General features: G+C 37.1%; 4 protein-coding genes across 9 annotated transcripts; 2 read left to right on the top strand and 2 right to left on the bottom strand.

Annotated features, from left to right (window-relative positions):
* Positions 1–35,318: 35,318 nt before the first annotated feature.
* FRK (fyn related Src family tyrosine kinase) lies at positions 35,319–175,375 on the bottom strand. Of its 2 annotated transcripts, XM_020971650.2 has the most exons (9): positions 175,185–175,375; positions 148,694–149,448; positions 82,905–83,026; positions 57,005–57,168; positions 54,368–54,536; positions 47,417–47,575; positions 40,202–40,383; positions 36,582–36,747; positions 35,319–36,102 (listed from the first exon to the last, which is right to left on the bottom strand). In XM_020971650.2, exons 2-9 carry the CDS (start codon positions 149,065–149,067, stop codon positions 35,885–35,887), a joined length of 1,554 nt encoding a protein of 517 aa, XP_020827309.1. In that variant the 5' UTR covers positions 149,068–149,448; positions 175,185–175,375; the 3' UTR covers positions 35,319–35,884. The 2 variants fall into 2 exon arrangements, with proteins under 2 accessions (XP_020827309.1, XP_078011311.1); XM_078155185.1 differs by lacking the exon at positions 175,185–175,375 and having other exon boundaries at positions 148,694–149,802.
* A 48,788-nt stretch (positions 175,376–224,163) lies between these two features.
* On the top strand, positions 224,164–469,833 carry NT5DC1 (5'-nucleotidase domain containing 1). Its single transcript, XM_020971642.1, has 12 exons — positions 224,164–224,377; positions 229,914–230,005; positions 231,622–231,693; positions 242,635–242,738; positions 250,878–250,957; positions 259,598–259,679; positions 368,445–368,619; positions 372,887–372,984; positions 421,014–421,132; positions 424,357–424,515; positions 433,311–433,473; positions 468,756–469,833. The coding sequence occupies exons 1-12, from the start codon at positions 224,285–224,287 to the stop codon at positions 468,869–468,871; spliced, it is 1,353 nt and encodes a 450-aa protein (XP_020827301.1). The 5' UTR covers positions 224,164–224,284; the 3' UTR covers positions 468,872–469,833.
* Positions 260,642–273,185, bottom strand: COL10A1 (collagen type X alpha 1 chain). Its single transcript, XM_020971640.2, is given in 4 exon segments — positions 260,642–263,595; positions 263,597–264,211; positions 264,213–264,265; positions 273,026–273,185. Coding segments are annotated over 4 exon segments (2,040 nt in total). The 5' UTR covers positions 273,177–273,185; the 3' UTR covers positions 260,642–262,374.
* An 11,807-nt stretch (positions 469,834–481,640) lies between the features above and the next one.
* On the top strand, positions 481,641–576,352 carry DSE (dermatan sulfate epimerase). 5 transcript variants are annotated; one of them, XM_078155182.1, is made up of 7 exons: positions 481,641–482,051; positions 501,144–501,243; positions 521,713–522,181; positions 562,654–562,907; positions 568,645–568,884; positions 570,232–570,439; positions 573,073–576,352. In XM_078155182.1, exons 3-7 carry the CDS (start codon positions 521,766–521,768, stop codon positions 574,844–574,846), a joined length of 2,892 nt encoding a protein of 963 aa, XP_078011308.1. In that variant the 5' UTR covers positions 481,641–482,051; positions 501,144–501,243; positions 521,713–521,765; the 3' UTR covers positions 574,847–576,352. The 5 variants fall into 5 exon arrangements, with proteins under 5 accessions (XP_078011308.1, XP_020827265.1, XP_020827267.1 ...); XM_020971606.2 differs by lacking the exon at positions 501,144–501,243 and having other exon boundaries at positions 481,643–482,051; XM_020971608.2 differs by lacking the exons at positions 481,641–482,051; positions 501,144–501,243 and having other exon boundaries at positions 522,088–522,177.
* The last annotated feature ends 364 nt before the right edge of the window (positions 576,353–576,716 follow it).

The following is a 576,716-nucleotide window of genomic DNA, read 5'->3' as shown; positions in this document are numbered from 1 at the left end:
ACTCCAGGATCAAACACAAAATCATCTGTTTGGCCCTTTGAGGCCCTTTTTCAACTATCTACCTTCCCAGTCTTCTTACATCTTAGTAAGCACCTCCTGTACTCTTCAATCCAGTGACATAGGCCTCCTTGCTGTTCCATGAATAAGACATTCCATCTCTCAGCTATGAGCATTTTCTCTGGCCATCCCTCGTGCCTGGAATTCTTTCCCTCTTCTGACTACTAACCAACTAAAATTCTATCTTTCACTGGAAGTCTCTCCCAGTCCCCTTAATTCTAGTACCTCCCCTCTCTTAATTATTTCCTATTTATCCTGTATATAACTTGTTTGCACATATTTGTTTCCTTGTTGTCTCCTCTATTAGACTGTGAGCTCCTTGAGGGTAGGGACTGTCTTTTGCCTCTTTTTGTATCCCCAATTCTTAGCATAGTGCATGGCACATTATAAATATTTATTATGAATAAATGTTTACTGACTGACAAAAGCTGAGAAATGGAAACTAGGTAGATGTCAATCATTTGAGCAATAGCTAAACCAGGGGTGGGGAACCTACAGCATCAAGGCTATGTGTGGCCCTCTAGGTCCTCAGGTGTTTCCCTTTGACTGAGCCCAAACTTCACAATTCTGGCTACTGGCCAATTTCTTTATAAAAATTTTATACGTGCACATACAAAATCAATATTGCCAACTACTTCACAGTTCTGTGAAGTTTGGATTCGATCAAAGAGCCACACTTGAGGATCTAGAGGGCCACATGTGTTCTTAAAGCCACAGATTCCCTACCCCTTGAAACAAATGATGGTATATAAATATAATGGAATATTAGTATAACATGAGACACAAAAATTCAGAGAAACATGGGAAATAAACAAGGAAATACTATATGTAATGGCTACAATAATGTTAATGATGAGAACAATGAAACAAAACTGATGCCTATGTAATTATAATGACAAAGCTTTGCTCCCAGAAAAGAGATAAAGAAATGCAAACAATTTCTTTACTTTGAGAGGTGAGGACTATGAGTATAGAATGTTCTATACAGTATGAAATGTGGCCTATGTTTCAGAAATTTTGATTAGCTTTTTTTTTTCCTCTGTTACAAAGGAAGACTTGCTGGTGAGGAAATTTGAAAAGGGAAGTGTTATCTTTGAAAACTCTGTAATGTAGAAACAAAAGGCATCAATAAACCTTTTTAAAATAATACTGTAAAGCAATTTGACTCAGTAGTCCAAAATGCAGCTTTGAAGGCTTTTCTCAAACAAAGTCTTTCCCACGCATCTGTTAAAATTATACAATATTCTGTGGCAGATGTAATTATGGAGATAGCTTTGTTCACTCATGCGCTTAGCATTGACATCCAGCATGGCATGAAACAGGGAGACATATGCTCATCTAAGGTATATGCCACTGTCAGAGAGGAGGCTCAGCAAAGAGCCAAAACAAAAGGAAACCTAACCCTATTGATGATGCATTTCATACTTGCAGGTAACATTGTACTTATTGCTTCTATTCCCATAGTAATGCAAAATAGATAGGTCTAACAATTCACACTGGAAAAAAAATAAAGTAGCTGAAAATCACGTAATAGCAAACTATGACATTCAGCTGGATGGAAATCCCAATGAGATATTTCATCAAATGTGGAAAGGTGGTACAGATGGATGGTGCCCTGGCCCAAAAATGAGTAAGAGGGAGATCTAATTTTGAGAATTACCCAGAGGAACAATACCATAAAAGCCCCCTTCTTTTATAGCAATATTTTCCCAGCCTTTTTGGCCACACAAAAAATTGATTCTCAGAAGAAGATTGCAAATAACCCAAAAGTCATGTTAAAATAGGTTGTAATGTCACCAATTTTGTTTTTACTTCGAGAAATAGTAGATGAAACATCAATAAGGATATGTGTGACCAGAAAAATCTGTGCTAGATGTAGAGTGGCAACAGCTCAATAACTTGAGTGATAGATTGGTATTCAGGAGATATGAGAAAAACTAGAAGATTGGATCTAGGACATCAAGAAGGTAATTTATGTAGGATTGATGAAAAATTTGTGAATAATATAAGGCAGAGTAGTATAGTGAGAAAAGAGTCAGACTTATAAGGGAAAACATATTCAAATTCTTCTCTACCACATACCAGTAATGTGATTGGGAGCAAATCATCTAATCTCCCTTGGCCTCAGTTTCTTCAACTATAAAATAAGGATAATCATTCATGGGATGCCTAACCTCCTGGGGTTGGTGGGAGGTTCAAATGAGTAAATGGATGTATATAGTATTTTGTAAACCTTAAAGTATTACATAAATGCCCACGATTATTATTAAGAAGAATCTGTCAGAATGAGATATATAGAGGAGTTTCTTGCAATCTGCATCAGGGAAGTGAGTTCCAATAAAGAAAAGGTCACAGATGCATCACAGTATCAGGGTATTGTTTTAGCTGTCTTCTACAAATGTGACAAGCTTATTATAATAATGTATAAAGAAAATAACTAGACTAATTTAAGTAGGATCTTTCTTTGTTGGAGTTATCAGTGGAAATACGCCTTCATTCTGTTACTAGACTAATCTCAAAATGATTAGCATCAGGTGACTCAACCAGACAAGGATCTCCACTGAGCTTAGAAACAAGAGCATTACACCAAAGAAATATAGAAAGCCAAAAGACTTTCCTAAGACATTCAAAAAAAAGAGATCTGAAAATAAAAATATAACATAGCTCACCCTACCACCCCCAAACAAAAAAACACCCAAAAAGAAGGCCATGTGAACTTCAAAAAAGGTAAAGGGTACAGCAAGGTAGGTGGTGATTGCTTAGGCACCACTCCTCACAGCTTTTATATAAAGGAATCCAGTAAACAAGAAAAAAAAAAGAAAAGAGGATTCCATCAGTACATACTCCAGAAGCAACTGAGTCATCATCATATTCTTTACCTCCCCATAGTAGCATGATTCTAATCTTTGCTATCATGTGGATGATAAATACAGACTGTGCCTATATGCATTATAAATATATGAATGAGCATCTGAGTATCAATGAGTTTCATGTGTGTACTTGCCTGTTGATACTAAATCAATTAAAATTCATGATGAACTAATAAATTTTTACAAATTGTAATTCTATGGCCAGTTGTTTTTCCTAATTTGGTCTTTCTTCTGAGTTCATATATTGATTTACATTGCTAAAACTTGGGTACTGTGGATTTCAAATCAATAAATACATAAAGAAAGGGATGCACTCCCTCCACCCTACCTATAGCAACCAACACTGAAACATCCCTTTTCTCTAACAACTATGTATTTCCAATGTATGAATTTATCTGAACTTTTCTTGATGTTCCAAGTATTTTGATCTTCATCATTTCTTAGGGTTATAAATGCCAGAACAAGAATAATTCCCTCTTCTCTGGAATTTTTAAGGTTTATAAAACACTTTCCTAACAATAACCAAGTGAGACAGTTACCACAAAGATTCTAATCCACATTTTGAAAATGAAGAATCACTAGTGTTAGATACAGAAAAAAAAAAACAGGTCTTCTTACCTTCTCCACCCTCACTCCTCTGCCATTCCCTCTTCCCAAGGCATAACCAATTGTCTCTCCAATAAAACATTCTCTAAGTTTAGTAGCTGCTGTACAAAGTTGGATTACCATGAATTTGCACTAAATTTTAATACTTTAAAACTTCAAAGAGTTTTTCCTGATTCTGACATTCCAAAATTTAACAAATAATGTTTCTTGACCTTCACAGTTTTCTAGACTTCAACCATGTCCCATTCTACTCTTCAACTTTCCATACTGCAGTTTACTAGTATTTTTTCTGTCTTTTTTCTGAATGGTCTGCCAACCCCTAGTTCACTGTAGTTGCCCTCCTCTGTACCACCTTAGCTCCATACTATCTAAATAGGAAGAAACATCAGGACTCATCTAGTCTAACCTATACTTAATAAAGAAAAGATTTTATAATGGCAGAAGAAAAGTTAGTTACTTTAGACTTCAGGTAATTATTGAATAGGAATCAAAAGAGTTTCACATAAATCTCAACTGTACATGAGATTTTTTATTAAAAAACGATCATAACTTAGCACATTAAAAACCTCAAACAAAGGTAGAAAAGCAAAAATATTATATACATCCTTTACTGACCACAATGCAACAAAATTATATTTTAAAAGGCCACTGAAATCAATGGGAGATTAAATAACTTAATCTTAAAGAATAGGTGGGCCAAAGGAAAAAATCATAGAAACAAAAGATAATTTCATTAGAAATAATGACAACAATGAGACAAAACACCAAAACAATTCTAAGGGGAAAATTTATGTTTCTATAGATATTGCCATTGATTAAAAAGAGAGAAAAGAGATCAATGAATTGGGAATTCAACAACAACCAAAAAAAAAACAGAAAACCAATAAGTTTTTAAACCCAATTAAATGCCAAATTAGAAAGCTTGAAAATCAAGTAAGAGATTAACAAAACAGAAAAATAAAAACAAAGAAAACTAGATGTTTTTCAAACTAATAAAATAGATAAATCATTCATTTAATTTTAAAAAGAAAGAAAATACCAAATTACTAGTATCAAAAATAAAAGAATTCACTATAAATGAAGAAGAAATAAAGGATATTACTAGAAACTATTTTGACCAACTACACGCCTATAAAGCCAACAAATTAAATTCAAAAATGACTACTTACAAAATATCTAAGTTAACAGAACAAAAAACAATAGATCATTTAAATAATCCATGCTGATGGGAATAAATTGAACAAATCATAATTGAATTCCCAAAGGGGGAAAAAAACTAGGAACAGATGGATTCACAAGTGGTGAAAAGGGATGGGTGGATACAGAGGCAGAAGGCATGGGGAGTGATGGGGTGGTGGAAGAAGGAAGGCAGAAGTGGAGAAGAGAATGGGGAAAGGGAAAGGCACAGAGAATCATTCAATTAATTATGGATCGGAGTTGGCAGTATTCAGTATTCTGCCTGGACCCAATGGAGATGGAAGAGCGCTCTGGGGTCAGGAGTTTGAGGTTTCATTTTCATATGGCTTTGGTGGGAGACAGACTAACTCTTATTTGTCTTGGGGTTGGTTCACTAACATATCAAAATCATCTCAAGGTTGTCAGGAAAACTTTAAAGTTAGCATATCCACCTCATTTCGAAGTTATCAATAACATTTAGTGTTCTGCTGATCTTACTGAGGATGCCTGGAGCTTATCTAAAATTTACGTATCATAAGACCAAAAGTTCCTGACAGTAATGCCTAAAGGGATTCCCCTGATTCAGCACATATTACCGGAGAGCGATTTTTGGTTGATATATGATACAGTTTGCAAATTACTCTCCTTTGATCATTGAGATGGTCTGTATATGACACCTTGGCAGTCTTGTTCAGTTACTCAGTCATGTCCAGCTCTTCATAACCCCATGCGGCTTTCTTGGCAAAGATACTAAAGTGTTTGCTATTTCCTTCTCCAGCTCATTTTACAGGTAAGGAAACTGAGGCAAAAGGGTTAAATGACTTGTCCAGGGTCATACATTTACTAAGTATCTGAGCATGGATTTGAACTCAAGTGTTCCTGACTCTGGGTCCAGCACTCTATCCACTGAGCCACCAGCTACCTTTGCAATCTCACTTCCTGCTAATGTTACTTTATATTGGCTACTTACAAACTTACTATACTGACTAGAAGAATAGGTGATCAAGAGGACTAGAACTATATACAATTTTAACACAAAAAAAACAAAAAAAATTATATAATTATATTAATAAGGACAGAGAAAAGCTTTTGACAACATACAACACCCATTTCTGTTAAAAACAGAAAATATAACAATAGTGGATACATAGATATCTATAGAGAAAAGTATTCATATATGTGTATATATATTCAGATATATTCACATACATACATACATATATAATGAGCATTTATATCCTCACTACATATAATGTTAGCTCTTGGCTAGATAGAAATAGAGATATCTAACATAGATAGATAAACAGATAGATAGATAGATAGATAGATAGATAGATAGATAGATAGATAGATAGATAGATAGATAGATATCCAAGTACTAACATTATATATAATGAGGATAAACTAGAATCCTTTCCAATAAAATCAGGGACATCCATTTCTATCTGATATAGTAGCAGACATGCTGACTATAAAAATAAAACAAGAAAAAGATCTTGAGGAAATAATAATTAATAAACAAGAAACAAAATCTTCACTAATGGATGTGATAGTGTATATGAAGAACCATAGAGAATCAAATAAAAATATTAATCAAAACAATCTATAGAATTAGCAAACTTGCAAGATATAAATACACCTACACAGATCACAACTCTGTGAAGGAAGAGCTATTATTTTCACCACCATTTGTAGATGAGGAAACAAGCTGAGAGAGATCAAATGACTTGCCTAGGGTCACAGATGGAAAGGCCCTGTGGTCCTTAGAGTACAGCAGTGAAGCAAATTATAATTCACATTCTTTGATAGTATTTCCTTAATAAGATCAGATTCATTTCTGATTTCGAACCATTTGACAGTGTTGATATCCTTCATGGTGAGAACTATATTTTCTGGGTCTTCAATAGCTATGATGCTACAAATACATATAGAATTAGTTGTCAGGCTGGATTTCCATAAGTGTTATTCCTCTGGAAGATGGATGTGGGGTCTAGACTTGACAAAATGAATGGTTTTCGAGGGGTATTGATTTCATTTCTACAGCTCTTGGGCTTATCATCTGTTGGTGGCAGGATGGTGGGTGCTTTCCCAAGAGTTGCTTTCTTTCATAATGGCTCAAGAGACCAGGCTAAAATGAGGGCTGGTGATCTGAGCATTGCTATTTCAAAGGCACTTAAGTTTACCTATCCATTGGTTCCAAAAGGTTGGCAATTGATTTTGGGGATTCTGGGCCCCTCATCCACAAGGGGATTATGGTTTCTGAGATCAGGATGGAAGCAGGAAAGTTGGTTTGGAGGGCATTGACATTTCTAGGATTATTGAGCTCAGAATCTTGGATTGTCTCTGCTAGAGGTGAAGGTGGGGTTGTGCTGGAGAAGGAGGCAGTAGTTGGGCCTATCAGGAACATTCTACCTCCTGTATCTTCCTCAGGGCACCTGGAAGTTTCAGTTCAATTAAATCAGCACAGTTCCATTTATAAACAGGAGTATCAATATAGAATCCTTCTCCCATCTGGACTTTGTAAAAGATATTTTCCATCATACCATAAACATCTTTGGCAGGTATATGTCTCCTTGTTTTATGCCTTCACTGAAAAACAGAAGTGTTGACAAAATTATCTCTGTGATTACAACTACAAAGGAATGTTGTATGAGCATAACAGATGAATTGGAGACATCTTGCTTGAGGTGAACCACTAGGCTTCATTTTGCTTTACCAAGCCTGACACTTTTTTGTCACGGTCAGGGAGAGGATAATGGGGTTTGAGGAAAGGGAATTAGTATCTACAATTCATTGAATATAGATGACACATCCCACTGGTGTAGATCAGAAACTGTGCTGAAAGTTTCAGTTTTAAAGAACTTGTGTTACTAATAAACAATGAAGTTGGTTTCTTTTTAAATCTCTATAGAACTGTTATGTGACAGTGAAAATGTGCTATGCTATAAAAATTCATTAGAAAAAATTGGTTGCATTAATACACTAATAATGGAGTTGTGAATTGCTACAGCCATTCTGAAAAGCAATTTAGAATTATGCCCCCAAAAGTCATTAAACCATGTATAGCCCTTGCCCTAGCAATGCTGCTACTAGGCCTATTCTCCAATGGACTCAAAGAAAGAGAAAAAGTACCCTCATGTACACAAATATTTGTAGCATCTCTTTTTGTAGTGACAAAGAACTAGAAAGTAAGAAGGTGTCCATCAATTGGGGAATGGCTAAACAAATTATAATGTAATAAAATACTATTTTGCTATAAGAAATGATGAAAGGGTTGTTTTCAGAGGAACCTGCATAAACTGATTTAGAGTGAAGTGTGGAGAAGTTGGAAAACAATTTGTATGATATACACATATGTATAAAATCTATATTTATATTATACATAATATATTTATATTATACATAATACATTAATATATAAGATAACAACATTGCAAAAATAAATTATTTTGACGGATTTAAGAATTGTGATCAACACAATGACCAAAAATTATTCCAAATGAAATCGAAATAGCTAGGTGGCACAGTGGCTAGAGTACTAAGCCTGAAATCAGGAAGACTTTTTCTGGAGTTCAAATCTGGCTTCAGACGCTTACTAGTTATATGACCCTGGGCAAGTCACTTAACCCTGTTTGCCCCAATTTCCTTATCTGTAGGAGAAGGGAATGGCAAACCATTCCAGTATCTTTGCCAAGAAAGCCCCAAAGAGGCTCATGAAGAGTCAGACACAAATGAACCAACTGAACAGCATCATGAAGTATGTTGCCCATCTCCTGCCCAAAAGGTAGGCGATGGATACAAGATGAAAAATGATGCACACATTTTTAGATATGGCTAATACAGGAATTTATTTAGCCTGACTATTCGTATTTGTTATGAAGAATTTGCTTTTCTCTTTTTTTTTCTTTCCAAATTTATGAGGGGGAGGTAGTTGGAGAGAGACAAAACAAATGCTTGTTAAATGGAAGGTTGGGTCATCTGTGCTCTTTTCATGTTTTCACTAAGGACACCTTCAATAACATCACTCTCATACAAATCTTAAAGAGATGAGAAAGCAGGCATATTTGTTAATAGACTATTCTAGATTATTCCATTCTTTTGCAATCTCTCTGCAATATCTTGAAAGTATAAAACTGAATGTCTTTTAAATCATATTTTCTCCAGCATAGATTTCCTCAGTATATTTGGTTAGATCCAACTACTTGTCCTCATTTCCTCTTCTCAAGTGTCATTTCCACATCCTCTTATGGCAAAACAGTTAGCTTCCAAATAATGTGGTTCCATTGTTATCAAAGATCAGGACAGTTCATTATAGAAACCCTATGTCTGTCCTATTTTACTCATATTTGTGGTCCTTTCAGTTCCATCTATCAATGCTGACAGGATGATCTGGTTTAACTGGTTTTCATGCCAAAATGTCTACAGGCATACAGATCTCTCCTTTAGTGCTTTCAGTGCTTTGTGCAGCAACTCCACTCAAAACCATCCATTATCCTGTTCCATTATGTATTGCAAAGGAACTGATATTCTAAATTGAATATATAGTCCCAGAAATCTGATGGCATGTGTGGCTATTTTTTTTACACATCACTTCTGCCTTACATAAGAACTCAGTTAAGAAGAGTAGCAAGTAATATATGAGAGAAGAAAACAAATGAAATTTTTATTGGGAGAAATTATATAGTGTATCCCAAAAATCTTAGTGCGTTAAACTTTAAATAGCTATTAAAGTTTAAAACTACATTAAAACTTTTGAGATACCTTGCTTTTCCACAAAGTAGTTACAGGCACAATACTAGATTGTTCAAGTCCCCAAGAAAAATAAATGATCATACATGTGGAATGTATGAATCATTGCCCTCCTGAGTTCCTAATAATAACAACCCAGGTATAGTGATTCCATTCCTAAATATTAATACTCAGGCAAGTTACAAGAGGTATAAACAATCACTACACTATGACATTTCCCACAGGCCACCTCCATGTAATAAATAACATTTTAGTTTTCTATGTCATGAATAAAAATTAATTGATTAATTGAAAGCATTCATTAAGTCAAGTCAATAAGCATTTATAAGACACTGTGCTAAGCATACAAAGAAAGGCAAAAATTTAAAAAAACAGTGCTTGCCTTGAATGGAGTTATAGTCTAACAGGGAGACAAAGTGCATATAACTACATGCCAAGAGGATATACAGGACAATTGGAGATAATCACAGAGATAAGGCAATAGCATTTGAGAGGCTCAGGAAAGATTTCTTACAGAAGATGGAATTTCAGCTGACACTTGACAAAAATCAGAGAAAATAGGAGGCAGAGATGAGGAGGAAGAGTACTGTAGGCCTGAGAGACAACCATTGAAAATTCATAGAATTGGGGGATTCAGTATCTTATACACAAGGAATAGCAAGGAGGCCTGTATCACAGCATCATAGAGTATATGGAAGGGAGTAAGATCTTCTCCAAGGAATAGCAATTAATAGTTCATGAATATGATGGAAATTATAGTGCTCTAAGTAATGATGAATACGGAAGAAGGATGGGAAAATTTCTGTAAAACGATGTATTCTGAAACAAAATAAAACAATATAGACAATAACTGTGACAATGCTAATGAAAAGAACAAAAGACAATCAAAATTGAAGATTGCAAAATTACAAGGTTTGGGCCTCCCCCCAAAAAAAATGTGAAAAGGAACCTTTCCCCTGTTTCTTTTGCAGGAATAAAAGACTATGGATGTGGAACACTGCATGTATCATCAGGTTTTTTTCAATATTGGTTAATTTTGCTGAGCTGGTTTTCCCTTGCTTTTGAGTTTTTTGTTATGAGTTTTCTCTCTGTGAGGGCAGAAGGCAGAATGATATATTGGGAAATATAGGTGACTTAAGAACAAAAAATCAATTGAATTGTGGCATTTTTTAAAAAAGAAATCATTGGTAACTTTGGAAAAAAGTCTTTTCTACTGACTGATGAAGTCAGAAGCTAGATTAGATCACAAAGTGTTGAGAAACAGATGGGAATAGGTAGACAAAGTGCAACCAGGACAGAAAGCTTTTTCTAGGAGTTTGATTGTAAGAGGGAGAGTGGGACATCAACAGACCAAGGAGAAAAGATCAAGTGATGTTATCTCAAGGATGGGGCAAAATTCATTCTTGATTAATGAAAAAGTACTTACTATGTGCCAGGCACTATACTAGGGACACAATTTTTAAAAAGGCAATCTCAGCCTTCAAACAGCTTACATCCTAACATGGGGAAGAGGAGCCAAAATATTTAGGGGAATGATGGTAAGGAAAGATTACAGTCACAGGATTGTGAGTAGATTCATAGGTCAAGAGAAGGATGTGCCATTTGCAGAAATGATAGTAGTAATAATTTGATGTTCTCAATGGGAGTGAGGAAAAGATGCTCGGGAGACAAGACAGGATGGTAGCATGGTTGTGTAACTGGGGCCAGCCAAATATGAAGACTACTCACTAATCCACAAAGCCCACAGGCCAGAGCTGGAGCTTTACATGGCAGGAAGATGGCTTGATGAGGTGACTGGAGTCTGATATATGTTTTCCACAGGGTGGGACAGTAGGGGATAAGGGAAAGGGAATAAGCATTCATATAGCACCTACTATGTGTCGGGCGCTGTGCTAAACTCTGGGGATACAAATATGAATGAGAAAGAGAGAGAGAGAGAGAGAGAGAGAGACAGAGAGAGAGAGAGAGAGAGAGAGAGAGAGAGAGAGAGAGAGAGAGAGAGAGTCCCTGCCTCTAAGAAGCTCATAATCTAATGTAGAAGGACAACACTGAAAAGGAAGCTGAAGGGGGTGGTGGGAAAGGAAGATGATGAAGTCCAAAGGAGAGTAGCCAGGTGAGAAATGAAGATATAGTTGACCTGGTGCCCTACTTAAATAGAAGTTTTAAAAAGAGCTTTCCTCTCAGGCCTCCCATCAAAAGGGCCTCAGAATCAGAGAGTACCAATGAGGTATGCATACCAAGACTGATTTCATCTTGCAGGATGATGATGTTACAGGGGCCACGATGGAGAAGGCCAAAGGAGTGATGTTACATGGAAAGTGCATTTACTTGGTCATTTTTGTTTTGAAAATAATGCTGTTTGTAGCATGTTATCCCAAAGAATAGTGGGAAAGGAGAAGAGAAGGAACCAGCTCTGTAGACTTTACTAGACAAAAACAGCAGAACCAACGGAAAGCGTTGGAATACTAAACCATAAAGACCTGATCTAGATAACTAACAAAAGAATGGATCAGACCACTAATAATCAAACCTAATAGAACTGTTAGCTAGTTAATGAAGAACTTCCTCCCTTCTCTTCAAGTGGGATTGAGCATATTAAGGGCTATGCTAATGCATTCCCGTGATATAACAAGATAAACAACAACAGATGATGGACGTGTAGGACTCATGCTTGAGTGACATTTGGTGGAGGGAGGAGTGCTAGGAACATTATATAGAGAGAAAAGTGGGGTATAGTTAACTGAATAAGAAGTCCTAGTTTTGAAAGGAAAGTTAGACCTGGACCATGTCTGTGCAGCAAGGGCATTCTCTGTTGCCCTTGCTCAGAGCTATGAAGGATCAAAAATTCAGTCTCCTGGTATCCACAAAAAAAGGCAAGGAAATAACATATACATTTTGATCCCTTCTATATCCCTGAAAAGGCAGTGGACAGAGGGCTGGGCCTGGAGTGAGGAAGATTCATCTTCTTGAGTTCAAATCTGGCCTCAGGCACTTCATAGATATGTGACCCTGGGCAAGTCACTTAACTCTGTCTGCCTCAATTTCCTCATCCATAAAATGAGCCAAAGAAGGAAATGGCAGACCAGTCCAGTATCTTTGCCAAAAAAACTCCAAAATGGAGTCATGAAGAGTCAGAAACAACTGAAAACTACTAATAACAACATATCCCTAAACACCAGGAAACTCTTTCACTAAAAGGTCATATTTTTGAGAGATTCAGACAGAGACAGACAGAGAAGTTTATTATGAAGAAAATGGAAAGAAAGATGGAGAAATTCAATTGGTTTTAAAGTTAGGTGAACTCTAGTTACTACTCACTTTTTGGGATAGTACAGTATAAATTATTCTTTGGGTTGCCTCTGAAGACCAAGGCTCTATTTTAAATGGCTAATCTAATTTTTATTTCATCTAATAGTCTAGTCTTAAACAAAAGGATAGGGATCTCAGTGACTTTAGGCTATATTTTGCATCAGGAAATGACTAAAATTAAGTTTCAAATTATTTAGTCTCATTATTTAACTTCAACTACTAAATAATGAGTGAAAAAATCATGTCCAGTAGAAAAAGAATCTGATAGCGTTTAATCCATTAATAATTATAAAGGACTTCAAGGGCACTAATAAAAGATGTTGTTCAAGGACATGGGATTATTCACTAGAACTCTTACCAAAGATATAGAAATAGAAAAATTTTGAAAAGTAAGTTGTAGTCCTAGATGCTGCTTTTGAAAGCAAGGGAAGATAGGCAATTATAGTTATTCAATATCAGACACATTTTGTAGTTGAGGGTTTTTTTAATTAATTACCTCTTCTCCTGTGCAAAATAATAGATTTGTTGAACTGAAGGTTCATACAGCTATGTTGTGTAATGATTTTTTTTTAACCTTCTCTGTTGCAAGACCTCAGGATATAGAGAAGTAGGTAATATCATGTGGGAAGGAGAAACAAACAAAACTGATTAGGAGATATTCTTGGTAACTCATTAATATAGTGCCATATGCAAGGCCCTATTGCTTATTTTATGATGCAAATAAGCATTTCATCTCTAAGTGCTTTACTATAATGACACACCCCAAAATGCTAGTAATTAGGATAATTACTTTTGCCAAAGAACTGAACATATGCAAGATTGTGACGGAGTGTGTTTATAATTATTCACATCAAGGGAAAGTCAGTGTTTGAGTTCAGTTGAGCATTGTGAGAGACAGCACCCTGGTGGGATTAGACATCAGTTTGGATCCTTCTTTTTAAGGTCTTCTGTGCCCCAGTTGGTATCGGAAGGATCCCCCATTGTTGTTGTTTCTTCTTGCCTTGAGGAAAGCTGCCCACCCCACACCCCCATGAACACCCCCTGTGAGTCCTTCCATCACTGCAGTGAACCATCTGGACAAAGAAGGCAGGATGAAATTCCCTTTGGAAGTTGTTAGTGCTGTCCCACAGTTGGCTCCCAAGATCTCTAGAGATTCAGCCTCTTCACTCACTTTCTCCCCAACAGGAAGCTGATTGCATCACCTCCACAGTGCTGTCACTTTCTGCCACTTAAATGAATCTCAGGGAAACAAAAAATCTGCAAAAGGCACTCAGAGGTGTCACTGAGACAGTATGAGCTTCTGTCCTCAGACTCCTTCCTAGGTGAGCCTGGTATTGGCTATATATACATTAAAGCAGTATTTTAAAAAGTCTTTGCCATTCTCTGGAAAAGAAGAAAGTTAGAGCTCATTAGTATCCCACGAAATATATTAGTAGTGGGTTCCACCAAAGCATTCAGATAAAAGGTCTATAACATTATGGTATGTATGTGTGTGTGTATCTCCAAAGAATCAAAGTTGAGAGATCATTTAGTCTAGCCAATTTGCGAACAGAAAAAACGTTTACAATATCTCCAAGAGGTCATACTGCCTAATACAGAAACTCATTACCTTCTGAACTCATTACCATTCCCCTTTTGGAAAGCTCTAATTATTAGGAAGCATTCGTTATAGAGATAAAATATGGTCCTTTGCAATTTTCATTAATTGCATCTAATTCTTCATTCAGGGGCCAATGAAAGGGGATGATCCCCCCAGAAATCATGAGTAGTTTGAAGGGCCAGCTTTCTGTTAAGAAGATACCCTTGATTGAAAATTTAATTGTCCTTTTAAAGGGAAGACATTTTCACTGATCTTAAATCTGATAGAGATTAGGATGCAAGATTTTCAAATCAGAAGAAACCTCAGTGACCATCTGTCCAATCCATCACCCAAAGGAATGCCCACTAAAACATCCCTAAGTGATCACCTAGTGTCTCCTTGAAGACTGGAAAGGCTACTTTCTAAGCAGCCTGTTCTACTCTTCAGTAGTTCTAATAGTTATATCAAGCCTAAATTTACCTCTTTGAAACTACCCTTCCTCCCACCCATTGCTCCTAGGTTGTTTGTTTCATTTTGTTTTGTTTTCCATTCTGGAGACCAATAAACTAAGTCTAATCACTCTGCTATATGACAGTCCCTTAGTTACTAGAAGACAGCTAACATGTGCCCCCTCAGTCTTCGCTTCACCTGGCTAAAAATGACCGGTTCTGTCAACTATTCTTCATATGGCATGGACTCAAGACCCTTCATCATCCTAGTTACCTCCCATCTTGTCATCAATGTCCCACCTAAAATACGGTTCCTAGAATTGAACATGATACTTCAGTTATGGTCTGACCAGGGCAGAATATAGAAAGTATAGGACCATAAGATCATCTATTTAGAGTCAGAAGGGACCTTAGTGGTTATTGATTCCAAACCTTTCATTGTTTTAGATGAAAAAACAGGCTCATAGAGGCAAAGTAAGTTGTTTGGGGTCACACAGCTAGCAAAAGACTGAGGCAGAATTCAAACCAAGATCTTCCATGCCTTTTTACTGACCATCTCACATTAATGGAATGTACTCACTCTTCACCTCTACTTCATGGAATCCTTTTCCTCTCAAGACCCAGTTCAATTATGACCTTCTACATGAAAACTTCCCCCATGCCCCCAACCACTAGTGTTCTATCTCCCCAACTCTCCCTAACTCTCTCCATAACTTGAATTTGATTACTTAATATTTCTGTGTACTTATTCTCTTTACATTTATTATGTGTATACTTATACATGTACTTATATCTCCCCCATTATAATGCAAGTTCCTTGTAGAGTGGAGATTATTTCATTCTTTGTATTGATCCCTATCTAGGTCTAGCATAATGCGTTGTACACAGCACGTGCTTAATAAATGCTTGATTGATTGAGTGAGTCTTGCCTCTAAGTTCTGCACTCTCTCTATCACAGATTTTTCATGAGGTAACCTTGGGAAGTGGGAGCAGCAAACACAGAGACTTTAGCGTGTAGTGTAACTAGCCTAGAAGTAATGGGCAGGACTGAAAGACACAAGTCTGTTTTCTGGGCTCATCCCTTCTTTCCTGAAGGCCAGGGAAGCAAGGGAGCAGCATTGCTCCTCAGTTCCTTTGTCAGGAGGTTGCTCCTAGGAGCCCAAAGGTAGAGAGAGCTCTTCTTCACTTTCCCTTTGTGCTCAATCAGGAAGACAGTAGAGAAGTATCTCTCTCTCTCTCTCTCTCTCTCTCTCTCTCTCTCTCTCTCTCTCTCTCTCTCTCTCTCTCTCTCTCTCTCTGTCTCTCTCTGTCTCTCTCTCTCTCTCTCTTCCTCCTTATTTGTATCTCCATGCTAGAATCAAGTTCCATCCTATTCAAAGGAATACTTGTGTTTATATTCAAATTTGCTATTAAGAAATGTATTTTCAGCTTACAGAAGTTATTTTTATGGATTTGTAAATTTATAATGAGCTAGAAATTTCCCCAAATCCACATGCTTGCTAGTTCTTTTTTGTATGATTTTCATTTTATTTTATTTAGCAAGGATTTCTTTTCTTTCACTTTCGCCCCCTCAACTTGAAAGGAAAAAAACTTACAACAATTAAATATAGTTAAGAAATAAGGGAAATAAGCACTGATTGAGCATTTACCACGTGCCAGACACTGTGCTGAGTGCATTACAAACATTATCTCATTTGATCCCCACAACTTATCATCACCATTTTATAGTTGAGGAAAGTGAGCCAGAGGCTAAGTGACTTGCTCAGCGTTATGTGGCTAGTAAATGTCTGAGGCCAGATTAAAATTCAGGTTTTCCCACCTGTAGGTCCCATTCACACACTATCCACTGCACCACCAAAAAATGTGTCTCATTCAACAACCTAAATCTATCACTCTATCTCTCCCTTTAGCAAAATTAGATACTTATTCAAATTAACTTATTCATCAACCATCCTGTGTTCTATTTCATACACATATATGTATGTATATATACCTAAATATGTGTGTATGTATATGTATATATACATGTGTGTATACACACACACACACACAGAGTACATTGGTGTTTAATAGAATTTGTAGGCCTTACGCACTTATCTATTTATAACAGCATTGGTAGAGAAATCTGGGTGGTGATTAAAACATTCCTGTTGGGAAAACACAGGTAGCATTCCTCACAAAGTCCAGTAATCTAATGCTTATAACATTACCAGTGAAGCATTATAGTATACTATGGTACCTTGGACATGGTGGGCACTTACTATGTTTATCAAATTGAATTGTATCAAATGTGGTCTCAGGTTTTTATAAGGAGAATGCTTTTTAGCAGTTTTCAAACAAAGAACACATCTAACTACAAAATAACTTAGGCACACAATTTCCTTTAGGGTAATAATAACAGTAATAACATTTGCTTCTCGAGGTTTGCAAAGCATTTTACATATGTTACTGCATTCGATTCTCACAACATTCTGAGGTAAGGGCTATTATTATCCCGATTTTACAGATGAGGAAACTGAGGTTGAGTGAAGATAAATGACTTAACCTGGGCTCAAACAGCTGGTAAGTACCTGACACAGAATTTGAATTTGGGTCTTCTTAACTTCAGGTCCAGCCCTCTATCCACTACACCACTGAAGTGTCTCTGGAAAGAGATAGGCAGCTCCATCTCCAACTTGACAGGTTCACCCTATCATACACAATTTTTATTAAGGCATACGAGATAAGGAGGTATGAGAGTTGAAGAGAAAATTGAATGGTATAAATCTTAGAAAGAATTTCATAGCCACTCAGAAATAAATTGAAAAAAGTCACTCATAATAAGTGGTCACCACCTCCAAATTCCCTGGGAATATTCCATTCAAATGGCCAGAGAGAACACTGCAATGGAAAGAGGGTTTGTAGTAGAATGAACCCAAGTTTACATTGATTTAAATAGGAGTGAAGTCTGAAAGTGAGCAAATATCTTAGGAGATTAGTTAGTGCACACTTTTAAAAACATTGATTTCACCATTCTTAATTTTAGACAAATATTGACTGCTTTTTAATGCTTCAAGGCCCAAGTGAAGATAAAGTACTAAGTGGAAATAGCTTTAGGGAAGAAGGAATGCTTTGTCCATTAGGAGGCTGGTGTGATCTAAATGCAAGAAGTACAAAGAATGGCACATATGTATATGTGCATATATTATATATGTATGTATTCTTAATATTTCTTGAACTTTAAAAGCATTATAAAACGTCCCTAAATTATAAGCTGCCAAGTAGCAGGGGGTATATGTTCTGTTTTCCTCCATAGTGCCTTGAGCATTCTAGGCATCTAAAAATTATTTGTTGAATGCATGAAAATGCCTCCAATGTTTTTCTTGTGGGTCTTTTAGAAAAGATTCAGGCTAGCTGAAATGCTACTAAATAAAGGGAGTGAAATTGTGATTTATGATAGCAGTAAAGTATCCTTTTAAAAGACTACATCTGGTTATTATTTAATTAGCATCATGACAGGGATTTTTTTGTTTGTATGTTTCTCGTGCTTACAAAATAAAGTTATTTTCTGTCTTGAAAGCACACCTGAGTAGCATGCACTGAGTATATTGGTCAAAACCAAAATACATATGATTGCCCCTGTTTATCACCCCTAACATCTTCAAATAAGCATCAGAGAGATGTTATAATTACAAATGATATGTCCCCGAGTCAGAACTTCAGAAAATATCCTTTTGCTTTTCATGCACTGAAAAATGAAAAGATTTCATTGTGCACTTATCCCAACCCCCACACACAATGAAGGCAAGGGTATATGGGGATTGTTTTTACCCGTAAAGAGCAAGCACAATTTAAGGGGAAAGGTCTAGACAGAAAGTGGAAGCTATTCTTCTAATCTCCCTACAGGGATTATTCAAAGCAAGGAGTGTGGTTAGGTCATCCCCTCCCCACCAACTAATAAGGAGGTCCAGGGAACCCAACAGCCCAGATTCAGGGATTCTTACAGCACTAGAAAGGAGAAGGTCCACAGATTGAGGAAGAAAACCAGAGGCAAATAGTAAAGAATATCAGAGTCTGAAAGACCAAAAGTTAAAGAGAGAAATACTAAACAAAACCTACCTCACAAGAAGACAAACCAACAGAGAGGATGACAGAAATAAAAAGAAGAATGAGTAAACAAGGAAGAGTCCAAAACACCATGAACAAGTAGTGCAGTATGAAAGAAAATGAAACAAAAGTACCCAGCCAATCCTCAACTTTCACAGGCCAGGGAGTGGGGGATGGGGAACATTCCCAGAGGACAGCTAGGTAGCTCAATGGATAGAGTGCAGGGCCTGGAGTCAGGAAGACTCATCTTCTTGAGTTCAAATCTGGCCCAAGACACTTCCTAGTTGTGTGACCCTGGGCAAGTCACTTCACCCAGTTTGCCTCAGTTTCTTCATCTATCAAATGAGCTGGAGAAGTAAATAGCAATCCATTCCAGTACCTTTATCAAAAAAAATAGGGTCATGACTGAACAAAAACATTCGTAGAAAATGGGGGGAAGTCAAAGAACACGTGTTAATATATTGAACCTATAAGAAACAGAGATTCCCACAACCACCAAAAAACTATAGTCTTTCTCTAGAGACTGCTGAAATCACACTTTTTTACATATAATTCTTTACAACAAAACATTAATTCTGATAATGACTTTCCAACAGTAACCATGAAATAGTCCACAAAATGAAGGGGAGAGAAGAGTCAGTGGCATCAGTGTCAGAAGAACTATCCTTAAGTAGAAAAGCAAAAAGGGTAACCTGCCATCTATCCCTTTCCACTCCGTAGTTGAACAGTTTGCCAAAGAAAAGCACATAATTCAGGGTGAGTCCCAGGCTTTGATCTTAGCTCAGAACCCCCACCTAGCATGTCTTGGCCGACCTAATGCTGGCTAAATGCTCAAGAGTCCACCAGCTATGGTAGCATGGGAGGTTGAACACTTGCTTGGCCAAGGGAGTGCTGGTGAGAGGAAAGGTGACTTAGCCACTTTCCATTTTTTAATTCCCTCAGGGTGGATGACAACTACTTTTCAACTCCCTCATCACACACTTGAGAGGATATTTTAACACTTTCTGGAGTGGATTTATGAATACTTTCCTTCTTTTTGTGGATATAAACTTGCCACATGGCACCTCTCACTTTTTTTATCTGTGCTGCTCATAGCCACCAATGTGCAAGTTTTCATAAAAGTGAAAATGAGGTTACTCATAAAATCACACAAATTCTTAGTCACAAAAGTTAAATATGCAAGTGTTGGGGAGTGACTGTACTTATTTAAAAAGAGAAACAGATGCACTCCCCAAAGACCATGAAACAACAAGAATAAGGCTATTGCTATGGTCCAAATGGATGGTAATAAAGGCTTATACAGGGGTGGTGGGATTGGAATTGAGAAGAGGTCACAGATGTAAGATCAATATTGCAGGGTTGAGGACAACAGGTCTGGACTGGATAGGAAATGTGGGGGGAAAAGAGAATTCAAGATAACCCCATAGTTTTAAATGTGGGAGGTCAGGTGATTAATGACATTCATCAGAAGGAGGAGTCACTTTGGAGGAAAGAAAATAAGTTGGTTTTGGACATGTGGAGCTTGAGCTTCCAAATGTATATACAGGTAGAGATCAGAAAATTACGGAATCTTGGGTCCTCAGAGACCATCAAGTCCAGGGGTTCTTACCCCTTTTTGTGAAATGTACCCTTTTGGCAGTCTGGTGAAACCTAAGGACCCCTTTTCAGAATAATATTTTAAATGCATAAAATAAAACCACAGGATTACAAAGGAAACCAAATGTTAAGTGAAAATAGAGATGTCATTTTTTTTCCCATGCAAAGTCATACACCATCTGAAATCTATTCAAGACTCCATGATTTAGTCCAACTATTTTGTAGGCAGGTGAAAATGAAACTTCTTGAGCTCAGGACCTATGTCAGAATTGTGCTGTAAACAAAAGAGAGGTGTTAGTTGAATCTGTGTGATTGAATTTGATTGGCAAAGGAAAACACTGAGAGGGAAATGGATTGAAGATGACCCTTGAGGAATATCCATATGAAGGAATTGGGAAGAGAACCAAGAATCATCAGAAGATTCAGAAGAATGGAAAAATGTCCAGAGGTGAGCAACCAGGATGGTGAAGGGACTTGAGTCTATTTGATATAAGATTTAATTTGATATAAGATTTAAGGAAATAGGTGTGTTTAGCATGGATAAGATAAAACTCAGTGGGGACATGATAGCTGCCTTCAAGCATTTGAAGAATTGTCAAATAGAGAAGGGACTAATTTGTTTTGCAGAACTGGGAACACTGGATGGAAGTTTCTAAGAGACAAATTTAGACCTTATGTCACAACAAAACTTTCTAACATTTAGAGCTGTCCTAAAGTGGAATGGGAGTGGTTGACAGGTGGTTGGTTTCCCCTCTTTGGAGGTCTTCATAGAGGCTAGAGTCACAGGGGAGGAGAACATGTGGCCTTCTAGGTCCTTGAGTGTGGTCTTTTGACCACACTTTATTAAGGAGATTCAGAAGACCACATGTGACCTTGAGGCTGCAGGTTCCCCACCCCTGGGCTAGACAGTGACTTATAGTTTATGTTATAGTAGTGCTTCCTTTCATACAAAGTTGTACTACGTGGACACTGAGGTCCTTTGCAACAATTTGGCCTCTTCAGGTCTGACAAAATAATAACTATGGGACATACAAAAAAAAAAAGACCAACATAGGTCACTCAGTGTCTGGGGATTCTCATTCGGAGCAACTGGCCTATCTTAGAGCAAGTGAGAATAATAGCTAGCATCTGTGTAGTGCTTCAGGGTTTACAAAGCATTCATATATGTTAATTCATTTGACCCTCACAACAACCCTGTGAGGTAGGTGCTATTATTATACCCATTTTACAGATGAGAAAACTGACGTATAGAGACGTTGAGTGACTTCCCCAAAGTGATATAGGTAAAGCATCTTTGAGGCAGCATTTGAACTCAGGTATTCCTGACTCCATACTACATACTCTAGCAACTGTACCACCTATCTTCCTCTAAAGCAAAGAACTATGAAGAGAAGCATGACATGCTTCTGACTTATGGAAGGAGCCAAGCAAATGCATTAATTTTTTTTAAAAAATTCTTTTTCTCTTCAAAAAGCAGCTTAATAGAATTAAAACAACACTAGACTTCATTAACAGATACTAGAAGGAATGTCATTTTGGATTTAGAGAAGGCAGTGCAGGTTAAAAAGAGCTTAAATTTGCATTAAAGTATACTTCCTTTCTGTTAAAAATTAATAAACTATAAAAGTGGAAAGTGATGTGTGAAATCAGTCCAAATGACGCTATTATATGGTTTGGCTTAACTGTTTACAGACATTGTATATTGTTGGAGAGGGTGGATATTATTAATGTTTGTGGGGAAGTGTCTTTGTGTCAAAACAAAATGGTGCAATGAAATAATGAATTCATTAAACAAAGTTTAAAAGAGAAGTTAAAAAGCAGAGTTTCAAATTTCATGACAAGAATGGAAAACTTCCTATCATGGGAACAAACTTTCCTTCCCCCTCATCAATGCAGCAAACAGCAGTTGTGAATCTTTAATATTGTTCTCTTGGTAGAAGTCTAAAATCACAGAATCACAGTATATCAGATTTGGAAGGGGAACTCAGTGATCATTCAGTCCAAACCTATGCTACACTCCCAATTGCAACATACCTAATATTCTGAGGTGATTTTGCTGATGTCTAAATATTCAAACTCTCAAAGGAAATTGTAGTATATACAGGATAGTAAAATAATAATACAAAATTACATAAAAGAAATCAAATGTATAAAATAAGATTAAATGGGTACTGAAATCTATATGTCCAAACTAATTTTGCAAATGACTAGAAAAAGTAATATGGGAAAAGTACTCTGGATTGTAAGAAATGAACCCCTGTAGCCTTTGGAAGGGGAGGAGAGAAAATAATAATAATAATAATAATAATAATAGTAAATCATAGTTTAAAAAACTAAAAAAAGTGTTTACTTACAACAGCTCTGTGATATAGATTAAAACTTTTACAGATGTGGAAACTGAGGTTCAGAGAAATTAACTGACTTGTGAACAAGGAGATAGATGTCTGACCAAGACTAGAACCCAGATCTCTCTGGATTCCAGGTCCAATGCTTTTCTCATTGTATCACACTGACTCTATATATGCTATAGACACTGAAGTTCTAACTTTTGTCAGCAGAGAAAATAACTAAATTTGGTGAAATCAAGTTGGAAATAGCTTCTATATCTTGGATTTGCCAGGCAAATCAAAACCTCTGGGATGGAGGAGTCATTCATTAAAATGAACAGTGTTATATTTTAATGGAAAGAAATAGAAGAAGGCACCAAAGGATCTGTGAGCTCAAAAGCGCTCCAATAATGCAGCTTGCAATCCATCTCTACCTAGCCACATGTATGACTCTTCTCCATAAATCCATTGTGAGGAGCAATAGATCCCTCTAGTTCTCCAGACATCTCCTGACATTGCATGAACATCAAAGGAGGATAGGTGCTGGCTACCAGTTATCACTAGGTTTGCTACATAATCAATCCATTTTTTTTCCTTATAAATTTCTTTACACTGCTTCTGTTATTCTCTTTGTAGAGTGTGGCCCACTGCTGACACCCATGATGCACCTTCCATTAGTATTTGGGTGATTCGCAACTTCAGTTCTTTGGAGGTCATAATATTCTATGACTGGCAGGAGTCATATAACATAACTTAAGGAAAATCACTCTGGTATCAAGAGGATGTAATGAAGTGAAGAGACACTTGAGATAGATCAATTAGGAGGTTGGTGCAAGAGTCCAGTCAAGGAGTAATGAGGAAATGAGTCAGTGCAGTGGAGAAAGAGCTGGACTTGGGAGTCAAGAAGATCAGTGGTCAAATCTGGCTTCAGACACTTTCTTGCTTTGTGACCTTGAGCAAGTCCCCGAAACTGTCTCAGTTTTCTCATCTGTAAAATGGGTATAACAATAGCACCTACCTCCCAGGATTGTTGTTGGGATCAAATGAGATATTTGTAAAACACTTCGTAAATCTTAAAGTGCCATATAAATGCTAGTTATTATTATTAATTAGCTGGTGATTGTGTGAGCAATGAGAGACAGCTACAAAGTATATGGAGTTAGAAACAACAGAATCTGGCAAATGATTGCATATGTAGGGTGAGGAAAACTGAGGAACTGAGGATAGTACTGAGGTTCCAGAAACCTTGTTCTATAGGCAACCAAGTCAAGTCATGCTAATTATCTCATTCTAATGGAAGACACCATGATATAATATACATTAAAGTGGACTTGAATTATCTCATAGGATTATCAGTGATAACCTCCCACTACTAGGAGACAGTGACCAAACTATGAGTCAAGGGGTAGTATTTGAAGTTTGAGCTCTGCGATTTACTTATTGAGTGACCTTGAGCAAGTCATACCTCCTAGCTGGACTTCAATTTATTCATCAGTTTAAAAAAGGGGAGCTGAAAGTATATTAAATTATTCCCAAGGTCCCTTCTAGCTCTAAAAGTTTATAATTAGAGATGGATGTCTTTCTCCTGAAGGCTTAATTTTCCTGTAGACAAATGATCTATCAGAATCATATCAGTGCTCTACTACCTCCTACTTCCTCATTCATCTTAGCCTCAAAACAAAATAATTTAGACTGACTAAGAACATCATGGCCACTGGCATTTTCCCACTTCCCAGTAATGTGCTTTCTATTCTTAAAGCTCCTTCGGTTCCAAGGTATTAAGTATATGCAGATAGAGGTGGCTGCCATGATTTAACCAAACCATGTTAAAATGAAAAGAAAGGAAAAATTTACCTGAATCATTTAAGATGTGTGTCTTTTTATCCTTAGGTCTCTTCACATCATTAGAAATCTATTTATACTGACAGTCTGAACCTTTACGGTATAATTCTTCTAGGACAGCAAATTAATTTATACCCATAAAATCAAGCAGATAATAAAGTACAGATCAACCATGTCTAGGCTTCAACAGAAAGTATCCATGTAATTTAGATATCATTTAGAAGTTAACACAAAATCGATATTTGACACTTTTAATATATTTAAATTATGTGGTTGTAAAATGCATTAAGGATATAATGGAAGAAAATAAAATTATTCTAAGCCTCCAAATTAAGTATAGTCAGCACCACAGACAACATATCATTTTCATCCTATTTCCTGTACTAAAGTTTTGAAACTCAGTGTGAATAGATTTTGTGTAATTTTTCTATGAGGCTTATAATTTAATTCTACTATGATCGAAGAACAGAATTATGATTAGTTTTCACCTTTGAGAGTTGAAATTGGCTATGGTTTGGCCTGCATTACTAATTCCTCGGCAGGACCTCTTTAATTTTTTTAAATTAATTTACAGAAGGCTATTCATTCTTCTTTGGGAAAAAGAGCACACGAACAAAGGAGAATGAGTACAGTTATAGAAAAAATATTTTAGTGTTTCATGAAATATTATTGAACATGTGGGAAGATATTTAGTATGCATCTAATAAGTAAAATATAAGTCTGTTATGAGAGCTCTACATTTGGACAAACTCCTCATTTAAAAAAAAAATTGTATGTATTTATAAAGATGGTCCTCCAAAATCACAGAACCATGGAATTCTATACTTGGAAATAGCCTCAGGAGCCACTTAATTCAATCCATATTCTAAAAAAGAATCTTCCCTATGAAATACCCAATAGAAGTTCATCCACCCTCTCTGCTTGATGACTTCCAGTGAGGGAATGGGCTGTATTCACTAAAGCCCCAAGTCCATATTTCATCATGGTGTGGATGTCACCATTCATTCTCAAAAACTATGATAATGAACTATCATAAAGCTAGAAAGACTTTCAATACAGGCTTCCTGGTAGTGTTTACTCCAAAGACCAGTTTAGGTAAGTTAAGAGAGACATAGGAACGGAGGCTTGGTCCCAAACTAATACACTGCTGTGGACTCTCCTGAGGCAGGGAGACATTATCATTTGTGGAGGGGGTGAGAGCACCCATACTGATGAATTTGAGGATACTTAAAATTTTGAAGTATGCAAGGTGATGATTAGTAAATAACCCTTCAATCATCAAAAATTAGAATTTGATAAGAAGGTAGCTTTTCTACACATTACTGGGTATCAGTTGTGTGTCATTGTCTGTTCTATTGGTTATTTCCAATTTATCTTGTATATAGCTTATTTATACATAATTATTTACATGCTGTCTTCCCCATTAGTCTGTGACTTCTTTTAGTACAATGATTATTACTTACTGCTAATTGTGAGGAAGCACTTTGCTACTCATTGCATATACGAAGACAAAAATGAAATCGCTCCTGCTTTCAAGTAACTTATTTTTGGGGCTGTCTAATCTAAGTCTCTTATTTTGCAAAAGAGTAAACTAAGGGCTAGAAAGGGGAAATAGCTTGTCCATAGCCCAAAGGTAGTAGCGGTAGCAGAGAAATGATTTGGACTCATGTCCTCTGGGTCCAAATGTGAAAAGTGCTCTTTCCACTAAACTACATTCTAATCAGTAGATCTTTGGCAGCAATCTGCTGAAAGCCTTGAAAAATGATCAAATAAAACACAGTTCTGAAATACTATGGATTGCTTTGCCATGCCTTGACTATTTAATAGATGTACCCATTACCATGCATATAACCTTATGAATAATCTAGACTCTGGTAGTATTTCTAAATATGCAGACTATAAAGTATAACTTTAATATTGCCTTCCTTGGCCTCTAAATGAATGGCCAGCCCTTCCTCCAAAATTAGAAGAAGTTCATCGACAATTTAATTAAAGACATTCTTATTTATATTTCATCATTTCTTTAAGATTAGCAGGAACTCTAAAGGGATTTGGCGACAGCCAAGGAAGCATGTTCAGGTGGATAAAAAATGACTTTTGAATTGACTCAACCTCCATTTTTTTTTATTCTTTGCTTCCAATTTTGCATTACAAAAGGAGGGGGAGAAAATGGCTTGTTGAAGATCGAGTGCACATGCTAGATTTTATTGAAAAATCTCTTCTGTCTGACTCAAGTCCTAAAACTAAAGATTTGAATTTAGAATATTTTAAAGCCAAATGAGAAACTTTCTGCATTATTCATAAATGGAATAACCAGATAATCGAAGAACCATTTCTCCTAATGTTTTCATGTTATTTTCTTAATATAGCCCTGCTTTTCTTTGTCTGCATTATTCCCCTTACTTTCTTTTCTTTGTTAAAATTAGAATACTGTGGATGTGTCAAATACCTTGTGCCTGAGAAATTAAAACTCAAGACTTCCTATTCCTTCCTGACATCATTTTTAAAATATACCTAAGTAGGTTTTATAACTCATTTGCAATTAGTACTATTATTTCATTGTGAGCACTAATATTTGACATCTGCGTTCCTGCAGAAAGAAAAAGAAATTCTCAAATCATTTGCAATACTGTTTTCTACCCTAATGCAGGGTTTCTATGAGCTTGTTCTTTAAGTATATTCTATAAATTCACAGAAAAATAGTTACCTAAATAAATCTGAAGGAGGCAGTTAAGAAAACTCCCTTTAAGTGAATTAATATTTTTAGGAAAGAATCAAGATCCCAAATGACCTCAATTACTTTAGAATTCCGGACTGAAGTTAAGAAGAAAGTAAATGGGGCTAAATGTAAAGGCCTGTATTTGTGCCCAAAATATCTGCTCTCTAATTATAGCATGAAGAAACCAGGCTAGGAAGCAGTCAATGCGGAAAAAGGCCCATGGGTTTTATTGGGCTATATTCTTAATATGAAACAGCAGTAAGATGTGGCAGCTTAAAAGTCTAACGGGGCCTTTGCCGCTATTAATGGATGTTCAAAGGGAGGGAAGTGATAAATCCTAGTGTACTCTCATGCTCAGACCACATATGATCCAGAGTATTGTGTCTAGTTCTGGGTACCATATTTTAGGAGAAATATGGATGTTGAGTCATTTCAATCATGTCTTACTCATTTGGGCTTTTCTTCACAAAGATACTGGAGTGGTTTGCCATTTTCCTCTCCAGCTCATTTTACAGATGAGGAAACTGAGGCAAAAAGGGTTAAGTGTCTTTCCCAGGGTCACACACCTAGTAAATGTCTGAGGGCAGATTTCAACTCGGTCTTCCTGACCCCGGGCCTGGCACTCTACCCATTATTCATTGCCAGGGCAGCAAAAGAGAACAACTATGACACTAAGGAGATTAGATCGGTTAAATAAACTGGAGATGTTTTTCTGGAGACAGTAAGACTTTGGGGTGACATAATAGCTATCTTCAAATATTTAAAGGCCAAGGGCTGGTATATAGAAGGAGTTTTACTTGTTCTGCCTGACTCCAGAGGGCAGAGCAATGAGCATGGGTAGAAGCTTAAAAGATGCACATTTCAATCAATCTGGGGGAAACTTCCTAACAAATCTCTCCAAAAATAGAACTAGTTGTCTTAGAAGTGATGAGTTCTCTGTCACTGAAGTTGTTCTGGCAGAGGTTACTTAAGTGCAGATCACTTTTTAAGTGATCTATTTAATTAATAAATACATGGAATTTATACCTTTGACCTAAAAGACCCTTCCAACTCTGTAATTCTATGATTCTGTGAATTGAAATCAAGTTCAGTGGAGTCAAGCTCAAATGGAAATGGATCTCTATTAACATTATCTATGTTGTACTGTATTTTATTTATTTTGTTAATCATTATCCAATTGTATTTTAATCTGGTTCAGGCTTCACTCTGGAGTTTTGCAGGTGCTTGCACCTGTGGCCTTCAGTTTGACATCTATAAAGTAAACAATTATAAAAAAATTCTATCCAGCCATACTACGTTATTCCAGACCATATTGTTTATCTCAAGAAGAGGTTATAAGTGTTTTTGTTTTTTTAAGAAGTGCATAGGCTATAAACATTCAAGGATCAGAACTAATAAGTTAAAAAAAAAAAGCAAGAAAGCAAGCAAGAAACAAGAAAGGAAGGAAGGAACAACAACTTTTTGTAGGGAAAGTAAATATTTGGAGGAAACCCAAACTTGTGATTTAATTGGTGATTGGAACTCCCAGTATTGAAACTTCCTCCACCAATGCATATCAATGACTCTTTTTAACTTTCAGAATCACTGCTTGAACCCAAGTCTTCTTGACTCTACATTTGGCCCTCCATCTACTGTAACAAAATGCTTCTCATATGGGTTAAATGTATATGGGCTAAAAGTTGTCAAAAAGTTCTCCTTTATTCTGTATCCCGTTCTTACCAAACCTATGTGCTATCAAAATAGCTAACAGGGGTTTGCAACAACCAACATCACCATAAGATTAATGGCATAATTTAATATAGACTCACAATCTTCATTCTTCCTGGTTTCATAAACTTAATTCTATCATCATCAAAAAACAGTTTGTTTTATCTTAACTGACTGATGGAACATTTTATCTATTATAAATTACTTCATATCAAAGATTTAGGTCCTTACTTCAATCAGATCAGCTTGGCCATTAAGGTAGCCAAGAAAGACAAAAAAATTTCAAGTTAAAAAAGATGGTCATACTAGGTATACATGTAGATAGAGAAATGGTAGCATACAGTGCAAATTCAATACCATGGTATGTTGTTTTAAGGCATGATTGATTAAGATATGGGAACAAAAAAGAAAAAGAAAAATTCGTGTTTGAAAATGACAAATTACAATTCTATTATTAAGTATTCTAATTAGTACAATCAAAATTGTTATGCAAATTCTTACACTGCTGAATTTGTTACTTAAATTTATACAAATGCATTTTCAAGTGGATGTGTGCAATAGCTGACTATATCATTGAAGCTGAGACATGGAATAAGATGTGTATTAGACAAGGTTTAAAAATAACATCCCATATGTGGTTCTCTCCATTGGAGGTTTCCTATATGTCATAACGAGGTAAATTTTCTGGCTTTTATATAAAAAACAATATTTCAAAAAGTCTCACACTGTATGCCCCTGGGTGTTGTACCCTAGTTAGCTGCCTACCTTGTCCTGTTAATTGAAGCAATGACATATGTAGCTATATGACACTGTGCTTTCCATAATAATTTTTGTCACTTTATAATATCACAGTCCCTTTCTGGCAAAGCATTTTTATTTTTCACTTTATTGTAATTCATTAAACTAAAGGTTGCAATATGTTTTTACTTCCTCTCCTATCATCGGATAAGAGGAATAAAAATTAGGTAAAAGTTGAGCAGAGTGGCTAATATATGGCAATTTTATTTTTCTCCACCACTAGGTCAATCTTCTTTGACTTTAAGAAATGAATGAAAAAAAAATAATAGTTACACATAGCAGAATAGAAACTGCATGCTATGGTAGAAAGAACCCTAGATTTTTCATATGGAAGACCTTGGTTCAAGCACTGATTGAGCAAGTCAGTATTCTTATTTGTAAGACAGAGGTAACAATACTTGCACTAGTATCCCAAAGGATCATTGGAAGGAACCATTATATAAGTCTGAGCAAATATTATTTTCCCTTGACAAATGATGTGGTATTTACTAGGGATTAGAGGGTGGGAAATAGGTTTGATTCCTATTTTATAAGAACTGAAAAAAATATATCATTATGGCAAATCAATGCACATATATGCAGTCAGTGATGGTAAGGTATTTATTATGTTAAGTGCCTTGAATTCACTGCATTTAAGAGGACAGTTCCTAGCACTCTGCTTTACACACAGCTGGAGCTCAGTCAATATTGACTTGACTGCCTCTACTGCCCTCCTCTGTTTAGAAAGTGATTTTCTTTATTGAAGGAGAGAAATGTGTTTCAGTGAAGCTTTTTGTTCAAAGACTAAAAGGGTAGCAAACTAACTGAGGAAAGAAGATGAAACTCCAAGATGCCATGCCACTCTCCTCTTGACCTAACTCTATAACCTACATGTAAGGAGTGCCATCTATATTCAGACTGAAGCTAACTTCATGCAGGACTCTCAGCTTGGTACACAAGTGACTTTCAGTCCCCAGTTTGCTTGTTAATATGAGCTAAATGTGTAAGTTGAAAAATCAGTGGCTGCCTCTCTTTCTTTGCCTAGAACAAAACGGTCAGGAAGAATTAAAGATGAAAAAGATCATGAAGCTGTGACAGTATAATGTGAAACTATCTGCAATACTGCATTTAAAAATATACTTATCAAGCAACTATCTTCCCTGTTCTTAATTAATGGAATAAATGAAACACTAATAATCCATACTTTGTTTGAAAAGTGATACAAGTAAAATGTTGCATTGGTGACGTAGGAGAATAGACATCAAACACTTCAAGTTTGTCCTAATGATGCTTTGATCTCCGGGCATAGCAATAGTTATTTTCTTTCTTGATGAGTAACCTTTCAGTAGGGAAGTACACAATCACACAATTTGAATATGTATGTATATGTATATGTATATGTATATGTATATGTATATGTATATGTATATGTATATGTATATGTATATGTATATGTATATGTATATGTATATGTATATGTATATGTATATGTATATGTATATGTATATGTATATGTATATGTATACTATATATATACATATATATATACACACACACATACACATATATATTACATATATACCATATATATGAAATAATCTAATGTGAAGCCATTCTATTTTCTCAGTTTTACTTTTTGTTTTGCCTGAACAGCAATAAGTAGTCACACACACTCAGACAACAAGGCTGCTTTTCTAGAAACCATATGCTAAACTATGGAAAACATTATCATGGTATAGCATATGCTCTGCAAGCCCTAGGACACAGATGGGTCTTGTTTCCTCTAGACAGCTGCAGCTGGGAAACAGCATTGCATCCTCCCATAGCTCCCTTTGGGTCATCATGAAATCTAAAGAGTTTGGGTCTTGTTATGCATTTCCTGAGCCATGATGTTATTGGGCAGACATTCTTTTATCACTGGAAATTGCGAATGGGCACAGCATGGTATTTCCACTAGCCTTATGGTACACGTGTCTTCCCTGCTCTTTGGTGCCCTTTAAAGCTGGCCGTATCCATAGCCAAGTATACAGCTCATTAGTCACTTTGACTTTTGATTTGGATTTCAAGATACTAAGCATCTACAACTTTTAGAAACTGATTCAATACCCCTTCAGATACCATATAATGTCAGCACTGTTTTCTCTTCTTAAAGGAGAACTTAGTGGAACTCCTAATGTTTCTTGTCTTACTAAAAATTCTTAGGTTTGTGTCCAAAGGGCTTTAGAAGAACCATACAAAATGATTTATTCCTCCACTCCATCCTCCCCAACCCTCAAATAACCAAATTACATAAATAAAACATTGTATAAAAAGTGCTTTCGTACAATTTATGAGGAGTGAATTTCACAAGAGCTGGCTCATTGTAAAAAAATTCAACTTATCTTTTCCTGATCCTTTTATTCCATAGAAAAAGAGAAATTTATGTCAGTTTGAAAAAAAAATCTATTACTGTTTCTCATAACTGAATCCATTATTTTTTCTCCATGATCCATCAGGTAAAAACAAGAATAATAGATTGCTTTGGCAGAGCCTTGAACATAAAAATCCCCAAGAATCAGATGCAATAAGTTAAACGCATTTTAGTGTGTACTGTAATTGAAAATGATAACCTTGCTTTTCCATTTTGAAATCAGGTTTTAGAGAAAAGTTCATAATTGTTACCTGTTACTAAAGGACAACTTATATAGTAGTTGAATTTGAACATATGGATTATTTCAGTTCATGCCTTATAGAAAATCAAATAGGTTTGTACTCTTAAAGTCTGCCTGAAATGTAGGTCATTTTGTTTCCCTTGGTCACCATAATAAGATTTTAACCTTTTTTCTGCCAGAGAGTTATTTAGTAGGTCCCTCAAATGTGATAGAGCAGAAGGTTGTTGATGAAGTACTAAAGCTGGTCCTGTGTATCTATCTATCATCCCACCTCACTCTCCCATCTGTATACTCTATGATTCAGTGAAACTGACTTTCTTACTGTTTCTTACACAAATATTCCATTTCCCCATTCTAAGAATTTTCACCAGCTCTACCTCACACCTGGAATGACACGCCTTCCTCTTCTCTGCCTCCTGACTTCTGGGGCTCCCTCCATATTCCAGTTAAAACTTCACCTTCTACAATCAGCCTCCCCCAGTCTCCCTTAACCAGTGCCTTCCTTCTGTTAATTGCAGAGCCTTCTGAGCTCTCATTAGACTGATCAGCCACAGTCAGATACTCTGTACCTTGACCTTAACACTATAATGTCATTGGTCTTCTTCAAGTACAAAGGATGAACAACAATCTCCACTTATCCTGTACATTTCTTGTTTGTATATAGTTGTTTGCATGTTATCTCCCTCATTAGATTGCAAGCTCCTTGAAGGCAGGGACTGTCTTTTGCCTTTCTTTTCATCCTTGGCATTTAGCATAATAGAAGCATCTAGTAGGTACTTCGTAAGTGTTTATTGGCTGATTTACTGCCCTTATCTTACATACGATCCTTCCTCATGGTGATGAGAAACCACAGCATGATCCAGTGAAAAAACTGCTAGATTTCAAGCCAGAGTACCTGAGTGAAAATCCTGATTCTTCTATTTCTTCATATGTACAATGACGTAGTTCCATCACATGACATATAAGGTCTTCCAGATCTCTATGATCTTGGCCTCTTATCGTTGACCACCTTGGATGGTCAGCCCTCATTTCCTCCTAGAGAGGCAACAAAGATCATGCTAACAATTTCTTTTCCATTAACTTAGTGTACCTTTCATGACATCCTGCACTCACAGAGTTCTCAGTTAGAGTGTGAATAAGTGCTGCTAATTGAAAGAGAAAGAATAGATTTTAATAAAGAATTTGAATATTGAAGATCACACTATAAATGCAAATAGGAACCAAATCAGGTAACTTTCACAGCTATGGCTAAGGGGGAAATTCTTAACCAAACCAAACCAAAGAAAGGATAGAGAGATTACAAAAGAGAAAATATATAATTCTGATGTAAAAGATTAAAAGTTTCTGGGCAAACAAGAATGAGAAGTAGTCAACTACGAAAAAAAATCTTTTCATCATATATCTCTGACAAATGTTTGATTTTTAAGATTTAGGTGCTTAATCAGTATTTGTTAATTATGTAATTAAATTTACACAAATTTAAAAGACCAAGTCAACACGCATTTATTAAGCACCTTCTAAGTGTCAGGCACTGTGCTAAGTCCTGGAGATAAAAAGAAAGGCAAAAAGTCCCTGCTCTCAAGGAGTTCGCAGTCTAATGAGGCAGGAAACATGCAAACAGCTATGTACCAATAAGATATATACAAGATAAATTAGAAATAAACAATAGAAGGAAGGCACTTAAATTAGAAGGGCTAGCAAAGTCTTCCTGTAGAAAAGTTGAAACTTGAAGAATGCCAGAGAATCCAGGAGGTAGAGACGAGAAAGGAGAGGAGAGGAGAGAATTCCAGACATAGGGGATATGCCACTGAAAATACCTAAAGTAAGGAGATGTTAATCTTGTGTAAGGAACAGTAAGGGGTTCAGTGTACTGAATTGTAGAGTAACTGGTGGGAATAAGGTATAAATAAAATAAATAAATAAGGTATAAATAAAAGGTAGGAAAGGGCCAGGTTGAAGGGCTTTATAAGCCAAAAAGAGGATTTTATATTTGATCCAGGAAGTAATAGGGAAACCTGATTTGTTACTCAATGGATGAGGGGTTGAAGGATATAAACAAACAGTTCTCAAAAGAATTGCAAATTATTAAAAAACCATAGGAAAGATTGCTCTAAATCACTAATAAACATAAATGAAAGTAACCCTGTGGTCTCATTTCACAGCTAGTACATTGGCAAAGATGACTAAAAATAAGAAAGTCAATGTGGGATGGGTAGTAGATTGTATACGAAATATTCTGTGAATTGATCTGTGAACCACTCCAACTAACCTACAAAACAATTTGTAATTGTGCCCTTTTTAAAAGAAATTATTCAATGACTGAAAAGACCCACTTTTTCTTACCAGAAAAGGATGGCCAAAGCTACAGCACAATTTAGGGCCAAAAGGTTAAAAGGAGAGAACTAGAGACAAACAGCACCCTCATTGCCAGCTAGCGGTAACTTCATTTTTTTTCTTCAAATATAAAAAAGTATACTTTTCATGAAAACATAGAACTCCCCAGGAATTCTGGGACATATGAATTCTTTGCCTTGCTCAGATGATGTCTTTTTTCCTAAACTAGTTGAATACCTATTTCCCAAACCTCCTGAGTAATATAGTTGTTTCTTATATATACATCAGGGTAGAATAACTCATCAACTTTGCAGTATGATTTTGTACATTAAGAAATTTAAAGTAATGTTGCTTATTCTCATATGACATATACTGTAGGTATATAGAAATCTCCCCATTTCCTTTTACAAAATGAGAGAGATTTAAATTCTTTTGCTTAACAGCTGCTTCATTTTTCTACATAGCACAAAAAAAGTGCAATTACTCCCAGTACAATCAAGACATTTAATATGGCTTTACCATCATTGTAGTTACAGAATATTTTAAAAGAGAAGAGGGGGGAAATCTCAAAGCACAGGTCCTGCTGCGCAAAGCAATCATATTCCTTCATAATAACAGCCGGATGAGATTCAGCAATCTGAGGAATAATGAATAAGCACACTAATCAGCAAACAGGAAAATGCTGCCACAGTTAAGAGACTAAAAATCGACCATCATCTGTTAATTCTTATGATCAGTATTTCAACTAATAAATAGAAATATCTTCAAAATGAGAAGGGGGAAAAGAACTTGTTTCCATTTATTTAATATTTCCAGGCAGGTAGCTGATGGGAGTATTATTTTTGCACTGTCCTGCAGTGTTGTCCAGGCAGAGAAATGCAGATATAACAATTTCTATAGCACATGGTCAAACTACCACAAAATGGAACCTCTTTGCTCACAGATTTCAAAAACCAAGTTGATTTTGCAGTGGGTGGTTAAGTTGTGTTTCTGGAGCAATCATTTGATTTGTTTATTCTTTGATGAATGTCCATTGTCCCATCTCCAGGTTCATTTAACAAAATTATTTGTATCCGAGTAAGAGGAAGAATCTAATTCATAATAATAGTCCTCAAGACTCCAGTGCAGTGATTCAAATGTTGGCCTATCTTTGGGTTCTACATTCCAGCATTGCAACATGATGTTGTAGAGTTCTGATGGACAGTTATCTGGTTGAGGAAGTCTATAGTTTTGATCCAGTTTCTGGATTACCTGCATACCTGTCCAGCCTGAAAAGAAGAGAGAGACAGAGAGACAGAGAGAAAGAGAGACAGAGAGAGAGAAACATGAACCCAATAGCTGAAAACATTTTTGAAATTATTTTTAGACACTTTTATTCCATAGTGTAATGAATAGAGAACTGGACAAATCAATGCCAGTGAACATGTGTATCACATGATCTTCCTCCCAGACCATAGGGATTAAACCAAACCCTGCCCTTGGTAGTGGCTGTTTAAATTTATTTTGTGAGCAAAGGTAGAGGCTGTAAACCAGCTCATTCATTCAAGTTATCAACATCCCATGCAAATCTATTAAGCTTCTATATGCATATTATGTGTATATATGTACATATATTACATATATATATATATGTATATATATGTAGGCAATTCCATACTTCCCCCTTCTAAGGCTTTACAAAGCATCCCATTAATATATAAACAGGTGATCTGCGGCAGAAGGGCAAGCTTTTGAATAAATTACTCACCTGGATAAGGCATCTTGCCATAAGTAATGATTTCATAAAGAAGTATTCCAAATGACCACACATCAGACTTAATGCTGAATTTATGGGATCGGATGGCTTCAGGTGCTGTCCATTTCACTGGAAGCTTTATTTCTTGTTTAGATTCATAGATATCTTCATTTTCTACCTGTTAAAACATTGATAGAGCCAACCCAAACTGAAACATTCCTCTTTTTTTTTCCCCTTATCATCTTTGTTCCTCTATAAACTGTCTCATTCCAAAACTAAATGGGAATGTAGTCTGCATGCCTTTTGCCTGGTTGACAGTCATGGTGGCAAACATAAAATCTGGCATACATTTTTACAAAATTTCATCAGGAGTCGCCATCCATGCATTCAGCCAGTGCCAAGTGAGTGCCTACTAAGTGCAAGTCAACATGCAAGGCACTGATAAAAGGATCCTGCTGGTACAGGGGGCCACATGGCAAAGCTGACTTCACATCTGGTCTTCAATAAATAGAACAAATGACAGCCAGAATTGCATGCTGTTTTCTGATTTACTGATGGTATTGAAGGGCCATTGACTTTGATAATTATCACTTAACCACTTTCTAGGACTAGAAAACAGACTCCAAATGATTTAAATGCCTATGTCCTCTCATTGTGGTTCTAATTAATTTACGTAAAGAGAGCATGATAGATTCATGAGAATTAAAGTGATTATTTACTTGTAGCTGAGCTACTCATACCACAAGCCTATTGACTAGGGAAACATGTTGAAAGTCACAAAATTACACTTGGAGGAAAAATAGAATTATCTGATATGATATTATCTCATTTCTTATTTTAGCCTTGCTGAGATATAGCATCAAGTAATATAACAAAGCTGGAGAACCAGAGAAGACTGACCAAAATGGCATAAAAGTAATCAAAGATGGGGTCACTTACTTCAGAGAGAAAAGGAAGAGGGGCAGTGTTGAACATAGTAATTGACCCTACAATTTTCAACCAAAGATTCAATGTCATATGTATCTCCTCCTTGTATGTCCAAGTAAATATGACCATTTTTGTGTTTATGTATGTATATGCATATATGTAAAATGGGGGAAGGAGGAAGGAAAGTTTAGGTAAGAGTATCTAAAAATACTAAAATAACTGAACGAAAAATTAAAAACTTTAGTCCAATATCCAATTAGTTTTAAATGTAGGTGTTTGGCATAATTCAATAGCCTAACTATGTACATGTGTATGTGATGAGGTCAAGGGAAGGGGAATGCCTATCTGCATAATCAAGACTTAGAGAGAGATTGTATGTGTGAAATGGTAGACATAATATAGAATCATGTCATAGATACTCATGATGACCTCAGATCTAGAGATATATGAAGACCAGGTAATCCAAGACAATCATTTTAAAAATCAGGAAACTGATGCCAGAGGAAGTTAAATGACTTAGTTACTCACTTAATAGTAATAAGCATCAGAGGCAGGATTTAAACCCAAGTCTTCTGACTAAAGAACCAATACTTTTTCTACAACCATTAGATTGTGAGCTCCTTGACAGCAGGGAAAAATTTGCCTTTCTTTGTATGTCCAATGCTTGGAGAGATACCAGGAATATAGTAGATGCTTAATAAATGCTTGCTATGTTAACTTGACCATATATGAATGTAATGGAATACTATTGTGCTATAAGAAATGATGAACAGGCTGACTTCAGAAAAACCTGGAAAGCTTGTATGGTCTGATGCTGAGTGAAATGAGCAGAACCAAGAGAATGCTGTACACAATGACAGCCACATGGTGCAATGACTAATACTGATAATCTTAACCCTTCCCAGCAATACAAGGATCTAAGACATCTCCAGAGGCCTTGTGATGAAAAATGCTATCCACATCCAAAGAAAGAAGTTGAATTGCTATTTTTTTCTCTTCTGTTAAGTTTTGCTTCCTCTTTCTGATGGTTCCTCCTATTGGTTTTAATTTTTATTTACAATACCACTAATGTGAAAATATGTTTAATAGGAATGTAATGTATATCAGATTGTGTGCTGTCTTGGGTAGGGTGGTGGGGAGGAAGGGGGAGAAAACTTTTAATCTCAAAAGCATATGGAAGTGATTATTGATAAATCAAAATAAATTAATAAATTTTTTTAAAAAGAGAAAAAATAAATAAATATGTTAACTTGACCATGCTGACTCCCTATGAGAGATGAGGTAGGAATGTATGATGTGGGAATATATGTGACTATGTGACAGATTTATTTATCTGGAAAAAAAAGAAAAAAGAAAAGGTCAAAGGAGAAAATAGGAAGAAATTTTGTAGGGAAAAATATCCAACTTAAAAGTGGGTGAAAACTGAGAGAACAGAAAAGTGGCCTACTTTAGTAGCTAGCCCAGTTAGGCCCCAGTATATTTTCACATAAATTGACATATATGTTGCTTTACAACCTGTGGTGTATCAGGTCATGCTTCCATACTATCTAAAGTCTATTAAGGTCACGCATAAGAACATCCAAGAAAAGTCATCTTTCCCTCTAAAGAGTCCCTCTAGGCTGTTCCTTCAAATCTGAGCTCAAGTTGGAAGGCAAATAACACCTTCTGCCTCTCAAGTTACCCTTGATCTCACTGTTCCCAGTTTAATTTGGGGGACACATTCATAAAAGCTAGGGGAAAATCAGAAAAAAAATCACCCCTTTCTTTGACTAGATAGCCATCTTCCCAATCTAATTGCCTTACCTCTAAAGTACCCCTTTCCTCATTGTCCCCTTTCTTCAGATCTATTGTTCTGACAGAAGCTGCCCCTCAGGCCAGGTACCTCCCTAATAAGCAAGACCATAGGAGGCATAGTATATTATCATATTATTACATAGTTATGTGGCTACACAGGCTTCTAGCAATGTTGACTGATTAATTTAGTATAACAATGTTATAAACAAAAATAACAGTTACCTTTCACATAGCTCTTTAGGATTTGCAAAGCATTTTCCAAATATTGCCTCTCTTGATTTTCACAACAACCCTATGAGGTAGATGCCACTATTATCCCTATTTTGCAGATGGGGCAACTTTGACAAAGAAAGTTAAGTGATTTGCCAAAGGTCAAATAGCTAAATACCTGAGACAGGATTTGAAGGCAGGTCTTCCTGACCCTAAGTCAAGTACTTTATCTACCACTTAGATGTCTTTAAAACTTTATTCTCTAAACAAGACCTGGTTCTCAAAATTACCAACTTTTTTTGGATGACTCCATAAAGCTGTCATTCTCAAACTGTGGTCTGAGTCTGACTGATGGCATGTGAGATCTCTTTATGTGGTCCACAAGCTATTCTCTTACGGAATTAAGGTTTATAAAAAAAAGGATACATACACTTTCATGCTCAGCATAAATTAACTCACTCAAGAATCTAACATTGAACTGTCAACAAAAGCAGTACCATTTTTCAAAAAATTAATTTTGATGAACTCATTTTTTCTTGGACACAATAGTCTGGTACAGTTGCTCTGTAGGGTCATTTGTACCTAATGAAATGGTGCATGGACCAAGAGTTTGAGAAATATTGTTTTAAATATTGATAGTGAGTCTTTGAATTCCAATGCAAAAAAGATTACCAGTGTAAAGACCCACCACCCAATTTTACCTTAAAAACTCTTGCAAGTCCAAAGTCTGCCACTTTGTAAACATTGTGTTCACCAACAAGGACATTTCTGGCAGCCAGATCTCTGTGAATGTAGTTCTGGGATTCAAGGTAAGCCATTCCTGAGGCAACTTGGGCTGCCATATCCAGCTGTTGAGGCAGATGGATTTTGGACCCAGCATCATCTAAACAAGAGAGAAGAGGGAAAAGGTTGTAACAGTATGTCAAGTAATTACACTGTTCCAATGACTTCTGTTCATCTGAACGTTTACGGTGTCATTAACAGGGATTAATGCTTATAGGATTAATTCATGAATTAGTAAATACAACCCAGTTCAACAACTGAAATATCAAGAAATAAGAGGAAAAATACCTTAACAAGTTCAAGCATACATTTACTGCCAACTAGTAATTGTCTTCTCTTCCTTATGCCTTGTCATCCACTGTTCTTAAGAATGTATTCCCACCGTTCTTAATGCCTTCCAACCCTGGCTCACACACTTCCTCTTTCCCTTCACTGCCATAGACTTTGATATTTAAATCAATTATCATTCTAACTCAACTCAAACCAGAGACCATGTACTAGAGGAACTTTGGGTCTGAGACCTCACTGTACTACCTTTTCTGAAGCACTTTTTCAGGACCTAGATAAGCTTTATTTCACCTCTTCACCAACTGACTCATGCATACTCTTCTCCTTCCTTTCCACTCCCCCTGCCCAATCATCTTCCAATCTCCACTTCTGGAAACTATAAACTAAGATCAAATAAATGCTGCCATTTTTCTCAAATGAGTAGAGTCAATCTACTCTCCTACAGCCCCACACATGTATACTTCATGAAGAACAGACTCACATCCCTACCTATTAATATTCTTTTCATTCTTTAAGGGTTAATCTAGGTCCCACCTTGTCTCTAGTCTTCTTAATCAATCAATAAACATGTATTACATGGCTTCTGTGTGTCAGGAATTGTGGTAGGTGCTAGGGAATACAAAGACAAAAAAAAATCCTTGCTCTCAGGAAATTTATATTTTCTTAGGGGAAACAACATACATATACAAGCCGATGTAGAATAAATAAAAAGTGTTTATATACAAAATAGTATTAGAGGAAAAGTGCTAGTAGTTGGAGGGAGATCAGAAAAGGCTTTATGTAGGTGATGCTTGAGCTTGGTCTGAAAGGAGGTGAGAGATTTATGAGGCAGACTGAAGAAGGAATACATGCCAGGTATCAGAGATGGCCAGTGCAAAGACATAGGAGGAGGTGATAAAGTATCATGTGTAAGGAAAACAGAGAAGACCAGTTTGACTTACTATAGAGAATGGGAAGGGGAGTAGTATATAATAAGTTTGAATGATATGTTAGGGCCAAGTTGTAAAGACCTATAAAATCCAAACAAAAAGGGTTTATATTTTATCCCAGAGGCAATAGGGAGCCACCGGAGTTTGTCAAGTAGGAAATTAACACGGTTAGATCTGCACTTAAGGAACATTGCTTAACTTAATGGATTGGAGTAGACAGAGACAAGGCAAGGAAATCAATTAGAAGGTGATTGCAATAATCCAGGCAAGAAAAATAAGAGTGCCTGTGTAAATAGAGAGAAGGGAAGAAAGGCAGGAAAAAATGTTGTAGAGGTAGAAATGACAAGATTTGGCAAATAATTGCATATATGAAGTAAGAGAAAATCAGGATAAGATTATAGAGGTCACAAACCTGAGAGACTGGAAGAATATTGATGCCGTTGACAGAAAGAGGGAAGTTCAGTAAAGGGAAGGGTTTAAGAGGAAAGATCATAAGCTCTGTTTTAAAAATGGTGAGTTCACTAGGGTATGTTGAGATTACTAAAAATGATCTCTCCCTCAAATCTCTCATGCCTCTGTATTTGACTCTTACGCACATAGAATATTCCAACTTTATCATAGTGATTTGTGTACTGTTCTTATCCTTCCTACCAGATTGCTCTTGTATGAAGAGGATGAAGAATGTGTCTCATATCTTCTTTTCTTCTTTGTATCCCTAGTGCCTAGCACTGTGTCTCTTAGGTATCAGGTGCTAAATAAATGTTTGTTGAATGAAATGAGAGTAAATTTAATCTCTTCCCTGCTAGAGGTCAAAGCTTTTAGTTGTACACATGGGGGATAGAATCTAAGGCATCATCTGATTTAAGCTTATCTGTAGTTGCCTGTAGTTGTTCAGATATTGACCTTCCCACCATTCTGAGCTACAGAGAAGGCCCTTATTCCTTCCTTAGAAATTAACTATGAAAAGCAACAGAGCTGTCTGAGCTGTTGCATGGGAACCCTGAGGTCTCAAGGACATGTTCATTCTGTTTGTAGCCCAGAGTGTCTAATGGGTATATAGATGTTCTTTTTTTCAAGCCTGATATGTTTTCAGTAGGCTGTGTACCCCCTTGAGGCCCTGAGATGCCTTCAGCATGTGTCATCTCTAATAATAAACACAGCTTCTCCAGCTACCAATTAGTAGGGCCTAAGGACAGAACATAAGTTTTCTTACCACGGACAGGTTAGCCCAAAGCCATAAGGTATAGTGTGTGACTTTCTGTGACTTTGTTAAATGAAGTTGTTTATCCCCTGAGATGTATTTTAGTTACCAAAAGGTTATTAGATGGGAACATTAGGCTCACAAATAGTTAGAAGGTATTCCTCTGCGCCACTTCTTTTATAAGATTTAAAAGAAAAATCCCTATGAACCCTTGGGACATAAACAAACAAAATCTAACATGTGCTCATTCATTAGCATGAGTTTTGCTTTGATAAAAAGATCCTGTGACTGGCCAAACTATTTCACTGAATGAGTAGTATTGCAATATAGTGAGAAGAACACTGGACTACAAGTCAGAAGAGCTAGATTTTAGACACAGCTCTGACACTGAGGAGCCATGTGAAGCATGAAGCCTTTCCTCTTGATCCTTCTAACTGCTAGTGCCCTCCCTCATTAAACTACCCACTATTAATTTTGCCTTCATCCTACACACACATATATGTATGCATATAGATATATATACATATATACCCCCCAATGCTGATAATAATTACATTATGATAAATAACTTATTATTATTATTTAAATTAATTAATATTATTATAATTATATTATGAGAAGTAACTTATAAGTATATTATGATAAGTAAACTGAGACAAAGAATGGTTAAGAGACTAAACCAAGGTCTCAAAGCTAGTCATTCAGTGACAGATTCTAAACTAGAATCAAAGAATCATCACCTGGTGGCCATACTTCTGGGGATGAGTCTATCTGTTTTGAGCTAGGCTGGTCCTCTTCCAACAGGCATAGAATCTGTCACTAGGTCTGTACTTAAAATGTTGCTAGCTTAATAGAACCTTCCAGAACTTTCATTCCACCAACATGGCCTTGAACATGGTCAGTTCATCACTAGGTAGATGATTAGAACTGCATTGGAAATACAGCACCCATTACTAAAATTACTTCCATTACAATCCTCCTCCAAGCACATCACTGTGATAAGGTTGAAAGAGGCCTAGAATTTGACTCAGAAGAGCTGGCTCTGACATTTATCAACTGTGTAACCACGGGAAAATCAATTAATTTCTCTGAGCCTCAGTTCTCTTCCCTCATGCAATGAGGATAAAGATATCTGAATCAGAGTTACTGTGAAGAATTCCTTTCTAAACTGAAAAGTGCTATGTTGTTAACTATTATTGTTACTACTTCACTTATTAATGAGAGCTAGACCATTTCAAGAGGGATTACAAAGCTTAGTAGTGTCAAACTCAAATAGAAATGACGACCACTAAACCATGTATAAGGATCCCTGTGGGTGGCACGTTGACTTAGAAAACCACATATCAACATTATCTGTGCTCTATTGTATTTTTATTTATTTCGTTAAATATTTTCCAATTACATTTTAATCTAGGTCAGGCTGTGTATTTGACACCTCTGATACAGGTGGTAAAAATAAACTAATAATGCTATGGTGCCTGTCCATCATCACCAAGGCAGAACGGTGCTGTTCTGACTGACAATCATTTGTACTTTGTGATATCCGATCCACTCAACAATGAAATGAAGGCAAAATTCTAACTAGTCATGAATCAGTGTTAGAAAAATGATATTTATATTAATTCAGATGGAAGTAACCTAATTCCTTTCTCCAATGGTAGCTCAGACTGGAGAGACCACCAATGAAGGAGTAATGGATGTTTTAGACTTCCAGAAGAAAATACTTTGGCTGCTTCAAAAGAATGCCATAACAAGTGACTTTTGAGACCCAGAAATTCATGGGCCAATGGAATCATGGGATTACAGATTTTGAGCTAGAAGATATCTCAAAAACCATCTAGTTTAACCCCCTTGTTTTATAGCTGAGAAAAAAATGAGGCCAAGAGAAGTCTAGTGATTTGCCTAAGGTCACCAAAGTACCAACTGGGATTTGAAGCTGGGTCTTTTGACACCTAATCCAGCATGCCTTATACTGCACCATGCTGCTCTCAGTGTTTAGAACTTCTCAGATTTTCAAACAGCAAAAAAAGTATGGAATCTTCTAAAAGAAAAAAAAACTTATCTGCCCTCTGTTCTGAGATTTCTCCTTGAAAATATCTCTAGGTTTACTTGAGTATCTGCCTATGAATTTCAGAAGAGAATGGGCTTGGTGGGGAACATGGGCTAGGATTGATTTTATAGAAAAGGAAATATCTGCTATTCTTTAAAGAATAGTTTTACTAAAGTAACTAACAAGAAAAAAAAATAAAACCAAGCTTCTTTGTATTTATCCTCTATGTTTAGAAATACAATAAATTGGACATTTGCTACAGATATTGCTTGGGAAGAGATGGGGTTGGACTTGTAATGTCATGAGAGTAGCAAAAATCCCTCCACCAATGTAGCAATTTATCTTTACATTATGGAATGTTACCTGAGGCATCAAAGGTTAAGTGCTTTGCCCGGCATCATGAAGCCAGCCATGTGTCAGAAACAGACCTTGAACCCAAATCTTCCTGCTTTTATCTGCTGTCACACTCCCTCTTATCTGCTACTGGCGTTGCTAAAGTTTTTGAATGAAATTTCTCCTATTGTGGAAGAATTTACCCCAAGAAATATTAAGGAAAGCTCAAGGACTTTACAAAGATGTTTTGATTTTTTTAAAAGCATATGAATGTTCTCTTACCTACCAGATACAAAAGCTAATTCAAGGAATGGTGGATATGAAAAGATTTTCATTGACAGCTATAATACCTGCAGGAAAATCAGTAATAAACATTTTCCTTTCTAGAGACTACCACAGCCCAGGAATTACCTAAGTAAACCTCAGCACAAGCTCACATTAAAAGAGCCACATATAAAACTGATATAAATGTCCATAAATTGGTGACAATTTACATCTGCAGCAGGAAAATATTTTCAATTATACTCCATTACTCAAGAATGTGTCAGTTTAATAATATTTCGCCTCATGGGCAACCCAATCAAGTGGCAGATTCATTTTAAGCTAGTTTTGTTGAAATAGAAATTCCTTGATATAGAAGGGATTGTTTGTGTTCAGAATCTCTTTAAGACTTATCCTGACAGGAGAATTCCAGATCAGGCTCTGCGCTTGAACAACTAAGCCTTAATTATCCAACAGGGAATGCTAATTGTCCAATAGTCTCTACCAAAGTCAGTACAAGTTGTCATCAGTTTAGAGCCTTCCTCCAAGGAACTACCTAAAACAAGTGATTTTTAAGTCCAAAGGTGCTGCTCTGGGGTCTCTATTGTGTTGAGTCTACTTTACACCCCAGAATCCATTCCATTTTTGAGAGGACAAGTCAGACTACAAGATGACCACTGAGATTCTTTCTTGATCTGAGATTTGGTAAGGACTACGTTTGGCCTTTCTTTGTATTCCTGGTACTTAGCACAATGCCTAGCACATAGTAGGTACCTAATAAATACTTGACAACTGTCCAAGAATGACTCAAATTTCTCATCAGTATTCCAGAAGGGAATGTCCTCCTATTCACTCTGGGTTATCTTTCTGGTCTATGCCCTAGATCCTCCACTAACCTCTGAGAGTAGAGATTCTATCATTTGCTAGGGGCAGTGTTTCCATGGCATTCTTCACTTGGCAGGTAACTGGGTTCTGATTCTGTTCCATGCAGGGTGACCAGATGGGGTTTTTTTTGTCTTTGTAGTCATTAAGTCAACAACATTTGTTGAGACATATATTACTCTCTAGTGAGCTAACCTCATCACAACCTATGTTCTCCTCCTTTGGTTTTGTAAGCTTAATCATAGTGCTTCCCCAGATCATGATAATGTCAGAGGAAGGTCCTTTCTCCTTGAAGATCTTGGCTCTGAAGCTTGATATATGGTCTTTCTTCCTTCCTGCATTCTTTATTATCCCATGCTGGATTTTTAAAAATGATCAAAAAACTATCTTCTCCAGACATACGGTGATACTATCAAGTCTTTGGCTATTCCTGTTTTCATGTACTTTATATAGCTAAGTTTGTGACATCATTTGTTTGTAATATGCACCAAAGTTGAGAAGTGCCTTTAACCCTTTTTAGTATAAAACTACAGAGAATAGATGCTAGGAATCAGGATCACAATATCTTCTTTTTTGTTCTGAACTTTAACACATTTTCTGACAATAGCTGAAGTTGAAAAATCAACAAGCATGCAATATAGTAAATTGTAGCCCCCCTCAAAAAAAAACACCACAAATTATACATTTCACTATCACCCAATATTTAATATCCCTTAGTTCCTTTATCTAGTAAGAATCAGTTTATGAATTTCAATACTTAGCATGAGCATGAAGTATATAATGGCACTGGGCTCCTATTCACTCATGACCCAATTCTTCAATGCCCCCCAGTTCCCATTAGTAGTAAATATCAGTTTATAGATTCTAATATTTAGCAATAGTGTTAAGTATTTCATGGCTCTGAGCTCCTGTTCTTCAATTTCCCATTACTTTTAAGTACTCTGATGTGTCTATTGTGAACTATTTGGTTTTTTTTAACAGTATAAATATTTTTTCTCCCCGCTCCGAGCACAAAGCACCCATCATCTCGCAGCGTAATTGAGCCACTCAGTGTTAAGACATCCATTGTCACATATGTGCAGATAGTAAATATCCTTTGGGTTTTAAAAGACCTGCTAAATTGGCATTTATGGCACTACCTAAAACAAGTTCCTTTTTTCTTCCTGTTTTTATAAAGTCTTTAGCTTACTTTGGAGATAGACTTGCAGACTTCCATGTCTCATCAGTTCTGTAATAATATAAATTGGATCCTCTAAAGTGCAAACAGCATAAAGCTGGATAAGCTTGGGATGTCTCAGGTTCTTCATTATCTGTGCCTCCCTCAGGAAGTCCTTTGGATCCATTGAACCTGAAATAAAAAGAAAAGGGAAAAAATCACTTGACGTTATTAAGGGCATTCCTATCTGCACAGCAACCTTGTGGGAATCACCAAGATTACTTTCTGCCTCTTTGTAAAGTAAGAACAGCAGAGCCACAAATCTTTAGAGTTATCAAAGGAGAGAATCAGTTCAGATGAGGAAACCTAATAACAGGAACGTGTCAGTGCATCACGGCTATGGTGTTTATGGGTTATGACCCATAAGGGAACAAAGGTTGATTTGGGTCCATAAGAAAAAGAAAAGAGGAAAAGAAGACATTTTCTGACAATAGCTGGCTAATTGATAAAATGTGGCACAGGCACACATAAGCACTGTTAATGTGCAGAAGGCGAAAACACTGAATATTTAATTACTGCAGCAAAAGCTTTTATGTCCAAAGGCAGAGAAAGACTGACGACTGCATCAGAGCCATAGATACAGTCACTATTCTTTGCACCCACCCTGTGGGAACAGCTGGCTAACAATCCTAAGCAGGGTCACTTTTGCTATATTTATTTTCTCAATTTGAAGGAGGCATTGTACGCAGATCAGGTAGAAGGGATTTTCAAGTCCACCCCCAAAACATAATTTTGGTATGCAAGCAACCACAGCAATTTTATACAATGTAGAAGAAACTGACTCAGAATGCTTTCTCCTGAGATACTGATCTTATCGTCTTGTTAAAGTTGTCAGAGTGCTAATAACTTGACCAAGTGATAATGGAGACATACCTAGGTTATTTTAAAGCCTAGCCTACAATTAAATTGTGCTTAGATGCCCCCCATTGCAACTCTCCATGGAAGATGGCATATAGTTAAAGTCAAATGAAATCAAGAATGGGAAAGAATTCTAACATGAATTTCTTAAATCAAGCAAAACCCTTTTCCTTCTCTCAATAAAGTAAATACTATTACTCACTTCCTGATAAAGAGGTAAATGGACTCAGAGGGCAGTTTGGGACATTTTTTGAGGACATGGCCAATGAGGGAATTTGTTTTGCCCGATTCTAAAAACTTCTAATAGTAGTTGTATGTTTCTTACTTTCTCAGGATAGGGTGTGGGGGAAGAAAACAGGTGTTCCTGAAAATAAAATTTATTTTAACTTTTTAAAACTAAAAAGCAAACATATTGTTATGCAATTTGCATTTTCTTTTTCAAATCGCATTTAAAATCACGGTCAATATTTTAATGTTTGAACTGATTTTGGGGGGGCAAGGCATTGGGGTTAAGTGACTTGCTCAGAGTCACACAGCTAGTGAGTGTTATGTGTCTGAGGCCAGATTTGAACTCAGGTCCTCCTGACTCCAGGGCTGGTATTCTATCCATTGTGCCAACTAGTTGCCCTGTGTTTGTACTGATTTGACCAACAAGATATGACTGAATAACTTGTGAAACTGGTCCTCACTATGATCATTGGGATCTGGAAGAATCGATATGGAGAGGGATGATGTTATTTGAATGAGGTGGTTGATATTTCCATAATATTTTTTACCAGATGGGTGATTGCTCTCTTTTGAGTCATAATAGCTCAAAAGAAAGCTTTTGGGAGGGCATAGTGGTTGTGTTGGAAGATTTAAAGAGTCATCATGTGGGGCATAAGTTAGGCATGTTATTTGTGGCTCCAGGGGGCAAAATCTAAGCCAATGGGAGAAAAAAAACTTCCTAATAAATTATTATTACATGTTTAAGGTATTTTTTGACAAAGATAGGAACACTAAAATTCAATGAGGAAAGAATGCTAGAATCCTAGAATTGGATGGAACCTCTGAGGTTATGTAATGAATTCCATATTGGAAATGTGAATCTCTTCCTAGAAGTGACCTCCTAGAAATGGTCACCCAGCCTGGGTTTGGAGACCCAGAGTGGTGAGGAATTCACTAGATCATGAGGCAACCTATTCCTTAGGAAGTTACTGCAGAGAGAAAACTTTTTTAATCTATATTTAGGATGCTTACGTAGGATCTCTTGGAATTCTACCCCCAAGGTATCTGGGATTCATTTCTCCACATGTCTCTTTGTGTGTTTTCTCCGGTTTCAGAGCCTTAGATAACCGGCACAATAGAGGCATTTTTTTTGTCCTTCCATTCCTGAGAGCATAGAGGTCCCTGAACAGGGGATAACTCTATACTTATCAATCTACAGTTGAAAGGAATTGAGAGACTAGACTGAGTTCATCAGGTTAGGAAAGATAGTTGCTGATGAGATTTGATTCCAGATCATTCTAATGAAAATCTCGTCAGAGAATACAGTTCTGATGATCTCTTGAACCCCCAATTTCTACTGCTCAGGTCCCTATTTTCTCAAGTATAATAAACCCAATCTGCTGAGACAATGGCTCTGTACCCATTATCCACCCATTTCTCCATAGTCCTTTCTTTTTTTTTTATTCTAGTTCCACCATTGTTATATCACGTGAAGGTCTAATTTAGGAGCATAGTTTGCACCTAGAATTTCAAAGTGGCCTACAAATCACAGTTAAGGGTTCTCCTTATTTGACAGCCACATTCAGATTTGTTAATTGCCAATTAAAAAGCTAGGAGGGATTGCTAATGTGTTGGAAGAAAGAGTTGCCATCCACAGAAATCTTTCATACTAGAAAGTTTCATGGAATATATGAAAATGAAAGTGAATAAAATAAATGTCAAATATTACATCTTTGTTCAAAAAATCCACATCAGAAATAGGAGAAAGAGAAGTGTGTTTACATAGCTGTTTCTCTGAGGAAATAAACTGGAAATTTTAAAGAATTGTAAGCATATGTATCAACAATGGCATTGTTGATAACAAAATTAATGCAGTTGTGGGTATCATTAAAAGAGATGTGGCATTCAACACAAGGGAGGTGAAGGCACTTCTATACTGTGCCCTGATTAGATCACTTCTGAGATATCATGTTCAATTCTCTGGACATTTTTCAGAAAGAATATTCATAACACACTCTGGTTCAGCTGTGTGGGTGATCCACATTGTCTCTAATTGTAGAGTTTCTTACAACAAGGAGGAATCCTGCTGGGAAGTCCATCATGATGTCTATATTCAGGAAACCTTTAAAAGTAATTGGAGAAGTTCTCAGGACAGGGGGTAGAATCACAGGGTTTGGACACCAGTGTGCTAATAATTAGGCAGCCATAGTTAGCTGATGCAAGCTGTTAGTTTGTGATTCCACACCTTGGCAGAAAGCAGCATTTGCTCTTTGAGAGTTAATGAGTCAGTATTAGTGAGACCAATGGGGCCCTAATCCATGGAGACATTGATCCACAGAGCTTCCGGTGGTAATAGCATTATTACTTCTATTTAAACAAAAGCAAATGTAAACAACATCCTACTACAGCACCTGAGCTTAGAATCAAGGCCATGGAATCCTAGAAAATTATGATTCCTGCAATCAAAATGCTCTAGTAAGTGGTAATCAAGATGAGTTAATGACATGGAGAGGCTGATTGCTTTTTCCTTCTTCCAACTTGTGGTTCAATTTGGCAGAGGCTAACTAGTAACAGAGCTAAAGAGACTTAATATCAACTCATCTAATAGCGTGGCATTAAATTTTCATTTTTGCCCATCAGAGCTACTGCAAGGGTTTATTCCAAGGGTTATCTTTATTGCTTGGTTGTCTGCTAAGCAATAAATAGTTACTGAGATTGCTTAATGGTCCAAAGGAAGTGAAAGCATTTAACCAATCACCAAAGCTATTTATTGCTATTACACCATAAATCAATAACTATGATTCCTATTGGAGAGAAAACTGTTGTATTTTGTTTATTTATGTGCTGAATTATAAGAAATATTCTTCTTGGTGTTTTCTAAAACCCCAGAGGGTCCTTTCTTTGGGATTATTTATATAATGATGAGAGAGACAGAGACAGAAAGAGAGAGACAGAAGAGAGAGAGAGAGAGAGAGAGAGAGAGAGAGAGAGAGAGAGAGAGAGAGAGAGAGAGAGAGAGAGAGAGAGGTCTAGTGAAAAGAGCACTGGATTCAAAGTAAGCAGTTCTAGGTTTAAATCTTTATGCTGATACTGACTATGTGACCTTGGATAAGTCACTTCATTTCTCTGAGCTCCAGTTTCCAAACCTATAAAATGGTGTTTAATAACAATTGTACTACCTACTTCACAGGATTTGGGGAGAAAGATGCTTTCGAGAGTTAAATAAATGTTAAGCTATTAGTATAGATAATTACTGCTCATCCTTCCTTCTGAAGAAGACTGCTGACATAATGGGACATAGCTGACAAGTGAATTGGATTTAAGTGAGGCAGAGTTGCACAAAGACATCAGCCTCTCTCTCCCAGAGTCATCTAAGTCCAGTGGTAGGACAAAAGTCAGGATGACTGGCAATGGCCCAGGTTGCAGTGGATGACCTTGGCATCTTCAGTGTCTGACCAAGCTCTAAGCTCTCCACAGTGCCAGATTCAGCCATCTTCATGGCTATTGGAACAAATTGTTCTCATCCACCAGTTCCACTAGGGGAAGTCTTCACATGGTTGGGGTAGCCACCCTCCCTACTCATCAGTGGTTCTGAGGCCTGTTGATCACCCTCAGCTTGGTTTAGCCCATCTGCCAAGACATTTTGCTGGGGTGAGGTACAGCCACTAGGTTATGGATAACTGGAAGGGAATTTAGAAGTCATGTAGTTCAACCCCTTCATTTTACTCAAATAAACTGAGGCCCATTGAGGTTAAGTGTCTTGCCAAAGGTGGTAAGTCAGATCCTCGGACTTTCTTATTCAATACAAAAATACAAAGATCTGAAATGTTAGCTGGTTTGGGAGTGATTAATGAAAGTGATTATAATATTTTGTTTCGATAGCCCTACAGGGACTGAGAGGGGAAGAAAATGAGTAAATCACCAACAACAGCTCAGGTAAAGTATGTCTTCACAGCCCAGCCACATTTTTTAAAAACCTGTGACTTTTAATTACACAATATTCTACTGACTTCACCAAATTAGCTAGACCTGCTTTGAGTAAATTCTTTTGTTTAGACAACCGGTAATTCTGAGATGTGGCAGTTCTTATCAACCCCCATAACAGAGGAGTATAGTATCTTCGGCTTTGTCAGAATGAGCATTCTATCCTCCAAAACATACCACCACCCTAATATAAATTATATTATCTTCAAGAATTGCTCTGACTCAAACACATCCTCCTGAAGCCAATCAGGTAAGGAGCCTCTCCACATCTTGCTAGGCTGGTCCACAGACAACAGACTTGGATTCCATCACCAGGCCCAAAGTCAAAGGCTTTCCAGCTTTGGCAGAATCTGCCACAATTTGTGCTTTGCTACCATAACTTTTAAGAACCCAAGATTACCATCAAGCTTTGATGGGACATAATAGAAGGACCGTAGTGGAAGATGTGACAGTTGTCTGTGTACATACAACAGAACTAGTAAGGATGGAATGTTCTAGTTCTAACATTCTGAAGTCTTCTTTATACTGAGTATTTATGGCCTGTATGAATAACTGAGGCCCAAGAAGATCTACTCTTGACTATATTTTTTTATCACACTAACAAATACCAGGGTGTCCCCTGTCTTAGTGCCACTTTAAGCTATTGTAGCTTAATTTTTAAAATGTTATATGTGTAATAGGAATGTATATGTGTAGCCTATATCAGATTATGTGCCGTCTTGGGGAGGAGGTAGTGAGGGAGGGGGAGAAAAATCTAAAATTCAAAAGCTTATGGAAGTGATTAAAATAAATTAATATAAAATTAAAATAAATTAATAAAAAATTTTAAAGGCATTTAAGTTTCAATAGTTTAAAGCTACATTACGATTTTCGTGATACTCTGTATTTAAAAGATGACTAATGTTCTATTGTTACTATTCTGTGGAATTTGATCTTACTTGGTACATCATTTGTGAAAACCAACACCTCCTAGAAGTGCCAGAGAACTCTTTGTACTATCTATCACACAGGGACATTGCAAGAAGAGCTTAAAGCACTATGTACCCGTTAGCTATTGGCAGAGGTAGAGTTACTATTAGTATAGTAACACTCTGCCTGGTCTCCTGTACCAGTCTCATCAAAAGAATTTGCCCCCCATCCTGATTTCTGACCACTTGCATTTTTCTGTAAATAGGAAAAGCAAGATGGGAAAAAGAAAGGAATTTCTGATATTTTCAAATAAGAAAATTACAGAAAAGCCCAATGTAGTCTCCTGGCGCCTTCTCTCTACCACTGCAAGCACATAAATTTGGTTAAAGGGTCATTCTTTATGTATTTTAAAGGTTCTACTTTCTCAAAAATCAATCATTTTTCCTTTTTTTTTTTAGAACCTGGAAAAAAGAGCCATCAAGAAGCTGAGTCTTAGGGGGCAGGTAAGTGGCGCAGTGGATAGGGCTCCAGCCTTGGAGTCAGGAGGACCGAGTTCAAATATGGCCTCAGACTCATGACACTTACTAGCTCTGTGACCCTAAGTAAGGGTCACACTTAACCCCAGTTGCCTCACCAAAAATCAAAAAAAAAAAAAAGACAAAGAAGCTGAGTCTTAGTATCACAAAAAAGATGGGTATTTTATTTTTAAAATCTTAAATCCTTATATATTCTTCTAACTGCAAGGGAATACCCTTATTTTTGTGCTCTTAATCTTTTGAAATCAAGATAGTACTATATGATCTATATGTTTTCAGTGTTTGATTCTCCCCTATTGGAAGGCAGGAAGTATGGCTTTGTAGTATGTTTAGAACTATGTACATATAGTACTGATATACTTTGCAAGGCCCTCAAAAAGTAATGATGGCAATCAACAAGTCTGTCATTTAAATTGTGATGGTATCATACCTGGTTTTAATGTTTTGACTGCTACTGGAGTAGTATTATTCCATAAGCCTTCCCACACCTCACCAAACTGGCCAGATCCTAATATTTTCAGAAGTTGCAGAGAGTTTCGATCAATTTCCCACTGGTCCACAGTCTTATATGACAAATCAAAAGTAGTTGGGACTTCTTTCTATTATGAAGAATATATGAAAGAAAAAAAATCACATTTTTTCCACTGATTAACACATACTGTTAAAGAAATGAAGAGACTTCAATGAGGTAGAATTAAAGAGAGTTCATTTCAAGATGATGGATGGTGTGAACAAAGGTAGAAAGGAGAGGACAAGATAAGAGCAGGTGATAGAGTTCAGGATAGTTGTTTGGGATATAGATTATATGAACAGTAGTAGTGAGAAAACATTGAGGTCATTTAGGCTGAAGCTAGAGTATAGAGGGCTTTGCATGCTAGCCTAGGAGTTTATACGTTATGTAGGAGGTAATGAGAAAAGACAAAGTTTTTAAGTAAAGGAAGTCATATGAATAGAACGTTACTTCAGAAAAATGATTCTGGCAGTGATGTGGACATTTCTGGAGAGGGGATGGCTTGGAGGCAGGAAGAAGTCTATTAATACAGTCTAGGTAATATGAACTGGGGTGGTTACAGTGTGAATAGAAAGGAGAGAATGAATGTGAGAAATATTAAGGGGACATAATCACAAGATTTAATAACTGACTAAATGTGAAAGATGAGAAAAAAGGACGAATGCAATGTTACAATCTTAAGTCACAGGTGGGATAGTAGTCTCATAGAAGGAAGTTAGAGAAGGGAAGATTTGGGGGGACACAATGAATTCAATTTGAGACATATTGAGTTTGTGATGCTGTTTGGACATCCAGGTTGAGCTAGCCAAAAGGCAACCAGAAAATTGGGATTAAAGTTCTAAGCGAAATATTAGGACTGGAGATAAAGATTTTGGAGTTATCAGCAGAGAGGTGGTAGTGAAAGCCATAGAAGTAGATGAGATCATCAAGAGAAGTAGCAGAGAGAGAAAAGAGAAAAGATCCAAGGCTAAACCTTGGGGTCAATACACTTAAAGTGCAAGAGGAACAGGAGGAGCTAGCAAAAGAGACAATAAAAGAGCAGAGAAGACTAGAGAAAAACCAAGTGTGCTGTATCACAGAAAGCCAGGGAAAAGAGAGAAGAGACAGAAGGAAAAGGGTAGAAACAGATAAATACCACATATAGGTTGAGAAAGAAGTTGTTGCATTTTTTTGATGAAGATGTATTAAATAACTTTAAAAGTAGCTATGTCAAGCAAAACGTCAAATGGGTGGTAAGAAAATAGAAGCAATAAGAGCATACTACTCTTTCTAGAATTTTGGCAATTAAGGGGAGAAGTAAGTATAAAAGCTTGAGGGGGTATCATATCCTAATCAAGGTAAGATTTTTTAAAGATAAGGCAGATCTCTGGAGATAGATAGACAGATAGATAGGTAGATAGATAGATAGATAGATGATAGATAGATAGATAGATAGATAGATAGATAGATAGATAGATACACACACACACATACACACACATACATACATACTAAGTAAAAGAAACTAAAAGAGGAGAAGAAGTTGAAAGTGCTTAAAATAAGGAAAGGATTCACAAAGTTCACATGGAAGATAAAAGGAAATCGGGCAAGAACACAACCCCTGCCCTCACAAAGTTCACATTCTAATGATAGAGAAAACATGCAAATAACCATGTAATATAAGATATATGAAATACATACAGAATAAAGGTATTCATAAAGGGAAGTGACTTAGGTGGGCAGGGCCAAACTGAACCTGCAGAAGATGGATTTGAGCTGAATCTTAAAGGTAGACAGGGCAGTTAGATATCTAAGTTAAGGAAGGAGAGTGAAGAAAATAACTTGTAATCTGAAAGGATAAATGAAGAAACTTGAAGTTCAATTCAATTCAACAATTATTCATTAAGTGTCTGCAACTTACACTGTTTAGAATGTTGGTGCAGCAGTGTTTCCAAAGTCTTTTCTAGATCTCAAGTTGATCAATTTCCCACCCCCATAAGTGCCCACAGTTGGAGAAGAAGAGCTACCTATGATGCTACTTCATTTTCCAAACTTCATAAACTTGAGGGCTTATTTTACTCATCAGAAATATAGTGAACTACCTTATATATCTAACCTCATATAGAAAAATCCTCCATAATTTCAAATATTTTATAAAGGAAACAATATGAACAACAGAATAATAGCAGAGCTATTCAGATACTTCTAAACATCACTCCCCTCTCCAATCAAATGAAAAAAAGAGAATTTCAAACACTTTCAAACAAAAACAGTAAAATGGTGCCTTGTAAAAATTCAAGAAAACTTATAAAATGTCTAATCGTTTAATATTCTGGTATACAGACTCATGGTAAACTGCAATCTGAAACTCTGGTCTCCTTCAGACCCTTCATGGACGGCACTTTATCATTGCCTTAGTTCAAAGAAAGACAGTGTTACCTTTGATATCTGCCATAAATTGTCAGATAACACTTCTTTCGATTTAACCTATCTTACAACAAACTGTGACATCTGAGGCAGGGGGGAGTTGCAAAAACAGTAACTGAACACTATTAAATACTGATTCATTGACTATACCTTTAGACATGGTTTTCCAAGTTTGACACAGAGCCCATCACTCGTCTTGGTGTAGTAGTCCACAAAAGCATTCAAGGTATCAAAAGTTCTTCTGCGGGTAAGGAAGAAGCCTCCTTCATCAAGTCTTCTCACCCGATAGTGCTTCACAATTTTGTCATCTAAAACTGTAACACCCCCCACCCCAAGAAGTGTCATTAATAAACAGAACAACAGATGTAGAAAGAAGTTTAGAGAAGTGAGTTCATTAAAAAGATGGGTGATTTCCTTAGCTCTAAGAACTCCTTTCATGAGCAAGATGTGGAAGCATTTTTCCATGACCTAGTAGATAAAGCCTAGAGAGTTGCTGCAGCATCAAGAGGGTAAGTAAATTGTCCAGGATCACAGAGATAGTAAGTTTCAGAAGCAGCACTTGAGCCCAGCATTTTCTGACTTCAGACCTAATACTCCATTGAAAGCTATACATGAAGCTGTTCTGCTTCTGACCCAAAATTACACCTATATGAGGTACCAGACCTAAGGTGATTTGAACCTAAGACCACTTGATTAAGAGAGTAGGAAAAGCCTGATGTCTATAAATCATTGACTATTAAGATATATATATGGGACAGTGGATAGAGCACCAGGCCTGGAATTTAGGAAGATCTGAGTTTAAATGTTGCCTCAGACACTTATTAGCTATGTGACCCTGGACAAGTCACTTAACCCTGTTTACCTTGGTTTCCTCATTTGGAAAATGAGCTGGAGAAGGAAATAGCAAACTCTTCCAGTACCCTTGCCAAGAAAATCCCAAATAGTGTAGAGTCTGGATACAACTGAAAAAAAATGACTGAACAATAATCAAGACATACATTTAAAGTGAAGAGTTCACATAAAGGTCCTACCCTAATCTAGACTTCCTAATGAGAAATGTAGCTCGCTATGATTGATTTGGTTATAGCAAATCAATGTTGTACTCTATACCTGCTTATTTATCTAGTATAGGGACAAGTATAAAAGCACAGGTCTAAAACCCAGGATTTGAAGGCACATCTGTACTTTCTAAATAGGATGCAATTCCTGTAGCAGAGAAGAAAGAACCCTGGACGGAAAATAAGGAATTTTGATTCTAGTATTGACTCTTCCATTTAACTAGCCATATGCTTTTGGGGAGTCACTTATCTTTTTCAGCCTAGGTTTCCTTTTCTGTAAAATGGGAAATATAACACCTATAGTAACTATATCCATTATCTTTATCTCTCTACATATATATCCCCAAAAAATGGGCTGTTGTAAGAATCAAATATGAGAATGAATGTAAAGCACTTTGAAAACCTTAAAGTATGTAAATTTTAGCCATCATTATCATCCTTATCTATAAACTGAAAAGTTTAGATTAAGGAATTCTGAAATCCCTTCCAGCTCTAAAATTTTGTGATTAAATGTGTTCTGAACCTCTCAGTTTGCAATATATTTCACTTGCTTCAAGGACCTGCAATTTCATACAATTTCAGAATTTGAAATGACCTCAGAGGTCATTTAGTCCAATTGGAATTATATCCCCCAAAAGGGTCATTCAAACTCCACTTGAAAACCCCCAGGGAAGGAGAACTACTTCCTCTCTGAGATAGACAATTCTACTTTTGGATAGCTCTGGACATCAGGAAGTTTCTCTTTAATTTACACCAAAAATTTTTCTCTCTGAATCTCTATCTTTTGGTATCAAGGGCCAAAAGCAAATATAATGGTCTTTCTTCATGATAACTAGTCAAATATTTATAGATTCTTCAAGCAATGTCCCCATTAAATCTTCTCTACTTCCATCAGATTTTCAGACCACTCACCATCCTGGTCACATTCCTTCGCATATATCCCCTTTATATCAACGTCTTTCCTAAGATGTGGAATCCAGAAATAAACCCCATGTTCCAGATGATATCTTACCAGCTCGTATTATATCAAGACTATCAGTCACCATGTTCTGGAGACTGTAATTCTATTAAAACCGTCAAGATCAGCAGTCAATCAACAGCAATTTATTAAATGCCTCCTACATGCCAGGCTTTGTGCTAGATCCTAGGGGTACAAAGACAAAAGTGAAATAGTCCTTGCCTTCAAGGAGCTTACATTCCATATTATATTAGCTTTGCAGAGAAGGCTTAATAGCACATTTTGGATTCAGATTGGCATTGCAGCCCACTAAGATCCTTAGGTCTTTTTCACATGAACCTCTCCCATCCTATATTTATGAAGACAATTTTTCAGATACAAGTGGGTGTAGGACCTCACACTTTTTTTTGTTGAATTTCACTTGATTAAATTCATTGTTGTGAATATTTCCTCTACCAATCCAGATCAGACCCCCTGCATTTCTTAGAATATAATCTTTGTTAGGTGCTATGGTCACCCTCTTCCCGCCCCCCAAAAAAAGACTCTCATCACCCAAATAATGACCACATCACTCTGATAAATGCTGCTTATTTTTTCTTCCATCACTTCAATTCTGACTTGATTTTAAATTCCATATCTCAGAAACTTTCCATGAGCCTGTCTACAAAGGGCAGAAACCATTCCCCAACAACAGGAGTTTGAGATGAAATATCAGCTTCTAAAATCATTGCTCCAAAGGCAAATAATTGGTAGTTCATTATAATACTTTCAGGACTAACAGGCTTCTCTTGGAACTGCCCTTAGCGTATGTGAAAGGGGAAAAATTAGTCCCAAGATACAAATACTGTTATAGGATGGTCTCTCATAAAGGACCATTTCTTATTTCTTGATTTATTAGACTAGTACAGCATTGACTATTTCATTTGTAACTGGCATCATGGGCATTTATATATGTATCATTAAAACAGTCAATCCAAATAAGACCAAGCTTTGACTATAATAAAAAAGAGAGACTGAGAGAGTGAAAAAAGAGACAGAGAGAATTTAGCAGAAACTATGGGAAAATGCAATAGCCTTATGCACATGATGAAGGCATTTTTAATATCTATCAAATGCCTCAGTAATAATACCTGTAGCACACATGATGCTTTGTATTCTGAAATTTTTATTGGTGAATGCACACTGCATCCAGCAAGGAGGTACTCATTAAGAGTGAACTCAGGAGTGTAAAGCAGGTGCCAGAGGAAAAGAAACCCTCTCTTCTTTATTCTGCTTTACTCGGATCTTTATTACAACAGCAAGCCTATCCATTCTTTTCCAATTGTCAAAGGATAATAATGTTTGCTCCATTCTTTTCAGGTTGCTAGGGACTGCTGTGAATTCATATTGGTTAAGTACTTTGAGATAATCAGATTTTTTAAAATGCTAACTCTAAAGAATAATTGAACAAGCTATCCATCAATTCAAGGCAGCAACATAGCTGAATGGATTGAACTCCTAGGCCATGAATTCTGAGCTTTGATCCAGACTTCTCATTTATGCTTCTTGACCAAAGGAAATATATTTCCCCTTCTCAAGTGATGAATCTACCAAAACAATGGTTGGAAAATCAGGACATACCACATACAAAAGGTGTGAGGGAAGCCAGGCCTACATAAAACCATTATACTAGACAAAAGCCTAAGAAAAGTGTTGTGTTTTTTCCACAAGCTGAATAATTGACATTGCTAATACAGAGTTGTATTTATATAGTTCTGATGTATTGTTATTTCATTCATACTAGATAGACCTAAATTCATTTCTATTAAGTTGGTGGCATATTCAGGAGAACAGATCTCTCCTGGCACATGCCAAACTTGTCAAGGACAAAGATAATTCAACAAAACATATACTCTGATAGGTATACATGTATGGAAACATGTACACATCATTAAAACAAATTATTGGGCTTCACTGTCCCAGAAACCTCTTCATCCTGGAAGATCACTTCAATCTTAGAATCCACATCTCTGAAGTACCTTATGTGTCTAGAGCCTCCCCCTCTGTTTGGATGGCTTTTCATAGAACCACTTTTTGAGGAAGGGAACCAGACCAGCCATCTTTTCATTTCCCACCAAGCTACACTTCTTAAGACTTCTCCATTGTGCTCCCATGCTGAGTACCTTCTTTCCCTCTCCTTTTCAACATCTTTATATATTGTTTTCTCTCATTAGGCTGTAGGGAAGCTAGGTGGAAGGCCTGGAATCAAGAAGACTTCTCTTCCTGAGTTCAAATCTGGCCTCAGACACTTACTAGCTATGTGATCCTGGGCAAGTCACTTAACCCTATTTGCCTCAGTTTCCTCATCTGTGAAATGAGCTGGAGAAGGAAATAGCAAACTACTCTAGGATCTTAGCTAAGAGAATTCCAAATGGGGTCACAACAAGACAGACATGACTAAAAAATGAATGAACAACAACAACATTAGAATGTAAGCTTTTTAAAGATAGGGGCTGTCTTTCTTTTTATTTATATTTATATTTCCAGTGTTTAGCATAGTGCCTTGCACATAATAAACACTCAGTAAATGCTTATTGTTATATAAGCATATTTAAAAGCAAAAAATCAGTTCAGTAAATTATGGTACAAGTGATTAACAAAATTACTCTATGCTGAAATCTATGATACTAGACCCTTTTTTGATCTTAAGTTTCCTCATATGGAAAATTAATATATTAATATTTGGATCACCCTCCTTATAAATTTGTTGTAAGGAAAGCACCATATGAAGGACTGCTGTTGCTATTCAACTCAATGTTGTAGCATCATGTAGACATAACATCAGATGGTGTTTCTGTGATAAACTGTGTTTACCGCAATATTGACACTTGGTTGAAAAAACAGAGTGCTAGTGTGCTAGGAAGCCATATGGCTCAAGGACAAAGATGCAAAAAATTGATATACATGGTAAAAACAAACTATTGGGTTATGTCTGCATGATACCAAAACAATAGGTCAATTTAGTGAAAAATATCAGCTCAACTGGTTGACATGATTAATATAAAACACATGACTGATGAAAACACTGTATTGATTGGTTCATTTGGCAAACTCTCATTAACTCTCTTTTATGTGGAAAAAATTGTGTGAAATACTGGGGGAGAGTCTAAGGTAAAAAAAAAATTACATAATCCAAGGCCTCAAAGAACTTGGATTCCACTAGGGATGAGTGAAAGTTAGAATATACAGACAAAAACAGATAAGTATAACACAAGGTGGAATATATTGGAGCCAAAGGAGAAATCTGGGCAAAATGTTTAGAAAATTTTGAAGGGAAAGAACATTCAGCTAGAGGGAATGTAGAAAACTTAATGGAAGAGGAGAAAGAGAAAGAAAGAGAGAGAGAGAGAGAGAGAGAGAGAGAGAGAGAGAGAGAGAGAGAGAAGAGAGAGAAAATAGATTCTAGAAGGCAGAGGTGAAAATTGAGGGCATTACTGATATGAAGGGAGCTTGTTCAAATGAACAGAGAAAAGAAACACCAGATTAAGTTTGGAGAACAGTTAGCAGTCTGGGTTGGCTAGAACATAGAGTATATGAAAGAGAATAACATGAAATGAGGATGAAAAATAAAAGCAATTGCTCGGAGCTACTGAAGAGTTTTGAATAGAGAAGTTATAAGGTCAGATCTATGCCTTGTGAAGATGACTTTGGTAACCATAAAAAGGATGGTTGTTGAGGGGAGACATTAGAAGCAAGAGGATGAGTAAGGAGGCCATGACAATAACCCAGACAACAGGTGATGAGAAGTTGAACTGGGGTGACAGCAGTGTGAGTGAAATGACAGGAATGGATACAAGAGATACTGCAAAGGCAAAATGAACATGTCAGCAAATAATTGGATACAGGGGGTAGAGTTGGGGAAAGAGGAAAGAAGGGGGAGCAAAGAGTCAAAGAGGGTTCCAAAATTTCTGACCCATGTACCCGTGGGAATGTTGGTGCCATCAGTAAAAATCAGATAACTGGGAAGATGGGTAAAGAAGCCTAATCTAAGAAATGGAAAACCTAGGTTTGAAATGTAGACTTCTGCAACTTACTAGTTTGTAGTTGTTTGTCTGCAAATAACTTGCAGTGGGGTACAATGGTAAGAATACTGGACTTGGAGTCAGAGCTCTTGATTTCCAATCCCAGCCCTGACAATCACTATATAACTTTGGGCAAATTACAAACCCTCTGGACATCAGCTTCCTCATCTGTAAAATGAGAAAGTTGAACTAAATGACCTGTTACAATGAGAAATCTATGATCCTATGAACATCTCTGAGTCTCAGTTTCCTTATATGTAAAATGAGTATGATATTACTTGCATTACCTACCTTAAAAGTTTATTATGAGGAAAGCTCTAGATGAAGGACTACTGTTATAACTTACCAAATTTTCATTTTTCAATTGATTGCTGTAACGCCATTGTTAGTGCCTGAGAATAATCTATTTTCACACCGTATAAAACAGTGACTTAGTTGACTGAGCACAGGAATGAAAATCAAGAATTCATGTCTTAATCTTATTCTGCCAGTGATTTGTTCTTTGACCCTAGGCAGGGAATTTCATCTCAGTTTCCTTATCTGGAAAATGAGAATAATGAATATCAGCCTACTCTCACAAGGATATTTTGAGTGTTATCATTCACAAGTGTTGTAGATTTCCCACTGAAACTGTATGGTACAGGGTTTGCCAAATCAGCCTCATCAACAGCTGCATTGATAATGGGGGAGCCTTTACATAGCAGCATTCTCAGTGATTTGCACAATAACAATACCGTGACTTGATCACTATCACAAATCTGAAGCCAAGAAGTGATTCATGTTTCTCTGTGACAGGCCTCCCTCCTGCAATTGGCAAACTCACTTATCTATCTGATTATTAACTCTCCATAAAGCTCCTGTCCCACCTAAATTATCAGACTATTATAGGGAGGACACTGGAGCTTCAGTACCATGAAATCCATGGATGGCTACACTAATAGACTTTCACAGATTCCATGCCATCTCACCTTACATGTAACTCTTCATTAAAGGTGAGTTTTATTGGTGCTACAGCACAAAAACCCTCTGGGATCAAATCCAAAACATAGTCATATCATATTGAATTTTGCTTGATAGCAAATAATGAATGGTGCAGTAACAGCAAGGTTTGAAGGTAATTCGCTTATTAGGGGAAACATGACAGCTGCCTTTAAATATCTAACAGGCTGACACGGAAGAAAGGGAAAAAACTATATTGCTCTAGGCCAACATTTTACAAAGTGTTCTATAAGGACCTCTGTGAGTCCCCAAAACCTTTTCAGGGTGTCCACAAGGTCAAAACTATTTTCATAACAATATAAGATAATTCAACTTCCTATGTGCTAAATATAGCTATAACCCACATAAACAAAAATTCTTTAAGGAAGTCCTCAATAATTTTTAAGATTACAAAAATGTCTTGAGAACAAAATGTTTGAGAACTACTGCTCTAGACATTAGAATCTATGACACATGGATGAAAATTACAAAAAAAAAAAACCCTACAGATTTGAGGTCTCCCTTCATCTCTGCCTCATGGCTTTCCTGGCTTCTTTCAAATCTCAGCTAAAGTTCCACCTTCTACAAGAAGCCTTTTGCAGTCCTCCTTAATTTTATTATCCTCTCTCTGAGATTATCTCCAATTTATGTTGTATGTATCTTGTTTGTACCTAGTTGCTTACATATTGCCTTCCCCATTAGACTGTGAGTTCCTTAAAGGCAGAGACTGTTTTTTGCCTTTCTCTATATCCCCAGGCTTAGCACAATACATTGCTGTTAGTCATTGTTCAGTTGTTTTTCAGTCGTATCTGACTCTTCATGATCCCTTTGGGGGTTTTCTTGGCAAAGATACTCCAGTTCATTTTCCAGATGAGGAAACTGAGGCCAACAGGGTTAAGTGACTTGTCCAGGGTCACACAGCTAGTAAGCATCTGAGGCTAGACTTGAACTCAGGAAGAGGGGATGCCCTGACTCTAGGCCCAACATTACGCCTACTGTGCCACTTAGCTGCCCCTAGCACAATATATAGTAGATGCTTAATAAATGCTTCTTGACTCGTTGACTTAAAAAAAAAGTTTGAAAAGGTAGAATAGAATTTCCCTAGGACTTAGTGAATTCCCCTGTCCATCAGAGCATTTAACCAAAGACTGGGTAGTTAGTCATCTGTCTGAGAGTCTGTATAGAAAGGTTTCCTCCTTGAGCAAGTGATTGGCCTAAATGATCTTTAAGGTCCCTTCAAACTGTATTTCTTTCAGATGGTCTTACATTGTATAGATGTAGACACACCTAAATGCATAGTAGGTGAAAGGTATTACTGGGAAATGAGTAAAGTCATCTGATAGCCTTTTGATGATTTTGTTAGGTATTCTTTATAATTGGTTCCACTAAACTAACCTACTCTCCCCTTTCCATTCTTCCCCTTTCTACTTAACAAATAAACAAAACTAATGCTATCTCATAAAGTACAGTGTGGAGAAAGGAACAAAACGAAGATCTTCTGGCTCCCATTTAATACTCTATTTAACTGGCACCTGGGCATGAATCATGTCTGATGCTATTTTTTATATCCTCACATCAACTAACAATGTTGCTAACCTCAGGTACTTACTTAGATGTCCTTTGAGTAAATTTTCAAGTCTGATGAGAAGATCTAATTCAGGCATTGTACCCTCATAAAACAACATCTGGGACATTATTCAGTTCTGGACATTTCATTTTAGGAGACACATTGATTAACTAGTATCCATAAGGGAAAAAATAGACGAGGATAGAACAGATGAACATGCTGCCATAAGAGGATATGGAATAGGGGCCAGATCTGTAATTTCACTGCTGTAAGGAATTCCTAGGGGAGAACTAGGAATAAAAGTTGAAGAAAAATAGTCACAAGTGTGTGGTAAAGACAAAATTCCCAACAAAAGGGAAAGGGGCTACCTGAAAAACCAGTAGTTTCCCCCTCACTAGAGCTCTTCATTCAGAAGCCACTTATGGATGTTCTAGAGAAGATTCCTATTCAAGTATGGTCTGTGTGTTCCCTTCCAAATCCAGGACTACATGAAAAAAATTGAGTATCCCTTATCCTGACCTCTTCAATTAAGGCTTTTTTAGTATAAAATATTTGCTTCAAGATTTCTTTAAATTTCCAGTTTCTAACCCATTCAAATCTAATCCAGATAATGAAGAATTATCTTTTTAAATATTTTCTACTCACATAATTACTCTCTTCCAAATAGTAAAATGACTCTCAAATCTAAATATCTATACTTGTTTTATATTTTCTCATATATATGCTTACATCTTTCTCATAATGTTTGTATCTGTTCTCTGGGAATGACTCGTATCTTTCATTTCTAGTGCATATCCCCATAGAGTTTTGTGTGGTGCTACACAAACCACACAAATGATCAGTAAATGTCACTTGCTACTTATCTAATTCAGAAAAACAAGGCCACAATTCTTCTTTCCCTCTTTTTCTGTCTTCTTTTTCTTCTATTCTTCTTCCTCTTCCATATCTTCTTTCCCCAAAGCACTTTTAAAACATTTATTTGCATGCTGTACAGTTCTAGCTACTGAATGGAGAGATTTAGAAAGCGTTCCTGCCCTACTGAAACAAAGAAAAAATAAATCCAGTACCTGTCATGTGTAAGCTTTTAAGACAACAGAAGTATTTCTCAGATCCTGCTGTCTATGACAAAATTTCTAATAACATAATACAAAGTACATTTTTTTCAAATGCATTAGGAACAAATGTTTGATGGAAGGAATGTTGTCAGAGTTACATAGTAACTAATGGGATACACGCATTATTTTAATACCTTTATAAAATTATCATTAATAATTTATCAAATTGGAATTTACTTAATTCATTATGTATATCATAAATATACATTATTTGTAGCATGATAGTGATTACAAAGGAAATTATCTTATTGAAAGACAATTTCTTGAAGCTGGGAAAATCTGGGTTCTAATTCTGCCTCTGATACCTACTAGCTATATAATTATGTGAAAGTCGTTTAACTTCTCTGAACTTCAATTTCCTCATACGTAAAATGGGAATTATCATATCTATCTCACAGGTTATTATGAAGAACAAATGAGATAATGTATGCAAAGTACTATGTAAATATATGTCAGAGATTATTCATTTTTCTGGTTTCTTAAAGTATCAGGAAAACTGAACCTTTTAGGAAGTCTTGATATTAATTTTTGTAAACAAGTTGCCCATTTACAGGAACTTTGTAGACACATCCTGAGTGTGTCCTGGTTTAGAGCTTTAAGTAACTTTTGCCTAGTCATTAGAGATCCTATTTTTTTTCCTTCACTCAATTCTCAGTCTAATCAGCATGATCACTCCCTCCAAAGGTACAGATAAAACCATTCTTATATATTCATTCTGTATGATTCTTGCGTATATATTTCTGTATAGCCTCAGCACAGGGCCCACCATTTTTTTTACATAAAATCTTAAATTTAGCTTGAATTGGATAGCTTCTTCCCAACATGCAAACCATTGGGTCATAATTTCTATGGGAAAGTGATTCACAAAGTGTGGTCCCAGGACCCCTGGGGATCCCCAAGACCTACCCACGGGATGCAAAAGTTCAAAACTTTTCATGATAATATTAAGATGTTATTTGCCTCTTAAAATAGTCCTTCTTTTTCCAACTACATATCTGTGTGAGGTCAGATTTTCTCCATTTGTTTCAATTAAAACAACAGATTGCAACAGATTTAATGCAGAAGCAGATGTGAGAATCTAGCTGTCTTCCTATTAGCCAGATACTAAAAAGATTAGCAAAAAATACATAAAATGCCATTCTTTTCCCTCTTTTTTATTTTGTGAGATGTAGTTATTTTAATAAAATGTGCTATTTCTTTTAACATTATTTAGGTAACTCGCTGTTTTAAATTAATAAATAAACATTTTTATACCAAAAATCAATAGATGTAACCAGGGCTGTGCTAGAGCCATCTTGACCTGGCTCAGGTCAAGAGAACCCCCAAGAGCCTATTATTAAATCTTCAGTAGGAGCATTTATAGTTCAGAAATCAGCAAAGCTACAAACCAGAGCTTAATTTCTCATTTTGTTTACTGCCTAGACTTAAGAAAACTATGGAGAAAATGTTAATAACACAAATTAAATTTAAAAGTGTGGCAAGCATACATTTTTCTTTTCAGAAAGCTTGTTGTTAAATATTTATCAGCACATAACTCACATAAACAAAGCTCTTAGGGGTTCTCAATAATTTTTAAGAATGTAAAGAGTCCCTGAGACCAAAAAGTAAAACTTTCTCACTTGGAGGAATGGCATACAATTTCCCACAAAAACCACAAGAGGGAGCCTTGGTATGATTGAAATGGATCTAAACTTTTAAAAGATCAAAGTTTTCTGTTGATTTATGAAAAAAACAGAAGTAACAAGAAGAGAAGTGACTCATGTTTTCAACCCCCACATTGAAGGGTCATAGTTTTACATTCACCATTTTGAGGGAAACTCTAAATCTGTTTCCAGTATCAAAAGTGAATCAGTCAATTGAATGGTTCAGCATCTCTTCCAATACTTTGTTATTCTCATTAACAGTAGTCTAACAATTGTTTAAGCAATTTATTTTTAGGTACAAGATGCCTGAGATACAAATGTTCTGTTATTTGTTATTCTAGCCCAATTGGAAACCAAGAGACAAACCATGGGAAGCCTCAGGAAAATCACTTTTTTTCCCCTAATTTGGAAGCTGTTCAACTTTACATATCCCATCTCATCCTACCCTGCCTCAGTCTCACCCCTTTTACTTTTATATACTGCTCTAATCTCTGACCTTCCCTTCCCCTCGCTTTCTCTTCTTTTTGCTCTTCTCTTTATTCCTGCGTTTCCCTCCCAGTTTACTAGAATCAGATTTTATTTTGTATAGAACCTTGTCTTTTCTTACCCTACATTACATAGTTTCAAAGACAGTTACTGTTTCAAGGACAGAAACCCTAAGATAGAGACATCTTATCGGACTTAAAGAAGATTGCATAGAAAGTCAATGACAGGTGAGTCACTAAAAGTAGAATGCTTATCTCCTGCTTCCATTCAGGGATATTAACTAGTGCACTGTATGTAAATAAATGATGGCAAAACTAGGGTGATTGCTTAACTTCACTCAGTCCCTAGCAAATGTTCCTAAAAATAGAACCATGACAGCAAAACTTTTTTTAAAGTGTTTTTATAGCAATCTAGCATATTGCATTTACTTTAATGATTGGTCTATTATCATTGTTTTTTATTCAAATGTGGAGGTGGTAGAGTAAGTGAACAGAATGATTTTTATTTCTCTCTTGAAAAAAAAAACTGAAATAGCTCTGTGACTCATGCCTTATCCCTACTACAAAAATTAACAACTTCTTTACCAAATAGAAAAGAAAATTTCACAGGATGTAAACTAGAAAAAATAATAATCCTATAATTTACTATTTACCAACTGAAATATAAAAGATCAGTCAATCAAACATTTATTAAGTGGCTACTTTGTGCCAGGTACTGTGCTGAGCACTGGGGATACAAAAGGAAGCAAAAGACAGCCCCTGCCCTCAAGGAGCTCATAGTCTAATGGGGGAGAAAATAAGTAAATATGTACAAACTAGAATAAATGGGAAATATTTAAGAGAAGGAAGGCATTAGAATTAAGAGAAGTATAATGGAAGAAAAAAGGACAGGATTTTGAGCTAAAGGATCTGAGTTCAAATCCTAGCTCTGCCACTTAATTACTGTCTTTGCCTGACATAGGGCAAATTATTTATCTTTGATGGACCTCATTTTCCTCACCTGTAAAAAAAATAAGGGGGTGAGCTAAATGGTGTCTGAAATCCCTTCCAGTTCTAAATCTATGATCATATGATATTCTACTTGTTTTGATGTGGCATGGTATGGTGGTTAGAAACCTTGGAAGATGGATTCAAATCATATACTTGCTAGGTGTACAACCATGAGAAAATCATTTAACTTTTTTGGGTTTCAGTTTCCCCATTTGTAAAATGAAAGGAGCAGAATAGATAGACCCTGACATCTCAACATCTCATCTAGCTCTAGATGTATGATTTCTTTTTTTGGTGAGGCAATTGGAGTTAAGTGACTTGCCCAGAGTCACACAGCTAGTAAGTGTTATGTGTCTAAGGCCAGATTCGAACTCAGGTCTTCCTGACTCCAGGGCTGGTGCTCTATCCACTGCACCACCTAGCTTACCCTTAGATGTATGATCTCTATGATCCATGAACCCATGATCTCATTACTGTGGGCACTTCCTCCAACAGTGAAGATTACAACTTCTCCATTCCTTTTTAAATGCTATTTTTTTGTCTGAATTTGTGATTTCTTTTACCAACACATGTCATCTGTAATAATGCAATCTTAGAGAGTGGCCGAGGGCACCAAAAGCATAAAGGTCTTGTCCATGGACACACAATTAGTATATGCGGCAGGACTGAAAATCAGTTCTTTACTCCATAGTCAGCCCTCCATCTGTATGGACTGTTGCCTTTCAAACACTCCATATTCCTCTATTAGCTTTCCATAGACAATCTACCCAATGCACTGAAGCTCTAATACTGATTTTTTAATGTTTTGTTCACACAATCATAAAACTTGAAGCTATCCATATATAATCTCTTATTATTATACAATTGTCCCACTTCCTTTTTTGTCACACATGTGCCCAACGGCATCTTTTATATTGCTTCTAGTGCACATGACATCATTGGTACCATACCACAGCACATATACATATTTGCCATATATCTTTCTACTGCCCTTTGGGCCAGGTGCAATGTTTTGTTTTGTTTTGTTTTTTGAAATTGTAAAGATTCATGACCTATAGCTACATGACATCACTGAAGAATACGAAAAATGTTTAAAAGGATGAATTTTGGTGACAAGGAAGAGGTGGAGTTATTGAAAGTGCTGAAGAAGTTCCAAAGTATAATCCAGCATTTTTGTTGTTCACTCTTTTCAGTTGTGCCTGACTCTTTGTGACCCCATTTGGGGTTTTCTTGACAAAAACACTGGAGTGATTTGCCATTTCGTTCTCCAGCTCATTTTACAGATGAGGAAACTGAGGCAAACAGGGTTAAGTGATTTGCCCAGGGTCACACAGCAAGTAAATGTCTGAGGCCGGATTTGAACTTAGGTCTTCCTGACTATAGGCCTAGTGCTCTATCCACTGCACCACTTAGTTGCTCTTCAGTGTAGCATATTTCCCTCCTATACCATTCTGAGCCAAGATCATTGTCCATCTTCAGTTCCTGTCCAAGAGCTACTGATTGAAAGATTAATCCAATATGGCATCCAACTGTATGTTATAATCTGGGCAATGTTCATTCTGCATCTACTTGGTTTTTGACCATGGAGATTGCTAGATCACTTTCTTTTAGGAACACTGAGGTCATCTTATAGAATTCTAAAATTTATAGAATAACATTTCCATGAATAGAAGCTTTTGAGTACCCAGTCCAATTGTGTTTGCTATTTGATGATTGGGAAATTTATTTTTTTAATTTGTAAAGGAAATAAAGCCTTATGATTCTTTTCCAACAAGACTCCTCTCTAAGTGAAGACCATACACTACTCCCTGATAAGGGTGAGCACAGACATAATTTTGCTCAGTTATCCTCTATCAATTCCAAGCAAGGGATAAAACAGGGAGATGTGCTCCCCACAGGTGTTCACTACTGTGGTGATGTTCTGCACAAAGTTGCAATGATAGAGGGATCTCCTAGAGACAGTGAAGTTCTTTGATTTGCAGGTCACTGGACAAAGGTAGCTCACATCTAATATAACAATTGAATTCATGTTTATAGATGGCCCAGTAGCCTCCGTTCTCTTTGGCAATTCACTGCCATTACTTAAGAAACAAAAGGGGATCACACAGAATATGGAATCATTTTGTATTTTTAGCTGTTTTAATTAATCACCTACTGATCTGACTGCTGCTAATGAGACTTTCCATAACAAAAATCAAACTTCCTTCAAAAAATGCCTCAACCTTCTGAGTTTTTTGGTCAGTTTCCATAACTCTGTGGGATAGAGATAGAGCTCTCTCTTATGATGCAACTATTATCCCAATTCTACGAATGAAGTTAAGTGACTTGTCCATAGTCACACAACTACTAAATGCCATTATGAGATTCAAACTCAGTTCTTCCTGATTTCAAGTCTAGCGTTCTATCCTGTATGCAGGCCCTAAGCCCCGCTATCTTTCCCTTTGTGCATTTGCACATTCATATTCATGTACTTACACATATAGATGTAAATACATATACATCTATATGTGTTATAAAATAAAATGGTAGCCTAATGTTATGGAGTACTTACTTTAAAAACTTGAAATATAATGCATCCTTATCAGCTTTGTTATGAAAAATTGGGCCCACTACATTATTCACAATAAAAAAGTCCCTTGTTATTATAAGCAATGACATTCTCAATTAAGCTGAACACAACTAAATTATGGCTTTAATTAAAAGGCATTTTCTGAGATGGCACCAACATGTTTAAAATTTAATATATTTTATACTAGATGCTGGGATCGTTAACATGAAAATCTCTTTCTGCCGCTTGTGCACTTTTTGAAAATAACAGAACATCTTTAACCCATCTCAAGGAGTGTTCCAGACTCCACAAGTTCTCACTGTAGCAATAATTCAAATAGTAATTTTCCCCCCAATCAGACATTAACTTGCACCTATTGGTGGATAAAGAATTTTGCTTCCATTCCTGGGTAATAGGAATAGACTCTTCGAACCACAGTATTAGATCACTTACATAAAGCCTTTTGTTACCATGCACAGATTCCCAAATAGGTCAAGTCAGCATTTCTTGAAGGGTTGCTAAAGAAAGGTAGAAGCTTGGTGACCTCTGGGAAATGACTTGTTGGTCCTAGTCCAGTCCCTGGTGAAGGGATGGAATACACCACTACACTTGATAACGTTTTTCCAGTTGTCTTTTGAACAAAAAACAGATTACCTAGAAAGAACTACACTTCAGGCAGAAAGATGGTGTCTCTAAAATCAGCCTGAATCTGAGCAGAGAGAAGAATTATTTGTGGTCACTTAAGAGGTTTGAAAAAGTCATGAGGCCAGTGGATTGAGCACCGGTCCTGGATTCAGGAGGACCTGAGTTCAAATCCGGCCTCAGACACTTAACACTTTCTAGCTGTGTGACCCTGGGCAAGTCACCCATTGCCTAGCCAAAAAAAAAAAAGTCACAGGGCCCTGCTCCTTTCACTTCTTAATGGTTGAGTCCTAGTAGAACAGCAGTGCCAATTCCGCCAGCATATGGTTATTTGCTACCAGCAGAGAACTGTTTACAGAAAATAACAAAGTATTTAGAGGGCCACCTGCTCTTTCTGGAACTGGAGGAAGGAGTCTCTCCTCTCTTGTATAAAGGTTTTTTAAAAAAATGACAAGGTCTTCTAGGATACATTCTCTACAGGAGTACAACTACACAGAGCTAGTTTTGTACCTACCTTACGCACATTCCATATCCACCCTAAAAGAATAAATTCTTTGTGGGCAGTGATTATAATTTTTTTCATCTTTGTAACCCCAGAACCTAGCATAGAACATTTTGTGGTAGCTGAATTTGGCACAATGGATTTTTACCATTGTTTAAAAGCAGAAAGCATCATGTACTAGACTAAATATCTAAGTACTTAGGGAGATGCAGAATGTTACCACGCTGGATGTCTTCTCCTCCCCCACACACTCCATCAAGGCAATTAAAAAATATATTTATCTTATGTAGTGTTCTATGCTAAGCACTGAAGGAGATATGATTAAATAAGACAGTCTCTGTCCTCATGAAGCTTACAATTTATTAGGGCATATAAAATGTATAAAATAATTATTATACTAACTAGAGCATGATTGAAGTGGCTAAGGTGGTGCAGTGGATAGAGAGCCAGGCCTAGAGTCAGAAAGACCTGCATGCAAATACAGCTTCAGACACTTACTAGCTGTGTGACCCTGGGCAAGTCACTTAACTCTGTTTGCCTCAATTTCCTCATCTGTAAAATGAGCTGGAGAAGAAAATGGCAAATCATTTCAGTGTCTTTGCCAAGAAAACCTCAAACAGGGTCATGAAGAATCAATATGACTGAAAACAACTGAACAGCAAGAGCATGATAAGTACATGAGAGAGGAACGAAGTTATATGTCCTATATTTAAAAAAACTATTAATAGGACAGTTGTGTAAAAGGATGAGTGGGCTCTGAGATGTGTCCTCTTCTAGAAGTCAACCACTGATGAGAAACACATCTCCCCTGATCGGTCATCAAGGCAACTATCAAGCATCTGCCACCATGACAAGTACCAGGATGATACAAAAGGAGTATGGGTATGAGGTAGAATCTCACAGTTAGTTGAATTTGCATTTCTCTTATTATAAGTGATCAGAGCATTTTGGTTACAAAGAAAGGCTAGTTGGGGAGAAGAGGTTAATGAGTGGTGATAGATATACAAAAAAAGAACATTAATAAAATATTTTAAAATGCACAGAAGAAAACAAAAGTGCAAGTGATAGTGATTTTGTCATTGTTTTCTTAAATGAAATTTAATATATCTATGTAAATACATCAAATTAAATATTTATATAAATTAATAAATTTAAGTAAAAAATTAAATTATATATATACTCCTTTTGAAAAAAGTAATGAAGTTCAGTTTCTTAGGGAACTCTTTTTATTTGTTGATAATTGCTAGGTGCATAATAAGTAAAATTTGAAAATCAAAATATAAAGCATAGTTACAACTCTCAAGGAGTTTATAATCTAGTATAGGGAAAGACATACATAATGAGACAGTAAACAGAACAGTATAAAATAAGGTGCTATATTGTGGGGATAGAAAATTACTATTCATAATAGCACATATTTATGTAGTGTTTTAAGGTTTACAAAATGCCTTACATAGAGTATCTCATTTTATTAGAGAATAAAAGTATCTAGGGTAAAATACCAAATTATAAAAATTTTCTCACTGTTATTTTTAGTCTTGTCATTTCTTTACCAATTGACCATTTTTTAAAAAAATTTCCCCTAATAACTAGGTACATCTAGTAAAAAGAATGGTACTTTGTTTCAAGAGTTATCAAAATCAAAACATTAGGGGCAGCTAGGTGGCACAGTGGATAGAGCACCAGCCCTGAAGTCAGGAGTACCTGAATTCAAATCCGGCCTCAGACCAAACACTTGACACCTACTAGCTGTGTGACCCCGGGCAAGTCACTTACCCCCAATTGCCTAAAAAAAAAAAATCAAAATATTATATGGCCACAATATGACAGAAAGGCAATGTGGCATGATGGATACAGGGCTAGGTCTGGAGTCAGAAAGACCTGGGTTCAAGTCCTGCCTATGATACATACTAGCTGTATGACCATGGGTAAGTAACTTAAACTTTCAGAGCCCCCAGGCAACTCTCTAAATCTATAAGTTAAATGTAAGTCGCAGAGCTGCAGCAGTGGCAGGAATTTTCATACCAGGAATTCCCCACATAGGTCCAGAATCATCGGTCCAGACAACAAAATATGGCGTATTAAGAAGAGCATGCACAGTTTCTCCAATAAGATTCTAGTCATTTGGCAACTATACTTGAATTCTAATGCTAACTCTGTTAGGTTCCCAAGTATTTTGTAGTTTATTATGTTTTTACTTAAAGAACTATTACACTGTCAGAAGAGATATAATTTGGGGTTTGGTATCTTTTCAGGAAAGCTCACATAGGGATAAATTCTAGCCTTCAGTGCTTATCTTAGGTCACATTTCACACAATAATAAATATCCACTGAAGGCCAAGCACCAAATTGTTATTAGCTATAATGATAACAATTTTCTTTTAATACTGTGATCGAGACAATTCTATATCCCTACTAACTGACACACGGTAAGAATTTTATGCTTTACTTCAGAAAAACAATTTACTGCTAGTGACAAATAACAGTAGGAATACTAGCACTACCTGTCACACTCCTAATGAAGATCGATTCTCTGGCTATCGTAAGTAATATGTAATATCCAAAAAGATCCGCGGTAATTTACAGCTAATTAGCGTCTTACAGTTATGTAAACTGTCACCATTCAATCTCCCTTGGTGGATCTACTCAAAAATGCACAATTGTCAACAGCCATGCAAAATCACAATCATCCAATTAGCACTGACCCCAACCTCAGACTCCCACCTGTCAATGCCAAATCAGTCATCAATAAATCATGCTCCCTCATAAAGCTTTTCCATGACAGCTAACCTACCATAGAGCTCCAAAGAATGAAGACAAAGCTTCTAAGGAAAAGTAATGGGGAAGAGTCAGAGAGATAGAGAAAGAATGAAGTTAGGTTCTTTTATCAACACAGCAGTCAGCAAAATTGAAAATCATGGATTCTGGATGAATAAGGGGATATCCATAACATCACAGAATGAATCCATGAGAGGTACATCTGAAGAGCATTAGTGGTAATCAGCAGTCATGATAAACTCATATGTACATACATACATACACACATACATACATGCAAACAAAATATATATGCATAATAGGAAAATTTTTATACAAAGTCTCTTTTGCTCTCTCTTTGGAGCATCTCTATATCCAATAAGGAAATATGTCATTCCAGAGTCCTGAATGATATATACTCTGGCTTCTGGTGAACACAAAGCAGTCAGATCACTTGTTTAAAAGACTATAAATGATCTGCATTCATTGAAAAGGCTCTCAAAATGATATTCAGGTTCCTAAGCAAGGTCTGTATAAGCTCTCTATATCCATAATTATACTCTACAGTATTATCACAGACTAATAGCACTCCACTGCCAATATTCTAATAATTGAGTCCTTTGTCCTAAGTCCTTTCATGCTGTTGGTTTTCATTTTGTCTTGTTTTTTTATTCCACAATATCTTCTTAGAAGATATTTAAACTACTCACTGAAGCCCAGGTACAGATCACAGGAATTATTTCATGACTGCTACTTTCATTTGGCATCTATCCAGGAAATATTAGTCTATCCTTTTTTTCAAACTAACTCAAACTTTTAACCTGGCTTTTGGCTATGATTTGATCTGTGGGTGTTGGCACAAGACAGAAAAACAAACATAGCTGCATTTAAATAAGCAGTTCTGTGTGAGTAATGTGTCGGTATGATTTAGGCATAAAGATTGGCCAGTCGTTTTTTATGCTCTAAACAGAGCATCTGCCACATATTAATGCAAGTGTAATCAAAATGAGAAGAGTGAATACTATCACATAAATCAGTATATTTCATATACATACTGTGGAACTGTCTTTCATGAATTAGTATGTGATTTAGTGGAAAGAGCATGGACTAACAATCTAGAAACTTTCATTCTAGACCTGACTTTGCCATAAATTAGTTCTATTCCAATGGAGTAACTCACTATACTTTGGGGGTATATGAATTTCCACATCTGCAAAATAAGAGGGATGAACTTAGATAGTATCATAGTTCCCTTCAATCTTTAATATTCTTTTACTGTGAAGTTGAGATGGAAGTGAGTCACAGAACCCCATAACTCTTGTTCATTCACAGAGAAAGAATTGGTAGAGTCAACGCTTGAGCTCCTCTGAAAGAGCCATTATACTAACGATACCCTATTTCAGGAGTTTTTTGAATTAAAAAATTTTAATCAACAAAAATCTGCCTTATCTCCATCTGCTTCCCTTCCCTCCAATTAAGAAAGAATAAAAAACAAAACCCTATTATAAACACATATAGTCAAACAAAACAAATCCCCTCATTGGCTGTGACCCCTTCCCCCCAAAAAATAATGTCTCAATCTGCATTATGAATTCATCACCTTTCTGTCAGGAAGTGGATAGCATGATTCATCATGTGAGTCCTCTGGAATCCACAATGGTTATTCCTTTGATCAGAGTTCCTAAGTCTTTCAAAGTTGTTTGTCTTTATAATACTGTCACTATATGAATCATTCTCTTTATTTTGCTCACCTGATTCTTCATCAGTTCATACAAGCCTTCCCAGGTTTCTCTGAAACCACTCCTTTTATCATTTCTTACAGCACAAGAGTATTCCATCACAATCATATATCATGATTTATTCAATCCTTATAGGTGGGCACCCCCTCAGTTTCCATTTCTTTGACCTTCAAAAAATGCTATAAATATACATAATATAAATGTACATCCTTAAAGTTTGTTTTGCTTAGGATTAATCCCTCCCTTAATGTGCCTTCCCTCTCACTCATCAATGCCCCCTCTCCCTTCTCTCCAATTTCTCTATTAAGGGATAAGTATGCTTATATATTCTCCTCCTGGATCACTGCCTTGTCATAGTGGAGGGATTATGTAACTTAATGAAACTATAAGCTATGCCCTGCAGGTTTACCAAGAGACATAGGTCATAGCAGAGAGTTCTGACAAAAAGTGATTCACTGGAGAAGGAAATGGCAAACCACTCGAGGATATTTGACAAGAAAACCATAAACAGTATGGAGAACAAAAGAGCCCAGTATGCTATGGTTGAGGGGTCACAAAGAGTTGGACACAACTGAACGACTGAACAACAACGTTTATGTACCTAGCAATGTGTATGTATGACAGGGAGAAGGGGTGTGGGTGTGGATGGATAGGTGGGTGTAAGTGTAAATTTTTCCCTCTTTTGACCAGTTCACATGAGGGTAAAGTTCAAGTATCAACTGTGCCCTTCTCCTTTCTTCTTATTTGTATAGACTTCTCCTTATGTAACCTGATTATGTGACATCATTTTCTCCCTCCTTCACTCTTCTCATTCCACTATGTTATTTCTCCTCTCCTCACTTTCCTTTCTTCTTTTAAGATCATGAAAAATAACACAACCACTCCCAGGTCCTCAGTCTAACTAGACTTCCTCTATGACCCTGAAGATGATAGAGTTTGTCTTCCCATATTAGTACATAAGCAATTAATCTACATTTAGTTCCTTATGATGGCTCACTCTTGACTCCTGTATTTGAACTTCAAAGTTTCCACACAGCTATGGTCTTTTCATCAGAAATGCTTGCAAGTCCTCTATTTCATTGCAGATCCATTTCCTACTCCCAATAGGATTATACTCAGTTTTTCTGGGTAAAATATTCTTTGTTATAAGCTTATATTCTTTCCCTATATCTTATTCTAATTTCTTCATTATTTTACAGTGGAAGCTATTAAATCATATGATTCTGACTGAGACTCCTCTGTACTTGAATGCTTTCTTTCTGGCTACTCATAGTATTTATATTGTATCTGGAAGCTCTGAATTTTGGCTAAAATGCCCCTGGGAATTTTCATTTTGGGGTTTCTTTCAAGAGGTGAGCAAGAAAGATAGGAAGAGAAAGAATTATCTTTCCACTTTGTACCCTTGTTCTAAGAGTTCTAGATAATTTTCTTTAATAATTTCTTGATATCTAAGCTTTTTTTTAGTCATAATTCTCAGGCAGTCCAATGATTCTTAACTTTTTTTTTCTCTGCAATTTATTTTCAAGGTCAGTTGAATATGAGATACCTTCCATGAGATACCTTCCATTTTTTTCTAATTTTTTTCAGTCTTTTGACTTTGTTTTCAATATTTCTGGTTTTCTCCTGGAGTCATTAGCTTTGATTTAACTCATTCTAATTTTCAGGGAGTTTATTGCTAGGTCAAGATTTGTACCTCTTGTAGCAAGTTGTTAATTGTCTTTACGTAGTTTTCTTCTATATCTCTCATTTCTTTTCCTTTTCTTCCTCTTGTGCTCTCATTTGGTTTTGGAAATTTTTTTTATCTTTTTTTTTTTATTCTCGCTTCATTTCTTTCAGAATTCTAGTTGAGTTTGTGCCCTAGCCATGTTTTGTGTTGGAGCTTTGCTTGTAGATGTTTGGGGATCATTCTTTTCTTCTGTGTGTCTTAAACATCCTTGTCAACATCATAGCTTTTTAATTAGTGGGATGCTGTTTTATATTTGCTCATTTTTCCAGGCTGCTTCCTGATTTCAGACATCATATCCCATGGCAAAATAGCTCTAAACAACAATGGAAAGTACATGACTGAATATAACCACTCCTCCTGAAACAGCACCCCTAGGAACAGTTCCTTCCTCAATCAGCCTTGGATCTGTGACCCAGAACTGGGCAGCAAGAAACAAAGTGGCCAGGTGATACTTGTTCTTGTATTCTGCACAAAGTTCAGTCCCTCTTTGCTGGATTCAGAATCTCTTGTTCTGCTTCACAACTTCTCCCTATACTAGAATGTTCCACATGACTATTCCTGGCTAGACCAGTATTCCCAGTGTACAAAGTCTTCTCCATCTCCTTGAGCCTCCTTGGGATAGCAAAATGACTCACTATGATTTTTTTTCATAGATTATCTCTGGAAAGTTCCCTTTTTATTCTCAAATTCTATGAATATGTGAACTTCAAATAGTTATTAGAGCAGAGCCTAGGGTAGAGTAACATGAAGTACAGCCAAGCTTCACACACACACACACACACACACACACACACACACCCACCCCTCAACAATTCTGATCAGATCTCCAAAAACGCGTCACACTGAGTCCTTATCAGAAAATCCAAGGAAAAAAACAACATAGTAAGTCATTTTTTCTATCCCAGGAAGGCACAAGCAGACAGACCGAGAAATCTGTGAACACTGGAAATGGTAGTTAAAGCCAGGAACATGGAGCATTCAGTGTGAGGAGAAGTTGTGCACCAGGACACAGCTGGAGACAGCTGGGTCTAGATAACAAATAGATATGATTTTAAAATATCTAACTCATGGATCAAAGCAGAAGTGATTTCCTAAAACTTAGGGGAATGTTTGTGTTGATACTGAGCAATCATATGGGCCATAACTTCGTGTTCTCTTCCCCTTTTGCTACTGTCCCACCTAGGAGAAATTAGACACGTAGATAGGGAACTAGCAGTGCTTAACAGGCAACTTTATTTGTATCAACCAATATTCATTGAATACTTGCTGTGTGCAGCCCAATACACTAAGTTTTGAGGTTATCAAACTGTATTTTGCAGGATTTCTGCCTCCTTGGGGTTTATACCTAGTTTGGGAATAAAAATATGGATAATGCAAGTATACATGTGCTATCTAGAATTTAAGCAGCCCAATATAAGGTCAGCTCTTTGAATGCAAGGATAATTTTTTTGTCCCCAAAGCATAATATCTTCAGAGAGTAGGTGCTTAATGGATTCCTTGTTAAATTAGATTAGGATAGACCAACCTCTGTCCATCTGTGTCCTGTAATAATGTGAACAGAGATTCCATTGAAAAATTTAAATGCCAGCAAGTTTCCCTCTAAAAGACTAAACATGGAATAATTATATATTAAGCATAATTATTATGTACAATAATTTATCCATTTGAAAATAACTTTAATTTTCTCCATTCTCTTTGAAAATTTACCAACCTTTATCTATCCCAGGACCATTCCATAACTCCAAATTTACCTCAAGACTGAAGCAGCATTTATGAGCCCTGCCAAGATATTTCAAGCACAAAAGTATTCCATATCCAAATTAGTTTAGAAAAAACTGGTGGCTAGAGTAATTTCTCTGAAATTTCAAAGGAAGAAATGATCCCAGAGGGCAGGGAAGGTCTTGTAGAAGAGATGAATGATATTTGACCTCAAGCTGAGAATCATAAAATCATAGATTTGAGGCTAGAATTGACCTTAGAGGTCCTCTGATTTAACCTCTTCATTTTAATTTTTCTTCATGTCTCATGGAGTCATTTGAACTATTCTAACTTTCAGGGAATATATAACAGGGAGATTATCTTTTGGAAATAGGAAAACTGAGATCTACAAAGGGTATGTAATTTTGCCCAGAGTCACACAAGAAATAAATGGCATAGGTAGTATTCAAACACAAACCCCCTGGCTCCAAATCCAGTACTTTTTTCATCATGTCAGAGTGTTTATTTCAAGAAAGGATATTCCACACTGATGCAAAACACTTCTGAAAGGTACGGAATTTTGAAAACAAAAATCACATAAACACAACAAAAGAAGAATGGGGCAGGGGGAGTCCCTTCTATTTTTTTTTAAGCAGTGTAGCTGCATACATAACTAAGTTAACAAAAATTTGTGAGTAAAAGAAGCTATGGAATAGTTAATCTCCCATAAGTAATGGGATTACTTAAAAACATTTAAATACAGTATTCAAATTCATATTTTATTTATTGTTCAACAGTAAATAAGCACAAAAAGTTAATCTAAATTGTGGCCATACCAATTTGATAATTGTGCAGTGTCTGACTCCTACATATTCTCTTCCTAAAAGGTACCTATACAGTAGAAATAGGTAGATGCAGCCTGAACACATATTTTTTCCATTTTTGTATCTTGACTGCATAGGGTTAATGTATAGAAGTTATGTTTTGAAATTACTGGTTCTTAGCCATAGATTGAAATCCTTCACTAATTATTCCATCACCCCTAAGAATTATTATAATATACTTAACTTCATTGCTTTTACATGGGTAACAAAAAGAACAGAGTTTAAATGAATACTCCCATGATCCCATAGTAGATGCACAGTAAACAAGGCCCCCAAGCTTATACAAGGTATCTAAAAGTCTTCGTGTGTTTCTAAGCTTTAATAACTTAAGACTTCTGGAATGCTGTTCAGTCTTTGTTCAGTTGTATCTGACTCTTCATGACTCCATTTGAGGTTTTCTTAGCAAAGATACTGGAGTGGTTTGCCATTTCCTTCTCCAGTTCATTTTACAGATGAGGAAATTGAGGCAAACAGGGTTAAGTGACTTGTCCAGTATCACACAACTAGTAAGTGTCTGAGGCCAGATTTGAACACAGGAAGATGAGTTTCTCTGACCCAGGCCTAGCTCTCTATCCCCTATACCCCCTACCTGACCTGAAGACTTTTGGAATACCCTGTAGTTAATGAGTAACCTCCCCTCACCCTTGATTCCCCACAAAAACAAAAACAAAAACAACAACAAAAAAAAAACCTCCATACCTGAAAGGGAGAAGTCTCCTTTCTGAGTTTCACTTTCTCTAATTAGGAAGGCACCATTCTGGTTTCCTGGGTATAGCAGTTGTTTTTCTGCATCTACTCTCTTGATTGAACCAAAGAACCACCTATAACAAAAGATATGCACATTTTAATTATCCAGCAATATTCTGCCTTTCAAGGAAGAACAAGATACCCAGTAAGAATGAGTCTTGAAGCTTCAACTGTGTTTTATGGTTTTTGTGATCTTTATGAAATAGTCCTAGAATGAATATTGGCAACTTAACACATAGATGCCAAAGGTAGTAAATCTGGGAGACTGAAAACAAGAGGTGCGGCTGCTATTAGGATCCTGGGTAAAATTGAAAAGTAGGTGAAGTTTTCCTTCAGTGTTCCCGCTCCTCCCTTTCTGGATCCTCCCCATGAAGCGCTGCCTCTCTCCTTTCTCTCCCCTATGCCCTAATGTGGATCTTTCACTTCCTAAAGATAGCCCCACATCAAAGTGCTCCAAAATTCACAGGATATTGGAACTAGAGTTGGAAGAGATCTTAGAGACCATCTATTCTGAACCTCTTATTTTAAAGGTGAGGGAACTGGGACTCAGTGCCTGAGGATACTGAGATAGTAAGTATCAGAGATAGAATTTGAACCCAGGTACTGTGATTCCTGAGCCAAAGATCTTTCCACTTAATCATGCTATTTCCCCAATTGTTCCTTAATCCCATGAATTTCCTACAATTAAAGTTCCCATTCCAGTAGTACTAATCTCTTAGGAAAACAAGACAAAATCATTTATAGTAAAATGTGAATGGAAAATCCAGGTGAGTTTTATTTTTAAAGTTTTATTTTACCATTTTTAAAAGCTTCCAACTCCAAGGAATATCTAACTGACAGACACAGCAGAGAAAATATTTGTGACCCTTTCTTGTCCCATCTGTATACTCTAAGTCAATGGTGTAAAACTCAAATTAAAATGGAGGTCACTAAACATAAGGATTCTTAAGGGCACAAGTTGACTTAGAAAGCCACATATTGATTTTAACTATGTTTTATTGTATGTTTGCACTTATTTTGTTAAATATTTCCAAATTACATTTTAATCTAGTTGAGGGCATAGTCAGAGCTCTTGTGGGCCACATGTTTGATACCTGTGCTCTAATCTACTACTGTAAGCACAATGTTCTGCAATATTAGAACTGACTTTAAAGAGGGGAAAGACCTTGTGTGCCATAATTTGAGGAGTGCAGGGGAAGTCCAGTCATCCAAAAAAAAAAATCTCTTCCACCAAAATAATATGATGCCTGAAATCCAACTACTAGAGATTTACTCCTTATCTCCTTTCAATTTTCATATCACTTTGTTTGTAGCTCTTTTAATGCATTTTCATGCTCTAGGTTTTAATATGTTGTCTTTTTTTTTCTAGTTGGCGCATACCAAAGAAACATGGCAAGCTTGTTAAAAGTTGCATACCTATCACTGCATCATATTTTTTTTTTATGTAAAGGCTGAAAGTGATTGTGAAGAAAGGAAGGATACATATCAATGAGTTCAGACTTGGATTTTCCTGACCTGAATCTTGTTACAAAATGTCTCTTGTGTATGTTTTCATCACTAATTCCTTTTATATTGACGCAGTAATAAAATAGACTCCCCAAGTTCAATATTCTATTGATATATTTTGTATGATAGATTAACAGTTTAACTAGATGTTGTGTTTTACCTGGTATTGAATAGTAAACATCATGTGTTGCATGATATCATATTTTTCTTGGCTTTCTCAGCTTCTAGTATAATTTCAAATAAATTATGTCAAAATTTTCAAAAAAAACCCTTTGGTTTCACAAAATTGTCTAGCCATATTAAATTTGGAAGAGACCTTAGGAATCAAATCCATTTTCTAAATGAGAAAAACTGAGGTCTAGAGCTTACTATGAATGAATCCATCTCTGCCTCCTACCCTACACTGCAGTGGCTATAATACTGGACCTGTAGTCAGGAAGATGAGTTCAAATCCAGCCTCATACACTTATTGTGTGACCCGTGAGCTATGTAATCCTGGAAAAATCACTTAGTCTCTGTCTACCTCAGTTTCCTCATCTGTAAAATGGGGATAATGATAGCACCTATCTCCCACGATTATGTGGATAAAATTGAATTATACTTGTAAGCACTTTGCAAATCCTAAAGCACTATGTAAATGCTAGTTGTTTTTGTTACTGTTAAGTACAGGAAGCAGGATTTTTACACAGGTTTCCTTGACTCTCAGTCCAGCACTCTAGTCACTATACCATTAAGCCTAATTTCAGTATGTCAAGAAGCATCTAGAGTTGACCACATATTGGTGTTGGTTGGTTAGTCGTAGTCCATTGTTCTCAAAGAGGACCAAAATGACATTCCTATGTTGGGGTCAAGGTACAGCATCCAACTGTGACTGAACAGACCAATACAAGCTCACAAGGCTCTACCGAGGGTCAGGCACAAATAGACCATACTAGCATTTGGAATGGATTTATCTCTAAATTTGTGCATCCCATATTTCTTTTGAGCTACTACAATTCTGCTTTGCTCGTAGAGCATAGCACCTTCCTTGATGCAGTCATGCCTTGGGAAAAACCATGTGTAACCTCCAAGCCATAGGACACCAAAGACCACTGTGAGGAACACCAGGGGTATTGTAACAGACCTCCAGCTTTAGGACCCTGGACTACTGACTGCTGCACTAGCCATAGCACTTTGAATGAGCAAAGAAGGGGAGCAGAGCTGGAGAAGCATGGGACTCCCACTAAAATAATTTATATGGTGCTGTAGAAGAGGGAAGAGCAGAGACTCATTAGGTGTTTGTAACTGAACATCTCCACTTTTCCCCTTCTCTTGCTCAGTTCAATCCTTCAGGAAAATGCTGGCCCGATGACTTCAATTCAGCAAGTCTTTATTTTAGACTGCTACTTTGGGTCTCTAACCTATTCTAGACACTGAGATGAATACTTCTTAACAGTGCTTCCTAACAGTGGATTACTATGGAGGCAGTGAGTTCTCTGTCACTGGAGGTTTTCAAAAAGACTTTATGGCTGCATGTGTGGATGTTATAAAAAGGAGACTTGCTCAGGTACAAGTTGTACTAAATGTTTCCAACTCTGAGATTCAATAATTTTACAGTCATTTTCTATTGCATATCTAACACTGTCCCACCCCACTAAAAGATAATTAGATAAATTTTTATATTATCTATCCCTCAAGGCACACAAAAATAAATATCCATTCATTGAAAGTTGTAATTTTATTTATAAAAACTGCATGTTTCTATTTTTAATATTATCAAGAGGGTTGCCCCACAAGTGTGTGTCAAAGTATACCCCACTTTACCCAATGTAGACCACCACAATGTTTGTATAAGTTGAATCTTCATAATTCAAGTAAAATACTGGTCTAAAGGCAGGCTGCATTTTTTTTCTCCAAGTGTAGCTCCTATGAAATCTAAGTAGACTATAATTGCTCTTTTAGTCTGAGAATGGCAGTGAAAAATGATGGTGATAGCAACAGGGACACTAAAAAAGTAATAACAATCTTTATTTTAATTTAAGGATATGTAACAAATACAAGATAATAATCAGTGTACAGCTACTATTTAAAGACCTCTCATTTTAGGGGTAGCAGATATTTGGAACAATTCCGTCAGAACCAATGTATTGGCGCTAGGAAATAGGGCAATTTAAAGGGATAAGAAATCCCATTACAGGACAAAGACTTCTTCTCTAATGTAAATGATCTCTTCTATCACTAACCTTCATCCCGACATAGAATTGCTCTGTTTTTTAACTTCAGATTTTTGTACATAATGACTTTTCTTAAACAAAGGCTCACCTGTTTTAAATCTATAATATTAATGAAAAGGTCATAGCTGTTGGACAGTATCACAAGTTCACTTGTCATCTGAAATTCCCTTGGCTAAGTTTCCAACAGGAAGAAACAAAATAAGGAGAAAAAAAGTCCCAAATATTTTTATGAGTAATTTAGCATTATATCTTTGTCCTTCACTTTCACAGATGATGCAACTGTGGCTAATTAGTACTTTTATGGGTGTGTGTGATTGAAAAGACTAGTAGGAGAACAATATTCCACACTATAAACGTGAAAACATCATTTTTACATGGAACTTCAGCTATTTGCAAAGCTGCGACTATTTTCAGTTCAACCTCCTTGATTCACAGGTGGCCCAACCTTTTTTTTTTTCAGGAGCTACCCTAGTTTTGATTGGCAAACACTAGGCTAGTCTCTCTGCTGCCTTAGTTTCTCTCTACCTTCAATCTCATATTGTTTATGTGCAGTAGGCAAGTTAGAATGTCTATAATGCAAAATATATGAACCATATTATACTTAGAAGCAAGGGCGTGCCGGTGATAGGGACTAATTAGTGTACAGCCTTAAAACACATGAGAAGAAATTTAGATTTGACAAGAGACCACTGAGAGCAGCTGGGATTTGTCACCTAAATGTCAATCAGTTATCCAGCTTCATGACATGGCGACCCTCATACACACTGGAGATGTGACCCTATTTATACTTAACAAAAATAATTCTCACAGTTATTTGAGAAAAGCGCGGAGTAAATTGGAGACTGATATCATAGAAAACAAAGAAAGGTTTCAAAAATGTTGAGAGTGACAGAGTTGCTAGAAATCTATGAGGACAAGACAAAAATAATTAGAATTTGAATCTATAAAAGCAAGGTGAAAAGGAGAAATGATTGAAGTCTATAAAATCAAGAAGGGCATGGAATGGGTGATAAATTTTCCCCTCACTATTGCAAGCATTAGGAGCACTCCATGAAGTCGCATTCATTTAAAAATTTTATGTATTGAGCTACTCTAATGTGCACAGCAACATTCATGACATGGGAAGCAAAACATCAATGATGTGGTTACTTTTATCCAAAAGTATAGTAGGAATCATAAGAAATGTACAAATGTGACTAGTCACAGGGCCTGGCACACTGTAAGTGCTTAATAAACTTTTTTTTTCATTTATGTACTCATTCACATGAAAAGTTAATTAACAATACAAGACAGGTTGCATATTTTTGCCCCCAGTCCTACACCTGAATAGGTCTATGGTTTGAACTTATCAGGCTATAGCTGATTGGTGCTGTCCCACTTGGACAATGAGGATTATGTAGGCTGGAGTTGGGAAGAAAGATCTGTAGGACCAAAGGCAGTTAAGTGACATCTGAAGCAGAAAGAAACTAGGGCAAAAACAAGGATCATGAGGAAGCCTAAAGGGGATACCAAGATAAGGCCTGGGGTCAGTTGCTCACTAGATAAGCAACGAGGTACCAAGTTTGACAAAAAATTCTCTGAATTCTGCTTTACTCAGTTGTTCTAAAAGACTTATGAGTGGTTTGATGCTGAATTGTATGAAACCAGTACTATCCTCCAGTTCTTTCAGTTGGAAAGCTCACACCACTATCACCTTCATTATATCCCATGGCAAAGCAGCTCTAAACAACAACAGAAAGTACGTGATGGAATATAAAATAGGTGGTATGGACCCTAAGCAAACCCTGTTTGCCTCAGTTTCTTTATCTATAAAATAAGCTAGGGAAGGAAATGGCAAACCACTCCAGTATTTATGCCAAGAAAATTCCAAATAGGGTCACAAAGAATCAGACACAATGTGAAACAACTGAATAACAAAAAAAAATAATAAAGAAGGGAGAGAACTCTCTGCGTAGCCACAAACAAAGTAGGATCCATAGAAGACATAAATATTTAAATATCTGGGATTTGGACAGATGGAGAGCAGAACAGAGGACATTCCAGGTGTGAGAAAAAGTGTAAGCAAAAGCAAATGGGCAAGACCTATTTGGTAAACAGTTTGTGCTGAATAAGAGTGAGAGGTGAAGTTGGAAAGATAGACTTTGGATTTCAGGAAACAAAGAACTGAACTTTCCTCTCTAAGTCATGGGGACCAAGTCAAAGTATCTGAAGAAGGGAGAGGCGGATCCAAGCCTCCAAGATTGACCTGGAAACGGTAGACTGAAGTTAGACTGAAAAAGAAAGAGGCTAGAGATAGGAAGATCAGTTCGTAAGCTAATGCAGTGAACTGAGCATAAGGTAATAAGCATCTGACCTAAAGTTGTAGCTGTGGGAATTGAAAGGAAGGCATACTTTAAGGTAAATTGCAAAGAAATAATTAGCAGAACTTGGTGATTGATTAGATGTTGGTAGTGAGAGGGAGAAAAGCATGAAAGATGATTTCAAGAATAATAGCACCATTGTCAAAAATAGAGACATCAGGAGGGGTAGCTGGTTTGAGGGGAAGATGATAAGCCTGGTTTGATTTGCAGATATCCAGGTAGAAATGTGCACATGACCTTACACATTTTCAATTTCTTTTTGAATGTCCATCACTCAAAAGAGCATTTTCTCACCTTAGAAACTTCTTTACATTTCCAATTAGGGTATGCTTCCCCAAGTGGCAATGGGTACTTTGATCTTGGTTATATAATTAAAATTATAAGACTTATGCCATAGGCATGATTAACTGAGATAGAGACTTAGGATTAGTATTTTTTCATTTAAAAAACTGTCTTTATTAAAACATTAATATAAATATAAAATTATAAACAATTATAAACTCAAATTATCAAAGGTAAGGATCAAATGAGATAACACATATGATGTGCTTTTAAAGCCTGCATAAATGCCGGCTATTAATGACCAAACAGTAAGTTTTAATAGTAAATATATGAAGTAAGCTTTTAGAGTAATAAATAACAAGGTACAACCATTTAATACCTTTCTCACTAATCCTTTACTAATAAAAATGCTTCATCTAGAATGGATCATATTCTCCAGACCTGATTAGAATATTTCTCTCTAACTTACCTTGAATTCTAGTCTTCTATTCAATGCTTTCTAAAATGCACAGCCATAGGACCAGTTTAGCATCAAAAAATCTTTTGATTATTTTTCTTTAAGTGACAGTAGCTTCCCTCCAACACCTGCATAAGCAATCTCTCCACACTGATTATGTCAGAATTTATTTAAAAACCTTAGTTTCCTCACATGATCAACTCAAAAGTCCATCATTCCCTTTAATTTCCTTGTACCTCCTCATACAGCCAGAGCAGAAAGTCATTACAGACATGCAGTAATACAATACACTCAAGCAACATAGCCCAAACTTTTTGGTCTTAGGACCTCTTTACACACTTAAAAATTATTAAGGACCCCATTGTTTATGTGGGTTATATTAATTAATATTTACCATTTTGGAAGTTGAAACTGAAAAGGTTTTAAAATATATACTAATTCATTTTAAAAGTAATAACAAACCAATTAAATGTTAACATAACATATTTATTAAAAATAACTATATTTTCAAAAACAAATTGTGAGAAGTATGGCATTGCTATACATATTTTTGCAAATCTTTTAATGTCTGACTTAATAGAAGACAACTGGATTTTCATATCTACTTCTGCATTCAATTTGTTGGGATATGTTGTTTTGGTTGGAGCATATAAAGAAAATCCAGGCTCACACAGATATGTAGTTGGAAAAAAGAGAAACACTTTAATAGGCAAACATCTTAGTATTATTATGAAAATATTTTTGACCTCACAGATCCCCTGAATGGGGGTCAGTGATGCCCAAGGGTCCCTGGGTCATACTTTGAGAACTGCTGCTTTACAAAATATAAAAGCTGCACTGATTCATATTGTTCAGCTGAAAGTAACTTTCCACTCCACTTTAAAAAAAAACGATTCCTTTTCCAACAGGTATATTCTTGCCATATTTAATGGCTAGGTGTTGCTATAAGTTTATATATAATTTTCCTCTTAGTGTCTCCCTAGTAACTCCTTTAGAATCCAACTCACCAGTCAGTTTCTCCTGATTAGTTAGAATCAAATTCAGAATAGCATTCCCCTTCATGACCATGATCTTTTATCTCTATTAGAACTCTACACACACACACACACACACACACACACACACACACACACACACACACACACACACACTGGCTTCATGGCATTCTGGTAGGCAGTTGAATACAAAGCTAGAGATAAAGATTTGGACTTCATCTACCTAAAGGTAATAGTATAGGTCAAGAAAGTGGATGATTTCATCAATGAGTGATAACACATCGAGAAAAAAAGAACATACGGTCAGAGTTTGAGCCTTAGGGAATATCCACAGATAAGGTAAAAGAGGAGGAAGAAAAGTCAGTCAATACAGTTTCAACGAAATATCTTCAGGTCAAGCAAAAGGAAATACTTTACACAATAAGAAATGTGAGAAAATGTAGGTGATAATACTGGCATTTGTCTTATTCTTTTGTCTAGCTTGGATATAATTGCAGGAGACATAAAACAATGGACTTAAACTTGGAAGATGTCTAATAGAAAAATGTCTGTTTGTTATAAAAGAGATAAGCTTACTGTGAGGAAGGAGAAATGCTATTATGGACTTGACTAACAACAAGGAAGAACTGATTGGAAATAAGGAATACAGACCTCTCTTGCCAACGCAGGCTGTTCTATAATGCCTTAATGTAGTATAGTACTCGATAGAGTGTAGAACTCAAAAAATAACTCAGGCCTACTGCACTATGTTTAGTGCACTAGAGCCTTGAGCCTTTCATCTCCTGCTCAGTGCAACATGTTTCCTAAGGAAAGAGGATCTTTCCTTAGGAAATCTTCCTTGAACCCCCATTGCCATTTCCAGGTTCTTCCCCTTCCTCCTTCACTCATGCTATTCATATCTACCACCTAATCAAAATCAATTTTTTCTCTGGATACAGATAGATTGATCAATTTTCAACCTAGACCAACAAACTCCAATTTGATTGCTTTCCATATCTAATGTGACTATTAGCCATATGAACAGGGAGGGGGAAAATCTAATTTGTTTTTCCTTACTTCAAAGTAAAAATTTAGCATTCCTGGGAACCTATTGATGGTTTTTGATAATGTGACATTATTAAGTGATCACCTCAAGTGTCGGAAGCATAACAGCTAGTAATGCCATACTTAAGCCAGGGGGAGACATGATTTGGTCATTTCATAAAGTTTCCTTTTCATCATTTATAGTTAGCTTAGAAGGAAAATATCTAAGTAAAAGTGGTAAACTTTGTAGCTGTGCTTTATTAGATACAAGGTAAAGAAATGCATGTTATCTGTCTTTCAATCATAGGATTAGTGAGGGTTGGGATTTTACCTGAATCCACTTCCTTGTGAATGCAATTGCCCTCAAAAATGTAACTAAGAATTTATCCTGTTATAGATATCAGTTCCAAGTTGACTAATGAATCATTCTTTCTTTTATGGCCCACTATCCATTAACTTATAAAGCTATTGAGGTAGAAGTTAATATTAACCTGCCTAGATAATGAAAATATAATTAATAGGTTTGATCATGTCACTCTTCTGTTCAAAACTCTTCACTGGCTCCCTCCTATCAAATAAAAGTAAAAGTTCTTAACCTCTCTGGGGCTCCCTTTTCTCATATGTAAAATGGAAATAATAATTCCTATAAGCTTTATCTCACTGGGTTAGTGGGGGGGAAGAAGAGAAGAGAGGAGAAAGAGGAGACTAAAACAATGACAGGTCCAAGGAGATGGCATGGGAACAGTTGCATTATTTGTATTCCTAGAGGTGGTAGAAGGCTTTCACCAGCTCAGCCCCACCAAGCCATGGACTCAAGATCTACTGCAACAGAAGATATCCAATTCCATACCAGTGGTGACATAGTGAAATGAAGAACCATCATTACGAGCATGACCAAACATAATCACAGTAATACAGTAAAGATAAGTGCCTATTTAGTGAGCATGCTACTACCACAAAGGAATGTTATGTTGGGGCAAGGAAGTGTGTCAGAGAAACCACCATTACACCAAAACATACTATTTCCATTTGTAGTTTTTTCTCCCACTCACAAATACAATTTCAAATTCTCATTTACATCTATTTTTGTCTTGAATAAAAAGTATCTCATAGTGGCTGTGTGTCTATAGTCACTCAAAAGAAACAAGCATAATGATCTATACTGCAAAAACAGAGTAGATGAAAAAGAGAGACAATGGGAAGACATTGTACTTAACATTAAGAAAGGTTTTAATCTTACCTCTAACCCTTACAATCTATATGTCCATGGTTAAGTCAGTTAATTTCACTGAGCCTCAAGTATTCTCCTACGAGAATAATTTACCTGTACAAGCCGTCTCACATGGTTATAGTGAGGAACAAGCGTAGAGTTCTCTGCAAAAATTAAAAACACTATTTAGATTCAGCTACTATTATTGTAAATATATATACAGTCAAGATTACAGCATTAACTGTGATGGGCAGGCCCATTGAAAGAACATATACAACAGAAAAGAAAGAAAAACAAAACTAGAACTGTACTGCCTTATGGTACTTACACAGCATTTTAAGGTTTGCAAAGCATTTCAAAAGCATTATCTCATTTATTCTTCACAACAGCCCTCTGACCTCAGACACTAGTTATGTGACCCTGGGCAAATCCCTTAACCCTATTTGCCTCAGTTTCCTCATCTATAGAAAGAGCTGGAGAAGGAAATGGCAAACCACTCCAGTATCTTTGCCAAGAAAACCCCAAATGGTGTCACAAAGAGTCAGACTCAACTGAAAAACAACACACCAGTATGTATATCTTGGAAAACACTGCAATGGGCAGATGGTCAACAAGCTGTGCTAAGAACTGTACAAGAGGAGATCCAGTTGAGATTACATTTAGTAAAGTGAACAGCATTTTCAATGATGTCATGCTGCCAGCTCCCACAAAAGCCCATTAAAGCACACACGCGCGCACACACACACACACACACACACTACATATACTCCTGATGATATTATGTGGGTATTTGGTATCATGACATGCCATAATCTCAGAAGAATAAAAATAGGAGGTCATCCAAAGAGCAATGGAAGGACATTGAATGGTGAGTGCAAATAGGCTGTTACCAATGATAATCTTCCAAAAAATAGCATGTAAAAAGAAAATAACAATAACAATATAGATTTGATAGTTCCCCAATTGAAAAGTGCTCAAATGATACAAAAAAATTTTCTGAAACCACAAATGCAAATGATCAATAGCCACGTGATGTTCCAACCATTAAAGTAAAAATCAAAACAACTATGAGGTTTGTTCTCATAATCAGCAAATTAATAGATCTACATAAAGAACATATATGCCAGAAAAGGAAATATATAGGTGATATAGTATGAGAGGTTAAAAATGGACAACCTAAGGAACCATGGAATATTAAAATTCCACTCAATCCCACAAATATTTATTAAATTCCTTCCATATTGCCATGTGTAATGTATAGCACAAGAAACTTGGGACACAAAGGCAGAATGGAATAGTTCCTGCCATTATGGGCTTACATTCTGCTGTTAAAAAAAAAACACAGAGGAAGAGTCTTGAAGAACATTGGGTCAATCTTCCATGACAGTTATGAACAAGAATAATGCTAGATAATCAATCAATCACCATTCTCCACATTCACATAGCAATCTAAGGTTTGCAAAATACTGTGTATGCTTTACCTAAATTACATAAAAATATATGAATGGTAGAGGGAGTTAGTAAAATGAGACTGATTCAGTATCAAATGCATATCCCAAAAGCTAAAGGAAAATACATTCATTTCTGCCATTGGTACATTCAAAGAGATAAAATGCAATTACTCCTATACTGCCTGTACAAATGAATTAGATTACAATGTATTCTAAAATGTGCCTTTCAGTCTCTTTTGTGATTAAACTTTAGGAGCTTAATAGTTTTTTCCTCACCATTTATCACGTTATCATTGCAACAGCAATTTCAGAATTTAAGATATACAACCAAAGTTTCCTATATAAAGGGAAATGTTGTTATCTCCTCTGTCACATATAACTTTAATTCTGATCATACAACTAATGAATTTTAGCAATTCAATTAATTTTATAATGTTAATTTCCAATATTTCTGGTGAATGAAATTGTTCCATGCATTTTTATTTAAGCCACTGAACCATCTTAAAAATATGAAGAATAATGTCTGTTCTTTAATTTTAAGAAATAATGGCAAAATTCCGGCAAGATGATAAAATGAGAAATTGCTTCTCAGCCTAATTTTCACCCTCAACACTTCAAAAGAACAAGAAATGGGATAACAAATAGTGAGGCTAAAATTATTTTATAACAAGAAAAATAAAAAGAAACTTTCATCTAAAAAGTAAAGTTTTCTGGAAAAATAATAGATAAGTTGCTGATCTGCATTAGTGGAAGAAGTTTTCATAGTGAATTCCCTATAGTCTTGAAATCACAGATATAGATCACATACCATCTAACCCTCCTAAAAACAATCATCAAAATTATTTGGCACTGGCTAAAAAATAGAAAGGAAGGTGAGTGAAACAGACTATATAAGTAAGACCCAGAAGCAAACTAACGCATTCAACAAACTGTCACTACTGGTGAAGGGAGAGATAATACCTTATTTAATACATTCAACAAGAACTACTAGGAAAACTGGAAAGCAATTTGGTAGAAAATAGGTTTAGACAAACATTTACAACATATGATATAATAAGCTCTGAAGTCATGTGACAAACATAAAAAGTTACATCACTTTTTAAAGTAGAAAACAGAAGATACCTTTAAGAACTATAGGTACAATGAGAATTTATAGCTAAGAAAGAAGTAGAGAAATTCACAAAAGACAGAGCAGACAATTTGAATATCAAAAATGTAAAAGCTTTTCACTTTAAAAAAAATCAGTGCAACTCTAATAAGAAAAAGTGTCACATGGGGGGAAAATCTTTGCAAAAATGTCCTGGACAAAATCGTAATTTCTCAGATGTACTAAATCATTCCTCAATTGGTCAAAGAATATGAAAAGTTTGCCAAAATAAAGAAAGAACTGTAGACTGCCAATAACCACATGGAAAATGCTTCAAATCATTACAATAAGAAAAATGTAAGTCAAAAACAATCTTGAAGTTTCTTCTCATACCCTGCAAATTGGCAGAGATAAGACACGGAAAATAATCAATGTCGGAGAAAGCAGAAATGCTAATAGTCTCTTGGTAAAGTTATTAATAAAGGCAGCCTTTCTGGGAACCAATTTCTAATTATGTGAGGAAAGTTACTAAACTGTTCCTACCTTATAACCCATCAACTATACTCCTGAGTATCTAGCCAGAAGATCAAAGACAGAAAGAAATGCCTCATATGTGTAAAAATAACATTCCTTTTCAGGTAACAAACGATATGGAAAAACAACTATGAATGCGATCAAATATTATTGCATCATAAATAAGAATGAATAGGAATAATTCAGAAAAACAGAGGAAAACCTGTATGAACTGATGTAGAGGAAAGAAAGCAGAACCTGGAGAATAATACAAGGTGTTCCAAAAGTCAGTGAAGTTTTAAGCAAGTGAAGCCAAATAGTGGAGCTACTAGAGCTTAAAACTCCATTGACTTAAGCTACTAAAGCTTAAAACTGGACTAAGAATGTTGGAGTACCCTGTCCATAATGACTTCCAGTCAGTCAGCCGACACATTTATTTAGTGCCTGCTGTGTTAGGTGTTGTGCTAAGTAATGGGGATACAAAAAAAAAGACAAAAGGCAATCCTTGCTCTCAAGGAACTCACAGTCTAACAGGGAAGACAACAGGCAAAGAACTCTGTACAGTAAAGATACATACAAGATAAATTGGAAATAATCAATAAAGAGGAGGTGCCAGAATTTAGGGGAAATGAGGAAAGCTTCTTGTAGAAAGTGAGATTTTAGCTGGGATGGGAAGGAAGCCAGAGAAACTAGGAGACAGTGATGGGGGAGAGAGAGTATTCTAGGCATGGGGGACAGCCAGTGAAAATGCCTAGAGTTGAAAGACAGTTTCTTCTTCAAGGAACAGCTAAAGAACAGTGTCACTAGATCACAAAGTAGTGGGCTGTAAGATATAAGAAGACTAGAAGTGGGGTGAGTGTGGGAGAAGTTATTTAAAAAAAACTTTGAGAATTTTGTATTTCTCCCTGGGGGGTAATAAAGAATTACTTAAGTCTAATGAGTATAGAGTTGAACTTGAACTTTAGAAAAATCATTTTAATAGTTGTATGGAGGCTAGATTACAGTAGGGAGAGACTTGTGACAGGGAGACTGACCACAGGAATGTAGTCAGACATGGTTGCTGTCCATTGGGTTTTGCTGAGTTGCTTTTCTTTATTACAAAGGAGAATTTTGTAGGGGAGGTTATGTTGGGAAATTGGTCTTGTTAAAAAAAGAAAAAGAAAATGTGTCAATACCTAAATGCACATGTGATCTCATCCATCTGAACATTACCAGTGAGATAGGTCACAAACCATCCATACCTTCCCAGCCTGTGGGATTCTTAGCCATATTTTCTTATAAGTTTGTCACAAGGAGGTACACGCAAGGTACTACAAAGCCTTACTTACTCTATCTGATTTTTATAAAGATATCAGTGGAGCACTTGAATTGTCCACATAACATCCCTCTCCTTTACCACAAGACTCACCTATTTTCTCTTTCTGTCAGACTTCCTTGATGACATTTTTGCATTTCTGGTAATATACTGGTATTAAAAGCTGTGACTCTGGTTCCAGGAAATCATAGAGATCATTAAAGGGGTTCTGCAATTTCCTGAAGGCATTAACAAATATTTTTAAAAGAAAAAAAATGGCACCAAGGCTTCAATTCTATCACAAACCACATTAGTTTTGCGACGCTATTAGCCTAAGCCTGTGTTCTAAGAGTGAGTCAATAGTATTACGCCTATACTTATATAGCTATCTGAGATTTTTTTTCTATCTTCTACCTTCTACCTTCCAGAAGAAGGAAGATTTTTTTAATCATTTTTTTTGCTTGTGCCATTCATGTCATTGCTTAATAAGATGCCGTCTTGTACCATCACCTCACTGTTCACCTATCTTTTCTATTCAGTGAGACTTCAAATGCCTTAGAAACAAAGGATCATGCCTCACACTTTTTGGAATTGTCCTTAGAATTTAACACTGTACTGAGCACATTGTGAAATGCTCACTAAATCTTTCTGACACTATAGCTCTCGTGTAATATATTTTTGGAAATCATCACTCATCAGTATTCCCTGAGCACTAACTGTGAACAGCAAACACCACAAAAGGAGAAATAAATAGGTCATGGAGCTGAGAGTATCATAGGGGAAAATACATTCACCAAGGAAGCACCAGAAGTCTATGCTCCTTTTTTATCCCCAACATTCTGGTGAGGTAGGAGGAACAAGTACTATTATTCCCATGATCCAGAGGAGAAAATCAAGGCTCTTTCTCACCTATCATGTCTAATTAGTTATCCAATGTTGTTGATGAAATCTAAGGATGGCACGTCCGCCCCTTCTTCTTTTCCTCATTGTATTGGCTGTCATGACCACCTTATTGCAAACTATCATACTATCTCATGATAGGTCTGCCTCCCTTCATTTTCTCCCCTCTAAGGCACCCTTCATACCAAGATAAGGTAAATCTTCCTTATACATTGATATGGTCCTGTCATTCCTCTAATCAAAATTTTCAGTGTTAACCTATTGCTAACCACATGAATGAATGAGTGGATGGATAGATGATAAGATATATAGATATATAGATGAATGAATGGATAAAGAATTTATTAAATGCTTATTATATGCAAAATATTATACTAAGCACTACAGATGCAAACACAAAAGTAAAACAGTCCCTGCTCTTGAGGAACTTCTTTCTAATAGGGGAAAAACAAATGACAATGTCTTTTCTTTAATGTCATTTGCACTGATAAAATCATATCAATTTCTGATGTTGAACCATTTGAAAGTGCCAAGGACCTTGGTGACAATAACTTTTCTTTTCGGAGATCTTCAAAAGATTAAGCTATAACATGTGTAGGAATAATTGCCAAGTTGAATCTTCATATGGATGCCTCCCAGGATAACAGCTATGGACACTGACCTGGAAGCATTGCTATTCCAAAGGCTCTTGGGTTTGGGCTCCTGAGCTGTCTCCGTTAAGGTCTGAGAGGAAATGTGGAGCAAGGTGGTAATGTTGATTTGGCTAGGTTGCCAACATGTACATGGTAGTTGGTTGGCCCCTCTTCCAAAAGAATCACCTCCCCAGATGATGACTGTAAAGACTGGACTAGAAGCAGGACCAGTAGTTATGGGAGGTGCTGACACTCTCAGAACTCCTGTGTCTATATGCCTGTTGATGGCAGTTAGTCAGAGGTTATTGTTGGTTGTTAACAAGGCAAGTGGGCCCCTTTTCCACAATGAAAAAGGAGAAAAAATAAGAGCAATCCAAGAAAATTATGAAAGGAAAGTTAACCAATTGGAAAAAGAGGTCCAAAATCTTAAGGAAGAAAATAACTCCTTGAAAAATAGAATTGGGCAAGAGGAATTGAGTGACATTATAAGACACCAAGAAATAATAAAAATAGAAAAAAAATAGAAAAGAATCTGAAACATCTCCAAAGAACAGATTAAGGAGGGACAATATAAGAAATTGGACTACCTGAAAGTTATAATCAAAAAAAGAATCTGAATACAATATTACATGAAATTGTTAAGGAAAATTCCCCTGAAGTTCTAGAACATAGGTTCCTAAAGTGGATGTTACTGTCCCCTGCTCCCCCCCCATGCTGTAACAATTGGGGGGTGGTAGTAGTAGACTCAGGTGCAACCGGGGGCCTTTAATAAAAACAAGGGGGAATGGAAGCATGAGGAAAGAAGAGAAAAGAAGAAAACTTTGAAAAACTGTTCATATATGCTTCACCTGTTGTGTAACAGAATTGAAGTAGTAGTGATTACATTATTTTCTAAATAAACACACAAAATGCAAGTTATAACCTATCAGTGGTCAAGTTCACCTACAGGTCTTAACAAGTAAGTATTGACAGGCAAGTGTGTCACATATTGTCAGGAAGTCCAGCATGCGTTGGCCAGAATATGTGCATGTAATGACTTGTTTACAATATAATACTATATGGTTATGTGAAGCAATATTGCATCATCAAAATTTCAATGCAGGTAAAAACCATAAATGCATAATAAATTATTAAATTTAATGTGTGTTATTTTTAAAATTTATATATTTTTTAAATAACGCAAATTTCAAAAAAAAGTTAAAGTAGATTTCAGGGTAGAGGAAGGAGGCAATGCTGAGTAATTTTTTTTTTTAGGTAATTGGGGTTAAGTGACTTGCCCAGAGTCACACAACTAGTAAGTGTCAAGTGTTTGGTCCGAGGCTGGATTTGAACTCAGGTCCTCCTGACTTCAGGGCGGTGCTCTACCCATTATACCACCTAGCTCCCCCTGAGCAATTTTTTAAAAAGGGGACAGTAGGCCAAATAAGTTTGGGAATCTCTGTTCTAGAACAAGAAGGTAAAGTAGAAATAGAAAAAAAATAATCTGCCATTCACCACCTGAAAGACATCCCAGAAGGAAAACTTATAGGAATGTCATAACCTAGTTTAAAAATGCCCAGGTTAAAAACAAAATATTGCAAGCAACAAGAGAAAAAAAAAACAATTTAAATACTGTGGAAATACAGTCAGAATTTTACAAGACCTAGCAGCTTCTACTCTAAAAGAGTAGGTCTTGGAACATTATATTTTGAAGAGCAAAAGATATGGGGTTGCTTCTAAGAATAAGTTACCCAGCCAAGCTGAGTATAATCCTGAATGAAAAAAAATGGATATTTGATGAGCTGAAAGATATTCAGGTGTTTGTAACAAAAAGACCAGAACTCAATGGAAAATTTGGTAAAGATGCAGAAGAAATATAAAGAAAACATTAAAGGCTAATTATAAGGCACTCATTAAGGTCAAACTGTTTACTTATTATAAATGTGAAAATGTTATCAGCATTCTTAAAACTATCATCATCACTAAGGCAGTTTGAAAGAAAGGTTAGGGCTGAATTGTGTATGATGGGGTGATTCTAAAAAACAAAATTGGATAGGAAAAGGTAAAAGGGAATAATTGTATTATAAAAATGGGGCATAAAAGGAAGAAACAAATACAAAGGAAGCAGGTAGGGGTGAAAGGTTGGAAATGTTGGAACCTTACTCTCATCTATGTACATATGGAAGGGTGTAGAAGTCTTCTGAATATGTAGAGAGGTGAGAAAACTGGGAGATGAGGGGGAAGGAACTTTTAAGGGGTGTGTGTGTTGGGGTTTGGGAGGCTGGGGGAGAAGATAGGGAGGACTTTTGGAAAGATGTGTGGATTGAGATCGGGGGTAGGGGAGAGGATGGGGGTACTCTGGGAGGAATGATCAAAGTTGGGGCTGGGAGGGTAGGGAAAAAGGTAAGGTAACAGGGATAGGGTAAAAAGAGAGACTGAAAAAGAAAATAGTGAGTAAAAATAAAATGAAGGGAAATTCACAAATAGTAATTATAACTGAATGTGAATGGGATGTCTATAGTGGCTCTCTTTGTGGTGGCAAAAAATTGGAAATTGCAGGGATAAGCATCAATTGGCGAACATCTGAACAAGTTGTGGTGTATGGTTGTGATGCAATACTACTGTGCTATATGAAATGATGAGCTCGATGATCTTAGAAAGGCATGGAAAGACTTGTATGAAATGATGAAGAATGAAGGGAGCAGAAGTAAGAAAACATTGTATACAGTAACAGCAATACTGTTTTAAAAACAACTGAGTGACTAAGTCATTTTGACTATTATAAATACACAAATTCAAAATAAAGGACATATGAAGAAAGACACTATCTGCATTCAGAGAAAGAACCGATAAATAGCAGTATTGCATAGAATAATTTTACATATATGTATGCACATATACATATATGCCAATTTATGTCCACTGGTAGCATTCTCTAGGGTAGGGAGGAGGGAAAAAAAAGAAATTTACGTGATAATTTTGTTGCATATTTGGAGGGAATAGCAAGTTACACAGGGTAGATTTGCAGTTTCATGTGCAATCATCTTTTTTTTTATTGTACTATGTTTTAGACATGCTTGTTTTGTGCCATGAATTGAAAATAATTTTTTTAAAAAAAGAAAAGAAAGGGGGAGAAGAGTTATAACTGTACATAAGAGTGAAAATGAAGTCTTTGTGTGTTTAAAAGTATAATGAAGGTAGCAGCTTTTTTCATACATATTTTAAATCTTTATGTGTTAGAGGGCTTAAACCTTATTGTCTTCAACTTCAGACAATGTGCTCTATCTGAATTTTCTGTTATTAATTGACTAGTCTTGTCTGTATAGCAATAGCAAAATAAATGAAAACCATTAAATATGCTTAGTCTTATTTAGTGCTCTCCTGCAAAATTTGCCTAGCTTGAGTGACTCAAGCTGATTGGATTTCATAGTCTCAGAGACAATTTGCGGTGGTTAGATAAACAAAGACAGAGACTGCATGGTCCATAAATGAAAAGGATAAGGTCTTTCCCCCTGTACTATGCTTCCTATAGTATTGTGTACACCAGGACAATTAATATAATTATTTTTTATCAAGATTAATTAATTAAATAATCTTGCTTATAATAACCGAATTTTGCTTAGAAGCACCCAAACCTGAATTCCAAGATGGAAGGATGGATGTCCTTTGACCACATGCTCAGTAACTGACAATATGCATAGAGAATGATTCCACTGCAATTATTTAGCCCTATCATAGGGATCAAAGGCATTAATCTACAGCCAGCATTCTGCATGCAAGTAGTGACAGAAAGCACACCTTTTGTTTTCAGTGACAACATGCTATTTGTCAGAAAACAAGTAGAAAGCTCCACCCCAGAACTCTACTAGGGCTTTTTTTTTAAGCCCTACAAATTTGTTTTTTGCTTATCATTTTTGCTTAGATGAACAATGAGAAAAGTATACGGCAAACACAACCAAATTTCACCTATTCCTGCTAATTAGGGAATGGTCCAGTCAGGATAAAGAGAGGGAAAAAAAACAACTTTTAATCTGAGAGAAAGAAAAGTGTAACTAACAGAGAATCAACCTATAACCCAGGAAGTCCTGGCTCACATTCTACTCTGGCACAAACCAGTTGTGTGACCCTGGCCAAGTCACAGCTTCTCAACGTCCTGGGCCAGTGGTATCAAACTCAAATATAAACAGGGCTACTAAGCCATGTGTACAGATCCCTGTGGGCTGCATATTGACTTAGAAAACCACATATTAATATTATTTTATCTCATTCTGATTTTACTCATTTTGTAAATATTTCCCAATTACATTTTAATCTGGTGCAAGTCACACTTGGGAATGTTGTAGGCTTCGTGTTTGACACCTCTGAGATCTAAGACATCCTCTAAGACTCTAAGTTACAAAGAATGTACCCACCTGCATTGATAGAGGGTATTTCTCTACCCGGGAGTTCTCCTTTACTAATGAAATCACATGTCTGGTCCCTATCTCTAATTTTAGAATTTTTTTAAAAAATGCTATTCCATAACTTTCAAGTAATGGTTTGTTCAGACTCTTTCAATAAGATGTTTTCATGATTATGTCAGAACTTCAAAAGATCTCTAATTCCAATAGTCCCTCCATTAATGCAGATTATAATAACTCCTCTCTGACTTAATAAACTGTTTTCATGAGTTGTTGCAGTAAAAAAAAGAAATAGCCTCTTAGGGGCCAACCTTCTACTGATAAGCTCCTCTGAACTTATTCAGGCTGATCCTTAGATGACACACATATCACTTGTTCTTGAGTCTTCACCCAATGCCTTTCTAATTTTATAGGACACCATCAACATAGGCTCATAGGATCAGAGATTTAGAGGCAAAAGGAACCTTACAAGTCCTCTAGTTTATAGATGAAAAAATTGTGGCATGGAAAAGTTTAAGTGATTTGACCAAAGTCACAAAGCTAATCAGGTACTAAGCCAGAATGTGAACCCAGGTCCTTAGACTCAGAATCCATTATTTTTCCTACTATATTACATTGCTTGACCCTATCAGAGTCCATGCTCTTTAACTCTAGTCTTTAAGAATATCAGATTCTTACAGGGGATGTGATTATATATAAGTCAGAATAACAGTTACGGGGGGAAGCTGAGGCTAATGGATCATTTCAGCTCAGGAATTCTGAGCTGATTTAGGACTAAAGCTGATTGGTGTACACAAATTATAGCATTAATATGATGAAGGGGAAAGCAGGAGGAAGCACTAGGCTGTTTAATGAGGGGCAAACCAGCCCAGTCTGAATCCTGCTGTCAGGAAGGGTATCAGCCCTGTGAGCAGTCAACCTTATTACACTTCCAACATGGGATAGAGATTGAGAGGGTGGGAGAGACTGGGGGGGGCACCAAGGCCAGATCTAATAAATTATTTATCATTAACATGTCACTTACATGTAAAGTGATCATTTACAAAACTTTAGGATGCCTAAAAAGTTTATCTGAGTTATAGAATGTTAAATCTAGAAGAGATCTTCTAATCAGCAGTTTTGAAATACTCTTAACAATTATTGTTAACTCCCAAAAGAGCTTTTGTTTATGTGGGTTACATCTATTGATAGTCTATTGGAAATTTAAAACCTTATTATTATTATGAAAATAGTTTTAAGCTCATGGAACCCTTAAAAGAACCGGCTGAGAACTGCTCTTCTAGTTTATCAATCAATAAGCATTTATCCAATATTTACTAGGTGCCAGGCATTGTGCTTCTGGTCTTGTGGGAGGGGTGTCCGGGTTCCATGGAACGTGAAAAAAAAATAAACTTTTTTTTTCCATGGAATGCTAGAGCCCACCAAGATAGTCCAGAGGGCTCCACAAAGAAATACAATTGTAAGAAAAGAGATGCATACAACAAACCCTTCCAAATTATCACCCATCAGTCACATACAATGCTTACACTAAGCCAATGCAGAAAATACCCAAAGATTGACATAACAGGTCGTATCATCGAAAACTGGTTTCCAGCTGACTGACAATAAGTCACTGAGTTTGTTCAGTAAGTAGAGTAAACAGTGAATCAAGTATTATCTAATCATATGGAAGAGTATGTGTAAAATAATTGTCCATTTATAGTTTTAGTTGTTTTGACTATGAATGCTTTCACAATGTTCATTACAGATAAATGGGTAAAATCAGGAAATTCAAAGAAAAGAAACCAAAAAAAATTAATAGCTTAAACTCTAACAATGAAATAAATATCCAGGTAGTTCATGTTACCAAATATGAAATAAATACTATGGTTTGACTTCGATTGATTCTAAAACACTGTGTTATGTCATCAAATTTTTTTTAAAGATAAGTGCATGGTTTATATAAAATTTAAAAGAAGTTTATACTCCCCCCCAAAAAGCAAATTTTAACACTTTAGTTTTTAAGCAAAAATATTCTAATATGAAGTAATTACCCAAAATACTTTCCTCCCTCATGATGCAAAACCACTTCATCTTTCCACTTTAAGAAAGAGTTGGTTCTCCTTGTTAAAACTAACCTAACCCTTCTACTTGTATCCTTGATCTTATCCTGTCATGAACTCTTAAGGAACTTTTTCTGATCGTTGCTTCTACTGCGCTTTCTCACTATCTACTGGGTCCTTCTACTTTGCCTAAAACATATCCAGGTTTCCTTGTCCAAGAAGAAAACCCAGACTCTTCTCTTGACCCTGTCATTTCCTCAAGCTATTATTAGTTCAATTCAATTCAATAAATACCTGCTAAATACTCACTGGGTACCAGGCAGTGTGCTAGGAGCTAGAGCTACAGAGATAAAAAGGAAGTAATCCACTTCACCTCGGGAAGGTTACCATTCCACTGTCATCCTATATCCTATATTATTTTTTCCTTTCATTGCAAAATGAATAGAAAGCAGTCTACATTCAACTGCTTCCACATCCTCACTACCCACTCACTCCATTAGCCCTTGTAAGTGGACTTCTGCCCCTATTCCTCCACTACAACAAATCCCCCTAACGTCAGTAGTGACTTATTAATTGTCAGTCCTGACTTCTCATAGTCCTCATCCTCCTTGGCCTTTAAGAAGCAACTGACACTATTGGCCTCTCCCTCTTCCTGGATAATTTCTCCTCCTTTTGCTTCCAACTCTGTTTTCTTCCATCAGGTTTCTCCACTTGCTTTCCTACTTTTCCTCCATGCTCTTTGCTTGTTCACCATTCTCCTCAAAACCCCTCAACATAAGTGTTCCTCAAAGTTTTCTCTTCAGCATTTTCCCCTTCTCCTCTATATTCTGCCCCCAAGGCAATCTCTTCTACCTCTGTCTTTTCAGTGACCATCTTTATGCATATGACTCCCCAGTCTATACAACATTCCCAATCTCTCTCTTGAGCGCCATTCTCACATTTCCAGCTGTCTGCTGGACATCTCCAGGTGGATATCCTGCCACCACCTTTAACTCCAAATGCCCAAAACTGAAATAAACTCACTCACCAAAACCTGCCCTTCCTCCTAGTTTCTGGATTTCTATTGAAAGTATTAACATCATCCTAGTAAGCAAAGCTTGAAATATTGGGAACATCTCTAACTTCCTTCTCCCTCACTCACTACATCCAACCTATTGTTCAGTCCTGCTGATGCTACTTCCACAATCTTTTTCACATTCTCTTCTTAACTCAAAATAAAACCACTCCCATTCAGGTTATTCAGACCTCCAGCTTCCTACCTGATGCCCATATTTTCAGTCTCCCTCTCCAATCCATCCTTCACAAAATTACCAAAATAGGTTTCTTGATGCATTGCTTTTAGCATGTGATTCATTTTCTGGTTTAAGAATATTTAAGACTCCAGTTGCCTGTAATATAAAACAAAGTTCTCAGCCTGAATTTAAGGCCTTCCATGTTCTGACTGTGATCCACTCTTTCAGTCTTAGTTCATATTCACAATGCTATATTTCAACTACCTGCTACTCTCCCATCTCCTCCTACATTCTCTTCCCTCAGGGAAGGCTCACAGGCTATTCCCCAAATCTGAAATATCTCTTTACCTCCACCTGTTGAAATTTTTCTTTCTCACCAAGACCTAGCACAGATGCTACCTCCTCTATAAAGCCTTTACCACTGCCCCCAGAAGACAGTGATCTTTTTTCCTTAATTTGTATTAGAATGCTTTTTTTTTCAGATTCCCTCTTTTACCTATGTTTTATTCATATCTGTATCATAATTATTTTTTCATTCTTCTTTGGCTACCTGTCATATCACTCCTACTGGATTATAAGCTTCTTAGGACGAAGAACTTTATTCTTTTCCTCTTTATATCTCTGCTACCAATCATTGTGTCTTGTTCGTAGAAGACACTTATTAAACGTTTGTTGAAATGAAGTTTATAAATAAAGAGGTACCTCTCAGAGCTACAGAAAAGGAAAGAATTTATAGAATCACAGGAGGTAAAATGGATAATTTTGATTACATTAAATCAAACAAAACCAATGCAGCCAAAATTAGAAGCAAAGCAGGAAACTGGGGGAAGGAGAATTTTTACAGCAAATGTCTCTGATAAAGGCCTCATTTCTCAAATATATAGAGAATTGAGTCAAATTTATAAGAATATGAGTCATTCTTCAATTGATAAATGATCAAAGGATATGAACAGGTAGTTTTCAGAAGAAGAAATCAAAGCTATCTATAGTTATATGAAAAAATGCTCTAAATTACTATTAATTAGAGAAATGCAGATTAAAACAACTCTTAGGCAACATCCCACACCTATCAAATTGACTAATATGACAGAAAAGGAAAATGACAAATGCTGAAAGGGATGTGGAAAAATTGGGACAATAATTCACTGTTGGTGGAATTATGAACCTAATCCAAACTTTCTGGAGAACAGTTTGGAATTATGTCCAAAGAGCTATAAAACTATCTATACCCTTTGACTCAGAAATACCACTACTACATCTATATCCCAAAGAGTTCAAAGGAAAAGGAAAAGGACTTATGCTTACAAAAATATTTATAGCAGCTCTTTTTGTAGTGACAAAGAATTGGAAATTGAGTGGATGCCCATCAACTGGGGAATGGCTGAACAAGTGGCAGTATATGATTATTATGGAATGCTATTGTGCTATAAGAAATAATGAGCAAAATGGCTTCAGAAAAAAGCGAGAAGACATATGTGAACTGATACAAGTGAAATGAGCAGAATTAAGAGAACACCGTACACAGAAACAGTAATGTTGTATGATGATCAACTGTGAATGACTTAGCTATTCTGATCATTACAATGGTCTAAGGCATTTCCAAAGGACTTATGATGAGAAATGCTATCCATCTCCAGAGAAAGAATTTACAGGGTCTGAATGCAGATTGAAGCATCATTTTTTAAATTCGTTTTGCTTGCTTCTTTAGTTATATAGATGATATGGAAATATGTTTTACATGATTTCATATGTATAATTTATATCAAACTTCTTGCCTTTACAATGGGTGGGGAAGGGTGAGAAGGGAGAGAATTTGGAACTCAGAAAGTTTTTAAATGAACGTTAAAAATAAATAAATCATTTTTTAAAAAAGAGCTAAAGATTCTCCCCTTAAAAAAAATTAACAAACAAATAAATAGGGGAGTGAAAATTGTTGTGAAGCATCTCTACAGAATCCCAGAACATGAAAGTTAGAAGGAATCTCAGCACAAGCCATCTCATCCAAGCTACACCTGAGCATGACAGCAAGGTGGTGCAGTGGATAGAGTGCCAAGCCTGGAGTCAGGAAGACTCATCTTCGTGAGATCAAATCTGGTCTCAGACACTTACTAGCTATGTGACCCTGGGCAAGTCACTTAATCCTGTTTGCCTCAGTTCCTCATCTATAAAATGACCTGGAGAAGGAAATGCCAAACCACTGCAGTATCTCTGCCAAGAAAACCCCAAATGGGGCCATGAAGAGTCAGAAATGACTAAATAACAGTACCAAGACTTGAGCAAGCATCCTCTCTATAACACATTGGACAAGTTGCCATCTAGTCTTTGTTGGCATTCCTCTACCTAGCGATAGTGAACCCAGGCAGTCCATTCCACCTTTGGATAAATTTAAGGAAATTTTAAAAATTCTGCTTCAACCTTAAATCTGTTACTTTGGTACTTTAAACCTAATACTCTTAGTTCTTCCTTGTTAAGCCCCACTGAGTCTAACCCCTCTTCTACATGACAGCCTTTAAAATGCTTGAAAATAGTTATCATGGTTCCCGAGACTTCCCTTCTCCAGGTCAGACATCACTAGTTCCCTCCACCAATTCTCATATGACATGTTCTCATGGTCACTCACTATCCTAGTTGCTCCCCTTCAGCCATTCTCTAAAGTATCAATGTCCTTTCTTAAACGTGATGCCTAGAAACGAACACATTATTTTAGATGTGCTCAGAAATATGTCTTCCTTCACTCCTCTCCTGACTCTGCTCCTGACTCCTTAGACTTCATTGTCATTTAATGAAGCAACATAGTGGTTAAGATGTGGGTACCTTCTTTTCCCCATCATCTCCTATCTTTCCAATTCTATTTTATACAATGCTTCCTCAGTTGGCCTGTAAACTCATTGAGAACAGGAACCAGATTTATTTGGCTTGTACTTGTATTCCCAATACTTTTCATGGTACCTGACACACAGTGAGCACTTCAACTTTTTGACTTGACCAAGGCAGAGTTCAGTGGGACTATTAAGTCCCTCTTTGGGGATACTACCTGTCTTTTAACATTCCAACATTCCAATTAGCCTTTTATAATTAGCCTAATATTCCAATTAGCCTTTTTATCTCCCACATCCCAGTGCTGAAAAATATTAAGTTTACAATTCACTTATAAGCTACAGCAGCAAAGATTGCTCCAAATTAAGTTACTGATAGCAAATAATCACATCCTTCTGACTAAGAAATCTGTTTGTAATGTTAGGTATACATTAACATTGATATGATAATATAAGATTTTCAAAAATAAGCCCTGGGCTCTTTGGTACCATTAACTAAAGATATTAAAAATAATTTTCAATATTTTACTACAAGGGTTCCACCAGACTTCTAAGAAACGTGAATGCGTCCGCCAGGGCAAACCATTTAGAAACCAAGGTCATAGTCCCTCTCTCATCTTCCTTTGGCAGATGAAGAAACTAGCTGCAGAGAAAAGTGATTGATCAAAGCCACAACAGTAAGTTGGTGACAGTCAGGGTTAAAATCTAGATTTCCTAATTCCTAGCCTAGTGAGGTTTTCCCTTCTACTTCACCCTACTTTTTAAAGTAATTTAAGAATACTCCACCTGAAACTCAGATGAGATTTGTATTTATAAATCTGCAATATTGAGAGGAAAAAGAGTTTACTGTTGTCTAAATAATTCCAAATTCTTAATTATTGTTATTCAGTCATTTCATTTGTATGTGACTCTTTGTGACCCTAGTTGGAGTTTTCTTGGATAAGATACTGAGTGGTTTGCCATTTCCTCCTCCAGCTCATTTTACAGATGAAGAAACTGAGGCAAACAGGATGAAGCGACTTGCCCAACATCACACAGCTAGTAAATATCTGAGGTCAAATTCGAATTCAGGTCTTCCTGATTCCAGAAGCAGTGTTCTATCCACTGCTCCACCTAGAGAGTATAATTTATGAGGTTTTGCTCCAAATTTGTATCTGACACTAAGGCTCTTCGATATACTAGAATATTAAGCTGAGAAAGAGCTGCAAGATATATTAACCTCACTATTAAAGGTTTTGCCTCCAAATAGCCTACTTTATTTATCATGGACCTTTCTTACAGACTGAGGAAAGAGCTTTTAATGTTGTTTGGGCAACATTAAGGAAGAAATAAACTAAGCTATACTTGTAAAATCAACGCATTGAGACTTTGGAATTAGGATGGGGTGAGACATACAGCAAGAGGTTTAGCAAGCAACTGCTAAAATATTCAAGGGCAAGAGAGACTTGTCATCTAAGAACCATAAGGTCACAGATCTAGAACTGGAAGGAACCTCAGAGATCATTGAGTCCAACTCCATACATTTTACAAAAAAAGAAACTGATACAAGGTGAAATGACGTCCTTATCTTTATACAGGCTGGAAACACACACACATACCCATTAAGACCCCTCGGTTCAAACTGGAATATATGATTAAAGTCTTGAAATCAATTAAGGGAAAGGGTGAACATGGACTTTTGTTCCCTAAATTCAGATATATTAGAAGTAGGCAACATTCCCTTGAACTTGAAAGAGGTAAATTTGGTATAAATAAAAAAGGAAGCTCTAATTTATAGAACAGGGAGAAAATTTGGAGAGTATTGAAATGTAATATAAACTAAAAACAGAAATAGGTTCAGAAAATATTTAGATAAACTCATGGAAGAAAGGTCCATGATAAATAAAGAAGTAAGCAATTTGGAGGCAAAACCCTTAATAGTGAGGTTACTATCTCTGAGGATATCCAGGCTGTCTGTCTCTGCAACAGATATTCCTGAATTCTATATCTAGAGTTAGTATACAACTCAGATTTTGGCCTTAAGAAAGTTAGTCACTTCCACACCACGATATAATAAGACCAGTGAAAATTGGGCACAAAATGGGCACTTAATAGACATACCTGTTAATTAATTGTTAATTAGATTAAATTAACTTGGGGTGTTGTTTCTCTCCCTTTTCAATTTATTTAATAGAAAAGGAGAATATATATTATTCAATTCAATTCAACAAGTACTAGAGGCCAGACACTGAGGAAACAAAGAAAAAGATGAAAACAACCTCTTCCTCTTGCCCTAATATTCTACAGGGGAAAACACCACAGAGAGAAGTAAATGCAAAATACATACCAAGTACATGCAAATTGGGCAACTAAGTTACAGTGGATAGAACAATGGACTTCAAATCAAGAAGACTCATTTTCCCAAGTTCAAATCTAACCTCAGACACTTACTAGCTGTAGGCAAGTCACTTAATCCTGTGTGCCTCAGTTTCCTCAGCTGTAAAATGAGCTGGAGAAGGAAATGACAAACCATTCCAGTATCTTTGCCAAAAAAAAAAATCCAAATTGGGTCACAAACAGGCAGGCTCAACTGAAACCACTGAACAAAAAATGCAAAGTAACTGAGGGATGAAGTGTTAACTACTGGAGGATCGGGGTATCAGGAAAAGTCTTGCAGGGAGTGGCACTTAACCTTGAATGTAATTGAGGATTCCCCAAGATAGATTTCCCATCACTTTGGGCTTCCAACCATGAGGATATGATAGGATAACTTTCAATATTCAGATTACAGAATTGGACTAAATAAAAATATTAATACTACTTCAGTGGTTTCATGCAAGCATTTTTACTTTTGAATGAGATTCTTAAGAAGAATGCCTACTTAGAAATGGATTCTTTCTAAGAATTAGAACTAGTAAAAAACATTGACAAGAGAAAGGTCATTTTCAAGAAAATATGCTGCAAGTTATTGATTTTTTGTGAACCAGATATCTAATCACCCAAACGTTCATTTCTGGGTCAAGTGGAGAACTATATTTTAAAAGAAATGGATCATCAGAAAATATTTCATAATCTATCTATATGGCTTATGTTGTATTTATGTATAACTTCTGAGCCTAAAGCAAAATTTGGCATTCATGGTACAATGTATGGCAGAGAGTCTAGAAAGAAAGGTCTTCACTGGTTGTAATTTTCTGAAATTTGCTACTATTATTTCTGTCTCTTTAAAAAGTAGCTAAAAGTATTATTTATAGAAGGTTGGTCTGACAGATGGGGAGATTTTTCTTCTTCATAATTTCTATATGCATTTTATAATCTTCATACCCAGCATATGCAATTAACTGAAATTGAATCTTCAACACTGTGTACATGTCACTTTGCAAATCCCTTGGTGATAAAGAATAAGTGGGTTGTCAGAATATGTTCAATGTTAATTTATTAAGCAGTGGCCTAATTTAAAGTGTCTAATTTTTTTTCAACTACATAATGCCAGTCAGTGTGATCACTCACATTTCCTTTTCAAAATTCAGCAATCCTAATCAGGATTGACCATCAGAATAGCTGTGAAGGAAAAAAAAAAAGTTTGCCTTAGCCTGTCCCTCCCTGCCTCTTTTTTCTAGACTCTCCAAGCTCCGATTGTCTTATGCTCAAAACTTTTTCTTCATCTTAACCTCATAAAAATAAAACTGTCTCATTTTCCATCCCATTGGGAACTTACTCTTTGTTAAAAAACTGATGAATTAATCTGCACTGATTTACGACTCCCTCTTCATGCTCTTTCTGAAGAGATTTATGTGTTAAAGTAATCTTCCAGAGATAATACATTAACCACCTCCCTCCCAAACCCTCCAACTCCAACCAAAAAAAATCCACTTAGTTGTAATTTCAAAAGGATCACAAATTTAGAGCTGAAAGGGACCCAGAAGAGTTTGTTGCCTACATTCATAATTAAAGAAAATTACAAATTTCAGTTGGAATTAAGTAAAAATAAAGACAAAATTTTTTCCCATCCAGAATCACAGATTACCTTGAAGTCTATCCCTAGTTAAGATATGCCTAATCCCCTCATTTCACAGAAGATAAAACTGAGCCCCAGAGAAGTTGTGACTTACTCAAGGTCACACAGCTAGTAAATAGCAGAACAGGGAATCAAATTCAGGTTTTCTGATTCCAAATCCACAAATGGATCCTTTTTAGACCCTAGGGTAGCCCATTGGGTGGCAAATTTTGAGACAGGTAGATAGATTTGGAACCCTATGAATTGCAACATGTAGGCCACTACCAACTTTGTCTATGTGCATAGCAATCCCTGTTCAAAATTCACAGACGACGACAACAACAACAACAAAAAAAGTACAGCCACAGTGGAGAAGAAATGAAATGCCAGATCCAAGTTGTCTGTCTGCAAACATGGTTCTACTTTAATCTGAGACCATTAACTTCAGGAAATATTCCATATGAAGCATTTACTTACTTGCAAGAAGAGTTATGTTAAGTCACTAGCATTTCACCTCTTGACCTTGCCAAAAGCATACCTAACTTAGAATTTCACAATGCAATTATTTTTAAAGAGCTATTATTCATAAAGGAAGCATTAAGATTTAGGAATTGGGGCAGCTAGGTGGTGCAGTGTATAGAGCATTGGCCCTGAAGTAAAGAGGACCTGAGTTCAAATTCGGCCTCAGACCAAACACTTGACACTAGCTGTGTGACCATGGGCAAGTCACTTAACCCCAATTGCCTAAAAAGAAAAAAAACAGACTTGGGAATTATTCAAAATATACTGGCTTGCTTTCCCTTATCAATCATGGGCATGTGAGTGCATTTGTGTAAGTAACACAGCTGGGTGGTACAGTAGAGTATTTTTGTTTGGTCATGTGTCTCTCTTCACGACCCTATTTGGGGTTTTCTTGGCAAAGATACTGGAGTGATTTGCCATTTTCTTCTCCAGCTCATTTTACAGATGAGGAAACTGAGGTAAACAGAGTTGTGACTTGCCCAGGGTCACACACCTAGTAAATACCTGAGGCCAGATTTGAACTCAGGAAGAGTTTTCCTGATTCCAGGTCCAGCACTCCATACACTGCACCACCTTGCTCCCTCTGGAACTGGAATTCTGATGTTCAAATCCTGCCACAGACAATTACTAGTTGTATAACTCTGGACAAGTCACTTAAACTATGTTAGCCTCAGTTTCTTCATATGTAAAATGGGGATAATAGTAGCACTTAACATTCAGGGATTATTGAGAGCATAAAATGAGATATTATTTGTAAAGTATCCCCCCCAAAGCTCAAAGTGTTACATCATGCTAATCATTATTATTATGTACATTTTATATCACTTTTAATCCCTAGAATGCCCCTCCCTTATCTTCAACTTCTAAAGTGTTAATCATCCTCAAAAGACCCAGCACAAATGTCAGATCATCCTGGAAGCCTTCACTAATTAGTTGTAGTTGAAAAGTATCTCTCCATTAATGCACAGATCATTGTATACCTCTCTTATGTATTTATTATATTTTGTTCTACACTATGCTTATTGCATGCTGCTGAGAGGAGTACCAGGAACAAGCATTCATTAAGTGCCCACCATGTGCCAGGAATTGCAAAGAGAAGAATGAATCAGTTCTAAGAACACAGTATAGTATTTTACATCCAGTAGGTGCTCAATAAATGTTTGTTTTGAAGAGAGATACTGGAAGGATTTTACATGGAGAGGGAGAAAGGGAAACTGTTAAAGACAGAGGCAGCATGGCATAATGAAAAGAGCATGGAACTGGGAGTCAGAGGACCTGGGTTTGAATCTCCACCCTGCCACTCAGTTTGTGCGACCCAGAGCAGGAAATATAACTTATCAGTGTCTTCATCTATAAAATATTGGGTGTTGGACTGGATGACCCCAGAGGTCTCTTCTAGCTCCAGAGCAAGGACCTCAGGTTATATGACCTTTACTCTATGAACCTAGATTTCTTTATCTGTTAAAGTAAAGGAGTTAGGCAAGATCAGCAGTTCTCAAAGTGTGGTTCAGTGCATCCAAGAAGTCAAAACACTTTTACTAATAATATTAAGGCATTATAATTTTCAATATATTAAATGTCAATAAATTCACATAAATAAAAGCTCTTCGGGGAGGCTTCTCAATAATTTTTAAGAGTGTAAAGGGGTCCCAAGGTCAAAAAACTTTGAGAACCATGAGACTAAACGATTTTTGAAAGGCACCTTTGTATAGCCTTTAATCTCTGATCCTTTTAATGAATGAATGTACTTGCCATACTATGACCAGCTCTGATGCAACTTTTTTCCTTCTGCCCACAAAATAGAGTAGCTTTACCTTTAAAATATCAAAGCTATCTCCCCCCTCACATTGGCCTCAGCTTTCTTGACACAGTTTCTACCTCCCACACCCATGCGCACACACACACACACACACACACACACACACACACACAACCACATGGGGTAGACTCAGAGCAAAGCTACCCCTGAGACCTAATTCGCTCCAGCTTCCTTGACAAAGTTTCCTGGTCACCCAGGGGCATAAAAAGCCCCAGCCACATAGAATCTGTGCCTCTCAAACTTGGTGAATGCCTAAGACCATTACAGTCACCACACCCCAATGACCTATTGACCAAATGGGTTTCTAGATGGAGACCAGTGGAGCTATATCCAGAGAAGCTAATTGCCACTATATCCTTGTGGCTTACCCTTGTTATGTTAGAGTAAAGTAAAGCCCCTTTGTTAAATGTTCAATAACTTGAGGCTCATTTCACCCCAAAGTCAAGCCTGAACTTTGAGGATGCTAGCATTAGAGTTGAGTCTCCAACACATGCTTATTCTTTCTCTCACTCTCCTCCTCTCTCTCCCCTCTTCCCCCTCTCTTTCTAAAGGCACACACACACATATACATATACATGTATGTATTTATGTGTTATATTTATATTATATACATATTATATAATATATATTATACATAAAAGCAAGCAGGTCTTTAAGATTCTACTTTCACAATATCCCTTATACCTACCCCATAGATCAGGCCATCATTGCTTTTCACTTAGACCATATTGTTTATGTCATTGTATCTCCAGTGCTTTGCACATAGCTGGCAATGTTTTATGAATTTTGGTTGAAATAAACTGAACCATTTAGTGACCTCCTTAACTTGCTTCCCAGTCTATGTGTGAGTGAGCATCATAAGCTTGAGCACAGAATGTAAACTCTTTTTTTTTTTTAAATAAGAAAACCCTCTTTACAAACAAGGTTTTGAGGCTATGGACATGAGGTTTAAAACATTTAAAAGTTCAGAATGATGAAAGATCAATGTGCACCTATGACCCAAGGTAACACGATTAGATCTTGACAATACAAACCTTGTGGTGTCATTGCCCAGCAAAGTATTTTCCCCTAATCTTTTGTCATCTTTTTCCATAAGTAATCTGGTCCATAAATAATAACCCTTTCTCCAAATTCTCTCAACATTTTAAACTGCAAGTGAACCATGTCAGTCCCAATATTTACCATCAAAGAGGTTTGTTTAGTGGGACATGGTATATCCTTCTAGCTTAACTCCTACAGCACCTTTAGTTAATACCACATCACATAGCATTCGCTTACAAAATTATCTCAAATTGTTTTCTCATTGTTCTTGGGATCATAGGATCCAGAGCTAGAAGGAATATCAGAAGCCATGTATTTTAGCCCCCTCATTTTACAGATGAGGAAACAAAAACCCAAGAAGTTAAAGGATTTGGCCAAGGTTACACAGTTAATCATCAGAGGTAAGATTTTAATCCAAGTCCTCTGTTCTGGAAGAGAAGGGAAAGGAATAAGCATGTCTGTAGCACTTATTATATTCCAGGCATTGTGCTAAACAGTTTTACAAATATTATCTCATTTTATCCTTACAACAACTCTGTGAGGAGGTTGATATTATTATCTCCTTTTTATATCTGAAGAAACTGAGGCAATCAGAGGTTAAATGATTTGTCCAGGGGCATATATAGTAAGTGACTGAGGCTGGATTTGAAATCAGGTCTTCCTCATTCCAGGTCCAACATTCTAACCACTGTACCCACCAGCTGCCTCTAGCCACCCTCTACCTCCTATTCTTAGTCATAGTTTCTGCATGTCTGTACTCTTAAAACTCATGAGAGAGATGCCCAATTAAATTCAATAAGCATTAATTAAGTTCTTTCTGTGTATAGAATACTTTTGTAGGTGCTGGGGCAGGGAGCAGGGGAGGGAAGAACAAAAAGTTTGTATAAAACAAGACATCTACCTTCACAGAGCTCAAAATCTAATAAAAGATAACTGTATCCTAAAGATTATGTGTCATAAGGGAATATAGAACCAGAAAGGCTCTGTGAGATACAAGAAGGAAGAAAGGCAATTCCTGACTAGGTATATGAGGGAATGTTTCATAGAAGAAGGAGCATGTGACTAAGGCATTAAAAGGTGGTTAGGAAGTGGGGAGGAAGGAACAAGCATTTATTAAGGGCCTATTATATACCAGGCATGATGCTAAGTACTTGACAAATGTAAACTCATTTGATAGAATGAGAATGCACCAGGGGGAAGTAATAGCAGAAAAGAACAGAAGTAGAGAAGGACCAAGTATATGACAGTAAGTACTATAATCCAGTTTGGCTGAAGCAAATACACATGGAGGAAAGTAGGATATGAAAAGTCTAAAAAGGTAGTTTAGAAACACATCATGTAGACTAGCCTTGAAAACCAGTCAAAAAATTTGAACTTTACTCATTAAGCAACAGTTACTGAAGGCTTTTCAAAAGAGAAGTGACTTGAAAGGAGAATAAGAAAAGAACCAGAGAGGTGGGAGTAGAAGCAAAAGGTCCTGTTAACAATTTATGATCGTAGTCTAGGTGGGTGGTAATGTACTTTTAGATTTTAAGATTATAAATTTTAAAGCTGGAAAGGATTTTGGGGATCACATGTTCCAATGTGCTCATTGTCAAAATGAGGATTCCACTACCACATAAGAGGGAAAATGACTTGAGGAATTAAGTGACTTGCCTTGGTGTCAAGATAGAATACAAACAAGTCTATACCATACCACTGTACAAAGAAATAGAAGGATTACTCATGTATGGTTATATTCTGCAGATTTCTCTTTTGGGGATAAATACATCAAGGCCTAGAATACTACAGCCATAACTATAGCTGTGAAAAAGATATTAACTTACCAAATTACACAGGAAAAAAATATGTGGAGGAAAAATGATGATTGCCCAGATTAGCTGGATGAGAAACCTTTTGAGTCAATCCATCAATCAACAGATGAAAGAGAAAGGCAGAGACAGACAGAAAAAGAGAAAGAGAGAAAAGGGGTGGGGGGGGGCAGAATTCATACCAGTTCAGTAGTATTTATAGATAATGAGTTACACCCAGAAGTGAGCAGAAGAGGCCATAATAGATTGTATTTAGTAAAATACATGGTGCTTTTGATGATCCCAAGCTGCTCCTTGTTGCAAAAGGTCATCTTTTCAATACCAATGTAATTCTTCTTGTGATCCTAGAGAAAAAACTAGGTGGTACAGTTGAGGGGGCTGAGCCAAGAGCCAGGAAGACCTGAATTCAAATCCTTAATGACCCTTAAACTTAAACTATGTTTGCTTCCATTTTCTCATCTCTAAAATAGAGATAATAATAGTATCTCACTCCTAGGTTTGTTTTAAGGATTAAATGAGATGACATTTATGATGTATTTTGCAAACTTTAAAATGCTATATAAATGCTAGCTATCATATTATTATTGTTGAGGAGGCTGTCATTCATGGAACATTATTCTATTCAATGAATTACAACTAAATGTAACTCAAAAGACAATGGAAAAATAAATGGTAGACTTAAGGAAGTCTACCAGCATATTCTTAATGATGATTCACTTTTTATATCTCTGCATACATTATTCAGGACATGGATGACTATAAAAGGAGAGCATCCTGTCTTGCAGCAAGAGAGTGGATAACAGAGAGCCCAGGAGCATACTGGTATATGAGAATATTAAAAAGAACTAGAGTAATATTTCCAGCACACTGGGTAGAACCTTCAGTAAATTCATATGTAGGGAGGGGAGGAATTGAGGGAGGGGAAGAAGGAAGGAAAAAAAGGATAGATGGAAGGAAGGAAGGAAGGAAAGGAAGGAAGGAAGGAAGGAAGGAAGGAAGGAGAGGAGAGGAAAATGAAACAAAACAAAAAACTGGACTACATGAAAGATGTATCAGAGAGAGATTAGACACGATATTCCAAGAAATCATGAAAGATAACTGCTCAGATTTATTAGAACCAGAGAACAAAGTAAAAATAGAAAAAAAAAATCCACCATCATCTCTAGAAAGAAGCACCAAAATGAAAACTACCTGGAATGTCAGTGCTGAAATCCTGAGCTTCCAGGTCAAAGAAAAAAAAACTGCAAGCAGCTAAAAAGGGGATTCAGCACGTCTAGGGTAGTGATGGCCAGGTGAGGATGTTTGGTTTAGTGAGTCACAGGGATGGTGAATGGAGCCATAGGAAAATTGACCAACTGATAGCATCCAGAAAAATGGCAGTATTTACTGAGTCTGAATATATATGTGCCTCAGAATGTGCCTGTGTTCTACGATAAGAGGTATGTGTGTAGGAAGGAAGGGCTTTACAGGACAGATATGACAAAGATAGTTAGATGGGATGCACAACACGGTCTAGAGCAGGGATGGTGAACCTGCAGCCTCAAGGCCGCATGTGGCTTTCTGGGTCCTTGGATGAGGCCTTTTGACTGAATCCAAGTTTTACTGAACAAACCTTTTTATTAAGGGGATTTGTTCTGTGAAGTTTGAATTCAATCAAAGGGCTGCACTTGAGGACCTGAAGGGCTACATGGGGCCTCAAAGTTGCAAGTTCTGCACCCCTCGTCTACAGGGTATAGTCTAGGCCTGGCTAGCTATAGTAAACTATGCAAATTTATACTCACTAATCAGGATAGAGCCCCTAGTGAAGAAGCTCCTAAACTAAGTGGATTAAATGTCCCAGGGCATGATCTCCAGAAGTTTCCTAGTCTGGTGGAAAAAGTGGTAGGACAGATGGCAAGAGGATGACCAGGATGACTGGCTGGCTGGAAGTGAGGCATGATCTGGGGGTTCCGATCTAGAGCCAGCTAGACAGCTTATAGGCTATGTGAGTTTGCATCTACTTACCAATCAGGACAGCTCTTACTGAGAGTGGAAGCAATGGATAGAAGTTGCAATGAGACAAATTCAAGCATGATATAAGGAAAAACTTCCTAACAGGGACATCCAAAAGTAAAATAGGCCACCTAGGAAAACCTCAGAAGGTTCCCCTCACTGGAGGTGTTCAGAGGAAGGCTGGATGACCAGTTATTGAATATGTGGTGGAAAAAATCCTTAGTCATGAATCGAACTAAATAGCCCCTCTTGCAATTCTGAAATTCAATTCTATGACTGTCCAAATCACTTGGGTAATAAGAAATAGAGACAGCATTCACATCTAGGTCCTCTGATCCAGGTCATTCCTCTATTATGCAGTAATAAATAAAAAAAGACAGCTTGTGCTATTTGCCACCTGTGTGGCCTTGGACAAGTCACTTTCTTTTTTTGTTTGTTTGGCTAGGCAATGGGGTTAAGTGACTTGCCCAGGGTCACACAGCTAGTAAGTGTTATGTGTGTGAGGTCAGATTTGAACTCAGGTCCTCCTGACTTCAGGACCGGTGCTCTATCCACTGCGCCACCTAGCTGCCCAACAAGTCACTTCTCCTCTTTGGTCCTCAATCCATCCAACATAAAACTGAGCTAGGCTGGATGATCTTAGCTCTAAATTCCATGGCACGCTGTAGTTCATCTGGAAAACATACAAGAGAGAATGTATCTATGAATCCTAAAGGGCTTGCCAAGCAATTGGACATGATGAGTGAAAGAAACAATTTAGTCCCTTCCAAACCTTCAGCTAAAAAGTAAACTCTTTTAGGGTACAAAAATGACTTATGGTTTCGTTTTGTTTTATTTCAATTTTATTATTACTGTAATGCCTATCCATGCACAGTGCTGAGCACAGAAGAGGTACTCAACAAATGGTTGAAGAACCAAGAATTACTCCCAAAAAGCCATATAGCCATCAATAAAACTGTACCTTCAATCAAATTCAATCCATATTTCAATAAGAAACATTTAAATAACATGTACTCTGACTTACTAAATTACCTAGTGGCTATTTCAGAAATGGAACCATACCCCAGTAAAGGATAACTCTAAAGAATGACTAAAAGCTATAAATTGGCATAATGGATAATTTGAATTTGAGCTCAAAGCACATCTGTTTAATAATGTATTTTACTGCACAAACAAAACCAATGCAAACAGACCTAAAAGTAAAGCAGGAAACTAGAAAAAATTATTACAGCAAGTTTCTCTGATAAGGTTCTCATTTCTCAAATATATAAAGAAAATTGAATCAAATTTCTGGGAAAAAAATAAGAGCCATTCCCCAATTGATAAATGGTCAAAGGATATGAATAAGCAGTTTTCAGCAGAAAAAAAATCAAAGCTATCAATATGAAAAAAGTGTTCAAAATCATTATTGATTAGAGAAATGTGAATTAAAACAACTCTGAGGTACTACCTCATGTTTATCAGATTGGCTAATATGACAGAAAAGGAAAATGATGAATATTGAAGGGGAGGAGGGAACAATAGGTACAACAATTTAGAACTTTGCATATTCCTTGACCAAGAAATACCACTGTATCCCAAAAAAGCCAAAGAAAAAGGACAAGGACCCATATGTACAAAAATATTTACAGTATCTCTTTTTGTGGTGGCAAAGAATTGGAAACTGAAGAGATATCCATCAATTGAGGAATGGCTGAACAAGTTGTGGTACATGAATGTGATGGACACTATTGTGTTATAAGAAATGACAAAGGGGATGGTTTCAGAAAAACTTGAGAAGACATATGAACTGATGCAAAGTGAACAGAACCAAAGAACATTATACACAGTGTGAGCAATACTGTAATAATAATCAACTATGCAACTTAGCTATTCTGATCAATACAGTGATCTAGAACAATACCAAAACACTCATGATAAAAAAAAAATGTTATCCATTTCCAGAGAGAGAACTGATGATTTCTGAAGGCAGATTAAGGCATATTTTTTTTACTTTATTTTTCTTGCCTTTTTTTGCAACATGGTTATTACAGAAATGCTTTGCATATTTTTGCTGGTAAAATGGGTTTCATATTGCTTGCCTTCTCAGTAATAAAAGAGAGGCTAGAGAGGGAAAAAATTTAAATCTCAAATTTTCAAAAATGAATGTTAAATTTTTTAAATCAAATAAAATAGGAACCTAAAAAATGTATTGCAACATTTGGGGGGTAAAAAAAAACAATAAGCATGAGCTGCTTTGATAGAGATATAGATATAATAACATTTAGCATCTGTATTGCAATGCATGTTCAAAGCACTTTAGAAGCATTAATTAGTGTTGTGTCTTCTAAAGAGTCTTATTAATTACATCAAAAAGTCAGACCAAATAGATCAACTACACAATCATTTGTTGTTAAGGTAACATTTGATTTCTTTTGGGGATAGAAAGAAAACTACTACGACAGAAGCAATTTTGTGTGGAGAAGCTGAGCTAGAGATGTATGAAGAATTGGTGTTACACATTTTTAGGTTATTTTTTCATAGTTATTCTTTTTCCATGTTATTTTTAGGTATTTAGCTATTCTTTTTACATGTTAAATTACATTATATGACATTAGCTTCTTAACTAAATGTACAAGAGAAGGAAAGAAGAATCTTCCAGGTAAAAATGCAAAATGACCTTTTAGATCATCATTCCCTATGATATGTGTAGGATCACGAGAAAATATACTAGGAAGCTGGTGACTTAATATCTCTTTTTTTTGTGGAAAGTGCCAAAAAATATCATATTGAACTCACACAGCCTTCCCAACTTGAACCCTACTAAAATTGATTATCTGAAATAAAACGGAAACTGAGGACAAAGTTACCAAGCCATCTATGATTTAATTTGAAAAGCTAGCATTTGCATACCAAATCAGGTCACCTGTTTCCTCAGAGGTCAGAGACCAGGAGTGATTTACAAAGATGATTTCTATAACCAAAAAAAAAAAAAAGAGGGATTGGAAAAATGATAGAAACTTGTTTTGAAAGTAATTCAATTGGACAAGGCAGGTCATCTGACTAGTTACCTTCTCCCAGACTTTCATCATTCTATGTCAGACATCCTTTCCTCCAAGTGGTACGTTTTTTAACCAGAAAGTGTACGGGGAAAGAGGAACTTGTGGGCAGTGGTTAGCAGTTACCCCCCATCTTCCTTAGTAGAGTCCACTGCTCAACTTAGACTCTAGCTAAAGAAAAAGAAAAGGGGGCTTAATTTAACTGCTGGCTAACCTTTCTCCAGCTGCCAGAAAGGGGAACTTAGCTTCTGGTCAATCCCGCTCTCTGTTTAGCCTTTGGTAAACCCCCCTTTTCTAAGAAAGGGGGACTTAGCCTTTTGAAAAGCCTTATAATCTTGTCATTACTTTTATTCTTCTAAATTATCTGCTACTAAATGATAAAGTCTTTTCAATCTATCTATTCACTAAATCTATAGGTAATCTAGATTTAAGAGATTATTTAGTCTGGCTTAGTTTAGGGCTAGCTCCCTCTAAAGAAGGAAGCCTAATCCTATAATCAAACTAAAAATAAAGCAAAGTAATCAAAAAGAGCTGATTTCTTTTCCAACCTTCCATATTCCTGTAGAAGACCTTGCCAGTCCTCAAAACTTAAAACATGAATAAGTGAGGAATCTCATTAATGAGTCAGCCCATGATTCTGAACCCAACAAAAGAATCAGCAGAAGCTAATTAAAAAGTCACTTTCCCATCTAAATACCCAAATGGCAATAATAATTCTTCCCAAAAAATTGATATTGTAAAATTTGCTATTTTCAATAACCACTCTTATAAGATATATTTATAGATGCATAACATGCATGGTAATCCAAAAGACTTAGTACACCTTTAAGCTATTAATGCTTACTAGAAATCCTCAGTTAAAGAGATAAGAAGAAGCCACTAATCAAAACTAGCCTTTCCTAGTCGAGCACCATGATTCAAGCATCACTTTGATACTTTAAAACTTTGAAGCTATTTAAGCTTCAAGCTATTTGTAGTTTTAAGCTATTAAAGCATAAAACTACTAAGACTTTTGGGACGTCCTGAATGGATAAATGGATAGACGGATATAATACGCATATTGCGCACACACACACACTTATGTGCACATGTATGTGCATATATCACTACATAGAATACCTTTCTGTGTCATATGTACATGCATGATGATAGTAATGATGATATCTTACATATGTTTATATGTATGTATATGTGGGTACATATAATATATACATATATTATTTGTATATATGTGTGTATACACACACACACACACACACACACAAATACATACCTATCTACATACATATTCTTTCTGCCACTAAAAGAAATTAAATATATTGGCCTGGATCAATGACTTCCCTAAAGCACTGAAAGTTTAAGTGACTTGCCCAAGGTCACAACAGCCAGTATGTGTCAGAAATGGGAAGTGAACTTGGTCTTCCTAGCTGCAAGCTTTAACTACTGCAATTTCTCATGTGGACAGTTTTCAGAGAAATTTAACCTAACCAATTAGGAATGTTTTTAATATAAACCTTGGGAGATAAGAACCCTCTTTCATTGGACACTTACATGCTGGAACTACTAGAACAATAATATATAGGGGTTTGCAGTTAAGATTTTTTTTTGTTTTGTTATTTGCTATGTAATCTGGCTGCTGATCATCAAGTGAGCTTGCTCTATTTACTTTTGATGCTGTGTTTTGAAATTATTTGTTTCTTACCAGCCAGTATTTAAAATGTTGCTGATACATATGAAAGGGAAAGAGATACATTCATTCTCTTTCATCCAGAATGCAATTCTAACAGATTCAAGTTCAGTTCAATCCACAGCAGATAATAAACTTTAAGAATACCCCAGATTTGTTTTTTTTTTTTTCTAATAATAATAACTGTAACTGTTCTCTACTGCTACCTACCAAAAGATATAAATTATCCAGTGTGGTGTTAGAAACAATCTACCTAATAATATTAATTACAAATTTTCTTTAGATACTGAAATTTGTTATCTACCCTAAAGATTCCTTTGGGGCAACTAGGTGGTACAGTTGATAGAGTGCCAAGCCTAAAGTCAGGAAGACTCATCTTCCTGAGTTCAAATCTGGCCTCAGACACTGACTATCGAGATGAACCCTGGGCAAGTCATTTAACCCTGTTTGCTTCAGTTTCTCATCTGTAAAATGAGCTGGAGTAGGAAATGGCCAACCAATCCAGTGTTTTGGCAAGAAAACCCAAAATGGGGTCACAAAGAGTCAGACACTACTGAATAACAACAAAAAAGAACTATTTACTCCCTCTATTATACCATACTTAAATTGCTATCAAATTCTGGACAAAATACAATAAGATCCCAAATCCAAAAAGGCAAGGGCAGAAAAGGACATCATGTAGTTCATAAATGAATGTTCTTTAAGTGGCAACTTTCCAACTCAGCCTCTTTAACAAGTGTGTTATCAAGCCACTTTCTTTGGCCCTGGCTTACTGGCTTTCAGTTTGTGTAACTAAGCTAACCAGTCCTGAATTTTTATGTTCTAACACCTGGTGAAAAATAAATATAAAGCAGGGGAATTTGTTTTTCAATGGTTTATGGCTGAAGTATAGAATAGTAATCAACAAGGATTCTTAAAAATAAATTTTCCTAGAAATGTACACCTTTCTATAAGGTACAAATTTACTACAGTAACCTTTACTCCTGCTTGCTCCTGGTCTTTATCCCAGCACCTCATCATCCTCTCTATGCCTTTCCTTTAAGCTCGACACTTTTTACTAAATTCTGTTTCAGTTTACCTTTCTAGAAGAAGGGTGTTAGGGCAAAGAAGCAGAAAAATTTGGTTGATATTGTTTAATATGGATTATATGTTTAAATGTTATTGCAGGTTTTTTTAATAGATTAGCAACCCAATAAGGATTTTGCTTACACAAAGGTCTTTTCCAATTTAGTCTCTGTTTGTCTGTCTGTCTGTTTCTCTCCTTTCCTCTCTATTTCTTTCTGTCTCTGTCTCTGTCTCTGTCCCTCTCTCCCTCCCCATCTCTGTATCTGCCTGTCTGTCTCTCTTTCTTTCTCTTCCTCCCTCCCTTCCTCCCTGTCTCTCCCTCCCTCTTTCTCTATCTCTCCCACCCTCCCAATCTCTCCCTCTCTCCCTCCCTCCCCTCTCTATTGCTTTCTGTCTCTGTCCCTCTCTCCCTCCCCATCTCTGTGTCTTCCTGTCTGTCTCTCTCCCTTCTTCCCTCCCTTCCCCCACCCCATGCTTTAGGAAATAAGCAAAAGGGATCTAGTTAGTCAGTACACATTCTTACCTTCCTTCTGCATTAATTAGAGCATTTACTGTTCCTTGAAATATTGTTGTTAAAACCGGTTTATGTTTATAAATGGCACTCCTAGTTTCCAAGCCAAAAGCATTAATTCCTATAGTTATAGAAATTAACAAGAGTCTGTTAACTAAAGGCAAGGGAAGGGTGGGGGAAATCAACCTGTGATTTCATTTGTATGAAGAATTCTGAATGAGAAACTTACCTTCACAAGAAAGATAAAGATAGAGGGGAGGAAACAAGCATTTATGAAGTGCCTGCTGTGTTTCAGGCACTATGCTAAGTTGTTTATAAATATCTCATTTGATGCTCACAACAACCCTAGGTAGGCACTATCATTATTCTCATTTTACAGTTGAGGAAAAAGAAACAGATAGAAGTTAAGTGACTTGCCCATACAACAAAGATCAGAGGCTGAACTTGAACTCAGGCACCTGCTCTACAATTTATAAATCTTGGAAATTTACCAGGGACACTAAGAGGTTAAGTAACTTCCCTAGGATCATATGGCCAGAATGTTTCAGGGATGTATTTAAACCTAGGTTTATCCTGGCTACTAGGAGGGTTTTTTATTCAATATGCCACAATGCCTCTCCTTTCAGATAAATTGGTATAATTATATCCTTAATCCTGAGGTCACCAAACCCTTGTATGTGTAATAGAAGTACTACCTGTGAACATAGTCTTTGCAATGCACTTTAGTATATTGCTAGATTGTTTTGACCGAAAGGACAGGACTTTTAAATGGGTGCCCCCTTTTACACACACAGACACACACAGACACACACACACACATACACACACACACACACACACACACACACACACACACACACCAGCTACCTCTCTTTATGGGTTGGAGATTGGATGTTTCCCCACCCCCAAACCCCACCCCACCCCCACACACATACTCCTTACCTTCTACACTACAATCTGATTACTGCTTGTCTTTTTTATCAACATTTGATTGAATTAGAAACCTGCTGGGAGGTAAATTTGTGACCAAAGTGGGGGAAAATGTTTTCTTTACATTAATGCATTAACTTCTGTCAAATAACTTTACTTGCTAATAAAATAATAAGCTTATAAATAAGCTAATAAGCAGATAACATTCTTAGGGGAGAGCAAGACAGTCTCTTTTTTTTCATCAGGTAAGTAAGAGATGGCTTTGTGAGATAAATATCAAATCGCCTAACTAGAAATTAAGATTCACAGATAAGTTGTTCATATTAGTACGCCTTGTCCTTTCAAAGAAAATTAAGCATTTGAAGTATGCAGAAGCTTATTTCTCTGTTTTCTCTCTTTGCATCTACATCTTTTATTTATATTTTTAACTCCTTGTGAGGGCTATTATGGGTATAGGTATATACTTACGATGAAAACCATATTTCTTTAATCAATGAATCAACTAATATCTGATCATTTCCAGTTTATTCTCACAGAATGAGTTGGGTGTACCCAAAAGTGTTACTGATTTATCTGAAATCTTAAAACAAATAGAATCTTTTTGAATTATGGTACCAGAGGTCTTGTCCAAATCCCGATTCTTCTATGCACTACCTATATGTCCTTGGGCTAGTCACTTAACTCTGAGTCTTCCACTTCCTCATCTATAACACGAGGAGGGGAGTTGGACTGGATTATCTCTAAGACCCTCCTTCGAGCTCTAAATCTAAGAATTTATGGGAAATCAGCATCGTACGGTTGGTGGTTGTTGTCCTTTGTGCTCAAAGAACAAAATGGTATCACTATGTGGGGATCAAGGTACAGTGTGTCTGACCGTGGGTGATCAGACCAATACAAGCTAGAAAGCCTCCACTGCAGGTCAGGCACAAATAGTCCATGTATATTTGGAGTGGAAATGTCTCTAAATTTCCACATCTCATTTCTTTTGAGCCACCGCAATTCTGAATCAGGGTGGTATAGTGAAGAGGTAGACATGGGTCAAAGGAAACCTAAATTCCAAATCAAGCCCCTGAAATTCTGAAACTTACTACTTGGCTGACCATGAGAAATTCACCTAAACCCCTTAAGCCTCAAGTTCCTAATCTGTAAAATGACAAAAATGCATGTAGCATTTATCTCATAGGGTTGTGGTGAGTATAAAGTATGCAAACCATTTTACAAATCTTAAAGCACTAAATAAAATTTGGCAGAAGTTACTATGACTAAGTCAGGATGAACTGAATCTACGAAATCACTTCCTGATCCTTGAGGCCTCTTGTTTGACCTTATTGTTTATATCATTAATAAGTCTTGAAAACATCTAAATCACACCTATAAATTGTGTTCAGCCAGTTTGGGTCAAATTTATTCTAGATGAATCATTCATTTCTGCATTCCTAACATCAGTGATTCAATTCAACACAATAAAGTCAGTTTTTATTATAAATTATTATAAATATTATAAGTATAATATATAAATTATAAATATAAATATACAAATATATGTATATTGCATTATATACTTATATGTTATAAATATAGATATTATTATAAATGTAATATATTTGTTATAAATTTTATTTTTACCTTTCAGTTATGAAAAAATACTCAAATTTTGCCACTAAGCTGACTATGGAGAAACTAATTGGTCCAGATCAGAAATGGAGTAGGTCAAAGTTCCCATGGGATCAGTGGAAGAGTTGGGCCCAAGAATGGATGGTTTGTGTAAGAAGGGAGATAGCAAGATATTAATGCTGATAACTCAATAGAGACTTAACAGAACAAAATGAGTCTTTAAAGTCATATATAGGGGGAGCTAGGTGGCGCAGTGGATAGAGCACCAGCCCTGGATTCAGAGTTCAAATCTGGCCTCAGACACATAATACTTACTAGCTGTGTGACCCTGGGCAAGTGACTTAACCCCATTGCCTAGCCAAAAAATAAAGTCACATATAATATCAAGCACAAAAGTTAATAATATAAATAAAAACAGAATAACAAAAGCATTTCTCATTCCAGAATCCATCTTTTCCAATCTCTCATGTTCTCTTATTTTCCACTCACCACCTTATCACCATGTCCTTTCACCTATGACTTCATTCCTTTGTCCAACAAACATTAATTAGGAACACATTGTGTCCAAAGCACTTTACTATAGCTAGGGGGTGGTACAAAGTTGAGATAAGGCTTGGGTCCCAGCCCTTCTGGAGAGGTGATAACCTAATATAACAGAGACGTAGATAGCTGCATAGATAGTGCCTTAGAGAGGATGGTGGTCTCAAGGAAGTCCTCATAGTGGAAGTGGATTTTTAAACGAACTTTAAATCATACATAGGCAAAAGGGGGAAGGGAGAACTTTTCCAATTAGAAGAATCAATCTAAGGAAAGGAAGTACAGATGATAGAACCTATGGCATGCTTAAGTGACAGAGAGTAGCACAATTTAACTAGAGTGTAGAGTGTGTGTAGGGGCATAAGCTGAAATATAGTTGGAAAGATAAGGTACCAGAATAAGGATGGCCTTGAAGGCGAGGGAAAGGAAACTGAACTTTGCTCAAGTGGCAAGAGTGAATCACTGAAGAAGGCAACAGGCAATCAACTGATCTCTTCTAACTACAAACTTACATATATTCTTCATATTATCTTCAGCTCATTCCCTTACAACTCGTGATCTCTCCTCTACATTCACTTTTGTTTTACTCACTATATCTAATTTTCCATTATTTTTTTCTTGGATATTATTCTTCCTTTTTCTCATAAAACTTTCCCTTTCTATGAAGCTAATCCTAACCCATTTCTTTCTCTAATTTCTCCTCATTGTTCATACTTAAGCTTTTTCTTTTGGATTCTTCTCTTTTCCAATTCCCATTGAAGTGTGGGTACATTTCATGTCATGTCTACCCATCTGTATCTTTAGGGAGATAACATAGCGAAATGGAAGTCGTATTTGGAATCTGAAAGCCTGAGTTCAAATCTTGGTCCAATTATTTGCTATCATTTGTGAACTCAAACTCTCTAGGCCTCAGTGTCCTGATTTATAAGATGAGGAGTTTGGATTAGATGACTATAAATTCTCTTCCAACTGTAAATCTAGGATTATTTGATCCTTTATTTTTTGCCGTCTAGATGTCAGGTTGGGGTCTATGAGTCACTGTGATAGTGAACTCTCTCATAGAATCTAGAAATGACTAAAGAAATAAATGATTACCAGCCATAGAGACACATCCCTAAAATCCTTAGTGGTGAGGCTGGTGGAACATTTGAGCTGCTATGGGCTAATATAACTGAGAATCCCCACTAAGTCTAACAGCAATATATTCAGGGGTAGGGGGAGGAAGGAGTAAAGGGTACCAGCTTGCTTAGTGAGAGGTGAAGAGGCTCAGGTCAGAAATGGAGCAGGTCAAAACTATTGCCATAGGATCAGTGGTAGGAACAGGCTTGTGAGTGGTCACGGCACTTACCACCTAGACAAGCTAAGAAGACCCAATCTCAAAAGAAGAAGTAAATGGGTAATGAGCACTTCTTATATGAAAATGAAAGAAGGACAAAGTCAAGAGAACACCTTGTGTGCCCTAAGCAGGATTTGAAAAGTGTACCCCTGTGAGTTTACTTTTCACTGGAGGCCTCATGTTATCTCTATTCACTGAAAACTAACACAATATGAATATACTATGGAGAGAGGAATTTTCTAGAATTTAAAATATGCAAATATACAAAAAAACGATTTTTAAAAAGTATATTTTGTTGCATTTCATTGCGTGTTATACTCCAGGTGACTAGTTACCTCATCTAGCCCTAGAACTAATACTTAAATTAACTTGTGTGTATTCTCTGAAATCTCCAGAAAGCCTAAAGGTTCCCAAGGAAGCAGTAAAGTCGATGAGTTGGAGGAAATGGGTAGTAATTACAAAATATTTAAGGGGGAGAAGTTTAAATCAAGGGAATGTTAACAGAGAGCTCAGGAAAGGCAGGTCATAGAATCGGAACAGTGATTTTGAGTTAGAAAGGGCCTGAGATGTTATCTAGTCCAACTCCTACTTTTTACAGATGAGGAAACTGAGGCCTGAAGAAATCAAGTGACTGCCGCAAGCTCACTTTGAAAGTGGAAGAAATGGGATTCTAATTCATATGCCATGATTTCAAATTCATTCCTCTTTCCAATATACCACCCTTGTAGAGAGGGGGCACAATGGTGATAAGGTACAGAGAATGGTGAGAAACCCTTGGGTAAACCCAAGGGCTAAAGGTGTAAGATTCAGCAAGCTGTCCCCAGAGATGAATGAAATAAGAGGAAGGTCTCTATTAATCTACATAACTGCTCTCCACAGGAAAACTGACCTGAGTGATTCTAGTTCAGGAGTGAGGAACCTGCAGCCTCGGACCTTCTGGGTCCTTGGATGTGACCTTTTGACTGAGTCCAAGTTCTACAGAGCAAATCCTTTTATTTAGGAGATTTTTTCTGTGAAGTTTGAATTCAGTCAAAGGGCTGCACTTGAGGACTTAGAAAGCCAATATGGCCTCGAGGCGGCAGGTTCCCCATCCCTGTTCTAGTTGGACAGAAGAAAACTATCAACAAATGGGAATCAGAGTATTCTTCAGAGATAATTAGTAACAGTCCTAATCAAATAAACAATTATTTGCTTGTTAATTTTCCTAGATCTCAACATAGAAAAATAATTCGCATTCTGTAAAGAGCCCAACTTTCAGAGTGAGTAAGTTGGAAAATATTTACTGTCAGAAGAAGTTGAAATGGTCTATGGTGAGTCCCAATTCATATGCAAGTCAATATATCACTCTGTGATGTCATTGGTCCTCTTCAAAAATGAAGGACAAAGGGCAGCTAGGTGAAGCAGTGGATAGAGCACCAGACCTAAAGTCAGGAGGACCTGAGCTCAAATCCAACCTTAGACCAAACACTTGACACTTACTAACTGTGTGACCCTGGGCAAATCACTTAACCCCAATTGCCAAAAAAAAAAAAAAGGACAAACAACAATCTTATTTCTACGTAGTTGTTTGCTTGTTATTGCCCCCATTAGAATGAACTCCTTGAGGACAGGGACCATGTTTTTTCCTTTCTTAGTATCCACAGGGCTTAGCGAAGTTATCTGGCAGTAAGCACTTAATAATTCTTTTTGATTGACTGTGATCTTTGAGTAAAGAAGAATATATTCATTTTCAATGTAAACTCTAAAGCACCTCAAAATACATCTCTACTACAACATTAAAAAATTATTGTGGTGATAGCATGGATAATGAATACCATGTTGTCTGTGGTGTTAAAAAAAATGTAAGAATTTTCAATCCCCTCTCAAAAAAATCTGCATTAGAAATAGAGGATGACAAAGTACATACAAAAATAAAACCAAACCCCTCTCAAACAATTTCCACCTAAATCAAACGAGAAATAACTGCATGAGACAGTGGAAATATCAATGCCTTTGGAATAATAAATATGACCCAGGTTCAAATCTTGTCTGTCACTATCTGAGTGACATCAGGTAAGTGTCTTTACAATCAGGGGTTGAACTAGATGGCATCTGAGGTCCTTTCTAACTCCAAATCTATCATTTCTGACACATGGAGAAGGAACAGCGACAGAAGCAGGTTTAAGAAAATTTGGTATTAACACTAGTCCTGATAGTATTACAATTTCCCTCTTTTGTACTCCAGAAACAACTAATTTCAGACAAGTAGTGACAGGTGATTAGGTGATAAAAGAGATGGCACACAGGGGTAAGACAGTGCCTCAATCTTTAATTTTAGTCAAATAAATAATGTACAAGTTAAGGAAGATTACACGCTTAGTAAATTAATTAATGTATCCTAGCAAAATCTCAGTCCTATTAATCTCTAAAAAAAAAAATGTAAACCAAGGGCTAAGGGTATAGGATTCAGCAAGCTGTCCCCAGAGAGGACAGAAATAAGAAGAAGGTCTCTATTAATCTACATAACTACTCTCCACAGGGAAATTGACCTGAGTGATTCTAGTTGGATAGCAGAGAACTATTAACAAATGGGAAATAGGATAAACCTCAGAGACATTAGCACATAATTAGTAACAGTCCTAATCAAGTAAACAATTATTTGCTTGGCAATTTTTCTAGATCTCAACATAGAAAAAATTATTTGCATTCAATAAAGATCCCAGCTTTCAGAATGAGTAAGTTGAAAAATATTTACTGTCAGAAGTTGAAGTGGTCTACGGTGAGCCCTAAGATTTAAATTAAGGTATACTAAAAAAAAAATACCAGTTGGGACCTGATTCAATGAAATGAACTTTATAGATTGCACTTTGTTTTGCTGTCACTTTAAAAGCTCAGAATGATAATTCTTTTACTTCAGACTAGTAATTACCATGCTTTGGGAAGCTTCCATATGATTTTTAAAACTGACATACATAAAGCATTTAAATGCATTTTAGATTTGTACCTGGATATAAGTTTCCAGTCCCATTTTGCTTTACAAGGGAAATGCTGGGATTACTCTGTGCTTTAGCTTTCAACAAATTCAACAAATATTTATTAAAGACCTGCTAGGTTCAGAGCTCTAGATGAGGTACTGAGAAAGACACTACCTTTGGTTAAAAGTCTTTACATCTCCCCTTACTCCTTTATCAAGGTGGGAGTCCACAGGTGTAGAATATTGCACGTATTATAAGATTGTTTTAATCAGGTTTGTTTATAGTTTCTGCCTATTTTTCTTTCTTTAAAAAAAATCGGCATTATAGAGAACAATAATCTGGGATGGGAGAGAGGGAGGGATACTGGGGAAAACTGAGGCAATGTAAAAACAAAAGACATCAATGATTATGGTTTTTTTTTTCAAGAGAAAGTTTTCCAACCCAGCCATTCAGTGTTCTCTGTCTAGATGTGGGAGGTAGCTCAGGACAGTTTTCTGGGTGCCTGCTAACTGGTCTGTAATGTTTATTTGTCTAACCAAACATTAAGATGTAAAGAATCCTTGGTCCTGAAGGTGTAAATGCACTCAGTGGCTGCAATTAGGGCCACCCACCTATCTATCTAGCCCCACACATCAGGCCACAGGGGAAAGGCTCAACAGGTAGAAGAAGGTGGCTAGCTCACTGCTACTTTAAAAACTAAACTAAAACTAAAGTTTATTGGCACACAATCAACCACAAATCTCCCAACCAACCCACTAGCAAAATGGGTGAGGCAGGCCTTCTGACTTAACAAGCATAATAATGCTCAGACTTGATTGATTTTTTTGTGGTTTCTCTTCCTCATTTATAGCAGTTTGTGATACCCCTTTTAACCAGATATGTAAGCATATTTAGTGGTGTACTGCCCTGACACTGTTATCTCAGTATACAAATAATCAGTGACATGGGGAATGAACCCATAAAATCATAACATTCATACTTCACAATTTGTCACCAAACTACCTTTCTCCAGCCTTATTATACAGTATTCCTTTTCACATACTTTTTTAATCCAGTCAAACCAGTCTTCTTGTTTTTCCTTAGGATCAGTACTCCATCACACATCCTTATCTCTCAGTTGGGGTTGTTCTCCATACCTAGAACACACTCTTCACTACCTTGGCCTCTTAGAATCTCAAGTTTCCTTCAACCCTTCTTCAAGCCTGTCCAAATACCCCTCAGATGCTTCTTTCCCCCATTACCTTATATTCATTTCTGTATATTTTGTATGTATTTATGTATATATATACACATAGATACATGTATTTGCACATATATGGATACATATATAGACAGATGATAGATCGGTCCACTGAGACAGATAGATAGATAGATAGATGTCAGATAGATGGATAGACAGATAGATAGATAGACAGACAGACAGACAGAAAGCATGTCTACCTTGAATGCAGGGATTATTTTATTTTTGTCTTCAGAAGCCCAGAACCTAGGACATTAAGTGGCACATAGTGGGTGCTTAATGTTTGTTGATTACCTTATCAATTGATGATCATGAAATAGCACTTTTAAAAAAAAAGTTGTCATCCTTTCCAGTTATAGTTTTTTTAAGGCAATCAGGGTTAAGTGACTTGCCCAAGGTCACATAGATAGTAAGTGCCTGAATCTGGATTTGAACTCGGGTCCTCCTGATTCCAGGGCCTGAGCTCTATCCACTATGTCACCTAGCTACCCCTTCAGTTATATCTTAACTAATACTAAAAACTCACATTTTTGTAACACTTACTTTATAGTTACAAAGGGATTTCAAATTCATTAATTCATTTGATCCTCATAACAACAGTATTAAGTATAATTTTTTCTCATTTTGTAGGACATATCTACCGAGGCATAGGCATGACTGGGAACTAGATCATGTGACTCCCAGTCCATAATAAATGTTACCTTCTTGAAATGATATGCACAACTTAGTATGTGTGACTTTAAGGGAAAAAAAGGCTTCAAAACTGAAAATGGAAAAGGGAAAAAACTCTCCTCATCTAAGCCACCTCAGAAAGGTGTGAGTACATCCTAGGAAGAGAAGCAAAGAAAAGACCAGTAATTCATAGGAGATAATAACTCACAAAGCAAGCAAACAATGAACCTCATGGCCTCAGACATTTGTACAAAAATGCAAAAAGGAAGAATAATGGCAGGGATGAGTCAGGAGTGTTACATAGCAGCCGAAACAAAAGCAAATATAATCTTGTTCTGTGTTGAGGAGCTTAAGCTTCCAAGAATACGGAAGTGATAGTTTCTCTATACTCTAAAGCAAATCTGGAGCACTGTTTTCAATTCTGGCCATTACAGTATTTAGAAAGAGCATTGATAAGCTGGATTGTTCAGAGCAAGGGAAACTTTTATCCTTGGAGAAGGCTCTATGGTACAGTGGATGGGACACTGTACTTGGAGTCAAAAAGCCTAGATTTAAATCCTAAATCAGACATGCACTAGTTTTGTGACTCTGGACGAATGCTTAACCTCTCTGTCACTTAGTTTTCTTAGCTACAAAGTGAGGAAGTCAGACTTGATGACCCTTACGGTCCCTTCTGGATCTAAATCTATGATTGTATGAGTCCATATTATATGAGGAGCAAGTGAAAAATGAGGATGTTTACCACGGAGAAGAGAAGTCTCAGGTAAGATACGACAGCTGTCTTCAGGTTTTCTGAAGGGCTATCATAAGAAAAGGGGCTCTGTGTGACACCAAAAGGAAAAACCCAGAACAGGAATGATGGATTGAAGTGGCAAAGAGAAAAATTTAGGTTGCTTTCTGGAATGCTAATAATGATTTCTATCTATCTGTAAGTGAAATGGGCCTTCCACAGGGCCTAATAGGCCCCCTCACTGGAGGTCTCAGAGCAAAAGCTATGGAGTCACTTGTTGATATGTTGCAAAATGTAATTTCCCGATAAAATGTAAATTCTGTCTTGCTTTTGCCCTTAAATCCCTAGCACCTAGCACAGTGCATGGTACATGAAAGATGCTTAATATTTGCTTATTGGTGGAATGATTGATAGTGAAGACTCATTTTTGGATATTAAATCTTTTGAAGTTTGATTCCAGCTCCAAAATTATGTGACTTTTTTGTGCATGAGAGAGGAAAATTTGACCTCAAAGAAAGTAATGAAACTTGATGGGGTGGGAATCATAACTGGAAAAAAAAATCATTTTAATGGACTAAAAACTCAATATGAGTCAACAGTGTTGCTTGGCAGCTAAAAACAATAACACAATCCTAGGACACATTAAAAAATTGCATTGTGTCCAGAGCGAGGGAGGAGATAATCCTGCCCTGGCCAGATCACATTGGTATTATGAGTGTTCTGTTCAGTGTACCTCATTCTAGAAAAAAATATTGGAAAGCTTTATTGTTGTTCAATCATTTTTCATTCATGTCCAACTTTCTGTGACCCCATTTGCGTTTTTTTTTTGGCAAAGATACTGGACTGTTTTGCCACTTCCTTCTCCAGCTCATCTCACAGATGAGGAAACTGAGGCCAATAGGGTTAAGTGATTTGTCCAGGATCACATAGAAAGTATCTGGGGCCAGATTTGAACTCAAGAAGAGGAGTCTTCCTGAATCCCAGCCGAGTGCTCTATCCACTGTACCATCTAGCTGTCCCCAAACATATATTACACTGATAAGTACAATGATGCACCACAGCTCCAAAGAACTTATGGCATAAAATGTGTTATTCACCTTCCGGTAGAGAACTGATGGACTCAGTACAGATTGAGACACCATTTTTTCTTTCTTCATTTTTCTTGCTTTTTTAAAAATATGTCTTACCTTCTGAATAGGTGAGAGAAAGAATTTGAAACTGAAAATTAAAAGTAAAATTTATTGAAAAAGCATTCCCATTCAAGGAAAAGTTTGAATAGATCAGTGGTTCTCAAAAAGTACCCAAGGACCCCAGGACTGCCCAATGCCCTTTTAGGAGGTCCACAAGGTCAAAACTATTTTCATAATAATACTAAGACACTCTTTGTTTACTAAAATGTTCCAGCTACATAACTATGTGAGGCCAGGTGTTTTTTTTTTCAACCAAAACACTATATTGCAACAGATTGAATGCAGAAGTGGTATTAGAATCCAGCTGTCTTATATTAAGCAAGTCATTAAAAAGATTTGCAAAAATGTGAAAAAATAATGCCACTCTTTTCACTAATTTTTTTGTTTTGGAAAATATAGTTATTTTTCATCAAAATATATTATTTATGCCAAGGGTGATGGGTTTATTATTATCTTAATGAATTAATAAATATTTTCAAAATTTATCCACTTTAATTTCTAATATAGCTAAATATTAATAGGTTAAAAACCCACATAAAAGCACCTTGGGGTTCTCAATAAGTTTTAACAATGTAAAAGAGTTCTGAGAACAAATATGTAACATATATGTATGTATTGATGAAAATATACATGTGTATGTATACACATATACATGTGTGTGTGTATGTATTGAAGGAATGACATATGTATGTGTGTATGTATTGAAGGAATGACAAAAATTAGAATTTTGTATCAAGACCTCCATTTTCTTTCAGTCTTCATGTGGTGGATTGCTTCTTCTGGGTGATTTTTTTAATCACCTTTAGTCAAAATAATACTCATGTGGTCTCAGTGAATACAAAACCAATTAATTTGGTCAGTTCAGTTGAAGCAAACCAACCTGAATTCAGTAAAATTAAGGGAGGAAAGGATGAATTTATTCATGTTGAGCCTCTTTGGGTTACCTAACACCAAATAATTTGTTTGACTGGAGTCTTCACTTTTCAATTGTTTTGACATTTCTAAAAACAGAACCTTCATGTGGGAAGAAAAATAAAACCAAGACCAAATATTTGACTGAATTGGGAGGCTGATTTGCTGAGTTAACTAGTTTGACAAAGTATATAAACTTCCTTTAGGGTAATCTGAAGCTCTTATGCTCTATTTTGGTTCCTTTTGAGAGGCAGTGATTTCCCCTTCATTGTCCATCTTCTGATGATCACTTAACAGAAAGAGATTGATCAACACTGTAGCCTTTGCTGGAGAGAAGATGGCACACTGCAATTCAACCATTATCAGTAATATCTGTTGTATTACATACTCATTCCTGGAAGGGGTTAAAAATGACCATTTGTAACTACCACGTACTAACTACATGGTTTCATTTCAGGTCATGTGTTGAGATAGCTCACAATTTGAGATACAGACAATCAAATTTTAAACAATTATTAATCTACCTTTAATTAAACTCTGAACTTTTGTACCTGTATCATTTAAATAAGTTTCAAATGGTCCCTCCACTCATCATTTTTATAACTTGTCATTATTTTAATAAAACTCAATTTCAGTGTTCCTATCCGTTAGGCAGTTAATTATAATTATTGCTAATAAATGATGACAACAAGTCTTAGCCATAATTTCACTTTACTAAATTTAATGTCAAAAACTGAGAGATACAGGGTACAAAAACTATGGTTCTATCACAATGGCATAATTCACTGTGGGTATGGGCTTTTTTGATAAAAATAATTCTTTCAGAATCACCTCAGGCATTTGTGACAATTGTCATTTCCATTTCAGGCTAAATAACACATAGTGATAATAAGCAGTATATGTATATAGTAATGTTTCATAGCTCTTTAAGTAATGCCTTATTTTAATAATAAATGTTAGTAATTAATCTCCTGGAATCTAAACCTGTTTTCAACTGATTTAAATTGTTCTTTTGGCCTACAAATTCAAATTCATGGATTTGGTCCAAAAGAGTTTAAATTATATTCAGGAAAAAAAAGTGTTAAAGAAAATATTTTCCTTTATCATCTAGCTACTTATGAATGTGATCCTCCCATATTTTAAAGGTGTATTTGGTCTCTGGTTTTGCTTTAAATTTATCTTCACTTAGTATTCCTTGAAAACTAGTACAAAGGTCAGGTCTAAAAAGATCTGAATCCATAACAAATGTGTCAGTGACTGCCACAGGTTATTTCTTAGTGATCCCAAGTTGTTTACAAGGTGATAAAAATCTGTCAGCTTAGGCCTAGGTTTGAAATAACTTGCCTTATTTACCCCCAATATCCTGACTCCTGTTTTTACAATGCCATTCTTTTAGTGAGAGTTACTCCAAGTCCAAAAGTTCTTTGGGGAAGTTGAATATATTGAGAAAGAAATGTACTGATAGCATCACTGAAAAAAGCTAGACACATTGGACATGGCCACTTCTTGATGAATACTAAATCCACAAATGGAGGGAGGAATCACCAACTAGTGAAACTTGAACTCTCTTCTTTATTTTGTTCACTTTCTAAACCTGCTTATAACATTGGTTTTAAAATGAACTTCCCTCGGGATCAGTGAGTTCCCTTTTCTCAGGACTTGTTAGATGAACTCCTAGATCCTATTTTTCGTGTTTTGTTTTTTAGTTGGAATGGAAAATGCATACTGGAATTTCTCCGGCTATCATAAGCATGGGTGAAAAAAAATGTGTCCTTCACTGATGAAAAAATTAGTTTCTAAGATGTTTAATCACAAAATCCAGAATGGTTAGAAAGGGTAAATGGGCTATAGTTTAGAAACTGTACAGATAAATCATTGTAAGGGTCTGAACCATAAGCATTGGCTGTAATAAACTGTGCAGGTGACAAATCTTCTTTATTCTTAACTCTGATTTAGGATTTATTAGTGCTCTAGTCCAAAACATGACTAGAACAGAAGGAAAGGAAAAATAAAAATAGCTAAGGACAGAAAAAAACCTGCTGAAAACAGAAAAACCTTCCCATGAACTATTTGGCTTCTCCCCCTACATTCCCAACAAAAGACACAAAGAAGTCTTGGTTCCTAAGTAAAAGTAGCTTATCTTTTCTTTCTCTTTAGATACAGAAGTAAATGAACTCTGAGGTTTAAACAATGAACCTTAATCAGACTTCTTTACTTCTGAAAATGAATTCTGTGTTTCAAGTATAGAATAGATAAGCATCAGGTAAATGGGGAAATCAGTGACTTCTTCATGTATATACACCAAACTAACCCCCATTTCCTTGCTTTGATGTCTGGGAGCCATCCATTATGCAGCCTCCCGAACACAGAGTGGGCACTTAATATGTTCTTGTTTACTGATTTAAGAGTAAGAACATATGCAAATCAAATGTTCTTCATGACTCAGAGGAGTTACAAGAGCTCATAAAAATAATCAAATACAAATACTACTGTAGAATAATTTTTGACACTGGAATTTTTATGGCATCTAAATATATGCCTTAGAATAAACAGGAGGAACCTGAAAATAAGCAGGTGTGTTTCAAGAACATCACTGAAATTCCACAGAAAGTGAACAGATAAGATAGGTGGACCAGATTATGGGGCCAATAAATTAACATACACGTAGTGAGCTCCTCAGGCACTAAAGTAGGCCCTAAGGATACAAAGACCAAAAAGAAAAAAAATTTCTTTCCCTGGAGGAGTTTATATTCTGTTTGGGTCAAGCCATAAGGTAAGTGGTCAACTTCAAGTACTGCTCTCCAGGTCTCCATGGCTTCTGCAATGAATCGTTTAGACAAACACTGATACCATGTCAGCCATACTGCACCCAAAACCTGGGCACTAGACTCAACCAACTTTTTATCCTGCTGTGGTTCAGATGTGTCATATAGACACATATGGATACAAACTTACTAACAGTAAGAAAAGGGATATGGCTTGACAGCAAAGTATTTGATTTTTTCTAACTTCTCAGCTAAGCAGTGCTCTGTTTATATGACACTGTTAATGTTCATACTGATTTATGACAGGCAGACTGTTACTTGAATATTCTTTTAATAAAAGCAGAGGACTAAGGATCATTATTCTTGGTTCTTGATTTGTAATTACTGGGTCCTATTACCAGATTTGTAACCTTTGACTACATCCTCAACAATTTTGAGAATGAAACTGTGATGTATATCACCTAGCCAGATCTTAGCAGTGAACCTTTCAGATTTGATGTGGTCAGAGGATAGGGTGGGGGTAGTCAGGATGTGCTGAGGGGGTTGGGGATAGGGAAAAAAGGGAGATTATTTTATAAAGTTAAAAGACCAAGCAATAAACCTAAATTTAAAACCACAAACAATATTATACTTCAGAGAGGTGGAGTAATAATAAAAATATTCCACACATTTATTTTCTTGAAGCATGGAGTAGTAGATAGATGACTGCTTCTGATGTACACTAAAATAAATTTTCCATCATCATCATTATTTGCAATACTAGTATGTAGTGCTTTACAATTTACAGAGTGCTTTCCTCACAAAACCCTATGAGGTGGAGAGTACAAATGTTATTATACTGTTATATAGGTGAGGAACCAAGGTTACACAGCCAATAACCTATACAACCGACCAGCAAACCCAAGTCTGCTGACTTCAAATCTATTTTGTTTGATTGTTTGATAACAGTCGATCAGGAAAGGACAAGTAATTTAAAAGCAAAGGAATGGTCCATTAAATTGGTATAGGTCAAAATTTATATTCATGACTCTTCTATTGTAACCCTGGGCCCAATGTCATTTGCATAATTCTCCTCTCATTGGTGGTAAATTGGGAGAGGATAGATATTTGGCCTTCTGGTTTCCAGCTTTAAGAGTAGATATCTGAAGTTCTAGTCTCTTTTCAGGAAAGATCTCTGGAAGGAGGAAATAAATTTGGAGAGAAGCCAACTTATCTAAAAAAGGCTTCTTCCCAAAGTCTTTCTCTCCCTGCAATGACCACTCCCTGAAGAGGGCCTGGAATCTTGAGTCATCTCTCCAATTTGAAAGCAAAAAGATAAAAATCTCTACTCTTTCAGTTCTCAACAACTCATTCCTGCTCATTCAGGTAGAAAACATAATCATTCTCCATCACTGAGGAGAGTTGTATGCAAATGAGCTTGAGTCCAGGTTACACCATTAATTTAAAAGAAACTAAAACCCTGAACAGATTAACGTAATATATCTGCTGGGAACTAATAAGTATTGTATTACATCATTTGCTCAAAAATAGATAGGCCAGTGTAAAGACTCATATGAACTGATACAAAGTGAAATGAGATGAACCAAGAGAACATTGTACACAGGAAAAAGAAAATAATAAATCATTTTCAATGCAAGGTGAATAGAACTGGGAGTAAGTCACATCTAAGACAAACTCTCCATCTTTACAGTCACCCAGATCTGAAACTTCACAGTCATTCTTCACTCTTCACTCTCTCTCACTCCATATAACTAGTCATTGTCAGGCCTTGTCCATAAATCTCCTCTCCACTCACACAGTCAGCACTCCAAGTTCAGGCCCTCACCACCTCTTGCCTACACTTTTTTTTATTGTTGAATCTTTTTTTAAATAATATTTTATTTTCCCCCAATTACATGCAAAAACAGTTTTCAACATTTGGGGCTTTTTTAAAATTTTGAGTTCCAAATTCTATCGCTCCTTCTTCCCTTCCCCCCCTCCCCGAGAGGGTAGGCAATGTGATATAGATTATACATGTACAATCAAGTAAAACATTTTCACATTAGTCATTTTGTACAAGAAAACCTAAACAAAAATAAAAACAAAAGAAAGTGAAAAATAACATACTTCAGTCTATATTAAGATGACATCGGTTCTTTCTCTCTAGGCTGATAGATCATTGTTTGGCTAAGAATAGCTAAGTCCTTCACAGTCGTTTATCATACAATATTACTGTCACTGTGTACACTGTTCTCCTGGTTCTTCTCACTTAACCTTGTATTAGTTCATGTAAGTCTTTCCACCTACCTACACTTTCGCAGTAGCTTCCTAACTGGTTTCCCTATATCCAATTTCTCCATAATATTGCAAAGTGATATTTCCATAGCAGAGTTGTGAGCATATTACTTAATAAGCTTCAGTGGCTTCCTAATGCCTCTAGGATCAAATACAAACTGTTCTGTTCAGCATTTACAACTTTTCATAATCTGTCTTCAAGCTACCTTTCCATCTTTATTGCACATTACTCTATTTCATTCACTCTTCAGTTCAACCAAATTGTCCTTGCTATTCCTCACGTAGGACCTTTCATCTTCATCCCTTTGTACAGGCTACCTCATGCCTTGAATTTACTCCCTCCCCACCTTTCCCTCTGAGATTCCCTTGCTCCATTCAAAGCTCAGCTCAAAGTTTCTAGTGTCTTATCTCCAAAATTAGCTCATAGTTGCTTTTACAAATTTTATTTGTAAAAATAAATATTCTTCTGTTTATGCAGGTTGTTTCCACCATTAGAACATAAACTCCTTCAGGACAAGAACTGTTTAATATTTTATTTTTGTGTGTCCTCAGACCCTAGCACAATGACCAACTAATTTAACATATGGTTATTGGTTGACTAATAAAACAGGAACTATCCTTTGGTCAAATTTGATGAGTATATAGCCCAATAGCAACATAGAAAGAAATTATAGTAAATGTACATAAAAGTACTATACAAAATTAGAGTAAGGTGAAATCTATGAACATAAAAGATATGCTCGTTAGCTTATCAAAAGTGTTGCCTTATTAGAACTTAATGATTCTTAGTTTTCATAAAATATTCATTCATTTAAGCATCAAAAGTTATTTTGGTTTTCATCTCAGGTAAGTCGATTTTAGCAATATTCTGAATTTACTCTTTTATGAGTATTCAACTTTCCCAAAATCCCTATGAGACAGCTCCAGTTTAAGTCTTATGAACATAAATGGGTACTTGATTATTTTCTTCATCAGGCGTGAAAGCAGTATATGGACTTTTGGGAAAGGTAAAGGTTGACAAAAATGTCAGATCAAAACCAAAAGGATTTCTATGATCTGAAGCCTTCTATGGAAAATAAAATGTTCTTAATTTAGTGCTTATGAGGAAAGTAGCCTGGGTTCATGTTCAAAGATGAAGATAGTGACAGATCGTTACAAGAAAGTAAGTACCTTACGTAAAACAAAAACAATAACAAAAAAAACCCTCTATATTTTTAAGCTGTGAGTTACCCAATAGATTTTCAGGAAGAATCCTAAAAGGAACATACTGTAACAATCCAGACAAGTGATCAAAAAGCATGGGAATTCTATCAAGAACTAGTTCAGAGAGGAAAGGTCAGGAGCTTTGGACAGATGGAAAATAAGCTTTCTGGACTACAGAGGCCTCCTGAGAATCAAAAAATAACCACAGATGTATTAGTATCCTCATCTTATTTTTTTTTTGGTAGCAAATAGAGTCTGAATTACCAGGCTGAATGCCATTACTATCGGATATTTTACCTTACACATCATCACTGTTTCTGGATTGACTCATTTCCATCTACTTCATTCCATCAACATTTGTCTTGGAGTTAAGACCCTACACTGGATTTTTTAAAAAGGAGGGGGAGGTGTGTGGGGTGTTCAGGGAGGACTTTTCAGAGCTGCTCATCCACCTTTGTTGTCCACCTTTCACCTAACTTTCACCTGTGGCTCCAAGAAGCTATAGCATGTGTAGCAGCTACACTCTGGTAAAAACCATCTCAGCAGATAAGCTAAACCAGATTACAGGTAACCAACAGGCCTCAAATCCACCAGTGAGTTAGAGAGATGTCTACCCCTGAGCATGTGAAGACTTCCAATGGGAGAACTATTTGCTCCAATGGCCATGAAGGCAGCTGAAGCAGGTGCTATGGAGAGCTTAGAGATTGGTCAGACATCAACAACACCAAGGTCATCTACTATATCTCGGGCCTTCCTGTCAGTCCTCCTGATTTTCGTCTTGCCAGTAGACTTTGATGACTCAGAAAGAGAAAGTGAGGCTGAAGACTTTGTGCAACTCAACCTTACTGAAATCCAGTTCAAGTGCAAGTCAAGCTATCACCCCATGACATCATTGGTCCTCTTCAAAAACAAAGGACAAACAACAACACTGGATAAATGTGTATATACCCACCCCAATTCTCCTGAGTTCTAGTACCATATTACCAATACTTATTGGACATTTCAAACTGGATGTCTCAAAAGCATTTCAAACTCACCATGTCTAAACAGAACTCATTATCTCACTCCAGAAACCTCTTTCCAAACTTTTCTAATTCAGTCAAGAGCACTACCAATCTTCATCAGGGAGGTTCACAGACTCAAAGTCATCTTTGACTTCTTGCTGTTCCTCACTCAACATATCCAATCATTTGCCAAGACTGGTTAATTCTACCTCCACTTCTCTCATTAATTCATTCTTTTCCCTGTTCACACAGACACCTCCATGGTTCCGGCCCTCATCACTGCTCACCTAGAATATTGTAATTGCTTCCTTATTGCTCTCTTTGCCTTGTCTCTCTTCTCTCCAGTCTGTCTTCCACATAGCTGCCAGAGAACACATCACACTCCGCTCATCAAACTCCAGCGACCCCATATTAACTCTTGGATCAAATACTATCTCCTCTGTTTGACATTTAAAGCCCTTTATAACCTGGATCCAAACTACTTTTTCAGCCTAATTATACCCTCTCCCCTTTTATTCACTCTTTGGTCCAGCCTAACTGGCCTTCTTGTTCCACATGTCATTCCATCTCCCATCTCTGTTTCTCTGTACCAACTGGTCTCTGTGCCTAGGATGTACTCTTTTCTCAATTCCATCTCTCAGAAACCCTAGCTTCCTTCAAGCCTCAGTTAGAATTAGGCCTTTCCTGACCCCTTGCCAGCTCCCCCACCTATTACCTTGTATTTATTGTGTATATCTTTTGTAAAAACTTATATGTGTACCTGCCTTCCCTGATAGAACATAAGTTCCTTGAAGGCAGGGATCTAATCATTTTTGCCTTTATATCTCCAAAACTTAGGGTGGTGGTACCTGGCAAATAGTAGGTACTCACTAACTTGCTGATTAACTTCAATTCTCTCCTGCTGATAACTGCAGTTTCTTCCATCCTTTGTCCTAAAATCCAACAGCTGAATTTCTACTTTGAAAAAATAACTAATTACATTCATTCATTTAATTTCATTTAAGGTACAGGAGTAAAGCTAACTAAAATTACATATTCTTAAAGATGGAAAGGACTTTAAAGATCATGTGAATCAATTCCAAATTTAACCAGTCAGGAAAGTGCAAGCCTTACCCTTTTGCTCTTCTTTATTTTATTCCAATTTCCCATTAGAGAGACAATGTTGCATTCTTACTACAGCTGCACAATTTTCATCATAACATAAATGGATCCCCGGTGGCCTCTACTAAATGGACATTCTGTATGACTCTATGCGGTTAGTGGGCCCTAAGCCACAAGTTTCGACTCCTAAGCTACTGTGACTAGGGAGCAGCAATGCTGGGGAGAACAGTGCATTGCCCTCCTTATATTCCATTTCCCTCCCAGTGCCATGTCTGTTTCTCTTCTGAATGCAGCTCAGTGGTTTCATGGGGAGTCCCATCCTGGAGGCTATTTCTTTCTTCCCTTAAGGAAGTGGTGAATCTGTTTGTTGGAAATCCATAATTGTGCCTAAATGGCTGGTTTCCAAGGAGCACCATAAAAGTACAAAAATTATAATACTAAGTAATTAAGTCCTTGAAATGTTTTTGTCTGAATCTAGTAATTCCCCTGAAAAAATATGAACCAAACACACCTCCCCCAAATGTCACTTGCTACACTAGTCTTGCCTGACACTGTAGAAAATGATGGTCAGATTTGGGGTTTATGTATTTACCCAAAAATGCTGTGAGATCTATTAAAATTACTGAAATTGAGGCTTGATTTATGGTTCTAGTAAGTTCTATAACCAGAATCCTGTAAGATAACATGCAAAGGTCAATCCTACCAAGTACTGAATCCTGCTTCTAATATTTAATAGCTGTGTGACCACGAACAAGTCACTTGACCTCACTGAATCTCAGTTTCTTCACTTGTAAAATGGGGATCATAATACTGTAATATCTACCTCACAGCATTGTTGTAAGGATCAAATGAGATAATGTATTAAAAGTTGTTTTGTAAATCCTATGTCATCATGTAAGCTATTATTATTCCATCCAAATGTTAGTCTCTTGTTAAGATTAGGCTCATAGACTCAAAGATTTAAAATTGTAATGGACCTGGAGGTCATCATCCAATGCCTTCATTTTGAGAAGAGAAGACAGAGGCCCAGAAAAGTTAAGTGACTTGCCCAAAGTCATGCAGGTAGTAAGCACCAATATTTGAACTCAGGTCCTCTGACTCCAGATCTAGCTCTCTTTCCCCTGCACCACACTAGCGCTCATGTAGACTAAATGAAAGTTATTTCACAACTGAAAGAAACTTGTAAAGGGCCATTCCTTTATGTTGATAAAAATGCACCCAGAGATTATACACATTTCAAAATAAATAACCTACCAATTTCACTCTTATGATGGGATAAGGAGGATTGTGGCTTTCACTTATTTCTGTCCTGCCTGTACTTCCTCATACTTTCTAGGCAGGTGATTAGAAAAACAGGGGCGGGGGAAGAGGAAAGAAGGTAGAGGAATAGCCTGGAGAAACAAGATGAAGGTTTATGCTACTTACGGCTCAGCCTGGATGCTCTGATCTTCAGCCACATAGTTTGAAGGAATATAACCCTGGAGTTGCTGCCCAGGGCCATCTCCCCTTTTCTCCAAATGCCTGGCAAACCACCAGCCTTCATGAGAAGAATCCAGGATCTGGAGCTTGTCTCCAGCTTGGAAGCTTAGATCTTCTGCAGTCCGGGCCTGATAATCATACAGGGCCACGAAATAGCGGCTATGGCCCCTTTCTGGCTCAGGGGTCTGTCGCTGGCATGGAGGAGTGGGTGGGGAGTGGGCATGTGGGTTCTCAATCACAACAGGTTTATCCACTTCCTGGAATAAACAGGGAAGGCAGGGCTCCAAATAAGTACAGTATTTCAGACATAAGTTTCCCATGATTTGGGACCTGTTGGCTTGCCTTCTTTTTCTCCCCACTGGGGGTAAAGGACAGGAGGGAGAGATTTTCCTCCCCCTCTCAAATCTCTTTGATCCACTTTCCCTGCCTGCTCCAGGCACTGTGAAAATCAACACCAGCTTCCCATGCTTGGTTAGGTTTGCCAAACAACTTCTGGCTGGCTGGGAGAAACTTTCCCCAGAGAAACTTTGCCTTTCCAAAAGAGCAGCTGCTGGCTACCCCAGTGTAGGACGCCGAGAGACAGGCGAGCTCTTTCCTCCCTGAGGGGATGGCTTTTTTTTTTCTTCTGGGTCCAGGAATGCAATAAGAAGATCTTAGTTACGCAAATGTCAGCTTCTGAGGAGAGTCATCTTGCTTTCATCCTAAAGAAAAGTTAAGCAGAGGGAAAGGGTAACTTCAGGTAAATCTTCCTCCTCCTTGGGGCCCTGGTGTTGCCAGAATCTCCTTCCCAGTTTCAGGTTGGCTCCTGTAGTTTGACCAGCCCTGACCCCTGCAGCTCCTTCCTCCTTACTAATGAATAACCAACCCTCTGAGCCTGTTGCCTTTAACATCCTGAGCTATGTGCAGACTGAAATAATTTCCCCTTACTTCCTGGTTGGCTTTTGTCTCCCTTCTGAATGGGATTCCCACTCTCCTCAGCCCTCCCTTCTCCCAGTCCTGAGTTGGAGGTAGGCGCCCTCACCAGGGAGCTGACCTGCTCTCTAGCTGCTATTGCCAAAGAGTAACCTTGCTTCACTCCCAGCCAACACCATGCATGATTTCTACCTCACTGCATTGGGCACCAATATGAAAACTCCACTAAGTGTCTTGTTATTCCCTCCCCCTCTCCCCAAAAAAGACAGAGACAATGGTATCTGTCACAAACAGGGGGAAACCTACAGATTTAAAGCAGATTTGGCATTTGTTCTTGAAGAAAAAGGCAAAGTGGGAAGGAAGTACTTTGTTCCCTTATTTTTAATGTCCTGCTGGTGTTTTAATAGCCTCAAAATAAAAAATCACCACCTGGGACAGCACGGTACCATCTCGAAACTGAAAAGCAGCTACCTCCTTTCAATGAATCATAGAATCATAAAATCATCTAGTTCAAATCAACTTCCCCATTTTACAGATGTTGAAACAGAGATATAACCATCCAGTGGCATTTTATTTCCTACCTCAAACTGCCATTTCTGCAGCTCACAAAAGAGCATTTCTGCAGGTCTGACCATCTCATACACACACACACACACACACACACACACATACACACACACACAACTCTTCAATAAACTCCAGGAGTTCCCTATAACATCCAAGAGTAAATATGAAATTCTGTACTTGGCATTTAAAGCTCTTTGTAACCTGGCTCCTTCTTAGCTTTTGAGTTTCATTTTACAACTCTTGACATCGTTTACAATCCAGCTCCACTGGCCTATTCTTCACATTCCATTTCCCAACTCAGCACATTCTCACTATCTGCACCCCATGCCTAGAATCTCTTCCCTCCTCTCTTTATGTCCACCTCCTGGCTTCCCTTGCCTCAGCTTAAAAAGCACCTTTTGCAAGAGGCCTTTCCTAACCTCTCCCTCTCCCCAGCCCACAATCCCTCTGAAAATACTTTCTTTTTTCTTTCTTTCTTTCTTCCTCTCTCTTTCCCTATATATATATATGTATAGATATAGATATAGATGTAATATATATACATATTTTTGCATATTGTTTCCCCCATCTGGATGTGAGCTCTTGAAGAGCCAGAACTGTTTTTGCACAATACCACACAAATAGAAAGCATTTAGTGTTTGTTAATTGATAAAAATAAAGAATAGGATATAATAAAGTTATTGCATAGCTTCATATAGAAGGCCTTCCTGTTAAACTTTAATCTTAGGACTTGTCCATAATTCTTTCAGCTTAATTTATACTTTAGATCACAGACTTAGAGTCAGAAGAAAACTTAGAGGTCATCTAGTTCCCAACTCCTTTATTTTACAAATGAGGAAACTGAGGTGTAGAGTAACACTAATTTAAATAAGTTCAAGGCTCTGAATTCAGTTAACTTTCCTTTATAGCTACCTCCAGCTCAGCTATGTCATAATTATCATAAGCAGAATGGGGCAGGACAGTAAAATTGGATCAGAACAGATCTTTCTCCAATACTAGCAAAACAACTCAAAGCCCAAGCCCTACTACTGGTTGACCAGTCTTTTTATATAAAAAGATAATCAACCAATAGGCATTTTTTTTTTTGGTGAGGCAATTAGGGCTAAGTGACTTGCCCAGGGTCAAACAGCTAGTAAGTGTCAAGTGTCTGGTCTAAGGCTGGATTTAAACTCAGGTCCTCCTGACTCCAGGCCTGATACTCTATTCATCGTGCCACCTAGCCGCCCCTTAGGCATTTATTAAGTTCTGCTATGTGGAACGTGGGGATACAAAGTTGAAAATGAAATAGTCCCTGTCATCAAGGAACCTATATTACAAGGGAAAAGAATCATGCACAAGTATAAATATGTTCAAAATAGTTTTACACAAAATATATACATAATAAATACAAGGTAATTTGAGGAGGAGGAATTAATAGCTAATAATCAGGAAAAACTTCCTATAAGAGATAAAGCCTAAATTGAGTGATAAAAGAAACCACAAAATCCTAAGTGGTAGAATGAGAAGGGAGTGCAATCCAGGCATGGGGGATGACCTAAGCAAAGTCATCCCATCCAAACACGAGAAATGGAATGTCAAGTGTGTGGAACCACAAAAGTCCAGTTTAGCTAGACTGAGTTGTGTGAAGGGAAATCATTTATAATAAGACTGGAAAGATAAATTGAGGCTAGTTTCTGAGATATGTGACAACATCTATACATAGTCTATGTAAAATAATGCCTCACTTTAAATTATTAGATCTTCTGAATTTCTCCAATTCATCCTCATAGTTAAAGTGTAAGTAACACATTAGCTGGTATAAAATAGCTTTAAAGCTACATAAAGAACTAGAGCTGAATATATACAAAACAAGTATATTCATAACAGCAATTTCTATGTCTATTGGAAATGAACGTTCTGTGTATGTTAAGAATGTCAGCACTCTTCAGAGTTCCCAGGTCAAGGAGAAAATATTGCAAGCAGCCAGAAAGAAACAATTTAAGTATTCTGGAAACACAATTAGGATAATACAAGATTTAGCAGCTTCTACATTAAGGGATCAGAGGGCTTGGAATATGATATTCCAGAGGTCAAAGGAACTAGGATTAAAACCAAGAATCACTTACCCAGCAAAACTGAGTGTAATCAATGAGGGGGGGAAATTGACATTCAATGACATAGAGGAATTTAATGCATTCTTGAGAAGCCAAAGCTAAATAGAAAAATTGACTTTCAAACACAAGACTCAAGAGAAGCATGAAAAGGTAAATAGGAAAGAGAAACCATAAGAGACCTATTAAAGTTGAACTGTTTACATTCCTACATGGAAAGGTTATATTTGTAACTCATGAGACCATTCTCATTATTAGGTTAGTAGGAGGTATAGATATAGATATAGATATAGATATAGATATAGATATAGATATAGATATAGATATAGATATAGATATAGATATAGATATAGATATAGATATAGATATAGATATAGATATAGATATAGATATAGATATAGATATAGATAGCTATAGACAGAGGGTAAAGGGTGAGTTGAATATGAAGGAATGATACCTAAAAAAGAAAATTAAGGGATGAGAAAAGAGTGTAATGGTAGAAGGAGAAAGGGAGAGATAGAATGGGGTAAATTATCTCACAAAAAAAACAGACAAGAAAAAGCTTTTACGGTGGAGGTAAGTGGGGGGAGGTGAGAAGGAATGAATGAATCTTACTCTCATCGGATTTGGCTTAAGGAAAGAAAAACATACACACTTAATTGGGTATGGAAATCTATCTTACCCTACAGGAAAATAGGGGAGGGGGCGATGATAGAAGGCAGGACAGATTGGGGGAGGGTGTAATCAGAAGCAAACACTTTTGAGGAGGGACAAGGTCAAAGAAGAGAACAGAATAAATGGGGGGTGGGATAGGATGAAAGGAAATATAGTTAGGTTTTTATAACATGACTAATATGGAAGTGTTTTGCATGACTACATATGTATAACCTATATCAAATTGCTTGCCTTCTCAATAGGGTGAGTGGTGAGGGAGGACGGAGAGAATTTGGAACCCAAAGTTTTAAAAACAAATGTTAAAAATTGTTTTTACATGCAACTGGGAAATAAGATACAGGCAATGGGGTATAGAAATCTATCCTGCCCTACAGGAAAATAGAAGGGGAAGGGGATAAGAAAAAGAGGGGTGGTGATAGAAGGGAGGGCAGATTAGGGGAAGGGGTATTCAGAATGCATGCCATCTTGTGGTGGGGGGAGGGGAAATATGGGGAGAAAATTTGGAACTCAAAATCTTGTGGAAGTGAATGTTGAAAACTAAAAATTTATTAATTAAACCATTAAAAAATGTCAGCACTCCATTAATTTGGTTCAATTCTAGAACTGAATGAGGCACTCATCAGGCATCGAACAGTTAACAAAAGAGTTTTACTTAGTTCTAACATAGAATGGTTATACAGTAGCACTTAGTTCGGGTAGACACAGCCCCACTCATCTCTATATGAAACCAAGTCTTGTCAGCAAGGTATGGGTGATTCAAGTGGTACTTCAAACATCCACTAAGTCAGAAGGGCACTAACCCCCATTGGGTCTGACCATTTTTGTCTTCTGGTGATCAGAAAGCCAGGAAGTTCATCAAAGGAAGCACAGCTTGAGGCATGCCCTATCCCTGAGCTAATAATTCATTACTGTCACCTTTTGGGGAAAATCAAGCCTAACCTATGGGTGATGGGAAACCTTGCTGGATACTGGCTGAATTTCCCTAGGTAGTTTTACTAGCACAACCATAAGGCTGGCCTCCTGTCAGCCTCATCATTCAAGAGCCACACGCAAAGCTCCTTCCAGAAGAGGATGTTTTTACCCACTGCCTGACTAGCAGGGTATCAGCTCTGTGACTCCTTCCTCCATTCCCAAAGCATTTATTCATGCTGACAGCAGTATTTGCCCAAGCTGCAAGCTGTCTCAAACTTCTGCTCAAATTTCACCAGGTGATCAGCATTCACACACCTTGCAGGAAAGATTCATAGTCAAAGTGTGAAGCCATTCTGTGAAGGTGGAATCTAATTGCCCCTGAGGGAGGCTGGGAGAGGGGGGAGAAGGAACATACAGGAGGATGCTGGTAAATGTTTAACAATCCCACCAAAATGCATGCAGGCTGCACATTTAAGTTTAATCTTTATCATTATTATTTTCTCCATCACTTTCTTAAGTCTAGACAATTAAGAAAATAATGAATCCAATCCCGATTTGTAGCATTTACAGATTTCTGAGGTTTAAATGTTCACACTGAAAATTTTTTAATTGGCTCTCTTAAGCCAGTATGAGCTGGTTCCAGAACATCTCTGCATACACAGATCCAGTCTATCAAATCCATTGCCTTTAGGAACTTCCCCCTCTTGCCTTGCATATCCCCATCAAAGAGCAGGCTACAACAAAAATTCTTCTTTATGGGGCCAGATGAGAATAACTCTTCCCTACCCCATCTTAGCCACCTAAAAACTGGAAAAAAAGTTGGGCCTTTTGCTGAGATTTTCATTCTCATTTAAGTTATTCTATAACACTTAGTCCTCAGGAAGGTCTTCAAGCCTTTGGAATTCTGCTGCAATGTCTCTACATTGGCTCTATTGGACCAAAGTAAGCCCAAGAGAGTTAGTGACTCAACAGGTTTCAGTTAGAAATCTTTCTGTTTGAAGTTCAAACTTCTATTTGGACTCCTCAGTTTCTTGGTGGTGAAAGTCTAACCATCTCCTGCTCCTTCAGTTTAGGAAATTCACCTTCCTCCCAGAAGCAGTAATAAGATGTCAGGGTCTTTTTTTTAAAACCAACTTTCTTCTTCATTTCCACTATCATTCTCCTACCTCATGGATCCAATCTTAGTCGGTCAAAGAAAAATCTTTGAGTCAGGGTTACAAAATCACCAGATCCATTTTTTTGCTCCTCAGCCTTCATTGCACAGCTCTTAAAAGCTGAGAGCTCTCTCTCATTGGTGAATGTCCTGGGTCAGTTTACTTTCAGTCTTATTTTTCTAGCAGTACAGCTTCTGCAGGACAGTCATTAACAACCAGGGAATGCTGGTCCTAGCTCTTTCTTTACCCTTCTTGACATCTTCCTTCAACATTTGCCTAGCTAATTGATCTCCATGAGCAGGTGCTTGCTCCTCATGTCATTGAGAGTATTTTCATATTCCACTAGAAGATGTTGACCACAGGGTGCCATGGTCCCATATCTGGAAATCTGATCACCCTACCTTCCATATTTGCAGTTGCCTTCTCCCAACTTAGCCATGATGTAAACCACAAAGGCATTTCATCTCAATTACCAACAAAGCTAATGCCAGCATCCTGTTTTGATATTGGGACAAAATGTGGCACTCTTAGTTCATTGAACATTGAACAAAAGGAGGTTTACTTAGTCCTAACAGAGAAAGACCATAAAGTAACAATTAGCTCAGGTAAATACTCCCCTTTTCCCACTTATCTTTATATAGAAATGTGTCTGGTAAGGAGGTCATGGTGATTTGTGGGGTACCATACATTCCTCAACTCTGAAGAGCACTGACCACAAGTGAATGAGAGCTTTTATGACCCTTAGGTAACTACGAAGTTATATCAACACTACCAGAGGCCATCAAGAAGCTATATCAAGGAAAGCATGGCTTAAGCCTTGGCCCACTACTGGGCCAATCAAATCTTGGCTTTGTTACCTTTTAGGGAAAATCTTAGCCTGACCAATGAGCTGAGGGGGGAGTTCTCAGAGATATTGGTCCTATCACAGTATATAACAAAAAAAAAAAAAACTTGACCATAAAGAGCTTCTAAGGTGGCAGGAAAGACCAAAACATAAACTCAGAAGAAGACAATAATGTAAAAATAGCTATAAGCAAAACCTCAAAGAAAAGATGCTAATTGGACCCAGCCCAACAAGAATTCCAAGAAAAGTTAAAGAAAGAGATAAGAGTAGTCAAGGAAAAATTAGGGAAAGAAAAGAGAATGATTCAAGAAAATTATGAAAAGAGAACTAACAGCTTGATAAAACAGACACAAAAAAATACTGAAGAAAATAATACCTTTAAAAAACAGAATTGACCTAATAGTAAAAGAGGCACAAAAATTCACTGAAGAAAAACACTCCCTAAAAAGCAGAAATGACCAAAGAAGAGGTACAAAAGCTCACTGAAGAAAATAACCCCTTTAAAAATATAATTAAGCTAATGGAAGCTAAGGATTCTATGAGACATCAATAAAAAAATAAAGCAAAGTCAAAATAACAAAAAAGTAGAAAAAATGTTAAATATCTCATTGGAAAAATAACTGACCTGGAAAATGGATCAAAGAGAGATAATTTAAGAATTATTGGCCTACCTGAAAGCCATGATCAGAAGAAGAGCCTAGACATCATATTTAAAGAAATTATAAAGGGAAACTACTCTGACATCCTAGAACCAGAAAGTAAACTAGAGATTGAAAGAATACACCAATCATCTCCTAAAAGAGATCCAAAAATGAAAACTCCCAGGAATATTACAGCCAAATTCCAGAGCTCCCAGGTCAAGGAGAAAATACTCAAGCATCCAGAAAGAAACAACTCACATAGCATGAAGCCACAGTCAGGATCGCACAAGATTTAGCAGCTCACAAATTAAAGGGGCAGAGGGCTTGGAATAGAAAGCAAACATGGGAGACATGGAAAAACCAAATGGATTGTCATGTTGAGTCAATTCAACAAATTTAACAAATACTTATGAAACATAGGCCTGGACTTGGTGCTTGGGCATACAAAGATAAATCAGACTTGATCCTTGACCTCATAGCTGATAAAACAGATCCACAGATAAATTTAATAGAAATTCAAGAGGTATAAACAATGTAAGTCAAGAGGAAAGTGAGAGTGTGGTAAAAACCTAAAGTTTCATGAAGGAAGCAGTGACCTTAAAGGATGAATATAATTTCAGCTGTCATAGAAGAGCCCTAGAAGATAACATGAGCAAAGGAAGTAGAGGTAGAAAAGTATGAGTCTTGCCCTGGAAACAGTGAATGGCCTAGTTTGGCAGAAGCTTAGTATAGGTTAAAAATATCCTCTAGGGAACCTTGATCACTAGGGTAGAAACTTGGACTTCAGTAGGCAATTAGGAGTCATTGAAGAATTTTAATCAAGAGAATAGTATAATGAAAGATGTGCATTACACATAAGATTCAGGCAGCATTTTATAGAATAGAATGGATGGCATTTTGTAGAATAGAATGGATGGCAAGAAACTGTAAGCCTAAAAAGGAGTTATAAGGTTACCTCCATCCAGGAAAGTATTAGATTATGGGCTCCTTGAGGGCAGGGACTATATCCCTAGCACTTAGCACAGTGCCTGGCACATAGTAGGCACTTTAAAAATGTTTATTGATTGATCAACATATAGTAACTGCTTAATAAACACTTAGTGACTGAATGAAAGTGTTACTGATGGCTAAAATAAGGTGGCTAACATGAGAAAGAAATGAGGAGGGAAATGTGAAAGATGTTCCAAAAGTCAAACAACAGGACTTGACAATTCATTGGACATAGATAATATGTGTCAATGAGAGGATTCCAAAGCTAGCATTCCGTAGATCTCCTTTAACTTAATTCAACAAATACGTAGCTGCCTACTGTGTTCAAGAAATTAGTATAATAGGAGTTTGATGTATACCTAAGTCAGTATGGGATACAGAAGAATTAACATGTCCAGATATTCTATATTGGTCTGCCATTTGGTTAGGAATAGCCTTTTCCCATTGGCTGTGTAGCCTTAACTGTCTACTTTTAAAACTGACTGACTGAATACAGTTAGAACTTTTACTTTATTTGAATCTGAGGGTGAAGGAATCCTTCACTCACAGCCACTAAGACCATGTGGTAAAGTGCTGGGCTCTAGGTTCTTCCCTTCCCCTATTTTAGAGCATGTGATCCTAAGATATAGAGGTCTTTGGATTTTTTCCATCTTTCATTCATTTCAGTTCTAGATGCAGGTAATAGAGTCTCCAAACCATGAGTTCAAACCATGGAGATCTGGGAGCCTACACAGGCACCAGTCCTTCTGTCTCCCTGACAGGTCCCCAACATCTCCCATGTCTGTAATACCATTTTATAGGTGGTCTAGTCATGCCAGTCCAAACCCCCAATTACTCTATGATTACAATGTAGGGAAAATAGCAACACGAATAACCACTGCTTGAAATTCTTGCCCTGTCCCTCTCCACTAAAGGGCCCCTTCTCAGCTCTGGACACACATACACACACACACACACACACACACACACACACCACACACATGCACGCACGCACACGATACTGGGAACTTGCCCACCCAAAAAAAAAAAACAGCATCAGGATTTTTTTTTTGTCCTTTGGTACTTTACATCCGCACTTCAGAACCACAGGAGAAATTATTTAAAGCACCCTTAGGTTTTGGTTCATGCTTAGGACCTCCTCAAAATAGAGAAGTAGAAAGGTACATGGTTTACAGATCAAATATGGGACCGCTATTTACTTCTTCTATACCACAGAAATGCTAAAAACACCTAAGATTTATAAGCACTCAATTACAGAAACACTTTAATAAGCAGCAACAGAAACACAGCTCTTTTTATACTTATTGGGTGGCTAAAAATTAAATTTCAACACATGAAGCAGTTTATGGGACTGAATTTCTAAGGAATTCCCCCTAAGTCCATGTCTTGTCAAGCCAGGCAAGGGCTCCTGCTGGCAGTCAACCTCTCTAACACATAAATTCTCCTGCTTCTAGCCAACTCAAGCTGAGGAACCCAGGAACTCTGACCTCTCAAACTAATGAGGCTGGTGCTAATCTGGAACTGTCCACCTCAATATCACCTTTTGGTCACTGATGCTCAGAAAAGAAACACAAAGCAGAAATGGCAGCCAGAAGCTGAAGAGCCATACTCAATTTACCAAGCCTGGTCCCTGCTTTAGCTTCCATATGCTTGACATGCTTTCAGAATTAGGGGAAAACATTGGCTCTCCCTGACCCCTTCTGGGAAGTCTAAGGAGGGAGAGCTACTTGGCACACATTCCAGAAATGAGAAAGAAAACGAGACCTAACTGGTCTCTCCTTTTTAACTACTGAGGCACTTGTCACAGGGTTGAGTGGGACCAAGGCCCCATGAAAAGTTTACTGAATAATTCCAAAATGCCAAATACTTTCAGCATTTAGACACATTTCACCAGAAGTTGCCAGATGCATTAGGTGATCTCTGCTGCACAAAATAAAAGCGAAATTGTCTCTGCCTTCAAGTCGTTTATATTATGGTGGGGAAATGGCATATGTACATGATAAGTAAACATAAGGCAATTTGAGGAACAAGACATAATTAATAACTGATGAATTAGGGAAGGCTTAATGTAAGAAGTTATCTATCAGCAAATCTTGAAGGAAGATCAAGATTCTACAAGGCAAGGGCAGAAAAGGTGTACATTATGTGCATAACAGATGGTTTGTACAAGTGTATGAAGGTAGGAAATGGAATATCAAGTTTCAGGAAAGAGAAAGTAGGATGGTCTTGCTGGAACATTTGGTTTGTGGTATATTGAGTGTAAGGACTTGGTGGGAATCTCCAGACAACAGCCAGAGCTGCAAGTATGATGCTCAGAAGAAAGATGTATTTTCAAAAAGTCACATCAGTAAAGTTGATAGTTGAAGCTGCGGAAGTAGATGAGTTTACCAAGTAAGAAAATGTAGAGAGAAAAGAGGAGACTGAGGGCAGAGCCTAGCCTCATATATAGAGAGTGGGAAGACAAAGAAAGACTAATGAAGGGGACAGAAGTGGTCAGTGTAATAAAAAGAGAAATGAGAGAGTTTAGTGTTGCAGAAGTTGCCTCAGAAAAATCCTATTGTTATCTCATAATTAAATTATTTTTAAATCCTATAACAAATTAGAATATTGTAAGTTTTTTTAAAGGATTATCCCCCACATCATAAAATTTCACTTCTTGCATTTCTATTATCGCACAGATACTTGATTTTATGTAGAAACAAAGAAAACTCATTTACTAAATTCTCAGATCTAGAGTTTCCAATGGCTTTGCCAAACCAATGGGCAATGCTTCGAGAATTTCCTGTCCAGCAGGACTTTTTCTCCCTTGATACATAAGTAGTACATTTGCCATGTTTTGTTGTGATACTAGCTTGTCTCAAGGTCTGAAAGTATATTCAGGTTTGTGCAGTTCACATTAAAGACTATTGTCTTGCTGTCTTGTTTCAATTTGTGCTTCTAGAGTTAAAAAGAAAATAGATCAAAGTATCCTCATAAATAATGACTAACAGTAAAATTAAAAGAAATGTTTTGGTAACTAGAAATAAAACCTACAACAAGCACCATATATAATAGAATGGATGTTACAATTAGAAAATAAAAGACCTGGATTTTTAATAAGTACCTTAAAATGAATTTTCATTAATATGCATCCTACAAAGAGAGAATGCATGGCATAGTAGTAAGAAGGTTGGCTGCAATCACGAAGATGTGGGATTAAAGTTCTACCACATTCTAGACATGACTCTGGACAAGTCCCTTAACTTATGAGCACCCCTCAAGCAAACCATAAGTTAAAGATGAACTGCCAATAATAATGAGAGGAGGGAGTTTCCACATTGGAAATGCTCTAAACAGATGAAATTACAGATCTGTAACTTCCAAAAACTGTCCCACAAAATGGTACAAGAATCAAAAATAATCATAGTAAAATGATATTTTCCTTACCTATAATCAACATCTTTGAAAGGCAGCATGATGTAGAGGATAGAGAGTCAGCCTTTGATCCAGAAAGTCCCAGGATCAAATGCAGTCTCTGACAAATATGGATATGTGACTGGGCAAATTTACTTACCCTCTCAGAACCCCCAGGCAACTATCTAAGACTCTTGGTTCTGCTCACTTCACTCAGCATTAGTTCATGTAAGTCTTCCCAGGTTTTTCTGAAATCTGCCTGCTCATCATTTCTTATAGCACAATAGTATTCCATTACATTCATATACCACAACATATTCAGCCATTCCCCAATTGATGCGCATCCTCTCAATTTCCAATTCTTTGCCACTACAAAAAGAGCTGCTGTGTATATTTTTGTACATGTGGGTCGTTTTTCATTTTTTATGAACTCTTTGGGATACAGACTTAGTAGTGTTATTGCTGGGTCAAAGAGCAGACACAGTTGTATAGCCCTTTGGGCGTAGCTCCAATTTGCTCTCCAGAATGGTTGTATCATTCACAACTCCACTAACAACTTGGTGCACATTCTGGCTGAATATTGTTTCTTCTGCTACCGTTATGTAAATGTCCTTCTATTAACAACTGAAAGACCTAGCAGTGCCTCGTTTCATTCCAATATTGAACCTAAACTACCCAGGGATTGGCTTGAGTCAGGTGAAACCCCAAATAACACACAAGTATGAGTTTGATCCCCAAAGAAAGTATGTTTACTTGGATATTGTCCAGGAAAATCATCAAAACAAATTTACACAGCAATACAGCAAAACACAATCAATCAACAAGCATTTATTAAGTACCTATTACATGGCAGTCACTGTACTAAGTACTGATGATATAAAGACAAGAGTGAAATAGCCCCTGCCTGTACATACAACAACAATAACAACAAATGCAACAACAACAAGAAAATAGCTATCAGTTATACAGCACTTCAAGTTTACAAAGCATTTTACGTGCATTATTTCATTTGATCCTCACAACAACTTTGTGAGGTAGATACTATTATTATCACCATTTATAGATGAGGAAACTGAGGCAATGAAAAAGTTTGTCAGGGACTCTGTCCAGACAAAAACCTGAAGAATGAATTTTGATACTATCCCACAAAATCCAGGAATCATTTCAGGTTCCTCTCCTACCATGCAGCAAACAACCTTTGAGACTCTATGACTCTCTGCCAGCCCATGAAGGGTTCCAAGAATTCCATCTCCAAATTGATATTTTTCCAGTTTGGCAAAAAGTTGGTGTTGGAGCAGACTCTGAGTATGATCTTCCTCCCAACCCCAATATGACCATCTCTGCTCACCATTTTATCTAACTCTGTGGTTTATCGATACTAATCAAATGAATTTAATCATTGGTGTAGAATATGAGAGGATTTCAGCACATATGCTTTATTGCTACCCCTTGAGTCCCTATCTTTGACCTAGGAAAATGCAACTGGCTCTACCCTGACAATAAATAGTTCAACCATGAGCCGATCTGCAAATATTAGGGACTATAATGAGATCAACAAAGGGAGTTGGATATTCCTTAGTCATATTTTAACACACCAACTATGTGTAAGTCACTTTCCTACTATCTCTACACCAAAAGAAAGTAGGACTCTCCTCCTGTCTCCCTCACTCTCACCCTGGCAAGTGAACCTTTTACCTTCTCTGGCCATATCATTGTCACTCTGTACATGATCCAACACAGGTACCCATTCCTTCTCTCTCTTTCCAGCACCCTTTAAAATGTGGTTTTCTCCCCACCAGAATGTAAACTCCTTGAAGGCAAGGGCAATCTTGTTTGCTTTTATAAGATTTCTATTACTTAGCACAGTGACTGGCACTTAGTAAGTAACTAATAAATACTCTATCATCTATCTACTATAATCCACCAACAGGCATTGGTAGAATTATTTTGAAGGCAAGGGCTGAGCTCCTAGATGTTCCATAGTCATTCTAGCTGTATCTATCTGCAGGTGCTCTCCCCCTTTCCCCCATTTCTCTAACTAAAGTGACTTACAAAACTGACCTATATCCTAGGATTAGTTCAAAATGTTATTTAGGGAAGTCACAGTCCAGCAAGTGCTGGAAGATGTAATTTTTGAACTTCTGAAAAGACTGCAGGTAAACTGCAAAATCTGAGTGTCCTATTCCAGTACTTAGGTTTTCTAGATCTAGAAGACCATTTTGTATTCATCATTCTATCTAATTAGATTGTGTACCTCCCTTAAGTCTAATTTGGTGAATATATATCTGTGTCAATAGCCACGGGGCAGAGGCAATACTTATACTGTGGTGACTCAATAGTCATGGCAAGAAGGGCAGTATCTAAGTCTAAGATCTGCTCTTCATCATATACGCACCCTGTGAAAAGAACAACGAACCTTTCCATCAACCAGTCCTGAAACCTAGGTGTAATCTTCAACTTTGCATTCTTTTACCCCCTATATCTAACCAATTGCCAAGTTCTGTAATTATTCTGTACTTGTAACATCTCTCATATGTCCTTGCTCTCCTCTGACACAACCACCACACTGATACAGACCTTGATCACCTTACTCTTAGACTTTTGCAATAATCTTCTGGTTGATCACCCTGCCTCAAGCCTTTTCCCACTCCAGTCCACCCTCCAAACAGCTGTCAAATTGATCTACCTAAAGCATGGGCATGACTATATCCTCACTGCCCCATCATCATTATTAAGAACAATTTTAGTGCTATTGTTGTTTTTATCAGACTTTCCCCTGGAGTAGGGTTGTGAGCCTCCCAGAGAAAAGCCCAAGGATTGATGTCAAGCCCTTCCAATGGGAGGCAACCAGAAACTGGGAATCCTAGGGCCCAAAGCCACCTTATAACTGATGTTACTTTGTCCTGATCTGGATGTTTTTGCAATAAACTTTGCCTAAAACTACAACTGTGAGTGTTTCATTTGGTCACCTCCTATATTTCTAGACTAGCTACAGAACTGTAAATAACTTGCCCAATGTGGCTAAGAATACCTGCACCATCTACCAAACACGGGGGTATCCCCCAACACTTATGTAGGTACACCCAAATAAGCTATCCCATGTTCAAGGTATTACACGTATCCCCACATGTACTTAAAATTATAGTTCACAACTGTTTACATTACTAGTCAGCCGGAGACCATAACTAATTGAAAGCAAAGGCAATTAATGAAATGGCACAGTAAGGAAAATAGCAATAAAACAATTCTCCTTCCCATAAAATTGGAGACCACTCTTCCATAAATAGAGACATTATTAAAGGAAAGAAAGGATATCTATAAACTACTCAAGAAGAGACATACAATGGACACCTACAAATTACTTGGGGAGAGACACACAGATAACATAAAGCAAGGGCACATTTATGGCCAAGACACATAAATTGAGGGGCATATCATACTTTTGACATGACAAGACCACTGACATCTTCTGGTAGTGATATCATACTGCTCACGAATAGTCTAGCCCAGCACAATGTCTCTGCTAGGCATATAATTCTGTTGAGTTTGTAGGAATGGTATTTAATCTGTGCCAGGAGTAGTTTTCTGATTCTGTTTCCTGGCCACTGTTTTACTGTGCTTCAGTGAGTCATTGGCCACTGCTGATCACTAACAGATATGGTTCTACTGGTCACAAGGTTATGGGACTTTTCTCTGCTTCCAGTTTCTGCTTTTACTGAGTCCTCAGTTGAGGTGCTATCCATTTCCTACAAGAGAAAGAGTGGATTCTGACATCTTTACCTTTCAGTTCAAAATCCAGAGCATTAAGCTAAAATTCTTGTCAGGCCCTCAGACACTCAGTCATTGGATTAGGGAAAAATATTTTTCCAATTAGAAGAGTCTGTCATGTCTCAGATCTGTAGCTGTAGTAGGTATTTCTTCTCTGAAAGAAGGTAGCTTGTACCAGGAATTAAGTTTTTTGGAACACAGAATAGCCAGTCAGCTAAGAATATCTTCGAGCACTAAGCCTATTTTTAACCTCAACTTCCTACTTACCAAGGGCTGTATGTCTTTCTCAAACCTCTGACTTAAAATTAGAAAGTCCTTATAACCCCTTTCCTAATATTTGATAGCTAAACTGTACCTACTTAGCATCATTTTTAGTCTACTCTTGTAACAAACCACAAAAAAACTATCTGAGGCCCCCCAGTTCTCCCAGTCCTAGGATTATTTCCAATCTTCCATGTAAATGAATGGGAAGGGGAAAAACAGAGAGACAAAACCCTTTTTAGATTTTGAACCACCCCCTTTATATATTTATCTCCCAGAAGGTTATCATGAAGAAAGTACTCTGCAAACCTTTAAGTACTATATAAATATGAGTTATTGTTTTTAATGCAATTCATATAATATTAATTTTTCCTTAGATCCAAATTGACAAGGTTTGCTGCATTTGAAGTATGATTTTATTATAATGTATCAGTGCGCCCAATCAATATTCTTCAGATGACAGGGTTGAGCCTGGGAAAATACTGTGCTCATTACAGCACAGTATTTTTTAGGTGAAGGATATAAGACAGGAAAATGTGTATGATCAGCCATGCAGTCCCTCTCAAGGTCCCAAGATTTCTGATATATTCAACACAGAGCATTTGCCAACCTTGAGATGTCAGAAATAGTTAAGTGCTTACTGTCCTGAGTGAAGTGACCTAAAGAGTGGCTGTGGGTGTGGGCTTTTTATACCATTTTATATAATTTCAAGTAGTATGAGTCATAGTCATAAAGAAACTTTAAAGACCATCTTTTTACGGATGAGGAACTGAGGCCCAGAGAGTTCAAGTGATTTGCTAAAATCACACAGGCAGTAAGAAGCAGAGCTAAGATTCAAACCAAGGTCTTTTGACTCCCATCTAGCATGTAATCTACTCTTCCATGCTGCCTTTATGCAAAGCCTCACAAATCCTACATCCATCAGCTCACAGGACTAAGGAGTTGCCCAATACGGATTTGGTACTGCATCAATAAATTGGGGATAAATACTATGGATGAGCCAGTCACTGAGAATTATAATTATATTGATAGAAGCAATTTCTGGAATAAAAAGTGGGTCAGGTACAATAAGACAAGAACGCTTTTGAAGACAAGTCCCATAGAGCTGCAACCCAGTATTAGCTAAGTCCTCTGAACTGCCCACATACATGAAAAAGCTAATATTTTTAAAATCCCAACATATCTCTGATTTTTATCTTCTGCCAAATGGACAGTAGGAGCCACCTATCAAATTTGTTTTACAGAAAACTTTGCTAAAATGCATCTATTCAATTATGAAAGGGATAGAAGAAATAGTCAGTTATAGACGATGAAGGATTTTCACTACATATGACCCATGTTTTAATAGAGGAAGATCATAATGAGTGATTTACACATTCTTTTGAGTAGGAAATTTAAGATGTAATGAGCATACACAATGGAAAGAAGCTACAAAATGACTGGAAAAAAGCTAGTAGTGAACAGTGAGTTAAATAGAAATCATTGTAGATAACACTATGTAACCATAGCACTAAACTCTTTAATGGAGAAAGGGGAAGATCGAGTATAACTGATTGCCATTTTAAAGAGTATTGTAAGATAGACACCACAATACATGGCTTATTTTCCTTTGTGTATAATGTTTCATAGGAAACAATTTTTAAATTCATGTGACAATATTTATACTGCACTTTTCAACTTAAATGTGTTCATAAATATTAATCGGTTCCCACAACAGCACTGCTAGGTAGCTGAGAATTACCCATAGTTGACAGACTGAAAGCTTGAAATGATACTTGGCTAAGATGCCAAAAGCTGCAGAGGGAATTAACATGAGAACAAATATAAGAGCCAAAAAATCCCCAGTTTCCAGTTTACTGTTCAGACTGACGAGTCTTCACAGAAGTTTTTGTTTCCCCTTACACTTAAGAGTGCTTAATTAGCCTGTGCTCTGGTTTCTGTCATTCCTGCTGACAACAGAAACACCAGAACCATAGCCTTGAAGCCAGTTCTATCCTGAAGATGCATGGGCAGAGATCACATGATCATGAATATAGAAATGGAAGGAATCTCAGACATTATCTAAGCTATGCCCCTTCCCCATCTTATAGATCATGACACTGAGGCCTAAGGAGGCACTCAATGTTTCACATATGAAGTCAGAGAATAGGCTTGAACCCACTTCCTCTGATTCAAGAAGTGATACTCTCTTCTCTCTACCAAAAAGGTTAATAACAGGGCTGATAGATGCCTTCTCCACCTGAGTTATCATTATACTTCCAGTGTGTAAAATTCATTTCTCCTTAAAAGAGTATTGGTTGAGTCTTTCATCCACTGTTGAGAGGTCTACATGACAAAGACATGCTTCATAAACCCTTTATATCAGGGCAAGAAAATCCTACTTTTCAGGAATGGTAAATGGAGCTATTAGTGCTTCAGGGAGGTACATTGTTCCATCTTGCAAAACCGATGCTAATAATTCTTAATCCTCAATTGGTAAATGCTCTTTTCGTGTACTTTTATAGTGATGGAGAATTATTTATTGTAGTTTGCATATGACATGCAGCTTCTCTTCAATTATTCACTTATATTTCTTTGCTTAGTTGTTTACAGCCTATGATAGGAATTGAATGTCTTCTTATTTCTACAGTTCCTCAATTTAATCTATAAAATATTATCATCATCATCTGAAATATGGGTATATTTGAGATTTTTTTCACAAACTGTATGGAAGGCATCAATATGGATTCTGTCAATTCAAAGACAGAAAACAATAGTACTTCCCCTCGAGGGGCTGACTTCCTAATGTAATATATAATATAGGACGGACTATTTTTGGAGAAAAAAAATCTTCTGAAAAGTCCAGCTGAAAATCGCCATCTGTTGTAAGGGTACTATTACAGAGCACTGCAAATTCAGGTGTAAATACAAGGTGTTTCCATAGGAACTCGTGTCCTCTGAAACACAGTGAATGATTGGGAATGGAAAGGAGAAATGCCAGAGTGTCTTTGCAATAAATTTGTCACTGCATTGGTAGAGCTATTACAAAGAGGTTTAAGGTAACAGGATCCTAGACCAGTGGTGTTGGACTCAAACAGAAACAGGAGGCCACTAAGATTTGTGCAGGCCACATATTGACTTAATTTTAAAGTGTGATGTTATCTATCTCTTTCAGTATTTTATTAATTTTGTTAAATATTCCCAATTACATTTTAATTTGGCCCAGCAGCACTTGGGACACCTCTGTGCTAGACTTATCAAATACCAAGGCAATGTCTTTGCTTCCCCATCTGAGGGGCATTTCCAGCTCCAAAGATCACTGCCTTTATCCACCAGAAAGTGACTGGTAGCAGAGATTAGAGAAGCATACAGTGTTAGACTTCAGCTACACATGAGGAAGCAAAGAGATTAAGTAATCAACTAGAGAAATGAAATAACTTGTACAAGTTCAAACATCCCATTAATGACAGAATCTGGACTAGAGCTCTGGTTCCCTGACTGCCAATTGGATACTCTTTCCAATTCAGCAAGCTGAGGTGAGGCTGGCTTCTTGATTTCTAGGTATAAGTAAAGGTCCTAAAGGCAGTAAAGGTCTGTGGAAAGACTACTGGCTCTATAGTCAAAAGATATGGACTCAAATCATGTTATCATTGTTCCTTATCAGTTGTGAAACTTTGACAGGTCCCCAGGTTTCTTTCCTCTATAAAAAGAGAGGATTGGAGTAATAGCTTCTGAAGACCTTTCCAAGCTATAAATCTATGATTCCCCTAACCATTAAACCAAGTACATTTAGTTCACTGGGGTTCTGCAGCTACAATCTTTTTTTTAGGTTCCTGAGGGAAAATAATAATAAACAATTTATGTTTATATAGTGATTTACAGTTTTTTTCACTAAAGTCCTTTACTATGCAAAATTCAACCTAAGTTCAGAAAAGCTCATCACCAGAAAGGAGGCCACAAAATGAAGACTACCTACTAAGGCATGGAAAAAATTTACAACATAATGGCTGGTGTTCCCACAGTCATGTCACAGATTCTTGTAGTATTGAAGAAAATGTATAATTTACAAAGCACTTGCAATATATTATTTCATTTTAGCCTCACAACAGCCCTTCAAGGAAGGTAGCATAAGTATTATTATTTCTAATTTATAGCCGAGGAAACTAAGGCTCTAAGAGGTTAAGGCTAACAAGAATTGACCAAATCTTATTAGATGAAATTTAATAGGGATAAAATGCAAAATCCTAAGCATGGGTTCAGAAAATCAACTATATCATATATTCATGCAGCAGAATTACTTTGGAGCAAAAGTTTATGTTTTTCCATACTTAAAAAAGAATCTACTGATATAACATGGACAAATTCTTACTGTACAGAATAAAAAGTCCAGTCCTTGGAACTCCAGTACAGAAGAGAGGATGGAGAGACACATATAGTGGGGAAAGTAGTGGAACGTCTCCAGTTTGCAACCAAATTGAAAGCTTTCTACTCTGATGAAGCGTTGGAGAGTTTCCTTTTTTAAAACTATGCAAAAGATGAAGCAAAGTAGTTCAGGTAATTCCAGCAGAAATTTAGATTGCAGTGTGTTTGATCGTATATTAGGAAGCCCCACATTCACCTGCATGTTGGAGGGGGACTATCATTTACTGGATGTATTAGGTTGCCCAATTTCCTCTCCACCTCACCCTAGCACTCCCTTTTGAAAAAAAAAATCTCAAATATACCCATGTTTCAGATGATGATGACGATGATGATAGCTAACATTCATATAGTACCTACTGTGTGCCAGGAGTACTGTGCTAAGTGGTTTCTAAATATTATCCCATTTAATCCTCACAAAATCCTGCAAGGTAGGTGCTATTATTTATCCTCATTTTATAGATAAGGAAACTGAGGCAAATAGGTTAATTGATTTGCCCAGGGTCACATAGCTAGTAAGTGTCTGAGGCTGATTTTGAACTCAGGTCTTCTTGAATTCAGTCCTGGAGCTCCATCTACTGTGCCACCTAGCTGCCCCAATAACATAGCTTAAAGATAAGCTATATAGACAGAATTTAATTGCATATCTTTAATTGCATAGTGCTTTGGGGCTTGCCAAGAGTTTTCCATACATTTGCTCATTTGAAAATTTGCCCTACACAGGGTAGGAGGGAAAGAAGAGGTTAAGAACAAAGGCACAATCCTGAACTAGGCAAGTACCCATAAATATATTTATATAACTTTGTTCCAAGGTATGCACAATTTCCATCTCAACTCTCACTCTTTACTCAATCCCTGCCATTATACTGAAATGTACCACACATCACAACCAACTCTCCTATCATACTCTAGCCCTTAGCCAACATGACCAGCTTTACCTTTATGGCTTCTTGCAGCATTAAAAAAAAAAATCAGAAAATGAGAAACTCTCTTTTTGTTTTTAAATTTATTTTTATTCTGAATTTAAACATCAAAAAGACACTTCTAAACACAAAGAACAAAGAATATCTATATGAAACTATGAATCTCCATGTCATACTACATAAGTGTATAATACAGTGTTTACTTTCAAATTATGAAATAGATTCCAAGTATATAATAAATTCTACATGTTACTTTCAAAGCTGTCCTGAGTTTCTGTGCTTCCATCCAAACTTTCTGTTCTCTTCTATGCATTTTTTAAAAAATATATAACAATTGCCCCCTTTTTCTTTGGCATCATTATTAATAACTTCCTTTCTCTTTACTTTCCTCCTCCCCTCCCTGTGAACCGATCCCTGCTCCATTAACTACAACAATGAGGAGAAAAGTCAACCAAAACATAAGAATAGTCAAGCAAAAGAATCCACATAGTAGCCATGTCCAATAATTTCTCTGTTCTTTGTGTCCTCATTAGCATTTATCACAGTGCCTGGTACATAGTAGATACTAAATAAATGTTGATTGATTGATTAATTGATTGATCACTTCTTTTGCAGGAGATATGTAATATGCTTCATCATAAGTTCTCTGGAAACATGGTTTAGATCAACTTTGCCTTTCAAAATTGTTATTTTTTTCTTTACAATAAATTGTGATCCTAATTATGCTCATTTCATTCTATGTCAGTTTATACTACCCAGAATTCTATGAAATAATTTCTTTTAGCATAATAATATTCAAATATATTTATATATCACAATTTGTTCAGCCATTCCATAATGTATATATTTCATATTGTAAGGCACCCCTTAGATTTTAGTTCTTTTCTTTTTCTGCTCTTTAAATCTCCCTTTCAGAGTCAAAAAGTCTGTTTTGCATGTTCTCCCCTTAACCTGATCTGACATCATCCCCTTGATTCCACATTGAGTTTATTATATTTCTATACCAACTTGTTTATGCATATTGTGTGAATGTGTGTAACTCTCCTTTGTCTGTTTCAGATAAGAGTGAAGTTCACTTCCCCACCTCTTCCTCCATATCTATATATTCTCATGTACACCAATGATCAGAAATAATAAGTAATAATGATAATGATTTATATAGCACTATGTGTCAGGCACTGTGCTAAGCACTTTACAATTATCTTATTTGATCCTCACAACAACCCTGGGAAGTCAGGTGCTATTATTATCCTCATTTTTCAGATGGGAAAACTGAGGCCAACAGAGTTTAAATGACTTACCCAGGGTCACACATCTAGTAAGTGTCTGAGGTAGAATCTGAACTCAGGTCTTCATGATTCCAGGCCTGATGCTCTATCTACTGGACAACCTAGCTGCCAAACAGCAAGTTCCCCCTATTTCCTCTTTTTTTATACATTTTTATACTTTTTTTAGTCTTCAAATCTTTAGAACAGAACCAAACTGATCCCCTTCCCCCAGGACCTCTGTTTTTCTCATTTAATGCCCACATGACCCATTGAAGACAATTATGTTCCAAAGGGGATATTTGTTTCTCCTAACCCTTTTAGAATGCTAGCACTTCTTCACCCTACAGCTCTTCTAATTGCTCAAATAAATTTACATTTCTGGATTTCTCTTGACTCTTAAGTATGTGTTTCAAATGTATTTCAGCTCTGGTTTCTTTATCAAAATGCTTGAAATTACATTATATTATATAATGCTTGAAATGCTTATATATATTATTATATGATGCTTGAAATATATTCCATTAAAGATCCTTTTTTCTGGTAAGATTATAATCAGCTTTGCAAGGTAAGTTATTCTTAGGTTGTAATTCTATCTCTTTTGCCTTTTGGAATATTATAAACAACTTCAGAAAAAAAAGTCCAAGCACCCTCTGGAAAACTGGACTTTTTAAAGGTGAGTCTAAAAGTTTGAGTGTTAAACATAAGAAATCAATTAAAAATCAATTCTAAATGGCTTGACTGTTTTCACTCTCCCCCTGTCCTCTGCTTCTGCATCTTTGTTCACATGGTTCCTCATGTCTGGAAAACATTCCTACCTTACTCTCAAAATCTGCTTTTTTTTCCAAGGTCTAGTTCAGATTCCATCATTTCTCTGAGCCTTGCCAGGCTAAAGTGATCTCTTCTTTTTCAAACTTAGTATAACAATTTGTTAAGACCTCCCCACTGTAACTATCACATCTAGCTTGTATCAAATTTACTTGTGTTAGTGTTATTTCCTCCTTATTAGATTCAAGATTATATGAGGAATAGAATTTGTTTAATTTTATCTTCTTATTCCCCCAGCACTAAGCTAAAGGTCTAAAGATTATTGAATTTGTTGCATTTTCAATGATTACAATATCTTGAATCTTGTCATAGGATTTGAATCTGAGAGGGCTCTTAGAATACAATATAGAATACCAGAATTGAAACTGTCTTGAGAATTTAGAACCAAGAGTTCCAGAGCTGAGGGAGGAAAGACCCCTGAATATAGAACCCCAAGTATCTACTACTTCTGATGCTTCTAAATAAACTCTGAAAAGTTGCAATCATTCTCCTACCAAACTGCACCCAGAAAACTGGGAAGGGAATTTCTTCATGAAAACCACAGCACATATCCCCAATACTTCAGCTTTCTCATTGCCTCGTAAATACATGTGCAGTCCTAAAGACTCCGCTGATACTGACTGCATTTCCTGGGAATTTGGCAACCTCAACAACAAACATTTTGGGAAACAACACGTACTAAGAAAAGCACAGTGGACTTCATTTGCTATGATCTATGCTGTGGCTGTCTACAAAAGCCAACTGAAGAGGAAATTGTTGAGTATGTTATTAATTTAATCAATGAAAGAATCAGGTTGGATAGTTCATGCCTCAAGGTTTATGGAGGAGTGTGTGTGACTCCAATAGCCCAGTTTACTTCTATTTCTTTTTCTTTAACATTTAAAAATATTTAATTATTTCTCTAAAACATCTATATTTCCAAATTATTCTGTCCTATATGTTTCTCTACTTTTACCTATGTCCATTGTTAATCTTTTCATTAAATATGTATGTTAATTTCCAATAAATTGAAATGAGGTTGATCTGAGGCTTTTGTAAGGATAGGGTTTCTTTCCCCTTTTAATATGTGTCCATTTGAATTAGTATGGATTTATAATCATGTTCCCTATTGTTTTGTGATTTTGCAAAAAGGTAAAAGATTCCTAAATGCTTTGCCTTAAATTATCATAGGATATTTGGTGCTACAATTTATCCTTCTTTCTGTTCTTCATTTAGTTTTTTGTCTAAAATTAAGCCCCCTTTTCTTGATTGTTTTGATTTCCATTGATGTGTTTACTGTCATCTGTTGTATTTTTAAAACACTAGAATGGAAACTGTTTGTGTTTTATTCAGCTTTTTGTCTTCACAGAAATCTTCATCAATCAATAAGAATTTGGTAAAAAGGGATGGAATAGTCCATGAAAATGATTATTAATTCTTCTTGGCTGATGGCCTGATATATCATTAGCAGTATATTTTAGAAGAAAATATTTTTTTAATCTAGCTGTCCTTGAAGAGTCATACTCATTTTGTTACCAACCATATACTCTTGCTTACTATTAATCTGGTGAAATCATCTGGCCTTGGTTATATTTTACACATACTCAAGCATGTATATTACAGTCATCATGCAAAAGTTCGGTGCATTTATATTACTAAATAATAATAGCCTTCCTGTGAATCTCTGAGCATGGAACTATCGAGAAAAACTGTTGGTTGGAAAGAAGGCAAAAAGGTTAAGAGATTATTAAGGTGGTCACAGGCTATTTTCCTTTTATAATATTAGTACCTTCTAACTAAAAAGGAAAAAAAGCTGTTCAACTGGCAGTTACATCTGCCTAGGTTATTTATATTTTGGACTGCTCACAAGATGAATTTATCTAAAAACTGGTCGAGGGCCATTTCTCAGCAAGGTTAATGTGGGAAACAGCACTGGGATTTTAGTCCTTACATCTTTTGGAATGACTTGAGCCACTCTTCCATCACTGGTAAGGAATGTTTGCTATTCTGCTTTATCTGTCACAAACCTCAATGGAAGAAAGAATAGAAATGATTCCTAAGGTCTCAGGAAACAGGGAACATCTTTTAAGATGTGACATTATAACATCAATCCCTTATACTAGAACTCTTTGCAATTTACCAACACAGAACAGATTGTACTTGCAGGGCATGTCCCTTTGGGTTTAATTGGTTCCCAATTCCCACCATCCCCCATGCCACCCCTTCCCCATCGTAGGCTCTATCCTGCAATTCTGGTAGCTGTCACCAGGTGGATAGTGAGGCCAAGTTGCATCATAATGATTCAGGAAGAAACTTCTGGGGATTACAGCCCTCAAATCTACCTGTTACTCTCAGACAAATGAAACAACATTAAATAAGACAAGTGATTTATTAACTCAATTGATATTTTACTACCATTGAAAGTAAATGTTATTGGAAGTGGTGTTAAATCACATCTATAAATTTCATGGAACCCTTAATATTTTTTAAAGTTCCTATGACTACCCACATAAATCCAGCTTTGAAGAAATGAGATTTACCACTTGGTCAGTTAAAGACTGACCTAGGCCATTAGACATCTCTTTGAGTTCTTGGCTTGGTTTTGTTAGGGAAAAAAATAGGGTAAATAAGTTTAAGTTGCTTGATTCTAATTAAAGTAAGAGGTTCTTGGCTGAAGATAAATATTCACTAAAGTAATTCATCTATTGCTGAAAAAGTCATTTGGGAGTTTTTGCCTTAAACATCTAAATTATTAATACAGACAGCACCCAACTTATAAAGCCCTCCCTCACAAATGTCCCTAACAACCATCACAGTCCTACAAGGCAGGAACTCACCTTCCCATCATTGTGACTGGAATTCCTCTTTTCTCCCTACTGATGCTTGAGATGCAAAGGATCATGTCCCCTCCCTACCGCCAGTGAGGGAGAACATGCGCCTTTTTATGATGCCTAGGACCTTCCTCTTCGCATTCTTCTTCCTGCTGAAATTAGAATTACTACTCCTACCGTGACCCAATGCAGGAAAAGGTTTCTACTCTCATGGGTAGGGCTGCACTGGGGAAAGATATACATGTTTTTGCTCACAGGAGCCGACACAGAGAAACAATGTTATAAAAGATGGTTACTTAGATTCCACGGTATGGGGGAATGTCAAGGCCCTGGAAGTTCAAGGAAAACTGCAAATAAATCCATAAAGCAGTCATGTATCATTCCTGGGGAGATTCTAAGATACAAAGTAGAAATCAAAGTCAGGACTATCTGGATTGTCAGAATGAAGATAATAAGGGAGAGCAGCATCAAAAAGGCATCCTTGGTCACCACAGATAACAGAGATGGGTTTAATATGGGCAGCTAGGTGGCACAGAACACAGGACTTGGAGTCAGAAAGACCTGAGTTTGGATCCTGAGAGTTATGAACTGTATAATCCTGGACAAGTCACTCTCTCAGCCTCAGTTTCCTCATCTGTAAAAAAAGAATAATAATAGCACTTGCCTTACAAACTTGTTGCAAGGACTAAATGAGTTAACATATGTTAAGTGCTTGGCAAAACTTAAAGCCCAAAATAAATGCTAGCTATTATTATTAACAGAAATCACAAATTGGGGAATGGCTGAACAAGTTGTGGTATATGATTGAGATGGAATACTACTGTGTTATAATGATGAGCTCAATGATCTTAGAAAAACAAAGGACATATGAAAAAAGATGCTATCTGCATGCAGAGAAAGAGCTGATAAATAGAAGTTTGTATAGAATAATTTTACGTACATATACCTATTTGTGTCCTTTGTAGTTAATTTGGATATTTGTAATAGTCAAAATGACTTATTCACTCAGTGTTGTTCTTGAAACAGTATTGCTGTTATGTATGCGATGTTTTCTTGATTCTGCTAATTGCTCTTCATTATCCTGTGCAAATCTTCTATGTTTTTATCAGAGCAAATTAAGCTCAGAAACATAATTGTAACTAGTTTTAAACCCAAAGCTAGGAAGATGCTTAGGTAGCAGCTTAGGACACTTTTTTTGTTGTTGTTTAGTCACTTTTCAGTCATGTCTGACTTTTTGTGATTCCTTTTGGGGTTATCTTGGCAAAGATACTGGAAAGGTTGGTCATTTCCTTCTCCAGTTCATTTTATAGATGAGGAAACTAAGGCAAATAGGGTTAAGTGACTTACCCAAGATCACACAGCTAGTAAGTGTCAGAGGCCAGATTTAAACTCAGGAAGATGAGTCTTTGTGACTTCAGGCCTGGCACTCGATCCCCTGAGCCACCTAGCTGCCCTTTTGGATACTTACATATTACTAAAGAGATAACTAATGAACATCTAGAAGGGGGAAAAACAATAACAAAGAGCTGAATTTTTGTTTCTGCTTTTAACAAGGTCACTAGCCTAGTAAATCAGGAGAATTTCATGGGATCATTTATCTGGATTTTAGACAGACTGACAGTCTATCAGGCTATTGTTGTGGGGAAATGGAGAGAATATAGTTATGTGAATTTGAAACTTGTTAATGGGCTATCCCAAAGAGTAGCAAATTATGTTTCGATGACAGACATCTTTAATCCTCCAGAGATCTGTGGTTGGCCCTGTGCTAATTAATATTTTTAGCAATGACTTGGATATAGATGGAATGCTTATCATATATGCAGATGACACAGAGTGGGAAGAGATAACAAAGATATTGGATGACACAGTTAGATCTTGAGGGATGGAAATAGAAGCTGGGCTAGTGGTTACCAGAAAATGATAAGAAGCCCAGAAAGCTGCTGAAAAAATGGCTTGGAGTGAATGGAACCAACATTTTTAGATGAGTTGAATCAGAAGATGAGAAAAGCTGAAACTGAATCTCATGAAAAAAAGAGGAAAGTTGAATCCCTCTGGCCAATTTACAAAATTCATTGCCAGAAAACAAGATACATACTTGATTTCTTTTTTTAAAGCCATTTTTTTAAGTAAAGCATTTTAAAGTAAACCCATTAAAGAAGGTATATATCTATATCTGTATATATCTGTATATATACATATATATGTGTGTATATATATACATATATATGTGTGTGTGTATATATATACATATATATATATGAACTTGATTCCCAAGTGGCATGTTATGAGAACTTGTGCTGCCCCCATTGCATCTAAACTCAAGATATGAATTTTGAAACCAACTATCTGTCTAAGGTTCCAAAAAACAAGTTAACAGTGGAGCAGATCAATGAATGCACACACTACCCCTGCTAAGGTGGCTCTCATTGATGGTTCTCTAAACACTGAGCCCACAGATCCCACTCCTGGCTTATCTTTATTAACTTCCATGTGTAGTCCTTACAGTCATGATGATTATGAGTATTTTTAAAAATTTTTTAAATCTTTATTTAAAATTTTCAGTTCCAAATTCTGTCCCCCCCCCATTCTCCCCTATCTGAGATAGTGAAGAGATATAGGTTATATATGAAATTATATAAAACATTTCCATATTAGTCATTTTGTACAAGAAGATGAATAAAAAAAAGAAAGAAAGTGAAAAGTAGCATGCTTCAGTCTGTATTCAATCAATATCAGGTTTTTTTTTTCCTCTGGAGGTAGATAGTATGCTTCATCATAAGTGCTTTTCAGAATAGCTAGGTCAATCACAATTCTTCCTCAAACAATATTGTTGTTACTGTGTACAACATTCTCCTGGTTCTGTTCACTTCATTATGCACCAGTTTGTGTAAGTCTTTCCAAGTTTTTCTGAAATCATCCTGCTTGTCATTTCTTATGGCACTATGTTCCATTACAATCATACTCCACAGCTTGTTTAGTCATTCCCCAACTGACAGCTATCCCTTTGATTCCCAATTCTTAGCTACCACAGAAAGATCTGTATAAGTATTTTTGTACAAATAGGTCCTTTTATCTTTCTTTGGGGATGTCTTTGGGATATAGACCTAGCAGTGGCATTGCTGGATCGGAGAGCATGAGCAGTATTATAGCCCTTTGGTTGGATCAGTTCACAGCTCCACCAACAGTGCATTAGTGTCCCAGTTTTCCCACATCTCCTCCAACATCCAACATTTTCCTTTTTTGTCACAGTGGCCACTCAGATAGCTGTGAGATGGCACTTCAGAGCTGTTTTAATTTGCATTTCTCTAATCAATAGTGATTTAGAGTATTTTTTCATATGACTATAGACAGCTTTGATTTCTTCATCTGAAAACTGCCTGTTCATGCCCTTTAAGCATTTATCATTTGGAGAATTACTTGTATTTTTACAAATTTGACTCAGTTGTCTATATATGTAGCAAGGAGGCCTTTATCAGAGATATTTTGGTTGCATTGGTTTTGTTTGTGCAAAACCTTTTTTAATTTTATATAATCAAAATTATCTCTTTTATATTTTGTAATGTTCACTATATCTTCTTTGGTCCTAAATTCTTCCTTTATCCATAAATCTGAGAGATAAACTATTATATGATCTCTTAATTTCCTTATGGTATCACTTTTTAGGTATAAATCATGTAACCTTTTTAACCTTATCTTGATATATGGTGTGAAATGTTGGTCTATGCCTAGTTTCTGCCACACTGTTTTCCAGTTTTCCTAGTAGTTTTTGTCAAATAATGAGTTTTTGTTCTAAAAGCTCGGATCTTTGGCTTTATCATTATACTGGATTACTATGGTCATTTGCTATAATGTAATTTGTAATTAATCTATTCCACTGATCTACCATTTGATTTCTCAGCCAGTAAAGATTGTTTTGATAATTACCATTTTATAATACAGTTTAAGATCTGATATGGCTAGACCACCTTCTTTTGCATTTTTTTCATTGATTCCCTTGATATCCTTGAGGTTTTGTTATTCCAGATGAATCTTGTTATTATTATTTCTAGTTCTATAAAATAACTTTTGATAGTTTGATTGATATGCACTGAATAAATAAATCAATTTAGGTAGAATTGTCATTTTTATTATATTGGCTCAGCCTACCCACGAGCAACTAATATTTTTCCAATTATTTAGATCTGACCTTATTTGTGTAAAAAGTATTTTATAGTTGTTTTCAGATAGTTCCTGAGTTTGTCTTGGCAGGTAGACTCTCAAATATTTTAAATTGTCTACAGTTATTTTAAATGGAGTCTCTCTTCCTATCTCTTACTACTAGGCTTTGTTGGTAATATATAGAAACGCTAATGATTCATGTGGGTTTATTTTGTATCCTGCAACTTTGCTAAAATTGTTAACAATTTCAAGGAGTTTTTTAGCTGATTTTCTAGGATTTTCTAAGTATAACATCATGTCAGCTGCAAAAAGTGATAGCTTTGTTTCCTCATTGAACATTTCTAGCACAATATTGAATAACAGGTGATAATGGGCATTCTTGCTTCACCCAATTGTATTAGGAAGGCTTTTATCTTGTCCCCATTACAGATAATGCTTGCTAATGGTTTTAGATAAATATTGCTTACCATTTTAAGGTAAGCTCCATTTATTCCTATGTTCTTTAGTGTCTTTAATAGGAATGGGTGCTGTATTTTGTCAAAGACTTTTTCTGCATCTACTTAGATAATTGTATGATTTCTGTTGGTTTTGCTATTGGTATGGTCAATTATGCTAACAGTTTTCCCAATATTGAATCAGCCTTGCATTCCTGGTATAAATCCCACCTGGTCATGGTGTATGATCCTTGTGATATATTGCTATAATCTATTTGCTAATATTTTATTTAAAACTTTGCATCAATATTCATTAGGGAAATTGGTCTATAATTCTCTTTCTCTGTTTTGGCTCTCCCTGGCTTGGGTATCAGCACCATATTAGTGTCATAAAAGGAATTTTGCAGGATTCCCTCTTTGCCTATTTTTCAAATAGTTTATATAGTATTGGGATTAATTGTTCTTTAAATGTTTGGCAGAATTCCCTTGTGAATCCATCTGGTCTGGGGATTTTCTCTTAGGGAGTTAATTGATGGTTTGTTCAATTTCTTTCTCTAAGTTTGGGTTATTTAAGTATTTTATTTCTTCTTCTGTTAATTTGGGTAATTTATATTTTTGTAGATATCCATTTCACTTAGATTGTTAAATCTATTGGCATATAATTGGGCAAAATAGTTCCTAACAATTGTCTTAATTTCCTCTTCATTGGTAGTGAGTTCACCCCTTTCATTTTTGATACTAGTAATTTGGTTTTCTTCTTTCCTTTTTTTTTAAACAAAATCAACCAATGGTTTATTTTTTTTTCATAAAATCAGTTTCTATTTTATTTATTAGTTCAACAGTTTTCTTATTTTCAACCTTATTAATCTCTCCTTTGATTTTTGGGATTTCCAATTTGGTGTTTAATTGGTGATTTTAGAGAGGAGAAAATTGAGATCAAGAGAAATTAAGTGACTTGCCCAGGGTCACACAACTAAGGAAATATCTGGGGTAGGATTTGAACTCAGGTTTTCTTGACACCAAATCTAACACTCTATTTACTATGACACCTAGCATCTTTCTTATGATAACTTACTCTCCACAGATTTTGCTGTTGTTCAGTTGTTCAGTCGTGTCTGATTCTTCATGACCCCAGGAACCATAGCCCTTCTATTCTCCACTATCTCTCAAAGTCATCTAAGTTCATGTTTGTTGTTTCCATGACATTATCCATCTCATCTTCTGCCACCTCCTTCTTTTGCCTCCAATCTAAAACCTGCTAAATATTGGAATATGACTGTAAATGATAGACTGTGTGTCAATTAGCTATAAGTACTTGTAACGTTAACCAATGTAAAAGTCAAAATTGTAAAGATCTGACAACCTAGAATGTTGGTCCAAAACTAGTAGGATATAATATAATAGAGTTCTTCATTTAGATTCAAAAAATATTTTAAAGTAATAAGGAGTGAGAGGTCTGACTAGAAAGCAGTTTGTCTGAAAGAAAAAAAGAAAGGAAAGAAGAAGGAAGGAAGGAAGGGGAAGGAAGGAAGGAAGGAAGGAAGGAAGGAAGGAAGGAAGGAAGGAAGGAAGGAAGGAAGGGAAAAGACCTGAGGATTTAGGGGACTGAAAGTTCAATATGCATTAACAGTGTGATTTGGGAAACAAAAGAAGCTAAAGCAACCTTATTAAGGGAGGAATCATGTCTAGGAGAAGAAAGGTACTCTGCCCTGGTCAGAGTTTAAGTAGGAAACTAAACCAAAGCTGAAAATAGGTAAATCAGCTATATGAGCCTATGATATATCTTCCTTATGTTCACTTTTAAGAACTACCCCTATGCAAAGCCAAATTCTCCATATGTTTAGAGAATTGTATTCACTGAATTTAAAAATAAGAAGAGATCTCAGCAGCCAGCTAATCATACTAGTTTTGACCATATGATCACATTTGATCTTCACAATAACCCTCTGAGAAAGATGCTATTATCATTCTATCATGCCTACTCCCCAACAAGGAAACTGAGGCCTAGAAAAGTTAAGCGACTTGTCTAGTCACACAACTCTGAGGCAAAATTTAAACCCAGATCATCCTGACAACATGTCTGAGGCTCTATCTGCTATGACATACTGCCTCTAAAAGAGGTTCAATAAAGTTATAAATTCATAGATATTGATCAAAGCAGCATAGATTTGGAGTTAGAAGGCACATTGGAGTCCACTGAGTCCATTTCTCTCATTTTATACAAGAGGAATTTGAGGTCCTGCCTGAGAGGTTAAGTTACTTAAGTGGGGTCACACAACTAGTACATATGTGAGATGGAGTTACACTCAGGTCTTCCTGACTCTCAAATTTAGTAGCCTCTTTCCTACAACATAGGAGAGGTGTCAGACAGGTCTCAGCAGCAAGGGTCCCACAGTACTCCAGAGTGCCCCCAGAAATCAGATTAAAATATAATTGGGAAATCTTTAACAAAGTAAATGAAAATACATTGGATATAGGTAGTATGAAGTTTTCTAAGTCAATATGTTGCTCACAGAGAGCTTTAGGTTTAGTGACTCCAGTACTATTTGAATTTGATGATAATTCTAAGTCCCACAACTTAAGCAGAACATTTCCTTTTTTTCTTTCTTTCTTTCTTTTTTAAAGACAGCTTCTGATTTCATTACTGTAGTGAGTTCATGTTGCAACTTACATTCTTATAGATTTGCCTAGGAGAGTGAAAGCGTTAGTGACTTGTCCAGCATTACCCAGCCAGAAAGTGTTAAGAGTAAGGAATTGAACCCAGGTCTTGACTTGGAGGCTAGCTCCTTTTCCTCTACACCATGCTGTTTTTCTGTTATATGAAGAATATTGATAAGTTGAAGAGCTGTCGGATGAGGGCAAGGAAGATGAGAAAAGGCTTCAAAAACATACCAAATGAGGATTAGTTAAAGAAAATGGGGGATATTTCACCCAGGAAAAAAGAATGGATGATGAGGGGGTAAGGGATACATAATATCTCATAATGGTTGTCATAAAGTATTTAAAGGGTTGTTAAATACTTGATCCCAGAGGGCAGAACCAGGAGAAATGGGTAGGAGCTTCAGTGCTTCCTATTAATTAGAACTGCCCAAAAGTAGAATGCTCTACCTTGCTCTTCCTGCATGTAAGGAAAATTTTCCCTGCTAAGGAAAATCTGAAAGAAAATTTCAGGACCATATTATTTATTTGTACTTCCAGTGTACTTTCTGAGAAAAATAAGAAAGGTGTCTATTATTTAAGGTTGTATAAAACAGAATGTAACCAGAGCTCTCTGAGATTGAAAAGGCCAAAGAAATTGAAGAGAGTAAAGGGAATCAATTTCTCTTCTTTCTTGCTCCACCAATGCTGCCCCTGCCCCTCAAGCAGGACAGAGAATTGATCTCCACCAAAGATTCCCACACCAACAGGCCTTGGAGCTCCAGTTACAAGTATAATTATAATATGAAAATATAACATTAAAATAAAAATTATAGTTTAGCTCAGAGGAACAAACTCTAAAACTAATGATGAAAATAATGGGAATTTAAACCTTTCTGTGTTAAGAATAAATTGCTTTCAGGAAAATAAACAGCAAAACAATGTAAATGAAACAAACTAACTCCTTCTTTCTACAAACTTCTAACATTTGCCAAAAGGGGAAAAAGGTTAATTTTTAAAACTCTCTTTTGACTGAGAAAAATAAAGATTTTAAAAAGAAACTTTTACAGAAAATATTTACCTCAATTTGTTTTTCAAATTCATTTTTAAGTTTTACCTAAAATTGCTAAGGTTAGAATAAATTCATTGCAATGTAGATATCTTGAATGGAAAAGCAGGGATTGAGGTAGGATAGGATACTGAATCCATTTAAGAAAATTAAGGTTTCAGATAAGCAGGGTGGTTTTTAATTAGTTAATTAATTAAAAAATACACCAGGCAGCATGTTATTTTGGGAATAACGAAGGTTTAACTGAAATGATCCTTTTCTTCCAGAAACTGCATCCAAATTTCTAGATCAATGCAAACTCTGAATGAAATGTTTTGTTTGGTACTTATTACATTTTCTAATTATAGTCAGTTATAAACAGATTTTGGCAGAACCAATTATATCAGGTAGCTAAGATCAATTATTACCTCTTTGTTTTAAGGATTAAGTCCTACAATGTAGTATTGTGGTTTGAAGGTGACCCTGGTTTCTCAAAGTCCATGCCTGGGAATGTGCAAGTCAAGTATGACACATCTGGGAAGAATTCAACTAATAATATTTTACATTTATATGAAGTTTTAACTTACATAAAGTGCTTTCCTTACAACAACATTGTGAAGAAAGGTGTATAAGGGTGGGAAGTCAATGGACTCAGTCAATGAATCATCCTCATTCTACTTAAAGGTTCTCCCTGATACTTTTGTCAGGTGAGAACACCTCCCCCTCCATGAGTCAATTAATCAAAGTTATAAACAAAGCCTAGATTGCTCTATTTAATCAATCAAAAGTTTTAGACTAGGTGCCAAAGTCCTTGATCAATTTCAAAGTCCTTGAAAGTCATTGGATAAAATGGAGTGGTTTTGCATAGGAAGAAGCAAATCCAACTTAATTAAGAAGAGTTGATCATGTGAGTCTTACATAAGATAACAAGCTAACTGGAACTCAGACATTTGAGCATCTGGAAGTTTAGTGGTGGAAATTCAAGCCCTTGAGAAGAAATTGTTTGAGGGGAGAGGAGGGAGGAGAAGAGTGCCTCCCATACCCCTTGACTGAAGTAAAATATTTTGAATTTCAGAGAGTCAAAGAATTTTGAACTTCTTTGTTGGCATCCCAGCAGCATCCAAAGAACAGTACAGCAGTGACTGGTGGAAATTTCATGAATATTCCATGAGGGGAGAAAAGGACTTTCATCAACCTGAAGCTGTGAGCTATCCTTTTACCTCATGTGCTCTCTAAGATTGAGCTCATTTTCCCCTGGATGTAGTGGTGGAAAAGTGTATTTCAAATTACTGGGGGAATGGTAGGAAGAAATGTTTTATACCAATTATTCTTATTATACTACCTTATTAAATTCCCCTTTCTAAAAGCAAATAAAATCTGGCTGACCGATACTAATGGATAACCACTGCAGGTGGGGCTGGGGTGGGGAGGGCAGTTGGAGGAAGCATTTGGCTAGGGACTTGTGAATATTTGAAAGATAACACTCCCGCCCTGACTCCAGCCTCTCAGGATCCTCCAGACTCTAAGAAGATAAGTAACTAGCCTTGCTCTGGAGAACCATCTTGACAATTCAGATGGGAGCTGAAAGAATGAACCCAGAGCATGTGCTACTCTAGTATTGATTTCATTCAAGAAACTGAGGCTCAAAAAGGATAAGTGTAGCTAGGCAACAATAACAGTCAGATCCAGTATTTGTCAGATCTTCTGATTCCAAGCCCAATATTCTTTTCCATTATACCAAAATTCAATGAATTGACTGTTTGCTACTTGAAGACTGCCTAGCTAAGTAAGTAATTACCAGAAATTTGGTTACCAAGTGATAAAATATTAGACCATTCGTGAAAATCATCTACTAAGGCACTGAGGGATTACAATCTGGGTTGCCAAAATGGCAAAAAACCATAGGCCCTTTTTTTGCATCAGAGTAAGAAGTGTAAAGCACTTTTGAACATTTCTAATAGAAAACTTACTTGGATACTTAAATGGATCTTTCCACTATATGTCTGGCCTGTCTCCTTTTCTGCTCATAGATCTCCCTGATGACATACTTCATACCTCTTCTACTGAGCAATAACTTGTTGGTCATTGTAGGTCAATAACCTACTCCCACCTACCACGTGATTCTACATTGCCTCCTGGGTAACAAAGCAACTCTAATTCTTCAGAGACCATGGTATGTCATCCCTTGCAATCATACCACATAACCTGAAGAATATTGGTGTTACAAGGATGGTTCTTTGTCACAAGGAGAAACTCGGTTATCATTAAAATCACTGCACAGCTTCCAAAAGACAATTTGCCTTCAGTTTCTGTTCCAGTATATGTACTCCATTACTTGTCAGTCCAACTGTACATCATATACCCTGGACAAGAAGTATTTTTATCCACCTGGCTTTCCCCAATGTGGATAGTTAAACCAAACTCTTGACTGATGACATCTCATTTAGCAAGCTCTGAAATGTTGGGAAGAGTAGGGAAGGTGGGGCTTGACACAACTTGACATAACATCATCCACAGAGAGGATCATCCAGAGAACCCTATCCCTCTTTGACTTGAATTCTACATTTGATACCCTCCATGACAGTGGCAAACACCCTGTGCATGCATAGAGTCCACTATACTTTTATAAGATAATAGATGACGTACAAATGGGAAAAGGACCCACATGTACAAAAATATTCATAGCAGCTCTTTTTGTGGTGGCAAAGACTTGGAAATTGAGAGGATGCCCATCAATTGGGGAATAGCTGAGCAAGTTGTGGTATATGAATGTAATGGAATACTATTGTGCTATAAGAAATGATGAACAGGCTGACTTCAGAAAAAACCTGGTCTGATGCTGAGTGAAGTGAGCAGAACCAAGAGGACTTTGTACACAATAACAGCCACATTATGTGATGACTAATATTGTTAAGCTGAACCCTTCTCAACATTACAAGGATCTAAGACATCTCCAGAGGCCTTGTGATGGAAAATGCTGTCCCACATCCAAAGAAAGAACTATGGAAGTTGAATCGCTATCACTTATTTTTACCTTCTATTGAGTTTTGTTTCATCTTTCTGATGGTTCCTCCTATTGGTTTTAATTTTTACTTACAACTTCACTAATGTGAAAATGTTTAATAGGAATGTAAACGTAAGCCTATATCAGATTGTGCGCCATATTGGGGAAGAGGGGGAGAATGAAGGGGGAGAAATATTTTCAACTCAAAAGAATATGGAAGTGATTGTTGATAAATCAAAATAAATTAATAAAATTTTTTAAGAAAGATAATAGCTGACAGTTGGCCATTAAGTGGCAGGTGTTGTTGTTGTTGTTGTTATTATTATTATGTTAACTTGAGAGAAATAGATCATAACATCTCCTGGCTGAAAGGAGACTCCAGAGGTCAGCTGATCCACCTAACTTGAATTTTGGTTTCACTCACATCTAAAGCACCAGAGATTTCAAACAAACAAAATCTGCCTAGAAATAAATGAGAAAAAAAAAGATGCCAATAGAGTCTGCTAAATTTCCAAAATTGTGCTAATATGTAAAGAAGCATTATAGTACAACCCCAGGAAAAGCAGGGTAGATTTAATGTAATTCTCTAGTTTTCTCATCAAACATTATAAAATATGGACATTAAAACTGAATATTATGATCAGAGTCTCTGCAGCACAAGCTATTTCTCTGACCTTGATAGATGACCTTAGTGTTAAGAAGGGAGTATGGGGGGGGGGGGTGGAATGCCCAAATCCCAGGAGTTTTAAAAATTCCCTTGTGGGATCACTATCAAAAGATCTCACAAGTGTCTCTACATCTGCCAAGATGAGGTATCCCTGTCAGAGGAAGGAGCCTAGGAGTTCGGAAACTATTAAGGACCATTTAAATCTGGGTAGGCTGGTCAAATTGGATGGGAAAGAGTAGACAGATATGAGCTGTCCAACCTTAAAAGAAACAAGAAGCTCCCAAATTTCTTCTTAGATAATAACAGCTATCAACTTTGGCTGCCTGACTACAGGGAGATAGGGTGGAGTTAAAATTTGGGTCCCAGCCCTGGTAGCTAACTGCCTTATAGAGAGGTCTTCAACTCTAACCCTAGCTTTCAAACCCATATTCTTGCTCTTATTTCTCTGATCTGTTCCCCAGTTCTCTGGTGATTGATACTGACCAAGCCTCATACCTTTGTATTTATCTCCCCTGCAATCAAAAAAGTAAACCAGAACCATACAGACCCCAACTGGCATAGTAGGTCTGCTAGTCCTTATACTTGAACAAGGGCTGCCTCATATTTTAACCATTATTGGTATTCATGGTAAAAAGAATAATCAAGTATTGCTTACATACTCAGGTCTCTTTTTTTCTGTCTTACTAGTACCAAACCAGTCATTTATACAGAAACTGGACAGCCTTTTTATGATCCCTGAATGTACGTCATTAACTGCTTTTGTCCCACTGCTTGAGGTAGAAGAAAAGGGATCAATGGTCAGGGTTGGTCAAGGTCAATACAAGTTACATAGGGATGGGAAAAGAGAAGAGAATACAATGACAGAGGAGCAAATCAGTAGCCCAAGCAAAGGGAGCAAACAAAACCTGCTTACATACAAAGACACACGATCAATCTAAAAAACAATAGCTTGGTGGCTAAGAAAAACCACAGAAGGACCAAGTAGAAACCAGAAGTCAGGAAAACTAGACAATTAGGAGCGCAGAAAGTTCAGGTAATGACAATGGATTATTGCATAAAATAGCAAGGGCCTCCTCCTGATCTCTCCTTGCCTTGTTATGAAAGGGTTGGGGTATGCTAGTACTATGTCCCTTTTGTATTTCAAAGAGAACAGTCCTTTAGAATCCAGGGACCTCACATATTCTGCCTTCTTTAGGTCCATTCTGTTTTTGATGGACCATTATACTAATTTTTCAAGGACACTTTAATTCTCTGTCTTCCAAAAGGAAGATTAATAAACTAATTAAATTAAATATCATTATAGAATATAAATATACCTTTGTTTATTAACTTTAAATGACCGAAAGACCAATAATCTCCATAAGAATCCATTCTACGTGCTGTCTTTTAACCAAACTGAAGTTGATACACTAATAACTAACTACTCTTTCTTTGGGATGATCCCCTGGTCAATTACACATTCGTGTAAATCATTTAATAGTGATATAGTCTATACCAGTTCCTATGGCAAACTTCTTTAGTCCAAGAAATCTTTTGCTGTCATAAGTCTTTACTTCTTAATATCTGTACATTTTAAAAACTGGCTCTTGACAAAAAAGGTGAATCACAGTCTTAACTACTATAGACATGATCAATATGCACAGGCCCACTCAATTAACTTCTTGGGTAAAAGGTCAATGAGCATGCATCTGGGTAGACAAGGTCACTTGTGTCGGCATATACAGCATGGCCCACTTGTCTCTTTATGATTAGTTACCAACTGGCAGGGGTGGGGAAATGTTCATTTTAATAGCATCGTGCAATTATTTCAATTATTGAAGTCTTAGCTGTAAAGATTTGTTCCATTGGGAAAAGCATGGTATGATGGATACGAGGTCAGAATCAGGAAGACCTGAGTTCAAGGTCTGTCTCTGATGTATACTGGCTGTGTGACCACAGGCAAATAACTTAACCTTTCAGTGCCCCAAGATTCTAAGTTACAGATGACCTGCCACTCTGTATTGGTATCAGGAGTTTCAAATTTAGTTAAATTATAGGTCCCCAAATATCTTAATCATACAAAAATTTAAAAAATATGAAGTTAATTTGTCGTGTTGTCAAATACACCCAATATACATTACTTAGTTTTGCTCTCTAAAAAGACAATAAATCAAACATCATATTTTCCTACAACTTAAAATCAAAATGAACAAGTTGTCTACTCTAAGGGGAAGAAATGTTAGGCTTTGCAGCCACTCCATTGGTGAGACCTGGGATGACAGAATTTGGATACTGATCCTCAAGATTTAAAAAGATCACAGAATTTGGAGGATTTCAATAGAGAAGAGAACAAAATTCTTTGTTAGGATAGTTAACTGTCTATCTGAGCAATTTTTGAAATTTTATTAACTTCTGATAATAGTCCAGAACTTACCTACTAGACTGATTTTAATTTTGGAGAATTAATCAGGTGATAAAACTAATAGTATTAAATGGGGCAGTGTTTGCTTTAATCATTCATAAACGCACCTGAGACAATCTCCATGACACACCCACATCTCACACAGCATATATACATATATATGTTTATATATAGAAACACATGTACATATATGTGTGTGTTTATGTGTGTGCACATGTATATACATATATATTTCATTATATTAAAGTTATTTGTTTTCCCTGACTTAGAGAAGAGAAAACAAAAACTCATCTTTACATATTTTTAAAAATAAGAACATGAAACCAGATTTCAATCAAAATTTGAAGGAAAGAACAATTAGATTCAGAAAATAAACTACTGAATTTTGTCTTGTCTGATCACAGGTTCACCAATGACTATCTGTTTGAGCCTTGGAGAGCCTGTGACTGAAAAGCTCAGTCTCCTTTCTCCCTAAGAGAAAAGGGTAGAGCCAGGTATATCTCCCTGGAAGCACTGAGGAAACTCACTAAAGGGTTGTCAGAGGCTCTGGAGAGAATGTTATGGTAGACTGGGCTTTTCTCTTTTACCTTAGGGAGATGAAGGAGTGAATTTTCAGTCACAGCTACTCTAAGACAGGCACTGATGAACACATGCATGAAAATCTCCTTTTAAAAAATGGCATAAGAGTTTTTAAGGATTTTTTTCCTAGTTGAAAATTACTTGCAAGGGCTTTATATTTATTTGTTTTGAAATTACAGTCATCAGGAAACATTTTGATAATAATAAAATCAAAGGCAAGAAATCACTTGGCATCTAACTTTATTCCATCTTGCTATTTTGCAATCTTTCAGTCACATCTTTAATTCAGGGTCAGAAAAGTGCTAAGAAGGAATAACATTCAAAAGGATTGTCTTAAATTTCTAATTTATTATCATTAATAGTAACTAATTTTATATAGCACTTTAACATTTGCAAAATACCACAACAATATTATCTCGCTTGATCATGCTTCTCAAGATATGTATGTTGATAAATAAAAGATCTAAGGGGGTTTTGTCGGTGTGAGCCCAATTACATTAGAATATAAATTTTTGAAAGTAGTCTGAAGGTGAAATGAATTGCTCATCACACAACTACTTTCAGAGGCAGAATTTGAACCTAGGTTTTCCTGACTCCAATTCTTGAATATACTATATACTCAACATGTATGTATCTATATTTAAATATCACTTATTTAGGTAGCTCTATATTTTATTTTAGAGATCATATAAATTAATTTTAAAAGATTTAACTAATGTTTACCACAGCTAGGTATTACAATGGATAGAACACTGTGCCTGGAGTCAGGAAGACATGAGTTCAAATCTAGCCCCCAAATACTCTGTGACCTTGGGCAAGTCACTTCATTTCTATTTGCCTCAGTTTCCTCATCTACAAAATGGGGATAATAATGCAACTATCTCCTATGGTTTTTGTGGTGATCAAATGAGATAATATTTGTAAAGCATTTAGTATAATGACTAGCACATAATAGACTCTCTCTGTATTCCAGCTATTATTTTTATTAATAAACAATTTAACAATATAAGTACCTATATATTTACCAGTCGAAGTTGACAAATTTTCATATTTTACCAGTCTTCAGCATAGTTTTGAGTTAAGAAACACTGGTCTATACTATAATTTGCTAGCTTATTGATAAGACTATCATGCAAGATGAAATCAAAGGCTTATTAAAGTCTAGCTAGATTATATCAATTAATTCCTCTCTGTCTTTATGGCCTTTTCCTATTAGAAAAGTTAATTAAATCAGACAGGAACAATTTGCTCAACATAAAATGCATGTTCCTAGTAACTTGGGGTTTTCTAGCTGATTATAAATTGATCTCTATCTTCCTAGCGATCAAAATTAAATTGAGCGATCCATAAATATAAAAATTTCTTTATTCTCTTCTTTTAAAAGATAGACCATACATTTATGATTTTCCAACATTTTCTCCTCCATAGGTTTTCAATATATGGTGATGGTTAGAGGAGACAACCAGATAACCTAAGATAGTAAAACACAAGCCATGTCTACAAGACGAAAGCACGTTTGTATTCAACATGTTGCTTGCCAGGTTAGCTTTTCAAGGACAGCAGCATGAATTGTTTAAATAGTACTAAGAAAATGAGGAGGATAAAAGGAGCAAAGGAAGAAAAAAATCTACTCGTGTTAGAGTGGTTGTCATTAAGATGAAACCAATTCAAACTGGCTCCATTATTAGCAAGAAAATTTAGCTTTAGTCAGGTCAGAAAACTACAAAATTATTATTAATTAATTTATTATTTATATTAATAAGAAGAACAAAAGCCACCTTTAGGGAGGACAAGAAAGTCAGATAGGTCCAATATATAAAAATCCAAATCTACAAAACGTATTAAGAAGTGATCATTTGCATTGCAAAAGAAGGAGATCAAATGGTATAGCGAAAAGGGATACTGATCTATGAATTAGAAAACCTTGTTTCCTTCTTGCTGAGGAGGATGGAAGCAATAGTAGGAAGACCTAACATGGCTCCTTCGGAGATCATCTGTAATGTCAAAAAGAGCTGGCCAACATTTATCCAAATCATCAAAGGTAATCCCTTTACCTGATTAATGCAGGAACAAATGATAAAGCCATGAACTTGATTCAGTAGTTCATAAAGATTTAAAGCAAGAAAGGCCCTTAGAGGCTCTCTAATCTACCCCACCCCCCATTTTAAAGGAGAAGAAAGGAATTGAGGTCTAGAAATATTAAGTTACTTACCCAAGGTCACACAAGTAGAATACGACACAGCCAAGATTCAATCTCTGCTCCTCTTGTTCCAAAACCAACCCTCTTTCAGGGTTCCCAGAATGATTTTGAAATCACAAGTAGGAAACTTGTTGACTTGGGATGACAGTTGGTATTTTAATTTCTTCTTCTAGTCATGTTGCTCAGTCATTTTTCAGTTGTGTCTGACACTTCATGACCCCATTTGAGGTTTTCTTGGCAGAGATAGTAGAGTGGTTTGCTATTTCCTTCTCCAGCTTATTTTACAGATAAGGAAACTGAGGCAAACAGTGTTAAATGACTTGCCCAGAGTCATACAGCTAGTAAGTAAGTATCTGAGGTTGGATTTGAACTGAAGTCTTCCTGACTCCAGGTGTGGTGTTCTATCCACTGCACTACCTAGCTATCCCATCACATAATTTTCGTTTAGGTTTAATGAACTGGAAAGTATGGAACCAATAGGGAGAAGTGGCAGAAAGGCAGATCTTAGTTCAACAGACTAAAGAACTTTCTAGACAACTTTCTAGGAACTTTCAGGTAGCTGGGCATTGCCATGTATACAGCACTGTGCCTAGAGTGAAGAAAACCTAAGTTCAAATCCAGCCTCAGACATTTACTAGCTACGTGACCCTGGGCAAGTCACTTAATTGTTTGCCACAGTTTCCTCAACTATAAAATAAAGATAATGATAGCACTTACTTTACAAGGTTGTTATGAGGATCATATTAGATAACATTTGTAAAGTACTTAACACAGTGTCTTGGGCATATAGTAGGTACTATATATATGATTATTCCCTTCCTTTCCCCTTCTCCTTTCTAACAACTGTCCAGCGATGGAATGAGCTGGCTTGTTAGGGAGTGAGCTCTCCACCAAGAGAAATATTAATAGAGGATCTGATAACCTATCAGGAATACAGAAGAGATTCACATGGTTCTTGGGAGACTGGATTAAATGGTTTCGATAACCCTTCCGATGCTAAGAGTCTCTGTACTCAGTGTAGCTATGAAATTAGAACAAAGGAAAGAGTTTGGGGCTAAAGATGTCAATTTTAGACTCATCCACTTAGAAGGGATATATGAAGCTGTGATGATAAATGTACTTTCTTTTTTCTTTGAGGCTGAATCTCTCCATCTTGTACAGGCTGGAGGAACAAGGGTTTCTGGTGGCCTGATTTGCTACTGGTCCACATATGACCTCTGACTTACTCCATTTCTAGCCTATTCATTCCTTCTAAGGCAACCTAGTTTACACACACACACACACACCCACACACACACACCACACACACTCATTGCCTGGGGCCCAGAGCTCAGCCTACTGATTCAAAACTTAGTGCAGCACCCAACCAACTTAGCCCATTAACAATTCAAAATTCCTGAGATCAAGAGATCCACCAGGCTTAGCCTTCTGGTAGCAAGAATAACAAGTGTGTACCACCACATCTAGGTGTATATATTCTTCTGGGTAGAAAGTATAGAGAGACACAAACAGAAAGCCAAGGACTGAGCCTCAGGCTCTCTGATATTTAGAGTTTGTGAGAAGTAGAGATAATAGAGGAGACCATAAAAGGCACAATCAATGAAGTAGGAAGAGAACCAGGAGATACCATTGCTTATATGCCTCAACTGGTTAATGCCCTAAAGTGTTTATCAAAATAATAAGTCATATATGTGTTGTCACTTCTATCCTTGGTCTTAAAGTATTCCTTTTTTTAATTTCACTGTCTACATTAGGATATCCTTGCCTATCTAAATGAATTTTTAAAAATATTTTTATAGAGCAAATTTTTACAGAATTTATCACTTTGCAAAGCTCAGCAAATGCCATCTAATATGCTAAGAATCCCAAACGAAGAGAGGAACAATCAGTCAAGTAAATAACCTTTAAATTGAGAAGAGATGTACACATTCCATCAATACACTGACTTTACAAGGGTACAAGGCTAACACATGAACTCAGATTTTTAAAAGAAAGGATATATACATACTTTCCCTGATGTACTACAGTTAGGGGTATTTCTGAATGAGTTCATTTGGACAGAATCAATATTTATGTGAGGCCATCTTTATCCAGTAATTATTTATATAGCCAGCCAATAGGATTTCAATTTTTGGATACAGGCGTAGACATTTGGTCAAGATACAGATTATTTTCTAATGTACAGATACCAGGACTTTGACAGAACTAAAAATTAATGGTTGTCAGAACAGTTGCCAGAAATTATGGCTTCATGTCCATGTCATAAATCTGCAAGATATGAAATCTAATTTATTAATAACTAAAAACAGAAGAATCAGAGTTTTGGAGAAAATTAATATAAGGAGAAAGTGCTATTACCTCCTGCCTTGGGATAAAAGCTCACTTGAAGCCATTCAGTAACTCACAGGAGGAATAATATTTGTAGCTCATATTCTTGCTGTGCTTTCCTGTTCACATAGCACTTTCCATACATTTTCTCATTTGAGCCTCAGATTGGGGGAGGGGAAGAACTATTATCATGAATTTTGTAGATAATGAAACACATGCGTAACAAGATGAAATAACCTGTTCGAGGTCACACAGGTAGTTAGTGGCAGAGTGGAAACTTGAACCTTTGACTTCTAAGTCAAAGTCCATTGTTCTTTCCATGATACAGTGCCATCTCAGAACAAACACTGTGGATCACAGGATCAGAGTTTGAGGATTAGATAATACTTCAAAGGTCATTTATCTATATCTGTCAATTTAAAGATAAGGCCCAGAGAGGTTAAGGGAATTAATACATGGCACAGCCAGGATTTGAACACAGGTCCTCTGACTCCAAAACCATCACTCCTTCCATATCAATATCCTCTCTTCAGGTTAGATAGATGTTAGAAATGGAAATAGAGACAGCACTAGAGTTAGGGTCAAAAGAGTTGAGTTAGCCGCATAAATCTTTTAAAACTCTTAACCTCAATTTGATTATTGTAAAATATAAATTGTAGAGTTAAAAGAAACTTCAGAAGCTAAGTTGTCCAACCCTTACTTGAACAGTAATCCCTGCTACATATCCAACAAATGGTCCTCAACTGTCACTTCAATACCTGCAGTGACAGGGAATCCATTATCTCCTGAGGAAATCCATCCCATTTTCAGATAGCTCTAATTATTATGAATTTTTTCCCTTACTTAGAACCTAAACCTGCCTCTCTGCAACTATTCCTAGCCAACCAGAACAAATCGCATTCTTCTTCCATATGACAAGCCTTCAAATACGTGGAGAGCTATCCCATTCCCTCCCCACACACTCACCCACTTCCCTTACATAGTCACCTCTTCCTCAGGCTACAAATCCCCACTTGCTTCAACCAAGCTTCATTTGGCATAGACTTAAGGCCTCCCATATATACATATACTCATACTGATAGCGTGAATTACCTTTCATTTAAACCGCATTCATCATGTAGCCACATAATTATTGCATGTTGTTTCTCCCATTAGAACATGAACTTCTGGGGCAGGTAGGTGGTGCAGGGATAGAGCACTGGCCTTGTAGTCAGGAGGATCTGAGTTCAAATCCTGCCTCAGACACACAACACTCACTACCTGTGTGACTCTGGGCAAGTCACTTAATCCCAATTGCCTCACCAAAGGAAAAAAAAAGGAGAAGAAGAAAAGAATGTGAGCTTCTTTAGTGCAGGATTTTTTTTTAACCTTCTTTGTATCCCTAGGGCTTAGCACAGTGCCTGGGACATAGTAAGTATCATGACTGCCTGTTAAGCATCATAGAAATGGAAGTTATTTGTATTAGACATACCAAGAGAAAAACTGGCTACTTAATATCTTCTGAGCAAGTTTTAGGAAGAAACAGTCATTTATTAATAACAACCTGGATTTACAGAATATTTTTCTTACAGTCTTAGGGACTGTTGAACTGAAGAAGTGTCCTTATCAGTGTGTACTTAGTTGGCATTCATGCCAAGGTCATCTGATCTCCACTGTTCTACTGTTTCCTTGGTTCTTACGGGACTGTCCTATTGCTTTCTGGGGATGAATGTGAGTGAGAATGAACTGATGGGAAGTGGAGACAATGCCAAAATGCAATTCCATCTCCCTGGGAAACAGGTAGCTGCATATTTTTTTTTTTTTTTAGTTTTAAAGCTAACAAAATGAAGGCACAAAGGCTTTCAGTGACTTACTTATTGTCATATAGTAGTGACTAAAATTCAGATCACCTGAATCCAATAGAAAAAGAACTGGCATTCTGTGGCATTTCTCTAATTAGGGATAAATTTAAGTGATGCCTATAGGCTCTTAGTAAAAAAAAAATATATATATATATATATATATATATGTATATATATATATGTATATATATATGTATATATATATATATATGTATATATATATATATATATATATATATACACACACACACACACACAAATGCATATATAGGTATTTATAGCAAATTAGGTGGTTCTTTTTGTACCTTCTCACCTCCTTTTCTGTGCTCCCCTTCCACTTTTGTTAAGTCTTCTTTCCCCTATGCACAGAAAACTTATACGTCTCTCAGTATCCTTTGGCTGTTGATCCCTGGTTATTTCATTGTCCTGATGTCCTAGACATATCTTTCCAAAAGTCCCCATGTTCCAAAATTATCAGCAAGCCTCAATATTGCATTTCCTTGGTATTGCTGATTTTAGCTAGGTATTGGGGAATTTTTTTTAAAAATTTAATTATTCGATTGAATAATAACTGAAATGTATATTTTGTGTTAAGGATTACAAAGTGCTTTGGATACATTATCACCTATAAGTTTCACAACAGATCGGTGAAGGAGACAGATATTATTTACATTTTACAGATTAGGCTTAAGTGGCTTGTCCATAGTCAGGTAAGTGTGGACTACAAGATCTGAACCCAAGATTCTCCTAACTCCAAATCCAGCACTCTTTCTGCTACATGAAGTGATAAGTAGTAACTTGTGCATAACAGATAAAGCTTACTTTTCCAGGAGGCATTTGAGTTTAAAGTTAAAACAAGTACAGCCTTAACTGGCAAAACATGTAGGGAAAGATTTTTTTTTTTTGCAAAAGGTGTCTCATGGTGCCCTATATCTAGTGCCGGCCATCCCCAATTTCAATTACAAAGAAAGGAAGCATAGCAAAATAGGTGGAGTAGTGATCTTAGAGTCAAAAACACATAGGCTCAAATGCCACCTTAAACATTTACTTACTGTGTAACCCTGGCCAAGTCTTGAACCTCACTTTCCTCATCTGTAAAATGGGAATAATATTCTCTGATCTTCATAAGTAAAGGGAGTTGCCTCAATACAGGTTGCCTCATTGGTATTTTCCTGTATCAGTAAAATCACAGTTCCATTAAAAAAAATACCCATAGCACTTACCTCAAGCCTAGTTATGAAGATCAAGTGAGATAATGTATGTGCTTTGCAAATATTAAAGTATTCTATAAGTGTCATCTATTACTGTTAGACTGCCATTCATTTATTTATTCAAAATGAACATTTATTAAGTATTTACTGTATGTAATGCATCATGTTAGGCAATTAAGAGTCATACAAAAATAAATAACATCCTTGCCCTCAAAAAGCTTACCATCTAGTTAGGGTCAGCAACTTGGCATCCCAACTTCCAAAAGTTTTATGACCTTTGCTATAGTTTATTACTTGACTCCCCCCAAAAAGGTCAGACAGACATATCTTATTAATATGGCAATCAATAATGTAGCAAGTCTTGAAGTTTTATATAGAAAGTGAAGGTTTTTTAGAAAAGAATTACAGATGGGGACCTAAGTTTTAAAAGAAAAGTTTGAAGTATACCTTTTTAAGAAACTAAAATGGAGTTGAGGGATTAAATCATAAGGTTCCTTTATCAAATCAACAAATGATACTAAATTATTTAACAGACAGTATATTAAGCCCCAAGGAAACAAAATATTTTTTCTCAACCACAAAAGACTTAAAGCTTAGTATTCTAAGCTCAGTAGAGTCTTATTTAACAGGTACAGGATACTAAAAGCAACCAATGGTCCTAAATGACTGAAGACATCTGAATATTAACTTATAACTAATGAACTTCAGGTCTAAAAAGTGATTCAGTAAAAAGAACTCTAACAAAAAAGTCTTACATCACAATTTGAAAGAAGGTGAGTATTGATTTTTCTGACCTAAACACACAAATATTCCAGATAAAATTGTAGCACACTACTACTAGCAAAGATACCATAAATTGCCTGCTTGACAAACGTAATTTGAAAGCTAAAATGTTGTGAACACAAACATTGAAATGGCTATTCTTAGTTTCTTTTTATGATTTCCTCCTTTCTATGCTTTTTCTTCAGTTAGTTTTTGGGGGTTTTTTTGGTTTGTTTTCGGAGTCTTGGGGGGTGGGGTTTAGGCAGCTAGGTGGTGTATGGAGTCAGGAAGAACTGAGTTTGAATGTGACCTCAGATATATTAGTTTTGTGACCCTGGTGAGGTAATGTAACCACTATCTGCCTCAGTTTCCTCAGTTGTAAAATTAGGATAATTATAGCAACTACCTTCCATGGTTCTTATGAGAATCAAATGAGATAATTTCTGTAAGGTTCTTATGCGCCTAACACATAGTAGATGCTTAATAAATGCTTGTTTCTTTCCTTGTTTCTCAAAGGTCAGGGAAACATTAAAGAGGAAAAAAAAAAACAACAGGACAATTACTTTGCTACATTATTTGGTAAAACAGTAACTTTAGTCTTTGGGATCCATCTGCCCAAGCTAAATGCTGTTTGGGCAGATAAGAACAACATTTCTCTCAGAGAAAAACCAGTCCCTAGTTCAAACAATTCCAATGGGTACAGATAAAAATGCCAAAGAGAAACACAGATAAAATTCTGTTTCAATGGATAATCTTGTAAGGTCTGGTTCTATATAATGAGACTATTTACCATGTTCTATATGAATAATGCTTTGTTGAGCTAGTTTTGTTAGAGTATAAAAGTTATATAATAATGCCTTTACCAATCTCTGTTCCTTTAAGGGTCAAGCTTCCTCATGAAATCATGATTTTTCAAAATCAGTTGTGGTACAACTATATTTCAAAGCAATGCAAGGTATTACTTATTTAAGTAGACTGACACTCATTTAGCTTAGAGGCTCATTTGCAAAGTACTGCTAAAGTAGATGAAGGAAGGTTATGACCTACACCAGTGCTCACAAAAAAAGAGTAAAGTCATTGAAGAGAAAATGAGCCTACATGTAATTTGGTGTGAGAACCAACTGAACTAGACTAGCCTAAAAGTATTTATAGATAAAACTGAAAGGGGGCAAGGGCAGAATAAAAATGTAAAATAGAATGGATCTGCTAGCATATTTCAACTTTTAGCACTATGGTATATGTCAGTCAGTCAACAAACATTTATTAAGCATTTACTATATTCTGGGCACTGTATAGACAATATTCTATGTGTTATATGATAAAATAGTTGGCACACAACAAGCATTTAACAAATACTTTTTCATATATTTTAATGCATTCTTATTCAAAAAGTGGAAATGACTCTCAAAACGATGAAGTTAGAAAAAACAGTGATAGCTAATGAAGTGTTTATTTCAAAAATACGCTTGCGAGAATGAATATAATTTTTAAAGCATTTGGGAATTAAGTTTTTTTAAATCTCAAAGAAGGAAAGTTTCCAAAAGAATGGAAAAGATCATATTGGGTGTTTTTAAAAACATCATTAGAAAAATTATTATATGTAATTATTGTGATATTATTACCGTGAGTCATTCATATGTGTCACAACCTTCCTATACCTTCCTTAATAATCTTTTGTAAGTAAACTTCCACTCTAAACTGGTATTGCCAGTCACTCTACATATTTCTTTGCTTAAGCAAATAGCAGTTTTCTTTGCAATCAAATATATTTATATCAAAAATGATAAAAAAAAATTATTATCGAGATTAAGATTGATGAAGGCATCATTGAATAATTTTATACTCTATTAAATCTGGATCAGCAAACCATTATTCATATAGGAAATATTTCTGATTGCTCATCTCTGTAAAATATTTATGAGAATGGTCTATTTATACCATAAAGATAACATTGTTGTAAACATGAGAATCTTATCAAACAATTTTCTATCCCCGACCAGAATTTTACATGCACTGACAGAGAGGTAGAGAAAATTGAAAACTGAACTGTGTTTATTGTCTATTGATTTCAGGAAAGAAAAATGAAGGTTTGAAGGCTTTTCTCAGAAAAAAAAAATGTTTCATACATACATCAGAATCATACAAAACCACATTACAAACATAACTACAGAGGTAAGTGCGTTCAATAACCCTTTGAATGTTGACATAATGTGAAGTGTTCACTAAGGTGTTCATTTCTGTTTATAGATTTTGTTATACTAATTGCATCAAGTCCCAGAGCAGTACAGAACTTCCTCAGTGAAATGCATAGTGATTTGAAAGAAATTGGTTAAACTAGCCATCCTTAAAAAGTAAAGTAGATGAAGAATTCCATTTGCCTAGGTTATTACATGCAACTGAACATGCAACTTATCAGATCAGTCAATTTGTATGTGTGTGTGTGTTGGGGAATGGCTAAAGATGGACAATGAATAAGATCTAGAATTGTGTAGTGGGATTGAACTGGATTGTATTGGAAAACCACAGTGGTTTCTTTGTTATGAATAATAATATGGTTTCTTTATTCAGAGGTTGTTCATCTTTCATTTTTGTTTTCTTTTCTTTTTGGTGAGGCAGCTGGGGTTAAGTGACCTGCTCAGGGTCACACAGCTAGTAAGTGTCAAGTGTCTGAGGCCAGATTTGAACTCAAATTCATGCTTCATTTTTGAAGAGGACCAATGACATCACAGGGTGATGTCTTCACTTGCAGGTGAATTGGATTTAAGTGAGGCAGAGTTGCACAAAGAGGTAGGACTTAAGTACAGGGACTTCCTGGCTCCAAGACTGTTTTCCTTTAACATGAACACTCCCAAAATAATTCCATAGTATCCATATGGATACTAAGTTCTTAAAAGAATAAAAATGACAAAAAAAGAAGACAAAAAGCAATATAAAATGCACAGTGGATATAATATAACTGATGATTTGTGTCCCAGAAGTGGCATAAAAGACATTATCAAGGATGTATGACTTGGAAAGGAGGTGAGCCAGTCTTGGTGTGAAAATAAGACATAGCAGATGAACACTTCAAGGGTTCCTTGAAGTAGCCAACACATAAAAAGAACAAAAAATCTAGCATATTGAGACTTTCCTCTATGGAGAATTTATGTGAAAACATGGAAAAGATTCACATAATATGAGAAGGCAGTAAGGGTTTGTAATTTGTATCAGTGAAGAGCATCAGTATGAGTACCCATACCAACAACATGAAGGACTTATCAAAACATCAGAGCAAAGCAAGGAATTCTTAAAATTTGATAGGCTTTGAAAACATTTACATTGATATTTTCAGAGCTGTGGTTTTGTTGATGAGGTTGGTAAAGAATACTTTTCTATAGCATTAGAGTCTAACATTTGTGAGTGGCTCATAGCTAGTGCATATCAAGCGTTTTGGGTAGAAAGAGGGAAAAGGAGGCAAAAATGGAATAGGTACTTGCTTCATTTGGTATCTACTCTTAAGAACAAACAAATATCCAAATTCTTACATTTATAAATAAATATCCACTTACAGGAGATTATAAAAATAGTCTTTTTTTAATTAAATTTGAATACAATGAGTCATAGGATCATAGATAAAGCCCTAAGGTCATACCAACCAACTCTATCATTTTATAGGTAAGAAAACTGAGAGCCAAGACATTTATATGATTTGCCCCAAGTCACATACGTAAAATCAAAGGCAGGAATTGAACCCAGTTTTAGTGCTCTTTATATTGTACCATATTACCTAAGGAAAATTCATAGACAACTCATCGGTATAGATACAGGACAGTCACTCTAGATAGACAATTGTCAAAGTTCAGAATTGAAGAGGAGGAGGAGTGCAGGCTAGATCTCCTTTGGAAAGTCGCACAGGGCTTTTAATGACTCCAAGTGTCTCCTAGAGACAAAGGTCTATCTTAACATTAATATTTGTTTGAGTTGCTATTGATGCTGTGTGACTGCAAATCATGGTCTCAGCAGAAAGAAAGTTAGACATCATCACCCAGATGGAAAGGCAAAGATGCATTGTGGGTGTGATTATGTTACAACCTATTACCAAAATGAAAATTCATGTAGGAGAAGCTGCATAAAGATTATTATTAGAGAGCTGAATGTCCAGAAAAGAATAGTGAGAACAAGAGAAAACAAATGGTGCTCCTTTGGTAGTCACACACAAAGCCAAGAGTTCTAGAGGAAGAACCCCAGCATCTTTGGTTGGCTGACTAAAGGACATTTATGAGAGGAACAGTCATGTTGAGCCTTCTCATAAGCTCCTAATAGAACTAAAGGAGAGCTAAGTGGTCTTTTTTGCCTTTGACTGTCCTTTGGCCAAATGATAGAAGCAACTGAGCTTGGTAGAAGCAACTGAATATTAATTTCTGAAAGTATTTTAAATCATATCACATGCTGTAAAGGTCTTTGGTATAGTTGATAGGTCTTAGAACTAGAAACTTCATTCAACTCCTACCTCTGAAACCTATTGGTATATGATCCTGTGCAAGTCACTTAATGTCTTACTGCTCAAGGTAGCTTTCTTGGACTATAAGATACAGAGAATGTGACAACTTGCATAGATAGAATATCCTCATCGAAGTGCTCCCTATACCAATAAAATCCTAGGTCCAGTTCCTGCTCAAGACTCTAGCAATGTTCCAGGAGTATAAGTCAGAGTAGAGTAGCGGCTTATGGGTCATGACCTGACCTACCAAGTCAATATCTCCTCTCTCCATTGATTAATCCCAAATATAGATCCAAAATATGTCCAAGACAATTTCAAAATTCCAAGGGATGGTCTTGCTATATTCCTAAGATGTGTAGCTCAATGATGACATCAGAGATCTTGTATGAAGCATGGCATCATGTTAGTTAAAGAGGGAGCAGCAGATTGAGGAAACAGATATGATGGAACACAACTCAAAAGTGCTTTCTAACAGCTTAGCTATTGACTCAATGTTTTATTTTTAGTTTATTGCTATTCATGTTTAAGTAATAAGGAAATGCTGACTTCAAATGGCCAATTTAGTCATATAATGGAACACATGTCAATATGCAATTAACCAAATGTTATAATGGATACTGGAATGTTCAAGACACAAAAGCAGAGGCTGGTATTAGGTGCAGTAATGCCTTCCAACCTCAAGGGGGAACTCTTTACAACAGGAATTGAATAAGGCAGTAATCTGAGAGTAAGCAAGATCCCCAGCCAGGAAATGAAGTCAGGATGGGCAGATTCCCCTCAAATGCCAGTCCTTTCAAAGCATGGAAAAGTAGAAGAAATTAAGGCAACTCCAGGGGTCACTATACAAATGACAGTTATCTTTTGGTGTGCTATGATGCTGAGAGACAGATGCAAGGGATGGCATAGCAGTTTGGACCAATACTTTAAATTTTCATATTTTCTTAATTTATCTCTCTGTTCACAAGGCTAGAGCACTGATGAGCATATATTTCATCTGTAATATATAATGGTCAGTCAGAGTCTATCTATACACAGGTGAGATCAGTTTTATCTTTATATCAGTGTTACTATTTTTATTTTCCATTTGTCCTCCAGAACCTTTAAGAACTACTTGAATTCCATCTTCTCTGTGTAGCCTTTTCTGAACAACTGTGCCAGCCAAGACTGATCTCTCCTTCCTCTGGACTCCTGTTGAACTTATCTTCTGTATCACTCATTTTGCATTTATCAGACATTGTCTCACATTGTAGTCATTTTTCTCGTATGTGTATCTTAATTTCCAGCCAAATTATGATGCCTGGAAATCAGGGATTATATCTTATATTTGGTACATCCCTCATAGCAAAAAACACTGTGCTTTGTATATAGGAGAGAACATTTTGCTGTTGATTGTCAAAATTCTACTGGTGATATGTCACAAATAAGGAATCTTGAGATTCACTCTTGACTCTGCTTTTACTCCCCATATACACTTTGTAATCTTTCTCTTCTGTAGACCTTATAGCTATCATTCCTCTTTATCTTATCAGCCATATCTCAATTTGGCCCTCACCACTGGAGGGTAGTATTTCTACTCCTTCCTGATTGATATCTTGCCATATTCTTCACAGCATCTGTTTCAAACCTCTTCTTTCCTCAAGTCACTTATATTACCATTTTCCCTTTCTTAACAAAGGGTTTCATTTCATAGTGTACCAAGAAATTCAGGTCATCCATTGTGAGCTTCCTCTTCTCAATTCTGTACAAGAAAACCCCCATAATAGCATCCATTTGTTTCTCCTTTGTTCCAGTCTCTTTGGAAAAGGCGGCCCTTCTCCTTGACAAGGCCTACTCCTCTACTTTCGCCCTCAATCATATCATCTCCTGTCATTCCCATTCCTCACAATTTTCCTTTCTTTTTAAATCCATAGGTTCCTTCCCTACAGCCTACAAACATACTCTTAAGTCCATCATTCTTAAAAAAAAAAAAACTTAACTTGATCCAAAGATCCCCTCAAGCTATTGCCCAATAACTTTCCTCCCTTTTATAGCCAAACTGCTACAAAATGCCAACTTGTACTCATTTCCTTTCCTTTCTTACCTCCTACTTCTCAAATAATTGGTATCTAACTGCTAACTCTACCACTCAACTAAAACTATTCTCTCCAAGGTTTCTAATGATCTCTTAATTGCTTAATCCAATAGCCTTCCCTTTCTTGAGCCCAGTGCTGAATTTGACACTATTAAGCACCCTCTCTTAGATGTTCTCCATTCTATGGGTTTACATTACAGATAACTTTCCTGGTTCTCCTCCTGTCCATTTGGCTACTCCTTATCTCTTTTGCAGGGTCATCATCCATGACTGCCCCCCCCCATATGTCACGTGTCTCTGTGAAGTGCAAGAACCCTGCTGTTCTTGGTCAGGAACCTGAGTTACATGGTCAAATAATAAGTCTGATTGGTAGTCTGATGGAACAGACTGAATGGCCCATTTTTGTGGGCTTAGGAGTAGATAAGAAAGAGAAAAAGACAGAGAGACAGAGAGACTCTATAATAAACAGCTATGAGCTAGCGCTTGGGATCCCAGATCTATTCTAGGTAAGTTCACTATCTCCTACGTTTATGCTATTTATTATATGGGATGGCTTTCTAGGAGGAGGAGTGGAAGGGATACTGAGAGAAATTATGGTGATGTAAAACTAAAAAGACATCACTAAAAACTAATCTTTTAAAAAAATGTTCTTATCACCGGAAACAAAGGAAAGAAAAGAGAAACAAAGCTATCTCATGTTTTTCTGTCATCTTTCTTATCTACTGCTTGAAATTTCCTGTTTTAAATAATCCACTGCTATCTGCATTAATATTAAATCCCTTATTTCCACTTTCATCATCCTCCACTGGTTTGTTCCAGGCTACCTAACATCTCTAACATTCCCTTAATCCATATACTTTATACCAGAGAATATATTTGCTACCTGCTTCTTTCAGTATATCCCACTTCCGATTTTGAAATCTGCAATGCTCTTGTCTACAATTCTACTTCACTACCTTCAAAGAACTCCTGACATCCCACCATGAAAGTCCCACCCCAGAATAGAAGCAGGTAACCTTACTATTTCTTAACCTCATTGTAGTGATGAATATGCTGGCTGTTTGTATCACTCTAAGGAAAACTTGAACATTTAATGGGTCATATTCCATCCCTAACCCCACCCCTGGCCTCTGCTTGAGAACATTAGGTGCTTAGAAAAGCTGATTAGTTCTTTTCACAGTCACTAGGGAGATCTAAAAATGAAAGGTGATAGACCAGGAGGAGAGTTGAGAGCTGGGAAGTTTCTGGATTATTAAGAAAGGATATGTGTGTGAAATGAAATGGTAGGTCATGTTTATTGGTGGAAGTGAATTTTCAGAGATGTGCTGGAGCCAGCTCAAGTTCACAAGAACCAATTATCAAATTTTCAGTGTGAACATTAATTATTAATAATAATCAAATGCTACAAACTAGGGGTTTGATTTATTGCTTTGTTGACTGTCTCTAGACTTAAAGTAATGGAGAAATTTTTATGGAGATTATAACTTAAAAGTATGTCCAGCCATTTTTTTTCAGAGAGCAAGCTTTTAAACATTTATTGTCCAATTGATTATCCAATTGAAAAGCATTAAATTTTAGAACTAGTCTACTTTCCTGATAAGTAAACCCCAGCCAAACCAGAAGATGTTCTATGGATTATAACAAACATATGACTAGAGTGAAATGACAGAGCTGCCCTGTGTGCTCCAGGCTCTGACTCAGCCCTGAGGGACTTGGGTGTTTTGGAACTACGAAGCAGCAAGCCCTTATCAGCCACTCAAAGAGCTACTGCCTCAGTGGATCCTTAAAAGGCAGCCATCTTCCTCAGTTACTCTTTTTTTCTTGACTGCAAATTGTGTCAAAACTATCCAAGTCTATCCCTGGGGATGTGCTACTGTCTTATCCCATCCCCACCCCACCCCAGCAACACAGCATTTGCTTCTATGTGTCACTAGAGCAAGGGATTTCAACTAGGAAAGCTTGATCCTAAGCCTCTGGCTAGGTCTTCTGCATTTTTCATTTTGCCTCAGCATAGAAAACCAAACAGCAATGGATATAAAATGGATGTATCCAGTCTTGTAGGATTGGATTTGAACTTATTAGTTCAAGAGGTTGGAGATTTTCGCTCCATCAATCATAGCCATATCATAGTTGGTTATCAATCCTAGTTGGCAAGGGGAAATTTTTGAAAACAATATTCAATATCTAGGATGTAAGCTAAGTACTGTGCCTGGCACTTAGCAGGTAAATAATAAATGTTTATTGACTGGCTGATTATTGCAGTTAGAAATAGTTTTCTTCTTTGTACTTGTATCCTTACTGCCTACCACAGTACCTGGTACATACTAGTACTTGAGAAATATTGATTGATTGATTGCATTAAAGAATAGAGGCAATTAGGTGGGGCAGTGGAGTCCAGGAAGACCTGTGTTAAAATCCAGTCACTTACTAAATCACTTCCTAGCTGTATAATCCTGGGCAAGTCACTTAACCCATTTGCCTCAGTTTCCTCAACTGTAAATGAGAATAATAACATACCTACCTCATAGAGTTATTGTTAGGATCAAATAAATTAATATTTGTAAAGTTCATAGAACAGTGCCTGGCATGAAGTTGGTACTATACAAACACTTGTCCCCTTCTCCTTTCCCCTTCCCAAGAAGATAACCCCCAACAAGAGGATAATCCCTATCCTTGCTTGCCAGAAGACATAGACCAGGAAGGAGTTGTTTGAACACTGCAGAGCTAAGTTGAAATTTGGCAGTCCTGTCAAATGCTTTAGATTTGATAGCTGTAAGTCTCAACCTTCTGGGAGAGTAGAACAGTAGCTTAAGTCTTGTTAAGAGTGCTTGTGAGAGCCTTTTGTGTTAAGTGTTTCTCTCCTACGAAGAAAATAAATACCTGTCCCCAGCCAAACCTAAGCTTTAAGTAATTTTTCTCCTAAGCATGTGTGTGGGATTGTAACAAGCCAGAGTGTTTGAAAAGAAAAGGAGTCTTTGTCTAAGTGATCAACCCCTTCTCCCTCCAACATCCCCCAACAACCACCAGAACTAAACCAGGTCAACAAATGCATGATCCAAAGCTAATATGGGGTCCTTAGAGGACAGGGAGAGGATGAGACAACATGGCCCCATGGATACAACAATGGCTGTTAATTGTTAGACTTATAAATCCAAATGATTGTTATCCTTCAGAACTGCTGTGCTTGGGAAATTATGTATTTATTCCAATGATACTGTAATTGTTGAAAAAAATTGATGTGATTAAGCTTAGCCCTGGGAAAGAGATGAGATGATGTACCCCCCCTCCTTTTATTGGAGTTAAGGACTATGGATGTATAATGTTGCATTTGCTGTCAGATTTTTAATCTTTGCTGTAAGAGAAGGCTAACAGGGTAAGAGAATGAAAAAGGTATATCCTGAAATGAATGTGATATAAAAACAAAAGGTAACAATAAAACTTTTTTTAAAAGCTTGAGAGGGGAAAAATGCATGTTTAAAACTTCTGAAATTGCCTTTAGCAATCCCTTAATGACTCCCGGTTGCCTAACAAATAAAGATCAAACTCTCTAAGCTGGCATTCAAATGACAGTCTGGCAACTCCATCATTGGACACTATGCTTCCAATTTTATCTCATAATGCTCTACTTCACAGGTGTCAATTCTCTAAATTACCTGGACTGCCTGCTACGTAACATTCATGCTCTGTGACATCTGACTTGTCCATGTCACAAAGACTCAGGCTGTGTCATGGGCAAAACAACAAAGAACAACAACAACCCCCCAAAAAAATAAAGAAGGCACCAACAGACAATTGATCCCAACCTAAAAGGATCTCAGAAAAAAATCGGAGGGTGGAGCATGTGACCAGATATAAAAGTAAATATAAAAATAAATATAAAAACACAGATTAAATTAAGATCACTTTTCCTAGTTCAACACTCTATTATCACACCATATGCCAAATTATCCAAGCCTGACTCATGCCCAATACTAGGCCCCTCTTGGATTTTGTAGTGATTTCCAGTTTTGATCTGGCTTCCACTTCAGATACTACCTCTCATCTCCCTTCTATTGCCAGGATTCATTGATTTGGTTAATAGGGATTAGGAAGACTCTGAAGAGACCTGTGGTCTAATCCCAAACCAGCCATTCTTGGTACTAGTTTGTTTCTACATTGATTCTTACCTTCTAGTAATATGGCTTCCACTTAGTTGTATTTTTTTTTTAACCTTTCCCCACCAAGGGGTAGAAGGAATAGCACATTGCCTATAGGCTTTTGCTTATTATTTCTCTACATCTGGAATGCCCAGCTTCCCAAGTGCCAGTCCTCTCTTACTTTGGCCTACTTACACCCTATTTGTCTTTTAGCTTAAACTCCATCTCCTCTATGAAGCCATTCCTGATTCTCCCATGTGGACTACTCCTCACCCTACCAGTTCTCACACTGACTTTATGTGTACCTCTTATGTATTTATCATGTACCATTTTGTGTTATAGCTATTTCTCTAAGTATCATACCCCATTACCAGATTGTAAGCTCTGTGAGAGCAGGGATTGTGTCTTAATTAACCTTTGTATCTTTCCCAGTTCCTAACAGAGAGCTCTACATAGTGTAAATTCTTAATAACTACCTGCTCCAGTCCACTTATGAGTCGGGCATAACTGCCTGTCTCATTAATTTAAAGCATACCTCACTTGGGATCCCCCAAAATACAATTATGCACCTTATTCAGTAGACTTGGCTCTTAACAACTTTAGGTTATTTTCAAAAGTGAGCTTTAAATTTAGATTATTTCCAAATCTACCCTCAGAGAATGGGATTCACTAACACTGAAGATATTTGTAAGAATTGCTATTAGCTCTGAAAGCATTTCAAAAGAACTCTAAAAATGTCATGTGTGATAGCAGTGTCATTGGAGTAAGTGTATAACTTCTCAAAGTGACTACTTTGAAATGGGCAACCATCAAGTTCTGTCTACTTTTATAATTTCAGTTCATAAAAAAAATCTAGAGGGTGGGTTGTATGTCATTCTTTATGTAGATACAACAGCAGTTCAGTGGCCTCCAAAATCTTTTGACCACGTACCCTTTCAGTAACTTTCTGATTATGTGCCTCCATTATGTTTACATTTACTTATTTAGAAATTATATACTTGTAGTACTATGCCGATAGTTATGTACATCACAAAAACAGAAAAACAAATAAAAAAGATGAGATGAAGCGGAAATAAAATGTTTAAATAACTTATTTGCTAAAATTATACCTTTTTGTTTTCACTATAATTATTATACTGATATGTTAATGAAAGCAATTTTATTGAATATACTTACTCATTTTTCATAATTTTTCATTTAACACGTCAGGACACATCAATTTATGAGTCTCGTTCTAAATTCAGTCTATTTCAATATTTGGTTTCAGTGGCTTGCATAGCTGAAAACCCTGGGCAAATCATTTAACTTTGTTTGTCTCAGTTTCCTCATCTGCAAAATGAGCTGGAGAAAGAAATGGCAAACCACTCCAGTATCTTTGCTAAGGAAACCCCAAATGGGATTACAGAGAGTCAGACACAACTGAAAAATGACTGAAACAACATAGCTGAAAAACATATCTCACAAAGCTACTTAGAACCAAATGGAAGAAGTACATCATTGGCAACCAGTAGTTTCCTTTTGCCTCTAAAATAAAATGTAAACTCTCTTTAGCTTTTAAAGTCCCTCATAACCTGTCCCTGACCTATCTTTCCAACCTCTTTGTACAGAACTCCCTGTCACACACTCTAAGATTGAGCCAAACTGGCCTTTTCTCTGTTCCTCACATATCACACTCCATTTCCTGCCTCTGCTGACCTGCTCTTAAGGCTTGGAATTCTCTCCTTCTTTACCTCTTGCTCACAGTGTCCTTCTCCCTTTAAGATGCAAATCAGACATTATCTCCCCCTCTCTACCCAACCCTGATTCCCTCCCAAAATGCATTGTATTTAACTACTTTGCTTACATCTGTAATTACTGACTGTATATTTATGTTGTGTATATTCTATATTCACTTCTCTCCCCTTCACTCTCAGAGAATGTAACCTCATTACAAGTAAGGATTGTTTCATTCTTTGTAATGTGCACACACAGTAGGCATTTAATAGGTACTTTTTTATTGCTTGGTTACATTTAATAAATCATGATATTCATTTTTTCAATCTCACCTACCAACTACACAAAGGTTTTTGCTGAATTTCAACTAGCAAATTTTTATTTTCTCTGACAATCAATTGTTCTCGCAAACTAATCAAGTGTTACTTTTTACATTTTTAATAAATAGATTCAAAACCCCACTGTAACTCTAGAGTTTTACCTTTTGGGGAGTATACCCAAACATTTACAACTTAAAGTCATGCATAAGTTCTTCTTTAAATTATTTTTTCAATTAACAACCATTTTTCCTCTCTCCCTCTTCCTCCCTCTGTCCCTGCTGACAAACCGAACAAACTGAAACCAAATCCGTGTTAACAATATGCGTAGTCAAAACAAATTCCTGCATTGGCCATATCCAAAAATATATATCTCTTTTTGCAGATTTAGTATATTACCACACACCCATTGCAGCTAAGATTGGAAGGAAAACAGTTTAATACATTCCTTATCCATACCCTTTACCTATCTTACCCCATACAGCACTATATAGAATTGCCCCTCTCTCACTGCCTGTCAAAAATATATACATATGTAAGATATATAATATTTAAATTATATACATAATTTTTAAAAAAATCTTTAAATTAAAAGTAGCATTTGTATGTATGTATGTATTGTGTAGGGATATGAGAATTGGAGATAGGGGGTAAAATACTAATCCTATCTTTTTGTATAAAGGACTTGAACTTGTTCAAGAAATGAAATAACTTCATGCTCAAATACTGCCACCTTAAGGACAAAATAAGCCATTCCATCTGAGACTTTTCCCACAGCTACCTACACATAAGCCTAATTTTTAAGTGTCAGAAAGATTAATTTTTAGACATTTGGCTACTTTCCCATTTTTTCAAATTACTGGCTAGACATTAACAGTTCTCCATTAAATGCCTTTTATAGGCTAGAAGAGACATCTGTAGATCTGTGATTGTGAAGCATAAAAGCTAATGTGCAGATAGTTAACTTGTAGCATAAAATCTGGTTTACTGGGAGGTAATATGGCACTCATGGCTATCTGGTATGGAGCCACCATATTTCATTTGAGAAGAATTTAGGAAAGCACATGCTAACAAAAAGTGAAAATATGCATATAGTATTTTCTATATTTATATCTATATCCATAGATATAGATATAAATATAGATATAGCTTTTCTCCAAGAGAATAATTGACAAGGATCACAACATTCAAATTACAGAACATTTGTCATTGGTAATATTATCTGTGCTAGTGCCTAAAAATGAATATTAAATAACGAGAACTTACATTAGTGCAATACTTCAAGGTTTATAAAACAGTTTCCTCCCAATAGCCTTGTGAGGTAGATAATATAGCTTGGATGAGGAAGCTTAAAGAGAGGTGAAGGATTTGCCCATGGTCACTTCAGAAGTGTTAAAGACAGGATCTGAACGCACATTTCCTGACTCCAAAACAACATTCCTTCCACATTACTGCATGGCCAAATATTGCCATAGGATTTCAGCTATTGGAATCATCAGGGTTTTGATTAGAAGCAGTAACAATATAGTCATCTTTTTCCTGTGATTTCATCAGTCTAGAGAGGAGAAGTAGTATGGCATATTGGATCAGTAGGTCAGCCTTGTAATCAAGAAGTTTGGGTTCAAGTCCCACCTCATTTTTGAGTCATGTCCAACTCTTCGTGACCATTTTTGGGGTTTTCTTGGCTGAGTTATGGGATTTGCTGTTTCCTTCTCCAGCTCATTTTACAGGTGAGGAAACTGAAGTAAACAGGGTCAAGTGACTTGCCTAGGGTCTCACAGGTGATAAGTGTCTGAGGTCAAATTTGAACTCAGGAAGAGTCTTCCTTACTCCAAGCCTGGCGCTCTGTGCACTATAGCGCCACCTAGCAGCCCCACAAGGTATGTGACTATGGGTAAATCATTTAACCTCTCGGTGCTAGAGGCAACTCTAAGTTGCATGTGAGGTGTTTATCTTCTTTGGGGGAAAAAGTTGCCATACTGGGAGCTCCTTATACTGATGAAATCACAAGTCATGACTCCAATGTATAGATATATCTATACATAGTTAAGTTTGTTAAATTCCAGTAGTGCGGTCATCAGTTACAAACCGGTCGTAAAATTGCAATTAATTAGAAGTTAAAGGTCTTGTGGCTATGAAGTACAGCCTTATACTAAATGGAAAATCAGTAAATACCAAATGTGATGACTTAAAATTTCTAATCAGAGAAAGAAGCATCTTGGTTCACTGAGCTGCTAAAACAAAATTGCAACCTGAGGCTCATGTTAGATAGGGTTTTTTCAAATGTATGTTACTGCTGCAAGGAAAAAAAACTGTCTAATCTCTGACACAACAAATCCTATCAGAATCAAATCACACTGACATAGTTAACACCTCACCTCAGAACCTGAAAATAATTGGTATCCATAGAAAATTGAACTGTTGGTTGTCAGTTGTAAGAAGAGTGAAATTTCATCAGCCAGTGTGGTCCAGGCTTATGTGAGGAGAAAATAAAATTTCTTTATTTGAAAATAAGCATTATAAAGCAAGCAAAGTGAAAGTTCCCATTCAGGCCCAGTGTATTAGTGAATTTCTTTCTCTCTAGGATATATTGCAATTACTTGCTTTCTGCCATCCCACTGCCAGCAGTAACCATCATAACTTTTGTATCTGAGAATCACAGGAATTTAGGATTATATGAAAAAATGCTCTAAATCATTATTGGAGAAATACAAATTAAAACAACTTTGAGATACCATCTCACAGCTATAAGATAGACTAAAATGATAGAAGGGGGAAATGACAAATGTTGGCAGGGACCTGGAAAAATTGGGACACTAATATATTATTGGTGGAACTGTGAACCGATCCAACCATTTTGGAGAGCAATCTGGAATTATGTCCAAAGAGTTGAAAAACAAAATAAAACCAAAATTGTGTATACCCTCTGATTCAACAATACCACTATTAGGTCAGTTTCCCAAGGTGATAAGGGAAAAAGGGAAGAACCTACATGTTCTAAAATATTTATGGCAGCTCTCTTTGTGGTGGCAAAGAACTGGGAATTGAGGGGATGTCCATTAATTGGAGAATGGCTGAATAAGTGTGGTATATTTTGTGATGGAATACTGCTGTGCTATAACAAATGATGAGCAGATTAATTTTAGGAAAACATGGGAAGACTTGCATGAAATAATGCAAAGTGAAACAAGCAGAAGCAAAAGAATGTATACAATAACAGCAATATTGTTTGAAGAGTAACTGTGAATGACTAAGTTATTCTGAGCAAGTTGAATATTCAAATGAACTACAATGGACCTATGAAGGAAGATGCTATTCACCTCCAGAGAAAGAACTGATAAATGGAAGTCTGTTATTGTATGGTTTCATATATATATATATATATATATATATATATGTATACACACACACACACACACACATATCTGTGTCAAATGTTGGTCTTCTCTAGTGTGGGGTTGAGTGAGAGGGAGACAGCTCAGAATGTAACAAATGAATAAACAAAAAGGAAAAGAATAAAACTATTCATTTTATTTAACCATTTATTAATTGGGAACAGCTCTTATTCTTTGAAATTTGAAACAGTCCCTTAGATATCTCGGGAAAATTTGCTGCAAAGCTTTTTACCTAGTCAACTGACTCCCTTCTATTCTAAGCTGCATTTGCTTTGTTTATATAAAAACTAACTTTTTGTGTAATCAAAATTATTCATTTTATCTTCTGTCATTCTATCTTTTCCTTGTTTGTTCATGAATTCTACTCATATCCACAGATCTGAAAGGTTATTTCTTCTTTCCTCTTCTTATTTGTTTATGATGTGATTTCTTATATCTAAATCATATAGCCATTTGCAGTTTATTTGGGTATATGGTGTGAGGTCTTGCTCTAAACCTAATTTCAGCCAGACTTGTTTTCAGTTTTCTCAGCAGCTTTTGTTGAAATAGTGAGTCCTCACTCCAGTAGATGAGATTTCTGAGGTTAATCAAACACTAGACAATTAGGTTCATTGGCTTCTGTGTATTTAGTATCTAATCTATCCCACTGATTGCTCTATTTTTAAGACCGTGCTAAGTTGGTTTGATGATTATTGCTTCGTAGTATATTGATTTGATTTGTCTAGCCCTCCCTTCTCACTTTTAAAAATTATTTCTTTTAAAATCCTTGACCTTTTGTTCCTCCAAACGAATTTTATTATTTTTTCTAGCTCTATAAAATACTTTGGAAGCTTGATTCGGTATAGCACAGAACAAATAAGTAAATGTAAATTGTATTGTCTTTTTTTAAACCAAATCTCATTTGGATAAAATGAGATCATATCGATGGACATATATGTATATACACACACACATATAACATATAGATTCATAAACCTTAAAGCATTATAAAAATGCTGGCTATTTTTATTATCTTTAATATATTGTCTTGACCTTTTGTTGTTGTTGTTGTTCAGTTATTTCAGTCATGTCCAACTCTTTGTGACCCCATTTAGTATTTTCTTGGCAAAGATACTGGAGTTGTTTACCATTTTCCTTCTCCAGCTCAATGTATAGATGAGGAAACTGAGGCATACAGAGTTAAGTGATTTGCCCAGGGTCACACAGTAAGTGTCTGCATCAGATTTGGAACTATGAAAAATGAGTCTTCCTGGTACTCTATCTACTGTGCCCCCTCCCCTAGCCAGGAGTGACTAATATTTTCCCAATTATTAAAGTCTGTCTTTATTTCATTAAAGAGAATTTTGTAGTGGCATTCATATGGTTCCTGTGGGTGTCTTGATGGGTATACATCATATACTTGTTTTAACTGAGGTTTCTCTTTCTAGCTCTTTTTGTTGGGTTTTAACTGGTAAATATTTAGATGTTATGCCATTCAATGTATATATGTTAAGTATTACTATTAATGCATTGTTCATGTTACTTTTCAGCATAATGTGGTTTCCTTGTTAGTTTCTTTTAATCAGGTCTATTTTGCTGTTGCTTTGTCACAATTGCTATTCCTACTTTTCTTTAGTCCAGTTTATGAGTAATGGATTTTGCTTTAGCTGCTTGTGCTGTGCACAACTTTGTTTTATGTATGTTTCTTGTAAATGGTGGTGGAATCAGCTCTCTAATACATTCTGATATCTTCTGTTTCATAGGTGAGTTCATCGAATTCACATTTATAGTTATGATTATTAATTGTTTATTTCCCTCTCTCCTATTTTCTTATGCTTTTTCATCTCTACTCTCTATAAAGAAAACATGAATGGTGAGAGAAGTGTACCCAGCACTAGTGCTTTATGATTGATACAATCAGTTCCACTCCCCTAACCTTCCCTCTAGCTGCTTGGAATGGCAAATATTTGTTCCAAAGATTTTCTGTTCTTCAAATTCTTTTCTAACTTCTGACTGAATTAGTATTTTAATGACACCTTATTCTACCAAAGGTTCTTAACCTGGGGTATTTTAACTTATTTTTTGAATCTTTAATACCTGTACAATCACTTCTATTATCAGGTAGAATACACCTTCCAAAAAGCATTGTACTGTGTGCTATGCAAAATCCCATAACAAAAACCAGAGTTTATGGGGGAAAAGGGGTTAGGAACCAGCATTCAAAAACTTTGTCAGTGATGGGGCAGCTAGGTGGTGCAGTGGATAGGGCACTGGCCCTGAAGTCAGGAAAACCTGACACTTGACACTTACTAGCTGTGTGACCCGGGGCAACTCACTTAACCCCAACTGCCTAAAAATTAAAAAAAAAACAACTTTGTCGGTGATACATTAAAAAAAAGACAGGAATCAAATAAAAACAACAACACAGTTTTATACATGTTAAATGGTTAAGAAATACACAAATACTACAATAAATAGTGGCAGCATCCTCAACCATGGCTTGTTGTTGGCCCAGGGCTGCTGCTCTGCATGTATTTCTAATTCCCAGGTTCTGAGGGCAGGCTGGCAAAGTCTCCTGCAAGTTGGTGGGTGGAGGTAGTTGGAGGGGGAGAGGGACAGAGAAGGGCCCCCAGCCTCCTCCACACAAAGCTCCTACTTTGGCAGAAAATATACAATATGACACTTTCCCTCAACAAAGTCCTGAAGTTTGCTTATGGAAGTGGGGATTACGAGGGAGGTAGTTTGTGAGTTATTCTGACACGGTGCAGTTTTTTCTATTCATGATGGTTCTTACAGAAGAAATTGCGCAGAAACAACCTCAAAATTCTTTTTTTTAAATATAAATTTATTTATTTTTAGTTTTCAACATTCACTTCCACAAGTTTTTGAGTTCCAAATTTTCACCCCATCTCACCCCTCCCCCTACCCTAAGATGGCATGCATTCTGAATATCCCTTCCCCTAGTCTGTCCTCTCTTCTATCTCTCCCTTCTCTTGTCCCCTTCCCTTACTATTTTCCTGAAGGGCAGGATAGACTTCCGTACCCCATTTCCTGTATTTCTTATTTCCCAGGAGCATGTGAAAACATTTTTTTAAACATATGTTTTTAAAACTTTAGATTTCAAATTTTCTCTCTTCCTCCCTCCCCAGCCCCCCTGATTGAAAAGGCAAGCAACTCAATATAGGTTATACATGTGCAGTTATGCAAAACACTTCCATAGTAGACATGTTGTGAAAAACTAACTCTATTTCCCTTAATCCTATCCTGCCCTCCCATTTATTCTATTCTTTCTTTTGACCCTGTCCCTCCTCAGAAGTATTTACTTCTGATTACCCCCTTTCCCAATTTGCTCTCTCTCTATCATCCCTGCTCTCTTGTCCCCTTCCCCCTATTTTCCTGTAGGGTAAGACAGATTTCCATACCCAATTGAATGTGTATGTTATTCCCTCCTTAAGCCAAATCCTATGAGAATAAGATTCCCTCATTCCCTCTCACCTTCCCCATTTCCCCTCCACTGTAAGAGACTTTTCTTTTCTGTTTTTTTTTGTGAGATAATTTACCCCATTCTACCTCTCCCTTTCTTCTTCTCCGAGTATCATCCTCTCTCATCCCTTAATTTTATTCTCCAGATATGACCCCTTAATCTTCAACTCACCCTGTGCCCTCTATCTATCTATCTATCTATCTATCTATCTATCTATCTATCTATCTACATACATATAATTTTTTTCCTCCAACTACCCTAATACTGACAAAGGTCTCATGAGTTACAAATATCATCTTTCCATGCAGGAATGTAAACAGTTCAATCTTAATAAGTCTCTTATGATTTCTCTTTCCTGTTTACCTCTTCATGTTCCACTTGAGTCCTGTATTTGAAAGTCAAATTTTCTATTCAGCTCTGGTCTTTTCATCAAGAATGCTTGAAAGTCCTCTATTTCACTGAATGACCATTTTTTCCCCTGAAGGATTATACTCAGTTTTGCTGGGTAGGTGATTCTTGGTTGTAATCCTATCTCCTTTGCCCTCCGGAATATTATATTCCATGCCCTGCAGTCCTTTAATGTAGAAGCTGCTAAATCTTGTGTTATCCTGATTGTGTTTCCACAGTACTTGAATTGTTTCCTTCTGGCAGCTTGTAATATTTTCTCCTTGACCTGGGAACTCTGGAATTTGGCTACAATATTCCTAGGAGTTTTCCTTTGGGGATCTCTTTCAGGAGGAGATCTGTGGATTCTTTCAATTTCTATTTTGCCCTCTGGTTCTAATATATCAGGGCAGTTTTCCTTGATAATTTCTTGAAAGATGATGTCTAGGCTCTTTTTTGATCATGGCTTTCAGATAGTCCAATAATTTTTAAATTCTCTCTCCTGGATCTTTTTCCAATGAGATATTTCACATTGTTTTCTAATTTTTCTTTCTTTTGGATTTGTTTTACAGTGTCTTGATTTCTCATAAAGTCACTAGCTTCCAATTGCTCTATTCTAATTTTTAAGGAAGTATTTTCTTCAGTAATCTTTTGGACTTCCTTTTCCATTTGGCCAATTTTTCTTTTTAGGGCATTTTCTCCTCATCAGCTTTTTGGACCTCTTGCCATTTGGGTTAGGCTATTTTTTAAGGTGTTATTTTCTTCAGTATTTTTTGGGTCTCCTTTAGCAAGCTGTTGACTTTTTTTCATGATTTTCTTGCATCACTCTCATTTCTCTTCCCAGTTTTTCCTCTACTTCCTTACTTGCTTCTAAAATCCCTTTTGAGCTCTTCCAAGGCCTGGGACTGATTCATATTTTTCTTGGAGGCTTTGGATATAGGAGCTTTGACTTTGTTGTCTTCTTCTGGTTGTATATTTTGATCTTCTTTGTCACCAAAGTAAGATAATATAGTCTGACTCTTTTTGCGCTGCTTGCTCATGATCCCAGCCAATTACTTGAGTTTTAAACTCTTTGTTAAGGTATGAATCTGCTTCCAATATGGAGAATTTCTGTCCCAAGCTTCGGGGGTTTGTACAGCTGTTTTCAGAGATACTTGTAAGGACTTGTAAATATTCAGTTCTTCCAAGGTGGTATGATAAGGGGCGAGGTGTTTACTCCTTTCCTGCCCTGTGACCACGAGTACTCCTTTCTGTCCTGTAACTGTGAGGAGGGGTTCCTCTTCACAACCACTACAAGCTCCGCCACTCCAGTGCTCCTCCTCACCCCAGCACTGCCACCCATAACTGTGACCCACATCCAAACATGGGCAAAGCAAGAGATTCCTGCCTCAATACTGGCAAAGAGATCCCTGCAATTCCTCTCTGATCAGCCACTGGATTCCTCCTCAGTCTGTGGGCCAGAAGCTCAGGAAGCAGCTGCCCCCCCCCCCCAGGGCCATGCTCTTGGGGAATGGAGCTGAGACCCCACCTTCCTCTCTCAGCATGGACAGAAACAGACTTTTCCCACTGACCTTCTAAGTTGTCTTTGGCATTCATGGATTGAGGAGTCTGGAAACCTCCACAGCTGCCCAAGATTCAGTCCTCTGAGGCCTGCTCCAGGTTAGCTGTGGCCTGCAGCCCACACCTTGCTGTGCTGTGCTCCCAGCCTGGCGAGATATACCTTTCTGATCAACAATCCAGGTTGTTGTGCTCTAGGAATTTGTTTCACTCTGTCTTTTTGTGTGTTCTGCTGCTTCAGAATTAGTTTAGAGCCATTTTTTGTGAGTATTTGGAGGGGTTTGGGGGGAGAGCTCAAGCAAGTCACTGCTTTCACTCCGCCATCTTGGCTCCATTCCAACAACCTCAAAATTCAAGTGATGCTCAAAATGTTCCGTAATATATCAGTCTTGAAGAAACAAATTCACATTTCCAAGATGCATTATAACAAAACTGACTTATTTCCATATAACTGGTTTCTTTATGCATTTAGAAACACTATTCTGAGAAGAGGTCAATAGACTTCAGCACATTAAGTCTAAGATATAAAAAAAAGTTTAAGAACTCTTGCTATAGCTAAAAATATAATAGTTCATAACTTCTTTTTATTTCTGTAAATAAATTATTATTCATTTATTAATCATAAGTAGTGGGTTGCAAAAGAAGGGAACTCTTAAGTGATCCTAGGATATAAGCTTAAGTGAATTGCTAGTAAATTGGCCCAGGGGGAGCTTGGGAGTGTAAATGAGAAAGATCCAGATTTATTAATTACAATAAACATTCCAAAGAAAATAAAGTTAGGGTCTGAATCTTTTGTTGTTGGCAAAATGAGTTAATTGATATGGTTGTCTAGTTGGAGAGTATTTGGGTCTAGCTCCCTTCTCTATCGTATTCCCCCTTCCCCCAGGAACATGAAGAGAAATCTCTCTTTTGGGGTAAAATCTCAAGTAGTGTCTAGAAAGTAAGTCATGCCTGGTAAGAAGAAAGGAACTCTGCTGGAAATACTCAAATTCCAAGGGTAGGGACAAGAAGGAGTGAGTATGTCTCCCTATTGTTTTCACTTTCAACCTTAAAACCTCAACCTTTAGTACAAAAGTTACACTATAAACTATACACACAAATTATTCTAGCCCTACTTTTAGAAAAACTCAAAACACTAATAATACGGTCATTAAGCAACATCAAGTAGTCCTTATTATAGTGTCTACTACTTCACCAATGTAAGTTTCCTAACCCAATGTCATAAAGAAAAGGTTGTTGAATTACGTTATTATGCTACAAATTGGTCATGCATAGAAGTTTTGAACATCTATTTTTAAAGCTATTCCAGGATTTATTTGTGAGTTCAAAGAGATATCATTTCTATTTTATTCATTTAAAAAATACAATTATGAAAAGAACTCAGAGATTTCAGGGTGGCCAAGGACTGCAGAGTTTAATACAATTTTTATTTTACATATAAGAAAATTCAGGCCTAGCAAGATTAAACAACTTGCCCAAGGTCCCAGAGCTGGTTAGTTAGGATTATAATTCAGGTCTCCTGACTCCTGTTGGATTAATTAATTGATCAATTAACAAGCATTTGTGTGCCAGGTACTGTGTTAAATCCTGGGGAAGCAAACACAAAAATGAAACAATCCCTGCTCTCAGGGAGTTTATATTCCATCATTGTATATCACTGTCTCATTCTAAGACACACAGGTAAACTGGAGAAAGTTTCTCCGCATCTCCATTTAAATAGGCACCAATACATTTCAGTACATGTCCTCACTCTCTCAAATCCCATAATGAATCTGTGGCCAAGTCTTGTCCATTCTAACTTTGCAACATCTGTCTTACGTGCTCTCTCCTCTCCTCCGACACTGCCATTCCTGCAGGCTTTCATCCCCAAATGGCTAGACTATAGTAATTTCCTGCTTTTTGGTCATTGTCTCAAATTTCACTGCTTTCCAATTTCTCCTCCATGCAGCTACCAAACTGACCTTCCCAAAGGTCATCTCCCCAGCCCCTAATTAAATAAGTTCCAGTGGCTCCCTATTCCAGTCTCCAATAGCAAATCCTTTGATTTTAAAGTCTTTCACAGCCTGCCTCACCCCTGCCTTTTTTTTTTAACTTTTCTGATTTTACTCATTATTCCCCTTCAGGTATTTTTTGATCTGGTGGAATTATCCTCCTTGTTTTTCCTTACACATGACTCTATCTCCCAACTCCATGCATTTTCAGGGGCTATCTCCATGATTAGCATTTTCTTTCTTTCTCTGACTCCCTAGCCTCCCCAACTTCCTTCAAACTCAGCTAAAACCCTACCTTCTGAAGGAAGCCTTTTCCCATTCCCTTTAATTCTAGTGCCTTCCCTCTTCCCAATCAATCCTGTCTATATCTTATTTGCACACAGCTGTTCAGAGTGTAGGGTGTGTTCAGGGAAAACTAGGATGAGGGCTGCTGAGCTGTTTCCTCTCCCATTAAACTGTGTTCTCTTTTAGGGTAAGTCTTTATATTCCTTGGGTTTAGCACAGTGCCTGGTGCATGGCTGGCACTTAATAAGTGTATCCTGAACGTTATTCCTTACCAAAGATTACTTTTTGAGGGCCTTCCTGTTTCTCTCAAGATTAATTGAAGTTGCAGGATAAAAGTGTGAGCGAAGTGGTTTACGTAGATATTTTGTGAAGAAATCAGATCCTAAGAATGGGTGGCAATTTCTGATGTAATACGAAGCCAGATTTTCATATAATATTGTCCTCTTGGTTTTTCTCTCCCCCCTCCCCTTCTCTCCTCTCTCTTATCTTTCTGTCTACCTCTTTCTCTGTCTTTCTGTCCTGTTTCTGTGTCTCTGTTTTCTCAAAGCTTTTTGATTTATCGTCTTACTGTGGAAACAGTTCTGGATTTGATAGAGAACATGGATTCATAGCTCTGACACTTATTACCTTTGTTAACTTCTATGTCATTTCACCTCTCTTCAGGCCTCAGTTTCCTGGACTATAAGATGAAAGAGTAATACTAGATGACTGCTAAGGTCCCTGCTGCCTGTAAATTGAGAATCCTATGTGATGGCAGCTCAGTGTCAAATAGCTAACTGCTGGATTCTGTTCTCATTCTGTTCATGTGTGATAGGATCCTTTTTTTTTTTCCTATGTGCTCTTCTTTACATAGGGCAATCCATATCCCTGACTCCATGAATTTTCACTGGCTGTCCTCCCTGCTAAGAATTCTTTCCCCTGTCACATGAACCTCCTAGGAATCTCTGGTTTCTTACAAAACTCAACTTAAATCCCACCTTTTGCAGGAGGCCTTTCCTGGTCCTCTCAATCCTAATGCCTTTCCTATAAGATTATTTCCACTTACACTATATGTCTTGTATATACTTATATACATACGTGTGTGTGTGTGTGTGTGTGTGTGTGTGTGTGTGTGGTGCCTTCTGCATTAGAATGTGATCTCCTCATGCCCAGAGATCTTTTTTTTTTTGGTCTTTCTTTGTATCTTTGTTGCTTATTAGCACAATACTGTAAGACTTTAAGCTTCTTGAAGGCAGGAATTTTCTCGTCTGATTTTTTTTTATACTCTCCTCCAGAGCCTATTTTGGGGCACAGAATTCAAATTCTGTTTCAGTTTCCTCAACTGTAAAATGTGGGATAATGGCATCTACCTGACAGGATTGTGAGGATCAAATGAGCCAATATTTATGAAGTACTTAGCACAGTCCCTGTTGTTCACTCCTGGCCCACTCTTGGTAACCTAGTGGATCACAGCACGTCAATACTGTCCATGGGGTTTTCTTGGCAAAAATACTTGAGTTGTTTGCTATTTCCTTCTCCAGCTGATTTAGCTGATGAGGAAAGTGGGGCAAACAGGGTTAAGCGCCTAGCCCAGGGTCACACAGCCAGTAAAGAGTCTGAGCCCGCATTTAAACTCAGGTCTTCCTGACGTCAGGCATGGCACTCCGCCACCTAGCTGCCCTGCTCCTTCTCTAGCCTAGTGTAATGGAAGGAGGAATGGAGGAATGGGTATAGCACAGGGCAGGGTTCAGGAATCCACAGGGAGCCCAAGTCTCCCTGCCCTCCCCGCTAAGCAGAGCGTGTGACTCAGCTTGTACTTAGCGGGAGCGCCGGACTGGACCGCTCCCCGAAGGGGGCGGGACGTGATTCCTCGGGGACCAATAGCGGAGCTCGCCGGGGCCGCGAGAAGCCAGAAGGCGGGGCCATGGCCGCAGCCCCGCCCCCTCGAGCCCCCGCAGCCAGATACGCTGCAGAAGCAGCCGCTGTAGACGCTTTCTCCGGGTCTTGGGACTGGCTCAGTTTCTCCTGGTTCTCGCTGCCGTCCTCCCCAGTCCATACCCCGGCCATGACCCAGCACTTCTCCCTGGCTGACTGCGACGTGGTCGGCTTTGACCTCGACCACACTCTGTGTCGCTACAACCTGCAGGAGAGCGCCTCGGTGAGTGGCGTGCGCCGGCCCCCCCGCCGGGGTCGCGGGAGGCCACTGAGATCCAAGCCGTGCTGCGTGTGCCCGGAGAGCCCCGGGAAGCGTGGAGAGGATGGGCCGGGTCAGATGGCGGGGGCGGTGGGAGATGGCGGAGCCGGGACTGCGCCAGCCCCGCCTCCTTGCCTTGAACTTGGGTCTTCTCAGCGGGCAGTTCGCTTTTGCTTTGTTTGGTGCGAGCTTGATTTTCCAAAATCACAGTCACAAAGTAGAGAGACCCTAACTTCATGGCACTTTTGGCCTAAGGAGTTAACCTTCACTCCTGTTTGTAGCCTAAGTGGCTACTTCCTGGTCCCTGTGACCCTGGGCAAGTCATTTCCCCTTTCCGAATCTTAATTCCTTCCCTCTGTGATTACCCCAGTTTATATTTTGTTTATACATAGTCATTTGAAGTTCGGGCAGTCGGGCGGTGCAGTGGGTAGAGCACCGTATTTGGATCATCGGAGTTCAAATTCAGCTTCAGACACTGCCTGACTCTGTGAACCTGGGCAATGCCTCATTTGCCTCAGTTTTCTCACCAGAAAATGGGGATCTTAATAGTACCTTCTTCCCAGGGTTGTTCTGAGGATCAGATGAGATAATTGTAATACACTTAGCTCAAATCCTGGCATATACTAAGTGCTTTATAAATATTATTAATTTCATCTCCTGCATTAGACTGTGAGCTCCTTGAGAGCTGAAACTGGATGAAGTTTTTGTTTGTTTTTTTTTGCACACCTTTATAATCCCCAGCACAATGTCCGACACATAGTAGGTCCTTAACAAATACTAATTGGCTGACTGAACCTCACTTTTCTTCTCTATAAATGGGGGGGGGGCGAGTTAGCCCTATCGTGCCCAGTTCACCTGGCTGAGTTGTAATAAATCCTCATGTGTTGTACAGTTGTAAGACATGATCTTTAAACAGTATCTTCCTTGAATACCTGGTTGAATAATCTCCTGAAAGTGAATTCATTTGTGTTCTCATGGAAGCTATGTTACTTAAGTACACCAGGGAGAGGAGACAAGTTTTGACTAAAGAGGACAACTTCCCCCCCCCCCAAGAAGAATGCTTGTTGTTGAAATTCTTTTCTAGCTAAACTACTTGGTTGTACTGTTGAATTTGTGATTTTCCATATGTAGGAAACCTCCCACTGTAGAAGCTTTCTCCATCCCTACTCAGCCTGATTACAAGACCAGTCCTCTAAAACAGCTACTTAATCACCTCCTCTGTGGAATAGAAGGAAAAAGCTGATGATCCAATGCTAAGGGGATCACGTTGAGGGTCACAAAGGAAAAAAATGAGTCAGTCCCTGCTGGCCAGTGTAGCTCTTTTGTGCCTTGCTAAAGATAGATCTGATTAGCACTGGCCTGTCCTTAGCCAGGTAAGGTGTGTAGAATTTAGGTCCTTCAAACTGCTTTGCTTCCTTCCCTCTTATAAGTGCACTTACCTGAATTGATTTGCAAGAGGAAAACTAAGGACCAAAGATTAAGCAATTTTTTCACCGCATCTTTTTTTTTTACATGGATGAGTTGAATTGGAAGGGGGAAGGAATCACATCTTGTGGCTGGTGAGCTATAGTTTTATTTTCCTTTCCTTTTAAGTTCTTGCAATTATTTTTTTCTGTCTAATCCATTTTACTACATCCCATTTTCTACTGTCAACTTCCATCCTACAAATAATTGGCTGTTGGCTATTTCCATTTGGATGCCCCTGTAGGTCTTTACGATTGCCACGTCACCCCACCTACCTGGAATGCCTTGCTTTCTTATGTCCACTTCTTGGAATCCCTTGTTTTCTTCAAGCTCAAGCACTAATGTCTTTTTAGTGAAAGTGTCTTTCCTGACCCTATCCTCCAATCCTCATTCCCCTCCCCCAGCTCCTATCGTTTCTCCCAGAGTTGTGTAATGATTTAAAGGTTCAAGAGACATCGTTTTATTAATAAGGCCAGCAGATTATTAATAAAAGTATGATCATTTGGCTGTCTCTTAGACCAAAGAATCCTAATGGCAGTGGGGTCACCTTCATAGAGTAGGAGTTCCTGAGGGATGGAAATCAACTGGGATTGTTTAACACAGTGGGTGGTGTGGGCTATAATAAAATGAAAATCTTGGGGCACTCAAATCTTGGTCTAAGGGGCAGCGATTTCCATATCACCTATCTTGATTAAAGGGAGAATCTACCTTTCCCCACTCCTGTCTGAGCAGACACAAAGATTTGGCTAACAGATATGTTAGCCAATTTCTTTTACTATCTGATTAGATCTTGGCCTGGGTAAATCTTTAAGAGAGATTTCCCGAACTGGTTTTCTGGATAAGGAAGTGGAAAAGGGGAAAAACCTTGGTCCTAAAATAATAATTGGGTATTAAATATAAGCAAGAAATATTCATTTCTCACAGTTGCTTTGTTTATTTTGTAAATATTCCTCATATGCTTATTTACATATAAGTATGTTCTCTTTCCCCCATTAAAATGTGAACTCCTCGAGGGCAGGAATTGTTTTTTGGTTTGATCTGGTCTTTGTATCTCATCTGCCTAGTTTAGTGCCTAACTGGTACTTAATAAATATTTATTGATTGAAATCTAGGCTGCAAATTAGGCTTATGACTGGGAGGAGATCCAGGATAGTGACTGGAGTCTTTTGAATTAAAATCTGGCCTCAGGCACTTATTAGCTGAGTGACCCTAGGCAAGTCACTTAACCCTGATTGACTCAGTTTCCTCATAGGAAAAGTGAGCTGAAGAAGGAAATGGCACACCACTCTACTATCTTTGCCAAGAAAACCCCGAATGGGGTCACAAAGAGTTGGATATGACTGAAAGGACTGAACAAGAACAACAAAGATCTAGAAGAAGAAAACAACAAAGAGCCTTCTGGTTTATTGCAAATGGGGATCTAGAATCCCATAACTACCACTATTAATCACTTGTTAACTACTTGAAGAGCAAGACCATGCATTTCTTATACTTATGTATCTCCTTTGAACGTCATAGATACTCATATGCATTTGATTCATTGTAGTAACCCATTTCATTTCTGTTCGTGTTTACTTAATACGTAGCATAGAGATGTTTAATAAAATCCCATTTATTGATTGGAAAGAGCATCGGGCCTCAAGTCAGAAGGGCCGAGTTCAGATCTCACTTCTGACCCTTACTTCCTCTCTAACTTTGAACAAATTATTCAAACTCACTGAGTCTTTCTTCATTTATAGAATGGGGTATTTGGAGTAGATAGCCTTTGAGATCCCTCTAGTTCTTGATATGTGATGTTAATGATGAAGAAGAACCTAAAAAACATAATTAGGATCATTTGAATGAATTGCTAGAGATGGTTCAATTGTAGTAGAGAAGACTTTGCAGACACATAATAGGAAATATTTGCAGGTTGTTTTGTTTTGTTTTTTTTAACCTAGAAGAGTGATTATACTTATTTTGGTGTAGCTTCAGGGGTGGAGCTAGGTCCAGTGGATGGAGGAGGTTTGAGGGAAGCCAAGTGTGGCTTAATATAGTCAGGCAATGAGCAATTATTAAGTGCTTACTGTGTGCCAGGAAAAATGCTAATTGCTGAGGATATAAAGAAAGACAAAAACAGACCTTCACCTTCAAGAGCTATCATTCTAGCAGGGGAGAAAACATGTAAATAACTATGAACATTTTATACATATATATACACATATATATGTAGAGAGAGAGAATATGAAATATAAAGATGTGTATGTTTTTAAAAAAAATTGTATAAAATGGAATGCACTATGTAGAGTTCCATATGATTGAAAGTATTTAGGTAGCATCTAATTTCTAATGTTCCTTGCAACTCTAGGATTCCACAGTAAGTAATAATAGCTTATGTTTATATAGTAACTAACCCACAAGGTAGGCAATGCTAGTGATAGTATCCCTCTGCCAGATAAAGAAATAGGCTCAGAAGTTGTGACTTGCCCATGGTCACACAGATAAGCAAATGTTAGGACTGGGATTCAAATTCAGTCTCGCTCTCATTTTCAATTTTTATTTTTTTATTCTGATATGAGAGTAATGAATGTGAGAGACAGTATGGCATCTGGATAGAGAAGGCTAGCCCTGAAGCTAGGAAGACCTAGATTCAAGTCCTGTATTTGATATATACTGACTCTCAAACCCTGGACAAGTTGGTCAGCTCTCTGGGCATCTCTCTACAACTGTAATTTGCAGAGAAGTTGCGGGCTTCCTTTGTTAGAAAAAGTTCCCCATACCAATAAAATCATGGGCCCAGTCCCTATGCATATTATTCTAAACTATAGAAGAAAAGCAGATCATATACCTTTTACAGATATGGGTAGATGATATGTTTTTAACCAAGCAAAGGATAGAAGCAATTACAGACAATAAAATGAACGATGTGGATTATATAAAACTCAAATGCTTTTGTATAATTAATGCACTCAGGAGAAAGGAAGTGATTGAATGGGAAAAAAATTTGTATTAAATTTCTCTGATAAGTAAGAGTTTTTGGGTTCTAAGCTGTATAAACAAATAATATATGTAAATATGTAATATATCCATCTATATCTCATATATAAATATGAATATGTAAAAAGCCACTCACCAATAGATAAATGGTCAAAGGATAGGAATAGACTATTCACAAAAGAACTGCAAATTATTAACAACCATATGAAAGTATGTTTCATATAGCTAGTAATAAGAGAAATTAATATCAAAACAACTCTGAGATTTCACCTCACACCCTCTAGTTTGCAAAGATGACTAAAAAAATAGGAATAGTCAGTGTTGGAGGAGTTGTGGGAAAATTGACAAAATGGTACATTGTTGGTAGAGCTGTGAATCAGCACAACCATTCTGGAAAGATGAACATTTCCTTATACAAAGCAGAACAGAAAAAAAAAAAAGATTACACCCCCAGGTAAGAATCTACGATATCTGTAGCTTTCTTCTTCCAGGTATACAAGGAATTCAGCATTTCTTTTTCAAAGACACTTGTGGCTCTCTAAAATATGAGGCACCAACACATAGATCTTCAGGCACAACATAATAAAAATGGTTTAGTTTAATCTGAGACCTGTAAGCATTTTAGTTATCAGGGTTTAGTATGATGTGGTATATGACTTATAACGGGGTGGCTGGCGTAATGGATAGAGGGGCTGCCCATTGGGTTAGAAGATGTGGGCTCAAGTCCTGTGATACTACTAGCTGTATGATCATTTAATCTCAGTGCTGTTGCTTATCAGCATCAATGTTGAGAATTTTCATATCAAAAGTTCCTTACAGTGATGAAATTACAAGTCTAGATTTAAATAAAACAAAAAATATTTAAATTCTTCTTTACCATAGCTTTTAATATAAGATGTTCTTAAATTTATTCTCCTCACAGGAGAATTAAACTTCAGACTTTCAAATCAAAAATTAAATTTTATTTTCAGTAGATAATTCTATGCATCAATTCAGACTTCAACATTTAAAGATGAACAATTTTGCATTTATTATGCTGTATTTTTCTCCCTAATTTTAGCTTATCTATAATAGCTTTGCTCAGTACTTGGTAACAGAGAAAGGATACCATAAAGAATTGCTAACTGTACCTCCAGAGAGCTGGGATTTTTGGTGAGTTGTTTTTTTTTTTTAATACTCTTATTAACCCTTTGTATTCTATTTGGGCATTGCTCTTCTTTGCTTGTGTAATTTTATACAAAGGCAGAAAATGTGACTAAAGTTTTTCCAACTGATTTTTAAACCAGTCTGTAATTTCATCTGTAGAAATTTCTCAGTTACATGTCCAGTAGAAATTTTTGTTGTTATAGTTGTGCTTGTGTGTTATGCTTGGAATACTTGTGTAATTAGCTTTCTGTTTAATTTGAGGTATTTACATTTAGTTGACCTCAATTAAGAGGTTGTAAAGAACTATTTTTTTAATTAAATTTTTATTTTCAGTTGCAAATTCTTTCTCTGCCTTCACTCCCTCCCCACACTCTTTGAGAAAGGAAGAAATATCATACCCATTATACATGTGTATTCATGCAAAACATTTCTAAATAAAGAACTATTTGACATTTAAATGTTTAGAAATAGGAGTTTCTAAGTTACCCTCACAGTAAGAATCAAGAGGGAAGGAGAGATCACATGATTTCATTCAAGTACCTCAACAATTAGCACATTCAATCCATACATACTTTATGATGAACATGCATTTCTTTAAACTTTAAGCTCTCCTTGATAGTCTGCTTTGAAATTAACATGTGTTTGGGTTGTTTTTTAAAAAACATTAAAAACTTATGCTGCTTTAAATTGTTCAGCTTAATATTAATGGCAACCCTCTTCCCCCCCACCCCAAAAAAAAGAATACACTCAGTTGTGATTCTGGAATTGTGTTTTTCATTTATATTAAATTCAGCAAATATTTGGTGAGTCTAATCTCACTTATAAATGAAAGACATTTTACTGTATGAAATTACTGATTAAGTTCTGAACCAAAATAAATAACGTGCTTCCAAAGCACTGTCATTTTACTAAAATCTCATGACAATTTGTGGCTATTATTCCTACCTTCCTTTTATGCTAGAGAATAGTAAAACTTCCCTCTCCATTCCCCTGTGTCCCATAGCTCTTCTAAAATGTCAAATAAACATCCTGTTTGGCCTATTCTTAATAGGTAGTAATAATGAATCTGGCTCAGAGGTAGAGGTTTAATAGCCTGACCTAAAATAAAACTAAACAAATTTCAAACAGCATAGAAAGGAGCTTAACAATTGGAAAATAATTTAAGTTCAAAGGATAATTTTAAATTCAAGTAAGTAATAACATCATTTTCCTTTAAGTCTCAGGTTTTTAAGTAAAACATTTTAAAAATTTAATAACTAGGTTATGGTGGCATTGGTCCATCCACATAACATGGGACAAGTCATATCCTCTCTGGACCACAGGTCTGTCTTCTACAAAATGATGGATTTGTACTCGATGCCTTTGGAATAAAGGCCTAATTCATATGTTTAGTGGTTCTACCTTTTAGCAACTTAGTTGATCTTCTGTGGCTTGTCACTTGAGGTGCTAGGATTGTTTGTTGTCACTTTTTTCTATGTTGTAGTTATAGTTAAACATTCTTTTTATGAAAATGCCTTCCTCTAAAGTTCTAACTTTTTAATGGCTCATTATTTTATTTACCCTTCAGATAGATAAGCAAAGTAAAATAACCTATTTTGGTAACCATTGTTTCTGTATTTTAGTTGCAGGGGCTTGGCTTTGGATCTGGAAGAAGGAAACTTTATTAAACTTGCAGTTGATGGAACTGTTTTGAGGTAAGTTTTTAAAAAATCAGCTCTTTGGTCAAAATAACTGAGTCTCTCAATTACCTTGACTTTAACAAAACTTGTTAAATGTGATAGTGTTTCAGCCACTTCACCTTTAAGCCTTTATTGAATACTTACAATGTATCTATTGAGGTCTAGAGGTTTAGGGGTGCTGGGACCCCAAAATCACAACATACGGTCCTACCTGAATGAATTTGACTCAAGCGTTCTTTCAGCCAAAGACCAGGTTTATTAAAGATCAGCCATATTGGCCAGACTCTTAAGGAATCTGAATATTTGTGAGCAATTGGCTAGATTATAAAAATCTGGGCCCCCTTAGCTAGGTTCTTAAGGAATCTGAACATTTTAATGGAGACAAGATGGACCTTATATAGAGAAAGACTGTGGGAGGGATCTAGGAGTGGTCAAGTAATTTGGGGTGACTGGAGGAGGGGTCTGGGAGAAGGGGTATCCTTGATGGGAGTGGCTAGTAAGCTGGTGTAACTGAAGGAGGAAGTCCAGGGAGGTTCTTGATGGGAGTGACTGGGAGACTGAATGGGGTTTAGATAGGATCTAGGGTGGGAAATAGCTGGAGGTAACCAACCATAGGGAGATGGGCTAAATTAAGGTTAACAAAGAATTGGAGATTGGGCATATTTGATAAGGATTATAGCTTCTGGAAACCTCTAGAGACTTTCTTGACCAAGTAAGAGAGTTCCAGGAAAGTTCAAGGAAAGGGGTTTCTTAGGGCCATTCTTGGGCCCATACCCCATCATATCCACCTATTTGATTTAGTCATAACCATTTAAAAATTTTATCTAAAAATTTGTATTTGACAAAATTCTGAGCACCAATAAACACAAACATTTCTATGTAGAAAGAAAAACAAGTAAAATGCAACACAGGCAAAATGAGGCACATTTTCTCCATGGCAAGATAACCATTTATTAACAAGGTCATGTATAGCTGTTAATAAAGGAAGGCTGACTGGCTCAGGTAAGCAGCTTATTTAGCTGGGGCGGGAGGTAGGGATAGTTCGAACTTTACAATTATCTGTAGCTGGGGAAAGTGGGTTAGCCTTCAGGTGTGACTGTTCAAGTGTCTCTCTGATAACTGAGGAATGTTCTTTGTATTATGGGCCTCAACTGCTTCCAGTGATCTTGGTTAGAAAAGCAGAACCATCCCATTCAGGATTACCTGAGTTAGCCATCCTCTTGGGGAGACCAAACCATTCCTATTTTTGTCATGGAAAGAGTAGGGCTGGTGGGCTGTCCCTTGGAGAAATTGGGGGGAGGGGAGGTTCAACTTGAACTGGTTTCTGTTTACTAGTTAATAAAACTGGGGTCCCAGGTTAAACTGGTTTGCAAGTAAATGCCCTTGGGTTTAGGAGTGATCATATTACTCAACCAGGCTTTTAGTTTTTGACCTCTACTGAGAAATGGGGTTCTACAAAGTGGGGAATAGGATCAATTGTATAGTAAAATTATTAAATTATACAGCGTACTTTTAATTTTCCTAATCCGCAGTTGGTAGGTGCCCCTTAGTTTCCAGTCCTTTGCTACAACAAAAAAATGGTACTCTGAATATTTTTTTATAAGGGTTTTTCCTTCCTTTAATTTTTTTTTTGGACATCGTTTGAGTTTTACTTAAGACTGATCTTTCCCTTAAGTTATGCTCCCAGTAATTCCTCTTTCTCTCTTCTCCCAGTTTCCTCTTGAGTGAGTTAGAGAGAGAGAGAGAAAGAGAAAGAGAGAGAGAGAGAGAGAGAAAGAGAATTCCTTTTGTGATCACTTCAGATGAGAGAAGAGGTTCAGGTGTCAGCAGCAAACTCTACCACTCAGTACTCCTCCTTATATTCTCCTTGAGCCACCCCGATTACCTGCAATAATTTTCCCTAACCTTCTTTTCCCTCCCTTATTGCCTCCCGGTTTTTCCCTCTTCCTTTCTCTTTCCATTCTAATCTTAATATCCTCAAGACTTAACAAAACCACTTCCAGGCTGTTTAACTAGATTCCCTTTATGATCTCTGATGATGATTGGGTTCAGTGAGGACACATCTCTTCATACTATAATGTAAGCAGTTTATCTTTTGTAGATTTTATCATTGTTGGTTTTTATTTATTAAGGTTCTTCATCCTGTGTTTGACCTTGTTCAATTTCTCTTTATGAGACTGGGGTATTAAATTCTGTTTCTTGTTCTGCTGATCTAAGCATCTTATATATTTGTAAATATTTATTCATTTAAATTATCAATTGGCATATCATTTGGCCAAATAGTTTCTAATCATTTTCTTTATTTTATTCCTCATTTGTTGTAAAGTCTTTTCATTTCCATGGCTAGTAATTTGATTTTCCTCTCTTTTAATCAGTTTAGCTAGTGGTTTAATCTCTTTTATTAGTTTTTTTTCTAAAACACCAGTTCCTACTTTTATCAGTTTTAATTTTTTTTTGCTTCCAATTTTGTTAGTTTTCTTTGATTTTCAATATTTATATTTTTATGTTTAGTTGGGCTTATTTGATTTGTTGCTTTTCCTCTCATCTTTTGTTTCCTGTTTATTTTTTGTTGCATGATCAAATCATTGTACTGTTCTTTTAGAGATATACATATTCCCTTAAAAAGTACTTTGGCCATATCCTAAAAGTTTTGGTATGTTATTTCATTGTTGTCATTTTCTTTGATAAAACTATCTGTTTTTGTGATTTTTCTCTCATCAATTCCTTAGAATTAAGTTATTTTTTAAAAATTTAACTTTGAATTCTTCTATTTAAAAGAACTTTTGTCAGTTATAATTTTGTTGTGTCGTGGTCAGTAAAGAATGTTCTGTGTTTCTACTTTTCTTCACAAGGTATTTACCAAAATTGACCATGTATGCTACCAAGAAATGTCTGTTTCATTCTTTTCTTATTTAGTAATTGCCAAACAGTTCTCACATCTAACTCATGATATACTTAGTTTCACAGGATGAGTATTCTTGATTGTAAGCCATTGTCTTTTTGCCTTATAGAATTGTGTATTCTAAAATTTTGGTAATGGTTTTCAAGGCATCTAGTGATTCTTAAATTATCTCTTTCATTTGTTTTCCAGGTAAGTTGTTTTTTGATAGTAAATACCTTACATTTTGTTCATCATTTGATTTTGTAATAATATTTCTCTACTCAAGGAGCCATTGAGTTCTGTTTAGTCTATTCTAATTTTCAGGGTATTTCCTAATTGGATAAAGCTTTCCTATCTTCTTTTTGTTTTTTTTGTTCTTGTTTTTTACTACCTTCTTTTTAAAGCCACTTATTTTCCTTCTAATTTTTACCGCTCGAGATCTTATTTTATTTTTTATCTCTTCATTTTTTTTTAAGATATTCTTGAAGTTCTTATGGTCAAGCCATCCCCCCCCCCACCCCAGTCTGCTTGTATTTTTGTTGTCTTCTTCTGGGGTTTCCTTTTGGGTGTTTCTGTATTTCTTATGTATTTGATTTATTTTTCTATTTCCTTATGTTTCTTGCCTTAATTTTTTGTTAAGGATTTTGTGCAGGATCATTCTCTACCCTTTCTTGTCCTCTTAGATGGAGTCTTTAAACCTGTTTGTTTCTAACCTAGACTTCTTGGATTCCTGTCATTGGTGTTGCCTTCCCTGGAGTATCTGCTCTCAAAGCAATGACAAGATTCAGTCAATATCTCTAGGTAGAATTTTGTGATTGGCTGTCCCATCAGTGCACTGCCATCTTTCTGTTCCCCTTAAGGTTTCTAAGGTCAGGGCATGTGGTCTTGTAGCATGTCCAACTGAGCTTGCTTTGCAGATTGAACCTCTTTCCCAGTGCTAAGGTTTTTAGCTTTCTTTTTGGATAATTGTGGTCTAACTCTTTAATGTTTCTCTTTGGATTTCTTGTTCATTTTTTTAACCCAATATCCTTTTTTAGTTTGTTGTTGGGATATGTATGGTTGAGCTACAGCTCCTCAATACCATCTTAACGAGAGTCCCCTATAACCATAATTTTTTGATCCCCCCTCTCCAGACTGTCTTTCATCTCACCCAGGCCAGTAGTACAGAGAGCACTCATGGGCTCAATCCTATTGCTAACCTGCATAGGAGCTTTGACCTGCTCTATTTCTACCTTGGGCTGGTTCGTACCTCTTTAGGCAATGTGGTGGCCCCCTACTCTTGGGCCTTACCATATTGGTGCCAAGCTTAGCACAATGCCGCTCAGAACTACCAGCCTCAAGTGATGAATCACTCTTCAACCTCCCCAGGCAGAGTGAGTGAAACTCACAAAATTCGGTGCCTTCAGGCATGAGTGTTTAGCTCTAACATGGTTATGGAACAAGAGGCCCTTTCTGGGATTCCCACACTAACCTGGAAATTGAATAGATGCCTTTATATTTGCCTTTGTTGTGAACCAAGGTCAGAGGTCTGATGCCTGATTTGGTAGGGCAGGACTTCACACACTACTTGCTACAGGGGGCTTCTTCGGTGCTATGAGATGCCCCAGTCCCATTTGGGGAAATCTGTGGCCACAACATCTGGCCAGAGGAATCAAGTGAGGCTTTTAGGAAAGCAGCCCATGTGGAGTTCAGAATAAAGGTGAGATTACATTGCATGGCATTTAATGATCTAAGATGAGGGCCTATGTTGTTGCTCATGCCCTGGAATCTGTGTTTCTAGAGAGACGCCTGAATGTAATGGAGCCTGTAGGTAAGGGTCTGATATGCTAAGGACCCTACAATATGCTGGTAAGTCCACTAATTATTAAGTTAATATGCTCCTTTTCCTTATGGGCAGGTGTTTTAGTGCTTGTGACTGGTAGTGTCTTGAGAATGGGGATAGAAGTAATGGTAGGGGAGACTAGCTGCTTCCTTCACATAAGCTGCCACTGTATGAAGCAGACTGTGACTGGGTAGATTCTCAGTCTGGGAGGAACAGAGGTTTTTGGAGCGCGGCCCAGAGGGCCAGTGGGTCATGACCTGGGCTTCTAATGGGCCATTAGGGCTGAAGTTACTTCCAGAGGTTGGGACTTTGAATAACATGCCCAACAGTCAGATAAATTGAGTGTTTTAGGGAAGCTTTGTACTGGGCTCCTGAGTGGGTGGTGAGGCATATAAGCCAATAGGCTCACCCTCACAAGGGTGAGCAGATTAGGAATAGGACAAACAATTTGGAAAATGAGAGGCCAGAAAAGGAAGAAAAGGCTTAGTTCATAGGGAGGGGTAACTGCAAACCTCATCCCAGTTTCTTGGGGGGAGTAGTCTTTATCTGCTGTTGTCTTCTCTTCCTGAGGTCTTGGAAACAGCTGTCTACCTGCTTCTGACTCCACTTAGTTCTTAGATCAGGTCATCAGTAGTTTCCACAATCCAAGGGGATAGTATTGCCCTTTTGAGATGCTACAGGTAGATCTAGGACTCCACTCCTTGGAGTTTGGCTGCAGTGGGGGTGGTGAATAGGACTTCGAAGGGACCTTTCCTTGGTTCCAAGGAGATGACATTTCCAGTGGACCCAGTCACCAGATTGGATCAGGGGCAGAGTCTTAGTTGGAATTTCTAAAGAATGGGACTGTGAGACCAGTTGTAAAGTCTCTGATATCTTCTGAGCCAACCCAATACAGTATTGTAAGAGGGAGCCTTTGCTGCTGTTCTTCCCACCCACGAGCATAGTGGCATTGGGCATCCTGTTACTTTCTCGTAACGACTGAGCTTATGGGAACAAATGGTCTAGACCTAAGAGCTAGCAGGGCTAATGGATGGGCTTTGGGCCAGTGATACCTAGCTCCTCAGAGAATTTAGCAAGGGAAGTTTTAAGTATCCCATTAACTCTTTCAACTATTCCTGATGACTGGGGTTGATTGGCACAATGGAGGTGCCGAGTAATTGGACAGGATGAAAGTAGCTTAGCTAATGAAACTTCTGTGAAATGGGTATCTCTATTACTATGTATCTCTTTAGGGATCTCCCCCCTCCATAATGGAATGATTTTTTTTCTAAGAGAATTTTTACTACCACGGAGGCAGTGGCAGTCTGACAGGGAAACACTTCCACCCATTGGGACAACATGCAGACCATAACCAAGGGCAGGTGGCTATTGAATAAAATTGATCTGCCAAATTTCAGAGGGTGCCTCTGGGAGAGGAAACTGCCCTTGGGCCGACTTCAGAGGCTTGGATGCATATGTGCTTGGGACAGGTGGGATTCATCTCATAGGCAGTGACAGCGGCCCTGTGAAAACTCTCCACCAATATTTTCAAGCTAGCTCCACTAGCTTGTTGAGTCCCCAATGGCTGAATGAATGAAGGTGTTCCATCCTAGGGAGGGATAAGTACTTAGGGAATACTGTAAGTCCATTTGGGCAATCCCATAGTCTTAATCAAATTTATGTCCATCCTTTTGAAGCTTTTCCTGCTTTTTGATAAGCATTCTTTTCTGGGCAGTGGCTATTTCTTTTTTTGTTGACCTAAGAGTCTTAGGCAGGCCTTCAGTTAAAGCCAAGGTTTTCACTGCTTGGTCAACCAAGTCATTTCCATGGCCACGAATTCTGTTCTTTCAGCTGTGCCCTGGAATTTTAATTACTGCTATAGCTTGGGGAAGTAGTAAACAATCTAATAGACGGGAAGCCCGTTTCTGATTTTTAGTGGGTTGTCCTTAAGAGGTGAGGAAGTACTGATGTTTCCATGGCATCCCAAAGTCATATTCTAAAGTCTTATCCTCACTTTCCATCTCAGATGGATAGGTGGCAGGATTGAATGTGCTTACCCCAACTACATTCCCTCCTTTCTTAGAGGTGAATAAATCAAATGGAAGAACTAACTGCACAACAGTGGTTGGGGCACTGATAACTGACGCAGTATCAGTAATATCTGAAGTCCACAAGCTAGGGGGAACTTGATTGAGAGATGAATGGTTGGAGGGGGTTAAGGAAGGTAACAAAGGATAAAGGACAAAAGGAAGTGGGCCCTCCTGGGTCAAATGAAATAGTGGTCTGTCTAGTGGCCTCAGGGACCAGGACAAAAGGATGAAAAGCTCTGATCTACCCAATAAAAAAGGAGAGTGGTTCTGAGATATGAGCTACAGTGGTCTTATTAGCAATCCCCACAGCCGAGATATACTCTTGACTCCTGAGGGGGAAAGTGGGGAAGGCAGAGGGGTTTAAAACCAAGAGTGTGGCACCAGTGTCAAGGAGAGTAGACCTCTTGCCCCTGTCTAAGCAAGGAAACATCTCCAAAAGGAGTGAAGGGGATAATGGGCATTGCCTCTACCAGCCCTCCCCGGAGTCTAGTCATGCTGAGTGATTGGTATTTCAGGGCAGTGCTTTCTGGCACCAACTCCTAGTCTCCACTTTCCGGACTGAGACAACCATGGGTTAATACAGATCCAGATATCCGGGTCTGTATGAACACAGGGTGAGGTGGAACTTCTCAGCAAAGCCTATGAGATCCTCCCTGGGGTGGGCACTCCTTGGCAATAGCCTGGAGTTCTCTGAGCTGCCAGGACTTGAAACTACAGATCCTAAGCAAGCCATTCTCCTAGGGTTTTTTTTTCCCCACGACAATTTTGGCTTGCACTTTGAAAGGGAACATTTGGTAAAGGTGGGCATAGTTTAGGTAGCTGAGTAATTTGGGGGTTGTTAAGTAGAAGGTTTTCAAATGATTTAATCCTTCCTTTCACTGATTGTGATTCAGACCTATGCCCTCTTTTCCTTACCTCTGAGTACCATTTATTATAGCTGTCCCACTTAAGAAGCTGAGTTTTCTTATTCATTAGTTTCTGCCTTAAATACTCTAATATGCGAAGTTTAGGGTCATCGCTAGTCAAATCAACCCAGTCCTGGCAAGATGAAGGACAGTCAAGGCCGAATTTCTTATACATTTGAAAGGCACGTGTTTGTTCTGGGGGGTTGCTAATAAGAACTGCTGTATCTTCCCCCTTGCCTTTAGAACACATCTGTCCCATTTTAAAGAAGAGCACTAAAAGATAATAACACCACTTAACTAACAAGTATACACAATACACAAATACTATATAAGGGGATATAACAATACAAGTACACAGATGCAAGCATTCCACATCGTGCTAGCAATTCACTTCAGTTACAGAAGTAAACATTCCACAACTCTAAGCATGCAATTAAGATGTTAACTTCAACCTGTTGAAGGGCATGCAAAACCAACCACAAAAGCATTTCTTAGGCAAAAAAAAAAGTTTACTGCTGGCAGAAATAAAACTTCAGTCCATAGCTCAGACATGCATTTATTAAAGAGAGAAGAGAAAAACCGCAGGCCATAGCTGACTCTGCATTTTGTAAGAGAAAAGATACACACCAAAGCCAAATCCATGTGCTAACAGGCCTTACCAGCATAATCCGAGCCAAGAAAAGGCTCCAGGAACATTTTTCACAATGAAAAGTGGGCTTGATCAAAGGGTGGCCCTTAATGGAAAGAGAGTAAGCATTGAACCTGCCAGACCAGATGAGTTGGAACTCTGGGAAAAAATCCTGTCCCTTCTCCCCCCAGTAATAGAGAGCTCAAGGCTTTTCCCTAAGTCCACCCCTTAAAAACTTCTGACATCAATTAATGTTAACAGGATTTTACTGATAGGCACTAAGTCTTCAGAGATGGTATCTGTCCTTAATGAAGCTGTTGTCTAATAGAAAGAGAGAGATAAGACACATCTATAAATGTGGGGTCTGAAATTTTCCAATTTGTAAGAAAAACCTAGGCAGTTCCAAGTGAAATTAAAGGGTCCATGACCCCCTTTAATGAAGTGGACCTCAGATCTTCCTCACAATCTAAGATGCCTCTGGTCCCCCTTGTTTTTATAGGGTTTTATACCTAAATATGCAAAAGAGCCATGGTAAAATACAGAATTTCATTGATTGATAGACCTTGCTCAGAGGGCAAAAAATGACGTGCTAGGTGGCACAGAGGATGGAACACTGGCTCTGGACTCAGGAGGACCTGAGTTCAAATGCAGCCTCAGACACTTGATACTAGCTAGCTGTGTAACCTTGGGAAAGTCACTTAACCTTTACTACCTCCCCAAAAATAACCCAAAAATGATATTAGCTAAAAATTGTAGATTAGCAGGTGGGTCATGGTTTGGGCAAGCATGGAACATCTCTGATGACTAAGTAGTCATAAGATGATCCCCTCCTTATGTTGGGGAAGAGAGGGTGGTCCAGAGGTACAAAAATAAGTTAGGGGGCTTTCCAAAGAATCAAGGCATCCCACTTACTAGGCTTGGATGTGTAATTTGAGCAAAACAGGATGCAGATATCTTTGTCAGCATTCTTTGTGGTTGCACAAATGAGCTTCATAACTGGTAAACAAGTAGTGAATGTTACATTAAAATTTGAGGCCTACTATCAAAACCTGTCTTACCTAATTATCTCTACATGATTTATGTAAAATATCAAACTGAGTAATACTGATTGAAATAGAGTAGGGGGTCTAAATGAGTCATTCCTCACATAAATAACTATTGATTAGAGGCAGAATGTAGTAAATCCAAAGGAAAGGTGCATGTAAAATAATGAGAAATATAAGGAGAGAAAAATTATCTATTTGGAAGGATCCATGGAGGCATAATGGAACAGTTGGTACCTAAGTTGGGCTTTGATGGAAAGGAATATTTTAACAGGCAGTGATGGAAACAGCCCGTTTGGGGGTTGTGGTACAGACTTTGCAAAGGAATTCTAAAGCAATGAATACTCTCATACAGAGTAACAGATTCAGAACTCAAGGAATTCGGAAAAGAATAAAAGAATGTAACACTCAAGACAATAAAGCTGAAAGAACATTTGAGATCTCTGGGCAACTCACTTCACCCCATTGCCTCACAGGGAAAAAAAAGGAAAAAATGTACAATATAGTAGTAAGACAGGAAAAAAAATTAATGAAATAAACATTTGTAAGGATGAGACAAAATTATCCCTATTTGTACAATTCCTAGCACATAGTAGGTGCTTAATAAATGATTGTTCATTTGACTTTGCACATGTTATGTGATAGTTTATTTAGAAGATAGCTAATAGATTCAGTAAAGTGACAGCGTGTAAAATATGCCACAAAATCACTAGCACTTCTGCATATTAATTATTATCAAAAGCCAGAAATAAGAGTTAAGAAATTATACTTAAAATAATTCAAGATGCATATAATATCAAGGAATTAACTGTCAATAGGGTAAAAATTCATGATAATTTTGATTTCATTTAGTGAAAAATCCATTGCAAAAACAAAATCAGTGCAGTTAGGATAATAAGGAAAGATGTGGAGTGGGAAAAAGCTATTTGTAGAGCCACCTAAATAAAAAGACTGACATCCCAAATCTATAAGTAATGGATAGAAATTTATGTGATTAGGAGCTATAAATGGATGGTTAAAAAATATGAACAGTTTTCAAAAGAAATAAACACATACCAACAACCATATAAAAATGGTTCTAAATTACTAATATGAAAATCAAAACAATTCTGATGTATTACCTTGAGTTTATTAGATTGACAGAAAAAAATGGAAAGGTTAAGAAAAATCAGTGATGCTGGGGCTGAGAAGAGACGGATACACTAATTCACTCCTGCTAGAACTTCAAATTAGTCTCCCCATTCTGGGAAATGATTGGGAATTTTGCAACAAAGATTGCTAGGTTGTTTATATTCCTCATCTGTGCTTTTTATTCACTTACCACAGTGTGATTTGTGTTATATTTATTCATGTTTGTGTCTTATCATTCCTCACAAATTGCATATTCTTAAGGGAAAGAACCACATCTTATTTGTTTTTGCATCATTCTTAGTGCCAGTCATAGTGTTTTGCATATAGTAGATGCTCAATAAATGTCCGTTGAACAACTGAACTACACGCAGGGGATGCTTTTGGTGCCAGCAGCAAGGAATAACTAGAGGGCCAAAGTGCTAGGGAGGAAGTCCTTTTGAGCTGCTACTGAAATTTGCTTATCAATTCCAAAATTAGGGCAAGCCATGGCACCAAGATGATGACTTCTGAAGAGCTGATGGGAATATTTGGAAAGAAGAAATGGAAACACTTTACTGACTCTTTAATGGCTTCTCGTGCAGGTATAACACGTATGGCCCAGTGACCCAATGGTATAGGGGAGGCTAACTTTATTTTGGCTTTGGTTCCCATGCAAAACAATTATATGCCCTAGGTAACATAGAAGGCAAGCATTAATTGCTTTCTCAATTAATGAAATGGTAGCAGCTACTGTGGTATAGTGTCAAGAACATGTGGCATGGTCTCAGAGGACCTGGATTAGAATCCTGTGTCTGCTGTGTACTAATTGTATCATCTAATGCAACTCATTTAATGTCTGTGGGATTCAGTTTCCTCTATAAAATGAGGGAGGTGGTCTCTGAGGTCTTTTCTAAAGAATGATCTGTGCAGTGGCAGTGTATATAGTGTTCTAGGCAGTTAGAGGAACTTGGTGCTGCTGTTCTTCCTTCTTTTAATTTTAAAGTTAATTTTTAAGGCTTTCCTGACTTTGCCTTTTGTCCTGGGAAAAGAAGGACTAATAACATAATAGTATTAGGAACTATGCCTAATTACCTCATGAGCAGTGTTGTAGAGTGGAGGGAGTGTTAGACTCGGAGTCAGAAAGACTCCCTTAGACACTTACCTAGCTGTGTAATCTGGACAAGTTCTTTAACTTCTCTGGCCTCAGTGTCCTCATCTGTAACATGAGAGAGCTGGACTCAGTGGTCCCTAGAGTCCCTTCCAGCTCCAAATCTGTGGTCCTGTGTAATATTTTGTCTTTGTTACCAGCTCTTTGATAAAGCTAGGTGGCACCACTGGATAGAGAGCTGGGCCTAGAGTCAGGAGGACAGAGTACGAATGTGACCTTAGACACTGACTAGCTGTGTGACTCCTGGCAAGTTACTTAACCGTGTTTCCCACATCTGTAAAATGACCTTGAAAAGGACATGGCAAACTGCTCCATTATCTTTGCCAAGAAAACCCCAAGTGGGGTCATGAAGAGTCAGGCACAACTGAACAACGCCACCACCACTCACTACCTGGCTCCTTTAACTTCTTTCTACCCCTTCATTGATGTACTTTACTCTCCTTTTCTATTCTGAAGCATCTTAGGATGATAGTTTCAGAGCTAGAAGCTAACTTCAGGATCACCTTTTTGTCAATAAGCACTTATTAAGTACACATATTAATATGTGCCAGGGCACAAGGTAGTTTTTCCCACTGTAGTCATCAAAGTATAGTGGGAAGAAGTCCAGAGACTTGAGCTCTAGTTTTGGCTAGAATGAGCTGTGTAAAATTGGCAGGTCACCAAATCTGAGCCATATTTTCTTTATCTGTAAAATAATAAGGTTCAATAAAAAAGTAAGAATTATTTTAGTTGCTATCATAAACATTGACTATTTTATTTTTACTTTAATATACATGCCATATTTGCCAGTGTTTATAAATTCGAGAGCATAATATGCCTACTCTTCCAATTTTATTTTGTAATTTGTGTTTAAATAGCTATTCAAGGAATTGGCTTTCTTTCGGTAAGTTAAAATGGCACTGAATTGTTGCCTAATGTATCATTTGAACATTCTTTTTGAATGGCTAGTATGAAGATTTTAATAGCTGAAGTTGACAGTTTTATCCCCTCCCATAAGAAAACTGGGCAATCCAACATTTTCATTTGTTTCTTACTAATATATGTTTATCACCTTTTGGAAGCATGTTTATGTTTTGAGTTAGGATAAAAATGTCAGGAAGAGTGTTCTAGCCATAATAATAACAATAACAATAAATAATTATATATTACATTAGTAATATGATATATAATAATATGATATATAATTATATAACAATAATGCTGTTTCTAAACCAATAATTTCTAAATTGATGATAAAAAGTTACCATTATTATTATTAGAAAATCTTTAAATAAATTAGTAGAATAATAGATTTCTTTTTTTAAAAAATTAATTTATTTTGATTTATCAACAACCACTTCCATATGCTTTTGAGTTTAAAATTTTTCTCCCCCACCCTCCTCACCACAGGGCGCACAATCTGATATAGGCTGTACATATAAATAGAATAATAGATTTCACATGGTGGTTTGATATATAGAGTTTTCACAAATCCAAATTCAAGATTGTGGGAACTAAGTTTGTTGGATGAGAGGTTTCTAGCCACTCTGCTTATAACAGGAAACGTCAATGACCCTAGAAGGGCTATTTCCTTAAATTAAAATTTTACTTTCTCTTAGAAGAGTTCACTTCAGGCTTCTTTTAAATGTACTTCAGATTAATCCATTAACTGGAGTGTGTTGTCTACAGAAATAGTATCTTAAAAATTTAGCCCCTTCTGAACTTTTCTTTTGTAGATTTAAGTGTTGCTATTGCATGATTCCCACAAGGTGTCACTCTTTCCTCATATTAACTTAGTTCTTGCTTAAACATCGTACCAGTTATCACCTGGTAAAGAGTCTGCTTCTCTCTGGTGAATGAATTCAGGATTATACAGACTTTGAGCTAAAAGGGACCTATGAGGAGACTATCAGTTTAACCCCTTTATATTACAGATGAGGAAACTAAAACCCTGGGCGGTTTTGACTTGTCTGAGATTATATGGCTAATGATTATCAGAGGTGGGATTTAAAGCCAGAGCCTCAGCATCAGTGCCCTTTCTGCTGAATCACTTTCAGGACTGTGCTGGGATTAGTCAGAGGATTTGCCTTGTTGGGGGTGAGGTAAGGATTTGTTTGGATAATATAGTAGTTAGATATATTATAGTCAGGTTTTGAGAGGTGGGTGGTGTCCACTACTTTAGAACTACAGAATATTAAGGAAGCTAGAGTGCTCCTGTTCTGAGGAATTCCATAATTCTCTACCTACATAAAGCTTATGTCATTGATAAAGAGATTGAATCTCAAAATTCCTCAAGAAGTCCATGTATATAGTAGCAGCTAATAGTCATATAATGCTTTAAGGTTTGTAAAGCTCTTTACATATATCTTATTTGATCCACATAATAACCCAGTAAGGTAGGTGCTGTTATTGTCCCCATTTTATTCACGAGACAGTTGAGGCTGACACAGGTTAAGTGACTTTTCAGTATCCTTTGTTGGCTCCTCATCCATATCATGGCCCATAATTGTTGGTGTCCCGTGGGGCTCTTTCTCTGGGCCCTTTTCTCTAAGATCTCTTTATAACTTCAGCAGCAGTCATGAGTTGGACTCTTATCCCTATGCAGATGAATCCCAGATCTGCATCCTCAAAGTTCCCCGAACTTCAGTGCAGTACAACCAATTGTGTATTGGATATTTTATTTCAAACTAAATGTTTCAGAGATGTCTTGAATTCAGCATGCCGAAAACTGAACTCAACAATCATTCCCCCTAAACTGTCTCCCCAACTTCCCTTTTTCTGTTGAAGACGACACCATGCTTCCTGTGACTTCAGATTTGTAATCCAGACACATTCCTAGATTCCTCACTCCACATAACCGGTCGTTTGCTAAATCTTGCCGTTTGTCTCTCACATCAAATTGCTGTCCACTCATGTGCCTACCACCTTGCTTTCAGTGCTTATCACCTCTTGCCTAGCTTATTGCAGTATGCTTCTGATTGGTCTCTCTGCCTCAAAGCTCTTTACACCCTGGAACCAAAATAAATTTTTTTAGGTGAAGATCTGATCATGTGATTCCCCTACTCAGCCAACCCAGTGGCTTTCTATTGCCTCTAGAATAAAATATAAACTCCTCTGTTTAACTTTTAAGGATCACTTCAGCCTACTGCCAACCTGTCTCTTCGGTCTCCTTGGCTGTGACTCCCCTGCTATACTCTGAAATCCAGCCAGACTGGCCTTTTCTGTGTTCTTCATTCACACCAGTCCATGCTATACCCGTGTCTTTCCGCTGGCTACCTTACATACTTAGAATGCACTTTTTCTTTACCTCTGTCTTATAAAATGTGACTCAAATGCCATGTTTGGCATGAAGCCTTTCTTGATCTTTCCAGCTGCTAGGTCCCTCCTATAGGATCTTATATTTAACTACTTTGTGTGTGCTCATGTGTGTGTATATACACAGACATATTATGAACACATTAGACACACATTGCATGTATACATGCGTGTAATACATTTATTAGTCTTATGTAAGAAATAAAAGCCTTTCTTTCACCTGCTAGGTCTCTCCTATAGGACCTTATATTTAACTACTCTCTATGTGCATATGTATACACAAATATTATAAACATATATATTGCATGTATACATACATGTGATACACTTATTAATTTATTAACATATACTTTTATACATACTTGTCTCCTCTGTTGCAATGCAAACTCAATGTGGGTAGGGCTCATTTCGTTCTATGTACTTATCCATCCCCAGCACCTAGCGAGGTGCCTAGCTCATAGTAGGTATTTAATACTTGTTGGTTGACTTACTTAGGGTCACATCTATTAGACAGAATTGGAAATCAGTCCATTATGATTCTAAATACCATACTTTTATCCACAATGACACTTATTTTCCACTTATACTAATTACATGTTATTGTTAAAGAGACTGTTAGTATAGCTGAATCACCTAACTAAAATTAAAACCTATATTGGCAGACAATATAAACTCAGCCCCTCATAATCCCTTTTAAAACCATAACCCTGATATTCTAAAAGTAAATGTGTTGTGCTTTGTGTTTAAAGACGTTGCCTCTTAATTGACACTATCATTAGAGGACAAGGACAGCACTTTGGGGTTTTTTGTTTGTTTTTCTAGCAGTGGCAGTGGTTTATGTTCCTTGTGGTTCCTTGTTTCTGTCCCTGTCATCAATAAAACAAATTTGGAAGATGAAGGGGGAGAGGAATAGGAGTGCAGCTCATTCCTAGGGAACAGAATTTTCTTAGTGCAAGAAATGCCCTTATTGAGATGTTTAAACCTGACCTTGATCTTATCTGTACAGTGTTCTAAGTCATGAAACTAAAAGTTCTCAGAGAACTAAAAGAGAGGGTAAAGTATAGGTATAAGGTTGTAGCTTTCATAAAGAAATATAGTGGACTCCCAGATTAGCCCATCCAGTAGAGCAGGCAGCATATTGGAAAGCAAACCCTGGTGGATGCTATGGAAAGAATGCTTGTTTCAAATCCCAGCTTTATCACTTGCTTTCTCTAACAAGTCATTTATCCTTTGGGCCTCAGTTTCCTTATCTGAGGGGATTAAATTAAGAGAACCTCTAAGGGCCTTTCTAGTTCTAAATATTTTATCCTAAAGTCCTCTTCGTCTTAGCTTGAAAAGCACAGACATCCTAACCTTTAGAGTTCTTTCTCCCTCAGTGCTGCCCTTCTTTGCAATGTCATTGAAAAGAGGAGTGAGATAACATGACTATGGTAGAAATATGTTTTACATGATTGCACATATGTAATCTATATCTTAGGGAAGGGGGAGGGGTAGGAGGTAAGGAGAAAAAAATTGGAACCCAAAATCTTATAAAAAATGAATGTCAAAAATTGTCTTTACATGTAATCAGACAAAATGAAATACTATTTTTTTTTAAAGGAGTGAAATTGTTCAGTTCAGCCTGCAATTTGCTAAACATTGTGCTAGGTAGTGGAGGAGGTCCCTGCCATCATGGCATTTACTGTCTAGAAGGGGGATATGCACATACAGAAATGACTAGTGTAGTATGAAACATAAGTGCCAAGGAAAGGTGTAATCAGAGTACTATGTAAGGTTTGAAGAGGGAAGATCATCACTAGTCGGTGGATCATGGGGTTTAATTTTAATGTATGAGGTAACATGTAAGTTCTTTTTTGAGGATGGTTAGGATTTCAGCAAGCATTCTAGACACAGGGAGCAGTATAAGCAAAAATCTGGTAATGGGAAACTACTTTTTGAAGGTAAGAGGAAGAATCATTTGGCTGGAGTGTGGCATATGAGGTATCATATAAGTTAAAGCTGGAAAGTCAGGGTGACACTAGATTTTCAGAGAGCCTTGAATGCCAGGATATGTGGTAGAACATTCTATCTTCAGCCAGTAGGAGCTCAGTGAAATATTTTCAGCAGGGAAATGACATGTCCTTTTATTGTTTGTCTTTCTTTGTATTCCCAGTGCTTAGCACAGTGCCTAGCATATATCAGGCACTTAATAACTGCTTGTTGGTTTGATCAAATCGATAAAAATAATTAATGTTCAAGCAGTGTGAAGGATGGTTTGGGTGGGGGGGAGAGAGTGGAAATGGGAAGACTTGTTAGGGAAGATATTATAATAAGACAGAGAAGGGGAAGAGAACGAGCATTTATTAAGCACTTCTTGTGTACTAAGCACTTTACAGATTTTTATCTTCTTTAATCCTCATAACTACCCTGGAATATAGATGCTATTACTATCCCCATTTTACAGTTGGAGAAGCTAAGGCAAACAGAGGCTAAGTGACTGGCTTAGAGTCACACAGCTAATCAATGTCTGGCTGAATTTGAACTCAGGCTTTCCTGACTCCAAGCCCAGCCCTCTATCCACCATGCCATCTAGCTGCCTTCTAATCCAGGTGAATGGCAGTGACATCCTGTTTGGTGAGAGTACCTTAGATCTGGCCTGACCCCGATCCATCATGCAGCTTTCCATCCATCTTCTTGTCATGGTGACCCCATGTACGTTTCCTACTACCCTATCCTACAGTTTCTCAGACCAAACACTCCTCCCTGGCCCTCACCCTCCCATATGTGTAGTCTTTCTCTATTAGACTGTAGGCTCCCCAAGGCCAGAGACCATCTTGCTTTTTGTATAACCAGGGCTTAAAATATTTTTTCATTTATCCATGCATTCATTCATTTGTTCTTTTACTAGAATAGTGGCAGGAATTAAGGGGGAAAGATGTAATTAAAAGGCTTTGTAGAGGTAGAATTAGTGATGCTTGGCAGCTTATCACATCTGAAAGGTGAGAGATGTGGATATGGAGCTCAGGAGAGAGGTCAGGGCTAGACAGAGATTTGGGAATCATCTCCATAATTGTAGTAGTGGAGGCCCTGGAGTGAATGAGGCAGCTATGTGTATAAGAGGGTAAAAAGAAGCCCAAGGAAAGAATTTTGGAGAACAACCCTCCCTGGAGGGTTAGGAAAAGGGAGAGGAGCCCTCTCAAAAGAGACAGAAAAAATGAACTTACAAACCTAAAGTAATATGATCTTTTGGAGGTCATGGAAGAATAGATTGCCTAGAAGGAGGAAGAAGTAAACAGTGTCAAAGGAGATATGGGAGAATCATGAATGACAAAAGGCTACTGAGGTGGGTATGGGGGAAGTCTAAACTTCCCCAACTGTATAGACTTCCCCAACTGTAAAATGGGAATAAGTATTCTCTATTACGTTTGAGAGCAATTTGTGTAGATGGGGAAAGTCTGGGACACCGAAGAGATTATCTGGCAATTTCACTTGGCTGCCTCAGTGTTTCATTTATGTGGACAACTAACAGGCACGTTTCATTAGATGTAAGTGCTCTGAGGGCAGGAACTGTTTCATTTTTTTCTTTGTATCACAAGTAATTAGCACAGTGTCTAACAGATTTAATAAATGGTTTTTGATTAATTGAAGGTGAAATAAATTGAGGATAGGTCCTTGTAGCAGTTTGTTGCCTACCATTTCTTGCAGGTATGTGTGTGTGTGTGTGTTTTAAAAAATTGACATTGCTTACAGGAATCTTTGGCTATTATAGGTTGGTTTGTACCTTTTTTTTTTTTAGGATTTTAGGTTTGTGAGTAGGCTGGTTGCAGTTTTAGAAAAATAATATTGTGCTTCTCTTTACATAAAGTGCTTTTGTTTTAGCCAATCAGTCAGTATTTATTAAGCACCTTCTATGTGCGAGGTACTATATTAAGTGCTGGGGATGCAAATAATCGAAAGAATAACATTCTGTGCCCCTTCAGAAGCTTATAATCTAATGGGATAAGACAGCACACAAAAGGAAACTGAAAAATGAAGAGGAGGTTCCCAGCTCTTGGGCATGATGGAAAACTCCAAGGAGGTTTAGATGTCAAATGCCTGGCTTGTTCATTGAGCCTTCAGAGCTAGACATTTCATTAGAAGAAATAAAGCCTTCAGTGGAATTTCAACATGGAAAAGGAGTATGTAGTCCTTCTAGAACCTAATGTCACCGAGCCACATTTTCTTGTATTTGGTACAAGTTAAACATTCATGTTGATCCCTAATTAACAAATAACTCATTTTCATTTTACTGTTTTACCAGCAAAATATTATTTCTTTGACAACTTCTTTGACCTTCCTGGAGCCCTTCTTTGCGCCAGGATCGTGGATTACTTAACCAGGGTAAGTGCTGAGTCAGAGCCTGCTTCTTTATATGCAATCCTTGACTATAACTTTATAGGGATATTGATACCTTTTGAAGTGAGGTTTTACCATTCTATTTATTAGTAGCATTTTTCTCTTTTGTAATTTCAGTGGTGATTGAAAAAGACAAATGTCAAATATTTTCTCAATATTTTGGGAGAGATTAAATAGTTATTTCCCTTTTTTTTTTTTTAAACCATAATGGAGTTAATCTCCAGCAGAGGGTGCAGATGTTTAGAACAAGAAAATATAAAGCAAGGTAGTCTGACTTGGTATTTTTTCATAATTTCCTAACTAGAATGAAATACGTAAAGGTAACTTAAAAAATATCATATATTCATATAATTTTTAAATGAGAAAATAAAAAAAGGATCATAGGATCACAGAATTAGAGCTGGAAAGGTCCTCAGCACCCCCTCCTTTTACAGATGAAGAAACTAAGGCTGAATAAAGGTTTTTTAAAAAATGTATTTATTTTTAGTTTTCAACATTCACTTCCATAATCTTTTGATTATGTTAATATAGAGCTGTTAACCCTATGCAAATTTTCTCCCCTTCCTTTCTCCCCCTCCCCAAGATGGCATGTAATCTGATGTGGGCTCTACATATACATTCATATTAAACATATTTTCACATTAGTCGTGTTGTAAAGAAGAATTAGAACCAATGGGAGGAACCACGAGAAAGAAGAAACAAAACAACAACAACAACAATAAAACGAGAGCAAATAGCATGCTTCGATCTGCATTCAGACTCCAGTTCTTTCTCTGGATATGGACAGCATTTTCCATCTTAAGTCTTTTGGAGTTGTCTTCCATCCTTGCATTGCTGACAAGAGCCAAGTCTATGAAAGTTAGTCATCGCAGTGTAGCTGTGTACAATGTTCTTTTGGTTCTACTTGCGTCACTCAGGCTGAGTAAAATTAAATGACTTCTATGTTCACATAGCCAGTAAGTATCTGAGGCAGGGTTAAAACTAAGATTGTTCTGACTCCAAGCCCAGTCCTCTATTCACTTGCACTACTTCTAAAAATTTATTCTTTGTAGTATTATGGAATATAAAATATTTTTCTATACCCAAATCTGTGTGTTTCTGTGTATTCTTCCCTCCTTTCATCAGTTCTGATGAGTGATATTCAAATGTGAACCATTCTCTTCACCTCCTTCTTGTTTGTGGAGATGTCTGCTTTTCAGTCTGATTATGTGAGATAATTTTTCCTAGCCTTCCCCTTCCCCTCCTCAGTGTATCCCTCTTCCCTAATCTTTTCATTCTTCCTAAGATCATTACCACTCCCACTTGTCTAATTAGGCTCCCATTACCACCCCAATAATGATAGGGTTCATATGGAACACATGTATCATCTCTTCATATTAGAATGTAAGCCATTTTTCCTTGTTCAGTCATTTCATGTTTACTTTTTTGTTCTTCTCTTAACTCTTATTATTGAACTTTAAAATTTCTACACAGCTCTTACCTTTATCATTGAATCTTTGCCCAAGCTGTGTTTTTCTTTGAGACTTTGTTAGATGTTTTAGGATCATTCTCTACTTCTGGGTTTGCGTCTTTAGTGTCCTCCATAATGTGAAATTCTTTTTTTCTTTGCTCACTCTTCCGGCCTGCTTCCTAACTTAGGACATGGTGTTAGGGCTGAGTTCTGTGCGCTTCTGGAGGAAAGGTCTGTGCTGGTCCTTTTGCTACTTTCTTGAGGTATTGAGTGTTGTGTTCTTCCAGGATTTCAGGGACATCTCATATTGGGCGCCTGTAAACTTTTGATGCCTGCAAAGTGGTTTGACACACCATTGTAGATCTACTTTTGAGTTAATATTGAACTCTTAATGACTATGCTTTGAGTTTCATCTTTCAATGAATTCTGAATATGTGTTATTACCATATATTTTCAGTATCTTGTCTGTAGGAATTCAGATTTTGTCAAGTGCTTTGCTGAAGTCTATGTAAGCTGTTTCTAAAGTATTCCAATGATCTACCCATCTAGTAACCTTGTTTAAGCAGGAAATAAGGCCAGTTTGGCATGACTTGTTCTTCAAAAAAACCTGATGCATTTTGTCTTAATGTAACTGATATTTCTCCAAAGAAAATCCCCTTTCTCTTCCCTCCCTCCTTCAAATTGAAACCTTACTTAGGAGGGCAGTGACTCAGTGTCAGGAGCACTAGGCTATCAGTCAGGAAGGCCTGACTGAGTTCAAATCTGGCCTCAGGCTCCTACTATCTGTTAACCTTATGCAAGTCATTTAACCTTTATTTGTCTCAGTTTACACAACTGTAAAATGGGGATAATAACCTACCTCCCAGGTTAAGCACCTACCTCCCAGGGTTATTGTGAGAATTAAAGAGATAATATTTATAAAGCACTTAACATGGTACCTGGCACATAGTAGGCACTATATAAATTATGACTTCTTTCCCTTTCCCTCCCCTATTTAAGCAAAAACATTTGACATAGTGACCACATCTCACAATATATACAAAATTTTGCTCTGGTGGTCATCTGTCTTTCTGAGGAGGGAGGTATGCTTCATATCTCTTCCCAAGGCCAATTGTTGTTTTCCAATTACTCCAAAATAAAGAGTATACTTATTACTCTTTTGGTTCTACTTACTTCATTCTTTATCAGTTAATATGCATCTCGTTTCTCAGAATTCCTCATATAATTTCTTACCACACAGTAATGTTTCATTACTTCCAAATATTATGATTTAGTCACACATACATATACATTTATGCCACACATATGTGTATGTGTATATTCACATTTATAGATGCGTATATTTTGGGGGACTTCAAGACAAAATAATAGGTTTGGAACAGCAGCTGTCAAAAGTGGAAAATGGAATCAATTAAAGAAAAGCAAAATGATGTCTTGCTACAGTCAGGGCTCATTTGAGATTAGATAACATAAATTTGTAGTGGTTGCAGTTAGGAAAGTTGTTGGACTTGCTTTAGCTCTGTTCAGCAATATGTGAGTAGGAATGGAAGAGGGAAATGGTGGAAATAATCCAGGGTTGGTGTTTGGAAAGTTACTGTCCTATGAGAAGCAACAAATATAAACAAGAAACAAATAAAAGAATATAGAGAAGTTTGGGAAGCTATATATGAACTGATGCAAAGTTATCTCACTACAGCCAGAGAAACCATATAGACATTGGCTACAATAACTTAAATGTGAAGAAAAACAGCAACAAAACAAGCAAAACTGTGTGCAGTGAAATTATAATCAAGTTTGGCCTCTTTGCAGAATTGGACATCATGATTATAGGACACTGCATATAATGGTAGATGGTTGATATGTTGGCTAATTCTGCTTTTTTTTTTCTTTCTTTTTAAAAGTAATTTGTTATGAGAGAAAACCCTCCGGGTTATCTCACATTTCTCTCCGAGCCTTGTGAGAGGAGGAAAGGGAAAGGATGTATTAGGAAGCATGCATAATGTAAAAACAAAAGATCAATAAAAATTTTAAGAAGAAAAAGTCAGAGCTAGGAAATGAATAAATGATTAAAAATATGGTATCTGAGAATATAATTTAAAATCATACACTGTGGGCTAAAATTATGATGGGCTCTTGGCTAGGGATGGAACACACTCAGTAAAGAGCTGGCAAAAATGCATTTATCTATACAGTCTTGCCTCTGTAATCAAAAAAGATTTAAAATGAAAAGAGAAGCATGCCTGTGATTACCTACACTGAGCTAGATCCCATGGATAGTAGCTATAATACGAGGAGAAGAATAGTAGTTAAGTCACCCAACAGTTTACAAAATACAAAATCCAGGAAATAAAATGCATGACTTTAGGTACCCATTATATACATGCAGAAAGTACAGGCAATAAGCAAAGGGAACTAGAGACAGAAATGCAAACCCCAAAGGTCAAATTTCACATTGTAAGTATTACTGAGACCTGATGTGGAATATAGTTCTGGAAAGGTATGGGTCATCAAAAGAAGCAATAAATAAAGGTATGTAGGGTAAGCACTGTGTGTATGTATAAAGGTGAACTGTATAAAATCGATCGACTGTATAAAAAGATCAACTGACCTAAGGGTATCTGGTAATGTAAGGGGAGAGCATTTGCATAAGTATCAAGAGAAAAGGAGAGAAGCAATATTGTTTTCGTAGTGTACTCTAGTCGACCAAGACAGAGAAGCTGAAGAGTTCAGGAAACAGCTTACTGGTACAGAGGTATGATATGGTGATGATGCCAAAACTTTATCCAGACATCTGCTGGAGTTCTTTCTTTGCCAGAATAGGAGCAGCTAATAACTTCTTGGCTTACCTTAATGATTAATTTCATTCTTAAAAAAAAATGAAGTGGATGAGGTGAATTGCTTTTGAAAGCCTGATTCTGACCAACAAAAATGAAATGGCAAGTGAATTAGAAACAAAAGGAATATTGATGGTAGGAGATCACTCCATATTGTAATTCATGATAGAGAAGAAAAGGAAAGCCAGGCATATGTGACACAAATCCTGAAAACGGGGAGAGAAGATTTCAAATGGTTCAGAGAAAGGGTGAGTAGGATTCCACAAACTAAAATTCTACGGAGGAAGTCAACCTAGAAAGAATTTCAAAGCTCTAAAGAATGAAATTCTGAAGATAAAAAAGTTCTGATAAGGAAGAAAAAAGGAAGCTTTTAAAGAGAGTAGTATGAATGCAAAAGGAAATCATTGTCTATTTTTTTTTTACCATGATAACATTTTTTAAAAAAATTAGAAGATAGAAGTAAGACTGCTTAATAGGAGATGAATACATGGGTGTGACAACACATCTAAGAATAAAGTCAGGAGCACTGAATCTTAAGCCAGAAGGAAAGCTAAATATAAGCCAAAGTGCTTAAAAAAATTATTCTGTAGAAAAATGTTGATCAAAGAAGGGATAAGGCCATTACCTTAGGGCAGATATGAGATAACAGCAAGGAAGGAAATAGTGAGTGGGAGAAAGGGAGGAAGGAAGGAAGGAGAGAACAACAGGGAGAAAGGGAGGAAGAAGGAAGGAGGAGAAAGGGAGGGAAAGAAGGAAAGAAAGAAAGAAGGAAAAAAAGAAAACAGCATTTGAGTATTTACCATGTGCCAAGAACTCTGCTTAGCCCTGGGAATGTCCAGACAAGCATAAAGATAATCCCTGCCCTCTAGGAGTTTCTGTTCTTTTTTTTATTTTTAAAAAAATTTTAGACTTAAATACTAAAACTTAAATACACAATAGAAAAAAAGAAAAAGAAGCATATAAACTTAAATACAAAATAAGAAAAGAAAAAAAAGCATGTCCTATGCACAGTGGAACATAATAAAGGATTCAAAATATATAGCAATAAATTTCCATTTCAAGAAAGCCTATATAATAAATGCTGCTTCTTGTGTTGAAAACTGTCCATCTTTGCTTCCTTGTAAGTTTTCTTTTACTTCCTGCTGCAAACTTTTTACTTCTCCCCTTCCTCTCCAACTTCTGCGGCAAGAGGCACACACATACATAGACATATACTTTCCCTAACAAATTCTAGTCCTGATCTTTGTTTTTATGTTTGTGTGTAAGGAGTTTACATTCTTTTGGGGGAAGATTAACACACAAATGGGAGCTGAAGAGCAAATGAAGATATTTGAAATCAATTTTGTTTTGAAATTTTTATAGCAGCACTTTGAAATCAAATCTTGTTTCACTTCTGCTTTTTCTTCTGTGGAAAATCATCTTTGAATTGGAAAGAAAAGTAAAGGAAAAAAAATTGGTGTAAGGGACCTGAAATTCAAGATAAAGAGATTAAAAAAATAAAACCCTTACCTGTCCTTGAAGAGTTAATGTTACCAACCCTGGATGAATTACATGTCAGGGGACTGAAAGAAATGGCTGGTGTGATTGTTGAACCACTGTAAATAATCTTTAAAAGGTTACAGAGAGCCCATTAGCCTCCTTGCCTAGTGTTCTCTAAACCCTAGGACACTAGCTACTAGAGTATTCAACAAAACCTGCTGGGAAAATTGGAAGGCAATCTGGAACAAATTAGGCCTAGGCTAACCTCTAATACTGTCTACTATAATAAGTTCCAAATGGATACCTGACCTAGGTAGAAACAAATTAGAGAAGGCAAGGATATACTTTTCATAAATGTGGATAATGAGAAGAGTTTGTGATCTGTCCAATTCTGTAACTGTCTGTTAAGGTGAAAAGCATGCTTCGTCAAACCTCTGGATTTTCTTAAAAATTGTTTTCCTTACAATATTGTAGTCATTTTATAAATTGTTCTTGTGTTCACTCCTCTCTGCATCAATTTATACAAGCCTTCACAGGTTTCTCTGAATCGCAGCCATTCTTTATTTCTTATGAAGCAACAATATTTTATTACATTCAAATACCATAATTTATTCAACCATCTCATTTCACAACCTCCTGACATCATCCCCCATTATTTCTTCTTTTATTCCACTTTGATGGAAAGAGTTGACCTTTCTCCTCGCCAAGACCAAACCCTCTCTATGCACCCTTGATCCCATTACCTACCATATTCTGTAGCAGATTGCCTCTTCTATCCTCCCCACCCTCATACCTTTAATCTCTCCTTATACAGATTTTCTTCCTTGCTATCTACAGACATGCCCAAGTTCTCCCTCATTATAAAAGAAAAAAAAACCCCATCACTAAATCCTTATATCTTTCCTCTCTTTCTCAGCCAGAGTCCTTGAAAAATATGTCTTTTTGGTGCCTCAGTTTCCTCTTCTCTTTGTTCTTTACCCCCTGCAATCTGGCTTTCCGCCTTATCACTCTGAAATTTCTCTCTCCAAAGTTACTTATGATCTCTGATTGCCAATTCAAATGGCCTTTTTTTGTGTCCTTATCCTTTTTGAACTCTGCAGGATTTGATGCTGTTAATCGCTTTCTCTTTCTTTGTACCATATTTTCTCTGGGTTTTCATGGTGTTACTTTCTCAGGTTCTTTTCCAGCCCATGCTTCTTCTCAGTCTCTTTTCCTTGATCACCACCCATTATTATTCCCACTAACTGAATATAGCCCAAAGCCTTTTTCATGGGTCTTCTTTTTTTTTCTTCTACATTCTATCACATGATGTACTCATGTGCTCCCATGGGTTTTTAGATGACCATTCTTGGTTTCTCTCCTGGGCTCACATCGCACTTCACAAACTTCCTTTTGCACTTCTTCAAAGTGAATGTCACATAGCCACCCATCTCAACCATGGCATATCCAAATCTACTTTCATTGTCTTCTTACCAGTCTTGACCCTCTTCTGAATTCCCTAATAGTGTTGAGTGTACCACCATTCTTCTGGTCACTTGGTTTTGTAATTTTGGTGTCATCCTTGACTCTTCACTTTCACTCGTTCTATATATCCATTTAGTTGCAAAATAATCTTGTTTTTGTCTCCATAACTTCTCTCCTATGTATATGCCCTCTGTACACATAGCTAGCACTCTTGGATTTAGACCGTCGTCGCCTCTCGCTTGGACTGTTAGAGTAGCCTTTTTGTTCTGCCCACCTCAAGCTTCTCCCTGCTCCCTTTTCTTCTCCACTTACCTGTCAAAATGATTTTCTCAAAACACAGTTCTGATCATGTCTCCTCTTACTCAAGAAAGTCAAATGACTCAATTGCCTCAAGTATCAAATATGAACTCATATATCTGGTATTTAAAACTCCTCACAGCCTGACCCTTTCTTACTTTTCCAATGGTGTTACAAATTACTTTTCCTGACACGTTATGGGTTCCAGCCATTGTGGCCTAATTGCTTTCCCTCACACGTGATGTTCTATCAGTGTCCTTCATGCCCATTTTCCTGGTCGATCACCATTCCTGGAAAATTCTGCCTCCTCACTTCTGCCTCCTGGAATGCATCAAGGCGCATCTCAAATTCCACCTTCTTTATAAAGCCTTTCCTAGTCCCACCAGCTATATAAGGAGCCAAACTACTTTGTGTTCATTTTATTTAACTTATGTGTGCATGTATGTATATATCCACACAAACACATATACACATACATTCTGTTTCCCCAGTTAGAATGTAAGGTCATTCTTTTTTTTTTTTTTAGGTCATTATTTCATTTTTTTCCTTTTATCTCTGGCACTTAGCACAGTTCCTTTCACATATTAAGCACTTCATAAATGCTTATTGATGGATTGATTTCTGTCACATTAACATGCCTTAAATTATTTGCCCATTACCCAATCTGCGGGCATCTACTTTGTCTCCAGCTCTTTGCTACTATACAAAGTGCTGCTATCAACATTTTCTGATGTTTCTTTTTATCATTGACCTACTTGGGATGTACTTGTTCCTGATTCACAATGCAACCTGAGGGTGAAAGAGTCACTTAGTCATTTTCCTCCCATTGTTCCAAATTGCTTTCTAGAATATTTAGGCCAATTAACAGCTCAACCAGTGAAATACAAAGGTGTCTGTTTTTTACCATCTGCTTTTGATTGGTAATTGGCAACTTTCTGCTAATGGCCCAATTGATGGGAAAGATTATTGTTTTAAAATATCCATGTCTCTGTTGCAGGACAGAGAATTACAGTTATTTGCATAAGCACTTTTTTTTTCTGTATACACAAATTAGGATACCAATTTGTTTTTGATTTTGTTCTTCTTTTCGGTCCCCTACAGGAAGGTAACCAGTCAACATTTGATTTTTGGAAGGATGTTCTTGCTAGTATACACTATAATTATAAAATAACAGCTTTTAAAGGTGAGTTTCTTGGAATGTTATCCAAAGTTTTGGTGAATTAGTTAGAAGTTACTTTTTCAATTTTTTCTCTTAATTAGATTGTCGTTATTTAAATATTATATTTTGTATTACAGTTCTTGGTTAATCTTTTTGTGAACTGAAGTATGTGTTATCATAATAATTGCTATTTTCTCAGTCCTCCTAGCGTATTTTGAGTAACTTATGTTGCCTGGGCGCTCCCTAGGGTGAGGGCCTTGATTCTGATATTCCCTGGCCAGAGCATCAGATTGAGGATTGTTGTGCCTGTTGGCATGGGCATATACATCTAGTTCAGTACCAGGGCAGGCTCTGGGAAGGTGCCTGCTTATGAGAAATCAACCACTCTTGTTTGAGAAACAAGGTTGGCTGACCCACGACAAGGGCAGTAATACCTGAAGGTAATGAATTGAATGTTAACCCAGGTGTTTTGAACTGTCCAGGTCAAGGGTCTGCCAGCCTTTACCTATACCCACAGAATGACAGTTATCTACTTTTAAAAAATTATTGTTTTTCCTAATTTTGTGATAGGCTATCAGGAATGAAAATGATATAAGCTGGGAGCTATACTTTTGCCACTTTTCTGAGTTTGAGTGTTTTTCTACTTTTAGTGACTCTGTCATGTATTACTTTTGAATTTGCTAGGCTACTACTCTTGGTAACTTGAGCTGATAGAAGTTTTTTGGGAGGTGGGGTGGGAAGGCTGACTTCTTTGCACCTACTTGTGGGCATTTGAGTGTTAATTTCTCAGCAACAGTGTGGCTCAGGACTTCATCTTTTATTATAGTTGATGACACTTTTTAATTGGCTAATTGCTTTTATTTGTTACTTGTTTAATTGACTAATTGTTTTGTTTGTTATCATTCTGTGATAACAGCCTTGTGATAACAGATGAGTATCAATAAAGAAGCAAGTCCCACGTCAGCTTTTAAAGATATCCACCAGTTTATTGGTTTACATTCTTTTAACTTTGAAAAACAAAAAGCATCAAAAGAACACTTTAGAATAGCAAATATGCTGGTTTCAGATGAATTTGACCTAAAAATCCATTTCCTTGGTTTTGTTGTAATATAATTAAAGAGTAGGTGAAAACATTTGTGCTTTCAAAAGATTCAGACTTGTCATGGGATTTTTGAAACAGCAATATACAAATGTAACACAGAATATAAATAATCTCTATTTAGACTGTTGAAGCCTTTGATGCTAGTTGTAATTCCACTGAAATTGATGGAAATGGAAGACATGCAATAGACTAATGTACTGTAAATACTTAAGAAATTTCATTTGTAAAAAAGTATCCAATGAACAAAACATTTCACATAATAAAGCCAGTAATGAAAGGTACTTTCCAATGACGGAAACAGTAATCATCATGTGAACCAACTGATTGCACACAGCTTTCATCTGCACCAAATGCCTTAAGTAAATGAATTGAAAGGAAATGCCACCATTTCACATTCTAACTTGAGAGGGTCATCTTGTCACAGGACATCTTTCCATACTTTGAAGGTAGCAACTAAGAAGACTTTTCAGTTAGCAAATGAATTTTTGAGGTGGTTGAAGAATAAGCACCTTGTATAGCAGATATGGTTTAACGTAATAGGGTGTTTTGTTTTTTGTTTTTTAATCTGGCTAGAATACTTTTACTTTGTTATTTATAAAAGCACCATTGTAGGGAAACATATTTGAACACATCCTTCTCAGAATGCAGCATCAGAAAGTGCTGTAGGGTACAGCACCTTTCAAATGTGTGTGTTCAAGTTTACTAGCGATACAGTACCTTTTTCTAAATGTCTCCAAAATGTGCTAATGTTAGTGGTTAGATTTTGGCATGTTTTGAAAGATATTGTCAATTTTATGAAATCAAATCTTAGACTAAAAATCTTTTTTCTTTTAAGACTCTTGTCCTTGTGTTTGGGTTAGGTTTTTTTGGCATTAATTTTTTTTTTTGTAAAGCCGCCAATCAAAGAGCCAGCTCTTCTTTTTTCAAATATGATTTGGATGTTGGCATATATTTCACTTTTAAGATAAATTGTATAGATTGTTTTATATATTTAAGATCAAAACAGTTTCAGTGTGGGCTTTAAAAGTGTTCTTTAAAATTTGAAGTTTTTGTTTAATTTACTTTTAAACAGGTAAGAAATATCCACATTGTGTAAAAAAAAAGTGCACTTAAATTAGCTATATTTCTAGCTTGAAAATTCTAAAATTACATTTCTGTATGCTGTTAAGAATTTTATGTAAAAGATTCGGGTAAATTCAGCAGTTTCTGATGGTTAAAATAATCTCCTGGAGGCTATTATGTAAATTCATCTACTTTCATTCTAGAAACTTCTTATCTCTAAAAGATGATTCTGTGGTGAAGCTGTGTTTCTTCCTTTTAGTGAATTACAGTACAGGCAGAGTGAAATTTCACAATATCGCGTGATTTCACAGAAAACATTAGGGTATCTTAGACATAATTACTAGAAGTCCTTAAAATGAGAGCGCTCTTCATATGCAATTTACTGTATTATTTTTTAGCTTGTGTTTCTCATGGTAAATTTCCATTTCCCAGACATTTGAAAAGTAGTCAATTTTTCCGATGTTTCAGCTGTTGGAAGGGAGTGATTTCTAGGTAAACATCTCATTACAGACCATTTTTCAAGCAGACAGTGTAGACTAGCTATGCAGGCTGTCTTTATGGTAAGGCAAATAAAAATCCTGAGAAAGATGAATGAACGTACTCAGAAGAATACAAACCATTGGATTCTGCGTTTGGTAGCTGCAGCCACACTTGATCGTTTTCTGTGAGATCTATGACAGTGCTCCCTGAAGCCTGATCTAAGTACCCTTTTGTGTACTCATCATAGGTGTACATCACGGGGGCGCCATTCTTATACAAGCCTACCCACACGTGATTCCCTTTCACGTGTACGTGGTAGGAGAAATAGTACAGACCTGGTATCCTACAGGTGAAAATCCCAGTTCTTGGATCATAGTGCTGTTGCCTGTTATAGACGATTTTGTCAAATGGAATTGGAGTGCCTATTGCTGGGTAGGCTTTGGAGAGAATAACTGTGAAAGCCGACACAGGCATTCCTGTTACACCCTGATTTGCACTTACTAGAGGTGTCCCTGATAAGCTTGGCCTTTGTCCAGCTTTTATAAAGCCCTCTGGCATGACTGCTTGACCTGGTGGGCCTGGAGGTCCTGGGGGCCCTGGGCGTCCAGGCTCTCCGTCATGGCCTCTTGGACCTGGTAGCCCTGGTGGCCCCATTGGTCCATTGAGTCCTTTAGTTGCAATACCAGCCGGGCCAGGCAGGCCTGGACTTCCTGGGTCTCCTTTAGTCCCAGGGAATCCTGGAATTCCTGGTGGCCCAACTGGGCCTCTTGTTCCTGGTATTCCAGGGGCGCCCCTAGGACCTGGCTCACCATTGTGTCCTGGTATGCCCTTAGCACCAGCTGCTCCTGCAGGGCCTGGTAAACCAGGAGGACCCCCCAATCCGGTGTCCCCTTTTGGGCCTGGCAAACCTGCGTTGCCCTTGGGACCATTGAGACCTGGTTCTCCTGGGTAGCCTGGTTTTCCTTCTAACCCTGGTAGGCCTCTATCTCCCTTGGCCCCTGGGAACCCTGTAGGGCCTGTTGGTCCTGCCTCCCCTTTAGAACCAGGAATGCCATTGTTACCTGGTATTCCTTTTGGTCCTTGTGGTCCCATGCGTCCTGGGGGCCCATCCAAACCTGGTTCCCCTGGGTGACCTGCTGGGCCTTGTTCCCCTTTGACTCCTGGAGCCCCTGGAAGGCCTTCAGGTCCCCTCTGCCCTTTCATCCCTGGTAAACCTGGTTTACCAAATCCAGGTGCACCTGGCATCCCTGCTATTCCTGGAGCTCCTGGAAGACCTTTGGTTCCAGGTGTCCCCGGGCAATCCTGGTGCCCCATTGACTCCCGGCTTTCCTATTCCTGCTGCTCCAGGTTCTCCACGAGGACCTTGGGGACCTGGTAGGCCAGGTGGGCCTGTTTCCCCTGGGAAACCTCTATCTCCTTTAGCACCAGGCTGTCCTGGAAATCCATTTTCTCCTCTTTTCCCTACTCCAGCAAGCCCTGGAGGTCCCATGGGACCCTGTGGACCTGGATGACCTCTCTCACCTGGTCTTCCAGGAATTCCATATCCATTTTCCCCCTTTTGTCCATTCATACCAGGGATGCCTGGTACACCTTTTTCTCCAGGAAGACCCCTTGGTCCTGGGGCCCCTGTTGGCCCCTGTGGTCCTGGTTTGCCTGGAACAGATAGGCCAGCGGGGCCAGGAATTCCAGGAGGTCCTGGCGGGCCTCTTGGCCCTGGTAAACCAGCAGGTCCAACGTCTCCTTTCTCTCCATATGGTCCTCTGTCACCTGGCTTTCCTGGGAGACCTGGCAAGCCTGGTTTCCCAACTGCAGACAGTCCTGGTGGTCCTGGCATACCTGGCTGTCCTTGAGGCCCTGGGCTTCCATAGCCTGGCTTTCCTGGAGGTCCAGAAGGTCCGGGCTGTCCACGGGGGGCCTGTGGGGCCTGGTGGTCCAGGAAGACCTTGTTCTCCTCTAATTGGTATGCCTAAAAGACATTAAACCCACACATACACAAAATGGAAAAATTAAGATTTTTCGTGGAAAATAATCACTGTTCCCAAATTATAAATCATGAGGCTGAAAAAAGGTTTTGGTGCCATCTAATTCATTTCCCTGTGTTTAGGAACAATCCAAACCAAACCCTCGACAAAATAAAAATTCATTTTAAAAGTCATATAGAGAAGGTGAATTTGCATCTCTCTGGTAACCTATTACAGTATCTTAATAACACAGTACTGTAGATACTTTCGTTCATTACAACTTCTAATGGGCTGTAATGGAATTGTGAAACCCATTGACTTTAACAATTCAATAAGCATTCATTAAGTGTTGATTTTATGAAAATCCTTGTGCAATGCACTGAAAGTACAAAAATGGAAGAAAAAAAAAGATAGTTCCTGGCCTCATAGTCTACCAGAAACTGAGAGTTCAGTGGAAATTGTTCCAATTATGTGTTCTTGCATTTTCTTTGGAGTATATGTATACATATACCTATATACAGGGATATATGTGTATATATGTTTGTATATACACATGTATATGCATGCATGTACACATATGTATGCACATATATACATGCATGAAGATATATCTGCATGTGTGTATATGATACATAGGAATATAGCTACATTTATACATGTATAGATGTACTAGAAAAACCAAACATACAGACTGCAAAGGCAGAATAAATTTGAAAAAGTTTGAATATAGTGGGTTTTTTTTCTTTCATAAAAGCTAATAGAGTTTTAATGAAAAATGCATTTGTTACAATGTGGAGATGCTTTTGAAAGCAGGAACTATCTTTTACCTTTTTTGTATCCCTCACATTTAACTGGGACATAGTAGGTGTTTAATAAATGCTTGTTGACTAACTGGCAAGCTGAATAAGGTTCAAGTTTAGGTCGGACATTAACCTAAATCTTCTTTCATTCTCAAAGCTAATAGTGAACCTTGTCCTTTCTTTTCTGAGGCAGAGTCAAATGAAAGTATCTTTAGGGAGCTAGAAATGAAAGGATAATTTTAATACCCTGTTTAGGACATAAAGAAGCTCTGCAATTTACTACCTCTGAGACCTTGAACAAGTCCCTTAATGTCGCAAAGCCTCAGTTTCCTCATCTGTAAAATGAGGCTTTCTAAAGTTTCTTTCATCTTTAAAGCTATGACTGTTCATAAGTGAACAAATGTGCTTAAATTAGGCTTATTTGGAGCTTTTACTTAAGGCAGATAAATATTCATAAACTTAATGTTTTATAAAAAGCCTCACTATCATCAGCTCTATAAATGTGAAACTTTGTTATCTACCCTTAGTGCCTAGCATAGTATCTTGTGTGTAGTACTTGTATACAAAAAGTATAAACAAATGACTCAAGGAGCTTTAATTGCAACCTGGGGTGGAGATTTTTCTCAGCAATTGATGTTTTCCAGCTTCAAGCCTATATATATATATATATATATTATGTATATATGTATATAGCATATTTAGAAATGCAGAACAGAATCCATTCAATTCAACCAGTTCTGGCCCTGTTATTTGCTAGACCCTGTGATAGGCTCTCAGATAGATATACTCCTCTGGTTCTGGATCAAGAGAATCTTATTTACTAATGAAAGGACAAATCTGCACATAATTGTGATGTATTTGAGAGTGAGAAGAGTAAAGGAGGGATCTGAGTGGAGTTCTATGAGAAATTTGAGCGAGAGAATACTTTTCAATGGTGGGGTGCATTGAAGAGGTAGCATCTCAAGTTGGGCTTTGAATGGAAGGCACCAACTGATGGAGCTGGAGAAGAAAGGGAGAAAAGTACATTCTAGGCTGACCTAAGCAAAGGCATAGATGTGGGAAATGGCATTATGAGAATGGGAAATGAAAGGTCTTATTATTTGGCTTGAGTATTGAGTATACATAACTAGGAAAAGTATGACATAAAGCTAGAAAATATAATCTGGAACTCTTACAGATTGAAAAGGTATATAATCTGTGATGACAGTAATGAAAGGGGAGAGTCATCCACTCAAAGGCATAACTCTCTTGGAAAATTGGTGTCCATTGTGCTGAGTACAGGCCTTAATGTGAATCAGACTTCTTCTCTTCCAAAATGCACAGATGCATGCTTGTGTACTGCTTACATAGTTATAAGATGGCTTCTTCCACTGTAAAATTAGTAGGCTGCCATCCAACAATTTGATTAAATCAAGATGAAGGTAATGCCATCCTTGGCAGCTAGATGGCTCAGTAGATAAGAGTGTTGCTGCTAGTATCAAGAAGAACTGGGTTCAGAAATGGCCTCAATCACTTAGTGGTTATGTGACCCTGGGCAAGGCACTTAACCTCTGTCATATTGTACTGGAGAAGGAAATGGCAAACCACTCCAGTATCTTTGCTGAGAAAACCCCATGGATAGTATGGTACACAGGGTCATGAAGAGTCAGATGTGACTGAAAAACTAAACAGCGATACCATCCTTAAGAAAAATCTAGTAGAGAAGTTTAAGAAGCATTAGCATATTGAAATGTTGGGATGCTTCCACAAAGATGGAATCATAGTCTACCAATCAGGTTATGAAACCTGTGGTGATGCAATTTAGTGTGAAACATGGTTTAACTTTTTTGGCTCTACTTAATTATAGACCATAATGTTCAGTTTGGGAAAGTCTGCATTTCTCTACATATATTTATTTCTTAAATACAAATATATCCTTGATTTGTGTATTTGATCTAGGATTTTCTGTCAATCCTGTCATAAGTATCGTTAATAATACCTTTAAATGAATGATAATGTGTTTTAATTTTTTTTTATTTTGTAGTAAACACTAATGCTGTTGATATTTTGACTTACTGCTACCTATAATTTGTTGTTGCTGAGTTGTATTTTTCATGACCCCATTTGAGGTTTTCTTGGCAAAACTGGAGTGGTTTGTCATTTCCTTCTCCAGTTCATTTGACAGATGAGGAACTGAGTCAAACAGGGCTAAGTGACTTGCTCAGGGTCACATAGCTAGTAAGTGTCTAAAGGCTAGATTTAAACTCATGATAATGAGTCTTCCTGGTTCCAAGTCCAGTGCCCTATCTACTGTGACACCTAGCTGCCCTTCTACCTCTAATTAATAGATAGGATTTTATTTAAGCGTACTAATTGTAATCCTTTATAATAGAAGTATGAGCTAAATATTAATTCCTGGATTTGTTAACAGTCCTTCAGTACTGTACATTTAGTTTCTATTTGGTGGTTTACAGTTATATTTATGCATGTATGATAACATTTTAAATTAGAAATGAAAATAATATATTAAGAAAATCTCTCAAAAAAAGAGAATTTTTTATCCCTAAAAATAGCAATATCTTTAGAAGGTATGTCCTTTATAAAAAATTTTAATACAAGTCATAAGCTTTCTAAATGAGAAAACACTTTACCCACCAAATAAAATCAATTTATTCAGTCTCACATGCCATGAAATAGATATTGATGATATATTCATGATATCCCTTTATATCAATTAAGAATAGAAAAGCACATTAAGATACTTGTATTAAGATAAAAGAAAAAGGGTGGGCGACAGCTAAGTAGCACAGTGGATAGAAAAAGGGTGGGAGACAGCTAAGTAGCACAGTGGATAGAGCACTGGCCCTATAGTTAGGAGGACGTGAGTTTAAATCTGGCCTCAGACACTTGACACTTACTATTTGTATGACCCTGGGCAAGTCACTTACCCCTCATTGCCCTGCCCTCACCCCCCCCCCAAGAAGCAATAGTAGGTGCTCAGCAGACATTTAAAATTGAATTACATTCAAATCCTATCAAAGAAGACATCTTAATTGTGATATTATTTTAGGAAGCCTAGCTGACTGAACAAAAGTTTCAGAAATAGGTGTTCACATTTGTCTAGTTTGTGGTAGCATTTGTAAGAAAATGAATTTGTATCACAGATACCTAATCATGTGCTATTTGTATAATCTACAGAAGATCTTATCCATATTAACTTTCCTTAACTTGCAGGAGTCTGAGCAACTTTCAAATAGTTTATTACTTTGAGTATAAAGTCATTAACACTGTATATGAGGCCTGGATGAAACAGGTTGGTGGTGCATAACCCTTGCTCACTATTACCTTGCTTTCACATATCTGAAAGCAAAGCAGTCTTTGCCACAGAAATGGAGTTTGCTAGATTTTGTTGAACAGTGCAAGAGGCTCTAGCTCACTGGCCTCCCATTTTTCATGGCAGTGATTTTTGTTGAATTAAACAGATAACATGGCTTCACTACATCAGCCTTAGAGTCAGGAAGACCTGGGTTCAAGTCCTGCCTCTGCCAAATAATAGATGTGTAACCATAGACAAGTAATGGTAGCCTTATGGTGTCCTCTAAGAAGGTAAGTGCTATGGAAATATTACTTATTTGCATGGGTTGAAATAGCTTCTGTATCATATGGTCTCTTACATTGATGAAATCACAAGTCCAGCACTTCTCCACTCCAACTTCCTTCCCTCTCCCCAACCTCAAAGAGAATGAAGTAGCTTATTTTTGTTTAATGGAGTAAGTTGTTAATGGAACTTTAAAGCTGGGGTTCTTAACCTGGGGTCTAGGAATCCCTTGAGAGTAGATTTCAGGAAATTAAGGAACTTGAATGGGGAAAAAAAGATATCTTTATTCCAATATAATTTGTTTTCCTTTGTAATCCTATGTATTTTATTTCATACATTTAAACACCTTATTCTCAGAAGGGGTCCATAAGCTTCACCAGGCTGATAAAGGGTCCATCAGACACATAAAAAGCTTAAAAACCACGCTAGCTTCTGTGATGAAAATGAAATATTGAATTGTGACTTAATGATCTGACAGTGTGAATATGGCACAAAGTGCCCCAATTACTTAGTATTTATTTTATTTAAATTGTTACCTTTTTATTGACTGTTAGGGCAGTAGAATAAAGAAAAATCCAATTGGTAAATTGGAAAAAATCATTTACATCATGAAAAGTGTAGTCTAATAAAACAAGTATTAATTTGAGGTTCAAAAAACCCCTGTTAAAGTCCTGCCTTTGACACTAGCTATGTCACCATGGGCATGTGGCTGTTTACCTCATTTTTATCATCTGTCAAGTGGGAAGAGTAATTCTTTAATTCCATACCTCACAGTAATGTTGTGAAAAATGTATTTTGGTAAACCTTAAAGCTCTTCATAAATATAAGAGCTGTTATTATGAAAAGAGTTTAAGAGAGAAAAATCAATAACTATCTAAATCAATGAAAAGGCACTGTCTTTAGGTAGTAAATTTTTTATTTTAAAAAATTTAATTAATTTCTCTCCCTTAAAAGTGGAATCAATGTAGAATAGCGGTTTCAGGGAAGAAGAGAAAGTAACATTTATTTCTCTGGAATGCACTATCAGTGGTGAAATGCCTGGGAGAGTATGTTTTATCATGGATTGGTAGAATGGAATCACTAACTTTTAACACATGCAGGACATGTAGCAAAGCAGAATGTCAAGTTTGTGGCAACTAGATGGCATATGATGAGAATTACACATTCCTATTTCTCCTCCACCCAGGCCCATTTTCTATGATGGCATCTCACCAGCTTTCCCTATTGTTATTTTTTCCATCTGGAATCATTGTAAAGCACATCACTTTTGACCTAGATGAGAGCTGGTTTAACTTCACTTTTATCTGCTGCCACACCTGACAGAAAAACAGTCCCTAATTCTAGCCATTCTTTTTCCAAACCAAACCTTCTCTATTACTCTGTTTTTTGTTTGTTTTTTAATTCTGGACATTATCAAATAGACCTTTTTTTTAAAAATGAGGAAAATCTTTACATGTAATAAGAAAAAATAAAATTCTATTTACAAAAAAAGAAAAATGAAAATGAAGCTTAAAATCAACTGTCTTACTTCTCCATACCATGAAACAAGACCCTTGAAAAGATTCCCTACTTCCATCCCTCCAAGACTTAACCCACCAAATGTAACCTTTTGTTGATTTCTTTTTTTCAGTAGGAAGATTTTTGTCTACATAAAAAAAAGAATTGAGCCTTTTATGTCTTCTGAAGCAAGGCAGGGCTCAAACTGAGCACGTGTTGCCATGGATGGAATGTTAATGCAGTAGTGCCCTGGCAGTGAAGTTCACAAAACAATGCAGGTCAAGCATTATATTTCCCTTAGGCGTGATGTTTTAAATAAGGGAAGAATTAAAAAAAAAAAAAGTAAAAGGAACAAAAGAAACCCCCGCAGAGACTTTATTTACCTAAAATATCCCAGTACAGTGATGTGGCATGGTACCTAGTCTTAGAGTTGACTAGAGCACAGAAAGACTAAAAGAGCTGCAGAGGATCACACAGCATGTCTATGTAAGAGGCAAGACTTAAACTGAGGCCTTCTAGGCTTTGAAGTCAGCTTTCTGTCCACTGAGCCACACTGCCTTCTTGCTTCTGTAGCTGTTCAATATTAATATTTTAAAAAGTGATAGAGAGCTAGATGACTTTCCAATTTTTAAAAGTAAGCTGACAATATTTTATACTGGCATGACTATCTTTAATGGCCTTAAGTATGTTACAGTGTTCTTTAATTTTCACTTTGAGTTTTGGGTAATAGTCAAACTCATAAGCTTTGTTCGAATCTAAGTCAACTTCATAATAAAACAAGGTCGGGTGTTTATTTCAAAGTTAACAAAATTTTGAAACTAACTCAAATTCTGTTACCTCAAATTACAAAAGTAAAAATGGCTTTTTTTTTTCTCTCTCTCTCTTTCTCTCTTCCCTTTCCTCTTTGGTCCCTCCCCGCTCCCTCCCTCCCTCCCTCCTTCCTTCCTTCCTTCCTTCCTTCCTTCCTTCCTTCCTTCCTTCCTTCCTTCCTTCCTTCCTTCCTTTTTCCATTATAACTCTACCCTTCTAAGAGGCATTTTGCTGTAGTGGATAAAGATCTGTTCTTAAAGTCAAGAAAGAAGACCTCAGTTCAGGTCCCTCCTTTGATATGGACTGTGTGACCCTAAGCAAGTTACTTGATCTCTCTGGTGCTGTAGGTGACTCTTTTAGACTAGATCAAATGCTGAGTCGCATTGGGTAGAGAGAGTTTTCTTAGCTAGGATTTTCTTCTCTCAGTGGTATAATTAATCCTGTTCATCTCCTTATCCTATAACATCACCCCCATGAGGGACACATGTTATAAATATTTATTATTTTTAAAAGAAAATGCTGTTTTTAAGTAGAGTTTTCCTTTTTCCCCAAAACATGCAGGAAATGTCAATATGGAAAAAAAAAACCGTTACCTCTAATTGAACATAGAGTGTGTATTTATTAGAGAGAGTGACAAATACTTTTCATTGAGTAAAGCCCCTAAAATCTTGCAGTATGTTATTCTGGAGTCACAGAGGGGCTTATTAAGCAAATGGATTTGTTTTATAAAGATGTAAGCTTCCATTACTGGAAGAGAAAGAAACACCAACTTCATAGTTGGGCTTCTTGAGAACAAAATCCCTTTACATTGTTTGTAATGTGTTCGAAAAGATTGCTTCCAATTGAATGAGAGGCAGCATCATGAAGTAGGGAGAACTAGCTTTCAAACAGGAAGAACAGGATTTGATTGTCATAACAAATAGCCAAAACTTGGGTTATACCAAAAAGTGTTATTAAATAAGGAAAAAATGAGTTAATTCTATTTTTGGGGGGAGGGGAAGGGTCTGTCTTACCCTATAGTAAGTATTTTGGACATTTTCTAATAGGTTTTTTTAATGGCATTGAATGAATAAGTACATATTATTGAACCAAAATGATTTTAGACAATTTTATCTTCCATATTAAACATTTTAATATATCATTTTATACTTTCATATTAAATGTTTCAATATATTTTGTTATTTGTGATGGTATTGATTGACATTTTACTTGAGGTAACCTTCTTATAGGATGTGTGACAAAACGAAATATTAAACTTGTCAATATTCAGGTGAAAGGACATAGGGCACCTGAAATTTGTGTTAGAAGCTTAGTGGATGTTAATTATAGCATGTATTAGTTATCAGAATTATGTAAAGATTATGACATTTGTAAAGAATGTCAATCTTTTTGAATGAATAACCAATGTTTAATGTTGCTAACTAGTTTGCATATTAAATCCCTTTCCTTAGGTTAGTTAAAACAGTTTCTAATAGTTTTTCTTATGAAAATTCAGTTATATGTTCAGGTGTTAGCTGATTTTTAGCAAATTTAGGAATTATATTTGCCTTTGTTTTTATCTTAATATCCTGGCTTCTAGTACAATGGCTGGTATATAAGAAGGGTTTAATAAATGTTTGTTGAATGAATAAGTGAATTAGTGAAAAAATTGTTTAGGCATCTAAAACCTTCAGCTTAACCATTCTCTCATTTGTAAGTTGAGTGATTCATTTTGGTTAAAAATATTTTGGTTGAATCTTTTTGGATAATTAATTAATTTTTTTAAACAGCTATGCTTATTTTTGCCACAGCGTCATTTGGGAAAGTAAATCCAAACAGGAGAATTCAGAAATATTAAGTGTTTTATAACATTCCTGTGCCATTTCCACTGTGTATGTGAGGGTTGTTAATGCTATTCTGTAAACTTTCTTCTCTCAGAAATCACTAACAATCTGAGTTCATTTAGGAAATTGAAAACAATTGATACCAATCATAGGGTTAATAGTTCTTAGGTAGAAATAACAAGAAAGGAAGAAAATCATCATAATTACCTAAAGATAGTAACAACTACTTAGTAAAACCAGAGAGGTATTTTGGCTTACCTTTACTCTTTATGGTGTAAGGAATGAAAAACTGTGTCTTTGGATTGGGTGGTGGCCCCTTTATTCCCGTAGGGGATTGGAATCGTTCAGCGTAAAACCCAGCATGAGCAAAGTGAGAGATTAGCAGCAAAAAGGCTATTTGTAACAGCATATTCCCAGACTAATTCTGCAAAAAGAAAAGAATTATTTTATATACACACATATGTAAAATACATACATGCACACACATATGTACACATTTTCATGTTTTGTTGTCTTGACCATGTTACCGTTTTTTGGCATTTCACAGATTAATTTTTAGTACATTCAGGTTTACTCTGCTTCTTTCTTAGCATCCTATTGAATGTACTTCTCAAGTTAATGGCAGTTTATGTTTCTTTGTTTTCTAAGCATATTTCTTAGTTGTATTTTGAAACAGTCTCTCAGTGCTGTAAGCAGCTCACTAAAATTATATATCTGTATATAAGGGGCCCACACCATACATAGGTATGCTTGTATACCAATAGGATCACAGGGCCAGTTTCTATCTTATTTTGAAATTATTTTCAAGGTGAATAATTGTTGAAAATTGGGAGACTTTCTGTGTCTCATTTGACACTTTCATTGAATACAGAACTTTCAAATGACAAACTCATGACATTTTAAACATTTCTTGATCTTTGAAATAGAGTTGAGCAGAAGCTTCAAAATAACACTAAATCAGCAGTAGAACCAGTTAGCTCTAACAATCATGTCAACCTCATTTCAATTTAGACAGACTAGTAGAACCTTTCAAAATAATTTTTAGAGGCAGGACAATTTGGTGTTTATCTGTATAGAATAAATATCAATTCCTAAAAGTTTATGCTTTGCAAGTTAAAATGGATGCAGGATGAATTTGAGTCAAATTAGAGACCTACCAGAATGCCAGGATTCTTAGCAGATTGTTTTTCAGTCTTCCTCAGTGTGTACCTCCACTCCAGTGAGAAGTGCAGAAGTTGTCCTTTCGACAATCACCCTGGTGTATTTATACTGTTTGTTCACTTGTTACATGAAGTGACACATGGGGTTAGCTCCTCCCAAAGAGGTAGTAAGCACTAATTATGGTGGAAAGTTATATTTGGGCAGACACACCAAATGATGTGAATGTCCCTTTTCCTTATGTTTCTTTATTGGAAAAAGGGACTCTTTGACTTATGTAGTCTTAGTTTAAATTGCATGACATTTTTGTCATTTTTCTCTTAAGTTATTGTTCAGATATTTAGGGCTGTAAGCTAAGAAAATAATGGCACCTTTCATATTTGATGGATTATTGTTCTATTCAGGTGATCACTTATTGGCGTTGACCAGATATAGAGGAAGATGTTGTAACCCATATAGTTCTGTTCATTTTCTGTATAGCCCATGAAAGTTTCAAAGATTTTTTTTAATGATACTATATAGTATAAGCAGTTGTCACTTATTAATTTGATTCAAGAAAAGGATGTGACAAACTTATAGGTTTCTTATCGATTTTAAGGATTTTTGGTATGTTTGATAGAGAATTTAGTATTTGGTAAAAATGTATAAAAAAGGAAATTCAAAATTGATAGTATTTTACTTTAATTATTTTAAACTCTACTGTGGCTAAATTATATTCATCAGAAACAGGAGCATGCTTTTAACATAGCACAAATTTTTGTGTATATACATATTTGTATATAGCTACATACATACCACCCTACATTTTTAGATTTTCCCTTTGCCTTGATACATTGTATTCATCAGTTGACTTTACATTTTACAGTTAAACATTGGTATTGATTAATATATTACTGCAATGTAGATATCTGTAGAAAAGCCTTAAGGGTATATTAGATTAGATTTGAAATCTGTTTGCTTTCTACTTTTTTTTAATTCATTGAAATACTTTTACAGGTCTTGAAAAGCACAGCAAGAAACATTCTACATTGATGAAAATAAAACACAAATACAGATTACAATAATGGATGCTCAGTATAATCTGAACCAATACTATAATAGTTTCAGTATCAGTCAGTCAACAAGCATTTATTATATGCTTACTATGTGCCAGGCATTGTGCTAAGTACTGAGATCATGAGTAAATGAATAAGGACATTAGGCTTACAGTTTGAAACTTAGATAATATTTTATTTCATGATTTTAGATCAAAAAACACTTTGAAAATAAAACACATAAAATGTTCTTTATGGACGGATTGTGCCAAAAAGGATAGGATTCCACAGAGAGGCACAGGTATATTATTTCTATTTTTCTGCATAGTGAAATAAAGTCTCAATCCAAGACTGACCAGTAATTGGAATGAACATTTTTAGCACCTGTGTTTAAAAGTCTGGCCACCTATATTAAAAGTTTGACCACATCTACAGGTGTGCAGTTTTTTTAAAGGAAAACACAGGTATTAAATTTAAAAAAACATGCTATTTCTGTGTGTATGTGTGTTATTTCATGAAAACTTAGTCTAAGGAATTCTTATTGCCTCAGTAGAAATAATGACCTTCGCTATTTTGCTGAGCTCCAGCTTTCATTCTTTTTACAGTTCCAGTGGGAAGACATTTATAAATATTTACATGTTTATGTATACCTAGGCTCAGTTCAGGCTAATTGGAGCAATTATCAAGATTTCAGTTCATTTATTCACCAAATTTTTATTAAGTACATCCTACTCTGCTTAGATCTTCAGAAGGTGACACAAAAATATAATCTGTGGCTCTTGCTCCCCAAATCCAATAGACAATCCAATGAAACAATAAACTAATTATATGATGAAATATTAGAATTAGTGCTATAAAAGCTTAGATAATGATGAGGTGAAAGTGGCCCTGGGTAAGATGGGATTTTACCAATACATTAAAGACTAGTTAAGATTTATATAGGTAGAGAGGAAGATTTGTGTGTTGAAGTTGCAAAAAAGGAGAGAGAAAGCAAAAGGAAAATCTTATGTCTGGAAATGAGAGTGGTAATGATCAAGGAACAGTGATGATACAAGTCTAGCCCTGGGGAATGCTTCGTGTTGGGGTATAGTAGGAGATGAGATTGGGTGAGTAGAGTGGGGTCAGATCAGGGGAAACCATAGATAGCAGCCTAAGGAATTTGGACTTAACCTGTAGTCATGAGAAACCAATGGTTGTGTGTGTGTGCATATACATCCACATACTGCTAATCTTTATGTTGAGAAATGGTACAATAGACAGTGGCTTTTACCATGAGCTTAAAAGGATGTTTGAATGAATACTTAGGAATTTGCCAAGCTGATCCCTGCTTGTGATGCTGACGCTCAGACTTGTGGCTGTCCTTTATTTAGAATTTCAGCTCTAGGCTGTTTTGTCTGCTTCTTCTATTTCCCAACAGCCCACAACTATGGCACACTGTTTGAACCTCTTTCAGGATGTCATTACAGCAGTTCTTCTCCCCTCTGTACTCTGGTTGCCACACTTCAGTTCACCACACAACAGATGTTTCGGTATCCAGTTGTCATTTTTGGTCTCTGTGTGTCCAGCCCAGGGGAGCTGTATTTTCCATGGTCACTGTTGCAATGCTTGTTGACTGACTACATTGTTGAACCTCATAAATAATGAGTCTTAGTCTTGTATTCCTATCCTGTGTCCCATTCAATTTAAATCAACCCGTGTTCATTAAATACCTACTATGTGCAATTTACTATGTTAGCAGCAGGGGATAAAAAGACACAAAGGAAACTTGCCTTAACTTTAAACATTTTCCATTTTGAGGAGTACAGAGAGGATGGCATGTACAGATAGAGAAAGGGACTGAGCCTACTCTCTGATCTTCCTGAGTTTGAGGCCATTTTTCTCTCCACAAATAAAAATGTCAGAGTAGAGACTGATTGAGTCAATCTGTGAAATCACTTTACCCCACTCAAAATAAATGACAGCCCTTGTCAGATGAGAACGCATCTCAGTGGAAATCAACCAAACAGAGGTATGTTGTCAGGTGAGAACACATCTCAATGGAAATCAACCAAACAGAGATGTGAACTGGACCTCTCAGTTGACTCAAGTCCTTTCAACTTGGTGATATAGAAGTCTGGGTTGGTTGTGGAACTTGTACAAAAGCAGGAAACTAATTTGGAATCAGGACTTTGAGCATCCACAGCTTAGTGGTAGAATTGTCAAGTCAGCAGTCATTTATTGAGTGCTTACTGTGTACTAGCTACCATACAAAGCCAGAGAATGAATTGTTCAGCTTTGCTCTCCTTTTCCTAAACTGTCCTTGGGACATCGGTGCCTGGCATTAGTATCTGCACAGGGAGTTGAGGATAGCCTGGGGGAGATGAGGAAAGGCAGATTCAGGGCTCTAAAAGGAGCCCAGCAGAAATCATAGCTAAGAGGAATTTCTTGAGTAGCCCATGAAGGGGAGAAAAGGACTTCCAGAATCTCTTTGTGACATTTCCCTAGCATTTAGCACAGTAACCTGGAGTCTCTCCAGTTGTCCTGATATGTATCTTGCCACTGTACCCAGATGGCTCCCCAGGAGAAAGTGAGGCTGGTGACTTTGCACAGCACCCAACCCCCCAATCCAATTCACTTGCAAGTCATGTCATCACCTTCCTCATGTCATGGTCCTCCTTGAGAACAAAGGACAAACAACCTGCACATAGAGGTGCTTAATAAAGGCTTGTTGATTGATTAATGTGCTCCAAACTTGAGGCAACTTTTCCCTGGATTCTGTATGTACTTGTGGGAGGGTGCATTACAAACTTTTTTTGGGGGGGGGAGCGGGTAGGGAGAGGAATTGTTTTGTATCAGCTATGTCATCATAGTAAATACTTGTTCCTAAAAGCTAGTTAAATCTGGCTGATTAATTGATAACAACTGATAATTATGGTGGGAAATATTCTGGTGGAGAGTTCCGAAGCTGTGGTATTAGAAAGATATCCTTCTTCCCTATCCCTACCGCAGCCTCTCAGAGCTACCACTGAACCCTGAGGGAATGTTAATAGTCAAATTCTGGGGACCTGACCTACCAGTATGAGTTGGGGTTGGGAGAGTAAGTCCAGAGCATGTGGTCCAGTATAGCACAAGGAAGACTGAGGATGGAGGGACCCTTCACTGGGGAGATTAGGATAGCCTCGTGAAAGTAGCACCTTACCCAAACTTGGAAATAAGATCCTTCAAAGATGAAGAGGCAGTGCATTCCTGTTGTGAGGGGATAGTTTGTTCACACAAAGCCTCTCCCTCTATCCCCTACTGCCCACATTGTGCTGTGGTTGAGATGGAGTTTCTTGGATCAGTTAGAAATTTAAAAAAAACCAAACAAACCCTCAGAGCTTTGTATGGCTAGGGTTATCAATATATGGAACCAGGAGCTGGGGTGCCAACTTTGGGGAACAATTTGGCAGGAACGTAGACTTCATAAAGGAGAATAGTGTGCTGGAAGGGTAGGTAGAAGCCACGTTGTTAAGGGCCTCAAATGCCAGGCTAAGGGAATCATTTAAGGTATTTAAGCAAGCTAATAACTTACTCAGATTTGTACCTTAAGGAAATGGTTTTGGCAGCTGAGTGGAGGTTTAATTGGATAGCAGAGAGACTAGAATCCGAGATGCCTAATAGGAGGCCATTTCACTAGTCCAAGTGAGATGTATGAGGGCCTGAGGCCCTGTGGTGTAATGGAAAGAGTGCTGGACTGAAATTTAAGAGCCTGGGTCCTAGTCCAGTGTGGCATTATAGGACCTAGGTCCAAATCCCAGTTTTGATATTTCCTGGGACCTTGGAGAAGTCATTAACTTCCCTGTGGCTCACTTCCCTCCACTGTAAAATCAGGAACTTGGACTAGGTCATTTCCATGTTTCCAGAGGATTTAGTACATAAATATAGAATATACAAATGTGGTTAAGTATGTGGGTATTTGCAAGTACATGACTCCTTTTAGTTTTTTCAAAAACTTGTAAACATTGGTGGGTATTTGTCATTCTTTAAATTCCAGTGTCTAGGCCCTTTAACACTTGAACTTGTGGTGCCTTTTTTTGGTTAAATCCTGGGTATTCAACCAAATAGTGTATTTATTTCAGCATAAGGATCTGGCAACTCTTTGCTTTGTTAGTCACTTAAGAGGTCCTGTCTTGACCAAAATATATTGTAGCATCAGAATTTGTTAACCGTGCCTCACCCAATTGTAGGTTTAAAACTATTTTTATTCGAGATTTTTTTTGTAGTTGTTTGAAGTGACTAGCCTGTGGCTTTAGCATGAAACTCCACTTGACTTAAAACAGAGTGCTCTAAACTCTGTAACCTGAGTGTTTTTCATTTCTTTGAATATGAATAGTGTTTTCACAAATCTAGAAACCAGCTAATATTACTTCTGCTTTTGAAATTTTTGCCTCACGTGTTCCTTCCCACCTTAAGTAGCATTATATTACCACCTAAAAATTCCTGATAGAGAATAATCATATAGTTATAGTATTTCATAGACTCATGAGAGCTGAAAGGAACCTTGGGGATCACTTGGTTTTATGCCTTGAATTGTAGATGGCCAAACTGTGGCTCCTATGATTGCTCTCTTCCAGTGTTCAAGTTAGTTACTTTTCTGAACTCTAAAGGGATGCGTGAAACTGAACAACAAAAACTGAAATGACCCGTGGAATTTTATTTGTGTATTTCTTATGCACTTATGCTCACTATTGTAACAATAGCCAGAACCATAGTTAACATTTATATAGCACTTTAAGGTTTGCAAAATGCTTTAGTACATTTTCTTATTTAATCTTTACAAAAATGCTCTCAAGTACTGTAGGTCTGTTTAGCCACATTTTATAAATGAGTAAATTGAGACAGAAAAGTTAGGACTCCTTTTCAGATGCTTGTCCTGATTCTTGGTCATTAGTGCTATGCTCCTTAGTTACTTTTGTTTATTTTGTATATATATATATATACATCCTGAATTTACTTATCCGTGACCGGTTGGTATCCCCACCACTCTCACCCCCAGTAGAAGGAAAGGTCTTTGAAGGCTGTGTCTCTAGCCCCTAGCTTGGTGTCTCACACATAGTAGGCACTTAATAAATGCTTATTGGTTGATTGAATAAATGTTTTGGCCACGATAAGAGGATTGAAGGTAGGATTTGAATACAGGTCCAACCCCCATTTAACCATACCTAGTGAATGGGATGTCCCAGTGAAGACTTCTCAGTGTAATTAAGGTAATAAGTTCAGAAGGTAGTGTGAGAAAGGAACTCTCAGAAGTGAAGGCTGCTCAAAGGGTCCAATAATTCTTGATTATTACTTTCAAAATCCTCCCCCACTCAGACGCTGTTTTTAAGCACTTAACAGAAAGAATAAGCCCCACCTCCCGGTTAAGAGGATAGGAAGAAACTTTCAAGCTTAGAATGTAAGCCCCACCTCCCAGTTAGAATGTAAGCCCACCCCCAGTTAAGGGGTAAGGGATAGTGGTGGGTGAAGACTTGTTTGCGATGAGCAGAGAATTGCTTTTATAAGGCGGCCCCTGTTACACGTCTCTCTCTCTCTCTCTCTCCACGTGTATCGAAGGAGCAGACAGCCATCTCGTGAGATTGTAATAAAAGTAACCTTTGCTTTCCACCTTGAGAAGTCTCTGAGTTTAATTTGGGTTGGGGTCACTGTCCCACACACTAGCATAACTCTTTGCGGGAAAAGGTTGGAAAGGTGCCCTATATCTTTGGATTTTTCTTTGTATTTCACTGGAGGCTTAGCATACTGCTCTGCAAATAATAAGCACTTAATAAGTGTTTGTTGAATGGAATTGACTCAACTCTTCCTGTTTTTAAAATGGGATTAATTCATTAAATACCTTACTATTTCCCTAACCTTTTATCCCATTAATAGTTGAAATGGGAAGATTACCCAGAAACTTAGTAAGGATACTTAGATGCTCACAACTTTCACCACTGCCTAGCCCAAGCACACTCCTCCTTATCCCACAGCCTTAAAAAAAATGTAAAAGAACATTCATATGTGTTATTGTAGACAACGGAGTCTAAAAATGAGCTATTTCGATGAATAGTTTAATTTGGCTAGTGGTTAACTACCTGCTGTGAGTCAGAAAGAAGAAATTTATGTGTAAAAACAGGTGTTTATAAAAACACCTGAAACTTAGGGCTTTTTTCAAGACTGGGCCAAAGAAAAAAAGGACCAATTTTTCAAAAGGTCAAATGAGGACTTTTCATTCTAGTTTATATGCCATTTACTTAGAGAGAAGTATTTAAAGAGTTTTTCATTTCACGAGCCTTTCCCACCTCACCCCACCCCTCAGTTGTATTAACATTAGGTGCCTACCATGGTTGCGATGGAATTTCTTGGATGAGTTAGAAATAAAAAAGCTTCAGTTGTGTATGGCTAAGGATATGGCCAAAGAACTTGACCACCCAAGCTTCTTTCAGTGACATACATCTGTTTCCATCCTGACTGAATGCCAAGTGCCAACTCCTACCTGTATTTTAGATTTTGTCAAGGGACTGAGAGTGTGAGTGAGTAGGCCAAGGCAGCACAGTAAGGTAGAAAGAAGTAATGGTTCTGAGTCAGAGGACCTGAGTTCAAATCCCACTTATGATGCTTACTAACTGTGAGACTTTGGGCAAGTCACCTAACCTCCTTGGCCTTAGTTTCCTCATCTGTAAAATAATAATTAGACAAGTTGGCCTCTAGGAAATGTATAGCATACCACTGAGACAGATAAAGGGGGCAGTAGCACCTTGAATCTTTGTTCAGTCGGTAAATTAGGCATTGACAATGAAATGAGGCCAAGTTACCAGTTTTGTCTGGGATGCTTTGTTAGGGCTGAGGCTGGATGATCCTGTAGGAATTTTGTTAGAGTTATCAGAAAACAGTTTCAGAGTTGGGTAGCACAGATTCTCAACTTCCTTTTTTAATAACCTAGTCCCTTAGCGTTTTCTTCTTTAGTAACATTTAAGTTGCCGGATTATGGTTGAACTATTTACAAATGGGGCTGTCATTACTGCAGCTTGAGGTCAAGAGAGAATTTCAGTATTGAGAGTTAACAGTTCATTATTTCTAAATGTAGATTCTGTCACTCTCCAAAAAAATGGGCTTATTTGAGAGAAGTTCAGAATGTAGTTTGATATACTTATCCTTATCTAGAAGTATTATAATATGGAATATACTTCCTTTCAATAAATTGTAGTTTATTATACATGTATTATTTTTTAGAACATATAGATATCTTGACTTGTAAAGAATATCATGTGTTGAAGGGAGCATGCCTTTAGGCAAAATTGTATAAGTTTGACATTAGACTTTATTAAAAAAGAATTCTTTTTCTCAGTTCTTTAGAATTTAATGGTACAAAAGGAATTTCTATTAATTTATTAGGTGATTTCTATTACTACTATACTATTTTAGCCTAATTCAATTAAAAGCATTTATTAAGCACTTATTATATGTAAAGGCACTGTACTGGGTGCTGGGAATGCACTCACTTCTAGACTTAATCGCCAGACTTCTCTTCACCTTCTGTGCTGCCACTGTGGAATATCCCAATTTTCCTGACTGGGGATTCATTTCCCTCGGACCACCATTTTAAGAAGGTCTGCAGCCATACTTCATTTGATTCATACCAGGACTCACTCTCTAGATTTCTCATCGTTCTTCTCTTCTGTTGCTTTGCCCTCTACCCCCTCCTCATCCTTCTTCCCCTCTACCCCTTCTCCCCCCCATATTCACACACTTTCAAGCTCACCTATAAATGTTACCTTCTTTCATTAGAAAAAAGCCTCCTACAGAAGAAGGTTACATTTGAATTGAAATTTAGAGTAAACCAGGGTCTCTAAGAGATGACGGTGAGGAGGAAGAGCATTCCAGGAATGGGGTTTAACTAGTGCAAAGTCACCAAAATGGGAAAATGGAGTATTGTGTATACAGAATGGCAAGTAGACCAGTATGGCTAAATGTTAGAGTGCTTTAAAGAAGCCTGGAAAGGAGGAGGAAGCCCAGTTGTGAAGAGTTTTACATGGTAAACAAAAGTGGTGGTGATGTTTTTGCTTGTTTTGTTTTCCTACTTAATTCTTGGGTTAATAGGGAGCTACTAGGGTTTATAGAATGAGGGTAATAGTCATACCCATGCTTTAGGAAAATTACTTTGGCAACTGCATAGAAGATGTATTAGAATGGGGAGAGACTAGGGTCAGGGAAAGTAATTAGAAGGCTATTGCAGTTGTCCAGACAAGAGGTGTTTTGGGCTTGAACTGGGGTAGTGATGGTGTCAGCAGAGAGAAGGGGATGAATAGAAGAGATATTGTAAAGGCAAAAATGACAAAATTTGGCAACTGATTGGATGTATGGGGTGAGGGAGAGTGAGGGTTTGTGGATGTATTGAGTGAGGGGTCAGGAATGACCCCAGTACCATGAATCTGTGTGACTAGAAGGATGGTAGTACCCTTGATAGTAAGAGGGAAGTTTAGAAGAGGAGGAGGATAATTTGGAGGGAAAGATAATGAATTCTGATTTGTACATGTACACAGATGAGTAAATATAAGGTAGTGTGAAGAGAGGGGGAGAGAGAGAGAGAGTGCACTAATAAGAAGAATAGAGTAGCCTAGAGAGTACAAGTCATTTTTCCTTTTGAAGACAGAAGTGCACAAAAGACAGGCATTAATCATCAGCTCAGAGTTGAATCGAACACGTTAAAAGTATGGCAAAATATCATTCAAGCCAAACAGCCCAACTAGCTGTTCCTTAAATTCAGCATTCCATCATCCTGCTTTCATGCTTTTGGTAGTCCCCTGGAATGCACTCCCTTCTCATTTCTACCTCTTAGAATTCTTAGATTTCCTTCAGATCTCTAGGGTTGTGAATGGTATTAAATAACCCCATGATTGTATTGGCATCAGAATTTTTACATTTTTTGGGGGAAAATTGTAATGCTTTAAATTTAGCATTATAAACTATTTTGAAATGTTTTTGCTGGGATACTATCCTTTTCAAAGAACATTTGGGGTCAGTCAGTCAATAAACATTGATTAAACACCTACTGTTTTCCAGGCTCCGTGCTAAGTGTATAACTTCAGATGTTCTCTGTCTCCCACAAAAACTCAAACCAAAATAAATTAGTCCCAAATGCCCCCCAAGCAAAAAACCTATAGGTAGAAAGATGTTTCTTAGTTTTAATGCTATGTTAGCTTACCAGTGTCTTTGCTTAGTTAATGATTTGTAGTAGGTGACTTAAATATATTTGATTATTATAGAATATTCAATTAACATATCATAGCAATAGGATCTAACTTTTAAAAAATAACTCAATTTACATGTGTGATGAAAAGCTCTTTAGAGGTTTGCTTTTTAAACTTCTGCATAGTTGTATGGATAATATGTTTTACTACAAAGAGTAGCAGGTAGGCTTTGATTAAAATAGAATGATAAAAGTACAGTGTCCTCCTGTCTATAGTATTGCTACTCTTTGATGTGACTTTTCCTGTGAACCTTAATTTCCTCTCATTGGTAAATAGAGTTTATATATTTTTTTATATTAGCCAAAAGAAGAAACATAAGAACAAAGATAAAAATGCTAGAAAAATGTATTTGTAGTGTTTTGTCTTCATAGATTAAAAGCCAATTCAATCAATTGGTAACTGTATTAAAGTATACATATTTTAAAAATATTAGAATGTGAAAGAAAATATTTGACAAAAAAAATTGCCTAATAACAGAGTTTAGGGGGAAAAAGCTTGGAGAATTCTAGAGTTTTGTGGGAAATATATGACCTTGTCAGTTTCTTGTGGGAAAATTTTCCAGCATGTTGGCCATAATTTCTAGGTAGTAAAATTTAGGAAACAGAAGTATGTTATTTTGTATGGATACTTTATTTAAAGTTATGTAGGTGAAGTGCCTTAACCAAGACATTTAGAAGAAACTTGAATTGTATGGTTTCGTCTTCAGCATTTAGCTAGTAGCTTCTTTAAGAAAGTACTTTAGGAAACACTTTTAATGATGAAGTGTTACTTTCTGGAATCTTGTAAAAAGTTTGGAAACTGTACTATAATTTTTACTGTCTTTTTCCTGTTTAACAAAATTCCTTGTAGTGGAGCCCCTTTTTTTAAAAAATTTGCCTTGACTCACACTAATAAAGCTTACCATTCTCTGCTCCTTTTCTCCCTTACCTCTTCTATCCACCCCCTCCCCCAAATCTTCTACTAGGATATGAGCAGAGGGAACTAATACTGTAAAATTTTTTAGGCAGCTAAGTCAACAGTGGATAGAATGATAAATTTGGAGTAAGGAAGACTAGAATTCAAGTCCTACGTAGGACACTACTTGTTTGTGCCTGGGCAAGTTGTTCAATCTCTGTCTTCCTCAGTTTCCTGATCTGTAAAATGGGGATAATAATAGCATCTTCATCCCTGGGTTATTGTGAGGATAAAATGAGATAAATTTGTAAAGGGCCCTGCAAACTTTAAGATACTGTGTGTAAGTACAAGCTATTTCATTATTAGGCTTTTGATTCTAATTCTCGAATATTGATGTGAAATGTAACTGAGGCTTAACTGGATTTTTTTTTTTTTTGGCTTTTTTGGTGAGGCAGTCGGGGTTAAGCGACTTACCCAAGGTCACACAGCTAGTACGTGTCATGTGTCTGAGGTCAGATTTGAATTCAGGTCCTCTTCACTCCAGGGCCAGTGCTCTATCCACTGCACCACCTAGCTGCCCCTGGATTTATCAAAAATGGGAGAGACAGAGTATGAAGGTATTTTGCCACTACAGGAGTGGCAATTGCTGCGCTAATGTCCATTAATTAGAATTGTCATATCCATTCAGCAAATATTGAATCATCTTTGTGGGAATTGAAAAGATGGATATATGACACATTCCTCATATACAGTGGAGTTTGCAGCCTAGTAGAAAAGATGAGATATTTGTGCTGATGACTAATATAAGGCATACTATGAAACTGAAGTAAGAGAGTTGCAAAGAGTTTTTCTGAACTTGTCGAGTGTAATTCTGACCAACCGACTCATCCATTCACTGTAATTCTATCTAAAGTGTTGACTTCCCTGACTATTACATATGTTTCATTATATATGTAATGAGACTTCTCTCTCCATCCACGTCCGGACTTCTCAGTCTCTCTTCAGTCAGTCAACGAGCATTTATTAAGTGCCTACTATGTGCCACATACCATGCTAAACCCTGAGGATACAAAGAAAGGCACAACCCGTGGTCTCAAGATACTCCCAGTCTAATGAGAAAGACAGCGTGCAAACAATCATGTATGAACAAGATGTATACAGTATGTCTTTGGCGTAGTCTCAGAGGAAAGGCACTAAGCTTAGGAAGACTGGGAAAGGCCCTTGCAGAAGATGGGACTTTGACTGGGACTTGACAGAAGTCAGGGAAGCCAGGAGGTGCAGATGAGGAGGGAGAGAGTTCCGGGTATAGGAGACAACCAGTGAAAATGCCTAGAGTTGGGAGATGGAATATCTTGTATGAAGAACAACAGGGTGGTCAGTGTTACTGGATCTCAGAGTGTGTGGAGGGGGGAGTTAAGGTTTAAGGAGAAGGGTAAAGGGACCAGGTTGTGAAGGACTTTAAAAGCTAAACAGGGGATTTTATATTTAATCCTAGAGATAATATGGAGCCACTAAAGTTTATCGAGTAGTATAATCTTCTATAACTCTTAGTTCGTGTTCACTAGACGACTAGGCCACAAGGCCTAGGTCTGTTCCTGGTATATTCTTCTGTCCTCTAGGGAATAGTTCCCTAAGCAGCTATCACCAGGTCACACCACTTTTGGGGTTATCACTCCTCATGGCCCTGATATCCTTTGTTAGTTCAACTGACTACCCTGGCTCATTTACAAATGACCACAGCACTTAGCCCCTTGAAGCCAGTGACAACTTTACTCAGGCACAAAGATGTTAGTACAGAAAATTAATAAAATTGAGAGATGATGGTGATGATGATGATCTAGTTGCCAGTTAGTTTATGGAATTATGAAGTGTATGGGTATGTATACCCAAGTCTTTGGATACTTACTGGGAAAGGCCACAATGCCAGCAGAAAGTGAGCCCATGATCACACTTTCATAAGGCACAAGGGGTGCAGGGGCAATCAGGCACAGAAGTTACACAGACAAGTGGCTAAATGGGCACAGAGTCAGATGGCATGGTACCAGGGATAAAATGACAAAGGAAGGCAGTATGGGGATAGGGATGGGGGTTGGGGGAGAAGCACAAAGAGTCACTTCCATTACCACAGATTTAGTTGGGGCACTCAGCAGCATGGACCCAGATGGTGAGATGGAAACATGATCAGGGGTCAGGAGTTTGGGGTCTCATTTTTATATGGGTTTTGTGGGGAACAAACTAACTTTTAATCCATGTCATCTTGGGGTTAATTATTAACATACCCAAATACATCTCAAAGTTGTCAGGAAAACTTTAAAGTTAACTGGTCTACATTATCTCAACATTACCAACACCATTTGCTTTTCTGCTTGCCTTACTGTGGATGTCTGGACATTATCTGAGATTTACATATCATAGGACCAAAAGGCCCTGACAGCAAAGCCTAGATAGTGTTTTATGATTTAGCATGTATTACTAGGATATGATTTTTGGTTAACATATAATAATAATACATATTATATATAATTGGGTTAATGTATAATACAGTTTACAGATTATGTTCCGTTGATCTGTACATGATTTCTGCGACCCCCTTTGCAATCTTACTTCCTTTATTCTGGCTACTTATAAACTTACTCTTCTCAATAGAAGGGGGAGGGTATGATCAGGGGACCAGAATAAGATACAATTTCAACATGATGATAATAGATAACATAGAGTTCTTTAAGTTTTGCAAAAACACTTTACGTTCACTCTTATTTGAAGTGATGTGACAAGAGAGAAAAGAGTTGGCAAGGGAAAGAAACAACCAGACCAAAGACAAGAGAACTGTGATAGAGTGTGATACACAAATACACACACACACACACACACACACACACACATCACCATCACCACCAAGTCCAACATTCTATCCACTGTGCCACTAGCTGTATGCAACATTTAAATGCACCACTTTATACGTAGCCCATAACTTCCCTAGTTTTGCAGAGTGTCAGGTACACAAGTGCTTAATAAATGCTTTATTTAACCTTTATCTAATATAATTATTATCCCCTCATTTATGCATTTCTCCTATGTTGGCGACATTTTAGCTCCTTTTCTTCCTTCCACCCCATCCAGTCAATCTTATCATTTTGTTTTATTAGTATGTGTCATACCTATCCTTTTTGTCTCATTCCCACTCTTGATGAGAACATCATTACTTCTTACCCAGACTGCTGAATAACCATCTAACTGATCCCCTTGCTTTCAAGTTCTACATTCTCCAAACCAACCTACGTGTTACTTCACATTAATTTTCCTGTAGGACAGGCCTGATAATATGTTATTTTCTCCTTTTCTCTCCCTCTCAGCCAAGAAACAAAACAAAAAACAAACCTTCAGTAATTGCCTATTACCTACTGAATAAAAGCTTAAGTATCTCAGCTTATAAGTGAGGACCTTCCATGATCTGGCCCAGGGGTGGAGAACATTCGGCCTTGAGGCCACATATGGCCTTCTAGGTCCTCAAGTGTGGGCAGCGCTTTGACTGAGTCCAAGTTTTACAGAACAAATCCTTTTATTAAGGGGATTTGTTCTGTGGAGTTTGGATTCAGTCAAAAGGCTGCCCACACTTGAGGACCTAGAGGGCCACATGCGACCTTGAGGCCGCAGGTTCCCTACCCTGATCTGGCTCTTTACACTCCTAGTCATTTATCTCTCTTCACACACCGTGGGCTTCAGTCAAAGTAGACTACTTTCTCTTGCCTTAACAGGTGTTTTCACATGCACTCTTCTTTATTCCTCTTATACAGGTATACCTTAGAAATAATCTGAGTTCAGTTCCAGATAATTGAAATAAAGCAAATATCACAATAAAGCAAGTCACATGAATTTTTTATTTCCCAGTGCATATAGAAGTTATGTTTATACTATATTGTAGTCTATTAAGTGTGCAATAGTATTAAAAAAACAATGTATATATTTAAATTTAAAAATGCTTTATTGCTAAAAAAAAATGCTAACAATAATCTGAGCCTTCAGTGACTCATGATCTTTTTGCTGGTGGAGGCATTAATGTTGATGGCTGCTGACTGATCATGGTGGTGGTTGCTAAAGATTGGGGTGGCTGTGACAATGATGAAGTTTGCTGCATCAATTGACTCTTCTGTTCAATTAAACACTTAGAAGCCACTGTAGGGTTATTAATTGGCCTGGTTGCAATATTGTTGTGCCTTAGGGAATAGCGAGACCCAAGGAGAAAGAGAGAAAAGGGGAATACACACAACATTTATTAATTAAGTTTCTCTCTTATATGGGTGTGGTCTGTGGTGCCCCAAAATAATTACAATAGTAACATCAAAGATCACTGATTCACAGATCACCATAACAGATTTAATAATAATAAAAAAGTTTGAAATATTGCAAGAATTACCAAAATGTGACACAGAGACATGATGTGAGCACATACTGTTAGAAGAATGACATTGATAGACTTGCTCAACAGAGTTGCCACAAACCTTCAATTTATAAAAAACACAACATCTGCAAAATGCAGTAAAACAAAGTGCAGTTAAATGAGGTATGCCTGTAGTAAGACATGCTCAGCAAGTGTATGTTCAACTGAATTGAATGAGAGTTTGGTGCTGAAATTCTCTTCAGACCACTGAGAACCCTACTAGATTGTTTCATAAGATGCCTGACTAGTTGGGAGCAAGAAGAAGGAGAAAAAAACAAGTGCCTTCAAATTTGAATATATGTTAATTGGGCATTTTGTTCTTCCTTTTTCTTTCTCTATCCTGGAATTGGTTTAATGACATCTAAGATTCATTCCAGCTCCAAATATAAGATCATATATTATAAAATTATATAAAAATATTATTTTAATCATTCATTATATTTCTATATTTGTTTATTTTTATATAAATATACAAATATATAAATAGAAATTATTTGTATACAAATACACATAGTACATAACACATATAAAAATATAATGATGTATATAAATCCAAGTGCTGCTTACTTGAACTTGTCTCTTTGTTCATTGACCTTAATATCTTTAGGGGGGAAAGGATTTCCTTATCGACTGTGGCAGGTATTTTTAAACACCCTTCCTGTCCCCAATCTACAAGAGCAAATCTGAGATCATGACAAATGGAATTAATATTATGAACTAGCAAGATCAGACTTTATTTAGGGGTGTTTTATAGAAATTGAGTAAAAACCACCGTTAGGCAAATAATTTTTATATGTGTCAACAAAATTTTATATATATATATATATATATATATATATATATATATATATATATATATATATATATATATGTATATATCTTACCAGAAAAAAGGGTTCAGTCAAAGATAAATCTTGTGTATGAAAGTACAGCAATGAACAGATTACTTTCTCATACTGGGATTTTGTTATAATGAGTTGCTCTAAATATATTTGCGTTTCCTCAAATGAACCAACAGTTAATCATTCTGAAGCACAGAAACACAGAATTAAAAGTTGGGAGACCATTTAGTATAAATTCACTCATTTTACAGATGAGGAAGATCAGGTTCAGAGATGTTAATTTGTCCAAAATTGCACAGATAACAAATAAGAAAGATGGGATTTCACCCATTATTAACATATCATATTTACTCCAGTGTATTGATAATAGGTCAGATGCTTTTTCAACAACATGGATAACTTAAAGGAAAAGCTTTCAGATATATTTTCCTGTTAGAATTCACTACAGATTCTTTTTGTCCAATCAAAATTGCTTATAGTTCATTATTGACGATAGGTTCCATTAAAACTCTGCTTAAGCATTGCCTTTTATATAAGCCATTTTTCATTCCACCATCTATGGGTACCTTCCCTGCCAAAGTCACCTTAACTCTATGTGTAGGGCAGCTAGTAGCATGCCAACCCTGTAGTCAGGAGAACCTGAGTCCAGCCTCAAACACTAGCTATATGACCTTGGGCAAGTCATTTAACCCTTGTTTGCCTCAGTTCTTCATCTGTAAAATAAGCTGAAGAACAAAATGGTAAACCATTCCAGTATCTATGCCAAGAAAACCCAAAACGAGCTTACAAAGAGTTGGATATGACTAAATCAACATCACTTTTGTCTCTATATCCAACATAGCACATAATAGACACTTAAGTGGTTGTTGATTGACCTTGTGAGCCATGGAATGAGTTTTTCCCCATTCCTTAGTATTATCATTATATCTCTCCTTCCTTTATTGTATCATATCATGTGATCAAGTGGTTAATATTTTTCTTTAAAAAGTGATGGATCAGCTGTCATCCTAGGCAAGGACAATTAAAAAAATCCACTGTACTAAATTGTACATACTAGAGGATTTTGTTGTCCTAGGAGCAACAAAGCATAGTTGTTAATCTGTTACCCTGTTACCTGTTAATCTGTACCTTGGGGATTTACTAAATGATTTTGGAGACATTCTGTGACCCAAGAATGAAGAATGCAGATGTGAATAAAAGTGCACACACCCCAAGGAAGTGGAAGTCCCTGCCTTTTCTCCCAATATATTTTACTACATCCAATGCCAAATACATAATGAGGAGCTCTAGTGTATAAGTGGTATAGGGTAGGCTTCTTTTGGATATTTGACTTTCCTGAGGTATTATGTAATTTAGATCCATTTTAGAACAGTAAACATGAAACAAAGACAGCAATAGTATCTCTGCCCTCTGTCCGTCAAAACATAACATTGAAGAACACCAAGCTTCATTCACTAAAGCACATGCACATATTTGGATAGTAAAAACTTTTGTGGTTCTCGTTTTCTCTGGTTTGCTATATTAATCTAAAAATAGAACCCCAAATTTAGACCCCAAATATTTGTGTCTATTTAAAGCATTCCATATTTTCTTTATGATGAGGAATTGAAATATTGCATATTCCAGTATGGTAGTAAATGACCTCTGGCAGTTTACTTAAGAAATGCAATAAAACCTACATTGAATGAGTCTCAGCTTTCCAAAGAAGTCTAATCCTTAAGGTCATAAGGTAATTTCAGAAGTAAATCAAGTTCACTCAACTGTTGGAATTTTTCTCAGACTGCTTTAAGTTGACTGTTCTGCTCTTTCCATCCACAAATGTGCCTGTTGGCAGAGCAAATATTTCCCACAACTTATAATCCTTATTGAAACAACCTGTTTTAACACAAGGATCTTAAATTGACTTGTATAGCATGGCATAACATACTAAAAATATATATATATATCAGAACTAGACAGTCTATAATGGTCTTGCTGCCAATAACATCAACATTTTGAGGTGGTAGAAAGGTGCAACTTTTAGAATTGGATGTTGTCATGGTAAAAGGACCACAGTTCATAGATTTTGGATACAAATTAGGTAGAGAAACTTTACTGTTAATACAAACCATGGAAGGGAGAGTTCAGTTGATTTACAGCATTCTTCTGTCAGCAAAATAGGCTCTGAACATAAATAATTTCATATCCATCCATATACAGGTATGTATATGTCTACGTATGTATGTAACTGTATGTATATCTATGTATGCATACACACACATTCATACAGATGCACACTAGGATCGGTGGGAAGGACTTTCAGAAAAAATAGATTTAGACCAACATCTTAAATCTTATACCACAATAAGTTCCAAATGGACTCTTGACTTAGACATAAGCCTTTTAATGGGGAGAGTGGGGATAGAAGGTGAAGGGGGAAATAAATAGAGACATCACAGATATAGGTAGCAGGATCCCTGACTAGCAAGGGATGAAGGATATAACAAAAAAAGAATTAGATAACTTTGCATGGAATTGGAAAGCTTTCACACAAAGTCAATGCAGTTAGCATAAGTAGGCTGACCGAACTTAGAGGAAAAATCCTTGCCCAAAATGTCAAAGATAAGGATCTGATATCCAAGATATAGAAAAAAATTAACACAAATATATTAGAGTAAGAGCAGCTCTTCAGTGTAGGAAGATTGTTTCCAATCACTAATAATAAGTGAAATAGAAAAACCTGGAGTTTTTGCTTCACATCCAGCAAACTAAGGAAGATGGTAAAAAATGGAAATAATGAATGTTAGAGGGGCTGTGGGAAGACAGGAACATGAATCCACTGTTGGTGAAAGTTTGCATGGGTTTTACTGTTCTAGAAAACAATTTGAAATTATGGTAAAAATATGACTAAACTCACCAGAGATCTCCCTGCTAGGCGTATACTTCAAGGAGGCCAAAGATAGAAAGAAAAGTCCCATATATACCAGCATATTAATTGAAGAATTTGTGTTTGTGTGTGTACGTGATCAATGAACCAGAAACACAGTATGTAGTAAATCAATTGATTACTTGGTAGTAAGTTATGATATATAAACATGAACTATTTCAGGTACTACTGTACCATGAGAAACAAATATCTAGAATTTAAGGAAGCACATGAAGTTTTATGTGAACTAACAGATCCATGGAAGCAACACACAGGTGACCGTAATAATGTAAAAGGAAAGAATGATAAAAGGAAAATGAACGCTGCAATTGTAATGACCAAGCTTGGACTTAGAGAAAAGCTGAGAAAATGTACCTCTCTTCATTGCATTAGTGGGGGGTTATTTGTGTGGAATATTGTATATGTTAGATGTGGTCAATGTTTTGGTTTTGGTGGTTTAAAAAAAACTTACACAACTTTTTTTTTCCATTAAAAAATCACAAAAGATGTAAAAAAAATTACAAAGGATGACATAGTGGATGGATGTGCAGGAAGAGATTCAGAAGTAAATATGATGTGAAAACAAAAGACCCAATTTAAAAAAAAAGACACAAAATCCTATAATATTAGATAGTCTAGTGGAGAAAGTTAAGGAGGCAAAAGTCAGTTTGAAAGCCCTATGTTGAAAAGACAATCTAAATTCTAAGTTAATTATATGTATTGTACTATTCGACATAACCTTTGCTAAAAATTGAATTCCCAGTAGACCTGATATGTGGACAAAATTAAATGACACAAAAGCTTTCTAATATATTTCTGGCTCCTAGCTTCTTGAATATATTGGGTGCTCTTTGAAGTAAAAGACTGCACTTTGTATTTCTGTTATGTCTTCTGTAGTTTTAAATATCATGCAATATGGAGTAATTGATAAAATCTAAATGATTTTTGGTATTTATCTTGGTTTTTATTTAATTTATTTTATTTTTATGAGAAGCCTGTGATCTATACATTATCCCCTTACCTTCTCTCTTCAAAGTCACTTTAGCTTGAATAGAGTTAATGTGTACTTTGAAAGTTGCTAACTTTTCTCTAATGCCAAATTTTATTCATCTTCTGTATTTTTGTGTTTCATATCTGTCGCTCATTTTTACTTTCTACTAGTCTGGTAAGATTATATGTTATGTATCCTATGTCATCTACTCTGATAATCTAAATGGTTTTTTAGCAAGGTAAATTCCCAGCAAAAACAAACAAAAAAAGCAGAATTATTTACAAAGGAACCACAGTACACACACACACACACACACACACACACACACACACACACACACACACATACACACACACGCGCGCGCGCACGCACTGTCAAAAGTTAGGAATCAGACAAGAACTCCTATAAGAATATGAAATTCCCAAATTAAGAAAACATGAAATCTATTTTAAACAGTCTATGGGGAAAAAAATTGGAAAGCTGTAAGTTAACTGCCAAAGGCAAAAATACCCTGTTCAGTTAGATTTACAAGTGAATTCTAGAAAACTATTAAAGAGAAAATAATATTTATTCTACAAAAGTTGTCAAAAACAGATAAAAGGCATTCTACGAAATTCCTTTCATGAGACAAAATATATTCCTGACATATAAACCAGTGATGCAAATCAGAGAGAATGAGCTATAAATCAATTTCATCAATGAATACTGATGAAAAAAATTAAGTAAAATACTTGCAAGATTACAGCAACATATCTAAGAAGTATTCACTGTGCCCAGGTTGAATTCATACAGGGTTGCAAATTTGAGTCAACCTTAAGAAGATAATTTGCATAATTAATCAATAAGCCACACAAAACATTTAATTATTTTAAAAAATAATTCTGATATTGAAATATGGCACTTATGTTTAAAAATCATATAAAAACCCTATATTAAAACTTTTATTAGGCATAGAAGATCCTTTCTTTAATTGATGAAAAGCTTGTATATTTAAAACCATGAGGTAGCATTGTTTGCAATGGAGAAATGCTAGAGACTTTGCCAATACAAGCTCCTTTTTGACACAGTTCTCAAAATATTCACTTTAGCAGTTAGAACAAGAGAACAGAATTAAAAATATAAACATAAACAAAGATAAAAGTTTCCCTAGTTGCAGATGATATGAGTGTGTGCTTGTAAAACATATTATCAGCAAAGAAATTAATGTGATTATTAACTTCAGTATAAACACTTGGATACAAAATTAAATCCATAAAAGCATTAGCATTTTTATTTAGTACTAGAAAAAACCTCCAAGAAATACAAGTTAAGGAAAATTCTGTTCAAAATAATTACAAAACGTATATCTAGAAGTCAACCTATGGATATGCAGGATTCTTACTATAAAATACTCATTCCAGAAATAAAGGGATGTTCAGTGTTTATGTTGGGATGAATCAATAAGATAAAAATGGGACTACTACCTAATTTATAGATTCAGTGTTACACCAATCAAATTATCATTGGCATACTTCATAAAACTAGATAAAGCAATAAAAACAGTTCATTTGAAGAAATAGAACATCTAGAATCTCAAGAGAAATAATAACAAATAATTTGACTGAAGGGAGCATTGTATTACTAGCTTCAAACTGACTTACATAGAAGCCGTCATCCAAACTATTTGGTACTGATTAAAAAACAGAAACGTAGGTGGATGGAACACACTCTGTATGGAAGAAACTGAAAGAAACAAAAACAGTAACTAAGTGTCTGATAAAGCCAAGAACATACATTTCTCTATCCATTATACCACACTGCCTTTCAGAAGTTTGTATATACAACATAAATATTAGCTGATTTGGGAGATTTGAAAAGCAAAAGCTTCTCAGTGTAAAGTTGAAATGGTTAGCTGTTAGGTTGAAATTGGAGAATGAGAAAAGTGAAGCCAGAGCAAACATAATGGACTGGAATATCCCTCTGTAAGGGAGCGAGAGAAGGGAGGGAATAAAAATGTATTAAGTGTCTATTATGTGTCAGGCAGTGTGCTAAGTGCTTTACAGTTACCTCATTTGACCTTCACAAGAATCCTGGGAGGTAGGTGCTGTTACAATAGTTTTAATACTAATAATAATAGCTAACACTTATATAGGCAATGTGTTAAGTGTTTACAAGTATCCCATTTGATCCTCATAACAACTCTGAGAGATAGGTCATTTTATGATCTCCACTTTACAATTGAGGAGATTGAGACAGGCAATAGTTAAATGACTTGTTCAGGGTCACACAGGTAGTAAGTGTCTGAGACTGGATTTGAACTTAAGTTTTCTGATTCCAGGCCCAGTGCTCTATCCATTGCATACCAGCTATTCATTATCCAGGCCTCAAGGCTTGTTCCTTTCCCTTCCCTGCCCTCCCCTCTTTCTCCCCCCGGTCCTCTTTCAGGAGCCTCCATCTTGTGAAGGGGCACAGGTGGGCCTGCCTTCATCACCCTCTAAATGATTTTCCCCTATTGCTGACTTTCTGAATTTCAAAATCATTCCCTGTGCCTGGTACTTTCGTCTTCCCCTTCCTTACAATTTTTACCTGTCCTTTTGCCTCACCCCTCATAAACCTATTCTTACTTCATGGAGACTTCATATTCCTCCACCTGCCAGTGTTTTCACAGGCCCTTACCCCTGCCCTGACTTCACATTGTTCCCTTTCCAGTCTCAACCCAGTAGCTCATCTTTTTAACCCTATACTGTCTTCTCAAATCCCTTGCCTTCTTGGCCTGTTGCCAGTCATCTCTTGCCAAACCTCAGCCCTGGATTGTTCCAGCCATCTGCTTCCTCCACTCCTGCTCATGAGCTGCTGAATACAGTTAGAAGTCTCTCAACCATTCTGAGGTACATTACAAATTCACATTATCCAACCTCATTGGAACCCAGACTTCAGCATGGCAGTCCTTTTATTTTTACTCACTCCTCCACCATTTACAGCCTGGCTTCTCACATCATCACCCAACTGAAACTGTACTCTCCAAAATTACCAATGATCTCTTCATTGGCAAGCCTGCTGGTGTTTTCTCAGTACTAACCCATCTTAGTTTATCTGATACACTTGACTCCATTGGCTTTCTCTTTCCTCTAGGATAAAATACAAACTCCTCTGTTTAGCTTTTAAAGCTCTACACAACATTGTCTCAGCCTAGCTTTCCAGCTTCACTGGACAGTGTTCTCTGTCTAGCGCACTATTCCAGCCAAACTGACCCTCTCTGTAACACTCTGTCCATCTCTGTACCTCTTCACTGGACACTCTACAGGCTTGGAATGCACTCTCCTACCCTTGCTCGATAAATTCCTTCCTTTAAGACGCAGCTCAAGCAACATCATCTACCTGGTCTCTCCTGATCCACCCTGTCCCTGCCAATACTAGTAAAGCCTTCCCTCCCAAACTACCTTGCATTTAACTGCTTTTTATGTATTTGTATTCACTTTATTATTTTTTTTATACATCCATAAACAGAAATGTACTTATTTAGAATGTAAACTCCTTGGGAAAAGGATTTTTTTTCTTTCTTTGTAATTTATATCAACACTGTGACATGTGAAAGGCATTTAAATACTTGTTGACTGATTCAGTTAGAGAATACTACTGTTCGTGGGGCAGCTAGGTGGTGCAGGGCATATAGCACTGGAGTCAGGAGTCAGGAGGACCTGAGTTCAAATCCATCCTCAGACACTTGATACTTATTAGCTGTGTGACCGTGGGCAAGTCACTTAAGCCCATTGCCTTGGTGCCCCCCCCCAAAAAATACTACTTTTCAAATATTAAATGCACCGATTGAATCAGTGAAAAGGATTCTGAGTAACATCATATTCCAGCCTCACCTTTCACACTGTATGTGTAATCATGCACAACTTTTTTACCTCTCTGGCCTGAGCTTTCCTAAGTTCTTCTCCAACCCTCATGCCTCTTGATTCCAAGCATATAAATTTCATGATAGCTGGAATTGTGTATTATTCATCTTTTATATTCTGACGCTGTGCCTGACTGCAGTTATACATTATGCATATAAAAGGTATTTCGAAGTAAATGAGTGCTGAATTGAATAATCACTCTGTTCTAGCTCTTTAGAATTGAATAGCATTCTCTAGCCTAGAGCCATAGTATACAACTATCTCTAAAGAAAAGGCTGATTATCTTGCTGCAGAGGATTCCCCTTCACAGGATGATAATAATAATAATGCCTGTTGTTCAGTTTATAGCACTTCACACTTTTACACATGGTCAGCTACATGACTGGAGTCAAGAAGACCTGAGTTCAGATTTTGCCTCAGACATATAATAGCTGTGTGACCCTGAGCCAGTAACTTTACCCTGTTTGCCTCAGTTTCCTCGTCTGTAAAATGAGCTAGAGAAGAAAATGGCAAACCATTCTAGTAACTTTGTCAAGAAAACCCCAAATGAGATCATGAAGAGTCAGACACAACTAAAACAACCAAACAACAAACACTTTTAAACATTTTCATGTACATTACTCATTTGTTTCTTGAACAAGATAGACAAGACAAGTACCATTACAGGTGTGTGTGTATGGTGTGTGGGTGGGTAATACACACACACACACACACACACACACATACATACATACATACACATATATATATTTTTTAAATTGATCTCTCCTAATTCCCCCAATTGCTAGTGCCCTCCTTCCCTAATTACCTTGTATGTGTTTATTCTGAAGGAAATTATTCGGTGCCTACTTCTCTGTGTAGCTGTTTTCTCCCCTTGGTAGACTACCAACTCATTGAGAGTAACAGGTTTTTTCCTTTGTCTTTGTATCCATAGTGCCTAGCATAGTGTACAGTGCACTGTAGATACTTAATAAAGTGTTGTTAGTTGATTGGTTTTTATCTTTATTTTTATAGAAGAGGAAACAGGCTTAGAGATTAAAGTTATACTAGTAAATGTGGCCCTCTAGGTCCTCAGGTGCAGCCCTTGGACTGAATCCAAACTTCACAAAACAGATTTGTTCAGTCAAAGGGCCACACTTCAGGACCTAGAGGGCCACATATGGCCTCCAAGCCACCAGTTCCCCACCCCTGTATCAGGCCTTCAGGCTAAGATTCAGATTTGACTGTTCAGTCCTATTTCCTCTGTGCCTAGCTTCCTCCCTGTGACAATACTGTTGATTACTGTGATTATAAGTTAGAAAGAAATTAATTGAATGATGAATGAAGAAGCATTTTTTAAGCACCTATTCTATGCCAGGCACTGTGCTCTAGGTGCTGGGTATGTATAAATATAAAAGTGGGACAATCCCCACTCAAGGAACTCAGATTCTACAAGGGAGAAACAACACATATAGGGAAGTGGGCACAAGGGAAGGAAAAGGTGTTTTTCTTGGGAGTCTGATGGATTGTCAGTGCGAAGCATTTGAAAGTCAACTGAAGAGTGCTAAGTGCTGATTTGATTACTCTTCCCAAAACGAGAAGGAGAAAGAGTGTGGAGGGAGGATGGGGGTAGTAGATAGTAAAATGTTCAGGGTGGATGAGTGGATGGTATGTGAAGTAAGGGTCTTTGGCCAGCCACAGTATAGTGAGTTAGAAGAGATTGCACTCACCAATCAGTTCAGCTTAGCTCCAGGGCAGAGTTCCAAAGCTAAACTGATAAATTTCACCAAGGGTTCTTGTCGCTTCCCTAGTTTGCCTGTCCAGAACTTCGGGCTATGTTTGGGTGTAGGAAAACTCCAGGACATGTTAAAACAGTGCAGATTTTGCTGTGGGATCAGAAGGGGGTCAGAAGACAGGCAAAATATAATTAAAAGCAAGCAGGTTTTTTTTTAAGTTTGGAAGATTGTTTTTTCTTTCATTTTTTAAATTTCCCGTGGAGTAGAGTGGTAACACCTATCCATGACCCTCACAGAAATGTTAAAACATTCATGGATCACCATTTACCAAGTAAAATAGAAAAAAAAATCCCTAAAAGGAGTCACAGGAAGCTCTAATCTCAGTTGATTATGTCTTTCCTCTTAGTGTTGTGATAGGGGAAGAAGTCTCAATTGGTTTAAAGCCAGAGATATTCTGGGCTTTTCCCTTTCAGACATTCTTCCTGTAGTAGACCTAGAAAGCATTAAAGGATCAAATATCTCTCTTTCTCTCCCTGCTTGGAGATTGGGCTAAGATGAAAATACTCTTTATCAGATTATTAACATTTTTGTTCTCATGTGGCCTAAAACTGTGATTGCATCAATGTAGGGAACTCCCAGTGTGTAAACCTCTTGCCACTGATGCAGATCAACAACACATCTGTAACTTATAGTCTCAGACAGTTGTGTGAAGAACTGAGAAGATAAATGACTTACCTCTGGTCACAGAAGTAGCATATGTCAGAGGCATGACTTAAGTTCTGGTCTTCCTGACTGTCAGGCCAATCTTCTGTTCTCTATGAAAAGCTGCTACTCATCTGTATCATAGTTATGTATTATTGTAAGACAAGGTAGAATGTTTTGTCTTTCTTAAATTTAGTATACTTTTATCCAGCATGGGAAATTGTGAACCCTGCTTAGTTGCAAGTTGCCAGGCAGATAGGTGGTATAGTAGATAAAATGGTGGACTTGGAGACCCGAAGACCTGATTTCAAATGAGGCCTCTGATACTTACTGGCAGTGTGACTAGAGACAAATCACTTAACCTCTCTCAGCCTCAGTTTCCTTATCTGCAAAATAATAGCACCTAGTGTTATAATAACCATAATGTTGTTGTGAGGTATATATATATATGTGTATATATATATATATATACATATATATGTATATATGTATATATATATGTATATATATACATATATACATATATATGTATATATATACATATATATACATATATACATATATACATATATATGTGTATATATATACATATATATGTATATATGTATATATACATATATATATGTATATATATATACATATATATATGTATATATGTACACACACACACACACACACATATATATTTAAACTACTTTTCAAACCTTAAAATTCTTTTTGTTAGCAGTTATTATTATCATTATGCTATACACCAAAACTGGACTGTTACTTTTCAAAGAATCTAATTATAATTACCAAACACTGATTAATATAATTTAATCTTTGCTTGAAGCTGAATCTTATAGTACTCTAAGGGTCATCAGTAAGTGAATAATTGAACATCCTTTATCCTTATACTATAGATGTGGGAGAGTAGTGATTGATAGGAGTGAATAGAATTATAAAAAAACTTACAAAGTTTTGCTGTCACAGCATAATTTCTTAGACAAATTAAAGATGACAAGAAATGTACTGGTTTATTTGTATATATAAAGCTGCCCTCATGAGCTGCAATAATTTTTAAGATTTAAATGTTTTCCTATAGGGAAAAGAAACCATAAAACCCATTTTTAATATCCATCTTCAATAACTAGTTTAGATTTTCATTTCTCTTAACCTAGTAGTTACTTCTTATAATTCATAATAGAAGAGTCACTTAGGAAAATGAAAAAAGACTTAAACCACCTAAAACAAATACAGTAAGTATTAATTATATGAGTCTGCTTTGGCATAAGAATATAGCTCTTTATTTTGCATCACTACAAAATATAAAAAAAAAATTAGCTACTAATGTATCACATTAGGAAAGTGTTGAATAAACTTTTAGGATAGCATTTCTATTCCTTACTCTGTTTTTACGGTTGAGATTTTTTTTCTTTCTAAACTTCAGATTTTTTTAAACCTTTCTTCCCATGTTTCCTTCATTTTTTTTTTCCTTCCATGTATGGCAAATAAATAATCTCTGGACAACCACAGGTGATGGCAAGCCAAACAAGGTCTCAAAATATATCTTGCCTGGCAGGACATTTTGTTTTAATTATACTTTTGGTTGAGAGTTTGAAAATGGAGAAAACATTTTTAGCAAATTCAATAATTTTTCAATTATCCAGTGACCTCCTAAAATTTAAAATTAAGAAAATTCCCCTTTATTCAAAGTGAAGAGGTTAAGTTGCTGTGTTTTGTTTTTATGGAAAAAAATCACACAAAATTATATTAATCTCTGTATTCATATATGTGTATGTATTAGTCTCTATATTTTCTAAATTAAACCTACATTTCTTCATTCTGTAAAAGAGGGAGAAATATTGTATAGAAGACTAGATGCTTCTTACCAGAAAATGACTGTAGTGACCTCTGCATTTTTAGACTAGAGTCATGTAAAACATTACTTTGCCAGAATTAACAGACCTCTCCCACTTTCAGAGGCTTCTTAGTGGGATAAATAAGTTGACTCTAAGATACAGCATTCAAAACAGCGTTGTTTTAGTAGTGAAGAACATAGCAACACCAGAATTAGTAACAGAGGTGAATCAAAGGATAGCTATCCAAGTGAGTAGACTTTAAATTTGAGTTATGTTATTGATTTTCCAGAAGGCCAGCAGTGAGAGTGGTTGGGGTGGGAGGGGAAACTGGAAATAAACTATTTAAGTAAGTGGCACAATTCAGTGTAGACAGTGTTATACATATACTGACTTTAGCTTCTGTTTATCAAGGCATAGTAAAGAGAGAGAGAGAGAGAGAATAGCTGGTTTTCTATGTTTAGATGGCATTACTGAAGGGTCTGCTTGTTACTAATATTCTTGTACCCTACTTCCCTGGTTGAGGCTTCTTAAGTTTCGATACTTAAGTCCAGGGAATACAAGTATGAGCAAAAAGAAAGAAAACTCCTACACTCAAGGAACTTGTATTCTGTTGGGAGAAGACTACACATAAAGGGAACTGAAAAGCAGGGGGAGGGAGGAGGATTTTACAGATGAGGCTTGGTTGTGAAGTCTGGATAGTAGGCAGAGCCAGGAAAAGAATGAAGGAAGGCTGGCCTCCCCCTTTGTCCTCTATTCCCCTCCTCAAATGAAGCCCCCAGGAGGAAATCAATAATAAGATAAGAGAAGAGGGTCACAAGGTTGGAGGGATGTTCCATGGTGAAAAGGCACTGAGGCAAGTTCCAGCATGAGAAGACAATAGAGGCATAGTGGCAAAATTGAGATGGAATCCTGCAAAATAGTCTTTCACAATGCCATACTTCATGAAAGGTTAAGAAATGTATTCAACAGCATGCTTTAATGGCCTGGGAAGTTAACTGATTTGAACCCCATTGAGAAGATATGGACTGTAATCAAGGCTAGGTTTGATAGACCGAAATGTTCATCGCTGGTATGATTTTGTGCCTGATTTCTGTTATATTTATGCCCACATTTGAAGTTCACCCAGAGTTGGTCCATGTGCTTCCAGTGGTTGTAGGACCCCTGAATCTGATGAAAATTTGGGAACTTTAGGAGAAGGTTGTTATCACATTGTAGTAAGTATTAGATACCCTTCTAGTGCTGCTCAGACCACTACAATTGGTGACATTAGATCTTCTGAACTCAATACAATTCAACAACTGTTTTATTAAGACAAAAATGAAACAACTCTTGGTCCTTAAACAAACTTACCTTCTAATCAGAAGGAATATATCATCTGCACAGATGAGTGAATATAAAACAAGTCAAAGAAATTTCTAGAAAGAGATAGCTCTAATGACCTGGAGATTAATGAGGGCCTCATAGAGGAGGTAGATGCTGAGCTATGCTTTGAAAGAAAGTAGGGGAGTCTATGAGGTTTTGAGAAAAGACTCCATTCCAGACTTGGGAGAACCCTTTTGCCCCAAGGACTAGAGATATACTGTGTTAGGCACTGTGCTAAACTAGCTGGGGATACAAAGAAAGATGAAAGACGGTACCGTCCCTCATGGAGCTTATAATCTAATGAAGGAGACAATATGCAATCAGCTATGTACAAACAAGCTACATACAGAATAAATAAGAAATAATCAACAGAAGAAGGAAGGCACTAGCATTAAGAGGGATTGGAAAAGGCTTCCTGAAGAAACTGGGATTTTAGCTGGGGCTTGAAGGAAGTTGGGGAAGTTCAGTAGGTGGAATGAGTATGGAAAGCATTCCAGGCATGGGGGACAGTCAGTGAAAATACCCAGAGTCAGGAGATTAGAGTGTTCAAAGAACAGCAAGGAGGCCCTTGTTACTGGATCAAAACATGGTGGGGGAAGGGATGTTAGATATAAGAAAACTGAAAAAGTAGGGGAAGGCCAGGTTATGTATGAATGGCTTTGACCACCAAACAGAGGATTTTATATTTGATCCTGGAAATGATAGGGATCCACTGGAGTTTATTAAGTAGAGGGTTGACATCTTTGGACGTGCACTTTAGGAAAATCGCTTTGGTGAATGAGCAGAGGATGGACTGAAATACTTAAGGTTCAAAAGTTTCTCATCTTCAAGATCTGAATTTATGGTACCCAGAACTTCTCAGCAGTTTAGGGGATCTAGGTATGAAAAATCTTCACAACAACCTTGTGAGGGTCATCCGTGCAGCAATGTTAAAGGAGGTCCTTCTAGCACTTCAAATAATATACCCAGTTTAATAGGGTCCAGGGTTGACTCACTTTTTGTTGAATTCTACCGTGTAGTAGGAAGTAAGCATTTATTCCCAAGTGCCTAAATTTGTTTAATACTTAAGCATTATATAAGCTGCTTTACTCAGGTAATCAAATTATTTCTGGTTCATAAAGAGCAGAATTTCCAATTGTGAATGTGATTTATATTTTGCTGGTTGATTAGTTAGCTTAGTGGTAATTGGAACTTTTTCTGGCATAAAAATTCCCAAACTGTTCTTACATAATCTTTAACAAATAACTCACTTCTTTTGAAAAATTGGTTTGTCATTGGTCTCATTTCAGATCTGTCTCTATTTGTTTCAGGGATGAGATTTTCCAAACCACAAAGGCATTTCCCATAGCTTGCTCCTTTTCTTTGCTACTAGCCAATATTATCCAGCTTGTGTTACTCTTTATTAGCCTACATCCTTTGTCCATCACTTCTCTTTATTGTCAGCCATTAATGTACTTAATCCTTAATCCCCAGCAATTAATTTCAGGACCATCTTAATCCTTGAGAGAAGAGATTGTCTCTTCCCTTTCTTTGTATCCCCAGCACTTAGCACAATGCCTGACGGAATAGGCACTTAATGAATGCATATTGACTGGCTGGCAGGTCTGCCAAGCACGTGGGGTACTCTTGGGTTACAGTGAAAGACAAAAAAAATCCCTCTTCTCACGGAGCTCACAGCCTGATGGAGACAGCATGCAAACAACTATGTACAAACATTTTACACATAGTTTTAATAATTTTACACATAAACATGTAATGCAATCTGCTAAAGTATTTGTGATGCATACATTTTCTATTTGTTCAAGTAACTGGCCCCCCCTTTCTGGACTTCCCTAGTGGTTAATTCCCACTTCTTCCTCAGTTCTCCTTGTACCACACAGTCTATTTGTGTACATAGTTTGCTTCAAAAAATAAGTATGAATGCAAGGCACTGTTTGCTGCTTTTGTCTTTCTGTGCTTCAGCATCTTGCAGTAAGTAGACAATCAGTCAATAAATAAACATTTATTAAACTCCTGCTTTGTGCCATGCACTGTGCTAAGCACCAGACACTTAGTAAAAGCTTGATGCTTGTGTTGCAGTAACTGATACGTTTATGATATTTTAAAGTTTGCCAACCACTTTGTATTCATGATCATTTGAGCCTTACCTTACAACAACCCTGTGAAGAAGGAGCCACAGCTATTACTATACTCATTTTATAGATGAGGAACCCAAGATGTAGAGAGATTGTGACTTGCCCATAGTTACATAGCTAACATGTGTCAAAAGAAGGCTCCAAATCCAGCATTCTATCCTCTCATGCCAATCTGTCTTTAAAATACCTTGATTTAAAATATCACAAATATTAATTATGTCAGTAGGATTTCTTTAAAACACAGTATATCATTAAAAATGCAATGTAAATACCCAGAGCACACATGTCCTTGAAATGTCAAATTTCTTGTTTTAACTTCTAAACTATACTTAAGAAACCATTCTTTTTTCCCTTTTGCACTCTTTAAGTTACCGTCTTTTTTCCCTCCTTTCCACTCTCTTGGCTTATTATAAAATGTAGTGAACCCATGACTAATTGTGATTCATTAATGAATCCTAACTTCCTGCATCAGAGAAAATGGGATTTTTAATTTTGAAAACACAAACACACTGCAGCCTAGGCCCTTCAGTAACAACCTCTTTTCACAGCATTGTCACTTCATTTTATTTGGTGAGCAGATACATTTTCTCCCTTCAAATGCTATTTGACTTATGGAGCCTGATGTTATAGCTTTAAAAGGTCATAGTATTTGGGAGTCATTGATGCCACTTTGCTGAAAATACTCTTTGAAAGTTCAGTTTTTCCCCCAATATAATCTCAAAAATAAATAGTACTAATTATTAATTTTTAAAAATAATACCACTAAGTTACTTATTTTGAGTCATATGGTGGTTTCAAGAGACCTGTTTGGTTCTGGTGCATCATTTCTTATGAAGTATAGAGAATAAGAATTGTATCATAGGAAAAGAATTAGAAAGTGACCTGGTAAAGAAGAGTAGATTGAAACTTCAGAATCTGTTTTTCATGAGCATGTAACTGCCTCATTTCTGGGTTTGAAGGGATGATGCATTGAAGCAAGGGCTCATTTGTTGTGGACATCAGTAGCAAAAAAAAATAATTAGCAAATTAAAATTTTGAGACATTGATGGAATAAAGTATTAATTTTTTAAGATTTAAGATCTGAAGTGTTTTGAAAAAGTAAGGGTTACTTCCTTGCTTATCCCTCCCCACCAGTGTGAAGAGATGAAATTGTTTAGTTGCTACTAGACTTTGCTCTGAATATCCTATGCTTTGTAGATTTGTGCTCAACTTTTTTTTTTCTGTAAGGTAATCCACCAAGCAAAAATAGAAGACCATGTGATCATTATCCTCCTAATATACTTGAGGGCAGTTCAGGAAGCAAACCTTCCCAATGCATGTAATTAATCCTGGAATTTGTAATTAATCCGTCTTTGGAAGTTTTTAAGAAGCAATGACTTACTAACAGACACCAATAACAGTCACTGTTTGCTAATGACAATTGAGTTTATAGGTATGTTTAGCGGGATTTTGTGAGCGTCCATTGGATACACATTTGTAAAATGATGTCTAAATTCTTCCAAGAAAGAGGTCATGGTGAATGTGTGCAGTAAACTTTTGGCTAAAACAGCTTCAAATGTTTACAAATAATAAAATTGTCCTAGTTTAAACAAATACAAGATTACTTCATAAAACAGTTGGTATTAATTCAATTAGGTAGGTTGCAACTAAATTAACATCATTTTTTGTAAAAACGAAACTTGGGCTCAGTTGCTTGAGTTAAGAATAGTTTTTGAAAATTTTCCCAGGGTCACACAGTGGCAGCGTTGGTGGCAGAGCCAGGTACAGAATTCAAGTATCCTGATTTTAGGCAGTGGCTTTTTTTCCCCCAAGCAAATATGCAGTGTCTCTTAGACCACACAGATCTGCCAGCTTCCTTCAAAGATTAATATTACAATTCATTTAGGAGCTAGGTGTTATTTCTGAACATAAGTTTGTGCAACTATTTGAACTACATTAAGCTTAGCAGGAACAGAATGTAGTTCAAATAGTTGCACAAACTTATGCTCACTTGGTTTTCGGTTGTGTCTGACTCCCTTTTGGAGTTTTCTTCGAGTGGCTTGCTGCTTCCTTCTCCAGTTGATTTTATGGATGGGAAACTGAGGCAAACAGGGTTAAGTGACTTGCCCAGGGTCACACAGATAAGAAGTTTCTGAAGCCAGATTTGAACTCAGGAAAATGAGTCTTCCTGACTTCACGCCCCGCACTCTTATCTGCTGCGCCACCTAGCTGCCTAGGGATTCTTTTAGTTATATATTTTAAAAAGGCAGCAACCAGGTGATTCAGTGGATAGAGGGCTAAACCTGGAGGCAGGAAAATGTGAATTCAAATCCATCTGGCTTCAGATACTTACTATGTTAAATTCTTTTTTTTGCCTCAGTTTCCTCATATGTAAAATGGGAATAATCATAGCACCTATATCCCAGTGTTGTTATGAAAATAATATGAGGTAGTAATTATAAAGCTCTTTACAAACCTTAAAATTTTATAGCTAGGCTATCATCATTATTATTTAAAATAAAACTTTGTCCTATTTTTTCTGACAACAACAACAGCAACAACAATAATAACATATTTATTAAGTGCTTCCTGTGCTCCAGGTACTGTAAAGTGCCAGGACTGACTACTATTGAGCTCACAGTCTAATGGAGGAAACAGCATGTAAACAGCCATGTACATACAATATATATACAATGCAAACAGAAGGAAATCTCATAGAGAAGGCACTGGCATTGATGGGTGGGGAGGGGAGGTGGGGAAAGGCCTCCTGCAGAAGTAGAAATTTGCTCTGAGTCTTGAAGGAGATCAGGGAAGCCAAGCCAAAAGGTAGAGGTGAGAAAGGAGAGCATTCCAGCTACAGGCAGTGAAAAGGCTTGGGAGGTAGTGTGTCTTTTATAAGGAAAAACAAGAAGGCCAGTGTTGCTGGATCATAGAATATATTGAAGGGCATAAAGTAATAAGAGGATTGGAAAGATAGGAAAGAGCCAGGTTGTGAAGGATTTTTAAATGCTAAACAGGACACTTTGTATTTTGAACCTCGGAGTAGTAGAGAGCTACTGGAGTTTATTTGGGGTGGGGAGGCCTTGGGAGGTGTGACACAGTCAGACCTATGTTTTAGAAAAATCTTTTTGGCAACTGAGTGGAGACTGGATTGGAGTACAGAGGGATTTGAGACAGGGAGACTAATTAGAAGGCTATTACAATAGTCTAGATGTTGTAAAAGTAGAAATGATAAGACTTGGCTACAGATTGAATGTGTAAAGTGAATATATATGAGTCAAGGACAACAGGAGCCTATGTGGGAGACTGAGAAGGTTGTGGTGTCCTAGGTGTGTATGGGGTGTTTAGGGAGGATCATTTTCAGGGCTCCTTATCCACCTTTGGTGCTAACTGGCCCTCAGCTCTCACTTGAGGCTCCAAGAAGCTGTAGCACGCACAGCAGTCAGACCCTGGTAAAACCACCTTGGCAGATGGACTAAACCAGGTGGAGGATTATCTATAGGCCTCAGACCCATTGGTGAATTAGAGAGATGTCCTTCCCAAACGTGTAAAGAGTCGCCAGTGGAATGGGTGAATGAAAACAGTTTGTTCTAACGGCCGTGAATATGGCTGAAGCAGGCTCTGTGGAGGCATTAAAGATGCTAGGATAATCCACTGCATTCTGGGCCATCCCCAGTATTCTTGTCTTTTGTCCTGCCACTGGACTTCAATAACTCTGGAAGAGAGAGTGAGGCTGCCTTTGTGCAACTCTGCCTTACTCAAATCCAATTCAAATGCCGGTTAAGACATCACCTATGATTTCATTGGTCCTCTTTGAAAATGAAGGATGAACAACAATAGTAGGAAAGTTCAGAAGAAGGGAAGGGGGGGGGAGATAATGAGTTGAATTTTAGACATGTTGGGTGTCTGTCTGTGGGACATTCAGTTTGAGATTTAGAAAAAAAAACTTGTTCAGATGAGATTAGAACTCAGGAGAGAGGTTATATAGATCTGCATAGAGATGATCATTGAACCCATGGGGTCTAAAGAAACAACCAAGCAAGATTGTATAGGAGAGCAGAAGGGTTCCCCAGAGCCTTGGGGAAACCTTCAAATGGTAGATGTGTCTTGGATGGTGATCCATCAAAGGGGACTGATAAAGTGTGGTCAGCTAGGTGAGAGAAAAACCAAGAGAGAACAGTTTCATTTGAAAGATTGGATCAAAACCCAGAGATTAGTGTTTGGAATCTAGTGAGAGGAGACAAAGTTTAGGTACTGGGTGTGGATTGCTTACTCATGGAGCTTAGCCATGAATGGAGGAGAAAGGCGCTAGAAATCTAGCGGAGATGAACATATCAAGAAATATGTCTATGTTTGTAGGCAACAAGGAAAGATCCAGTATTTAGAAAAAGATCCAGGATTAGAGAAAGGGGTAATCTGCTGGAGAGGACGGAAATCGAAGGTGCATGTTGAGGGGTTTACCTGAGCCATCTCATGTCAGACAGTAATGAAGCCTAAAAACCGTATCTGATGTTGACCCTGTTGCTTTCAGAATGAAAGTCTATTTTGGGTAAGAAGCACATAACTGCCACCTTTAACAAATTCCCTAGTCGTTCAGTTCGCTATAAATGACCTTAAAATTAATGTTTCATTTTTATCATTAATTTTACTTTTTCAACTTATATTATCTTTTAACATACTTGGAGCTTGTTGGTTTTCTTTTAAAGTTTTTGTCCAACATCCCTGCAGCGTTCTTTTGAATACTGATGCAGATCCTTTTAGCATTTTACATAAGTGATCACATATATTTCCAGATCCATTTGTGAGGCAAGATATACTCACTTAAAAATAACATAGCATTCCTTTATTTTTACATATCAAAATATGGCTAAATATTAAATGGTTATCTGAGAAGTTAATATATAGCATGCTGATTGGTTTAGATCAATAGCAAAATTGGAACTGGAACCCAGGTCTTTCTACTGTGTGACAATGACTTCCAAAATATAGATGGGCAAAGTTCTTCTTTAAGCTCCATAATTTTAACAGAGGAAGAAAGCTGTGATGTGTTTAAATCACACATACACACAGCTGACAATACTGTTTTTTTAAACTAATATTAATAATTAATTTGCTGTAATTAACAATTAATTTACTAATGTGAAATAATCAGAGCAGTGAGGGATATATCTGTGGTCACTGGAGAAGTCTTCTACACCATAATGATATAGTGGGAACCTAACAAAATCAGAGTATAATAGGGATTTCAGAGATCATTCAGTCCAAGCCCCTAATTTTATATATGATGAAACTGAGTCTAAATGAAGTTGTTGACTTGCCCAAGGTCATCTGCTTCCAAATCCTAGAGTTGAACAAATTTGTATTGATTATTTATTACAGTATTCTAATTTTAATCTAATTATTGAGTACTTTAAAAGAAGAAAGGGCAAACAATTTTTAAAAGTTATGGCTTTCTTGGATTTTAGTTATTGGTGATGTTAAAATGGGATCTTCTTCTCTCCAGCTCTTTCTAAGGGATCAGATTTTTCCACCAGATTGTCATATTTAACATCAACTGCTATCAGTATAAATGCAATATGAATGTCTTTAGGGCCAGTTTGGTATTTAGAAAGTTTTAATATCTGAAGTCATCAAGTAAGCACAGCAGATTTCTCATAAATTGCAGTATTTCATAGGCTCTTTTTTCAAACTGAATTCCAATAAAAATATAAGACTTCTTCCTTTAAAATGTCTGTTACTAAACAGATTGTAGCCTTTTTATTTCTTTTGAATCAAATGTTGATTACATCTCCTTTTCTATATGGCTTCCAGAGGTATTAATATTTATTCTCTTTTTCTTTCTCCCTCTCCCTCCTTTCCTCTCCTTCTGTCTACCACTGTCTTTTTCTTTGTCTCTTTCTCTCTGTCTCAAGCAGAAAAAAGGCAGCAGTAAATATCAAGAGATTTTTCTTCTACCTTTTAAGTATCAGGTCATCATATTTTATATTTTATTTAGGTCTCGAAAGTCTCACTGTAAGTCTCTGGAAGCAAGAGGCAAAAACAGAGTTAGATTTATTCCCAGGTTATTTTGATAGGTTAGTTACTGAAATGACTGACAGATTTTTTAAAACACATACCCAGCTTCAGCCTATCTATGATTTATAAGTGAGCCGCCATAGTGTGGTCTGAGAGAAGTACCATCAATCAGCAGCTCTGTCTCCCTAACTCCAAGTTTTATCTATTATGTCATGTTGACTTCCTTATCCAACGTCATATTAATTTATGATACTTCCCTTTTCTCTACGGTTAAAGAGCAGCAATTTAATAATCTTCTGGCTTTTGCTGTCGTGTTGATGGCAGAGAGTTGCTTAGCAGCTATTGGTGGTGTTCATAGCAATTTAGCCCAAATGAAATTTAAAAATAGATAAGTCAGTACGTTTGGCTTCTGTGTAAAATGGTCAAGATCAGAAGTTACTTTGTTGGCTAGAATGAGAGACAGTCATTTTTGCCTAATCTGGCTTCTTTGCCAGTGGCCTATTAGCACGACTTACTCACAGTGAAACAGGGTTACTGTTTTTCTCTTCCCAGGACCGAGAATAGACACTACTACCAAACATGCTAAATTCCTTGTTACAGGTGATCGTGTTTTGGAATTTTTCTGTCAATCTTCTTTAATTTAGGTCTTCAAGTAGAACTTTGATTTAAAAAAAATACTCAGTATTTGGTTTATAAATACTAGGACATTGAAGCAGTGTTATAATGTGCCGAAAGACACAGTTCATCGTGTTTACTTGGTAAGCTTTCGGGTTAACTGAATTATGAAAGGGAGAGGTCTTCCTGGAGAAATGCTTGGATCTTACAGGGGAGGGAAGGAGATGTTTGTTTTTAAATGCTTTCTGTTTTATTTCATCCATTAAACCAAAAACAAAACAAAGTTGGAACATGTTTATGCCTCAGGATTAATAATTAAAGTACCCAAGATCTACTTAACCTAGGTCTAGTGAAGCAGAGATTTCTATTTACATTGCCTGACTCAACTTGCTGTGTTTTAGAATAAAAAAATTTTTTTTAAAAGATGAATTGTTTTGAGAACAAAAGGTAAGTTTTCTTCGTTGTACAAAAAACTCACAAGATTTTTATGAAGTGGTTTTTATTTGTACATGATTAGTCATCTTTACAATATCTGAGCCATATTTAGAATAAAATTTTCAAAAAGGAGATAATCTAGTAGGCATTTACTTAATAATGTTTTTTTTCAGTCATTGAATATAATATTCTATTTAGATGAATTAAGGATGGAAATGGGTTTTGTTTTGTTTTTTTACTAGTGGACTAGTAATATCTACCACAGAGTTCTATATCTTGTTAGCAAACACTAATATAATAGTATGGTCATAATACAACATTTATGATCTTAACTTTTCCTGAAAAACCCCAAATGAAATCCCAGCTGGCACAGTCCATTGAACGTTGGGCCTGGAATCAGGAAGATCTGAGTTCATATCCAACCTTAGGCGCACTTATTTACTAGCCGTGTGACCACTCCTAAAGCAAGACACTTAATCTCTGTCTGCCTCAATTTCCTCATCTGAAAAAATGGCAGTAGTAATAGCACCTACCTTCCAGGATTGTCGTGAGGATAAAATGAGATATTTGTAACATACTTTACAAACTTTAAAGCACTATAAAATGCTAGCTGCTGTCATTATTAGTAGTAGTACTTAGATACCTCATCACAGCGTAGAGTTCTCAAAGGCTGTGCCACAAACTTTAGTAGGACCTACAAAGCTGGAATTTCTAGGCCTAGCACAATGCCTGGCACATAGTAGGCACTTAATTAAATGGTTTCAAGCATGATTTGGTCAACTGTCTCTCTAAGAGCCAATCTATCTATGTTTGAAGAGAATTATCGGCAGTACATTGGCCACCATGCAATTAAAGTTTTTGGTCAGTGCAGTTTAGAAGGAGTAACTCCTGAGGCACGGAGGTGTGATCTCTTGACGATAGGAGTACCCACACCCATGAAATCACAGAAGTATTGAAATACATTTTGAAGTATTGAATTCATAAGGACTATTTATTGGATCTGTGGGTCGTAATCTTTCTTACTATGGAGAATAATAATATAGTACTTTTGGAAAGACTCTAAAACATTGGTCCTCTAGTTTCTTTGGATTGTGTTTGGTTTTGGACCACTGACTGTGCTAGTGCTTGCTTGCTACCATAAACATACCAACAAAATTAATTTTGGTGAAAAGCCAATGAACTGATCTCTTATTTTCATTAGATCCTAAAACTAGAATAAAAGGCCTAGAGCTTTGATTTCAGTAATATAGGATATTCTGATGAGGTAACTCCTTCTACCAGTGCATATTAGCATTTTCTCTGCAATTTAGTGTTAGAGTTGTATAGAGCTCTTTGAGGTTAGGTAATTTGCCCAAGGTTCACCAGCTAGAATGGAGTGGAGGTGGGATTTGAACTCGGATCTTCCCTCCTCAGGGGCTGGCTTTCTATCCACTATACCGGGGTGGGGATCCTGCTGCCTCGGGGCCACTCTTAATAAAAGGATTTTTCTTCAAAGTTTCGATTCAGTCAAAGGGCCACACTTGAAGACCGAGAGGGCCACATGTGGCCTCTAGGTCACAAGTTCCCCACGCTTGCACTATACCATACTCCCTTTCAGATATATAAGTATAGTAGCTAAATGTATATTGTCATATAATGATATTTCTATAAGCGTAAGCATAAAAAAAAATCAGCTTATATACTACCTGGAGCATCACCACAGAATTTTAAGTTCGAAGGGACCCCAGGAGTTCTCTAATCCTACCTACACCTGGAAAAAAAGGGACCACCAGTGGCCCCAAACTATACTTTGAGAATAACTGCTGTAAAAGAAATACTGGATTAACTATGAAATCTTTAGCATGATTTATTAGACTAGAGAAAATACTTTAATGTCAAGTAACTGTTGATGTAATATGAAATGAATTATGCCAACTACAGTAAGTTATCATGATGTTAAGCAACAAAATCTCCTTATGTTTTATTTTTCCAGTATCTGAGATTTTATTATAGTAAGCATTTATTCACTTTTAAAAAATAAAATGAGACTGATTACACAAAACTGATAGAATAAGATCCAGTATCTTTTATTCCTCAGAAATTAGTTACTTTGTAATGTTTTCTACTCTTGTCTTAATTTTTTTTTCCTTTCTGTTTCTTCCCTTCCATTTTTCCTTCAACATCTGTGATGTAAGGAAATTTTTTAGCCTTCAATTTTAAGTTACCTTTAGGCTGTTCTTTGTATCTCTACATCATGCAATTTCCACATTAGGAAGGTCTCAATAAATATTTCTTGAGTGATTAAAAACTAAATTTTGAGGCTATTCATTTGTGTTTTCTTTCTTTGCTTTTTTTTTATTCTCTGTAGTCTTGAATAGGAAATTAATTTGAGAAAAAAATTTTCTCAGGTATTGAATTAGTAGAGATCAGGTGATTATGCCTTAGTGTTTGAAGTTCATTTTCTTTTCCCTTTGTGCCTATTGATGCCTGGTGTGAAACATTTTAATCTTATGGTTCCTATTATATAAAAAGACTTATCTGGTTGTAAAATGGTTATTTGCAGAATGATATAATGAAAAGAGTTCTGGAATTGGAATGAGAGGACCTGAGTGTGAATCCCATCTCTGCTACCTATTAGCTGAATGACTTTGGGTCTCATTTTCTTCATTTGTACAATAAAGGGATTTAACTAAATGACCTACCTCTAAGTTTCCTTCTAGCTATAAATCAGTGATTTGTCCTGTGAGAAGAAAGGCAAGACATTTCTTCCCATTCTGCCTCTTGCTCGAACCTTCCTCTATATTTTCCTCTGAAAGGGTGCATGAAGCCTTACATTGATTACAGTGCACGTTCCTATCCATTGACAGTTGTAAGGAAGAAAGTCAGACTTGATAATAGTAACCTAGAAAAGATTTACATGTAATATATGTCCCATTCAATCTTACATGGTACATTTCAAAAATCCCCTTTACTTTACTTGTAAGGTATTTCCTTGAGAGTTGATGGGTCCCAGTCAATAGTTTGTGATCTGTTTTCATGGGAATAGGTTCTCCTTGAATGAATACTGAATAGATTGTATAATGGAAGCTACAGTATTTGGCTCTTTTTCCTCCAAGCAAAGTCCTAGCCTATCCTACAATGAACCAAATAATTTAGGAGAGGCAGAGAATATGTTTGGACCAGCATAAGGAAACAGAAAATTTTGGCTTGGTTTATCTGGATCTATACACGGCATTCCTTCATCTCACTATGTCTTGACTTGGCGTAAGAATGGGAAAGCGCAATCTCTCTTGAATTAGATGTGGTCTCCAGAAATCTAACAAAATATCTCTGTGTGGCCTCTGTCTGTATGAGCTGAGGAATCATTTTATGGACTTCAGTATTCAACAAGATCCTTAACCAATTAGTGACAATAAATACAAATGTACAGTTCCTGTCTTACATCCAAATTATTACCAGAGGAAGTTCCTTTTTTTTTCCATTGGCCAAAATTTGGGATTTCCTCTTACTGCTTCCTGAGTATCTTCATCCTAGTCCTTCATCTCCCTCTGTTACTGATCCAGAGTGAGGTCTTTGGTAGCAAAGGGAAAAGACATGAAGTGGTAAGTTCCCAAAATAAGAGCATTCCTCCATCTGACTACCACTAATAAGGGTTTTGTCAGGCAGTAGCTTGTCAGTCAGGCCTTGTGCCTAACCTATGTCCTTTCCAAGGGCTATGGAACTCCAAGGGGACCATAAATTTTAATAGGAAAAATATCATGATGCCTTCGTTGGCCTCCTTTTATAATCCTACTAATTTTATTCTGTGCCTTTAAAATATTTTTCTGACAAAGTGTCTATAGTCTTCTTCAGAATGCCAAAGTTGTCCATGGCACATAAAAAATGATTAAGAACTCATGTCCTAAAGTGTCTTATACCTGGTACTGTAAATGCCCAGAGTTCTCAGTAAGTTTGTCTATTTATCCTGAAATGTAGATGAATCTGGGGGCAGCTAGATGGTACAGTGAATAGAGTCAGGAGGACCTGAGTTCAAATCCAGCCTCAGACACATAATACTTACTAGCTGTGTTGACCCTGGGGAAATCACTTAACTCCATTGCCTACCCTCCCAAAAAAAAATGTGCATGAATCTTTGGTCTTTTGTGAACCTTAGGGATCCATTAGTATTACTTAACAGGGTCCTCTTTTCTAAGTCAAAAGAGAATAAGAACACTTCTAATCCCATTTACTAGCATACTATTATAAAAATCTACCAGGCAGTTTCAGAAAGGTTGTGTGCTTGTTTCAGGGATAGCTCAATGAAGAAACTTTAAGATGGCTTGCTGATTTTGCAGAAACCAAGAAAGGTCAGAAACCTTGTCATAAAACAGTAGATACTGCTAAGGAAAGGGACAAGGGCATGCTAATCCCAATAAACTTAAAGGGAAAAAAAGTGGAAGAAAGGGAGGTGGCCAAGACTGAGAAATGTCCCAGAGAAGGGCTTACAATCACAGAAAGCTCTTCTACCATTAGTAGAAACCCCCTTCTGTTGGGACCTCATCTAGGCCTGACTAGTGGTTTTCCTTTTTGCTCCCTAAATGGGAAAGAGGGAATGATGGTTTCTTGGCAGGATTTGATTTGTTTGTCTTTGTATTCCTAGCACTAAGCATAGTGCCTGGCACTTAGTAGGCATTTCATAAACACTGATGAAGTGAGTGAATGAATGAATGAATTGATGTAATATGTTGCTGGTATTTCAAGTTAGGACTCTGAATGTATTTTCTATAGAAATATCATTCAACATGATGATTAGGTTCTACAGTAGTATAGCTACAACACTGTGCTACATTGTTTACAAAATGGGGCTAATAAAGGGACCGGCTTACAGAGTTGTTGTCAGGATCAAATGAAATAAAGCACTTGGCAAACCTTAAAGCTCAGTATAAATGCTTTATCATCATCATCATTACATTCTAAGTTAAATAAACTTTTGGGGGGCAAGCTGGGGAAATGACTCTGTATAATACTGTTTCTGTGGAAAAAATAGGTTCAGAATTCCAATCAACTTTTTTTTCCAAACAAACTTTTGAGACACAACTGGATTGTAAGCTTTTTGCAGAGAGGTACTATGTCATTTTTCATCTTTGTATCACCAGTACTTGGCATGGTGTCTTGCATATAGTAGGTGCTTAATAAATGCTTGTTTAATTGAACTGGGGGGTTGCTTTTTTGTTGAGATTTTACATTGAAAAAGCTATATTTTCATATGAGCCAATTTTAAAATCTTAAACCAAATAGTTTTCAAAGTTGAAAAAATAGTAGCATGAATTATTGAATAACTTTGAGTCCAAAGTAAGGATTAAGTGTATGTAAAATTAAATTTTTAAAAAATTTCTCTTTTTCACTAGACCATGACAAAAAAGCATATGAAACCACAAGGGAGGACTCCCCTTGCCTTTTCGGCCTTGTTCTAGCAAAAGACAGCCAAGCTGATTTAGAAGTTTGAAAGTAGGAAAGGAAATGGGAAAGCTCCAGTTCAAAATAATTTTTAAAGGAAATATTATAAACATAACAAAAATCAATTAATCTGACTCTAGTTTTTAAGTCATAGACACTACCATTCCTCCAGAAATACTTTTAGCTCTGAAGTTGTGTACCTCTTGAAATATTGACCCTTTTGAAGTACACACTGAAAAAAAAAATTTGGAAAAACATCTAAAAAAACCATCAAACATCTGAAAACTGAAACATCAAGAAAAAAACATGTTTTTAGTGAATCTCTTCATTATTTTCCAAGTTGCAGGTTCATTTTCTCATTCCTTTCCCTTGACAAGCTCAAGTCAAAATAGGTCACATTTATCTATCCCTTTCAGATTTACAAAGCCCTTTTACATAAATCATGCCATTTGAAAGTGACACAAAAGTCATCGTGTTGACTATTGATGTAATTTGAACTCACTAAAGAATTTTGAAACAGTTTGAAGGCAAATCTCCTGAACTTCTAGTATTTTCTTAGATTTAATAATGAAGATAAATAATGAAGGCAATTATAATTACGTGATATTGATTTCAAGTGTTTGATTTAAAACCAGGGAAAATCTCTGACATTTCTTTGTAAGAATTTGTATTACTATAAAGCTGAATCCTGATCCGAGGTCATTCTAAAAAAAAAGGTATAAATCATATAAAGTTGTGTGAAGCTTCAAATCCTAACTTTTCTTTCTGGTACATAAACACAGATTAATTCTTTCTTAAAAACAAACACATACCTCATATATTCTTCCTTAAAATCCAGAAAATGGAATTAGATTTAGTAGTGGTTTATTTCCTATTTAGCCTTTGCTTAGTGAAGGTAATAAAAATACAGTCATAGTTATTATCTCATGAGGAACTAAAAAGCAAACAAAAATTTGCAAATTATTTCCCCTTAGAGTGCATCCTGTTATATTGTCATTAATTGTGTAAGTAGCCAATTTTCCTGCCTGTTATCTATATTTAATCAGCTTATCACAAACCTTTTATCATAAACTGTACTTGTTGTATCCTACCTTTACTTGGTGAAATGTGTCCCTAGTACGTTTTGGCTGTTCTTTGAAGGTCACCCCCTTGTAATCCTACTGTGTTCTTCTTTCACAGTCAGAAATTCACAGAAACTATTCCAGGAGGGTTAAAAAACAGTCCACTGCTTCCAGAACCCTTTTTGGGTAGTTTTTGGACTTTATACTTTTTATACAAAGCTCTGCTGAATCATATGCTGGCTACCGAATGATGGATCTGCTTTCTGATTCATTTCCAGGAGGAAATTTTTTTGTTGTTGTTGTTTCCCTGCAGTAAGTAACTCTCCATGAGAAGTGGAAGGAGATTGGAGATTTTCATTCATTTGATCCCATGTGTTAATTCAAGACTGGTATGATGTTTTGGCACAGATATTTGTATTTGGACAGAATTATCATGGCTTGGAAAACAAATCCTTCTGTAGTTTCCATTAATAAATCTAAGTTATCTGTCTACTTTAGAAAGACAAAATCCTTTATGTCTCTGCTAGCTTATATGAATTTTAGATGTTTAGATGTGCTAGCAAATATATTGTTAACAAAATACTATTATTAGAATGATTTTCTTCTTATCAAAGACTTTAGCTGTATTTGGAAAATGCCAAAATACATAGCTAAGTTAAATTTGTTTGATAGGAGCTGAACCTGTGATTTCATGGGACTAGGGAATTCCCAGCTGAGGAAATACCCTCTTCCAATGCAGATCAGCACCTTTTCTTCAATTTGTAGTCATAAACATTTTCCTGGGATACTGAGAGATTAAATGACTTACCCAACTTCACACAGCCAGTAGCATCAGAAATGGGACTTGAACCCAGATCTCTGGCTTGGAAATATACCAGACCACCTCTCAAATTTTGAATTCATGTAAATAACCAAGGAATTGAATCATTGAGATGATTATGTCCTATAAACATAGTCTATGATAGTGTCTATATATTTAGTATATAGTACATTGTGTATTGTGGACCCTTTCTAAACGTTGATGATAAGGAAACATTCTAATTACTGTGTAAAACATAAAATAGGCTTAAATTACATTATACTCATCTTATCCACAGGGAAGTCTTTTAACACATTCCTGCTGAATTTAGTAAGAACTGCCTTTACTGCTGTGCATAATAAACACTGTTCAATAAATGTATGATTGTAGTGATCATGATGGTAAATTGATGGGAACCTGAAATTTATACATTGTTAAGAGGACTTAAATTTCTGAACTAGGCTAATGCTGACCTTGAAATGGGGAGAATTTGCCCCTATTTTTAGAGGTGAAAGCACTTCTGTCTCCTTTTTGCCTTTTAAAATAGAAGATATGGCAAGAAATCAAATCTAATTATTCTTTTGTAGTAATTTATCTATAAACGATCTGCCTATTAAGTATACAGTGTTTAATTAGCTCTGCATCATTTTTATTGACACTCATTTGACATGACTGGCATATTTGTTTTAGCCAAAATATGTTTCAAATTAATAAATGATTATATCTTTATGAGAAATTGGGACAGGAAGTGAGAGGAGGCTTGCAAGGCCATAAGAATAGATGGTAAATATTAATTTGATACAATCATATATTTGAGGTGACAAAATTAGGATAACGTATACATTGATGAGCATTCTCACCACTGCCACATTTCTAAATTTATTTCATGTAAAGTGTTTAAACTGTTCCTTGCTCATGAAGTTAGTGAAATAAAAGTCTGAAAATGTAATATTGTTCTACAAAAAGTGACATCAGTGTCTACAACTGAATGAAAGTAAAGTTAAGTCAAGGTTTAATGTAGTGATGGGACTTTATGAGTTTGATAAAAATTGTGTGGTTTAGGCCATATCTGCTTGATTCTAAAACTACAGAGTTTATTTACATGAGGCTGCACTGTCAAAAGATTATTTAGCTGAGCAGCTGGAGTATTTTGGTGTTTTATATGACAAATGGCTTACACCTTAAAATTGCAATTATAACAATTGAAATGCACAATCCTCATTATTATCTTATAAACTTTTAATAAATGACCAACATTTAGAATTACATTCAGAATTTGTAGCTCAGTCCATTTTAGCAGGCAAATGTGTACGTTCCTACTGTGCTCAAGGCACCTTGTGCTAAGTCCTAGGGACACAGAAATAAAGAGGGAAAATAGCTTTTGTCCTCAAGAAGTTTATATTTTACTAGGGGGTAATAATTTTATTAGCTGACATATAAAACTTTAAGGTGTGCAAAGCACTCTATGTACATAATTTCATTTGGATCTTACAATAACCCTTCCTATGGAGTGCTTGCTAATATTATTCCTATTTAGCAGATTAGAAAACTGAGCTTGAGAGAAATTAAATGATTTGGCCATGGACACACAGATAGGAAAGTGGCAGACCTCTCTAGAACCCTCATTCTTCTTGAGGTCTTGAAAGTTTAAACAACTTTTCCAAGAGGTAGAGCCTGAATTAGAACCCATGTCATTTTGTTCTTTTAAAATTATTTTTTGAAAATCTCTCTTGGGTCTTTTTGAATTTCTTTGAGCACTCCTTTGCTGGCACCTCTTCTTTCACTTGCTTCTTAAGTATGGACGACCCTCATAGAACTGTCGTTGGCTTCTTCTTCTGTACCTACATTTTTCTTTGTGATTTCATCCATTCATCACCTGTTCTAGCCTACACTTAGAAAAGGATTCTCTCTGCAGTGTACCTGGCAAGTGTTTGTCTAGCCAAATGCCACCCCAGGTCACTCCCTCCCGCTTTTGGATAGCTCCAGTTATTAGGAACTTTTCCTCTCATACTGAGTCGATATTTTCCTCTTTGCAGATTCCACCCTTTTTCTCCTAGTTCTTCTCTTTGAGGCTAAGCAGAATTATTCTAATTCTTCCAAATATACTGTATTATAGATCAATTCACACTCAAGATCAACCATTTTTCAAGTTTTGGACTAGATAATGCTCTGAACCCCCCTAAAAAGTATCTTTCCCATGTGGAGAATACTTTGAAGAACTATGCTATTCAGCTGTGTCAAAGCTGTTTCATCTGCCATCTTCCCTAGGTCCTAAAATTGTTCTGTGGAGAGGTCCTGTGACCCTGTATTCATATCTTCTTTGTGGCCAATGAATAGGTTGGGATGGGGGAGCACTGAACTGTTTTATTTTTTTCCTAATCCTCCCCAAGTTCTATGTTCCTCTCAGTGAGCAAAGTCCCTCTACCAATGCATATCAGCAGCTATTCTATGGTTTATAGTCTTAGTCTTAGACACTTGCCTAGGATTGTAGGGCCAGTATGTGTCAGAGATTATATTTGAACCCAAATCTTCTTGATTCCTGTCTGGCTCTATCTTCTGTATCATGCTGCCATTCCTATCTCTTGATAAATGAGATATTTTTGTAGGGATATGGTTTTCATTCTAGTCATTTTCAGTCGTATCCAACTCTTCATGACCCCAGTTGGGGTTTTCTTGGTGAAGATATTGGAGTGGTTTGCCATTTCATTCTCCAGCTCATTTTACATATTAGAAAACTGAGGCAAACAGGGTTAAGTGACTTGCCCAGAGTTACATAGCTAAAAAGTGTCTGAGGCCAGATTTGAACTAAGGAAGCAGAGTCTTCCTGACTCCAGGCCCAGTATCTGTGCCACCTAGCTGTCGTGAGGTATGGTATTTGTGTTTAATAAAATTTCTGATTCTGCCTTTCTCTGAAGAATACTTGGTATTGCTAAATATGTAATTCTTACTATGAAATTATAGAGCAGTCAGTCAGTTAACATTTACAAAGTACCTACTATGTTCCAGGCACTGTGCTAAAATGCTAGTGATACTAAAAAAAAAAAAAAAGAAGCAAAAACAAACCAGTCCCTGCTCTCAGGTAGCTCCCAATCTAATGGGGGAGACAACTTACAAACAAGTAGGTACAAACAATCTGTAATACAGGAAGGATTGAAAATAATCAACAAAAGCAAGGCACTAGAATTAAGCAAGATCAAGAAAGGCTTCCTCTAGAGGGTAGAATTTTAGCTGGGACTTGAAAGAAGCCAGAGAAACCACAAGGTAGAGATGAGGAAGAAATAAAGTGTGTTTTTCAAATAAGTGTAAACTTAGAAATAGTTGTACCAGGCACGGGCAGAATATTGAAGAGCTCTACCCCATCTTTTGAATTATTAAACTTATTTTCAACAATGCTGCTCTTTCATGCAAGCCATCTTGGGTTTTTACACAAATATTTGTTTTAAACCAATTTTAATTTCCATAATATTTTTCCTTTCTGTAGTTTCCTATTCTTGCGGTCCCTTTTGTAGGGCTAAGTTTCCAGCTCCACCACCTGCTATGCAACATGCTCCTCTCCCTTGCATGAGACATTATTAACTTAATTTAACTAGGAATCTGTTATATTTCCAGGAACTGCTATTATGCCAAGTCAGTCAGTGTGAGGATAGTCAAGTTACCCTCATAGTCTTAGAATTCTAATGTTGGGAAGTAATGTTTGATCAGCATAAGTTTTATGATTAAATATTTTTTGTAATTTTTCATATAAAGGAAGATTAGTATTTATAGTATATATGAAGTAGTGGGATTATTAAGTTGAGTCTGGTTTGTTGGTTTTGATGCCTGATGTCAATAAGTATAGACAGCCTGATATAAAATAAAAGGCACTAGACTTAGGGGTCATTGGATTTACTCAGTCAATAAATATTTATTAAGTGCCTACTAGGTGCCATACATTGTGCCAAGAATCCTAGGGTGGAAATTTGAGCCCCAGCTCTGCCACTTAGTAGCTTTGTAACCTTGGAAAGTCATTTAAAATTCTCTAACTTGCTGTTTCCTTCTGAAAAATGTTCAGGGTGGATTAGATGACCTTATGAATTCTTCTTTCCTTCACAGTCTATAATTCTAAGAAATGAGGTTAAGATCATTTTAACTGGCAGAGAAAATGATTAGTTTCCATACATGTATTATTACATGTATTACACTAATATATTACACTGAGCAGTTTGAGATTTTTGAAGGCCGCCCACTGGATGATACAGATGCTTCTAAGTAACATTAAAAAGATAGAAGTATTTCTCCTTGTCTTAGAAAAGGGATGCAAAAAGAGGCAAAAGACAGTCCATTCCCTGGAGGACCTTACAGTCTAATGAGGGAGACGACATGCAAACAAATACTTACATATAAACAACTTATGTACAGGATAAATAGGAAATAATGAACTGAGGGCATTAAGAGGGGTTAGGGAGGGCTTCCTAGAGGAGATGGGATTTTAGCAGGTCAGTAGTTGGAGTGGAGGGAGAGAATTCCAAGCATAGAGGACAGCCAGAGAGACTGCCGAGAGCCAAGAGATGGAATAACTAGTTCATGGAACAGCAGGGAGGTCAGTGTTACTGTACCGAAGAGTATGTGTAGGGGAATAAGGTATAAAGAGACTGGAAAGTTAGCATGGGGCTAAGTTGTGAAGTGCTTTGAATTCCAAAGAAAGATAATTTGCTCCTGGAGGCAATAGAACCACTGGAATTTGCAGGGCGGCGGGGAGGTAACAGGGCCAGATCTATACTTTAAGAAAATAATTTTGGTGGCTGAATGAAGGATGGATTGGAGTGGGAAGAGACTTGAGGCAGGCATACTGTTGCAGTAATCAAGGTATGAGATGATGAGAGCCTACACTAGAGTGCAATGTCAGAAGAGAGAAGGGGGCATATAAACAGGGATGCCTAGTGGAAGGAATAGCCCCATTAACAATATCATGTATCTGCTGAAGTATACACATAGACCTACACATTTTTAACAATTTGGGGAGTGGGGGATCACCTGTGATTTCATTAGTTCATGAAACTCCTTAGTATTGAAACTTCATCTCTTCATTGAGATCCCCAACTCATTTTCAACTTTGTAGTACTATAGAGGTGCGTGGGATACTGAAGGATTAAATTACTTGTCCATGTTCCCACAGCTAGTTTGTATTAGAAACAGGACTCGATCCAGATCTTTCCAAAACTGGCCCTCTATCCACTAAGCTACATTGCATCTCCTATATAGACATTAAAAATAATAAATTCAGGGGGTTTTTTTTGTAATGGAACAGCCCAGATAACATTTCTTTCAGTCAATAGGATACAGTCTCCAATTTATTATGACAGTACAATTATCTAATACTTTGCCTTCCCATCTCCAGCCTCTGCTGTGCTTCCCAATTAGGGTGTGTGTGTGTGTGTGTGTGTGTGTGTGTGTGTGTGTGTGTGTGTGTGTGTGTGTGTGTGTGTGATGTGACATTTAAATATCTGGGGTATAAAGAGGTAGCAGAATCCCTAGAGCATCCCCTCCTCACTCCATGTATTTACATATGCCGGGGTTCTGATTACACAGACACATATAAATACCAAAGTACAGTTTGACTATGATTACATTCAAAGCAACAGCTATGAGTTTAATAAAGGCATATCTCACTTAAACAGATGATTAGACTTGATATTAGAAATGTAAAAGGTCTATTCTTGAGCTGTAATAGTAGTATCCATTTGTCTTGTTTTGATGCTACTCTTTTGTATTTCTGCATAAAAATACATTTTTACATATTTGTATTGTGTATTTGTAAAAATTTTTTCCATTTATTTCTGGAAAGTACATTGCCTTACTATTGAGTCTTCCTTTCTTGCTGGTCTAGAAAAGTCATGTTTGTAATATATGACTATTCATCATAATTATAGGTGGTTTTAGTTATGGGTGACATAGGCAGGCAGCTTTGACATGTAGGTATTAAGAAGACCCTTGCCTATATTCCTCTTTTCCCAGCAGTAGTCTCTCTTCACTTCTTCACAAAAGCCAGCCAAGCATGTTGGGCAAAACTTCCTCTTCCATCCTCTAGCTTTTTATTTTTGTCTTGTATAGTCTGATATAGACATATTGGAGATTCATTGAGTAATTGAAACTAATAAGCACACGGGTAAGTTTTATACCTTTGTTGGTTTTGATAGCTCAGTAAATAAGATTACATCATCAGTTTATTAGGTTGTTTGAAATACAAAGATGGGAGGGAAAAAACCTGCCCTTCAGCCCTCAGAATACATGCACGTGCACGCACGCATACACACACACACACACACACACACACACACACACACACACACACACACACACGACAAACAAATCAGATAGCTTGTGTTTTTTTGCCCCTTTTAAAGGGTGGGCCCTGTTGTTGTACTTCTATACAATCTAAACTTCTGTACCAAAGTAAATATGGGAAGACTGATTCTTCAGAGACTTAGAAAAGAAAAGGGGAAAGGAGCGAGAGTTACTGACTGTTGAGAATACACTTGATAAGGGGAATTACTGGGTAGAATGGAATAGAGGAAACAAATTGGAGAAAAATAATTAAAGCAGTCCTCATTCTTTATGTTATATAACAATATTGGTTTTCTTTGTGAAGAGTTCATAAAACTAATCTAATGAAAGAAACCTGGAAGATTTATGGGGCTTCCAAAATTTTTTCAGTAATAAGGGAAAACTTAAAACTTAGGCCCAAGCACAGTGGAATTGGGAAAAGAAGAGAGTTAAGCAAGTAGGATTTCATTATTTGAGTAGAATTCTCTTTAGTGTCTACCTTTACCATTTCCTGGTGTTCTCTACCCTCAGAAGTCCAAAAACAGAAGTAATTTAATTTAATATATTACCTTAAATGGCCTAGTATATGTGGTCATTTGCACATACTCACTTTTATTAATATTGTCATTTCATACTTTGTAGGGGATAAAATAGATTTCCTTAGAAGTCAAAAACATCAAGCTGCTTTTACCTAGTCAGTATATTTTATATAGTAGTCAATCTTGGAAGGTGGCAGAGTCTAATCGTACTTTTATCCTTCCTTTCATTTTTTTTCTTGAACTTATTTTTCATGTTTATGTTTTATATACATATAAGTACATGCAGACATACATATTTAAAGACTTCTTAACTCTAATATATCTAAGCAGAAAATCTTTCTCATCAAAAATATGACACAGCAAAAGATTGAGTAGGTATTAGTTGCAGGATTTGAATTCAGGTCTACCTGACTCTAGGTCCAGAAGTCTCTCCACTGTGTTTTCCACTCCCCACAGTGGCTTTTTCCAAACCTTTCTATCCTTCCTCAAACCTTTCATGGTTCCCTCTCCCTACTCTCAATTGAAAACCTTGTCTTTTATTTTAGGGGGAAAAAAACCAAACTGAGGCCATTATCCGTTGAATTCCTTCTTTTCCCATCTTCCTAATCTTCTATCAGTCAGGTGCTTTCTGCCACTCTCTCTCCTCTTTCACTTCTGTCTTACATGAAGAGGTGGCCTTACTCCCTAGAGGCTGACTCTTCTACCTGTACAAGTGATCCCATTCCATCCTGTTTCTTCCTCTGTCGTCCCCACTCTTTCACTTATTTTCATTCTCTCACTGTCTAATGGCTCATTCCTTGCTGTCTGCTAACATGCCCATGTTTCTCCCATCCTGGGGAAAAAAAAAATCCCTCACTTAATCCTTCCATCCCTACTATTATCCTTTATTTCTTCTACCACCTTGTAACTAAACTCTGACCATCTACAGTCGGTGCTGTCACTTTTTTACCTCTCACATTCTCTTCTTAACACCTTGTAGTCTGGCTTCTGACTTCATCATTCCACCTAAACTGCTTTCTCCAAAGTTACTCATGGTCTCTCGTTTGCCTAATTCAGTGGCCTTTTCTCAGTCCTCATTTTCCACAACCTCTCTGCAGCTTTTGATGCTATTTAACACTCTCTTCTTTTTCTTTTTTAAATTTTTTGGTTTTGGAGGCAATCAGGGTTAAGTGACTTGCCCACGGTCACACAGGTTAGAGGTTGGATTTGAACTCAGGTCCTCCCCGTGCTCTATCCACTGCGCCACCTAGCTGCCCCTCTTGGCTACTTTCTTGAAGAAGATACTGTAGCTCTCATTTCTGGGCATTTTTTCTGGCTGTCCCCAATGCCTGGAACACTCTCCCTGCTCATCTCTACCTGGCTTCCCTGGATTCCTTTAAGTATCAACTAAAATCTCATCTTTTACAAGAAACTTTCCCAGCCCCTCAGTTCTAGTGCCTTTCTGTTGTTAATTATTATTCCCTATTTATCTTGCATATAGCTTGTTTGTATATATTTGTTTGCATGTTGTCTTCTCCTTTAGACTGTGGGCTTCTTGAAATCTGTAACTGCCTTGTCCCTTTTTGTATCCCTATCACTTAGCACAGTGCCTGACACATGGTAGATACTTAGCAAATGTTTATTGATTGGTTGATTGATTGTGCCACCTAGCTGTTGCATATCATTAATATTACATTTAGTTACTTGTTTAGAAATAAATATCTAGAAGAATTTTTTTTAGTTCAGACCTGTGATTTTATTTGTTTATGGAATTTTCAATGTGTGGAAAACACCTTCCACTAATGGAATTCAACATCTTCAACTTATAATCCCAGAGAGTTTCTGGAGGCTTTGCAAGGTCCAATACTGTATTTATGCTCACAGAATCAAGCTGTGTCAGTCAGTGTTTAACTCCAAGGCAGGCCCACACATGCTGCTTTTCATTTGCAAGACTATAGAAAAGTGATATTTCATTTTGGGGAAATTTGATATCAGCTGTTGGGACACATGCCTTTTCTCTGGAAATTTAAGTAGCAATAAAAAATGTGCGCCCATAATTTGATTGACATAACTAAGTTAAGATGTGTGTGTGGTATGCATTTTACAATTCAAATATTCATTTCCACCTCAGATTTGTTTAGAATAGAGTTGATCAAAAGAGAACTAGAAACTTAACTACCTTAACTACCTTTTTTTGTTTGTTTAAAGTAGATAGCTACATTTTAAAATAGTCATAAATTTCACATTCATGTTATGAAAGTTTTGTACATTGGTTGTTTGAAACTCCAAGCATTTTTTGAGATCCATAATAGTATTTCAATAGGAAGAGTCAAAGTTCCAACTTAGAGTTTCAGGAACAAGTCATATCTTGCTTTGCACACAAGGACTGCAGTAGAATCGGTGATTTTATCCTTCTGTGTCTTACTCCCTACGTGGCAACTAGTTTCTATATCCTAGGGCACGTTATTGAGGGGAAGGCTTGAGAGCTACAGAGTCTCTGTAAATAGGTGTGATGAGCTGGGCCTTCCTGCTTTTGTAGATTTCAGAAAACAATTCTCAGTACTGGTCATTTCCCTATCACCCTCTTCCTTTTTTTTTTCTTGAGGGACTCTAAAGTTAAATTAATGCCCTCTTCCTTTTCTATTACTATTATGAATTGCTTTTGTGCTCATTCTCTCTCCTTCCTTAAGCTGCTGTGAAAAAGAATGCAGTCTCACAGCTTTCTTCTTCTCCATGAAGGAAGCTAGTTGGCATAGTGGCTAGTAAGCCAAGCCTACATTTAGGAACACTGCTGTTCAAATTCAGCCTCAGACACTTACAAGCTGTATGACCCTTGGCAAGTCACTTAACCTCAGTTTCCACATCTATAAAATGAGGATAACAATAGCACCTATCTTACATATCAAGTGAGATGATAACTGTAAAGCACTTAGCACAGTGCTTGGCATACAATAAGTGCTACAAAATGCTGTCATTATTATATAAAAATTATATTGGTCAAATAGAATTTTGTGAATTTAATGAATTTTAGAAAATTATCTGGAAAGTCAGGACTGGGAAGATCATGGCATGGGAAAATGGATGGAGTTGGAAATGGAGTATTGTGTGTGAGAAGCAGCAAGAAAGCCAGTGGTAAACAGAAGTAAATTATAAGAGGACTGGAAAGTTAGAAAGAGGCCAGGTTGTGAAGAGCCAACAAAGAATTTTATATTGGTACTGTAGATATCAGAATTTGGTAAGTACAAGAGTGACACAGTCAGACTTGTGGTTTAGAAAGATCTTTTTGGCAGCTGAGTAGATGATAGACTTAACGAGTGCTTATTGATTGATTGACTAATATATTAGTTTTTAAAATTTCCATTTGGTTCTGAATAAATTCATTATTTCAATCAATTTCAACTCACATTTATTTAGAGTGTTTTGTATGTAAGCCCCAGGGAATCATAGCGATAAGCAGCTAGAATTGCTTCTGGGGATAAATTTATTTGAGCATGAGGGAGAGAGTATAATTGCTACTATGGGTACAGTTACAGTCAGTGATGATGGCTTGTCCCCCAGGGGCTGGGAATGAAGCTAACCATTGGAGAAAGATGTCACTGTGATGGGAACCTAGGTTTAAGATCAGGTGTTATACCTTAAAGAGACTCTGAGAAAGAGGATGCATTCCCATAAACCCCCATGTCAGAAACCTGAGGTGGGTAAAGCCTCATGTGTCTGGTTCTGCTTGAAATACAGAGGAGAAAAGTGAAATATTCTCTTCTTTCAAGTAGTCTTCCTTCTGCTAAGGGTATACAGCATTTCCACAGATAAGTAAGTACAAGATAATTCAAGGAGTGAGAGGCCACTAAATTTAGTCTCACTAAAACTATGGTCTGAAGAAATAGTCCAGTTATTTTTAAAAATTTTAAATTTAAATGTAAAAATTTTAAATTGCTCAAAGTGAATTCATTTTGTATGCATGTGTGTGTGTATAAAGATTATCTTCTTATTAAACTAGTATTTTATTCATAATATGGATGCCCATGGGGCAAGGAAAAAGGATGACAGAACTTATCCAAAGCTAGGCACCATTTCAAAATCCAGACTTCGTTATATTATTAGTAAATCTATGATTGAAACTTAACACCCTTTAAATATTTTGAGTGGCTTAATTCCATTTCACTGGAGAGTGGTTAAAAATGAAGGTTCAAGAGAGTTCTTCATTGTTGAAAATTCTTTTTCAGTTAATTTTTTTAATGTCACAAAATAAACCCATTAAATTCCTTCTTTCTAAAACAATTTATCTTTGTCTTGACTTTTTTTTTTTATGCTGGTTAAACTAATAGAAAAACAAATATGAAAAAGCTTTAGTAGCCACAGCCTGAAGATGTCCCAGGTTGTTCCCAAGCTTCGTATAAACGTGTAAATTTCATTCATGATCATGAAAGTAGAAAACATCTGTTTCTCATTGAAACTTTCACAGGAGTTTCTCAGTAGTATAGTCTATGACAGCACTGAGATCTTCCTCCAGCTCTGCAACCCCCACTAGAGTAGCTGAACAAATTATAGTATATAAATGTAATGGAATATTGTTGTGCTGTAAGAAATGGCTTCAGAAAAACCTCAGTAGAGTTGTATGAACTAATACAGTATGAAGTGATCAGAACCAAGAGGACAATTTAAAACAATAACATTGTAAAAAATGAACAATGACATGAAATCTGATCAGTGCAATGCTCCGCCAGTATCAAGGCACATTAAAACAGATGAATCTTGAAGTTATAGATGGCTGTACTGTAGCTTGGCAGCAAGGGTCAACTCTTTTCTCCTCTCTTCCATCTGCTATCTGAGATTATTGAAGAAAAAGATAGAGGTTTCTTTTTTTTAATTTTAGCTTTTTAACCCTGTGTGAAAATTTTCAAAGGAGCACTAAAATCATACTAATTTTAGATACTAAAAACATCATTTTCACTTGATATCTAGTAGATATCTAGAAAGAGATTGGATAGTCAAAATGATTTATTAAAAAGAAAGTAGAATTTGGAATCTAGAGAACTAGCTTTAAAGCCTCCTTCTGTTGTTCTTCTACTTGTAAGACACTGTTGAGCTAGATATCTAAAATCCCTTTAGGTTCTGAATCTATTATCTTCTTTTCTCTTAGCCTCACATTACTCTTATTTTATGATCATTGAAAATGCAACTCAATTTAAATCAATTTTGATGTTTTCTAACACTCCTTTTGAAAAAGATTCTTGCATAGCCCATATAAGGTTTAAGGACTCTTATCACTACTTCCAGTATCACAGACAAGTCTTGAATTAATTTTGGATGAAAGCTACTTCTTTCTTTCAGACATCTAGGGATATCCTTAAGGAGTCATAGGTGACTGTTTAATGCCATTAGCTAAAGCCCCTGTCAGTGTGCTTCTCCACCAATTATTAATTCAGAATCAATTTAGTTGGCCAACTTTATGTAGTTTTTAGAAAGGAATATTTACTGAGGTGAGACATGAGAAGAGTTGATACAGAACATTCCCCTAAAAGTCTATCATAGATTCTCCCATAAGTTCTTACAAAGTCAATGAGAAAGTGGTCTCAAGGTTAGAAAGCATATTTTGCAAAGGGCTAACTTATAGTTCTTAGTTGCTAGAAGTCCTTTTCCCCTCAGTGGTGTGGTGCTTAACACCCTCTTGTTAGACGTGGTATAGTTTCTTTGCAGAAGGTTCTCGTAGAGCTATGAATCTACTTTCAATCTGTCCTTGTCTTCCAGTGCAAAGACTCCATCAGTCAGTCAGTCAGTATTTGTTAAGCACCTACTATATGCCACTGTGCTAACCTCTGAACATACACAGAAGGGTAAAATACAGCGCACATATGGAGTTCACAGTAAAATGTGGGGGATGAAGTACAAACAACTCTCTATAAACAAGTCATTCTATATGTGGCATAAATTTGAAATAGTGAACAGAGAGAAGGCATTAGAATTAAAGGAGATTAGGAAAGGCTTCCTGTAGAAGGTGGGACTTTTACTGAGACTAAAGGAAGCCAGGAGGTAGGAGATGAGGAGAGAGAGCATTCAGGTATGGAGGACAGCTGGTCTAGGGATGCTGCTAAGACATCGTTGGGAAGTAATCTTTTGGACCTTTTGAAGTTTGTAAGGGCCTCCTCCAGCCAAAACGAGTCCAAAGCTGAAGCTAAAGCCTGTTCTCTCCACCCCCCTACCCCCCATCCAAGATATTTCCTCAAGGGTTTTACTAGACTGACATGCTTGCCCTTGTGTTGTCTCTCCCTAGGTAGCTTCATCATTTGGAGATGAACCCTTGGGTATGACCAACTTTCCTATTTTTTAAGTTGTGTTGTTGTTGTTGTTGTTCTTTAGTTCCACATGCCACTGTGAAATCTGGCTTAATGCGATATGTTGTGATAGTTATTCCTGTGCTTAGTACCAAAGCAGCCAGCATTTCTCAGCATAATTCCTTTGCAAAGCAATTCCAGTCCCAAGGACTTTTCACACTTAGTCTAAAGCCTGATATATTGATTGAAACAAAGCCTTTGAGATTAATAGAGGATTTTATAACTTGCTTTAAGTGGATAGGATGATTCAATTGAGTAAATCAGTTAGTTCATCCCATCCCTTATTCTTGTTAAATGTAAGTAATATTTATGGTTGGATATAGTTTGTTTTTTTTAAAAGCTTTGTGCAAGAAAGGTAAGACTAATAGAAATACAAAACACTATTAATTTGTAGCAATATGCTGTACATTCACAATTTAGAAAGGTGGAGAAAGTGCAACAATGATAATCAGTACTTTCCTTTAAGGTTTTTGTAGGGGGGGTTGTTTGTTTTTTGTTTGTTTTTTTTTTTTTACATTTCTACAGAGGAAATAAAGAGCTTTGTTGTCTAGAAGTACATTGATCTTTTTAATTTTCAAAGGAATTTCCATAACTAAAAGGTAGTATGAGGCATTATTTTACTTGTTTTCAGAATAATTTTTCTTTTAAAAAGCAATCATATATGTGTGTATGTGTGTGTGTGTGTGTGTGTGTATATATATATATATATATATATATATATATATATATATATATATATATATATATATATATATATATATATAAGATTTGTCTGTTATCTGCCCCTTTTCCCATCCTTATTAGAACATAACTTATATGTAGCACAGCTTCCTTGGTGAGTGCTCAGACTTTGAGGCTCTACTTAAAGGATGGGAAGTAATTTAACAGTGGGAGATGGGCTAATCAGACAAGTCAAGTTAATGAGGATTTAAGAGTCTACTCTGTGCCCAGCATATAGTGCTAAATTTACATGGGGATACAAAGAAACAATACAAAACAGCCCCTTGTTCTCAAGGAGCTTAGGGTCCAATGGAGGTCATGGTCTAATATCATTATTTTGGGCAAAAAGCTAAATTGTTTTAATATCAAATGATGTATAGGGAAGTTTTTTGTAGGAAGGAGATGAATTTGGTGACTCTGAGGAAGTTATTTTACCCTTCTGGGCCTCAGTTTCTTCATCTGTGAAATGAGTTGAGTTGGTATCTCTTCTAGCTCCAAATCTGTAAACCTCTGTAGGTGGTATTAATATCCATTCTAAAGGTCAGCTGCTGCTCTTACATAGTTAGAGTTGACTCAGAAGAAGGAAAACAAAAAAGGGAACTGTTGTGGGGGTGAACAACATCCCAGTGCTGAAAGCTTTTAACTTGCCTCTGTCTTTGCACAAACTATTTGCTTTATTGGGCCTTAAATAAAACCAAACAGGAAAGATCTTAGACTTGTGAAGCTGCCAAAAATTTAGTGGTCTCTGGGAGCTTGACAGTTGAACTACTAGACCTATGTGGTATGTGAAACTGCTGGAAAGAATTGTTCCACTAAAGAGCCAGTGACAGCACGGCTGGGTTTCAGCAGCATGTTGAAGACTGTTTGCTAGAGTTCCACTGGGATAAGTCAAGTGATCTTATGTGACTACAGTGCATGGATCTCTTATGTTCAGAAATATATAGGAGCCTACTCCATTCGAATTCATTTATATCGTGGTGCTAACACCAGAGAAAACTTATATAATTATGTAATTTCCTTTTTTCTAATTTAACATATTCTATTTAGCCATGTATGGTTCCATTCCTTCAGAAAAGACCAGAGAGAGAAAGAAAGAAGGGAAAGAAACATCACCTCCAGTAGTTTAACAAAAATTCATGTCGCCTACCCAAACACCAGGACAAGTTGCCTTAAGTTACAAGGAAAGGAAGAGCATCTTCCCCCAAAAATGCACACTGCAAGCAAAGGAAAAGAACTGTGTATTTATCTTTTGTTCTGCCTCCCATCAAACTCTGGAACCCAGGGGTCAGTGTAACATAAATGGTAAAGAAGGTTAATGCAGAGAAAGGAGGAAAAGGGTTTCCAGTGACACCGTCTTCAGCCTAGTAGATGCTTAAATTTTTGGTTCTACAGTAGCATCTACTGTAATATAGTGAATTCATAGTAGGCTATTAATGCTTACTGAATGGATGCTTCCACAATGTCCTGCATCCAAAGTCCAAGCAAAATGGTGTGGAGGTGACTATGCCAGTGCAACAAATACTGTCAGGTCCTGCCAAGCTAAAAATACTTCAAGTATGGGCTAGACAATGGACCACAGACTAGCTTGATTTCAGGAAGATCATCAGTAGGTTGACTGAAGGGTGATGAAATGTTTTTAGCCACAGTAACTCTTCAAAGACAGTCTACTAAATTGTAGAGGGATTGACATGTGTGCCACTAGAAAGATTAGTCACATTGATGAAATTACAGATCATTGAAATATTGAAGTGAGAATGAATGTTTGGTGACATATTGGATTATTGACTGATTTGGTTGAAGTATCCATCTGACTTACAGTCCCCATAGAAATAACTTTGTCTAACTTAAAAGACTAAATTTAGGGTACTTATATTTTTTAGCCGTAAGTTTGGCCAACCCTTGATTTTTAAGGAACACAAACTATATATAATGAAATACACAAAGTAAAATTAAATGACTAGTGCTTGATTTCTGTTTTGTCTGTTATGGTGAATGTTAAGTCATTTCTCATGTCATGAAGTCATTTCTCAAAAAAAAAATCATACCCTTACTGTGTGCATAGTTCTACATATATGTAGATTATTTCCAATCATATATAATACTTAGAAACCACAAGTTAACAAAAAGAAGAGAAAACTTCTTATTGATGAAAGCAAATCAGAGAATTACCCAAATAATTTCCTGTCATATAGCATTGCAATTTATACTTGACTCCAGAATCAAAGTACAAGAGGATTCTGAGATTCATGTGGTTCTGAGAAGTTTCAGAAACATTAATTTCATTGTTGAAAGTTTTGATGTGTGGCATTTGTTCAGTTTGCAATGAAATTATATAATACAGGAACAGCTTCACCAACTGAATTAAATTTAATTCAACAAGTACTTTTAAGTATCTACTAACAAGGCACCATGCTAGGAGGTAGTTATGAAACAAACAAAATAGTTTTTATCTTCAAGGGGCTTGCATTCTGTGGTTGGGGTGGGGAGGGAGAAGCAACATGTAAACAGGTAAGCAAACACAAAATACACTCATACTTAAATCAACCTATGGTCTTAAAAATTGAGAGTTTCTTCTAATGATGCAGCTCGTAATCTATCCATTCCTGTAATTCTGATCCAGGTCCTCTTAAAAGTTCACCATAGGGAATCCACTCTTTCCTGGAGACTTTTCTCAGTTTCTCCTGACATTGCAAGGTATTGGTAGAATTAGAGGGAAAAATAGAAATAGAATATGTCAGTCATCTCCTAGAAACCCTCAAATGAAAATTCGCTGGAACGTTTTAGATAAAATACAGAGTTTCCAAATCAAATCAAAAATACTGCAAGCAAACAGAAAGAAAGAATTCAAGTACTGAGGAAAAACAGTCAAGATCACACAAGATTTAATAGTCAAATGGAAAAGAGGAGGAGAGCTTGGAACATGGTATTTCAGAAGGCAAAAGATTTAGGCTTACAGCCAATAATAAATTATCTTTCTATTCACCTCTTTTTTTTTTCTTGGTGAGGCAGTTGGGATTAAGTAACTTCCCCAGGGTCACAGAGCTAGTAAGTGTCAAATATCTGGTCTGAGACCTGATTTGAACTCAGGTCCTCCTGATTTCAGAGCCAGTGCTCTATCTACTGCGCGCTACCTGGCTGCCCCATAAATTATCTTTCTCAGCTGGGTATGGCACCTTCACAAAAATTGACTATGTATTAGTGTATAAAAACCTTGCAAAGAAATGCAAAAAGGCAAAATAATATTAAATGTGTCTCTTCTGGACTATAATACAATAAAAATTATACTCTGTAAAGGATCTTTGCAATAAAGATTAAAAATTAATTTCACAATAAATACAAGTTTATGGGATCCAACCAAAGCAATATTTAAGCATTTTCATCAATAAAAGAGAAAGATCAGGTCAATGAATTGTTCATGCAACTAAAAAATAACTAGAAAAGAAACAAATTTTATACTCCCAATTAACAATCAAAATACATATCCTGAAAATCAGAGGAGACTAACAAAATTGAAAGCAAAAAAAAAACTCATTGAATTTATAAAAATAACTAAGAGCCATTTACAAAAATAATAAAATAAATTGTAGCTTATTTGTGTAAAAAAAGAAAAAAGAAAACAGAAAACCAAATCACCGCTATCAAACATGAAAAAAGTGAATAGAAGATCAACAAAGAAGAAATAATGGATATGGTTAAGAACTATTTTGCACAATTCTATGCCAATAAACTGACAATGTAAATTAAATGGAACAATATTTACAAAAATAAAAAGCACCCAATTTTATAAGATGCCACAAAACAGGAAATAGAGTATGTCAGTAACCCTGTCTTAAACAAATAAATTGAACAAGGCTTACATGAATTCTGAAGGGGGAGTGGGGGGAGACCAGGACTAGATGAATTTACAAATGAATTCAATCAAACAGTTAAAGAACAATTAATTCTAATACTACATAAACTGTTTGGGGGAAAAAATGGAAAAGAAAGTGTCTTACCAAATTCCCTCTACAATGCAAATATAGTCGCTACCTAAACCAAAGGGTCATAATACAACACTTCTTATCGTTTCTACATACTCAATTAGATGTTTTCCTTTTTTGAATATTATTTATTCAAGTGATTTTTCAATTTTTTTCAAATTATTCAAATACTTTATTCAAAAGCCTGTCTGTTTTCTATTAATACTGTCGTGGAATATACTCTCAATTTGTGTGTAGAAGAACCACATAAGGATACAAAATATAACTAAAAATGTAAAACACTTATAAAAGTAAATTCAGAAGAACTTCAACAATAGAAAAAAGCACTTAACAGGGCTATCAGAAAAGGCTTTATGTTGTAGCTGGTCCTTGAACTAAACTTTTTGGTAAACTAGGGATTCCAAGAGGCAAGGGTGAAATCAGACAGCAAATATTTTAGGTATAGGGGACAGCCTCCTTGTTAAGTTACGGAAACTGGAAATGGTATCTACATTTCCATCCCCAGTGTTTTGCCTGAGCCCCAATCACCAACTGTCTTTTTGATATTTCTAACTAGATGTCCTACAGGCATTTCAAATTCAATAGGTCGAAAACACAATTCATTGTCATACATACACATTACTATCATTTTAGTTTCCCAATCATCATCATCATCTCTGTTCCTGGAGTTGTACCAAGTAGACTCTCAGAGGATGGGCTTGTATCCTCATATTTTAATTTTGCTACAAAAAGCATTTTTAATCTACCTTTGCAATAATCTGAAAGTCATTAAATATATAAAACTAATGGTAGGATAATAATTTGTTTCATAACTGCCCTGTACCTCAGATGAGAGCACTGAGATGATGATGATGATGATGGCAATGATGATGATAGTAACAATAATCTTAATAATAATAACTTATATTTCTGTAGTGCTATGATATTTACAACAACCTACAACAGCTATTTTTGCCCCATTTTGTAGTTGGAGAAACAAACTAGAAAGTTTGTAATTTGGCAGTGGTCTGACAAGTAGTAAATATTAAGACAATCTAATACAGTGTGCTTTCCATTAAACTATACTTGCCTCTCAAATGTTATAAAGGTCTTGCTACAGTTAGCATTCTCTTTTTAAAGGGCCTATTTCCCCCCTACATGCTGTACTTTTAAAGTCCGGTGTTGCTAGTACTCTTTACAGTTTTTAGGAACAGTTAAAGCCCTTTTGGCTTCTGGACTGAAATTAACTGCTATCAATCAAGAAAGTACAAGATGTCCTTCATTAAAATATAGAGGACCGTTTTGAATGCCCTCTTTCATTGCCAGATACACTTATTGCAGCAATATGGCTTGTAGATTTTTCTTCCTTATGGTCAGAATACCAGGAGTGCATTAAATGACCAGAATAAGAGCTACTACTAACTCTAACCCATTTAAGACATAAACTTTAAATCTAACACATATTTGTGTTTTTTTTGTGTAACAGGTATGTGTTGAGGTTAGTCTCACAGCTCTTTGCTGGGTTCCATGTGACCTGACTCTACCTTTGACTATCTGAACCTTTAGAAAATTATTGTTGGCAAAAGGAGATTTTTACTTATTCTCAAAACAAAAGACTCTTTTCTGTAATAGATACACATCTGTTATTTGATGCCTACAAAGTTGAATAACACTTTAAAGCAGGATAGAATGATTTTTCGGAACTAGACAAGAATCCTATCACACAATGTTTCTATTAGTCCAAGAATGGAATTTTGCGATTATAGTCTGGGAAAAGAGAACTGTGGTTTATAATTCATAATGCACTTCAGATAAACATTAAAATATTAAAGCAAAGACAGCTGTTTTGTTCCTACCTCCCTTAATGTGAACAAGTAAATTCAGAAGCTCTTCAGAGGAAATCAGCAACAATGATAGTACTTGTGATAATTGTAATAAATTAGCATGGGACCACAACATTTCAAGCACAGAGGTAATTTAATATTACTGGGACTAGTGGAGCAATAAGCCAAATTTTAAAAAGGGAGTGCTGATTGGCTGATGAGAGCCTGTTTTTTCTACAAGATGCCCTTTGACTACCCAATAGATATGAGTTTTTATTCAGTTCAGCGAAATACTTATCCTCATAGTTTATTATGTCAGATAAGAAAGCATGCCATTTACTCTCTAAACCTTTTTGCTAATTGCTTGGGAAATAGAAAACATTATTTGTGATTTATTGCAACTTTGCAGATTCAGACTGACTATTTTGCTTATTCACACTGTACTTAACAAATGTAGTTACAAGTGAAACTCTTATGTTTGATTAACCTTTAATTTTCATATGTCTTGAATATTGAATATTTGGGGTTTTTATTGGCACTACAGAATTATTTTCTCACTCTCGTGGTCATAGAAATATAGTCAGTCATTTAGGATTATCATAATTTAAATGTCTTCACAGTATATTTTTAGTACTTGTGTTCATATCCACTTGAAGTCTTTGTTTTATTTCATTATTTTGTTGTTTTAATAGAATGCTAATAGTAATATTGGCTTAGTTTTCAGAGAAAAACAGCCTCTAGGAAAGGTTATAGGATCAAAGTCTAGTTTGGAAGAGTAAAAATCTGACAGTTGTTTTCAGTTCCATGTGAATCTGAATTTTCAATGGGGGAAAAAAGGAACAACCCCAAAACAGAAAAATCTACCAGGGCCTGTGCCATTTGACCAGTGCAGGGAAGGGAGTAAAGCAAAAGTCTGTCCATTTTTCTTAAAGAATTGATTGGTAAGCTTCCAGTAGTAAAGTCACTTAAATACGCAACCTTGTAGTCTCCTATTTAATTCAGTGGATATTTATTGAACACTTGCTATGTGTCTAACACTGTTGTTGGCATTGTGGGGGGTATCAGGAAGCAAAAGACAAGGTCCCTGACCTGTGAGAAGTTATTATCTAATTGGGCAGACAAGACCCTTTCTCCTTTATGGATAACAAAAACAAAAATTGGGAAACGATTCAATCAACCAACAAAAATTTATTAAATGTCTACTCTTTGTCTAACAATGTGTTATATACAGGGGATTAAAAGACAAAGCAAAACAATCCTTGCCCTAAAGGATTTAAAGGGAGCATATAAGTATAAACATATAGGTAGCTATCACACATACCTGAATCAAATGCCCAGTAACTTTGTAAAAGAAGGCGTTAGCAGCTGGGGAAAAACTTTAAATGCCAACAAAAAGAGTTTGTATATGATCCAAGAAGTACTGAAACAGTGGAATTTATTGAAAAAGTAAGGAGTGACATGATCAGACCTGAACTTCAGGAAAACCATTTTGTTGACATTGTAGAGGATGCATTGGAAAGGTGAAAAACTAGAATCAGGGAGACTAAATGGGAGACTATTTCAGTGGTCCAGGTGAGAGGTGATGAGGGCATGAACTATGATGTTAGGTGAGTGTGTGAATGAAGTAAATGGAATATATCTGGGAAATGTGGAGATAAAAGTCAAATATGGCAACTGACTGGGTATATGGGGGCGAGTGAGAGTGAGGAGTGAAGGATGGTGCCACGGTTTCAGACATGGGTCACTAGAAGGATACCTTCAAAAATAATAGGGAATTTGGAAGATGAATGAGTTTGAGGAAAATGATAATGAGTTTTTGCACGTGTTGGTTTTGAGGTGCCTGTGAGCCAATTAGTTTTGAAATGCCCAATATTCAGTTTGTGGTGAGGGATTCCATGGACCTCAGGAGAGATACTAGGGCTGGATAAATCTGTCTGGGAATAGCTTGCATAGAAATGATCATTGGACTCATGACAGCTGATGAACTTACCAAGTGAGGTTATGGAGAGAAAAGAAAGAGGAGAAAAAAGCCTTAGGGTACACACTCTTGAGTGTGAAATGGATAATTGTTCAACAAAGGAAACTTGAGAAGGTATGGTCAGATAGGTAGGAGGAAAAGCAGTACAGAGCAATGCAAAATCCCAAAGAGAAGAGAGTTAACTAGGAAAGGGTGGTAAGTAGTGTCAGATACTGAAGAGAGATCAAGAAAGATGAGGATTGAGAAAAGGCCATTAGATTGGACAATTAGGAGATCATTGATTATTAAAGATATGTATAGCAGGTAGCTAATAATGTGGTACAGGGTACTTACTGTAATTTATATACATACATAAATGCCCTCTTTTCTGTTTTAATTGGCTTACGTTACCCTGATATAAGCATATTCTATTATTTAAGGATGAGGCAATGGACCACTTGAATATACCACTGTGCTTGGATGATAGAAATGTTCTTTTTCTTCATCATAAGACAGGAGAAAAAAATGTTTGCCACAATCTAATTATAAATCATAAGCTCTTCAGGAATAAGAATGCCATGGCACATCTAAACAGATCAGAGACTCTTCTCTGAGGGACTTCCTTAAGCATCAGAATTTTTACATATTTATATCTTTAAAACCAAGCAAACTGTAGTTTCCTTATTATTCCGCCTGTTCATAACAAATGACAAAAAATACTGGTCTAGACTATCCAGCCCAATATTTTGTCCCTGCAGTTGATACCAAAGGATATTTTATGGAAGAACTTGTTTCCTTCCACCATTCTGACTTTTTATATATAAAAACATCTGACTAGGTGATATGCCCTGTGGACTTACCACTTTCTCTTTGAAACTGAGTATGCACCCTACCTCCTAGTACCTCTGTGTACAAGAAGAGGTAGAATGTGTGTCCCAAACAAATCTCCATGCAAGAAAGTAAACTATGGAAAGGAGAATACTATGATAGGGATCCATATCACTGTATTGTATAGCCTATTGCCCAAATTAAATGCACACCATGTTTACACTTAGCTGGATCATAGAGGTTTCACCTGATTTATAGATTATATCCCAGAAGACCACAAAATGACTTACTGGAAGGCTAAAAGCTCAGTGGGATGACCCAGTGATCCAGCTATTTATCATAGGATGGAAACAGTGATTGTGGGATTGTTGATTCAGGTGTTCAGTAGTCTGGGCTCTCATGATGATGAGTGATGATAGATTGGATCCAAATGTGAATGTGTACAAATGAAGTGGAGTGGGGGAAGGAAGAACATTTGGGTCCAAATAATGAGGTTGGTCTGTTATAGTTAACCAGTATTTCTGCCCATTCTTATGATGCCCTTTCAGTAGGACATTGTGAGCTATTCTCCAATGAACTGCCTTTATTTGGCAGAATGTAGTTGATGGTGTAGATAAAACAAAATAGACACAAGTAATTAGTGTCTGCCTAGCAGGGACAGGAAATAAGATCAAAGAAGAGGTAGAAAGTAACTGGAATTCTGGATTTCTTAAGAAGATTTAAAGGATAATTTCTGAAAATTACAACTGTTTGCGTAACACCTAGGCAGGAATTTGCTAATTACTGGTATTCCACAAAATAACTAGAGAAAAAAGAGAAACCCTTTATACAAGTCATTTCTTGGGGACCCATGGTTTAGTTTAGCAGGACAGCAAATGAGTGAGAATGAAGAGACAAAATGGGATTCACTAGGTGTGGACCCTACAGAATAGACCAGATTGCATGTTATTGTTGTTTGTCCTTCATTCTCAAGGAAGATGATGCCATGACTTGCAAGTGAGTTGGATCCAAGTGAAGGAGGGCTGTATGAGGTCACCGGCCTCATTTCCTTCTCCAGCGACATCTGGGTCCAATGGCAACATATAGATCAGGACGACTGCAGATGGCCCCTCCAGATTGCATATTATGTGCCCAAAAATATTCGTTCCTCTGCTAGAGAAGGTGAAATCTCAAGAAATTCCTCTTCTCTCCTTGATTTATCAAGAACCGGGAGGGATTCCTTGACAAGATGGAAGATATACTTCAAGAGGAAGGCTTTTCTTGTAGACTATAGAACTAAATCTTCTGAGGGAGCAGCAGCTTCCCGTGTTCTATTGATGCCATGTTCCCTGATGTCATTAGAATGGAGGACATTGGTACCAGCTGCAGAAAGAGGGAGGTATATTATGTCACTTGGTGACACTAAGGTATCCATTTGTTGGTTTAGTCAATCAATCATGCATTTATTAAAGTATCCACTATATGCCAGGCTCTGTGCTAGGTGCTGAGGCTGCAAAGATCAAAAAATGAAATAATCCATTCTTCCTAGGAGAAAACTAGGAGCCTAGTATTCCTATTGAGAGAAACATGTTTGTATATGTGTATAGATATATATCTTTTTATGTATGTAGGTGTGAAAAATTAGAATATTCTTAATCTGATTTTTATATTTGGCATATATAGTTATGTAATCTTGTTTTTATTATTAAGACAATTTCACCAAAAACAAAATTTTTACTCTAGCTATTTATTTAATTATTTACTCTAGTTATTTTCTTTTAGCTGGTCATCATCTCCTTAGGAGGATGAGATTCTGCTAAGGAATTAATAACAGAACACTTTATAAGACGATGACCTGTAATACAAAAATGAATTCTTTCAAAAGTTTCCATACATGCACACACATATGCTGGATAAATAAAAAGTGATTATAAGGCAAGTAGAAGGAATTAGGAAAGTCTTTATGTGACAAGTGATATGTCAGTTGCATCTTGAAGGAAGCAAGGGATTTTATGAAGCAGAGGTAAGCAGGAAATATATTCAATCAGTTAATCAATTAAGTAATCAATTAAGCACCTAATATTTTCCAGAAGGAGCCGTGTGTGTGGAGAGTCAGATGAGAGGAATCTTGTGAAGGTAAAAATGGAAAGATTTGGCAATGAATAACCAATTCAAAGGCAAGGAGTGATGGAATGCCATAGGCAAAGAACAGAGAGAAGGCCAATTTGACTGAAATGTAGAATGCAGGATCCTACTTACACAAACATTTTGAGATGTGCTTCTAAGATATAAAGGAGGGTCTCCCAAGACTTGGTCAAGCCTAGTGACTATTCACTTTTGTCTGGTTTGGGGACAAATGAAATCACCAAAAGGCACTGAGGAGGCTTCTGTATGAATTACCTGGGAAGGAATCTAATGATTTTATGATATTTTCATCTCTGGAGTCAACTGAAGGTTAGGACTTTGGAAGAGAGAGAGGATACAGAAACCTAATAATTGGTTAAATAGATGGTATTTGACCTTATTTTTTCTTTTTTAGACCTCGGAATTCCATAGTGTGGAACATATATTGTTAGATTTGGGGTGGGGGGGCTATATTGGTCAGTTTTACTGATTTTTTTCCCTCTTTTTCTTTATTCTTTTAAAAATTGTTATATAGGTTGGCTTTGCAATGTGGGGATGAATACAAATGGGAAATTTAGATGATATAAAAAGAAAAGATATCAATAAAATTTTTAAATATTAATTGAAGTAAATGCAATTGAAGTAAAAATTTTTTTGTGTTCAAAAGATTGTGTCCAAAAAAGGGGTTTGGATTTCTGGACTATGGGCACAAAAATGACTGATTCTCATTCAGTGATGCAATGTAATAAAAGAAATAATATGTTTGACTAGAAACTCTTTGGTGTAATGAAGAGGCTTTTAAATTAAAAGTCAAGAAAGGAAGAAAACTGCTCATGTATGGCTACTATAGCAGATGCCAAAGAAAATAGCTGTGACATAAAATGAAATGTAGCAATTAAGGTTTACCTAGTTATTCAAAGAGGGCAATATTCAGGAAGAACAAGCATTAGTATATTAAAGACCTTGTGTGTCTACACACTGCTACACAGAGTATAGAGGTTTTGTTTTGTTTTTTAAGAACTAGCTCTTTTAATGAAATGAGGCTAATACAAAATCATCGGTATCACTGGGAATTGGATTGTCATGAATTACTGGAATATAGCAATGAAAAGTCATATCTTGTTCCGAAGTAATTGATTTATAGGAGGAATAATAGAGCAAGAAGATATGTATACATACCTGGAAATAAAAATATATAAATCTGAGAGGGGAAGGACAGTGGGTGAGGCTCAAGGGTTCTGAATAATAAAAAAGAAATTGGGTAGTAGATTGGTTTATCCATTACCTTGAGGTGAGGCAGCCACCCTTTCTTAAAGTTCATAATACACAAACTCATTTCTATTTTTTTCTTAGGTACCAAGACACTCAGTTTCCATATCTGTTAAATGGCAATAAAATACCTGTAGTACCTACCTTATAGGATATGAGAATCCTGTTAAGGCCAAAACAGGTTAATGCTGTAAGGATCAAACAAGTTAATTTAACCACTATGTAAATATTAGTTTATCATTACTTTCCTATGTTATAGACAAATTATTAGGCGAATACCCAGCATAGTCCTGCACAGTAGACTTTGGGTGAACAAATTCTTAAAAGTTACTGAAAGGTTTGGTAGGATCCCATGACCTGAGATTTTTAAAAGGTACCCACCCAAGAGGAATGAAATAATCACATGAACAAAATTCTAATGATGCAAACACAAAGGTTTCTGCTGAGAGGAAAAAGGGGCTAGTGTCTGAAAGATCAATTGGGCTAAGATTTTTAAAAGACATCCAACATACAGCCTTTAATTTTAAAAATATGTATTTTTTTTTCACAAATATAAAAGCAAGGGCAGGTAATTGAGATTGAATACAAGAGTGGTATAGTCCTTTAAACTTATCAACCTAAAGCACAGCTTGAATGGATAATTTATGACAATGAAAAGATTCTGGAACAATTTATTAAGGAATTGTTTAGAGAACATAGAAAAGGAAGTGGTCATCTTTATAAGCCATGGATTCCTTAAGAACAGGACTTTGAATCACTTAATTTCTCTATGCCTCAGATTCCCCATCTGTAAAATGAGAGTTTTCAACTAAATTTTCTCTAGTATCTCTTTCTGCTTTAAATTTCAAAATTTCCGGTCACATTAGAGGAATGGTTTTTGAGTCTTTAGAATAAGAATCAGAGCACACTAAAAGATACATTGGCTTCATCAAAAATAGGCTCTGGCAGATTCTTATTTCCTATTTATTGAGGAAACTCACCAGGTAGATAATGCTGTGGACATGTCATACACACACACATTACAACAAAGCATTTGACAAGTCCCTCATACTATCTATTGGACAAAATGGAGAGACACAGGCTAGATGAGAGTACAGTTAAATGAATTCAAAGCTAGTTGAACTGTCAGACTTAAGGATCGGTCACTAATGATTTCTTGTCATATTGGAGGGTATTCTTCTGGGAATGGCCCAGATATATGTCCTTGGCCCTGTACAGTTTGACATTTTTATCAGTGATCTAGATGACAGCATAGATGGCATGCTTGTCAAATTTGTAGGGATTGCTATTATACTGGATGACAGAATGAGGATCCCGAAAGATCTTGGCAGCATTTGATTGATGGGCTGAAATTTATTAGGGATAAGTATAATTTTGCCTTTGGTTTTAAAAAATTAACAAATGCAGTATAGGGAAAGGTAGCCAGACTGGAGTATTTATGGAAAAGGATTTGCATATTTTAGTAGACTGCAGGCTCAGTGTCTCAGCTGGTAGCCAGAAAAGCAGATTCTATCATGATCTGAATTTAGAGAGGCTACAGTGAGTGTAGAGTGTCCAGACTGAGCAAAGTAATGTTCTTGCTGTACTCAGCCCTGGTCAAGACATTTGGAGCATTTTATTCATTTCTGGGTATCACATTTTAAGAAAGACGGTATCAAAGTGTTGCACATTTCCCATCAGGCTGCTCTCCTAGATTTCATCATGGTATCCAGAAACTAATCTTGCAAGATCACTTCAACTCTGAAACTCACACTTCTTTTTTTTCAGCACCTCCTTCCCCCTCAGGACCCCTCCTACTTTAGAGATGATGGAGCGTGGACATTGTAGAGCTCCTCCCAAGATCCTCCATTTAAGCGGTGTCCAGGGCAGCCATCTCATCATTTCCCACTGAGCTTCAGGACTTCATGTGCCTTCTCTCCCCTCCAACCCCCTCTGCTTTCAGCTTCTTTTTATGTTATTTTTCCTTGAAGTCAGGCATTGGCCTCTGCCTTTCTTTGTATCCTCAGTGCTTTGTACAGCATCTGGCATGTAGTAGGCACTTTATAAATGTTTACTGACTGACATCCATAAGAGTGTGACTGGGATGGTGAGAAGACTGTAGAGTGGGAAGTGCAAGAATCAGTTAAAAGAGGTAGGGATGTTCAACCTGGAAAAGACAAGAAAGATGAGGCAGAAGGTGACAATTTTCAGGTACCTACAGGGCTATAATGTGATAGAATATTTGTCCTTACGCTGCTTAGCCCAGGAGGGCAGAGCTAGGAGCAGTACAGGAGAGTCTTACAGATGTAGAGATGGGCTTTTCTTCAGTCTTTCATGATTTCTTTGTGGAAAATGTGAAATGGCTGCGACACTTTTTAAGCAGGGGTTCTTAACCTTTTTTTTCTTTTTTTTTTTTAAGTTATAGACCCACCCCTTTGATAGTCTGGTGAAGCCTACTGACTCCTTCTCAGAATCATGTTTTAAATGGCTAAGATAAAGTACACAATTACAAAGGAAGCCAATTATATTGAAATACAGTTCCTTTTTTTTTTTAAAGTTCAAAACCCCAGGTTAGGAACTCCTGACTTTGTTAGATTTGGAACCAGTTGTGAAGAGCCAAGCCCAAAGAGTGACAAACAGTGAAGGCACCATTGTCACTCAGAATACACTGGTCCTGGTGTTTTTTGTTCTGCAAGGCCCTTTGATTCAAAAAATTTTTTATTGTGAACCCCTAGGGAAGGTTGAGTATATACAAAATTTATTTGTGACATGATTGGGGAATTGTTCATTGCCTAGGACACCATTAAAGAATTTTTAGTGAGAATCTTTTGGACCACAACCCTAGAGAGAGGTCTCTAAAGGAATTCTTTAAGGTTCTTTCCTTGATCCTATTTTATTTAACCCTTTTATCAGTGACTTTGATGAAAGCATAAATGAAGGCAAAGATTGCTCATCAAATTTGCAGATGAGACAGAAGTGGGACAGACAGCTAATGTGCTGTACGTTTGGATAGCTACAGACGTGTTGTACATAAAGTAGCTACAGAATAAGTGATGTCAGGCACTCACCAACATCTTACTCAATAATCATAGTATAGAGGTGACCCTGCATTCTCAAAGCTGTGGAAATGGTTCTGCTTGATTGGAAAAGTTCTGAGTATGGGCCCAGAGATGAACAATATGTATGTCCATCATCTTAGGACCAGTCTAGTTGAATACAGAGGGCCTCATCACTAGGTTAGCCTCAAGCAAGTGAAGTTTTGGCCATAGCAGTTCTTAAGGACCATACACCAGGTTTTTGAGGGGTTGCAATCTGCATTGATGCATAGCAGTGAAATAATAGGTCCTAAAATACTAGAGTATTAAAAGGTTATAAATGTGACATTTTGCATTTGACTTTAAAAAATCAAATGTATAAGTAGAATGTTGATGGGCATATTTAGGCAGAAGTTCAAGTGAAAAGGACCATGATAATAGTATACTATGAGCTTAATATGTACAGACAATGTGATATGACTCTAAAAAGTTAATTCAGTATTAAGCCAAATTAATAGATGTATTATGTCCATAAGAGAAGTGATAATCTTTCTGTACTTGGTGAGACTGTTGTGTCCAGTTCTTGCCATTGTAATTCAGAAAGGACACTAACAAAGTTGAATACATATAGAAGAGAATAGGGACATGATAAGGGGCCTCAAGACAATATCATATAAAACTTAGTGGCAGTAATTGAGAATCTTTAGCCTAGAGAAGACTCAGGGAGGGAGTGAAAGTAGAAAGACAGAAAATATGATAGCTTTCTTTAGCAAGAGAGATGAAGGATGTTTCTCTGAATGAAGGAAATAAACTTGTTCCACTTGGCCATAGCTGGCACCAATGGGTAGAACTTTCCAAAGAGGCAAATTTGAGATGAAAAATAAAAGGAAATAGATTTAGAACTGGATGGATGGGACCACCCACAGAAACTATCTGATCAACTCCCCAATTTAACATATGAGGAAACTAAAGCCCAGAAAAGTCAAATGATTTGACTAAGGTGATTCAGGTAATAAAGTGACAGAATTTTGGAATATTTGGAATTTGCAAAGAAATAGACTTAATATCAATAAAAGAAAAAAAGAGAATTTATTAACTTAGCTGTTCTGAAGTGTAAGAGGCTGCCTTGTAAAGTCATGAATTCTCATTTTTTGTCTTCAAATGAAGATTGGATGACTACACATTGAAAAAATTATAGGGGAAACTCATACTTCAATAAAGACTCAAATAGAGTTTGGATTATATGACCTCTGAGGTCCTTTGGTGCTTGTATCATGAAAATGACCAGCAGACCAAGATTCTGCAAACATTTATGGTTGTTAATTCAGATGAGATGTATATGAAAATACTTTGTAAATTGTAGAATGTTATACAAATTCAATATGTTGCAAAGGAAACCTGATGTAATAGAATAACCCTAGCTCCAGAGTCAGAGAACCTGGGTTCAAATTCCTCCTCTCAAAATGACAACCTACATGACCTAGGGCAAGTCACTTCTCTGGACCTTCTTTTTCTGATTTTTAAAGTGAAGGGGTTGGTTTAGTTGCTACAGGTCTTTTCAGGTTTTTTCTGAAGCCATCCTGTTCATCATTTCTTTTAGCACAATAGTATTCCATCACATTTATATACCACAACTTGTTCAGCCATCCCCCAGTTGAACTTTTAATTCTGCTTTTCACTAAGGCTTTATACTGATGTTCATCTTTCTTTTAAAAATTAATATTAGGGGCAGGTAGGTGGCGCAGCAGATAGAACACCAGCCCTGAAGTCAGGAGGACCTGAGTTCAAATGCGGCCTCAGACCAAACACTTGACACTTAACTAGCTGTGTGACCCCGGGCAAGTCACTTAACCCCAATTGCCTAAAAAAAAAAAATTAGTATTAGGGCCAATTATATCACATCACCTTACTTTGTTAGTACTTGCCTTCCTCAAAGAGAAAATACTAAGAATGTAAATATTTTCATTCTGGTAGTCTTGTATTTTCAGGTGTGCTCAGTTCTTCAGAATGTCATACGTGATTTTGAAGTGTCTTCATTTTGTCCATTAAGTATGCATGTTCCTCCTACATCTAATCATTTATAGAAGACCACTAAATAAAAGTTGTGATAATTCAGCATATCTTAGTGGTACTGCTAATAATAACCATTAAAAATAATAATCATTTTTAAAAGTGTAGATAAAAATGAAAGGCCCTGTCTTCCAGGAACTGTGCTATCTCTTGGACAAAACCATATCATTATGTACATTAGGCATTTAATAAATGTTTATTGTATTGTTGTTTGTTGTATTACCAGCCATCTGTTGTATTTCCTATCCCTGAATCCTCCGTGTTATAATCTTGGCTTGTTATTCAGGGCCAACTATAATCTTTGCTCATTGTAATCAGGAAAATTACAATGTTCCCAGAAAATCCATACTGCTAACTTTCCCTATCCTGTACAGATAGACATTGTATCAGGAGTCAGGCTTTTGTTGTTGTTATTCAGTCATTTTCATGACCTGATTTGGAGTTTTCTTGGCTAAGGTGCTGGAGTGATTTGCCATTTCCTTCTCAATTTCATTTCACAAAAGAGGAAACTGAGGCAAATGGGGTTAACTGACTTGTCCAACGTTACACATCTAGTAAGTATCTGAGGACAGATTTGAATTTAGGAAGATGAGTCTTCCTGGCTCCAGGCCCAGTGTTCTATTCACAGTTCCATTTAGCTGCCCTTTTATCCCATCTTTATTCTAAACTATCTGTGTGACCTAAGATAAGTTACTTTAAAATTCTCTGTAGCTTGTTTTCCTGATCAAGAAATGGAGGAAAATAGTGACTTTCCTGACCTTGTGATTGTGAGGAGCAGATAAGCAAATTATATATCTTTTGTTTAAATCAGCAACATATGTTTATGAAGTACTCTCACATTATCTCAAGATAAGTAGAACGAGTATTGAACTCATGTGGTAACTTTTTATTTTTACATATCTCATTAACCAAAGATGCAACTGCTTTCTGAAGTGGTAGCTAGCTGAAGGGATTAATGTAGAAGAGATTAAGAAGGAAATAAGCCATTTTCTCTTTTAGATCAAAGTATAATATACAGACACACACACACACACATATATATGGTATATAGAGTATAGCAAACACCTTAATTTATAAAATATTTATTTAACTCAGTATAATAGATTTTAAGACTTTATAATGAAGGGGAAAAGAAGGATACCCTTGTGACATGTGTTAAACAGTATTTGGGGCCCAACCAGTCTTTTTAAAAAAATTTCTAATTAACATTTTTTAATTAATAAGCATTTCTTTTCTTTCTACCTCCTCTCATGCCTATTGAGAAAAATGAAAGAAAGAAAGAAAAAACATTTTAAATAGATATGCAAGGTCTTTTGGGCACCCTTTATTTAAATGGTAGCATGTGAGGGCAGTTTGCTTGGTTAGCACTCTATTCAGAGGTAAAGGGTTGTTAACATGACTATTAATCCCTTTCTCAACCCTCTTTTTGTATTTCAGGGCATAAGGTAGAACTGTCCACATGTAATTTTTTAAGTATTGGCCATTCTCTTAGTTCAAAGATGAGAGTTCTAGAAAATCCAGTTAGAGAAAATGGTGAAAGTTCCAATTCCAAGTTTTTGTTTGCTAACTAGTATTTTAAAAGACTTGACTGTTCAGTGAGAGGCAGATTTCCTCATGGCCATTACAGTAAATGAACCTTGACTTCTAGTGTAGGTTTCCTTTGTTCCTGTTACTGTTTTTCTTCCCTTTTTTTTTTGCCTTTTAAACAATAGAAAATTCAGCTGTAACTTTTTACAAGGAGATTAGTGGTGACACATCCCAGAGCTAAGTGTGCCTTCAGGATATATTCAGTTTTAGGCTTCCTAATCTTTTCCAGCTTCTCTTTGTCACAAAACAGAATAATGCATAGAAGTTGGGAGATTTTAGGTCTTACAGAGAAAACAAAAAATATTATGAGATTTACCTTTGTCCAACTGTCATGGCCCCCTAAATCTTCTATTCTTCAAGCTAAATACCCCTACTTCCTTTAACTAATACTTTAATTATATAAAGTTCTTGTATTCTAGTTACTCTCCTCTGGACTCTCATAGTCTTATCAGTGTTCTTAAACTGTGGTGCCTTCAACTGAATAAAATATTCCAGATGAGGTTCAGCAAGGGTGAAACTAGTGGGACTATCACTTTCTTATTCCTGGAAGCTGTGCCACTCAATGTGGCCCAAGATTGTACTATTTTTTTTTGACTACCACATCCCACACATGATTTGTATCCCCAGCCCTTAGCATAGTGCTTCGCATATAGTAAGTGCTTAATAAATGTGTGTTGACTGACTGAGGATTCGTAATGAGCTTGTGTAGTTCACTGAAACTACTAGGCCTTTTTCAGGACAATTGATGTCTAACCATGCTATCTTCTCATTGATGTGTGTGTGTGTGTGTGTGTGTGTGTGTGTGTGTGTGTATGTGTGTGTGTAGTTGATTTTTTTTTTATCCAATTGCAAGACTTTACATTTGTCTCTATTTAATTCCATCTTATTAGAATCGTCTCAATGCTCTATCCTGTCAAAATCTTTTTGAATTCTGTTTCTGTTCCCCAATATATCGGCTATTCCTTTCAGCTTTGTAACATGCAGATTTGATGAGCGTGCCATCTGTGTCTAACCAGGTTATTGATTTAAAAAATATTACATAGCATAGGGCCAAGCACAGGTCCTTGGGATATTCTGTGGGTGACCTCCTCCCAGTATTGATATTGAACCATTAACAGCTACTTTTCAAGTATGGCATCCAGTCAGTTCTGAATCCATCTAATTATTACGCAGTCCACAGCTTTCCACTTTATCTGTGAGGAGAGTTAAGGTAATTCATCAAAAATTTGCTGAAATCAAGGCAAATTATTAACAGAAGGCCACTCATCTACCACTTGAATAACTCTGTCAAAAAAAGGAATTAAGGTAAAGTTGGCATGATCCATTAGATTATAGACTCCTTCAGGGCAGGGATTATCTTTTGCTTCATTTTCTACCCCCAGCATTTAGCACAATGCCTGGCCTAGCACTTGATAAATGTTTATTGATTGAGAATCTGCTCTTGATGAAGCCATACTGGCTCTTTCAAACCATTATTTCTCTTTTTATACATCACTAACCATCTCATTAACAACAGACAAAAATGGTCAATCAGTAGGGTACAGAATTAAACAGAAGGAAGATAGCGAGCTACAACACCTAGGCTGAGCAGTGGATAGAAGGCTGGGCCCCGAGTAAGGAAGTCTCTTCTTCCTGAGTTCAGATCTGACCTCAGACACTTAACCAATTGTGTGAACCTGGGCGAGTCACTTAACCCTGTTTGCCTCAGTTTCCTCATCTGGCAAACCACTCCAGTATCTTTGCTAAGACAACCCCAAATAGAGTCACAAAGATTCAGACACAACTGAAAAGACTGAACAACAAAGCAGCAACAAAGATAGTGAGCTAGATTGCCTTCAGAAAATTTGAAAACTCATTTAACTTTCAAGCTTTTACTGAAAACAAGTCATCCTTTTATTGCTGCTATTCTACCAATGTTGTCTTAGGGCTATGAGATTTATGTTGAGATTTGTTTCTAATAACAAGAACAGTCTCTTGAAGATAACTAGAGGCTTAATAAATATAAGATGTCCCAAAGCCTTAGCACCAATACCTTTAATCTATTAGAGTTTAAAATTGTCATGAACTTTTAATTTGTCCTGTGTTTGTTGAATTTTTATTTAAATAGTGTATTAAAATTATTATGTTTTATATCAAATCTACTTTGAATAATTGATAACTGTGTCAAAGAATTAACACCTCTTAAAAATTCATTTAATTGAATCTGCAGGTGTAGGCAATGTGTTGTAGTGGAAAAAACCTTGGATTTAGAGATGGGGGAGGTCTATGTTTGGAACCCTAGAACAGTCACAACCTCTCCTGACCTGTTTCCTAACTGATAGTTATCCAAAAGTACAATGAGCTGCCTCAAGAGGTAAGGGCTTCCTTTGATCTAGAGATTTTCAGATGGAAGCTGGATGAAGATTTGTTGGAGATGAGATAGAATTCTTCTCAGAAAAGAGTTGTATTAGGTGACTTCTGCAGTCCATTCCATCTCTGAAAATCTGTGAAATTCAATTGTAGTTCTGAATATTTCTTACTTTTCTGCATATGTCAAGATAATATGAAAGTTCTTTCCTTGAAGAAATTTGAGCAGAATAATTTAGGAAACAGTGCACCCTTGTGATAAAAGATGATTTTTGAAATTGTCTCTTTGAAGACCAGATATCTTTTTTAAAGTCAGTTCTGAAGCTGTGGAGTTGAAATATTGGGATGAAGAAATATAACATTAATTTTATATTATTTCAGTCTCTGCTACTTTCTTTTTCAACTTTATTGTTCATGTTTCAAGTGGCCAGGGGTTTAAAAAAAAAGTATAGTTCAGGGAGTGCCTGACTCACCTGTGTCCTTGTATACAAAAGCAGGAACTGCCCTTCCCTTCTTTTTGTCTCTGAAGATTTTCCACAGCCTGGGATGCTTTAAACCAAGGCTTACTCAGTGCCTGTCAAGGAAATGGATTTTGAAGATAGTGCTAGACTTGGTATCAGGAACATCTGGGTTCAAATTCTCTCTCTGACACTTATGTGTCACTTATGTGACCATGGGCAACTTCTCAGACTTCAGTTTCCATATCTTCCAAAGTCTTGCTGTATTATCTATCCTAGTCAGACCATACCTAGAGTATTGTATTTAGTTCTGGGCAGCATATTTCAGAAATGGCATTGTGCTGTTCTGGATGCTGTCTAGTTAATTTGTCAGACATGTGGATGGAGGATTTAAAGGTCATGCCGTATGAGCATTGTTTAAAGGAATTAAAGAAGAAATGATTTAGCTGTCTTCAGGTATTTGAAAGGCTGTCATATGAAAGCAGGCTCTACCAGGCTGAAGAAGGCATCAATAGAAATGATGGATAGAAGTTGCTAAGAGGCACATTTAGGCTAAGGAAATGCTTTGTAAGAATCATCCAAAAGTAAAGTGCTCTGATTCATTGGAGTTCTTTAAGGAAAGTCTGGATTATGCCTTGTCATGGATGGAGTGGAACGGAAAAACATTTGTCAAGCACTTACTATGTGCCAAGCCATTTTGTGACATAGAGGAGATTCCTGTTCAGGTATGGGTTAGACTTGATGGGTTAAGGCCCCTTCCAACTCTGAGTTTCTGTAATTTACTTTTTAATAAATAATGAGGGCAGTTTTTATTGTGAAATCTTTTGTAGCTGTAACTTTTCTTTCACTTTAAAAAAAGTTTTGCCCCATTCTTCTTTGTTGCTAGCTATTATCGCAAAACAAAACAAAAAACTTTGAAATGCATTAAGAATGCTGTGTATGCTTGCTTCAAAGATGAGAGTGGAAGTTCCATTTCTGTAGTGAGGTTAAGGAAGACAACTGGTCAACTGCTGGTAGTCCTGGAAAAGGAAACTAAGGTACTAATCTCTGGCTACCCCTCAGAAGATTCCATTTGTCCCTGAAAAAGTTGGAGAAATGTCTGTCTCTGGGAGTTTATAATAGCTGGAAGTACCAGTTCATAGCAAGAACAAAAAGGGAGGTCAGGGAAGTGGTTTCACAACCCTTGCTTCCTTCACTCCTTAACACTGCCTCTTTCACTTGCCAACAGTCCTCTCTTCACCACTCATCCCTTCACATTTTCCCACCTTCAACTCCTATCCTCCACTCACAGGCCCTAGCCCAGCCCCTTATGCCTGACTGATTCCCTGTAGTTGGAACTCTACTTCTCATCCTTACCTGAGATCTCATCCTCTTTGAAGTGTAGGCCATAGAGCTTCTTCCCTCAGATTGGAGATGAGGTAGGAAGCTGAATTCATCTATTATAGGTTTGGCAGGTAGGTGGCACAATGCACAGAGTGCTGGACTTAGAACCAGGAAGACTCATTTCCATGAATTCAAATCTGGCCTTAGATGTTTGCTGGCTTTGTGACCCTGGGCAGTCACTTAAGCCGTTTGCCTCAGTTTCTCACCTGTATAATGAGCAGGAGAAGGAAATGGCTAACCACTCAAGTATCTTTGTCAAGAAAACCCCATGAATGGTATGGTCCATAGGGTCAACAGGAGTTGGACATGACTAAACAAAAAAAAAAACAACAAAAACAACAGAAATAAGAAATGACAAGCAGCATGGTTTCAGAAAAATCTTGGAAGACTTACATAAACTGATGCAAAGTGAAGTGAGCAGAACCAGGAGAACATTGTACACAGTAACCACAATAGTATACCATAATCATCTGTAAATGACTTATTCTCAGCAATTCAGTGATCCAAGATCATTCCAAAGGATTTAGGATAAGAAATGCTATCCACCTCCAGAGAAAGAACTGATGGAGTCGTACTGTGAATCAAGACATACTTTTTTAAGCTTTCTTTTTTTTTTAATCTTTTTTTTTTGTATCATGACTAATCAAGAACTGTGTTTTGCGTAACTACACGTATATAACCTCTATCAAATAGCTTGCCTTCTCAAGGAGAGAGGGACAGGAGGGAGAAAGAATTTGGAACTCAAATTTTTTTTAAATCTTAAAAAAAAATTTTGATAAAAATATCATGATCACAACTGGCTGAGTAGGATAAAACATATAAGATCCTGGGGCAGCAAGGTGGCACAATGGAGAGAGCACTGGCCCTGAAGTCAGGAGGACCTGAGTTCAAATATGACCTCAGACCAAACACTTGATACTTACTAGCTGTGTGACCGGGGGCAAGTCACTTAACCCCAATTGCCTAAAAATAAAAAAAAAAAATTAAATTTAAAAAAAAAACATGTAAGATCCTATATAGTCTATTACATCTTTACCAAAAAATAAAACAAAGCAAATATGACTGGATAGAACTGAATGTAGCCCAGAAGGTTTTCTTAAAACAAAGGGAAGTGCTGTGTAAGATACTATAACGTATGTGACCATAGAGTTAACTATATTCTGTGGCTGGTTAAATATCAGTATTATACACAGTATTAAACAGGGAGACATGTCTAGTGTCATGGAAGATTACCTGCATAGAGTCTAAATAGAAGATGATTTCCTTATTGGTGGTGAAGTTCTTCAAATATTCTTATGTGCAAATGGCACTTAAATGTATTGAAATCCAGGGCACTGTTCATTAACGTTGTTCACCATTAAAAGAGATTGACATAACATATCGTCATATTCTCCTCAGATAGGCACGGCTATACATGGAAAAAAAAGCCTGACCCAGGATTGTACTGTAGAGATTGGATTTGCATTTAGGAAATTCTGTAGTACTTACAGTAATGCTGAGGTGACTGTTTCTGCAAAAGCCTTTTTTAGCACCAGTATTTTCCTATGATCCTATATGACTGTATCATGGGACACTACAATATCTGAAGAATCAAAATCTCAAGTTATCCAAAGGACCATGAAATTAGGTGTCAGTAGACTGTAATATATTGCCAACAGTGAGTTGCATACAAGAACTAGAGTAAGAGATGTCATCAACAATACATACATATGTATATATGTGTGTGTGTGTGTGTGTGTGTGTGTGTGTGTGTCTGTATATATATATATATATATATATAGCCAGAAGACGATGTAAGATGGTTATATAATGAGAGTAAGGGACAGCACTAATAAAACACTATGATCCCTAAAATATTAAAAGAACCAGAGGATCATATGGGAGGTGATAATATGGAGGGGTTTTACACCTGGGTAGAAAGATTATAGATGCTAATTAAATTGTGAGCCTGTGAAAGTATTTTGTTTTCTCACTACCATTAAATATTATTCTCTGCCAAATATTTAGAGGAATAGATTTATCCCTTTTGCATTATCTGATCAGCTTTATAAATTTTGTTCCCACTTGATTCTGTATCCTAACAAGTGCAATTGAGGCTTAGTAATTAAACTTTAAAAAAAAAGAGTATTGACAAAAGATATTTAGTGCAGATTTTGGGCGGAAAATTGTGTATATGTGGAGTCCTCCCTCCCACCTAATCCTATGTAGTATATGTTTACATAATGGCCATAACATTGAAATACTAAAAATTAAATGTCTGATTCTAACTCAAACAACAAGGACATATAATTCGTTCTCTTATAGAGAGCCATTTTATGTTTTTCAACATGCAGCATTATGTTATTTGGAAATGGTCTAGGTACTTAGCTTTCCCTAAAGCTATGTTTTATTAGGAAACAACAACAAAACTTTGACTGGGGACTACGAGTAGTGTTGTCATTATCTCATTTACAAAGGCTGACCTTTAGACAGAAAATTTCAAAACAATCACAAATCAAACACATAGTATTTACATAAAAAAATTTTTAAATGCACTTTGTCCATGTTGATGAAGTAATGATGTGGCAAATTTGCCTGTTAAACTAAAAATGAATCTGTAGCCAAGATTTGTTATCTTTTTGCCACTAGAGGCCCTTAAATTATAAATCCAATTTGACATCTGTGAGCTGTTCTATGGTATTTTTTTTTCATGTGAACATGAAATGTGAAACAAGATTCTGTTTCCAACTTTCATTTCATTGGTGCCACACCACCTAATACTTATTTTAGACCATCTAGGTTTTTTTTAGATTTTAGAAATCCTATTACTTTCTTATTTGAACTAAAAAATTGTCAGAACTGGATAAATGAAAAATAATAGTAAAGTCACTTGTTTAGAGAGGCAAAAGAAAAAACCTTAATAGATGAAGTGACATCGCAGACTCTGACCTGATCTGTTTTTGTTACTTTGGCAATCCATGAAGCTACTGAAACTGTTTTCCCCCCAATATTATTCATAATACTCCATCTCCTCCCTTCCTTTTTTTCCCTATCCTCTTTCTCATTCAAGTATGGATTGGATCAGATCCCTTCCAGAGCTGAGATTCTGTAAATTCAATAGAGTAATATAGATAGTGTGGCTTAACACATTCATAAAAAAGGATTACATTATTTCACCTCCTATCACCCAAAATTATAGTGAAATATTGCTACCTACCTACCTTTTTCTTGTTAGAACCTGCCAGAGTTTGTACTCCTCTGGCATAGCCTTTTAGAACTCAAGGTCTCTTTCATGTCATAGTGAGACTATAGGATTATAGATACAGAGAGCTATAGATACATATTATGTATGTATGTATGTATGTATGTATGTATGTATGTATGTATGTATATGTGTGTATAGATACAGGGAGCAGTAGGAGACATCAAAAGCCATCTAGTCCAACCCTTCCATTTCATAGTTGAAGAAATGAAGGCCAAGGAAGTGATTTATATAATTACTACAATGTGGTAAATGTAAGTGACTCACCAATAAACTTTTACAGGCAGGAGGTGTTCCAATATCTAATCTCTTACCTACCAGGCTGTGAGATCTTTTTTAGACCAACTTTATTGATATGATAATTAGCCAGTACATTTATTAAATCCTGATCTCTAACCAGGCAATGTGCATTTGTCGAACAGTCACAAAATAGTTCTGGGGTTTAAGGTTCCTCAGTTTTGTTTTGTTTTAGGCAATTGGGGTTAAGTGACTTGCCCAGGGTCACATGGCTGCTAAGTGTCAAGTGACTTGCCCAGGATCACACAGCTAATAAGTTTCTGAGGCTGGATTTGAACTCAGGTCCTCCTGACTCCAGGGCCAGTGCTCTATCTACTGCGCCACCTAGCTGCCTCAGGTTCCCCAGTTCTTAACTTCAAAGTTCTCCTTTTGATAATTGATAGATGAACAGCTAAAAAGCATGTCTTTGTCCTGGATAAGTGAATAGACTTTTCAAGCTTCTTCTTAGTGTTTTTCTTATATGGGTATCATATTTATATTTTCTTTGCCCTTTTCAATTAGCAAAATTACAAAAAGCCTGAAAAAGGTATGCCCTTACGTCTGTATTAGAGTAAACAAGATATCTTCTTTTCATACCCCCAGATCTTTTACAGTAAAATTTATAATCATCTCCAATTTGGGTTTATTCAGGATTTATTTATTTTTCAGAGTTTGTTGGTCATAAACTCATCTATAAAAAAAGAAAGAAAAATCACTTTTGTCACTTTCAAAGTTTTATTAATGATCTGATATTTCTTTATCTAAGGTAATATCCTTAAGGAGGAGATGTGGCATTTAGTTATGTAATGAATTCCTATATAACCAGTCATTAACAAATTTTAACCAGTCACTGAGGGAACTATAAAGGTGACTTCTAAGACCAAATTCCAGAGGAAGGAGGGGTCAAATTGGCAGAGTAGAACAAAGAAGTCTCCTTGGAGAAGTTCACATTTGAGCTGAGACCTTGAAGGAATACTAAGATTTCATCAGAGGTGAAGGAGATTGCATTCCAGATATAGCAAATACTATGAATAAAGGCACAAAGCTTAGAAAGAACAGGAAAAATTATAGCAATGGTATAGCTTGGCTAGAACTTAGTGTATGTTAAAGGGCTTGCATGGGATAAGACTAGAAAGGAAATGACAGCCAAATCATGAAGGTCCTTAATGAAGACCAGAGCTTCCAAGCAGTAGACTGCTGGACTTCATATTAAGAATACCCAAGTTCATATTCCAGCTCTTGCACTTACTAACTTTGTGAGCATTGATGAGTCATTTAGTCTCTCAGCAATTCAACTTCTTCATCTGTAAAATGGGAATAATATTACCTAATGCACAAGGTTGTTGGGAGGCTTAAATGAGATATGTGGAAAGTGCTTTGCAAATCTTAAAATGCTAGATAAATATCAGTATCATTATTTTGTTGTTATTATGCTAGGCTGATGAATTTGGATAGTGGAGAGTCACTGAAGATTTTTGAACAGTAGAATAATTTCATGTTCATTTATTTTATTTAATAAATATTAAGTGCCAATGACATTCTGTAGTAGATAACATCTTTACAATGACATAGTTGACTGAAAGATATAGGCAAAACAGAATCTCACAATGATTATTTTTGTTGATTATGAAAGCCTTTTTGATCTAATATATAAGAAATTGTTTCAGACATATATTAGCCATTACCCAATAGATCAATGATTAACAAATTAACAAGAGTTTTCAAAAGAAAAAAAGCCAGTTGTTAACAACCATATAAAATACCTCAAGTTACTAAAAAGCAAATGCAAATTAGAGGCAACTCTGAGATTCTAATTCATACCTATTAGATTGGCAAAGATAACAAAAAACCAAAAATGATAGCTCTTGGAAGGGCTATGAAAGGAGAGGCACATTTTGCTGGAGTTATAAATTGGTCCAACCATTGTAGAAACAATTTAGAATTATACCCCCAAAATCACTAAATTCTATGCCTTTTAACCCAGCAATACCACTACTAGACAAGTACTCCAAAGAGATCAAAGCCAAAGGAAAGAACCCATGCCTACAAAAATACTTATCTTTACTTGTAGTAAAGAAATAGAAACAAAATGGGAGCTCATCAACTGAGAAATGATAGAACAAGTTATGGTATATTAATTTAATGGACTAATATTGTGCCATGAGAAATAATGAAAAACATAAACAGAATGAAGTGAGCAAAACTAAGAGAACAATATATACAATGATTACAGTATTGTAAAAGAAAACAGAATGACTTTGGAACTCTGAGCAAAAGACTGATGATGAAGCAGGTGATGGAAGCAGGTAATGAACTAGAGGCAAAAAATAAAGCATATATTGTCGGACCCAAAAAATTCATGCATTTATTTTGCTTGACTATACTTATTTGTTGAAAGGAAGGGCATAAGGGAAGTAATGGTAGTCATGCAAAAATAAAGAAAAAAAGTGTCAATGAAACATTTAGAAAATGCCTAAGAAGAGGACAAAAAGAAATTTAGAAGGAAACACAGACAAGTAGGACTGTGTGGTTCATATATGTTAAATTTAATACACTTTTTAAAAAAACCAAGTGGGACACAATAAATATTCAGGATTTTATGCATATTCTTCTTTTTCTGTTCTTTTTATATCAGTGATTCAACTAGAATTTTTTAAACACTGGAAATATATGGAAAAGCCAGAGACAATCTCTGCTCTTGAGAAGTTTACTGTGTAATGGTGGAGATGCAAACAATTATGTACAAACTATATGTGCATGTGTGTGTATATATGTATGCATGTAGGCATGTGTATATATATGTGTGTACATATGTATAGACAGACAGACATCCATTTGTGATAAATTGGAGATTATTATCAATAGAAGGAAAGCAGTAGTGTTCAGGAGGGTCAGGAAAGGTTTCTTATAGAAAGTGAGACTTTAGCCGAAACTTGAAGAACACCATGGAAGCTAGGAAGTGGAGATAAGGAGAAATAGTGTTCCAGGCAAGAGGTACAGCTGATGAAAATGCCCAGAGTCAGGTGGTAGAGTGTGTTGTGTGAAGAATAGAAAGAAAACCAGTAACACAGCAGTCACATTTGTTGTATTTGTCAAGTTCATAATTTTAAAAGAATATATTAAAAACAAAAGCTTTTGCTTTGCTAGAAAAAAAATTGCCTTAAAAATCTTTTCCTACAAAGTTTGTGCTGTCTTTCAGAATCATTCGTGATTTCTTGAGATAATTGTTTCACTGACCCTCTGATTGTAAACATCAAATGAGGCATAAAACAGGAAGGTGTGCTCAGCAGAGGTGTTCTAAATGTGAAGAAGGGTGCTCTAAAGGGTAGACCTGGGTTTAAATTGAGTGTGGATGGATATGGGCAGTTTTGGATGGGTTGTGATATGCATGATTGTAATGAACGTTCAAATCAATGAGATCACAGATTCATTAAGTATCTACTATTTGCCAGGCACTGGGGATACAAAGAGAATGAAGGAAGCTCTCCTTCATTTTTGCTTGGTTTGGTTTGGTTTTTGTTAGGCAATGGGGTTAAGTGACTTGCCCAGGGTCACACAGCTAGTAAGTGTTATGTGTCTGAGACCAGATTTGAACTCAGATCCTCCTGACTCCAAGGCCAGGGAGGCACCTAGGGGCTTAAATTCTAAAAGCAGAGATTAGTATATATAAGCATATACTAAGGAAATATAAAGTAGTAAGACAAGGGTACTAACATTTGAGGGGTTCAGGAAACATTTGATGTAGGAGATGGTACTTGAGCTGTGTTTTGGAGGGAAAGGGATTCTATGTGTCTCAGGTGAGGAGGAAGTGCATTCAAGGCACAAGGGCCGGCCGTTGCAAAGACCTGGAGACAGAGAAATGTCATTTCATGTGTCAGGAATAGGGAGAAGGTCATTTAGCTGGATAGAAGAACTTAAGAGAGAGAGCAGTGTGCAATGAGGTTGGAAAGATAGTTTGAGACCAGAGCTAAACTAATCAAGAGCTTTAAAAGCTAAACAGAAGAGTTTAGTTAGAAATAATAGGAAGCTACTGGAGTTTAAGTAGAGGACTGAAATTTCTATTTATATATCTAGGCCCAGACTTAGGCCTAGGTCATTTGGAAGTTGTTGTTGGTGTTTTTTTAAATGGCATGATCTGTATTTGCTTGCAGTTTAATAGGAGGATGAGACATGGTTATGAAGGCAATGTCAAATGGAGTGTTATGAGAAATTCAGGGAGGAAGGAATCACTTCTAATTAATGTGATTAGACAGGAGATGACTCATGAGGTGGTGCTAAGGCTAGGATTCTGTTCTCTTCCTGGGGATTGGGGAAAAGGCTGTAATATAGAGGCAGAAGAATGAAAGGCACTGAAGAACAATGAATGACTACATTCTAAAGTGTTTAAAAGGAGTACCAGGAAATTTGGATAGAAACTAGGTAAGTTGGAGCAAGAATAAATGCTATGCTAAAGAATTTATATTTTACTTGATATGGAATGGGGAGCCACTGAAGATTTTTGAGGGGAGAAGTGATATGATTTGTTTTGTCAAAAATTACTTTGCCAGGAGTAGAAAGGATGGAGGCGCAAACTAGTAAGAAGCTATTGTAATAGTTTACAAATGAAAAGTATTGAGGGTTGAAATTGGGGGTGCGGGAATGCGAGATTCAAGGTGGGAAACAACAACAAATGTTACAGTTTTTTAAATTTAGTGTTTTATGTTTTTCCCGATTTAATGCAAAAACAATTTTTGCCATTTGTTTTAAATTTTTTCTAGTTCCAAATTCTGTCTTTTGCTTCCTTCCCTCCCCTGTCCCTGAGAAAGCAAGCAATTTGATATGGGTTATACATGTACAGTCATACAAAGCATATTTCCATATTAGTCACATTATGAAACAAAATACAAACAAAACCTTAAGAAAAAGTGATACTTTAATACTTTATAAAATATATAAAAATAATACTTTATTTTTTTCTTTTTTTGGCTAGGCAGTGGGGTTAAGTGACTTGTCCAGGGTCACACAGCTAGTAAGTGTTATGTGTCTGAGGCTAGATTTGAAATCGGGTCCTCCTGAATCCAGGGCTGGTGCTCCATCCACTGTGCCACCTAGCTGCCCCCTAAAAATAATCCTTTGAAATAATACTTTTAAAAAGTATGCTTCAATCTGCTTTCAGACTCCATCAGTTCATTTTCTGGAGATAGATAGCATTTTTCATCATAAATCCTTTGGAACTGTCTTAGATCATTGCATTTCTGCTCACTTCATTTTGCATTAATTCATGAAAGTCTTTCCAGGCTTTTCTAAGAGCATCCTGCTCATCATTTCTTAATGCACAATAGTTTTCCATTACAATGGTGCAGCTTCTTTGGGCATTCCCCAGTTGATGGGCATTCTCTCAATTTCCAATTCTTTGCTACAAAAATTGCTGCTATAAATGTTTTTGTACATATAGTTCCTTCCCCCCCCCCCTTGTTTTTGGCAGTTGGGATTCAGTGACTTGCCCAAGGTCTCTTTTCCCTTTTTTTAAATATCTTTGGGATACAAACCTAGTAGTAGTGCTGCTGGGTCAAAGGCACAAATACACAGTTGTATAGCCTTTTGGGCACAGTTCCAAATTGCTCTCCAGAATGATTGGACCAGTTCACAACACTACCAACAATGCATTAGTGTCCCAGTATTTCTACATCCCCTCCAACATTTGTCATTTTCCTTTTCTGTCATATTAGCCAGTCTGATAGATTGGTACCTCAGAGTTTTAATTTGCATTTCTCTAATCAGTAGTGATTTGGAGCCTTTTTTCATGACTATAGATAGCTTTGATTCTTTCTTCTGAAAACTGCCTGTTCATATCCTCTGACCATTTCTCAATTTGAGAGTAAATTGTATTCTTATAAATTTGACTCAGTTCTCTATATGTTTGAAAAATGAGGCCTTTATCAGATAAACTTTATATAAAGAATATTTTCAGTTATGATTAGTGTGTTTTCCTCCATCCTATTTCCTCCCTTTTTATCCTTCTCTCTCCTTTCACCCTGTCCATCCTCAAAGTGTTTTGCTTCTGACTATTGCCTTGTTACAGATCTTTCAAGGGTAAGAAATAACAGTACTTGGCAACTGATTAATATAATTAGAACTTTGCATTAGGTAGGTTAGTATAGTAGGTGTGAGATAGACTGGAGATGTATCACCTTGATAATGACAATATTGCCCTAACCTGTTTGAAGATATTCTAATTAATGAGGAAACTGGGCAAATAGATGGAGTAAGTGACATTTGGAGATTCATTCTTCTTTTCCCATGAATGTATTGGCACAATTGAATCCTTCCCTCTAAGTGTATTAAAGAGAACCAGTGAATATCACTGAAGTTTAAAAAAATATAGAATGCTAATTTGAGTGACTTTTTTTATATACATGAAAAACTTCACAGATGACTATTCTCTAGTTTTTCAATGTGAAATTTATGCATAGCAATCACTAGGTGGCACTAAATACACATTTGCAGGATGAGAAAGTGGGTAGCTCTCCAAAGATTGATGTACTGATACTATACAAATGAATATAAAGTTTCTCTGTTAAATATTTCATACATTGTACATCTTCTCTCTCATAAATGGTCTACTTAATATATCTTCCAGATAAAATAGTCTAATTGGAGTATTTATCTTTCCATTACATATAATACTCCATCCCACCCTTTGGCCTCAAGAGGTTACAAGTTTTGAATAGTTGGGGAGACAAGAATATCCCCAAGTACCCTTCAGCATGACATAATAGTTTTACTATATCACCTACTGTTTTTTTTTTCTTTATGGTTTTTTTCCCCCCTGAGCACTAATCCTTCTTGTTGCTTCTTTTCCCATTTAATCTTCTCTCTTTTCTTGGAGAAATTAAAGGAAGTAGAATTTTCACTTTACTGTTAAGTAAAACCATGTTTTACTGGCCATTCAGACATACCATGACTCTAAATCATGTCTGGGATTTACTGAGTCAAAGAATTAACCACAGATGTCCACAGAGAACACAATGCTACAAGGGATTTTTTTTTTTTGGTCTCTCAATGATCTCATGGTGACACACATTATACTAATTGTTGAATTTAGATTTTCTATTTAAGTGTGTTTGGGGTTTTTTTTCTGATCTGGTTTTTATGGAAGTCTGTAATTGGGACTTAAGAAGTGAAAGGCGTTCAGGCATACCTAGTCTTTGAGAGTACTCTCAGGCTAATAGAGGTGTACCATTCTTTGAGGTCTAAGTCTTTTGTTAATCATACCCTAAGGAAGCACTTGGATAGCTAACCTTTCTCCCTCAAATCCACTTCACTTCTGGAAAGGAATACCATAGGAAGAATTGGAGTAGGAACTGGATCTGTGATTTCATTAGTAGAGAGAGCTCTGAGTAAAAAACTTTTGAAGTGGTTAAATGACTTACTTGCCTAGCAGTCACACAGCCAGTGTGTAAAGTTAAACCCAAGTTTTCCTGATCTAGAGGTCACCTCTCCACCCACCAAGCCATCCTGCCCAAGAATTAGTTTTACCCAGTAAATCTTTTATGTAAAAATCCATCAATGAGTGAACATTTATTAAGCATCTGCTATGTTCGAGGCACTGTGCTAAGGGTTGGGGTTACAAAAAGAGGCAAAAGACAGCTCCTGCCCTCAAGGAGCTTATAATCAAATAAGGGAGACAGTATGTAAATAAACATACACAAAGCAAGATACAGGAAAAATAGGAAATAATTAACAGACCTTCATACTAGAATTAAGAGGGGTTGGGAAAAGTTTCCTGTAAAAAAAAATGGGATTTTAATTGGGATTTGAAAGAAGACAAGAGGTAGAGATGAGGAAGGAGAGGATTCCAGGCATGGGGGACAGCTGGAGAAAATGCTAGTAATAATGCTGGCTTATGTTGCTTCAGATACCTTTCTGTATACTTTTAAATTATCTTAATATGTAAGTTTTCATACATGTTTAAAAACATGATTCAGTTTTTTTAAAGATAACCACAAAAATGTAATTGCAGTTTGCAACTTTTTTTGTTTATTTTAGAAAACTCTGGATTGTATTTCCCAGAAATTGTAAGTGATCCAGGAAGATATTTGATGATTTGTTCACAATCTGTAAAAAAGTGGCTTTATCAGCTGAAGAATGCAGGAAAGGTTCTCTTTATTATGACCAATTCACACAGTGACTACTGCAGACTTCTCTGTGAATACATTTTTGGGTAAGTATTGACTATGTCAGATCTTCCTTGCTTTGTACATTATCTCAGTTTTGAAAAGAACCTCAGTGATATCTCGTATACTCTGTATCTGACCACAAATCTAACATCATCAACAAGGGGTCATGTGGCCTACATCTGAAAACCTACAACCATTTTTCTGTAGTCCCAATTGTTATGTCTTACTTCCAATGTCAAGCATAAATCTTCCTTTCTGTAACTTTCACTCATTTATTCTTCCTAGTACTCCTCTTTAAGGTCATGCAGAGCAAATCTAGCCCCCCCCTTCCTTATGATATCCCTTCAGAAAAGTCAAGCTAGTGATCATGTCCCTCTAGATCTTTCTCTTCCTTGTAAATAACCGCAGTTCTTCTAATTGATCCTTCTATAACTTCACGTGATCATTTTCACCCACCTTTGTCTCCTTCCTGAACATTCTGTATCATTGTCCTACCTAGAATGTGGCATACGGAATTGGATGCAGTAATCTAAATATGTTTTGACCAAGGTGCAGGATTATCACTTTTCTCTTCCTACAGCTTGGCTTAATTAGTTTGACTGCCATTTTGACAGCTATGTAACACTGCTCATTCATATTTATATCCACTAAGACTCCCAAATCTTTTCCATTCAAGTCTATACTTATAAAGTTGACTGTCTGAATCTAAGTTTAAAACTATATACTTAGCCCTATTCAGTTTAATAGTATTTTTAAAATTTTTTTATTAATTTATTTTGATTTATCAACAATCACTTCCATATGCTTTTGAGTTTAAAATTTTTCTCCCCTTCCTTCCCACCACCCTCCCCAAGAAGGCACGCAATCTGATATAGGCTATACATAGATATTGCTGTTAAACATATTTTCACATTAGTGATGTTGTAAGTAAAAATTAGAACCAATAGAAGGAACCACCAGAAAGAGGAAACAAAACTCAACAGAAGAGAAAAAAAAAATAGCAAGTCAAATTCCATAGTTTTTTCTTTGGATGTGGATAGCATTTTCCTTTCCGAAGCCTTTGGAGATGTCTTAGATCCTTGTATTGCTGGGAAGGGTTAAGTTTATCAATATTAGTCATCGCACAGCGTGACTGTTATTGTGTACAACGTGCTCTTGGTTCTGCTCACTGCACTCAGCGTCAGACCATACAAGTCTTTCCAGCTGTTTCTGAAGTCAGCCTGTTCATCATTTCTTATAGCACAATAGTATTCCATTACATTCATATACCACAGCTTGTTCAGCCATTCCCCAATTGATGGGCATGCTCTCAATTTCCAATTCTTTGCCACCACAAAAAGAGCTGCTATGAATGTTTTGTACATGAATGTTTTTTCCCATTTGTATGATCTCTTTGGGATATAGCCCTAGAACTGCTATTGCTGGGTCAAAGAGTATGCACATTTTTATAGTCCTTTGGGCATAGTTCCAAATTGCTCTCCAAAATGGTTGGATCATTTCACAGCTCCACCAGCAATGCATTAGTGTTCCAATTTTCCCATATCTTCTCCAACATTTATCATTTTCCTGTTTTGCCATGTTGGCCAATCTGATAGGTGTGATGTGGTATCTCAGAGTTGTTTTGATTTGCATTTCTCTAATCAATAATCATCTGAGAACTGCCTGTTCATATCCTCTGACCATTTATCAATTGGGGAATGACTTGTATTCTTATAGATTTGACTTAATTCTCTATATATTTAGAAATGAGGCCCTTATCAGAGTGACTGGTTGTAAAAATTCTTTCCCAATTTTCTACCCTCCTTCTAATCTTAGTTGCATTGACTTTGTTTGCAGTTTAATAGTATTAGATGTGATCCTTTCTTCTTTTCCTCATGATCTTTCTGGATTCAACTTTTTAGCTATCCTTCTCAGCCTCATGTCATCTGCAGATTTGGTCAGCATAATACCAATTCCTTAATATCAGTCACAAAGGTGGGGAAAAAATGGGTAGAGTATATGTATATGTGCAAAAATGCATACACATATATATGCAATGTATGCATAAACATGCATTTATATACATGCATACATGTGTGCATACATACATAATGTGATACTGGGTCTTCCTATCTCTCCCAGGCTAGCAGGAAGCTTTTCCTAACACAAGCTGATTTGCTACCCACCCCCTGCCCCCAACTCCTTCTTTTCTTTTTTTGTGAGGCTATTGGAGTTAAGTGACTTGCCTATGATCACACAAATAGTGTCAAGTGTCTGAGGCTGGATTTGAACTCAGGTCCTTCCGAGTCCAGGGCTGGTGCTCTATCCACTGTGCCACCTAGCTGCCCCCGATAATTTGCCCCTTTTTAGGCATTGTGGCAGCCCTCTACTTCTGGCGTGGTGGGGGGGGGGGAGCCTTGCTATATTGGTGCTAGACTTAGTGTGAACACCTGATAAGTTTTAATCCTGTTGCATCTCAGAACTTCCAGACTGAAGCAATTCACTAGCTTCCGCCTCACCAACAACAGGGAAAATTTTTGAACAGTACAAGGCCAGAGGAAAGCTTGGTGGCAATTCACTAGAGACATCCCTCAACCTAGATATTAGCTTGTAGGGTTTGTTTATTCAACTATTTCTGATTCGACCTAATTACCAACATCTAACCCATGTTATTCCATCTTTTGTCAAATATTTTTCTAAATGTACAACATTCCCCAGAATATCTAGAACCCCTAATATTCTAAATTGGGAATGAGAATATCTGGGATAACCTGTCCTTTATGATCACCACTTCCCTTTCTACATGTTTACATGCCATCCCTTTAGTAATACATTCTAGAATTTTCTGTTTTGAAATGTCGTATGGCCTGCAATTCTATATGCTTAACTTTATTTCATGTACTCCTGTTCTCACGAGTTCCCTGAATTTTCCATCTGTGATACACTTGCTTCTTAAATAGCAGAGCAGCATACCAGCATAAATGATAATAGAAACAGTGAGAGCAGAGGCATAATAGGAATCAGAAAATAGGATGGAAAGTAGATAGAACTAGCAAAGGAATTGGAATTGGTAGGAATACAACAGATACATATACATAGGAATCAGAGAAAATTGTTTAGCTTGATCTGTATTGATAAGGGAAATTCCTCCAAATTCATTGAACAGCAATGAAATCATAAATCTGGAAAGGAAGGAAGCAAGGAAAAGGAAAAAAAGTAGGTAAAGAATAGCAGATTAGTACATTCTGTATTTCCATTTATGTATTATTTTTAGCATTTTTTTTAAGATTCTTTTTTTTTTCCTTTCCAGGCCCTCTCTTCTCACCTATTGAGAAAGCAAGCAATATAACATTCTGTCTTAAACTTTTGACTGTCATTAGATCTTCATTCTAAAATGTCCATTATACTAGAAAAAAGCCAGATGTCTTCAGTGGTTACCAAACTTGAATATCCATACTCAGGCCTTGTCCTCATAGTTAATAAGATCAGCAACTTTATAGGCAGCACAATGGGGATGCTGTCTTGGCTAACTTAACTGTACTAATGTGGTACCCCGTAGTTTATAGGTATTTTACAATGCCTAAAACAGTAACAGGCACCTAATAAGTAGTTGTGCAATGATTGATTATTTGGTTATTTGAAGACATTATTCTGTGGTTTCTTAAGTTGCTCATTTGTTTTTTTCTTTTTGACCTGGTCTTTGAAAGCCTACTCTCCTTCCCAGTAGCCTCTGTTCACGTTTTTAGGAGATGCAAGCTCCTTAAGGCCAAATTTTTTTTTTGTTTGTCTTTGTGTCCCTGGTACCTAGCTCATATTAGATGCTTAACAAATGCTTATTGAATTTTACTGAATTCCTCACATTGAAATTCCACTAGATCACGATTCAACAAGATATTAGTGTGGCAGGAATAGTATTGTCATTTACTGCTCGGTTCATCTGGGGTGAACCATTTGCTCAGTTTCCTCTTTGTAAGGTGAAACTGATTATGCTTCAAAGGGTTGCTGTCAGAGAAGTGCTTGGTAAACATTGAAGTGCTATATGTTACCCAGTAGTTGTCACTGCATAGGATTTCATGGTGAGAAAGAAAGAAAATGTTTCTCTTTTCATGGTACTTTAGTGCTGTCAAGTGAGCTATAGTCTGTTTGCTTTTAGTTGCCACTGTTACTGTCCCCTTAAAATGGATAAATATACTCCTCCTTTCTTGGTGCTGCAGTGCTACATTGGACAAATAATAGTTCAGGGTTGTTATTGGATTTTAATAGTTTATGGACTTCATACAGTGATTTTCAATACATTCATTGGAAATTTCACTCCTTTTCATTGTCATATAGGAATGATTTTACAGATGTTTTTGATATTGTGATTTCAAATGCTTTGAAGCCTGGTTTCTTCTCCCATCAACCAAATAAGAGACTGTTTCGAAAGCTTGGTAAGTATTTCTTTCTAATATAAGTGTTGCTGGTTTTTAAATTGTGCTTCCTAATTTTATAAATCTAATTCAAAGTAAGAGAGTTGCAAAGTTTATTATTCAGAAATTGTCTCATGTAATATTATTACCAGAATAGAAACAACAGTCCTTAGAAGAAGACCAGAATTAAGACTGGAGAGGGAAAAATCTGTCATACATAATGACAGAAACTTTTTTTTCTATTAAGATATGGCAGTTTTAAATTGTTAATTGGAATTCTACTTATTCAATCCACTTATACGTAGCAGTCACCTAGTCCTGTGCATGGCCTTCTGCTAAGCATGGGGGGAAAAGATGAAAAATATAACAATTTCAGAGTTCACATTCTAACAGGAGGTAGGTAGGCTATAATATTAGTGTGATACGAGATTGTATGTAAGAAGAGACATCTAGATAAGGCACTCTAGAGATGCAGGAGGAGGAAAAGTACACTGTTAGCTGGGGGGATCATGGAAGTCTTCATGGCACATGGTAGATAGATGCCTACCTGATTGATGGAGGTGTCAGAGTGATAGTGGAAATAGCACCAAATTTAGAATTAAGAGGATCTGGTTTTGAATCCCAGCTCTGTCTTTTACTGTGAGTGTGACCTTTACCAAATCATTTAATATCTTTGAGCCTCAGTTTCCTTATCTGTACAATAAGGGAAGTTGGACTAGCTGATCACTGAGGTCTTTTTTAGCTCTTAAATCCGTAATCTTTTGAGATGAGCCTTGTAGGAAGAAAAGGATTCTCAACAAAGATATGAGAAGGAGGTATATTCCAGGCATGGACAATGGCCTGTGCAGATGTACAGATGAAGAAGATATCAGAAGGAGATCAGGGAAAAGTTAATTGTTGTTTGATTAGAATATAGAGTATCTAAATGGAATTAATGTGAAATAACAGAAAGGTAGATTGGAATCATTGTAGATGATCAATTTAAAGAGCTTATATTTTGTCCTGTATACTGTAGAATAAAGAAATGTACAGATAAACCAAGCCTCAGATTCTGCCTAATCAATGTTGTTTCATATTCATTAATACATGATCATAACTCAGTCCCATCATAGTACCACAAAATAGCTATTTCCAGGCATTCAGTAAATGTCTATTATTGGTGGTAGTGATGATCTTCTATTGAAAAGCATTTTAAAAAGTCAGGACTAATCCAGCATTTCTTCTCTTCATTTACTGTCTTTGTTTTTTAAGTTGATTGTGAATTCAAAGGAGCAGCTGTTCAGTAGCCAACCAAAGATTCTATAGGAACAAATAGGCTTATTAACATTAGCTTTCTGGGGTTTTTTTTATTTTTAATTTTTATTTATTTTATTTTTAGTTAATGGAATAAACCAAGCATTTCCATAACATAGTGCAATAAAAAGTGCTCACGAAAGTACAAATCTTATAACTTGCTATTCCTTTTAAATATATGATAAAGTTATCATGTAAATTTCTTTTTTTTTTCCCTATCCCCCCCCCCGAGATGGCTACCATTAGACACAAACATATGTACGTATATACATATATATGTAAAATCATTCAATACATACTTCTGTTTTTCAGTTCTTTCTCTGGATGCAGAAAGCATCTTCCTTCCTATGTCCTTTGTTGTTAATTTAGGTATTTATGCTAGTCAAAATGACTTATTTGCTTAAAGTTGTTCTTAAAAAAATATTGCTGTTACTGTATACAATGTTCTCTTGGTTCTGCACATTTCACTCATTATTATTTCATGCAAGTCTATCCATATTTTTCTAAGATCATCAAGCTCATCATTTCTTACAGCATGATAGTATTCTATCACAATCGTATACCACAACTTGTTCATTAGCTTTCAGAGAATTTCTCCCTCATTGGAGAGTTATAAAACAGTTACCAATTCTTTAGCATAAACTTTTTAAATCGTGTAAGCCACAACTTCTGGTAACAGACCTAGAGATAGCATTGTAGCTGTGGAAAAGCTGCCTTTCAGTAACGAGTTCAGGTACATGTTAATCAGTATACATGGGAGGAAACGATGGCAATAGCCTTTGTAGAATGATTGCAGGCACCCCTTCCCAGTTGATAGGGTGTCATAGATTTAGAGGAAGAAGGAATCTGAGAGATCATCTCATCCAACTCCTTTGTTTTACAGATGTCAGACTAAGTGGAAAGTTAAGGGGCTTGCTCAGTGTCGCACAAGCAGGATTGACCCAAGGTCCTCTGGCTTCAGAGCCGGTACCAGATGATGGGAAGAATATGATTCTGAAAAGTCTTAGTTTTAATAGTAAAAATGAGAAGAGGGTGGAGAGGAGGGAGCTAACTTCTCCCTTAGAGCTGCTTGACTGGGTATAACTTAAGAGTAATTGGAGTAGAAGAAACCAGTAATTCACAAGAGAGCCAGTAATACTTATGGCCTTGAATGTCAATACACAGATGTGTACAGTATGGATAGTAAACTAAACGAAGTGCTTTTGTCTCTGTTCCTCTTGTTCCAACTTTCTTTTTGAAATAATGAGACAAGGGAATTGTTTGAGGTGTGTATGAGCTTAGCATGTTCATGCTCTTGGCTAAAAATTATTCACTTTTTGCAAGTGAGAAAAACAGAAATTTAATCAAATGAATAATATATCACTCCTATATTTCTTTTAGAAAAGTAATTTGGTAAATGAACCTAAATTTAATCTTTAAAATAACATTTTTCATAAATATACAGACTTTGAATCTTAATGAGTTTCTTTATATTTGATTCTCAGTCTCTTCCACATGATCATATGCTATTTTCTTATCTTGCTAGAATGTTTTCTTCCAAAATGAAAGAACTGAATACATTTCTCCTAAAAGAATAATCTGCTTTTAAAAATGATGTTATATATCACCTCATTTATCAGGCACTGTCAGAGAATATGCTATTACATATAAGTGAATTTTTCAGATAGCTAACACAACCTAAAACTTTTTTTTTACCACCAGTTTTTATTAAATTCTTTCCAAAATGTGTTGTATATTTCCTTGCTATCTGAAACAGAATAGACTGAATCTAATTCCATCATGTCCATGGTTCAATGCTTAATAAAATTGCATAATAAAATAATGTATCCATCATTTTATTATGTCATAATATATTGTTACCCTGAGCAGGTGCCAGCATGCATGGGGGAAAAGACCTCTTACTTGTATACTGAATGGTCCCAAACTGCTGTGCTTTGCTCATTCTCTTTCCCTTTTAATTTTTGTGTCCCCTTTCTCATTGAGTATATCTGTTTCAAGTAGCATCCATATTTCCTTTTACTTTTGTTTCCAGTTATTTCTTTCTAGAAAAGCAAAATTCTGAAGCTTGTTAGAACTACACATGAAATTATAACCTATGAGATCCTGAATTTTAAAGAGTTTTAAACCTTAAGAGTTTTAGACCTAAAGAGTTTTTAAGTGCACAAGTTTTATACTGCCTATCTTGGCTTCTTAAAGCCTTGTCTCCCTCTACTTATTTCCATATTCAAAGCTTGAAGTCATCAGAAACCTGACCTTAAAATAGGCTCTTCCAGTATTTAATATGATAAAAACCCGAGGTTTTCAGGACCAAAGTGGAACTTTCCCCCCCACTCTTGTCTGGATCTGTCACAATGAGAGTATTGTTTAATGCTAAGAAAACTTACCCTATAAGACATTAGGTCAGATAATTTTGGAAAAATCTACCAGTCCAGGGAGAAGCATTTCCTCCTTACTTTTGACCCTAATGAGTAGCAGACTATTTATCTTTCCTTATGTTGTAGTGGTGTAAGAATGCCAATATTTTTCAAATCCAGCCATCGGGTATTACGGAAGAATGTTTACTCAAGGGCATTTAACCACTGAAAAGAATATATTTTAGTTGCTGTGTGTCTACAGTTTAAAACCTGTATCAAAGAGGAGTTGTATGCCCTCTAATGTCTGTGGGCAAGGGGCCAACAAATATTTGCCTAAACTTACTTAGTGGTAGCTGACTGCTGAATGGAGGAAATCATCAGCTGTTTGCTGCCACCTAAGAAGCAGTTAATCATCTCTTCCAAAACTTAGCCCCATGAACTAGAGAGAGTTTGAATCCAATGAACTGTCTATTCACAGCAATTTTGTAATGTTTTTCCTTTGAGAAGGATTTCTGTGTTTTCAGTTGTTTGTGTTAAGTTGTGCCCCAGGAGCAACCCAAAGCAATGTGTAGCGCCTACGGGAAGGGGTGGGGAACCTGAGGCCTTTAGGCACATGTGGCCCTCTAGGTCCTCAAGTGCTGCCCCTTGACTGAGTCCAAGTTTTACAGAACAAATCCTTTTGTTAAGAGTTCCCTGGAATACTGACTGATAGGGAAATCATATGGTTGCCCAGGATCAGAGTAGAAGCTCAAATCAGAGATAGAATTCACTAAGGTCTTCCTAACTCTGAAGCTAGCTTCCTTTTCACTATCTTAGCTTTCTTTTTTTTTTATTCTGAACTTAACAAACAAGCAAATTAGTATTTCTGTAGTCTAAGTAGAACAGAAAAGAGTATTAATACATGAAGCTATAAATCTTTTTTACTTAAAACTTGCTTTTCTTTAAGTGCATAATAAATTCAATATGTTATTTTCAAGACAGTCCTGCTTGTTTGTTTCTTCTACTGACCTGGTCTCTTCTGTATATTTTTAAATGCTTCCATTTTTTTCTTCCTTTTTGCCACTTTATTAATCCTATCTAGCCCCTTCCTTCTTATCCCTCAACTCCCTCTCCATGATAGAAAAACCAAACCTCAGTATTGAAGATAGACAGGCAAAACAAATCCCAACAATTGATCATGTCCAAAAATGTGTCGCAATTCTGCACCTTAAGTTCATCACCTCTCTGTCACATGTTTGGGTAGTGTGTTTCATCATGAGTCTTCAAACTGGTCATTGTATAGATGAGAGTTCTTAAGTTTTTCATAGCCTTTATGATTTTTCTTTTTTCTTCTTGTTTTTGTTGTATAAATTTTTCTCCTGGTTCTGCTCATTTTACTCTGCATCAGTTAAAAAGGTCTTCCTGCATTTTTCTGAAACCACCCCCTTCATCATTTCTTATAGTACAATAATATTACATTCCTATTATACCTGTAGCATTTTTTCATATGTCTGTTAATAGCTTAGATTTCTTACTCTGAGAACTGGCTGTTCATATACTTGGATCATTTATCCATTGTTCTTTTGTTCTTAAATATTTGAATCAGCTCCTTTTATATTTTGGATATTCAACCTTTTTCAAAGAACCTTCCTGCAAAGAATTTTTTTTCTTAATTAACTGTTGCTTTTCTAATTTTGACAGAATTATTTTTGTTTGAACAATGATATTAATAAATAATAAAATGTAATCAAAATTGACCATTTTATCTTCTGAGATTCTCTCTGTCATGTGTGTGGTCATAAACTCTTCCCCCAGGTATTTTTTCCTCCCTTGCTCCTCTAATTTGTTTATGTTGTGGCCTTTCATATATATACATCTTGTATCCATTTGGAGCTTATCTTATAGTGTAAGACATTGGTCTAAACCTAGTTTCTGCAATATTGCTTTCCAGTTTTCCCAGAAGTTTTTGCAGAGTAGTGATTCCTTGACCCAGTAGATAAGAGTTTGGTTTATTGCATGGTATTTGCTTCACCTTGTTGTTCCACTATCCTAGCTTTCTATCCACTCCCCAATGCTGCCTCTCAGATTTGGCTCTGGAAGGGAAGTTAAGGGTCATCTAAACCCAGCCACATAATTTTATAAAGATAGAATCATTGTTTAGGGGAGACATGAAGGCAACACCATAGAAAAGGGAGTCTCTTGGCAGCAAAGGACAGAAAAGAGGAAGAATGAAAGTAAAGAAAGAAGAATTTGGAATTGAAGAAAGACTTTTTAAAAAGTCAGTGAAGCTAAGAGAATTGCAGTTCGAATTTTGAACTTTTTATGTTCCTCTTCCACCATTCTCCTGAGAAGTCTGAGATAAAATAAATAGTTCACAAGTACTTCACGAATGTATCCTATTCTATTTTCTCCACTCTCCCCAAGGTAATCTGCTTCTCATATCTAAATCTTACAGCATCTTAAACAAAACTCTCAGCCTCCATTCAGGATCTACATAGAAGTCTTAGATACTTATTTTTAGCTAGTTACTGCTACCATATTTGATTTGCTGGTTTTCCTCTCATCCCTACTGTCTCACCCCTAGTTGGGATTCCCAACTTGGGGAGCCAGGGGTAGCATATCTTACTGCAAAGATTGTCTTATACAGTTATTCAAGTTCTAGTGACCTTAGGTCTTTAGGCAAGTGGAAAGTTTGATGGCCTGGTTCTAAAATATTTATTCTTCATTTTTACTCCTATCTCTAAAACATGCATATGCTTTGAAGATATATTTGCTTTCACACATGGTTGTAATCTTTTAGATTCCTTCATAATGTGTTCTTCTAGAGAAACAAATGCTTGAACAAAAATGGCAGGCCCCATTTTAGTCTTCAGGGGTGGGGAACCTGCAGCCTTGAGGCCACATGTGGCCCTTTAGGGCCTCAAACGACACCCTTTAATAAGAGGATTTGTTCTGTAAAACTTGGACTCACTCAAAAGGCTTCACCTAAGGACCTCAAAGGCCACAGGTTCCCCACCACAGTATTGTTCTGAAGAGTAGAATAGAAGAAATTATATTTCAGAAACTTTTTTTTTCTTTGAAAGACAATCTGGTGAAGTGACTTACCCAAGGTCACACAGCTAGTAAGTATCAAGTGTCTGAATCCAGGGCTGGTGCTTTATCCACTGTGCCATCTACTGCCCCCAGAAACTTTTAAGTTTTTTAATCTCAATTAAAAAACTACATTTGCCATTGGGAAAACTAAGGTTTAGACAGTTGTGTTTTGCCAAAGATAAGTGGCAGGTCCAGCATTTGAGCCTAGCCTCTCCATCCAGATACCAGGATCTCCTTCCCCCTCCATGGTAGAACATAATTAGAGGAGAAAGAAAGGTAACAATTGGGGGAAGGGGGGTGGGGCAGGGAGAGGATAACAAGAAAGGCCCACCAACAAGGTGGCCTCTGGGTATAATAAGACCTGCAGTACATATTTGACTACAGGTATTGTACCTCCTATACATTGTACCTCTCTCTATCCTCCACGTTGACCTTGAAGCAAGATTCTGCCTTCTAGCTGAGGGCCACCTTCAGTTTTCCTGATCTGTGTCTTGCCACTGGACCCCAGGTGACTCCAGAGGAGAAAGCGAAGCTGGTGACTTTGCATAGCCCTCCGTCACTGAAATCCACTTCACCTGCAAGTCATGGCATCACCTCCCTGATGTCATGGTCCTCTTTGAGAGCAAAGGGCAAATAACAACAACAACCTTTGCCTCTGCCAACATCTGGATATAGGGGATAGTGAGAGAAGGGAATCCCCTAATATTTATCTTCCTCAACTCCCCATTCTCTCCTTTGATGCAGCCTCAGTTCCTTGCTGTTGGTACTGCTGGGAAAATTCAGGGGTAGGAAGGTATCCTGAACAAAGGCCCCAAGGTGGGAATGAGAAAGGAATTGCTGGACCCAGATTATTCCCTATTATTGACCTATAGGAATGAGGATTGGATAGGAGCAGACCTTCAGTTTAGTATCTCAAGGTGGAATCAACATGTAACTTCCTGGCACCCTCCATGCCTCCATGCCATGGGGTTCATATTTTACATCCATTTGTGTTTGGAGGGACATCGTGCCACATTGGATCTGTTATATTCATAGAATTTTTCCCTGGGGGAAAAACATTTTTCCTAGGTAAATAAATATAAATCCAGTTAGTTGGAACAGGATTTCTAGATCGAGCATTCCTAGTCTTCATACCTAGATGGTATGAGGTCTTGTCTAGGCCTTCGTCGTAACATTTTCTTAGAATACAGTTTTATCTGAGAATAAGGTACCCCCTCTTTTGATAAGACCTTGACATTCCCAGGCAATAGTAGTACACATGTATATAGGGATTTAAAGTTTACAAAGCACTTTTCTCACAATCCTGTGAGCTAGGTAAAAAGAGGAAGATCAGGTGGAGTTATCCAGTCCCACACCCCAAACAGTGGCCAGAGAGGAACTGTGCATCACCAGCCAGTCTCTTACCCTGACCCAGGCAGCCCTAAGGAGAAACTGATGAGCACCCATTGGAATCAGTTAGCCTGGCACATAAATAAAAATGCTCACTGTTTCCAAAGGTGCTGTGTGGGCAAAAACTAGGAAGAGATCAGGGTTTTGATTACTAATTAGCTTCTCATTGAATAATACAGGGATAGGGAAAGAAACCATCTAGGAACAAGCTATTCCCAACCTCTCCTTCCATTTTCTCATACCCTTCCATCTCAACTCTGCCACACTCATGTCTCATTGAGACCCTGTCTACTTCTTCCACTGTGCATTCTGGAATTCCTATTTCATAGTTCATACATTTCTCTTTGTCTTGGAGCTTTTTTAATTACACTCTTTCCATTTGCTTGCCCTCACTGAGACTTGGCTTCCCTCAGGTAACCTTGTATCCTTGGCCATCCTCTCCAGGCTGGAGTCCCCACCATACCCCAGCTCACCCCTGACACAACAGTCCCAGAGGGGGATTTTACTAGTTGATGTCACAAGGCATCCACCAAATCTGGTGGGGCTTTCCTTGGGTTTTCTTAGGGTTGTGAGGCCAGCATTGAATTATGTAGACTGTCCATCCTCTCTTGTTCTCACCATGTAATCATTCACGTCATATTTTTGATTATATATTTGATGATGTCTTTTATATATTCCTTTAGGGTTGATTACTTGTAAAATTGATTGTACACAGAGTTTGCTTATGCCCACCATGCTCCATTGCCCTCTAAGTGACACTGGTTTTGTAAAAGATGAGCCCCTTTTAGAAAAGAAGGAAGAAGAGGAGCTTTTAGTAATTAAAGGAACTTTTCGTTTTCACAGACAGCAGCTTGCTCTCCTTGTTTATTTCTGGACCCATCTCATTGTTCTTTTGCATTATGTATACAAGGGGTGTGTGTGTGTGTGTGTGTGTGTGTGTGTACGTGCATGCATGTGCATGTGTATGTACTGATGGTTGAGCTCTTTGGGCTATCTAATCAACTAAATATCATAGTTTTGACAGTACATCTTCTTTATCCATTTGGTTTTCCTCTGTAGCATGGTAATGGGTCTTAGGGAGTTCTGCAATATTACAGGACAATGTAATCAATACAGGAGAACTTGGAGTGCTCCAGCATCTATGGGAAATCCATCTTCAATTTGAATTCCTCACTGGGCCTCCTCTATTAACATCACAAACCTTTGTCAAGCATAAATCTCAGTGTTTTATATCTCATTTGATATTAATGATCAACAGGGTCCCTGCATAAAATTGTCTTTGTGTTAATATCTTTCAAGGTATCTTGTATAATTTTCTCAAGTCCATGGGAGAGACCTTGTGGAAAAAGAAACTTTAAGGGGAAATTTTGCTCTACTGAATCTAATGTTTGTTTTTTAGACAACAGATAATAAGCACAACAGAATCTTATATTTTGTGCACCTTTCAGTCAATTCTAAGATTGTAAAGATTTGGCCTACTATGGAATATCACCTGAAAAAGTCAGTCTTTTCCCGTCTGATGTTCTGTTTGCTTCCAGGAACTGACATTCACCTTCATGCCAGAGTTAGGTACTAGAATAGGATTTTGTGGAGGAAGTACACATTTATGTATGAAAAGTGTTCTCGTCAGTGGTCTCACAAATATTCCTGTCCCTCAAGATCAAAATTTTCGGAATTGCTTTTATCTCTTCCATTTCTTCAATTCTTTCAGAGATTCATGCCAAATCACAAATTCATCGTTTTATGATAGGAAGGGACTTTGGAGACCATATTGTCCAAACTAGACCTGGAAAATAATCCCCACTATAACTTTAAACATGCTACACATTACACATGATTATCCAACTTCTGTTTGAAGACTTCCAGGGATGAAGAACCTACTAATTCCTGAGACAATCCATTCTGGTTTTGGACAGTATTAATCGTTACGAAGTTGTGCTAACATTAAGCCTAAATATGCCATTTTGCAAATTTCACTCATTGACTTCTGGCAAGAAGAGTTCGTCTACACTCTCTTCTGCATGTCAGCCCTGCAGGTACTTAGACACAGCTATCATGCGTTTCCCTCACCTCTCTTAATCAACAAACAAGCACCACCTATTAAGCACCTCCTAGCCACTGGGTCAGGAACTGGAAATAAAAAGAACAAAATAACCTTTACTCTTGGGGAGCATACACTCTATCAAGGATCTTACATTATCTAGTGAAACATCTGTAGCTCCTTCAAGCGATGGCTTAGATTCAGAGCCCTTCCAACCATTTAGGTTGCTCTCCAATGAACATTTTCCAATTTATCAATGCCCTTCTTCAAGTGTGGTGCACAATCACCTAATTCTATCAAATATGCCTGATTTGCTCATGTATATTGCTGCTTCTCCAACTCCATTATTAAAATGCTACTTCAGGACCTGATTACCTGACATTTCAATCTCTCAATCTGTTCCCTCATCTCTAAATTTTTAGAACATCAAGCCAACCTGTGTACCATTGCCAGGTTAATCTCCCTTCAGCACTTTGTTCATTATATCACTTCCATGCTCAAAAAACTTTAATGGTTCGCTCATTATTTCTTGATGTTTTCTGCCTAAACTATTAGGCCCACTTTTTAAGGCCTTCCTTATCCTGACCCCACCCTGCCTGTTCAGCTCATTTCCCACTATTCTCCAACTCAAAAGTCATTCTCATTCCTTCCTCTTTGCCTTTCTTCATGTTATGGGCATTCTTTCTCCCATTCTCCTCACTCACCTGTTAATCTGAAGTGCCCTCTCTCCCTGTCTAAATGTTACCCATTCCCCAGTGCCCAGCTTCTTGAAGTCTTCCCTGACAAGTTCTCGTTGATAGAAAGTAAACTCTTTAAATGCAGACAGTGATTTATTTTTTACTTTATATCTCCAGCACTTAGCAGTGTATGGCATATAGTAGTTGCTTAATAAATGCATTTATTAGATTCATCTCTCTTTGTACTTCTGTGGGACTCAAAACCCACATAACACATTCTAGCACCTAATATATTTCATTTTAATATCTTATTCACGATTTGTCTGTAGCTGTTTGGTAGTTTATTATATGTTGCTGCTCTTTTTCCAATTTGATTATAAGTCCCTTTTCCCATTTGTATGATCTCTTTGGGATACAAACCTAGTATGGTTGTTGTGGTTGTTGTTTTGTCCTTCATTCTTGAAGAGGACCATGACATCAGGAAGGAGATGTCATGACTTGCAAGTGAAACGGATTTAAGTGAAAGAGGGCTGTGCAAAGTCATCAGCCTCACTTTCTCCTCTGGAGCTATGTGGATCCAGTGGCAAGATATAGATCAGGATAGCTGGAGATGCTGATGGGGGCAGGGGTAAGGAGTAGTATTGCTGGATCAAAGGTTATGCACAGTTTGATTGCCCTTTGGGCATAGCTCCAAATTGCTCTCCAAAATGATTGGATTGGTTCATAAGTCCAGAACAGTGCATTAGTACCCAATTTTCCCACATCTTCTCCAACATTTATCCTTTTCCTTATCTATCATATTAGCCAATCTGATAGGTTTGAGGCGGTACCTCAGAGTTGTTTTAATTTGCATTTCTCTGATCAATAGTGATTTAGAGCATTTTTTTCATTTGACTATAGATAGCTTTAATTTCTTCATCTGAAAACTGCCTGTTCATATCCTTTGACCATTTATCAATTGGGGAATGATTTGTATTCTTACAAATTTTACTCAGTTCTCTATATAGTTGAGAAATGAGGCCCTCGTCAGAAACACTTGCTGTAAAAATTATTTCCCATCTTTCTACCTTCCTTCTAATCTTGGTTGCATTTGTTTTGTTTGTGCAAATCCTTTTTAATTTAATGTAATCAAAATCGTCCATTTTGCATTTTATGATATTCTCTATCTCTTGTTTAGTCTTAAATTCTTTACTTCTCCATAGATCTGATGGGTAAACTATTTCTTGCTCTCTTAACTTGCATATGGTGTCACCCTTTATGTCATGTACTCATTTTGATCAGAAATGCTTTTAAAGTAATATCCCAGTAGAGGAACAATTTGGCAAAAAATAATATTAAAGTACTACAGTCAGGTAGAAGTAAATTTTACTGAATTCATTGTGAAGTAAAATTTACCTGTAGTGTTTGTAAAGTAGTTTATTATTGACCTTTTGCACAATTTTATGCCTTTTCAGTAAGATTTGTTTGCTTCTTTCATAACATTTGAAGCTATTTTTTGTCAAAACCACCTGGCCATCCTATATAACATCATTAAGAAAAGCCTACAGTTTTGTTATTGTTTGTTTATCCAGAGATGTTGTTAATAGTTGTTAGTAGGAGAAGCAGGGGTTCATTAAAATATTTTTCACCGGGCACTGTACTCCCACTCCTTGGCACTAGAGGGGGTCAAAGGTTTTTAAGTAAACTATATATCCATTGGTAAATTAGTTTGTATTTGCCTTAACTTTTGAAACTAATACTAAGGGAATATTTAGGAGTGATCTTTTTCTAGCTGAAAAGTGCAGTGCTTTCCAAAAGGCTTATGTTGATGGACATAATAAGAAAAGTGGAATGTACCATCTTTGACTATGAAAAGTTTCCTGGTTTTCAAGGCAAGATCTGAGTACATGAAATTATTGAGATACCAGTGCAAGGAACTATATAGCTAAGTGCTAAATGTTGTGATATAAATTATTAAGATACCAGTGCAAGGAACTATATAGCTAAGTGCTAAATGTTGTGATATAAATTATTAAGGTATGTAATAATTAAGGAGCTCAGAAAATAAAGATATTATTGTGGCTAGTCAATCAGTTGTGCTAAGCAATGTGCTAAGTGCTGGGGATACAAATCCAAAAAAGACAATCCCTGCCCTCAAGGAGCTTATATTCTAATAGGGGAAGACAACACACAAAAGGAAACAAAGGGAAGAAAGAGGGTTTCCAGCATGGGAGCATGATGGAGAAGTTCAGAGGCAGGTGAGAAATAAAGAGATGGCTGGCCTGATTCCCCTGTCCTCAGGTGTAGGTTTTTGGAGGATCTCATCTTCTCTGCCCTCTAATCAGAGGGACAGAGGGTCCTTTTGATGTATGAGTACATGTATGAGCTGATTTAATCTCATAAGTTAATGAGGTTCCTCTTTATGAAGCTCCTATAGGATGAAGAAAAGTCAAGGGAAGTAGGAATGGTAGGACTATTCAAAGAAGACTTCACAGAGGAAGATGATATAAGATATATTTATTTTCGAAACACTAAAAACTATGTTAATGAAAGGATTCTACCTTATAAATAAAAATAAAAGTTTATTTGAAAACAAGAGCTACTATTATTATTGAGAAACACGAGAGTCATTTCTGCTAAGAAGAGGGGTGAAGTAGGGCTTTCTGTTATCTTCATTACTATTTGGCTGTTTTAGAAATGCTAGCTTTGACATTAAGTCAAGAAAAATAAAAGCATAGACAAAGAAGAGGTTTAAATGTCATTGGCATTTCTTTACATCATTAATGATAAAACAGCAAAAAATTATATAAAGAGAAATATAATAATGACAGAATTTAGCATATATTTGGGCACTTGTTTCTTGAGACCTAAAACCTCTGATTTTTAGCATCCTCTGGCACTTTTTGCACCAGTCTCCTCCCACCAATGTGAACAAAGATTTCATTACCTAATGTTCAAACTGGTGGGAATGAGCCTATTCATATTTGGTTGCTTCTTAGACAGTAAATGGAATCCTTCATGGAGATTATACTTGTTTTCATCCACTTTTAAGAAGTACCACTAATTGTGGTAATTTCAGGCATTTCGATGGGGCAAGAAGAAAGATTTTTAGTCAGTCCCTAGCACACAGTGATGGGACACAGGAGACAGACAACAAAGACGTGGAAAGTTTAATTAAAATTTTCCTGCCTTCAGCTTCACTAACATCCTTCTCCAGTGCTTCATTGTGGTATGCAAATGACCATGGTTTCTCTCATCTGATGCCTTTGCAGGGCAGGCTGGGACAGGGGCTATGAAACTGTTTGTTGTTGTTGAATCATTTCAGTCATATCTGATCTCCATGACCCCATTTGGGAGATACGGAAGTGATTTTCCATTTTTCTCCTCCAGCTCATTTTACAGATAAAGAACTGAGGCCAACTGGGTTAAGTGACTTCCCCAGGGTCACACAGCCAGAAAGTGTCTGAGGCTGAATTTGAACTCAGGTCCTCCTGACTCCACAACTGGCACAGTATCCTTCAAAGGGCTTCAAATAAGAATCGGATGATGGGCTACATATCTTCAACAGTCAGTCTAGGAGGATTTGAAAAGGCTTATGAAATTGGTCGCTGGTGATTAATTTTTAAGTTACACCAACTTTTTTTGGTTTTGTTTGTTTTAAAGTTTTGTTGATGTCTTTTGCTCTTACCTATAGTCATCTTCCTAACAAAATAACTAAATCTGACAGCGTATGTAACATTCTACCCCCATAGCCATATTAATGTTGATATGGTATATAAACAGATACCACTTCTAAAATAATTGCAGTTCATAGGCCAGTATCTCTTTCAGAGGAAGAAGAAAGAAGCAGAGGATTTCGTGAAAAGCATGAGAATGTCCTCCAAAGTAAATATTGGAACTTAGATTTGGATAGTGACTTTGGTACAAAAGTTGACACAAGAAGAAAGTGTTCATTATTTCACTACTTAAATGGGGTTGTAATTATTGTAGGTACTCCTTTCACTGGTACAGATTGCAACCCATCCTTATCGTCTCATTCCATGTGATTATTGTTCCTAAATTCACCTAAATCTTCTGTAGCAATCCACCTAGTGTACTGGGGACTTTCTTCTAGGTTTTGATGTTGCATAGGTATTATTGGAGCATATGGGCTATCTATTGATCATCCTTCCATTGCCCTTTGGGTGATCTGAAACTCTGGGGTCTGGTATTCCATGACTTGCATCCATGACTCATATTTAAGGGAAAAGCTTGGAATAATTAAGAGCATTATGAAATTTCACCAAAGGCCATCCAACTTACTCTTCCCCTCATTTCTAAGCCCAGTTCACTTTCCATCTGTCAGGTTTGGCCCAGACATTGTACTGACAGGCTGGCATTATGAGTTGTTCATATGACTAACTCATATTGTAATCTGGACAGCAGGCATGATTTATCTGCTTGGCTTTTTTTTGTAGATAATTAAGCCAAACTTGAGTCATCATGGATCTTATTTAGAGGCTCTTCGGTGTCACTGGGATTGATGACTTTGGTATAATGTAATCTGCTGCAAGGAGCATTGGAGGATTTCACCATCTATTGGGAAATCCCTTTCTTTTGTTTTTCACCATTGGGCATTATTATGGCGACAAACGTGTTTGAGGGATGTGTAGGTCTCCTTGTTCTATGCTTTTCTTGGCGATAATAATCAAAGGGCTTTTGAACAAAGTAATCTCTGGTTAAATCTTTCAAAGAACCTTTAAGAAATTTAAGATGTTTAGGGGAGCATCTTATTGGAGATGAGCCTTTTAGTCAGCTTTTTGCCTTACTAGATCAAATGCTTTTTTATAGTCAATAAACAATAAATACAGTGGAATCTTACATTCTCCCAACTTTTGATTAATTGTGTGATCATGAAGATATGGTCTGGAATAGGATATTATTTGTGGAAGTTTGCCTATTCCATTCTCATACTTTCATCAAGAATATTTGTAAAACTAGGAAAGTAGGCATACAAAGCCATAGTTATTTTCTCAATCACTGGGGGCTGAGTGTTAATAATAATAATAATAATAATAATAATAATTTTTTAAGCATTTGTGTCCTATCCTCTTTCAGATAATTTCACAATTGATTCCTCAACATACTTTCAAATTTGTGTTATAGTATAGACCTCCTTGCTGAATGTTTGGTTTAGAGTATTTGCTTTTCCCATCTTTTATTTTGCGTCCTTTCAACTTCCTCATGTAGCACATCAGGACCTATAAGGTTAGAGTCCAACTAAAAGGGATCTGCAGTCATTGGTGTAAAAGATTTTGTTGTAGAAGTTTGTGTAGAACTTTTCTATTTTTCATCCTTTTGTTGACCTTTCATTTTCATCCCTTAAGGCCTTGAAGACAATTTTATATTATACTTTCTACAGTGTCATTTCTCCTTCTACTAGTGAAGGCTGGGTTTTGGACTAATAATGCCCAGAGTCTTTTATATTCCTCTTCCAGACCAAACAAGATTTTATTAATGAGTGTATATTTAAATCAGTGTTTCCCTTTGCTCTTGTGTACTGGGCAAAAAAGATCAAATACTCACTGATTTAATCAATTACAGAAGTCTTTTATCTTGTTCATTGTGACTTTACTTTAGTTGAACTACTGTAGGACATATGAGTCTGTCGATGTCTTTTCCTTTATCTGTTTCCTCTTTCTCAGTTGGAATAGGCCGGATCAAAGTTCCTGAGACTGCATGAAATTTTTGTTTGTCTTTATGTTTTTGTTCTAATTTTGTGTTTATTTTTACTTTTGAACTAATGCATTGCTTTGTCTGATCTCTGGCATTTAGGGAGTTGATGTGGAAATGACTACCACACCAATTGTTTCCTGTCGATCAGGACAGAGTTGATTTTAAATTTTGTCCACCATTATGTCAGCACTTCCCTGCTGTCTTCTTGATGAAAGTATTAATTTCATTTAGACAAGAGGCTTCCAAGTAGTCTACAAGCTCTTAATTGCTATTTTTCCATAATCTCAAACTATATTTTCCAATATCATTTTTTCTTTGTGTGTGTGTGTGTGTGTGTGTGTGTGTGTGTGTGTGTGTGTGTGTGTGTGTATGTAACATACATAGCTGTGTGTATCTTTGTTTGGAATTCACCAAATGGCATCTGATTTTGTTTGGAAGAGTTTGTCAAATTCTTTGTAAAATTTCTTTACCTTTTAATCCTTTGCCATGAATATTTGTGTTCGTGCTAGGGTTCACTTCATGGTAGTCTTTTTACATACACTTGTGAGCACTGAAAGACATAAGTAACCAGATGTTCCATGGATATATTTTTCTTAACTTTTGGGCAAAAAATGAAAACAACTTGGAGGTTATTTGCTTCTCTAAAGAGAATCCATGAGTCATGCTTCCATTTAGCTGCAACATCTTTATTTCTTCTGGTTTAATTTAAAAAGTCAATATTGGTGGTTCAGTTCCTTCCAGGAGAATGAATGCCAGTTTGTTGGTCATTGAACCAGAATATCACATTTAGAATATCAACAGTTAAATTTGTTTTTATAGATGACTTTGAAAAACTGTGTGATTCTGAGCACAATCTACTTGTAATTTCCACCACTGTGCCATCACTACAGAAATAGGAGAGGGCTACATGGGGCTGAGAATTATTTTTTACTTTTCCTTGAGTCACATATTGTGGCTAAAGAATTCATTATTTATTAACAGCATACTAATGACCTCCATACTTAGCTAAGCTAGTCCTAGTAGAGAAGACAAATTGTCTACAAATGAAACCATAGGCATATCCTTTGAGAAACCATATCATCAACATGTCACCATTAGAGATCAGAACAGGACTTTCTGAGAGAAAGAATGAAGTGAATGAGAAAAATATTGCTCAAAAGAATGGCATACAGCTAGAAGGAGGGATGGTAGTGTGGCGCAGTAGAAAAAACACTGGGTTTGGACTCACTACGTCTGTGAGCTTGAGTAAATCACTTCACTACTCTGGGCCTCAGCCTCCTCATCTATAAAATAAACCAGACCACCCTTAAGGTCCCATTTAGCTCAAAATCCATGATTCTGTGGCAACCCATTGAATTAGTCAATCAGTCAATGCAATAGGTAGATAATTCACCAGACTGAGAGATGGAAATGGGACTAGGTTGTATTTGGGATACTGTGTAGTGCTTTCATTAGTATACAGTCTTCTCACTACTTCAACTTTTAACACCAATATTCATCTAGTGATACTATATCATTACAAATTGTGCAATGCTGTGGTTTCAGAATTAAAATGACAAACAACATGAAGGGTCACATAGAGACAGTGGGATAGAAGAGCTAGAATGTTTAGCCTTAGAGTTTAGAAATGCTGGATTCAAGTCTTGCCTACAACACATACTGAGTCTTTGATCAAGTCACTTAACCTTTCAATATTTTAGCCAATATTTAAGACTACATGTTATTGGTAGAGGGAGTTTCCTTATGTGGGACTTCCCTGTACCAGTGAATGCAGCTCAGGTCCCTTATCCTTGTCCCTGTCAAGACCCATGAAAAACATATGGTGGATATAAACAAATAGTGACATGTTACCAACAACAACTGGAGAGAAACCATACAAGAGGCATTATTACAGATGCGTATGACCAGAGGCAGAGGTAGCCTGGTTGTGGATAGAAAATGAGATCCAGCTGGATAGCTTTATATGGTTTCCCTGACATCATTCACAGAACCAGAGAAAGGCTTCTAGTATGTTTGTTGAATTTATGAAATGATATGAACAAGGAACCACACACAAGGTCGAGGAAATATGGAACAACTGTGTTTCTACCAGAAGAGAAAGTACTCACTTTAAGGAAACCACAGATCCAGTCAAGTCAAGGAAAAGTTGGACAATTTGGTTCCTGGTATGTTTCAATCCACCAGAAGTTTTCAGTCTTCTCACAGGATCACAGATTTAGAGCTGGAATGGACCTGAGAAGCCATTAAGACCAAGCCCCTTTATTTTACACATGAGGAAACTATGGCATGGAAATGTGAAGGGATGCATTCAGGGCTACACAAGCAGTAAATGTCTAAAATGCAATTTGAACCCAGATCCTCCTAACTCTAAATCCAATATTCTGGCCACTCTGTACTGTAATTCACCAAAGATCATGAAGGTAGTGAAGAGTCTGATTACAAAACCACTGTTTTTCTAATACACCTTGCCTTTATTCACATATGTCCCGTGGAAAAAAAAGAAGTTTCAGGTATTGAGAATGTGTACACATATTAAAATCAAAAATGGTTTTTCATTAAATCTCCCTACATGTTTCTCCCTTTTTTGGCTACCAAATATCCCTGTATTAAGGGGATTTTTTTTTGGAAGAAATTTTATACTTTTAGGGTCTGCCACCATAAAAGCATTACTGGAATAACACTGTGAGTTTATTTTATCCTATTTAGAGTAAGCTTTGTTCATTCTACATAAATGTTGGGTTTTTTTTTAATTCTGAATTCAAAGAGAGAGAGAGAGAGAGAGAGAGAGAGCAACAGATCAGATGTGAACTAATCATTTAAAACATACATAGACTTGGCAGAGAGATCCAGTAGAGTAGGAAAAGACCTACCAGAGACTTACTTAAATAAATATATCTGAATTTTCAAATTAAAATGACTTATACTCTAGAACCTGCTCAGGAATCAAAAAACGTTAGCAGCAACTATTTTTAAAGACCCATAAAAATAGCAATAAGGTATTGGTTACAAGAAAAGAATAATTGTAATCTATAACTATGAATGCCTTTCTCTTAAGTAGAAAGGGAAAATTCTGTAAATGAGAAAGTAGTTTTATTTTTATACCAGGGCATCATTACCTAATAAGTTTCTTTGGAATCACAGAAATCTGAACACTATCTTTATTTTAACATTTGAGTTAATTAAAAGTGATTGATGATTAGGTTGGACTTAAGAATTTATAAGAAAAATGTCTCAAGCCTGCAGTAACTAAAAAGAAGAAAATAGAATAAAAGCTTTAGCGTTGACTTGCTATTTGTATAAAACAAGAGATTAAACCAGACTTTAGGTTCCTATGACACCACCATTTTTGTGGTACTGTTTTACAGCAAGTGTGACTGAAATGTATTTGTCACTATTAGATCAAGCTTTAAGCCAACTTGGATTAGTTTTGTGGAGTTTTCTGTTTGGAAATTCATCTTTTGGAATTCATAAGTCTGATGAAGCTTTGGGATGAAGGAAAGAATGGGAGAAAAAATTCCAAGAGTTTTGAGTATTTTGCAGGGAAAGGGGAATTAAAACATAAACACAGAGCTCTGCCTGTGTTTACTAATATGAAAGTATCATATTCTAGACAATTTTTGTGGCCTGGACTGTTTGTACTGTATACTTTTTCCAGACAGAAAAAATAAAAGAATTTCTCTAGTTGTTTAATCTAGCAGCCTGACTTTTAGAATCATTCCTTTCTCTTTGGTGCTAAAGCTTATTACTGGCATGATCTGCCTGCCATCGTAAAATCATTTGGAGGTCTGTAAAGTGTTTTCTTTGTCAATCAATAAATATTTGTTAAGTATCTGCTATATGTTCAACACTGCGAAATGCTGGGGATATACATATACAAGGACTTTAACCTTCTAATAAAGGATACAAGTACAGATAAAAAAAAATTCATATGGCATTAACATCAGAAGTGACTAAATACAAATATATACAAAGTAATTCAATGTAATGTATTTTGGGAGGGAAGATACCAGCCATTGGAAAAACCAGTAAAGGCTTCATGTAGAAGATGGTGCTTGAGCAGTGTTTTCAAAGCAGAGGGACTCTGTGAAGCAGAGGCAAGGGGAGTGCATTGCAAGGCTGGAAAATGGCTTGTGCAAAGGTGTGGACACAGAGATGGAGTGTTCTGAGTGAAGAACAGAGAAAAGGCCAATTTGGTTGGATTACAAATTTCATGACGAGGAGTAATATCTAACATGTCTGCAAGTATAGGTTGGGGCCAGGTTGTGTAGAACTTGCAAAGCTAAACAGAGTTCATATTTTATCCTAGAGGCAATAGGATGCCTCTGGAATTGATTAAGTGGGAGAGTCCCATGGTTAGATCTGTGTTAAAAGGAAATTACTTTGGCAGCAGCATGGAGCTTGGACTGGAGTGGTGAGAGTTTTGATACAGAAAGACAAATAGCAAGCTGTTGCAATAATCTAGGCAAAAAGTGAGGTGATTGCTGTGTGAGTAGAGGGAAAGTGAGAAGGGAACAAGCATTTATAGAGCACCTACTGTGTGCCAGGCACTGTGCTAAGAGCTTTACAAGTACTATCGTTTAATCCTCACAGCAACCCTCGGAGGTAGGTGTGCTCCTATTTTAGAGAGAAAGGTTTGGATGCAGAAGATATTATAAAAGTAGAAGTGGCAAAATTTGGAATGAATTGGATATGTGGGATGAGAGAGAATGAGTAGTCAAGGGTAATGCCAAGTTTATGAACCTGGGAAACTGGAAGGATGGAGATGAGTCAATACAAATAGAGAAATTTGATTCAGTGAACCATGTAAGCCAAATTTACCATAATCCAAAAGCAATATGCTGAAGAACCAAGTGTAGTAAGTTATTCTGCACTTGTACCCTAATGCGATCTAAGTATATTTGGTTTTTCCTCCTGCAAAATTATCCAAGAAATTCTTGAAGCAAATGCTGTTAATACTGTATTTTAATTTAAAAAGTTAGTTGTTCATGCTTTGAACTGTATGATAGGATCAAATTAATATGGGCCTAGAGAACATGACATACCTTTATGTGTTTTCATGTACACAAAAATATGTTGTTCTTTTGATAGTTTGATGTAAGGGAATATACCAAATTATGCTGTAGGGATGAATATAATTGTGGGGTTTTTTTAATATTGTTATCTTTTCATTTTTAACATCACTTATACTTTCAAATATATCCTTTTCTCTTTCCTCCTTCACCCTTTCAAAAAGCCATTCCTTATAACAAAGATAGGGGAGGAGGCAGAACATTTCAACAAAACCCACTAAAGTGTTGAAAAACCTAGCATTATATGTGGCATTCTATACTCATAGTCCCACCACCTCTACAAAGAATCAGGGTATGTGCTCTTTCATATCTCTTCTTTGGGGGCCAGTTTGGCTATTTTAATTTCATGGCATTCAGTTTCAGTTGTTCTGTCATTCTTTCTATATACATTGACATAGTCATTGTGTATATTGTTTCCCAGTTTTTTCTTGTTTCACTCTGCATAAATAACATGTATTTTCTAATGCTTTTCTGTATTCTTCATAGTCACCATTTCTTATAAAACAGTAGTATACCATTTCATTCTTGTCACCAAACTTATCCATTTCCCAATCAAAAGGGGCATCCTTTTATTTCCAATTTTTGGCTGCTACAAAAAAATGTATCTATAAATATGATGTATATGGGGCCTTCCTTTTTATCATTGACCTTTTTTTTGTTTAGCATTTTTTCCCCACTTACATAACTATTTTCAGTGTTCATTTTTAAAACTTTGAGTTCCAAATTCTCTCCCTTCCTCCTTCCCTACCCTCCATCAAGAAGGCAAGCAATTCAATATAGGTTATACATGTGTAGTCATGCAAAACATATCCATAATAGTCATGTTGTGAAAGAAAACATAGACAAGAAGAAAAAAACTCAAGAAAAATAAAGTAAAAAAAGAGTATGCTTCAATCCCTATTCAGATACCATCAGTTCTTTCTGTGGAGATGGATAGCATTTTTCATCATATGTCCTTCAGAGTTGTCCTGGACAGTTGTATTGCTGAGAATAGTTAAGTCATTTGCAGCTGATCGTCTTAAAATATTGCTGTTACTTTGTACACAGTACATTTTATTTTACATCAGCCCATGCAAGTCTTTCCAGGTTTTTCTGAGAGCATCCTGTTCATCATTTCTTATAGTACAATAGTATTCCATCATAATAACATGCCACAACTTGTTCAGCCCTTCCCCAATTGATGGGCATCCCTTCAACTTCTAATTCTTCACATTTCTCCCGCCCCCAAAAAAAGAGCTGATATAAATATTTTTGTACACATAAGTCCTTTTCCTTTTCCTTTTTGGGGATACAGACCTAGTAGTGGTATTGCTAGTTCAGAGGATATGCATGGTTTTATAACTTTTTTCGTAGTTACTGTTGCTAACTGTATGTCCCTCCATCCTATTCTCCACTCCCCATTTATTCTATTCTCACTCTCCTTTCACCCTGTCCCTCCTCAAAAGTGTTTTTCTTCTGACTACCTCCTTCCTCCAATCTGCCTTCCCTTCTCTCCCTTCTCTTATCCCCTTCCCCTCCTACTTTCCTATAGGGTAAGATAGATTTCTATGCCCTTTTGAGTGTGTATGTTATTTCCTCTTTGAGCCAATTCTGATGAGAATAAGCTCCACTCACTCCCCCTCACCTCTCCTTCTTCCCCTCCATTGTAAAAGTTTTTTCTTGCCTCTTTTATGTCAGATAATTTACCCCATTCTACTTCTCCATTTCTTTTTCTCCCAATACATTTCTCTCTCACCCCTTAATTTTATTTTTTAGATATCATCCCTTCATATTTAACTCACACCTGTTCCCTTTGTCTACATATGCTCCTTCTAACTGCTCTAATATTGAGAAAAGTCTTATGAGTTACAAGTATCTTCCCATATAGGAATGTAAACAGTTTAACCTTATTAAGTCACTTATGATTTCCCTTTCCTGTTTACCTTTTTATACTTCTTTTGAATCTTGTATTTGAAAGTCAAAATTTTATTCAGCTCTGGTCTTTTCCTCAAGAATGTTTGAAAGTCCTCTATCTCATTGTATATCCACTTTTACCCGTGAAGGATTATACTCAGTTTTGCTGGGTAGGTGATTCTTGGTTGTAATCCTAGCTCCTTTGCCCTCCAGAATATGATATTCCAAGCCCTTTAATGTAGAAGCTACTAAATCTTGTGTTATCCTGACTGTGGCTCCATAATACTTGAATGTTTCTTTCTGGCTGTTTTGCAATATTTTCTCCTTCATGTGAGAACTCTAGAATTTGGCTATAATATTCCTGGTAGTTTTCATTTTGGGATCTCTTTCAGGAGGTGATCAGTGGATTCTTTCAATTTCTATCTTACCCTCTGGTTCTACAATATCAGGGCAGTTTTCCTTGATAATTTCTTGAAAGATGATGTCTAGTCTCTGTTTTTGATTATGGCTTTCAGGAAGTTCATTAATTTTTAAATTCACTCTCCTGGATCTATTTTCCAGGTCAGTTTTTCCAGTGAGATATTTCACATAGTCTTCTATCTTTTCATTCTTTTGGTTTTGTTTTATTGTTTCTTGATGTCTCATAAAGTCATTGATTTCCATTTGTTCCATTCTAATTTTTAAGGAATTATTTTCTTCAGTAAGCTTTTGGACCTTTTTTTCCCATTTGGCCAATTCTGCTTTTTAAGACATTTTCCTCCTCGTTGGGTTTTTGGACCTCTTTTGCCATTTGGCCTAGTCTGTTTTTAAGGTGTTATTTTCTTCAGTATTTTTTTGTGTCGCCTCTACCAGGCTATTGACGCCTTTCTCATAATTTTCTTACATCACTTCAAGTATTATCTACGGCTTCTGCAAAACTTCCAAAAAGTTCCCATTTAATTTCTTATGCCAGTCCGCAGTGTATCAAAACCATGATGGGGAAAGTCTCAATGTAGAGGGGATAACTATATCGTGAAAAGCAAAGGGAAAAAGAATTGTGTTATAGTAGAAAGAGCATTATTCTATAAAGTCATGTTTTCTTGACCTGTATCTATTCTAGCTATGTGATTTGAGGATTCATATATCTCAGTTTTGTTCCTCATTGGCTATATAAGGCAAAGGCTTTCTGGGTCTGTGTTTCCTTTATCTATAAAATAAGGAGGTTAACCTAGATATTCTCCAAGGTCCCTTCGATATCTCCCCCTGCCCAAACACACACACACACACACACACACACACACACACACACACGTATTATTTTTACAAGTTTTGGAGGAATAGACCTAATTAGAGTGTTGACACAGATTTTCTCAATACTTAATCTACTTCCTAGTGGTAAATTTGACTGACATCTTTAGAATAAACTAACTCTTTTGGCCAGTAAGGTGCTATTTATACATAAGTTACTTCATGGTGCTGTGGAGTATGCTTTGGTAATTACTATGCTCTCATTAAGTTATTATTTCAGTGTTTTAAATTGTACCTAATAATACTCATTTCTTTCTACATCTAGTATTACTTTCATAGAAGTCATATCTTAAAAAGTAAAATGGACAAATTCTATTAATTCCAAGGTGTTTTCTGCTTCAAAATCCTGGCAAATAAAATATATTAGTAGTGAAAATTTTGGGATTTTTAGAATTTAGGGGGAAAAAATAACTAAGTTTTGTAACTTGACTAATATATTGTGAAACAGATATTTGCTTTAAGTATCCACCCTGTAATTAAGTACCTGAATTTTATGTGGCTATTTTCATTAATACTATTCTGCCTTTAGTTAACTGGATCTCATGTAAGTTTTTCTTGGACTTTTTGTTAACCTACTGAAGCTAGCCTCAAAGAACTATTGTCCTCCCTCCACCTCCCCCAGTCTTTTAAATCTAAGTCCAAAATAAATGAATGGCAACAGGTTTTCTCCAGTGTCTTTTAGTGTAGAGTTTCAGGGCAGGAAAAGTTCTGTCCAAGAATGACTTCCAAGAGTGTTCCTATTACCAGCAGCAGCACAGAAATTTTAGAGCATGAAAATAAACCAAAGAGAGATCAGCTTCATTAGGATAAAATCATTTTTATGTTATGATGTGATTTTGATTCTAGCTGAAAACTTCAAGGCCATAAATTTTTTAAAGTATTTTTGATCATTGGGGTTTTATAAACAAAGAATTACTTTAGCAGTCAACCTTAATGTGTTCTCAAGTCATTTTGCTGGCTAGGTGGAGTTTAGTCAGCAGGGGGAGCTTTTAAACACCCCAGGTCAGACTGAAACAGACTTTCTGGCTAGTAGCCAACATGTGGAGATATAGAGCCAAAGAGTAGACAGCGAACTGATACCTGATAGTGGGGGAGCTAGTAGATTGCATAAAGTTACAGGTTGGCAAGTATCCAAGAATTCTGTATTCGGAGTCAAAATGAGAGTAACATGGTGGAAGATGGCAGCACTAGTTCTAGGACTAAATAGAAGTAGGTGAAGCTGGAATCAGTAGGGATAGATAAAACTGAGAAGTGTGCATTAGTTTAACAATCTGCACTCACAGTGTTTGCAGTTAAGTGAGGGTTTTTGAAAGCCTACCAGTGATTACCCCGGTCTCATGGGGAAACAAGGTAGGGCAGTGGATAGGGTCCTAGGGCTGGAGTCAGGAAGACCTGAGTTCAAATTTGGCCTGAGACACTTACTATCTGTGTAAACCCTAGGCAAGTCACAACTGTCTGCCTCAGTTTCCTCAACTACAAAATGGGGATAATACTAGTACCTACCTCCCAGGATTTTGAGGCTCAAATGAGATCATTGTAAAGCACTTATCACAGTGACTGGCACATATAGTAAGCATTATATAAGTGATATTTATTTATTATGACAACAACGACAACTAAAATGGCAATTACTACTACCACCACTACTAATGCTGCTGCTGCACATAAATAGCTGTATACAGATGTATTAAGTATTGATAGATAACAACATGAACTAGAAATCCTAACACAAGGAGTCAAATGTGATTTCATAAGAATGGCTAAGACTTAATACAACCTACAATGAGACTATGAATCTGGAGGGCTATCACCTAAGCAAATGAAGGGGATAAATAAAAGAACTGGGGGTATGGGGAAGGGGTAAAGTAATGTTATACATTGTAAAGATATGTTTACATAAGAAAATCTAATAACAAGAGGAGAAAGCATTTTGAATGACATTTATAAGAAATAGAAGCAGTATAATCATCAGTGTACATAGCAGGCCACTGGGACCAGAAGAGGAAATTGATGAAAGTAGGAAACGAAAAACAAGCTTCATACAAAGAGTCAACAGCCATCTAGTCCATCCCATAGAACAAAGCAATTCCTACTGTAACAAACATCAAAATTGGTCTTCCTGCCTCTGCTTGAAGACCTCCAAAGGGCAAGGAAACCATTTTTCTTATGGGCAGATCTCATTGTTAAGAAGTTAGGTTTTGGGGTTTTTTTCCCCTGACATCAAGTCAAACTTGGCCTTTTTGTAATTTCTACCAATTTTCCACATTGTATTCTCTGGGTCCAAACTAAATTAAGCCCAATCTCTACTCCATGTGGCAGCCCTTCACATGCTTAAAGACAATTGGCATGTCCCTCCTTGAGTCTTCTTTTTTAAGGCTGACTGTGCCCAGTTCCTTCAATTGATTATAAATGTCATGGACTCAAGGCCCCTCGACATCCTGGTTGCCCTCCTTCTCAGCTTAACAACATCATTCTTAAATTGTAGTTCCCACAACTGAGCACAAAAAGCTAGGTGAAGTCCAACAAGAGCAGCATGCAATGGTACTATCAACCTTTTAATCCTGGAAAACTGCCTTACTTAATAAGGTCTAAGATTGCATTAGCTCTTTTCACTGCTATATTATACTGCTGATACACATTGAGCTCATAATCCATTAAAACCCTGGATCTTTAAAAAAAATCTATGCATGCCTTCCTCATTTATGCAATTGTAAAACTGATGTTTTATACCCAAATGCATTTATCCCTAATGAATTCCATCTTACTAGATTCATCCCAGTGCTTTAGTCTGTAAAGATCTTTTTTCATCCTCCCGCTTACTGATCTTCATCTTGGCGTCATCTGCAAATTTGATGAGTGTATCATAGATGCTTTTATGCTGGTCATTGATTAAAAAGGTTTAACAACACAGTGTCAATCACAGATCCCTGGGGTCCTTCACCAGTGGCCTCTTGTTACATTGGTGTTGAACCATTAACAACTACTGTTTGAGTCAAGCCATCCAACAAGTTCTGAATTCATTTGATTGCATTATCAACTAATCTGTGTTGTCTTCTGCACAAAAATAGTACGGCAGGACTAATATTTACTAGCATTTCTGTGATGCAGCTTCTTTGCCCCAACCTTCACCATGGAGAGGCCAAGACCCCTCCTCCTTGGCAGTTAGCTTTACGTTCTGGTCCTTAGCACCTGATTGGCCCAGACTTCCCTGTCAAGCTTCCTAGATACCTAAAGGCATAAAAAGTCCCAGCCTTGGGCAACCCAAAACCCTTGGACTTGGTGAATTTCTGAAGACAAGTTGAGTTACCATTTTCTTCACTATATCCTGCCCTGATGACCAGACTTATATCCATGTGGAGATGTGAGGGCCCACTTCCAGAAAGTGGCAGTCTTATCCTTGTGACATGTCCTTGTTGTTTTAGAGCAAATTAAGCCTCCTTTTGTTAACAATTACCTTATTTCATCCCAACATTGAACCTGAACTGAGAGTGCTGTCATTAGAGCCAAAACTATGACAAATATGAAATAGTTTATTAAAAGCATTTCTAAAACCTAGGTAAACTATATCCACAGTATTTAAAAATCCCCTCTGTCTTTCTCTGTGTCTCTGTCTGTTTTTCTATTATATGTTCACTTGGTGGACTACCCCCAGGAAGTTATCCTTGGTCCTCTTCTTTTTAATATTTTATAGCAATACCTTAGCTAAAGCTATCTTCATAGGAGTAGATCAGTCTGATGAAATTAAGAGTTATTTTACACCTGAGGGATTTAACCTGGTGGATCGTGTTGACCATCGGATGAAGACAACTAAGGGACTGGGAAACTTCTAGTGGTTAGCTTCTGAAAGGATCAGCCATGCCACTGATGGCCTTTAATAATTAACAGGCAACTCTGAGGAAGATTGAGAATGGAGCCAGCTGTGAAAGAAAGACCCAACCATCAAGGGATTCACTCTTCTCTTTCCCCTTAGACCTCTTGGAAAGTACAGCCCGGTAGAAGGAGGGCTTTTCTCTACCTCCCCACATTAGCAATGATGTAGCAGACTCATGCAGCATCATCCATCAAGGAAAGCAGGAGGCCATCTGCAGATTCAAGTTGATTCAACAAGATGAGCTAAGATTCTGGCACCTTGAGTGAAGCCTAAGTTCCCTTCTTAAAGAAGATAAGTGGCTGAGGCCTAACCTGGAAACTAGAGACCATCGTCAAGGGTGGGGATACCAAACCAAGCAAAGAACAAGGCCACAGAATCCAGGGGCAACTGTGAAGATGTTTGGAGAAGACATCAGTGTGAATTGGTTTTTTCACACGCGTTCCCCACATATTTATTCTTTACTGCTGTGCTCTATGTGTGTGGTGCCTCACTTCTACTGATAGTGTGGGTATTTGTGAGAGAGCACACCCTAGGCAGGGGTGGGGAACCTGTGGCCTGGAGACCACATGTGGCGACGTTCTAGGTCCTTAGGTGTGGCCTTTTGGCAGAGTCCAAGTTTTACAGAACAAATCCTTTTAATAAGGGGTTTTGTTCTGCGAGCTTTGGATTTAGTCAAAACGCTGCACTTGAAGACCAGGGCTACATGTGGCCTTGAGGCCTCAGGTTCCCTACCCCTGCCCTAGAATTATGGAGGAAATGCTTTGTTGCTGTTGTTCTGATTGTGATATTTTAGCAAATGCCTATATTGATCATAAGATCATAGATTTAGAGCAGGAAACAAACTTGGGGGGGCATCTAGTCCAAGCCCATCATTTTACAGATGAAGAAACTGAGGCCCAGGAATGTTAAGTGACTTGCCTAAGATCATACAGCTGGTAAGAGACAGAGGGAGGATTCAAACTTAGACTCTAACATTAAATCCAGTACCCTTTTCACTGTACCACTATATCTTTGCTGTGAGCTAATTTTTTCTTTTTTTTTCCCCCAGTTAATAGTATCTTATTTTTTCCAATTACATGCAAAGATAGTTTTCAACATTGACTTTTGCAAGATTTCCAAATTTTTCTCCCTCTCTCCTGTCACTCCTCCCCAAGACAGTATGCAATCTGATACAGGCTACACATATACAATCACATTAAACATATTTCCACATTATTCATGTTGTGAAAGAAGAATCAGAACAAAAGGGAAAAAACACAAGAAGGGGTCGGGGGAAGAGTAAATAGTATTCTTCAATCTGCATTCAGATTCCATAGTTATTTCTTTGGATGTGGACAGCATTTTATATCATGAGTCCCTTGGAATTGTCTTAGATCATTGCCTTGCTGAGAAGAGCTGAGTCTATCAAAGTCTATCAGCAGCAATGTTGCTGTTAGCATATAGAGTGTTCTCCTGGTTCTGCTCACTTAACTCAGCATCAGTTCATGTAAGTTTTTCCAGGTTTTTATGAAATCTGCCTGCTCATCATTTCATATAGTGTTCCTATACAATAGTATTCCATTACCTTCAGGTACCACAACTTGTTCAACCATTTCCCAATTGATAGGCATCCCCTCAATTTCCAATTCTTTGACACCAGAAAAAGAGCTGCTAGAAATATTTTTGTACAAATCAGTCCTTTTCCCTTTTTATGATATTTTTGGGATACAACCATAGTAGTGGTATTGCTGGATCAAAAGACAGGCAGTTTTATAGTCCTTTGGGGCATAGTTCCAAATTGTTTGAGCTAATTTTTGACTGAAGATTAAACCCACCCATTCATGGGTACTCATTTATGGTTTTAGAAGTGCAGACCCACAGAATACCTTGACCCTAGAGCAATTAATAATAAGTAATAGTAAATTTGTTTCCTACTGGTACTGCTTAATAAAGGAGGATAGTTATCTTTGTATTTCTAGTCTTTCATCTAGTCCCTGGCACATAGTATGCAATTAATAAGTAACTGTTGATTGATTGATTGATCCGACAAATATATACATATATTTACATATATTTCTGCAGTATAGATTTTTTAAGTGAAATACACAGTTTACATAAGATGCTGTCTGAAGAAGGATGAGACAGATAACTATAATATACAATTATATAATGACAGGGAAGGCAGATGCATATTTTAAATTCAGAATTAATTGGAGGTAGTGGTGCAAACCATAGAAGTAAATGTGTTATGTATGGTAGTTTCACCATTAGGAAAAGTTAGAAGTATATATTGAGAAGCCTGAGATAAAAGCATCTTTTATCCTAAATTAGTTTGCCAGCTCCATCAGCTTCAGAACAGGTGACTCATTTCTCCTTTGTTTAAACCACCTTGAATATTAGGTTTGGTTTTACACTAAAAATCATTATTATGTGAGATTTTCTTAGGGCTCTAGTCCAATTCAAAATGTCCTGATAAATGTAATAGTAGTCATATATTATTAATTCCATTTTTTAGAAAATCCAGGAAGCTATAGCATAAGGAACTGCTTTAAAGAGTGGAAGAGGCTTACTTTCTGAAGCAGATTCATTTCCCTTTTTGGATATCTGACAGCCTAGACTCCTCCACATACTATTTATTTTGCTGGCACTCTTCAGTTGACTGTCCCCAGTTTGAACTTTGCAAGTACTGTAAGAAAACATATTCTGTATTGAGTACTAAGGTCTGTAAAATACTCTGTCTATAGAACCTAGCTTAGATCTTGCTATTGGTAAATTCGTCAATAGATTTGAGGCATTTTGATGTGATCCTTGCGTGCATTTGTGTTAATCACAAACAAAAAAAAACTTCATTACTGTATTTGAAAACATAAAGACTAAATGCAAATATGGTATGTTAGTTCTTTTAAAATGAGAAGACAGGACAAAAGACAGGTTTGTTATTCAGTTGTGCCTGACTCTTCATGACTCCATTTGGAATTTTCTTGGCAAAGATCCTGGAATGTTTTGCCGTTTCACTCTCCACCTCATTTTACAGATAAGGAAACTAAGGCAAACATAACTTGCCCAGGGTCACACATCTAGGAAGTGTCTGAGGTAAGATTTGAACTCGGGAAGATGAGTCTTCCTAACTTGGGGCCTGACACTCTATCTGCTTTGCCACCTGGCTCCCACAAGAGACAGATAATTAACTGTAATTAAAACCTGGCTTCTGTCAATGATTTTTTCCCCCCAACAATGAACTTGTATTTCCATTCTATAAAGCTTTGTATAAGGACATTGAATAATTTAGCTTCCCATGAATGTGGTAGACTTCTTTGGAGGGCAAAGCTTAAGAAACACTATTCCCCAGATTTTTCAGGTTGAAGTATAAGTAGGTTACTCTTCCACTGCTTAATAGTATATCATAAGAGTAATTAAAACTAGATCAGAGTCTTAACTCCCTCAATTTAATCCTGAATCTTATTTCTGACTCCCTATATAGCTTCAAATATTGGATTATATGAATGGATTAACTTTACTTAGATGTGAAAATGGTTTGATGACTGTCTTAGAGGAATCTTGCAAAGATGACCAAATGCATGTTTATAAAAATAACTTTTTGGTTAGAATCATAAAACTTATGCAGATAGAAAGATATCTTAAAGATCATCTAATTTAAGCCTCACATTTTACAGGTGAAAAAACTAAATCCCACAGAGGTTTAGTAACTTTTCACAGTTACAGAGACAGTGAATTAGCAAGGATTAGAGACAAGGATTAGTGCATGGTTGGCCATATGGCAAGGTTGCTCAGTGGGTAGAGAACTATACTTGGATTTGGTAATACCTGAATTCAAATATTGCCTCTACCCCTAAGCTTCAGTTTCATAATTATAAAGTGAGGGTGATAATAATACATGCCTGACGGGGTTATTGTGAGGCTCAATGAGATAATATCTGCAAGATACTTTACAAACCTTACAAAAGTGTTAAATAAATGCTGGCAATTATTGCCTCAAGCTGGTTGTCCTCACTGCTGAGAAGAGTTTAGCTTAACCATTCAAACATGATAAAACAAGCAGATGGCAGCTAAGTGGTATAGTTGACAGAGTGCTAGACTTGGAGTCCAGATGACCTCAACTTGAATAATAAGTATTACTCTTTTTCTGTTAATGTTACGCAGCCTCTGAGTAAATTTAGACATTCATGGTCATTGAAAGTTAAACTTCAGGGCAGCTAGGTGATGCCGTGGATAGAGCATTGGCTCTGGAGTCAGGAGGACCTGAATTCAAATCCAGCCTCAGACACTTGATCATTTGATACTTACTAGCTGTGTGACTCTGGGCAAGTCATTTAACCCCAACTGCCTCACAATAAAAGAAAGTTGAACTTCTATCCAACCTGGCTCTTCATTGTTATTATTTGCATATGGAATTATTACCCTGCAAATATGAGGTTTGAAAAATAGGTTAGAAATGTAAGGTTTGAAAATTCCTTGTTTGAAGGAAGGGATACCCAAATGGTTAACTCTCCCCATGCTTAAAGGAATAATAATATCACCTGCCACACAGGGTTGTGTGAGATCAAAGGAGATATGTCTAAAGTGCTTAGCTCACCTTAAAACCTCTGTATAAGTGTCAGCTGTTATTTACATTTACTACTACTGCTGTTGCTACTACTACTGATGCTGTTGCTGTTGTTGCTGCCACCTATGTAATGCTAATACTACCATCACCACCACCACCACTCCTAATCTCAAAGGTAGTACAAGAAAAAATATAGTCAATCTTTCAAATATTTGTTAAACATAGTGAAAGTTAGCAATGTTAAGTAGTAGTATATATTAAGAGCTAAATAAATGACCCAGACTTATGTAGGAATTCATAGGAAGAAGAGATCAGTGTGGACTAGAATAGTGAAGAAAAGGTTTATGGACTACAGTGTATCCTCTAAATCTTTAAAGATTTGGATAGAAAGACACATCAGTTCTGTAAGTTGCCCACCCAGCTGTATGTCCTAATCTGGCCATGAGACATTTTTTAGGATCACTGATAAGGTTATTTATTTAAAGCTAGAAGGGATCTCAGAGGCCATTGAGACCAGCCCCCCTCATTTTACAGATGAGCAAACTGAAGTTAAGTGACTTGGAGGAAGGCTATCTAGATGTTCCTGTTTGCTTTTTGACTTTGTGCTGTTTGCTTAAGCTTGGTGCCCTCACCAATCAGAAGAGTTTGTCTTAACCATCCAAAGATGTTAAAACAAGTGGATGGAAGCTAAGTAGTCTAGTTGATAGAGTGCTGGACTTGGATTCAGGATGACCTAAGTTTGAATAATATGTTAAACACTTTCTGGCTGTGTGACTTTGGGCAATGGGCTAATTAGTCAATCAAAAACTATTATTAAGCACTTTCAAGTGACAGGCTCTTCATTAAGTGCTGAGGATGCAAAGAAAGCTTTGAAAAATATATATATATAGTCTCTGCCCTCATGAAACTCACATTTTGACGGGGGAGACAGTTTGCAAACTATGTATGTACAAAATAGATTCAGAATAAATGGGAAGTAATCCCAGAAGGAAGGCACAATCAGTAAGGAGTGGCATTGGGGTGGGAAGACCTTCTTGTAAAAATTGTGGTTTGAAAAAGGCTCGTGATGGAAAATGCTGTCCACATCCAGAGAAAAAACTATGGAGTCTGAATGCAGATGGAAGCATGCTGTTTGATCTCCTTTTCTTTTGTTGTTTTGTTTTGTTTCTTCTTTCTTGTGGTTCCTCCTGTTGGTTCTAATACTTCTTTACAAGATGACCAATGTGAAAATATGTTTAATATAGCCTATATCAGATTGCATGCTGTCTTGGGGAGGGAAGAAAAGGGGAGAAAATTAAAAACTCAAAATTTTATGGAAGTGAATATTGAAAACTAAAAATAAATTAATTTTTAAAAATTGTGGTTTAAACTTAGTTTTCAGGGAAACTAGAAAGTGGAGGTGAGAAGGGAAAGAATTCTAATCGTGGGGGATAGCCAGTAAGAAGATCTGGAGTCAGAGGTAAAGTGACATGTTCAAAGAACAGTTAGGTAGTCAGTGTCACTAGATCATAGAATATTTGGAGGGGATTAAAGTACAAGAAGAATGGAAAAGTAAGAAGGGTCCAGGAGATAAAGGGCTTTAAAGGCCAAAGAGGATTTTATATTTGATCTTGGAGGTAATGGAGAGCCATTGGAGTTTACTGAGTAGGGAAAGGGAATGACACAGTCAGACCTCTGCTTTAGGAAAATCACTTTGGCAGCTGAAGGGAGGATGGATTGGAGAGAGGGAGGGACTTGAGACAGGAAGACCATGTAGAAAGTTGTTGCAATAAGCTAGGAAGAGGTGATGATGTTCTCTACTAAAGTAATAGCTGTGTTACAGTTGTATGGGTCATTCAAAAGGATAGAACCTCTGGTGGGAGGGCTTGCCGAGCCCTTTTTAGGACTGCTCATCTACCTTTGGTGTCCATCTGGCATTCAACTCTCACCTGTGTCTCCAAGAAGCTGAAGTGTGGGCAGTGGCCACAACCAGGTAAACCATCTTGGTAGATATGCTAAACCAAGTTGAGGGTAACCAACTGGCCTTTCGAATCCATTGGTGAATTAGGGAGATGTCTACCCCAAGCATGTGAAGATTTCCCCGATGGACTGTACAGATGAAAACAATTTGTTCTAATGGCCATGAAGGCGGCTGAACCAGTCCCCTGAAGCACTTTAGAGCTTGGTCAGACATCAAAGACACCAAGGTCATCCAAAGTCATCCTAAGCTATCTCTAGTCATCTTGACTTTTGTCGTGCCACTGGACTTTGATGTCTCTGGAAGAAAGAGTCAGACTAGCACTTTGTATAACTCTGCCTCATATCATATCACTCAGACGTGTTCCCTTACTTTTCTTCCTTCACTCCTGCCTCTAGTTAAGTGGGTACCCTTCTCCTTGCCAAGGCAAAGCTCTCTACATGCACCCATGATTCCGTCCCATCCCATCCCCTCCCCTCCTCTACAGAAGATTGTGCCCACTATCATCTCTACTTTCTAACCTTCAAACTTTTCCTGTCAAATGACTCTTTTCCTGCTGAAATGCAATTCACACACAAATCGCTACTTCACCAGTGTTGTCATTGGCCCTCTTTGAATACAAAGGACAAATCACAACAGCAGCTCTGTTTGTTAAGAAAGGGGGTTGGGAGAAATGTAGTGAAAGCAAAAGCAATAGGATTGGACAACAGATTGGAAATAGAGGGTGAGTGAGAGTAAGAAGTCAATAACTACATTGCTGTGTCAAGCCTGAGTGACCGGGAGAAAGTGAGGGGAAAGAATATGAATTCTGTTTTGGACATGTTGAATTTGAGATGCATAAGGAACATCTAGTTCAACAAGACTGGAGTTCAGGAGAGGGGCTGGACTGGATAAATAGCTGTGGGAATCATTGCGAGTAGAGATGATAATTAAAACCCATAGGTACTGGCGCTCTCACAAAGTTAAGTGGCGTGGAGGGAAACAATAAGAGGGTCCAAGGCAGAGCCTAGATGAAGATTCAGGAAAGGAGACTGAAAAAGGAGAGAACATTATAATCAAACCTAGAGGTAAGACTGTTGAAGAGGATCATGGATTCTGAGCTTGAAGGGACCCTAATGGCCACCCTGTCCGATTCCTTTATTTTAGAGATAAGGAGATTGAGACCCATGGAAGTTAAGTGATTTGCCCAGAAGCAACTAGGTAGTTCAAGAGATAGAGTTTTGGGCTCGGAGTCAGGAAGAACTGTATTCAAATCCAGAATCATAGATTTTTATTAGCTGTTTGACTTTGGGCACGTCATTTAACCCCTATTTGCCTATTTCCTCGACTGCAAAATAATGATAACAGCACCTGCTTCACGTGGTTATTATGAGGATCAGATGAAATAACATTTGTAAAGCACTTGGCAGAGTGCCTGCTATATAGTAGGTGCTATGTAAATTTTATTCTCTTCCCCCTTGTCACAAAGCTACTGAGTACATGGTGATCAACAGGCTTCACAGAGGTCAAAAAGGATAAAGATTGAGAAAAGGCCATTTAGCAATTAAGGGAGCGCTGGTAATTTTGGAGAAGGAAGTGGCAGTTGAATGATGAGATTGGAAACCTTAGAGAGTTTCCAAGCATGAGTGAGGAAAGTAAAGGCACCTAGTTTATGTGACTTTTTCATGAGTTTTAGCAGACAAGTCTAGGAGAGATACCAAACAGTAGCTAGCAGAAATATATTTTGTTTTGTTTTTTAACAGTGGGAGAGACATGGATGTGTGTATGAAGCAGGGAAAGACTCATTTGATAGGAAGAGTTTGAAGGTTAGAAAGTAGAGATGATAGTGGGCACAGTCTTCTGTAGAGGAGGGGATGGGATGGGATGGAATCAAGGGTGCATGTAGAGAGGTTTGCCTTGGCAAGGAGAAGGGCACCCTCTTAATTAGAGGCAGGAGTGAAGGAAGAAAAGTAAGAGAACACGTCTGAGTGATATGATTTGAGTAGGGAAAAAGAGGCAGCTCTGAGCAAATGTTCTCAATTTTTCTTCAGCTGAAAAGGTGGATTGGGGTGCAGTGGGGAATTTTGGCATGCCTTTTGTACTCAGCCTACCAGAAAGCTAAGTCAGTGAATTGAACCTTAGTCTTCTGGGGCAATTAAGTATACAGGATAGTTTCAAATACCTGGAAGGACCAAGCTATGTCAATTGAGGCAATGCATTTTCACATACTAGAGATAATAATGAAAAATGAAAATGTTTATTTCAAGGTGAAATTATATAATCTGCTTATTTTTTTGGTATTTTTGCATTGATAGGAGAAATTATAAAAATTATTTTTAAATTTTTTTTTTAATTTTCTTGCATCCATTGATACAGTTGCCACATCTGAACCTTCTAGTGTTAAGGAAAAACTAGCGTGGAGCAGAGTCTTGGAAAAAAACTCTCCCAGCTTACATGTCCTGGACTGTAGTAGATATTGTTTTTATCACAAAGAAGGAGTTCTTGATGATCCAGAGAGAGGCGAGGTCTCCCATGTATGGTGGGTGAGAATCCTGGGGCTATCATCACTTTATGCTTCAGAGACTTGAGAAAACTGAAGAGAGAACCTGGTGTTTTACAAGGAGGGTTGGAGTCCAATCAGGCAGATCTAATTGTTTTCCCCACTTCTAGTGTCAGTTGCTAGGCAGAAAGAGAAACAAGGCAAAAAGAGGGTGAAGCTAGGGCAGAGTTTGCCTATCAGAGAAAGACTGGGTCCAGCAACAACTTGGAAATTTTTCTAGACTACAATATTAGTACTAGGGGTAGCTAGGTGGCACAATGGATAGAGCATTGGGCCTGGAGTCAAAAAGACTTGAGTTCAAATTTGACTCTTACTAGCTGTGTGACCCTTGGGCAAGTCACTGTTTGCCTCAATTTCATCATCTGCAAAATGGGGGTGATGATAATAGTACCTACCTCCCAGGGTTATTGTTATGGCGATCAAATGAGATAATATCACATGCCTGAGACGTAGTAGGCACTTAATAAATGCTTGATCCCTCCCTCCTCACTCCATACCTCAGCATTTTATGGATGAAGAAACTGAGAATGAAGTGCCTCAGTCAGAGTTCCCAGCTGGGCTGGGATAGAAAATTCATGTTTCCTGCCATCCCAGCATTTTTTCCATCACAACATGCTGTCCTCTGACTTTTCTCTGCAGTCTTTTAACTTTTCTTCTAGGCTTTCAGCCATATGTTGACAAGGTCCATTCTGTGGTTTAAATTCCCTTATATTGAACACACTCTTTCCTGCCTATTCACTTTCATAGCAAGAGCAGAGGAATGTAGCAATGACGCTGTCATGAGGGTGGGATGTGTTTACATTGTTGTATTCTGAAGCAAACCACACAACAGAGTACTGTTCTGGTTTAGTTTCAACATGTTGTGAAGGATTGCTATCTTCTTGCCTTCCCTGCCTCCTTAGCCCCTAGTAGCTTCCTATGTCATTATGGTCATGGGAACAAGTTTAAAACTAGTCATATCATATCCAATTTTTTTAGTCTTCACAATTATCTTGTAACCCAAACAAGTGTTCAGCATCATCAAGAAGACTTTAAAAGCATAATTTGTACATATCAGAGACCTTTAGCATAGAAAAGTTTTTTCGAAAATGAATAATATAGAGGAAATTTCTTGCCAAAATGGTTTTCCCTGTCTTGCCTCTCCCATCATCATTTTCTTTGCTTCTTTCAACTTCAGTCTTGAAATTACTGCTGCTATGGTTCCCCTACCTTCTTCCTCACCTATTTTATGCCATATTTTCAATGGAGTAGCTGTTTTTAGGCAATTTGTTTTGCATGGTTTTTTTTTCTGAATTTATTCTAGAATATATTTTAAGCTGCTTTTTTTTCCTTTAAAAATATTTTTTCTCTTATATCTGGTACTGCCTTATAAGTGAATAAAATTAGTTTTTAAATTGGATTAATTTGTAGACTATCTATGTCCCTGAATATGGTGTCAGCTATGAGTGCTTTGGTTATGCTTGCCACCAGAGGTATAAAACAAAAGTCTTTTATCCTCTTTTGAACTGTAATTTCTCTTACTCTTCCTCTTTCATCACCATTGCCCAAGACTCCAACTGGCTCAATCTTTGTTACCATCTGTCTTTCATTCCTGGTCTGAACTCCATTAAAAATTTAGATAACCAGAGTATTCATGCAGCAACTGGAAGAGGGCTCCCTGCCCTCTTCATTTATTCCTTACTTTTCCCTTTCCAAATTCTAATGGGACCCATTCATCTAGTCCAAAATCCTTGTTTTTACAGAAGAGGAAACCAAGACCTGGAAAGATTAAGTGGCTTATCCAAAGGCACAAAAGTAATGAATAGCAGTAGAACCTAGGTTCAAAGTCTGGCTCCCTGAGTCCAAATTCAGAATAGGTGGCAGTAAATGTCACAGGGCCTTGTGTATCTCTGCAAACATTACCATTTGACACAATACATAAGCCAGGTTAGATTTTACCCAGAAGCACAGTCACTCAGAAATAACACTCCAGAAAAGACTAATTGGTGGGCAAGAGTTTATATCCAATTGGGTTTGCTTGCTCTCTCGCTGTCTCTCTCCCTCCCTCTCTCTCTCCCTCTCTCCCTCTTCCCATTAACGTCTTGAATAATGAGTCTTGTCTGTAAATCAAGATACACGCAGACACATCTTGATGATTCTCTTTAGCTCAGCACCAGACGGCCACCAAGTGCTGATTTTTTTTTTTGGCTTTAAGCAATCCACAAAACAGGAAAAAGATACAATGTCCTGGAGTTCTGTATAGTCCCGAGATTGCTTCTCCTTTTTGAATAATACTGGCATGGCAAAAAGAATATAAGCAGTGTTGTCAAACTCAAATAGAAATTCATCTAAACTGATTGGAGTTGCACTAGGAAGTTTTGAGGAGTGTTTGTCGCCTGTGGTCTGCAAGTTTGACACCTCTGCTTTTACATCATCTACAAATGTGAATTTAACTCCTTGTTCTTAATGTTCAATCTTTGACAAACTAGCTGACCTTTCTTAGCAGAATCAAACTGCATCCTTATTTGCATTTGCTTTTTAAATAAAATGAGAAGAGAGCTTGTAGATTTCTTGAAGAGATGACTAAAGGAGTTAGTTAAATCGTTTTTGTTTTCCTGTATGCCCAAATGCAACAGGCAAGGAAAATGTCATTTCATGGCCTATTTAATATGAGAAGTAGAATAAAAGCTTCAAAATGGTTAGGACTTTTTTATTAACTTGGGTCCCTTTTTAATAGCTTAAGTTTTTATAGCACTTTAAGATTGGGAAAATGTTTTATAAGTATTATTTCGAGGGGCAGCTAGATGGCGCAGTGGATAGAGTACCGGCACTGAAGTCAGGAGAACCTGAGTTCAAATCCAGCCTCATACCAAACACAGGGCACTTACTAGCTGTGTGACCCTGGGCAAGTCACTTAACCCCAGTTGCCTAAAAAAAAATAAACAAATAAATATCATTTCACTTTATTTTCACAACAACCCTGGGAGGTAGGTGCTATTATTATCCCCATTTTTTACAAATGGCAAGACTGAGGCTAAAGGAAGTTATGTGACTTACCCAGGGTCACACAGCTGGTAAGCATCTGAGGCTAGATTTGAACCCAGGTCTTCCTGACTCCCAGTCTAGGCCTCTGTGCCACCGAACTGCCTTATTTTTGTCTATGTACCTCCAGTACCCTGTTTTCATTGTTGCTCTATGGTGGTAAGAAATGTAATACTTCTGCCCCCAAAGAACCAAAGATTAGTATCATCCCATGGAGGATGATGGAAAGGCCTGTGGTGCATATGAGCAGGTTGCAACACAAAACCAATGAAGAATAGAAGCAAAGATTGTTATCAAGGCATTATATGACAAGAAGAGAAGACATGGTGGTCAGAGGACAAGGACAATGAATGACGGGTGGACAGCCAGGCAATCCACTGATACCTTTATGATGTCAGGAGAAAGAGTTTTAGGCTGCCAAGGTATTGGATGGATTCCCTATAGCAAACTTTGGGGAGATAAGAGGAACATAGGATGGTTCAGTATATATGGTCTGCAATCTACATAGCTGGTGGGAATGCCTGAATTTATATGAGATCATGGGTGCATTGGAGTATTGCTTATCTCCAGTGCTCAGTGTAGTAGCCCATAAGAGGTATTTAATAAATACTTGTTGAATTTGATTAAATAAGCTAGTTATCGTTATAGCAGTTATTTTGGAAACAGCTGTCTGTGAGCACAGTTTGCTTATCTGGTAATAGCAAAGGTTAGAGTAAATACAAATCAGAAGAAAGGGTAACAGGGAAGAGATAATGCTGTGCAATTGACCCAGTCTGTTTAAACAAGACATATCTTCCCATCCTGTAGTTTACTCTTTGAACTTAAGTGCGGGACTACATTTTTAATTAGTTTTGATCTATTATGCTGAGGCCTTTGTGAATCCTTATTTTGTCATTTGGAGGGTTAGCTATCTCTTCCAGATTTTGTCATCCACAAATATGCTAAGTTATTTGTTATGTCTTCCCAGATTGACAGAAATCTGTTTATCAGTCCTCTTTTTATGCTATTCAACTAAGTGTTAACCTTCCCAGCTATGTTATCCTTTAGCCCATCTCCTATAACAAGTAGATAACATTTTATATCCAAGAGAAGTCACTGCATTAAAAACTGTTGTAAGCTAATGATAATAAGGAAAGTTATTATAGCAATTTTTATTATACTTTACACTTGAAAAAAATATTAAATATTAAATGATTACATAACATTCCTTTCAGAATCACTTATTGTCAGTAAATTGAAATAATTACTTCCTAACCTTGGAACTAAAGCCCTATTTTTAGCATGTATCTCTCAATGAGGTAGGCAGACTCTACTGAATGAATAAAGTATTCTCTTGATTTAAGTAATTTACTTTTGAAAGCACTTTAATTCCTTTTAGTCCAAGAGATTATCAGTTGCCTTGCTAACACATCATAAATGGACTCTAAAAGTGACCTGAAATACTAAGTTTATTTGAAATTGTGAATCACAGTAGATTAGTGGGTATAATTTGTATATATTATATGGCGAATATAAATTAACTGTTATATTTTAAAATCCAGGTCCTATCATTTCTTGGGAACCTCTATGTAATTTAAAAGAAAATGAAAATCATGAACTAAGTTCAGCTTAGTTTTGCAACCTTGTTGGATCATATATGGGGCTTTCTCAACTCTGAAGCTAAGAAGATATGTCCAACTGTGAAAATAGGAAAAAAATGCTTTAAAAAAAATGTATGTAATTTTATGTAATTAATGTCTTGACTACTTTGGTTGCTTTGCATATTTTTTAATGGAGAGTAAATACAAGTTCACAAAACTCACTGTTAACAGACTTTTAAAAGCTTCTTGTTGCTTTTTTAACTGTGAAGTTGTGTGCAGGTTATTTATGTGTACTAGGTTTGAAGTGGCCTGTGGATTTATCACTCTGAGTTGTGCAAAGTCCGCATTTGTTGTACTTACTTCAGAGGTTTTCTTTACTTTCTTCCGGTTGAGGTAATAGTTATAACATTTCTGACCTCTGGGTGAACTCCCTGCTGTTGGTAGCAGATGACAGAAAGGAAGGAATAGCAGCCTTTTCCCACTTTGGGGAAGGTTTAGGTTACTTGGAAAATAGAAATGTTTAGGCCACACTTAACTCCCCCTAAAATCCATATTCTGATCTTCATTCTGTAACCCTTGGGAGGCAAGCGCCTCACCCTACAGTTGAAGACAAGATGTGGCTACTGTTTCTAAAGTAGATTCCCATTATTCATAATCTCAAGAATCATTCAAACAATATGAGAACAAAACAAATTAAGGAAATTGATTAATATTTAGTACTACCTTAAATATTTTTAAATTGATGAAAATAAACTATTTACCAGTAGAAAAATAAAATAAAAGGGTATTCCTAAGACTCTTAAGAGCAGAGAAGAAAGACTTAAGGAATAAGAAAGGTAGAATGAGAAAAAGTAGAAAAAATGATTTTGTGTATAGAAGTGTAAGTTACTTTGCTTGAGGGTAGGGGTGGGGATCTGTTTACTCAAATGATAGAGTCCAAAGGCTCAATTATTTGCAAATGGTCTACAAAAATCATGAGCTTCCTCTTCCCCCCTCACCAATAAAATTTGTTTGACCCATGGCATTCATTATATTTACTATTTCTTCATTCTCCAAACTGTCTTCACTTGTCCCTCCAGAAACTACAGTCAAAGTTCTCTTTTATTCCGCAGAAAAGTTTCTCTGAAGACAAACAAAACAAAAAAATTGAAAGCAGAAAGGGGAAAAAAAATTCGACCTCTGGTTTCTATTAGTTCTGAAGTAATGAATGAATGAGTAAATGGTTTATTTTTTAGCTGACTTATTTTGTAGCAAATACTTATTTCCCTGATTATGTTAATAAAATGGAGTTTTTTTAATTAGTAAATTTAATTCAGATCTCACCTTTCGTAAGGGGACTTTTCCATTCTCTTTTCTATTTCCAATTTTTTTTCTTTTTTCTTTTTTTCTTCTTTTTTTTGTTAACTTTTCAGTTAAAGTTGGAGAAACTCTGAAGACTAGTAAGAAGAAAAAAGTTCCTGCCCTCAAGGAGCTTATGGACTAATAGGAGGGATGAGATGTTGACATAAATAAGTAGATGTAAAATAGAAAGTAGTAATAGCAAATGAGTATCTAAACAAAGTGCTGGAAGAAATGCAGGGTGGGAAAGATCGCTTTTAAGTGGGGAGAAGACAGCTTGAGGGAGAAAAATCTGTGCCTCAAAGAATAGAAGAGTTACAATAAAAAGAAATAATGTATGGAGGCAGAGAGAGGCTAGGACAAGTTTGGCGAATAGGTGGTGCCTTGAAACAAAAAGTACATGAAGGAGTGCAGTGAAATATAATTAGAGAGGAAGACTGGAACCAAACTGTGGAGGTCTTCAACTGTGGGGCTGAACGGGTGTGTACCTACATATGACTGGTAACCATTTAATATGTACAAGGGACTAACATGGTCAGATCTGTGCATAGGAAAATTATTTTGGTAGCTCTGTGAAGGATGGATTAGAGAAGGAGAGAAACTGTAGGGAGGAAAATCATTTAATCAATCAACAAACATTTAGCAAGTATCTGTATTCCAGACACTGTGCTAGGCACTGGGAATACAAAGATCCCGTGTATATGTGTGTGTGTGTGCTTCTATGTATTTATATGTAAAAATAATTTTTTAAATAAAGTTTTTCCCCACCCCAGTCTGTTTTCCACACAGATGCCAAAGTAACTTTTCTAAAGCACAGGTCTGAACCATGTCATTCTCCCATTCCATAAGCCCCAACCTCATTGTACATCACTCCCCTTCTTCAGTCCAGTCATACTGCACTTTTTACTATTCCGCAGACATACCATCTCCATTTCCCCTTTCTCTTCTATTTAATGTCCCTCCAGAAAGCACAGTCAAAGTTCCCTTAGGTTTGACAGAAAATTTTCTATGAAGACAAAACAAAAAAATTGAAAACAGAAAGGAAAAAAATTAACTGCCTAGTTTCTGTCATATGCACATATATGCATGTGCATGTATGTATGTGCATATATAGTCCATAAATAGACACCGTTGTACATCTGTGCATATATGTGTGTCACTGCATATATATGCCTATATGTAGATATATAGATATATCTATATTTATAGATATACACATGTGTATGAGAAACGAGGTGGTGAATTTTTTTATATTTGTGCGTATGTGTCTCTCTATGTGTTTGTATACGAATAAAGGGTAAAGTGTGTCCTAGTAACAGCTATTCCCCAGTTTGTATTTGTACATATGTATCTATGTGTTTGTATACGGAGGGAAAGAGAGAAGGAAAAAAGGTGTGTATAACAGAATAAGTGTATATATAGCATCTGTATAGAAGATAGAGACAGGGAAAAACTTGATTCTGAAAAATATATATTTTTTAATGTATACCCTTTGGTTTATATCACATTCATTTTCTTCCCTGTCCCTTATCCTAAATCTCAATGAGCCCTCCCTTATTACAAGGATTTAAGAAGAAAAAGGAGAGGAAAAGTTCAACAAAACCAGTAAAACACATCATCTGGATCTGACTGTATAAGCAATATTTCACACATATCATCTTCCATGTCTTCAGTGAAAGGACAGAGGTGCATTTTCTCAACTCTTTTCTTGGGCCAGTTACAATGTTGTTTCATTTTATTACCCCTTCCATTGATATTGATATAGTCAGTTGATAGATACACATATGTACATATATTTGTATAGTTTTCCTGACTCTGTTTATTTCACTTTGCATTAGTTCATATTCAGTCTTCCCATATGTCTCTGAATTCTTCTTATTCATCATTTTTTATGGCACGGTGATATTCTCTTTTGGACAGGTAAGTGGTGCAGTGGATAGAACTAGGCCTGGAGTCAGCAAGACTCTTCTTCCTGGGTTCAGATCCAGTCTCAAGCCACTTAACCCTGTTTACCTCAGTTCCTCATCTCTAAAATGAACTGGAGAAGGAAATGGCAAACCACTCCAATAGCTTTGACAAGAAAACCACAAATGGGGCCATGAAGAGTTGAACACAACTGAAAAACAACTAAACAACAACAAAAAATATATATTCTATTGTATTAATGTTATTTGTTTAGCCATTTCCCAATTAATGAGCATCTACTTTGTTTCTAGGTATTTACTACCACAGAAAGTAACTGCAGTGAATATTAAATATTTTCGTGTATATCCTGAACTCTCTTACTTAAATACCACACTGAATGCAAGTCATTGTTCTTCTTTAGCTTTATTAAGTGTTCATAGTATAATTGGTTCATCTGATCAGAAGTAACATTAGCCACTTCATTATAAAGGAAGTCTGCTTGGTGATGTGGTAACATATTTACCCTATTTAAACTTTTGCAATTTCCTAATCTGTATTATTAGTCATTTTTATGAATTTCCTCAAAAATGAAGAGATATCAACTTCCTGACTTACAGGATGGAGTGGGTGTTGTGGGAGGCCTATGCAAAGAGTACAGTTCCAATTCTCTTGTCTCCATTGATATACAGAAAATCTGATTGTTCAATAGTTAGAATGAAACTTGGCACCAAAGGAACTGTGGTCTAGATCTAGGGTTCCCTGGGAGATTCCAGACCAGTCCAAGAGACTTGGAAAGACAGTTTAGTTGTTGAATTCAATCTGATGTTTGCTGTAGAAATTATTGAATCCCAAGGTCTTTCCCAACTAAAAAGGCCATAGAATGGACACAGTCTGGATCCAGTAGTACATTCCTGTAATCTGCAGCAGCTACATTGAGATCATAGCACAGCATCATAGAGTCTTGAAAGGGTAGATTTACTTTGGCAATCACTATGGACCAGAAATTGTTCTTATTTTCACTGTTAGTTCACCATGGCAAATCATTTACCTCAGCTTTTCCAATTAATACTATAAATTTACCATCCTAAGGTTTAAACCAGAATTTTTTTCTGCACATGAAGTATCTAGAAATAAAACAATGAAATCATCTTTCTTTGCTACTTTTCCAATGCTAAAGTTACTAATGGTAATGGCAATATAGTCTAAAAGTAACCTCTCAGGGACAGCATAGCATAGTGACCTTAGGTAATTAAAATATTGAGTAAATGCATGCTTGGTTAATGTTAATAGTAAGTGGCCCTGTGAAAAACCTACCTAGAAAACGTTGAGTCTAATTGAATACTAAATGGCTGTAAGTCTATGGAGAAAGTCAATCTTTCTAGGCATCAGTTTTCCTCGTCTGTAAAATGATGGGGTTGAATTAAATGATTTCAGATGTCCTGTCCAACTCTTTGATCACTTAATCATTCTGTGATTCTCCTTTGATGCTTCTGTGGGTGTGTGATCTCATCTATGGTGGTATTCTCTATAGGGGCAGCTAAGTGGTACAGTGGGTAGAGTGTTGGTCCTAGAGTCAGGAAGACCTGAGTTCAAATTCTGTTTCAGATGTTTACTAGCTGTGTGACCCTGTGCAAGTCACTTAACCTATTTGTCTCAATTTCCTTATCTATAAAATGAACATAATAATAGCAGTAACTTTACAGCGCTGTTGTGAGGATCAAATGAGATAATATTTATAAAGGGCCTGGCTCAGTCAGTGTGCTGAGCATACTCCCCATACTCAGCAATCTGGTGACACTGGCCTCCTAGTAATTGTTCACCAACTCCCAGTATTTTCTCTGGTTCTCCCCTATACCTGAAATTCTCTTCCTACATCCCCTTCATCTCCTCCTTCGGACTTCCCTGGCTTCCTCCAAGCCCTTTGCAAGACGCCTGACCCAGTCTTTCTTAATCTTAGTGCCTTGTCTCAAAGGCCATCCCTGATCTATGCCATATAGCTTATTTGTACAGATTTACATGTATGTTTTATCCCATTTTAGTCTGTGAGCTCCTTGAGATCTGGGCTTTTTGCCATTCTTTCTATGTGCGTGGCACAGGGAAGATATTTAATAAAATTTCCTTGACTTGACTTGCTACCAAGATTAGAAATATCCTCCTCAGGATTGCCTGCCTCTGCTCAGGTAAAGACATAAGGAAATACAAGAAGCAGCAAAGCCAGTGACTGGCTTCTCTAGGCCGTTACATTTACTCTATTTGCCTGTTGCAAAAAATAATCACTCTTCCTCAGAGAAGTTGCCAGCCCGCATTGCTAGAGAGCGTTTCTTCATCTGAATTCTCTGTCCCAGTGAAATCACAGATCTAGTCTCTCTCCATCTCCCATATTCATCAGTCTCTCATTTTAGTCATCCAGCCGTCAGGCCACTAGACACCCATTATGCTGTCTTCCAAAGCTGTTAGATCAGACAGTTTACCTCATTGGTAGGACCAGTTGCTTCCATGTATAAGGTTTTATCATTTGTCATTTCAGAGAATGATGAGGAACGAGATGCCCTGCACTCTCTAGACAAGCCTGGCTGGTATTCCCAAGGAAATTCCAACCATCTGTACAAACTTTTCAAGAAGATGACTGGCAAGGAACAGCCCAAGGTATCCTGTGATGAGATTCGATGTTGTAGATGTTAACAAATAAATATAAACTGGACCCATAATTCCGTAGTCAGTGATCCACTAATGGATCATGTCAAAACTCCTGTTTGTCCTGTTGTGAAGGATCTGTGATTTCACTGCTGAATCCTACCATGCCCCTTCACACCTTGGAAGATAATCTTCATAGGTTCCTATATCTAAAAATGTCATCTCCTGGTGGCCTGCTTTCTAGTGGTGAACTTCTCTGCCCTTAGCTAGGCTGGTCCTCAGGTAACAGAACCACAATCAATAATCAGTCAAGAGACATTAAACACTCTATGACAGACACTGTACTTGCCCTTTGGGATATAAAGAATGAAAAAAGAAAAGAAAACTCCCTCTAGGCACTTAAACTCTATCCCACAGTCATGGTCATTTCCTTGGCCTATACATGAAGCTTTTCCAAACTGGCTTGATCTGCCAAACCTTGTGTGTCAATAGTAGTGCCTTGAAGAACCAATCATGTCCATGAAATCCCATGCATGAGGATAGAAGAAAATAACATTTTTCTGGTCCTGAGTTTCCTCCTCTGTGAAATGAGAGGATTGGATTAAGTGATGTCTAAGATGTTTTCCATCTTTAAGTCTCATCAGCTTGTTGATAGCTATAATAACCTTGTGTTTGGTAAATGTAAAAATTTAAATTTTTAGGATAAGAATTCACTTTTTGGTAAAAATTATTGAGAAAACTGAAAAGCATTCTGGCAGAAACCAGCTAAAGACTAATATCTTATATCATTTACCAAAATAGGGACAAAATGGATACATGATCTGGAAGTAAAGAGATATATCATAAATAAATTAGAAGAATGCGGAACTTATTGCCTATCAGATTTATGGATAGGAGAAGAATTTGTGAATGAGTAAGAGATAGAGAGCATTGTGAGACATAAAATGGATAATTTTGATTACAGCATAGAACCAATATAGCCAAGGTAAGAAGGAAAGCAAAAAATTGGAGAAAAAAATTTTAGACATTTTGTCAGATAAAGCTGTCATATCACAAATATACAGAGAACTTTGTCAAATTTATAAAAAAAAATACAAGTCCTCAATTGGTAAATGGTCAAAGGATATGAATAAGCAGTTTTTGGAGCAAGAAATCAAAGCTACACATAGTCACATGAAAAAATGCTCTAAATCATTTTTGATTAGAGAAATGTAAATTAAAACAACTTTGAGGTATTCTCTCACACCTATCAGATTGCCTAAAATGATAGAAGGGGAAAATGACAAATGTTGGAGAGGATGTGGGAAAATTGGGACACTAATACACTGTTAGTAGAATTGTGAACTGAAGCAATCTGGTATTATGTCCAAAAAGTTATAAAGCTGTATATACCCATTGACCCAGCAATTCCACTATTAGGTCTGTTTCCCAAGGGGATCAGGAAAAAAGGAAAAGAATCTATGTGTTCTAAAATATTCATAGTAGCTCTCTTTGTGGTGGCAAAGAACTGGAAATTGAAAGGTTGCCCATCTATTGGAGAATGACTGAATAAGTTGTGGTATGTGATTGTGATATAATACCACTGTACTATAAGAAATGATGAGCAAACTGGTGTTTTGGGTTTTTTTTTTTTGGCTAGGCAGTGGGGTTAAGTGACCTGCCCAGGGTCACACAGCTAGTAAGTGTTATGTGTCTGAGGCTGGATTTGAACTCAGGTCCTCCTGAATCCAGGGCCAGTGCTCTATCCACTGCGCCACCTAGCTGCCCCTGAGCAAACTGATTTTTAAAAAAACACAGAAAGACTTAGATGAAATACTGAGTGAAACAAGCAGAACCGAAAGAACATTATATGCAGTAACAGCAATAGTATTCGAAGAGTAAATGTGAATGACTAAGCTATTCTGAGTTATATGAATTTTCAAATCAACTACAAAAGACCATTGAAGGAAAATGCCATCCACGTCCAAAGAAACAACTGATATATGGAACTATGTATAGTGTAGTTTCCCATGTTCATCTGTATCAAATGTTGATCTCTAGTGCAAAGTTGGGAGGGAGGGAGGAAAACAGCTTGGAACTCAAATGTAAATACATATATTAACATATGTATATATTTAAATAATAAAGGAGCAATCGTTACATTTTCCTAATCACAATGAAAAATGCAGTGTCTTCTTGTTAGAAGAAAAAAAAAAGGAAGTAATGATTTCCTTTCTAAATGTATCACCCAAGTCAAAGAAAATGTTACCGAGCACACAGGAAAACTTCTGGCAGTATATAAAAGAGACACTAGTTGTGACAAGATTTCTTTAGCAAGTTCTTTAACTTATCACTCTTTTGATGAGTATGAAGTTTTAAAACTTGCTTGGCTCTGTGAAATTTTTAAAGGGATGTTTTCTTCCCCAAGACTGGAACAATAAATGTGCTGCGTGCTATTTAATTTCTTTTTTTAAAAAAATGGCTTTTTTGAGACTGCACAATTGGTGTTTCTTAGTAAAGGAGGTTTTATTACCATCTTCTCTTCCACCTCAGAGTGCCATGTTACACACAGGGCCTTCCAGTTAGCAGGTTCCTAATAAGTATCTATGGATTTGATAACAGTTACTATTGTCCCAAAGTGGAATGTCTTACCTCAAGAGGTACTGAGTTCACCATTTCTGGAGATCCTCGAGTAGTGGTGGATCACTTATTCAGGATGTTATGTAGGGAATTCCTTTTTCAGGAATCCAGGTTGAACTCAATAACCTCAGACGTCCCTCAGGTCTCTGAGATTCTGTGATTTAAATCACATACAGATGCTTTACTGTTTATATTCCCTTTGATATTGCAATTCTACTGGAAAGGCAAAGCAACAAAAGCACCCAGGGCCACAGAGATGGATCATTTGCCAAGTCAAAATGTTTGTAGGATTTCTACATATTACATTTCATGGCATTTTTGGAGGAATTTTCCTTTGATTCTATGGAAGCATTCTCTCTCTCTCTCTCTCTCTCTCTCTCTCTCTCTCTCTCTCTCACTCTCTCTCACTCTCTCTCTCTCTCTCTCTCTCTCTCTCTCTCTCTCTCTCTCTCTCTCTCTCTCTCTTCACTTTCTCTCTCTCTCTCTCTCTCCTTCTCCCCCACCTCCTTCCCCTCTCTCCCTACCTCAGGGGGAAGGTGGGCTATGGAAATATGGAAAGAAGAACTTGGCTTTTTTCAAACATATGGCCCATTTTTCACTTGCTGTCTGACCCACAGGTTGCTTATTTTGGTGACAGCATGCATTCAGATATTTTCCCAGCCTGTCACTATAGTAACTGGGAGACAGTCCTCATCTTAGAAGAGCTCAGAGAGGATGAAGGCATGGCGTCTGAAAGGAATGAAACTGAACCTTTGGAGAAGAAAGGAAAGTATGAGGTAAGGATTCCCTACAGCTAACTTCATGAAAGAAAAACCTTTATGTTTGAAATATCTCAGAGGCCACTTGTGCCAAGAATGAAAAAGTCTTTTGGCAAGTGATCTCCATGCTGGACTGGTTCTTTGGGGTAAGAAATTATCTTACTGATAATTTCAAAATGATGCAATCGTGACATAGACCTGATTCCTCTCTTCATTGAATGTCACTTTTCAGTCTGTTCTGAGGCACCACATACATACTGAGGAATACCAGCAAAGCCAAATCATGAATCATTAGACTTATATGTCTTCTTTGCTTCACTAAGAAAGCAGTTCATTCCCTGTTTCTTTATTTGTCAAATTTAACTAACTTGGATGCCTCATTAAAGTTACTAATAAGCCAAGGAACTTGTTCTGGAATAAGGAGCTATTGGAAAGTAAACTGTATCTTGCCTAAATGGGAGAATTATATCTGGAAAAAAAAAAGGGAGAAAAGTACAAAAGGAAGTTTAGAAATTAAATGTATCATAAGTTGTGACAATAATTAATGTAGGAAGAAAGTCCCAGCTAAAAGTAAGCCTCATCTAGATTTGAATTTAATAATTAGAATAGGGAAGAGTTTAAAGATGTTTAACTTTCCTTGAGTTCCTTGAGCGTAATATAGAGATTTGTGTTGTTTAGGTTAAAGAGGGGTTCAAGGTGGCTTACTTGGTTTAGTAAGGTTACAGACGGATTTTTGCTGAGGGGAACTTAAGTCATAGAACCATAGATTTAGAGCTAGAAGAAACATTAGAGACCATAGGGTCCAGTTCCCTCATTTTATGGATGAGGAAACTGAGGCGCAATCCTCCTGACTCATATCTAATGCCCTATCCATTATTACACACCTGAAGGGGAAAGTTGTTTAAAGTATAAGCATAGTGCAAGATAGAATAAGGCAAGGGAAAAAAGGAGCAATGGAAAAAATATCCCAATAGTATTCAGACTGTATCACCTTCATAGACTCATTTTCATGTTAATGAAAATTGACCTATAGTTTTCCCCAAAACTTGTGCCATGAAATGCTAAAGTGGGCAAGAGATAATTTTATATTAAATAATAGTTTGGATAAGGGTCTGACTACTATGACTATGGCCTGGAAGGGGAGGCAACTTCGCTGCACTGGACATCTCCCCTGATGCTGCAGTGGTTGAGAAGAAAATGAAAGAATAGAGAAAGGAAGAATGGGCTCCCTGAAACAGCCTTTCCCTGATCCCTGCTTCCAGTTGAGGCATTGAAAAAAGTGTGTGATTGGTAGCAGGGCTGGCCTTAGAGTAGCAGTATGTGGAACTAGAAGACCATAGAGGCCAGAAGAGCAAGTGGCATCAGAAGGACAGGGAGGTCTGTCCTAGCTCATTCAGTAACAGCTTGGGTTCAGGCTCCTACTTTAATGTACAATGATGGATTTGTGTCTCTGGCATGGGAAGGAAAAGATATGTTTTCTTCAGAGACCTCAAACTCCAGAATATTCTTACAATGCTCTGCTCCAAAGCACCCCTGGCAAGACTGAATGCCTACTTGCTTTATTTGTGTTTGTTTGTGATTGAGGGACTATTTGTTATTGATGGGCTCATTGTTGGCAGAGGTTTCATGGCAACTTGATACATATTTTCCTTTGTGGTCCTATTTGTTAACCTTTTGGGAAATCCCTTGTGATATAAGTCAAAAATGAACAGTTGGCCCTGAGATTCAGGATGACTGAAGTAACTCTCTTGTTTATTATTGTTGTGGTTGTGTTTTTACAAATAGAATCACAGCCCAGAAAAAATGAGATTCTACTGTGGTATTTTTTCCACTTTAGTCTCAGTATCAGTTCTATTCCTCTGTACAGTGGACTTCCGACATCACAGCCAGGACAAAACATCAAAGCCAGGAAGTAAATACAGCAAGTCATTAAAGTTCATAATCTTTCCTGTGGCTTCAAGAGATGGGGTGGCGGGAGGGAAGGGGAGACAGGGAGGTAGGTACAAACATTCTTAACAACTCTGTTAGGAGGAAAATATTAAAACATTATTCCCATAAAATGGATAAATGAAGTATTGTATCTGTTGTGGGGAGGCTAGGTAGAGTGAGTAGTCTTTGGTTATTGCTTAGAAAAATATAGATTATTTCTTTCCAACCAAATATGTTAGTCAGCAGACCAAACAGAGTAAATGCAAAACGAGCGGAAAGTATGTGATCACACAAGTATTTCATCCCATATTTCCAGTTCTTTTACTCACCACAAGTAAAGCAATAACTTCTTAGTAAGTGGAATTAAAAAAAAAAAACCAGATCTTCTCAAGTTATCATTATAGGCCATGAGTTAAAAGGAATCAGGAATTTTACATTTTCTACATGTATTTGTAGTTTCTTTATTAGTCCATAGAAATACAGTTATGACTTGCTTAGACTTGAATTAAATTCAGAAAAGTGACAGGAATTTCCTTTCTGGAGAAACTCGTGGGTGGGCACACGTTCAGCAGAGAATTTCCATGTTACTTTCATTTGCAGTGGTTTGAATGGGAGCTAAGAATTTTGGGTAAGAACAGGGAACATTTTGAATGGAGCTTAATGGATTTTTGTTGTTGTTGTTCAGTCGTTATTCAGTTATGTCCAACTCTTTGTGACCCCATTTGGCATTTTCTTAAGCAAAGATACTGGAGTGGCTTGCCATTTCCTTCTCCAGCTCATTTTACAGATAAGGAAACTGAGGCTAACAGGCTTAAGTGATTTTCCCAGGGTCACACGGCTAGTAAATATCTGAGGCCAAATTTGAACTCATCTCTAGGCCCAACATTCTATCCATTGCATCACTTAGCTGGTTTTAGAATTATAGATTTCAAGAGGGACCCATTTAGTAGATGAGGAAACTGAGTCCCAGAGACAATAAATGCTTTTCCAATAGTCATATGGATAGCAAATAGCTGAGCTGGGATATAAACCCTGATCTTCTTCCTCCATAGCCAGCTTTCCATTAGGTTGTGCAGACTTTTCCAGCTTGTCAAGTGGTTAGCCACTCTGCTGCACAAGGGAGAGAGGAGAGATGTTCCCAGTTAAATTACCATAGTTACTTTTGCACATAAGCAAAAGATAGAAACCTTAAAGAGCAAGATTCAAAGAATAATAATAATAATAATAACTTGAATATATGTAACACTTTGACTTACAAAATATTCTTAACAGCAACTCTGGGAGGAAAGGTGGTATTCTTGCCATTTTACAGCTATGGATAGTAAGGTTGAGACTGACTCATAGTCTCACCCTGCTAATAAATGTTGGAGTCAGGACTATAACACAGGTCTCCTGTTACCCATCTCAGTACTCTTATACAAATGTTTCTAAAAATAAAGCAGTAGGTCACTTTGTCATTCTATTATCTAGCCAAACTTAGCCCCAGGATGTTCTATCTAGAACTATCAAACACGTCCTTGGAATAATAGAGTAGAATATTAGACATTCACCATGTCAGATTCTGGGTAAGTCACTTAACCTTGTTTACCTCAGTTTCCTCATCTATAAAATGAGCTGGAGAAGGAAATGGCAAATTACTCTAGTATCTTTGCCAAGAAAATCCCAAATAGAGTCACAAAGAGTCAGATGTGACTGAAATGACTGAACAACAACAAATATCAGATTCTAATTCAAAAAATGTTTTTGTGGGACCTATAAGACACTACACTAAGTCAAGGAGGCAAAAAGACAAAATTCCATCTTTATGCTAAAGGGTGCATTCTACTGGGTAAATGTATCAAACTGTCTATGTGACACACAGCCAGTAAGTGTTTGAAGCCATATTTGAACTCAGAGAGATGAGTCTTCCTGATTCTAGGCCCCAGCGCTCTATCTACCGTGCCATCTAGCTGCCTAGTAAAGAATGCATACAGAATAGATAGAAGGTGTGATGGGAAGGCCTAACTCAGACCTGTAACCCATTAGTTAGTTTATGGGTTGTTGGAACAAAATGACTCATGAGTCATTCAGCAGTTAATAAAAGGAGGCCAACCATAGCAAAGAAAGGATATTCAACGAGGATATTGCAACATTTAGCTTGGGTAGACTTCCTCCCCTACTCCATGGAAATGTGTGTGATCATCAGAACAGGGTCTGGTGACTCATGTGGTCTTGACATTTGCCAAGTATGAAAGACCCTAACCAGGAAGCCACATCAATAAGAGGCTGCCAGAAAAAAAAAATGTTTGAAGGGAGGTCCAACTTGAGCCTAAGTCTTTTGGGTTGTTCAGTTCCCTGGGATAGCATTGTCATTTTTCAAGAAAAAAGTAGCATAAGCTATGTGGCCAGAGGAGAGTTGGAAAACCTTGGTATAATAAAATGGGTAACAATTTGAGAAATATCTCGAATGGACCTATGACAGAAGGCAACCTTCGAAGGAAAGTAAATAGTCAATACAAAATATATACAAATTGAATAATAGGTATTTGGAAGAAGGGTGGGGAAAAGAGTAGCAAGGTTGGAATAATTAGGAAGGGCCTCCTGGAAAGGTAGCATCTGAGCTGTGCTTTGGAGGAAGCCAAGGATTTTATGAGGAAATAGTGAAGAGGGAATATATTCCAGGTATGGAGGTTAAAAGAAATGTTATATATGTAATGTGCAGTACAGCAAGTGGATCTTTTTGACTGAAATGTAGCATGCATGAGGGGTAGTCATAATAAGTAAGTCTGGAAAGGTAGGTTGAAGCCAAACTGTGAATGGGTTTAAAAGCCAAGCAGGTAAGTTTGTGTTTTATTGTAGAAGCAATGAAGAGCTATTGAAGCTTCTTGAGCAGAGTGTTCATATGGGCGGAGATGCACCTTAGGGAAAAAAAAATCAGTTTGGCAGCTATATAGAGGATGAACTGAAGAGATGAGAGGCTTGAGGAAAACAATTCTTAGTTAGGAAGGCTATGAGCCTGGACTAAGGGTGGTTGAGGTGTGAGTAGAGAGCAGGGGATGGATTAGAAAGATAGCATGAAAATAAAATGGACAAGATCTGACAACTAATTTGACATGAAGAGATTGCTGGGGGGGGGGTAGATATTAAAAAGAGTGAACAATCAAGGATGATTCCTAGGTCATGGACATGAGTGGTTACAGATGGCAGCCCCCTTAACAGAAAGAGCTAAGTTAGGAAAAGAGATATATTGTGAAGGAGATGGGGGCACAGGAGTTAGCTAGTCATTTCTGTGTTGTCTCAAAATGAATAGAACACAGTCTATTCAATAATTTGCCAGGTCAGCCATTATGGAAATTCTACAAAAACCCCAAATAGTTTAAGTTGTAGAGTATCACAGAGTCATAGAATTTTAATTTGAGAAAGAACCTTAGAAATCCTCTAGGTCTCATTGTGCAGATTAGGAATGTGAGACACACAGAGGTTAAGTGGTCGTCCTGGTAGTAGTTAGTGGTAGAGTCAGGACTAAGAGCCAGATCTCCTGATTCCTGAGCAGTGGCTTTTGCACATTCTTTGTATCCAGAGCTACACATGTAGCTGTGAACCTTCTACAGCTGCGTTTAGCGAGATGCTCTTCAGGCCCTCTTCAAATTTGAGTAGATTTATGGCTAAAATAATAAAATGGGTAACAAATTGAGAAATATCTTGAATTTCCTTTGGCACTCCTAATATTGATGAAAAATTGACTGAAGGAAATAAGCAGATCATTTTGGAAAGAAATATAAATTTAAAGTTCTCACTATTAGAAAACAGAGAGAGAGATGGACATCATTATTGCCAACATAGCCAGTGATAGGTTGCTGAGTGAATTTGCAGAAGAGTTTGTCAACTTGAGACTGATAACACTCACCATCAAAAACAAACTATCTTATTTCATTGCTTAAGCCAACTTTTCCTGTAATTTCAAAGAAACGACATTTTCTTTTATTTTAGCTCTTCGGTAAATATAAAGCCCTGTTTGCCATCAAGAAAAAAAAACCTTTTGAGATTCAGATTCCATATGTCATAGAGGTAGTACTGAAAAGAGCTTAGAAACTCTACAATCCAACCCTCTCATCTTATGGATTAGGAGACTGAGGCAGAGAGAGCTTAAATGATTGCCCAGAGTCGCACAATTAGTAAAGTCTTTGAGGGAAGATTGTGAACTCAGATTTCCCTGACTCCAAGTTGTCTATCCACTATGATACCTAGTTGCCTCAACAATAGGATATTTTTGGAACCATCCTTGCTTAGCCTTGAGAATGGACATTTTTTTCCCGTGAGTAATTAGGGAATAGGAAGCACTATTCATCACATGAAAAGCTGGGTGAAAGAAAAATTCAGGACCTCCAAATGGCAATCCTGGTATTACCACTGATTTATAAAGTAGTTCAGAATAAACTTCTTTTTCCCCTAATTTGCTCAAGTTTTAAAGGAAATTCTAACAATTTATTAAGACTGAGTTAGAAAATAAAGGCTAAATTGTTACTTAGTGAACTCTTTACAGGTAGGTCCTGATTTAAGGAAATCCAATAAACAAACATTCCATTTAAATAACTAATAAATTAAGGGATTATTCCATTATGTGAGGACATTTTACTCCTGGTAAAATATCACTCAGGCTTGCTTGTGATTTGTTAGGAGGAGCAGGATGGAAAAACTTGAAAGTTAGCTATTAAAAATAATTCAGAAAGTATTTCAGAAATTGAAAAAAAATTAATGAAGTAACTCAGGCTTCAAAAATATTATTTTCTCACAGTTTTTCAAGAACACTCCCCCTTTCCCCTACACACACACACACACACACACACACACTCTCTCTCTCTCTCTCTCTCTCTCTCCTTGTATAAAAGGAGACATACCTGTGTAACCTTTTGCTTGTTAATGTTTTGAAGGCTTGATTCTTTGCAGCTGTCCCATTTTTCCTGGCCTCAGTATAAACACAAGTTCCTTTCCTTTCTGTGGTTTACCAATACAACATACAAGGGCGATATTAAAGATGTTGTGTTTCTTCTGTTAGGGACATTGCCCTTTTTACATAAGAGGAATTATTATCCTGTTGATCTTGGAATTAAATGCATCATCTTAAGTAGTCCGGGGAAGGGGTGTGTAAATTTTTATATTAGATCTTTATCAGTGGATTTGACAATAGGAATAAATTATAAGAATCTATGAAACTAATTACTGCCCTATGAAATCACATTTTGGGCAGAAGGAGGTGACAAAAAAGGTCAGAATGAATCATGAAGTGGGTAGGAGTGGGGGCAGTTCTACCGTTTTGTGCATGTTCTGTGAAAAAGTTCTTCTTGGAATTTGAGAACGCAGGCCAGTTTTGTGACAGCAGTACAACATCTCTAGAATTAGGTTTCCACAGAACATGTAGTTGACACTTTAAAATTAAAAAGGAGAATTTCATTAGGCCTTTTTTTTTTAATTTCCCCTCATGCAAGCAGACTTATGAAGCTCCAGTAGGCTATTCCTAAATACCAAGGGAAAAAATAAGTATGACCCACCTTTCTCCAATCTGCCAATGAAATCCTTGCCTAACTATTCTTGTACACTTGAGTAATTATTATATTTCATTTGATTACATGTTTGTTATATCTTCCTCATGAGATTAGAGGTTTACTAAAAGAGACACAGTGCCTTCTCTTTGAGATGTACACCTAAGTATTGGAGTTATTCAGGTGTGATTGTAAAATCTTACTAGCTAACTCACAGCAGGGTTTAAATTGGTAAATTGAGGTAAACAGGGTTAAGTGACTTGCCCAGGGGTCACACAACTAGTAAGTGTCTGAGGCCAGATTTGAACTCAGATCCTCCTAACTTCAGGGTTGGTGCTCTATCTACTGCGCCACCTAAGCTGCCCATAAATGTGTATTTAAAACAGATATATGGGAGATGGGGATTGTGAGAGCATTAGTACCATAGTGGATCAGGAAAGGCCTTACAAAGAAGGTTGTTGCTTTAGCATGCTTTGAGGGATACCAAAGATTCTAAGAGGCAGAAGAGTGTTTTCCAGGCATGGGGGACACAGCCCATGCAAGGGCATAAAGATGGGAGATAAAGATGATAGGTGAGAAAAAGCAAGAGCAGTAGTTCATCCAAGCCATATTGTGTGTAAAGAAAAATACTTTATGATAAACCTAGAAAGGTGGGTTAGTGCCACATGGTTGAAGATGTCGCCTTTAAATTTTACCACTCGTAGCTATCAGATTCCATAATGCCCTGAAATGACTAGTGAAATTAAGCCATTTCTTCTTTAGTGGGTTCTCAGATAAATGGCATCTAAAAAGAAAATCTCATCTTTCTGTATGAAGTTGGCTCCAAATAAGTATATAACAAAAAGAAAAATTTATAGTATTAAGATGTACAAAAAGATCATGTGATCTTATGTCAGCAGAAACACTCCCCCCACCCACCCAAAAATAGCAGATGGATTTCATTTGGTGGTCGAATAAGAGAAATGGAGAATGCATAATAAATGTGGAAAGTACAAAGGTTTATAAATCTAAAAACACATCTGGAGCTTTGTATTACTCAGAAAATAAATTCGTTTTAGAAATGCATTTTACAGATATTCTTTGCCATGTTTCTATCTCTTTGTGTTTTTCATTTGTTTACCACTTCTCTGGAAATACCTTAGGATTGGTGTTTGCCACTTTGAGGAGACTATTCTAATGGCAGTCTTAACCACATTACTCTTCCAATAAAAGGCACAATTTGGTGAAGTATTAGTAACTGGTATTACTACTTTTTTTTTTTAATGTTGATACTGTTTCCCTGGAGGGAAAAAAAAATGTAGCCCATTACATGATCTTGATTTGATGTATCTGATTTATCTGTATTTTTTTTCCCCCTTCTCTCAGGAGCAGCAAAAAAAGCCATTGAATTCATTTTCTAAAGAATGGGGCTCTTTATTTGTTGATGGCAACCTGGGACTGGAAAGCTCTGCAAATTCATTTACTTGGTTTTGTAAGCAAATTCATAATTACAGCACTATTGTGATCCCAAGTCTGGAAGCTATAACAGGTAAGGAAAAGAAAGACTGGATAACTACATGACATTTATCTTTCATACTTATATTAATTTTTCATCTTGTAACCAGGGAAATAAACTACCTCATAATATGATTTATTTTGTATGGATATTCAGGCAGGAAACCCCATTCATCATTTTAATAAAAATAGATAGAAATCCTAGCTCCAGATCCATTTCGGTGGCATGGAGCTGACAGTGGTCTCTCAGGAGGCTAGACCAGCAGACCACAAACACAGGTCTTGCTGATCTGAAAAGAGTTTGACTACAGACCTGGAAGTAGACTTATCTGAAGACCACGCAAGCCTAGGGAGGTTCATCCACAAAAGATTGACCAAAAGCTAATGGATTTTTTTTGGCTTTGGAGATTCATTAACCTAGTAACAAAGTTGCCAAGGCTTGTGATCTGAGTCAATAGAGGGAGTCCTAAATCAATGAAATTTCACATCTCTTAACATATGGAAATCACCCTTGGTCAATATACTAAGTGCTAGAAGGTTAGCTCATCTAAAAATGAGCAGCATTACAAATAGTGAGCAACTCAACTCTCAATATTTTTCCTATAAATTTATTCCAGTACCTCACCCAGAACCTGGCATGTAATTTATACCCAGTAAATGTTTGTTGAATTTGTAGAACAGAAGTTTAATCTGCATGCTGCAAACTACCATTGTCCTTTCTCCTGTACTACTTTGCATTTTTTGTTTTTATTCTATATGTGCCTATATATGTACTTATCATCAAGAATGAAACCATTCTATGTCTTTGTTGCCCCACTGCAGAGATTTCATTCTCAGTATTCCCAGTGCAGGGGTGTGCTAGTGTCAGCACATGATGACTCCAAGACCCAGTTGTTAAATTTTCAATGGGAACAATTTGGAAATGGTCAAGTCCTACAAAGCAAGGCTTGAGCTATTGTCTTTTGGTTCTCTAGGCTTAAAATGATGGAGAGAAAAATTAATAATGCAGATTAAACTTTAGAGTGTATCATATATTCATTTTTTCCCCAGGAAGCCAGCTGTTAAACATTTGCCAGCACACCCCTGCTCCATTGCCTAGCATAGTACTTGGTGTATAGTAAGTGATTCTTTTTTTGGTGAGGGAATCGGGGTTAAGTGACTTGCTCGGGGTCACACAGCTAGTAAGTGTCAAGTATCTGAGGCTGGATTTGAACTCAGGTCCTCCTGACTCCAAGGCCAGAGCTCTATCCACTGCACCACCTAGCCGCCCCCATAGTAGATGATTAATAAATGTTTTTGATTGTGTGACATGGTGTCCTTTGTTATTTTTTTTATAAAATAAAGGAATAGCATTTTACAGAGTTAGAACTATGAAGACAGTTATAAGATCAATCAGTGTTAAGAGTGAGCAGAGGAATAAGGCTGATTTTCATCCCCCCCTTTTTTTTTTTCAGGAAGGTCCCAAATCATTCTACTATCTTTTGTTGTTCAATCCGTTTAGTCATGTCGAGCTCTTAATGATCTCATGGACCATAGTATCCACGGGTTTTCTTGGCAAAGATACCGGAGTGGTTTGCCATTTGTTTCTGCAGTGGATTACAGCAAACAGAGGTTAAGTGACTTGCCCAGGGTTGCACAGCTAATAAGTGTCTGAAGCCAGATTTGAATTCAGGTCTTCCTGACTCCAGACCTGGCACTCTGTCCATGGATCCCACCTAGCTGAAACTTCTAAACACCTCATAATGAACAAACAAACTTGTCTCTCTCTCCAATTGAAACACATTTTTTTCTTTCATTTCTATGCCCATTCATGCATCAACACTTCACACTCTTTTTGAGAAAGAATGGCATCCTTCCCTTCCGCTGACACAAGGATAACATTCAAAGCCCTCAGCCTGGAATCTGAAGCCCTTCCTAATTTGATTCCCACCTACCTTTCCAGCCTTACTAAGCAGGACTTCCCTTCTGTGTTCTGGCCAAACTGGCCTGCTGGCTTTTCCCCAAACACACTTCAACTCCAATCCCAAGTAAAGCTTTCCCATATGTGGGAAATGTACTCCCTCTTGATGTGTGCTCACTACTCAGCACCAGTGCCCCTCCCTCCTCACTGACTTCTGAGTGTTCTGTTCCTCCTCAACTTATCTTACATTTACTTATCTCTCTGCCTGTTGGTTTCACACCACCACCAATAACATCAATAATAGCAGAATTTAAGCTCCCTGAGGCCAGGGCCTTTTTCCTTTACCTTTGCAGTGTCTTGAACAAAGGGCTAGGAATAGGAACCGTATCTGTGATTTCGCTGGTATTGAGAACTCCCAGTTGAAAAACCTTCCTCTTCCAATGTAGATCTACATCTTATCTGCAACATATAGGCCCAAAGAGGTGCCTAAGTGAACCAACAGGCTTAATGAAAGGATATGTTCTGTGAAGTTTGGATTCAGTCAAAGGGCTGCACTTGAGGACTTAGAGGGCCACATGTGGCCTCAAGCCAACAAGTTCTCCACCCCTGTTCTAGACACTCAGCAAGTGATATACAAATATGCAAGATTTCAAAGAATAAGTTTTTGTTTGCACCTAATAGAGAGCATTGTTTTGTCATAAATATCCACTGTCCTTTAGCCTAGGTGGTGTATAACTTGCAGATTGTTTTATGTTGTTATATACTAGAGCTACATATGTGGGTGTGGGTGTGTATATATACATATATATATATATATATATATACACATATATATACATATATATATATACACATATATATATACACACATATATATACACATATATATACATATATATGTACATGTGGGTATGTATATATGTACAGATAGATAGATAGACAGTTTGGCAAACATTAAAGCATATGTAGCTACTTTACATTATACTTTTAAAATACCTGAATTAATTGTTGAAGCTACCTCCATAACTTTATAACATATAATTCTGGCCTTGTCAGATCTGGCATTGCATTTAACAGCTGATCTTACTCACTCAAAAATGACACCAAAGGCTTTGAACTTTACATATCAAGAATGGATATCTTTTTTAGGAACTATTTTGAAATTGTAAACAGCAAATGGAAACATTTGACAGTGAGGTCCCAGCATCTGACATATTCCAAGATAAGTAACCTATATACCTGTGGACTGATGCAAGATGATAACACAAAAAAATAGTTAACCCAGGAGACAGCTAGGCAGTGAATAGAGCACCGGCCCTGGAGTGAGGAGGACCTGAGTTCAAATCCAGCCTCAGACACATAACACTTACTAGCTGTGTGACCATGGGCAAGTCACTTAACCACAATTGCCTCGCCAAAAAAAAGTTCACCCAAATTCTCATGGACCTACAAAATTGTTTGAGTTGTTTGTGTGTTTTTAATTTTTATTATAAATACAGGTTGTAATAATAATGGGGAATAATAATATGATAATGTAAAATGTAAATTAATTTGTAAAATAATCTCCGTCCTTGAATTTGGGCTGCTGAATACAGATAGAGAAAATTGTGAAATTATTGATTTTACTCACTATAAATTGAGGATACATAATCTCAGCTAAGCCTTTCTGATGCCCTGCAGTCATATTTTAATCTTGCTTACTCTTTGTCTTATTCTGCAAAGCATATTCAAAATCTTTTCTTCTCCTAGAAAGTCCATGCTTCTTTCATCCACTTACAGCCAATGACTTTGCCTCCCATTTCACTGAGAAGATTGAGGCCATCCACCAAAAGATGCCTGTCTTTCCTTTCTTCCATCCTTCAAAAGTTCTCAACACCGTCAGCTACTTTCTTGCTCTAGTCGCAGAAGACATTTCCCTATTCCTCACTATACTTATGTGTTTATACTTATTGTGCTCTCAGCCCCATATGGTTTTTCTTTCAGGGCTTTTGTCTAGCAAGTAACACTTCTTAACAGGTGGCATAACACTGTGGACAGAGCACTGAACTTATAATTATAGGACCTGAGTTCAAATCCTAGTTCTGTCAAATACTAGATGTGTGACCTTGGGCAGCCACTCATCAAACCAATAGGCATTAATAAAGGGCCCACTGTGGGGCAGCTAGGTGGCACAGTGGATAGAACACCTAGCCTAAAAGTCACAAATACTCATCTTCCTGAGTTCTAATCTGGCCTCAGACTCTTACTAGCCCAGACAAGTCACTTAACTCTGTTTGCCTCAGTTCCTCATCTGTAAAATGAGTTGGAGAAGGAAAAGGCAAACCACTCCAGTATCTTTGCCAAGAAAACCCCAAATGGGGTGGGGTCATGAAGAGTCAGACACAACTAAAGTGATGTAATAACCACAAAATATGCCAAGCAGTCTAGTGGGTGGTAGGGATACAGATACAATAAATAAAATAATTCCTACTGTCACGGAACTAAAATTCTAACAAGGAAGAGAAAGATATTTCTTAATTATATAAGAATAAATATAAAGAGAATAAATACAAAGTAGTTAAATACAACTTGATTGGAGAGGGAGGGCAGTTGAGAGGGGTCAAGAAAGGCTTCGCGTAGGAGATGTTGCTTAAGCTATGCCTTGAAGGAAGAGAGGGATTCTTCAGATGGAGGGGTAATGGGAACATTTTATACATGGGAGACAGCCAATACAAAAGACATAGAGATGGGAGAGGAACAGAAAGGCCAGTTTTGCTGGATCACAGAGAGCAAGAGGGAGAGTAATGTCCAAGGAGTTTGGAAAGATAGGATGGGAGTATTGTGGAGGACTTTAAATAGAGTTTAAAATTGACTCTAGAGGTAATAGGAAGTAGATGGAATTTACTGAGTAGTAGAGTAACATGGTCAGACCTGTGCCTAAGGAAAATCATTTTTTTTAAATAATATTTTAATTTTCCCCTAGTTGCATATAAAGACAACTTTCAACATTCAGAAAACCATTTTTTACTAGTGTAGGTTTGTATCAAACAAGTGAAGATGGATCCTTGTAGGCTACAAATTGACTTAAAAACCACAATTAATTTTATATTGCACTATAATTTATTTTGTTAAACATTTCCCAATTACATTTTATTCTGATTACCACTGCACTCTGGGACTATATGCCACCAACTTGATACCTCTGGTGGAGAGCTTGGGAGGTTGGAAGATGCTTAAGGAAGGGCAGCCAATTAGGAATATTATAATAATATGTATTATGATAATAATCTAGATGGGACGTAATGAGGATCTGAACTAAGGTGGTAGATGTGTAAAGAGAGAAAAGTGGTTTGAATGCAAGAGATATAGAGGTGGAAATGGCAAGACTTGGCAGCTGATTGTATATGTGGAGTGAAGGAAAGGGAGGAGTCAGGGATAACTCCAAGATTTTGAACCTAGGAGACTGGAAGAATGATTGTACCTTTGACAGAAATAGAGAAGTTTGGCCTTTTACCCATAGCTGAAGTTCTGCATTCTTTTGTTTCAGTCATGTCCATTCAGGTTCATGACTATATCTAGGGTTTTCTTCACAAAGATACTAGAGTGATTTTGCTGTTTCTTCTCCAGCTCATTTTACAGATGAGGAAACTGAGCCAAATAGGGTTAAATGACTTGCCCAGGGTCACACAGCTAGTAAGTGTCTGAGGCTGCATTTGAACTTGGGTCATTCTGATTTCAGGCCCAGTGCTCTATCCACTGAGTCACCTACCTGCCCCTCTGCATTTTTTTACCGAGCCATTTTTAGTTTACAAAGTGATTTCAACAGTTTTCTGAGGTAGGTTTTGTAAATATTAGTTCTTCCTATTTTGATGATATTGTTAATATAGATTGCAGTTTTGCTGTAGAGGGCATATTTTATACTTTACTCAATAGGGAGCCATTGAAGGTCTTTGAGTGCATAATAGTGACATCCAGGGTATTGTATCAGAAAGGTTAGCAGTGTGAGGGCTGTACTGGAGAGGGGAAAGATTGAAAGCCAGAAGAATTAGGTTATTATAGTAGTCTAGCTGATATGAGATGAAGGTCTGAGTTACAGTTGGAAAAGGAAGGGGTGATTGTGAAAAATATTATGAGGTAGAATCAACTGACCTTGGTAATTACTTGGATGTAGTAGATGAGAGAGAAGGAAGGTTAAGGATAATTCCAAGGTAGCAAATATGGGTGACTGGGAGAGTGGTAGAGCCATCAACAAAAGAAGAAAAGTTAGAAAGAAATAGAGTAGTTTTGGAGAAAGGGTAAATTTAGTTTTAGACATACTGCCTTTGAGGAGCTTCCTGGACATTTTAGAGGCACTTAGCAAGCAACTGGACATTCAGGAATTGAAGCTCTAGAAAGTGGTTGGAATTAGATCTTACTTTATCTTTATAGAGGTAATAACTGAAGCCATAGGAATAGCTAAGATTACCAAGGAAAAGAGCATAAAGAGAGGAGAAAAAAGAGCCAAGGATACAAGTTGGGGGACAGTAGGATAAGGAGCCAACAATAACATAGAAGGAGCAGTTGGAGGAAGAAGACTCAGCCATGAGAGTGCAGCATCACGGAAGCTAAGAGAAGAGGAAGTCTAGAAGGAGGAAATTTTCAGCAATATCAAGTGCTGCATAAAATCCATGGAAGAGGTCAGAACAAAGATCACTGGATTCAGCAGTAAGGCTGCTATTTAATAACCTTGGAAGGAATTGTTTCAGTGCAGTGCTAAATTCCTGAGCAAGGACTATTTCATTTTTATCTCTGCCTGACACATAATAGCCACTTAATAAATGCTTGTCAGTCAGTAAGCATTCATTAAGCACTTACTATGTGCTAAGCACTGGGGAACACAAAAGAAAAAACAATGAATCGATTGATTGAAAGATTAAATTGATTGGGTAGGTGGTGTCAGCATCCCGCAAATAATCTAGTTCTACCATTAAGTTTACCAGTTGTATTTCAACTTCGTAATTACAGAACAAGTTAAAATATGGTTTTCAGAACCGACCTTTGGCTCCTTTGCCCCATGTTGAAAGAACTTGAAATGGAGAGGTCATTTTTGAAATTACAAAGAGCTCAACAATATGAGGTTACCCCATAAATGAGATTGAGAAATAGGATGATACATCAAAAATCAAATGGACAATCTGTTTCTTGACATCAAAAATGGGGTGTTCTGCGATAATAGCAAAAAAAACCCCTAGAAAACTATACAATATTTTAGCCCCTATTATTGACATATTGGCAGGTAGGTAGCAGAGTGGATAGAGAGCTGAACCTCGAGTCAGGTTGACTCATCTTCCTGAGTTCAAATCCAGCCTCAGACCTTAACTAGCTGTGTGACCCTGAGCAAGCCACTTAACCCTGTTTGCATCAGTTTCCTCATCTGTAAAATGACTGGAGGAGGAAATGGCAAATCACTCCAGCATTTTTGCCAAGAAAATCCCCAAAGCAGGTCACAAAGAGTTGAATATAACTGAAAAATGACTGAACAACAACAACAAATTGACACATTTGATCTTTTAGTTGTTTTTAAACAAGTAGAATGATAGATAATATAAACACCACTATCTCAGCATTTTCCTACTTAGTACTCTAGGCAGTATGTATGTACAAGAACTACAGATGTGAAGTGCTCTAACTGGGAATTTTACATATTTGCTGTTCTTGGCAGTCATCCAGAATATTGGAAATGCAGCCTATAGCTACTCATCTGTCTTGTTAACACCTGGTAGTCTAGTTCTTCTTTGAGAACTCTTCTCTATTTAACATAGGCCTAGTACTGTTCCCACAGATTTACCATTCATGGGGATCTCTAGAACATATCTCCTCCAAACAGAAAGGTCTCTTGTATTCTGAAAGCAGCTCATTCTGAGTATCATTAATTATAATTAGGGCACAGTGCCTCAAGTTGGCATGTGGTCCCTTGTGGTAAGGCAGACTGCCTACTAACAGCTCTTTCTCCATGCCAATCCATGTCGTCATTTTTGGCAAGTGGTGATCTTTCCCCACTCCCATCCCCAGCAGCTGTGTGTTCCCCTTTTTCTTGAGGATTAGAAGTCATCCCTGCTATGAGTTTTCCCTTACTGGCTCCACATAGGTTGAACTTCCCTCATTACCCTGAGAAATTTTTGCTGGGCATCCTCTCTGGCACAAAGAGGATACAGAACTGAATTTTTATGTACCCACAGTGCACCAGCCAAATGCTACCAACCTTTCTATGCTCTGTGCTATTTTTAGTGAAAGAGCAAAGATCCAGGAAAGTTTTCTAGCAGCTACTTTGGTGGAGAGAGTGATATAATACTTTTCCCTTCTGGATAAAGTTTTTTGCCCAAAGAAAGAAATTAAAATGCTTTAGGTTGAATGATCCTGGCACATTCCTTTTGGACAAAAGTGCCTTCTGTCCTAAGTTCTTCTGCACCAATGGAAACCATTTGAAACCACCTATGTTACTGTTACCATCAAAAGTGAATGTATTATAACTGTAATAGAAAAGCATTTGCTGAAGTGGACCTCTACCAATCTTGATTACTCACATTTCTTAAGAAAGCAGTTGACATTTAAAAATGTCAGTACAGAATTGGCAGCTGTAGTAACAAATATTCCCTCAAGAAGTTTTTAAATTCTGTGTTCATTTACATTTAGATGGATCGTAACCAGAATATGACCTTTCATATGTACATTTTTTTTCCATATAAGTGCCTGCTATATGTGATGGACTGTGCTTAGAGAAATACCTAAGTCTATCTCAGGTAGCTTATAGCCTGAGAGGGGATAGAGAAGGTACGTGGAAAAATATGTTAAGATTTAGAATATAATAAATATACAAGGGACATAAAGTGCATTGAGAACAGATAAGGAACAGTCACTTTGGAGAGATCAGGGAAGTGTTTACCACACTGCATTTATGTTTCTTTTACGTTACTGATGGGTATAAAAAACAGGATTTTATTTAATAGAACAATTTGTCAAAACTATTTTAAGCCTCATAAACTCTGTATGAAATCTGTGAAGGGTTAGGAGTATCTGCTTATTACAGAAAAATAAAAATAAACAGTAAAAAGTTCTCTGAATATTATAAATGCATCAGTAGCAATTACAAATTATACAGATAATAGCAGATGCCAAAAGATTTGTGCCATTGGGTCCAAAAAATGTGTCCTACTGGTTTCTGCCAGTAATTCAAGGAAATGTAATTTCATGTTTCTCACTACCTTCTTCACCAAAATAGCATACGATGTAACCCTTTGTAACTTCATAAATGGTTTTCAAAAATCGTTGTGTCCAAATATTCATCATCCTGTGGCTAAGCTGAGGATGGAACTCACTGAAGTTAACCGTGCTAGTCCTTGGACATTATGCGTATTCCATGCTCAGAGCAGAGCATGACAGAGCTTACCTCTCTCTGACACTAGCTTCAATACTCCAGTCTCTTGCTGAGCCATACCATTAAGAAGCTTCAGAGCAGGACGTGGTGGAAAGATTCTGCCAAACTGAAAAAAAAAATCTGATGTAAGCTTTAAAATATTTTATATATAAGCATGAGCATAAAGTGAAAAGGCAACATTTTTAAGGAATGTACTCTGTCTTAGGTTTTCAAATATATGTCACGCTGGAAAGAATGTGAAATATTTAGATCACAAATTTTGGTAATGCAGAGAAAAAGAAATAAAGACATCAGAAATAAATGTTAGATATGGCTATATGCCCTTAGGTGACCAGGAAGCCATGTCAGGGAAGCTAAGGCCTATCAGATCTCAGGGCCAGTCATGTCTCCTTTTAGGGAAAGTTGATCCATGTTCCCAGATGGAAAGAGAGGTTGGACTTACACATGTTGTGGGGAAATTCTGGTAGATATCACAATGCTGGTCCTATCACACATATTATGATTCTCCCAGAAATAAGCTCCCCCGCATCCTCAAAGCAGAAAGATTGGATAAGTCGATGGGGTCTGCTCATGTGCCAGACCTCCATTATATTAACATGATATGGTTTCAATCCCTCTTACCATTTTGGTCACCTTCCTCTGAATATACTTCAGTTTGTCAGTGTCCGTTCTCAAATGTGGTACCCAGCACTTGTCAGAGACCATCATCAATTGCTTCCTTCATTCTAGACATTATGCTTCAGGTAATTCAGCCCAAAGGGAGCAGAAGCATTCATACAATAACAACATCACTGTAAAAACAGAACTCTGATTGGTGCAGTGACCATTCAAGACTCCAGGGGATCAATGATGAAACCTGCTATCTATGAAAGAGAGCTGATGGATTCAGGGTACAGAATGAGACATATTTTTGTATATAGCCATTGAAGGAATTTGTTTTGTTTATCTCTGTATATATTTGTTACAATAAATTTGTTTCTTTTCTTCCCACCCCCCTCCCCCATGGGGTAGAGGTGGGTGCAAAGAGAGAAATTAGATTTTTTTTTTCATCTTTTAAAAATAGAGGTGAGAGAGATGATACAGGTGTGAAATGTTGCATGCATTTTCAGATGAGGTCACTGTGTTATTAGTTTCACTTAACTTTTTTACCTTATTACACAGGAAACCTCTCGCAAAATGGGAGTAATCTGTAAATGTATGTAATGTAAAAACAAAACATGAATCGAACTGAAAAAATAAATAAATAACAATTCAGTCCCAAATTACAGTAGCCCTTTGGCTGCCACACCACGTGGCTGACTTGTTTTGGGCCCTCAGTGCTGTAGATCCCATGGTCTTCATCACATGAATTGCTTTCTAGCCCTGTCCCTGTTCTGTAATTTTAAAGTAAAATGCATCAGGCCGCCGTCTAAGTCTAAGTTCTAAGTTGAAGAACAGCTGCTGCTCTGTATCATTAAAGGGTTTTCCCTTGGCAAGAATTCTCTATACCAGTAATGTCAAACTCAAATAGAAATGGTGCCCGTTATTTGCATATGAGTACGTGATAAAATGTTGTTGGTTGTTGTCCTTCCTCGTCGAAGAGGACCAAAACGACAGCACTGCGTTAGCATCTGAGGTCTGACTGTGGCCAGTCAGAACAACGCGAGCTTGGAATGCTCTACCACAGGTCAGGCACAAATAGTGCATGAACGTTTGGGATGGATTCTCTAAATTTGCACGTCGCGCATTTCTTTTGAGCTATTTCAATCCTACTCTGATGACGGCATGCCAACTGGACAGTCCTGTACCCGTGTCTCCCATGTCACACAATCAATTCCAGAGTTCTTGAGAGAGACCTTGAAAGTGTCCCTGTAGCATGATAAAAATGTACTTCCTTGAAATGAGATTTTTTTGAACATATTGATATGGCCTCAGATATTTTTAATGACTGTTTTAAAGAGAACATGCTATCTTGTTTACATTTGGATTCCTGGTAATTGTTGTGAGGACATCGCATTATGGCCCGGTATATCCTGATTTGAGCTTTTTTTATTTACTACTAACACTTGGCAGTCAATAATAATAATGATACTAATAATAATAATCAAGATTTATATAGTGCTTTAAGGTTCTCAAAGTACTTTGTAGATAGTATCACATTTACTCCTCACAACAAGGTAGGTGCTATTATCCTCCCCCTTTTACAGATGAAGAAATTGAGGCTTAAAGAGTTTAGATGACTTACCCAGGATCATATAGGTAGTGTCTTGATGCAGAGTTTGCAACCCAGACTTCGTGACTCCAAGTCCAACACACTAAGCACTATAATAAGCTTCCTCATAAAAGCAGTGTTAGTCTTGCATAATCCAAAAGATTGTTTCCTCACCACGTATGAGCAACTGTAGCAAAAATTTTCCAGTAATTAATTCTGTCATTTAAGATAAAAGATCAAGGAATACGCTTTAATCATTCATTAAGGAAGCAGAGTCCTCTTTTGTTATTATTATACTGGTATTAAATACACTTAAGAATTGTTATTATTTGTCCTTCATTTTCTTTTTTTAATTAATTTATTTTTAATTTTCCACATTCACTTCCATAAGATTATGAGTTCCAAATTTTCTCCCCCTCCCTTCCTGATTCCCTTCCCAAGATGGCATGCAGTCTGATATAGGTTGTACATATACATTCCTATTAAAAATATTTTCACATTAGTCATGTTGTAAAGAATAAGTAGAACCAATAGGAGGAACCACAATAAAGAAGAAACAAAACAAAACAGAAGAGAAAAAAAGAGCAAATTGTATGCTTTGCTCTGCATTCAAACTCCATAGTTGTTCTTCTGCATGTGGATAGCATTTTCTATCTCGAGTCTTTGGAATTGTCTTAGATCTTTGCATTGATAAGAGGAGCTAAGTCTATCAAAGTTAGTCACCTCATAATTGTTACTTTGTACAATGTTCTCCTGGTTCTGCTCGCTTCACTCAGCATCAGTCCATGCAAGTCTTTCCAGGTTTTTCTGAAGTCTGCCTTCTCATCATTTCTTATAGCACAATAGTATTCCATTACATTCATATACCACAGCTTGTCCAGCCATTCCCCAATTGATAGGCATACCCTCAATTTCCAGTTCTTTTCCACCACAGAAAGAGCTGCTATAAATATTTTTGTACAAGTGGGTCCTTTTCCTATTTGTATGATCTCTTTAGGATATAGCCCTAGAAGTGGTATTGCTGGATTGAAGGTTATGCACGTTTTTATAGCCCTTTGGGCATAATTCCAAATTGCTCTCCAGAATGGTTGGATCAGTTCACAGTTCCATCAACAATGCATTAGTGTTCCAGTTTTCCCACATCTTCTCCAGCATTTATCATTTTCCTGTTTTGTCATGTTAGCCAGTCTGATGGGTGTGATGTTGTACTTCAGAGTCATTTTGGTTTGCATTTCTCTAATCAAAAGTGATTTATAGCATTTTTTCATATGATATATAGATAGCTTTAATTTCTTCATCTGAAAACTGTTCATGTGCTTTGGCCATTTATCAATTGAGGAATGACTTACATTCTTATAAACTTGACTCAGTTCTCTATATGTCTTAGAAATGAGGTCTTTATCAGAGACACCAGTTGTAAAAAAATCTTTCCCAGTTTTCTGCTTCCCTCCTAACCTTGGTTGCATTGGCTTTGTTTGTGCAAAAACTTTTCAATTTATTATAATCAAAATTATCCATTTTGCATTTCATAATGTTCTCTATCTCTTGTTTGGTCATAAATTCTTCTGTTCTCCATAAGCCTGTTGGTCCTTCATTTTCAAAGTGGATCAGTGATATCATGAGTGATGGCTTGACTTGCTTGTGAATTAGATTTAAGTAAGTCAGAGTTACAAAGTTGTCAGCCTCAATAACTCTTCTAGGGTTATTGAAGTCCTGTGGACAAGACAAAAGTCAAAATGACTGGCAATGGCCAGGATGCAGTGGATGACCTTGGCTTCACTGATGTCTGATCAAGCTCTAAAGCTCCACAGACTCTGCTTCAGCTTCCTTCATGGCCATTGGAACAAACTGTTCTCATCCACCCATTCCATTAGGGGAAGTCTTTATATGCTTGGAGTAGACATCCCCCTAAATCACCAACGGATTGTGTTGGTCACCCTCAATCTGGTTTAGTCCATCTGCCGAAATGGTTTTACTGGGGTATGGCTGCTCTTTGTACTGCAGCTTCTTGGAGCCATAAGTGAGAGTTGGGTGGCAGGTGGGTGCCAAAGGTATATGGCATGTTTGAGGACAAGTAGCACCTCTGTTGTGAGGGCTTGCCGAGACCTCTTCAGGGCTGCTCATCTACTTTAGAATTATCAATCAGACTGAATCTTTGGTTTTTTGTATGTTTAAGACTAGAGCATGGGGATGTTTTATAAACAAGAAATCAGTAACTTCCAACATTCGTTGTTTAGATTCTCTGATTCAAAGGATGCATTGTGTTTAAAATTGGATAGAGGCTATATTTAGATTATCTAGTCCAATACTGATTTTACAAATGAGCATATTGAGTCCCTAAGCCACTTGAGTAGACAATAGCAGGCCAACCCCAAGTCCTTTAGCTCTATAAGGAGTGTTTATACAGAGTACAGTGACCTTTTTCTTTCTTTGTGTATTTCTTTCTGCTTCACTCTTGTCTGTCTCTCTTTTTATTTTTCTTACTCCCTTTTAAGCCAATGATATCTCTTTAATTCTGATTCTCTGAATACTTAATTCGTGAAATCAAAACAGCCTGAACTAAAGTTTACAATTGACATCCTTGTGGGGGAAAAAAAAAATACAGATTTGCTAAGCAATTTAACACGGCTAACAAGACTCAAGGGAACATATTACTAAACTTTGGAGAACAGACTATTCAGGCTTTTTGGAATCATTTGTTTGTATAATTCAGTTAATGTACTAATTACAGATCACTTTAATCTGTTCATTAAAGCAGTTTCCCAGAATATCTACTTAACACTTAGCCATAATTTTTCATTGCTTTGTATAATTGAAAGTGATAACTACAATTCCTTTAAAATTTTGTCAGGATTTTCACATAATTAACCTCAATTTCCCACTATTTGGGCAGAATTCTGGACTTTTGCTTTCATCTGTGTGGAAAACCCCCAGTGTGGAAATTCTCTCCATGGATTCAGACAAGCAGCTCCCTCTATAGCTTACAGTCTTACAAAGTTACCTGGGGCCCTGAAAGATTCAGGCATTTGTCCATGGTTACACAGCTAATTTGTATCAGTGGCAAGATCTGAATTTAGATCTGGCTAATTCCAAGGCTAATTATCCACTATACTCTATTAGCTGAAGGAAATAAGATTTTAGTGTTCTTATGCCTGCTTTATGACCTCAAACAATATATGTTATAGAATTTGGTGATACAAAAGTATTTGTAACCTTAGAAGGTCTCATAGCATAACAATAAATAACTGCTTTACACAACAATATTAATAATTATTGTTCTTATTATTATGTTGATTTTTAATTATTATTTGTAGAATCAAAGTAGTACTTTCTGTTTTTTAATCCTTGTAACAACCCTGTGACAAAGATAGAACAAATACTATTATTCATATCTGACAGATAAGAAATTAAGCTTAGGAAGGTTAAGTGGCTAACTTGTCCAAGATCCTATATCATATTCCTGTTTAGCAGGTATTCAGTCTGGTTTTTCATCTATTGCTGTCTGAAAATGTAGCTAGGTACTGATAAAGTGAGAATAATGAACCCCCTGAAGCAATTGCAGCATTATTCACTTGACGTAATTCCATTCAACTATTTGTAGCTAACATTTGAATACATGCAAAAAAAATTTTACATAGCTTAATAAACAAGTTTTATATTAAAGAATTTTGTCCTGTAGCATTAGATTTTTTTTCTCCTGTGGAGGAAGGTTTCTTTTCTTGCCTGTATCTCACTCCTCTCATTTACATGAGAGGTGAGGATACATGTTATTGTAACATTGAGATCGTCTGCATCCCAGACCGTGCTGCTGGTCCATCACATTCTGTATCCGTGGTTGCTGTAGTTTTCTTTTCAGAACACTCACATGACCATTCCAAACATCTAGGAATTCTGTTAGACCTGCCTGACCTATGATTTCATTGGTGTAGAGAGTTATGATTGAAGAATTTTTTCTTCTAATGCAAATGAACATCTTCTCTGCATTTTATAGTCTTAAAGCATTTTATTCCTGGGTTACGTAAATCCAGGAATTCATGTAATATTAAATTTCTGGATATTTATAAATTGTAGGGGATCCACAAGTAGCAAATTCTCCCTGCTCTTTTTTTCCATCTCAGGGATTATATTAGCTGAGTAAGAGAGCCTTCAGTCTTTTCCTTGGTATACAATACCTTCTAGTATGAGTAACTCAGAACACAGAATTGCCATCTGATGTTAAACCTTTATTTCTCTTTCAAACCTAAATTCTATTTCTAACAAAGGTCTCTGCAACCATGCTGTGTGACAAGGTATATTTGTCTTCCTTGAGTTTGATCTTAAAGGTTAGCCAAGCTTTTTCCCAGTAGTCATTCATGGCTCCGTGCTTGCAAATTTGTTCACATTTTTGCTCCAGTTATATTTCTAGCCTCTGTGACTTAGGTAATTCCATAAATTTGTAGTTAAGTAGTTGGCTCCCTTTATCCTAAACTGAACTCACCCAGAAAAAGTTCCCCCACAAAAGGTATTTTGGTTTTGGGGCAATAAATCTTTTTTCACCTTTGTCGTACCATTTATGATTTTGCTCAGGTCCTCACTCACTTTTTCAGAAGACAGCCCTAATGTTTTTTTTAATCTGTACTTGTACAACAGAATCCTGCTCCTCAATTCCTCTTTATTGTTTTATTTTCCCTTTCATATCATCCTTGATGAATAATCACAAGAGTTAGATACTACATTCACATGGAAATGCACCATAATTTTATATCAACAGGATTATATTTTCAGTTTTGGTTTTAATGACCATCTTAACGATTCCAACATTTTCTTTGCTTTTTTGGTCACTGGAGTACGTTGGGCACTTCTCAGGAAAAAATCTGTAATGATTCTTAGGTTCAATAGCTTAGAGCCCTTTTTTAGGTGCTTGTCAGTAAATACTTTTTTTTCCCATTAATTACTTTGCCTTTGGGTGAGGGAGATGTTATGGGGAGGGTGGGAGTGGAGGGGTTATACTCCTTGAGTACTCCTTTATATATAAGGGAGCAGGAGTTTAGCCATAATTTCTGGACCAATGACTATGGAAATCAAGCTTTCTATCTGCTCAAGGACTGGGACTGAGACAATCCCTTGACCCAGAACTACCTGTCTCAATATCTGTTACTCCCTGGACATCACTAGGCTTGGGAGGATGAGATCGATCCCTGCCTAGCTTCTGTCAGGAACTGAGTTTGGAAAACTCCTGGCCTTAAATCTTTTGACTTACATAGAAGCCATATCCTGCCTCAGTTTTTCATTCTCATTGAGTATGTAGGTACTCACGGGCCACCTTTGACATGAAGGCTCTTGTCCTAAACACCTAACCTTCTTTAGTTCCTCTATTACTATTCTCAGGAGATTGGGACTTCAGCCCTAGCCTCTCTCGGGACTGGACTGAAAGGACTCTTTCCCTGAAACCTCTTGTCCCTTTCAGAGAGAATCCTTATTCAGCCCAAGGTCGCTACACCATCTGTGAAAACATTAAATCCTTAGCTCTCATTACCACTTGTGCATGTTCTCCCCTTCTGTTGTGTCTTCTGGTATTCCTACACTATGATTAACAAAATTCCCTTCATTGTAGACCTCTTCCTCTTTAATTCAGTTTTATTTTATTTTCCAAATTCTCTTTCTCCCACCTCCCCCAGTCCCACTCATTAAGTTTCTAACTAATCCCTCCCTTAATCTCCCCTCCTTCCTATCATTCTGCCCTTTTCTCTTACCCCCTTTCCCTTACGTTTCCCTATTGGGTTAAATGTATTTCTGTACTCAACTTTGTAGGTACATATATATATATGTATATATATGTATATATATATATATATATGTATATATATATGTATAATATATATGTATATATATATACATATAATATATATAATATATATACATATATATATATTACATATATATATGTATATATTATATATATAATATACATATATATACATATATATATACATATATATATATATATATACTTCCTTTAACCCATTCAGATGAAAATGAGGTTCAAGTGTTGCCCTTCCCCCACCACTCTTTCTTCCTTGTGTTTTACTTATACACTCCATTTGTGAAATAATTTCCCCTATTTTTCCTCTGCCTCTCACAGGATATTCCTCTTCCCATTTTTTACATTTTTTAAAATCATCAAAATATAACTGAACCCACCCCCAGGATCTCTATCATCCCTAAGAGGCTGTGTATCCATATAAGAATATGAACAATTTAACCTTGTTTAGTTTATTTATGATGGTTCTCTCATGTTTACCTCTTTATACTCCTCTTAAATCTTCTATTCATATGTCATATTTTCTACTCAGCTCTGGTCTTTTTCTCGGGAATACTTGGAAGTTTTCTGTTTCATTAAAAATCCATTTTTTCTCCTGTAAAATCATGCTCACTTTTTTTTGAGTAAATAAGCCTAGATCTTTTGCCTTCTGGAATTTTTTTATTCCAAGTTCTCTACTTCTTTATGGTTGTAGGTGCTAAATCTTGTGTGATCCTGACTGTGACTCCTCACTATTTGAATTCTTTCTTTCTGGCTGTTTGCAATATTTTTCTTTGAGCTCAGGGAGCTCTGGATTTTGGATATAATGTTCCTGGGTGTTTTCATTTTTTTTTTTAGGAGGTGACCAATGGATTCTTTCAACTTCTATTTTGCTGTCTGGTTCTAAGAGACAATTTTCTTTTATGATTTCATGAAATATGATATTTAGGCTCTTTTTCTTCTTTTTTGGTTGTGGCTTTCAAGTAGTTCAGTGATTCTTAAATTATTTCTCCTCCATCTGTTTTCCAGATTTCTTTTTTCTTTTTCTTTTTCTTTTTCTTTTTTGCTATGAAGTACCTGAGTTCAAATCTGTCCTCAGACACTTCACTAACAGTGTGACCTTGGGCAAGTCGCCTAACCTCTGTTTGCCTCAGTTTCCTTAGTTGAAAAATGAGGATATAACAAAACCTAATTTTCAGTGTTGTGCGAATCAAATGCGTCCTATCTGTAAAGCATTTAGCACAGCGTCTGGCACATAGGTGCTAGGTAGATGCTTATTCTGTTCCCCACTCCCACACATCTCACTCAGTGAGACTGATTTATAAGAGAGATGATGTAGCAAGGTAATGCCAAGTCCATATGCATTTTAAGACAAGAAAAAATGTTTTCCTAATGACTTTCAATAAGTTATGAAATGGAATGTTAAAGAGAGTAAATAAAGTAGTGGAAATGTACATCATACACCAAACAATGCGTAAGTCCAGTGGTTCCCCCTGACCCCACATAGACACCCCAATCTCAAGTAAATCATTCCTAAAGAGGCAAGATACTCTGGCTGCTTTCCAGTCATAGTGAAAGCAAGAGAAGTGTGAATTACTTCTACCCTAGCATCTTCACCATCTCCCCATTTAGTGTCCCAAAGGCATTCCTCCATAATTCTATGGCCTAGCCAACATTTATTTGTTATAAAATTATGGTTTGTCAGGGTCTTTGTTTTCACTCTATCTTTCATTTACTGAAGGAGAGGCATTAAACAAGACCATTAATATGATACCATTGTTAGATCAGTAGTCTCTACAGTGTGGATGTGCCGTAACTCCAACGGGTGTATTATCCGTCATTTTTGGGTGGGAAGATGATCTCAATGTGCCCAATAGTGGGGCTCTAATATAACCACATCTACTATTTACCCATTATAACCTAGCACATTCTTATAATACTCTCCCCTGCCACTATGCAGAAATTCATAACCTTCCCACTTCTCGTCTGGTTTTTAGCTCCAGAGGGTAGTTCTAATTTAACATCAAATCAAGCACCCAACTTCTGTGGAGTATAAGGTGGCATTGGTCAAATTCACTGTACCTTCTCTCCCCTCACCCCACAAGCATATTACGCTCTTGCTCTCAGATCACTTTATATTTATACTGGGCAGATCCACTAAGATCACTCCACTTCTTTTTGTTTGGGATTTAAAAAAAAAATCTTCACACGGGAGGACAGCAAGCATGGGTGGATATTGATCTGCATCACAGATTTCATTGTTTTCTTTCCCATAAAGCCTACCTCTCTTCCCTAACTTCCTTGTTTTTGTGGAAGGTACCTCCAGGTTCACGATTTCAGTGTCATCCTTGGTTTCTCATTCTCCTGCACCCCACATATCCCATCCTTTGCCAAAACTTGGTGTTTCTACCTCTATAGTGTCTCTCACATCCATCCCCTTCTGTCCACTCACATAGTCTCCAATCTTATTCAAGGCCATATCCCCTCTTGCCTGGACTATTACAGTGGCCTCCTAAATAGTCTCTCTGCATCTAGTCTTTCTCTGATTCTAATCCATCCTCCACGCAGCTACCAAAGTGTTTTTATAAAGTACAAGGCTGATGTTATCACCTTCTACTTCACAAATTCCGGTGGCCCCTATCACCTGTTGTTGGTGTTCAATCATTCAGTTGTGTCTGACTCTTTGTGACCCCCGTGGACTATAGCACACTATTTCTGTCCATGAGGTTTCTTGGCAAGAATACTAGAGTGATTTGCCCTTTTTCATCTCCAGTGAACTGAGGCAAACAGAGGTTAAGTGACTTGTCCAGCTGCACACAGCTACTAAGTATCTGAGGTCAAATATGAACTTAGGTCTTCCTGATTCCTGGCCTGACATTCTATCCACTGAGTCACCTAGCTGCCTATTACCTTTGGGATCAAATATACACTCCTCTCTTGCATATTTAAAGATCTTTATCACCTATCCCCAACTCCTTTCTAGTGCTTATCATACAAGGTGTTCCAAAAGTCTTGGTACAATTTTAAGCATTAATAGCATAGGCTATGTTGTTGCTGTTATATTTTACATATGGTATATGTTATATAATATTATTAAGCTATTAAAACTTAAAACTGCATAAAGACTTTTGGGACACCTCTTCCTGCACTATGTATACTTTAGCCAACCTGACCTTTCTAGCTGTCCCCACAGTCATACCAAATCACAAGTAAAATATCCAAAAATCAATCAGATATTAAGATCTGATATTACCCATTAGACAGAACCCTTCATTAGAAAGAGGAATAGATTTATATTGAAACTTTCTGCTGAGTGGAACTCAGAGACCACTTAGGTTTGCTTATTGATTTTTCATGTGTGCTAACAAGCATTTATTAAACACCTGGTATGTGCCAGGCACTGTGCTTTACAAATACTAACCCATTTTATCTTCACAACCACCCTGGGAGGTAGGTGCTGTTATTGTCCCCATTTTATAGCTGGCAAAACTGAAACAGGCAAAGATTAAATAACATGCCCACAGTCCCATAGCTGGCAAGCGTCTGAGGTCAGATTTGAATTCATCCTCCTGACTTCAGGTGCAGCATTCTATCTACTACATCACCTAGCTGCCTCTGTGTTAGTACAATAGTACATCTAAATAAGTAACTGTAATTACAAGTGCTTGTTCAAATTTTTTTTTTTAAATAATGAAGTGCATGGTCAAAAAAATTTAGAAACCACTGGATTAAGGTGGGGGGGGGGGAACCTGCTAAAAAATTCCAGTTCAGTGAAGGCATAAAATCATTGTAGTTAGTTTGTCATTGTGAACCACTGTTTAGCTAATTGTTATACTCTTTATAGATACTATTATGAGGTCCCCTGGGTCTCAACCGTCCATTTCTCTCACAGCATCCTTTACAGAGTGAAGCAGCAGATGGCCAGCCTTGGAGTCAGTAAGATATGCAGTCCGGGTCTGGTTCTGACATTATTAATTCTGTGACCATGGATAAGTCACCTTTCAATGTCCCCAGGAAACTCCAAGACTTTAAGTTACAGAGTAGTTGCTGATCTATATTGAGGGGGGTAGGGATTTTCCACACCAGGAGCTCCCCATAGAGGTAAAATCACAAGTCTAGTCCTCCTCCCCCTCAAAAAAAAAATCCTTCATGAAAGGTTTCTCATCTGATCCTTGCTACGGGTATTGTGTATTCAATAAACATTTGCAGCCCCTTATTCTGCCTTTGAATAAAGTAGGGAGAACAAAAATTAGCTTTTTTTTCCCCTGTAGCTCTATCCATAGTGTAGATGGAGCCTTTGATTGTATAAATGTTTCCCTGCCATTCTTCCTTCCATACACACACACACACACACACACACACAAAAAGCCCTGAAAGCCCCTCTGTTCCATGTAACATTCCACTCTTTCTGTGTTCTGTATTGTAATATTCTTCTACGTTGAATCTTAGTCTGAAACAAGAATTCGTACTCAGCTTGTAGTGTTCCATTAACATCTAACCAAATCATGAACAATGTTATTGATAGAAGACTTATACATGCTCTATGGTGTTTAAGAGAACATTTGTTATTATTGGGCAAGAATTGGGCCTGTTCTCTTTTTTCCTTTCCTTCTCCATAGTCAGCACTATTAATGACTTTCCTGTAACAGAGGAGTAAGTGTTTTGCGCTTGCTAAAGTCCACAGTATCAGGATCCTTGTTTTAACAGGGCCGTCATCTGATCTCACTTAGGATACCCCACACCCAAATCGCCTGGCAGTCAGTCACAAAGTAACCCTTTCTGCTACCCTAATGAGAGAATTGACTCATTTTAAGAAGTTTTTTTAAACCCTTTTGAAAATTCATTTTTACTTATTACCTGTATGTGCATGTAAAGATACCTTGTGATACTTTGTGATGGGCCTAGATGTGGTACTGTTGAAATGTGAATACGTAGAAGGTATCTGTGTACATGTTATAGTGTGAAAGCTCTTTGAGAACAGGGAGTATTGTCCTTGCATCCCTAGAGTCATGTTTTGATTTTTTTTTTAAATCACATCTGTGATTTCATTGGGCACTCCCAGTGAGGAAGTATTCTCTACCCATGCAATTCTTTACCTGCTCTGAGACTTATTTTACAGAGTTGCTTAGGGTTTTGAGAGTGTTAATAGGAAGAAAAGGAGGGAAAAAAGGAAGGAAAGAGGAAGGAAACAAGCATGCATTAAGCATCCGCTGTGTGCCAGCACTATGCTAAGCACCCTACAGATAACTCATTTCATTGTCATAACAACCCTGGGAGATAGATGCTGTTATTATCCCCATTTTACAGTTGTGAAATCTGAGGCAGACAGAGGTTAATTGACTTTGCTCAGAGTGACCCACTTAGTAAGTATATGAGGATGCATTTGAACTCAGATCTTCCCGACTCTGGGCTCAATGTTCTATTTCAGTGTATCGGGAACCCAGGTTTTCCTGATTTGGATGTTGGCTGTCCATCCACAACCCTATGCTGCCCCTCTCTGTCTGACCTCCACTCTTTCATCCTCACCTTCTGAAAATGTATTTGACCTACAGTTTTTGAGTTGGTCCTCCATACATTTTCTGAAATAACCCTTACCTTGAAAATAACTTATCAAAGTAATAATTCACTAAGCACCTAGCTAATTAAATTAAATGGGGAAAACCTACTGGCTTTTAATATTTATATAATTTAGATGGGTCACAGTTTATATGTTTCTTGAGGGCAAAGAGCAGATACTTAGTATTTATTGAAAGAATTCATCAGTGATGTAGATTCTATTGACCATAGACATTTTAATAATCCTATTTCAGAATCTCAGCTGTTGAAGGCAATTCAGAGGTCATCTAGTCCTTCTAGTACATTAATAGGCATCCCTTTTATAGCACTCGTGTGTGTGTCTTTGGGTCTGTCTGTGTGTGTAGGCAATTGAGATTAAGTGACTTGCCCGGGGTCACACAAGTAGTAAGGGTATGAGGCTGGATTTGAATTCAGGTCCTCCTAACTTTGGTGCTATATCCACTTGTGTCACCTATCTGCCACTCCTTTGTAGCATTCTTGACAAGTGTTGTCTTACATCAAGCCAAAACCTGCCTTCCAAACTTCCATACGAAACAAATTTTCTTCTTCCGCATTAAGCCCTTTAAATACTTGAAACTAGCTCTCATGCCTTACTGAGTCTTCTCTTCTCTAGGCTAATTTCTACTATTCTTTCCGCTATTCCTCATGACATGCCTCCCATTCCCTTACCACCCTGATTCCCCTTCTCTGCAAACACACATGTTTGTCAGTATCATTGTTAGAATATCAATCTCATGAAGACAGATGTATTATAAATACCTTAACAAAAGATGCAAGATATAGATATATATACACTCAAGAACTTAATAAATCTCATGATAATATGTATTAATAACTATTAATCACATAATTATAATTATTAATAATGATAGTCCATGTCCTTCTGTTTCTATGTAGGATGTATATCCTAAAGGAATGTTCTTGATTTGCCAATAGTTTAGTTTATATCATTTGAGAGAGGAAGTGTGGCATAATAATGGATATAGAGTTAGCCTGAATGCCAGGAAGACCTGGATTCAAATCCTACAGATACTAGCTATGATATCCTGCCTGCCAAGTCACCTCACCTCTTAGTGCCCTGGACCATTGGAATCAAGCTTAAGTAGAAAGGGATCCCTGCCTGCCACATATTGACTTAGAAAACCACAAATTAGTATTATCTGTTTTGTATTGTATTGTATTTTTGTCTATTTTGTTAAACATTTCCCAATTATATTTTAGTACCATTCAGGCCAATTTAAGAAGCCAAGTAATGGAGGAGGTGCTGACCTGACGTTGTAGAAGTTTCCTCTCCTGAGGGTTTCCCATGTTAATGAAATGACTAGCCTAGCTCCTATCCCTACATCATTCTAACCTGATATGAACTCATTCTCACCTAATTAAGAATAAAGAAATACATTATAGTCTATTCTCTGTCATTAGACCCCTGTGTAGTCTTGGTTAGGCTTGTAGGTAGTCAGGGTTAAGTGACTTGCCTAGGGTCACACAGCTAGCAAGGTTGTGTCTGTGGGTCTCATTCTCCTAAGCAGTGATGATGATTATGGTGGTGGTGGCGGTGATGATGACGATGATGATGATGATGGTGATGATGATAGCTAGCTTCTCTATAAAGCTTTAAGGTTTGCAAATCACTTTACAAATTCACCTTTATTTTATGCATGCAACAACTCTGTGAAATAGGTGCTATTATTATCTTCATTTTACAGAAAAGGAAACTGAGGCACAGAAAAGATAAACGACTTACCCAGAGTCCCACAAGCTTGTAAGTGTTTGAGACTGGGCATTTCAGGTCTTCTCAATTATAACTCCAGCACTCTCTGTACTGCACCACCTAGATGTCTACAAAATTAGTTCACTGAGTTAAATGTACTTTATGGTCCTTTCCTGATACAAAACCAAGTTTCTATGATTCAGGTTCCTTCCACACACTCAGAAACAGGATTGTTTCTAATTTTATACTGATGTTGTAGTTTCCTGTTCTTTCAAATCTGGGTTTATGATGTTACATTAAAGACATAGACCACAACAGATAGTCAAACTGAAATAACTGATGAGACATATTTTGTAGCAGATCAGCCACTGAGCATATAGGTTTAGCCTTAGTCTGCTTTCCCCTCTTTTCAAAAGAACATTTTCGCAAACTTCAAACCATTTTACATTTAGATCATCTAATTCGGCTCACTGTGGAAAAGCACCGTGGCATACGTTGAAGAGAAAGTGCTGACCTACCTGGGAGCAAGGGTTTCCTGGCACATAGTAGGCTCTTAATAAATGTTGGCTCTTATTGATTCATCTGGGTGGTCCCTCTATTGATAAAGTCACAGATCCAATCCTAATCCCTATCTCTAGGAGAAGGTAACTTTATTAGGGACATTCAGATTTTCCCCAAATCTAGAATTCTGTAGGTCATTTGCAAACTATGCTGTATAGATTCAAAGGACTTCTATCCTTCTAAGTACATACCCTATGGTAACTTACCTATGGTAACTTACCAGATACCCTCTCCTTCTCACTTGCATGCTCACCTAAATCTCACCCCAGCCTCCCAACCCCCACATCATTTGAATTTAGTTCACGTGCTTTTGCTAATGCAACCCTTAAATGTCTTGATCATGTCCACTTCTCTTTTTCCCCTTCTCTGGAAGGAATTACCAACCTAAAAGTGCTAACCCTTTCAAAAAAAGCCTTGTAATCTAAGATTCATGATGTTGGCACCAGCATATAAGAATTCAGAAGAAAAAAACCACCTAAATTTCATAATCCCATGGTCTTTAACCCTATAAACTGGCTCTAGTAGGTTGGAAACCAGCAGGCAGCTAGATGGTGCAGTGAATATAGTGCAGGACCTGAAGTCAGGAGGACTTATTCTCCTGAGTTCAGATCTGGCCTCGGACACTAGCTGTGCGACCCTAAGCAAGTCACTTCACCCTGTTTGCCTCAGCTTCCTCATCTGTAAATGAACTGGAGAAGGAAATAGCAAACCACTTCAGTATCTTTGCCAAGAAGACCCCAGAATGGGCCATAAAGAGTCAGATGTAACTAAAATAACCAAACAAAAATGTTGCTTATAAAGAGAAGGAGAATGGAAGGGGGATTGGGAAGGTGGTAGTATTTTACATAAGGTTTTCAGAGGCAAGGGATTGAGGTAGGAGTTTGAGAGCTGACATCTACAGGCACAGAGCTGGGTTTTGTAGGGGATGGCTCTTGCAATGGGGTAGCCAAGGTCAAGCAAAATGAGAAGGCAGAAAAAAGAGACCTTGAAACAGCTTTAAGGAAAATGGGAGGGTGGGGGCAGAGGACATATCTGAAAGCTACACCACCAACAGTAAACTTAGGCCAGAAATTAGGAGAGCCAAAAAGAAAGCATTAGTCAGGTTTGCAAATCTGTTCACCCCACTAACACTCCTGGCAGCCAGAAGAATAACATTCCCTTTGCAGCATACCCTAAGGCCAGGTTAAGCTGAAGCTGAGTAGACAAGTGATTTCCCAAACTGGCTAAATTCTGACTGACCCAGCCCCAACTATTTTGGTACATGCCATGCATGGTGGAATCATTTTTCATTACCACTGAACATCATAAACTCCAAGTGGTTTCTCCTGTTCTTTAATGAGTTAGGGCAGCATGGAATGTTGTTTGTCAGAGAAGTCCATCAGGGACCTGGGAAATGAGAAAGGCATAAGTTTTGTGGTCCTTAGTAGTTGTTTTGTTTCCATTCATTCGTGTTAGCCAAACATAGGAATGCCACCCTCAAACACAGTTCTTTAATCATTTGTAGATTAACTATGTAATGTGGGTATTTTTTTCTGTGAACACATTATGTACATGTACACACACACACACACACACACACACACACACACACACTTGTGTATGTGCGCGTGTGTGTGTGGGTGCGTCACTGGTTGAACTGACACTGACCTCCAGAAGAGTTCGTGGTTAAGAAGAAGGAGGGCTTTATGTTCTTCTGTGTTTCCCCAGGAGAATAATAACACTGTGAAGAGGGAAAACTGGGTTTTGTTTTCATTGGGTAATATTGGAAAAATTTTTAAGGAAAATTTTTCCTATGCAGTCTTCCAAATGGATCTGCTTGTCACAGATTTCTGTTGTTGGGAAAATATCCTCCCAAATGAAGGGTTTACTAAAGTCTGTGATTGTTTACTCTGCCTGGAATGCTTTAAAATCATCTCCTAAGTACTTCTCAACAATTCTACCTAATAGACCTTTAGTTTGGTTTATGTTGTAACTGTTTTATTTGTCTTTGATGAAATTTTTTCTTAATCCCATGACCATAATGAGACTCTCCTTTTTCATGTTGTTTTCTACGGTCAGTGGAATAATACTTATCATTTTAAATGGCTAATCTTGGACTCTGATCCAGTCTCACTAGTTTATGTACATGATGAGTGATTGATAACAGTCTGGCATCTACTTAGCATGAGGGTATTAATAACGTAGCTCTGTAGAATGATAGTGTTGGAATATCTCCCTTGTGTCAGTGGTACACATGACATGAAGGTTTTTTTTGAGGAGTTAAGGGGAATCACTTCTGACTGAAAATTACCCCTAATCCACCCACATATACACACCTATAAAATCTGGAAAATTCTTGTACCAGTATCGTATTTGTAAATATAGTGGCCATTAATATATTACTGAAAGTTGTGTTTAAAGGAAAAGAGCCAAAGCACAGTATATTTCTGCAGGTAAAGAATTATGGTACCCCTAATTTCCCTCACTAGGTCTTCCCTGGTGTCAGGATTTTTTCATTCTGGGATCTGTACTCTTACAAATCAGTCACTGCTCTTCTGATGACTTCGTGACATCTGTCTGCTGCTACATGGGGAGTGGCCTTCTACAGTCATCTTAGGTGACTCTGAAGGGATTGTCTTTGTGGTACCCTTGGCACTAGTCAGGTTCTTCTCTTTCTGGTCTGGCCTGGATTAATGATTCTCTCCAGCAAAGCTCATAGTGGTAGCAACAGAGCATCAGACCAGGAATTCCATTTGGTTTAGCTCAGCTGGGAAGAGAGTCTTGGTGACACCTCCACTGGAGTTTTTTTCTCTACCAGTCCAGCTGTGGGAAACTGTCCAGCCACAGACTCCATGTTCAGGGAGAATGACCAAAAACTTAAATTTCTGACACCAAGTGTTAAGAGGCAGCTACGTGGTGAAGTCAGTAAAATGCTGGGCCTGAAGTCAGGAAGACCTGGATTCAAATCCAGCCTCACACACTTATTAACTGTCTCACCTTGGGCAAATCACTTCATCTCTGTTTGCCTCAGTTTCCTCATCGGTAAAACGTAGGTAATAATGACACTGACCTCCCAGAGTTGTTGTGAGTATCCAATGAAATAATTTTTCTAAACACTTAGCATAGTGCCTAGCACGTAGTAGGCACTATGTAAAAATTACATATTATTAGTAATAATATACATCTTCACCCATGCATTCTTGTCTGAGTAAAAAAAAAAATCAGAGTTAATTATTTTTTTAATTTCCTCTCCTTAAGCACTTGAGTGGTATTATTTAAATCAAAGGCACCAAACAGGCTAGGAGCTCTTGACACTCCTGAGCGTAGGCAGAACCAGATTAAAATGTAATTGGGAAATATTTAGCCAAATAAGGAAATATACAATAAAACACAGATAATATTAATATGTAATTTGCTAAGTCAGTATGCAAACTGCAGAGATCTTTGTGTGGGTTTTGGTGGCCCCTGGTTCTGTTTGAGTTTGATGCCACTGATTTAAATCACCCTTAGTAACTGGCTATAAACCTTCCTGAAGCACATACAGGCCCTCAGGTAGCCATTTTCTTAAATCAGCTTAGTGGAAGAAAGGATAGTCCCAACATAAGCTATAGAAATTTATAGCTGGTATATAAGCTAGACTTATTTTGGAAGTATTATTTCTCACAATCCTCCTAAAAGGAAAAAAAGTAAAAAGCATTTCAGTGTGCAGGCTTCATGAGGACTGAATTATCTCTCTACTGCCCTGCCCCTGGGATATGAGCCAAGGATGAATGTTCATCTGGAAGTCATAGTCCCATTCATTCAGTAGCTCTTAAGCACATTCTATGAACAGAGCATTATTACAGGGACTAGCTAGAGGAGATACAGAGTTTAGAAGAGACTTGGGGATTTGCTTTGTTTGTATGTATTTTGTATACATGTTGTATATTCCTTCCTCCCTCCCCATCCCACTCCCATACAGAAACTAGAGGGAAGGAACTGTTTGGTTTTTGTGTTTGTGTCGTCAGTACAAGGCCTGGTACATAGAAGGCACTTAATAAATGCTTATTGGTAGATTGATTGAAAAGACATAATTCTTCCCTTTATAAAATTTACATTCTTGTAAAGGATTGAGAAAAACACTGGTGTTTGTGATACAGAAATAGTGCATTAGAGAGCTGCAAAACCAAGTTCTATGGGAAGTCCCGAGGGTTCAGTGGCTAGGGAAAAGCATGGAAATGAGAGAATAAGAGTACATTGGGGAAATAATATCACATGAGAGTGGCACCAGATTATGAAGGACCTTGACTATTAGGAAGAAGAATCTAGACTTTATTCAGCAGGCCATAGAGAGCTGCTAAAGGTTTTTGAATAAAGGAATCCCACATGACCAGTTCATATGGCCTGAGGAATGAAAGAGGAGAATGAGCCAGATCTGTGATGACTAAATTCCCTCCATCAGTCCAGATAATTAACAATCTTACATAGTTGCCTAGCTTACCAAGAGGCTGAAAGATTCACCCAATTTCACTCTGCCGATCTGTACTGGGACAGGACTTGAATCAGGACTTTAGTCAGTAAGGATTTATTAAGCACCCGTTGTGTGCTGGGTACTGTCCCTAGTCACTGAGGGCATAAATGCAAAAGATTTTGGCAGGGGAGGAGGAAGGATACCAAATATTCACAGATTATATATGCTATATACACAATAAATACAAAGTGATAGAGGGCGGGGTGCTAAAAATTGGGGGAAGTAGGAAAAGTTTCCCGAAAGAAGTATCAAATGAGCTGAACTTTGGAGGATGTATAGACATTGTATAACTGATTCTAGTCTGGAAATTTACATTAAAGGCTCTCTACACATGTTCCAGTCCCCCATTACATGTGCAAAAAAGGCATGAAAGAAGGAGATAGAATGTCATGTATGGATGACAGCAAACAGGCCAATTTGGCCGGAACTTAGAATTCGTGGAAAGAGAGAAATGTGTAATCAGTCCAGAAAGGTAAGCTTAAGCCAGATCATAAAGGTATTTAAATACCAGAGACGGGAAGTGAGGAGGCGGGGGAAGGGAAGGGAACAAAGAAAGGAGTTTATGCTTTATCCTAGAGGCAGTGGGGAAGCCACTGGAGCACCCTGGGGTTTGAGGGAAATGACATGATCAGACCTGTCTTTTAAGAATAGCAATTTGGTAGCTACGTGGGAATTGGTTTGGAGAAGGGAGAGACTGGATGCATGGAGATCAGTTATAATACAGGCAAGAGGAGATGAGGACCTGAACCAAGGTGTTTATAGCAAAAGATGTTCAGGAGATAGAACCAAAAAGTCTTGGCAACTAATTGGATGTACACCTGACGTTGATATAATACCTTAAGGTCCTTTCCATCTGTATTTCACAGCAGGCCTGTGCATTAAATACTTACAGGTAATTTTTCCATTTCATAGATGAGAAAACTAAGACTCATCTTCATGACTCCAAGGTCAGTTTCCTCTAATTAGCATCACAAGCAATGCTATTTTGGCAACAGTGATAAAGGACAGATTGGAGCTAAGAGATTAGAGGCAAAAACACTTGCTAAAACACACGGTGGATTTTGGGAAGGATGTGGGCAAATTTTGCAAACAGTGGGGCTGTAGATGGGTTGGATTCTGCGTCATGGATGACAACATAGATCCATTAAAGTAAGCAAACCCAGGGAAGGATCTACTTCTAGGCATGGGATGAGACCCATGCCAGACTCTTGTTCATTCATTTCTATCCTGTCTGACTCTTTGTGGCCCCATTTAGGGTTTTCTTAGCAAAGATACAGCAATGGCCATTTACTTCTCCAGTTCATTTTACGGATAAGGAAACTGAGACAGACAAGGTTAAGTGACTTGCCCAACTTCACTCAGCTAGTAAATGTCTGAGGCCAGATTTGAACTCAGGAAGAGAAGTCTTTCTGACTCCAGGTCTGACATTCTGTCCACTGTGCCACTTAGCTGCCCCATATTCAGTAGCTTCTTCAAATCCCAGATTCCTAGTATCTCTCCCAAATTTTGGTCTTTTGAGCTCTTTGCTACCTGCCAAATCTTTGGTTACCACAACTAATTCTGTCCTCCCTGTTCCATTCACTGCCAGAGGCCCCCTCATCCCCTTCAAATCTACTCCCAGAAACATCAAGGAAGGAAACATGCATTTATTAACTGTGTACTGTCTGCTGGACACCATGCTAAATGCTTTCTAAATATTAACTTACTTGATCCTCACAATAATCCTGAAAGGGAAGTGTTATTGTTATCTCCATTTTACTGTTGAGGAAACTGAGGCAAACTGAAGTTAAATGACTTGCCCAGGATTACACAGATAGTAATATCTGAGGCCGAATTTGAACTCAACTTACTGACTCCAACCCTTGTACACTATCTAATGTGCCACCTAACAGCTTCCAGTTTCCCTGTAAGATAGGCTATAGCTCAGTAAACTCAGTTTAGGATAGTTTTTAAGAGCTAGAAAGTACTTTAGAGATCATTTATTCCAAACTTTTCATTTTGCCTATTAGCCACCAGAGGTGAAATGATTTGCTCAGTGTCCCATAGGTAGATACTAGCAAAGTCAGCTCCTCCAACTACAAATCCGGTGTTGTCTGCAATAGCCCTGTCTCCTATTCACATCCAGTGGAATTTTGCCTGAGTCTTGGGGCAGATTATGAACCATCCTTCCTAACTCCTCTCCCTTCAAGGAGAGTGGAATAAGATTGGAAATTAATTTCCTTGTCTAGAGGTTTGATGCTGTGGAAAGTACATCCCAGGTTCTCGACAATTCTGTGGTACAATTGCAGGGTTTGTAATTTCCTTGGCACAGTCTCTCTTGTGAAGATAAGTAAGCTATAGTAGAAACAACAGTGGTCTGATTGTCAAAAGACCTGTCTGTACTCAAGTCCCAGATCTGATACTACTATCTTTATGACCCTGGCAAGTCTTTTCCCTTTCCTCACCTGTGAACCAGAGAAGATAATACTTGTACATATCTCACAGGATTGTAGTGTAGAAAGGGCTTTCTAAGCCTTAAGGTAGGGGGGTGTGTGTGTGTGTGTGTGTGTGTGTGTGTGTGTGTGTGTGTGTGTGTCCCTATTTTTCTAATAGGGCTTTGTAAGCCTTAAAGTGATATTTGTGTGTGTGAACTTATTATTCAAATAGAGACATGTGGTTGCTGAGCTAAGGTCCATAAGGCAGTGTTTTCTTTTTTCACCTAGTTGCAAGAAGTAAATTTTATTTGAGTTTAGACTGAGCTGTGGTTTTCTTAGGATTTGGATGCCTTTTGAATGCGCGCCTCATAGTGGAGCAACTTAAGCCTTTTGAATTGTACTTATTTTTAATGTTTTCCTTACCTAGTGTATTTTCTGCTCCCCTTTCTGTGCTGAATTCCAAAAAGCTATTCCTGTCCTCCTTCATGCGTCAGTGTAATTTTCATGCAGATTAAATGCTGAACCACTCCCTGACTCTGGCCCTTCAGTCATGTAAAAAACCAAGTTGTCTTATACAGGACACCAGCTAGGCATTGTTTGTATACATTTTGTTGTTGCTTTTTTAAAGTCTCTATCTTAATTTATCTTTAGGAGGTCCTGTGCCCTAGGTTTCATGGGATTATAGATTTGAAAATGGAAGTGACCTTGAAGGTCATCTAGTCCTGTGGTGTCAAAGTCAAATAAAAAAAAAGTCACTAAAGTGTACATAGGGATCCCTCAGGGGATTGAAAATGACATATTAATATTACCTTTGTTCTGTTGTATTTTTATTTCTTTTGTTAAATATTTCCCAATTTTAATCTGGTTCCATAAGACTTGAGTACTGTGTCTGACCGCCAATTTAGTACAACTCCATCATTTACAGATGAGGAAACTGAGGCTCAGAGAAGTTAAATGAATCACCCAAGGTCAAAATAGTGTTAGACACAGGTCCTTTGGAGTCAGTACTCCAAAGCCATAGCACATTCCACTGGAATCTTAAGGAAATAGTTCCATTGCCTAGATTATGTAACTTGCACATTAATTGGATTTTAAGTGAGGAAAGGGACTGAAGAGGTCATCCATCTAGCCACTTGTTTTGTGGAGGAGGAAAATGAGACCTGGGAAAGTAAGGCAACTTGCCAGAAGTTGTATGGGCAGCAAGTAGCAGAGCCAGAACTCCAACTCAGGGCCTTTGGCTCCAAATCCAGTGTTCTTTCCACTGCACTCTGCTGCCCAAGTTAGCCGTTGACAATTAGTCTGAAGATGAGGTTTACATGTATGTAGGGTGTGTCTCCTCAAATGCCATTTATTTAATTAAGATGCTGCTTTCTTCTGCCTTATAGTGATTTCTTCCTGGATGCCTTGGGTTTAGGAGGAGCTGTCATGCAGAATTTTCACAAGGAGTAATTTAATCCATAGAATTCTGCCTGTCAGGGTTTCTTTTGTACTAGAGACAAACGAGTACATATCTCTTTCTTCTAAGGTAACTTCTTGTGGATATAGGATTTCATGGGGCTAGAATACAGCCACATACACACACACACACATATTTTCCCAAGAATTGTTTTAGCCCTTCAAAACACAGATTGAATCTTGGCTGACAACAGAATGTTGACAGCTGACTTCCTGCTGTGCCTACAAAGGTCTCCCTCTGTTCCTTTGTTCAAATATAACTTAATTGGCAATGATTTTTGCCATTCTTCCTTTCACCCAATGGACCTTTTTTTAGCTATGGGTCCCTGTCTTTTGGGTGTTGTACTGCTGGCCTAGTGGGATCTAGGGTAATGGCAGAGACCATGAGAGAAGGAATAGAAAAAATAAATTAGTAATTGACCATGTTTGGGCAATATTAATAAACGTGTTAGGAACACGTGTGAGGATAGAATGCATAGTCGATACAGGCATTTATGGCAACATACAATTAAAATTAAAGGATTGGGTTAAGTCCACAACTTTAATAAGGAAGCTTTTTTTTTATGTAAGCTCCACAAAGTATTGAGATGGAGTAGATAGGAAGGAATGGGAGAAGAGGGGGATTAGTACCAATAGTATGTTCTGCTGGAAGCCTTAGCCACATCTTTTTCCTCCCCAAGTGTTAAATATCTGGGTTCATGGGCACCAAGTAGTTAGAGTATACCTGTGTGAAAAAGATACTTCCATTATGTATGCCCAGAAACAGGCTCGCCATGTCACCATTTGGATTGGGCCCAGGCAGGTCATGGTACCTACGCTCCAATGACTGAGTCCTCCCTCATTAGATATGTAAAGAATTTTGTAAACTTTAAAGGACTATAAATATCAGGTCATTGTCATCAAATCCAACCCTCTCATAATGCCCCTTATTCAGGAAGGTAGCCATCCTTTTATTCCTAGTCCCTAGCACATGGTGCCTTCAACATAAAAAGTACTTATGGCTTGTTTAATTGAATTGAAGTACTAGCAGGATTCAGCTGAGGAGGTCTCAGTCTTTCTTTATGGGCAGCTGAAGGTATGTCTAGTACTAAGAAGAGAAAGGTCAGGGATAAAAAACTGGAAATGATCTGCTGCTGAAGCCCTGGAAGTAAGGAGTACCCAGAGAGTATATGTAGAGAAATAGACCTACATCAAAGGGTCAAGTTCAAATTGACCAATTCAGGAGATGAAAGTATGGTAAGAGAAGTGGAATAATAAGAAAAAAAAGATTAATATTATATAATAGGGATCCTTTCATGTGATTATTGCACATCTAAATCTCAGATAAGAGATAATTACAGGAAATGTTTCTCACATCCTATGGCTCCATTTACCTCCCTATCAAGATACACATTCTGCCATTTCATCCATTGAACTTGTTATTTGCCAATAAGATTTGGTATTTATGCATACAAACTCAAAGCAGCCAAAAAAGTTGAAGGATCATGAAGATGATTTTGGATTTTGTTATTTTTCTTTTATAGAAATTTAATTGATAAGCAGACAATTAAGTTTTATTAAATACCTAGGGCAGCTAGGTGTCAAAGTACATAGAGTGCTGGGCCTAGAGTCAGGATGACTCTTCTTCCTGAGTTCAAATCTGGGCTCAGATGCTTACTAGCTATATAACCCTGGGCAAGATCTGTTAGCAGATCTCCTAAAAATAAAAAAAGAAAGAAAGTCTTTTACTGGAAAAAGCAGCTTTAATATCAGTGACACACAAGTTTTGATCTCTTAGCATTAATAGATATTCTTTCAAGGTCTGCAGAACTAATCCCATTATGTATGTTTATGTGTTTTCTTTCAGATTTACCCTTGGACTACAAATTTACCAGATTCTCTCCTAACTCAAAAACAGGTGGTTACTATCCCAAGCCCCCATTGGCCTTATTATCAAATGGAGAGTCTGTGACTACCACATAAGTCTTCCATTTTTTCCTAAAGGAAGGACAACAAACCAGTACTATTGAAATGGTAATTCATGTTGAAGAATACCCAGCACAATGTTTTATCTGTAGCTAAATACAAAAAGGCATCCTTTGTCCTTCAAACTCCTTTTTGTATCACCTGCATTGGCTTGAAAATTGTCATTGCATTAACTACTTTTTCATTTGTATGTACTATTTCACCTGGTGCTGTTGTTCTATATGATACCATTGTTCTGTCTCAAGTTCAATCACTTTAAATGATTTTACTATTAATTCTACAATTAAGACAGTGTGTCCTGTGTTCTGTTGATACCTATTTCATACCAGTTGTTCTTTGTTACAAGATTATTAGATCAGAACCAAAAATTTAAATGGGAGTTTGCAGTCCATTTCCTGGCTTCTCCTTCCATAGCTTGTTAATTCTTGCCCACCAGGGACAGGAACCTAGTGCTTATGTTGGAAAATATTGATAGCTTACATCGATCTGCTTAAGGTATAGCAAAGAGTTTAAAGTCAGAGAAATCATACAATGAAAACAATTAGAAGATAATAAGTATTTTATTAGTTAAACAAAATACTCAAACCTCAGGCACACTTGAGACAGGGGGAGAAATGTGACTCAGGGTTGTTATATAGTTTTAACAACATTCACCTAAAAATTATTTGCTTAACTGAAGCCCAGTTTGATAGTAACAGCTGTAGGATAATGTTTTCACACCTGCATCTCAGTGGAAAAGTTTCACAATTATTAGTCATCACCACTTTAAAGGAAAACCAAAAGTATGAATTTTACTAAACAATATCACTGGACCATACATAGAACGTGAGATAGCTTAGAGAAGGCTTTAGTTGAATTTCCACATGTGAACTTAGCCATATAATCAAAGAATGTTTCTTCTGTGTACCTCATTGAGGCCTCTAGTTTCACCCAAAAATAAAGCTTTTCTTTTTAAGAAATTTATTGTCAGTGACATTTTTTTGCATTACCCACCCTTAACATTCTTATAAACTGTCAAAGACTATGTGAAAAACAAGGATGCTAAAACAACACAGTAATGGCATCTTAGTTACCCTTCAAGCTCTGTGCCACTTAATATATTTTGTTTCTCTTCTATACTTAAGTATTTTGAATCTGGAGAGATCCACGGTGCTTTTCATTTGGCCCAGTGATACAAACTGATATTTTGCTTAAAAGTGAAATCAGAAATTAAAAAAAAATGGGAAAAAGGGTAGGGGGAAAATTGATGTTGGGAAATTATTCAGTAGACTATGAAAGACTTTAATTTTAACATCAATATAGTAGTTCTAGTCCAGGAAATAATCAAAAGCACCATTAAAATGGTCTTCTCCTATTTGCCTTGAGTTAATCTCCTTAGAGAATTTGTTAGGTTTTTGTCCTTCATTCTCTTTTTTTTTCCCTTTAATCTTATTTTTTTATTTTTTTAAATATAAATTTATTCATTTTTAGTTTTCAATATTTACTTCCACAAGATTTTGAGTTCCAAATTTTCACCCCATCTCGTCCCTCCCCCAACTCTAAGACAGCATGCATTCTGAATAGCCTTTCCCCTAATCTGCCCTTCCTTCTATCTCCCCACCCCCCTTCTCTTATCCCTTCCTCTTCTATTTTCCTATAGGGCAGGATAGATTTCTCTACTCCATTGCCTGTAGATCTTATTTCCCAGTTGCATGTGAAAACAATTTTTTTTAACATTTGTTTTTAAAACTTTGGGTTCCAAATTTTCTCCCTTCTTCCCTCCCCATCCACCCTCATTGAGAAGGCAAGCAACTCAATACAGGTTATGCTTGTATAGTCAGTCATGCAAAACCTTTCCATAGTAGTCATGCTGTGGAAAACTATATTTCCCTTCATCCTATCCCGCCCCATTTATTCTATTCTCTCTTTTGACCCTGTCCCTCCTCAGAAGTGTTTACTTCTGATTACCCCTTCTCCAATCTGCCCTCTCCTCTATCATCCCCCCAGCTCTCTTATTCCCTTCCCCCCTATTTTCCTGTAGGATAAGATAGCTTTCCATATCCAATTGAGTGTGTATGTTATTCCCTCCTTAAGCCAAATCCAATGAGAATAAAATTCACTTATTCCCTCTCACCTTCCCCCACTTCCCCTCCACTGTAAAAGCCTTTTCTTATCTTTTTTGTGTGAGATAATTTACCCCATTCTATCTCTCCCTTTCTCCTTCTCTCTGAATAATCCTCTCTCTCCCCTTAATTTTATTCTCCAGATATCACCCCTTCCTCTTCAACTCACCCTGTGCCCTCTATTTATCAATCTATGTATACAAATGATTTTTCCCCCTCCAACTACCCTAATACTAACAAAGGTCTCATGAGCTACAAATATCATCTTTCCGTGTAGGAATGTAAACAGTTCAACCTTAATAAGTCCCTTATGATTTCTCTTTCCTGTTTACCTCTTCATGCTTCTCTTGAGTCTTGTATTGAAAGTCAAATTTTCTATTCAGCTCTGTCTTTTCATCAAGAATGGTTGAAAGTCCTCTAATTCACTGAATGTCCATTTTTTCCCCCTGAAGTATTATACTCAGTTTTGCTGGGTAGGTGATTGTTGGCTGTAATCCTATCTCCTTTGCCCTCCAGAATATCATATTCCAAGCCCTCTAGTTCCCCAGTGTAGAAGCTGCTAAATTCTGAGTTATTCTGATTGTGTTTCCACAATACTTGAATTGTTTCTTTCTGGCTGCTTGCAATATTTTCTCCTTGACCTGGGAACTCTAGAATTTGGCTACAATATTCTTAGGAGTTTTCCTTTGGGATCTCTTTCAGGAGGGATTGGTGGATTTTTTCAATTTCTATTCTACCCTCTGGTTCTAGAATATCAGGGCAGTTTTCCTTGATAATTTCTTGAAAGATAATGTCCAGGCTCTTTTTTTGATCATGGCTTTCAGATAGTCCAGTGATTTTTAAAATTATTTCTCTTGGATCTATTTTCCAGGTCAGTTGTTTTTCCAATGAGATATTTCACATTGTCTTCTATTTTTTTCGTTCTTTTGGTTTTGTTTTACAATGTCTTGATTTCTCATAAAATCACTAGCTTCCAATTGCTCCATTCTAATTTTTAAGGAAGTATTTTCTTCAGTGAGCTTGGACTTCCTTTTCCATTTGGCCAATTCTGCTTTCGAAGGCATTCTTCTCCTCATTGTCTTTTTGGACCTCTTTTGCCATTTGGGTTAGGCTATTTTTTAAGGTGTTATTTTCTTCAGTATTTTTTTGGGTCTCCTTTAGCAAGCTGTTGACTAGTTTTTCATGATTTTTTTTTGCATCACTCTCATTTCTCTTCCCAGTTTTTCCTCTGCTTCTCAAAATCCTTTTTGAGCTCTTACATGACCTGGGCCTGATTCATATTTTTCTTGGAGGCTTTGGATGTAGGAGCTTTGACTTTGTTGTCTTCTTCTGGTTGCATGTTTTGATCTTCTTTGTTACCAATGAAAGATTCTATGGTCTGACTTTTTTTTGTGCAGTTTGCTCATGATCCCAGCCAATTACTTGAGTTTTAAACTCTTTGTTAAGGTAGGGATCTGCTTCTAGTGTGGAGAATGTACTGTCCCAAGCTTTGGAGCTTTTGTGCAACTGTTTTCAGAGATACTTCTAGGGACCTGTAAGTTTTCAGTTCTTCCAAGGTAGTATAATCAAGGGCAAGGTGTTTACTCCTTCCCTGGCCTGTGCTGTGGTCTGTGAGAGACCACAAGCACTGTTTTCTGCCTTGGAATTGTGGGGAGGATTCCTTCTCCACCAAGGCACAAGCTCCACCACCCCAGCACTCTTCATCGCCCCAGGATTGCTACCCAGAACTGTGACCCAGATCCAAGCACAGGCAAAGCAAGAGAATCCTGGCTCAGCACCAGCAAAGAGATCCCTGTAATCCCCCTCTGATTAGTCACTTAATTCCCTCTCAGTCTGTGGACCAGAAGCTCCAGAAGCAGCCACCTGTAGCACTAGACTGCAGAAGGGACTGGGGCTGGAACTGAGCTTCTCACCATGGTCGCGGACTTTTCCTACTGACCTTCTAAGTTGTCTTTGGCATTTGTGGGTTGAGAAGTCTGGAAACCAGCACAGCTGCTGGTGATTCAGTCCTCTGAGGCCTGCTCCAGGTTAACTGAAGCCTGTTTTGCCTATGCACCCACGCTGAGCTGCGTTTCTCTCCCAGCCTGGCGCAACAGACCTTTGTAATTAACCATCCAGCTTGTCTTGGGCTGGAAATGTGTTGCATTCTGACTTTTTGTGGGTTCTGCTGCTCTAGAATTTGTTTAGAGCCATTTTTTACAGGTATTTGGAGGGGTTTGGGCCCAATCACTCTTTAGTGACCCATCAGTTTTCTTTAATCAGTGGCCAAAGACCTGCAGTCTCATCAGTCTGATTAGGTAAACTCTTCTATTTGATCAGGAACTCCCCCAATCTCCCTCCTTGTATTAAAGTCATCCATATATATAAATATATATACATATGTATACATACATACATATATGCTAGTCATTATTCTTATTAATTCTTATTTATTATCACCATTTGGTAAGTCCTGTTGATTCTTTCACAGTATTTCTCACATTGATCCCCTTTCTCTACATATTTCCATCATCCTAAAATAGGTCCCTTCATGATCTTTCTCGCGTTCATTCCCTTTCTATGTATATTTCCATCATGATGGTTGAGGTCCTTAATACTTCTTGCCTAGACTATTGCAATAGCTTCTTAACTTGTCTCCCCACCTTTATTATCTCCCGTCTCCAATCCATCCTTTATACAATCTTCTTAAATCACTACTCTGATCCCCTACAATTTTGATTCCCTCCTTAACTTTCTCTGGTTTGCTTTTGTCCATTCTAAAATGTGACATTCTTGGCTGAACACACCTCAGATATGATTTGATCAAGGCAGATTCTGGAGCAGTTTGCTTACTTAAACTTGGGGTAGGCTGTTGAAATATCAATGTCATAATTCAAATATATACAACATGCTAATGTTTCTCATCAAAAAGGCTGGGCTGACTACAGAGTTCTGAAACCACTTCCTTCATGACAAATATTTTACACACACAGCAAATATTAATTGCTCTGGGACCAGACAATTGTGAAGAAAGCAGAGTTTGTCTTGGGTATTCCTAACTTCCCCACTTTTGTATACTATTTTCACTTTGTTAGATTTGGCTAACTGCTTTAGTCAACTGAATTCTTTTGGATCTAGATTCCATAATACAGATGAGGAGTTCCCTCCAATCAGGAGGAAAAGATTTGACAGAGCTCTAACACCTCAGTGTTTGAATACAATTTGCATTGATATATTTATGGCCAGTATATATACAAGTATGATATTGGTACAAGAATATTGGCCTACCTAGATTTTCTCAGGTTTTATAGGTGTGGAGTTTCCAGTCAGAAGTGACTCCCCCCAACTCCTCAAAAACTAGACCCCAGAAAGAGAAACTCAAAGAAAAAACTAAGTTGCCAGAATTTCAGATCACCTGGGTGGAAAAGATATTTGAAAGCACTGATTCCTTTCAAGTACACCTCAAGATATGTCTAATATGTGACTGAATAATTTTTGTGGAGGTTTCCACATGTAATTAGTAAACTTTGTTCTCATTATAGAAAAATTATAGATTCAAACTGATTCACTGCTTGAATTATTATTTTTTTTTAATAAAGCTTTTGTTTAACTTTGAGTTAGTAAAATAACGAATGGTTGGGTTTACGTTCAGGGTTTAACAAATTTGTACAGTTTATTCCCGTCTTTTATTTTGGCTCAGGTCAAATCTGTGCTCCTGAAATATTAAAGGATACTGAATTCAAATACACAATGTCAAACAGCCAAGCCATAGACCTTAATTTAGAAAGGCCAAATCATCCACAGCATCCTGGGCCATCCTAAGTTGTCTTGACTTTTGTTTTGCTACTGGACTTCAATGACTCTGGAGGAATAAGGCTGACAACTTTATGCAAGTCTGCCTCTCAAATCCAATTCACTTGGAAGTCAAGATATTACCTTGACTATACGGCTGTTAGAGAATGAAGGACAAAGAAGGGGCAGAGCCAAGATGGCAGAATGAAAGCAGTGACTTGCTTGAGCTCTCCCCCAAACCCCTCCAAATACTCATAAAAAATGGCTCTAAACAAATTCTAAAGCAGCAGAACCCGCAAAAAGACAGAGTGAAACAAATTTCCAGCCCAAGACAACCTGGATGATTGATCAGAAAGGTATATCTCGTAGGGCTGGGAGAGAAGTGCAGCACTGCATGGGTGCTCAGGCCACAGCAAACCTGGAGCAGGCCTCAGAGGACTGAATCACGGGCAGCTGTGGCGGTTTCCAGACTCCTCAGTTCACGAATGCCAAAGACAACTTAGAAGGACAGTGGGAAAAGTCTGTTTCTGCGGTGCTGAGAGACGAGTGCAGGGGCGCAACTCCAGTTCCCCAAGACCGCAGCCCTTGGACGGGGGCAGCTGCCTTCTGAGCTTCCAGCCCACAGACTGAGGGGGAATCCAGTGGCTTATCAGAGAGGGATTGCAGGGATCTCTTTGCCAGTGCTGAGGCAGGAATCTTCTTGCTTTGCCCGTGCTTGGATCTGGGTCACAGTTCTGGGTGGCACTTCTGGGGTGAGGAGGAGCACTGGTGTGGTGGAGCTTGTCGTGGCTGTGGAGAGGAACCCCTCCTCACAGTTACAGGACAGAAAGGAGTACTTGTGGTCACGGGCCAGGAAAGGAGTAAACACCTCGCCCCTTATCATACCACCTTGAAAGACCTGAAAATTTACAGGTCCCTTCAAGTATCTCTGAAAACAGCTGTACAAACCCCCAAAGCTTGGGACAGTACATTTCTCCACATTGCAAGCAGACTCTTACCTTAACAAAGAGTTTAGAACTCAAGTAATTGTCCAGGATCATGAGCAAGCAGCACAAAAAGAGTCAGACTATATTATCTTACTTTGGTGAAAAAGATCAAAATATACGACCAGAAGAAGACCACAAAGTCAAAGCTCCTACATCCAAAGCCTCCAAGAAAAATATGAATCAGTCCCAGGCCTTGGAAAAGCTCAAAAGGGATTTTGAGAATCAAGTAAGGGAATGTACTGTCAAAATCTTGTAGAAATGAATGTTGAAAATAAAAATAAATTAATGGGCAACATAAATAAATTATGCTGAATTTGGAAAAAAAAAAAAAGAGTGACTGGCTGCCTAAACAGCAGCCACACTTATTTGTGACCTGTAAAAGCAAGATGGCCCAGCTCTGAGGATTCAGCTTTTGAGGACTTCTCTTTGCCTCTCTACCTCTTCCAGTGTAGCAGGTGGAGTTGTCTCTTCTCCCTCCCACTCCACTGACCCACTCCATCACCAGAAGTAATAAATAAGATTGATTTATAGCAGAAACACATGGGAGGGGGAAACATTTTTGAGCTTGACCTGACAGGGGAGTTAAGAACTTTGTTCTGGAACCCTACCTCACATGTAAACAAAAGGAGATTTAAAAAAAAAACCCTTGGGTAGCATAATCTCAGAATCTAGCCTTCTAGCAAAGAAGGGAGATTTCCTAGGCAGCACCAGCTTTGAGAGTTGCCAAGTAGGTAACTCCAAGTTGAAGAGTTCTTGAGTTCAGAAATTTGAGCAGTGGGCCTTCTAGAGAGAAAAGGTTTCCTAATGCATCCGGCTTCTTAAAAAAGAGTTCAATGTTTATGAGTCTTGCATACTGTCCTACTTAGAAAGCAAAACTTGTATGTTATTCAAATAATGCAGGTGTGATGAGAAAGGGAGATGGGTCATGCTTAGGAAGGAAGATAATGAATTCCATTTGGGACATGGTGAATTTAAGGGGTTGATAGAATATTTAGGTGAAAATGCCTAGCAGACAATTGAAAATGAACTCAAGGTGAGGGAATAATGTGGGTCTAGATATATAAATTAGGAAATTGGTTTAGAGGTGAAAATTGAAGTCATGGAAGTGGATGAAACCGCCAAGGGAGAAGAGAAGAGACCACAGCATTTCTACAGGAAGTTTCACAAACTGGAAACTGGCTTCTGTTTCGGACTGCTACTATATGTCTGGCATCATCAGACATCTAATTGCTTATCATTGTAACTCCAGTTCTCAACCATCAGCCACACCCAGAAACATTTCTCCTTTCATTAAAAAAAAAAACACCTTTATCTTGACATGATCTGGCATTTTCACCCATTCTGTTAGGAAACTCACAGGTTAGGTAACTAGCTAACAATAGGTCACACAATACCTTATTTCCGAAAACTTAAAAAGTAATATATTTATTCTTTTAGTTGCCTTTCTTGATTACCCTTTCTCCCACTGACCTAACTGAAAGTGTTCTTTTCTAACTTTCCTAGAATACTTTGTATCTTTATTTGCCCCTATCACATCCTAATAAAATACCCTAAGTATTATACTTATCAGGCAGCTAGGTAGCAAAGTGGTTAGAGTGCTGGGCCCAGAGTCAGGAAGACCTGAGTTCAAATGTTTGAATACTAAGTGTGTGACCCTGGACAAGTCCTCATCTGTAAAATAAAGCTGGAGAAGGAAATGGCAAATCACTCCTGTATCTTTGCCAAGAAAATCCCAAATGGAGTCATGAAGAGTCGGGCACTACAGAAAATTACTAAACCATAGCATTATACTTAACTGTATAGGTAGTATATCTTCCCCATCTCCAATAAACTTTAAGATTTTTGAGGGAATGGACTGTGCCATTTCAAAAGAATTTTTGTATCCATAGCAGGTACCTCGGTGCCTTGCTGTTCCTCCCATACAGCCATAATAATAATGATAACCACACCATTTGTATAGCACCAGGCACTGTGCTTAAGTACTTTATAAATATTCTCTTATTTGATCTTCATAGCCCTGGGAGGTAGGTACTATTATTATTCCCATGTTACAGCCAAGGAAACTGAGGTGAAGTGAGTTGCCCATGATCACATAGCTAGTATTTTCAGCTAGATTTTAACTCAGATCTTTCTGGCCAGGTATTCATGAGTCCTGTATTCATGTGCCACCTAACTGCCTCAATAGTAATATAGCCTGCCATCTCGCATCTGAAGGCCTTTCCTCGGGCTGTTCAGCATGCCTGGCATTCACTACCTGTATATCTCAGCCTGTTAGAATCCCTTCAAAGCTAAGCCAACAAGCCATCGAGGATTTACTAAGCACTTTGTATGTGCTGAGTGCTGCGGATACTAAGGAAAGAATAGTCCCTAAAGTGCTGTGGTGCAAGGGGCCTTTCTTGATCCCATCCTCCACAGCAGCAAGATCCTCCCCTGAAATTACCTTGTGTAATACTAGCTTCGTCAAGCCTAAATTCTGCTACACTTCTATTTACCTTGTATATAATTTACATGTTCTTAAATGTATGCATACATGTTTCCCTGATAGAATATCAGCTCTGTATCCCCATCATGTAGTACAAGACCTGACATACAGCTAATAAATGCTCATTGATTGGTAAGTCCTAAATAAGTGTTTGTTTAAAAGGTTATTTAAATTCCCCAAAGATTCTAGTGTATATGATTATATATTTTAAGTGACTGAAATTTTCAAAATTCATGAAGTCTTTTGATGAATATTAAGTAGTAAATATTAAATCCATTCCCCCTTCCCATAGTCTACCCTAGCCTTAGTTTTTAATTTTCTTATTCTTTAAAATGTATTTTTAAACATTCATTTTTAAAAATTCTGAGTTCCAAATTCTCTTCCTCTGGCCTCTCCCCGACCTGTTGAAAAGGTAAGCAATATGATGTTAATTATATGTGTAAAGTCATGCAAAACATTTCCATATTTTCTTGAAAAAAAAATGTTTAAGAAGTGGGGGTGGGGGGGAGTATGCTTTAATTTGCCCTCAGAATTCATCAGTTGTCTTCCTAGAGGTGGAAAGCATCTTTTCATCATGGGTCCTTCTGAATTGTTTTGGATCGTCCTATTGATCAGAGTAGCTAAGTCTTCCACTGTTAATCATCATTACAGTATTGTTACTATGCACAATGTTCAGGTTCTGCTCACTTCACTTTGCATCAGTTCATAATAGTCTTCCCAGGTTTTTTTCTGAAACCATCCTGCTCATCATTTCTTTTAGCACAATAGTATTCCACCACATATACCATAATTTATTCAGTTGTTCCTCAACTGATGGGCACTCCCTCAATTTCCAATTTTTGGGTACCACAAAAGAGCCACTATAACTATTTTTGTATATGTGGATCTTTTCCCCTTTACTCGGATCTCTTTGGGATAACAGACCTAATAGTGGTATTGCTGGGTGAAAGGGTATGCACAGTTTGATAGCCCTTTGGGCATAGTTCCAAATTGTTCTCCAGAGTGGTTGAACCAATTCACATCTTCACCAGCAATACATCCCTACTTTTCTACATCCCCCCCAGCATTTATCATTTTCCTTCTCTGTCATGTTAGCCACTCTGATAGGTGTGAGGTGGTACCTTAAACTTGTTTTAAGTTGCATATCTCTAGTCAATGGTGATTTAAAGCATACTTTCTGATTTTCTATGAACTCACTTAAAAAAAATGGCCATCATGGGTACAGCCCTACATTGCCTTATAGGATTGAAAGGGTAGAATGTCCCCACTACTTGGTAATGCTCATTTTATTGGCCATAGCAAAAGTAGCCATACAAAGCCTTTTGTTTGTTTTCCAGAAGGGTGATACCCTCACTGCTCTTTCCACTCCAGAATTTGTGATTGTCAAATGTGTGAGAGTGTTTGGCACTCCTCAAAGTCCAGTATTTAAATGCAGATCAGTGCTTCTAAATTCTGGACTCTGAAGTAAAGTTGTTCATTTCAATCCAGACTAGATGTCCTGAGTACTTTCAGCTGCTTTTGGTAGGAATAAAGAGAGAAGGGGGTAATTCCTGGCAGACCACTGGTTGGGAAAATTGATTTTAAAGACCCGTGGGTTCCAATCTAGTTGGTCTCAGGAAGTTCTTGGTTTGATATCAGAACCTGAACACAGTCCCAAACCAATTTTGGTTTCTTTGTTGTGACAACAATCCTAATCCACACTTCCTTAGCCATCCTGGAATGGAGAGAGAAAAGGCCCCAATGTTCTGAAATACCAGCCAGGATTGTTTCATGTTTGTATACTGTCTATGTAGTTTACATATGCCAAAGATACTTCCTAGTTTCATGGCCCTGGGCACAAGGTCACTTAACCCCTTTGGGGCTTAGTGTCCTCCTCTGTAAAATGGGGATAATAATAGCACCTACTAACAGGGTGTTGTGGAGATAAAATTAGAAATTTCTGAAGCATTTTGCAAACCTTAATGCACTGGGTAAATCCTAGCTATTATAATTCTTCACTAATACTGCACTAAAGTATTCTAGCTGGGGCAGCTAGGTGGTACCATGAATAGAGTGCTGGATCTGAAATCTGGAAGGCCTGAGTTTAAATGAAGTCTCAGATACTAGCCTTGTGACCCTGGCCAAGTCACTTAACCTCTATTTGCCTCTATTTCCTCCACTGTAAAATGGGGATAATAATAGCACCTACCTGCCAGGGTTGTTGTGAGGATTAAATAAAATAATATTTTTAAGTACCTGGCATGGAGTTGGCGCTATGTAAATATTATTATTATTATGATGATGATGATTCTAGAGGTTTCCTCTTAGACATTAGTCTCTAGTTATTATGCCCTACTGCCACCAAAATCAAATGGAAAGTAATTTAAAAGCTAGTTCAACAGTAAATTTATTATCTTATCAAAAGAAAAATAAATGGAGAGAAAACAAAGATCCATTTAAAATTATAAAATAAAATATCAAATGAAATGCTAGATAAAAAGAGGCTGATTACCTCTGAATACAACTGTTGTAAAATTGTGTTTTTCCTGATTGGGATGGGTATTTGATCAAGATAAAGACTCTTGCTGGTTCCTATTCAAGTTTCTGATGTAAGCAATCAGCATATTGAATCAATCAAACCTCAAAGAAAATCCACTTTCTAAATTCCTTAGTGAAGTCAACTGTTCTCTACAGCACTTCCAGAAGCCAAATTCCAGAAGAAGAATGCAGAATATTGAAATATCTGAGAAAAGGACACAATGCCTCATATTTTGGAAAAATGCTTGAGATTTTGTAGTTGTCTAATGAGCATTGGAGGCACTATTTTTTTTTAAACGTAGTAGTGTCTCATGCAACTGCGGTGAAACCCCTCCCCTCATCCCAATTCTGAGGATTGAGACTCCACATGGCTCAAGTACTGAAGTGTACCGCTAAAGTTACCCCTAGGTCATTTGAGAACCATCCTTGAAAAGGTAGGTCACTTCTTTCTCTTTGTCGAAGGTATGAAACTAAGTGAGCCTGTTCCAGGGACTCAACTTTATAAGATAGTAGGATTTTTAGGACTGGAAGGGACTTAAGAAATCATCCAATCTAAACCCATTTATTTTCCAGGTAAGAGAACCAAAATTCCAGGGCTCCTTCCAGTACATGTGGGGTTAGGGAGACCGACCCATTTGTAACCACAACTTCCCTTTCCCAGGGTGATGGGAGGTGACCTGAGTGGCCAAAGAAAGCATTAGGCTGGATCTCGAAGGACCAAAGTTTTTTTCATTCCTGTGAGCCTTGCAGGACAAGCTGAAACGCAGGGCGTCTGATAGCATAAAGGCTGGAAAAGAAAAGCTTGGAGGGAACCAGTTCTAAGAAAAGGCAAAGGGTTGAGGGGAGTGGGGGGTTTCAGGAGGAAGGGGGTTCCCCAGGTTCCAGTCTCCTCCCCAATTCACAGCTGGCTCTGGTGACGTTGCGGTTTCCACCCCTCTCCCTCCGTCTCTCCCTCCTCCTAACTACCCCCCCCCGCCCCACTAGTGGAGCCAAGGCACAATCTCCCCTCCCCTCGGCCTCCCACCACCACACGCCCCACCCCACCCCCTGGCTTGCTCTCCTTACGGACCCAGTCCCTCCCGCCTGGCCGTAGGCTCAGGCGGCCAGCGCATCCCGGGAGGCGGTGGAGGGGCGCAGACCGAAGAGTTCCTAGCGCACATCCATGGAGCAGCGGGGACGGAGGGGCGCCAGGGGAGGAGGGCTTCCCCCACCCAAGGCTCCAGCCGCCATGGAGTGAAAACGGGGCGGCAGGGGCCGGAGAGCCCGGGCCAAGACGAGGAGCCTGCTGAGAACTGAGCGGCTGCAGCGGCCCGGGAGCGGTAAGTGGAATGAGTGAAGAAGGCGCGGGTGTTGGAGCAAGAGAGCGAGAGCGCTCGGAGCGCACAAAGTTTCCTCGGGCAAGTTTCAAGTTTGCCCGGGCCTCTTTGGGTTATAATGGGGAAGAGGCGTCCCGGACAGGAGCATCTCCATCAGAAAGGCTGGAGGATCAATGGAAAGTTACGGGCACCTCTAACTAGCACTCGCCCGCTGCGCTAGGGCCGAACTGGGCCGGGAGCGGAGAGCTCCGGAGCTTCCCAGACCCCTGCCTCCAAGAGAGAGGCTAGGGAGCATGGAGTGAAGCCACGAGTCGGAGGCTGCAGTGATCTGCACAGACAGTTTCTGCTACCTTCTCTCCTTTTGCCCCCTACTCAATTTAAAGGACCATCACAATGCTAGGTACACCGGCAGAGCCCAATACTATTAGACTGGTTATGGGCACATACGCCATCGCCCACAGCCCCTCTGTCTCCTGGGAATTGACTTCTCCCAGTCCTCATTTCTCCCCCCGCCCATCCCCGCTACTTTAACCCCTTGACGTGTTGGCATTACAGAGGGAGGGGTGAGAGGGGTACTCACAGGATCTTTGCTCTCTACAAATGGCCCAATTTGGTACTACAGAATCTTATCCGAGGAAGTACATCCCAAGCGAGAGAGAGAGAGAGAGAGAGAGAGAGAGAGAGAGAGAGAGAGAGAGAGAGAGAGAGAGAGAGAGAGAGAGAGAGGTTCATTTTTCCTTGAAGGAAAAAAGAGACTGCATTCTTGCCCCCCTTTCCTAACCCCCCAGTAGGTAGGATGTATTTTGAGAGAATTCATTGTGAAATTATTTAAGATTGGTTTCATTTCTGAAAAGAATCTTAAAGTCTGAATTTTGTTTATTGCTGCTAACACTTAGAACAGGAAATGCCACATTTCAGTTTTTCTGGGAGAGGCAGTTAATAAAGTCTTCATTTATTTTTCGACTGTGACTGCTTCGAAGCAGCTAGATGATGTTGCATTAAATTGAGGAAAGAACTTTCTCACTTAGAGGTTACTTCAAAAATTATATTTAAAGATTTGAGTTTATTTTTCAGACTAGGATTTTACTGGTCTAAGACAAGCCCTCTTTTTCCTAGTTTTCTGCTTATCTTTGTTCTCTAAAACTGGAATGCTGAATCTGTGGTGATTAACATGCATTAGTACTTCATATTATAGTATCTGAACTCAGATCTTCATGGCTTTGAGGCTAGCTCACTAACTACTGTGCCATGATACTTCTCTTTAAATATTAAATTTAACTAAACTAAACCTGTGGCTTTCAAAATTAAAGTTGGCATGCTTTTTTAAAAAAAATTGATATTTCCCTCAAAGCCCAGTGGAGTTCCCCAAAAAAAGACTTTGAAGGAAGTGGAAACTTAAAGCAGAACACATCATTATGTTCTTACCAACAAAGAAATGAAAGGTTCTGTTCTTAATTCTTTCTCAGAACTTATTTCAGGTTCCTCCTTTTTAGGTTGGGGACTACATATAAAGAAAGCACAATGTATTACCAAATTAGATATTCTGGAAGTCTTTTAGGAATATAAGATTGCCACAGAGTCCAGTTGTCCTGACAGTTTGACAGGCATTGCAGGATGAAAGGATTATTGCCCCTGACACAATTCTTAAAACACTTTCTTTGACCCCTTATTTTCAGTGAATAGTTCACTCTCAGATATTAAATCATTCATAAAGGGAATCATTAGATAAGAGCTGCTCCATACAATCATTTAAAAAATAATATACTGTTAATTTTCAGGATTCCTTTATTCATAATTGTGATACAAAAATCTTTTTAAAAACAACTCCTATTTATTTAATAGATTGTTTTATGATACCTAATTAAGATCCCGTTGTATTGCATGAAAAAAAAAATGGCCCTCACCTGATCATTATGATTTCAACTTAAGAGAAAAAGAGGAAGAGAAAAAAATTTGTGAAATACATGTCAGTGGTGTCTAACAGTTCTCACAAGTGGAAAGGAACTTCTAAAATAGTGTGTTGTAATTGCAAAATGCAAATAAATATTGGACTCATAATATCTTGATGCAAATATTTATCCTTGCTTCTGCTTTTTTTAAAAAGAGAAATGAGCAACAAAAATATTAGTTACAATTAGCATTATTAAAGCTTTTAAAGATTAAACATTAAAGCTATTAAAACTTAAAAACTGTACTTAGACTTTTGGGATATTCTGTATAAACTTCTTTAATATAGATAGATCGACAGACAGACAATATATAATGTATGTATGTAATCTATACATCCAAGGAATAAAATAGTTATATTGTGAGAGCTGATGAATTTCAGCATTTTTCAAAACTGAGAGTCCTGGTCTAAATGATTTCAAAGGTGCCTTCCAACTCTATAATTCTATGACTCTAGTTATCTAACTTCATTCTTGGGAACAAAAGAGTTTTCATTGGCTAGGTTGCAGAAAGCAGTTTCGAAAACTATCCAGGCAAAGAAAATGAGATGGAAAACATGAAAGTGTTGGTGAAGAGGACTGTGACTGTGTACTAACAAATTGTCCTCTCTATATATTCACATGTATCTAGGCATTTGGCATAGGGAAACAGAAAAAAGCCTCTCAGCTATATTCTGTCATGGCAACTTTTTAGAAATAAACAATATTCAAATGTAGTTACTGAAATGTAAAAGCTTTAATATAAATTACATGATAATTAATGCCTAGGATTTGTGTAATTTATATTTTTCAAAGTTTCTTTTTAAACATAGTACAGTTTATTTCACAATGAAAATAACACTCATTGGTCTAAGTTGAAATGGGTGCCATTGTCTGCATTTTACATATAAGAAACGGAGAGAAGTAAATGGATTTACCCAACCAAGATAACCCAAGTAGTTAGGGCCAACATGAAATTAACTAATAGAGGACACTTTATTGTGGAATAGTTGTTTTAATTTAGAATGTTGAGTTTTAAATCTAAAGGAGGCCTTAGAGTTCATCTAGTTTAATCTCTTCATTTTATTGATTAGGAAGCTGAAGCCAAGAGAAATTAAACCATTGCACAAGAATGGCTACATAGCTGCAAAAGTTAGTGACAGTTACTGGGATTAGGACCTAGGTTTCTTGGTTGTTAGTCCAGTCTACAGCCTCTACACCACGCTGCCTCTCTAGGCATGCTGCTGTATCACTATGTCAACACTCAAAATCAATGAATAAATGAATATTTTTTTTTATTGCTAAGTGTTTACTATATGACAAGCTCTGTACTAAGCACTGAGGATGAAAACAAAAAAGTAAGACAGACCTTGGTCTCAAGGAGCTCAGATTCTAAAAGGGAGAGACAACACTTTTAGCAGCACCAAAAGCTGCAAGTCAAATAGAAAATGCAAGTCATGGCCCTTAGGGTGTAACAGCAAAGCAGATGGTAATGAATCTTCAGTGTAATTTCCACTAAGAAGACCCCATCTTTTTTCTGTCATTGAACCATTTGCCAGTGCCAAGGTCTTTGATGGTGAGAACTTTGTTTTCCTGGTCTACATTAGCTGTGTTGGTGGTGATAGGAATGGGCAGGCCACTTTTCCATGATGATGCCTGTAGAAGCTTAACTATTTTATTGCTGTGATTAAATAGGTAACCCTGCCTGTAATCTTTGATAGCCTATAAATCCCAGTAGCTGCAAACTACACTTCATTATTAAGTTGATTACGCAGCTGTAAAGGATATGACAATAATGCAGGAAACTAACTCCTTAGAAAATTCTGAATTGTTTGCCAAGTTATAGAACTATATTTAATATTGTTTTACTTTCCTTAACTATAATAATATCTTTTTTTTCCTTGAATGATGTCAAACACTGAAACTAACTTTTTAAGGGAAATGACACACTAAAATAGAAAGGAAAAACCTGTAGGGAAATTTAATTACGTCAAACAGTAATATACACAGTTATGAAATATACAGCTATCTGGCATAGTAGATACAGTGCTAGGATTGAAGTTAGGAAGATTAATTTTCCCCAGTTCAATCTGGTCTCAGACACTTACTAACTGCGTGGCCTAGGCAAGTCACTTAATCCTGTTTGCCTCAGTTTCCTCATCTGTAAAATGAGCTGGAGAAGGAAATGGCTAACCATTCTAGCATCTTTGCCAAGAAAACCCCAAATGGGGTCACATAGAGTCAGACACAACTGAAAAATGACCGAAACAGCTTTGATGATGTCACATAGCATATTGACATTCCAGAAGCTTTAATTTAAATCTCAATAATGTTTTTTTTCCCAAATGCAGCTGCAGATTCTTTAATTTCTGCTCAACAAACATACATTATCTTACTCTTTTCCATATTAAATATTAAAGACTGAATCAGAGTTGAGGGCATAAGAATACAACAAATTCACTGAGATTTTAAAGAAAGCAAATATATTCGTGTTCTCCAAAAAAAAAAGTTTTTTATTGCCTTCATTTATTTCATTTCTCAAGAATTCCTAAAGCTTCCAATGCAATCAAGATTAGGATGGAAGCAGAAAATTGGGAAAGAATTTTTGCACCCAGTGTCTCTGATAAAGGCCTCATTTCTAAAATATATAGAGAACTGAGTCAAATTTACAAGAATACAAGTCATTCCCCAATTGATAAATGGTCTAAGGATATGAACAGGTAGTTTTCAGATGAAGAAATTAAAGCTATCTATATCATATGAAAAAATGCTATAAATCACTTTTGATTAGAGAAATGCAAATCAAAACGACTCTGAGGTACCACATCATAACTATCAGATTGCCTAACATGACAAAACAGGAAAATGATAAATGCTGAAGAAAATGTGGGAAAATTGGAACACTAATCCATTGTTGGTGGAGCTGTGAACTATTCTGGAAAGCTATTTGGAACTATGCCCAAAGGGCTATAAAACTGTGCATAGCCTTCAACCCAGGAATACCACTTTTAGGTCTGTATCCCAAGGAGATCATACAAGTGGGAAAAGGACCCACATGCCCCAAAATATTTACAGCAGCTCTTTTTGTGGTGGCCAAGAATTGGAAATTGAGGGAATGCCCATCAATTGGGGAATGGCTGAACAAGTCGTGAATGTAATGTAATATGAACGTAATGTAATACTATCGTGCTATAAGAAATGATAAGCAGCCAGACTTCAGAAAAACCTGGAAAGACTTGTATGGTCTGACGCTGAGTGAAGTGAGCAGAACCAGGAGAACATTTTACACAGTAACAATTATGAGATAACTAACTTTGATAGACTTAGCTCTTCTCAGCAATGCAAGGATCTAAGACAACTCCAAAAGACTCATGATGGAAAATGCTGTCCACATCCAGAAAAAGAACTATGGAGTCTGAATGCAAATCGAAGCATATTATCTGCTCTCTCTCTCTTTCTCTCTCTTTCTCTTTTTTTGTTTCTTCTTTCTCATGGTTTCTCTCATTGATTCTAATTCTTCTTTACAACATGACTAATGTGGAAATAGGTTTAATATGAATGTATATGTTGAGCCTATATCAATTTACATGCTGTCTTGGGTGGGGGGAGAGGAGACATGGGGAGAAAATTTGGAACTCAAAATCTTATGGAAGTGAAGGTTGAAAACTAAAAATAAATAGATTTATTTTAAAAAAATTCCTGAAGCTGCAATTAAGAGAAAATGAAGAGTTTGAGTTTAATTCATACAGCCAATTTATAGAATGACAGTGTGTTAGAATCACCAAGGACCTCAGACATTATCTAGTACAATCTGTACCTGAAACATAAATCCCCTTTATAGTATCCTATAAAAGTAGCATCCAGCCTCTTTCTGAAGACTTCTAGTGATGGTGAACTGAGTAATTGTCAAAGAATTTTTGGACAGCCCTAGTATTGAAATAAAATCTCTCCCATTTTGGTCACCCTGCTCTGATGTGCTCCAGGTAATGAAGGTCCCCTCTAAACTATGATAACCAGAATTGGATCCTGTATTCCAGATGCGGGCTAACTAGGGTACAGTCCTTCTGATTTTCATCTTAGCTTAGCTACAGGGCAGCTTATCCGCCCACTTCTCCAATGGCCATGCAATCAAGCATTCTCCAAGTTAATTGAGAAGAAGAACTAAGGATTACCTACTTGATGCAGGAATGATCCTCTATTCCTTTGTATTTGTTCGATTAATAAAGAATTGACTGCTATAGAAATCACTCATGGCTATTGGCAATGTGCAGTTAAAAAAATAGGAAAGACTTTTCAGCACAAGACTGGTTCATAATATATCCATGGGGCATTTTGCTGCTTGAAAATGAATGTACCTTATCTCCCCCCAACATAAATACAGCATATCAGCAACTTTGTTAACTAAACTTGGTAGAGCAGATGCTCAGTAGTGATATCTAGGCATTTTTGCACCCAGGCAAATCCCATATGTGTATCAGGTAAAGACTAAAAGATTAGGTACACAAAGAAACCTAATGCCAGTGAATTTTTTTGTAATAATGATAATAATAATAGTTATTATTTTAATAACTAACATTTTTATAAATGCTTTAAATTTTGTAGAGCACTTTACATATATACTTCAGGCAGGCCCTCATTTCCTCTCTGCTTGATCATTTCACAATAGCCTGCTGACTGGGCTCCATGCCCTCCTCTCTCCAGTCCACGCAACCAACAGCTGCCAAATTGCTGTTTCTAAAGCACAATTCTGATCGTGGTACTCCTCTGCTTAGGAAGCTTGGGTGGATCTCTGTTGTCTGTGGGTCAAAGTATAAATTCCTGAGGTTAGCATTTAAAACCTATCATAATCAGACCCCGGCCTGTCTTTTCCGAATGATTTCACATTATACCCCTTGACATGTTTTACATTCCAGCCAAATAGGCCTAATTGATGTTTTCTGTACCTGACATTCTGTCTTCCACCTCTAAACTTTTGCACAGGCTGCCCTGCCATGTCTGGAATGCTTTAAATCCTCAGTCTCATTCTACCTCCTCAATGCCTATCTCCTTCAAGACTAATCTCAAGCCATTTTCTACACAAGATCTCTCCTCATTCTCTGACTTTGGTAATATTCTCCCATCCCCCCATTCCTTTCTTTTTCATTTACTTATCTTCATAGCTGTCATTTATTCCCTGTGGAATATAAGCTTATTGATAAGAACAAGGACTCTCCCACACAGTACCTGGAACAGTCATTTCATTCATTCAATTCATTCAATTAATGAATCTCCTTTGAGCCTCACAACCACACAGTGACATTTCTGTGTATACCCTAAACTGGGAAATGTTCATTATTATTATTAACATATATTATCTAAGCTCTGAAAATTCAGTCTTTTATTTCCTTGTTCCCCTTTCCATTTCCCTTTACTTATCCCTTGCACTAGACCAGCTCTATAGCATTTTTATATTCCTCTTGGGAAAATACCCTCCCTCGCCATTTTCCCTGTCTCTCCACTGATTAATTTACCCTGACCTCCCTTGCCTCCTCCCTTCCCTGCTGTCAGGATGAATTTCATATTTTGTCTGCTTCTGACAGATACAGGCAAGCACCAGCCTGTTCGTTTTTTAGAATTCATGTTCACTGAAGACTTCATCAGAAGCATCTGTTAAATCTGTAGCGGGAAGAGGGGCCTAAAGAGCCTCTGGAAGTTACTAAAAAGAAATCAGCTGAAGTTAGAAAGAAACAAACAAACAAAAAAGCTAATGGTGAGACAGTCTGTTTATTCGTGAATATAGCAGTTTGTTCCACCCATAAATTCAAGATGACACTATGAATTTAAACTAGTGTTGATTGCTTCATTGGATTTCCTACCATTTGTTTGGGTTCTTTTTAAAAATTTCTTAAAGTCTTATTCATTTTGTCATCCTATCAAATTTTTATACACAGTTCTCAAGAGAATATAATTTTCTTCTACAGAAATACCATGAAACAGTGGTAATCATAAAATTGACTTAGTATGTACACTGCCTGTTGTACTGAGGATGGCTTGTAATCACTGGTTGTGACTGTGTCAATTTGTAAGATCATATGAAATGATATGTATGTAGATATGTGTATGATATATGATATGTAAGTAGATATATACTACTTGAATTGATGACTTTCCAGGAAAAATGAATGCATTTGGTTGCAAATTCTTTAAGAAAAATGCAACATTACTGTCTGTTGCATGAATTGATATTGTTTAAAATGTAGCCTGAATGGAAATTCAGAGCCCTGATGTCTAATTTAATCTTTGGAACAGTTTTTAAAAGTGAATCAAATTTTTTAAAAAATAAAGTATAAGGAGATATAAGTGGTTTCAAAATTTTCATGACACTCTAATTTACTGATTGGGTACTTTAGTGGCATAAATGTTTCAAACTGATTCTTGCCAAGGTTTATGTTACATCCAAACAGAATATGAACCAGATGTGGAGGTCAGAATGCTGAACAGCTGCAACACAACACCTGTGTCAGAAGTAGTTTGCTTACCACAGCTCCAACTGCTAGCTTTTTTTTTTTCTCGCATTTGGTTTTTTGATTATTGTTTGAGGCCCATTACCCAAAATAAAATATAAGTAAATGATTCATAGAATTTTATAAAGTACTTAGCTATCAGCCTTCTTTGGAATTTGTGTTCAGATTAACTATGCTATTCCAGAAGTCCTTTAAAGAGAAATAAGGAAAAGGTCAGACTAGCCCAGTGAACATTTTCACTGGTTGTTCCCCATGCTTGGATTGCTTTCCCTCCTCATATGCCTCCTGGCTTCTTTCAAGATCCAGCTAAAATCCCACCTTCTACAGAAAGCCTTTTCTGAATGCCCTTAATTCTAGTGCCTTCTCTCTGTTGATTTTTCCTAATTTATCCTATATATAGCTTGCATGTATTTAGTTGTTTGCATATTGTCTCCTCCATTAGACTGTTAATCCTAGAGAGCAAGGATTATCTTTTGCCTCTCTTTGTAGGCCCAGCATTTAGCAGAGTGTCTGGGACATAGTAAGCACTCAACAAATGTTTATTAACTAACTGACAAAGGACCAGTGACTCTGAGCATTACTTGCAAGTTTTATACTTTTACAGGGACAGTGACAGGGACAGGCATGGAAGGAGGAACAACTGGGATCTCTTCTTTGTACAGTTTCATGGCACGAGCATTTCCTTGCCTTGTGTGAGAAAGGCTGCCTGACCTTAGCCGTAAATAATTTGGAGAACTTTCAGAAGAGAAACAGGAATCAAAGGGCTGAAAATAAGACCTGTGAGGACCTGAGAGTATTGTACTTAAAGAAGGGAAAGCTGAGGGATATTAATTTTAAAGCAGTACAAGAATGCAAAGGGCTCTTTCAAAGAGGATGGTGAACAGCTGCTTTTCATCTCTACAGAAGACAGAGCAAGAGGAAGTAGACATGAAGCAGTACTGTGAGGGATTTATGTTAGATACAAAGAAGAATTTTCTGAGGGTTATTAATGATTGGAGTGAGTGCCTGAGGGGGGGACTAAGGAAATCTCATTTCTCTGTCTGGAATAGCGTGTGATCTTGTTTGAAGGGGACCTGGAGGAATCAGTTCCTCAACATAAATGGCATTGCAAACAGGTGAGTGAAGAGGAATTAAGAAGTCTCTTAATGAAGGCAAAAAGGGAGAGTGTAAAAGCTGGCTTGGAACTTAACATAAAAAAAAAAACCTAAGATCTTGGCAACTGACCCATCACTTCCTGGCCAATAGAGGGAGAAAAAATGGAATCAATGTCAGATTTTTATGTTCTTGGGCTTAAAGATCACTGCAGAAAGCAACTGCAGCCATGAATTTAAAAGACTCTTGCTCCTTAGAAGGAAAGCTATAGCAAATCTGGACAGCATCCTAAAAAGCAGAGACATGACCTTGCCAACAAAGATCCATATAGTCAAAGCTATAGTTTTTCTACTATGTATGGCTATGAGAGTTGGACTGTAAGGAAAGCTGAGGCAGAATCAATGCTTTAGAATTGTGGTGTTGGAGAAGACTTTTGAGAGTCCCTTGGACAGCAAGGAGGTCAAATCAGTAAATACTTAAAGAAATTAATTCATGCTATTCACTGTAAGGTCAAATATTGAAGCAGAAGCTTAAATACTTCGGCCGCATAATGAAAAGATAAGATTCATTGGAAAAGACCCTGATATTGGGAAAGATTGAAGGCAAAAGGAAAAGAGGATGGCAGAGGATGAGATGGGTAGATAGTATAATGGAAACGATGAACATAAGCTTGGACCAACTTTAGGAGATAATGGAGTACAAAAGGGCCTGGCATGCTATGATCCATAGGGTCACAAAGAGTCAGACACAATTGAACAACAACAAAATCTATATTGTCTACTTTGGATACCTCCACCCTCTGCACCCTCAGCGTAGCAACTCAGTGGTTCAGTGGGAGATGACTGAGAGCCAGAGAGAAGGTGGAAGCCAGGTTGCCAGGTGCAACTAGAAGAACAATGAATCCAATCAAATCTAACAAGCATTTAATAATCACCTATTATGTGGTAGGCCCTGGGAATCCTAAGCCAAAAATAACCATCTCTGCCTTCAAGGAGTTTACATTCTACTGGAATGTAACATATATATATATATGTGTGTGTGTGTGTATATATATATATATATATTATATATATATATATATATATATATATGAACAAGTAAGCCCTCATTATTGAAGAGGAAGAAAAAGAAAAATCAGAGTTTTTTATGTTTAAAGATTTTAAGAAGTAAGGACCTTCAGTACTGAAAGATCTGTAAATCAATAAAAATTTGGCACCCTGTCATTGGTAAATCACTGAGCTAGATGATTTCTCCACATGGCTTCTAACACTATCTCTTTGGTTCAGAATTGTTTGATTGTGAGAAAGTAGAGAAGGAAATAGATATTTGGAATTTGAAAGATTTTCTACTCAAGTTTTAACCTTCTGATTTCCAGGATTTAATATAAGTAGAACAGATAATTCAGTTGTCTTCTGAGCTTTTCCTTAAGAGCATATTTCAGTAGCTGAAAGTTCTAACATGTTTAAATAGTACACCTCCTGTCTTTTGCCAAATAGGCAATTTTCCTCTCTGTTAACCTTTTCCCCTTCTCCCCCATTGGAGGGGGATGATTTCATTAGTATGTGAATTCCCAGTGATGAAACTCCTCTACACCAAAGCAGAGCAGCACCTCCTCTGAAGTTTGTCATCTTAGAGAGAGGCCTAGAACACTGAGAATTTAAGTTAACTTGCTTAAGGTCACACAGACAGGCATGAACCTTATTGAACTTTAAAAACTTGGTAGCACCAAACTCTGACTATGGCTCCTCAACAAGGTTTTTACATACAGATAGTAACAGCTATTAGAGTGCTGGGCCTGGAATCCAGAAGGCTGCTTTTCGTGAGTTCAAATCTGGCCTCAGACCCTTACTAGCTATGTCACCCTGGGTAAGTCACTTAACCTTGTTTGTCTCAGTTTCCTCATCTGTAAAATGAGCTGGAGAAGGAAATGGCAAGACACTCCAGTATATTTGCCAAGAAAACCCCAAATGGGGTCTCGAAGAGTTGAGCATGACTGAAAATGACTGCACAACAAGGACTTAGGTTGGCCATGGCCTCTCATACATGGTTTTATTCATGAGTCACATGATTGTATCAGGATCTATGGTATTAAACACTGTTCAGAATACATAGGACTTCAACTGGAACTTGAAATATATATATATATATATATGTGTGTGTGTGTGTGTGTGTGTGTATATATATATATATATATATGTATATATATACATATATATGTATATATATACATATATATATATATATATATATATATTTTTTTAAGAGAATCTCCTTTCTCTGTAATCCAGTTTGCGGTTGTAAATGGTGATAGGGTTTTCCTTAGCAGGAATTGGCCTGTATTGTCACCTTATCCTTGCCTTTTAATAGAACTGTTAATACTATATGTTAATCCTTCTATATTTCTTCTAAGTTGGATAACAGCAATAGCAAGTCTTATTCCCTTCAAATGAAATTCTTCTCTTCCTTCAAGGCCCAGCTGTAGTGCAATGATCTCTCTTTTCTTTCTCTCATCTTTGTCCCCCCAACCTTTTCTCTGGCCCTCTTTGGCTTCCTATCTTTCCCTTTCATTGTCTCTCTTCCTCCATCACACTCTACCTTGTACCATATTGACTTATGTGCATATCAATCAATCCATCAATAAATGTTTATTTAACACCTACTGTATGCCAAAAGTTGTGCTAGACACTGATACAAATACACTAATGAAACAATCTCCGTGTTCAAGGAACTTACATTCTAATGACTGAGACAACTAGGACATGCATTTACAAGTATATGTATATATGCATCTATATACGTAATTGCAGAATAAATATAAAAAGAATAAATACAAAATGATTAAATACAAGGCGGTTTGACTATGATCTACTTGAAGGCACAGCCTGTGTGTCTAATTCATTTCATATCCTTCTCACACGTTATTCCCCTATTGGAATGTTACCCCCTTGAAGATACTGTTTTTTCCACTTTCTTTTTTGTATGCTCAAAACTCAACATGATACCTAGCACACACTGAAAGTTCTTAATAAATGCTTCTTGATGACATATTGAGTAGGCCCTCTACAATATGTATGGATTGCATGGGTGAGCTGTTCTTTGGTTCTGAGAAAGAGAGAGAGATTTCTTCCAGCTGGAATAAACAAAAAGTGCTTCTTGGACAGGTGAGAGTTGAGTCAGGTCTCAAAGTGTGGATAGGATTTTGATAGATTTGGAGATATTGATAGGTTGGGAGGAGGGGGAGAATAGATCATTCCAGGTAAAAGCAGGGTCATGAGCAAAGACGTAATTGCTGGGTGAAGATGAGGGAAGTGAGTTATTCACTATCGTGGAAATGTTGTGTTGCTCCCCTTTCTGCACTCTATTATTCAGCCAAACTGGTCCTCTCAGTTCTTTACATATGGCCCTCCATCTCCCATCTCAGTGTCTTTGCACTGACCATCCCCATGCCCAAGATGCATTGCATTCCTACCTCTGCCTCATATATTCACTTTCCTCCTTTATGTGTCACATACACATGAATCTCTCCCGATTCCCCCCCCCCCCCCCCACTGCTGGTATCCTTCAACTCTTCATCATTGGTTCATTTGTTTCAGGGTCTTCCTGACCCTGTTTTCTTGGCAAAGATACTGGAGTGCTTTGCCATTTCCTTCTCCAACTCACTTGACAGATAAGGAAACTGAGGCAAACAGGGCTAAATGACTTGTCCAGGGTCACATAGATAGTGTCTGAAGCCAGCTTTGAGCTCATGAAGATAAGGCTCCCTGACTCCAGGTGCAGTCTGTCCAGTGTCCCACCTAACTAACCTTGTTTTAAATTATCTCATTTTTTTTTTTGCTCTGTATTTGTGTGTGTGTGTGTGTGTGTGTGTGTGTGTGTATACTTTTTGTCTCCCCAGATAGACTATAAGTACTTTGAAAGTAGGTGTTGTTTCATTTTTTTTTTTTGTATTTTATTCCTAGGACCTAGCATAGTCTCTGGCATTTAGTAAGTGCTTAATAAATATTTGTTGGTTGATTGAATGCAAGATTCTTATAGTAGAATAGTTAGAAAATAAGGCTAAAATTTGGGGCTATCTCACGAAGTTATTAAACTATGGATATTCTTTGACCTAGAAATATCTCTACTAGGCCTGTACTCCTAGAGAAAGCAAAGAAAGAAGAAAAGGACCAATGTATACAAAAATAACTTTAGCAGCTCTTTTTGTGGTGGCAAAGGACTAGATACTAAGGGGGTGCCCATCAGTTGGGGAGTGGCTGAACAAATTATGGTATGTGAATGTAAAGGAATTATGTTATAAGAAATGGTGAATGGGCTGTTTTCAGAGAAACCTGGTAAAACCTGTGTAAAGTGAGTAGTGCCAGGAGAGCAAATTAAAGAAGAACAACATTGTTAACAACTTGAAAAGACAAAAGAACTTTGGTTAGCACAGTGACCAACCAAAATTCCAGAGGACTAATGATAAGACATGCTACCCATTTCTCTACAGTGATTGTTTCAGGATAAGTCACTGAGAAAAAAAAAATTTCTTTTAAACTTAGGCAGCGGAGGCCTTTTTTGTTGGCTTGTTTAGGTACAGTTCAGGGATGGGGAGCCTGCATCTTCAAGGCCACTTCTGCCCTCTAGATTGTTGAGAAGTTTAGATTCAGCTGCATTTGAGGACCTAGAGGGCCACATGTGGCCTCAAGGCCACAGGTTCCCCACCTCTGGTATAGTTATTATGAGGGTTTGCCTCCCTCCTCCACAGGGAGAGGGGGGCGTGTAGGTGAGCAAGAAAATAGATTTTTAAATGAGAAAAAATAAATGTGAAACAAAGAAGAAAATGCCAGAAAAAAAAGTAGATGCTAGACTTCTCCAGGCCAAGAAGATTAGATGTCTTCCTTGATGATACAATGAAAAGAGCTTTGGCAGTAGAGTTAGAGGCTCTGGGTTCAGATTTCACCTCTGGAACTCTGTGACTTTGAGCAAGTCACTTAGCCTCCCTAGAGCCCAGTTTTCTCACCTTAAAAAGAGGGTTTGGATTAAATGGCTTCTGAGGTCATTTCCATCTTTAGATCTGTGGTTTCGTGATCCCTCCCAGTAGTGAGGAGCCAATGAAGGTCTTTACATCTTCAAAGATTTCTTTTCAAAGATTAATCTCATAGCAGTATACAGAATGGATTGGGAAAATAAATTACTAGAGGAAGCAAGGCATGGTGCTATACCCCTATAATCCTTGCTTTTAGGGAAGGCTGAGACTACTGGTTCTCTTTGAGCTTTTGAAATCCTAAGTTGTACTAGTATTAAAGCTTTTAGGGTGGACGATGAGCTCCTGGGATACTAGGCTGACTAAGGCGGGGTGAACTGGCTCAGGTTTTAAGCAGTGTAGGTCACAGTTTCCATGTGGCACAGTAGTGGGATTAGGCTATACTTCTAGCCTGGGCAAGATAGGGAGACTCGGTCTCAAAAAAAAAATTGTAAGGGAAAAACCATCAGGAAGAAATCTATAATCAGAGCCATCCCTGAGTCTCCCACTCTTGAGTTTTCCACTGAGTTTCAATAGAACAATAACAAAAACTGGCACTTGTCTAGTCCCTTCAGTTTTGCAGCATTTTATATCTATTATCTCATTTGATCCTTACAAAAACCTGGTAAGATAGATGTTGTCATTACTGTGATTTTACAGATGAGACAACTGAAACTGAGGTAGGTTATTAAGTGACTTTTCCAGGATTTTTCCGGGAATGTAAGACTTGATCAGCATACTCTTGCAGTAAAATAAGACTGTCTTGGGCAAAGAAATTCCATGAAACATGTTTTTGGAGATTACCATTCCATTTCTTTATTTTTTATATTAATGTACATCCACTGATTCCGCCCATCCCCACAGTCTTCTTTTGTAATAAATGTGTTGTCAAATAAAACCAGTCAACACATTGGCTGTTTCTCCAAACACATACACCTCGTTCCACAGTTCTCTGCTGAGAGGCAGAAAGCATGCTTCCCCATACATCTTCTAAAATAATAATCCTACCATGCCTGTTCCTAATGCATTCTCCCAAATTCTGTGCTGACTCACATGGCTTTTGATCACTGCTATGAATTCCTCTTTGTACCTTCAGTTTGATTCTTGCATGAACTTGAGACTGAATCAACACATCTAGTTTATTCTTTTAGAACCACTTTTCTTTCCTTAGAAGGGTTATTTCTTTTAGGCTATAATCAGCCCCGTCCTATGTCTGGTAGATAGATGTTTAGCATGATATCAGGGAAAGAGTGTTGCATTTGGAATAGGAAGAACTGAGTTCAAATGCTAGCGTCACCATCTACTACCTGTGTGACCTTGGGTCACCTCTCTGGACCTTCTTAGTTTTCTCATCTGGAAAATAAGGAGTTTGAATTAGATGACCCATAATGTTCCTTTTAGCTCTGAATCTATAGTACAATGAGCACCTCCAGCACGCCTGCTTCCCTAGTTCTTCCTCACTGCACCCCAACCCCAACATATAGGGGTCAGAGAGAAGTGGGAAGGTCATTTTTTTTTCCTACTACCACTACCAAGTTTGACCTCTTAGGAATTATTTTGTAATTTTTAAAAAATTTTATACCTAAATGCAAAATGAGAAAAAAAGTCTGTCATGTACACAACAGGCCATAAAAGAAGATTCAATAAAAAACAATAAATTTCCATTTGAAGAAAACCTATATAATAAATATATTGTTTTCAAAGCTACCCAGCTTTTCTTTGCTTCTTTGTTCTCTTAGGAATTTTTTGATCCCCACAGCCTGATCAGGTCATGGAAAATCACCTTTCTCTAATTTGTCCAAGACAAGACTAGATTTTATTCTAAAGTATCTTTTACTCAGAAACTAAGGAGGCATGGAGAGGGAAAAAAAAAGAAATTTATTTTACTATATAAATTCCTAAACTAAAAGCATACCCAGAGGCTACCTTGCCCCATTCATTATCTGGATAAAGAGACTGTGAAAAGCTAGACCAGAATATTAAGACTTCTAGCCTGAGGTACCAATGGTAAGTTTAATAGCAGTCTCTTTTCCTCTTAGAATCTGTCTTTTTATCTTTCTTCTCTGGACTCAGGCTAAGCTATACTAATTCTCTACTGAAAAGCAAGGCAAGAGAGATCCTTCCCTGCTATGCCTCCTCCCCCTTCCCTGAACATAATACTAAAGTATATTACTGAAATATATTTGTGTTACTTTCCATTTATGTTCACAGTTCTCAATTTTGAAACAGATATTTATATTCACCACTTGAAAAAAAACCCTCCATATTAAGTTGCTATTTATGTATGGTTTTCTTAATGGATGCCTACCTGTCTCCCTTTGAAGGTCATTGCCTCCCCACCGGTAGAAAAATAACTTGGCAGCCCTGTCATTATAATGATAATAATTATAGAATGTTATAAAGTGAAAAGTATAGTTTGTGAATCCTCACTTAAAAAACTAGATCCAGAAGATTGTCAGACTTCCATGGTTTTCTCCATAGGTCAGTGTTTTGTTTTAAGGAAGATGTTTTATAGACTGCTGTGTGTATAGATATATTTATACATACATACATAAATATGTCTATATATATACACATATGTATATGTATTATATATGAACACATGTGATATTGTTGCCATAATTCATAGATAGTTATATGTGTGCTTTTTTTTTAAAGCAAAAGTGGTGCTAAATGATAAAATGTCAGGCCCAAAGTCAAGGAGATTCATCTTCCTGAGTTCACTTAACCCTGTGAAATGAGCTGGAGAAGGAAATGGCAAACCACTCCAGTATCTTTGCCAAGAAAACCCCAAACAGGATCACAAAGAGTCAGACATGACTGAAAAATGACTGAACAACAACAACAACGTATAGATATAGAAGTATGGAAGTCTTTTCTCTAAGAGTCTAGTATTTTCTTCTAAATTTTACCTATTTTCTTGCTTTTAAAAAAGTTTTTCAAAGCTTTTATATTTTTAATTAGTCATTTTCGAACATACTGCCTTGTAGCAATCAAGCAGAGCAAGCCAATACATGTGTTCTTTGAAATTATTGTTGGTCATTATGATTAATCTAAATTCAGCTGCCTTTTCGTTATTGTGTTCATTTACATTATTATAGCCGTTGTGAGTATGATTCTTTCTTTTCAGTTCTCTTGATTCTTTTTTCTTTATTCTACATTATTCCATACAGATATTTTCATGCTTCTCTGAATTCCTCAGACAAAATAACGTTTTATTTAATTCATGTACCATAATCTGTTCAGTCGTTCCCCAGTTGATGAACACCTACTTTGTTTCCAGATTTTTGCTACCATGAAAAATGCTTCTATAAATACCTTGGTACATACGAGATCTTTGTTTCTATGGTTGACCTACTTAAAATGAATGTCCAGTAGGAGAATCTCTGGGTCAAAATGTATGAACAGTTTAATAACTTTTCTTGTATAATTTCAAATTATTTTCCAGAATGGTCTTTCCAGTCCATAGCGTTTGGGATGTTTCTGGATATCAAATATGAAGGGTCTAATAGATAATTATTTGGTGATGCAGAATTCAAGATCAAGAAGGAGACTAGAGATGGGTAGATAGATAGATAGATAGATAGATAGATAGATAGATAGATAGATATCTGGAGTTAAATCATAAAGGGAGAATATATATATGTAGAAGAGGGCCTTGGTGAAAAATACAGTTTCATTTCATACCAATGATTAGTAAATCAGTCAACAACCATTTATTAAGTGCTTACTACATGGTAGGCACTATGTTGAATACAAAGAAAGAAAAAAAAGAATAAAAAAAAAGCAAAAATATGGTCCTTATTCTCAAGGAACTCATATTCTAATGTGGGACACAATATGTAAATAAATATGTGCATTCAAAATATATACAAAGTAGATGGAAGGTAATTTCCAAGGAAAGGCACTAGCCCTGGGTTGAGGCAGGGAGAGGAGAAGGAGGGAAGATGAAAACGGGGAAAGATCTACAGAAAGTAGTGAGTTTTGAAGGAGATAAGAAAATCCAGGGATGAGAAATAGAGGGAGATCATTCTAAGCATGGGAGACAGCCATTGAAAAGGCTCTCAGGAGTCAAGAGATAGAGACAGAGCATCATATGGGAAGAACCTCAGGGATGCAGATATTGCTGGATTGTAAAGTTGTAGAGGGAAACACCATGTGTTTTTCGCTTAATCACTGTAGGCAATGTACTAAGCAAATCTAAGTTGCAGAGATGGTGCCAGCCTACATTAGTAGATGGAGTTTCCTTACCAGGAATGTTCTATGCCAGTGAAATCACAGGATCAGTGTATGTCTGTCTATCATTTTACAGATTAAGAAAGGGAGGCAAAAATGGTTAAGTGACCAGTTGTTTTCAGTTGTGCCCAACTTTTCATGACCTCACTTGAAGTTTTCTTGGCAGAGATGCTGAAATGGTTTGCCATTTCCTTCTCCAGCTCATGTTACAGATTAAGAAACTGAGGCAAACATGGTTAAGTGACTAGTGATTTTTCAGTTGTGTCAAACTCTTCATGACCCCATTTGGGGTTTTCTTTGCAAAGATCCTGGAATGATTTGCCATTTCCTCCTCCAGTTTATTTTACAGATGAGGAATCTGAGACAAACATGGTTAAGTGACTTGCCCAGAGTCATACAGCTAAGAAGTCTCTGAGGCCAGATTTGAACTCAGGAAGGTGAGTCTTCCTGACTCCAGGCCCAGCATTCTATCCACCGCACCACCTAACTATCTTTGCGTATGAATATGTGCATAAATATATATTATCTATATGTATGTGTGTATGTGTGTGTGTGTGTGTGTGTGTGTGTATCTTCACAGTGACTCCATGAGATGGATCACTTAAGGATTATCGATACCTTTTTGTGGAAGAGTAAATTGAGGCTTAGAGTTATTACTGAACTGACTTACCACAAGTTACATAACTTAAAGGTCATAGCAGCAGAAGACCAGCCCAGGCCTTCTGATTCTAAAGCAGGTGCTCTTCCCACCTCACCAAATAATTGCCTCTGTCAAGAATATCTCCCCCTTTCATCTCATAAATCCCATCTGTTTATAAAGACCTGTCTAAAATGCCTCTCTTTCATGAAGTCTTTATTAATGGATGTAATTTCTCCCTCCTCTACACTCTCATAATCCTTTATATCCCTCTTTTGACTACCTTGTTCTGTTATGACTTACACACTTAGAGGCTAGTATGGTATATTGGAACATGTCACTGGACTTGCAGTCAAGACTTGGATTCTTCTGGTCAAGATTTATCATTTGCTAGTGATGTGACCTTGGGTAGGACACAACCTCTCTGGACCTCAATTTCCTATCTGTACAATGGAGATAATGATACTTGTGCTACATAACTCATAGGGTTGTTGTGAAAATCAAAGAAGAATAGATGAAGAAATGCATAAATAAACAAACAGTGCTTTCTACATTTAAAAATAATAAATAGCTATAAATATTATTATTATTCCTTGAGGTCAGAAATCTTATCTTACTCATCTTTGTATTCTTGGCAGTATTTAGCATAGTGCGATGCACATGGGTGACCAGGAAATATTTGTTAAATTCAAATGAGCATTTTAGGAACATTGTGTCTACCTGCCATAGATATCATGTATCTGGCTTTCCAAATAGTTTCATCAGTGTCACTTGGGAACCATGTTTCCTGGAACTGCAAAAAGATCTATGATTATGAGGGTAGAGAACTGTCCCCACCAAAGCAGATCCCAATTTGAATCATAAATGTGTTGACTGTCAAGTGAGGGTCAAGGAGGATAAGTGACCTTCCTAGCCAGGGTCACATAGCTAGTGTCAGAAAAAAGGTTTGGAACTCAGGTATTCCTGACACTAACAAGAACTCTGTCGATTAAGCACTGCCACTGGCTCTGCTTAATATAAAAGTTCAATAAGGGAGAATTAAAATAAGGTTTAGAAACCAATCCAAACAGCAAACATAGAAGTAAGGTCGTGATGGTCTAGGTATAAGTGAGAACATATTTAACAGTGGGTAAACCAAAGTATCAGCTGATGGTTGAGCTAAAGTGTAGGTACTGGTAAGTAAAAGAAATTCCATGAGAATGTGCTCGAGCCACAGTTCCCAGAGATGTGACTTATCTGTGGTATCGGGAGAAACAACGGGATGTGGTTGAAGCTCAGTTATCAAAGATGGATCATCCCCTCCTCCCTCTTTTTTTTTTTTTCTGTAAGCAAAAATTCAGAGGCTGTATGGTCAGAAAGGCCGAACTGCAACTGGCTACAGACCCTGCAAATACTGGCTAAAGCCGCAAACCAAAGCGTGGTCTTGTGTGGGTGCAATTTAGAACAGACTGATTTATCTGAGCCCTTCATTTTGAAATGGGCAGCACTTGTACATAACAGAAGAGTCATGTTTCTGGGTGTGCATGCTTGAGGGAAAGAGGTTATTTGTGGATAGAGCAATTAGTGTATTTTGCTACAAGTGTTTGTACCTTTCATGTGTATTTCCTGTGTCTATAGGAAGTGAGAATAAGCCTGTGATTTGTGTTCTAGGCCATTAGGCTTATATGAAATGCCACAAGAAAATCATTGCTTTGAGTCCTGGGGTCTTTTGCTCTACTATTTCCTTGTTTCTTTTATCTAATCATTGTGATCTATGGATTTTTAAGGCTTTGCATTTTTACATACTGTTTTAACGTAAAGATAGCATCTTATAGGTGAAACAGTTAAAGATAGAATAGCCAATAAGTCAAAAAATTTTCAGTTTAAGCAAAATTCTTCTCACACCCTATCCCCAGCTTAATTTGATAGCATTTATAGATTACCTGTTCTTAGGATACTGTGAGTTCTCTACAGAGTGCTAACAAGAGGTAGTCCAGCCTTAAAATAATGCCTAAAGTTCTTAATGCTGTGAGTCCAACAGTTCCTGAAACATGGCATAAGTTTAGACATTAGCATTCTTGGTTAAATTACTATATTGGTCCCGATATAGGCCCATACACATATGCACACATACATACTGATTCGCATAAAACTTGAGGTCAGCCCAAATTCATTTCAATTCATAGCACATGTAAGACTTGGTGAGGCAGAGGATCCTTATTTCAACTCCCATTCATAGAGATGAGCTGGTCCCCCAGAACAAGGATGTCTACATCCCCTTGTCAAGGTTAAAGGGCAGCACTGAGGGACAGCAAGGTTTCTTTCTAAACTTTTGTCATCTTGCTTCTGCATTCTGGTGTGTCTTCGGTATCGGTTGCTAAGCAGATGTGTAGAGCATTGGATAGAGAACCTGCTCTCCATGCCTGGAGTCAGGAAGGCCTGAGTTCAAATCCTTCCTCAGAACTGACTAGCTGTGTGACCTTGGGCAATTAATTTCACTTCTCTGTACCTCAAATTCTTCATCTGTAAAATGGGAATAAAAGTTCTTGCTTCATAGGGTTGTTGTGAGTGTTAAATGAGATAACATCTGTAAAGCCCTTTTGAAACCTTAAGGCTTTATATGAGTGCTAAGCTGTCATTATCAATGAGCATTTATGATGGGATTTTTACTGAGAAGGTATATCAGGAACCGAAGTACAAATGTTTTCCTGCCAACACCCAGTGCATATGCTTCCTCATACCACCTCAGTCCTTGAGGAGCATAGGCTCAAATTTAATGCAGTTGCTTCAGAGCATATACTCTCATCAGATTAACTTCTGCGTGTAGCATAGCAGATGGACTAATTACTCCTTCTTGGCTGTCCTTATGCCACCGCTATGCCAAGTCAGTTGGGTCTCTTGGGCTTTTGTTCTTCACTAGGCCCATTTGCCCACAGATTCTGTCAGGATTCCTGTCACTACACCTTTAGAAGCTTCCTTTTCTGACCTTTCCCAGGTCACAAGATTGTAGCCTGTTCTGCTCCTTCTCCAATATTCCTAAACCTAAGGCAGAAGAAATTAGACACAAAAGGGACAGAAGCAAAAGAAGGGCCATGTGCCCATGGCTTTCATATTGACCCAGATGGGAATAGCAGGCTACTGATCTTAGGTCTTTCTCCCCACTTATGGCTTAGGACAGTCATTGCCACCTCACTTAAAAATGCAGCCAGGACAGAGACAAAGTGAGAGGTTTGCTTTGGCCAGTTACTGTCTTTTGAATGCATTTGCAACTCTGGCTCTGCAGCTAATTGAAAGTCTATTTCTTCAGCAAAGAGTCAGCAGATCATGAACAGTGATACTGGGCTCCTTCATTCAGTGCTATCCAACGCTGTCAGAAGAGACTTACGAAATGTGCATGATCCCAGAATTGAGCCCTGGTCGGCCAGTCCCCCATTATAAATTCCACAAACACTTATCAAGATCATTACCATGTACTAGATGGATATAGTAGATACTACTATGTGCTAGTAATACAAAAACGCTTCCAACTCTAAAATTCTATGATTATTTGAAAAGTGGTATAGTTCATCAAGGACCAAAAAATGTGATACAAGGTGAAATGTACGAGGAGCCACAGGGCAGGCAAGTCAGGGAAAAATCAAGGAAGGTTTCATGGAGGACACCCTGAGCCACACCTTAAAAGGAAGAGGGAGAACTTCAGTAGCAGGAGGTGTGGAGACTGCCCTCTAAGCATGGGGAATGGCTTTTGTGAACATAAGAAGACAGAAAAGTTCAGCTTGGCACCAGGTAGCAGTCTGGTTGACTAAAGCATCATGTGCTGGAAGAGAAATTATATAACATAAAAATAGAACTTTGAATAGAGGCAAATTGTGGAGGGCCTTCAATGCCAGGTTAAGCAGGTCTTAATGACACCAGGTAGCTCAGCAGAACTTTTGATTGCCCCTCCCTCCACCCTCCACTGCACCCCCTCACCTCCAACAATGATAGCAGAAGCACTAATCACAGCTTTGGTACCAACTACATACAGTGGACATTGAGGGAGCCTGTGCTGGAGTCCCCACTTACTGTTGATGTAAGGGTAAAGGAGGCAGATCCCTCTCACTTGCACGGTCCCTGATGTGGATGTCTGCATCTCCGGCTAGGGGGATGTTGCTGCAAATCCCTTCAATTCCATCTCTTCCCCCATATTTCAGAGGGTGGAGAAGATTTCTTGTTATTGTTCATCCTACGTTCTTGAGGAGGTCCAATGACATCATGAGGGTGATGTCTTGACCTGTGAGTGAATTGGATTTAAGTGAGGCAGAGCTGTGCAAAGTCATCAGCCTCACCCTGTCTTCCACAGCCATAGAAGACCAGAGGCATGATTTTTTAAATATGGGTCTTGGGAGGAAATCTGGACTTCCCTTCCGCAAAGAGTTTGCACCTTGTCCTCAGCCTATCAATTTGTAAATTGCTAACCTTTGGGCTGTTGCTCCCTAAGGTAGCTGTGAAAAATAGATAGTAATGGTGAAATACAGACATGGTGGATCCCGTGGAATAGTGGGAATTTCAAGCTGTACAACTTGCACAGGTAGCTGCTCTAGGTGTGGTGTGTGGGAGAAATAGAACCAGTCAGAGTGACCCAACTGTGTTAGCCTGTTCTCATAGTCTCAGAAAGCCTGATGAAATTCTCAAGTTTAAGTATTCTCTCCCAAAATACAGAGGAGTCAGTCATGCAGAGTATTTGTTTTTAGGTTGTACAAGCATTTTTTCTTTCAAATAGATCTCATTTGAAAAGGGCTAGAGCTGCCTATAATACATATAATATTGTTCCTGGTTGTTTTGTTTTTGTTTTTAGTCTAGTGTCCAGGAAGAGAAAAACAGAAGTTATGGGGAAATACTGAAGCATGGGGAAAAGAATCCCTTTATTTCGTTTTCCTAGCGTGAGAAAGTATACAGAGAAAATAATGATTAGACTAAAAAGAGGAAGAAGAATGTTTTCAGAATTGCAAAATATCAGGAAGGACCTTAAGCACAATCTGCTCCAACCCCTTCATTTTATTGATGAGATAACTGAGGCCTGAGGGGTCAAGGGAATGCAGTCAGGGGGAATGCAGGGATGGGGCAACAGAGAAAGTGGTGTTGTTTGGTGTATATTGAACCCGTGAAATTAATTTTCCCAAGATATAGTTGATAAAGGTTGAAAATGTAAATGAGATCAAAAGGGCTTTAGATGGATTAACATAGAGCAGTTCCAGAAAGAACTGGCAGATGGGATTGCTGAGCCCCTATCGGTGATATTTGTAAGATCATACAAAGTGGAAGAGGCATCACAAGACTGAAGAAGAGCAAATCATGTACTAATTTTCAAAAACATACAAATATGGTCTGTTTCTACATGCAAAACAATGCACATGAATGTTTGTACAAGTAAAGCATGCATAAATGACTGAGAAATATTAAATCTGGAAATAGACATTTTTAAAGTTTCTTTTTTAGTGTGAATTTAATCATCAAGAATTAAACAATTTAATAAAGATGAGCAAGAAAGGATTATGTAAAAATTTAAATTTCATAGATATAGTTTTAAAGGATATATGTATATATATGTATATAAAGACACACACACTTTAATTTTTTTCTCAGAAATATTCCATTTCCTGGATGTTGTTGGCTAAGGAACTATAAATATTTGTTTTGCGTTATGTAGCATTTGAATAAGGATAAAGGAAAAGCTATTAATTTCAAGTGACTTATGTTTGCCAACAATTTAGATTCATCTTTGTTATTTTTAGGAACTCGAATAGTGTGGGAGGCTTTGAATAAATAATAGACTGTACATATCCTTAAAATAACTTTCTTTAACTGATAGAAGCCATGTGAGAAAGAGGTATAAACAATTGTATTTAGCCCCGTTTTTCGCCAATTTCTGACTTTGTCTGGACTTAGTTTTCCCTCACACCAAAGAATCCTTATTCTTATATGAACAGTAAGAGATACTGGGCAAAAAGAGAAATGCATCTAATTTTAATTTTCATTCTTATTAATAATCTGACTTATTTCAACTGCTGCATAAAACAAAACTTTTAAAGCTGGAAACAAGGGGCAGATACGTTTCACAGTGGTTAGAGCATCGGCCCTGAAGTCAGCTGTGTGATCCTGGGCGAGTCACTTAACCCCAAAAGCTGGAAACAATACAATGAAAAAGCTACCTCTTGCATTAGGCCTTCCCCAAGAGCTCATTTTGGTGGCAACATTTTCCTTCTTTGACCAGGATAAAACATTGCACTTAGCATGTACTATTATACATCTTAGTGAGGGCAGAAACTAGGCAGATGACTTCCAACTTCGAATCTTTAGCACCGATTTCTTTCCTCTCCTTCCACTTTTAGAACACGTTTTATGTGATCATAGATTTAGAGCTGAAATCACCATCTGGTCCAACCCCCTCATTTGAAAAAAATGTATCTGTAGCTTTTATTTTCACATTTTCCCCCTTCCCCCCTCCATCACCATTCTCCCTCCCCTTCCCAGAGAGCCATCCTTTATAACATTTTTTCAGTAATAAAAAGGGGAAGAAGAGAAAACTAATTTGCAAAACTGATCAATACATTGGGAAAATCTGACAATATATGCACTGTTCACACCTGTGCCCCACCCCAACCTCTGGAAAAGAATGAGGGAAAGTATCCCCTAATATCTCTTCCTTGGGACCAAACTATGTTCCTTGTAGTTTTGCAACATCCATTTGCAATTTTTTTTGTGTCAGACCCCTCATTTTATAAATTGAGGAAACTGAGGACCAGGAAAATGAAGTGACTTGCCCAAGATTACAAAGGTAGTAAGTGGCAAAGCTGGAATTGTAATCCACATCCACAGACTCCAAATACAGTGCTTTTGCCACTGAGCCAGACTTGCCTTCTTCGGTTGGGAGTCCCACTGGCATCTCAAATTTAGCATGAGTAAAACTGAGCTTATCTTTTCCCCCTAACTCAGCTCCTCCCTATTGATTTCTCTCAGTGATACCATCTAGTCTCTACGTTTAAAAAGTTGTGTTGTTTTTTCTCATCCTTCCTCTTTTATATCCTATCAGTTACCAAGTCTTATGAATTCTACCTCAGCAATTTCTCCCAAAGCCACTCCCTTTTCTCTGATCCTATTATCCAAAATTACCATAATATTTAGTATTATCAGTGTAATTTTGATCTCTCAGCTGTTGGGCAGGATTATTTCACCACATATAATACACATCATTTAACCTTATTTTAATGCTTTAGAATCTATAATGGGATTCGGTAGTGCTTTGGGGTTATCACTTTGGCATAGTAATTAGAATTCTGGGCTTGGAGTCAGGAAGACCTGGGTTCCATGTTACATGATTCTCAGCAAATTTCTTAACTTCTTCATAATCTCAGGCACCTCTTGAAGACTTCACTGCAATATGAATAGAGAGTGAAAAGTGAAGAAAGTGACCACAGTAGGAGATGAAATCACAATTGTTTGACTATTCAAGATCAACTTTGTGAATGTCAAATCTTCTACTATTCCTCATCCCCATTTCAAATTAGACTTTCCTTCTTGGCATCTTATAACTCCTCTTATATTCTATTCTTCATGAAAGGATATATTTAATTTCTTATCTCTCCCCTCCCCCTCCCCCCATCTCCAGGAACAGTTTAATTTTTTCAAAAGGTTTAAAAGCTGTTTATGTGTGAATTCCAAGGGAAAGAAAGGAGAACCATCTTTCTGGCAAGCCCACCACAAAGTCATGTCGAAAATGATTTTCTTCAAGTTCTAGCAAGAACATAGCACATATAGGTAAGATTCAAGCACCCTATTCCATTGTGAGTTTCTAAACTTTCTTGAGGTCAGGTACTAGAAATACGCCATTGGTTCCTGTTCTGTTTCATTCCTTCCGGACTTCCATCAGCTAGCATCAGAGAGTAGTTGGTATCAATGGCAATACCACAATTGGTGTTGGGGTCTCTGGTCATGTGGACATAGCCTCAGTCTCCCCAGCTCTTACCTCAGCTGTTCTTGATGACCTGATGGCTTTTCTGTGCTTTATCCTCTCCTTCAAAGCTTTATCTCCACCACTACCATCACCCTTCCTGCCCTGCCCCACCCCAGAATTGTGTGGTCTAGATTTTCTGGATAACTATTGCAGTTTGTATCATAATAAATCCCTGAGCTATGGAAAGAGAATCTGTCACAGCAACCACTGATGACTACAGAAATGGATTCCTGAGCCTGTTGGAGAATGTTCTCTTCTCATAAGGGCGTGGTAACAAAACTAATCATTGGCAGCAGAGAATCCTGCCTTGCACTTGCAGTCGCCATCCTCAGTGATGTAACAAAGTCCCCAGAAGTGCCCTCTTTCACCTTGACGTACTAGTAGCTGACTTGAGAGAAACCAATGAAACCTCCTTGGCCTTCTTATTGATTTCTCTCAGTGGCACTCAGTGGTATTCCAGCAGCAGTCTGCCGGGTTCTACTCACTCAGGGATGCTAGCTTACCTGCTTTGCAGAAGTGCTGTCCCTCCAGGGACCCAGTGGCACTAAAAGCCCAGCAAGAGCTACAATTATTCAGAGCTTTGACAGGGGTGACATAGTCATGCTTTACAGTGAGCTTCATGAATGTTAAACCTACTGTTTTCTGACCAGATGATCTGTAGCCCAGAATCTTCTCTCTGAATTCTTCCTTGCTCATGTACCAAAGTGGCTCATGGCCAGTCTATATGTGTGCTTGTCTATAATGGAGTCCATGTGATGTAGCTTGATCTTCCTCAGGTTCTGTTTCCATAGGGATGTCCTCCAGTTCTCTTCGTGCTCTGTTGCCAGGATTTCCATAGCGTCCAATGAGCATCTCTCTGGAATAGCAAGATAATGAGAGCTCCCCAGTGCCAGTCCCAGACAGAGGGCAGCCTTTAAGAGACAAAACTCCATTGTTGGCTGAAACAGAAGAGAAAGAGGAAAGCTTAAGTATAGCATACTTGTGTATGTGTTATGTCTTTCCTGCTATATTGTTAACGTCACAGATAGTGATCATGTCTTAATTATCTTTGTACTCTAGCATGATCATTTCCACATGATAGGTGCTCATTGAATGGTTGCTGAATGAGAAAGTAATTCAAAGATCCTAGGTTGTAGATATATAATAGGGAGATTGCTAAATAAACCAGCTGTTACTGGAGAGAGAGAGAGAGAATGAATATATGAGTGTTACCTTATTTTGGAAATTATACCCATTTACTCCTTTCTGAAGCCCCAGAGAAATGAATATGAATGAAATGAAATGAATCCAAGTCTTATACTTGAATTTTGAGGACTTTCCTTACCCTTGTTAGTTTTTGTGGCAGAGGAAATAATGACCCTGTGATCCCATTCCTGGGGTGTCAGCTCCTGGCCACTTTAAAGGTCATCTAGACTTTCAGGCCACACTTGAGATAGAATACTCTCAGCAACCCAACAACCCAAGTGATCTTCTGGGTTCTACCAGAAGCCGTCAGACGCAGGAAACCCACCACTGCCAAGGTCCTTTTCTACTTTTTAATATCTTGTACTTACTAGAATTTGTCAATTTTTGTAAATTCCTCCCAGTAGAATATGAGCTACTTGAGACTTTACCTTTGTATCCCTGATACATAACACTGTAGTTGGCACAAGTAAGCCCCTAATAAATGCTTGTTGAATTGAAATGAATCATTAACACTGCAGGGTCTTGTTTGTTGAAAAAGTAATTGTTGAATATAAGTTAACTGAATGGATGCAAGGATGTGGTCTGATACTAAAAAAATTATAAAAGCTTATATATTCTTTTTCATAGCATCAGATGCTCGTATATTTAGAGCTAGAAGTACCCTTAAAGGTCATCTAATTCAGCACTTCTTAACCTGTTGGGGGTCATGACCTCATATGGGGTCTCGACCCACAGTTTAAGAAGTGCTGATGGGGTCAGAAGTGGAAAAAGTTTGAAAAGCCCTGATCTAGTCCACAAGTGTCAAACACATAGTTTAAAACACTCCTGAGTGCTGCCTGAACCAGATTAAAATGTAACTGGGAAATATTTAACAAAATAAATAAAAACGCAATAAAATATAGATAATACTACATTTTGAATCTAAGTCAATATGTGACCCGCAGAGATCCTTGTGTATGGGCCCCCATTTCTATTTGTGCTTGATGCCACTGGTCTAGTCAGACCTCTTTGTTCTCATCTTTTCATCATGGATCCAATCCAATAAACTTTTATTTAAGTGTTTACTATGTGCCAGGCATTGTGCTAACCGTTGGGTATCCAATTAATAAAAAGAAAGTCCCTGCCCTCAAGGAGCTTACAGTCTAATGGGAGGAGACAATATGCAAGAGGAGGTAGGAAAGCAAGGTGGGGAGTTTGATGGAGTTGAAGCCAGGCAGAGCATCAAATAAAAAGTGGAGGAATACCACCTACATATGGATAGACCAGTCTGAAGTGATTTATATACAGAGGAGAGGGAGGCTTGATGACTGTACAGCTTCTTACTGACGTTAGTTTCAGATTACATTTGCTCTGGTCCATGATAAACAAGTTGAGGCCAAAAATCAGAAGTTTTTGCCAACAACTGGACACCTGAGACCAAAGGAAACACTAATTCTCATGAATTTGAGTTCTCACTGGGTCTGGAGTTCCCATACTACTGGTGTGTGCCAAATCCAGAATTTCTGGGTCCTCACCTGGGAACTGGTCCTACCAGATGCACAACCTATCCAACATTCTAGAGGCCATCTCTTGCTCTTTGATTATCTTGGGGAAACTAAGAATCTGCAAGACAGAGACACTCATGTGAGACAAAGCCCAGAAGGCTATCCACATTGTTAAGGCATCTTAACAACCTGATAGAACTCACTGTACAATATCAAAACAGGACCAGCCAGCCAGCTAAATCTAGTACTTCCTTCTTCCCTCCGACAGATTGATCATGACCCTTCAGAACAGATAAATTGACTACCATAGGGAAGAGGTCCTTCAACCCATTTCTGCCTCTGTCCTGAATGGGCTCACTGCTAGATTATGATGTAACTTTATTCCTTTATACAGAAGGGCTCTTCAGTTCTGTTTTATTGTTGAAGAAACCACATTGACCACCCGAATTTGTTTCTAAAGCAAAAGCTTTAAAGCCTGAGGGAAAGACTACCAATTCCCTAATTACATCAACCCCTTTGAGAATGTAAATAAGGCCTTCCTCCTCAGCCTCACTGTAGTTTCCATTTGCTAGAGATGTGCGTCTTTCTGAATACTCTCTCTGTAGAATATAAGTTCCTTGAAGGCAGGTGGTTGGTTTTGTTTTTTATTTTGTATCCCCTGAGACCACCACAATGCCTGGTACTTAGCTATCCATAAATCTGACAGCTAATAAAACTAGCAGCTTTCAAAGTAAGAAATACAGGCCATTTGAAACAGGACTACAAATGGCCATGAAGGTGCTGTGGAATTCTTAGAGCTTGGTCAGGCATTGAAGACGCCAACATCATCCTCTGCACCCTGGGCCATTGCAGGTCATCCAGACTTTTGTCCTGCCACTCACCTTCAACGACTCAGGAGTGACGCTGATGATTTTGCACTTTATTCCAGGACATCACCTGTGATGTCACTGGTTCTCTTTGAAAATGAAGGACCAACAACAATAGGTACTTAATAAATACTGGTTGAATTGAATTGGAAAGAAAATGGGTACACGGCTCAATAGTAGCTGATGTCATCTTAGTCCCCCTTTTTGGGGGGAGGGGAGAGGTGCTAATAATGCAGACTGGTATCTTTTTCATTCTGTTGAAACCAACCTCTTTAGGATATCTTGAAAATCAAGCCAAATACCTTCATAATTATACAGCCAGCATAGATTATTACTGTGTGCAGCTGGGTAGGTATGGCTGATTTCCCAAATTCATCTTAAGTGCCATTTCCTTCTTCTCATACTTCCATCTGACACTGAAGTACTAGAATTCAAATTTGGTATAGTTCCTTTGTCATCTTTAATGAAACTCAATTGCTCTAGAAATACTGGCAAAGTTCCTATCTATAATTTCATCTATAAATGTTCACAATGTGAGTCAAAGATCTGTGTGTGCAGACGTCTTGTATTTGGAAAGGATCACTTAACATTGTGTGTTTTTGTTTGTAGTAATCTTTATTGAGCTTTGAATTTTAATCGTCCTAAACAATCTTTGTGAAATTTTCCTCTTTACCATTATGAAAACAATAAACAGCACATAAGAAGTAATTATTTTGATTGAGAGTTGTTTTCTCAAATGTTAATATTAATTCAAATTGATATAGCAATTTAAGGTTCACAAAACCCATTCCTCAGAACAGTGCTGTGACATAGATGATATACTGAGGCTTTGAAAGGACAGTGATTTGCTCACATTCACTCAGAGTGTCTGAGCCAGAATTGATCTCCTATCTCTTGGGCCATCTCCAGTTATCCTGACTTTTGTATTGCCACTGGTCTTTGATGACTCTAGAAGAGAGAGCGAGACTAATGACTTTGCTGGACTCTGTCTGCCTCACTTAAATCCAACTCACAGAAATCAAGACATCATCTTGTGATGTCATTGGTCCTCTTTGAAAAGGGAGGATGAACAAAAACTATGACCTCAGATCTCTTGTCAGGGTAGCATCTCATCTTCAGCAATGAACCTAGATATTCCATAATACAGGGAGGATTATTTAATGAAAAATTGAGTGCTCCTTGTGTGAAAGTGGTTCATTTGCTCTGAATATGTTAAAACATATAAAAGCAGGACGAGATTATTTTACTATAGATTTCCTTTATTCCATATTAATAAAGGTCATTGAGCTTTATTTGAAAATGCTGGAAAGAAAAGTTTGCCCAGAGCCATCATTTGGTTACACATTTGAGAAAGGTCGAAACAGAAGAATGAGAGCAGCATGGGCCTTTCTGAGCATCTGCATTTGATTTGTACTAACTTGTTCTGGAAATAATGAGGTAGTAAGCAGGTGTGCTGATTGGTGATTAGTTAGTAGTGGTCTTGGGAAGCAAATAAACTCAGGAAGTACTCTTTTATATTCTGTCTCATCTGTCTAGGGAAGAAAATAGCTGAAAATCTTCAAAAGTCATATGAATTTCTTTTGCTGGGAGCAGGCAGAGAGCTTTGTGTGATGGACAGAGCAGTGCACTGGGCATCAGGAGACATGTTTTAGTTGCAGCTGTACAACTAATTAACTGTGTGACTTTGAGAACCTTCACCTTTCTGGACTCTATTTTCTCATTTATAAACAAGGACTTTAAACTAGATTATCTCCAAGTTTTCTGCCAGCTGTAAAATTCCCCAAATCGAATTTAATTTTTTTCTCAAACTTTTTTTCTGGTAATTCATAAGCAGGTGGATGCCTCAATTTGGGAACTGATTGACCCTCTTCTTGAGTATCTGTTCAAAGTTTCTTCTGCTTTTACATTTTTATGATTCTATGATGTATTCCACTTTTTAAGTACCCCCCAAAATTGAGAGGATATTTGTGCTAATATGCTTTTCATTCTAAAAATGAGCACTCAGAAAAGCATAGTATAGTTATCCCTTCCACATTGAGGGGGCTAGAGGTGTGGCGTCCCTGCAATCTGGAAAAACTGCGTAAAATTTTTTGGCCCTCCCATTGTACCACCGAAAAAGTCTAATTTTTTTCTTTTCATTTATGGGGTTTTTATAGTACCTTATTGTAAAATTTGGGTTAAGTATTTGGTCACAGGCTCTGTGCCATTTGCTGGCCATCATGTGTTGTCCACAGCTTCTGCAAAACTCTCCCAAAATTCCCATTTAATTTCTTATGCCGACCCACAGCATATCGAAACTGTGATGGGGAAAGCCATTGTGTGGAAGGGATAACTGTATTTGAAACATAATGTACATATCGTCTCTTAGTTCCTTCACATCCTTTCAGTATATTCCTTCTATGTGTTTGTGTCATGTGAAGGTGGCTGAAACAGATTGCAGAGTATAGTTGGTTTAAAAACAAATAAGGTTTAACAGAAGGATACTGGCATAAGATTTACTATACTTGGGTTCTAATTTTGGCTCTGCAACTGTTTGACTTTGGGAATATATCATGTTAACTTGTCTGTGCTTCTGTTTCTCAGTTCACAAAATGGAATTGAATAATGATGCCTGTACCTCTCTACTTCACAGAGTTAGTACAAGGATAAAATATGGTCAGAATCTTAAAGAAGAAAAATTGATAAATCAAATACAGTATTATTAGTGTTGCTTTTATTGGAACAGAGTTTAAAGGCCTGCCTTTTAATATCCTCTCATAACCCATTTATAATTCAGCACCCCAATGAATCTGTGATCTCCTTGGTGTGGACAGATCATAACCAACCCATACCTTCTTCTCATACTGTGATATGGTCTCTTATCAGTCCTCCACAGAACCAAGTACTTATTTCTCTGGTTTATGTCTCATCTGATGGCAGTGTGGTACAGTGGAAAGAACTTTGGATTTGGAGTTGGAAAACTTGGTTTCTAATCCTGCCTCCACCACTTACTATTTGTATTACCTCAGGCAAGTCACTTATAACCTCTCTGGGACTCAGTTTCCTCATTTGTAAAATAAAAAAGTTGGACTAGATAAAGGTCCTTTCTAGCTCTAATTCTGTGATTCTGTGACATTATTAATATCCCACATTAAATATTTATCAATTCTTTCAAGTTGTTATGCAATTATTTTTCACATTCATAGCATTTTTCACAAGCTCCTTGAGAGCAGGAACCATCTTTTTTTCTTCATATCCTCAGTGTGGAGCAAAGTACCTGGCACATAGTGTTTAATTAATGCTTATTGATTGACAAAATATATCAGCATTATCTTGTAGGTCAGAAGAGTCTAACATATAGCTCACCATATTTCTTTAGTAGTTCAACATTTTGGCATTTTGTCTTTCCAACTATTTCCGTCATAAATGTGAATTTCCTTTTTGAATGTCAGCCTGTCCTCTGACAACTGATACAACATCCATTTCCATGTCCATTCTTCAAGTCTTTCCTGCTTGATAGGACCTGCCAGAACTTTAGTTCCAAATAGCTCTGGAGAACACAGAGCCATCTCCACATGATAATTGGTCAATGGAGTATGGCTTTAGTGGAGAAGATGACTTTTTGGGGGGGAGGATGGGCTGTTCTGGATCTCTGATTTCTTTGACTTAGGGAATTCCTAGTGAGGAAACTCCTTTTACCATCACAAATCAGCAAGTACTCTATGGTCTTAGAGAGTTGCCTGGGCCACTGAAGGGTTAAATGCTTTGCCCAGGGTCACTGAGCTAGAAGTAGTTATCAGAGGCTAGAAGTGACCCTAGATCTTCTCAACTTCAAGACTAGCTTTCTATTGAGAATATAATTGAAAGCAAACTATTTTAAACAATTGTTATTCTTCATGCTATGTTATAATGACAGAGGAAAAGAGATGTAAGGCCATATGATACTAGAGAATCAAAAGAATTACCATTGCATCATTTGAGAAGAATTGGAAGAAAGAATTTTTTTTGGTAAAATAGGTCTGAGAAGGATTATTGAGCCCATAGACTTTAGGAGAGTTGGATTATAGAAAGAAAATCTATCATATTTACATTAATCGATTTTACAGTCTTCTGTGGTGTAGGCCATAATTTTACCATTCTGAAGAGGCCTGTCCTTGAACATTGGGTCAAAGTGCCACAGCCCAGAAAGACTTAACAGTTTGACAAATGCCTCGCTGTTGAGTATCTCTTTTCAATGATTAGTAGCCAAATGGAGGTTGTAGGGAAATGACCCCTGACTCTCCACAACACAGGAAGAAATTATGTGCTCTGCATGGTGCTAGTGTGTCTGGATGTAGCTCGAATATGTATTTATTTCTCCAGTAAAAGGGAGAGTATAGACCCATTAGATTTGAGTAGCTCATTGTCTCATCTGACTCTGACTACTCTCTTGGGGACGGGGAGTAGTGCTCCATGAGGAAGCAGAAGGAGGAAATGCCCAAGTTCTAACCACAGGGACTTTAGGAGTAGTATGATTTGGTTGAGGAGAGGGACAGAAACTACAGAATAAGTGAATGTCGTGTAAATCAGGCAGGCCAAACTGTTTTCTGGCTGGAATTCAGTGAAGTGTGAATCAAAAATCTATACTCTGAAAAATGCATCTGTGTTTATGTTTTGGTTTAGGTTTTTTAGCGGGTTATTTTTTGTTATTTAGGTTTTAAGAAGAGGACAGAAGAAGAGGTTCCCTCTTTGATTTCTTGATCAAAGTTTCTTATGGAAAACTCTAAATTCCTCAGCTAAACTAAGGATGGATAATGACATTTTGTAATGCAGGAAAAGCTATTTCCATTCAGCTTATGGTTTAAAAAGTGCTTCCTCCTGACTCCCCCCAAAAAACCCCAAAACTAAGATGTAGGTAATGCAAGTATTGTGAGGAAACTAAAGTTCAAAGAGGTGACTTCACTTGCCTAGAGTCACACAGGCAGTAAGTGACGGAACCAAGAATCAAATTCTGGACTTTTTACTCCACATATAGTCAATACTCTTTCCATGTTGTCTCTAGGATCAGTAAACTGCAGTTACATGTGTTAGTGACATTGATTCTTTCATCTCTATAGTCTAGGGAGAACTAATGGAACTGGGAATATAGAGAAAGTGGAAGTAGTGACATAGAGTGAAAGAGACAGGAACAGAACTAGGGTGAGCTGTGGAAGCTGGTTGACATTCTGCCCTGCCTCGGTGAATCATAACACAGGTAACCCTTCTACCCTAGCCAGCTGAAATAATAATCAGGAAATTGGCCCAACCCATCATAGTTATGTCCAAAACAACAGTTGTCAGGTTTTAGAGAAAGCTCTCAAACTATGAGAATTGGCCGTTCTCATGGGAAGAAATACATTTACATTATGTGTAACTGGAAACATTCTTGGCAGAGCTGGTCAAACTCCAATATGAATTAGTTAAGGTTGGTATCAGTGATTCTATAGTTTTAAGGATACTATGTAGGAAAAGGGTTTTTAACCTGAGGTCTATGAATTTGTTTTTTAAAAAATATTGTAACTATATTTCCATATAATTGGTTTTCTTTGTACTCCTATGGTTTTTTATATTGTGCATTTAAAATTTTTATAAGAAGGGATCCAAGAACTTCACTAGATTACCAAAGGGATCCATGACATAAAATAGGTGAAGAAACTAGGGACATACCCATTGAATCTCACAATGCTTCTGTATAAATGATATAGAAGGATCACAGGACCTCAAGGGACCTCAGAGGTCATCTAGTCCTATCTTAACATCTTATTTATAAAAGAAGGAACTGAGTCCCAGGAAGATTAAGTGCACAGCCCAAACATGAAGGAAATAAAAGTCAAGCAGTCCTTTTGTTACCAAATTTTCATGGACCATCATGCAATGTTTAAGTTGGAGAGGAGTTCACTTTCTTCAGAGTTCCCTCCTTCTCAAATACTCGCCACTGGTCCAGATGTTGAACTATTACAATTTTTTAAAATTAGTTCCAGGAGAACAGAAGAACCCTGCTTTTCCTTTCAAGTCCAGAGCTGTCAGCTGAACCTGGAGAGCGAGCAACACAAACATACACTTACACCCCCATCTCCTTACTCTTCATTTGTCTTTGCCTTTGATTTTTTCTTCATTTTTTGTCTTATCCCTCCTTCTCTTTCACTTGTTCTTTACTTTCACCTTTACCTTCTTCCACTTCTTTGTTCCTCTTCACACACCTAAATTCACTCTGGACATCATAGGCCTAGGGTCTAAGAGTTTTCAGGACTTCATTTCATTATTCATATCTGGGTATGTGCTTTCTTTTATCATTAGTGCCATTTTTGGGGAAATTGACCATACTAGATATAATTAGACTCAGCCAAATCTTTTTTATTTCAGGAGACTATAACCTTTTTCTCTAGTCCCACCCCGCATCTCACTAGACTTAGCATAGAGGACAATTCTTTTTGGCCCAGCTTATGATTTGGGACAGCCAACCACGTTGAAGCTTTGGGTGCTAGACACAATAGGGGTTGCATCCAAGATTTAAATTCTATTTAGTACAGTTATCTCAAATTTTGCTCTTTAAATGAATCACAAATGTTTCTAAAAATAATGCCAATGATTTTTATTTTCTTTTTATCTCCATTATTCAAAAATGTAGCAAAATATTATATATTTGTTATATATAATTTATACACACATATATAATTTAATCTAACATCCTTGCATTATTCTAATTGCTTTGATCTTGGAAATAAACCAAAAAGAAGATGTGGATTAGGCTACAGTGTATATTTAATTCTTAGTGTTCTCTCTGATTATGAAAACCATTTTTCCTTGCTCTATCAGCCTCTCTTTTTTAATAATTGAAAACTACTGTTCATTATTTACACAAAACTGTCTCTCTAGTCTGCTTTCTATAACCTTTCCCCTCTTAGGAATTTTAGGAATTCTTTGACCTTCCTCTGGGGAGATTGCATGCCTGTTTTATCCCAGATGTGGGGCATAGTAGTATGAGATTTTTTTTAATGTTACTACATTTGAACAGACTCTCTTTTAACCTCTAAGCAAATTCACCATTAAAAGCATTTTTAGAATATCAAATAGTTAAAAACACATATGGGTTGGTTTAAATTTTCACCTTACTAAATTGCACTCAATGTGCAAAATGTAAAAATAGACAGCACTATAAAGTAATAAGGAAAAAATGCTTGTACATTCTATGGTCAGTGTTTTCATATGTATTAATATATACATATATAAATATGTGTATGGATCACATATGTATACATATATGTGTGTATTCTATCTCTACTTCTAGATATCTATCTATCCTTTTCAAAGATCAAAACTTTGGCATTCCAAATCCTTTATTGTATTGATGCTATTATCTGCCACTGGGAAAAAGTTTTGAGAGATGTTGACCCTCTTTTTGTTAATAAACATTTGTTAATTGCCTTCTATGTGCCAGGCACTTTGTTAAGCACTGGGGATACAAAAAGATGCAAAAGACAGTCCCTGCCCTCAAGGAATTTATAATCTAAAAGGGAAGATAATATGCAAGAAAATATATATAAAGAAAGCTGTATGCAAGGTAAATAGAAAATGATTAGAAGGAAGGAACTAGAATTAAGAGAGGTTGGGGAAGGATTCCAGTAAAAGATAGGATTTTTATTGGGACTTAAGGAAGCCAAGACATCTGGGTGGAGCCAAGGAGAGAGAGGTTGCAAGCATGGGGCAACAGCCAGAGAGAATACTCAGAATGGAGACATAGAGTATCTTGTTCATGAACAGCCAGGAAGTCAGGGTTACCAGATCAAAAAGTACATGTCAGGAAGCAAGATGTAAGAAGACTGAAAAGTCTTCTTACTTTTTCTGCTCCTTTTGCTCCTTCTACTCAACTGTTCTTGCTGCTACTTCACATTAGTGATAACACTTTTGCCTATTTAAATTCTTAAAGATTTATTAGTTCAAACACTCAGTATAGGAAAAAGTGAATTGGAGAAGGGTCATTTAAAAAAATATGTCCACTTTTTCTTCTTAGCCATTCATATTCCCATTGAGGTAGCATGAAGTTTTATCATAGAAAAAAATATATATTGTATGATGACCAACTTTGATAGACTTAGCTCTTGTCAGCAATGAAGTGATCTAAGACAATTTCAAAAGACTCGTGATAGAAAATGCTGTCCACATCCAAAAAGAGAATTATGTGCAGACTGAAGCATGCTATTTTCTTTTTTTGTTTGTTTTTGCTTTCTTATATTCTTCTTTCATAACAGGACTAATGTGGAAATATGTTTAATATGACTGTACATGTATAGTCTATATCAGATTGCATGCCACCTTAGAGAGGGAGTGGGGGAAATTTAGAACTCAAAATCTTATAAAAGTTAATGTTGAAAAATGAAAATAAATAAATATTTTTAAAAGAGGAAAAAACCTATCTGTGTGAGAAATTATCAAAGAGAAAATAGAATGACCTTTTCTCTTATTGTTTGTGCAGTATTGTTTTTCTTGTTATGGATTGTGATGTCTTGAATGAAAATGCCTGCATGTGGTTAGTGTGTTTGCTTGACTCTAGTTTTTAGAAACAGGATTTGTTAGTCATCAGTAAGCTTCCTAACATATTCTTTACTTCTAATGAGTTTTTATAAATATAGAGAAATCTATACTCACAAAGTTTTCTCTTCAAAACTCAGGACCAAGTAGTACCACTTTAAAAAGTACATAAAGCCCTATCTTCCATATGTTTCCCACCATGCCATGCTGATTTATCTTTGTTTTTCCTTTTTCAGGACATTTCAAAGATGGTTTGGCTGCCTTTGCGACTTGGAGATCTGATGCCATAATGAGGACTCACACACGGGGGGCTCCCAGTGTGTTTTTCATACATTTGTGCTATTTAGTGGCAGCCTACATCACTGACGAGAACCCAGAAGTCATGATTCCCTTCATCAATGCCAACTATGACAGCCACCCAATGCTGTATTTTTCCAAGGGGGAGGTGGAGGAGCTGCAGCGGAGGGCAGCCAGTACACACCGGCACATTGCTGCACGGTTAACTGAAGCGGTGCATACCATGCTGTCTAGTCCTCTGGAGTATCTTCCTCCTTGGGATCCCAAGGATTACAGTGCAAGGTGGAATGAAATCTATGGCAACAACCTGGGTGCCTTGGCAATGTTCTGTGTGCTGTATCCTGAGAACATCGAAGCCCAAAATATGGCCAAGGACTACATGGAGAGGATGGCTGCTCAGCCTAGTTGGTAGATTTTTGTCCTTTTTTTGTTCTTTTTGTATAAATGCTGATACTTTCAAAGGAATGAATGAATCTGGGCTCTAGTTAAAGCACTATAAACAGGATTCTCACATAGCTTTTGCCTACCATCAAAACTGGTACCTAACATTTATAACCCTAAGCACAGTTTGAAAATTGCATCCTGGTCCTAGTGTGTTTCACTTTAAATGTTTAATAATGCCCTCTCATTCCACATATTCCCCCACTAGTGCTCCCCAAATGGATATCTACTTAGATCACTATTAGTTGCAGCCCTTCCTGCCATGTGAGTTCATCAACGTTTCTTGAGCTGTTGCAAGTTTGAGACAGTTTGACATTTAGAAGTTTTTCTTATCCTTATTTTTATGATTAAAATTAAAATATTTAAGCATAATCTAGTCAAGTAGAGCTATATGGCATAATAATAATAATAGCTAACATTTATGTAGAGGTTTAAGGTTTACAAAGTACCATACATATATTGATCTCATTTGATTTTCACAACAACCCTGTGAAGTAGGTGCTATTCTTATTCTCATTTTATAGCTGAGGAAACTGAGGCTGAAAGAGATGAAATAACTTGCCTAGAATCATACAGGTGGTAAGTATCTCAGGCAGGATTTGAAATCACATCTTCCTTAATCCAAATTCAGCTGTGTCTATCCACTCCTCACCTCACTGCCTCTAGAGAGGGTTGGCTTGTAGTTAGGAAGACCCCACTCCCGTTTCTGATACATATTTGCTTTGTGATCTTAGATTAGTCACCTTCTTGACAGACAGACACACAGACAGAGCATTTATTAAGCACTTTACTATGTATCCCAGGCACTATACCAAGCATTACACATACAAATAGAAGCAAGTAAGATAGTCCTTGCCTTCAGGGAGCTTCAATTCTAATAGGGGAAAACAACACATAAAAAGGTGTTGGGGGAAGGGTACCTCTGCATGGAGAGGAGACTGCAGAAGCAGCCCAGAGGCCCAGTTTCCTGTAAAATAAGGCAAAAAGGCCCATCTATCGGAGCAAGGAATGTGAGGGGTGGAGGCCAAGTTTCCTGTGGAGTAGAGAGAGTCTGAGTGTAGGGTCATGATGAAGGGACTGCAGGAAGTGTTGTGGAAGCCTGGGTCCTGGCAAGAGACCAGGCAAAAGGCTTTCTTTATCAGAGACTCAGGAAGCACTTACTGTAAGTTACAGATGAAATAGCCATCTGCATCTGTGGAGGGAGTTTCCACACTGCTGTTACCAAGAAATATCATAGTTTAAGGAAGAAAGGAAGAAAGAAAGGAAGGAAGGAAAAAGAAGGAAAGAAGAGAAAAAAGAAAGAAAAAGGAACAAAAGGGAAAGAAAAACAAGGGAAGAAAAGGGAAATAAAGGAAGGAAGGAACATGTAGGAGGAACACGGGCAAAATTTTCAGAATTGAATATATAAATGTTACAACATTTAACTATAATACTTTCCCTTTTCTGTAACAGGCATATTTTAGGGTATCATAGATCTCATTTGACTATTCAATGTGGAATACTTGAAGATATCTTTGTTAGTAGTGGAGGCAGCAAATTAGGTCTTATTTAGCTTTTCTGACATTGATGACAGTGAGAAATTGAAAGTCACTATGACTCGACAGACAAGTTAATTTATCATTAAAGGATTAAACAGTAATCTAAAAACTGTCTAAGCACATACATGCACTCACGTATGTGTATGGATCAAAAGATGAATCCTTATTATGTAATTTATATTCTAAAATTCATAATCATGAATGAACAGCTTCTCCCTTGTTTGGCTCAAGTAAGAATGACATAGATTGCTTAAAAAGGTGATAAAATGATTTTAACCACCAGTGTTAGTGGTTCAACCAGTGAATCAACCAACAGGCATTTATTAAGCACTTTTGTATCATTAGAGATACAAATCCAAAATAACAAAACAAACCCCACTCAATGACTATAAGCTATATGACATTTCCCTTTAGCGATTGTCACTTGATGGTACCAGGAATGTGGATTATTTTTTTAAAACATTTTTTTAAAAGCCAACAATACATTTAGGTTTTTAACAAAAAGAATCTTGCCAGATGTCACAAAGGTGAAGGCGAGTATTATGCAAGTTTCCTGACTAATTTCTGCCAATATCTGGTTAAAAGCCCTGTTTGCCCATAAATCTGGAAGAGTTTCCTGGAACTTTATGAGGGGGAAAAACTTATGGTAAGATTAACTTGAAATTCACATCAGAGACAAATAATTTAGACTGTTTTGTTCATTAAAATAAGGCTGCTGTGTAGTTATTTTAGGCCTCAAAGATATGATTTTGGTTGGATTCAATGCTTATCCACAGGTTTTTTGGTTCTGCAGCATTTGAATACTTCCCCAAGAAGAAAGAAAGAATATACTTTCAATCTTTATTTGGAGCAAACACTTAAAATATACAACTTACTAGAAGCCGTTTCCACTTGGGGAAGTCAATTAATCAAAAATGGCAACCATATTTACCATCCCAGTGAAAGAAACATTTGTCATTCTTAACTGTGGCCTTTTTTTCAGGATCCATTTTACACAGATATTAACTTTCAAAGAGTTTATAAAAATAAATAATTTAGCAGATGACTGACTTCTTAAAGACAACAATGAAAACATTCCCAAGTATTAGTTGCAATAGATTGTTTTTTTCATATCAACCAGTAAAAGAGAAGACTGCTGTGAAAGACCTTTTCTTTAAAAGCAAGACCATTTCATAAAACAATTCAGTTTTATGATATAGTACAAAAACATAGCAATATATAAACATACACCTCGAATGCATGTTCTCACTAGAGGAGCAGATACATCCTGTGGTTTGAGTGAAAGCAAGTAACCTGACATAAAAAGTGCTAGTTTTGATCTAGTTGCTAAAAGTTCAGATTCTCACATTCTTAGAGGCACATTGCAATCCATTTATAAATAAGGAACATGGTTGGTGACCTACTTAGGGAAGACTGACGAAAGTAGAAATCATAAGGAACCTCCATGTCCAACCAACCCAGCCGATACTCTTCTCCTCACCAAAAAAAAAAAAAGTCTAGAATAACAGAAGGGACAAATGGTCAACCAATCTTTGTTTGAAAACTCCTAGTGAGAGAAATCAGTATTTTCCAAGGAAGCTCATTCCACCCGGGGCAAACTCCAATTGTTAGGGAAGGGTTTTTTGGTCTGTTTGTTTTCTGATCTCAAACCCAAATTTGATTCCTGGCCTGGTTCTGTTCTTTGGAACAAAGCAGAATAAGCCTATTCACTTGTAGAAGGTAGATGTAGCTTTACGCTTTTATCCTTTATTAAAAAAAAAAAAGCAGTGGCTTGTTAGTATCACACTAGTGTTCTTTCCTTGGCCTATGTCAGAAATTTAATGTTATCCTCACAGGAGGTCGCCTGCTTACAAATGGATAGCCAGTTTCTAGCTTGGGAAGTGATTGGAGCACACAGAATGTTGGTTTCTAACTATTTTGCCTTGGTTAGCATAGCTGTGGGGTTGTGTTTTTAATAGCTTCATGGAAATTTTAGAGAAGCAGTATGGCATAATAATAAAGCACTTTTTTTGGAGTCAGGAAGAACTACCTCTGACTCATATTAGTTATGTGACCCAGGGCAAGTCACTTAATCTATCAGTGTCCACAGTAGATTTCTAAGATCTTAGGTCATAGTATATTTGTTAGTCTACATTGGTAAAGGGAGTTTCCTCACCAAGAGTTGCAGATGCCCGTGAAATGACAGTTCTGTAGAAAATAAAACATGCAAAATTTAATTTTTTAAAAAAATTACCATGCCTGCAATCCTTTTATATTCTATTTTGCAATTGGACCTTTTATTGAAAAATCTTTTATCATCCTAATAGATGCTGTTGATTATGTTTTTAAAAGATAAGAAGACCAATAATGTTACTCAATATGACTAAAATATGAATTTTTATATGCTTTTGGTCTAATTCGCCATGGGTATACATTGGCTTTCTTAATCTATAGCGCAGTTACATATGGGTATGCCTGTCTCCTTTGATACTAGTTGTAGGGTATGGTTCTATAATATTTGACTACAGAATGATAAATAAGAAGCCCTATTTCCCTAAGAGAAAATCATTCTCTATGTTGGATTAATAGCATAAATAATTTCTGTTAGAAATACAAGATATTCTAAAAGTCTTAGTGCAATCTTAAGCTTACTAAAACTTAAAACTGTGCTAAGTCTTTTGGGTCAGGTATTGCCAGGTGTGGGGGCACAAGAACATAGTTGCTTCGAAGGAGGGGAGTGTGGGAGTTGGGAGCTGAGTGGCAAATCTTCTGAGCTTACAAGTTCTTGATTGCATAGAGTAAACCAGTCAGAGATGCAACTAGGTGACCCAGTGGATAGAGCACTAGAGTCAGGAAGACCTGAGTTCAAATGTGACCTCAGACAGTTACTAGCTGTGTGACCCTGGGCAAGTCCCTTAACCTCTATTTGCCTTAATCCACTAGAGAAGGAAATGACAAACTACTACCGTATTTTTGCCAAGAAAACCCCAAGGACAGTATTGGCATGCTGTGGTCCATGGGATCACAAAGAGTTGGACACAACTGAACAAAAACAACAAACCTAATCAGGTGTCCACACTAAGTTAAGCGTTGGTAATGGTGAACCCCTGGGAGCAAGGGCCAGCATATTGTCTAAGAAGAAGCAAACTGGCCCAGAGTGGAAACAAAGTAGATCAAAGCTTCTAGGCTAGTCAGTAGTGGGATTTGGGAAGTGGCCCCTACATTCCCAACCTGGGCAAGAAAGAGACACCCAGCCTAAAAATAAATAAACAAATAGAAATAAATAAATAAATGGGTAAGTAGATGAGTCGATAAGAAAATAAATCGATGGATGAATGGATAAGTAAGCAGATAAATAAATAGATAGATAAATTAGCAAATGAATGGATAGATAAGTAAATAAGCAAATAAATACATTTAGTGTGCTTATTACTATTGAATTAAGGTGGCAGACTTGCCTTAAAAAGTTGACTTGAATTGTTGAATTGAAAGACCCAACCCACTATTTCTAAAACCTAAGACCTCCTCTGTGTTCCTGCAAATGGTCATTTGAGTGGGAAGTACTGGAGTGTAACGTGCAAGGCTGGAAATGCCTACTATCATTAGACATAAGTGAAGTAGCAAATGAGAGCATGTCTGGTCTTGCCATGAGCCCTCCTGTAAAAGGTCACTTTCATCATACATAACACTTTCACCCACAGCCAGATACCATTTTGTATATTTCTGTATATGTGTTTTTTATTTTGTTTTGATCCAGTAGAACTATGATTTCATTGGTATGGAAAAGTCCAATTTCAGGTTAGGCAGTCCTCTTTCCCTTATAATCTTAGAACCGTCTGGGGTACCCAGAGGTTAAATGACTTACCCATTCTCCCACAGCCAGTATGTGTCAGAGACAAGGTTGGAGCCCAGGTCCTTCTTACTCCCAGGCCAGCCCTTCTGGTATGTATGCTCAAAGAAGATGAGAGTATCTGGTTTTGGAGTTTGTATTTTTCTCTGGGAAGTAGAGTTATTTCTTGTCTTATTGCTCAAACATCTGTTCAACATATAAAAGTTTCACAGGCTTGGTTTTCTTCAAATTTCCACTAGTGATCCACTGGGCATTTTCTTTATGAGTACATCATAATACCAGCAAAGGAGACAAAGGGGATATACAATGATCTGCCTTCTTAACAAGCAAAAAAAAAAAATCCCCCCCCCCAAGAAAAACCCACATCTGGGAAATACATGTACCAAAAAAAAAAAATCTGTGAATATGTTATATTTCATTTGGCATTTGGTAATTCAACAGCTAAATAAAAGTAATATTATTTTAGTTGTCATTTTTAAAATCCTCTTTTTAAACACATGCTTAAAAAACATTTTAAAGGCTGCTGTTCTATTAAAAAAAATTACCTTTTATGTGTCCAGCTGTAAAACATACACTATAAAGGAAAAAAAGAAATTTTTCTAATAATTATGAAGGTGATAATGATTTAAGAAACTACCCCTTTCTTTCTTGTGTCATAAATGAAAGAGACTCTTTGTGGTTCTGTGCTATCACAAGCACAAATTAGCACTATTTTCCAGAATGATGTAAACAAGCCAATGGCATCTCTGTGTTTGAATCAGCCTTTCAAATGCTCTTACTTCCAACTGAACTCAACCTTTCCAAGGACTGAATGTTCTCTGCTCCTTTCCCTTTACAAGTCCTAATTCACAGAGATGTTTTATCAGTTAAGGGGAGATGCTACAGAATCCAGTGGAACTTAAAGTATAGTATCTCTCTTTTATTTTTTGGAGGGAGTCCAGCTTAGCCTTAGACTCCATTCTTTGGTACTTCAATGGATCTATGGTTTCATCCCTGTACTTCTTTTATCCATGAAAATCAAAACCCCTTCTCATACCTTCATACCCATGTAATTCCTATCATTGTCTTTCCATACATCCTCCATAGGATTTCCTTTCAACTTTCCAGAGGCCTTTCTCTAGCTCTTTAATGCCAATAGGATGAAATCCATTTTTGCTACGTGACTTATCTACCATTTTTTTTCTGGTCATACATCTCCTTGGTGATGTCATTTATGCCATTTCTCCTATGCAAGTCATCATTGGTAACATGATGGTACCTACTAAGATCCACTTAAAGATAATATGGCTCTCAGTTTCCTTTAGATTCTGTCCTTTTAATCAGGGGTATGTTGGAACCATCACCAACTGGCTCACCAGTTGTTAAATGTTCAGTGTGAACACTTACACCTTGGAAATCAGCAAAGCCTACAAAGGCTTCATTTGTTGTTTTGTTTGTTTAGCCTTAAGAAAGTGATAATGGTTAACAGTGCAAATCAAACTTAAAAGTGTGTTGTGTACATATATGCCCCACCTCTCCCAGACAGTCAGGTAAACATTTACCAGCATGGTATTTAATTTACCAACTTGAAATTTAATTTTTTTAACTAAGTCGAAGTGCATCATTTTGATTTTGTTACCCCTTCCTTTCTTTCCAAATGATTTCATGATTTTTGAGAGCTGAATTAAAATTTTAATTTCTTTTCGATTCTTGTCTGTGGAATCATAGGGAGGTTGACTGGATTACATTTGGGCTGGGAGATAGCATGGTTCAGAGGAAAGAATACTAGCTCTGGTGTCAGAAAGTTCAAATCCTATCTCTGACTCACCCCACTTGGGTGAGTCACTTCAACGCGTTAGGTCGCCGTTTTCTCATCTCTAAAATGAGGCATTTGGACTGTGTTCTGTTCCTTTCCAGCTCTAAAACTATAATCCTAAGAACCATTCTCCTCTGATCTTGAGTATACATGCTGAGGCCCGTGAAAGAAACTGATTGAGTGCTGAAAAGAACTTAAAACTACAGAGAAGGAAATGAAGTTATAACAATTAGAGACTCAAAGAGATTTGTGATCTCATTGGTGTGCAAGTTTTCTAATGATAAAAATTACAACTCATACATGCATACCCATCCTCATAGGCATCCATGCCCTCCCATCAATTTACCAAAGGGAGTCCACTGAAAATGATGGCGATCCTCCTTGCTTTCTCCTTACATTGTGAGAAGCACATACGCTGTCTGCCAGTAGCCTACACTCCTGCCTCCTGACCTTTTCTTCTTTTTCCATCGTGCATATATGTCTCTGATGATGTCTCTTTCCAATATCACCTATCCTCACATTAAAAAAAAAAAGACCTCCTGTGCTCCTGATATAAAGGAAGATTTCTGAGTAGTCTACAAGTCTTTGGCCTCTATGGGCCTCTGATTCTCTCTCATTCCTAATTCCTGATCTACATTTTTCAATATATTTCTTTTCCTCCTCTCCTATTTCCCTTTTGGGATTGAAATCACCAATATTCAAAGTATACGTTGATTTAATTTAAAGGAGCTAGCCATATTCTTCATAGAATTTCTCTATCCAGTCCCAATAACAGGTATCGGTGAATAAGTTGTGATTATTTTCATGGTGGTCTTTTTGTGAAATGAGCATTACAATATGAGATGACCAAATATCCCATGAAATGGTGTTTTCTTGTTATATTGGGAAGGGTCTATAGTGCATGGTAAAACCACCCCAGCCCCTTTATTTGCCTTGCCATCTTAAGAAATCCTTTAAGCCATTTATATTTAGCTGCAATTTCCTTCAGTCTTCTGGTTTAATTTATAGCGATAATGCCGAAATTTGATATAATTCTTTTTCACCAATAATATGTCCATTTAGTCATGGAGCAAGGGTTTTACATTAAGAGTACCAACAACTAAGTTAAACCTCACAGATGTTCTAAAAACTGTGATTCTTATCCCCCTTTGCCCCCTGTTCTGTCACCTTTCCTGTACTAGCAAAAAGAAGCTGGACAGGATTGAGGGCAGTTTTGTAATTTTCATTGTATCACAGGTTACCATTTATAATACACCTTTACTAAATTGGTGGATGGTGAATTCTATGTAGTGAGGTTCCAAAACAAAGTTTAAATTGAGTGTTTCAAGAAATGATACCATTTTAGGGGGCAGCTAGATGGCCCAGTGAATAGAGCTCTGGCCTCAGAGTCAGGAGGACCTGAGTTCAAATCCAGCCTCAAACAATTAACATTTACTAGCTGTGTGACCCTGGGCAAGTCACTTAAAAAAAAAAGAAAGAAAGAAAAAAGAAATGATACCATTTAATTAAATTTGGTTTTATGTAATCTTCCTTGAGATTTTCTTAGCACTGTCTTCTAGTTTGCTAGTGGACTAGTTTTAATTTATAAATGTGTTTTGTTTTTTCACGTGTGGTCCTTCATACATACACGAAAGCTCTAATTGACTGGATTCTATGTAACTGGAGCCTTCCAGTAGCTTTTATTTTCAGCACTTGGGTTTTAGGAGAATAATAGTAACAATAAAGTAAATCAAACACAGGAATTTATTCCAAAACATAATTTCTAGTGTATGCCCCAGAGTCAGTTCAGTTTAGCCCAATCCCTAATATCATCTACACATAAAATATTGGACAATTATAATTGATGTTCAAAATGATAATGCTAACATTTTCCATTTACAAAGTACTTTCCTTAAATTATGCAACTTGATCTTCCCAATAAGTAAGGGAGAAGGGGGAGGTGGGGGAAGGGGGAGAATAATTTTCCTGACTTCACCAGTAAGGAAATTAAGGCCCAGAAAAAAGTGCTAAATTTAGAGACAGAAAACCCCTGAGTCAGATCAAGCTCCTTATACTGATTAGCTGAATGACCTTGCAAAGTCTCTTAATTTATGAGCCTCAGTTTCCTCATCTATGAAGTTGGGAAAATAATGCCTATACCTACTTAACAGGGCAGCTATGGGGGAGTGAATATGATAATTGTGAAAGGCTTTGCAGATCATAAAGTTCTATTAATGTCAGATATCGTAGCTAGACAGAGGTAGCTTAGGGACATAAACCTAAATCTTCTACAGCAGTATCTAATTCTGTCTTCCCTGTACTACCCATCTTAAGGCCCTAGAAGATTCTGAATCATTTGCTATATGTTATAAACCATTGCAAAGCAACAGAATTGAAGCACATGTTGGTTCTTGGAGCAGCTAGGTGGTAAAGTGGAGACAGCGCTGGCCCTGGAGTGGGGAAGACCTGAGTAATTCTGGACAAGTCACTTAACTTCTTAATCCCTATTTTCTTCTTCTGTAAAAGCATCCTCAAGTGAGGATCAGAGGAGATAATATTTGTAAAAAGCATTTAGCACCCTGCGTGGCATGTAGTAGGCTCTATATAAATGATTATTCTTTTCCCTAAATATTTTCATATCCTCTGAAGTTGTATGATAGTAATAATTAATAACTAACATTTATATAGTGCTTTAAGGTTTGCAATACACTTTACATATATTATTTCATTTGATCCTGACAACAGACCCATCAAGGAGATGCTATTTGTCCCCATTTTTTAAACTAGAAAATTACCACAGAGTTAAGTGACTTGCCCAGGGTCACATAGCTAGTAAGTATCTGTAATGGAATTCAAATTTAGATCTTCCTGAATCTATGTTCATCTTCCACCAGACCTTTTGTCTCTCCTGCCTGTTGTTTCACCTGGCCTGGAGAAAATATATAATTTCATCTACATTAGATTTCACACACACACACACACATCCCACCCCCCATGGCTCCAGTGATGTGTGGTTGGAAAATATGGTTTGAGCCATTAGGTTTTCTAGCAGTTTTATCATCAAACAGAATATAAATCACAGAGAAAAGAAATTACTTCACTATTGCTTTAAAGCCAGTCAGCAACAGGAAATCAGGAAAACTGATTTAGGCAAATAAATTAAGTTAGAGAAATAACTAGCTTTTATTCCCAACAGATCGAGAGTTTATTAGATCCTTGTTATGAATTGCAAGCCTTGGGGGTGAATGTTGGGTGTATATCAAAAAATAATCATTGGCATATTGAGATGGACAAATCAGTGACAGTACTGTTAAGTATCAAGATGAGGAATTTGATTCTCTCTCTCTGTGTCTGTCTCTGTCTGTCTCTGTCTCTGCCTCTGTCTCTCTCTCTCTGTGTCTCTCTCTGTCTCTGTCTCGGTCTCTCTCTTACTCTCTTTCTCATATTGCCTAAATAAATTCCCAGATAGCTGTTTCATGGGTTTTCTCTTCTCTACTTATTCTTCAATTAAGTCTAAGATTTGGGGAGAGAGTATTTTCAGACAATCTGAAATTTGAAACTGTAGAACTTTAAGTAGAAAGACCAGATTTTCCTCTTGTCACCTTATAGCAAAGTAGTCTGGAGAACTTGGCCCTTTTCCATATGGGAGCCATAAAAGCAAGACTCATAAATCCCCGCAAAAGATTTAGCAACTTTGTTCGACTCCACAGTGAGTTTGGCCATCATTATTGTTATTTTTACAGGATATTGAGAATATCCAGGAGAGGACGGTCAGAATAGCAAGAAGACTCAAAACCTTGCTGTAGGAGGATGTAGTAGGGATGCTTATCCTGAAGAAGAAAACATGTAGGTGATTATGATCACTGTGTTCAAGTATTAGAGGGTATTTCATGTCAAAAGGAACTGAATCTATTTTCCTTGGCCTCAGAGGGCATCAATTTGTAGAAGTTACAATGCAGCAAATTAAAGAAGACTCTTCTAACAATTTTGTCCAAGGTCAGAATGGGTTGGCACGGGAAGTCAAAAAATTATAAATTCAGGGGTAAGGTGAGCCTCAGAGATCATCTAGCCCTCTTCATTCATCTTATACATAGGCAAGGACACTGATACTCAGTTTAAATGGCTTATCCAAGGTCACACGGGTAGCAAATGGAAATAAATGACTACTGAATGGATGAATCAGGATTTCAGACCTGTCTCCAGAATCACCATGCTTCTTACTGCATGGGGCTGACTTCCCTATCACTAGAGATCTTCAAACAAAGGCTAAATGCTCACATGTGATAGATATTTCTTAGGTAAAGATTATAGATTAGATGGTTTCAGAGGTTCCTTCTATTGCCAAAATTTTATTAAAATTTTCAGTTCTGCCATACTTTTCTCTCTATCTCTGTTTCTGTCTCTGTTTTTCCATCTCTCTTCTTTTCTATCTGTGCTTGTGGCTGTGACTTAAGTCACCTATTACAGCTTTTGACACACAGTAATGTAGTGACACTAAAGTAATCGTTACATCCAAAACATTTCACAACATTAAATTATATGAAATTTCTGAATATGGAGTTAGGAACTTGACACGAATGATTTTTCTTTATTTGAGTCACTTAAACAGGAAGGTTGTTGACCACACAAATAAAAATGAAGAGACTTCTGCCAACTTTCTATGTCAAAGACACATGAAGTATAATTGAAAGCAAGAAAGAAAATAAACTGAGACAAAGAGAAAGATATATTAACAGGCAGCAGTTCTCATAAATGATGGGCATTTCATTTTCTATCTTCTGGTTTTTCTATCTTTCTAATAGGCAGTAATGATACTGGTGTAATATTGTTTTATACCTACTCATTCAGGGTATTTTGATAACAACAAAGATCAGTTAGAGAGAATTCTACGTATGATTCCTTATGTTGGACATGTCAGAAAGTAAGCTTTAAGATTAGTAATACTCTCTAGGGGCAGCTAGGTGGCTCAGTGGATGGAGCACCGGCCCTGGAGTCAGGAGGACCTGATTCAAATCCGGCCTCTGACATATAACTCTTACTAGTTGTGTGATCCTGAGCAAGTCACTTAATCCCAATTGCCTCATCAAAAAAGGAAAAATAATGGAAAAAAAAAGTAATACCCTCTGATGGCCTCTAAGATAAAATAAATTTTTCCTCTGATTTACTCTGCTGTTATAGTATATTTTGCATTTTTAAAAAACCTGTACATTAACATGTTAGTAGGATCATAGATTTAGAGCTGCAAGAGACCTTAAAGTTTCAACATCCATATTTTTCAAATGAGGAAGCTTAGGAATAGAGAGACAAGAAGTAGTTTGCCACAGGCCACTGAGGTAGTATGTAGAAGAGCCATGATTTGAACGCAGTCCTTTCTAATCCTTCATTCTTTCTACTTTGCCATGCTACCTACCTTTTGAACATTAGAGTTTTGGATATGCACATAAACACACATATACATATACATATACATATACATATACATATACATATACATATACATATACATATACATATACATATACATATACATATACATATACATATACATATACATATACATATACATATACATATACATATACATATACATATACATATATACACATACATATATTATCTATCTATTTCTATCTGTCTATCTAGTATTAACATTCCCCATGCCTGGAATGGTTTCCTTCTTCACATTCTACTTTTAGCTTCCCCTAGCATCCTTCAAGACTAGTTCAAATCCCTCGAAGCAGAAGGCCTTTCCCAGCTCCTTTCCTCCTACTCCCTCCCCTCAAAATTACCTTCCATTTCTACTATTTACATCTTAGATGCCTGTAATTATCTACTTGTGATTTCTCCCAATAGAATGTGAACTCCTTAAGGGCAAGGATCATATTTTTGTTCTTTGTATATTCCAGTGCTTAGCATAATACCTGGCACATAGTAAGCATTTAATAAATGCCAGTAGACTGACTGACTTGATAAATGTTTGTCGAATTTAATTTAATTATATGTGCTATAAGGAAGGGAGTACAAATAGTAATATTCTTCAGATGAGGAAACTGTTGACAAATTAGGAAATTGGCAAGACCTTTGCAATTTCAATATTGAATATTATATTATCATTAAAAATGACAAGCTCATTTAAATTTCACACATTACTTCACCCAAAGATCCAAGGCAAAGGGTTTGTCTGTTTTAGTCATTTTGTTGTGTCTATTTTGTTTCTTAAGTAAAGTCTGGGCATTTGCATTGTTTTATTTTCAGATGTCTTTATACATTAAATACAATAATACTTTCATCTGGTGGCTTTTAAAATGTGTTGAATTGCTGGGTTTTAGCTCTTGCTTAAACTGAACTGTTGCAGAGACTGACTAAGGAGTGAGATGGGATGATTAAGCCTCTTTTGATGCTGGTGGTTTCTTCGATTTTAGCAAAGGTCAGGGTGGTTAATATCCTCAGCTGCCTCTTTCCAGTTTAATTTGTTTTCAGTGTCATGGTGCTTAATAACCTCAGATGCCTTTTTTCAATTTAATTCATTTTCATTTCAATTTAGTTCAAATGCTTATTGACCACTTTATTCTTATGCAAGATGTTTTGCTACCTCTACATGAGATACAAAGATGAATAAGCTCTTGCCTCTAAGAAGCTGACATTACAGTACCTGGATTAATACAACTAAACAGACAAAAAAATCCCACTATAGAACAGGTAAATAAATATGTGTGAACAAAATGCCATGGGGATTCATTGGAGGAAGAGATCATATCCACTGGGAATCTGGGAAGGATTCCTTTGAGACAGGCCTTTTGAATTTCGAGTAGGCAGTTATAAGAAATGGGTATTCAGGGTAGAAAGGTGCTTGTGAACCGTAAACAATGGTGAGGAGATAGGAAATGTGGGCCCTTTTTCTTCTTTTTCTCCTAGTCCCTCCATCCTTCTTTCAAATCCATCCTTTCTTTTCCATTCCAGTTACACCATCCTAAGTTATATCCTAACCACTTTAGTTGGGCCTGCTATGAAAGTCTTCTTGGCAGTCTCCCTTCCTCACCTGGCTTCTTCCTTCTTACTAAATTATATAACACTCTCATGGTATCTCCCCATCAGAGTAATTTTCTTAATGCTGTCCAACTTCAAATACCATCGAGTCCATCCCCTTTTCCATAATCCCTGCTGTGTAAGAACCACCTGTCTCTCTTCTACCTTTTGCTTTAGGAGCTGTAATCAAATCAATACTACCATTATTTCTGCAAAGGACATGATAGTTGATTGCCCTGTGGCTCAATTCACCATCCCTGTGACTCTCTAGAGCAGAACTTCCTTTCATGTCCAACATCTGCCATTGTCTCACCATACTGAAATGTAAGGTCCTTGGGAGCCAGAATATCTCATTTTAATTTTCTTATTTTTAGCGCTTAGTGCAGAGCCTGGAACAGAGTGCTTAACACATGATTTTTCTTTTATTAATTCCTACAACACTGATCACTCCTTAGCCATGTTATTCCTTAGCTTTGCATTCAAGGCCCTCTGTCGTCTGATTCCAATATTGCCTACTGTTCTAATCAAGCCCTTCCCTCTAGCCAAAGTGGTCAATTCATTGTCTTGAGAATGTGGTTTATACTTTCCTGCTTCCAAGTATTTACTCAAAGTGTCTGCAAGCCTCAGAACTTAAATACTCAAAATACTCCTTGTCCTTTAAAGCCCAATTTACCTCCTCTAAGAAGTTTTCCTTGACCACCTCAATTCACAATGATCTTTTCTCTAAAATCCTGTGATCCTTATTATGTGTACCACTCACTTGGTGCTTATTGTGCCTTGCCTTATTTTGTTGTTCAAATAAACAAACATTTATTAAGCACCTACTATCTGCCGGGAAATGTGCTAGGTGCTGAGGATACAAGAAAAAACCAAATGGTCCCTGATGTCAAGGAGCATACATTCTCCTGAGGAGATACAAGGTCACATAGCTAGTAAATGTCTGAGGCTGGATTTGAACTCAGGTCCTCCTGACTCCAGGGCCAGTGATCTTTCCACTGTGCAACCTAGCTCCTCTTTGCATTAATAGTTAAGATTTGCATTAATAATTAATATTTATGTAGCTCCTACTGTGACAGGCACTGGGCTAAGGGTACATATCATCTTATTAGGTCCTCAAACAACCCCAGAAGGTAGGTACTATCATTAACCCTATTTTTATAGTTGAGGAAACTGGTTAACAAAGAAGTTAAGTGACTTGCCCAGGTTCACATAGCTAGCAAGCTTCTGAGGCCATATTTGAACTCTGGTTTATCTAACTCCAGGCCTAGGACTCTATCTACCATGCCACCTAGCTTAGCACACAGGACTGAATAAATGCTTATTGATTTGATTATCCATCTTAATTGTAGTGTCAGTAGACACTACTCTATAACCAATTCTCTTGCTATTAAAATTCTTCTCTAGGAATTCTAGAACTTTGGAATCTTCTATCAAACCTTAGACTCTGCAAAAGGCCTGAGTTAGGGGTAAAGTAGCAGAGTATATCAATGTCAAACTGCTTGACCAGGGATAGAATTCTTTCCTTTCTAGATCCCACATTCATTCAGGTAGTAAGTTCTGTGAGTTCTCCCTAAGAAACATTCCTCTTCATTTCTGTTTCCACTAATCTAAGTTCAGACTCTTCCTTCTCTGGTCCATATTTTCCACATAACTGCTAAAATAATCTCCCTAATACCATTTCTCTCCTCAAACATCTTTTGTGGTCATACATTTCTTAATAGGATAAAATATAAATTTCTTAGTTTGGCATTTAATGACCCCTACAATCTGGCTCCAGATTACTTTTGCCTGCTTATTTTACAACATTCATTCAGACTAGACTGCTTGCTGTTTCTACCATGTCATTCAGCCCTCTCCCACTATGTTTCAAACCACCATCATCTCTGCTTGTTGAAATCTTATTTCATTACCCTAATGTGAAACTACACATTATCCATGCAGCCTTCCCTGATATCTCTTCCTGTCCTTGAATCTTTCATACTATTCTGGTTATCTCTTAGATGTACTTAATCATTTTAAATCATATGATAATTCTTTGTATACACAGCTCTCATCACCACTGTTATGCCTTATATGAAGAAGCTAGGTGTCCAGGTCTGGAGTCGGAAAGACCTAAGATCAAATCTGGCCTCAGACACTTAGTAGTTCTGTGACCCTGGGCAAGTAACTGAACCCTGTTTGCCTCAGTTTCCTCATCTATAAAATGAACTGGAGAAGGAAATGGCAACCACTCTGGTATCTTTGCCAAAAAAAAAAAATTAAAAAGGAGTCATAAAAAGTTGTACACAACTGAAACGACTGAACAAAAATATCTCATATCTTCTTTGTATTCCCAGCACCTAGAGTACCTAGGAAGTGGTGTTTAATGAATGTTTACTGAATTGCCTTGAACTCCCCCATCTTTCTTCTTCTTTTTTAATAGCAATTTTCCCCATTACATGCCAAGACAATTTTAAGTATTCATTTTTACAGTATTTTGAATTCCAGATTTCTCTCTCTCTCTCTCTCTCTCTCTCTCTCTCTCTCTCTCTCTCTCTCTGCCCTCCCCTCTTCCAAAAATGGTAGGCAATTTTATATAGGCTATACATGTACTGTCATGTAAAACATTTCCATATTAGTCACAGTTGTGAAAGAAGAAACAGATCAAAAAGAAAAAAAAACATTAAAAAGAACAAAGTAAGTGGAAAAAATATGCTTTGATCGGCATTCAGAGTACATCAGTTCTTTATCTGGATGTGGATAGCATTTTTCTTCCTGAGTCCTTTGTACTTGTCTTGAATCATTGTGTTGCTAGGAAGATCTGAGTCATTCATAGTTGGTCATTAGATGATGTTGCTGATGCTGTGCATGATATTTTCTTGATTCTACTCATTTTACTTTGCATCAGTTCATATATGTCTTTCCAGGTTTTTCTGAAATCTGTCAGTTCATCATTCCTTATTACACAATAATATTCTACTACATTCATATACCACAGCTTGTTTAGCCATTCATTCCCCAATTGATGGGCATCCCCTCAGTTTCCAGTATTTTGCCACCACAAAAAGGGCTGCCATGGATATATTTTCACATGTATGTCCTTTTCCTTTTTTTATAATCTCTTTGGAATACAGACCTAGTAGTGATATTGCTGGACCAAAGACTATGCACAGTTTGGTCACCTTTTGGGCATAGTTCCAAATTACTCTGTAGAATGGTTGGATCAGTTCACAAGTCCACAAACAGTGCATTATTATCCCAATTTTCCCACATCTCCTTTTTTGTCATATTAGCTAATCTAATAGGTATGAGGTGGTACATCAGAGTTGTTTTAATTTATATTTCTCTAATCAAAAGTGATTTAGACCCCTTTTTCATATGCCTATAGATAACTTTGATTTCTTTATCTGAAAACTGCCTGTTAACATCCTTTGACCATTTATCAATTGGGGAATGATTTGTATTTAATTTATATTGTAGTCAAATTTATATTTGACTCTGTTTTCTATATATTTGAGAAATGAGGTCTTTATCAGAGATACTTGCCATGAAGATTGTTTCTACCCTTTCTGCTTTCCTTCAAATCTTGGTTGCATTGGTTATGTTTGTACAAAAGCTTTTTATTTTAATGTGATCAAAATTATCTATTTTACATTTCATAATGCTCTCTACCTCTTGTTTAGTCAGGAATTCTTCCCTTTCCTATTGATCTGACAGGTAGACTATTCCTTGCACTTCTAATTTGCTTATGGTGTCACCCTTTATGTCTAAATCATGCACTCATTTTGACCTTATCTTGGTATATGGTGTGAGATCTTGGTCTATACCTAGTTTGTGTTCTATTATTTTCTAGTTTTCCTGGTAGTTTTTGTCAAATAATGAGTTCTTTTCCCAAAGATTGAGGTCTTTGGGTTTATCAAACACCAGGTTACTATGGTCTTTGACTATTGTGTCTTGTGTACCTAATCTATTACACTGATCCACCATTCTATTTCTTAGCCAATACTAGATAGTTTTGATGATTACTGCTTTATAACATAGTTTGAGATTTGGTATTGTTGTGCCACCTTCTTTTGCATTTTTTTTCATTAATTCCCCTGATATTCTTGAACTTCTGTTCTACCAGATGAATTTTGTCACTTTTTTTCTATCAAATCAGCTCTATCAAATAATTTTTTGGTAGTTTGATTGGTATGGAACTGAATAAGCAAATTAGTTAAGTCAGAATTGTCATTTTTATTATATTGGCTCAACCTACCCATGGACAACTGATATTTTTCCAATTGTTTAGATCTGACTTTATTTGTGTGAAAAGTGTTTTGTAATTGTGTTCATATAGTTCCTGGGTTTGTCTTCTGAGTTCTATTAGGTAAATGGGTAGGGCACACATTTGCAGTTGAACCCTGTTAAAGGTATATTTATCAATAAATGCAAAATATTTATGTATAAATAATTTTTGTATTTATATGTATAAATAATTTTTGACAACTTATAATAATAAGTTTCCAAGGAAACTTCCTCATTGCCACATTTAATTTTGTCGAATAATTTTTCCACTAGTGTCTGATTCTTTGTGATTCCTTTTGTGTTTGTTTGTTTTTTCTGCCTTGGCAGGCAGATTCCCAAGTATTTTATATTGTTTACAGTTATTTTAAATGGAATTTTTCTTTCTACCCCTTGCTGCTGGTCTTTGTTGGTCATATAAAGAAATGCTGAAGATTTTTGTGGGTTTAGATTATATCCTGCAACTTTGCTAAAATTAATTATTTCAAGTAGATTTTTTAGTTGATTCTCTAGGGTTCTCTTAAGTGTACATCATATCATTTGCAAAGAGTGATAGGTTTTTGTTCTCATTGCCTATTCTAATTCTTCTATTTCTTTTTCTTCTCTTATTGCTATACCTAACATTTCTAGTAGAATATTAAATAATAGAGGTGATAATGGGCATCCTCGTTTCATCCCTGATTGTATTGGGAAGGCTTCTAGATTATCTCCATGGTAATAATGCTTGTTGATGGTTTTAGATAGATGGTGATTATCATGTTCTCTATTGTTTTTAACAGGAATGGATACTGTATTTTGTCAAAAGCTTTTTCAGCATTTGTTGAGATAATCATATAATTTGTTGGTTTTGTTATTGATATTGTCAATTACATTGATAGTTTTCCTAATACTGAATCAAACCTGCATTCCTGGTATAAATCCCTCCTGGTCATAGTGTATAATCCTTGTGATATATTGCTGTAATTGCCTTGCTAGTATTTTGTTCAAAATTTTTGCATTGATATTCATTAGGGAAATTGGTCTATAATTTTCTTTCTCTGTTTTAGCTCTTCCTGGTTTAGGCATCAGCACCATATTTGTATCATAAAAGGAGTTTGGTAAGACTCCACTTACTTTTCCAAATAGTTTGTATAGTGTTGGAATTAATTATTCTTTAAATTTTGGTAGAATTCACTTGTAAATCCATCTGGCCTTGGGGATTTTTTCTTAGGGAGTTCATTAATGGCTTGTTCAATTTCTTTTTCTAAGATAGGATTATTTAGATCTATTTCCTGATCTGTTCATTTACATTTTCATAAATATTCCTCAATTTCCCTCAGATTGTCAGATTTATGGGCATATAATTGGGCAAAATATTTCCCAATGATTGCTCTAATTTCTTCTTCATGGGTGGTGATTTTGCCCTTTTAATTGTTGATACTGGATATTTGGGGTTTTTTCTCTCTTTTTAAATCTGTAATCTCTTTATTTTTAACCAGTGACTTATAAGTCTTATTGGTTTTTTAATAAAATCAGCTCCTAGATTTATTTATTAGCTTAACCATTGCTTTTTTTTTTAACTTTCAATCTTTTTAATCTCACCTTTGATTTTCAGGATTTCCAATTTGGTGATCAATTAGGAATTTTTAATTTGTTCTTTTTCTAGTTTTTTTTTAGTTGCATGCCCAATTCATTGTTCTGTTCTTTTTCTGTTTTGTTGATGTAAGAATTTAGATAAATAAATTTTCCCCTTAGTACTTCTTTGGCTGCATCCCATAAATTTTGGTTTGTTGTCTCATTGTGGTCATTCTCTTTAATGAAATTATTTATTGTTTCTGTGATTTGTCTTTGACTCACTTATTCTTTAGAATTAGATTATTTAGTTTCCAATTAATATTTAATCTATCTTTCCACAGCTTTTTGTTGAATGTGATTTTTAGTGCATTATAATACAAAAAGAATACATTTAATATTTCTGCCTTTCTACATTTGATTTTAAGGTTTTTATGCCCTAATTCATGGATTTTTGTGTAGGTGCCATGTGCTGCTGAGAAAAAAGTGTATTCCTTTCTGTTCCCACTCAGTTTTCTCCAAAGGTCTGTCATATCTAACTTTTGTAACATTCTATTTACCTCATTGGTTTCTTTCTTGTTTATTTTTGATTAGATTTATTGAGTTCTGAAAGGAGATATGCCCAAATCTTGCCCATCCTTTAAAAAAAACCCTCCTCTTGATCCTACCATTTCTTCAAGCTATTATCTTTTATCTTTTGTCCCTTTCACAAACAAGTGTTTATAAAAAGCTAACTCCCCACTAAACAGATTGCAGTATGGCTTATTACTCTCTCCTTTATAAGTTTTTGTGACATTGGATAGAACTCTGGGATAGAATTCCTGAGTTAAAATCTGGCCTCAGACAACTTACTATCTGTGTGACCCTGTGCAAGTCACTTCCTATTTGCCTCAGTTTCATCATCTGTAAAATTGAGCTAGAGAAGGAAAAGGCAAACCCCTCCTTTATCTCTGCCAAGAAAATCCCAAATGGAGTCATGAAAAGTTGGACATGATTGAACAACAACACTAGTATAGTTTTGTTTTCTATTTCTCCCCATAACTCACTTAGCTTCTTCTTTAAGAATGTGGATGCTATACCACTTGGTGCATATATATTTAGTATTTATATTGCTTCATTGTCTGTGATATCTTTTAGCAAGATGTAGTTTGATTCCTTATCTCTTTTAATTAAGTCTATTTTTTGCTTTTGCTTTGTCTGAGATCAAGATTGCTACCCCTGCTTTTTTTACTTCAGCTGAAGCATGATAGATTGTGCTCCACCCCCTTACCTTTACTCTGTGTGTGTCTCTCTGCTTCAAGTGTGTTTCTTATAAACAACATATTATAGGATTCTGGTTTTTGATCCACTCTGCTATCTGCTTCCATTTAAGGGAGAGTTCATCCCATTCACATTCACAGTTATGATTACTCACTGTGTATTTCCCTCCTGTTTGTCTTCTCTCTCCTTTCACCCTTTCCCTCCTCGACAGTATTTTGCTTCTGTCTACTGCCTCTCTCAATCTTCACTCTCTTCTGTCAGTCCCCCAACCCCTTTTTTTTAATCTCCTCCCCTTATAATTTTCTATTGGATAACATAGATTTCTATATTCAACTGACTGTGTACATTATTCCCTTTCTGAACCAATACTAATGAGAGTAAGGTTCAAGTGATGCCCATTGTCCACCCTCCCATCTTCCCCTCCACTGTAATAGGTCTTTTGTGACTCTTCATGTGAAATAATTTACCCCATTCTATGTCTCCCTCCTTTCTGTACCCAGTGTACCCCTCTTTTTCATCCCTTAGTTATTTTTATGCCATTCCCTTCAATTCCCTTTATACCTGTACCCTCCATCTATGTATATTCCTTCTAGCTGTACTACTAGTGATACAGTTTTTAAGAATTACAGTATCATCTTCCTATGTAGAGATGTAAACAGTTTAGCTCTATTAGCCCTTATATTTTCTTTTTCCCTTTTTTACCTGCTTATCTCTTGGGTCTTGATATCGTAGATAAATTTTTTGGTTTAATTCTGGACTTCTCCTTATGAAAGCTTGAAATCCTTCTATTTCAATGAATGATCATTTTTCGCTTGATGTATTGTGCTTAATTTCACTGAGTAAGTGATTCTTAGTTATAGTCCTAGCTCCTTTGCCTTCTAGAATATTATGTTCCATGACCCTCTGATCCTTTAATGTTGCAGCTGCTAAGTCCTGTGTAATCCTGATTGTGGCTTCCTGATATTTGAATTGTTCCTTTCTGGACACTTGCACTATTTTTTCCTTGAACTGATAGTTCTGAAATTTAACTATTCTTTGGGGTTTTATTTGGGGATCTGTTTCCTGGGGTAGATTCTTTCAATGCTTATTTTGCCCTCTGGTTCCAGGATAATTTCTTGAAAGATGCTGTCCAGATCCTCCTTTTGACTATTGCTTTCAGGTAGTCCAATGATTCTGACATTATCTTTCCTGGATCTATTTTCCAGATCAGCTATTTTTCCAATGAGGTATTTTACATTTTCTCCTATTTTTTTCATTCTTCTAAATTTGTTTCATTGATTCTTGATATCTCATAGAGTCATTATCTTTCACTTGCCCAATTCTAACTTTTAAGGAGTTATATTTTCTTTTTTTTTTTTTGGCAAGTATACTTTTTAAGGAGTTGTTTATTTCAGCGGATTTTTGTATCTCCTTTTCTGTTTGGCCAATTTTAAGCAGTTGTTTTCTTTTTCTAAGCTGCTGACTCATTTTTCACAGTTCTCTTGCATCACTTTCATTTCTTTTCCTAATTTTTCTTCTACCTCTCTCATATGATTTTTAAGCTCCTTTTTGAGCTCTTCCATGAGTTTTTTTCTGGGCCTGAGACCATTTCCTGTTTTTGTTTGGGGTTTTGTCCACAAATGTTTTGATATTGTTGTCCTCTTCTGAGTTTGTGTCATGATCTTCCCTGTCACCATAATAATTTTCTATGGTCAGATTATTTTTTTGCTTTTGTTTTTGTTTTTTGCTCTTTTTTTTTTTTTGGCCTTTTTCCTTTCTTTTAAATTTGAGCTATGCTCCCAGGGTAGAAAGGGCACTGTCTCAGGCTTCTTATGCCAGGGACTGCAGGCCCTGGCTGTTTACCTAGTGCTGCACTTGTGTTACCCTGAGGCCCACGGGGGACCCTTGTGTGGGGTGATGCACTGAGGGGGTGACCTAAGGGGGTAGCTAATGCTACTAGAGGCTGTGAGGGTCTGGCACCTTACCTGGTGTTGAGTGGAGGTCGTAGTGCTTGTGTCTGGGGTATGCTGAGGCTGGTGGGTTGTTTCTGCATTTTCCAAGGGCTACATTGAGGCACTTGGTGGTCTGGCTGCTGGAGGTTGCCTGTTTGCCTGGAGCTACTCTAAGGTTCTTAGAGCTGGAGTTTGCCAGTTCCCCTGGCTATGCTGAGGCACGTGGGGGTCCTGGTGTTGGCAGTTCCCTGCTCCACCTCACTGGGGCTCAGGATCTCCCACTTTCCTCGCTGAGGTGAAGCTTGCAGTTAGCTTGCTAGAATGCTTCCTATCCTGAACTGTGCTCCCCTTTTACCCAAGTGAGACATACCTTTCCTGACAATCTTCCAAATTTCTTGGGCTCAAAGATTGTTTCACCCTTTCTTTTTGCTGGTTATATTGTTCCAGGATTTTTTTGGGGGTGGTATTTTATGGTTGTTTGGAGGTGAACATGGAAAAGTTGTAGCAATTTACTGCTTACTCCACCATCTTGGCTCTTGGAAATCTAAACTCCTCCAATCCTTTCCCCTAACACCTTTGGTCCTAAAATCATAATTTCATCCTAATTTTACCCAAATCTCCAGAGCACAGGGCAAAATGACATTGGTTAGACAATCCTTGTTCTCACATGTGTTTATTAAGCCTGTTATTATATTTAACCTCTTCCAGGTAACAAGAAGAATATTTTTTTCTTTTTTTGCAAATCGTTGAAGTGGCTTATTGGAACCCTTTTCAGGGGAATAGTACCTACATATTTTACATATTAATTACATTTGTAATCCCACTTACATAACTTTACAAAATTACATATGATTTTACAAGTTGTCCCATATAGATTCATTCATTAATTCAGCAAAGATTTATTAAATATGCTATGCCATACTATGTTCCAGGTGCTAGGTATACAGAAACAAAAATGAAACACTCCCTTCCAGCAGGGGATTTATAGTCTATTTCATAGATAGATGGTAATCGAAATCAGTGTTTCACTTATATGTTATCAATGCTATTTTACTACAGGATCTGGCTTAACTTTCTCCTGAGAAAATACCACAAATCATAATCTTCTCTTTTCTTATCATACTTATTTACTGATTTTCAGAGTAATTTTCAAATTATCCATGTTAGTGAACCTTTTTTGAGCCCAATTATTTGCCATTACTTTTTTTTTTGTCTAGCCATGATTTATTTTCAGATACTTCCTCTTAGACAGAGGGGATTTAAAATAATAATCTATGGTCGTCAGAAAAATTTCCTGCCCAGGAATAAAGTACTTTTAGGAAACAGAAATAGAAAATGTCTTTCAATTATGTCAAAAATAGAAAGATGTGACAATGAAGTCAAGATTTAATCCAAGGATTGTTACAAGAGGAAATAAAGAAAAATAAGAAAAGGAGAGATGTCAGTAATTCATTGAGGCCAAGTGGGTATCCTTGAATTACATCCTAAAACATTAGCCAAAATTACACATTTTACACAATAAAAGGTCATCCAAAAGGAGAATATTCATGTAGGCAAATCTTGTTTCTTCCCAGAACTAAAAGCCATTCTGTTGAACACATGTGTTCAGTTTTTTATGGAAAGGAACTTCATTTTGCAGATGGAAAATGTACCCAGAAAACTCAAATGATTTTGCCCAAGGTCACACAGTTAGTAAGTAATCGAGCCAGATTCAGACCCCATTCTTGATTCTTTGATTCTAAATCCACTAGTTCATGGTTATCAACATTTTAATAGTCTAAGAAAAACAAAGTAATGCTTTTTCCACTGTGCCATAGCAGATCCTATTTCCCCCTTAACTTCCATTATAAAGTCAGATATATTTCAGTGGGAGAGAACAGTGGCTCCCCAAAATAATGAAAATATACTCAGAAGTGGAAGCAGCAGGGTGTAATAGAAAACATATATGAAGTGAGAGTCAGAAGGTATGAGCTCTGGTATTAATAAGACTTTAGCAAGTCTTTCCCAATCCTATTAATGCTAATAACAACAGGAGGAATGTTATAGGTACAAAATGACATTGTTGGAGTTCAGATTCTGTAAATTCAAATGATGATGTTACCTAGAAAGAACCTGTGAGCCAACATTCTGAACTCAGTTAATCAGCAAATTAAATCAATTTCTGTTGAGTGAGTGGTACCCTCTCCAAATTCAGTTCAATTCAGGACTCTTTTATTAAGCCTATGATGTTCCAGGTGGTGTAAGTGTTGAGGGTGGGGTGGACAATACAAAACTGAAACAAAATTGTCCATGTCCCTTCTCTACCTTTTCCACCATTCAGTTACTGTTTGAAAATTTTCTCTCCTGTCCTATCCAACTGCTTCCACATCATAGCAGGATAATGTTCTTTTTAAAGAATAGCTTTAGAAGAACTCAGGTGAAAAGTAAAACTTTATAAAACTTGCATTTAATCTTGCTTTGATTTTACCCAAGAGACTTGAACTTTAAAGCTTTAGGTAAAGACTCTTAGAGAGGCAGTTTCTGCAAGGAGAATCTGCACAAAGTTTTGGCCTCTCTTTGCCTTTAAAAAGGCACGATTCTTAATTTCATTTTTGAAGTGAACTGGAAATCATTACATAAGTATTCGAGTTGGCATCAGTCCATAGTTAGCTAAGCCTAACTCAGAAGACCAGGAGGGCTCCAAACCACCAAAAATGCTCCTTGGCTCCCTCAAATCTCCCAGCGTCATTTTCGACTGAGTAATATTTATCTCATCTCAAAGTGTTCATTCTTTCTGTTGTTGTTGTTCTGACAGGGTATATACAAATATATATGTTTATGATTTGGGAAAGGAAACAATAGCTTGAGGTCTCTGTAGAACAGCATTTCAGTCTCTGGCAACCATAGCTATCTGGGTTATAAGAATAGGTAAACTTTTCCTGACGGTAAGGAAGAGCTTTGGTGGTGACTTTTCACATGACTCAATCAGTTGATTTTGCTACCTCAGCAGTGTTCACCAAGTACAGTAAAGAACTGCACTTTGCATATGTATGAGGATCTCTGCCTTAATAGATCTGTTTTACATGTTTGGACCCTGAGCTAGTATTAATATAGCACTTTATCCATGTTATTTCATTTAGTATTCCCAACAACTGTGAGAAAGGTGCTACTATTATCCTCATTTTATACTTGAAGAAACTGAATTGAGGAGAAATTTGGTGATTTGCCCAGAGCCACTCAACTAGTAAGTGTTTGAGGCAGAATTTGAACTCAGGTCTTCCAGATTCTAAGATTAGTACTATTTGCCACCATTCTGTGCCACCACGTCAGGTTTTTCCCTAAATACTTTTCTAGCTACTCTAAGTACTTCTCAATGAGTCGTTTTTGTAAGTAGTCCAAGGCTTCAGGGCCGCCTGGAGGAAGCCATAGGGAAGGGCACTTGTATATTCATTTACTCTATGAATTGTAAAGTTATTACTTTGTCAGGCAAGGTACCTTACTTCTAGATAACACTGAAGATTTGTCAACCCAGGGGAACCAAGGGACAGAGATGAGAAAACTTTCAAATAGACCCCATGTCTTTATATTTATTTGCAAGGCTTTATATTAAGCTATTTGAAATGATGTGTATTTCTCAGTTATGAAAAGTTTCAGAAACCAGTGGTGGAGGAGGAGAAATAGCTATAAAACAACAGCACTAAAGATAAATATAAGGCGTTTGAAGTTTGTTTAGCATTTTAAGCTCCTAAGACACTCCATTACTTTTGAGAAGTTTATTTTGTCATAAGCATTCATTAGCAGTAGTGAGATTTCAGTTTTTCATACCCAGACCATTGTCAAACCTCAGCAATTCTTTCTTCCAATGATCCTCTCTAGTTGCGTAGTCAGAATTTGAAATGCAAGCCTGTTCTTAACCCTAGACCTTGGAACTTTGCCATTACAATGAAACAGCTACTTGTTATCAAAGTTGAGTATATTTCAATCATCTTGCTTAGCGGCTTTTTTCTTTTTCTTCTTGGAGAGTAGCCAGAAGTGCATTTCTTTAGCCAAAAAAGGATTACGGGTCTAAATGCAGTGTGATTCTATTCCAATATGATATGCTTGGGTAGGTACTGTATATACATCAGCTACTGTGTCAACTCAAGCTTACTTGGGTCATAGGGCTTCATGTCAAATGAGTGAAACATTGGATTAATGACATAGCTGTGCCCTTTGCCCTTTTAAAATGCCAGCTCTGCATTTCATTCACATTAGGTCAATAAGATTTGCTGTTTGGATTAGCACATTTTTCACACAGATAGAATTCTACTTTAAGTGAAAAAAACAAAAGCAAAAAACAATTACCCTTCCTTAGTTGGCTCTTTCACCTAATGAACCTTCTGAGCTGTCTTTGAGCCATTCTGTATTAAGGAATACTTAGAACAAGTCAGTTGGTATGATGGTTAAAAAAGAGAGGTATATAGGCCTTAAACATGAAATGCCCTCCCACCCACCCACCCTAATTCAATGCAGTATTTCACACTTGATTGGTTCATAGAGTCTTTGGTGCTTATCACATTTCAAATTTTATTTTTAATTATAACATTTTATAATACATAAACTAATTATCCTAATCACACAGATATTTGTAATCATTACTTGATAATAGTTTGGTTAGTATGCCTAGAAAGGAACTACTTTTCCTGGCATTAAAGGGTATATCATTTGTCTTACAGAGTCTGGTATCCACTCTTTAGGTCTTTGGCATTCTAATGGAAATACATGTACTGGATTAATTGCTGAGGTGCTCTCAGTTTTCCTCTTGTCACTAATTTACCTCTCCAAAACAATGATGCAAATGTTTTTTTGGTTGCATTATCAGGTTTTTGTGGATCATATTGGTCAGTGTATTGTGGTTGTAATCTAATGAAAATTCCCCCTGGTGGATTGTTTTGACGAATGAATGGTACTGTGTTTTTTACTCTTGCAGGTAAGTCATAATGTCCTTGTTTGTCATATATTGGTCCTCTTGGGTAAATTGGTCCCTGGCTGTCAACAGCTACATTTACTGAGTATGTGTTTGCTTGTGTTTGATTTCCTGCTATCTCATCTTTTGAGGAATCATTATCTGAGTTGGTCACCTCTCCCTTGTCATTTGTTTGTCTTCCAATTGTTTTTGCCACTAGCTTTGGGATGTTTTAGAGGCTTGGCTTTCCATCCATTGTTGCTGTATGTTGTATGTGTCTCCTGCCCATGATTCTTTGCTTAACCCCTTCCTTCCATGTTGTCTATCAAATATTTCTCTTATGCTTCCTATCTCATTCCCCACCCCCCCTGCACCCCACCAAGTACTCCAGAACAGACACCAAATCTGTTCCATTTTTCAGTTTAGGTAGTGAGAAGGCTCCCACTGCCCCCTGTGTTATTTCAGGTCCCCTTGTTCCTGTTTTGAATATGAACTCTGGGTACAGGTGTCCAACTTCATGTTGTCTAGTTCTGATTGCTTCTGAGTAAGTATCTTTTGCTTTTCCTGTTCTTATGCCTTTATTATCATAGTCGGAAACAATTTCAGCATGTCTGTTAGTTTCAAATTTTGGTTTGATTCTTGGTGCCCTCCCTAGTTTTCTCTGGTCTTGTATGTTTCTTCTGAGATTGACTGTGTTACAGTGGAAATTGTATGTTCCACTATACCAACTATCTCCAGTCCTTAGTATTTCTATTGGTAATGAGTTTTAAATGTTAGGAATATGTTGTTGGTTGGTGAGATGTCAATTTAAGTTGTTGGGTTGTCAACTGTACCATTGTCTATTAGTTTTCCAATACTGAATCCATTTAGTGAGTGGAAGTAGTATCCATATTGGTCTAGTTTGTTAGTTTCCCATGGTTTGAAGCGCATAGGTTTCCATCAGGTGCCCATGGGAAAATGTTCTTGCTGTCTTCAGCAATGAGTAGGTTTGCTGTTAGGTCGTTTGTGTGTTGTGTTGTTGCTGGCTGGATTGCTATTTTGATGCATATGTTGAAGATTTCCTGCTCTAATGAGATTAATTGGCTAATTGAGCAGGTGTTTATCATGTTGGAAGTCTGCTGGAGACGTCCATACTCCCCATGCATTAGGGTCCATTAAGAACCTTGGTGTTAGTATTTGTGCATGAGTGTTGTCTTTCCACCCTTCTCTCTTTTTGATAAAGTTGGTTTGTACCATTTGTAATGTGAATGTGTGTCTTTCTGGTTTAGTTAGTATTATGTGTCTGGATGCATTGCAAGTTATGATGACTTCATGGTTAATGTACTTCCATTCTGTAGTGTTGTTAAAATTTCCTGCTTATTTGCCTGCTCCTGATCCTCCTGCTACTCCTGTTTTAGGTTCCTCTCCAGCCATTAAAATTGCTTCCTCACTCATGTTTGTGCCTTGGCTAGTTAGTGTGTTTGTGTTTTTAGGTGATGTTCCTAATACCTTTCTTTTTTCAGCTGGGTTGATGAAAATGTGTTTAGGTACAGGTCTTTTTTTCCCTCTCTGCCCAAGTCCGGATGGTTTGAGTTTTTTTTTCTTAGGTGGTTCCAGTTCTGGTGCTATGAGTCTCTTAAATCTAAAAGCCCTTTTTCCTAACCAACCACCCAGTGCTCTGCTTCAAAAGTTTTTTGCATAAAGTCCTCATCAGCTTGATCAAAGTGTGGGTGTGGATTCTGACCTTGTTCTCGTGGATGTTGGTGTGCTTCGTCATGTTCTTCAGCTGCTTTTTCTGATTCGTTGGTTGGTTCTTGTCCAGGTGGAGTGTTGCCTGGTCCTAGATAGTTGTATCCTGGTAGAGTCCAGCCTGAAAAGAAGTAGGTGGTTAGTGTCTTATGTATTTTAAGTTTTTTTTAGTTTGAAGGATAGTTGGTTACTTATCTTGTCTTGGTCTGTGCAGTTCAGGCATCTGTAGGATGGTACGTTAGTTGTTGAACACCATCTCCCATTCTGCATCCAAGAAGTCCAAGGTAGATTGCCACTCGATTGGTTGATACACAGACTGCTTAGGTAATTTTTCAGTTCTTCTGCCATCTGATGTTCCAGCGACCCCAGTCTCCTCTTCTTCGATAGAGTCAATGGATTAACTAGATGTAGGGTTTCTGGAGTATGCTAAGTTGGTTGATTCTGCATTGGGTTCTTCCGTAGATTCTGCTGCATCTAAGAAGTTGTTCTGTACAGTAAGTTGTGGGTTGAGAATGAGCTTGTTATTTATAATGTCCCAGTACTTTGGCTCTGCCCAATTCTCCTCCCAAGTTGGTATGTTACCCCACCATTTGATGTATGAGGACATGGTTGGATTCAGGCCCAGGTTTTCTAGAGATTTGAAGATGTTTGGTATTTCTTTTGGTTCTATTAGACCCAACTAACCACCTAGAATTCTGCTTAGGTTGATGTGAATGCGCCTGTGCTTTATTGGCTCTCTGTGTTCAGGTTTTAGTTCACAGCCAATTCTCACATTAGTAATGTATTCACTGGATGTCATGATCACTGGTGTTAGTTTGATTTGTTTGCTTCCCTTTCCTTTCTGATCTGGTCTTATGCTTTGCCCTGACATGATTGCTTTAAATTGGTTTACTTGGTGTCCTAAGTTTCCTGGTTCTTCTACCCATTTGATGTTTTTATTGCAGCAGTCATTAAATGGAAAGTTTATACCAACTAACTGACAAATCATTTGAGCCATTAGTGATTTGCCCATGCTCATTGCTCCTTCTAGTAGGATGGTATTTCTTTTTCTTAGTTGCTTGTTTAGGCAGCCCAAGATTGCATATGTTACTTTGATAGGTTTGTATCCATTTAGTTCAAATATTTTAAATAGTTTGGTTGGTTTGATGTTTTTTATTGCTTTGCCCTTTTCTGCTATCAGTTCATATGATGTAATGAACTTACTAAACCTCAAACTAACCATCTCCATGATGGTTTTAATTATTACCTCTCCTCCTAGATTTGCTGTGTGTTGAATGTAGGTTTCTGGCTCTTCTCTCATCCGTTGCTCAATTGTGTGGCATCATTTGTTGTACGACGAGCAGATGGTTGATGCTATGGTTTGTTCTTTTTATTTTTTTCTATCTTAATTTTTTTTCACTTCTGCTTTGGTAGTCTAAGAAGTCAAATGCATTTGCTGAGTCTACTGCTCTTATGTAACAGTCTTCTGAGTTTACTTGGTATAGTTCTTTTCCTAAGTAGTTTTATTACAAAGTCCTTTACTTGGGGCATTTAACCCTGGATAAAACATCTTCACATCTATAAAATAAGGAACAATAGCAAAGCCCTGATACATTTAGTCCAGTAATTCAGTGAACATAGGCTCATCATGTGTGAAAGATGGCCTCATATATATTTATCCTTGAACAAATCATAAAACAAATTGAGGCCTCATTCTGCCATTCTGTTAATCTTCTAGAGACCACCCTTGGATAGCCTTAGTCATAATCATTTAAAGTCAAGAGCAGGGATCTGAAGCAGGCAGTGGTAGATGCTGGAGTAGTTTGCCATTTCCTTCTCCAGTTCATTTTACAGATGAGGAAACTGAGGCAAATGGGGTTAAGTGACCAGTCACACAGTAGCATCTGAAGCCAGATTTGAACTCAGGAAGAGAAGTCCTCTCAATTCCAGGTCCAGTCCTTTATCCACTGTGCCACCTAGCTTCACATCAATAGTTATTACTCACAGTGTTTAAATTTCATCTGATATTTTTCAGGACTAGTAAAATTTAGTTTGTCTTTGTTTGGAAGGAAATGAGTAAGTACTGAACATGCTATCTGTAGCACTATAACTAAATACTAAAGTAGAAAGGAATATTGAAACTGATTGAATAGACTGGGCAATGCCCTTCCTCCGTGTTGCAGACAACTGAAAAAATATATGTTCTATTTTAAAAAGTCAGCCAACTACATTGCTAATGTATGAAAATATGCTTCCTACCTAAGATGACAGATAGTGATGTCAGAATAGGTTTTGGATTTAGAAACTTTGGTGATATACAATTGAAAATTCCATGAAATAAATTTTCTACTCTCAGGCTATTGGCTAATTCTAATTTTGTAGTACGTTCTATATAGTGCAAAAATAGAATGCTGGGCTTCCAGTCAATCCAGCCCAAGTTCAAATCCAGCCTCAAGGCATTTGCTGGCTATGTGACCTCAAGCAAGTCATTTAACCTTTATCTGCATCAGTGTCATCATCTGTAAAATGGGAATAATAATAGCACCTATTTCCCAGGATTATTGTGAGGATAAAATGCGATAATATTTTAAAGTACTTTCCAAGCCCTAAAACACTATATAAATGTTATAATTATGATTTTTGTTTGAAGGACATAAAGCAGGTACTATAGGAGTTTATACAATGGTACAATAAAATAAAGTACTAGATATGAAGTTGGAGGATCTGGGTTCAAATCTTGACTGTTTCCACTTACTACCTGTATGATCTGAGCCTCAATTTTTCATCTGTGAAATGAAGGGGTTGGACTCAATGGTTTCTAAAGCTCCTTCCAGCTCATCCTAGCATCCTAGGATTTCACAGTGGGATAATCAATGAAGTCTTCATGGGGGAGATAACATTTGCAATAGACTTTGAAACATGGGTAGGATTTCAGTAGTTGGAGGTGGAAGTGTAGTGGTTAGTGCTTTGCAAGCAAATAGAATATCATGATCAAAGATATAAAAGCATAAATACAGACAGTGTGCCTGAGTAATGATGAAAAAACCAATTTGGCTAGAGAGTATGGTTCATGAATGGAACACCATGTGTAAATCATGGCACAAAGCATGCTTTTTAAAAGAAAATCTGTCAGCTTTGTTCATTGTTAAGGCATTGGTAGAGCAGGGAACTCTATACTCTTCTCTTCTTTTCATGGATATCATTCCATAGACTTTGGGCATTTTTCTATCTCTTGGATCTCAGTGTAAGTTAAGAGCCCACTATAGGATGCTAGGATCACTAATGTAAAGCTAAAATGATCTTAAGGCAATCTAGCTTAATCCTCTTATTTTTATGGATGAGGAAACTGTGGCCTAGAGAAATCATTGAGTAAGGAGAGCTGAAATTTGAACTTGTGGTTTTGTGACTCTGAATCCAGCATTCTTTCTGTCGTACCATTAGAGATTCTTCTGTCTGAGGAATCAGTTTTTTTTCACCAAATATTGATGCCTAACTAGGTCAATGAAAACTCGGAAGTATCACTTTCAACCAAACTTTCTAACTTCTTTCTAGCTGCTATAATAGCAGTTGCAGATATAGCAGTAGATAACAAATTGATTTGACGTGTAGAACTCAGCTGCCTTGTTCATTTGGCAAGGACTGCAAAAAGCCCAAGATAAGGCAAGGGTAAGAAGGTTGGGCAATGGTGCAAATGTTTCCCCTTACAGAATTGACTCTAAGCCAAGACCATGGGAATGTAGGGACAGGATGAGAGGCTCCTTGTGTAGAGAAAAGCAGACAAAACTTCTCCATTGTAGCATACTTTAACCATAGTAATGCCATGCTTAACTTAGAAGCATCAACCATCACTGCACAGATTCTATTCTTGTATCTACAAACCTTCCCTCAAGTAGCCTTGTCCAACCAATCTAGTAACAGGGCTTTCCATCTCTGGACACACGTTGTACTCTCTGCTTTAAATAATGCTCTGCCCTACGCCTGAAAGGTTTTTTTCCTCTTTCTTTTATAAAGTCTGTCTCAAATGCTACCTTCTATCAGTAATGATCTTCTCTTTGGTCTCTAATTTTGTTGTTTAGTCATTTCAGTTGTGTGTGACTCTTTGTGACCTCATTTGGGGTTTTCTTAGCAAAGATACTGGGGTGGTCTGCCATTCCTTCTCTGACTCATTTTACAGATGAGGAAACTGAGGTGAAAAGGGTTAAGTGACTTGCTCAGAGTCACACAGCTAATACGTGTCTGAGGCCAGATTCAAACTCAAGATGATGAGCTTTCTTGTCTCCAGGCCCTGTATGCTAACCACTGTACACCTGACTGCCCTTGGGCCTCATATAGCATTTCATTTATACCTTTCTTATGAATTTACCACTTAACATTTTGCATTATAGTTATCTTCCTTCTAGACAGAGAGCCCTATAGAGGCAAGGACTTTGATCTATATAAACTTTCTACCTTCCTGAGTTCCAGTTCTGTGTACATAGTAGGTGCTAAATAAATGTTGAAATTTATGGATTTTTTTCTTTCAAGAACATACTGATTCATTGATCTTTCAGATATGTTTGTCTTTAAGTAATTTACATTTGTTATAAATAATTGCAATTGGCTTATTTCCTTCCCTTCAGTTTTGAATGACTATTTCATTTTCTTCTGCAATAGCACATTTTATTTTTATTATTATTTTTGAGTACGCATATTCCCCTTTCCTCTCCCACCCCCTCAATCTATTTAACTCAAGGCTTGCTATCTATCAAAGTTAAGAAAAATCCTTGAAAGTTCCTTGTGGATATGAAATACTCTATTTTTCTCTGTCTGTCTAGCACTTAGTACAATGTCTGGCACACTGTAAGAGCTTATTAATTACTTAAGGAATTGCATTAATTAAAGCATCACATTTGTAAACTTTGCCTGTAGAAAAACTGTGATTCTATCATTAATTAATCCTTTCATGTCTAATTAGCCTTCTACAGGCTTTTTATACTGGCTAAAAATAATGAATACTTTTCTTTTAAAAAAGCACAGTTTAATCACTCTTGGTATAAACTGGCACCAATGAAATTGCCAAGGAGAGTATCAACACCAGATAGTAGATTTACATCTTACAAACAATGATGCCAGTTTTCAGCCAAGAAAGTCTTCTCCTTTCTTCTTCTGCGATATTAAAAGTTTTCTATCCTTGCTCATGACGGGAATGTTCTATTCATTTAAATATATTGGTACCAAATAGGATTGACAGGAGATTTTTAACAATAGTTTTAAGTAATTTGGACCCAAATTTCTGTATTTATTGAACCTTAGAGGACTTTATTGCAGTGGTTTAATTGTTACTTCCCAATTTTCTTTCACACAAAGTAGACTCAATTTGAGTTTTATAGTCATGCAAAGGTAGGGACTGATCTATGATGTCACTCGCATAGGGAATTCCTTGGTGTGGAAAATCCTCCACCAATTCAGATTGGTACCTTCTCTGCATCTTTGAACTTCAGAGAGTTGCTTTGAGAGACTAAGTGATTTTTCAGGGTCACGTAGTCAATATATGTTAAAAGTGGGACTTAAACCCAGATCTTTCTGCCTACAAATCCAGCTCTTCTTCTACTGCACCAGTGGTATGAAACTCAAATTGAAAATGGGACCACTAAATCAAGTGGCCTGCGTATTGACTTAGAAAACCACATATTGACCTGCATATTGACTTAGAAAACCACATATTAGGGGCAGCTAGGTGGCGCAATGGATAGAGCACTGGCCCTGAAGTCAGGAGGGCCTGAGTTTAAATCCGGCCTTAGACCAAAAACTTGATACTTACTGGTTGTGTGACCCTGGGCAAGTCACTTAACCCCAACTGCCTAAAAAAAACCCCAAAACCCCACATATTAACATTGTCTCCATCCTATGATATTTTTATTTATTTTGTTAAATATTGTGGGCTACACATTGACTTAGAAAACATTAACTGTATTATATTTTTGCTTATTTTGTTAAGTACTTCCCAATTATATTTTAATCTAGTTTAGGCCTCATTCAGGAGATTGCCGTCGGGCCCCATGTTTGATACATCTGTATACCTTCCATATGGTCATAGAAACAACTATTAGACCTTAAGTTTCAGAACTTGAATGACTTTATCTACCATATTAATTTTATACCTAATGTTATCTAAAGAACACCAAGCTTTTTACTGTATCTTAAGTATTGTATTTCACCTTCCACTTTAAATTCATTCTTTTAAAGCATTTTGTGCGATAGGTGGGCATATAAGCCTATGGTTTCCACCATCAGCTCACAAAGAACTTAACATCAGAAGACACAGGTTCAAATTTCATCTCTGCTACTTAGGGTCATAGATTTAGAGCTATACGAGATCTTAAATGTCTTCTAGTCCAAGCCCTTCATTTTATAGACAGGGAAACTGAGACCCAGAGAGCTTGAGTGACTTGCCAAAGATGACAGAGGCAGGAACTCAAGTCCACTGGTTCCAAATCTGCCTGGCACCTCTTCCACTGTTTTACCGTACCTGTATGGCCATGAGGAAGTCACTTAACCTCCTTGGCCTGAATTCCCTCTTCTGTAATATTAGCAGGTTGAACTATGTGATTTTAAAGAATCCATCCAATCCTAAATCCTGTGATGCTCTGAATGAGCTAGGAGCAAAATTATTGCCTTGTTATCCTGACAACTGGGGGCAGTGAGATGGTGCAGTGGAGAGAGCACCAGGCTTGGAGTCAGAGAGATCTGAATTCAAATATAGCCTCAGACACTTACCAGCTGTGTGACATTGGGCAAGTCGCATAATCCCTATTTGCCTCAGTTCCTCGTATGTAAAATGGGGACACACTGGGGAAAGAAATGGTAAACTACTCCAGCATCTTTGCCAGTGTAGAGTCAGACACGATTGAATGGCTAAACAAGAATGTCTTGACTAAGTAACAGTTTTATTTTCAGTCTTTTATGTACTTACTTCCAGTTTGAAGATGTATATGATATTGTTTGAGAGGGCTCATATGTACTTTTAAAAAGCTTATTATTAATTGAGAACCTATAATTATACCAATTGTAATTGGTAACATTGACAGGCAAGATCCCAGTACAACAGTGGAATTGTCCAGATTTTTCTGTTATGTTGTCAAATTATTATATTGCAAAAAGTTGTTGTTAATGGGGGCTTGGAAGCAATGTGGTTGGTTATAAAGCCTAGTTTCATATAATAATATTTGTCATAGAGACCTATATAATTGTGTTATCACTTTTAAATAGTTTATAGTAGAAATACCAAAATAAGTACTTTGGTCAGTCAAAAGTAAGTGTGCATTTGGTGGATTGACTAAGTTCAATCCATCTTCATTATACATAAATAGGTGTATATATACACATATGCATAAGCATGGCATAGTGGAGAGAGACAGAGATAGGCAGTCAGACATCATGATATAATGGATAGAATATTGGCCTTGAATCTTGGCCAGGAAGACCTGGACTCAGATGCTGCCTCAGACTCATGCTGGCTTTGTGACACTGGATGAATAATTTCAACTTTCAGAGCTCTGGGCTCTGTCAATTTAGAACTGTCAATTGCAGAAAAGGTGCAACCTGATTTTGTAGGGGGACTTTCCTTATCTGAGAATTCCTTAAGCTTGATGAAGTCATAGATTCAGAATTCACTCACATATGTAGATATGAAATGTTCTATATAATATGCCTTCTTTATATATTATTTTCCATATAAAATGTATCATGTTGTGTCCTTTATGTATAGGTGTATGTATATATCCATATATCTATATATAACGCAGCACAGTATAGTGCAAAGTTAACTGTATAGGAAATCAGATGCCCTGGTTTCTAGTCTGGACTCAATTAAATTCAACAAACATTTGTTAAGACCTTACTATGTACCAGGCACTGTGCTAGGCATTGAGGATAGAAAAACAAAAATAATACTACCTCTATCATTAAGGAGCTTAGACAAATCACTTTATCACTTTGGACCTCACTATATGATATTAAGGTTTCCTAATCTTTTTTGTGTCATTGGACCCCTTTGGCGAACTGGTGAAGCCTATGGACTTCTTCCTCAGAATAATGTTCTTAATGCAAAGAATAAAATATATGGGATTTCAAAGGAAACCAATTATTGGAATATAATTGTCATAATATTTTTAAAAGCAAATTCATGGGCCCCAGGTTAAGAACCTCAGGGCCAGATGAATTCTAACTGTGCTCTTAAATGCCGTGATGGGTGCAGTGGATAGAGCACCCGCCCTGCAATCAGGAGGACCTGAGTTCAAATGCAAACACTTGACATTTACTAGCTGTGTGACCCTGGGCAAGTCACTTAACCCCAACTGCCTAAAAAAAAAATGCTGTGATGCTTTGAAGATGGTGCTACTTATCCACTATGGTAAGGCATGTGCTTCAAAGTGTTTCTTTCCAAGAGGCTGGAATTAATGTATCATTCTCTTATGCCTCTTATGATTAATGGCAAACACTGGAAAAACAGCTAAGTAGGGTTGGTTGGTTCAACTGTGACCACAGAAACAGAGTGAAACTTATTGGTATATGTGGTAATTCCACTCACAAACCTTAGCCTTATTAACCCCAAGGTCCCACAGATGTGCTAACCAGCTATTGACAATATGAATAGACATATGGGAAATTCCTGAGTTAAGATTCTATGATCTAGCCACCCCATGCAGAGAGTAAGAAGAATCTCTTGTGCTTTTGTTCTCGGGCCTATACAGTGCTATGCATAGTTCCTCAGAGGGTGCTGTGCATATAGTAGGCATCCTTCAAGTGCTTGTGGGAGGAAGAAAGGAAAAGTTAGAAGACTAAATTAAATACAATTCCTAGGAACTCAAAATTTTCACAGAAAGGTAACTTTTAAAAATGTTTCTGAATGGGTTTTGAAGATCCGTGTTGTTTATGACTATTTATGTAAAGGAAAGTGCTTACAGAAATTGCTGCTCTGAATTAACTAACTTACTAGCCTTTCAGCTGTTAACCAGTAATACTGTTCATGGTACTAAATACGGCTTGTTCAGAATTGGTAGGCCACTGACAACAGAAAGTCTTTGCTCTCATCTTGATCACAGTCCTTGAAAATTAATAAGTGGTAGCTATCTAGCCATATGGTAGATTAGGGACTTGAAATTCTCAGGCTTACTAAATATTGCTCTCCATATACTGTATTTTGGCCAAACTGACCTGCTTGAATGAATGAATTTAAAAAAAACATTTAATTTCCTACTATGTGTTAAGTACTGGGGATACTGGTAAAAAACTGAGACAGTCCCTGCTCCCAAGGAGTTCACATCCTAATTTGGAAAAACAGTGCAAAAAAGAAAGTTCAGATGCAGGGTGAATGAAAAGGCCTAATGATCTTTAAGGTATATTGATGACAGATAATATGGCAACACCTCTGGAACTCAATAGAAGTAAGGCTTGGAGGGCATAGAATAAGACAAAACCATTCTGAACTTAACAAACATGAACCAAAATGAGAATTTTCATATACATAGTGGAATGTATCCTTCCATATAAAGAGAGGATTGTACTTAAAATTCTACATCTCCATAAAATACAGGCACTTTTCTTTTTAAGTACATGATAAATTCAACATGTAACTTTCAAAGCTGTCTGCTTATAATTTCTTTCTAGTCTTCCTTCTCTTTTCATTTCAACAACATGTTTGAATGGCCCTCTTTTCTTTCTTTTCTTTTTCTAATTTTTTTTTTCTTTTGGCAGCTTTATCACACTTCCCTCTTATTACAGAATCCCTCCTCCCACCCCCACCCCTACCTCAACTGATGAGGGAAAAAACCCTTTGTAACAAATCCCAACATTGACTGTGTCTCAGTCTGGCTAGGGAGACGATAAGGCCTTACTGTTCCTCACATGTGACATTCTATATTCCATCTCCCGGCATTTGCATAGCTTGTCTGACCCCATGTCTAGGATGACCGTTTCACTTCTGCCTCTTAGCAAACTTAGCTTTCTTTGAAGCTAAACTTCAGGGCTACCTTCTACAAGAATCCATTGTGATTCCCCCACTTTCTAATGACCTCTGCAAAAATTACTTTGTATATATTGTTATATTAATTTTCTGTGTATATATTATGTCCCCCACCCCCCAATAAAATATAAGCTCTTTGAAGACAGGGACTGTTCCACTTTAGTCTTTGACTCCTGACCCTTAACACGTGCCTGGCATATAGTAAATACTTTATACATACTTTTTGAATGCTAAATATTAATCACATTTAACTTTGACACATATAGGATGATCCAACAAAGAAACCATCTGAGTAAACACAATAATTTTTCATTTCTAAAAGACAGCTCTCAGTGTGAAAACCCATGGAAAGCAGATTATAGGGGAAATTTTGAATAGCATCTGTATGTTCTGTTCTCTACACACACACACACACACACACACACACACACACACACGCGCACACACACACACCAATTCACTAAAAAAAAAGTATCTGTCTGAAGCCTTTTTACTTCCAGAAGTCCAAGGGCTGAAAGCATTCACTATAATCACTTTAGATATCCATAAGTTGCATAACTTTATACCCCAGAAGCATGATGAAATCTTGTGCGAATTAGGTCATTTACAATTACACTGCTTTCTCTTTTGCAGGCTAGTGAAAGATGCTCCTTGGGATGAGGTCCCCCTTGCTCACTCTCTGGTTGGCTTTGCCACTGCCTATGACTTCCTGTTCAACTACCTGAGCAAGACCCAGCAGGAGAGGTTTCTTGAAGTGATTGCCAATGCCTCAGGATATATGTACGAAACATCGTACCGCCGCGGATGGGGGTTTCAATACCTGCACAATCACCAGCCCACCAACTGTATGGCCCTGCTGACAGGAAGCCTGGTCCTGATGAATCAAGGTGTGTGGTGAATTCAAATAAGGGAATAGATTTATGATGCCTGGATCCATCCTATTTGCCATTTCCTGTGTAGGAAGGATTCTGCTTGCTGTGACTCTGAGCCTAACCAAGCTCATGACCTGCAGTCATCATGGGACATGTACTAGCTAATTCAAAGTTGTATTTTTCTCTTTTTTTTTTTGTTAATTAGACTAACTTTAATCTATTGAATATGGTATCATTGTGATTTCCCTAGGCTACACAGTCAGAACTAAAAGTAAAGTGAAGATTTGGCAATTATCCAGAGAATTCTGGTAGTGAAGACAGCTGCCTGGGGTTAAAAAGTTCATTTAGAAGTGATTTGAATTGGCTGTCCAGACTACTCAGGCTCACTAGATAATTACCAACATGCCACTTTATTTTTCTTTTGTAGACATATAAACTGAGCTTAGAGCATGACTGCCAGTCTTTCATTCCCCTTTGTTCTAGAAGATCATAGATTTAAAACTGGAAGGGGCCTTAGAGACCATTGAATCCAATCTCTTTTTATGGATGAGGAAACTAAGTCCCAGAATAGTTAAGTGGCTTGACCATGGTCACACAGCTAGTAAGTCTCTGAGGTAGGATTTAAGCTTAGACCTTCATGACGAATCCAGTGCCTGACATCCATTATGGCATTCGGTAAATGACTCTCTTTTTGTATCCATTATTATTAAAATAATGAAGTCACAATCATATGAAACTGTTAAGATATTCAAAGAATACTTAGAAAAAAGAGTCAGTGTGTTAGGATCTTGGATATCCCCATGGATATTATTCACACTGAGGATTTTATCTCAGTCTACCTTCTCTTTTTGTCCCTTATCTACAGTATGTGCGCTGGGAATGGAAATTAATTTTAATAAATAAACAAATAGGAAGGAAGAGCTGCTCTCTCATTTCCTGTCTCTTGATAAATATAATAAATTTCAAGGTCCAACATAAGAAGCAGCACGATTTAGCAGAAAGACCACTGGAATGGAATGCTAGGGTAGGGGGCAGCTGGGTGGCACAGTGTGTAGAGCGCTGGGCCTAGAGTCAGGAAAACCTGAGTTCAAATCCAACCTCAGATACTTGGTAGCTATGTGACCCTAGGCAAGTCACAACTCCTGCCTCAGTTTCCTCATCTATAAAATGGAGATGATAATAGTAGTACCTACCTCCCAGGGTTATTATGAAGATCAAATGAGATAATAATTGCAAAACATTCAGGACAGTACCTGGTACATAGTAGGCACTGTATAAATGTTAGCTATTATTTGTTATTATTATTAGTCCTCACTGTGGCCCTAAGTAGCTGTGCAACCTTAGCTAAGTAACTTAACTTGTCTGACCATCATTTTTCTCCTCAATAGAAAAAATAAGGGTATATTTGAATAAAAATGCCTTTTGAGGGGCAGCTACGTGGTACAGTGGATAGAGCTCTGGCTTTGAAATTAGCAGGACCTGAGTTCAAACCCAACCTCAGACATTTGACACTCACTAGCTGAGTGACCCTGGCAAGTCATTTAACCCCAATTGCCTCAACAAGAAACAAACAAAAAAAATGCCTTTCAAATCATTTAAAAAAATCTGTCGTCTGGTATTCTGGTGGATTAACCATCTTATTGCTTACAAAATACAAACTGTTTGCTGAATTGCCATCAGTATGTAATGCAAATATAGCTCTAGCTGCTCATACAGAGAATTATCAAATATTACTCTTCTGGACATTTTGATTTATGTGTGCTTTTTCTCTCTCCCCTACTAGATTATTAGCTTCTTCAGGGCAAAAGGCATACAATATACTAATATGCTGAGTATAGCACTACAGTTCCTGAATGTGATGCCTATTGCAAGAGGAGAAACTGAGGGCAAAGTCAGAAGTCATCACTCTCTCCAAAAAAAAAAAAAAGGCATTGAAAATCAATATGAACTGGAAGAGATTAGCTAAATGTAGAAGTGACCCAGCCTAAATAATGGAGTATAGAAGGATTGCTTCTGAGACTAGGGCCTCCCCAAATCTCAGGAGTATAGGATGTGTCCTAAATCTCCATCAAGAAGATGGAGGTATCGATCTAATCTCATCAAGGTATAGAATGCCTCCCAATCAAGTAAGCATTTATTAACCACCTACTCTGTGCTAGGCACCCTGTTAGGTGCTGGGAATAGAAATGCAAAGAATGAAACAATTGCTACTCTCAGGAAGCTTGCATTCTAAATCTCACCAAGCTAAGGTAATTAACTATAATCTTTGAAATTATTATGTACGAAAATATATCTCAAAAATCATAATATATGAAAATTTTTACTGGAAGAGTTAGTAGCTTATCTGGAGCCCAGAAAAATAAGTAAGACGTTTTGTTTGTCACCACCATTGTCCAAAGAGGAAGGTAATGTTTTCACCACTGCTACCTTTTTGAAGGTAGAAGCTTTAAAAAACATGAGATTTTCAGAAATGATCAAGTGGTTAAGAGACAATGATTTCTGAGAAAGAGATTTGGATTTCTTGACCATAGTTTAAATATAAGTATAACAGACCTGAGCAAGTGAAGAGGGCACCTAACAAAGGCTGGTTAAAAATACAATTACCTTGGAGTCTTATCAATCTGATCACATCGAGATCTTACACTGAAAAAGGAGGAAGCAAACCAGCCACATATATGTGCTAATCCCTATGCTAAGGAGAATATAGTAGTTACTATATAAGAAGAAAAACAGTACTGAGTTCACAGTATCTAAGAATAGATCCAGCAGTGAAACTCATAGCCTCAATTGCTTGTATGCAAATGAACTAAGGATGGGTAATAAAGTGGAGAACCTAATTAATCTCAGAGGTATCACTGAGAGTTGGAGTAATGAAATTCATAATTGGAATACAAATGTGTGTGTGTCCAGACATAGTATTTCATCAGTATGAAAAACTTTCAGGGAGGAAACCCTCTCTATTTATGCAGTCCAATGCTCTGGAGAGGTTGGGGTGGGAGGGGAAGTAGAACTGAGAAATTATGTGACTTACCCAGGGTCAAACAGCCTACATGTACCAGAAATGGGACTTGAACCTTCCTTCTGCCACTAACTGTCTTTCCTCCTGACTCTGAGGCAGGTACTCTCTTCTCCATGTTATCTTTCCTCTGTAGATATATATATTAATCAAAATGAATAAAATAGATAAAGGGGGTAGAGTAGCATTTTATGTTAAGAAAGTACCTATATTCATTCATATGGGAAGATCCAAGAAGGGATAAAGCATGATGAAAAAAACATTTGAGCGAAGAGCAACAGAAGAACAGAAGAACATTATAGTGAGAATATACACTGGAGCACCTAGAGAAAAGGAGGAAATAGATGAAGTAACTGGTACACAAATAAAAACCTGTCCAAGAGATATTGTGGGGATGTGTAATTTAAATCATCCAAATTGGAACTTGCCTTTAATGGTAATTTCATTCTGCACTAAAGTAGAAAAAGCAGCAAGGGGGAATGGCTGTTATGGATCTGATTCTGATCGATAAGCAGGAACCAACTGGGAGTAATCTACTTGAACCTTGAGGGGAAAGAGATTACTTCATCTCAAAGCTTGTGATAGAGATGGGGATAGCCTGACCTACACCTTGGCATTAGGAAGAGCAGATTTCAGGAGACTCATATAAAAGACAGGTAGAATTCCATTTCAAGAACCCAAATTTAGGTTCTGTATTAGTATAGTGAAGTACTTCCTTTGATACTTTGATATCTTTTTTTTTTTCTTTGAAACAATTGGGGTTAAGTGAGTGTCTGAGGCTGGATTTGAACTCAGGTCCTCCTGACTCCAGGGCCTGTGCTCTATCCACTGTACCGCCTAGCTGCCCCTAAAGGTAATGCCATTATTGATTCTTGACTACAATCCTTTCCAACACTTTGTTGTTGTTGTTGTTGTTGGGTTTTTTTTGGTGAGGCAATCGAGGTTAAGTGACTTGCCCAGGGTCACACAGCTAGTAAGTGTCAAGTGTCTGACGCCAGATTTGAACTGATATCTTTCTACCTTCATCTATGAATCCAGGATTCCTTTGATATAAATACTCTCCCTGGCTGGGAAGATTGCAATGCCTCCATGCTTCGTCATCTTGTGTGATTCTTATCTATGTCCTATAAATCTTCCACAAGGAGGTACACCCAGTATGCTGGGTGACATCTTCTTGATCTCTTGACATTGCTTGCATGCTTGTGGAAGATACCATCTGTCTTATCAATTTCCTTACTCTCACCATATGACAAGTCTCTTTTCTTTTTCAGTTATATATCTCTCTGATGGCATCCTTTAACAGTGCTTCTCCTATACAGATCTTTGTTGTTAATATGTTGCGTCCATATTATACTAGCTACGTACCTCTCCATTTCCACTGGCAATGCCAGTGGATTATGTCATTAAGCTTGTAAAACAAACAACTCGATTGATTTTTATATGATATGGTAAAAAGAAAATGAGGGGGTGGTATTTTCAATTGCTGTTACTAATTTAGTGAAATTTAGTGCAATAATTGCTCAATATATAACTATTTTCTCATAAACAAAAAGCCATAAACTTCTCATGACCGTATTTTATCAGTGGAAATACTAGTATTCTCAATCAAAGTCGTCCTGGGATGTCACATCATGATGTAGAGGTGACCTTGGTTTCTTGAAGGCTGTGTACTGGAGTATGAGCTCTGACTTCTGCTAAGCTGGGAAGGCTTTAGGTTATTCTTAGTTGTTGTTTTGAAGAGGACCAGTGACATCACAAGTGATGTCATGACTCGGATATGGGCCTGACAAAAGAGTGTACCTATATAGCCAAAGAACTGAGCTAAGTTCAGAGAGATTTCTCACCAGGTTGGCCACCAGTCAGTGAGCTTACTCTAGCTACATGTTGGCTTTCAGCAGCTCATGCTGTCTATCAGTTAAGGTACAGAGGGATTGTGAAAGAAGTCCCCAAACTGAATCACAGATTCTAAGAGTTGGAAGGGACTTCAAGAAGCAACTAATACAATTAGTAAAAGAAAGGAATCTTCACTATAACATGGCCGACAAGTGGTAGTTTGGTCTCTGCTCATCACTGATAGAACCACAGAAATCTTCAACAAAGTTTCAGTTTCCTGATTATTCCTCATAAATAGTTGTTGTTATAAATTATAAAATCCTACCTAAATTCTCAGAAATTCAAAAATCAATGAGGAATATTTACAGTACCGTGGGAATGGTGTTAGAACTTTGCTTTGCATCCATAGTGCTAAGCAGAGTATATGTCACATAGGGGCAGCTAGGTGGTGCAGTGTATAGAGCACCGGCCCTGAAGTCAGGAGGACCTGAGTTCAAATCTGGCCTGGGACCAAACACTTGACACTTACTAGCTGTGTGACCTTGGGCAAGTCACTTAACCCCAATTGCCTAAAAATAACAAACAAACAAATAAATAAATGAATGAATGAATAAGTACATAAATAAATAAATAAATGGATAGATAAATGAATGAATGAATGAATGAATAAATAAATGGAAATAAAATAAATAAGCGTATATCATATAGTAAGTGTTTAAATGCTTGTTACCTGACACAGTTGGCATAAGAAATTTACAAAATGCCAATAGCATAGATTAGTCCATTTGGCTCATGTAGCAGAAGCAATCGTTTTTTTTCCAACTCAATGTCTTAAATGTTTTTTTGGTCGTTAAATTTTTCTTTGCTAATTAATTATCATTGCCATGTATTTTTCTGGTTTAGGTTATCTTCAGGAAGCCTATTTGTGGACCAAACAAGTTTTAGCCATCATGGAGAAGTCTATGGTCTTACTCAGAGAAGTCACAGATGGCTCCCTCTATGAAGGAGTCGCCTATGGCAGCTATACCACCAGGTCCCTCTTTCAGTATATGTTCCTGGTACAGAGACATTTTGATATCAACCACTTCAGTCACCCTTGGCTTAAGCAACACTTTGCATTCATGTACAGAACAGTTCTTCCAGGTAAGTTTCACAGAGGAGGTAAAGAATTGGGAATGATTATGAATGTTAGCTAAAGGATTCAATTTTTTGCCCATTGAAACATATATTCTTTACTTACATATATTGGGGAAGGATGAAGCCCTTGGTTTATGGGCACATGCTCATCCAGAATATTTGTCTTCTTCAGCAAAAGCAGTACATTCAAGAATAAATGCACTTTATACATAAGCACAGTATGTTTTTAAGTTGATGTGGGGGTTTATGACAAGTACAAAATTGCAATAATGGTATGAACTTTCAAAGCACAGATTAAAAAAAAAGGTTAAAAGGCAAGTTTTTTTTAAAAAGAAATTTAACCAAGAAAGTTTCTTCTCTGTGTATACATTATCTTGGTTGTATATACCAAGGTAATTTTTATCTATAAATGAGAGACAAGCACTTATACTGATGGTTCATTTTCTCTTAGAAATGCCTAGATTTGCAATTCAAAGGAAAGATTCCAACTGCATTTAGAAGTAGGATCCATGGGATTCAGGGCAGAAAGCTAAAGAACACATACCGATGAGCATAGTTCTTCCTTCTAGGTTCTGGTTGCTGACTGGTCAATTTTTGTATGGAGATAGTTTTTTAAGATCATATCTTTGAAAGATATAATGCTTGATGAAAGTCTGTCAGTCAGTTGTTTCATCTTATCATTTAGGAGAATTAAGCTGTTTAGTGACAGTATAATTTTAGTGAATGATTACAAGATACAGAAGAAGACCCACATCAAAATCCCTTGTTTTGGTCCATTTTAGTGACAAGACAATAACAATAGACATTTACATGGCACTTTAAAGTTTGTCAGGCACTTTTCAATACATTATCTCATTAAAGCTTTGCAACAATACTGTGTGGTAGATATTATTACTCTCATTTTACAGATGAGGAAGTGAAGCACAGAGAAATGAAGTAGATTCACATTTCCTGTTTCTGATTTCACATATGCTAGTTTTCCTCTCTTTAGAGAAAGGCAAACAGAAGCACAATCATCAGTTAACATCTTGCCAAAGGATATGTAGATTGACTCGATAGCAGTTTTAAAAAAAACAAACTCTAAACCCTTAATTTCTTAACTTCTAATAAAGTAGATTAAGTTCCTGGGCTTTATGTAAATAAAATATTTACAGAGCATTCATGTAGCCATGTCAACAAATAAAACCTTTGCATATGTTTCATAAAGGTAATTTCATAAATCTTTTTGTAGATTAATGCAGCTCTCAGAGAATTACATACATAAATGCAGTGGGAAATATTTGTTTTCCATATGCAAGTTTTTAAAATATTTACTGATTTGTCCTTTCACTCTTTCCCTCCCCACCCCTTCAGGTTTTCAAAGAACGGTGGCAATTGCAGACTCAAATTACAACTGGTTTTATGGGCCAGAAAGTCAGTTGGTGTTTCTAGATAAATTTGTCATGCGTAATGGCAGCGGCAATTGGCTGGCAGATCAGATTCGACAGAACCGAGTGATAGAAGGCCCAGGAACAGCATCCAAAGGGCAGCGCTGGTGTACTCTGCACACTGAGTTTCTCTGGTACAACACGTTGAATTGTCTTCAAAGAGATATGGTTTTGGCAATCAATCAGTTAGTCAATAAACATTAAGTGCCTACAATATGCCAGGCACTGTGCTGAAAGCTGGGGACACAAAAGAGGCGAAAGAACAGCCCCTGCCTTCAAGGAGCTTACAGTCTAATGGGGGAAACAGCATGCAAACAAGTGTATACAAAACAAGCTATATAAATAAATAGGAAATAAGCAAGATAAAATAGAAAATAACTAAGAGAGAGAAGGCACTGGAATTATATTTTTATATGATATGCAAGCTACATTTAAAAACTAATCTAAAACTTACTGATATCTCCACGTTTCACAGCACAGGCAGCATCAGCATGATTTATATCATATGGTGCCCTATCTTCAGATATTCTAATTTTTGTGTTAAAAGCCCTTTCAAGTTTGCTTTACTGTCTTCTGGAGGAGGAGATCTTTCCCTAGTTAACATTAGCATAGAGCAAAGCATACTCTTATGATTTATATCAGTTTGGATATAAGTACAAAAGGGAAGAAATAAGCTTTGGGCTGGAGATACTTTTGTTGCCATAATATCACAAATTTCATACATTAACATGTTTTGACAAATGGAGTATGAGAGTTTTGTAACTCTGAAGAACTTATTTCTAAGCATGTTTTTAGGGTTAAAAAAGTATACAACAATGTTACTTTGATATAAGAACCATTCATCATTGATTTGTCTTAATTTCAGAAACAATCTTTTAAGCCTCCAGGGGAAACACTGTATCACCATCTGTTTTATGTTATTGCCAAGTACATTGTTGTCATCCAATACTTTAGAATAAAAAGTACAAAGAATTGGTTAATCATTAACCCATTTCATCTTTTCCATCATTTGGATAGTGGGCTTCTCATGGTTTGATTCTTTCACTTTATCAGAATTTCACAAATACATTAAGCCATTAATGAGAAAAATAAAAAGGTTAGTGGTACTGCTCTTTGACTTACATTTTTTCAATGTTAATTTGCAATTATAAGAAAATTTTTGAGATTTATAGGTAGTACATTAAATTGTTTGATAATGTCTTCCATTTACTAAAGTTGTAAGGTCTAATCAAGGAGGATTTGAAATGGGGAAATATGAGAGAATAGCTCAATGATAACTATGAGCCATTTTCCCTCCACATGAATTCCAGTGGCATGAGAAACATACAAGAAGCTGGAAGAAAGTCTTTATTTTTGGCTAGTTTTGGCTGGTGTTGTGAATTTGCATTGATTCAGCATACATAGTGTCTCAGATGCTTGACAGAATATATGGAAAGACTGAGTTCTTGTTGTCTTGAAACTCAGAAATCCCAAAACAACAAACAAGTCAAGAATTAAATAAGCATAAAACCACCTCCACCCAAAGTTGCTCCAGCTTAGAGGGAAAAATAAGAGCAGCTGATGATACATCTCAGCCCTTCTTCCCTGGGGCAACAAATCACATGAACCTCACTCATGCCTACCCATCCATAGGTACTCTGAGCAAAAGTTAGAAAGTATTTGTGAACCCATAAAAAGCAATGTGGTACAATGGAAAGAAAGCTAAATTTATAGTCAAGGGATTTGGGTTTTGAATCCTAGCTGTGCACTTTACTCCTTGTAACCATGTCATTTAAGTTCCCTAGGCCTCAATGTCCTCCATTTGTAAAATGAGAGAGTGGAACTAGATGGCTTTAAAAGTCCCTTCCAGAGCTAAATCTATGATTCTAAGAAGTTTTTTTTCCCCAACTATGTAATAACTTGAAAATATTTACATGCAGTTTAAATGGATCGTAGAAGATTAGGGCTGGAAAGGACATTGGAGGCCACTCATTTTATATAAAAGGAAACAGAAGCCCAGAGAAATGAAGCGATTTGCCCAGTGTCACACAGGTAATAAGGGGCAGAATTGGGACCATAACACAGGTCTCCTAATTTGCAAGGCAGTGCTCATTCTTCTTCAACATGCTGCTTCCTCTGGGCCTTTACATTCAAACTAAGGAGTGGAATCTGCAAAAAAAAATCTAAAAAGCGTAAGTAGTTCCCTGAAGTTTCATCTTTGTATAGTGTACTTTGGCCATTTAGCAATACACTTTCTTCCTAAGTTCTACCTTTGTTTTGAGCTTTGAGAAAGGAAAAAATCTGACAAGACAGAAGTATGATGGAACCTCATTGTGATGTTATTCCTTATAATTCAGATGCTAATAGTTCCTATGCTAGTATTTCCACCAAACTACAAACCCCTAACTAAAGGTCTAGGGAATATACTCAGACCCAGAAGCTCTGACTGGGTTCAGTGTTAGTAGCAGATCTCAAGTTTCTGAGAAAGAAGTTGAGATTTGCTTGACTCTCTTGCTGCCTGTGTGGCCTTAAAGAATTCTGGGCTTCTATTAGTTTGGCAGCTGCTGTGGTATCCCCCAAGAGACTGTCTTGGCTTACTGTACTGCAGTGTTCCTAAAACTATGCCCAGGACAGTGAAGGGCACATTTTATTGGTATATTATTCTCTCAAATAATTGCAATCTTATTTTTGTATTTGTATATTATTCTCCACTTGTGGAATGTGCTCTGATGTGTCATCAATTTATTTTAAATTGATGCTTATCTTTTTTTAAATATTCATTTTATAGGTATGAAGCCAGCTTGGGTTCTGTACCTCCCCCGGATTATGGAACCCCTACGCTTCATTATTTTGAGGACTGGGGTGTTGTGACTTATGGAAGCGCCCTGCCTGCAGAGATCAATAGACCTTTCCTTTCCTTCAAGTCAGGAAAACTTGGGGGACGTGCAATCTATGACATCGTCCATAGAAACAAGTACAAAGAGTGGGTAAAAGGATGGAGAAATTTTAATGCTGGCCATGAGCATCCTGACCAAAACTCATTTACCTTTGCTCCCAATGGCGTGCCTTTCATCACAGAGGCTCTCTATGGGCCAAAGTACACCTTCTTCAACAATGTGCTAATGTTTTCCCCAGGTGTATCAAAGAGCTGCTTCTCTCCCTGGGAAGGTCAGGTCACAGAAGACTGTTCGTCAAAGTGGTCAAAGTACAAACATGACTTAGCTGCACACTGTCAAGGGAGAGTGGTTGCTGCTCTGGAGAAGGAGGGAGTGGTTTTTATACGAGGGGAAGGAGTTGGAGCCTACAACCCTCAGCTAAGGCTGAAGAATTTCCAGAGGAACCTAATCCTCTTGCACCCTCAGCTGCTCCTCCTTGTGGACCAAATCCACCTGGAAGAAGATAGTCCTCTAGAGGCAGCAGCCAGCTTTTTTCACAATGTGGATGTTCCTTTTGAGGAGACTGTGGTGGATGGTGTCCATGGAGCTTCCATTAAGCAGCGAGATGGTACATATAAAATGTATTGGATGGATGATACTGGGTATAGTGAGAAAGCAACCATTGCTTCAGTGATGTACCCCCGGGGATATCCATACAATGGAACAAACTATGTGAATGTCACCACACACCTCCGTAGCCCCATCACCAGGGTAGCCTATCTTTTCATAGGACCTTCTGTAGATGTTCAAAGCTTCAGTATCCATGGGGATGCTCAACAACTGGATGTATTTATAGCCACTAGTGACCATGCTTATGCAGTATACCTTTGGACAGGTGAGGCTGCTGGACAAACACCCTTTGTACATGTCATTGCAGATCGCCAAAAGATTCTGTTTGATCAGTCTGCCATCATTAAGAGCTCCCCTGTGTCTGAGGTGAAGGACTATGCTGGAATTGTAGAACACAGTCTTCAGCATTTCAAGCCAGTTTTCCAGCAGCTAGAGAAGCAGATCCTGTCCCGTGTCCGTAACACAGCTAGCTTTCGAAAGACTGCTGAGCGCCTGCTGAGATTTTCAGATAAGAGACAGACGGAGGAAGCCATTGATAGGATATTTGCAATCTCTCAGCAGCAGCAGCAGAGGAAGCAGCAGCTACAAGGCAAGGCAAAGAAGAACCGAAGGACAGGCAGGCGCTACAAATTCATTGATGCCGTCCCTGATATTTTTGCACAGATTGAAGTAAATGAGAAAAAGATCCGACAGAAAGCTCAGATTTTGGCACAGGAAGAATTGCCTATAGATGAAGATGAAGAAATGAAAGACCTTTTAGATTTTGCTGATGTCTCCTATGTGAAACATAAAATTGGGGTACCATTCAGAGGCCAGTTTGGGCAGGCCCAGATGGTGACAACCACCCGAAGTAGGGCCCCCTCAATATCTGCTTCCTATACCAGGCTTTTCCTCATTCTGAACATTGCTATTTTCTTTGTCATGCTGGCAATGCAACTGACTTACTTTCAGAGGGCCCAGAGCCTGCATGGTCAAAGATGTGTCTATGCAATCCTTCTGGTTGATAGCTGCATCTTACTGTGGTTGTACTCTTCTTGTTCCCAGTCTCAGTGCTAGCCATGCTACTATGAACTTCCCGGCCATTCTATGATCCCTGGAATCTATGCAAAACTTAAAAACCCCTAAGAGGGTGCTATTTTTTTTTGGTGATTTTAGTCTTCTCAAATGCATTCCAGGAAATCTGAGAGCAGGAGAAAGAGAAGGATCTTTTCAGGAAAAGGGGAGAGAGAAAGAGACACACACACACATACACACACACACACACATACATACACACACACACACACACACACACACACACACACACACACAATAAGGCTAGGGCAGGCTTCTTTCAGAAACAAAGACTCACTTGATGGTCCCCTAGCATCTGGAAAAGTATTTTGCTTTGCTAATGACAATAGTCAAAGCATGATTACTTTTAGCTGAAACAAAAAGTTCCGAATGAAGTAATTATCATACTTTTCTTAACCATGGCATAAAAAAGAGGGAGGGGACTTATTTTTAGAATTGGGTTTGTATCATGAACTTGATGTTCAGCTCAGACATTGTTCCATGACTACCAGAGAATTTTTAAATCTTGAAACACAATATGTGTTGCAGTGCAAAATTCTTTCCCCTGGAGGTAGTCTCAATAGTGCTTTAATTAGGTCACTTTATTGGATCATACCTTTAAAGTTGGAAGAGACCTTAGAAGCCATATAGTCCAAATCCCTTTCTTTTTGCAGATGAGGAAACCAAGTCCCAGAGGAAGAAAATGACATGTCCAAGGTGACATAGGGAGTTAGTGGCCAAGCTGGGATTCAAACTCAGATTTTCTGATTCTGAATCCAACACTGTTTCCAGCACACCCACTTTAAACAAGATTAGTAAGTGCTTATGAAGTGCAAGGCACTAGGCGATGCACTGGGGAAACAAAAAGAAAAACAAAACAGTCCCTGCTTTCAATTAGGTCGTATTCCACAGGAGATACAATACACAAATGTATATGTATACACACATATATACATATGCACATATATATGTTATATATGTATGTATGTATACATGTGCAGGACTATATACAGAAATAAGTAAATACAAATTAACCCAAATGGGTTAACATTCAGATTGCAAAAGAGAGAGTGCCAAGGTACCATGAAAAACTTAGAATATTTTTCCTCCCAGGGAGCAAAAAAAATTTCTTGGCAGTATAAATCTACACATTCTTATACACACAGAAACACACACACACACACACACCCCTGACTGACAAACACTTCCCAAACTTCTAAGTGTAGTTTGAGATAAATTCTCTTATCTGATTCACCATCAGGATAGGAGCTTTAATTGTGACTGAAAGTTAAGTTTGATCCTGCTATCCTTTGTATGGTAAAAAAAAAAAAAAGCTACCAGCTAAAAGGATAAATAATTAGAAAGGTCATTTGTGTGACTTAAAAGTAGATTTCCACACCAAAGAAGATAAGAAGCAAAATATTATATATGATGGTTATGTTTCTAATAAGGGAAGAAATGCTTTCCTTCAAGTTTATTTTGCTAATAAACAGATGGTTATTGTCTCAATTTTTATAATTTTGTCTTTATTATTTAGAAAGGTCCTGTAGGATATCCAACTTTTTTCCCCCCATTCTTCAAAAACTTGTTTCCCTGGAACTGCATTTACAGATAGGTCCCAATTAGTGCAAATGATGAATCCCATGCAGTAGATGAATGTGGTCATAGTCACACTATTTGGAGTTATAATTTTGTAAAAGATGGTAATTGGGACCAGCCTAGTGGAAATATATGGTGCAAATTCAAATAATGCGACTGCTTAACAGGAGCCAATATTGGCGCTAATTGGGATCTGGATTTCATTTAATATAGCTATGCAGAATCAAACCAAATTTTCTATTTCCTTTTGACACAAATATTCAGAATTGTGATC

Source organism: Phascolarctos cinereus, unplaced genomic scaffold, assembly GCF_003287225.1.
Source record: "Phascolarctos cinereus isolate Bilbo 61053 unplaced genomic scaffold, phaCin_HiC Scaffold_5;HRSCAF=322, whole genome shotgun sequence".
In the NCBI taxonomy this organism is placed as follows: Eukaryota; Metazoa; Chordata; class Mammalia; order Diprotodontia; family Phascolarctidae; genus Phascolarctos; species Phascolarctos cinereus.
Note: the sequence above shows the minus strand (reverse complement) of the source record. Positions and strands in the feature narration are given on the sequence as shown.

Excerpts from the sequence above, each read along its gene's own strand:
- FRK (XM_020971650.2), bottom strand. The coding sequence starts at position 149,067 with ATGGGAAACTTATGTCTGAAATACTGTACTTATTTGGAGCCCTGCCTT. Across the intron at positions 54,537-57,004 it reads TTGGAAAACCATGTCTAAAG|AAAGAAGTCCCAACTACTTT; the intron begins GTATAGTCAATG and ends TCTTCATAATAG. Across the intron at positions 40,384-47,416 it reads TCTGCAAGTCTATCTCCAAA|ATGATGCTGGGTCCAAAATC; the intron begins GTAAGCTAAAGA and ends TCTCTTGTTTAG.
- NT5DC1 (XM_020971642.1), top strand. The coding sequence starts at position 224,285 with ATGACCCAGCACTTCTCCCTGGCTGACTGCGACGTGGTCGGCTTTGAC. Across the intron at positions 259,680-368,444 it reads TAAAATAACAGCTTTTAAAG|AAAACTCTGGATTGTATTTC; the intron begins GTGAGTTTCTTG and ends TGTTTATTTTAG. Across the intron at positions 433,474-468,755 it reads AAGTCTGGAAGCTATAACAG|ATTTACCCTTGGACTACAAA; the intron begins GTAAGGAAAAGA and ends GTTTTCTTTCAG.
- DSE (XM_078155182.1), top strand. The coding sequence starts at position 521,766 with ATGAGGACTCACACACGGGGGGCTCCCAGTGTGTTTTTCATACATTTG. Across the intron at positions 568,885-570,231 it reads GTACAGAACAGTTCTTCCAG|GTTTTCAAAGAACGGTGGCA; the intron begins GTAAGTTTCACA and ends CCACCCCTTCAG. Across the intron at positions 570,440-573,072 it reads CTGCACACTGAGTTTCTCTG|GTATGAAGCCAGCTTGGGTT; the intron begins GTACAACACGTT and ends TTCATTTTATAG.